This window comes from Triturus cristatus, chromosome 8 (assembly GCF_964204655.1).
Source record: "Triturus cristatus chromosome 8, aTriCri1.1, whole genome shotgun sequence".
NCBI classification, from domain to species: domain Eukaryota; kingdom Metazoa; phylum Chordata; class Amphibia; order Caudata; family Salamandridae; genus Triturus; species Triturus cristatus.
The window spans coordinates 1,023,300,584-1,023,877,299 of NC_140591.1; the positions used below are offsets into that span (position 1 = coordinate 1,023,300,584).

Below are 576,716 nucleotides of genomic sequence, written 5' to 3' on the forward strand. Positions count from 1 at the left end.
CTTCTTTCTGATCTGTAGTGATCTTTAGTGATGAAGGGCCAATGCAATAAGATTTCATCTAGAGGGGCTTGTACATTTTTCAAACGGTTTTTGCTGCCTTCAAGAGGAACTGTGGAAAGTTATGCAACTGTGTGAAGGTTGAGAGTTTTCAACTTTCAGAAATTTTTTGTGACATTTTTAACTTTGACAGAAATGTAGTTTGCCTATATCTCTACTTACGATTAACAAAATGGTTCAGAGGAAGATATTCTTTAAAAAAAAGGTTCTTTGTTTTCCAGACATCACTGGGAGTAGCATTGAGCTTCTGCACAAAAGGGAACCTCTCAGAAAGCTCTGCGCACACATCAGGCTTAGCAGACTGGAAATGACCTTTTAATGGGTGAATATCATCTCAAAACATACAGAAACAGTGAAGGGTAAGATAACCCAGGAAACTTCAGAATCTGAAGATTGGAAACTTCGCAAAATCTTGAGTGCACTTAAAAAAAAGCAATTTTTTTAAGTGAGATGATGAAAATTCAAATATATATATATATATATATATATATATATATATATATATATATATATATTACCTACTGGCGGTCACCAGTAGGTAGTTACAGTTAGGACCGAGTTTCCATAGGAAATCTCAAAATTCTATTTTGAATAACTTTGGCGCCGGTTGACGAATCTTCGCGAAATTTTCAAAATTAATGGGGCGCTCCGCTCCTACCCTGAATGTTTCGGGGTGATTCGTCAAGCGGGGGCCGAGAAAAAAGGGGGGTCCCAAAACGCGTTTTCCCCATGCATTTTTCCATAGGGACTTTAGTCGCAGCTACAGCCCGAACGGCTGAACAGAATTATGTGAAATTTGGCAGAGAGGTAGCCATAAGGTCCATGAAGTGCCTTTTGCAGGTTTGGTGTAAATCTGTTCAGTATTTCCTGAGAAATTAGCATTTAAATCAATATATATAACTGTACGCGCGTACCAGGCGCGCACTGAGCAAGTCCTGTGCATGCACCTTGCCGTGCGCAAGCGCACTTCTGATTGGTTGTTAGATGTCAGTAAACATTCGAATCGGTGGAAATCAGGAAGCGGCGGCCGCCATTTTGTCTCTCGCATAAAGAGGGGGTGAGAAACAAAGGGGGAGAACGTGAAAAGGGGGCAGAGTGGGGAGATATTGACCCACTAGGCATTGTAAGGGGGTCACAGTAGGACCTTGTAGGGCAAAAAAAAAATTTATATTTTGAAAAAAAATATCGCCGAGTGCGCGCACCCAGCGCGCACCCGAAAATTTTTTAAAAACAAAAAAATTAAAAAAAATTCGCAATTAAGTAAAAAGATATAAGGTGGCTCTAAAAAGAGCCCTTGTGTTTATTGTGTGTTTTTCGGTACCTACAAGTAAGTACCGATGCAGAGTCTAAAGTTCAAGAGGAAGACTCTGTTGCCTTCATCAGTGAAGTGTACACCATCTCCTCTATAAATGTCTTGCATGTTGTAACGCAAGTTGTTGTGGTATATAGAACCCATACCAAAGTCTCTGAGGAAAGCAGAAATAGATTTGTTGACGTGCTTCCTTGCTTTGTCAATCTGCGGACAAAATTGGTTGGACCAGTTCCACTTTTGCCTTTGGCATATGTTAGAATATACAAAGGCAGTTTGTGGAAAAAGCGACATCAATTGCACAAAGGTGTCCCTAATAAGCATTTCCAGACCTACCCCAGTTAAAGTGCCTAGGTCATTTCCACCACAGTGCACAATAATAAGGTTAGGCTGTGGGAGATGTAGAAAGGTTTTCACCAAAGGCATTAATTGGTGCCACTATAACCCTCTCTGACCAATCCATTTAATGTCTACATTTGGCAAAGCAAGGTCTCTCACCATACCTCTTTTTTCTGCAAATTTTTCACTCCAGAAGACATAGCTGTGACCTACAATCCACACTGTGAACATCTTCCAAGGAGATCTGGATGCACTCAGGAGGTGTCTTTCAGTAGAAAGGCAATATGAAATGAAAGACAGTTGTAAAATGGAGGCACACATACTTTTTTTTATAAAAAGAACTCATTGGCAGATTCAAACTATTTTACAGTTAAAACTAGGCTGTATGTTTAAATTTTTAAAAGCATGTTTTGTATTGGTTCAGAAAAATGTGTTACCACAGAACATTACTATGGATTTGCTGTTAGGTTTGAAAAGTCAAGCACTCTTGCTCTTTGGATATGAAACATTGTATGCTGAACTTCTGACCTCTCTCCTCACAGCAGTGTTCCATGAGCTGTTGCTATGGTAGCAGGCAGGAGACAAGAAGGGGGAAGGGTACATTTCGAAAGGGGTTCAAGTTTTCAACCAATAGAAATGTGTGATTTCATTTGAAAAAAAGGGGGAAGCACTGAGATTTGAAATTAATATGTATATGTGTGAAAAAAGAGAGGGAAACATTGCCATTTACTGGTTCTGCAGAGAGGAGAGAGGTGTAGAGCTCTGATATTCTGACTCTGATAGTCTGCTGTTTGAGTGGCACATTTCTTAAACAACTAACTAATTTTAAAGGTGAGTTATGAGTTTGTGAGGGAAAGTATGTGGTGATTTTTGAGAAAAATATTAGAATTGTGAAACCTCTAAAAAAGTTATGTTTTACATTTTGAGGTTTGGGAGATATTTAACTGTCTTGAACTTGAAAGATATTAAGGACTATGTTTTCACCATAAGTTAATGTGTACTGGTAACAATGAGGAATACTGTTTTGTGCCTACCATCAAACCATGAGTCTGTGTGCAGAGAAGAATTGTTGAGAGAGTGTTTTAATTTGTGTTGCTGTTGAAAAGTAAGACTTGCAGTTGAAAGAAAAGGACAGCTTGTTTTTAATTGTGATGGTTAGGATTTAGCAGAAATCACGTTGAAAGAAAAGAGAGGAAAATGGCAGCACATTTGAAATTAGCATTAGTTCTGTAAGAATTGGTGACCCAGGAAAGGGGCAGCCTGTGTTTTGTGCCTACCAACACAGTATGAGTCTGTGTGCATATAGGAATTGTTGTCTGAGATTTAATTTGTGAAGTTGTTGTTCTGTAAGGATTGCAGAGCCAGGAAAGGGGCAGCCTGTGTTTTGTGCCTACCAACACAGAATGAGTCTGTGTGAATATAGGAATTGTGGCCAGAGATGTATTTTGTGTTGCAGTTGTTTTGTAAAACATGCACTTGCAGGAAAGGGACAGCTTGTTTTCTTCAAATGTGGTGGTTAGCACTCAGCAGAAATCAGTTAATCGCAAATTGGAGGCAAAAGCTAAAAAATGTGAAACCAACAGGGTAGATTTCCCTTTCAAAATAGCAAAGGCACATGTAGATGCCATATGTTCAAAACTGAAAATAACCCTTAGCACACATGCACTGTTACATACATCCCTGCAGTCTTCATGCAGTTCTGGAAGTCTTTTTGCTCATCTGTCTTGCACCAGACAATACACAGTCTTCAGAAACACACTCTTGGCATACACGCAGCAGCTTCTCCAACACTCTCATGTGTAGTACTCAGCTCTGTGTGCTGTTTCAGATAGCACTATGTAATGCAAACACATTCAACGTCACCAAGGCCTCATTTAAATTGATCTAGTCTAATCACTCACCCTGTAACACATGGTCATGGTCTTAAGGAGCTGTTAGGACATGTGCTGTTTTCTGCTTCTGTAAATGATAAGGGCAATGTGTCAGGCTGTAACAGTAATTTGGTACTATTCAGGAACACTGTTTTGTTCCAAAAAACATAGCATGAGTCTGTGTGTATACAGGAATTGTGGGCAGAGATTTAATTTATGAAGTTGCTGTTCTGAAAGAAATGCAGTCCTAGGAAAGGGGCAGCCTGTGTTATGTGCCTAAAATGATGGCATGACTCTGTGTGCGCACAGGAATTGTGGGCAGAGATTTAATTTGCGAAGTTGTTGTTCAGTAAGAAATGCAGTCCCAGGAAAGGGGCAGCCTGTGTTATGTGCCTAAAATGATGGCATGAGTCTGTGTGCGCACAGGAATTGTGGGCAGAGATTTAATTTGTGAAGATGTTGTTCAGTAAGAATTGCAGTCCTAGGAAAGGGGCAGCCTGTTGTGTTTACACAAATTATCCCTTAGCACACATGCATTGTTACATACATCCCTGCAGTCTTCATGCAGTTTTGGAAGTCTCCTTGCTCATCTCTCTTGCAGCTGACAATACACAGTGTCTAGAAACACACTCTTGGCACACATGCAGCAGCTTCTCCAACACTCTCATGTGTAGTACACATCTCTGTGTGCTGTTTCAGATAGCACTGTGTAATGCAAACACATTCAACGTCACCAAGGCCTCATTAAAAATGATCTAGTCTAATCACTCACCCTGTAACACATGGTCATGGTCTTAAGGAGCTGTTAGGACATGTGCTGTTTTCTGCTTCTGTAAATGATAAGGGAAATGTGTCAGGCTGTAACAGTAATTTGGTACTATTCAGGAACACTGTTTTGTTCCAAAAAACATAGCATGAGTCTGTGTGTATACAGGAATTGTGGGCAGAGATTTAATTTATGAAGATGTTGTTCTGAAAGAAATGCAGTCCTAGGAAAGGGGCAGCCTGTGTTATGTGCCTAAAATGATGGCATGACTCTGTGTGCGCACAGGAATTGTGGGCAGAGATTTAATTTGTGAAGTTGTTGTTCAGTAAGAAATGCAGTCCCAGGAAAGGGGCAGCCTGTGTTATGTGTCTAAAATGATGGCATGAGTCTGTGTGCGCACAGGAATTGTGGGCAGAGATTTAATTTGTGAAGATGTTGTTCAGTAAGAATTGCAGTCCCAGGAAAGGGGCAGCCTGTTGTGTTTACACAAATTATCCCTCAGCACACATGCATTGTTACATACATCCCTGCAGTCTTCATGCAGTTTTGGAAGTCTCTTTGCTCATCTGTCTTGCACCAGACAATACACAGTGTCTAGAAACACACTCTTGGCACACACGCACCAGCTTCTCCAACACTCTCATGTGTAGTACTCAGCTCTGTGTGCTGTTTCAGATAGTACTGTGTAATGCAAACACATTCAACGTCACCAAGGACTCATTAAAAATGATCTAGTCTAATCACTCACCCTGTAACACATGGTCATGGTCTTAAGGAGCTGTTAGGACATGTGCTGTTTTCTGCTTCTGTAAATGATAAGGGAAATGTTTCAGGCTGTAACAGTAATTTGGTACTATTCAGGAACACTGTTTTGTTCCAAAAAACATAGCATGAGTCTGTGTGTATACAGGAATTGTGGGAAGAGATTTAATTTATGAAGTTGTTGTTCTGAAAGAAATGCAGTCCTAGGAAAATGGCAGCCTGTGTTATGTGCCTAAAATGATGGCATAACTCTGTGTGCGCACAGGAATTGTGGGCAGAGATTTAATTTGTGAAGTTGTTGTTCAGTAAGAAATGCAGTCCCAGGAAAGGGGCAGCCTGTGTTATGTGTCTAAAATGATGGCATGAGTCTGTGTGCGCACAGGAATTGTGGGCAGAGATTTAATTTGTGAAGATGTTGTTCAGTAAGAATTGCAGTCCCAGGAAAGGGGCAGCCTGTGTTATGTTCCTAAAATGATGGCATGAGTCTGTGTGCGCACAGGAATTGTGGGCAGAGATTTAATTTGTGAAGATGTTGTTCAGTAAGAATTGCAGTCCCAGGAAAGGGGCAGACTGTTGTGTTTACACAAATTATCCCTTAGCACACATGCACTGTTAAATACATCCCTGCAGTCTTCATGCAGTTTTGGAAGTCTCCTTGCTCATCTCTCTTGCAGCTGACAATACACAGTGTCTAGAAACACACTCTTGGCACACACGCAGCAGCTTCTCCAAAACTCTCATGTGTAGTACTCAGCTCTGTGTGCTGTTTCAGATAGCACTGTGTAATGCAAACGCATTCAACGTCACCAAGGCCTCATTAAACATGATCTAGTCTAATCACTCACCCTGTAACACATGGTCATGGTCTTAAGGAGCTGTTAGGACATGTGCTGTTTTCTGCTTCTGTAAATGATAAGGGAAATGTGTCAGGCTGTAACAGTAATTTGGTACTATTCAGGAACACTGTTTTGTTCCAAAAAACATAGCATGAGTCTGTGTGTATACAGGAATTGTGGGCAGAGATTTAATTTATGAAGTTGTTGTTCTGAAAGAAATGCAGTCCTAGGAAAGGGGCAGCCTGTGTTATGTGCCTAAAATGATGGCATGACTCTGTGTGCGCACAGGAATTGTGGGCAGAGATTTAATTTGCGAAGTTGTTGTTCAGTAAGAAATGCAGTCCCAGGAAAGGGGCAGCCTGTGTTATGTGCCTAAAATGATGGCATGAGTCTGTGTGCGCACAGGAATTGTGGGCAGAGATTTAATTTGTGAAGATGTTGTTCAGTAAGAATTGCAGTCCCAGGAAAGGGGCAGCCTGTTGTGTTTACACAAATTATCCCTTAGCACACATGCATTGTTACATACATCCCTGCAGTCTTCATGCAGTTTTGGAAGTCTCCTTGCTCATCTCTCTTGCAGCTGACAATACACAGTGTCTAGAAACACACTCTTGGCACACATGCAGCAGCTTCTCCAACACTCTCATGTGTAGTACACAGCTCTGTGTGCTGTTTCAGATAGCACTGTGTAATGCAAACACATTCAACGTCACCAAGGCCTCATTAAAAATGATCTAGTCTAATCACTCACCCTGTAACACATGGTCATGGTCTTAAGGAGCTGTTAGGACATGTGCTGTTTTCTGCTTCTGTAAATGATAAGGGAAATGTGTCAGGCTGTAACAGTAATTTGGTACTATTCAGGAACACTGTTTTGTTCCAAAAAACATAGCATGAGTCTGTGTGTATACAGGAATTGTGGGCAGAGATTTAATTTATGAAGTTGTTGTTCTGAAAGAAATGCAGTCCTAGGAAAGGGGCAGCCTGTGTTATGTGCCTAAAATGATGGCATGACTCTGTGTGCGCACAGGAATTGTGGGCAGAGATTTAATTTGTGAAGTTGTTGTTCAGTAAGAAATGCAGTCCCAGGAAAGGGGCAGCCTGTGTTATGTGTCTAAAATGATGGCATGAGTCTGTGTGCGCACAGGAATTGTGGGCAGAGATTTAATTTGTGAAGATGTTGTTCAGTAAGAATTGCAGTCCCAGGAAAGGGGCAGCCTGTTGTGTTTACACAAATTATCCCTCAGCACACATGCATTGTTACATACATCCCTGCAGTCTTCATGCAGTTTTGGAAGTCTCTTTGCTCATCTGTCTTGCACCAGACAATACACAGTGTCTAGAAACACACTCTTGGCACACACGCACCAGCTTCTCCAACACTCTCATGTGTAGTACTCAGCTCTGTGTGCTGTTTCAGATAGCACTGTGTAATGCAAACGCATTCAACGTCACCAAGGCCTCATTAAACATGATCTAGTCTAATCACTCACCCTGTAACACATGGTCATGGTCTTAAGGAGCTGTTAGGACATGTGCTGTTTTCTGCTTCTGTAAATTATAAGGGAAATGTTTCAGGCTGTAACAGTAATTTGGTACTGATCAGGAACACTGTTTTGTTCCAAAAAACATAGCATGAGTCTGTGTGTATACAGGAATTGTGGGCAGAGATTTAATTTATGAAGTTGTTGTTCTGAAAGAAATGCAGTCCTAGGAAAGGGGCAGCCTGTGTTATGTGCCTAAAATGATGGCATGACTCTGTGTGCGCACAGGAATTGTGGGCAGAGATTTAATTTGTGAAGTTGTTGTTCAGTAAGAAATGCAGTCCCAGGAAAGGGGCAGCCTGTGTTATGTGTCTAAAATGATGGCATGAGTCTGTGTGCGCACAGGAATTGTGGGCAGAGATTTAATTTGTGAAGATGTTGTTCAGTAAGAATTGCAGTCCCAGGAAAGGGGCAGCCTGTGTTATGTTCCTAAAATGATGGCATGAGTCTGTGTGCGCACAGGAATTGTGGGCAGAGATTTAATTTGTGAAGATGTTGTTCAGTAAGAATTGCAGTCCCAGGAAAGGGGCAGACTGTTGTGTTTACACAAATTATCCCTTAGCACACATGCACTGTTACATACATCCCTGCAGTCTTCATGCAGTTTTGGAAGTCTCCTTGCTCATCTCTCTTGCAGCTGACAATACACAGTGTCTAGAAACACACTCTTGGCACACACGCAGCAGCTTCTCCAAAACTCTCATGTGTAGTACTCAGCTCTGTGTGCTGTTTCAGATAGCACTGTGTAATGCAAACGCATTCAACGTCACCAAGGCCTCATTAAACATGATCTAGTCTAATCACTCACCCTGTAACACATGGTCATGGTCTTAAGGAGCTGTTAGGACATGTGCTGTTTTCTGCTTTTGTAAATGATAAGGGAAATGTGTCAGGCTGTAACAGTAATTTGGTACTATTCAGGAACACTGTTTTGTTCCAAAAAACATAGCATGAGTCTGTGTGTATACAGGAATTGTGGGCAGAGATTTAATTTATGAAGTTGTTGTTCTGAAAGAAATGCAGTCCTAGGAAAGGGGCAGCCTGTGTTATGTGCCTAAAATGATGGCATGACTCTGTGTGCGCACAGGAATTGTGGGCAGAGATTTAATTTGTGAAGTTGTTGTTCAGTAAGAAATGCAGTCCCAGGAAAGGGGCAGCCTGTGTTATGTGTCTAAAATGATGGCATGAGTCTGTGTGCGCACAGGAATTGTGGGCAGAGATTTAATTTGTGAAGATGTTGTTCAGTAAGTATTGCAGTCCCAGGAAAGGGGCAGCCTGTTGTGTTTACACAAATTATCCCTTAGCACACATGCATTGTTACATACATCCCTGCAGTCTTCATGCAGTTTTGGAAGTCTCCTTGCTCATCTCTCTTGCACCAGAGAATACACAGTCTCCAGAAACACACTCTTGGCACACACGCAGCAGCTTCTCCAACACTCCCATGCGTAGTACTCAGCTCTGTGTGCTGTTTCAGATAGCACTGAGTAATGCAAACACATTCAACGTCACCAAGGCCTCATTTAAATTGATCTAGTCTAATCACTCACCCTGTTACACATGGTCATGGTCTTAAGGAGCAGTTAGGACATGTGCTGTTTTCTGCTTCTGTAAATGATAAGGGAAATGTGTCAGGCTGTAACAGTAATTTGGTACTATTCAGGAACACTGTTTTGTTCCAAAAAACATAGCATGAGTCTGTGTGTATACAGGAATTGTGGGCAGAGACTTAATTTATGAAGTTGTTGTTCTGAAAGAAATGCAGTCCTAGGAAAGGGGCAGCCTGTGTTATGTGCCTAAAATGATGGCATGACTCTGTGTGCGCACAGGAATTGTGGGCAGAGATTTAATTTGCGAAGTTGTTGTTCAGTAAGAAATGCAGTCCCAGGAAAGGGGCAGCCTGTGTTATGTGCCTAAAATGATGGCATGAGTCTGTGTGCGCACAGGAATTGTGGGCAGAGATTTAATTTGTGAAGATGTTGTTCAGTAAGAATTGCAGTCCCAGGAAAGGGGCAGACTGTTGTGTTTACACAAATTATCCCTTAGCACACATGCACTGTTACATACATCCCTGCAGTCTTCATGCAGTTTTGGAAATTTCCTTGCTCATCTCTCTTGCAGCTGACAATACACAGTGTCTAGAAACACACTCTTGGCACACACGCATCAGCTTCTCCAACACTCTCATGTGTAGTACTCAGCTCTGTGTGCTGTTTCAGATAGCACTGTGTAATGCAAACACATTCAACGTCACCAAGGCCTCATTTAAATTGATCTAGTCTAATCACTCACCCTGTAACACATGGTCATGGTCTTAAGGAGCTGTTAGGACATGTGCTGTTTTCTGCTTCTGTAAATGATAAGGGAAATGTGTCAGGCTGTAACAGTAATTTGGTACTATTCAGGAACACTGTTTTGTTCCAAAAAACATAGCATGAGTCTGTGTGTATAAAGGAATTGTGGGCAGAGATTTCATTTATGAAGTTGTTGTTCTGAAAGAAATGCAGTCCTAGGAAAAGGGGCAGCCTGTGTTATGTGCCTAAAATGATGATATGACTCTGTGTGCGCACAGGAATTGTGGGCAGAGATTTAATTTGCGAAGTTGTTGTTCAGTAAGAATTGCAGTCCCAGGAAAGGGGCAGCCTGTGTTATGTGCCTAAAATGATGGCATGACTCTGTGTGCGCACAGGAATTGTGGGAAGAGATTTAATTTGTGAAGATGTTGTTCAGTAAGAATTGCAGTCCCAGGAAAGGGGCAGCCTGTTGTCTTTACACAAATTATCTGTTAGCACACATGCACTGTTACATACATCCCTGCAGTCTTCATGCAGTTCTGGAAGTCTCCTTGCTCATCTCTCTTGCAGCTGACAATACACAGTGTCTAGAAACACACTCTTGGCACACACGCAGCAGCTTCTCCAACACTCCCATGTGTAGTACTCAGGTCTTTGTGGTGTTTCAGATAGCACTGTGTAACGCAAACACATTCAACGTCACCAAGGCTCATTTCCTTTGCTCTAGTGTACTCACTCACCCAGGTTGCACATGCTCATGGTATGAAGTAGCTGTTAGGACATGTGCTCTTTTCTGCCTCTGTAATCTACAAGGAAAATATGTCAGGCTGTAACAGTAATTATCACTTGCTCTACCACAGTAGTAAATGTGCTTTGAAATTGCCAATCAAATTCTGTTTTCTGCTTAGAATCACACCATGAGGCTGTGTGCGCACAGGAATTGTGGCCAGAGATGTAATATGTGTTGCAGTTGTTCTGTAAAACATGCACTTGCAGGAAAGGGACAGCTTGTTTTCTTCAAATGTGGTGGTTAGCACTCAGCAGAAATCACTAAATCGCAAATGAGAGGCAAAAGCTAAAACATTTGAAACCAACAGGGTAGATTTTCCTTTCAAAATAGCAAAGGCACAGGAAGTTGCCATATGTTCAAAACTGAAAATAACCCTTTGCACACATGCACTGTTACATACATCCCAGCAGTCTTCATGCAGTTTTGAAGTCTCTTTGCTCATCTGTCTTGCACCAGACAATACACAGTCTCCAGAAACACACTCTTGGCACACACGCAGCACCTTCTCCAACACTCTCATGTGTAGTACTCAGCTCTGTGTGATGTTTCAGATAGCACTGTTTAATGCAAACACATTCAGCGTCACCAAGGCCTCATTTTTATTGATCTAGTCTAATCACTCACCCTGTAACACATGGTCATGGTCTCAAGGAGCTGTTAGGACATGTGCTGTTTTCTGCCTCTGTAAATGATAAGGAAAATGTGTCAGGCTGTAACAGTAATTTGGTACTATTCAGGAACAATACCACAAGCTAACTGGAGAAGCATGCTTCGAAGTTTCAAGAGTGTTGAAGAAGATGCAAGTTCTCATTATTGATGAGGTGAGCATGGTTTCAAATTTAATGCTTGCCTTTGTGCATTTAAGAATGCAACAAATTCTTAAGAGAGACTATGACGTGTTATTTGGAGGTAAACACGTCATAGTTTTTGGAGATCTTTTACAGCTCACTCCAGTTAAAGGACAACCAGTGTTTAATACTGTGACACATGAAGACACGAAGAAGTCATTAGGAAGCATTGGTAATGCGAATATTTGGTCGTTCTTTGAGTACAAAGAACTCACTACCAATATGTGACAAGCAAACGACGAAGATTATGCAAGTATTCTGAAATATATAAGAATTGGACTACTCACAGAAGTTGGCAAAAAAGCATTACAGAGTAGGATGCTACATCATTTATTTCCAAATGAAGAAATAGTTGCAGAGAAAATATACAAGAACATTGCTGAAAAAAATACTGTAATCTGCTTAATGCCAACACTACGTGAGTGCTCAATATTCAATGAGGAACTTTTGAAATTGGAAAAGGAAGAGATTAAGAAAATGGAAGCAGAGGACAAAATTCAGCATGAAAGAATTACTTTTACATTAACAGGCAAACTGAAAAATAAATTGGATTCACTAGAGAAGAACATTTCCAAAACAGCTGGATTAGAAAAAAATCTATATGTTTGCATGAATTGTCGAGTGATTTTAAGGAGAAATTTGGATGTAGAAAAAGGTTTAGTGAATGGAGCTATGGGAAGAGTTGTGGGTTTTATTAATTATCAGAAAAAAGAAGGAATTGAATGTTTAAAAATAAAATTTGATCAGATAGAAGAAGTTAAAGACATTTGTCGTTGTTCAGTTCGTTTCATGCTTGTGAAAGACTTATATGTACGTAGGAAGCAGTTTCCATTTTCTCTAGCATATGCTGTAACTATTCACAAGTCTCAAGGAATGACTGTAGATAGTGCTTTTGTAAACATTGGTTCTACTGTGTTCAAAGAAGGTATGGCATATGTTGCTTTGTCATGAGTGAAAACATTATCTGGTTTATTTATGATAGACTTTGATGACTCAAAAGTTAGTGCTGATACAAACTGTGTAAAGGAGTATAATAGATTAAGAAGAACCTATGCTCCTCATTTAGGTCAGTATCCTGTGATTGAAAAACATGTTGTTTCTCGGAAAAGGAGATTTGAAAATATCTGTAATGTGGATGAACAGAACAAAAAAGAAAAAAGGACAGTGATGTGATAGCAAGGAAAAAGAAAAAGGACAGTGTTGAAGAGGTTGTTGGTTGCCATTTTGAAAATAGCTCTGGTGTCAACTGCTATGCAAATGTAGTGCTGAATGTTGTATTTTATCTTAAAAAGTTGCTAGAACAGTTAATAGTAAATCATGGAAAAATATTGTGTTCTCTGCTGAGTCTCCTTTATGAGAAGCTGAGTAATGATAAAACTGAAATAGAAAGTGCTACTGATGTTAGAAATCTTTTAGATGTATGTTGTGGTTCTACACAGTTTAAAGAAAATGTCCAGCAAGATGCACAGGAATTCTTAATATATATTTTGAGTGTACTTGAAGATGAAGGAGTAGAAGTAGAAAACTTATTTGGTGTCTCTTACAAATGGGAACATTGCTGTGAAAACTGTATGAACACATGTAGTAGTAATGTTGATTCAGAAAGGTTCATATTTTTACCATTACCACAAAGTAAATCAGTGACTTTTAGTAAATTAGTTAAAGATGCCAATCATAACATGGAATGTTCTGAATGCAAATCTGACATGTTTTCCACATTATTTTTACAGAAATACGGTCAGTATGTAATTTTAATTATGCAACGTTGTAGAGCTGATGGTTCAAAATTGGAAACTTTAATAAAGAAGTTTACAGGACAACAATTATCAATTTCTGGAAAAACTTTTGTTACAGTTGCAATAATTTTTCATGTCGGACCTACTGTAACTTCTGGACATTACACAGTTTATCTTAAATGTGAAAAAGGCTGGACACTGTGTAATGATTCCCAAATGATTTTCAAGCAACGTTTGCCTTATGATTTACCCAATTCTTATTTAATTTTTCTGAAACCTAAATTTTGAAAACTAAAAACTGCATTTGAAGAAAGCATTTTTTGTAATTTTCAAGGATTATAATTGAAGATATCACTTAAAAAGGATTTTGAAATTACTATTTGGCCTAAAGGAAAAGTAATAAAAATAATTGTGGACTCCTTTGAGAGAAATTATTTTGGCATGTGTGCTTTTGCGACAAGGTTTAAAGACGGTTTGTCTAGAAATTTTTTATTCATCTAGAAAAGTACTTGTAATATATATGTAATATTTCTAACAAGGTATATTTTAGTGAGGAACGTTTTAGGGCTTTTTTTAAACAATCTTTCAGATTGTTTTTTTTTTGCCCGCTGTTAAATGATGAATACAATTGTTTTCACTATTTTAAGTGAAAAATAAAAAATTCTGAAAACAGCAAAAAAAGGGCAAAAAATTGCTTTGTAAAATATGTAAAAACATGTAATCCTTTTTGTAATGTATGATTGAATATTAATACTTTTTTTCTTTTTTTGCAGAACTGGAAAGAAAATTTTTTTAAAAAAATTCTGTTCCCTTGCAAAATACTTTAAAAAAAATTTTCCCAAAAAATTTCTTTTTTTAAAAAAATACGTGAAAAATATTAGTATTACTCAATCCTCCCTTTTCATGCTTCCATTTCTTCACCTCTTTTTGTACATTAAATAAAAAAAAAAAAAAAAAATTTAAAAAAAAACCTTGGGTGCGCGCAGGGTGCGTGCACCCCCCAAAAAAAAAAAAAAAAATCCCCCCAAAAAATTTTGGGGGTTTAGTTTTTGAGTGGCTCTTAAAAGAGCCCTTGAGTTAATGGAGGGAAACAGGAAGAGAAAAACGAAAAAAAAGAAAAAACATCTATGGCCTACTGCACTGATGCGCATCAAATTTTCTCTGAATGAGATCAAGACTGGTCTCACACACAGAAATAAGTTGACCGCAATCAGTGCAGCGTGTGGACAACCTCGCAAAACAAGGTGGTCCAAAACGAGGTGTGGAAGAAGGCAAAGGCACCACTGCAGAAGAAGTGCTCGCCTGAGCTGCCGAAGATGTGCTCGGCTGAGCTGCTGCAGATGTCGTCGGTTGAGCAGGTGGAGGGTTTGCTCCAGAAGCTCGACGAAAAGTCACTGGATGCATTTTGTCAACATGCCTCAACATAGTGTGAATGCTAAAAGAATACTTCTTGTTAGGATTCCCACGTGACAAGACTTTTTGACAAAGTACACATGTAACTTTAGGTGCATTTACCTTTTTTTGTCCCTCTGGAAAAGTGAAAAACTGCCATAAAAAGCTGTCTTTCTGCTTCCTGTTCCTCTGCCTCTCAAGAGTGTCCTGGTCACTGTCTGAAGATGGTTGCTGTTCAGCCATTGTCTCTCAACAACAGGATAGCTCCTTCTCCAAAGGAATCAGAACTAATAATGAGGGGAGTAGGTGTGGTTTGGGAAGAATCTGGAACTGAAAGTACTTCAAACCAATCAAAAGTGATGATTCTTGATCACATGACTTGCCATGAGGGGATTGGGTGTGGTATTGAAACAATCAGAAACTGAAAGTAATGATAACCAATAAGAAGTGTTGTTTTATTAAGCATATAACCCGAGTTGCGCGCACTGCGCAAGCTCCGAGTGCGCACCTCGTGATTACGCATGCGCGAACGCGTAGGAGCGCATGTGCATACGTCATATGCGCGTACGTAGAGCGCATACGTTGAACACGCGTATACGCGAACGTTGTTGCGCGTAATTTAAGCGTATGCGGAAGTAAACCGCATGGAGCGCGTAGGACGCACGCACGCATGCGTACGTACGTACGCATACGTACTGGGTGCGCGCTCCCAGCGCGCACTATGACGTATATGCGTACGTAAATAACGTACGACGGTATTCACAAAAAACTTACGAAATTGTACTAGGAGCGCGCTCAGAGGGCGCACTCCAAGAATTTATATTAAAAAAAAAAAAGTGGAGAAAAATTATTTGCAAAAATTAAAAAAACTGTTCAACTTTATCCTAATTTACATTTTTTTAAAAAAGCAAAAACAAATAAAAAGATACAGATAATATATAAATGAATACATAGGAATTTTATTTTTAATATACATTTATTTTTTTTGTAATTAAATAATTCAAAAATTAGCATTTAAAAAAACGTACAAATTCACAGAAAAAACCAAAGGTTTCACACATGTTATAGTTAGGAATTAGCATTTAAAAAACCTTGCAAATTCACTGAAAAAACCATAGGTTTCACACATGTTATAGTTAGCTGGACATTTCTCTCATACAAAACCAATGAAATTCCCCCGTTATAGTTAGTTCAGATAACTATAACTCGCGTGCCCGCAATGCACTGCTGATGACGTCACATATTACATCACTCATGACATGGTCAGTGACATCACTCATGACATCACTGATGACATCTCAAATGACATCACTGATGACATCACTGATGACATCAACCTTGTGATAGAGTGGCAGACCTCCTCTCACCCTAATATAACCTTTGATACACACATTCAAAAATAGAGACTAAAATTTTCAAAACAATGGACATACCAATACCAATTACAACAACCTCTTCAGTAATTCTAAGATCCACATACACATCCACTCATTCAACAACAGTCCTGTACAGTCACTCATACATGTACTCACTCATCATATGTACTCATACACCTATACATCCTGTTACATAACGCCACTCATCCATAGAGTTACTGATACACATAGTCACTCATGAAAATAAAGAATCAAACATACATTTACTTGCATATATAGTTATACACACACCACTACACTTACTTCTACGGGAACTTACACATACTTAGTCTTTTAAACAAACACTTATAGAAACACATACTTATTCATACAGGAACTCTTTCAATCTCTCACTCTCACATATACTCAGTTATATACACCAATAGTCACATATACTAGTTTAAAACATATGTAGTTACTCATAGAGACACTATTGAGACAGTCATTCACTCACTAACACACCCATACACACACTCATCCACCCATACAGTCCTGCAGACATGCTGTCTTCAACACATACAAACAGTGAGTCACTCATTCATGCACCTATGCACTACGTAATACCCCCCACCGAACCATGCAGACACTCAGACTGATACTCAAAAAAACAACTAATAACCTATATAGACACCCATGTAGCTACTCACCAACCCATGCAGCCACTTATACACAAAGTGAGAGACTGATACAGATATTTACATATTTAAACATTACTCACTAAGCCATGTATTCACTAAGATACACTTAATCAGTCAGTTATACAATCAATTTTTCAAAACAAATCATCCATTTAGACACTTATATACCCATTTATTCTTCCATCGACCTTGAGATATACATATATAAAATATATTTAATTTTCAGAAAAACAGACATTCACTGGATGATGTCATCAGTGATGTCATTTGAGATGTCATCAGTGATATCATGAGTGATGTCACTGACCATGTCATGAGTGATGTAATATGTGACGTCATCAGCAGTGCATTGCGGGGGCGCGAGTTATAGTTAGCTGAACTAACTATAACGGGGGAATTTCATTGGTTTTGTATGAGAGAAATGTCCAGCTAACTATAACATGTGTGAAACCTATGGTTTTTTCAGTGATATATATATATATGTATATATATATATATATATATATATATATATATATATTATCTACTGGCGGTCGCCAGTAGATAGTTATAGTTACAACCTAGTTTCCATAGGAAATCTCAAAATTCTATTTTGAATAACTTTGGCGCCGGTTGACGAATCCTCGCGAAATTTTCAAAACTAATGGGGCGCTCCGTTCAGCTCCTACCCTGAAAGTCTCGGGGTGATTCATCAAGCAGGGGCCGAGAAAAAAGGGGGGTCCCAAAACGCGTTTTCCCCATGCATTTTTCCATAGGACCTTTAGACACAGCTACAGCCCGAACAGAATTAATTGAAATTTGGCAGAGAGGTAGCCATAAGGTCAAGGAAGTGCCTTTTGCAGGTCTGGTGTAAATCTGTTCAGTATTTCCTGAGAAAATAGCATTTAAAAGCATATATATATGTGGGCGGAGCCTAACCACACATCTCATCCTGAGATCTGATTAGCTGTTAGCACTTCATCCAAGAAGTGTTGGCAGCCATCTTGGGACCAATATACATGATAGCACCTCATTAAAAAGCATTGCAGTTAATAGAAGGTTTTAAGACTTTAGTTACATTATAAATCATTTGTTAATGATACCATACTCATTTTAGGAATTGTGGTATGTTCTAAGGTGATTTCACCATGTGAAAAAGCCTTCTGCTGGGATATCATGATTGAGAGAAAAATATTTTCTCATGCTTTTACCACAGAGGTTTGGAAGGTGATCTATAAGCTAAACTGAGAGCTTATTTTCTGTAAAGTCACATTATCTTTCTCAGTCATGTGAGAATGAAGTCTGACATTCTCAGTAAAACATGTACATCCAACAAGGGCAGAGACAGTCAGTTGATTCCTTTGTGTTCTACTGCAGTTTCCCAGAGTGTTCCAAAGAACTACTAGAGCGCTAACAGTCCTACTTATGATAAATGTATGGCACACCTGAAGCCATCTTGCTTGGATTAAAGTGGTAACTCTTAAAACATTTAATTTAAAAAGGAACAAAATGAGGGGGTTCATTTTTCCATAAAAAGTATGATTAGTGCTGCAGAAAGAAAAATTAGGGCACATTTTGAGTGACTTCTCAAATCCTCTTCTATTTCATTAAAAAATTCTGACATGCAGACTGAAACATGCACTTTCAATACCAGCAGCAGATTTCCCTGGTGAGCAGTAGCTTTACTACAGTGATCTAATGAGCAAAAAGAGTGATAACATTCTGAATTTATGGCAAATGTGTGACACATCTGAATGCCTTCTTGATGGAATCAAAGTAAAAAACTGAAAGTATTTCCTACTGAGGAGACTGCAGTAAATGAGGAAATTAGGAAACTTCATAACAAATAAGTCTCCCAAGATGGCCACCAGAGACAAAAGAGCCCAAATGTAGCCCAAATATCACCCAGATGTAGCCCAAGTATAGCCCAATGACAGAATGTCCCAGAATGTTCTTAAAAACAACTAGAGCGCTTACTGTCTTCATTATGACAAAAGTATGGAACACCTGAAGCCATCTTGATTGGAATAAACTGGTAACACTTAAAACATTTAATTTAAAAAGGAACACAATGAGGGGGTTCATTTTGCCATTGAAATTATGATTAATGCTGAAGAAAGAAAATGAGGGCACATTTTGAGTGACTTCTCAAATCCTCTTCTATTTCATTAAAAAATTCTGACATGCAGACTGAAACATGCACTTTTAATACCAGGAGCAGACTTCCATGGTGAACAGTAGTTTTACTACAGTGATCTAATGAGCAACTAGAGTGCTAACATTCAGAATTTATGGCAAATGTGTGACATATCTGAATACCTTCATGATGGAATCAAAGTAAAAAACTGAAAGCATTTCCTACTGAGGAGAGTGCAGTACATTAGGAAATTAGGAAACTTCATAACAAATAAATCTCCCAAGATGGCCACCGGAGACAAAAGAGCCCAAATGTAGCCCAAAATCACCCAGATGTAGCCCAAATATAGCCCAATGACAAAAGTGTGCAAAACACTTATTATTTTGTGTTTTTGCAGTGTTATATAGTGCAGACTTGTCAGGTATTGGAGTGCTTTACATGAGCATTGGTTACATCACACAAGAACATATTCATGTTGGTTGTAGACATGGGGAGACTAAGTGATTTGACCAGAATCACAGAATGTCGAGCTGAAGCAGAAACTTCAACCTGGTTCCCCAGTTGCAAAGTCTGCAGTTCTGGAAGTAACACCACATCCTCTCCCCTAAGTGCAACATTTAATCAAGTGGTCAACTGGATAAAAAAACATAAAGATAACAAATAATTTAAAAGTGCTTTGTCGCTATTTGAAAACTCAGAAAATATGTCCTTATTTTAGGCTTTTAGAGCACTAACCATAATTTTGATGCCAATAAGACACTCTCATATATGTAATTTCTAAAGGAAATACTCTAGGTATTACAGTTTTGATTACATCAAGATGATGTCAGGCGTTCCACACTTTTGTAATAAATATAGAATGTTAGCAATCTAGTTGTTCATTAGGATACTGTTGCGAGGCAGAGGCCAGGGGCACGGACTCTGAAAATTGAAGGCAGGTAGGAGGGTGCAAAGGCAACAATTTAACCACACTGAGCAGGCAGGAAGGGGCGTGGAAGCACAACAGACTATGGAGGGCAGTGGAAAGGGGGGCAGGGGCAACAAACCAACAATATAGGACTTGCAAGAGAGGCTGTGGCAATGTAATAGACCATTGTGGGCAGAAGGAAGAGGCAATGGTAGTACAACCATACATGCCAACAGACCCGATTCAGCCAGGAAACGTCCAATGTTTTTAAGCTCAAATGGGCTTTATTTGATCTGTCTCCTGTCTACAATATCCTCTTTTTCAATGTAACTCAAAGGGGAAAATCAATACCCCAGTTTTTTTTCAAAATCTCCCTCTTACCAAGTTCAAAATGTTCGCAAGTATGGTACATTGGATCATGGAAGGAAATGGGATAGGGACATGGACTTGGATAACAGAGGACAGGAGGGACATGGAGAGGTGCACCTGCTGGAGCAGAGTTTTCTGTTGAAAATTTATCGAGTTTTAAGCTCCAGTTTCGTTTATATGTTATGATTAAAATTACTAATTTGTAATCACTAAATATTAGTTTTGTTAAGAGTCAAGATTAACCAACATTACTAATGAGAGAAACTACAAGTGGGATGCATACATGTTGCTTAATAATAATGTGCAATTTTATTAAATGAGTGTCGCAAAAGTGCTATTTGTTTCGAGTTTACGCTTTTAAAATAACGTGTGCTAATGCTTCTTTGTGTTGCAGACGGCTAGGTAATTACATACACATAAGGGTATTAGTGGGGATTAACCCTGTATAATCATTATGATGTGGTAACGTTGTTTTGTGCTTCTTTTAATTAAGATGGTCCGTTTTGGCCTAAGCAAAGATGGCTGCTATTTACAGCCTGCGCTTGAGTGATTGAATTTTGATGAGAGGCATTGCTGAACATGGTTGAAAGTCACCTGACCACAGCCTCTGCCTGAATTAAAAGTTTCCGTGAGGACAGCAGCTCTGGGCATGATTCCAATTGTCCTTGGAGAAGAATGAAGCCACAATGGACAAAGATAAACCTGCGGTGACTCTGCTATGGTACCAAGGAAGAGCATTCATAAATGTATCACTTGCAAACTCGAGTTTCCTTCTTCCGTGTTTTTATTTTTGTGATTTTTCCTGAGCGGAGGTTTTCTAAATGTTACCAAGTAACATCCTTTCCTGCTCGCTCTGCTCAGCGGCTCAACGGACATTCAGAATTTGTTTGTAACTTTTATTTCGCTAGTTCTGTTATAAATATTCTAGACTAGAGAGGGTCTGTGTTCATTGCATTCGGGATTTTTGAGGCCACTTCTTCCTGAACCTATGCTGAGGACGGCAGCTCGAGAGACTTTACTGAGAGACCTGTCCTGACCCATTTAGCTAGAATAGGTAACTATGAGAATAATGATTTTGCTATTGATTGACTTTCATTTGAACTACTTTAGATAAACAACCAGTGTTGGGTGGTTATTTCTTTGTTATTTGTCATTTATTGAATTTCTAATGTTTTTCCTATGTTTAAAATCATGACTCAGGACAATGTCTTTATGGTCGCATTGACCTTGTTTTAGATGCAGATTGGTTTAGGTTTCTCTCCTATATTCAGTGTGGATAGAGTAATAGTGTGAATTTTAGTATGATGGGCCCTAGCGTATGATGAATGTATGTGCGTGCGACTGTGGATTTACTCTGTCCGTGGAAGTAGGAAGAATTTATATGCTCCGATCTGCAGCAGTTTCCTGGTAGCAGTATGATGGTTAGATTATTGTCTTGATCTGATAGATTGCTTGTACATAGGCTTTTGATTCATTGATTTATTGGATTGATGTTGGTATATGTACTAATACTATATGTTGAAGTCGTCGTGTTGAGTTCTATGTAGTGTGTACAGCTTCTGGAACTTGGGAGCTGGTGACGGTTCCGTAGTAGGGCAGAGGGAAGTGAATGCTGCTCTCGGGAAAAACGGGATTGTTGGAATTACCTGTATGTATGCAGGAAAAACGTGTGACAATTGAAGTTGCGCGTCACATTGTCTGGGTTCGGAATCAGTGACATCGTCGTGTGTTACTATTAGAGATATATTTTTGGTATAAAAGGAGTGTGTATGGTAGCGAAGGTTATCTGTGAAACTCTGGTCTTAAGTCCCAGGGATCCGTAAGGTTCGCCGTTAAAGCTTACTGCTGGAGTAGTAACAGGTATTCTCTGAGCTTGTCTGAAGGACTGGGCAGAGGTAAGCGCTGCTTGGTTAACGTGTGTTATAATTCTGTAGTGGGACAGACTGTTCGCTGTTCTCGGGAAAGGCAGGATTCTGTGTGGTTGTGCTACATTTTTCCGGTGTGAAAGTGCGTGAATGTATGAGCATTTAGTTGATTGTAAGACTCTTTGGAGCAGTCCTAGAGGAAACAGTTAATGGATGCATGTTAGAAGGGCAGAGTAGAGGGATGTGCTACTGTGTCAACGAACGTAATTATTCCGTAGTGGAGCAGCGGTAAGCGCTGTTCTAGAGAGAAGCGGGATTCTTGTGAGGAAGAATTTTCTTTACTATTCTGTGGTTAGCGAAGCAGACAATGGAGATGTTTATATGTTGTAACTAATAGATTTTGTAGAATTTGAAACGAAGTCTACTGAAAAGGCTTTGTAAAGGAGGGGTAGACGAGTGACAGGAGACAGGAGCAGAAGCAACTGCAGCGACTACTGACGTCACACAGACATCGCTCTGATTGGGTAGTGGATCAGAACAGTGCTCGCGCTGGGATTGGTGCGTTAGTGTGAGCCGCGCAGGGATTGGAAGGAGTACAGGGTGACGTAGACGCTCCAGGATTGGTGCGTTGGTGTGAGTCACGCTGTTATTGGACAAAAGATCGTACAGTTGCGGAAGGGACTAGAGAATCTTGGTAAACGTTAAAATGTATTACCAACCTGAGGAAAAGAAGAAAAAATCCTTGTTCGGTAAAATTAAAAGGTGGTTCGACAAGGATAAAAACATAATAACTAGAGAAGGTGAATTGCTACCTCCAACGAGAACTCCTGCATCCTTCATGGTTGCGAAATATGGGTATCATACCTGTATTTGGTTAGACAACTGGGCTAAGTATACTAAAGAGGATGGTGTCTTAGGGTTTCCGGAACATGGTTCATTTAATCTGGCCGTGTTGAGAAATTTACGGGAAAAAATGATGTGTCTAGAGCCTAGACCAAGGCCGACACAGTTCGAGGCGTTGGTGGAATGGGAAGATGGGGTGCATGAGCGAGAAAAGCAGAGGAGTGGAGGCAACTATAGGTATATGTTCGGGAGGAAATATGATCGTGAAACTCATCATGATCGAATGAGGAGATGGCGAGATGCTAGTATGTCAGAGGGATTATATCCTATGAGGACAGTTGATGAGAAGGAAGAGAGGAAGGCTACAGAAAGGGTGCCTGATGCAGAAGTGAGAAGGTATGGGGCTAATGATTACGAGGATGAGGTCTTAGATGACATGATTTACAAAAGACCACCTCCATATAGACCAGAACCAGAAGAGAGTACGCCAGTTGCTACTCCAATAAGAGATACTTCGCGAATTGTTAAAACTGAGGTTGTGACACCTGATCTGAAAAGTGGTAGCTCTTTCACGGAAAGGGAGAGAGAGAGAGAGCGAGAGAGAGAGAATCGAATCAGTGACGAGAAAACAAGAGAATTAGCCAGAACCACATCTGAGCTGACTGAGAAAATTAGAGAGCTGACGAAAAATCTTGAAGCTGTTACAGTGCCTGTAACCATAGGTCCAGTTGTGCCTATTTTTGATAAGCAAAGAATGGGTGAAAATGGTTTGACAGTTCCCTATGTTGGAAATGGTTTGGTTGGTACTTGCTCTTTGGAGGAATCAGGAATGAGGACGGGAGGAAATAATTTGAGACAGTCGAGACATGACACATGTAGTGGAGGATCAGATGTGCAGCCTAATTCAGGATTGAATACTGGTTGTTTGGGAGGAACGATTTTGGAACCACAGAGGATGGCAGAACAAGTGGGTGCAGTGAAAAAGTCTACAGAAATAACAGCTGAGGATTTGAATGATTGGTTGAAAGTTCTTCAAAAGAAGGATAAAGATTCACAGGCAATTGATGTAGCCAGGTTACGCATAGAATTGGAGGAGCTTATTGCAGGAACAATTCCTACAGATATACTGAAAAATCATCATGATGGAGAGTTGTTATTCATGTGCAAGAGTATTACCTGGAGAGCTAAAAGTACACATGACAGGTTAAAAGCAATAGCGAGTGAACAAGGAGTTGACATGGATAAGGTGAAAGCTTTGCAGAAGCCTTACAGGGTGGATTTCACCGATAAGGATATTGAGAATCTAAATGGTGCTGGCAGAACAGGACAGATTAAGGAAATGATTGCCTTATTGCGAAAATGGGGTGATGTGGAAAAATGGAAGGATAGATCGTACAAGAAAAGGGAAGATTCAGTGGATAGGACTTATTCAGCATTTCCCATGAGAGAAAAAGAGAAAACAGTGGATGCTTATCCTATGAGAGAGATTCCTGGAGGAGGATATGTACATGTCCCATGGACTAGACAGGATATTTTGTCATTTACAAATGATTTTCCTCGACTAAGAGAAAAGCCCGTCGAGTGGTATAGGCAGGTAGACAGGTTTGTGAAATTGTCAAAAGTGCTGTGGATTGACCTGAATAGTCTGTTTGATATAATTGTTCCAGCAGACTTGTGGGCAGAGTGTAAAATAGTTGTAGATTGGCCTGCTGAGGAGTATCCAAGAGATCCGAAAACAGGAGCACCAGATCCAGAGGTAATGAAGAAGTACGAGCAGGTAATAGTGTTCCTGAAAAATAAAGTACCCCCGAAAGAGACAGACTGGGTTAAGATAGATCGTACACATCAGGAAGCGAAAGAATCAGTTCATGCTTTTTACGAAAGGCTGATACTGGCTTTTAAACAGTTCAGTGGAGATGAACACCTGGGTGACAAGGATTTGAGTCATTTTGTATACAGATTTGTATATGGCCTGAGACCTGAAATCAGTGAAAGAATACGTGAGCATACAGTTGATTGGCAGAGTAAAAAGATTGATGAAATCTTGAGACATGCGAAGTACTTTAGTGATGAGATTGAGGCAAAACAGAGAAAGCTGAAAGAGAAAGCAATGTGGGCACAGGTGAAAGTTGCTGAGAGACAAGAAGCACAGTTGGTGGAACAGGCAAATAATCCAGGAAATAGGCCCAGATATGCAGGAAAGGGAAAGGGAAATCTTGAAGAAGCAAAGAAAAAGTTCCCTTGTCACAACTGTGGACAATTGGGGCATTGGAGATCTGAGTGTACCAATCCACCATTGGTGAGTAATGAAAATAAACCCTTAAATCAACAGGTGCAGAACGAGGGGTGTAATCATCAGCAGCAACAGCAAAAGGTTGTCAGACAGCAGAGTCAAGAGCCAAAACCGCCCTTGCCGCAGAATAGAGGGTCCCAAAAGTATAACCAGGACTTGGGATTCTACAATGATGAGCAGGTAAACAAACCAAGACGTTCAAACCCGGTACAGCAGTACTGGTTAAAGAATGAGGGGAGTGAGTCTGAAGGGGACTATTGACGGTGCCGAAGAGAGGAGGAAGAGTGCATACTTGGTGCAACTCTAGAAATAGACCAGGCAGGACCATTTGTAGATGGGAAAATAAATGGGGAGAGTGTTACTTTTTTGGTAGACACAGGAGCGACGAGATCAACTGTCAGGTCAGCAGATATTAGAAATCTTCCTCTCTCGGATGAAGCAATCCAAGTGGTTGGTGTAGCCAATACACAGATTAAGACTCGTCTTACCGAACCAGTAAGGGTAAGAATAGGGAAATTTTCAGACATGCACAGATTTGTAGTCTCTGATACTAGTCCAGTGAACTTGTTAGGTAGGGACCTATTGTGCAAGATGAATTGTACAATTTTTTGTACTCCAGATGGAATAGCTTTTGAAACACCAGATGAGGATGTTTTGTACCGGATGACTCTAGATAATAGAGAGAGTGAGATTGTTGGTACATATGCAGTGTTTAATCCAGATGATTTGCCTCAGGAGTTGAGACACACAGTGAAAACAGCGGTTTGGGATTTTACTGGAGAAGATGTGGGATTGATGAATAATGTAGATCCAGTGAAGATTTCAGTGAAAGAGGGGATTGTTTATCCTAATATTCCTTAGTACAGGTTGACACCGGAGATAATTGAGGGAATAACTCCTATAATTGACAAGATGATTCAACAGGGTGTTTTAAGAGAGTTACTGAGTAGCCCGTGTAATTCACCGATAATGGGGCTGAAGAAACCTAATGGAAAGTTCAGGATTGTACAAGATTTGAGAAAAGTTAACAAAATTGTGGTGGCATGTTGTCCCATTGTGCCAAATCCGTCAGTGATTTTGTATCAGATTCCTCATGATGCTGAGTGGTACACAGTGATTGATTTGTGTCATGCTTTCTTTTCAATTCCATTGCATCATGATAGCCAGCCGATTTTTGCATTTCGGTTCGGACAGCGTATTTTAGCATGGTGTTGTATCCCACAGGGGTATACAGAGAGTCCTTCGATATTCAATCAGTTATTGAAGAAATCATTGGAGAGTTTGATCATGCCTGAAAGCTCAGTACTAGTGCAGTACATCGATGACTTACTTGTGGCATCGAAGACACGTGAAGCTTGTGAAGTAGATACCATAGCTTTACTGAATCATCTGGCAGATGGAGGATTAAAGGTATCTCCAGCCAAATTGCAATTTTGCAAGAAAGAGGTGCATTATCTTGGACACAATATTGAAAAGGGTCTGAGAAAAGTGACCGATGACAGGATCAAAATTATCAGAGGAATGAGAGCCCCAATGACCCAGAGAGAAGTGAGGATGTTTCTGGGGATGGTGGGTTATTGTCGTCAGTGGATAAGTAATTTCTCCCTGATAGCAAAGCCACTGATTAAATTGACCAAAAGTGAGGTGAGAGACCCATTGGAACTGGATGGAGAACAAATGGCAGCATTTGAGGAGTTGAAGAGCAGAATGTGTGAAGCCCCTGCTTTGGGAATGCCAGACTATGAGAAAGAGTTTGAGTTGTACTGCAGTGAGAGAAATGGATGTGCACTTTCAGTGTTGATTCAGAAACATGGACAATTGAGAATGCCGATTGCGTACTTCTCATGGACACTTGACCCCGTAGCTGTGGGTTTGCCAGGTTGTCTGAAAGCAGTAGCTGCTACATGCAGAAGTTTAGAACAGAGTGAGGGCATAATAATGGGATATCCTGTAAGGGTATTCGTACCTCATAATGTGGCTATTCTTTTGACAAGAAGCAGGACTCAGTATATGTCACATAGTCGGTTGACTAAATATGAGAAAATCATTCTGGGAGCATCAAATGTGACTCTTGAGAGATGTGTGAATGTGAATCCAGCAACGTTGTTACCAGATGCTGAAAATGTGAATGTGGGAGATGATGTTGATCATGATTGTTTGGATGTGCTTGATTACTGCACAAAACCTAGACCAGACATAAGAGATTTGCCATTGCCTGAGAGTGATCATGTGCTGTTTGTGGATGGATCATGTCTAAGGACTGATGATGGTGTGCTGAGTGCAGCATATGCAGTGTGCAAGGTTTCAGAAGTTATGGAAGCTTCACCTTTGAAAGGATTAAGATCTGCTCAAGTGGCTGAATTGGTGGCATTGACGAAAGCTTGCAAAATTGGAAAGAATCTGAGAGTGACTGTGATGACTGATAGTCAGTACGGATTTGGAGTCGTTCATGATTTTGGCCAACTTTGGCTACAGAGAGGTTTCTTGACGTCGAGTGGGACTCCAATAAAGAATGCTGAAGTGATTGTGAAGTTGCTTGAGGCGATACAGCTGCCTAAAGAACTAGCAGTTGTGAAGTGTGCTGCTCATGGACAAGGAGATGATTTTGTTACTCTTGGTAATCGTTTTGCCAATGACATAGCACAGTATTGTGCAAAGAACAATCATTCGATTAATAGGGCACGAGAAAAGGAGATGTCTTTTTGTTCTGTGATGTTTACTAATGTCCTAGAAACGTGGGATGAAGTGAAACAGTTGCAGGATGAGGCAGGAGATGAGGAAATGAGAGATTGGATCAAGGCAGGTTATGCCCCAAGAGAGACAGATCATGTTTGGATCTATAGAGATGGTAGACCAGTCATGCCCAATTCCATGCTGTCGACAATGGCAAGAATGTATCATGGCCAGGGACATCTGGGAAGGGATGCAATGATTAGGTTTTTCAAGCAAACCTGGTACAATGCAAAGTTCAGGTTAATTGCAGAGAGCATCTGTCAGAGATGTTTGATTTGTCAGCAGTTCAATACTGGAAAGAAGACAGTGGTGAGTCTAGGAACAATAGGCAGAGAAGGAGGTCCTTTTACCAGAATGCAAATAGATTTCATTGAAATGACCCAAGTGAACAGATTGAGGTATGTTCTAGTGGTAGTCTGTTTGTTCTCAAGATGGGTGGAGGCCTATCCGACTAGGAGGAATGATGGAATAACAGTTGCAAAGTTACTGTTAAGAGAGTTGATTCCTAGGTACGGGTTCCCAGTGACAATTGAGTCTGACAGAGGTGGACACTTCTACAATGAGCTTATGGGTTTAATTTGTGAAGCATTGAGCATACAGCAGAAGCTACATTGTGCATACAGACCAGAGGCTTCTGGCGTCGTTGAACAGATGAATGGCACAATAAAAAAACGAATTGGTAAGATGTGTTTAGCCACTGGAATGAAATGGCCTGATGTCTTGCCTCTAGTGCTGATGACTATTAGGTATACTCCAGATAGAACCACAGGGTTGAGTTCGCACGAAATATTAATGGGACGTGCGATGAGACATGCATTTGTGCCTGTCAACAAGTTGATGACAATAACTGATGACATGATTTTGGATTACTGTAAAGGCCTGGCTGACGCAGTTCATTCTGTGTTTCACCAGGTTGGAGAAGACGCTACAACACTTGAGAAGAAGCAAGCCCATGATCTGAGTCCAGGGGACTGGGTGAGGATTAAGGTACACAGAAGAAGAAATTGCTTGGTTCCAAGGTGGGGAAGGCCAAGACAAGTTATTCTGACTACGACAACTGCAGTAAAGTGTGCTGGTGTGAAAAACTGGGTGCATGCAAGTCATACTCTGAGAGTTCCAAATCCAAAAGATGCGACTGGTAAGGAGTATTTTGAAGAGTGGGATTCCAGTGATGATGCAGAAACTGAACCAGTGAGAAGAAAAAAGAATCCTGAGAGGGGTGAAGGAGAAAGAGAGTCAGGTGATTCTTTTTTCTTTCCAAGAGAGGCTTCAAGGGAAACATTGAGAGTCTCAGAGGAGAGATCGGATTCTGTAAGAGTGCCTGAAGTTCCAACGAGCAGTGGTGAAGAAAGAGGTGAAAGGAGCAATTCCACAGAGACTACACCTGAATCAGATGAGGAGGTTGAAAATCCACTTGAGATTACACCTGAAGAAGCAGGGTCAATAGAAGATAGAGAGGGACAGATTGCGGAAGACCCCCGAGGAGGTGTAGGGAACATTCCTGATAAGCTAGGTGAAGGGACAAGTAGACAGCAAGAAGATTGCGTGTCGGAGACCCGAGGAGGGACAGAAATAGGGAAATCTCAATCAGTGGTGGAAAAGACTGTGGAGCGAAAGAAAACTGCTGAAGAACAAGAGGCAAATGAGACAGAATCGGATGAGAGTGAAAATGAAAAATCAGAGGGTCGAGTTCTGAGAAAGAGAACTTGGATTGGAGAAAGAAATAATAAAGAAGTGAGACCACAGAGGGTTGTAAGAGGAGATCTTTGGCCTAACAGGATAAAGAGACTGAGGTACAGACTGACACGAGCAAATTCGTCGAAAGCTGAACAGGTGAACGAGGTGTCGAGTCAGAATCAAGCAAAAGGTGAAAAACAAAAGGTCACAAAAGAACCAGAGGAGATCAAGAGAATCAGAAAACCTAACCAGAAGTATAGGTCACCGGAATGGACGTACGTGGCACTGTCTGAAGGTGAAGAGGCAGAAAGTCAAGGAAATCCAGAGGGGACCGTACGAGAAGTGGTTGAGGAGAAAACTGTCGGAATCCTGAAAGTTATCTTGACTAACATTGGAGAAGAGTCGGATGCTCAGGATGTTGTTGAAGATCTGATACAATTCGATGTTGCTGAAGAAGAAGTGAAAAGTGATAAAAATCCAAATTGAGTGAACAAAAGGAGTCACTTGGAGAAGAGTGAAAAGAAGGAAATCTGAAATTAGCTGTTTGAAATAATCTAGAGTTCTAAATTTCAGTAGTGGAGTAGAAGAGGCTAAGTCAAAAACACTGCCAAAGTAGTAAAATGGCTAACACAGAGAATAATCAAAGTAGATGTGCCTTCTTGAAAAGATGGTGTAGAATGTGCTGCTGCTGTACTGGATTATTAATGCTATTAAGGGGTGTACTAGCTTTACTAGTTACTTTTAGAGTTACAATAGACACTTTTGGAATACATGCTGAGAATGTGACTAATATAGAGAAGAGTTCACAGAAAGTAGTTCCAACTAGAATTAGTAACATTTACATACATAAAGATAGGTCTATTAATGATTTTTCTAGCAATGTTTTTTCAAAGTTGTTGTACGAATACGTAAAGACAATGGAAGTTAGGGATTGCTACGTTTGTATGCAATTACCTGCATCCGTTCCAGAGGGTGTTACTTATCACCATTTACCAGCTACGTATGGGATTTCATGTAGTGTGCTAAGTAGTGTTTTTTATTTGTTAGGGAAAATAGATTATGAGATGTCTAACAAAGATAACATTTTTGGGCAATTGCCTATGAACAAAAAGCTGAATCCAGCTAAAGAAGCTAACATTTTTGGTGAGATTTTTATTGATAAAGAAAAATTAACATTAGATTACATTTTTAGAAACAATTTAACTTGCAGTTTGAAAGAAGAGGAGAAGGCTTTCCTAAACATGGTAGAGGAAAGGAGAATGAGCATGCATGAGAAGGCAGGGAAATATAAAGTGAGTGAGACAATTTGGGACATTGAAATGGGAAAGGAGTTGAGGAATGGGGCTAGTCCAACTTTAGCTTTTGATGCACCACAGAAGGGTAAACTATGCATTACCAGAAAGTAGTCTCAATATGATACATATTTTGTTGGGACTAGTGTCATGATACATACTTCATTGCAACAGGATGGGGTTTTAAAGGTGAAGAAGATCCAGTTTTCCCAGGAGTGTATTATGTTTGTGGGAACAAGGCTTATTACAGGTTGCCTGACCATTGGTATGGCACGTGTTATGTGGGCCTGGTTTTTCCAAAGATTTTCCATATAGATAGGATAGAAGATGTAGAACATATTAATTTACTAACACGTTTTAAGAGAGAAACTTGGTCAGAAATTGTAGGTGATATTTTTGGAGCTTTAATTCCAGCAGTGGGAATTTCTTTAAATGCATATGGGATTCGGAAACTGTCAACAGTGGTGGATCGCTTATCGACAAGTACCGCTGGAGGGTTTCTTTTGGTAAATACGGAGATGATTGCCGTACGTGCCATGTCTATGCAAAATCGACTTGCCATTGATATTCTATTGGCCAAGGAGGGTGGAGTCTGCGGAATGCTGAAAGTTCAACATTGTTGCACTTACATTCCTGACGAAAGCAAAGATCTAAAGGTCTAGATCAAAAATATTACTGATTTGCATGAAGAATTAGTACCACTGGAAGCTGAAAGTATCTGGACTAAAATAGCTAATAAGATAGTTGCTGTTAAGAGTTTTATTGCTAAAATAGGTAGTACCATTATTGGTAAAGTATTATTTCCATTGACATGCGTAATTGTTGCTTTATTGATACTAAGATTGGGGTGTTTGTGTTGTAAAAACAGGGGAGGGAAAAAGAGAATAATTAGAGGAAATACTGAAAAGAAACAAAAGAGGTCAAGGAGAGACCCACAAGAAATAGAATTAGAAGAATTGAGGGAGAGTGTTTACTTGGAGTCAAAGAGGGATGATGTGAGAGAGTCTGGTGTTTAATGTTGTGTCATAAAAGACATTTTCAATTTCTCCTAAAAATTGGGACTACATTTTTTTTTTGGGTTGGTTTTTGTGGTGATAATATATCACCAAAGGGGGGATTGCTGGAGCAGAGTTTTCTGTTGAAAATTTATCGAGTTTTAAGCTCCAGTTTCGTTTATATGTTATGATTAAAATTACTAATTTGTAATCACTAAATATTAGTTTTGTTAAGAGTCAAGATTAACCAACATTACTAATGAGAGAAACTACACGTGGGATGCATATATGTTGCTTAATAATAATGTGCAATTTTATTAAATGAGTGTCACAAAAGTGCTATTTGTTTCGAGTTTACGCTTTTAAAATAACGTGTGCTAATGCTTCTTTGTGTTGCAGACGGCTAGGTAATTACATACACATAAGGGTATTAGTGGGGACTAACACTGTATAATCATTATGATGTTGTAACGTTGTTTTGTGTTTCTTTTAATTAAGATGGTCCGTTTTGGCCTAAACAAAGATGGCTGCTATTTACAGCCTGCGCTTGAGTGATTGAATTTTGATGAGAGGCCTTGCTGAACATGGTTGAAAGTCACCTGACCACAGCCTCTGCCTGAATTAAAAGTTTCCGTGAGGACAGCAGCTCTGGGCATGATTCCAATTGTCCTTGGAGAAGAATGAAGCCACAATGGACAAAGATAAACCTGCGGTGGCTCTGCTATGGTACCAAGGAAGAGCATTCATAAATGTATCACTTGCAAACTCGAGTTTCCTTCTTCCGTGTTTTTATTTTTGTGATTTTTCCTGAGCGGAGGTTTTCTAAATGTTACCAAGTAACATCCTTTCCTGCTCGCTCTGCTCAGCGGCTCAACGGACATTCAGAATTTGTTTGTAACTTTTATTTCGCTAGTTCTGTTATAAATATACTAGACTAGAGAGGGTCTGTGTTCATTGCATTCGGGATTTTTGAGGCCACTTCTTCCTGAACCTATGCTGAGGACGGCAGCTCGAGAGACTTTACTGACCCATTTAGCTAGAATAGGTAACTATGAGAATAATGATTTTGCTATTGATTGACTTTCATTTGAACTAATTTAGATAAACAACCATGTGTTTAAAATTCAGTGTCGGGTGGTTATTTCTTTGTCATTTATTGAATTTCTAATGTTTTTCCTATGTTTAAAATCATGACTCAGGATAATGTCTTTATGGTCGCATTGACCTCGTTTTAGATGCAGATTGGTTTAGGTTTCTCTCCTATATTCAGTGTGGATAGAGTAATAGTGTGAATTTTAGTATGATGGGCCCTAGCGTATGATGAATGTGTGTGCGTGCGACTGTGGATTTACTCTGTCCGTGGAAGTAGGGAGAATTTATATGCTCCGATCTGCAGCACACCAAACTGACCCTGCAGGGTAGGCATCAGGGTTTGCAGCAGCACAATACACCACACAGGGCATGCAGGACGGGAGTGCAGCACAACAATCCATAGAAAGCAAGAGGGAGGGGACAGGACCATGCACATGGACAACAGAGAACAGAGGGGCAAGAGGCAATGGTAGCTAGCTGACCATAATGGACAGACAGGAGAGAAAGCTGCAGCATAACAGACCATAAAGGGCAGGAGGGACGGATCAGGGGCATTACAATGGAACAGAGAAGCCAGGATGGAGGGAGTAGGGGTCTGCACATGTAAACAGAGGGCTGGGGGCAAGGGGGCAGGGCAGGAGCAGCAAGATAGCCATGGAGGTCAGGCAGGATGGGCACTAGAAGCAAGACACACCATGAAGAGCAACAGTGAGACTGTGATGGCATACACACAGACCATGGAGGGAAGGTTGGAGGGGGTCAGGGGCAGCTAACTGACCACACAGGGAAGGTGGGAGGGGCCATGGCAGCACAGAAGACCATGCATGGCAAGTGGGAGGGTTAGTGGCTGCACAATGGCTATGATGGGCAAGAAGGAGGGTGCAGGGGCATGCACAAAGGACGATGGAGGATAGTAGGGAGGGTCAGGACCTGTGCACAGACAAGAAAGTTCAGGGGAAGGGGCCTCACAACAGACCACACGGGGCATGCAGGAGGAGCAGTTGCAGCACAACAGACCAGGGAGGGCAGAAGGGTGTGGCAGTACAATGGACCATGTAGGACAGGAGGAAGAGGATAGGGGCATGGCACGTGGACAGGCAGAGTGGAGGTGGCAGGGACAGGTTACAGTCATCTGACAATGCTAGGCAGGTGGGAGGGGAGTGGCAGCTCAACAGAACACTCAGAGTAGATAGGAGTGGCAGGTCCATGGGACATGGTGGGCAAAAAGGATGGAGCAGGGGCATGCACAAACACATCGGAGGGCAGGGGGAAGGAGAATAGGGGCAGCAAGCTAAGCACAGAGTTTAAGCAGGAGGTCAATGAGGGGGCATAGAATTGGGCAATGGAGGGCAGGAGGAGTGGACATGTACATCATACTAAATTGAGGGCAGTGGCAGCACATCAGACCATGCATGGCAGGAGGGAGGAGGCTAGTCCATGGATTCACACAACAGAGGATAGGGAGGAGGGGGATGGGGCAGCAAGCTAACTGTTTAGAGAAGGCGGGTATTAGGAACTTTATTGTTTTTAAAACATTGTGTCTGTGCGAACTACTTAAAATATGAACAAGTATGCAGCATAATCTCACTTTTATTCAGGAAGAAGAGGACGTTTGTGACTGTGACTCCGGGCTCACTTGGCAGAAACACCCCCTGACCCTCCACCCCCTATCGCAAAATGTAATGCCCGTGAAAAGGGTAGGTGAACACAGTGTTATATAGAACATAGTCCTGAGAGCACGATTGAAAATGAAAACTAGATATAGTGTATGGTATAAACTATGCACCAAAAAGTGTGATATAAGATGAACCGGGCGTGAAATATAATATGCAATACATTGTGCGCAATGACAGATTCATTGGAGAGTGCGAGATAGCACAGGCACTAGCGCGTGCTATGCGATATGCGCCTTGGAGTGTAATATGCACAGGGCAGTGTTGTGTAACCTAACTAGTCTCTAAAGTTGTAATATAAAATATGTGCTGGGGAGTGTAACGTTGCATATGCACTGTGACAAAGATATGGATCCCAGATTGTAATATGTATGGCATAGCACTGTGCGTTATAACATAGGCATCGAGGAAGGCACGTTAGATGGGGCAATATAACCCGTGCGAAGACAAGTGTGGCTTGACATATTCACGGGGTGGTGTTACAGTGCACATGGGCTAGAGAGTGTCATAGCATATGCACTAGCTAGTGGAATACAACACAGAGTTGTTTGGCACTCGGCAGGCAATGGTGGGTGTAACACAGCATTGGGCTCTGTCAGGAGCGCGCTGTGACTCTCAAGTGATGTTTGTCCCCTTTCCAGAGAGTAAAATAAAAAGTATTACACATCCGGCAGTGGATGTGTGTTTTATTAACCGTGAGGGGGGTTTCTTGCATAGTTTTGGTCGAATTTTTGTCGAATCCCCTTTGAATGGCTTGGTGTGCATGTGTATTAAATGTGCCCGTCAATAGCTACCCATGTTTGTATAAATAAACGACAAGGGTGTCTACCGGGATTAGGCACGGTAGGGCATCAGACATGTCAGAGCTTCACTAGTGGTGTAAATACATTCCACGTGGATTCATTGCATGCATAGTCGCCTTTTAATGAATATCACGCAAATCGTCAAGGTGATAGGTACGTACGGTTTGTCCAGCATGTCCTAGGTGTGTCTATAAATATATATTTTTTAAAAATAATAAAAAACAGTGGCCGGCCCTGGGGATTGGGGTCAAAAAAATATAATTAGGAGACAGGCCCTGGGGGATGGGGTCATCAGGGCCAATAAATTAGAATAAGAAGGAGAACCACACAGCCCCCCTTCTTAAAAAATTTAAATAAATAAAAGACTGGCATCGTGCCGGAGGCCATGCCCCCTCCGTGCAGCACTCTGCAAACACGCCCCCAACAGGCATCTCCAGTATGCGCCAGGGAGCTGCGCTGCAGACAGGTGTTCTGAGGCCAAGCCCCTTTTTACACCTCTCTGCAATGCAGCTCTGTGGCGCTTACTGGAGGTACCTAGTGGTCTAGTTTGACCCTAGGGAACCTTAGGATTCAAGGAGACTTAATCTCTCAACTTAGAACAGCCACAGGGCGCGTTTACACAGTGGTGAAGGGAGGGGACGGGGCCTGAGGTGATGTGTGCAAACATGCACTATGGCACATTTTAAATTGGGGATATAATTTCCCTTCAATACTGTGGGCCCCTGGGGGCTAACTAGCCCACCAAGTGCTTCCAGTAAGCGCCACTGAGCTGCATTGCAGAGAGGTGGTCCAGGCCGTGCCACTTTTTACACCTCTCTGCAACGCAGCACTGTGGCACTTACTGGAGGTACCTAGTGGGCTAGTTGGACCCTAGGGACCCTCAGGATTCAAATGAACTTAATCTCCCAACTAAAAAAAGACACAGGGCGTGTTTACATAGAGGAGGTCATGCTAATCACAGGGGGACCCCAACGCATAATGTTCCCTAGTGTATGTAGGTGTTTTCACTGTATTCTAAGTGTCTTTTAACATAGCACTGGCTCTAGGACTGGTTAGTCAGACTCAGTTACCACCAGTATCCGTCTGAAAAAGTTGAGGGTACAGGATGATTTTGCAACAAGGCTTCTTTCTGCTCTTCTTTTTGTTCTTTCTGCACGTTATCCTTCTTCCTGCACTTATCTTCGTATTTGAGGACTTCTGTTGCTTCTTTCTGCACTTCTTTTGTTTCTTTCTGTGCATTATTTCTTCTTCCTTCACATGTCCTATCTCTGTAGGCATAGTTAGAAATTAGCATTTAAAAAACCTTTGAAATTCACAGAAAAAACCATAGGTTTCAGGCATGTTATAGTTAGGAATTAGCATTTAAAAAACCTCAGAAATTCACTGAAAAAACCATAGGTTTCAGGGGTGTTATAGTTAGCTGGACTTTTCACTTGTTCAAAACCATTGAAATTCCCCCGTTATAGTTAGTTCAGCTAACTATAACTCGCGCGCCCGCAATGCACTGCTGATGACGTCACATATTACATCACTCATGACATGGTCAGTGACATCACTCATGACATCACTGATGACATGTCAAATTACATCACTGATGACATCACTGAAGACATCATCCTTGTGATAGAGTGGCAGACCTCCTCTCACCCTAATATAACCTTTGATACACACATTCAAAAATAGAGACTAAAATTTTCAAAACAATGGACATACCAATACCAGTGACAACAACCTCTTCAGTAATTCTAAGATCCACATACACATCCACTCATTCACCAACAGTCCTATACAGTCACTCATACATGTACTCACTCATCATATGTACTCATACACCTATACATCCTGTTACACAATGCCACTCATCCATAGAGTTACTCACACACATAGTCACTCATGCTAATAAAGAATCAAACATACATTTACTTGCATATACAGTTATACACACACCACCACACTAACTTCTACGGAAACTTCACATACTTAGTCTTTTAAACAATCACTTATAGAAACACATACTTATTCATACAGGAACTCTTTCAATCTCTCACTCTCACATATACTCACATATATACACCAATAGTCACATATACTAGTTTAAAACATATGTAGTTACCCATAAAGACACTATTGAGACAGTCATTCACTCACTAACACACCCATACACACAATCATCCACCCATACAGTCCTGCACACATGCTGTGTTCAACACATACAAACAGTGAGTCACTCATTCATGCACCTATGCACTATGTAATAGCCCCCACCGAACCATGCAGACACTCAGACTGATACTCAAAAAACCAACTAATAACCTATATAGACACCCATGTAGCTACTCACCAACCCATGCAGCCACTTATACACAAAGTGAGAGACTGATACAGATATTTACATATTTAAACATTACTCACTAAGCCATGTAGTCACTATGATACACTTAATCAGTCAGTTACACAATCAATTTTTCAAAAACAAATCATCCATTTAGACACTTATATACCCATTTATTCTTCCATCGACCTTGAGATATACATATATAAAACATATTTAATTTTCAGAAAAACACACATTCACTGGATGATGTCATCAGTGATGTCATCAGTGATGTCATTTGAAATGTCATCAGTGATGTCATGAGTGATGTCACTGACCATGCCATGAGTGATGTAATATGTGACGTCATCAGCAGTGCATTGCGGGCGCGCGAGTTATAGTTAGCTGAACTAACTATAACGGGGGAATTTCAATGGTTTTGTACAAGTGAAAAGTCCAGCTAACTATAACACCCCTGAAACCTATGGTTTTTTCAGTGAATTTCTGAGGTTTTTTTAAATGCTAATTCCTAACTATAACGTGCCTGAAACCTATGGTTTTTTCTGTGAATATATATATATATATTACCTACTGGCGGTCGCCAGTAGGTAGTTATAGTTAGGACCGTGTTTCCATAGGAAATCTCACAATTCTATTTTGAATAACTTTGGCGCCGGTTGACGAATCCTCGCAAAATTTTCAAAACTAATGGGGCGCTCCGCTCAGCTCCTACCCTGAAAGTCTCGGGGTGATTCGTCAAGCGGGGGCTGAGAAAAAGGGGGGGTCCCAAAACACGTTTTCCCCATGGATTTTTCCATAGGGTCTTTAGTCGCAGCTACAGCCTGAACGGCTGAACAGAATTATGTGAAATTTGGCAGAGAGGTAGCCATAAGGTCCATGAAGTGCCTTTTGCAGGTTTGGTGTAAATCTGTTCAGTATTTTCTGTGAAATTAGCATTTAAATCAATATATATATCTATACACGCGCAGCGTGCGCGCACTGAGCAAGCCCTGTGCGCGCACCCTGCCGTGTGCGAGCGCACATCTGATTGGATGTTAGATGTCAGTAAACATTCGAATCGGTGGAAATCAGGAAGCGGCGGCCGCCATTTTGTCTCTCGCAGTCTGAGGCAGTAAAAAACAAAGGGGGAGAACGTGTAAAGGGGACAGAGTGGGGAGATATTGACCCACTAGGCATTGGCAGGGGGTCACAGTAGGACCTTGTAGGGCAAAAAAAAAGAATTATATTTTTTTTAAAATATCGCCGAGTGCGCGCACCCAGCGCGCACCCGAAAAAAAACTTTTAACAAAAAAAAGAAAAAAAAATCACAGTAAAGTGTTTAGATATTAGGTGGCTCTAAAAAGAGCCCTTGTGTTCATTGAGTGCTTTTTTTGGTAGTACCTACAAGTAAGTACCGATGCAGAGTATTAAGTTCAAGAGGAAGACTCTGTTGCCTTCATCAGTGAAGTGTACACCATCTCCTCTATAAATGACTTCCACGTCCCAGTTTTACTTTATGCGGACGATGCCGTTCTTCTTTCTAGGACTCCTGTCGGCTTACAACGCCTAATGGACAGGTTTTCTCTGTTCATTAGGGAAAGGAAGCTGATGATTAATAAATCAAAAACATTCGTTATGGAATGTGGCAAGGGCCGTAAAAAACCGCATTCTTTTTTTATCGAAGGGCATAAGGTCCAAACGGTAGACACTTTTAACTACCTAGGTATCACCTTCTCCAAGACAGGTAGCTGGTCCAGCGAAATCACCCATGTTAGGGCTAGAATGGCGAAATGTGCCCACGGGGTGTTTACGTTCGCTTCTAAAATCGGGGATAGGCGGCTTGGAGATATGTTGAAAATCTACCTGATGAGGTGTCTTTCAATTGCTCTTTATGGAGCGGGTGTTTGGGGGCATGTCTTGACCGGGAGTCTACAAGTGGAGGAAAATCTCTTCCTAAAAAGACTACTATGTTTGCCCATCTCAGCTTCTACGGATTTGGTGCATAGGGAGTTCGGAATCCATTACCTTTCGGATTCTGTTGCCCTTAGACCTCTTCTGTTGTGGCGTGCTATTTGGGTAAAGGAAGAGACCTCCTTAAACAGAGCCATCATCAAGGATTGTTTTACCCTTGATAACCATCTAAAGATTCCATGGGTTAATTTTGTTACGAGTAGTTTTATGGAGATTTATGGTCTTAACTTATTTGAGGATAGTTATGCTGCCTCTAGTTTGACCAAAAGTGAGATGAAATCTGTTTTTATGCTCCAAAAGTCTGAGCGACGTGAGAGGGCCAGTAGCAATCTAACCACTTGTATGCTCTATGGCAGTTGTTGTGACTTGATAGGTTACCAACCGTATCTGAGCTTTGTAACCAGACCCTCCCGCCGGTTCGTTCTGACCAGACTGCGTTTTGGGATTGTCCACCATCTGGTGGCGTTCCCAAATATCAAAAAACATACGATTGGCCCTTGCCCCTGTGATAACACCACCGCACAAAGCACTATGCACTTTTTACTGTTTTGCCCACTCTACGGCAATTTCCGCATAGCTTTTTTAAAACCTGTTTTTAAGAAATATGGAGTTAAGACAGTTAAAGATACTATGAAATTGTTATTTAACCCCCCACCCGATGTTTGCTTTTTTACTGCTACATTTCTTCTCCAAGCCATTAAGGCAAGGCCTAGTATTATTTTTTAATTGTCATTCAACTGTATTTTTAATCACTTGTTTGATCAAGTAGCATAGAGGATGTTTTTATGGTTCATCATCTTTGTTTTTATTCAAATGATGTTTCACAATGTAATGTTTGTGCTTTTATGGACTTTTTGTTAAGCTCCGAATAAAGCTTTATGAAATGAAAATGTCTTGCATGTTGTAACGCAAGTTGTTGTGGTATATAGAACCCATACCATAGTCTCTGAGGAAAGCAGAAATAGATTTGTTGACGTGCTTCCTTGCTTTGTCAATCTGCGAACAATGTTGATTGGACCAGTTCCACTTTTGCCTTTGGCATATATTAGAATATACAAAGGCAGTTTGTGGAAAAAGTGACATCAATTGCACAAAGGTGTCCTTAACAAGCATTTTCAGACCTACCCCAGTTAAAGTGCCTAGGTCATTTCCACCACAGTGCACAATAATAAGTTTAGGCTGTGGGAGATGTAGAAAGGTTTTCACCAAAGGCATTAATTGGTGCCACTTTAACCCTCTCTGACCAATCCATTTAATGTCTACATTTGGCAAAGCAAGGTCTCTCATCATACCTCTTTTTACTGCATACTTTTCACTCCAGAAGACATAGCTGTGACCTACAATCCACACTGTGAACATCTTCCAAGGAGATCTGGATGCAGTCAGGATGTGTCTTTCAGCAGAATGGCAATATGAAAAGAAAGACAGTTGAAAAAAGGAGGCATACATATTTGTTTTTAACAAAAAGAACTGATTGGCTGATTCAAACTATTTTAAAGTTAAAACTAGGCTGTCTGTATACATTTTTAGAAGCATGTTTTGTATTGGTTATGAAAAATGTGTTGCAACTGAACATTACTTTGGATTTGCTGAGAGGTTTGACAGGTCAAGCACTCTTGCTCTTTGGATTTGAAACATTGTGTGCTGAACTTTTGACCTCTCTGCACACACCAGTGTTCCATGACCTGTTGCTATGGCAGCAGGCAGAAGTCATGTTGGGGGAAGGGTTCAGTTGGAAAAGGGTTGAAAATGACAACCAATAAAAAAGTGTGATTCCATTTGAAAAAATGTGGGAAGGAATGTGATTTGGAGTTAACATGTATATGTGTGAAAAAAGGGAGGGAAACTGTGCCATTAACTGGTTCTGCTGAGAGGAGAGAGGTGTTCAGCTCAGAGATTCTGGTCTGATAAACTGCTGTGTGACTGCCACATTTCTTTCACAACTAACTAATTTTAAAGGTGAGTTATGAGTTTGAGAGGGGGTATTGTGGTTAATTTAGATATAAAAAAAAGAATTGTGATTATTTGTTTAAAGTTGTGATTTACATTTTCTGTTTTGGGAGATATTTAACTGTCTTGAATATGTAAAATATTATGGAGTATGTTTTCACCATAAGTTAAGGTGTACTGGTAACAATGAGGAATAATATTTTGTGCCTACTATCAAACCATGAGTTTGTGTGCAGAGAGGAATTGTTGACAGAGATTTAATTTGTGTTGCTGTTGAAAAGTAAGACTTGCACCTGAAAGAAAAGGAAAGCTTCTTTTTAACTGTGATGGTTAGGATTTAGCAGAAATCACTTTGAAAGAAATGAGAGGCAAATGCCAACACATTTGAAATTAGCATGGTAGATTTTCGTTCTACATTAAAAGTTGTGAATTACATTTTATGTTGTGGAAGATATGTATCTGTCTTGAACATGTTAGATATTTTGGAGTATGTCTTCCCCAGAATCAAAGGTGTGCTGAAACTATGCACTGTTACATACATCCCAGCAGTCTTCATGCATTTCTCTTGCACCAGACAAAAAACAGTCTCTGTGTGCTGTTTCAGATAGCACTGTGTAACGCAAACACATTCAACGTCACCAAGGCTCATTTCCTTTGCTCTAGTGTAGTCACTCACCCAGATTGCACATGCTCATGGTATGAAGTAGCTGTTAGGACATGTGCTCTTTTCTGCCTCTGTGATCTACAAGGAAAATGTGTCAGGCTGTAACAGTAATTATCACTTGCTCTACCACAGTAGTAAATGTGCTTTGAAATTGCCAATCAAATTCTGTTTTCTGCTTAGAAGCACACCATGAGGCTGTGTGCGCACAGGAATTGTGGCCAGAGATGTAATTTGTGTTGCAGTTGTTCTGTAAAACATGCACTTGCAGGAAAGGGACAGCTTGTTTTCTTCAAATGTGGTGGTTAGCAGTCAGCAGAAATGACTAAATCGCAAATGAGAGGCAAAAGCTAAAACATTTGAAACCAACAGGGTAGATTTTCCTTTCAAAATAGCAAAGGCACAGGTAGTTGCCATATGTTCAAAACTGAAAATAACCCTAAGCACACATGCACTGTTACATACATCCCAGCAGTCTTCATGCAGTTTTGGAAGTCTCTTTGCTCATCTGTCTTGCACCAGACAATACACAGTCTCCAGAAACACACTCTTGGCACACACGCAGCAGCTTCTCCAACACACCCATGTGTAGTACTCAGCTCTGTGCGCTGTTTCAGATAGCACTGTGTAACGCAAACACATTCAACGTCACCAAGGCTCATTTCCTTTGCTCTAGTGTAGTCACTCACCCATATTGCACATGCTCATGGTATGAAGTAGCTGTTAGGACATGTGCTCTTTTCTGCCTCTGTGATCTACAAGGAAAATGTGTCAGGCTGTAACAGTAATTATCACTTGCTCTACCACAGTAGTAAATGTGCTTTGAAATTGCAAATCAAATTCTGTTTTCTGCTTAGAAGCACACCATGAGGCTGTGTGCGCACAGGAATTGTGGCCAGAGATGTAATTTGTGTTGCAGTTGTTCTGTAAAACATGCACTTGCAGGAAAGGGACAGCTTGTTTTCTTCAAATGTGGTGGTTAGCAGTCAGCAGAAATGACTAAATCGCAAATGAGAGGCAAAAGCTAAAACATTTGAAACCAACAGGGTAGATTTTCCTTTCAAAATAGCAAAGGCACAGGTAGTTGCCATATGTTCAAAACTGAAAATAACCCTTAGCACACATGCACTGTTACATACATCCCAGCAGTCTTCATGCAGTTTTGGAAGTCTCTTTGCTCATCTGTCTTGCACCAGACAATACACAGTCTCCAGAAACACACTCTTGGCACACACGCAGCAGCTTCTCCAACACACCCATGTGTAGTACTCAGCTCTGTGCGCTGTTTCAGATAGCACTGTGTAACGCAAACACATTCAACGTCACCAAGGCTCATTTCCTTTGCTCTAGTGTAGTCACTCACCCATATTGCACATGCTCATGGTATGAAGTAGCTGTTAGGACATGTGCTCTTTTCTGCCTCTGTGATCTACAAGGAAAATGTGTCAGGCTGTAACAGTAATTATCACTTGCTCTACCACAGTAGTAAATGTGCTTTGAAATTGCAAATCAAATTCTGTTTTCTGCTTAGAAGCACACCATGAGGCTGTGTGCGCACAGGAATTGTGGCCAGAGATGTAATTTGTGTTGCAGTTGTTCTGTAAAACATGCACTTGCAGGAAAGGGACAGCTTGTTTTCTTCAAATGTGGTGGTTAGCAGTCAGCAGAAATCACTAAATCGCAAATGAGAGGCAAAAGCTAAAACATTTGAAACCAACAGGGTAGATTTTCCTTTCAAAATAGCAAAGGCACAGGTAGTTGCCATATGTTCAAAACTGAAAATAACCCTTAGCACACATGCACTGTTACATACATCCCAGCAGTCTTCATGCAGTTTTGGAAGTCTCTTTGCTCATCTGTCTTGCACCAGACAATACACAGTCTCCAGAAACTCAGCTCTGTGTGATGTTTCAGATAGCAGTGTGTAACGCAAACACATAAAAACATCATCAAGGCCTCATTTTCTTTGCTCTAGTCTAATCACTCACCCTGTAACACATGGTCATGGTCTCAAGGAGCTGTTAGGACATGTGCTGTTTTCTGCCTCTCTAAATGATAAGGAAAATGTGTCAGGCTGTAACAGTAATTTGGTACTATCCAGGAACACTGTTTTGTGCCTAAAAATACAGCATGAGTCTGTGTGCATACAGGAATTGGGGAGACGTCCAAAAGCCCCAGTGTACACTTGGAACTGTAGTAGTATTTGTACTGTGCGTCAGGAATCTATTGATAAATTACGTAACTTTCTAAGAGAATATAGTAAAAACGGTGTAAAACAGAAGATGAAGGTGCTTCAAACACTAGATCCATGCAGAGTGAGAGAGAATACTGGTTTGCAAGGACATTCTCTGGCTTGTCTATCTAGAAAAGTGTGTAAAAGTGTTTTTCATCATTTTAGGATGCTGGCTGTTCATCATACTGAAATGAGAAAGTTTGTGAGAACATTGTATTTTGCTAAAAGTCCAGCAGTAAAGTTAAATGAGTTAAATAGTGCTCTGTTCCGTGGATCTGTATCAGATGTAGTGAAGGTTACCGATGAGATTCAGTTGTGTTACTTTGGTCCAGAACAAGAAAGTGCAGAAAAGGACACAGTTAATGAGGAAAATGAGGAACAGAATGTAGAACTCATTATTACTAAAAATTTTGAGGATGAAATGACAAAATTTACTATCATCTCTAATGAAAGACCAAATATTACTTGTATTTGTTGCCGCAGAAGCCATTATAAAATTCAAACAAGGAATGTTGATCTGTATAAAAAAAGTGAAAATGAAGATAATTATAAGTGGAAGGATTTTGCAACATATATATTTCTGGAAAATTGTTTTGAATTGGGTAAAGATCAGCGTATTTGTAAATACTGTTATAATAAGTTAGAAGAAAATAGAATGCCGACCAGAGCTGTACATAATAATTTAGAATTGGATGCTATTCCTGACGAACTTTCTGATTTAAATACATATGAGTCTATACTCATTCAATGTGTTCATCCGTTCCAGACCATAGTACGTATGGAGCCCAAAACTGGTAAATTACCTCCTTCAGATTTACTGAGAGGTTTAAAAGGAAGAGTGGTGTATTTGCCATTGGATTTGAAAAAAAATATGGAAACTATTGATGCAGATACTTTGGAAACTGAACCATTAGTTATTCTGGTTAATGGTGTACCTACAAAGAATAAGAAGATTTGGCAGGAGCTGGTAGATATACGGAAAGTACAAAGAGCAAATTTATATTTGAAAAGGAATAATAAATGGTATGAATCAATTTATATAGATGAAGAAGAAGAAGATTTACAAGAAGACACAGAAACACCAACTGGACAAATTGAAAAAGTGGACAAGTCAAAAGAAGAAGAAATGTATGAACATTTTAGCATACATCCTCTTCATTCAAAAGAAGTTATGGGAAACACTATTGATCTGTTTCAGATGAAGAAAGCAAAAGGAACTCCTGTGAGTGTATGGGAGAAGAGCTTGGAAGCTCAATGTTTTCCTCAGCTGTTTACTACAGGAAAAGGTGGACGATACGATGAACGCCCAGAACAGATTCCAGCTTCTGAGTATCGGACTACAAGACTATATGCTGAAGATTCAAGATTTCGTCAAAGTATTCCTTATTTGTGTCATCTTTTATTTGAAAGCGACTTGTCTGCATTATCTTATGCAGTAAATCACATTTTAAAAAGTGGAGTACATCTACATAATGTGTCTGCTAAGGATTTTATGGAGAAAGTGCAGCACCGAGATGATCATTTGGAAACACAATTGATCAATCTGATGGCTTGTCAGCGTGGGACAAATGAATATTGGTACCGACGCCATGGAGAATTAAAATGCATGTTACGGAATTTAGGAACTCCTACATGGTTCGTAACCTTAAGCTGTGCCGAGTACGCTTGGGATGATTTATTGGATTTTCTACGAGAGGCAAATTCAAACATTAAAAACATTGAATACAAGACAGCAGGACAACTGTGCTCATTGGATCCGGTTAATGTTTGCAGATATTTCAATCATAGATTTGAGGCTATGATGTCCTTCATCTGCAATAAAAAAAATCCACCTCTTGGAGAAGTAGTGGATTTCTTTTGGAGAAAAGTGTACCAAGCAAGAGGTGCTCCTCATATTCATATGCTGTTGTGGATCAAGGATGCCCCAAAATTTGGAACAGATGCTGATGAAGCAGTGTTATCTTTCATTGAAGAATATGCAACATGTGCTATACCTAAAATCACAGAAGAGAAAAAGTTAAAAGAGCAAGTTTTACGTTTCCAAAGTCATCGGTGTGGAAAATACTGTCGACGGAAGTACAAGACCAAAGATAAATTCTACACAAAGTGTCGATTTGGATTTCCTAGACCTGTTCTTTCAAAAGGAAGAGTCAACAGTTTTATGTCAGCTGTGCGACATACTATAACAAGAAAATCTCCCAAAAATACATACAACCTAAGAAGAAAAGAAGAGTCAAAATTTATAAATGACTACAACCCAGTCATTTAACCATGTGGAATGCTAACATGGATATTCAGTATGTGGCAGACAATTCTATTGCTGTTGCTCGGTATGTCACATCTTACATCACCAAATCTGAGAAAACAGAATTGAAGGAAATGTGGGAAGAGATTTCTCACGAGAAGACTGTCAGTAAGAAGCTGTACAGTTTCAGTTTAAAGATGTTATCGCATCGAGAAATTGGATCCTACGAATGCTCAGATAGGTTATCATCTGCAAGTCTTTACTCGAAATCCAGAAGAATAATTTGGGTCAGTTTAGGCCTTGCAGGAATGCGAAATCGGGTACTGAAATCTGTTGGAGAAATTGAATATTTGGCCGAGAATGACCCAGAAAGTACAGATAATTTGAAAACAAACATGTTGGACACATATTACCCAAAAAGAAGTCATCATCTTGAGAACATGTGTCTCTATGAAGTGCTGCAGAACTACATTTTTTCACGGAAAGCCACAGAAGACATCAACAATGGAAAATATAAAGTCATTGGTGAGGAAGGATGTTTGGTGAAGCAAACAAAAGGAAGTTTGATAAATCACAGGAAGCTGAGTTGCGGCACTACTGACAAAAAGGAATTTTACTACTTGGCTCTTTTACAGCTGTTTAAACCATGGCGTTCAGAGGACGAACTACTGGGAGAATTTCAAAGCTATGAAGATTCTTTTAATGCTAGCAAAGACAGCATAGAATGCAGTACTTTCACAACTTATATCCAAATGTTAAATGAACAGGAAGCAAAAATTGCAGCTGAAGTAGCTAGAGACAGTTCTCAAGACAGCCAAAGTTCTGGAACACTTAGCCAAGATCCCCTAGGACAACCAATCGTAGAAAATGAAGCTGCAGTAGCCATGACTGAAGTAGAAACGGCTATGAATCAAGCACAGGAAGATTCAATAGAATTACTAAATCTGGAACAACAACTGAATGAAGAACAAAAACAAATTCATGAAGAAGTCACCAAAAAAATTGATCATGGATTACTACATGAAAAAAAACAGTGCTCATGCACATCATTTGAACCAATCAGGATGTATGCGAGTGGACAAGCTGGAACTGGTAAACGTTTCTTAATAAAAGTCATCAGAAGCTACCTACAGCAAAAAACAGCTTCAAATTTGTCTTGTGTGGTAACTGCTCCAACTGGGTTAGCAGCCTATAACATAAAAGGAATTACCTTACATCGCTTGCTAATGTTACCAGTGGAGCATGAGAACAAAATAGAATACCACAAGCTAACTGGAGAAGCATGCTTCGAAGTTTCAAGAGTGTTGAAGAAGATACAAGTTCTCATTATTGATGAGGTGAGCATGGTATCAAACTTAATGCTTGCCTTTGTGCATTTAAGAATGCAACAAATTCTTAAGAGAGACTATGACGTGTTATTTGGAGGTAAACACGTCATAGTTTTTGGAGATCTTTTACAGCTCACTCCAGTTAAAGGACAACCCGTGTTTAATACTGTCACACATGAAGACACGAAGAAGTCATTAGGAAGCATTGGTAATGCGAATATTTGGTCGTTCTTTGAGTACAAAGAGCTCACTACCAATATGAGACAAGCAAACGATGAAGATTATGCAAGTATTTTGAAAGATATCAGAATTGGACTACTCACAGAAGTTGGCAAAAAAGCATTACAGAGTAGGATGCTACATAATTTATTTCCAAATGAAGAAATAGTTGCAGAAAAAATATACAAGAACATTGCTGAAAAAAATGCTGTAATCTGCTTAATGCCAACACTACGTGAGTGCTCAATATTCAATGAGGAACTTTTGAAATTGGAAAAGGAAGAGATTAAGAAAATGGAAGCAGAGGACAAAATTCAGCATGAAAGAATTACTATTACATTAACAGGCAAACTGAAAAATAAATTGGATTCACTAGAGAAGAACATTTCCAAAACAGCTGGATTAGAAAAAAATCTATATGTTTGCATGAATTGTCGAGTGATTTTAAGGAGAAATTTGGATGTAGAAAAAGGTTTAGTGAATGGAGCTATGGGAAGAGTTGTGGGTTTTATTAATTACCAGAAAAAAGATGGAATTGAATGTTTAAAAATAAAATTTGATCAGATAGAAGAAGTTAAAGACATTTGTCGTTGTTCAGTTCGTTTCATGCTTGTGAAAGACTTATATGTGCGTAGAAAGCAGTTTCCATTTTCTCTAGCATATGCTGTACCTATTCACAAGTCTCAAGGATTGACTGTAGATAGTGCTTTTGTAAACATTGGTTCTACTGTGTTCAAAGAAGGTATGGCATATGTTGCTCTGTCACGAGTAAAAACATTATCTGGTTTATTTATGATAGACTTTGATGACTCAAAAGTTAGTGCTGATACAAACTGTGTAAAGGAGTATAATAGATTAAGAAGAACCTATGCTCCTCATTTAGGTCAGTATCCTGTGATTGAAAAACATGTTGTTTCTCGGAAAAGGAGAATTGAAAATATCTGTAATGTGGATGAACAGAACAAAAAAAAAAGGACAGTGATGTGATAGCAAGGAAAAAGAAAAAGGACAGTGTTGAAGAGGTTGTTGGTTGCCATTTTGAAAATAGCTCTGGTGTCAACTGCTATGCAAATGTAGTGCTGAATGTTGTATTTTATCTTGAAAAGTTGCAAGAACAGATAATAGTAAATCATGGAAAAAGATTGTGTTCTCTGCTGAGTCTCCTTTATGAGAAGCTAAGTAATGATAAAACTAAAATAGAAAGTGCTTCTGATGTTAGAAATCTTTTAGATGTATGTTCTGGATCTACACAGTTTAAAGAAAATGTCCAGCAAGATGCACAGGAATTCTTAATATATATACTGAGCGTACTTGAAGATGAAGGAGTAGAAGTAGAAAACTTATTTGGCGTCTCTTACAAATGGGAACATTGCTGTGAAAATTGTATGAACACATGCAGTAGTAATGTTGATTCAGAAAGGTTCATATTTTTACTTTTACCACAAAGTAAATCAGTGACTTTTAGTAAATTAGTTAAAGATGCCAATCACAACATGGAATGTTCTGAATGTAAATCTGACATGTTTTCCACGTTATTTTTACAGAAATATGGTCAGTATGTAATTTTAATGTTGCAACGTTGTAGAGCTGATGGTTCAAAATTGGATACTTTAATAAAGAAGTTTATAGGACAACAATTATCAATTTCTGGAAAAACTTTTGTTACAGTTGCAATAATTTTTCATGAAGGACCTACTGTAACTTCTGGACATTACACAGTTTATCTTAAATGTGAAAAAGGCTGGACACTGTGTAATGATTCCCAATTGATTTTTAAGCAACGTATGCCTTATGATTTACCCAATTCTTACTTAATTTTTCTGAAACCTAAATTTTGAAAACTAAAAACTGCATCTGAAGAAAGCATTTTTTGTAATTTTAAAGGATTATAATTGAGGATATCACCTAAAAAGGATTTTGAAATTGCTATTTGTCCTAAAGGAAAAGTAATAAAAACAATTGTCGACTCCTTTGACAGAAATTATTTTGGCATGTGTGCTTTTGCGACAAGGTTTAAAGACGGTTTATCTAGAAAAATTTTATTCATCTAGAAAAGTATTTGTAATATATATGTAATATTTCTAACAAGGTATATTTTAGTGAGGATAGTTTTTGGGCTTTTTTTAAACAATCTTTCAGATTGGTTTTTTTTTGCCCGCTGTTAAATGATGAATACAATTGTTTTCACTATTTTAAGTGAAAATTAAAAAATTCTGAAAACAGCAAAAAAAGGGCAAAAAATTGATTTGTAAAATATGTAAAAACATGTAATGCTTTTTAAAATGTATGATTGAATATTAATACTTTTTTTCTTTTTTTGCAGAACTAGAAAGAAAAATTAAAAAATGAAATTCTGTTCCCTTGCAAATTACTAAAAATTTTTTTTTTCAAAATAAGTTATTTTTTTAAAAAAATAAGTGAAAAATATTTGTATTTCTCAATCCTCCCTTTTCATGCTTCCATTTCTTCACCTCTCTTTTTACATTAAATTTTAAAAAAAAAAATAATAATTTTTAAAAAACAGCCTAGGGTGCGCGCAGGGTGCGCGCACCCCCCAAAAAATAAATAAATAAATAAATCCCCCCAAAATTTTTGGGGGTTTAGTTTTTAAGTGGCTCTTAAAAGAGCCCTTGAGTTAATGTAGGGAAACAGGAAGAGAAAAACGAAAAAAAAGAAAAAACATCTATGGCCTACTGCACTCATGCGCATCAAATTTTCTCTGAATGAAATCAAGACTGGTCTCACCCACAGAAATAAGTTTACTGCAATCAGTGCAGCGTGTGGACAACCTCGCCAAATAAGGTGGTCCAACAAGAGGTGTGGAAGAAGGCGAAGGCACCATCGCAGAAGAAGTGCTCGCCTGAGCTGCCGAAGATGTGCTCGGCTGAGCTGCTGCAGATGTCGTCGGCTGAGCAGGTGGAGGGTTTGCTCCAGAAGTTCGACGAAAAGATACTGGATGCATTGCCTCAACATGCCTCGTCATTGTGTGTATGCTAAAAGAATACTTCTTGTTAGCATTCCCACGTGATAAGACTTTTTGACACAATGTACAAGTAACTTTCGGTGCATTCACCTTTTTTTGTCCCTCTGGGAAAGTAAAAAACTGCCATATAAAGCTGTCTTTCTGCTTCCTGTTCCTCTGTCTCTCAAGAGTGTCCAGCTCAGTGCCTGAAGATGGTTGCTGTTCAGCCATTGTCTCTCAACAACAGAATAGCTCCTTCTCCAAGGGAATCAGAACTAATAATGAGGGGAGTAGGTGTGGTTTGGGAAGAATCTGGAACTGAAAGTACTTCAAACCAATCAAAAGTGATGATTCTTGATCACATGACTTGCCATGAGGGGATTGGGTGTGGTGTTGAAACAATCAGAAACTGAAAGTAATGTTAACCAATTAGAAGTGTTGTTTTATTATGCATATAACCCGAGGTGCGCGCACTGAGCAAGCTCCGAGCGCGCACCTTGTGATTACGCATGCGCGAACGCGTAGGAGCGCATGTGCATACGTCATATGCGCGTACGTAACGCGCATACGTTGCACACGCGTATATGCGAACGTAAACGCGCGTAATTTAAGCGTATTCGGAAGTGAACCGCGTGGAGCGCGTACGACGCACGCACGCATGCGTACGTACGCATACGTACGTACGCATGCGTACTGGGTGCGCGTTCCCAGCGTGCACTAAAACGTATGTATGCGTACGTAAATAACGTACGACGGTATTCATAAAAAACTTACGAAAACGTACTAGGTGCGCGCTCTGAGCGCGCACCCCAAGAATTTATATTAAAAAAAAAAAGTGGAGAAAAATTAATTGCAAAAATTAAATAAACTGTTCAACTTTATCCTAATTGAAAGTTAAAAAAAAAGAGCAAAAACAAATAAAAGGATACAGATAATATATAAATTAATACATAGGATTTTTTTTTTTTAAATATATAATTTAATAATTCAAAAATTTGCATTTAAAAAACCATACAAATTCACTGAAAAAACCATAGGTTTCACACACGTTATAGTTAGGAATTAGCATTTAAAAAACCTTCAAATTCACTGAAAAAACCATAGGTTTCACACACGTTATAGTTAGCTGGACATTTCTCTCATAAAAAACCATTGAAATTCCCCCGTTATAGTTAGTACAGCTAACTATAACTTGCGCGACCGCAATCCACTGCTGATGATGTCACATATTACATCACTCATGACATGGTCAGTGACATCACTCATGACATCACTGATGACATCTCAAATGATCATTGACACAAGCACACATTCATCCATACAGTCACTGTCACAATCACACACTCTCACATCTAGCCACTTATATACTCTTACACACATATATAATGCCTTTTACATATTTAGTTACTCACAAATGTACCACTGAGATATACATTCAAACCATAACACAGCCATACATACACTCACTCAACCATACAGTCCTTCAGATATGCACTTTTAATAACATCCAGTCATAGAATCACACACTCACTCATTTATGCACACTCACACACACTTTACCCACACAAACACGTAGGAACTCATACAGATACTGAGACAAGCAATCAATAACCCATATAGACACTTATATAGCTATTCACAAAACCATGCCACCACTTATACACCAACACACAGACACATACAACACATTTATACAGTTTATGCACTAGTCTGAAGTAAGATGTAGTTAAAGGACTCACTTGTCGAGTCAGTTAAACAACACAGAAAATCATCCCTTTACACACTTGTACACCCACTCATTCTTTAACAGGCCTTTCTCTATATTTATAAAATTTTTTGCAAATTAAACGTTCACTGGATGACATCATCAGTGACGTCATCAGTGATGTCATTTGAGATGTCATCAGTGATGTCATGAGTGATGTCACTGACCATGTCATGAGTGATGTAATATGTGACGTCATCAGCAGTGGATTGCGGTTGCGCAAGTTATAGTTAGCTGTACTAACTATAACGGGGGAATTTCAATGGTTTTTTACGAGAGAAATGTCCATGCATGAAAAACTGCATGCTCGAATGCCCCGCCTTTAGTGGGTGTGTGCTTTGTAGCTGGTTGCAGTGTTGGAATAGTGCATGCTGGGTTACATGGTCCATTCACACGAGATAATTCATCCTTAGTAGGTTCTGTTATCAGTCATTTTTAGCACATTTATCTTCCTTAGTAGGACCTCCGAGTTCAATCCATTGTTCATTTTGAGCCCAAAAGCAGCACTGAAGAGTGAAGAAAGTTTCTTCCTCACAGCCTCCTTGAGGTGAAAGGACGGTGCAGCTCAGCGCGGCATGGGCGCCACGTGTAAATTTATGTTTCCCAAAAGCCCACAAGCATTTAGAGCGCACTCGCTGCTTTTGAAAACCTGGAGTTTTATTTCTGGCAAACAAAGGTAATTGAATCCGGTGAAGCGTTCTAGGGCCGACGCGTTTCGAGGATCAACCTCTTCTTCCTGGGCTCGCTTCACGACTGTTTTACAGAGTTCTCTTTGTTGGACCTTGAAATACTGCATGCTCGAATGCCCCGCCTTTAGTGGGTGTGTGCTTAGTAGCTGGTTGCAGTGTTGGAATAGTGCATGCTGGGTTACATGGTCCATTCACATGAGATAATTCATCCTTAGTAGGTTCTGTTATCAGTCATTTTTAGCACATTTATCTTCCTTAGTAGGACCTCCGAGTTCAATCCATTGTTCATTTTGAGCCCAAAAGCAGCACTGAAGAGTGAAGAAAGTTTCTTCCTCACAGCCTCCTTGAAGTGAAAGGACGGTGCAGCTCAGCGCGGCATGGGCGCCACGCGTAAATTTATGTTTCCCAAAAGCCCACAAGCATTTAGAGCGCCTCAAGGGCATTTGGTTTCTACATTTTTACACGGCGGTCCCTGCCGTGGGGAGAAGCACCATTTTCGACAATCAAATGAAAAGGCTGTGGAGTGGAACTGTTCCACATCATGAGGCACGACGTTCTTCTGCGCAAAACAAAGCCCGTTTCTCCTGCATTCCATCCTACTAAGGAAATAAAGGAGTTAAGAGACTTCAATACACTGTACCTACTATAGGAAAATAATGATACTCACCATTAGGGACCACAAGTTCCAGCATGCCATCAGGCTAGTGTTGCCACGCCTATGAAGTGCGATGATGTCAATTTGTCAATAAAAGAGAGTTAATGGTGAGCCTACGGTGTATTTCTGTCAGCCTGAGAAAAAGAGGCGCAATGCCTCGAAACGCGTCGGCTTTATCTAATTATTACAGGAAGCAGGGAGACGAGCTGCAGCGAGACTTTGAATGAAGAGAACGTCGTCGAGTGATCTCCCGCTGCTCAAGGGCATTTGGTTTCGAGATATATATATATATATATATATATATATTATCTACTGGCGGTCGCCAGTAGATAGTTATAGTTAGGACCAATTTTCCATATGAAATCTGCAACATTCTATTCCCAATAAGTCTGGCATCGATTGGTGAATCCTTGCAAAATTTTCCAAATTTTTGGCCAGCTCCGCTTCGCTCCTACCCTGAAAGTTTCGTGGTGATCCGGCAAGCGGGGGCCGAGAAAAAAGGGGGGTCCCAAAGCGCATTTTCCCCATGCAATTTCCCATAGGATATGTTGTCGCAGCTACAGCCCGAACCGCTGAACGGAATGACATCAAATTTGGCAAAGAGGTAGTCCTCAGTTCAGACTCATGCCTTTTGCATAAATGGTGTGAATCTGTTCAGTAGTTCCTGAGAAAATTAGAGTTAAAAGTACATAAATATCTATGGCCGGGGAGGATCCGCGGACCCTACCCGCACCGTAAGCGCACCCTCCCCGAACCGAGCGTGCACCCTCCCGATCGTGCGCTGAATGCTAATTGGCTGTCGAGTGTCTGTCTACATTCGAAACCAGGAACTGTTGGCGGCCATTTTCTGCCTCGGTAGAAGCGAGGCTGAAGAAGCAAGAGGAATAAGTGTGTAAAATATATAAAGGGGCAGAGTGGAAATACTCTGACCCTCTAGAGGTGCTTAGGGGGTCCCAGAAGGACCCCATGTGGCCCCCTTTTTAAAAAAAAAAAACGTCAAAATGTGCGTACGGTGCGCGCATCCTATCTCGTCGGGTGCACGGATTCTCTCACGTTGGATGCGCGGATCCAAGGAAAAAAAAATTTAAAGTGTTGGGAGATAAAGATAAAGCTTAAGTGTTTTGTTCTTGAGTGGCTCTAAAAAGAGCCGTTGTGTTCATTGAGAGTTTTTGGTACTTATAAGTAAGTACCTATACAGAGTCGTTGAGGAAGACTCTGTTTCCTTCATCAGTAAAGTGTACTCCATCTCTCCTATACATCTCTTGCATATGAAAGCGCAGATTGTTATTGTAAATGGACCCCATTCTATAGTCTCGGAGAAAAGCAGAAACAGATTTATTCACCTGTTTCCTAGCTTTCTAAATTTGTGGACAAAATTATCGGACCAGTTCCATTTCTGCCTTTGGCATATGTTAGAATACACAAAGGCAGTTTTGGGGAAAAGTGTAATCAGTTCTGCAAAGGTGTCCTTCATAAGCATTTCCAGACCTACCCCAGTCAAAGTGCCTAGGTCATTGCCACCACAGTGCACTATTATGAGGTCAGGGTGTTAAATTTGCATGAAGGATTTCACCAATGGCATCAATTGGTGCCACTTTAACCCTCTCTGTCCAATCCATTTAATGTCTACATTTGGCAAACCTAGGTCTTTGTGAATGCCTTTTTTTTCTGCATATCTTTGGCTCCAGAAAATATAGCTGTGTCCCACAATCCACACTCTAAGCATCTTGAAAGGAGGTCTGGATGCACTCAGATGGTCTCTGTAAATGAAATGGCAGTTTGGAAAGTAAGATTTTCTAAAATGGTGGCTAAGATGTAGTTGTGAAAAAAGACAAGAAATCATTGGTTGTTTGACAACATTCTACACTGAAAACTAGGGTGCATGTTTCTGTTTTTAAACGCATGATTCTTATTGGTTAACAACAACTGATTGAAAGGAACATTATATAGGATAAGCTGATATGTTGAAAAGTCAAGCACACTTGCTGTTTTGATTAGCAACATTGTGTGCTGAACTTGTGACCTGTGTGCTCAGTACAGTGTTCCATAACCTATTTCTATGGTAACGGGCAGAAGGCAGATTGGGGGAAGGGTTCACATTTATGTCATTTGGAAAGGGTTGAAATGTTTAGCCAATAGAAATGTGTGTTTGCTTTTGAATTTATGTGGGAAGGAATGTGATTTGATGTTTACATGTATATGTGTGGAAAATGAGAGGGAAACTTTGCCATTCTTTGGTTCTGCTGACAGGTGCACAGTACAGAGATTCTGTATAAGAAAATCTGGTGTGTGACTGATATCTGGTGTGTGACTGATATACTTCTTAATCTACAAAACAACTTGAAAGGTGAGTTATTTATTTGTGAGGGGATGTATGTAGACTATTTTGATTTTAATCAGACTAATGTATTTCTCCTGCTAAAGTGTAGGTAGTACTTTTTTTCTCTACAATCTTATTGACAGTGTGTGTGCATGTAGAAACCATTCTGTGATAAGCATTTGTGTTTTTCATGTGTTTGTAGACAGATAACTGTGCTGTTTTTATATTTTGGTACAATTAGAAACCAGTCATTGTTTATGAATTTGTGAAATGAGTTATGTTTCTACACTAAAATGTAGTACTCCTTCTAGATGAAGAAATGTGTTTTGGTATAGTGCAAGGGATAGTGTTGTTTGTCTAGAATCACACCATGAGTATGTGTGCATTTGGGAACCACTGTGAGAGAAGCATTTGGTAACATTGTGTATTTTCTGACAGATAACTCTTTTTAAACCTTTCATGTTGTCAAGTTTTAGTAGCATTAGAAGCAAGACTTTGCTTATGCATTGATAAAATAAGTCATGCTTTGACACTAATGTGCTGTACTTTAATATGTAGATTGTGTGTAGTCTCCTTACCCCTTGCACAGTAGTGAATGAGTTTTGGTAAGCTGCTAGGGATAGTGTTGCTTGTTTAGAATCACACTGTGAGTCTGTGTGCATTTGGGAACCACTGTGAGAGAAGTATGTGGTAATATCGTGTATTTGATGACAGATAACTTTTTTTAAACCTGTCATGTTGTCAAGTTTTAGTAGCATTAGAAGCCAGTCTTTGCTTATGCGTTGATTAAATGAGTCATGCTTAGACACTAATGTGCTGTACTTAATTATGTAGATTGTGTGCAGTACCCTTACCTCTTCTAGACTAGTGAATGAGTTTTGGTAAACTGCTAGGGATAGTGCTGCTTGTCTAAAATCACACTGTGAGTCTGTGTACATTTGGGTAAGGATTGTGAGAGAAGCATTTGGTAACATGGTGTATTTGGTGACAAGTAACTGTTTTAAAATCGGTCATGTTGTCAAGTTTTAGTAGCTTTAGAAGCTATTCTTTGCTTATGCATTGATAAAATGAGTCAGGGTTTGACACTAAAGTGCAGTACCATGTACTATTCTCTTCACTGTGCCAGAACTGAAAATGTAAAAGTTTTACCCAGGCACTGTCCTAGCAGTAGTCTGATGATTTAGTCAGTTTCCAAGAACTTATGTTGTGAACCATACATTACCACATAGACTGCTTCAAATGTCTTTGCAGTATGCATGCAGTCTTCTAACATACTATACACTTGTCTTTCACATCTTCAATTCTCTAGTCAGTATCCATACAGTCCAGCAAACACCCTGTCACTCCCTTTGCACTTCTCTAGTGACCCATTCAGTACCAAGTACTAATCCATTCCCTGCACCAAAAGCCTACCACTTATAAATTCACCCAGGCACTCTCCTTGCTGTACTCTAATCATTCAGTCAGTACCCAAGTACTCATGCAGGGAGCCAGGCCTTATGACATAGACTGCTTCAAACACCTATTCACTATGCATGCAGGCCTTGCACACCTTCAATTCCCCAGTCAGTATTCATACACTTCTAGCAAACACCCTGTTACTCACCCAGTGTGTCTCCTTATAGTACTGTAATCATTCAGTCAGGTAGCATGTAGTCTTTTAGTGAGGTAGGCTTTAGGGCATGAACTGCTTCAAAGTAGTATGCACTATGCATGTAGTGTTTTAATGATCGTCACACTTGTGGTTCAGGGCTATAGTTTCTTAGTCAGTTTTTATATAAAATGGGTTTGTACAGTAATGGAATAGTAGAAATTTGAAAGTTATTAATATACACGTATTTGTGATTCTTTTTTACAGATACAGAACAGGAGTGTTTCTCATCTGTTTGCACTCTTCTCGTGCAAGATTGTTTGGATGAAGGGTCCTTCGGTGTTTCATCATACTTGCTGTGCCGTACGAGTATTTCTTGTTAGGATCCCCTTGCAACAGAACTCTTTTGCAAATCTTGCACGTGACCAAGGTGGCATTGATCTTTGTTTGCCCCTCGGGAAAAGTAAAAAATATCCACACCACTGAAGGAAAATGTTGTGGGCGTGGTGCATCCTCCAAAAATTCATCCTTAGATTCGGTGAATACTTTAAAGCGACAACATTTACAGTTTTTGTAAGTTAAACTTATAACATTTTGTTAGCTGTAAGCATTTTATATATCTGTGATTTTTATCTTGTGGTATTTTGTTGAGAATAGCATGTTGGTTTTTTTTTAACAATCTTTTTGATTGGTTTTTTTTTGCCCGCTGTTAAGTGATGAGTACGATTGAAATCACTATTTTTAGTGAAATTCAATATATTCTGAGATCAGCAAAAAAAGCAAACAAATTACTTTGTGGAAATTATGCTGTGTTGTAAAAAATGTATTATTACATGTTATAATTTATTTTTCCTTTTCTTTCACAGATCCAAATTTTAAAATAAGCAATTTATATGAATTTAGATTGCAATGAAGATATGAAAAAAATGTATTCCATTTTTTATTCCTATTACTGTGAAGGTAAGTTTAACTAAGTCTCAATATGCAGAATGACGAGGTATGCAAGAAGCTACAAAGTTGAAACACGTTTCTAAAAACACTCTGTTTATACGTATGTAGTTTTGAAATCTGACTATAATCAGATATCATGTGACCTGCAAAAAAAGAGATTTGAGTGGTTCATAATATTTCCCATTGTACCTATTGAAGGACCACAATCATTTCAATAATTTTTCTTTGAGCATCTTTGCAGACAACACTCTGTGCTTACCTTCTATCATTCACAAGGAATTTTAAAACCGGAAATATGTCACTTTTTGTTGCATAGTTATTGCGCAAGACACTTGTTTATATTTGCAAAGAGAGGAAAAGGCCCTCTGTGTACTTTTTCTACTCCATGTCAATACAACCTCATCATACACGCCACTTTGCGTTGAAAGGGTGTTCTATAAGTGTTGTTGTGTATGATTGCACTGAAAACTCATAGAACAAGATATATCTCTAGATTTATCAGAAATCATAAATCTCGATATGTATGTGAATGCTGCACCATTCTAAAATTGGTGTAGGAAAGTACAATAAGTAAAATTATTTTTATTTCTCAACATTTTTATATCTTCAATGCATGCTAAAATGTTCAGCATACATTGAAGGAGAAAAATGCATTTTCTCATTGTTTTTGTGCAGGAAGGTGTGTCTTCCTGCAGAAAAATAAACAGCACATGACACAGATATCCTTGCACTATGGTGCAAGGGTGCCTGTGTCACCACATGGCTGCTGTTTAAGCAGCCGTGCAGAGAGAAGCATAGATTTGCAACATATTTATGTACATATGTTGCATCCCTATGCTTCGGAAGTACTACAGCACACTGTAGTTAAAGAGGTTACTGTGTGATGCTGCAGCACTTCCTCATAGTTTTGCACTTATACATTCACCATATGCTACTAATGCATTCATTTACTCAATTACGTACTACACATACATTCATCTAAACTTTCACACACTAACAAAGAAATTTAGCTCTTTTTTTAAACCAGGATATTTAGTTCTTACAAGAACTTTTTTTTTCTTCTTTCTTCTTTTATATTTTTGGGGGGTTTTTCTAACAGTTTTGTGATTTTTTGGGTTTTTCTGGAAAACAAAAAACAAAACAGGAGGAACCAAACAATGAACTTCAGGGAACAATTTTTTTTTAAACTAGCAAATGTGACTTTCTTGCCGGCGGCAGATCAGATCGATCGACTGCTCACCGTAGCACAAAGTCGCATTAAACTTAGTGCAGAGCACTTTTAAATATTGAAATTGAGGACGGATGTCCAAGTTTTGGGCTGATGGATGCACTCTTGAAGTGCTCGGCTGCGATGAGGTGGAAGGCGCGGGAGCAGGAGTGTTTCTAATCCGTCGGCACTCATTTCGTGCAAGATTGCTCGGATGAAGGGTCCTCAGGTGCTTCATCATACTTGCCGTGCCACACAAGTATTTCTTGTTAGGATCCCCTCGCGACAGCACTCGTTTGCAAATCTTGCACGTGACCAAGGTGGCATTGGTCTTATTCTGCCCCTCGGGAAAAGTAAAAAATGTCCACACCACTGAAGAAAAACGTTCTTTGCGTGGTAACTCCTCCAAGAATTCATCCTCAGATGTATGAGGAGATGCAGGTGATGCCTGCTGCCCTGAAGCCATTTTTTGTTGAAAAAAGTTAGAGCTAAGTGTAAACTTACTCTAAAAAATCTTCTTCTCTGCAAAAAGATGCTCCTCTAAAGAAGAATGATTGAATTGGGTGGGGTCTTTCAATAGTTAGAACAGGAAGTGTAATGAACCAATCAAATCTCTTTTTTTGCAGGTCACATGGGATCCGCGCACCCTGCGCTTACGCAGCACGCACCCAGCACGCATCCGCGAAATTGAATTAAAAAAAATTATAGGATTAGATGTAAAAATATATTAGTTTTAAGACTAGTTTAGAGTTTGTCTTCAATTAATATTCACATGAAATACATATACATTTTTTTAAATGTTAAATATTTCGCGGGATCCGCGCACCTACCGCATCATAGACGCAGATGACGCATCGCAGAAGCGCGTAAACGTCGCGTTACGTACATCGAACGTGTCGCGTATAGGGTGGGAGTCGCGTACCGGTCGCATAGTAATCGCGCACTAAACACGTACCCAACGCATACCATGCGCGGCTGCAAACGCGTAGGGATCCGAACGGTGCGCTTAGGGTGCGCGGATCCAAAAACATGGAAAAAATATATAAAATAAAGTTTTGAACATATAGTTAAAAAAATATTTGGAAAAATATAAAAAAAATATGTTTGAAAAACCAATTAAATTCAAATAATATTTTTTAATTTTTAAAAGAATTAATTGAAAAAATAAGTTTAAAAAATGGTGATAAAAAGTATTTTAAAAAAAACATAATTAATGAAATTGACACACTGAATTTGAAAAATATAGAAATGCAATAAAAATCATTAAACATGATATCTTCATAGAGAAGTTAAAGATAGGAATTAGCATTTAAAAAACCTTTGAAATTCACTGAAAAAACCATAGGTTTCATGCATGTTATAGTTAGGAATTGGCATTTAAAAAACCTTTGAAATTCACTGAAAAAACCAAAGGTTTAAGGGGCGTTATAGTTAGGAATTGGCATTTAAAAACCTTAGAAATTCACTGAAAAACCATAGGTTTCAGGGGTGTTATAGTTAGCTGGACATTTCCCTTGTACAAAACCCTAGAAATTCCCCTGTTATAGTTAGTTCAGCTAACTATAACTCGCGCCCCTGCAATGCACTGCTGATGATGCCACATATTACATCACTCATGACATGGTCAGTGACATCACTGATGACATCTCAAATGATATCACTGATGACATCACTGATGACATCATCCGTGTGGTAAATTACTGCATCTTCTCACACCCTAATTTAACCTTTGATACACCAACTCAAAATTTCAGGCGTCTATTCTCAAAACCATAGATACTCCAATACCAATAACTACATACCCACTCATTTACTCTTAGGTCTACATACACCTCCACTCACTCACCTCTACAGTCACTCATACTTACAGTCACTCCGTACAAGACTATCATATGCATTTATACACCTATATAGACACTCACCCATTGAGGTACTGACACACCTAGTCAGTCGTGCAAGTAATTAAACACAGTCCAATTTACTCACCTATACAAACTCAAGTTCACTTACTCATAAAAATAGTACCACATTCTTACGCTCTTATACAATCATTGATACAAGCACACACTCATCCATACAGCCACTCTCACAATCACACACTCTCACATATACCCACTTATATACTTGTACACGCATATATACTGCCTTTCACATATGTAGTTAGTCACACATGTACCAGTGAGATATACATTCAATCCCTAACACGCCCATACATACACTCACCCAACCATACAGTTCATCACAGACACACTCTTAAAACCATGCACCCATAGAATCACCCACTCACACATCTGTGCATAGAGTCACACACACCCTACCCACACAAACACTCAGGCATCCATACAGATACTCAGACAACCAATCAATAACCCATATAGACACTCATATAGCTATTCACAAAACCATGCAGCCACTTATACACCTAAACACAGACACATACAGACATTCACACAGTTTAGTCACTAGTCTGCAGTAAGATACATTGAATGACTCACTTATAGAGTCAGTTACGCACCTAGAAAATCATCCATTCACACACTTATACACCCACTCATTCTTCCACAGGCCTTTCACTATAAATATATAAAACATATTTAAACTTTACAGAAACACACAGTCACTGGATGACGTCATCAGTGATGTCATCAGTGATGTCATTTGAGATGTCATCAGTGATGTCACTGACCATGTCATGAGTGATGTAATATGTGATGTCATCAGCAGTGCATTGCGGAGGCGCGAGTTATAGTTAGCTGAACTAAGTATAACAGGGGAATTTCTAGGGTTTTGTACGAGGGAAATGTCCAGCTAACTAAGGTTTTTTAAATGCCAATTCCTAACTATAACGCCCCTGAAACCTTTGGTTTTTTCAGTGAATTTATATATATATCAAATCTACTGGCGGTCGCTAGTAGGTAGTTATAGTTAGGACCTATTATCCATAGGAAATCCGCAACATTCTATTTGGAATAACTTTAGCGCCGGTTGACGAATCTTCGTGAAATTTTCAAAACTGGTGGGGCGCTCCGGTCTGCTACTATCCTGAAAGTCTCGGGGTGATTCGTCAAGCAGGGGCTGAGAAAGAAGGGGGGTCCCCAAACATGTTTTCCCCATGTAATTTTCCATAGGAACCTTTAATCGCAGCTACAGCCCGAACTGCTGAACGGAATTGCCCCAAATTGGGCAAAAAGGTAGCCCTTGGTTCAGAGTCATGCCTTTTGGTTAAATGGTGTAAATCCGTTCAGTAGTTCCTGAGAAAATCAAAAGTAAAATCACATATATATCTGGGCGGAGCCTCACCACACATCTCATCGTGAGATCTGATTGGCTGTCAGCACTTCATCGAAGAAGTGTAGGCAGCCATCTTGGGACCAATATACATGATAGCACCTCATTAAAAAGCATTGCACTTAATAGAAGGTTTTAAGACTTTAGTTATATTATAAATCATGTGTTGATGGTACCATACTCATTTTAGGAATTGTTGTGTGTTCTAAGGTGATTTTACCATGTGAAAAAGCCTTCTGCTGGGATATCATGAATCATGTTTGAGAGAAAACGATTTTCTCATGCTTTTCCGACAGAGGTTTGGAAGGTGATCCATAAGCTAAACTGAGAGCATATTTTCAGTATATTCACATTATCTTTCTCAGTCATGTGAGAATGAAGTCTGACATTCTCAGTAAAACATTTACATCCAACAAGGGCAGAGACTGTCAGTTGATTCCTTTGTGTTCTACTGCAGCTTCCCAGAGTGTTCTAAAGAACAACTAGAGCGCTAACAGTCCTACTTATGACAAACGTATTGCACACCTCAAGCCATCTTGATTGGAATAAAGTGGTAACTCTTAAAACATTTAATTTAAAAAGGAACAAAATGAGGGGGTTCATTTTGCCATAGAAAGTATGAATAGTACTGCAGACAGAAAAATTAGGGCACATTTTCAGTGACTTCTCAAATCCTCTTCTATTTCATTAAAAATTTCTGACATGTAGACTGAAACATGCACTTTCAATACCAGCAGCAGACTTCCCTGGTGACCAACTAGAGTGCTAACATTCTGAATTTATGGCAAATGTGTGACACATCTGAATGCCTTCTTGATGGAATCAAAGTAAAAAACTGAAAGTATTTCCTACTGAGGAGACTGTAGTAAATGAGGAAATTAGGAAACTTCATAACAAATAAGTCTGCCAAGATGGCCACCAGAGACAAAAGAGCCCAAATGTAGCACAAATATCACCCAGTTGTAGCCCAAGTATAGCCCAATGACAGTCTTACTTATGACAAAAGTATGGCACACCAGAAGCCATCTTGATTGGAATATAGTGGTAACACTTAAAACATTTAATTTGCAAAGGAACAAAATGAGGGGGTTCCTTTTGCCATAGAAATTATGATTAGAGCTGCAGAAAGAACAATTAGGGCACATTTTGACTCCTCAAATCCTCTTCTATTTCATGAAAAATTTCTGACATGCAGACTGAAACATGCAGTTTGAATACCAGCAGCAGACTTCCCTGGTGAGCAATAGCTTTACTACAGTTATCTAATGAGCAACTAGAGTGCTAACATTCAGAATGCATGGCAAATGTGTGACACATCTCAATGCCTTCTTTTTTTTTATTTTTTTTTATTATTTTTATTTTATTGGTCACAAAACGCAGCAAATGTGTATACATATGATATCATCATCCCCAATGATACAAAAAAAATTTGCAATACATACAGATGGAAATAAATAAAGACTGAACACAAAAACAAATATCATTACAAATAATACACAAATTGAGTAAATGCTATTAATCCCACTGAAGGCTGGACCAAATCCTGTTAAATTTAGCCATTGATCGCAATACCCTAGCTTTAGCAAGTGCCAGTTCCATTTCATAAACCCCCCTCAACAGCAGCCAAAATTCCGTAATAGTAGGACACGATTCTTCTATCCAGACCCTGACGATATTCAAACGAGCACATACAATAAAAATTAAAACTAAAAAGTTTGAGACATTACCTGTATCAGGTAGTGTCCCTAGCAAGATTTATTTCTCTGATAATACAATAGTTTTACCTGTTAATCTACTGAGCTCCTGAGCAACCTTATGCCAGACACCAGCAAGCTTAGGGCAAACAATAAACATATGACGTAAATCCGCAGCAAATTCATTGCACTTAGGGCAATAAGACTTAGTAGAATTGTCTACGGCCCATTTAGAAATAACTTTTGGAGTATAATACAGCATAAACAGAAAGCAAAATTATTGTAATTTTAAGTTAATTGAAGTGACTGAGGAACTAATTCTAACCAACGATTCTGAAAGCTCATCAGGGGTCACCTCAATATCAAAAATATTATTCAACTTCGCTGCGACCTGTATAATGTCATCATCTGATATATCTATAAAACAACGATAAATTCTTCCTATAAGACCTCGACCCCCATTTTTAAAAATTACCCTAAGAACCTCTGTTGTAGGGGAGAGAACCAACAGACGTTCCCCCTGCATAAAGAAGTTCCTAATTTGTAGGTATTTAAAGAATGAGTTGTGAGTAACCCCATATTCCTCTGACAATGATTGAAAAGACTTAAAGCCGTGTTCATCGTATAGGTGCCCCAACAGTGTAATACCCTGTTGTTGCCAATTTCGCACAACTGAGTCAGAAAAAATACCAGGGAGCCTCGGATTATCCCAAAGATAGATAAACTCATGCCATTCCAGAATATTACATTTTTTACAAATGTCCTGCCAAATATGAAAAATATGCAGAATAATCTTAAATCGGACTCTCTTGTAGTAGTTTTGGTCTAGCATACGATGCAATAAAAATCCCGAGTTTAAGCCACATGCCAGCTGATACGCAAACAAGGGTTTAACCACAGCAGGTCCCTTAAGCAAACACTGAATCCGACTAATAAAGGCAGCCCAAAAATAAGTTCTGAAATCAGGCAGTCTAAAACCACCTTGCTCAAAAGATAGCTTAATATATCTAAGCGCTCTTCTCGCCCTCCGATAGCTCCAAATAAAACTTCCAATAACACTATCCAAACGTTTAAAAAAGGTCATCGGAATTCTTAAAGGAATGGCACGAAAAAAATAAAGAAATTTAGGTAAGATATTCATCTTAACTATATTACACCTCCCAATAATTGTCAACGGGAACTTGTGCCACCTACGAAGGTCAGTGGCTACCTTTATTAAAAGTGGTGTATTGTTTAAATCAAAGATATCATCGGTACGAGAGCTGATACAAACACCCAAATACATAACCGAATATGCACTTTTAACTCCAGCAGCAGACTTCCCTGGTGAGCAGTAGCTTTACTACAGTGATATAATGAGCAACTAGAGTGCTAACATTCTGAATGCATGGCAAATGTGTGACACATCTGAATGCCTTCTTGATGGAACCAAAGTAAAAAACTGAAAGTATTTCCTACTGAGGAGAATGCAGTAAATGAGGAAATTAGGAAACTTCATAACAAATAAGTCTCCCAAGATGGCCACCAGAGACAAAAGAGCCCAAATGTAGCACAAATATCACCCAGATGTAGCCCAAGTATAGCCCAATGACAGAATGTCCCAGAGTGTTCTTAAGAACAACTAGAGAGCTTACTGTCTTACTTATGACAAAAGTATGGCACACCTGAAGCCATCTTGACTAGAATAAACTGGTAACACTTAAAACATTTAATTTTAAAAGGAACACTATGAGGAGGTTCATTTTGCCATAGAAATTATGATTAGTGCTGAAGAAAGAAAAATTAGGGCACATTTTGAGTGACTTCTCAAATCCTCTTTTATTTCATAAAAAAATTCTGACATGCAGACTGAAACATGCACTTTTAATACCAGCAGCAGACTTCCGTGGTGAGCAGTAGCTTTACTACAGTGATCTAATGAGCAACTAGAGTGCTAACATTCAGAATTTATGGCAAATGTGTGACATATCTGAATACCTTCTTGATGGAATCAAAGTAAAAAATCTGAAAGCAATTCCTACTGAGGAGACTGCAGTAAATGAGAAATTAGGAAACTTCATAACAAATAAATCTCCCAAGATGGCCACCAGAGAAAAAAGAGCCCAAATGCAGCACAAATATCACCCAGATGTAGCCCACATGTAGCCCAATGACAGAAGTGTGCAAAACACTTTTTATTGTTTGTGTTTTTGCAGTTTTCTATAGTGCAGACTTGTCAGGTATTGGAGTGCTTTACATGAGCATTGGTTACATCACACAAGAACAAATTAATTTTGGTTGTAGACATGGGGCGATTAAGTGATTTGACCAGAATCACAGACTGTCAAGCTGAAGCAGAAACTCCAATCTGGTTCCCCAGTTGCAAAGTCTGCAGCTCTGGAAATAACACCACATCCTCGCCCCTATGTGCGACATTTATTCAAGTGGTCAACTGGTTAAAAAAAAATAAAGAATACAAATAATTTAAAAGTTCTTTGTCGCTATTTGAAAACTCAGAAAATATGTCCTCATTTTAGTTTTTAAGAGCACTAACCATAATTTTGATGCAAATAAGACCCTCTCATATATGTAATTTCTAAAGGAAATACTCTAGGTATTACAGTTTTGATTACATCAAGATGACGTCAGGCGTTCCACACTTTTGTAATAAATATAGAATGTTAGCAATCTAGTTGTTCATTGGGATACTGTTGAGAGGCAGAGGCCAGGTGCACGGACTCTGAAACTTGAAGGCAGATAGGAGGGTGCAGAGGCAACAATTTGACAACACTGGGCAGGCAGGAAGGGCAGTGGCAGCACAACAGACTATGGAGGGCAGTGGAAAGGGGGCAGGGCCAACAAACCAACAATACAGGACTGGCAAGAGAGGCTGTGGCAATATAATAGACCATTGTGGGCAGAAGGAGGAGGCAGTGGTAGTACAATCATACATGCCAACAGACCCGATTCAGCCAGGAAACATCCAATGTTTTTAAGCTCAAATGGGCTTTATTTGATCTGTCTCCTGTCTACAATCTCCTCTTTTTCAATGTAACTCAAAGGGGAAAATCAATACCCCAGTTTTTTTTCAAAATCTCCCTCTTACCAAGTTCAAAATGTTTGCAAGTATGGTACATTGAATCATGGTAGGCAGGAGGAATTGGGGTAGGGACATGGACTTGGATAACGGAGGACAGGAGGGACATGGAGAGGTGCACCAAACTGACCTTACAGGGCAGGCATCAGGGTTTGCAGCAGCACAATACACCACACAGCGCATGCGGGACGGGAGTGCAGCACAACAATCCGTAGAAAGCAATAGGGAGGGGACAGGACCATGCACATGGACAACAGAGAACAGATGGGAAAGAGGCAATGGTAGCTAGCTGACCATAATGGACAGACAGGAGAGAAAGCAGCAGCATAACAGACCATAAAGGGCAGGAGGGACGGATCAGGGGCATTACAATGGAACAGACAAGCCAGGAGGGAGGGAATAGGGGGTCTGCACATGGAAACAGAGGGCTGGGGGCAAGGTGGCAGGGCAGGAGCAGCAAGATGACCATGGAGGTCAGGCAGGATGGGCACTAGAAACAAGACACACCATGGAGAGCAACAATGAGACTATGGTGGCATACACACAGACCATGGAGGGAAGGTGGGAGGGGGTCAGGGGCAGCTAGCTGACCACACAGGGAAGGTGGGAGGGGCCATGGCAGCACAGAAGACCATGCATGGCAAGCGGGAGGGTTAGTGGCAGCACAATGGCTATGATGGGCAAGAAGGAGGGTGCAGGGGCATGCACAAAGGACCATGGAGGATAGAAGGGAGGGTCAGGACCTGGGCACAGACAAGAGAGTTCAGGGGAAGGGGCATCACAACAGACCGCGCGGGGCAAGCAGGAGGAGCAGTTGCAGCACAACAGATCAGGGAGGGCAGATGGGTATGGCAGTAAAATGGACCATGGAGGACAGGAGAAAGGGGATAGGGGCATGGCATATGGACAGGCAGGGTGGAGGTGGCAGGGACAGGTTACAGTCATCTGACAATGCTAGGCAGGTGGGAGGGGAGTGGCAGCTCAACAGAACACTCAGAGTAGATAGTAGTGGCAGGTCCATGGAACATGGTGGGCAAAAAGGATGGAGCAGGGGCATGCACAAAGACATCGGAGGGCAGGGGGAAGGAGAATAGGGGCAGCAAGCTAAGCACAGAGGCTTAGCAGGAGGTCAATGATGGGCCATAGAATTGGGCAACGGATGGCAGGAGGAGTTGACTGGTACATCATGCTCAATGGAGGGCAATGGCAGCACATCAGACCATGCATGGCAGGAGGGAGGAGGCTAGTCCATGGATTCTGACAACAGAGGATAGGGAGGAGGTGTTTTGGGCAGCAAGCTAAGTGTTCAGAGAAGGTGGGTATTAGGAACTTTATTGTTTTTAAAATGTGTGCGAACTACTTAAAATATGAAAAAGTATGCAGCATAATCTCACTTTTATTCAGGAGGAAGAGGACGTTTGTGACTGTGACTCCGGGCTCACTTGGCAGAAACACGCCCTGACGCTCCACCCCCCATCGCAAAATGTAATGCCCGTGAAAAGGGTAGGTGGACGCAGTGTTATATAGAACATAGTCCTGAGAGCACGATTGAAAATGAAAACTAGATATAGTATATGGTATAAACTATGCACCAAAAAGGGTGATATAAGATGAACCGGGGCGTGAAATATAATATGCAATACATTGTGCGCAATGAGAGATTCTTTGGAGAGCGCGAGATAGCACAGGCACTAGCGCGTGCTATGCGATATGCGCCTTGGAGTGTAATATGCACAGGGCAGTGTTGTGTAACCTAACTAGTCTCTAAAGTTGTAATATAAAATATGTGCTGGGGAGTTTAACGTTGCATATGCACTGTGACAAGGATATGGATCCCAGATTGTAATATGTATGGCATAGCGCTGTGCGTTATAACATAGGCATCGAGGAAGGCACGTTAGATGAGGCAATATAACCCGTGCGAAGGCAAGTGTGGCATGACATATTCACGGGGTGTTGTTACAGTGCACATGGTCTAGAGAATGTCATAGCATACGCACTAGCTGGTGGAATACAACACAGAGGTTTGTGGCACTCGGCGGGCACTGGTGGGTGTAACACAGCATTGGGCTCAGCCAGGAGCACGCTGTGACTCGCAAGTGAAGTTTGTCTCCTTTCCAGAGAGTAAAATAAAAAGTATTACACGTCCGGCGGTGGATGTGTGTTTTATTAACCGTGAGGGGGGTTTCTTGCATAGTTTGGTCGAATTTTTTCGAATCCCCTTTGAATGGCTTGGTGTGCGTGTGTATTCAATGTGCCCGTCAATAGCTACCCATGTTTGTATAAATAAACGACAAGGGTGTCTGCCTGGAGAGTACCCACCGACGGGGCGCCGGGATTAGGCACAGTAGGGCGTCAGACACGTCACAGCTTCACTAGCAGTGCAAATACATTCCACGTGGATTCATTGTATGCATAGTCGCCTTTTGATTGATATCACGCAAATCGTCATGGTGATAGGTACATACGGTTTGTCCAGCATGTCCTAAGTGTTTCTATAAATATATATATTTTTTAAATATTAAAAAACAAAGGCCGGCCCCGGGGGATGGGGTCCCCGGGGCCATAAGTGGGCTGAGGAGGGGGGCAACGCAGCCCCCCTCCTAAAGATTTTTTTTTTAAAAAGGCCATGACCCGGGGGTTGGGGTCCCCGGGGCCGATTAAGGCCTTGGGAGGGCCAAATGAATTTAGGGTGCAGGCCCTGGGGGATGGGGTCCCCAGGGGCCAATAAATTAGAAAAAGAAGGGGGGCCACACAGCCCTCCTTCTTAAAAAAATTAAATAAATAAAAGACCGGCTTCGCGCCGGAGGCCACGCCCCCTCCTTGCAGCACTCTGCAAACGCGCCCCCTGGCCAGTTGTAAGTTGGGGAATTAATTCCCCTTCAATACTGAGGGTCCCTGAGGGCCAACTAGCCCAACAGGTATCTCCAGTATGCGCCAGGGAGCTGTGTTGCAGACAGGTGTTCTGAGGCCACGCCCCTTTTTACACCTCTATGCAACGCAGCTCTGTTGCGCTTACTGGAGGTACCTAGTGGGCTAGTTTGACCCTAGGGACTCTTAGGATTCAAGGGGACTTAATCTCTCAACTTAGAATGGCCACAGGGCGCGTTTACACAGTGGTGAAGGGAGGGGACGGGGCCTGAGGTGACATGTGCAAACACGCCCTGTGGCGCGTTTTAGGTTGGGGAAATAATTCCCTTTCAATCCTGAGGGACCCTGGTGGCCAACTAGCCCACCAGGTGCTTCCAGTAAGCGCCACTGCTCTGCGTTGCAGAGAGGTGGTGCAGGCCGTGCCCCTTTTTACACCTCTCTGCAATGGTGCTTACTAGACATACCTAGTGGGCTATTTTGCCCCTAGGGACCCTCAGGATTCAAGGGGACTTAATCTCCCAACTTAAAAAACGGCCACAGGGCGTGTTTACACAGTGGGGAAGGGAGGGGACGAGGCCAGAGGTGACGTGTGCAAACACGCCCTATGGCGCGTTTTAACTTGGGGAAATAATTCCCCTTCAATCCTGAGGGCCCCTGGGGGCTAACTAGCCCACCAGGTGCTTTCAGTAAGCACCACTGAGCTGCGTTGCAGAGAGGTGGTCCAGGCCGTGCCACTTTTTACACCTCTCTGCAACGCAGCTCCGTGGCGCTTACTGGAGGTACCTAGTGGGCTAGTTGGACCCTAGGGACCATCAGGATTCAAATGAACTTAATCTCCTAACTAAAAACGGCCACAGGGCGTGTTTACACAGTGGTGAAGGGAGGGGACGGGGCCTGAGTTAACGTGTGCAAACAAGCACTGTGGCACGTTTTAAGTTGGGGAAAAAATTCCCCTTCAATCCTGAGGGACCCAGGGGGCCAACTAGCCCACCAGGTGCTTCCAGTAAGCGCCACTGTGCTGCATTGCAGAGAGGTGGTCTAGGCCGCGCCCCTTTTTACATCTCCCTGCAACGCAGCTCTGTGGCGCTTACTGGAGGTACCTAGTGGTCTAGTTGGATCCTAGGGACCCTCAGGATTCAAGGGACTTAAACTCCCAACTTACAACGGCCACAGGGCGTGTTTACACAGTGGGGAAGGGAGGGGACGGGGCCTGAGGTGACGTGTACAAACACACCCTGTGGCGCATTTTAAGAGGTAGTTTTAATCCCCTCCCCTATTATATACTAGGGGCTTACAGAGGAGGTCATGCTAATCACAGGGAGACCCCAACGCATAGTGTTCCCTAGTGTATGTGGGTGTTTTCACTGTATTCTGAGTGTCGTTTCACATAGCACTGGCTCTAGGACTGGTTAGTCAGACTCAGTTACCACCAGTATCTGTCTGAAAAAGTTGAGGGTACAGGATGATTTTGCCACAAGGCTTCTTTCTGCTCTTCTGTGTGTTCTTTCTGCACGTTTCCTTCTTCCTGCACTTTTCTTCGTCTTTGAGGACTTCTGTTGCTTCTTTCTGCATTTCTTTTTTTTCTTTCTGTGCATTTTTTCTTCTTTCGTCGCATGTCCTATCTCTGTAGGCATAGTTAGAAATTAGCATTTAAAAAACGTTTGAAATTCACTGAAAATACCATAGGTTTCAGGGGCGTTATAGTTAGCTGGACTTTTCACTCGTACAAAACCATTGAAATTCCTCCGTTATAGTAAGTTCAGCTAACTATAACTCACGCGTCCGCAATGCACTGCTGATGACGTCACATATTACATCACTCATGACATGGTCAGTGACATCACTCATGACATCACTGATGACATCTCAAATGACATCACTGATGACATCATCCTTGTGATAGAGTGGCAGACCTCCTCTCCCCCTAATATAACCTTTGATACACACATTCAAAAATAGACACTAAAATTTTCAAGAAATGGACATACCAATACCAGCTACAACAACCTATTCAGTAATTCTAAGATCCACATACACATCCACTCATTCACCAACAGTCCTATACAGTCACTCATACATGTACTCACTCATCATATGTACTCATACACCTATACATCCTGTTACACAAAACCACTCATCCATAGAGTTACTCACACACATGGTCACTCATGCTAATAAAGAATCAAACATCCATCTACTTGCATATACAGTTATACACACACCACCACACTTACTTCTACAATAACTTACACGTACTTAGTCTTTTAAACAATCACTTATAGAAACACATACTTATTCATACAGGAACTCTTTCAATCTCTCACTCTCACATATACTCACTTATATACACCAATAGTCACATATACTAGTTTAAAACATATGTAGTTACTCATAAAGACACTATTGAGACAGTAATTTATTCACTAACACACCCATGCACACACTCATCCACCCATACAGTCCTGCACACATGCTGTCTTCAATACATACAAACAGTTAGTCACTCATTCATGCACCTATGCACTACGTAATACCCCCCACCGAACCATACAGACACTCATACTGATACTCAAAAAACCAACTAATAACCTATATAGACACTCATGTAGCCACTCACCAACCCATGCAGCCACTTATACACAAAGTGAGAGACTGATACAGATATTTACATTTTTAAACATTACTCACTAAGCCATGTATTCACTAAGATGCACTTAATCAGTCAGTTATACAATCAATTTTTCAAAAACAAATCATCCATTTAGACACTTATATACCCATTTATTCTTCCATCGACCTTGAGATATACATATATAAAACATATGTAATTTTCAGAAAAACACACATTCACTGGATGATGTCATCAGTGATGTCATCAGTGATGTCATTTGAGATGTCATCAGTGATGTCATGAGTGATGTCACTGACCATGTCATGAGTGATGTAATATGTGATGTCATCAGCAGTGCACTGCGGGCGCGCAAGTTATAGTTAGCTGAACTAACTATAACGGGGGAATTTCAATGGTTTTGTACGAGTGAAAAGTCCAGCTTACTATAACGCCCCTGAAACCTATGGTTTTTTCAGTGAATTTCTAAGGTTTTTTAAATGCTAATTCCTATCTATAACGTGCCTGAAACCTATGTTTTTTTCAGTGAATATATATATATATATATTATCAAAGCATCCAAAAACCAAAATCCATGAATCACGGTTCCTCTTTAGCGGTACCATGTGGCTGAATACATTAATTTGGGGGCCCCACATCGGGACCAAAGATCCATATTCCTGCTATGTCACACCGCACAAGGAACCACTCCCTGCTGGAACAAGGGTAACATTAACACACGCTTAGTAACACATTGTTAAATATGCTTTATATTTACAAAACACTCAAACACACACAGCTTGCATCCATGTGCCTTCTTTTATTTTAATTTAACACTGTACCTCACTCTACCTTGAAAACGGATATAGAAGGTTTTTTCTGCAAGTTTGCCATTTGAAAAAGTTTTCTATGCCAAACTTTTGCAAAACTGTTCTTTACTGGTTTACGTTTGGAAGAGTTGCAGACCATTTCTGCCTATGTAAAAGTGACCATGCGAAACTCTTCGCAAACATCATGAGTTTGCAAAGCATTCCATAGTGCTGCGTGAAAGTTGTAAACATGCGCCACTAAGCACTCGGAGCTGACATCTGCTGTCGCCTGCAGGTCACGAGTTCTAATCGCGGTATGATCAGCTCAGCCTTCCAACCTTCAGAGGTCTCTAAAGTGAGTACCATAACTTGCATAATAATATCGCATCTTATTTACAGCCCTTACAAGGGGCATAGGCGCCATATAACAAGCAAGGGTAGTGGCAACGTCGACGGTCTCGTGGAGGAAGTCTGGTTAGTGGGTGGGGTGGGGGGAAATAGACACAAGGGCGAAAGAGCAAGATGAAGCAGCAACAGGTGGGTGGAGGATTGAGATAATGCCGGGCGCCTGGGTTAAAGTGAAAGCGGATGCCCATATGCTGCCTGCAGTAAGAGAAACTCATCAATGAATTTAGTGCTCACAGACTAAAGAAGACGTACTATGTAACAACCAAGTAAAACGGCCAGTCACCATGGGAGGTTACAAATGAAGACAAGGAGGTACTAAGGAGGGACTAACAAGCCTCTTTACGAATCAGAAGCCAGCATTTACGAAGGACAGTGACACAAGCCAATGAACAATATGGGTTGAGAGTGGGCAGGGCTTCTATTTAATGCGCCACTACAAGTCTCCCAGAGCAGTGCATGCGCACTGCCTCTAGGTTAGACCTACAAGTAAGTAAGTCATTTGTTTATTTGTACATGATTAACTAAAATCTTTACAAAACAATAAAACATTGCTAAAAATTGTTAAGATTTCGTTATACGCGGTTTCCTCAATTTTACAAGTTTACTTAGTCTCAGTTCATAATTGTCCATAAAATGTTTCGGGGTCATCAAACGTCTGGCTTTTTTTGGTTTCCAGTGTGCTCTTGAGTCTTTTTTCCACTAACTCAAAGAACTTTACGACCCGACTGTTTAATTTTGTTTTAGTGGGGTTAAAACACAATTTGACAGCCTGCCTGCATGTCCAAACGCCATGTGATTTGAAGGAGGGACGTAATAGATTGTACCTCAAATCTTTTAATTTAGGACAGATACACATGACGTGGATGATGTCTTTCTAGTCAGCTTTGCACAGGCGGCACTGCTGCGAGCAGTTTTTTCTCTCCCAGGGTAGTAAGTGCAGGGTTACCGGGATCACGCCGAGGCGTAATTTTAAAAACTTTTCTTTCGTTTTTAAGTTCATTCCTATCTTAAGATAAGCTTGTGGCTGCGTTCTTCCGTAATCGCCAAGCGTGATCCCACCGTGCGCTCTTTTTTGTTAACGCCTCCTTGACCTCAATAGAGGAGATAATTTGTGCTGATTTTTTCGCAATTTTTTTGAAAGTCAGGAGATCTGTTGGAGTACTCCAGACGTCTGATAGTCCCAGGACTTGAAGTGAATCAAATAGATAATCTCTGGCTGAGGATTTGCGATGTCGGAGCAGCTCTTCCCATAGTTTAGAGTTTAAAGAACCAGCCTCAGCACTGCGAATCTTGTGCCAGTTGGTAGCATAAGCACTCCGCATTTCTAGTGTTTGTTTCAAAAGACCAAATCCTAACCGGATTTGTGCGGGTGAGACATATCTTGGCAGGTTAAAGATAGCCCTATAGGAGTTAGCTATTACTGTATCCAGTAATGCGGCATCCTTCCCTTGAAGGGGTTCACTCCCATGTGTGAGAGTCGGCTGTGATTTTGTGCGCAAAACCTGGAGAAGAGGGGTGAGCGTTAGGTCGTGGAGTTTGGCTTTTAAGGATTTTATCGCCAGGTGAGTCACAGTTCCCTTTCCTCGTAAGGACTCCAGTTGGGGTTTGAACGAGTTGTTGTGGTCCAGGACTACTCCCAAGTATTTATAGGTGGTTGCCAAGTCCAGCCCTTGTCCGTTTACGTGCCATTTAATTATCCTTTTTTTCCTGTAGTTCACTGCCATGACCGTGGATTTATTAAAATTTATTTGCAAAGCATTCTTTTCTGAAAAGGAGTGAGCTACATTTAGAAGGTGTTGAAGGCCAATCGATGTCCGGCTTATCAGCACCAGTTTGTCTGCGTAGAGCAGATTGGACAGTGGAACTTTCCCTAATTTCTGTGCATGACAGAGGCATTTGTCAAGTTCCCCTGGTAAATCTGCAAGAAAAAGGTTAAATAAGAGCGGTGCTAACACACAACCCTGCTTTAACCCTTTCGTTGTCGGAATAGGGTTAGAGAAGTGTGTACCTGCTCCTAATTTAACCTTAATCCACATATTTGAGTGGAGTAATATCAACACGTCTAGCAGATGTTTGGGTATTCCCCAGTTGTCCAGTTTCTGCCAGAGCTTGTTACGATCCACATGGTCGAATGCGGCAGCGTAATCAATGAAGGAAAGGAAAAGAGGAGATTTGGTCTCTTTTACTGCATCCATCAGCAGGGTCAGTGCCATTATATTAGTTGTGGTCCCTTGACCCTTGCTGAAACCAGTCTGATTGATCGGGATTACTGAGTTTTCAGATGCCCATGATGTTAGCTCCTCCAGTATAGTTCCTGCAAAGTACTTGGCCTCCACGTCTAAAAGGGCAATAAGCCGATAGTTATTTGGATGTTTCCTATTGCCATGTTTGAAGATTGGGCTTATTACTGACCCATGCCAAGATTCCGGAAGAGTCAAGGTTTTCTTTATATTATTGAATGTTGGTGTTAGTGCTACTCTCCAGAATTCCGCGTCTTTTGTATAGCATTGGTGGGATGCCATTTTGGCCAGGGGCACCTGTTGGTCTGCCCCTGGCTATTTGCCTTTAAACGTCATCTGGTGTGGTAGCCAGATGTACAGACTCATTGGAGAAAGAAGAACTTGGGTCGAGCACTAATTTATCCATTCGAGGTGATGGCTTGGCTCCATTAGTGCTGGATTCTTGGGTCGTGGCCATTGTGTGGTAATTGCCCATTTTTTCCCTCCGAGATTCTTTGTTGGACTCCTTTGTCCTCACCTCTTCTAGGCTATCCTCTTTGTCAGTGTTTATGTTGTTGAAGTGCTTGAAGAGGTAATTTGTCCATGCTTCCTCCGTTATATTAGAGTTTAGGCCATGATGGTCTGGGTTCTTTATTCTCTTAATCATTTGCCAGAACCTTGAGCTATTTTGCCGTTTTACTTCACAGAGGAGTTTCGCCCATAGCTCGTCATTTATTTGTTTCTTTTTTTCCCATTTCTTCAGTTTTATCAATTTTTTCGCTTTCTGTAGGGTAATTTGCAAGTCATGATTTGTTGGATCCTTTCGCATCTGTCTCAGTGTTCGATTTATTATCTGTTTTTGAGTTTCCATATCTGGAGTGAGTTGTGATTTGGTTAATGCTCCCTTTCCATGACTTGTCCTGTTCGATGTTGTTTTTAATAATTTCAAGCTAGTGGCTAGGATGAAGTTTTGCCATACTTCTGACAAATTTGTTGTGGAGCTTGCCACTTGAGTACAAAGAGTTTTTGCTGCAAGGCTTGTGGAGCTGATGTTACAGGGATTGCACTGGAGCCGCCTTAAATGTCAATACCTGTGTATGGTTCAGTCTCAGGAAACAAATAGACTGTTATTGTGGCTTCCTGAGGCAAGTGGTCGCTGAGATCGCTCGTCCCTATCTTGAACGCTGTTACATTGCCAAACATATTTAGGGATGTAAATGTAAAGTCCAAGTGGGAAGATTGCTTATCTGAATGAAAAGTTGCAACCGGTGCATCGTCTTCTTTGTAGTGCCCATTCAAGGCCCTTAAATTAAAATGCTCTAATTGCCGTAGTAAGATTTTTGAGCAATATGTTGTTTTTTTGCGAAGCCCTGCCTTGGCACTCCCCATGCTGTGCTAAGATCTTGGTCAAGGCCATCACCTGGATTTCATGCTGATAAGTAACATGTTGAAGTCGCCTGCCAGGATGATTAAGTCAGAATCCTCTTTGTCCAGTATTTTTCCTAAGGCTTTTATCAGTTTGTTGGCAGCTTGTCGTTTCCCTTTGGGGTGGATGTAAGTGTTGATTACTATAACTTCTTGAAGTTGATTATTTAACCTGAGTGAGATCTTTGCCACCTGTATTATGCTTGGAGGTGCTATTTGAGATTCTATTGTCGTGATCTCACCTATCATTGCTATAGATGCAAAAATCATTAGACCCCCGGATCTACGACCAAAGATGGAGCTTTTGCTTGCTGGAATACAACAGGATGTGAACCCTTGCAGCTCAAATGCCTTTTCCTCCCAGGTTTCTTGAAAAAGTAACAGATCAAATGAGTTTAGGTATTGCAGAAACTCTGGGTCGTTGCTTTTGCTGGCTAAACCGTTGATGTTCTAAGTACATAAGCTAATTTGCCTGGTCTTAGCCAATGAATGATCAAGGTTTCTTCTCCTTTGTCAATCTGGACGATCAAGTTTGTTGATGGTACGTTGGATCGACCTCCAGTTTTGTGGAACACCCGACGATACATGACCTCGGTGCCTTAGTTCTTGTCCTGAGAAGAATGTTTTTGTGTCTTGGGATTGCACTCTTGGGGAAGTGCTTCTTGCTCCTTTTAATACTGAGTTGGTGTTTTTCGCGTAGGTGACCTAACGGGGGTAGAAAAGGTGTTGGATAGGGGGGTTGCTTTTCAAGTCCCAGTTTTATCCCCCATTGTTTGAACATTGCCTCTTCCTCCAGGATTTTTTTTGCTATCTCGGTGGAGTTCCAGGTTGCCTTAGTTGTTTCCGAGTGTTGTGGATCGTTGTTAGACAGAAACTCTATTTGGAGGAGGTCAGAGGAACTAATGTTTCCTAGGCTTGTAATCGAATGTAAAAGTCTTAGTATGTTCCCCCTGTTCAGTATATCGTCTCTTTCTCGGGACGTATATTCTGGAGTAAAGAGAATAATGGTCGGACTGTTCTGGTGATGCACTGTTTGTTCTGTTTGCGGTCCCTTACAACCGGGATGACCTGACTGGGAGGAACTACTTGAGCTGCCACTGACTGGGCAGGTTTGTTGCGCGCTTTGTTGCCTGTCTCTCCCAGGTTCTCTGATGATGTCAGTTGCTCCTCGTGTAGGTAGCTGAGATAACTCTGCATTGCTGGTCTTGACGTTGTCCCAGGTTTCTGTTGTTAGAATATGTTCGAACGTTGTTAAGTCCAACTTATGTGCAGGTTGAGTTGTTTTTACTTGGAAGAGCCTCCGTTTACTGTCACAGGAGCAAGGTTGCCGGGCGAGATCTCGAGATGGTGTTATCAGAGCTGCTGGCGAGACGTCAGTGGGCGCCGATGAAGGACTCTCTGGGTCCTCAGGCAAAGGTGACAGTGGCAGTTGTTTCACATCTATTACTTTTTGGCTACCGGCGGTTGCTGTTGAGGATGGATATTGTTGTAATTCTGTGCAAGATCTTGCACCAGTTAGAAGCCTGTTTTTTCCCTTCCTTTTTTCTTCCTGTAGATTTTGCAGGAGATCTGGTCATTGGCTAATACCGGGTCAGCTACGGTTACAGAGGCTGCTGGTGAGTGGCTCATGGGATTCGGCTTCCGCTTCCTCTAACGGTGATGGTAAGTCTTCCCTGCCCGCCAGTGTTGGGTCGATACTTACTGGCTGTTCTGCTACTGGTTGTGCCAGTACCGTTGCTGTAATTGCAGGTACTACAGTACTAGATTTCTGAGGTCTGCGAAACTGTTGATTTTAGTTCGGATATCAGGTCACCTAACATAGATGGTAAGGTTGATAATTTGTCTATGATCGATGCGCAGGGGCATGATAATGGTAACGTTTGGACAACATAGGCCGCTTCCTGACCCCTCTTTATAGGACCATTTAGATCTGATATCTTCGTATCAATTCCTAAGATAGAATCCGCCAATGTCTGTAGGACAGTAAGCTGCAAGTCCATTTTATGTGATTGAAATTGTAGGGCTGTGGCTGAGTCCTGCAGAGTGTTTAGAATAGTTGTCCATACATGTTCCGGGAATGGATTTCCAGTATTGAAGCAACAAGTTCTTCCCATTCCAGTGTGGCTATGAAAGTCATGTCATTGTTCGTAGAATGAGAATCATTATATGGTAGTAAAGCCCGACGCACTGGGGGCGTGTTTGTTAGCCTGCTGTGTGTTGCTACTTGCTCCCAGGTGTCTGCTTGAATTGTCTGAGGTGTCTTGGTTAAAACTGGAGAGCTGTTGGTTGGTTGGAAGAATACATTTTGCGTTTTTTCTTCCCAGCTGTCCTGTTCCTTAGTCGTTGTTGATTGTGTTGCCTGTGTTCCTTGGATTGTCTTCGTTGGAATTGGGGAACTATTATTCAGTTGGAAGAATGAGTCTGGTCCTTTTCCATCATGGTGAACCTGAGCCTTGGTTTTGGCTTGTAAGTCTGGGTTTTCTATGTCGAGTGTGCTAACTTGGCTCAAATATGTCTCGACCCGACTGGCTGAATTAGAGTGGATCGCTATCTCGGCGGACTTGACCATCTTTGGTGGGCTCCACGAGCTATCATTTGTGATCTTCTTTCCAGAGCGTGGTGAACTCACGTTGTCCCTGTTCAGGCTGTTGTCTCCTGTACCTGCTGAGTGGGTGGGTGTCGGCAATACAGTTGTTGCCTCAGCGGTGGAGTGGTTGTTAACCCCAACAAGCCATGATAGGTCAGCTGAATTGCTGTAAATAGAGCTGCAATCAGTTTTACTTAACCCTTTCGATGCTCATGACGGAATGGTTCCGTCATGAGCATCGGTGCACCTGTGCTCATGACGGAACCATTCCGTCATGAGGCCAGGGGCACTAAATCCCTCTGCTGCAGACAGCAGAGGGATTTCTATTTCATGCCTTTGACCTTGGGAGCTGGGGAAGAGCTTCCCCAGCTCCCGAGGCCCCCCTCCCTGGTTTCTGTGCAATGAAGATCAGCGCACAGGTCGCGCTGTCTTCATTGCACAGAAAACGAAACTGAAATGAGCCTTTAGGCTCATTTCAGTTTCACTTTGTATGTGCTCAGGGGGCTATCTCAGCCCCCCGGGCACGTAGAAAGACGGGAGAGGTATCATTGGAAAGGGGAGAATCTCCCCTTTCCAATGGTACCCATCCCCAGTGGATCCCTGCTTGGGGATCGCCCCAGGAGGGCGATCCCCAAGCAGGGATCCACCCACTAGACACCAGGGAGGGGGGAGCGGCCCCTTAGGCAAGGGCTATTGCTCCCCCCAAATATTTTTAGTGTCATTTAGTCCTTTTGCTCCCCCTGGGGGGCAGATGGGGGCAAAAAGCCCACTAGACACCAGGGATATTTACTTTGTGCACATCATTTTTTAGGGTGGGGGCTGCCCATGAAGGGCATGTCCATGCCCCCACCCCGCATAATGTACAGCCTTTCTGCAGAAAGCCCACTATACGCCAGGGATTAATTTTTTCTTATAATCTGTGGTGGGGGCTGCCCAATATGGGCATGCCCATGCCCCCACCCACCCTCTGCAAAAATGACAGCCTTTCTGCCCCCCCGGGGGGCAGATGGGGGCATTAGCCCCAAATCTGACTCCCCCGGGGGCAAAAAGCCCAGTAGACACCAGGGATTTTTTAGCCAAATTTTAATTAGGATGGGGGCACTGGCATGCCCGTTTTGGGCAGCCCCCACCCTAATTAAAATTTGCCCAAAAAACTCCCTGGTGTCTTGTGGACTTTCTGCCCCCCCCTGGCGGGCAGATGGGGGCATTAGCCCCCAATCTGCCCCGCCGGGGGGCAAAAAAACCCAATAGACGCCAGGGAGTTTTTTTGGGGCAAATTTGAATTAGGGTGGGGGCTCCCAAAACGGGCATGCTCATGCCCCCACCCCCCTCCCCCGCAAAAATAACAGCCTTCCTGCTCCCCTGTGGGGCAGATGGGGCAGTAGCCCCCAATCTGCCCCACCAGGGGGGCAAAAAGCCCACTAGACGCCAGGGAGTTTTTAGGCAAATTTAAATTAGGGTGGGGACATTGGCATGCCCGTTTTGGGCAGCCCCCAACCTAAGACAAATTTGCCCAAAAACCTTCCTGGCATCTAATGGACTTTCTGCTCCCCCTGGGGGCAGATGGGGGCTTTAGACGCCAATCTGCCCCACCGGGGGGGTAAAAAGCCCACTAGACCCAGGGATTTTTTGGAGGCAAATTAATATTAGGGTGGGGGGTCCCAAAAAGGGCATGTCCATGCCCCCACCCCCACAAAAATTTCAGCCTTCCTGCCCCCCTGGGGGGTAGATGGGACAGTAGCCCCCAGTTTGACACCCCAGGGGGCAAAATGTCCACTAGACGCCAGGGATTTTTTGGGGCAAATTTTAATTAGGGTTGGGGCATTGGCATACCCGTTTTGGGCAGCCACCACCCTAATTAAAATTTGCCCCAAAAACTCCCTGGCGTCTAGTGGACTTTCTGCCTCCTCTGGGGGGCAGATGAGGGCATCAGCCCCCAATCTGCCAGGTTGGAGGGGTAAAAAGCCCACTAGTCGCCAGGGATAATTTTGGCGCAAATTTTAATTAGGTTGGGGGTTGGCTAAAATTGACATGTAAATGTAAATGTAAATGTAAATGTGGGTGTACTTGTAAAGCGCACTGTGACTCCATGGAGTATCCTGGCGCTGAAGACCGCTGGGGAACCCATCCTGGTTTTCCCTGTGAGATGGTCCCTTTATGGGTATCTCCAAGGTGAAACCAGGCATCCCCGGCGTCTGTGGGGGGCCGTTGTAGAGATGAGGCAAGCTTAATGCCCAGAGTTGCCGAGTGCGTTCCTGGTTAGAGTAGGTACCGAGGCGAGAATTATCAAGTCCGTTTTGACCCTGGTCCACGACCCTGCCGCGTCGGGAATTGAACCCTGGTCCCTGGCCTATTCTCTGCTTACGGGTCTGCCGCCTCTAACCAGTGAGCCACACCTCTCCACGCCCATGCCCCCACCCCCTCCCTGCAAAAGTTACAGCCTTCCTGCCCCCTGTGGGGGACAGATGGGGCATTAGCCCCCAATCTGCCCCCCGGGGGGCAAAAAGCCTACTAGACACCTGTGATTTTTCGGGGAAAATTTTAATTAGGGTGAGGGCATTGGCATGCCTGTTTTGGGCAACCCCCACCCTAATTAAAATTTACCCAAAAAACTCTCTGGCGCAAAGTGGACTTTCTGCCTCCCCTGGGGGGCAGATGGGGGCATTAGCCCCCAATCTGCCCCACCGGGGGGGAGGTAAAAAGCCCACTAGACGCCAGGGAGTTTTTTGGGGAAAATTTTAATTAGGGTGGGGGTTGCCCAAAACGACCATGCCCATGGCCCCACCCCCTCCCTGCAAAAATTACAGCCTTCCTACCTCCCCGGGGGACAGATGGGGCAGTAGTCCCCAATCTGCCCCTCCGGGAGGCAAAAAGCCCACTAGACGCCAGGGATTTTTTAAAGCAAATTTTAATTAGGGTGGGGGCATTTGCATACCCGTTTTGGGCAGCCCCCACCTAATTAAAATTTGTCCCAAAAACTCCCTGGCGTCTAGTGGACTTTCTGCCTCCTCTGGGGGGCAGATGGGGGCATCAGCCCCCAATCTGCCCTGTTGGAGGGGTAAAAAGCCCACTAGACGCCGGGGATTATTTCGGGCCAAATTTTAATTAGGTTGGGGGTTGGCCAAAACTGACATGCCCAAGCCCCCACCCCCTCCCTGCAAAAGTTACAGCCTTCCTGCCCCCTGTGGGGGACAGATGGGGCATTAGCCCCCAATCTGCCCCCCCGGGGGGGCAAAAAGCCTACTAGACGCCATAGATTTTTCGGGGAAAATTTTAATTAGGGTAGGGGCATTGGCATGCCCGTTTTGGGCAACCCCCACCCTAATTAAAATGTACCAAAAAAACTCTCTGACGCCAAGTGGACTTTCTGCCTCCCCTGGGGGGCAGATGGGGGCATTAGACCCCAATCTGCCCCACCGGGGGGTAAAAAGCCCACTAGACGCCAGGGAGTTTTTTGGGAAACATTTTAATTAGGGTGGGGGTTGCCCAAAACGGCCATGCCCATGCCCCCACCCCCTCCCCGCAAAAATTACAGCCTTCCTGCCTCCCCGGGGGACAGATGGGGAAGTAGTCCCCAATCTGCCCCTCCGGGAGGCAAAAAGCCCACTAGACGCCAGGGATTTTTTTAAGCAAATTTTAATTAGGGTGGGGGTATTTGCATACCCATTTTGGGCAGCCCCCACCCTAATTAAAATTTGCCCCAAAAACTCCCTGGCATCTAGTGGACTTTCTGCCTCCTCTGGGGGGCAGATGGGGGCATCAGCCCCCAATCTGCCCTGTTGGAGGGGTAAAAAGCTCACTAGACACCAGGGATTATTTTGGGGCAAATTTTAATTAGTTTGGGGGTTGGCAAAAACTGACATGCCCATGCCCCCACCCCCTCCCTGCAAAAGTTACAGCCTTCCTGCCCCCCGTGGGGGACAGATGGGGCAGTATCCCCCAATCTGCCCCCCCTTGGGGCAAAAAGCCTACTAGACGCCAGAGATTTTTCGGGGAATATTTTAATTAGGGTGGGGGCATTGGCTTGCCCGTTTTGGGCAACCCACACCCTAATTAAAATTTACCCATAAAACTCTCTGGCACCTAGTGGACTTTCTGCCTCCCCTGGGGGGCAGATGGGGGCATTAGTCCCCAATCTGCCCCACCGGGGGGGCAAATAGCCCACTAGACGCCAGGGAGTTTTTGGGGGAAAATTTTAATTAGGGCGGGGGTTGCCCAAAACGGCCATTCCCATGCCCCCACCCCCTCCCCGCAAAACTTACAGCCTTCCTGCCCCCCTGGGGGACAGATGGGGCAGTAGTCCCCAATCTGCCCCTCCGGGGGGCAAAAAGCCCACTAGACGCCAGGGATTTTTTTAGGCAAATTTTAATTAGGGTGGGGGCATTGGCATGTCTGTTTTGAACAGCCCCCACCCTAATTAAAATTTTCCCCAAAAAATCCCTGGCATCTAGTGGACTTTCTGCCCCCCCGGTGGGGCAGATAGGGGCAGTAGCCCTCAATCTGCCCCCCTTGGGGGACAAAAAGCCCACTGGACGCCAACGATTACGCTGGCTTTTTTTATGTGTGGGGGCTGCCCAGAATGGGCATACCAATGCCCCCACCCCCCAAAAAATACTTGGGCCTCCCACACAAGTGAGGCACCATTTTTACCGGGAGAGCTGGGGGAATGCTGGGTGGTGGTAAATTTGTGTGAGCCCGGTGATGCCACAACTTTCCCACACCAAAATGTGTGAAAAAAGTGATTTTTTCAGCTAAAATTGAGGTTTGCATAGGATTCTGGGTAAGGAAACGTTGGGGGATCCATGCAAGCCATACCTCCCTGGAAGCCGCCGGGTGTCTAGTTTTCAGAAATGCATGGGTTTGGTAGGTTTCCCTAGATGGCCGCCGAGCACCGAGCCAAAAACCCAAGCGACCCCCTTGCAAAACCAGGTGGTTTTGCGATAGGCCATTTTGATGTCGCCTCACAACGTTTTGGGCCCTTGCCTGCCGCGGCTACTTGGGCCTCCCACACAAGTAAGGCACCATTTTTACCGGGAGACCTAGGGGACTGCTGGGTGGTGGTAAATTTGTGTGAGCCCGGTGATGCCACAACTTTCCCACACCAAAATGTGTGAAAAAAGTGATTTTTTCAGCTAAAATTGAGGATTGCAGGGGATTCTGGGTAAGGAAACGTTGAGGGATCCACGCAAGCCACACCTCCCTGGAAGCCGCCGGGTGTCTAGTTTTCAGAAATGCGTGGGTTTGGTAGGTTTCCCTAGATGGCTGCTGAACACCGGGCCAAAAACCCAAGTGACCCCCCTTGCAAAACCAGGTGGTTTTGCGATAGGCCATTTTGATGTCGCCTCACTATGTTTTGGGCCCTTGCCTGCCGCGGGTACTTGGGCCTCCCACACAAGTGAGGCACCATTTTTACCGGGAGAGCTGGGGGAACGCTGGGTGGTGGTAAATTTGTGTGAGCCCGGTGATGCCACAACTTTCCCACACCAAAATGTGTGGAAAAAGTGATTTTTTCAGCTAAAATTGAGGATTGCAGGGGATTCTGGGTAAGGAAACGTTGGGGAATCCACGCAAGCCATACCTCCCTGGAAGCCGCCGGGTATCTAGTTTTCAGAAATGTGTGGGTTTGGTAGGTTTCCCTATGTGCCGGCAGAACTAGGGTTCAAAAACTACAGCTAGTCACTTTGCCAAAAAAGGGTCATTTTTCACTGCAAAATTGAGGTGTGACCACGTTGCGTTTTGCGCCGTTTCCTGTCGCGGGCACTAGGCCGACCCGCACAAGTGAGGTACCATTTTTCTCGTAGGACTTTGGGGAACGCGGGGTGGGTGGAAATTTGTGGATCCACGCAGATTCCAGAACTTACCATCACAGAAATGTGGGGAAAATCTGTTTTTTTTGTCAATTTTTTACGTTTGCAAGGGATTCTGGGTAACAGACCATGGTGGGAGGCACTCAAGTCACCCCATCCTGGATTTCCCTGGGTGTCTAGTTTTCAAAAATGTATAGGTTTGCTAGGTTTCCCTAGGTGCCGGCAGGGCTAGGGTTCAAAAACTACAGCTAGTCACTTTGCCAAAAAAGGGTCATTTTTCACTGCAAAATTGAGGTGTTACCATGTTGCATTTTGCACCGTTTCCTGTCGCGGGCACTAGGCCGACCCGCACAAGTGAGGTACCATTTTTCTCGTAGGACTTTGGGGAACGCGGGGTGGGTGGAAATTTGTGGATCCATGCAGATTCCGGAACTTTCCATCACAGAAATGTGGGGAAAATGTGTTTTTTTTGTCAATTCTTTACGTTTGCAAGGGATTCTGGGTAACAGACCATGGTGGGAGGCACTCAAGTCACCATATCCTGGATTCCCCTGGGTGTCTAGTTTTCAAAAATGTATAGGATTGCTAGGTTTCCCTAGGTGCCGGCAGGGCTAGGGTTCAAAAACTACAGCTAGTTACTTTGCCAAAAAAGGGTCATTTTTCACTGCAAAATTGAGGTGTGACCACGTTGCGTTTTGCGCCGTTTCCTGTCGCGGGCAGTAGGCCGACCCGCACAAGTGAGGTACCATTTTTCTCGTAGGACTTTGGGGAACGCGGGGTGGGTGGAAATTTGTGGATCCACGCAGATTTCAGAACTTTCCATCACAGAAATGTGGGGAAAATGTGTTTTTTTTGTCAATTTTTTACGTTTGCAAGGGATTCTGGGTAACGGACCATGGTGGGAGGCACTCAAGTCACCCCATCCTGGATTCCCCTGGGTGTCTAGTTTTCAAAAATGCATAGGTTTGCTAGGTTTCCCTAGGTGCCGGCAGGGCTAGGGTTCAAAAACTACAGCTAGTCACTTTGCCAAAAAAGGGTCATTTTTCACTGCAAAATTGAGGTGTGACCACGTTGCGTTTTGCGCCGTTTCCTGTCGCGGGCACTAGGCCGACCCGCACAAGTGAGGTACCATTTTTCTCGTAGGACTTTGGGGAACGCGGGGTGGGTGGAAATTTGTGGATCCACGCAGATTCCAGAACTTTCCATCACAGAAATGTGGGGAAAATGTGTTGTTTTTTGTCAATTTTTTACGTTTGCAAGGGATTCTGGGTAACAGACCATGGTGGGAGGCACTCAAGTCACCCCATCCTGGATTCCCCTGGGTGTCTATTTTTCAAAAAGTATAGGTTTGCTAGGTTTCCCTAGGTGCCGGCAGAGCTAGGGTTCAAAAACTACAGCTAGACTCTTCGCAAAAAATGTGTAAATTTTCAGTGTGAAAATGTGGTGTGTTCACCTTAGGTTTTGAGCCACTTCCTGTCGTGGGCACTATGCCTACCCACACAAGTGAGGTACCATTTTTATCGGGAGACTTAGGGTAGTTCAGATTTGTAAAGCAACTGTTATTACCTATTGATTTTTGATGCATTTCTCCCTTCCAAATGAAAGACATTGTGTAAAAAAAAAGTCATTTTGAAAAATGACCAATAATTGTAATGCAAGTATGAGTATTCACAATTTCGAAAACGTGCAAATATGCACTATTTCTAAACTCTGTAATTTGTTCCCATTTCAGAAATACATAGGTGTCTTTCATACCAATTTTTCCATGTGCACATTTTCACACTATAATTGCTATATACCCGGAACTAAAAAAAAAAACATTACAAAATGCTGCTCAGTTTTTTACTCTGGGTTCGTTGGGCTCTTGGTGAACCTACAAGTCCTATATATGCCCACAACCAGGAAGGTCCAGTGGATGTAATGGTACATTGCTTTCTAAGAGATGTCATAATTAGAAGAAGTTACAGGTGAAAACGTTAACACAAAAGGCTGCTTTTTTTAGCTAATTTTTTATTTTTCCTATATTTAACTGTTAGTTTCTATAAAGAAACCTTGATGGATCTACACAAATGACCCCTTGCTGAATTCAGAATTTTGTCTACTTTTCAAAAATGTATAGCTTTCCAAGATCCATTATTGCTTTTCTACCCATTTCTACCATTATCTGAAAGGAGGTTGAAAGCACAAAACATTTCAAAAATAGGGTATGTCCCAGAAAAATGTCAAACCTGTGTAAAACAAGTTGGATTTCTGACAAAAATCTGTCATTCCCTAAAAGCTGGAGAAATGGTGATTTCAGCCCCACAAACCTTTTTTTGATATCATTTGCAGAGAAAAACCCAGACGCTTTCATTTGCAGCCACTTTTCCCCATTTTTCACAAAAAAAAAACAAAATGTTGCTGTATTTTGACTAATTTCTGGGAACCCTCTAGGAGAATCCACAAACCCTGGGTACCTTTAGAATTCGCATGATGTTGGAAGAAAAGGACGCAAATTTGGCGTGGATACCTAATGAGGTCAAAGAGTTACAGGGGCCTAAGCGCGCACTACCCCAAATAGCCCAAAAAAGGCTTAGCACAGGAGGGGAAAAGGCCTAGCAGCGAAGGGGCTAACAGAAGTGGTGTTTGCAGTCCTTTTATGTTCCCAGTCTTGGAATAAATAGCTGTTCCAGGGTCCTTCAGAAAGGAACATTTTGTGTATATCTTTGGTTGGTAAGTGCATATCTTTTTCTTCAATGGTTATAAGATGGTTTAAGTCTTTTGATGATGGTGTTGCTGTAGAAAGTGGTAATAGCTGTGGCAATAACTGTGATGTCTGTAGTGATGTCTGTGGACCCAATGACAATTGAAAAGCCAGTGGAGGGGGCAATAACTGTGTATTGACACCGAGGTTAACAAAGGACATAGTGTCGGCTATCTCGAAGCCAAGGGCTTTGCGTGCCAGTTGCCCTTCCATAGTTGGATTTGGGGGAGTGCTCTGGTACGGTGTGAAAGCATTTGCCATTGGTTTTGCAGATGTGTTATCCTTTTTATTCTCATTTGCGGTTACAATTGCAGTTACAATTGAGTTTGAAGTTGAAGTTGCCATGATGGGTCCTTCCTTGTGTGTACCGTGTGCATTGGGGATTTCTTCCTGAGAATCGTTTGAATGTGACGGCATTATGGGTTCAAGTTTCCTTTTCTGTAACTTGGAGTTGATTTTTGGGTTGAGTAAGGGCTGCTAACTCCGCAATATCTCATTGCTCCTTATATTGTTCTGTAAGAATGATTTATTAGGGATTTTTTGTTTGTTGTTTTGCTGAGTAATTTGCGATTAAATTGAGGTTGTTTGGTTTTTGTTGCTTGGGGTGCTTAAGATGCTTCCTCTCTGCTTCCTCTCTGTAGGACCCCCCCCTCCACCACCAGACTTGCCCGGTTAGCCCTTGCAACCCTACTGCTGGGGTTCACCTGGCCGCTGAAAGGTGATGAGGGGAGCTGTACGCTATGCAAACGGACGCGGGGGGCAGGAAACAACAGTCACTCAACTCACCGGCTGCTCTGCCTTGGTGGAGCCCGCGAGATCCGCGTAAAAGTTTGGGCCAAGTAATGGTACGAATTGCTGACTGTCGCCGCTGCCCTTTAGTCGCTCTTTGCCGCTCCTTGCTCCTAGCTGCAGTCAGAGGGCCGGTCAGGGCTGTTCTAGCTGTTCAGGCAGGCGGGCGGGCGGACCAGCGCACCAATTGGGTGATTGAGACCCTTCACATTTAGAGATATAGGGGCATATTATCAAGAAATCTTTTGCCACTTTAGCGGCACATATCGCCGAAAAAGCGACGAGTTTTTTATAGCACTATCAACAAGAACACGCTAACATGCTTTAGCGCTTGTTTTCTTGAGATAGCTGCCGTTTTTTTTTGCTTTGCATTTATGCAAAGTAGGCGTTCCTCACCAATACTACATGAAAACAGTCGCAAACACAACTTCGCACTATTAACAATGCGGCACCGGACCCGTGAAGCAATTAAAAAAGCAGCGCTAACTGCGGTTATCGCAGGAATTTAACACCTGTTTAAAAGTTGACTTAACCATCTTTTGTATTGGAGGTTGTTAGAAATGGTATTTCTGGTTGGCGAAGGCTTGCGCCAAAGCCAGGCAGAAACCACCACTGTAGTCAGGGCAAGGAAGTTAAATGCCAAAGATAGCCCCTGCTCACCCCCTTGGTAGCTTGGCACGAGCAGTCAGGCTTATCGCGGAGGCAATGTGTAAAGCGTTTGCGCATGCGCATAGCAACAACACCCCAGGTACACCACAAAGGGAACTCCACACAAGGTTATATATAAAAATAGCCTTTGTATTATCATAAATAGTTTAGAAACATAATCACATAATATACACTGTGCCAACTGGCACTAGGCAATATTCACTGGGGACTATTTACACACGACAGGGCCAATGGGGACACTGTCAAAACCATTACAAATCACCACTTGTAAATGTAGCACAAATAGCAAATGTAGCGCACAACCAGTAACTACTGGTAAAGTTAGGAACTTAGCATGAGATCCTGCAATGTAAAACAGAGGGTGCATAAACCACTTTGCTCATGAATCACCTTAGGCATAAAACTACTTTAGGCCCAAACCTCATTAGCATCACACATTGCGCAATAGGCATTTACATTAGGCATCACAAGCATAAATACATTATGCAATAACTGTAAGCATGCGCGCCATCACATAAAAACATTGGGCATCACATTAGGGCCTTGCGCCCTACCACCATAAACTGACCCCAGGCTGACTGGCCTCTCCCAGGGGCTCAAATGCCCAATGTCCGGATTGTCAGGGCTGGCTGCGAAGGCACCAATGCTACAGTGATCTCTGTGGTCAGCTCATTCTCTGCGAACTGGAACCGGAACCAGAGCTGTGCTCTGGACAAGATGAGATTCCGTTCTTGTACATACAGCTCCCAGCTCCTCAGCTCCTGGCACCTGGAACCTGTCGCATTTCCGACGGGTGAAAGCAAGCTAATGCAGTGAGGAACGGCACGGCGTCCTCCACCTCCTCGTGCTGCACAAACTATCACTCGCAATGTCTGCCAGCAGGTCGCAAATCCCGGACTGGAATCTATGGGCAAAGAGGACCAAATCCACTGAAGTTCAGACCTACAAAGAAATTGTGCAATTTTGCGGTTTTGGCATTTCACGCATAGTTGTGGATTTCTCGCATTTGCCACATAATCCATCATCTGCAGCATAGTTTGCAGATTTTAACAAAAAAACGTGTTTTTAGCACAAACAGTTCAAAAGTTACTAAAAATGCATGCTATCTCACAGTGGAAGGCTCTTTCTAAAGATTGAATGGTCACCTTTCTGTTGCTTATTGCTATATGTGGGTGTTAAAGTGGTACTTATGAGGGGCAATATATGCCAGGACAGTGTTAAAAAGTGTTATGGCAAAATAATGCAGTAATACTGTCATAAAATATGCGGTATTAAGCAGCATAATTCAATTTTGCTTGCTGCATAATTTAGTCAACCCTGCTGCGTAATTTGTCCTTCTGCTGCCACATAATTTCATTGGCCCTGTTTATAGTGCTATGAGGTCCCAGCCTGTGGCAGAAAGCACTGTGAATATGTAAGTCATTATTTTAAAATTGTATTTACATAGTCTACGCTAGGCTGCTGCAAAAAGATGCAGTGATTGAGACAGGTTCGTACAAAATATACTTTTTAGTAATAAATAATCAAAATATATCTAATGCAGACATTTTTGTGAGTGTCTACACTATTCCAGATCTCAGCTTATAACACCCCAACATTACATCTCAAAAAGAATAATTTTTTTCCACCATGAGGCTTTAAGCAGAGCCACTGGAATTATTCAGCAGGAGAGGACCATATTATGTGGCAGGGTTGACTGAATTATGCAGCAAGAAAAGGTCAAATAAGCGGCACAATGGGGCACATTTTGTGGTTAGCATTACTTCATTATTTTGTAATTTTAACTCATGGTTATGCTGTCAGGCGAAATATTTCACCTCATTAGTACCAGTTTAACACCCAAATACAGCAGGAAGCGACTACAAGATTACCAGTCAATCTTTGCAAAGGGCCTTCCACTGCTCTGGAACACTTTGCCACATTTTAAATACAGTTTGTTCTGTGTGAGCTAGAATCAAGTTTATTTTGTTGGAATCAGCGGATTATGGATTATGTAGCAAATATGATAAACTCACAGTTATGTGGAAAACGCTGCTGCTGCAGAAACTCATAATTCCAGTGGCCCTGGCTTTAAGTGACTCAATCAATTAATGGCTGGTAAGAAGGCTGGTTTCTTTTTTAACTTTCTGCACTACCTCCACACCCTTCGCATTCAGGCAGCGGCACCTCAAAGTCAGCATTAACCATTCAGTGGCAGTTTTTTTGTGTGAAAGCTGAGTCCATGGGGTGAAGGTAGAAGGCCAGCAGAATTGAATTCAGATGCACAGTCCTAATCCTCTTTACCTCTGGGGCCTCACAGTAATGGTCTAATAGACAGAGGAAAGGAGTGAGATTCATAGATATTGCCAAAGAGTAGGCCCAGAAAAGGTAGGACTGTATGGGGACTTGTTTTTATGTTTACAAATGGCCAGAGACAGCTTTTTCAGAGACATAACCCAAAGAAGGTGACAATATAAGTGTTTTTTTTTTTAATTAAAGGTTCATTCATCAGTGAAGCTGACACTGCTGCCAGGTGTGTTATCATTAAGGAAGCAGATATAGCAGGACTGGGGATCAGGGGTTTGAGGGGCCTACTGCATCACAATTATGACTGTCTACCTTTAAAAAAGGGGCATGGCAGCTTATTTTCCTTTCAAGCATTAAGACCAAGGTGATAATCCATCATGATGGGGAAGAGGTAAAAGATGCAGAGGAGTAGCCGGCTACTCAGGACTATAGTTATCATTAGCGCAGCAGGTGTAGTTGCATTGGGGTCCAAGAGTGTGAGAGGCTCACACCACCCCAATTATGGGGATATGTATGATTGGGGTGATGCATGTTTTTGTTTGATGCATTTGCTGTTTTATAAGTCTCATATTTAGTGCAGTTTATAAGCTATAGAAAAAGTACCCCTGAAAGCATCTTATAAGACCTGCCCCCTGCATGCAACCATGTCCCTCCCGCTCCCCTAATCCTTGCCATAAAGTTTTGGAGGGGGGCCCGACCTCAAAACACTTTGTTAAGGGGGGCTAAGAGCAAAACAGTTTGAAGACCTCTGCTCCAAGGTGATCGGCACAGGCGGCAGATCCCGGGTCATAAAGAATGATAAAAATCTTTGAGTAGTTCTAGTGTTTTCTGAAGTCTGATATGGGTGACGTTAGTTTTATTCATGAGGGAATCAATTCCCTTGTGGTTTGCCTATGTTTTAGATAGGAGACCAGAATTTTCCCTCCCTGTTTGCGTCGCACAGTTTTAAGCTTTTGTATTTGTTGACCTATGTGTCTGCTCTTTTACCTAGGATTCTGTACTATTCATATTTCTGGTTGGTGAGTTTTGAAAAGGTTTGGGGATCCATGTCAGACATGTGAGCAGCCTCCAGTGATTTAATGCATGTTCTAGGATTAGAAGATCCTTGTTATGTTCCTTATTAATTTTAGTTTGGATATTAATATGGGTGCCCCTTACAGTGGCTTTTAAGGCATCCCAGTGGTTGGTGGGGGAGGTATCAGTGATAATATTGTCTTCCAGGTAGCTTAGAATGTTTTTTTCGATCCTCTCTTTTGAGGCAGTGTCTCTAATTGATTCGTCATTGAATCTCCAGATCTCACTTGGGGTATTCACATTAGTGCCAGAAAAAGAGAGAGATATAGATAAGTGATCTGAGACTAACCTCGTTAGTATGTCTGTTTGATCGATTAGGTGTATATGGGGTGTGGATATCATTAAATAGTCAATTCTGGAATAGGAATTATGGGAGTTGGAAAAACATGTGTAATCTCTGGTGGTTCAGTGCTGGAGCTTCCAGGAGTCGTCTAAGCCAAACATTGCGCAGAGTTTGTATAGTGATCTGTGTGCCCTAGAGGGGTTGAAATGGACCTGGATTGTCTATCAAGGGCTCCATCCATGGGGGGGTTGAAGTCGCCTCCCAGGATAATAAGGTAATTGTTCAGTATTTTACTCAGGGGTAGGGATAATGAGTCCCAGAACTCAGGGTAGTCCATATTTGGGCCGTATACATTAAGGACCTGGAAGTGCCCTTATGTTTGTGAATTTAGATAGGACTCACCTTCCATTCTTATCAGCCAATTATGATTTGGTGGAATAACTAGCACTCTTGGAGATTAAACTGGCAACCACGCCTCTCTTGCTTTCACTGGGCAAGCTAAAGATGTCAGCTATCCAGCTCTTACCAAAGCTCTCAAGCCCTCCTTGGGTCATTTGTGTTTCTTGTGACAGTATTACATCCAGTTTCAACTTAAAAAGGTAGTTTTCAATTTTTGCCATTTGATCGGGTGATTGAGACCCTTCACATTTAGAGATATAGGGGCATATTATCAAGAAATCTTTTGCCACTTTAGCGGCACATATCGCCGAAAAAGCGACGAGTTTTTTATAGCACTATCAACAAGAACACGCTAACATGCTTTAGCGCTTGTTTTCTTGAGATAGCTGCCATTTTTTTTTTGCTTTGCATTTATGCAAAGTAGGCGTTCCTCACCAATACTACATGAAAACAGTCGCAAACACAACTTCGCACTATTAACAATGCGGCACCGGACCCGTGAAGCAATTAAAAAAGCAGCGCTAACTGCGGTTATCGCAGGAATTTAACACCTGTTTAAAAGTTGACTTAACCATCTTTTGTATTGGAGGTTGTTAGAAATGGTATTTCTGGTTGGCGAAGGCTTGCGCCAAAGCCAGGCAGAAACCACCACTGTAGTCAGGGCAAGGAAGTTAAATGCCAAAGATAGCCCCTGCTCACCCCCTTGGTAGCTTGGCACGAGCAGTCAGGCTTATCGCGGAGGCAATGTGTAAAGCGTTTGCGCATGCGCATAGCAACAACACCCCAGGTACACCACAAAGGGAACTCCACACAAGGTTATATATAAAAATAGCCTTGTATTATCATAAATAGTTTAGAAACATAATCACATAATATACACTGTGCCAACTGGCACTAGGCAATATTCACTGGGGACTATTTACACACGACAGGGCCAATGGGGCCACTGTCAAAACCATTACAAATCACCACTTGTAAATGTAGCACAAATAGCAAATGTAGCGCACAACCAGTAACTACTGGTAAAGTTAGGAACTTAGCATGAGATCCTGCAATGTAAAACAGAGGGTGCATAAACCACTTTGCTCATGAATCACCTTAGGCATAAAACTACTTTAGGCCCAAACCTCATTAGCATCACACATTGCGCAATAGGCATTTACATTAGGCATCACAAGCATAAATACATTATGCAATAACTGTAAGCATGCGCGCCATCACATAAAAACATTGGGCATCTGTTAGACCTGTCTGCTTCTGGGAAGACTCTAACCACCATGATTTATTTTTTGTTGTCCCCCTTAGCCTCCCAGGGTTTCTATTTTTATTTTTACATGTGTCCATCAGGAGTTTTCAATGCTGTCAGGGGGCTAGGTGCTCCTTGGCGATGACGCCATTTTTCCCTCATAACCTGTGAGGCCTAGTCAGGCCCCTTGAAAATCTAGGGACATCCAGAAACCTAAAATGGTGGCCACCAACTGCCATAACGGACACTACTGGAAAGCAGGCCATAGGCTAACATAGGGAATTTTCGAGAAGCAACCAGTGACTTCTGCAGGTCCCAGGCCACCCTATAAAAGGCCAGTGACCAGCAGCCATTTTGTGCATTTCTTGGAATGACCAGTGTGGAGAGAGGCGACTGGAGGAGGAGGATTGTGCACCAGTTGTGACAAGATCGACCTGCGGGGCCGGCTGTCGCTTTACTGGGAAGTGCCCCCACCTTGGCTGACCAAACCCCACTGTTTCAGCAATCATCTTCAAGTTATCAGAGACTCTGCGACGAGTCTGTTAAGGACTGACATCCCTGAAGTGTGGCTACCAGGGATCTGTTCGACCCATCCTGAAGGTCGTGGGTATTGAGTACAATTGAGACCCAGCCCAAGCTAACTGACCCTAGATTCAGGGGGTAACAGACAAAGATACGCGTGACTGCAGCGCCCCAGTTCAACACCCTCCCCTGTGGGTGAAAGCGGCAGAACCAGCTGACGTCCCTACCTGGAAGCGACGCTGCCGCCGAGAGCATTTCCTGACGTGAGGGCATCGGAAGAGGGAGAGCCCATCTGTCTTGCCTCGTCATTTGAAGAGCTCCGTTGAGGCGCCGGAAGAGGCGGGAAGCGAAGCAGAGCCCAGCTGATCGCCTGCGAGGTGGTGAGGAACGCCGTCGCATCGGACGAGGTGCGCAGAGCCGGAACCGGCAAGAAGGACCCAGCGCGTCGAAAGAGGCGGGCGCTAGGCGGAGTCAGGAGAGGCCGGTCGCGTCATCGGAGGTGCGTCAAGGCAAAGCTCCAGCCAGCGGTAACATCGAAGAGGCAGAAGCGCCGCATCGGTCACCTCTGTGAAGCGCCTCGGTCTGAGGTAGGCTTCTCTGACACGCCTCGACATCTGCGGGAAGACTTCCCTGGCACCGCGTGACCCGGGCAACACCAGCTGCATTGACCAGAGCCTAAAAGTAAGCCGGGTAGAGAGGGAGCGGGAGGCGGAAGCATCGGGTGTCTAAAGACATCAAAGCGGGGGATTTCAAAACAAGGCAATTGACTTGAAAGCCGCCAGAACTACATACGAGGAACTGAGTTACAGAACTGCCCAGACCACTTAAAATCTATCTCCTAACTAGATAAGAGGGGGAGAGCGGTGTGCAGGGAAAATTACAAGGCTCACTAGTAAAAACCCTTATAGCCTGTTATTAATTGAGGAAGTAGAACCTCCACCAGTAAGGTGCAGCCTGTGAATTGACCAGGGGGGAACCTTGTTGATTCTGCTTTGTCTTCTTTTAGCCACATGGCTGGGGGTTTATGCTGAGAAGATCCACCCCTGTGGTAGAGGTCTGTTGAGTTGAGAAGAAGGCTAAGAGCGGAGGGGTAATGTACCTGCTTAAGAGTGGTTAAATAACATATTGAAACTGTAGAGTGCAATCTCCTATCTGTAACCTCATAGTGGAGTAGTGTATTGTACCATAGACAGCCACTTATCACAAATGTAATGTACCTTTGAATCTCATATATTGACCGGGAAAAGTATTGAATGTGATTTGAAATCTATGAGAACTGTATAAATTAATTATACACGGCTTTTATTCTAAACAAGAACAAGAAAGTATATTATTTTTATAAAAGGTAACGGTATTTTTCCAAACAGAGGTGTTGTGTCTTTATTTTAGTGGTTCATCACTGTGTTACTGTGGGTAAGACTTGTAAGTACTTAGCCAACGCCTTGAGCTGTAGACCACTACTGTGCCAGGCTACCATATGTGGGCTTGGGTAATCTAGGTCCAACATAATTGGTGTTTCAGCGGTGGGATAGCGGATTTGTACTTACACTTACTTATTAGTAACGCAGTGCCAACCACGAGACCCCACCTGGAGTTTTCTCCCTGCGGCCCTCCTAATTTACATTTTTGGTTTTTCTAAATTGACTTCTGGCGGTGGGTGGAGGTTGACCTCAGGTCACTCTGTGGATTTCTCCTGTGTAGCATTTTATACTTCGAATAAAAACGGAGATAAATGTGGAAGAGCTAGACAATTATACTGTGCCTCAATTGAAGGAATGGTGTCAGCAGCAGGGGGTGTTTTTCAAGAAAGGCGCCAGGAAAGTTGAGCTGCTGACCAGTATTCGGGCATGGGTAGAGGCTCATTCCGGGGAGGAGGTAGATCCTGAAGAGAGTGACAAGGACACTGTCCTGGAGACCACAACACTGTACCAGGCGGGAGGGGAGAACCTTGTAACAGGTCCTAGAACACCTTCTAGAGTGGGCAGTAGTGTGTCAGAGAGGGGCCTGACCGACGCCGAGTTAGAAGACAGGAGGGAGGAGAGGAGGATGAGAATAGAACTAGCCAGGATGGACATGGTGAGGGAGGAAAAGAAGTTGGAGCATGAGCGGACCATCAAAGAGATGGATTTGCAAGCCCTGACTTTACGTACCCCCAAACCAGAGAATGGTGGCAGCGATAACCAAACCAACACCAGAGAACCTAGACCGTACCTACCAAAAGACATTATGGTTTGTTATGTACCCAGTGACGACATTGCTAAATGGCTAGCCGCCTACGAGGTTTCGCTGAGGGCCCATGGGATTCTGGAAGTCCACTGGGGAGGTGGGTTATACAAATACATGCCCCCCACTGGCAGGGATACTTTGTTGGCCCTTGACCAGAGTGAACAGACCTACTATCCGGCTATGAAATCAGCGCTGCTCAAGAAGTTTGGGTTGACCCCTGAGAAATATAGACAAAAGTTCCGGGGCAGCTACAAGCTGGGCACACAAAACTGGGTAGATTTCTTGGACTACTCCAGGAAGGCCCTGGAGGGTTGGGTAAGAGGCAGCGAAGTAGGGGACTATGAGGGACTATATGACCTCATACTCAAGGAACACCTACTCGAGAAGTGTCTTCCCGAACTAAGACAGCATTTGGTGGACAGCAAGCTGACCAGCCCCAGGAAGCTTGCTGAGGAGGCGGACATCTGGGTTAGTACCCGGGTGTCGACTAAGGGGACTGGAGGGAATTCCCAGAAGCAAGGACAGGGCGCCCCCCAGAAGAAAGAGGGAGGGGAAACTAAGAGGGAGTTCTCAAAAGGGCCACAAAATACTTCGCAAGGAAGGGGCAGAGGATTCATCCCCAAGAGTAACCCCCCTCGCAACCCTACCCCTGGCCAAAGCCAGCAGCCAAGGGTTGTTCATTGCTTTGAGTGTGGTGGTGTGGGACACTATAAAGGAGATGTGAGATGCCCAAAAAGACCACCCCCTCCCACTGGAGGAAAAGCCCCGGGAATCACTAGTGTAGTGCTCGGGGAGGAGATGCCTTTGGTTAATGGAGGGGAGCGGGCGGGTGTCACTTTAGTGTCCCTGGGAGATAAGGAGATGGTTCCCAAGACCCAGCTGCCCTCTAATACCATTAAGTATGAGCAGTGGGTCACCATCAATGGCCGTAGAGGGGAGGCTCTGAGAGACACAGGAGCCAGCATGACTATGGTAAGGAGTCAGCTGGTGTCTCCAGAGCAGGTCATCCCAGATGTACTCCATCCCGCCGTAATGGCTGACGGCAGATTGGGCCACTACCCTGTGGCTGAGATTCCCTTTGAGTGGGGAGGGGTTGCAGGTCCACTTCGAGTTGCCGTAAGCCCTGCCGTGCCTGTTGACTGCCTGTTGGGGAATGATATGGAGCACAATGCTTGGAGGAGGGTGGAGTACCAGACTCACTCTGCGATGCTGGGACCCCCCGACTGGACTTGTGTCAGCACAAGGTCAGCGACTGCCCGAAGGGGAAGTTTGCTTACGCTGGAGCCTGGAACAATGGCCCAGCCAGCTGCCAGAGAGGAGAAGGACGGGAGGCCGGAGGACCCTGCCTCGACATCTCCACCTCGTGAGACAGACGGGCCACCTGAGGAGGTGGATCTGGAGTCCACAGGGGAGAATGTTGCTTCCCTGGAAAACCTACCCATCCCTACTGAATGGCATGTGGAGGGAGGTCCTTCCAGGGAAGAGTTCTGCAAAGCTCAGAAAGAGTGTCCTACTCTCGAGGGGCTGCGGCAACAAGCCAAAGCACAGGCAGCAGGAAACATTGCAGGGAGCTACCAGATTTACTGGGAGGATGGACTCCTCTACAGTGAGCCCAAGGCACCTGGACATGGATCATCCAGGGCCTTGGTGGTCCCTCAATGCTTTAGAGCCTTTCTTTTGGAACTGGCTCATGAGATACCATTGGCAGGACACCTAGGACAGGACAAGACCTTTGCCCGGCTTGTCCCCCACTTCTACTGGCCTCGAATGAAAGTGGCGTCTGATACATATTGTCGGACGTGTGTGTCCTGCCAAGCTAGTGGGAAAACAGGAGTGAAGCTTAAAGCTCCCCTGGAACCACTACCTGTCGTTAGCACCCCCTTTGAGAGGGTGGGCATCGACATTGTAGGGCCATTGGATCCACCAACTTCAGCTGGTCACCGGTTCATACTGGTATTGGTGGATCATGCCACACGGTACCCAGAGGCAATACCTCTGAGGACCATCACTGCACCTGCAGTGGCAAGGGCCCTGATGGGGATCTTCACCCGAGTGGGTTTCCCCAAGGAGGTTGTGTCCGACAGGGGGACTAACTTCCTTTCAGCATACATGCGGGCTATGTGGAAGGAGTGCGGCGTTACCTATCGGTTCACCACTCCTTATCATCCACAAACCAATGGTCTTGTGGAAAGGTTTAACAAAACCTTGAAAGGTATGATACGGAGTCTACCTGAGAGCCTGCGGAGGAAATGGGACGTCCTCCTACCCTGTCTCTTGTTTTCCTACAGGGAGGTGCCACAGAAGGGAGTGGGCTTCAGCCCCTTCGAACTTTTGTACGGGCACCCTGTACGGGGACCTCTCAGCCTGGTGAAAGACGGATGGGAACAGACTCCCAGGAAGCTTCCCCAGGACGTGGTGAGTTACATGCTGGCCTTCCGGAGCCAAATGGCTAAGTTGTGGAAGCAAGCTTCAGACAACTTGGAGGCCAGCCAAGCAGTTATGAAAGAGTGGTATGACCACAACGCTCACCCAGTGGAACTGGAGCCTGGACAGAAAGTGTGGGTGATGGAACCTGGAGAGCTAAACGCCCTCCAGGACCGTTGGACAGGCCCCTTTGAGGTTTTGGAGAAAAAGGGGAAGTCCACCTATTTGGTGGATCTTAAGACCCCGAGGCAGCCCCACAGGGTGCTGCATGCCAATCGCCTCAAGCCACATCATGAGAGGCCCGAGGTTGTCTTAATGATGGTAACCGATGGAGCAGAGGAAGAAGAAAGTGAACCTCTCCCTGATCTTCTCTCGTCCCAAGAAAAGGATGGGTCGGTGGAGGGAGTTATTCTCTCGCCATCCCTAACTCCTGAACAGCGGAGTGATTGCCGCCAGATCCTGGAGCAATTTTCTTCTCTGTTCTCCCTTGTCCCGGGTAGGACCCACCTGTGTACCCATGACGTGGACACAGGAGACAGCCCACCTGTGAAGTCTAAAATCTACCGGCTGTCGGACAAGGTAAAGGCCAGCATCAAGAGTGAAGTCGCCAAGATGCTGGAGCTGGGAGTGATTGAACCTTCTGGAAGCCCTTGGTCTAGCCCGGTGGTTTTGGTACCAAAAGCTGCCCCACCAGGCACCACACCTGAATTGAGATTCTGTGTGGACTACCGAGGCTTGAACTCAGTGACCAAAACTGATGCACATCCTATCCCACGGGCGGATGAGCTGATTGACCGGCTGGGAGCTGCTCAATACTTAAGTACCTTTGACCTAACTTCAGGGTACTGGCAGATTTCCCTTACCGAGGAGGCGAAGGAAAGGTCAGCCTTCTCTACACCTGAGGGACACTACCAATTTCGGGTGATGCCCTTTGGGCTCAAGAATGCCCCTGCCACTTTTCAGCGGTTGGTGAACAGGGTCCTTTCTGGAATGGAAGCTTTTTCTGCTGCATACCTGGACGACGTTGCTGTCTTCAGTAGCAGCTGGGAGGACCATTTGCAGCATCTGCAAGCTGTTCTGCATGCCCTGCAACAGGCTGGATTGACAATCAAGGCCAGCAAGTGTCAGATCGGACAGGGGTCGGTGGTGTACTTAGGTCACTTGGTGGGCAGAGGGACGGTGCAGCCCCTCCAGGCAAAGATTGAGGCTATCATCGCCTGGGAGCCCCCCAAGACTCAAACAGAGGTCCGAGCCTTCCTGGGCCTCACTGGATACTACCGTCGCTTCGTGAAGGGGTATGGCACTATCGTGGCCCCCCTCACGGAGCTTACTTCCCAGAAGCAACCCCGACGGGTAGTCTGGACGGAGGCTTGCCAGCGAGCCTTCATGACCTTGAAACAAGCATTGTGTTCCGCTCCCATTCTCAAGGCCCCTGATTTTGCTAGAGAATTCATTGTCCAAACAGATGCGTCAGAACATGGCATTGGGGCAGTGTTATCGCAGCTAAATGATGAGGGCCTGGATCAACCCGTGGTCTTCCTGTCCAGGAGACTACTCCCCAGGGAAAGGAGGTGGAGTACAATTGAGCGAGAAGCCTTTGCGGTGGTTTGGGCTCTGAAGAAGCTGCGACCATACCTGTTTGGTTCGCACTTCCTAGTTCAGACTGACCATCGCCCCCTTCGTTGGCTGATGCAAATGAAGGGGGAGAATCCCAAGTTGCTAAGGTGGTCCATCTCCCTACAGGGAATGGACTTCAGGGTGGAACACCGACCTGGGGCGGACCATGCCAACGCAGACGGTCTATCCAGGTATTTCCGCCTTAGTGATGAGGACTCCCAAGGGGTTGGGTAGTTCTCCCCACTTTCAGCTGGGGGGGACGCGTGTTAGACCTGTCTGCTTCTGGGAAGACTCTAACCACCATGATTTATTTTTTGTTGTCCCCCTTAGCCTCCCAGGGTTTCTATTTTTATTTTTACATGTGTCCATCAGGAGTTTTCAATGCTGTCAGGGGGCTAGGTGCTCCTTGGCGATGACGCCATTTTTCCCTCATAACCTGTGAGGCCTAGTCAGGCCCCTTGAAAATCTAGGGACATCCAGAAACCTAAAATGGTGGCCACCAACTGCCATAACGGACACTACTGGAAAACAGGCCATAGGCTAACATAGGGAATTTTCGAGAAGCAACCAGTGACTTCTGCAGGTCCCAGGCCACCCTATAAAAGGCCAGTGACCAGCAGCCATTTTGTGCATTTCTTGGAATGACCAGTGTGGAGAGAGGCGACTGGAGGAGGAGGATTGTGCACCAGTTGTGACAAGATCGACCTGCGGGGCCGGCTGTCGCTTTACTGGGAAGTGCCCCCACCTTGGCTGACCAAACCCCACTGTTTCAGCAATCATCTTCAAGTTATCAGAGACTCTGCGACGAGTCTGTTAAGGACTGACATCCCTGAAGTGTGGCTACCAGGGATCTGTTCGACCCATCCTGAAGGTCGTGGGTATTGAGTACAATTGAGACCCAGCCCAAGCTAACTGACCCTAGATTCAGGGGGTAACAGACAAAGATACGCGTGACTGCAGCGCCCCAGTTCAACACCCTCCCCTGTGGGTGAAAGCGGCAGAACCAGCTGACGTCCCTACCTGGAAGCGACGCTGCCGCCGAGAGCATTTCCTGACGTGAGGGCATCGGAAGAGGGAGAGCCCATCTGTCTTGCCTCGTCATTTGAAGAGCTCCGTTGAGGCGCCGGAAGAGGCGGGAAGCGAAGCAGAGCCCAGCTGATCGCCTGCGAGGTGGTGAGGAACGCCGTCGCATCGGACGAGGTGCGCAGAGCCGGAACCGGCAAGAAGGACCCAGCACGTCGAAAGAGGCGGGCGCTAGGCGGAGTCAGGAGAGGCCGGTCGCGTCATCGGAGGTGCGTCAAGGCAAAGCTCCAGCCAGCGGTAACATCGAAGAGGCAGAAGCGCCGCATCGGTCACCTCTGTGAAGCGCCTCGGTCTGAGGTAGGCTTCTCTGACACGCCTCGACATCTGCGGGAAGACTTCCCTGGCACCGCGTGACCCGGGCAACACCAGCTGCATTGACCAGAGCCTAAAAGTAAGCCGGGTAGAGAGGGAGCGGGAGGCGGAAGCATCGGGTGTCTAAAGACATCAAAGCGGGGGATTTCAAAACAAGGCAATTGACTTGAAAGCCGCCAGAACTACATACGAGGAACTGAGTTACAGAACTGCCCAGACCACTTAAAATCTATCTCCTAACTAGATAAGAGGGGGAGAGCGGTGTGCAGGGAAAATTACAAGGCTCACTAGTAAAAACCCTTATAGCCTGTTATTAATTGAGGAAGTAGAACCTCCACCAGTAAGGTGCAGCCTGTGAATTGACCAGGGGGGAACCTTGTTGATTCTGCTTTGTCTTCTTTTAGCCACATGGCTGGGGGTTTATGCTGAGAAGATCCACCCCTGTGGTAGAGGTCTGTTGAGTTGAGAAGAAGGCTAAGAGCGGAGGGGTAATGTACCTGCTTAAGAGTGGTTAAATAACATATTGAAACTGTAGAGTGCAATCTCCTATCTGTAACCTCATAGTGGAGTAGTGTATTGTACCATAGACAGCCACTTATCACAAATGTAATGTACCTTTGAATCTCATATATTGACCGGGAAAAGTATTGAATGTGATTTGAAATCTATGAGAACTGTATAAATTAATTATACACGGCTTTTATTCTAAACAAGAACAAGAAAGTATATTATTTTTATAAAAGGTAACGGTATTTTTCCAAACAGAGGTGTTGTGTCTTTATTTTAGTGGTTCATCACTGTGTTACTGTGGGTAAGACTTGTAAGTACTTAGCCAACGCCTTGAGCTGTAGACCACTACTGTGCCAGGCTACCATATGTGGGCTTGGGTAATCTAGGTCCAACAGCATCACATTAGGGCCTTGCGCCCTACCACCATAAACTGACCCCAGGCTGACTGGCCTCTCCCAGGGGCTCAAATGCCCAATGTCCGGATTGTCAGGGCTGGCTGCGAAGGCAGTGAAAGCAAAGAGCACACTGTGCTGGGGGCGTGGGGTACTTCTCACTCCTTCTTCAATCACCAAAGAAATTGCCCCCTCGTTGCAGCTGCCTGCGCTCTGGCAGGGCAGCTGGGGACATTAGGCAAAAGCAAGCTCTGGCACTACAGTGCCTCTGGGCCCTGCTCTGGGGCTCTTCACACCAATTGCCCCCTAAGGAAAAGATGGCGCTGGCACTAACTGTGCCCCTGAAGCCCCACTGGTGCTTCCTCCAACACTGTGCCCCACACATTGCAGCTGCCCGTTACAACGGTGCAGCTGTGAAAACAAACATGCACTGACAATGTGCCTCAATCGGCACCAACCATACACTCGCGAAGCCCCCACTCACCGGGGCTCAGCTGCGCTCTCTCCGGTTTTCCGCAGTGCTCCCATGAGCCAGCACTCACCAGGACTTGGCTTCTCCTGGCGGCTTGCTTTGGCGGCTGGTTCTGGTGACCAATTCTTCCCTCGCTCGGGGAAAATGGAACGGGCCACAGAGAGAGGCCTGTGAGGCTCCAGCTCTCTTCCGGGCCGAGGTACGGGAACTTCCTCTCTTATGCCGGCCGGCCCACAAGCAGGCAGTCTTGCCTAACTTCACCTGGGTCTCCTCCTGCTGGCGGCGGGCGGCTGAAACGGAGCATACAACGCTCTGACTTCTCTGGGGCTGCAGGGCTCTCTCAGCTCATGAGAGCCCCGAGCAGACATGCCGGCTTCTTTCCTTGGCTGGCCTCTGGGTGGCTGCGTGGCTCCCTTACACGCCGGGAGCTCTGCTGGTGATCAACGCACCTCTCTGCTTCCCTCAGCTTCCGGCTCGGGGGAAGCAGCCCACGCCCCCAACCAGGCACGGCCATCTGACTTCCTCCGGGCCAGTTTCGGCAATGCAACGGCTTTTCCTCCTCGAAGTGTGGGGTGGGCTCCCACCTTCGTGTAAATTACATATATTGGCGGGGTGAGCACCCGCCACCACAGCATGCAAGCGGGGTGGGCACCCGCGATAAAAATAACGACAATCGCGGGTTGGGCACCCGCTCCTCCCACGACAAAGTGGGGGAGTCCCTACGTCGGGATTCCCTCAGAATAGATGGCAGCTGTGCGCTGCAAGGCCCCAGCACTCTCCTCTCCACTGGGGAAATTTAAATAACAGCGCTCCCAGGCGCTAGAGGCCACAAAGTCTTTGCCTAAAGCAAAAGGGACGAGTCCAGGGAGCTAGGAAGCACCAGCAAAGCGCAGCCAGGCAGGGCAGCATGCAGGGACCCTCAGGAAGCAGCAGCTGGGTCCCGCGGCGGTTCCTCCTGGCAGCGTGTACTCCCAAAAGAAGAACAAGCACAACAGAGAACAATTTCATGGGGTCACAGCCCCTTCTTTTATACACAGATCCCCTTTGTCACACAGCACAGGGCTGGGGGAAAACCAGATGCAACTGGTTTGGGGGAGCTTTGGAGCACGTTGTTGTGCTCAGCTCCTCTCTCCTTTGTCAGGTGGGGGCTAGGTGCTCAGACGCACCACAGGGGGTGGAGCCAGCATTGTGGAGGGAAGGCACAGTCCTAAACAGGTCCCAGGTGCAACTCCTCCCTCCCATCGAGATGCAGATCTCTCTATTCACCACTGGGCTGACTCACCCTGGCTCCTGGAATTCCCCACACCATCCAGTGCCTGTCAATCAAAAGCCAGACATGCACTCCACATCAGGCAGGCAGACACACTGCACACAGAAGTGCCAACTTCTAAAAGTGGCACTTCTCCACTAGTCACAATAAATCTGCGCACACCATTGTGCAGCATTTATTCTCACGAGTTCGCACATACAAAACTCGACCCTGCACTCATCTCACACCAGGAATTACCATGGACACACATATCCCCCACACATTCCTATGGGAGGGCAGGCCAATCTCACCACACGCACTCAGAGTGCGCACGCACTTTACACTGGGCCACAGTGCAAAAGTGTGCAGAGGCCAAAAACAACTAATATTAGGTCACATTAAAAGGCAAAAAGTTTAGGGGTGAACCTGCCAAAAGGGCCAAGTCCAACAGAGGTGGATTGTGTGGTTAAGATCACACTTGCCTATTAGCAAGCTTTTCATTAGGGCTTACCGATTATTGCTAGATTTCTCACGCTATTGGTGCTTATTGACGTCTATCGCTGGATTTGACATCGCCTTTGATCAAAGTGTTGCTGATTCGCCGCTAACATGGCGATGTCAACCAGCAATAGACGGCGGTAAAAGAAAACGCGCTAAGCGCGATAATTATCGCATTCTGTTGAGAATATGCCCAACAATTCTTAAGCTTTTATCCAGTGGGGAATTATTCCTAGCGGAGGTGGGCGAATATGGCTACATGAATGTGAAGTGAATCTCTGGCTTGAGTTGAGAGGAGCCACTGGAAAAAACTAGAATAGAAGTGTGAGAATGGTATGGAGACCCTGGACCCAGCGCCAATGGAAGTGGTCGAAACTGATTGAGGAAAATGATACTTTCTAAAAGCAACAAAGGAGTGTGACTATACACCTGCAGTTACAGTATACCTCCAGTGGAAAGAGGACAGAATAAAAATGGAAATAAAAAAAGAAAAGAAGAGAGAAAGGAAACCCAAACTCCCCACCCCTCTCACCACCTGTCCTACCTACCCCTACCACCCACCCAAAACCTTGTAAGAGAGGGAGACGACAGCGGGTGAGAACTGCCATCACTGGCAGTAACAGGCAGCAAGCGAGTAACAATAACATGTGAACTTGCGAACAGATAATGAGAACAAGCCTTGTAGGTTACATAGGAATGATATAAAGGAGGGCAAAAAGCCCCCAAACTTCCAGAATAACATCAAAATTAGGCTTGGTGCTCATCAAACAGAAGGCACCCAATTTTTAACATCAATGTAAAGTATAGGGAAACTAGCCTATTGGGCTGCAGGGTTATGCAGTATTGTTATGAAGAGTTGTATTGTGATGTGGTTGTTCTATAGTATTGTGATGTGATATGATATGGGGCTTTGTGATGATATGGTATATGCTAAGGTCTGAAGAGATGTGGGATGATGTCAGAATAGAAAACAGTGTCCAAGGTGCTTTTTGTGCCTCTCTGGCTCTGTGAATCAAGCATTAGTTTTTAGTGGACCTTTGTTGGAGGAGGCTTCTTAGCTTGTGTCAATTTAACATTACTTGCAACAATTTTGGAACAAGAATAAATCAATATAATCATACAGGAATACAAATTCTCTGCAGGCTGTGGCTGTGAGAGGTATATTAAATTAAAATCCATTTAGATGCCTAACAGGGATTTAGAAAAAGATATAGTGCATAGTGCTCTTTAGTGTATTGAGTCACAGTTTAGTGAAGGAAACAGGAGCAGGTGCAGGAGCAAGACCCGTGTCCATCAAGATAGATCTTTTGTCATCTAGGATTATCCATAGGTCTTTTGGGTTAGTGAAGATAATTTTTTTTCCATTATTGATGACTTTACATTTTGCAGGGACGATGAATGATGATTGAAGGTTTAATGACTTGAGACTGGATCTGAGAGCTAGGAAGCCCTTCCTTGTTTCCAATGTAGGTCTGGAGTAGACCTGGGATATGTAGATTTTTTGTCCTTGCCAGAAGATGTGACTGTTTTTGCGTACATAGTTGAGAATCATGTCTGCATGCTGCAATCTCAGAGGATGGCATAATGTCTGGCTAGCGATATTCCTGCTTGTAGGACTGAATGAGGGAACTAGGTGTGCCCTTTCGAGTTCAAAGTGTTTTTTAAATGTGAGACCTCTTATTTGGGGAATCTATTTTTCTAGAAACTCCAAGCATGAGGTTGAAGCATCCTCTGAACCTTCTGGTAGACCAGAGATGCATAGGTTCCTCCTGCAGTTATGATCTTCCAATTCGGCAACGTCCTTCTTCAATGACTCAGTAGAGATTTGTAGTTTTTGGATATCTCTTATTGAAGCATGAGATGTGTCCTCCAATGCACTGATTCAGCCCACTGCCTCCTATATTCTGTTGTTGACGGAGTCAAGTTCAGATTTGATGGAGCATAAACTCTGCTGCATGATATCCGTGTTAAGCTTGGTAGATTTCCCTAGGTCATCGACCATTTCCAGTTTTTTAAGTATCATGTCCATTGTGCTGGTCCCTTTGCTCTTATTCTTAATTTGTGAGTCAGGTAGTGTGGGTTTCGCTTTGGTACATTTGTTCCCTGATTTGGTCTCTTTTTCAGCCATGATTTTCCCTTGGGCAGACTGAGGATGGAAGTGAGCCAGTGTGTACCTTTTCTTTTCTTTTCTTTCCTTTTCTGTTTTTACAGAGATACTGTACAGAGATGGAATGCTGCAATCAGGTATTGGGGATACCTGATGCCGGAACTTGTCCGTAGGAGGACCAAAGGCGCAGCTGCCCAGAGTTACCAGAGACAGAGATAAAAGCAGTTAGTCCAGAAGCACCGAGGAATGCTGTGGGATGTTATGGATAGGGCCAGCTGTGGGGAATTTGTCAGCTAAGGAGAAATGAGAGGAGCTTAAGGCATTAGGGATCTCTTCCCGAATTGGACTTTTGAGTTAAATCACAGAAGGTCTTTTATAGTGAAGTCAAGCCACGTGGGTGACAGCCATCTTAGGGTCAGGCGGAGTGGATAGTAGTATATCAGGTCTCTAGAGTGGTATTCAGGTCAAAGTTGGAAGAACATATTCATGGATTCAGAGACTGTGCAGCAGAGATCTTGTGTGCCAAGACCAGGAATTAGCAGGAATCAGCAGGAGATTGGAAAGATAAAGGATGTCATGTGCCTTGTGGTGGCAGCCATGATACGGTCAGGCTAGAGGGTCAGGCAACATGGTGACTCAGGCAGCAAAACTGCCTTCTACTGTAAAACCCTGTCTGTCCTGGTGCCAGTGGGTCCCACAGCAGGGGACAGCATCTTAGGGGCCTATAAAACGGTGGACTCACCTGTCCGTGGTGGAGAACCAGGACCGCTCAGAGCAGCGCTGTGTCGGCCGCCAATTTGTAAGCCAGGTACAGCAATGCCCCCTCACAGCCTCCATGCACGAGAGAGCTGGTATTTGCCCATCACTCTGGGAGATCTCTCAGTCAAAAGATTCCCGCAGTTATACGCTTCTCAGATCCGTGGTGCAGGGTTTTCATCCTCAACATCAGAGTGGCAATGGAGCCACTTTTTGGCCAGCGATGGCGGGAGCAGCGCAGCTAAGCCGCAATTCACTACGCCGTCCAAGCCACTCACCCCCCAAAAGCAGCTTTTCATAAGTAATAGTTAACAGCTAGCTGTTTTTAACCTCATCAGCCATGCTAGATGCATAAAATATAGGCCAATTGCAATCTAAAAAACATATATAATTCTGCAAGCAATGTGAAATCAATTGGTCTCTTGCGCTATGAATGTGGCCGCAAAAATCGGTTGCAATTGCATACCAACTTTTTGCGACCATCAAATTACTTTATGTACCAACCTTTGTATTAATAAGTTGGTTTACAGATAAAGATTTGGAGTGCGTCGCAATCCGACAGACATAGGGGCAGATTTACAATAACTGGCACATCCCTGCTGGACTGTTCCCATGAGGCACAGGGTCAGACTGGTTTACATGTCTGAACTGGGGTGGCAGAGTGGGCTAAAGAACGGTGATGGATTAAACCCAGATCTGTTGACTGGGTGTGAGTGTTTGATTGGTTCTGATGCTCCGGCCATCACCACCCCCTTTTGTACCGCTTTGTTCGCCATAAGTTGGCAGGGTATGCTCAGACGTTGAGACCCTTGCTCACTTTGCCACTGGATTCAAGCAAGCCTGGCTGAAGACGGCTGAAATGCCAGAAACCGGTCCTAGGAAGCTTGTTTCCGGTCCAGGGAAGACATGGCTTGGCAGTTCGGGCTGGACTGTTCCCATGAGGCACAGGGTCAGACTGATTTGCATATGGCCATGTCTGAACTGGGGTGGCAGAGTGGGCTAAAGAACAGTGATGGATTAAACCCAGATATGTTGACTGGGTGTGAGTGTTTGATTGGTTCGGATGCTCCGTCCATCACCACCCCCTTTTGTACCGCTTTGTTCACCATAAGTTGGCAGGGTATGCTCAGACGTTGAGTCCCTTGCTCACTTTGCCACTGGATTCAAGCAAGCCTGGCTGAAGACGGCTGAAATGCCAGAAACCGGTCCTAGGAAGCTTGTTTCCGTTCCAGGGAAAGCATGGCTTGGCAGTTTGGGCTGGACTGTTCCAATGAGGCACAGGATCAGACTAATTTGCATATCGCCATGTCTGAACTGGGGTGGCAGAGTGGGCTAAAGAACGGTGATGGATTAAACCCAGATCTGTTGACTGGGTGTGAGTGTTTGATTGGTTCTGATGCTCCGTCCATCACCACCCCCCACCACCCCCTTTTGTACCGCATCCCTGCATATCAGCAGGGATGCACCAGTTATTTTGCCTCATGGTAGACACCTCTTGCGCCACCATGAATTCACCGCATTTACAATGCGGCACACCATGGGACAAGAAAAGACAGATGCGTGATGCATCTGCTGCCGTAAAGGTGACGCATTGCTGGAGTCATATCGCAAGCGCGACGCAGCTCCAGCAAGGCTTGGGGTGCCCCTATGCCTAACATGCTTCGTCAATCCTTATGCCTGCTTAGAGCAGGCGCAGGGTTTTGACGCATCATGGCCGTAAAAGTGACTGAGTGAAATCTTGTAGATTTCATGCAGCCACTTTTAGGAGGCATTGCTGCGCCGGAACGCCCCCCGCTGCGCCGGAACGCCAACATGTGGCGCAGGGCTTTACAACGTGATGCATCTCCCTAGATGAGTCACGTTGTAAATACCCTGCAGCAAGGCACTGGCTTTGCGCCGCCGCTGCATCACAAAAGTGATGCAACGGCGGTGCAAATGTGGCGTACGGGGCTTGTAAATCTGCACCATAATTTCTATTCAGGAGGTGGGTAGCAAATTGTCATTCTGATTGGTGATCATCACAGGAATGGTGGCAGCTCACAATATCTTGGATTACTTTTTTAATAAAGTATTTTTTATGCAACCTATATTCCTTAATGGCAACAGGAGTGCATTTTTAAAATAAATTACTTTTAGAAAAAACAATTTGTTTAAGAGTTGGTAGTAGTCCCCTGGACCACTGCCTACTCACAAACAAACTTTTTTTTCATTCAGAGAGTGGAAGGGGCCCCAAGGACACTTCTTCCCCTCTGTGAATAGGTTGCCACCTCCTTTGAGTAGTTGGTAACCTATTAATGATTTGTGACCAAAATTGTGGGTGCATACTGCTGATGCATATAATTTAGGATCACATTTTGGAACATACCTCCTAAGCACACTCTTACAGGTTGCAGTTCAGTGTGCATGTCTAAAACTAGTTTGCAATTCGGTAAAAAATTGACAAATCACAAAATGGTTTTAGTAAATACTAAAACGCTATTTTGTGGTCATAAAACCTGTGATTTAGCAATTCACAGGGTTTGCAACAGCCAGATAGCTCTGTACATCTGGCCCATGACTTATAGATAGTGTTGTCTGGTTAGTGAGCTGAAAAGAGGGTGTACCGAGGTCTACTACTTATAATAATGTGAAGGTGGTGGATACATTTTAAATTAAAGTTTTAACTATACCTTTAGAAGTTTTTTAAGTTTGTGTAGTTAAAACCTCGTTTGTATAAAAAAAATACGTTTTCCTAACTATAACCTTTGGTTTTTTCATTGAATTTAAATGGTTTAAAAATGTTTCTTTTAATAAATATGTGTTTCAGAGTCCAGTGTTGCAAGAGGAGAGTTGTTATGTAGAGTATTGTGCAGTGCAGCAGAGAAGAGTGCTGAAAGTCTATCGTCATTGACTGTAGTATTTCAGATTGCAATCGAGTGGAAGTAGAGTGTAGTAACATAGCATACATTGTTATATAGTATTGTGGCATGGTGTCTCATATAGTAGAGTAACAAAACATAGACTGGAGCAGCGAGTTGTACAGAGGAATGGCATGTTGAGCAGCAGAGTAGGGTGTTGTAGAATGTCATATAGTGGAGTAGAGTGTTTTAGCGTGAAATACTGCGAAGCAGAGTGTCAGAGAGTGTAGCATCATCAAGTGGAGTGTAGTAGAATACAGTGGAAGAGAGTGTCGTAGAGTGGAGTGCTGTGTCGTCTAGTGGAGAACCATGTCATGTAGAGAAGTTGAGTGGCATGTCATAGAGTGTCATATAGTGTAGTACAGTGGTGTAGAGTGGATAGGCATGGAGTGGGATAAAGTGGAGTACAGTGGAGTGCACTGTAGTGGGGTAGTGTAGAGTGGAGTGAAGTGTCATAGAGTGGAGTGGGATGTCGTAGACTAACGTGGTGTGAAGTGCACTAGGGTGAAGTTGCATAGCATACAGTTGAGTAAAGTGCTATACTCTGGAGTACTGTCTTGTACAGTAGAGTATAGTGGGGTGTTGTACAGTATTGAAAGTGATGTAGACTACAGTAGTGTAGAGTAGCATAAAGTCTAGTTGATTTTGTAGAGTAGAGTGGTACACAGTACATTCCAGTATTGTAGAGTGTGGTAGAGTGGATTAGCATATAGTGTTATAGAGTACAATGGCATTGAGTGGCATAGAATTGAGTGGTGTACAGTGAAGTAGTTGAGTAGAGTGGGGTACTCTGTTAGAGTAGAGTGAAGTATAGTTGGGTGCAGTGGCATACAGAGTTTCTTACAATGTCATATAGTGGACTAGAGTATCATAGAGTACAGTGGAGTGGATTAGAGTGTTGTACAGTGGCATACAGTATAATACAGTGTTGAACAGTGGAGCAAACAGGTATAAACAGGAGCAAAGCGTCAAAGTGTGGCATACAGTGTAATAGAGTGTTGTAAAGTGGAATTGCATAGAGTGCACTATTGTATGAAACAGTGGAGCTGCATAGAGTGGATTGTTGTATCGTTGCATAGAGTGAGGTAAAGTCTGGTACAGTGGAGTAGAGTCAAGTGGAGTGGTGTAATGTCGTGTGGAGTAAAGTACAATAGAGTATATTGATGTGTTTTGGAGTAGAGTGGCATAGAGTGGAGTGTACTGGCATAGTGTAAGTAGTAAACTGTTAAAAATTGGAGTGGGGTCTCGTACAGTAGAGTGGAGTCCTGTGTCGTATAGAAAAGTGTCTCATCGTGGAATACAGTGCTGTAAATTGAAGTGTATGGACATAGAGTAGAGTATAGGGCTGGACAGTGGAGTGTACGGTGGTAGATTGGAGTAGAAGGCTGCTGAGCTTTATAAAGTGTGGTAGACTTTTATAGAGCAGAGTTATATAGCGTGAAGAAGAGTGTCATACAATGGAGTGCCATATAGTGGAGTGGCATACACTGTAGTTGCGTTGACTGGATTGCTGTAAAGGTTAGGACCATGCAGTGGAATAGCCTGCAGTGGAATATTGTACAGTGCAGTGTAAAAGAGTGAAGTGACATAGAGTAGAATAGCGTAGAGTGGGTGGCATACATTGAAGTGGCATATCGTACAGTCGAGGAAACTTCTAAATTGGAGTGGCGTTTCATAAAGTAAGGTGGAGTGCTGAGTTGTCCAGTTTTGGAAATCATTGTAGAGTGGAGTAGTGTGTACACGCAAAGTGTTGAGTGCAAATTTGGACAGTGGAGTGCACAGGAAAAGAGTGGAGTAGAGTCTAGTAAAGTGGCATAGAGTGTAATAGAGTTTTATTCAGTGGTGTTAAATAGAGTGGAGGAGAGCACACTGGAGTAGCTTAGGGAGGGGTAGTGTACAGTGGATTGCCACAAAGTGGAATAGTGTAGAATGGAGTAACTAGACTGGAGTGTCCTACAGTGGCGTGACATAGAGTCTAATAGTGCACAGTGTAGTAGCGTACAGTGGAGTGGCATAAAAAGTAAGTGTATAGAGTAATAGCGTACAGTGGAGTGGCATACAGTGAAGTGGTTGGGACTGGAGTTGTGTATTGTGGTGTGGGGTGAGGTGAGGTAGAGTGTAATAGCATACAGTGGAGTGGCATACAGAGGGGTAGTGTAGGGTGAAATACCATACTGTAGAGGGGCAAAGACTGAAGTTGTGAATAGTGTAATAGCATAGAATGGAGAGGCGTACAGTGGATACTGTAGAGTGGAATACAGTGGAGTGACATTTAGCAGCGCAGAGTGGAATAGTGTAGAGCAGAACAGCGTAGAGTGAAGTGGCACACAGTGGAGTGGTATAGACTGGAGTAGTATATAGTAGAGTATTGTAGAGTGAAATAACATATAGTGGAGTGGTGAAGAGTGGAGTAGCTTATAGTGGAGTGGCATACAGTGTGATAGCGTAGAGTGGACTGGAGTACAGTAGAGTGGCATTGACAGGAATAGCAGAGTGAAGTAGCATACTGTGCAGTGGCGTACAGTGAAGTGGTGTAGAGTGGAGTGGCATACACTGGAAGGGGGTAGAGTGTAATAGCATACAGTGGGGTGGCGGACAGTGGAGTGGCATCCAATGGATTAGCGTAGAATGGAGTGGGGTAGAGTCGAGTGGCATAAACTGGAGTGGTGTAGAGTGGAGTAACATACAGTGGAGCAGCATATAGTGGAATAGCATAGAACTGAGTGGCATACAGTGGAATGATATAAAGTGGAATATCACATACTGGAGTAGCCTATAGCGGAGTGGCATAAAGGTGGAGTGGCGTACACTGAAGAGGCGTAGAGTGGAGTTGCATAGAGTGTAATAGCACAGAGTGGACTGGCATATGGTGGAGTTGTGTACAGTGTAATAGTGTAGAGTGGAGTGGTGTCGATTGTAACAGTGTATAGAGGAGTAGCGTACAGTGAAGTGATGTATAATGGAGCGGTGTAGACTGGAGTGCTGTAGGGTGGCGTGTGGTTGAGTGTAATAGCATACAGTGTAGTGGTGTACATTGGAGTGTGGTCCAATCAAATAGTGTAGAATTGAGTGGTGCAGAGTGGAGTGCCATATATTGGAGTAGTGTACAGTAGAGTAGTGTACAGTGGAGTGGCATACAGTGGAAAGGCATAAAGTAGAGTGGTGTAGAATGGAGTGGCATACAGTGTAATAGAGTAGAGAGGTGTGGCATAGATTTGAATAGTATAGAGTGGAATAGTGTATATTGGAGTACATTACAGTGGAATGGTGGATGGTGGAGTGACAGACTGGAGTGGTGTACAGTGGCATTGTGTACAGTGTAATACCGTAGAGTGGAGTGGCAGAGAGTGGAGTCTCGTAGAGTGGAGAGGCATAGAGTGGAGTGGCCTAGAGTGGAATTGCATATAGCGGAGTGGCTACAGTGGCATTACATGCAGATGTATGTGAAATTTAGTAACAATCTTTCAAATTGCACTGCCATACATTTTTCCAAATCAAAGCAGGTTAATGCATGGTGGCCTTGTGCCCCTTTGTAAAGCTGACTTAAGTATTGCATTGCCCACGTGGCACCATGAGTGACGCAAGGGTACTGCAATCTGATAACACAGCTAACCCTTAGTTGGAGATTGGGCCATGGTATACCGTGATACCTTTGCAGTATACCATGGTATGCTTCAATGACAAACCAGTATCTAATTGGGTAATGGCTGTTTTTAGAGAATGAAAAGGCAGTTATATTGTTTTTACTACACTTTGGCTGTGTTCAGTGTGAGGGCCAGCACATGAGAGACAAGCGCTGAACTCTTCCTAAGCTAATGAGCAGACGAGCCCTGCATTGTAACCTAATGTTCAAAGCACATATTAGAAGATCACACAGCAAAACAAATACTGCAATGACACTGACTTCTACTAAACACGGAAAGGCTTTTGCAAGTACTACAAATGTCATTTGAATGCCGCAGCTTCTGAGCACATGATGTCTAATGGGAGGTATACACATCTAAGCTATACAGCAGGACCAAAGCTAATCCTGGTGCTAACTCACTGACTAATTAAATTGGTGCCACACCAAGTAAGCTGTTTTACCAATGATAAGGGTCAGACAGAATTTTCATTCCACACAATCTGCATTTTATCGAATTTTAAGGGCGGATGCCCCTTATGTCCTGCTGGGCACCACGGTCATTGAAATCTGATTGCACACTGAGCACCTTATGGCTATCAATAGTACTGCAGATGAGGGCGGAAACACACGTTTGCACTTCATAGAACTGCTTGCACTTAGCTAGACATGACGGTTTTAATGTATTTATTTGAATTTGTCGACGGCTATTATATAGCTAGATGCAAGATAATATGCACTTTATTGAATTTTATGGGTGGCTGCACTCCATGCTATACAGGCCATCATCCACAATTGTACTCAGATTTGCATACTGAGCACCTCGTGAATATCCTTCATACTGTAAATGAGGGTGGAAATAGAAGTCCGAACCCGCCCAGTTTGCACTTTACAGAGCTTCTTGCACCTTAGCTAAACATGATGGTTTTTAATATATTTGTTTGAACTTGTTGGCAGCACTCAAAATAACCTGATGCAAGAAGTTACATCCTTTTAAATGTATGTGCAATTTTCGTATTTTATTTTCTTACTTTGCAACGATTTATAGCAACTGAGCAAATTTAATAAACTTGTTACTTGCCCACAGATGCATTCATGTCACATAAGAAAGCACTTGGAATTAGAAATCAACTAATACAGGTTTAAAAAACTAGAATCTATTATGACCCTGATGACACAGTAGTAAAAAAGCACTATTGGTTCTAAATCATCAAAACAAGGGTAACAACAGTTAATAATCTAGCGGCTAGAACTTTCAGTTATTGCATATTATAGGTACTCAGTAGCAGCAAGTGACAATACCTAGAGCACACAGCCAGATGTTTATCAAATATGGTAATAGTGAGTCTCACTCACTCACGCATTTGCTTTCTCACTCTTACTTGCCTTAGTCTCCACTGACAGCAACACATTATCTATCAAACTTCTCGGTACCATGGGCAAGTTCCCCTTGCACAGTAGTATACTGTGGTAAGAAATATATAAACTCTGGGGCAGATTCACAAGGAACTGACACATCTGCAGAGATGCGTCAGTTTCCTTGTGCCACCGCCAAATGAACTAGCTCCACCATGGATGCTCTGTATTTACATTGCAGTGCTCCATGGCACAAGAATGAACAGATGCTTCAGAAATTCTGACCCATCTTTTGGCCCAAAAGTGATGCATTGCTGGAGTTGCTCATGAAAGTGACGCACCTCCAGCAATGCGCCACAACAGATAGGTGAATCCCATTAAAAAAGCCTTGCATCATTCCTTATGCCTGGTCTGAGCAGGTGTAGGGATTTTGACGCATTGAAGGCATAGAGTGACGAAGTGAAATGTTGTAAATTTCACTGCGTCAGTTCTATATGGCTTTTTGCGTAGGAACGCCCACCTTGCATACATTATACCTGACGCAGGCATCATGTTACGCAGGCCTTTAGAACGTGACACATCTCCCTAGATGCATCATTCTGTAAATTGGCCGCATTGTTTGCACTGCCATTGTGTCAATAAAAGTGACGTATGGAGGCGCAAGGGGCTTGTAAATCTGCCCCTGGGTATTCTGCGGCTATACATGCCATATTCCTAGGTTCTTAATTAAGAACCTAGGAATATGGCACCCCTTAATTTACAATGTGCATTGGCTTGTGGTTATTGTTAATATACAAGGAGGGACCAATGTAACTTTTCATTTACCACCTATTATCAACAGGCCCTGCTTCCTAGAAAATTCTACCTCCACCTGCTGGAAGACTGCGTGATTACAGTTGTATCACCTGGCTAGTGTGATTAAATCCCCTGTCAACAGTTCAAGTGAGATTATTCGGCTAATAGTGGCGGTTTGTGTTCAATAAACTGCAACCACTTCCCAGAGTGTCTTGTGTTTTGTTTCATTGCTCGAGGACTAGGTATCACAATGTTGCGCTTTACGTATCTTCACCTGCCTTGTCTTCTGAAGTGAACCTTTGTTATGTATCTCGAAGATGGGTTCCTAGAATTGCTATTCATTACAAATATTTTAGGAAAAACCCCTAAAACTACTCTTTCTCTTAGAATCTTTCTTTCTTCACCTGGATTGTAAACCATCATCACCTGCGTCCCCCTACGCTCCCTAACGAAACCCAGAGTTCACCCAGGGATGCCCCTGCTACCAACAGCATGCATTCAATTGTTAAGGATCAGTAGATTAAATATCTATAATTTCCTTAACTATACTCATCCCCATTTTCCCAACCGGCAATTTACCAATGGCACATGCCTAAATTATTAACTAAATGAACTCAATTCATATCTTAATACATTTATAAAGAGAGAAACATTAATCTGCTATAATTTACCCTATGACAAATCCTCCACTTCTCCTGTCTACAAACTAACTCCCCTGTGGCATTCTCTCCTACTGTTGCAAACCTCACATTTCCGACACTAGCTCCAGAGGGATTACAGCTATTAACTAATTGAAATGTGCTTACCATACAAGTTCAACAACTTTTCTATTTCTTGAGCTGAAATTGCCAATCTTGCTGGAATTACCAATCAGTTTGTTCAGTTTTGCAAAGTGTTTAATAAAGGTGTTTAAGGAAGGCCTCTATACTCTCTATTCACAACAACAACAAAATAGGTATGAATTAGTCCACCTTCTACCTGCTTTGTTTTGTGCAGTGGAAAGATAAAGTCTAATTAATAATTGTAACTTCTCTTTTGTGTGGACTTGCAGTCAAGATTGTCATAGCTAATTAATAATTCTGAACATCACCAGTATTCTCTGTGGTGTTCGGGTTTAATTTCCAGGACTCCATCACTGTATCTTAACAGATTTTCTGTATCTTTTCTTCCATCCTTACACACATAGAGGAACTTAGAGATGGAATGCTTCCTCTGAAGCAAAAAGAAACGATGATGGACAGAATGCTGAATTAATCAAACATTCACACCCAGTCACAGATCCATTGTATTTATGCTCGCCATGCTATTCCAGTTTATATCTAGCCATATGCAAATCAGTCTTGACCCTGTTCCCCATGGGAACAGTCCAGCCCAAAATGTCAGACCAGGTCTTTCCCTGGACCAGTTCAGTTCAGTTCACACAAAAAAATATTTGGACTTATTAGTCCTTAAACATTTAAAAGCTTCACAGATACAGATTCTTAAAAACATATCTTAGATAAAATCTGTCATAAAATTCATACATTTAAAATTCATTGAACACACCATCCTTCCATTTAACGTACTGTATGCCATATAATTATTTTTAAAAGACGTATTTCAGTTCTATTCACATTTAAGGACTTTAAAATCTTTTTGGATGAACTTCCCCATAGCACAGGCTATATCTAAATTGATCATTTCAGTTAGATCTACTGCTTGTACCCTATTTTTAATAACATACTTTTTAAAAACTGGGGGTAAAAACACTTTCCATATATCTAAAACCTTTTGACAGTCCAATAAATTGTGTAATGTTGCACGTAGTTCCCACATTACAAACACATTTCCCTTCGATATCAATCATTGCTCTTTTTACCCCGTTGTTAGCATAACAAAGGTTAATATCAATTCTTAACCTTAGTAATTCTCTTCTTATCCAACGACAGGGAAGTCTATCAATATAAGGGAAATATTGCTCATTTTGCCACGAGTTAACCATAAAACGTACAGTTTTTTTTTCCCCATGAGATATTCTTGGTTCTGAACTCAGGATATTTCTTTCCCCTGGGCCCTGAGATCCCTCTTAGCAACCACGATTTGTAAAGTCTGACGGCACAGCTTGATCCTCATAGCTCTGCAAGCGTTAGTTATAGTTTCTCTTATCCCCTTTGCCCACTTTAGTTCGCTCTGCAGTATCTCGTTTCTGCACCACTGTGTGATTTTATGATCTTCACCACCACCCAGGGGCTGCCAAAATCTTAGTAGAGCTATACATGCCATTGTACCGCAAGATGTCATTCCTGTTTATAATCTTACTGCCTGGACCATTGAGGACATGGGCAACAATAATAGGTTTTTTCAAGCATTTCCCCTCTTCGGCATCCCAACCATTTTTACCACTCAGATACAGCAACTCTGCTCCATATTGGAATTGTGGTGGAATTGTGGTGGTATCACGGCTATGTAAGCTTTGAACACCTTTTTGTCAGACTTATCACCATAGACGCCATTAAATTGTTTTAGACCACTGACTGAAGCTAATTCCCTCCTTCTTAATGCATCTAGATGGGTATGCCAATTCAAATCTTTCTCAAACCACATCCCTAGGTACCTATATCCGTTTACCTTTTCCAGCTTCGTGGAGCCCAGAAACCAGTTAAACCTTATTTTCTCTTTCCGAAGCTTAGTACCTTTGTCTTGTCTATATTTTCTACAAGTTTTTTAAGACGGCAATGTTGATTGAACATATTCATCTTTCTTTGCAGACCGATCTCTGTTTGGTCAAGTGTTACAAGGTCGTCTGCTTATAATAGGCATGCAATATGTTTTCCATTTAACTTTGGGCTAACCCTCCTTGCAGTCCCCTAGACTGAAGGTAAGTCTGCTATGAATAAGGATAAAAGTAGGAGGGCCAGTACGCACCCCTGTCTTAACCCATTTATAAATTGGGATTTTCTGCAATAGGCTCCTCTCTATGTCCAAAATTAACTGCGCCCAATCACAAGTATGTAATGCTTGTATTATCATTAGCAGATCCTTTAGGATGTTATATCTGATCAACATCTCCCACAGCGTCTCACGGTCCACTAGGTCAAATGCTGTGTGGAAGTCTACGAAGCAGCAGAACAAACTGCTCCTCTACTCTATAGACTTTCGCGCAATGGACCAGAGCGCATAGCAGTGGTCGACTGTAGAGTGGCCCTCCTTAAACCCCTCCTGTTCCAGGGGCACAACCTAATTTGCTTCCACCCAATCCTTGAGTCTTCCCAAGATTATTTTGGCAAATACTTTTTCACCTTAGTCCAGTAGGTTAATTAATCTATAATTCTACGGGGCTTTTATATCACCTCGTTTGTGGGTGGGTCTTATAATTGCTCCTCACCAGGTCTCTGGTGTATAACCTGCATTAAGGATGCAAAGGAAAATTTTTGAGAAAAATGCTGGCCACCACTCTGGCCTGGTTTTTATTACCATTGCAGGTAGGTTGTCTGGGCCTGCAGCTCAAGTCAAGGTTTAGTTAGATATACTTTTTTTAACATTAAAAGGTGTGAAGTGTTCCTTAATCTCCTCCTTCACACCTGGCCACAATATAGTTCTTAATTTCTCTTTTACTGGCCAATTTCCATATATTTCTCCCAAATACCTTACCCAATCATCTTCTGATACAACGCAGTTCAAGGAGCCTAGTATTTTGCAGGAACTTTCTTTCAGCTTCCAGAAGCCTCTTATGTCTTTACATTCTATTACAGACAATAATTTTGCCCAGCGGCTCTCTTTGTATGTTCTTTATTTATTTTTAGTTATCATTTTATATTTCATCCTTAATTGAATTAATGATTCTACATTATAATTTCCCCTAAGTCTTCTTTACCCTTGGCTGATGCTTGCTTTTGCTTTACGGCATTGTTCATCAAACCAGGTCTTCTCTTTGCTTTGGATTCTATTTTTCTTACCATCACCTGATCTACTTGGTTCTATTGTGAGCCTTAGAGATTCCACCCATTGGCTTATTGTATTTTCATACCATCCATTTTCCTTAGTATTAGGGATGTTTCCTAATGTTTGGGTCTGCTGTACAGCAACTCATTTTTCAATGTGCTCCTCAGATATACGTATTGAGTGTCGCCTTGGGTAGTCGATATGGACCTGGAGAACTATATCTCTTTGGTTTTTTCTCGCTCCTTATATTTCCGTATTCAGTGGGTAATGATCACTTCCCTCCACTCTTACCACCTAAAAGTTATTGATTAATTCAAAGTTCCAAACATGTAGAAACCCATAGTCATAGGATTATTGGCCTATCTTAATAGAACGACTTTCTGGTCGATCTGTCTCCAATCTGCCATTTATGCAAACTAAGCTCATTGAGCCCAGAATTTGCTCTAGAGCATTATCTTGTGCTGACATATCCACCCTCGGAAAAATGGCACCATTTATCTTATATAAAGTCAACAGCTCCTTACACCATGGGTCAATCCTACGAGGATCTAATTTATGATTGAAATCACCCAGCACAATAAGTACATCCTTCTGGTAATTATCGGATGAAGACAACACATCTTCTTGAAATTTTTCCAGTTCTGACTTATATTCCTTCTCTTTCACCTTCTGTATATACAAATATACAATAACAATACCTTTGTATCGTGGGTCTGGGTCCATCAATAGCACTCTACAACCCATTGCCCATGTATATTTTACTTCCAACGGGACTACCTTCCTGGCACTTTTTGGTAGAGATCAACATCATTGGCCCTCCTGAGGGTCGACCAAATTGTTTCTTCCTTGCTACTTTAACGTATTGGACAAACCCTTTGATCAATGGGTTTCATTGCACAGCCGAGTCACCTGCAAACACACAATCTCATTACAGTCAATAGCTTCTTTAAAGCTTTCCAGATTCAATATTCTGCTATATCCATTTATGATCCAGGAAAATATAGCCAGGCTGTGCGACGACCCCAGCTCCTAGTCGATTTCACTTAACCAACCATCTTCCTCGTTTGCCTAGGATATCTATTTCCAGCGAGTATACCCTCCTTAGCTCTCTCTGTTTCCTTACATCTTATGGTAATTTTGAGATCTTCCTTAACATCCCTACCTGGATCGATCAACTTTACCTGTTTTTATCCCAACCCTGCATGATTAATAAGGAGTGGCTTCTTGTACTTGTTACAATCTAACATTTCTGACCCCTGTACTAGTCTGATACCTTCGTAATGTAGCTTGTGCTCTGCATTTACTAATGCTGACTTACCTAACCATGAGTATAGGAGAACCTTGGTCACTTTATTCCCTTTTCTATTTGCAGTAAATCCTACTTCTCTGAGATCCTCAGTGCCAATATTCCGTAGATTTGCACATTTAGATAGGGAGAATAGCAGTTGTGATCGATTTAGTGGATTTAATTTTCTCACTTTTTTACCACCTTTCCCCTGACAATTTGGTTCAAAGAATAACCACAGATTCTGTCTGGCTTTAGTCTCCAAATCTTGGGATACCTCGTTGAATCATCCTCCCTTCTTTCTAGATGTTCTATATCCTTCCCTTTCTCCATCTCTGTACATTTGTATTCCTTCTTGCACTCTCTTCTCCATCTTCATTTCCTTACCACCCTCTTTTTTTTCACTTTTTTGGACCAGAAACAAGCATCCTGGGACCGGTTTTGGGATAACACTCTTCATTAGCCAGGCTAGCTTGAATCTTGTGGTGTAGCGAGAAAAGGACCCATGTTTGGGCATACACTTCCTACTTAGGGCAACAAAAGCAAAAAGGAACGATGATTGACGGAATGATAAATTAATCAAATATTCCCCCCAGTCACAGACCTGGATTAAAAGCATTGCATTTTTGTACGCCACGCCATTTCAGTTTAGACCCATCCATATGCAACTCAGTCTTTACCCTGTTCCCCATGGGAACAGTCCAGACCGAACTGCCAGGCCAGGTCTTCCCTGGCCCAGAAACAAGCAGGGTACTACATTATTTAAGACATTTAATAAACTTAGTCACAGACAGTACTGCTAGCAACATAACCTTATTGCGTCTGGCATTACTTTCTACCCTTCCCATAGTATAGAGAAAAACATCTCATTTCTCCTTTCCTCAATTTGTGCTCATGCACAACTGCTGATACCTGCAGTGTTGTACTTTAACCTTCCATGTTCTGCATCCAACCCATACTTTGCCCCCTTCTTGATGGGGTGGTTATTCCCAGAAAACAAAGATACTTTTGTGCAGCTCCATACAATAGTGAGCTTTTGTTGGCTTTTCCCTCTGCCTGGTGGTGCAGCAATGTGTCTGTCCCTGTTGGAAACGGCCCTTTTTGCAGGGTTATCACCAAACTTTTTGCTTCTTCCTCCTTTATTTTTTCTGACCCGTGGTTGTTGGCAATAGGACTCTGGGCACTTTACCACTGCTGATCAGTGCTAAAGTGCATATGCTCTCTGTACAAATTGTTATATTGATTGGTTATCCATGATTGGTATATTTGTTTCACCTGTTAGCCCGTAGTAAAGTGCACAGCGTGTGCCAGGGCTGGTGATTCAAATGCTACTAGTGGGCTGCAGCACTGATTGTGCCACCCACAGGAGTAGCGCTAAAATGATGTCTTAGGCTTGCTTGCAGTGCCTATGTGCAGTCCAGGACTGCCATGTCGACCTGGCCAGTGCACCCACTGACCAGGCCTTATCCTTCCCTTTCTGTACATGTCAGGCATCCCTATGGTGGCCCTAGGTACCCCCCTGGGCTGGGTGCAGTGTATCTGAAAGGTAGGGCATGTACTGAGGTGTGTAACATGCCCTGGTAGTGAATTACAGCCATTTTTGTTTTTCACTGCTGTGAGGCTATCTTGCCCATAGGATAGAATGGGGAAGGCTGTTTACATGCCTATCTTCCCATAAGGGCAAGATAGAAAATCCAAGTTTGGTATCTCTGTGTTCAGAATTTAATTATACATCTTTTTAGCAAGATGGTTTTTAAATTCACTGTGTGAGAATAGCACTTTTTAGAAAGTAGCTATTCTCCTGTTTAACCTTCCTGTGTGCCTATGTGCTGGTTGGCTGACTGGTGTCATGTGATGGGCTAGGTGGCTCCAGGAGCCTGGATGAGTCAGCAGCAGGGTGAATAGGGAGATCTGCTTTAGATGGGTGGGAGGAGTAGTCCCTGGGTTTGTATAGGGCTGCCCCTGCCAGCACAAAGCTGGCTCCACCCCCTGCTGGCCAGGTTGAGGACTCTGCCTCTGCTGGCACAAAGAAGGCTCCACCTCCTGCTGAGCGTCTAACGACCCTGCCCCTCACTCTGAAAGGAACCAGGTGCTCCAGAGCAGAGCACACCCAGGAACCGGTTTGAGCAGGGGAATCCCCCCACTGGAACAAAGAGAGACAAAGACTTGGGGCGGTATAAGAAGAGGACCCCAGACACCTAAAACTCTAGATCACTTTGGAACTAAGAAGAAACCTCTGCCAAGGAGAAAGCTGAAAAGAACTGAAGAGGAGAAGACTGCCTGCTTGCTGTTTTGCTTTGCTGCCAAGGAGAGGGGAAGGACTTTGCTGTGTCCCCTTCTTTTGATTCTGATCTCCAAGGGCCTGAGAAGAGCTGGCTCCCTGTTAAGAAGTCCCAGGAACAAAAGGACTTCACCACCAGCTCCCCTGGAACTCTGCTGAAGGAGTTCTGACCTGCCTTGGAGTGCTTGCCCAGTCTTGGGGCCTCAGGAGGTCGTTTTGCTGTGTTTTGGGAGCTGGGAAGCAGAAGCGTGAAAAAGAGTAACTGGTACCCAACGCATCATCCGATTGCGTGTCGCAAGAACGAGAGTGCGAGGAGAATTTCATCGCGGCACCATCGCAACACGCAGGGTCCCTGCATCGCCGAGTGCGTCGAGCATCGTCCCGAAGCGTGAAGATTCCTGACATTGCGAGAGTCGTAGCAGAACCAGTTTGCGAGCCGCACCACTGCCGGTGCGTGAAAGTCTCCAGTCATCGTGTGCGTCGACGCAGAGTCCCGTTCCGTGGCGCATCGAGAGTTGCGGCGCCGGAAGTCAACACTGCGCCGCGCATTGTGCCACATCGAAGCGTGTCGCATCGAACCTGTGCGTGAAGCTTCCCCCTAAGAAACCTACGCAACGAAAGCCAAAGTCATCGCATCCTCCTCCTACAGATCGGAGCCGGCGCATCCACCTCTGCTGCGTGAAGCAGGGCTGCTGCAAAGCCTCCCCAGGGTCTCAGGAGTATCGCATCGCCTTTGCCATCTTCCTTGTTATAGCTTTTGGGAACCTTATCGCAACTACAGGTACTGTTGGGCACGAGAGTGTCGCATTTTGTGCATTGAGAATCGCATTGTGTACGACACTTACTTTTACATCCTGGAGTACTTTCTGCAAACTCTTGAACTATCTTTAAAGTAATCTTTTTAATTGTATGTTGGTTTTTCTGTAGTATTTGGTCTTGTGAAGTTTTTAGTAAAGATACATTATTTTTCTAAAACTGGTGTGGAGTAAATCTGTGGTGTTTTTACTGTGTTACTGTGAGTGTTGGTACAAATACTTTACACATTGCCTTTGATAGCCTAGACTGCTCAGGCCAAGCTACCTAGAGGGTGAGCAGGGGTTATCTTAACAGTGTATCCCCCTTTCCCTGACTAGAAGCAAGGGTCCCTACTTGGACAGTGGTACCTACCCTGCCAACTAGAGACCCCCAGATCTAACATTGGTGGTCAGCGGTGAGGATTGAACTTGTATTTGTACTTGACCCACAGTAATTGGTGTACATCACTAGGAGAGCAGACCAATAGACAACCACACACTGCATTTTTCTATTTTTGAGTAACTCTTCAAGAGCATCATGTCTCAGGTGGCAACAAGTGAGAGGGCAGAATTGGAGTTTTCCATTGCGGATTTGTATTCATACAAAGTTGAGGAGCTCAAGCAATTCTGCAAAGACCTTGGTTGCCCTGTGAAAAGCGGATCTAGAAAGGATGTGCTACAAAGAGTCTTGAAGGCCTGGTGGAAGGCCCAAGAGGAAGATGATGCAGATGAAGAGAATGGTTTTGTTTCCCAAGATCGGCCCGTGGGCAGACCAGTCTCAAGGGCTGGCAGCTCCCATTCCAGTAGGGGTCTCACTCCAGAGGTGTTGGAGGAGAATCAAAGGGTGAGAAACCATGAATTAGAAATAATGAAAATGAAAATGAAGCAATTGGAAGTAGAAAAGGCGTTGGAGGAAAGAAAATTGCTTTTGGCTCATGAGTTGAGGATGAGGGAGCTTGATTTGGAGCTCGAGAGGCTTGAGGCCATGAGTGTCTCAGCTGAAGAAGAAAAATGGGTAGCTCAAGAAGTGAGCTTTGCTGAGTTGGAGGTGGAGTCCAGCTCAGATGGTGGCAGCAAGATTGTAGTTTCTAGTGCTGAGAGAAAGGTACAAACACCCAGAGATGTGGCACCTGACTTTAAGGAGGGGGTTGACATACACCAGGGGGTTCAGGTTTATGATGTAGTTCCAGTGGAGTGCAGTGTCCCTGAAGTGGATTGGGGAACTGGCCCAGGGGACCATATTCCTAGTGGTGGGAGGGACACTCTACTGACCCTAGATGAGAGGTACAGGGAGAGGGGTTCCCCCATGGTAGAAACCTTGGTGTGTGAGTGTGAAGACCGCCCAGAAGAGTGTGAGTTGTGTGACAGAGACAGTCAGATACTGTCTTGCCAATCCCAGGAGAGTGGTGTGGGGTACTTGTGTGAGGCACTGGAGGGTGAGGCAAACAGTAGCTTGGTTAACAACTGTGGGGGGCTGTGTGATTCATTTGTTGGAGAGCATATTTTAAGTCCCTGTTTTCCAGAGCTATGCCAACACCCGGTGGAGTGTGAGTTCTCTGGTTCCAGAGAGCTTGCGTTGGCGGCAGACCTTTGGTTGGATGCCAAAAGGTCTGGAGAGGCATTGGGGAGTGATCCCAAAAGGAGTGGCCCAGGTATCTTCCAGACCTGTGAGGTGGAAGAGGTTCAGTGTAGCCCGGTTAGGTCCCAGTGTAGTGGGAGGGGTGTAGGGGCTCACGTCCTGTCTCAGTGGAGAAGGGGTGAGTGTGGGACTGTGGGTCCCAAGGTGCCCGAAACCCAGTCTCAGGGCCTGGTGGGTTCCTTAAGGGAACACCAGGTTGGGGGCCTAGACGGTGCTAGAAGGCCATTTGAGGAGGATCTCCTAGTGTCAGGAGAACCTGGAGCCTCTGTAAACAGAGCTCCAGTGGTTCGGGTGCCTAGCGGTACCGCTCCAGCTGGGAGGGTGCAGAAGTCCAGACTGAGGGGTGAGAGGGGGATGTGTTCCCCAGTGGGAGAACCAGTGGGTCAGGGACCAGCCAGAAGGGCTGAGTCCCCTAGGAGTGACCATGGTGACACCACTTCTGTCCTGGGGGATCTTTGCGCACTGTCAGGTGGACAGGGGCCGGGAGATCTGCGCCAGGCAGACTGTCACGAGACACATGAGTCATGTGTCACCCTCGGGGAGATACTGTGTGAGTCCCCAGAAGTCCTGGCATGCCAGGCAGGTGTGCAACCGCAGGGTTTAGTCCCTGGGTTGGGAGGCCAGGTTCAGGATCTGCCTGACCTGGAGGGAAGGACATCTGTAAGCTGTGTCCTGACCGGTTTGGCTTCCAGGGGTACCACTCCAGCGGGGAGGGTACAGCACTCTGGAAGGGGGTGCAGAGGGAGAGAGTCCTCGCCTCTGACCCCGGTGCAACCTGAGGGTTTAGACTCTCGGCTGGAAGACCAGTTGCTGGAGAGAGGTCCTGAACTGGTGGGTGAGTTGTGTTCTGAGGGTGACTCTCCGGGGAGGAGAGGGCAGGACCCCAGAAGGAGAGTGAGGGGGAGGAGAGCCTCGCCCGTGACCTCTGGTCAGCCTGAGGGTACAGACCCTGGGCTGGCGGACCAGTGTCGGGATGCCCTAACTGACTTGGCAGGAGGGAGAGTGGAGGAAAGGTGCCAGGCACCTGGGGCTACTGCCCCCCACTTTCTGACGCCACAGAGGTTAGAGAGGCCTGACAGGCATGAGGCCTGGCTCTCATCACTGACAGTTGTCAGTGGCCCCTGTGGCTGGTTGTCCTGGTGGACAGGGTTGCCCCTGGAAGGGGGGGCAGGAGTCACACCCTGGGGATGGACTGGGCCACACCGTTGTGTTGGCCATGTGGGTACTGTCTACCCGTATGGACACATCTGTGATGAAAGTCCTGGTGCGCCAGACAAGTGTTCAACCGCAGGGGTTGGTCCCTGGGTTGGGAAGTCAGGTGCAGGTGTTGCCTTACCTGGAGGGAGGGACATCTGTAAGCAGTGTCTCTACCAGTTTGTCTTTGAGGTGTACCGCTCCGAGTAGGAGTGTGCAGAACTCTGGAAGGGGGTGCAGAGGGAGGGAGTCCTCGCCTCTGACCCCGGTTCACCTGGAGGGTGTAGACCCTAGGTTGGAGGGCCAGGTCCGGGGTGTCCCCCGTGACCTGGGATCCCAGTTGCAGGATAGAACCCCTGAACTGGTGGGTGAATGGTGCAGGACACCTGCCACAGGTGCCCTGACTATTCTAGAAGGGGGTACCGCTCCAGGTGGGAGGGTACAGAGCCCCAAGGAAGAGGAGGATCGGGTATGGAAAAGCCTACCCCAGCCTCCTGTCCAGCCACCGGATACTGGCCCGGGGCTGGTGGTTCAGTGCCAGGTTGTCAGACCCGACCTGACAGGAAAAGAAGTGGACAAAGGGTGCCAAGCACCTGGGGCTACTGCCCCCCACCTTCTGACGCCACAGGGGTTTGAGAGCCCTGAGAGGCATAAGGCCTGGGTCTCATCCCTGACCACTGTCACTGGTCACTGCGGCTTGCTGTCTGTCTGTTGGGACACACCTGTGAGCAAGTTAAGGCTAGGTGCTGCACAGGTGGTGACCACAGGTGAGGAGAAGGGTTCCACATGGGTTGGCTTGGTGGACCCTGAGAGTATGGATGGAGGGATTCAACCGGGTTCAGGAAGGCGTAGAACAGGAATAGTGCCCTGCTGTTTGGGCCAGTTTCTGTGTTCTATCGCCCTAAGCAGGGAATCCCATCGAGGTATCGCTTGGTCTACCCTGGCTTTAGGCTGGAAGGGGGTTGTGTTGGAAACGGCCCTTTTTGCAGGGTTATCCCGAACCTTTTTGCTTCTTCCTCCTTTATTTTTTCTGACCCGTGGTTGTTGGCAATAGGACTCTGGGCACTTTACCACTGCTGATCAGTGCTAAAGTGCATATGCTCTCTGTATAAATTGTTATATTGATTGGTTATCCATGATTGGTATATTTGTTTCACCTGTTAGCCCCTAGTAAAGTGCACTGCGTGTGCCAGGGCTGGTGATTCAAATGCTACTAGTGGGCTGCAGCACTGATTGTGCCACCCACAGGAGTAGCGCTAAAATGATGTCTTAGGCCTGCTTGCAGTGCCTATGTGCAGTCCAGGACTGCCATGTCGACCTGGCCAGTGCACCCACTGACCAGGCCTTATCCTTCCCTTTCTGTACATGTCAGGCATCCCTATGGTGGCCCTAGGTACCCCCCTGGGCTGGGTGCAGTGTATCTGAAAGGTAGGGCATGTACTGAGGTGTGTAACATGCCCTGGTAGTGAATTACAGCCATTTTCGTTTTTCACTGCTGAGAGGCTATCTTGCCCATAGGATAGAATGGGGAAGGCTGTTTACATGCCTATCTTCCCATAAGGGCAAGATAGAAAATCCAAGTTTGGTATCTCTGTGTTCAGAATTTAATTATACATCTTTTTAGCAAGATGGTTTTTAAATTCACTGTGTGAGAATAGCACTTTTTAGAAAGTAGCTATTCTCCTGTTTAACCTTCCTGTGTGCCTATGTGCTGGTTGGCTGACTGGTGTCATGTGATGGGCTGGGTGGCTCCAGGAGCCTGGATGAGTCAGCAGCAGGGTGAATAGGGAGATCTGCTTTAGATGGGTGGGAGGAGTAGTCCCTGTGTTTGAATAGGGCTGCTCCTGCCAGCACAAAGCTGGCTCCACCCCCTGCTGGCAAGGCTGAGGACTCTGCCTCTGCTGGCACAAAGAAGGCTCCACCTCCTGCTGAGCGTCTAACGACCCTGCCCCTCACTCTGAAAGGAACCAGGTGCTCCAGCGCAGAGCACACCCAGGAACCGGTTTGAGCAGGGGAATCCCCCCACTGGAACAAAGAGAGACAAAGACTTGGAGGGGTATAAGAAGAGGACCCCAGACACCTAAAACTTTAGATCACTTTGGAACTAAGAAGAAACCTCTGCCAAGGAGAAAGCTGAAAAGAACTGAAGAGGAGAAGACTGTCTGCTTGCTGTTTTGCTTTGCTGCCAAGGAGAGGGGAAGGACTTTGCTGTGTCCCCTTCTTTTGATTCTGATCTCCAAGGGCCTGAGAAGAGCTGGCTCCCTGTTAAGAAGTCCCAGGAACAAAAGGACTTCACCACCAGCTCCCCTGGAACTCTGCTGAAGGAGTTCTGACCTGCCTTGGAGTGCTTGCCCAGTCTTGGGGCCTCAGGAGGTCGTTTTGCTGTGTTTTGGGAGCTGGGAAGCAGAAGCGTGAAAAAGAGTAACTGGTACCCAACGCATCATCCGATTGCGTGTCGCAAGAACGAGAGTGCGAGGAGAATTTCATCGCGGCACCATCGCAACACGCAGGGTCCCCGCATCGCCGAGTGCGTCGAGCATCGTCCCGAAGCGTGAAGATTCCTGACATTGTGAGGGTCGTCGCAGAACCAGTTTGCGAGCCGCACCACTGCCGGTGCGTGAAAGTCTCCAGTCATCGTGAGCGTCGACGCAGAGTCCCGTTCCGTGGCGCATCGAGAGTTGCGGTGCCGGAAGTCAACGCTGCGCCGCGCATCGTGCCACATCAAAGCGTGTCGCATCGAACCTGTGCGTGAAGCTTGCCCCTAAGAAACCTACGCAACGAAAGCCAAAGTCATCGCATCCTCCCCCTACAGATCGGAGCAGGCGCATCCACCTCTGCTGCGTGAAGCAGGGCTGCTGCAAAGCCTCCCCAGGATCTCAGGAGTATCGCATCGCCTTTGCCATCTTCCTTGTTATAGCTTTTGGGAACCTTATCGCAACTACAGGTACTGTTGGGCACGAGAGTGTCGCATTTTGTGCATTGAGAGTCGCATTGTGCAAGACACTGACTTTTACATCCTGGAGTACTTTCTGCAAACTCTTGAACTATCTTTAAAGTAATCTTTTTAATTGTATGTTGGTTTTTCTGTAGTATTTGGTCTTGTGAAGTTTTTAGTAAAGATACATTATTTTTCTAAAACTGGTGTGGAGTAAATCTGTGGTGTTTTTACTGTGTTACTGTGAGTGTTGGTACAAATACTTTACACATTGCCTTTGATAGCCTAGACTGCTCAGGCCAAGCTACCTAGAGGGTGAGCAGGGGTTATCTTAACAGTGTATCCCCCTTTCCCTGACTAGAAGCAAGGGTCCCTACTTGGACAGTGGTACCTACCCTGCCAACTAGAGACCCCCAGATCTAACAGTCCCGCTGAGGTTTCTAGATACACTATTAAATACAGTAACTAACCAATGTAGCCCATGGTCTAGGGGGCGTAACCCTTCCATGTATAGCAAACATATAAATCATTAGTTTATTGTGAACTTTCAGAAATAATGCCTGGTGACTAGATTGGCTGACTAGAAATAGCAAATGTACTTTTTGGCGAAGGCCTATGCTCATTATAGGGCAGGGCTTAGATACCATAAAGCCTGCCTTAGTTCTAACTGAAGACATTTTTATTTTCTCTCACCTTTTCTCTTCTGTGATTGCCTCTCTGGAACTTTTCACTATAGTGCACTCATTTTAAGTTCCTAGCTAACTAGCTAATTACACTTCCAACACTGTCAAAACAAAGCTGTATTTGTTGAACTAGCCTTCTTTTCAAGAAGATCTCTGATATATATGAGTCAATTGTGAGCTCAAACTATTTGGAGGCCTAGAATGGCCACTGGTGAAGGTCACTGTGCCCTCTTGCTAGACTTATGTTCTTTTTTCTGTGAAGACAACTTTGACATCAGCAGAGCTCTCACTTGTCTCTAATCTGGTTCCCTAGAGGATCCATGCCATGTTGTCATCCTTTAGACTCTAAATCCTGCACTGTAGATACTTTTGTATGCCATCATCTATAAGTCATTGCCCTTGGATTGTATAACAGGGCTATGTATTGGATGGGGTCAGTTTACATGGCTAATTGGAATGAGACGTGTGCTGTAACAGATGCCAAGAGATCAAATGGGTTGTAGGCTCCTCAACCTTTCTACAGAGTTTGCCACATTTGATTCTGCTGTCATAAATGTCTGTCTTGCTGCAACTGGTTTATGAGGCTCTGCTTTGAGGGGCTGGGTCCTTCACTATTGATTGTACCCAGATGGTATATTTGCCCCTATGGCTCAGCTGTGCCTCATGGAGCCTGTAAGCTCCACTATGGTCTGTGATTTTTGTCATTCAATATTGTGCAACCCCTGCAAGAATTTATTGAATTGTTAGAATTTAAGTAGGTGGATACATAGCTTTTGCTGACATTTGACTATCCATCCACTTACAGCATCAGTCAGCTGTTAAGCTGCCATTCACAACTGGATGGACATGAACGTTCCAAAAATAAATGCTGACTGAACTATGGTTTTGATCTCATGAGGTGATACGTTTGCTTTTTGAGAAGGTTTGATTCTCTTGCTAGTCCCCTTTTCCAGTGCAAAAAACCTGAGCATCTTTTTCCCAAACATCTGTTTATCGAGGTCCCAGTCCAAAAGTGCTCTCTGCAGCCGCTACTCTTTGTTGAAGATCATGTCTTTTATCACTCTGGAATAGCATTCTTTAGTCATTGGTACCACAGTCCTCTCGAACATTGACAAGGGCAATGCCCTCTGCTTTAGGCTTGAAGATGTTCTGATGGTCTGATCCACAAACTGCCCAAGTATGATCAAACATGATCAGGTTTCAGTAACTTGTATGTCTCGTCATGATTTTCATTCTATCAAAGGATACACTTAAAGAAAACACTGTGCACTGTTCATCATGCATTCTAGGGACAAGACATAATTTCTTGCCTATTCTACTAACCACACAAGTCCCAGTGAATAAGCTCAGATCGGACACACTTGGCCTACTCAAAGTCCCTATTTAAGTGAGTCACTGGGAGGGTATAGCTTTCATGCTCTTGTTCCTAACCTATTGAATCGTCTGCCACTTTGACTCTGTTGTATTACTAACCATCTGCATTTCTGTAGTGCACTTTTAGTCTGTTAGTACTTCCTACTCTCGAACTAAGCACTATCATGCTATAGGGTGGCAATAGTGTTTTATAAACAACAACAACAACAAATAAGTACTGAAAATGCATGAAATAAGAACTCCTGACTGCAGGTGATGACACAAGATTACGACAAATGGTTGCACACTTGACTGCATTCAACTCATCTTGCAGTGGCACCAGTTTAAGGCAGCAGTACAACCTTGGCAGATATACTGGTGCTATTAGCTTGATATTATGTATGGTAGTCATGCCTCAGTCTGAACCATGCCTCAAATGGCTAGTGCATTAGCCTAAATCATGTAGATGTGGCATGGTTATGGTATGGTATGGTGTGGTGTGGTATGGTGTATTATGTTATGGCATGGTGTTATGTGGTATGGTATAGTGTGGTATGGTATGGGGTGGGCATATCAGGGTTTAGCTGTTGTCCCAGGCACTCATAAGCAAACATGAGTCTGAGTTATACCTCTGTCCTGGTGTTGGCCTAGGTCCGGAAAAAGTTAGCCTTCTGTAGTCATGGAGAAAAAAACAAGATACTTCACAGGACTTTTTTGGTGGGTATTTACCATGGGTGTTGGGTCTGAAGCATTAAGAGAGTGTAGCTCTCCTGCAATGAGAAAAAGTCCCACAAGAGAGATGTGCTTGCTGCAGCTAAAGGAATTAGCAGATAATTTAATGATAGGAAACACCCAGTACAGTGCACAGCAGTGTAAACAAGTCAACTGAATAAGGCATACAGGACAAACTATAGGGAAAAAGCAAATATGGAAGGAAAAAAACAGAACTTACTGCATTTCCCATACTGCAAGAAGCCACTCTCCGCCTGCCTGTGGTGGTGAGAAAAAAATCCAGGTTTAATGGTGGTGGGAGCAGCCCCAGCCCCACTACTCTTCTGGAAAGCAGGAGAAGGGTGGCTGTCTGTTCATTAGTGACAACTGCAGCTAGTACATTCAGCAGTAAGCAGTCACATTGCTGCCCATTATGGTCTACGTGTGAGTGGCATGTAACTTCCCTTACGAGGGAATTTGTAAAGTGTTCTGTAAATCCAAAGGAATCTCCAGGTGCTGCAGGATTTCTGCTTTGGTTGACAGTGCTCCCATCATTTAAGAGAGAAAAGCCATTCCTCAAATGCTTTTTAGAATTTAAGGTGACCTCATATTCTTTGTGCATTTTTTTTCAACAGGGAGGCTAACATTGTTGCAATCAACTCACAGTGGCCCCTATAAAAACATGGTACCCTAACAAAAGTTCCATCACAATAAAATGCCAGAACCCTGAGCCATCTTCCTGCTGCTGCTCATTCAGATAAGTATACTTTTTTACTGCATCTTGTATCAGGGCTATATATCTATTTGACTGGCTGCAATGTAAGTATTTAGCTAAGAGTTTTAATTTCAGAAATACTTTTATTTTACTAAGCAGGAGGTTTGAGAGATCGTGAGTGTTAGACCTGTCATAATTAGGGTGGTCTTCCCCCAAACATTTTACTTTGGACCTCCACATTTTGCTGAATATTTTTGTTGGATTAGGACTCTGAGCTCTTTACCACTGCTGACCAGTGCTAAAGTGAATGTGCTTCTTTCTTAAACATGTAAAATTGGTGTATAAATCATTGGCATATTTAATTTACAGTAAGTCCCTTGTAAAGTGTTATACCATATACCCAGGGCCTGTAAGTTAAATGCTAGGAGTGGGACTGCAATGCTGATAGTGCCTTCCACACAAGTAAACCTTCAAACATATCTCAAACCTGCCATTGCAGGGCCTGTGATTGCTGTTTACTGCCACTTCGACTTGGCATTTAAAACTACTTGTCAAGCTTTAAACTCCCCTTTTAATGTGTATATGTCACACGTAAGGTAGGCCCTAGGTGGCCCTAAGGGCAGGGTGCTATGTAAGTAGATGGTAGGACATGTTCTTTTATAATTTGCATGTTCTGGTAGTGACAAACAGCTAAAAAAAATTCTCGCTAATGTGAGGCCTACTCCTCTCATAGTTTAGCATTGGGAATTACCTCATACACCTTTAAGTGGTTCTTGAACTGAGTATCTACTTCATGGTTTATATCTTTGGAATGGTAATGATAAATCCTCCTTACTCGTGAAGGTGGATTTAACTTTGCTGTTTTAGAAATACCACTTTTAGAAAGTGGACATACCTCTGCACTTACTGCTCTGTGTACCTTACAGCCTATCTCCAATACATGTAGGGGTGAGTGACAGCTACCCTTTGTGTATTCCCTCTAGACATTCACCAATGCAGGAATTATATGTGTGCCTGAGTACCCATCCACATATATCTACATTCTGATGGCCGTAGCTAGGCAGGATGGAAGTGAGGGACTAACACTCCACTGAATAGGTAGTGTTCTCTCCCCACACAAAGGGCTGACTTACCCCCATATTGAAAGGGACACCTGTGCACTACAACGGAGCTACTCTGAAGTGATCCCCACATCAAAGGCCCTTTTGGGTTAAAGTACTTGGTCTCTGACCCCCTAAAATCAGACACCTCTGGACTTGTAACTGAAGCTCTGCCAGAACTGCTTTGCTCCTTAAAGGACTCAACTTGACTGCTGATATGGAAGGCCTGCTTTTCAGCTTGTTGCCATGCTCCCTGCTGCTCTCTGATTTAGCTGAAGGAGAGCTGGACTCTGCCTTCCCTCCAAGTGTGCTCCAAGGGCTTGTTGGCTTGCCTCCTGCTGCTTGAGACTCAGGGGTATTAAAGTCTCTACTCCTGCTCCTGTGTCTGGCTCACTGGAAGTGATCCAGAAACTTGCATCACAGACTTCAACACATCTCCCGTCTGAGAGTAGCAGAACCAGTGCATCGACTCTGTTGCAGGAGTAAAATTGGCACATTGCATCAGAACCATTGCTTTGCCTCCTGAGATCAACGCTTCAGACAGCGTTTGCTGTGGCTGCAGCTTGGAGAGATCGAGTCATCCCCTCGACTGCATGGAAAAACCTGGTGCATTGCTCAAAACCTCACGCATCCAGCAACTGTCTATGGAACCAACGCATCACCATCAGCACATCGAGAAAATTGACACATCCGTGACTAGCAGGACCCTCTTCGACGCATCTCATGACATATTTTGCTGTTGTGAACATGAATGGTACTCTCTTTACCGGGGCCATTGCGGGTCCTGTAGCCGGCCAGGCTCCATCGCGGTCGGCCGGAACTTTGACTTTGCAATGGTCCAGCTCGACCTCAAGGAACACCTAAAGCACTATTTGCTTCTAAGTGCTATTTTTCACCTATTCTTTTGAAATGTAATATCTCAACTTCTATACATTGGATTTTTTTTTATTTTGCTCCTAGTAATAATCTATTTTTCTGAGCCTGTATGGAATCTTTTTGGGATGTATTAAGTATGATAGTGTGTGTTGCACAAATACTTTACACATTGTCTCTTTAGATAAGCCTGACTGCTCTATGCAAAGCTACCAGAGGGTGAGCACAGGCTATCTTTTAGTGTGTACTTAACTTAACCTGACGAGAGTGAGGATTTCTGCCTGGCCTGGATGCATACCTCAGCCAACCAGGAATTATATTTCTAACATTGGTGATCAGGGGTGAGGATAGGACTTGTGTCTGTGCAATACCATGTAATAACTCGTTGATCACTACAGCTCTATACTGAGACCAATTCGAGGTTTTTTGCCATTCTCACTAATTGGCCTTTTGAGTCTTTCTGTTAAATTGTGTCTCAATCTGGAGAAGTAGCTCCAACACCTGAAGTTGTGAAGTTTAATCTGGCCCAGTTAGAGTCTTATACTGTGGCTCATGTGAACATCTTTTGCAATGAGTTTCAGGTCTATATGAGAGGGTTCACCAGGAAGGTGGAGCTGCCGAAAGCCTTGAGGGCTTGGGTGGAGACCCAGGTTGCAGGTAATCGTGGCCTATATGAGGAGCAGGAAATTCCTGAGGCAGAGAATGACCTGATTTTGGAGCCTGAGGTGGCTCTGGAACTGCCTGTAGGGGGGCCAGAAACATAAAGGAAGTAGTGGTGGTTCCCAGAGCAGTGAGCAATGTCTCCAGGAACCTGTCCACAGAGCAGCTGGCAGACAGGAGGGAGGAAAGAAAGCTGAAGTTGGAGCTTGCTAAGCTAGCTAAGCTAGAGAAAAATGTACAATTCAAGAGATTGAACATAACGAATGAACATGTAAAACCATTTTCACTTATTGTCATCAATATTTGGGTCAAGATATTCCTTAGGATAGAAAGTTAAGCTTTAACCGCACCGTTTCTTGTGGAGAGTCCGATGAGATCTCTCTAACTGTAGTTGCTGCACACAGGATCTCTGCAAAAAGAACTATTAATGGACAGAATGCAGAACAATGTCATACATTCACCCCAGTACAGAGATCTGGGCCTAAATCCATCGTTTTTTTGCTCACCATGCCATTCCAGTTTGGACCAAGCCATATGCAAATCAGTCTTGACCCTGTGCCCAATGGGAACAGTCCAGCCTGAACTGCCAGGCCAGGCCCTCCCTGGACTGGAAACAAGCATCCTAGGACCGGTTTCGGGGTTTCACCCCTCTTCAGCCAGGATAGCTTGATTCCAGTGGCATGGAGAGCACGGGACTCACGTCTGAGCATACCCGTCCCACTCGGGGTGGCAAATGCAAAAAGAACTATTGATGGACAGAATGCAGAACATTGTCATACATTCACCCCAGTACAGAGATCTGGGCCTAAATCCATCGTTTTTTTGCTCACCATGCCATTCCAGTTTGGACCCAGCCATATGCAAATCTGTCTTGACCCTGTGCCCAATGGGAACAGTCCAGCCTGAACTGCCAGGCCAGGTCCTCCCTGGACTGGAAACAAGCATCCTAGGACCGGTTTCGGGGTTTCACCCCTCTTCAGCCAGGATAGCTTGATTCCAGTGGCATGGAGAGCAAGGGACTCATGTCTGAGCATACCCGTCCCACTCGGGGTGACAAATGCAAAAAGAACTATTGATGAACAGAATGCCGAACAATGTCATACATTCACTCCAGTACAGAGATCTGGGCCTAAATCCATCGTTTTTTTGCTCACCATGCCATTCCAGTTTGGACCCAGCCATATGCAAATCAGTCTTGACCCTGTCCCCAATGGGAACAGTCCAGCCTGAACTGCCAGGCCAGGTCCTCCCTGGACTGGAAACAAGCATTCTAGGACCGGTTTCGGGGTATCACCCCTCTTCAGCCAGGATAGCTTGACTCCAGTGGCATGGAGAGCACGGACTCACGTCTGAGCATACCCGTCCCACTCAGGGTGACTAATGCAAAAAGAACTATTGATGGACAGAATGCAGATCAATGTCATACATTCACCCCAGTACAGAGATCTGGGCCTAAATCCATCGTTTTTTTGCTCACCATGCCATTCCAGTTTGGACCCAGCCATATGCAAATCAGTCTTGACCCTGTGCCCAATGGGAACAGTCCAGCCTGAACTGCCAGGCCAGGTCCTCCCTGGACTGGAAACAAGCATCCTAGGACCGGTTTCGGGGTTTCACCCCTCTTCAGGCAGGATAGCTTGATTCCAGTGGCATGGAGAGCACGGGACTCACGTCTGAGCATACCCATCCCACTCGGGGTGACAAATGCAAAAAGAACTATTGATGGACAGAATGCAGAACAATGTCATACATTCACACCAGTACAGAGATCTGGGCCTAAATCCATCGTTTTTTTGCTCACCATGCCATTCCAGTTTGGACCCAGCCATATGCAAATCAGTCTTGACCCTGTGCCCAATGGGAACAGTCCAGCCCAAACTGCCAGGCCAGGTCCTCCCTGGACTGGAAACAAGCATCCTAGGACCGGTTTTGGGGTTTCACCCCTCTTTCACCCCTCTTAAGCCAGGATAGCTTGATTCCAGTGACATGGAGAGCACGGGACTCACGTCTGAGCATACCCGTCTCACTCGGGGTGACAAATGCAAAAGGAACTATTGATGGACAGAATGCAGAACAATGGCATACATTCACCCCAGTACAGAGATCTGGGTCTAAATTCATCCCCTTTGGTTGGATGGTGATGGATTAAACCCAGATCAGTTGACTGGGGGTGAGTGCGTGCAATGTTCAACACTCCGTCCATCATTCCCTTTGGTTTTGCTTTGTTCGCCATAAGTTGGCAGGGTATGCTCAGACGTGAGTCCCTTGCTCACTTTGCCACTGGATTCAAGCAAGCCTGGCTGAAGACGGCTGAAATGCCAGAAACCAGTCCTAGGAAGCTTGTTTCCGGTCCAGGGAAGACATGGCTTGGCAGTTCAGGCTGGACTGTTCCCATGAGGCACAGGGTCAGACTGATTTGCATATGGCCATGTCTGAACTGGGGTGGCAGAGTGGGCTAAAGAACGGTGATGAATTAAACCCAGATCAGTTGACTGGGGGTGAGTGCTTGCAATGTTCAACACTCCGTCCATCATTCCCTTTGGTTTTGCTTTTTTCACCATAAGTTGGCAGGGTATGCTCAGACGTGAGTCCCTTGCTCACTTTGCCACTGGATTCCAGCAAGCCTGGCTGAAGACAAATGAAATGCCAGAAACCGGTCCTAGGAAGCTTGTTTCCGGTCCAGGGAAGACATGGCTTGGCCGTTTGGGCTGGACTGTTCCCATGAGGCACAGGGTCAGACTGATTTGCATATGGCCATGTTTGAACTGGGGTGGCAGAGTGGGCTAAAGAACGGTGATGGATTAAACCCAGATCAGTTGACTGGGGGTGAGTGCTTGCAATGTTCAACACTCCGTCCATCATTCCGTTTGGTTTTGCTTTGTTCGCCATAAGTTGGCAGGGTATGCTCAGACGTGAGTCCCTTGCTCACTTTGCCACTGGATTCAAGCAAGCCTGGCTGAAGACGGCTGAAATGCCAGAAACCGGTCCTAGGAAGCTTGTTTCCGGTCCAGGGAAGACATGGCTTAGCAGTTCGGGCTGGACTGTTCCCATGAGGCACAGGGTCAGACTGATTTGCATATGGCCATGTCTGAACTGGGGTGGCAGAGTGGGCTAAAGAACGGTGATGGATTAAACCCAGATCAGTTGACTGGGGGTGAGTGCTTGCAATGTTTAACACTCCGTCCATCATTCCCTTTGGTTTTGCTTTGTTCGCACATAGGATCTCTAGCAGGCAGGAGCTTGAGAAATGTGAGGCTTCATCAGGTGTAAAAGGAGTTGCCAGTAGGTGAAGGCCGCATGCTAGGGCAGAGGGGGCTGACATGCTGAGCTGGAAGTGTGAGTGCGGGAAGGTGCAGCCCGCGTACTGGTCACAGGGGCATACACGCTGAGTTGGTGGTTGTTGTCCGGTGAAATTTTACCCATTTTAGCATGTTCAGTGATGCTATGATGTCGGTACTAACTAGCAGCAAAATTGAGGAAATATAACTCCGTCAGTGTCTACTGTAGACAGCAAAGACGACCTTTAATGTGGGCACGACTACCTCACTTATTACGTGACGTGCAGGCAGCCATTTTGGGAAATTGAGAAAGGAAAGATTTCCTTAATAGCTATGGAAGTTTGACAAACTGCGATGAAATCGGCCGTTTTTTCAGTGGATACTTGAAATCCTAACAGCTGAGGTGGTGTTTAGGCAAGTCAATTTGGTGTGATATTGGTGATATTTGAAGAGGTAGTCTATCATATTGGATTGTGGTGAATTAGGGTTTTGAGCCTGTGATAGGTAGTCAGGATAGTTATATTTAGATATTGTTATGGTAAGGTCAGGAATCTGACTATGTCAGAACCTAACACTTTAGGGGGTATGGAGATCTCTGTGGAGGAAAGCATTAATAATACGCTGAATACAATTTCAGCTGATTTAAATGACAAGATGGAGAGAAAAAATCATAATATGTTAAAGGCAAGTGGTTTGACACCTCAAGAGGAAAGGTATTAGTTAGCTGGTGAAGGGACAGTGGGAAAAAGTGTGGCAAAGTAAGTAGAAAGAGGAAACATCTTGAAGTGTACTTGACTTAGGTAAAAAGGATTGAATCTGCTGCAGCAGAATAAGTTTTTTGTGATCGCACAAAGCATGGCTGTACTGAGGGCATGCATGAAGACCAGAGGAAGGGACCTAAGAAGTTATTTAAGAAGCCTAGAAAGATCCGTAGTCATTCTACTGTTCTTTGCAATGAGACTTTTGGCAGCGCAGAAGTGGGTTTGAGATGCTCTTCTGAATGTGATTTATATGAAGAGAACAAAATAAATATTTTGTGGTTGAAGCCCTCAGAGGGCATGAGAAGCGGTGAAGCTGAGTCTCGAACAGATCCGGTAGGAAACTTTAGGTTATTTCCTCTGTTTTGGAAGCATTCACTTTCCTCCGAGTAGTCCCTGGCAGCACATGTGGCTGATTATGTTGAGACCTGGCTGAGGAAGCAGATTCCCAAAGATGTTCGGAAGCAACTGAGGTCAGAATGCCCACAGCCTAATTTGGCTAATATGATCACAATGATGCCAGACATTCATGCTAAAATGTTAGCATTTATAGCCAAAGGGGAAGGAGATCCCAGAAAGGAACTAGATAAGTGCCTGAGGATGTATTAGGACATGTTGCTGGATCTGACAAGGCCTTTGACTAAAATCTTTGATACGGTAGAGGATGCATATATTGCAAGACATTGAATGTTGAGAAATTGAGAGAGCGTATTCCAAGAGCAGTGTGTCTGCTCAGAAATGTGACTATAGTAATATCAGTGGAGCGTAGAAAAAGTATTTTGTTAAAGATTGACCCAAAGTTGGTGGAATTGGCCAATTACGAAGCAGTTCAGGCTGCAAATGGTTTGCTGTTTGCAGACAACTTTATAAAAATAATCCAAATATGTGGGGGCATTTAACTCTTTACAGAAGTCTCAATGAGAAACTAAGAAGTCTTTTTGTAGAGGTCAGGTGAACAAGTGGTTGGTACTCCGGCCTTGGTCAGGGCATCACAAGGGCTTCGTTTTCACAAGGCTTTAGGTCCAGCCAGTATTAGACCCCTTATCAATAGGGAGTTTATATCCCCAAAAGCATAGATCAAGAACTAGAGGCAGTCACTGAGACTGTTGTTGCTGGGGATCAGGTAGGAATAGACCCTATTCATTCTCATCAATATATTTTTTTTAGTCTAGTGATGATAAAATCAATCAATCAATCAATCATGGCATTTGTAGAGCGCACTACATACCCGTGAGGGTCTCAAGGAACAGGGGGGGAAGCTGCTACTGTTCGAAGAGCCAGGTCTTGAGAAGTCTTCTGAAGGTTAGAAGATCTTCGGTCTGCCGTAGGCAGATGGGGAGGGTGTTCCATGTCTTGGCAGCGAGGTGGGAGAATGATCTGCCGCCGGCGGTCACTCTTCGGATGCGGGGGATGCTGGCGAGGGCACGGTCTGCGGAGCGGAGCTGGTGGGTGGGGGTGTAGATGCTGAGTCGGCTGTTGAGGTACGTTGGTCCGGTGTTGTGGAGTGCCTTGTGTGCGTGGGTGAGGAGTTTGAAGGTTATCCTCTTGTTGACTGGGAGCCAGTGCAGGTCTCTCAGGTGGGGTGTGATGTGGCTGCGATGAGGGATGTCGAGGATCAGGCGTGCGGAGGCATTCTGGATGCGTTGAAGCCGTTTCAGGAGTTTGGTCGGGGCTCCTGCATAGAGTGCGTTTCTGTAGTCCAGTCTACTGCTGACGAGGGCCTGGGTGACCGTCCTTCTTGTTTCGGTGGGGATCCACTTGAGGATCCTGCGAAGCATGCGGAGGGTGTTAAAGCAGGAGGAGCAGGAGGAGTAGACAACGTTGACCTGCTTTGTCATGGAGAGGGTAGAGTCGAGGATGACCCCTAGGTTGCATGCGTGGTTGGTGGGTGTTGAGGGTGTTCCTAGTGCAGTCGGCCACCAGGAGTCGTCCCAGGCCGAGGGAGTGGATCTGAGGATGAGGACCTCCGTCTTGTCTGAGTTCAGCTTCAGTTGGCTGTTCCTCATCCAGTCGGCGACGGCCTTTATTCCTTCGTGGAGGTTGGTTTTGGCGGTGTGGGGGTCCTTGGTGAGGGAGAGGATCAGCTGTGTGTCGTCGGCATAGGAGATGATGTTGAGGTCATGCCGTCGTGCGATGTGGGCAAGCGGTGCCATGTAGACGTTGAACAACGTTGGGCTTCGGAGCGGAAGAGGGGGAGGCGGACGCTTTGTGTTCTGCCAGAGAGGAAGGAGGAGGTCCAGTCCAGGGCCTTCTCTTGGATTCCGGCGTCGTAGAGGCGTGTTCGTAGTGTGCAGTGGCAGACTGTGTCAAAGGCGGCTGACAGGTCCAGGAGGAAGAGGGCCGCGGTTTCTCCGTTGTCTAGCAGGGTCCTGATGTCATCGGTGGCGGCGATGAGGGCAGTTTCGGTGCTGTGGTTGCTGCGGAACCCGGACTGGGACGGGTCCAGGATGCTGATCTCCTCAAGGAAGCTGGTCAGTTCTTTGTTGATGGCCTTTTCAATGATCTTCGCCGGGAACGGGAGCAGGGAGATGGGTCGGAAGTTCTTGAGGTCCTTGGGGTCCGCCTTGGGTTTCTTGAGTAAGGCGTTGATCTCTGCGTGCTTCCAGCTCTCCGGGAAGGTCGCTGTCTCGAAGGAGATGTTGATGGTTTTCCGGAGATGGTGTGCGATGGTGCTGCTGGCTTTGATGAAGATGTGGTGTGGGCAGGGGTCTTCCGGGGATCCGGAGTGGACGGTGTTCATGATCTTGATGGTGTCGTTGTCATTGATGTTGGTCCAGGCGATCAGTCGGATGGTGCGGATGGTGGTCGTGGGAGCGGGGGTCTCAGTGGTTGCCGGGGTGGTGACGGCGTTGAAGCTGTCGTGGATGGCTGCGATCTTGTGATGGAAGAAGGTGGCCAGCGAGTCGCACATGTCTTGTGAAGGTGGGATGTCGTTGGTGTTGGAGCTGGGGTTGGAGATTTCCTTCAGGATGTTGAAGAGGACAATTGGAATAAATACATTATTATAAATAAATCAGAAAACTAACAAACACAATGTATTATCATTATAATAGACAGTGACAATAAGATGAAGCTGGTGGGAGACCTCAGGGTGAACAGATAGCACTATAAACATAGACCTCCACAGTAACCTAACGCTAGGCTATACCCTGGTGACACCAGTCAAAAAAGAATTATCCCTCTCTTTATGTTCATACATGTTAAATGCCCTGACCTGCTATTAAATAGTTAAAAAGATCACATAGAAAAAAAACAAGATTAAAATCAATTTGTAAAATCAGTTTGGACTATGGGGACAAGGCTGATAAAAAGCACCTCATACATATATAGCAACTATAATGATTACAACTTCCCAGCTCTTAAACTTTTCATATGTATTTACCAAGCCCCCCAATGAAAACGTGAGGCCGCAAATACTCTTGACTAGTATAAAAAATACTAGTGTTACTTTTCAAGATACACAGTATCTCCAGCTATTGTCTTACACCTTCCAGCTTGCATAATGCAATTAACCATGTTTTGCGTAACATAGAATATCTGGGACAAAAAAACAAGAAGTGCTCCTCCATTTTGTTTAACGTTGGACAAAAAGGGCAATTCTCTAGACCACACTCCATTGAGTGCCTTCTCATGATGAAGGATCTTAAGGGTAGGGAGCCAGTTCTAAATTGGATGTAAGTATGTTTCGCCCCAGCGCGATACATCTTGTTCAAATAGGTTTAAAAACATTTGTGAAGAAGGAATTTCCCTGTTAGGGAACCCTCCCTGTGCTCAACCCAGGTTCTAGTCAAATCCCATTCCCAGTAGGTTTTAATAAACAATATCTTGTCACCTTTGGTAACTTCATCAGGAGTGATCCACTCATTTCCCATATTAAGCAGTTCAAACTGTTTCTGACATGCTTCAGCCTAGGGTGCAGACACGTTTATCACAGTTATCCAAGTCCCTAAGTGCCTCTCTGTCAGTAGTTAGTTCCAGGGTGGACCATACTCTAACCCAATGTAGCAATGGTTTAAGAAGAGGTACCAAATGGATGGGGTTAAGAGCTAGATCAAATCTCAACTGAAACAATTGGGTACTTTGCGGCTAATTGAGAAGACCTTTGATAAATCTATTTTACTCAATGGATAATAGGGATGCATCAGTTTACCCCCAAATCTCTGCCCCATAAAGGGCAGCCAATACTGTGGTGGCTTGGTAGATTTTTAGAGCGGGCGACACGGCCCCTCCTGCGGTGGGCTTGTTTCCTTCTTACTAAGAGAGTGCACTGATTTAATGTGACCTTTCTCTTATCTATTTACATCTCCCATTTTAGAGAGTCTGACATCCTTATGCCCGCATAGTCAAAGACCCTATTTTTAGCCCATTAAAATTGGGAGGCAAACTTGCTCAGTTTTTCAACAACTGGATTCGGACAACAGTGGATCATTCGGTCCTAGAGACAGTGCAAGGTTATCAAATAGACTTTATAGAAGAGCCTGTTCAATGCCATTTCTCAGGAATTATAAAGTTTACTACAGATCTGTCAGATTTGGTAAGCAAGGAGGCTTAAAAATTAAAAGTAAAGGTTGCAATTGTGGAAGTAAGAAACCATTTAGAGGTATTAGTAAGCAATATATTTCTGGTGAAGGAAAAGGACAATGACCTGAGGAACCTGAAGGAATGTGTAGATGACCACCATTCCAAGATGGAGGGCATGCATTTGTTGAGAGATGTGTCACAGACAGGGAATTGGTTGGCACAACTCGATTTGAAAGATGTTGATTTGACGATTCCAATTTGGAAACCTCATCAGAGATTTCTTCAAGTTCAGATGATCTGGAAAAATGTGGCGTTTGTATGTCTACCGTTCGGTCTATCTTCGGCCCCCTGGCTTTTCACAAAGGTTCTTCGACCGGTGGATGGGCATTTACGGGAACGTGGTGTGCGTAATTTACTTGGAAGACATTTTGTTAATAGATTGAAGGTAGAGGAATACAAAAGGATGGTGCTTTCATTGTTGGAGGATTTATGTTTTGTTGTGAACAGACAGAAGCCGTGTCTAACCCAGAGTTAGGAAACACAGGGGCCTATTTTAAAAGTCCCTTGCTCTGCTGATGAGTCTCTTTTTATCACATAAAAAGTGATGCACTGTGGCACAATGGGCTTGTAAATAAGCCCACAGTTCTTAGGGTTCATGGTAAACCCTGTGGAAAGTCAATGGAAATTGCCAAAGAAAAGCTGAAGAGCATAAGAAAGAGATATGGAAGGTATTGAGTTTGCAGAAGATATAATTGAGAATGTTACCAAGACTAGTAGGTCTGTTGCCCTCAACTATTCAGGCTATTTACCCAGGTCCTTTGAATTATATAACACTTCGGAGGCTGAAAGCCAAGCTTTTGATAGATGGTTTGCAATATTCAGAACAGATTGTGCTCACAGAGGAAGCGAAAGGGGAGCTTGTTTGGTGGTTTAGGAATATGGAAACATGAAATTGAATCCCGAGACGATTATAGAATCAAATGCGAGTTTAGCAGGCTGGGGAGCACGTTGTGGTGTGATTTCAACAGGTAGAGTATTCCCAGAGGAGGACAGCAGATGTCATATAATTTGCTTCCTGTGAATGGACAATGTCTCAGCAATGAGAAATGTGAACAAGCTAGGGGGTCCAAGGTCAAAGGATCTGGTGGATCTGGCAAACATTTTCTAGGAATATTGCTTGAGACAAATATTTTAGTGAAAGTAAAGTATAACCTGGGATTGAGCAATGAGAAGGCGGATTCGTGTTCGAGGAACTGCACAGGGTCCAGCGAATGGACTCTGAACTGATCTGTTTTCCTGAAGTTGATGGTGTTTTGGAGTCCATGTTAGGTGGATATGTTTGCAGAAAGGTTGAATGCCCATTGGCATAAATGTTTCAGCTGGCTACCAGACCTGAAGTCAGCCGGGAAAGTTGTGTTCCAGCAGAACTGGAGGGGCCTGATGCATTTCCACCCTTTTCAATGATTACTCATGTAACTTTGATGGTGAACAAGTGGAAGGAGACAATGGTGTTGGTGAGACCTCAATGGAAGTCACAAGTTTGGTATCCAATACTCCTAGAAATGTTGGTGGAGTTGCCAATTATATTGCCAATGTTTCCAGAAATACTAGTGTGTCCAATAAGAGAGATGCACAATATGGTTACATCAGGGCAGTTAAGGTTGTTGACCTGGAAAATTAAATGCATGTCTGGGAGGTGCTAAGTCTTTTACAAGAAGCTGCAAATCTTACTAAAGAGTATTTCGCACTAGGCATTAGAAAGATGTATAGATTGGCATGGCAGAAATGGGTTTGCTGGTGTGTGGAGAAGGATTTTGTTCCCTTTTCAGTGGATGCTGTAGAAGTGGTTAATTACTTGCCAGAACTCTTTGAGACAGGTTTGTCACACTGGATGATTAATGTACATAGGTCAGCAATTGTTGTAGGACATGTCTTGCTCAATGGTATTACAGTTGGACAGGATGTGTTGGTGAAGACATTGATAAGGAGTATAGGTTTTCAAAACCACCAGTTTCTAGATAGAATTTTGTTTGGAATGTTTCTTAAAGTGCCTAACTATCTGGAGGGTTTAGGTACTAATGTTGTTTTGAGTTTGAAAGGTTTGTCTCCAAAGCTGAAAATGTTTTATGTCTACTTTTGTTTAGAAGGGTTTCAGATGTAAGGACTCTAGACATTTCTAGCAGGATATTTTCCCCTGAGGGATTTGTGTTTCATTAGAATAAAAGAATACATTTAGAATCAATATTCTACCCTTATTTTGACGAGCATGAGAAATTGTGTGTGGTACATTGTGTTAAGGAGTGTGAGGGGAGAATGTCACAGATAAGATCTGAGCATCAGTTGATTGTTTTTTTTAGAGATCTGCAAAGCTGCCTCTTCTCCTACTCCTGCTCGTTGGGTGAAGAAAGTGATGAAAAATGCTGGTGTGGATTTAAGTTTGTTTTGTGCAATTCTGTGTGAGAGTGCGTCAGCTGGGTAGCACATTGCAAGACATTTGTAGGTGTGCAGCTTGGTCAACTTGTTTATTTTCTGGAGGTTTTATTTTAAACCTGTTGATAGTGCAACTTCTTGCTTGTTGGAGAAGTTTTAAACTTGCAATAATGTTAGCATCCTGTCTTGCCATAAAATGTAGATTTTGCCCAGGTCAAGTTGACAGAAAATCTGGATTTTATTAGAGACACAGAGGCTAATATTATCTCTCCCATTTGCCCAACCTAGTGTTCATTGTTATTATTTTTCTTGTAGCTCGTGCACAACAATAAGAAGCAGGTGAAATGAAATTGTAAGAACATGTTTGGACTTCCTGGAGAAGTGTTACACTTGGATTTGGAATTTGGACTTGGGGCCGGATTTAGATCTTATTATTATTATTATTATCAACACTTGTAAAGCGCAACTATCACCCTATGGGTACCCTGGCGCTGTGATACGAATGTCTGGCTAAGCGTAGATGCAGATGGTATGCAGTTACCAGAGTAAGAGATTAACAGAATGGCAAAGGACATACTCAAGGGTAAAGCCATGTCTTTATCCTTTTTCTGAAGTGCAAGAGATCATCCACTTGTCTAATGTCAAGTGGAAGATTGTTCCAGAGGCGTGAGGCTGCCGTGCTAAAGGCCCTGCCTCCTGATTTAGTTTTTCTGACTCTGGGCACTTTCACCAGATAAGCTAAAGAGGAACGAAGAGTTTGGGGAGGAGCGTACCATGTAAATTTGTCCTGCAGTGATTTGGGTCCAACGTCATGCAAAGCTTGAAATATTATACATAGTGCCTTGAATTGTATCCCTTGCGATATTGGGAGCCAGTGCAAATCAGAGAGTGCCGGAAAGGCAGAAGAGCGACGTGGTCTCATTAGTGCCAATTTAGCCGCCATGGTCTGTATTCTCTGTAGTCTCTCGATCAAATATCTTGGAGATTCCAGCAGCAGGGCGTTACAATAATCCAACCTACTGAGGATGGTACTTCTAACTACGAGTATTCTAGCCTGTTTTGAGAACATCGGGAGGATCTCCTGAAAAGCTCTAATCAAAGAGAAACAGCTCACAGCTGTTTTATTCACATTGTTTTCAAGTGTTAGTCTATTATCGAACATGACTCCCAGGGTACCTACCATGTTGCTGGGAACCAATGGGGTAGTAGTGGGAGTGGTCCAGAAATCAAACGGAAGTGTAGGGGGAATTCTACCTATTGCACAATGCAGGACCTCTGTCTTGTCGGCATTGAATTGAAGAGAATTCTCTCTAAGCCAAAGTGCTGTGTCCCGCACACAGGCATGGCAATCTTCTAAAGATACAAATTGCTCTCCCTCTAGAGACAGAATAAGCTGAGTGTCATCTGCGTAGCTCACCAGATTAATATTGTGAGCCCTTATAATAGCAAGTAAGGGGCTCATATAGATGTTGAATAATATAGGACTAATCGCAGATCCTTGTGGAACACCGTGCAAAATGTTGGAAAACTTGGATTGAAAAGGGGGAGGGCTACTGCCTGTTGTCTGTTGGATAGATAAGATTGAAACCATTTCAGGGCAGTGCCCACGATCCCAGCCACTTCAAGCTCTTGGTAGGGCTACCGTCGTCCTGCCATGGCAGCGGTTCAAAACACTCCGACGAGCTGGTGGCAGTCCACCCATTGTATTTAGATGTTTCAGCAACAGGCGGTGTTCTGCTGCAGCGGTGGTATTTTCTGCTGGTTAATAGTACTCCTTCACTGTCAGGCCGCCAGCTGTACACCAAGCCAATTTAGATGTTCCATTTGTGCTGGCGGTGTCCTAGCGACTGAGTCCTGACAAAGTGAGCCCATGGTGGTGTGGAGACAAGTGAGTAATAATTATTATCATCTCACTACACATATATGTTGTGAATATGCCAAACTGTATTTGTAGGTAATATGTAATGCCCTTTTTTAACTCAAAGCAGTACACACCAGCAACATGCACACACTATTGAATGTACATCCACAGCACAACACCCACAACCACCACCACCAAATTAACATTTTTTTAAGTGTCAATACTGGTGTGCACATTTTACCACAATCAGTTGTAAGAAGTACACTCATGCATGACATAAAAAATTGCATGTGAGAGCATTGCAAAAATTCAAGAGTCTATGGCAAATGTTCACACATGATTCATAGAGAGACAGGTGACACAGAAGCCTACCTTAGATTCCAGTGACAAAAGGTTTGCTTAGCAAAGTGGTCAAGTGGCAGCAGCACAGGAAGGACCTGGACAATGGAGTTCAAGATAGAAGCAGAAGTGGGGAACCGAAAAAGGGTACATTTTCTCCTCTTTTTGTTCGATCCTGCCAACTCGAGTTTGGAGGTTTCCCTGCCACAGTTGCCTCGATGAAAGGCACATTGTGATTGGCTCAGAGGAATTCTTGGTGGGACTCCCTCCGACAGCCACTTCTGCCTATGATGCTGGAGGAAGATTCTGGTGGAGACAGCGGGACACCAACGATCTTCCCTCCACTGGCCTGCCAACATCTAAATACAGCAGGTGGACCGCCAAGTCGGTGGGTGGGCAAACCATCAGAAAAGCAATGGCGGGACTAGATCACCAACATCTAAATCAGGCCCTTGGTTATGAACTTTATTAAGTTTGTTTGAGAATGTTTTATTTACGCATGTTATTGATGTGTTGCAGTACGCTAAAAAGAAGGAAGATGGCTGGGAGTTCTGGCTTTTTATTGTGATGGAACTTTTGTTAGGGTTCCATGTTCTTTAAAGGGGTTGCTGTGAGTAGCAGCCACAAAGGAGATTGCAGTAATATTAGCCTCTGTGTCTTGAATAAAATTCTGATTTTCTGTCCAACTGAGCTTAGGAAAATCTACATTGTCTAGAAAAGCGTTCCAGGGATATGTTTCATGAACTCCAACTCCAAAACTGTGGAGAAAGATCACCAGAGGCATCAATCAGAAATAAGGCTGAAGTGGTGAGACTACTCAAAATAGTATATTTGAGAGGCTGTGCAAACAATGACAATGAAACTGATTGTGTTCTGCCAGACAGAAATGCGTCCATGTAGTATAGCGTTGAGAACTCCTATAAAAATAATTCACCTCAATTCATAGAGGCTACAAGCTGGTGATGAATAAATTGTATATTTGTGTACTGGTTGTAATGCCAGGCTGTTATTAACTATAAATTTTATGACAAATTACACCAGTACTGATTGTAAATAGAGAAAGTTTTTACATGGAATGTGGTTGCGGGTTCTGCAATAAATGAAGCTTGTTGTTTACCTGAATAGTTTCGAGGTGTCAAGTGACATAATTTTGTTTTAAGAATGATTCAGTATTAGTTCAAAATATAAATTGACTGTTGAACTGTGCTAAGGAGCAGCAGATTTGCGCTTATCTTTTTTCAAGAATACGACCAACTGAGAGAGATTGCCAGGAAATACGAATCCTAATTTGTCAAACACCCCAGAACTTGTCAAGCTCTCTGCAGCACCCTGGGGACATACCAAGCTGAAGTGGTGGATTTGGCTAGAGGATTACCACATTAGGACGATGGGCAGGACTGTTGTCCCACAGGTTCTTCAGGAGGTCAGCATCTCCCTGCCTGTGGCCCACGTGAGTCACTCCAGGGCTCACTGCATGTATGGATAATGGTGCCAGCCTGCTCTCAGGGTGTGAGCTTCTGAAGCAGTTTGCAAGCAAAGAAGGATCAGTGTCTTTTTCTGGCAAACAATGGAGTTACAGAGGCAACCCCACATGCTCCAAGCTCGGGATCACTGTGAAATGAGCTCCATGCCACTAATCACTACTGATCACATCCACCACATGATTCATTGAAGTTCTACTGCTACTTCTTTTGCATCTTGTCATCCCAAACTCTTAACTCTTTCCCTCCCGAGTTCCTTTATGATCCAACTGTCACCTCTTCAGTGTTTGCCTGTTTGACCTTTCTTCTCCCTCCCTGCCACTTGAAAGTCTTGCCAGCTATATTTTTTAACTCCATCTTCTGGATTGTTAATGTCTTGAATCATCATCATTGTCTCTACTTACAACAGCGCGTTCTTCCTTAGCTTACACCCAATGACAGGGGGGTAGAGGGATAGTAAAAAAAAAAGAAATTAAACTTACCTCCTTGCCGCCACTGTTGTGTCTCTTCGCGTCATCCCCCCTCGTCGTTGCTCTGCTCAGGAAAGAAAAATAAAGCATACAGGCTCCCCTGAGCCAGTCACAACACTGTAGTGCAGGGGTTTGACCGTTAGCCAGGTACTGGAACACTGGACATGTTCTCCACCCAGGCTGTAATGCAGCCTGCGTGGAGAACATGTAAAGTGTGCATGACGGTTTGGCCGGCCTGAGACAGTCAGCCTAACTGTCATGCTCACTGATAACCTTGCATACCAGTTCCCGTGGGTGCCTGCTAAACCCCTGGCCCTGCCCCCAAGACTGCGAGATCCAAAATAAAACTATAATTTATTATTGTTTTATTTTTTCTTTTCTATACGCTACTAGAAGGGGGGGTGACACTCCTCCTCCATAGCGGAGGAGCCGCTGCTGCTTACACTAACTCTTCCTTTCCACTGTTGCTGGACTTCTAATTTAGTTAACATCAACATCTCTCAGTGTACTCAGAGAGAGCTGCCCACGTATTCTTGTACTGTACTGTGTGGTGGTTCATGGGCTGATCAAGTTCGGCGACTTGCATCTGCCAGTCTTGACCTAACTCATCAGTGGTCTAACAATTTTGTATCTGCTAAAACATACCGTCTCCTACCCAATCCTGTTTCCACATCCCATGTCATTACACCACGTCCAAGAAGTTTCCAGTCACTTTTCACCTTCCCGACTACAATACCATGCAAGTGCAACCTATCTTAAAGCGAAAAACCTTACTGCCATCTCCTATGCTTCTGGAACGTCAAAATCCTATGCAAATAACCATATTTGCTACCGATTACCAGGCTCTCCCCTTGAACTCCATCACATTGAATAATAATGAGATTCAGATAAATGAAAAAATTCGAAAGGAGTAAATTAGCACAAAAAAGCGAAACAGACATGCAAGCAACTATGTTATTATCCTGAATGAATTCTCCCTTCAGTTGGTAATTCTGTTACTCAACATAATTGCAAAACCTGCAGAAGTAATTGTTTATATAAAAACAGCTGGTGCTTTTTCTCTCGAGAGTTCAGAGATTTGTCTTGCTTCAAAAGAGCAAATTATGTTTCCAGACAGAATCCAGATGTGTTGCTATGTTAAGAATAGAAATTGTTTCTAGACGGATTTCAGAAACAGCTTGAAATCAAGGTTACTCTGCAGAATCAAATAACCTTGTAGGGTAACAAAAGCAAGGACAAGAGCACATTTAATGTGGTAAAATGTATATGCAATCTGTAGTATGATGCTATTTTATCTCACCACAATAAATGTAACACTAATTACTAGCCATTGATACCTGAAAGCATGCCACTATTATGACTATTTGTACCTGTTCCCCAAATATCATCAAAAACAGGCCGACCAAGAGGCCAATGGTCCTTGGCTGCTCCCTGTCCTAGTTTCATTCTCACACTCAACTTAAAATGCAGGCAAATAACTGCAGTGAGTTGCTGCATTCTAAGCACCAAGATTGGCAGATTGCCACTTCGCAGAGCACTTTGCATATGTGCATACACATTGCACATGTGGAGAAAGTTTGAGTTAGTGGAGACCTCAGAAGAAGTTTGTTGAGGAGCGGGTGGGCTATGAGTTGCTTTTTACATTTTGGGGGGACTACTTTGAATCCCCCTCCTCTAAATCAAACCATCTTAAAAGATATAATCCTACAGGGGATCAAGCGTGATTATTATTCACATTGTGTTTGAGTTCTAATCCCTTTACCACCTCCTAGATTAAGCCTTGACTGCTCGCTATTATAGCTGTTGCCCATGCAGGTAAGATCGGTGGGGCCGGGTTGGGGGGGGGATTCAACAGATGACCTCGAGGGAAAATTAAATAAATAATTCATTTTCCCTTGTCGAACCCCCCCACCCGGCTCGACTGCCCCACTCGGCCCGACTGCCCCACCGCTCTTACCCGCACGGGTCGCGGCTGCGTTATTGCAACTTTTTGGAAACAAGTTTAGAAAACGAAATACTCCAGTATCCAAATGGAATGAAATAGCCAAACACTTTGAAACCCCAATGAGAAATGTAAGTATCTACCTCACAGACTGACCAGTCCCACTTACTGCCACAGGTCCAGGTCCACTGTATATGGTTTAGCCATGGAACTAGGATACCTGACATCTAATCTCATTTTCACCTATTAAATATGCTGGAATTAAGCACTTTATTCTGCAGATAGACAGGGGTCGTAGCAGAGTGACATTTACCTGGGAAGGGGTTTTCCTGGGAGGGCTGACCCTTGGCCTTTCCATTAGAATCACTGCAACAACAGCTGTGGTCTTGTATGCTAGTTGGAAATGTGGACCCAGGAGACATAGGGCCTGATTGTGAAGTTGGTGGACAGGGTTACTCCGTCACAAACGTGACAGATATGGCGTCCGCCAAATTACAATTCCACTGGTGATGGAGTAACCTTGTCCGCCAAACTCGTAATCAGACCCATAGTTGTTAATCCCAGCCTCATATTTGACCAAATTGTGTGCTCATGGGCAATCACTTTTTGAATGTATTATTCTGCTACCTTTTCCACAAGATTGAGAGCATTTATAATCAATGTTAAAGCTGCTAGTAGGAGTGGAGTCACAAAATGAACTGTATACTGCACAATGCAGCGGAGAAGTGCCCAGTCCCATAGTATATTCATCAAAATGCGATATGATAGTTTATGTATAGTCTTTGCAGCAGTAGGTTGCAGTCTTGGTTCTACTACTTTAACAAACTGTTTGATCCCGGGCAAAACTTACTCTCCCTTTTCCTTAGCTGACAATACATCAACACTTTGAAACAAGCTGAATGAAAGAAACGGACCCCAAGGGTATACTCCAAGGACAGGTCCCCAGCATGGTTTTCATTTACACATTTAGGGCTGTTTATAAGTAGGTGGATGGATCTGCATCTGAATAGCTTAACTGTTTCTGAAGTTGCATTGTGCAGCACCCCTCCTTTTAGGCAGCCCGTCTTGCTAGCCGTCAAAAGATACCTCTTTTACAGCTCATGAAGGGTTGAAAGAGTGTGAGTTATGTAATCTTTGGCAGGGTTGTAAGAGATGGGGAACCAAAATGCAGAACAATGGGCATCCCATAGTTCCTCTGTGTGAGCAGCAGATAAGAGCCTGGACATCAGGACCAACCTGTGAAATGAGGGACTGGATGTATGATGTAACAACGCATACCATTACAACGCGGTATGTTACATCGCGGTTTTAACAACGCAAGTCGTTACATCGACTTGCGTTGGAGGGCGCTGGACATAGGAATAGTGTGACTTACTATTCCAACTCCAGTCTACGTACAGTAGGGAAGGTGTTGGAAAGTAATTCACACTATTCCTTATCCTACAGCGCCCTCCAGTGCAAGTCGGTGTAACGACTTGCGTTGTTAAAACCACGATGTAACCATACCGCGTTGTAATGGTTGCGTGGTAAAGGATGTTTCCCTGAGGGACTGCTGTCCACCCCATTGACGGAACCAATCTTAGCATTCAGTGCAGGTGGATAATCAATGTTCTTCTTTTTTTTAATCTCCAATTTTTATATTCCTACCTATCTAAATGATAGTTTAACTAAGTGAGAGTTGCAGCAGAAAACTGGCACAATGAGTGTTTGTGAGTACTGCTGTAAGTGATTTAGTTACCATATGTGTTTCGGAAATGGAGCAAGAAACCGCATGAGGAGAAAAGTGTCTTTCAAAATCTTTGAGTTCAAGAAAAATAAGAATGTCTTCAAAGGGGAGTACATGCTATAAATCGTTCCTTTGGATTCTTGGCCCATTTCTGTCATAAGACTCTTACTGTAATATGTGCCACGAAATTATGCATTTATTGCAAATTGCTTATATCATGTGTTTTACTTGAAGCTCATGGGTTGAACAATGCAATAGCCAATGGGGTGGTTCAACCACCTGGGATAAATAGATGCTCAGTCATACTGAGAATGCACTTTTGCACATAGAGTTCCAGAATACACTTTTAAGTCTCACCTAAATGAGGGGATCTGCCTGAAAAGTAAAAGAATTTCAGAGATTTGGATTCAGATCTCTTCTAAGACAACATTTGTGCTGAAAGGAGAATAGTTCCCCTAGTTAGTTTAGAGGCAGAGTACAAGGAGATATCGGCATTGTAGAATGAAGAGGCTGGTTAGACATGATTTCTGGGAGCCTAGGATGGACATTCAGATTGAAAGGAAAGAAAGCAACTGTGATTGGTGTGGAGAAGTGGTGAAAGCATTTTTGATTATTAAATTATTTATGCACATATATCAACAGTAACATGCCAAATGCAAATGTATTTTCTGCACATTTTCCTTGTTTAAACTGAGTCTAGTTAATGTAGGCCTGTATTCTAAAAGGGGCTCGTGGTAGTTGATTACTTTGCTTGTAAAATGTTGACATTTATTTTTTTGTCAAAAAGTTGAAACAAAATTGAAAATGCGTAATGTCTATTTTTCTCATTTCCCATGCAGAAAAAAACGTTGTGTTCTTTAAGATTTTGGTGGATTTTCAAATATTTAATAGAGGCCTTTGAACTGCACCTGCAAGAGAGAGCTCTCTGTATGTCTTATCTGCTAGTTTGAAGGTCACAGTCATTCGAAGCCTGCTTGTGAGAAGGTTTTGTGAGTTTTCATGAGACTGGAACTGTATCTTTTCTGTCTCACATGATTCGTTGGCTCTGTGGAGAAATTATGTTACTGATGATGGTAGAATTATGTTACTTTAAGAATGTTTTTGCAGCTCACTGAATGGATTCCCATTTAACTTAATTTGGAGCAAAGTCCCCTTAAGCTTCCTTCCTTCTAGCTTCCTGTAGAGCAGATGCCTTTTAACCTTGCCTGAAGCAGTTTAAGTTGATTTATGCACAGAGTCCTTGCCCGCATTCTAGACAAAGCTTTACTTAATTTACAGACTTAGGGCCTGATTCACAAAGGGCCTCCGCACTCGATGCAGAGGCTTAGCAGTCATGGAGAAGTCTCTGCTCTCGGGCGAATTCTCCGTAATGAGAGTTCTCATTGCAGAGATTCTGTTCCGAGTGCAGAGACTCCTCACGCCTGTGGGGCCTCCACCATGATCCAGGAAGTCCTTTGTGACCCAGACCCTTACCCTTTCAGAGGCTTTCCACGCTGGCGCACCCAACTTCCTAACTTTCCCCTTTCTTGGCTGAGTAGGGGTTTCCCTCATGAGAAACTGAGTCTGCTTTGATTTATTTTGAGACAAATTTATAATAGCTGGCTTTGCATGTGTGATTGTAATTCCTTTAATATTGAAAAAAGCATTCATGGGTTGCTATTGACCTATTCTTATTCGATTATTTGAATCTGTAATGTAGCTAATTTTTTAGAACACCTTCATGGTTTGCAAATCTACTCTTCTTGAGGCCAAATTTGCTTCATTATTTAAATGTAGTGGTTTGTAATGAGTAGCCTCGGTCTGGAGCTAAAGTTCAATCCATGCAGCCTGCACTCTAATTTGCACCAGACATCATCAGTGGTAAAATAAAGGAGATGATCAAATAAAGGTGTGTGTTATGTGTTCCCCGGTTGTGCTTCGGAGTACTGAGGGAAAGGATAGGAGAAGATAGGGCTCTTGCAAATCTGTCAAGGATTGGACACAAAAGTCACCTTTCTCTCTATCTTTAAACAAGCTTCTAAAAGAAATGTGGATTCTTTCTTCTTTCCAATACATCATACTTCACAATAAAACCATGGGGAAGATGGCAGATGTCTTCTTAAAAGTGTGACAGTAGGAAGAAAAAGCACAAGGGAGATAAAAAAAAACTCTTTGGAAGCTGGTAAATGCTGAGTTTTGACAACATGCAAAAAGAACTATTGATGGACAGAATGCAGAACAATGTCATACAATCACCCCAATACAGAGATCTGGGCCTAAATCCATCGTTTTTTGCTCACCGTGCAATTCCAGTTTGGACCCAGCCATATGCAAATCAGTCTTGACCCTGTGCCCAATGGGAACAGTGCAGCTCGAACTGCCAGGCCAGGTCCTCCCTGGACTGGAAACAAGCATCCTAGGACCGGTTTCGGGGTTTCACCCCTCTTCAGCCAGGATAGCTTGATTCCAGTGGTATGGAGAGCACGGGACTCACGTCTGAGCATACCCGTCCCACTCGGGGTGACAAATGCAAAAAGAACTTTTGATGGACAGAATGCAGAACAATGTTATACATTCACCCCAGTACAGAGATCTGGGCCTAAATCCATCGTTTTTTTGCTCACCATGCCATTCCAGTTTGGACCCAGCCATATGCAAATCAGTCTTGACCCTGTGCCGAATGGGAACAGTCCAGCCCGAACTGCCAGGCCAGGTCCTCCCTGGACTGGAAACAAGCATCATAGGACCGGTTTCGGGGTTTCACCCCACTTCGGACAGGATAGCTTGATTCCAGTGGCATGGAGAGCACGGGACTCACGTCTGAGCATACGCGTCCCACTCGGGGTGACAAATGCAAAAAGAACTATTGATGGACAGAATGCAGAACAATGTCATACATTCACACCAGTACAGAGATCTGGGTCTAAATTCATCCCCTTTGGTTTTGCGTTGTTCGCCCTAAGTTGGCAGGGTATGCCCAGACGTGGATCCTCTGCTCACTTTGCCACTGGATTCAAGCTAGCCTGGCTGATTACGGCTGATTAACCAGAAACCGGTCCCAGGATGCTTGTTTCCGGTCCAGGGAAGACATGGCTTGGCAGTTCGGGCTGGACTGTTCCCATGAGGCACATGGTCAGACTGATTTGCATATGGCGAAGTCTGAACTGGGGTGGCGGAGTGAGCTAAAGAATGATGATGGATTAAACCCAGATCAGTTGACTGGGGGTGAGTGCTTGCATTGTTCAACACTCCGTCCATCATCCCCTTTGGTTTTGCTGAGTTTTTACAACATGGCACGTGGATTGAAGCTAAGAAGTACAAAAAACAAACACCAATCAGCACTGAGCGCAAGGCATAGATTGACAAACTTCTGAAGTGCAGAATACAGCAGGAAAAATGCTAGTAATAGCCACTTTAATGTAAGAAACAAAAGTAGTGACAGAAAGGAGGATGACTGAGATACAAAAATTACATGTGAATGTGCTGTGCAGTAGTCTTCTAATTGAACAACCACCTTGTATAGAGAGATAGAATGGGATGTGACATCTCATTATATTGTAACTCTGTTTTGCATTGGATTATTGTTGAACAGAAAATAGTAACAGGCTTAGTTAGGAATGATAAAAGGATTGGGACAGATAAGAGGAAATCCTCATCAACCTCATGTGGCCAGAGAGGCTAAAAGAACCCTGGAGAATAACGGTTGGCTGTCAACTGCCCAGTTAAGTGACCATTTTAAATTAAATATCACCACAGTGAAATTGCTCTCAAGTTTCCTGCACCCCCAGCACTCATGTTCAGCCCAAGACCTGACATGTGAAAAAAGACCATGGCTTAAAGTCTGATTTCATTTGCAGTGCAGCAAGAAGAAAAGACACAAGAATAGGCATTTCTCTCCCTAGACTAGGAGGAGAGCTACATATTTCAGCGCACAGCTCTTGGCACCTGATGCAACCGGGCCCATTATCTGGGACATGTACCATGAACATGCACCCTGAGGGTAATTATTGACCCAGGAGATGAGTGCTGTGGTGACCTGCTAAAATGTACAACCCAAGCCAAATGAAAGTCTGAAGTGAAACAGTCCCTCAAATTGTTTTCATGTCCAACGGGGGTGCACAGCTCACAAAGTCCAATAGTCAAATGTAGATTAAAAAATATAGTTTCTTTATTTCAAAATTGTGTTTAAAAGCATCAAACATAGACACTCCAGCCAACACGTTTCATTCCCATACAGGGAACTTTATCAGGGCAAGTGAGAAAAGTAAAAAACGGCTTTAATCTACCGTCTCCCACTGGAAAATGTTCGCGTACAGCAATTTCAATTCTCCCAAGGTAAATGTGCGTCTTTAAATGTGCCTAATTGGCCACTGAATGCTGGTGATAGTCTTGGTACACGTGTTCCTTCCTAGGTTGTAATTCAACCAGTAACTAGCAATTAAGTGGACTGAATCTCATAATACGCTGACAGGAAAGAAAAGATGAAGCTCAAGCTGGAGCTGGCCAAGCTAAGGATAGAAGAGAAGAAAATGGCCCATGAGCTTAGTATAAGGGAGCTGGACTTAAGAGAGAAGTAGATGGAGCCCAGCAATATTGGTGTCAGTGTACCAGCAGTGCCCAATGGAGAGATAACGTTTTGCATTCCGAAGGACTTGGTGCCCGGTTATGTGGTGAGATATAATATAGATAAATGGTTCTAAGAATATTAGATAGCTCTGAGAGTGCACAAGGTCCCAGAGTATTGTGGGGGTAGGTTTTGGAGGTACATGACCACGGTAGGGGGAAACACACTTCTGACACTTGAGGTAGAGGATAATATTAAGCATGCCCCCATGAAGGCCATTCGTCTTACCAAATTTGGGCTGACACCTGAGAAGTACCATCAGAGGTTGAGGTACAGGCACAAACTTCCAAACAACTCCTGGGTGGACTTCTCAGAATATTCTAAAATGGCACTAGAGGGCTAGGTGAGGGGCAGCAAAGTTGATGGTTTTGTTTGGCTGTACAACCTGATTCTTAGGGAGCACATCCTCAATTCCTGTTTTACAGAGCTGTGCCAACAACTGGTAGAGAGCAAGCTGACTGACCCCAGGAAGCTTGCTGAGGAAGCAGATATCTAGGTCAGCACCAGAGTGTCAAAGAAGATATCTTGGTAGACTCCCAAAAAGTGGTTGGGCCCTCAAAAAAAGAAGGAGGGGGATACAAAGAAAGAGTTCTCTCAAGGGCCCCAAAATAGTTTCCAATGGAAAGGCTTCCAATCCCAATCTGGTCACCACAAGAAAAGGTTTCTCCGACAAGAATCATAGTGAGCCTATCCCCAAGTGCTTTGAGTGTTATGAATATGGGCATCTTAAGGATTATACCAAGTGTCCCAAGCAGGCACAACCACCTAGTGTTAGGAAGACCATGTGGTTGGCTAGCATAATCCTAGGAGATGAGTGTAGGAAGGTGGAATCTGACTATATGGTTGCCCCCACTTTTTTCCTGGTGTTTGAATGGTTTTTGACTAGTCTGGCTGGGGTCCTGCTATCCAGGACACCAGCCTATCTGCTTACTCCCTTAAACTTGGTGTGCATATTAGATGCACTAGTGATTGGATACTGTGGTACCTTGTGAGCCCCTAGTATATGGTACCTTAGGTACCTAGGGCATTGGTACTTCACAGGCCTACCAGGGGCTGCAGCATGTATTATGCCACCCCTGGCAAGCACTCACAATCTGACACCACAGGCCTGCTACTGCAGCCTGTGTGAGGTAGTGTTAGCACTCCTCACTGAGGTATAGGTTCCTATATCTCACCATACACACACATATAAACCTATCAGTCACCCCTATGGTAGGCCCTATCAATCCCAAGGGCAGGGTGCTTGGTTTACTATGTGAGAGGGTGCTTCTGCCTGAGCAGGACCCCTCGGCCGCTGGCAGAGTCTATTCTCTGCTGCTGTTTGTGGATGCGGTTAAACCATATACTCTTAAGTGCATTATAACCTCGCGCTAAATGCTAACTTTGGAATGACTGCATCAAAACATGTCGTGTTTGGTGTCAAACAACTTGGAATCCTACCCCCACACCAGTAACTGCTGTGGGAGTAGGATCCCACCCTTCTAGAGGGGACGACATGTACACACTGTACTAACCGGTAGAAATCTTCTAAGGCCCTGGCATCACAAAATGGATGCCACCAGCACAGACACCGGGCTGCCCTCCTGCTGCTGACCGAAACTTGCAGTGGAGGGAGCCCAACAAAGGGTTTCCTGTCACAGGGAGGTGTCACCACCTCCCAGACAGGATTTAGTGTATTGGAGCTGGGTGGGTGCACTCTTAGAGTGCTTTGAAGTCCTGCACTGGGGGAGCAGTAGGCTCCTCTGTGCATATGCCAGCTCAAACCGGTTCAGGGGCTGCTTGCCCCTGTCCTGGCGCGAAACTGGACAAAGGGAAGTGGGTGTAACCACCCACTACCCTGGCCCTCCTAGAGGAGTGGACATAGAGCTAGTCCCTCCCATCTTTTCACTATAAGATACCAAAGCTTGCCAATGCAACTTAGATTACACCTGGACGACGCTCAACGAAGAAGAATCCTGGCCCTTCAACTTTCTACTATCTTTAGAAGACCGAAGGATCTCCCTTGGAGTCAAAGAGTGACTCCCCTGCTTGGCAGGCATCAAAACTACTGAACTACGGTTGCAAACTTTACCGCTCCCGCCGGAGCCCGAAGTCCCTGTGTCCCCTGAAGCAGATTTTCTGACCTCTCATCAGCCATTTTGAGTCCCCAGTGAAGCTGTGGCATCTGGACCCCACGAGTGACGAGGAACAGCAATACCAGGGAACCGTGCACTGATTTCGAGTGCAAGCCCTAAACGACGAGCTACAAACCTGTGCTTTGGACCACTTGTTGTCCAAGTCCCTAGCAGGTCTGGAACTGAAGATCAGCAGCCTACCCCGTCCCGAGTGACCGTGGGCTGTTGATGAAATTTCCCTGCAAAGGCGTCTTTGTGGTTGCTTGCCCGTTAGCTAGCCACTCTCCATAAGACTTTCTTATCCACTTCAAGGGCTCGTCTGGTTGCTCTGGGCCTGCCCTCACTTACCCTTGCTGGGTAAGTCCATCAGACCTTGCTGGTCTGATCCATCGACAATCTTCCATCCACACGAGACTTGCAGTTACCAAGGTTTGTTGACTCCAATCCGAGTGCCGACACCGCCAACAGCTGCAAACGTTGTGGGACCTCTGGAATCCAGCTGCTGGTCTTCATCGATCCCTTCTGGACCACGTGAGTGAAGAGACAAAACGACATCAGCGACCTGAAGAGACGCGACAGCTGTGGTCATCTATCCTGCTGGCCACCAGTCACTGGCATGTGACTTTGAACTCTGTCCCCTCAATTTCTAGGTCTCCTGCAACTCCAATCCATCGTCAGATTCAAGCGGACACTTCTCTCGACGACACAAGCAGCAAGACTTCCCCGATCTCCATTGAAAACAGCATCGCGACCCGACACCAAAGGACACCTGTGCACCCAGCTTCCCTGGGTGAGGTAACTCTGGCATTACGGTGCCCAAGTGTACATTGGCTATCGAAGTACTTACCCTGTAAGTTGTTTGCTTGTTGTCCACTCCGAAGGGCCCTAGAACTGTAAATTACACACCGCGACATTTGCCATTGAAACGCATTGAAACCCGCGTGTGTGTTTAGACACTGCACACGTCTCCTGTGGGCTGAGTACTTACCTGCTATCACTGCAGAAGTGAAGCCCCAGCGATTCCCAAGGCCCTAGGCCTCTTCATATTGCAAGTCGAGTTTGTATAACCACTATTTTAGTATATGGTCTGGTACGCCCCTAGGGCTACAGCCATATTTGTGCTTAATTTATTGAGAACTGTTGATCTTTTGAATGTTTACCTGGCTCTAATCTCATAAAGAGATTAGTAGAGTACATTTAGAAATAAATACATATATATTTGATATATATACCTGTGTGGTGTCTTTTCATTTGGTAATTCAAGAGATTATAAGGTAAAACAAGCTGCTTTACATTCCTCAGAGACTTAGCCTGAAGGCTGCTCTCCACAGCTACCACTAGGATAGCTTTCTTTAAAAGGTTGTCTTTAAACCTATCTACCAAGAGTCGAATTGGACTGGTACAAGGTGGCCACTATAACTAGTGACCAGCATATGCCAGGCCAACTTCTCACAATGAGATGGTGCAAGTTAGTGGGGGGAGGTCAGTTAGGTTATCCTAATGTCCCTGAGTGACAAGGAGATGGTGCCCAACGCCCACATGCCTGCCAGTACTTCCAAGTATAGGCAGTGGGTCGCCATCAATAGGCAGAGGGTGGAGGCTCTGAGGGACACAGGAGCCTATATGACAACTGTAAGTTGTTATCTGTTGGCCTCAAAGCAAGTGATTCTCACTATATTCCACCAGGTTGTAGTAGCAGAGAACCGGGAAATACATTACTCTGTGGCTTCGATTTCCCTTTTAATGGGGGAGAGGGGGTCTCAGGTCCTCTGAAAATTGCTGTGAGCCCGTCCATGCCTGTGTATTTTTTGTTAGGGAATGATCTGGAGCACATCGCCTTGAAGGACGTGGAGCTCAGGTCACACCTGGAAATGTTGGAGTAGTCTGAGTGGGTTTGTGTGACCACCAGGGTTATGGCTACCCAGGAGGGTAGTCAAGGGGGTCTGGAGCCTGGAAAAATGGCCCAGACAGCAGTCACGAGAAGGAATGGCTAGTGACATGGTAAATTTGTGGCTGAATGCCCAATGATACAGGTGTTTGGGGCACAGGAGGAGGCTGCCATGGAGCCTACTGGGGAGCACATTGCCTCCCTTGGTGACCTGCCTGAGCTTGCTAGATGGCAAGGAGAAGGAGGACCCACCAAGGAGGAGTTCTGTAAGATACAGATGGAGAGCCCAACTCTAGAGGACATGAGGAGGCAAGCTGAAGCCCAGGCAGCTGATGATACCTCTGGAGAGTAGTATAGTGAGCTTAGGCACCTGTGCATTTAGCAACTTGTGTTGCGAGTCCCCCAATGCTACATTACCGTTCTACTGGGGCTGTCTCTTGAGATACCCCTGGCAGGAAATCTGGGGCAGGCAGGATCTTTGCCAGGCGTGTCTCCCACTTTAATTGGCCCTGGATAACGGTCTCCTCAGATGCGTTATGTAAGGCCTGCCTAACAGGCCAGGTCAGTAGAAAGACAGGAAAAAAGCTAAAAGCTTCCCTGAATCCTTACATGTCATTGGTACCCCCTTTGAAATGGAGGGCATTAACATTGTAGGACCGTTGACCCCAAGACAGCCTTATGCAACAGGTTTATGCTGGTCTTGGTGGACCACACCACTAGATACCCAGAGGCCATACCTCTGAGGACTGTAACTGCACCAGCAGTGGCTAGGGCTCTGAATAGGATTTTCACCAGAGCGGGTTTCCCCAAGGAAGTGGTGTCTGACAGGGGCACCAAATTCATGTTTGTGTACATGGCGTCAGTGTGGAAGGAGTGTAGAATAACTTACAAGTTCTCCACACCCTATCACCCACAAATGAATGGGCATGCAGAATGATTTTGTAAGACCCTAAGAGGCATGATTATGGGACTGTCTAAGCCCATGAGGTGAAAGTGGGACGTTCTACAAACATTACTGCTGTCTGCCTACAAGGAAGTGCCACAGAAGCGGTCAGACCCTTTGGACTTCTTTATGGTCACCCTCTCAAGGGACCTCTCAGTCTGGTTAAGGAGGGGTGAGAGCAAGCCCCCAAGAATCCTCTAAATTTGGTTAGCTACATGTTAGCCTTCCGGAACTAATTGGGCAAGTTCTGTAAGAAAGCTTCTGAGAACTTGCAGGTTAGCCAGGATGTTATGAAGCATGGATACGACCAGATGGCTACCCCTGTAGAAGATCAACCTGGGCAGAAAGTGTAGGTATTGAAAAATGGCCCTCTTTGCAGGGTCACCCCCAAACGTTTTGCCTTCTTCCTTCAATTTTGTGACCTTATTTTTGTTGGCCTTAGAATTCTGAATACTTTACCACTGCTAATCAGTGCTAAAGTTCATGTGCTGTCTCCTCTAAAACTGGTAAATTGGCTCATACCCAATTGCCATATTTAATCTACTTATCAGTCCCTAGTAAAGTGCACTACATGTACCCAGGGTCTGTAAATTAAATGCTACTAGTGGGTCTGCAGCACTGCTTGTGCCACCCACTTAAGTAGCCCTCTAACAATGGCTCAGGCCTGCCATTGCAGGGCCTGTATGAGCAAGATACAATGTCTTGTCGACCTAGCAAATGAACCATTTGTCAGGCCGAACCCATCCCTTTTTAGGTCAAGCATTCAACACCTCTTGTATATACTTTAGTATATACTTATCTGTGTATGTACTTTGTGGGCTCTTGAGATCAGTCCTAGGACTTGTCTGCTTCCGTTTAGGGACTTTATTTTCCTGTTCAACTGCCTCTATTTAACTGTCTTGATAGAAAACGGCCAGAAGAGATCAGTAAAATACCAGAATTGCTTTCTGCTTGTTCAACTGCCTCTATTTAACTGTCTTGATAGAAAACGACTAGTAGAGGTCAGTAAATCACCATAATCGCTTTCTACTGAGGGGCTTTCTTTTTCTTCTTTTTCTGGCAACTGCCTCTATTTAACCTTCTTGATAGAAAATGACCAGCAGAGGTCAGTAAAATACCAGAATCACATCAGCATTCTCTAGATTCCAGTGCATAGAAGTTGTCTTCCACCAGACAATAATATTTATTAAAATCTTGTATTTTTAGTGATATGACCACAGAAAGCACTGATTTTATATGAAAAACAGAGTTTTGGACTATACCTTTTCCTGCTGAAAGGCGATAGTTCTCGCGATGTGTTCCCATACATAGTGTGTGATACAGTTTGGTGCTTACTTTACCTCCATTCTACAGAACAGTAGATGTTTCAGTACCCAGGCTATTGTGCTGCATAGCTAAATGCATATAAGGCCCCAAAGGTGAGACCGATTGCATTGCAAATGCTTGTTATACATATGTTATCACTAATGTATATCCTGGACAACCCAGAGGGCAGGGTGCAATGTATCTAAAAGGCTGGACATGTACTTTTACGCTTTACATGTCCTGGTAGTGAAAAACACTAAAAAGTGTTTTTCTACTTCAAGGCCTAGCTCTTCCATTAGGATAACATTGTGATTCCCAAATGTGAAGAGCTAGACTTTTTGAGTTTTGTGTCTCTGTAATTGAAATTTAAAATTCAATTCAATGGTGAAGTCAGATTTTAAAAAGCGATTCTTTTAGAAAGTTTGCGTTTTCTTCCTTTAGCAAACACATCACCTTGTGTTTGCCATTTTCTTACTTCAGCCATTTGGTGCCTTCTGCCTCTCTCTGATACACGTCTTTGAAGGGTGACAGATGGGATTTGTGTGTTCCCCCTTGATAGCCACACACAATGGGAGCTTAGGTTTGACTTGATGGGCCATCCTGGGAGATTGGGAGCTAGGAGTTGAACCCATCCTCACTTACACCGAATAAGCTGTGTCCTGCCCCTACCCAAAGGGCTGCATACCTCCCTGTAGTGAGTTTGGAGCCAGGGCAGGGAGAGAGGAGTTCTGTGTACTTCAAAGGCCTGTCTTTTAGGTTGCCCTCACTTCAATGGCACAACAGGGTATAAGTATTGGACCTCTGATACCATCACTTCAGTACACTTCTGAACATGTGAAGACTATGCCAGGAAGACGGACTGCTGTGCTGCTGTGCTGCTGAAGGACTGCCACTCTGCTGGACTGCTGCTTTGCTGGACCCAGAGTGATTCCAAAGGCTAGCTGGCTTGCCTCCTGATCTGAAGTCTCAGAGGCATGAAAGACTTCCAACTAACTGCTTCTGCACGAGGACTCTGCCATCTGTGAGTCTACCCTGCAAAGTGGTTCCACCCCAGTCCTGGACCCCTGGATGTGAGGCCTAAGGTGTTTGCTTCAGCAAAACCCATGCATCGTCTGCTGAACTGATGTATCAGAGCCATTGCATGAATCAGAACCTGTTGCAGGACCGAAGCCGGCAAATCACTTTTACTGCATGGATCAGCTCCAACGCATCGCCTTTGGAACCACCACTGCAGAAGGTCTCCACATCTCCGTCAACGGCAATCTCAACGCCACTGCCAAATCTCCGCATCACATCTCTTCGCTCATTGGAGCGGACGCATCTCCACTGCTGTGTAGATCAGAACTGGCACATTGCCCTCAGGGCATGGATCAACACCGATGCATTACTTTGGCTGTACCCTGTATCTTCAATGTCGATGCAGCCAGGCTCGAGGTACCTTTGTCCAGCGGGCCTCACTGAGTCCTTGTATCCAGCCAGTGCTCCATCGTGGTCACCTTAAACATTTGACTTTGTCCCAGTCCAGCACAAACAGATACCCCACGCAAGCTCTAATTGCTTCTAAGCGCTATTTTACAGTTTATTCTTTAATGATACATATCTCAAATTCTATTTGTTGGATTTTTGTGATTCTGGTCCTATTCTATTTGTTAAATTAAGCTCTATTTGTTAACCTGTGTGGATTCTTTTGGGTGATAAGTTCACTGTTCTACTGTTTGAAGTGTTGCAGAAATACTTTACAAATTGCCTCTAAAGTTTAGCCTGAATGTTCTGTGCCAATCTACCAGAGGATAAGCTTCTTACCACAGCTAGGATTGTGGTTGCTGCTTGACAAGGGCTCATACCCGAATCAACCTACAACCCAATTTCTAACATTGGTGAACACTGGTGAGGATAGGTCTTGGGTTTGTGCAGTGCCATACAGTGACTTGGTGTACAATACCAATCCACATCAAAGGTCATTTCAAATTTTAAATTCTCCTGCATGCGCGTATATTTTTTATTTCTCCTCAAATCATGGCTCTGGCTGCTGGTTCTACAACTGGAACCATTGAATTTGAGTTCCCTGTCAGAGTAGAAAGCAGTGTCTCTTCCCGCAGCCTATCCCCAGATGAACTGGGGAGAGGAGTGATGAGTGAGAGTTTGAGTTGCAGATGGCTAAATTAAAAATAGAGGCAGGAGAGAAAAAGGCTGAAAGGGCCTTGGAGGCAAAGAAAGCTGAGGCAGAGAGAGCATTAACAGAGAAAACATTTTTATTTACTAGCTCACAAACTGAGCCTGAAGGAGGTGGATCTCAAGGTTTAGGCGGGCAGATTTCAGCAGTGAGGGTGGAAGCATACATGAAGTACCTGAAGTAGAAAAAAGAGTTCACATAGCCAAGGATTTGGTGCCCAGTTATGTGGTGGGAGATGATATTGATGAAATGGTTTTCTGCTTATGAAGTTGCACTGAAGGTTCACAGGGATCCTGAGGAACACTGGGAGGGGTTGTCTGTGGAAACACATGCCTACACTGGAGAAAGATAACTTCTCACGTTAGAGGTTGTGGACTAAACCAAGTATACCCCTAGGAAGGCCATTTGGGCTGATCCCTGAGAAGTATGGCAAAGATTCAGAAACAGCCAGAAGCTCCATAACCAATCCTGGGTAGATTTTGTGGACTACTACATTAAGGCTGGGTGTGAGGCAATGAGTTTAGTGATTGTAATGGGTTATACACTCTGATAATGAGAGAGCACATGCTCAGTATCTGTTTTCCTGAGTTGTACCAGCACCTAGTTGACTATAAGCTGACTGACCCCAGGAAGCTTCCTGAAAAGGCAGACCTCTGCACTAGCACCAAAGTGTCCAAGAAGTTACCCTGGAGTGACCTGTAGAAGGGTGGTTCAGGTTACCCCCAGCAGAGTGATGGGGAGGCTAACAAAGGATGACCCAGCAAGTACCATAGTAAGGGGGTTTAAAGGGTTCCCATGCCCCATCTGAGAAACAAGGGGGTGGTTCAAGTGGTCAGGGGCCCAAGATGCACCATTTCTCACCCGCTGCTGTGAGTGCTCCCAGTTAGGGCACAAGCAGGGGTGGTGAATATGGGTTATGGGGTAAGTAGTCCCCAGGGACAGGTCATAGACCATGTCATGATCTCCCTTTGTTGGGCGATAGACTCAGAGGGTGAGCTGATGATCCCGGAGGCTAGGAGTCTTCACTTCCACCAGGTGAAAGTGAATGGGGTCCCAGTCACTTCTCTGAGGTATACCGGGTGTAGCAAGACCATGGTAGGGGAATGGCTAGTTACCCCAGAGCATTACACCAGCAAGGTGTGTAGTGTAGGCCCATGGGCAGGACTTTTCTGCCCTGGTATCCCTGGAGAGCGGTGGGAGGGTCATAGTTACTGCCCAGTTGCCCATAGTCTGCATTCTGTGGGATTAATTGCCACTGGTGTCAGGAGGAGGGGTGGCTGCCAAGTTGCCCTCACAGTCTAGATTTCTGGGGGTACTACTCCCAAGTGAAGGGTATGGGTGTCTAGATGGAGGGATGAGGGGATGGAAGATTCATCCCTGACCCTATCCAGCCTCATTGTACTGACCCTAGCCCTCCAGTAGCCCATGGTCCAGCGTCTGTGGTGATGGTGCCAAAAACTGTCCCACCGGGTACTGCCCAAGAACTCTGGTTCTGTCTCAACTAAATGGGATCATCTCAGTTACTAAAACTGATGCTTACCCCATCCCCAGAGCAGATGAGCTCATAGACATAGTGGCTGCCAAGGTCATGAATACTTTTGATTTAACTTCAGGGTACTGACAGATTGACCTAAAGGAGGGGGGTAGAGATGCCAGCCTTTTCTACTCCAGAGGGCCAATTTCAGGTTAAAGTGATGCCCTTTGAGTTGCAAAATGTTGCTGCAACATTTCAGAGGCTGGCGTACTAGGTCTTGCCTGGTATGGAGTTCTTAAGTGTTACTTGGATAGCATAGCTGTCTTCAGTGGCAGCTGGAACTTCCACCTTTTTTTACTAGCTGGAGGTGCTTCAGGCCCTGCAACACGAGGGCCTGACTATCAAGGCCAGTAAGTGCCAGATAGGGCAGGGGACTATGGTGTATTTGGGTCACCTTGTGGGCAGGGTTAAGGTGCAGCCCCTCCATGCCAAGATAGAGACTATTTTGGCTTGGGAGCCCCCAAAAATTCAAACTGAGGTGAGGGCCTTCCTGGGCCTCACAGGATACTATATGAGATTTGTCAAGGGGTATGGCACCATTGCTGCTCTCTTGACTGAGCTGACTTCCAAGAAACAGCCAAAGAAGGTGATCAGGACAGAGTCTTGCCAGAAGGCCTTTGACAATAGGCCATGTGCAAACCCCATGTGCTCAAGCCCTCTGACCGTTCTATGGAATTCATAGTCCAAACAGATTCCTCACAGCATGGCATAGGGACCATCTTATCGCAGTTCAGTGCTGAGGGCCAAGACCAACCTGTAGCTTTTAGCGCTAGGAGGTTACTTTCCAGGGAAATGAGGAGGAGTGCTATTGGAAGAGAAGCCTATGCTGTAGTCCAGGCACTGACAAAACTGAGACCGCACTTGATGGTGACTCACCTCCAGGTTCAGACAGACCACCGGGCCCTCAGGTGGTCAATGCAAATATGGAATGAGAATCTAAAATTGTTGAGGTGGTCCATTTTGCTGCAGCTAATGGACTTTACAGTTGAACACTGTCCTGGGTCAGACCACTCCAGTGCTGATGGTATCTCCAGTTTCTTCCGCCTCAGAGATGAGATCTCTCAGGAGACTGTGTAGTTCTCCCAACCTTCAGCTGGTGGGCACACGTGTTAGACCTGTCAGCCTTAGGGTGGCTTTCCCCAAACATTTTGCCTACCTACCTCAAATCTTTTCTGAAATTAGTTGTTGTTGGAAGTAGGACTCTGTGTACTTTAACACTGCTAATCAGTGCTTAAAACCTTCTGCCCACTCCGATAAAAATGGTTTGATTGGCATATACCCAATTGGCATATTTAATTAAATTATAAGTCTCTTGTTTATTTGTATCCCATATACCCATGGTCTCTACATTAAATGCTACCAGTGGACCTGCAACCCTAATTTTGCCACCCACTTAAGTAGCACCCTTAAACATGTCCCAGGCCTGCCATTGCAGTCTGAATACAGTTCTAAAATGCCATGTCGACTTGGAATTAAAACCCACTTACAAAGCCTCAAACTTCCCTTTTATTACATGTAAGACAACCTTAAGGCAGGTTCTAGGTATCCCATGGGGCAGGGTGCTGTGTAATTAAAAGGTTGGATATGTACTTTTTAGTTTTACATGTCCTAGTAGTGAAAAACTCCTATATTTGTTTTTCACTACTGTGAATCCTACCCCTCCCATAGGTTAACATTGGGGATGGCTTATTACAGTTAATAAACTGTAATTCCTAATTGGCAGCAGGTGGATATGTCACGTTTGGTACCTATAAAATTGTAACCCTCTTTAATAGCAATGCTGGGTTTTTCATTACAGTTTAAGACCCTTTTAGAAAGCTGGGATTTTCCTGCCCTTATCCTTTGTGCCTGGATTCAGTTTTGGGTCACATGCCTTGGTGCAGCTGACAGTTAGACTTTGTGTATTCCTCCCAGACACTGACACACAAGAAGGATTGGGTGTGCCTCAATGGGCCATCTGCTTGCAGGACTGGGGGGTGGAGCTGAGCAAAGCCCCACTTACAACAGAATAGCCTGTGACCTACCTTCACATAAAGGGCCTAATGACCCTGTAATATCACTGCAGCCAGCTTGGAGCAAGGGCAGAGGAGTCAGAAAATCCCATGCACCTAAAAGAACCTTTCCAGAAGCTTCTCTCACCTTCCAGAAGAAGGGTACAGGGTATACAAATAGGACCTTCAGACCCGCTCTTCAGTTCACTACTGGACCTGTGGAAGGACTCTCAGAGAACTGCTGGCTGCTGTGATCTGCTGTGCACTCTGTCACAATGCTGCTGTACCTGGAATAACTGCTTTACTACCTGGAGCCTGCCTTAAACTCTCAGAGGTCATTCCTGCATTATCACCTGCACCCAGGACTACTAGAAGTGACTCCAAGGGCTAATTTGCTGGACTCCTGGTCACAGCCGCAGGGACATAAAAGGCTCTCACCATCTTGAACTCGCACCTTGACCCAGCCGGAGTTGTTAACCCCTAAGAGGTGTTCCACCAGTCCTGGACCATTGGTTGAGATGCTAAAATTCCCCAGATATTCAAAAATAAAAACGGAGTACTTAGACAAATTTTGGCCCAAAAGTTCTCTGAAAACCTGGAGGAGAACCGGATCAATCTGCTCGCTTATCCGCCTGAGGTCTATCACCTGTTGGATTCACTTTGCTGCTTCTCTTGCTATATTTTTCAAAGCAGCACATCATTTTCAGTGGACCTTCGCCAAAGATGTATCCAACGGCATGGAACTGTCTTCGGCTAGAGCCTTCTGCCTAGTCCAACTGGAAATTTTTGACTTCCATTTTGGCAACTAATTCCGAACGTAGAAATCTTCACAGCAGCTTCGACCCAAGTCCATCCAACAATGAAGCTCCCTCTTTGGACACCACTTACAGTCTTGCCTTGCTAAACTTTACCTTCTCAGACACTCTTCTAAGTCCGAAGTTGAGCACTGACCAGGCGCAATCCAATTCTATTCGAACTGTGCTCCACAGTGGTCCGCCATATTTTTTTACTTTGACCCAGTCTCGCGCAACTAGATGTTTGCAGTTGGTGAGTTGAGCTTTTAGGTACTAGTTTTCATTAAAAACTTTAAAAATTCATGACTCTGGTTCTAATGATTGTAGTTATGTCATTTTTATGTCAAATAATCTGTTTCAAATTACTGAATTTCTCGATATTGGTTTGAGATTTTTTCTTGTTTTGTGCTTTGACTTGATGCAGTTTGTGTGCTGTATTAATACTTTAAACATTACCTTTAAATTAAGCCCAACTACTTTTTTGTGCCACGCTACCCAGAGTTAAATACAAGTTAATTTAGTGTCTGTTTGTGGTTCACTCAGCAAGGGATTATGGCTGTTGCTTGACCAGGGCTCACACGGCAGTCAATCAACAACCCAATTTCTTACATTTATGGTAAGCTCATGCGATACAATACACATCCATATGGCATTGCACATGTCAAAAAAGGTCACAAATGACAACTCTACACATTGAATGACGTCTCTACACATTGTGCATTCACGTGCCCTTGGCCTGCAAATACTGAAACCAGGGCTAGAAGAAGGGCTCAAAGAAAGTGCATTAGTGAGTGCATTTCATACTTTTCGTTGAAAGCCACTTAAAGAAGAGGGACTTGATGCCTCTATTTTGACAATGAATAAACTTAAAGAATATGCACTACTGATGTTCACTGGACTTATCTTTGGGGGTTACAATTGTAAATCATGATGTATACTTCCACAAAAGGAAACTACTCACACTGTGTTTTCAGTGAAGAAAGAGATGACTATATGGATGTCATGAAGTACATGGAAATGACTTCTGAGAATTATTGATTTCTGCAATATGTTGTCAGGATTCTCACTTTCTGGAGGAGGGCTCTCCTGCCACTTTAGTAAGTAAGCACTCATAAGTTTACTCTCTCCTGATCACACTATTGCATTATTAACCAACATTTTTGTGGGAGCAAATGACTCAAAGCTTTACATAGTTTACTACATACATACAAATAAAAAAGGCTCAGGCTTAAGGTGCAAAAGTGTGCCAAGCTGAGCAAACACCAATACAAACCGTAGTGTATCTAGGCCTATATATGGATATGTGCCAAGCTTAGATGGTTTTACAGTTGTGTATACTGAAGAAGGCTTCAGATTAATAAAAATATTTAAGCTGACACCGCATTAACTTGAAATAAAAGAAATCAGAGGACCTATTAGATTGTGATGCAGAAAGTCAATAGGAGTTTTCTGACTCATGCTTGCTAAAAAGGAGTGTGGTTTTATGATTGTGAATTGTTTTTGTATTTTATATCTATATATTTTGCAAATGTAGCTTCCTTGTTTCATTGTTGTATAATCAACTTTTCATGATCACATTGTCCATTTAAATCAATTCACGTTATTTAAATCACATCAATAATGATGTTGCTTTTTCATTCTCTCCAGTGCACTGTTTAAAATTGATAGTCGATTATATGACCTTATGAAATTTTATTCATTAGATAGAAAACAAAACACTCTTAGTATTTATTTTAGTGTGGTTCTTGCAATTGTGCCTAGGGCAAGGTGTTTTGATAGTTTATGCACCTATCCATTCTGGATGTGCAAACAAATTTGCTGGTAAACTTAAGTGGACAGCTCACTTCGTACGCGAGTATTCAAGCCCTGCACTTTAGGCGCTTAGGTGTGTGCACTGTGATCTGTGAGCATACAAGTCCTTCAGTCAATTTTTGACTTGTGTGAGTTGCACATTTTTAGGTCTCGCCCACAGTCAGCTATAGCTGCCTGGTGAGAGCTATTGTCATCCCACACGACACAACACCGCTAATTTACAACAGAATGGAGAAGCGTAGCGCTGAGCAAACATTGCTAACTCCACACTTCTCCATTCTGAAAATGCAGGGATGTGCCATATTCCCAAGAATACGTCGCAGACCTACGTTTCCCCTGTCGCTGGTGCTGAGTTCTGCTGCCTAGCTCCAATGCAGGCAACCTTGCACCATAGTGCAAGGGTGTCTGCGTTGGTCTCCCTTCCTGCACATATACAATCATTCATGGCGATGGGAAACATCTATGCATGCTGCTTAATGCAGCACACATAGAAGTTGTAAAACATCTTTTTTTTTGTGTTTATGTGCAGGAAGGGTCACCCTCCTGCACATAAACAATCATAGGCAATTTGCTGTTTCTATGTGTGCTGCACAAGTCAGCACACATTGAAACAGTAAAAATGTGGAGGAATAAACCATTTCTCCTTGTTTCGCCTGTTTAAGTCTACATTTAGCTGGTCTTAATTTGGGTGCTGCCTCCTATTTACGCCATCCTTGAAAATAGGGGGCAGCGTTAAAATCAATGGGTGTTGTGGTGAAATGCACACCGCAACACTCGTTGCCCTCCCCTTTCACGTTAAGTGCAGCATGAAAGGGTGCATTATTTAGAAGGCACCGTTAAGCCACGTTAAGTGGCTTAACGCTGCCTCGTAAATAAGGCAAAGCCTCTATCGCCAAAACAACATCACTAAAAGTGACATTGTGGTGGCAATAGGGGCTTGTAAATATGCACCTACATATACACAGATGCATGTGTAGAATTGGGTTTTGGACATCCTCTTTCACTCAACGGTTATTGTTGTTCAGCTGGATTGCGACATTTGCTAACAGGGTTGTCCATCAGTGTTGGTATTAGGCCAGCATTTTGCAAATGTACCCATCCTTAAAAAGTTGATCTACTACCATGCACTGCTTTTCCTCTTGTACCATGCCCCCTGCACTCTCTCTATTTACTTTTCCCACCCTGTCCTCTGTTTTTTTTAATTTGTATGCATTTTTTTGTGAATGTCCAAAAAGCTGCACACTGCGACAAGACTGCTCAATAATATTTTTACGTTTGGCTTTCTTCATTTTTTTATATTTACTTTATCATTCTAAAATGTCTTTCAACCATAATGGGACGATTAAGTAAAATGGCCAATATGGCCGCAAGTGAGTAACAACAAACACATGTGCACACAGCACAGTGCTTGCACACACACAGCACCCATCTTGGAATGGTTGAAAACATTCCAAGATGTTGTGTATTGTGACTCGCCCTAGCCAATTTGGCTGGTTGTCATATCTCCTGGACCAGCTGAAAGACTCTGTATAAAGACCTACTTCTTCAGTCTGCAGAACTATTCAAATAGCTGTGTTTTTCTGGTCTTTCTAAAAGAAACGACAATACCACGAAAGTCACCTTGTATATATTACGCACCCTCACTACAGCACTGAGCACCACATGCCACTTTGTCACAAATTACAGCTTACTTTTTGTCTTGACAGCCATGCAAATTAATGTGGGTATTTATAAATGAAGTAATTTATAAAACTTTTTGAATACCCCTTTTTTGGTCTCTATGTGTGTTGTTTATGATAATTTGTCTTCCATGTGAATCAACCAATGACTGGTGTAATGTTTTAAGAAATAATCCACACCCGACAGAACCAATTGTTAGTTTTGTATATGAGTGCCCAGGATCTGAGGGATACTGGGTTACCCCATTGTTACTATAATCTGCGTTTCTAAAGTGGCGGAGTGCGGCTTTAAGACAGGAAGGCTAAAGCCGCTCTCTGTCGCTTCATTGTAATTATGCCCCCCAGTCTCAACTGCCTTAAAGAAGAAACGTGATGTTAGTGAGATATAATAGCATTTTTTTTAAAGAAAATATGAATAGACCACCAACAAATCACGATGCTTAGACGTCACTGTTAACTTAATTGTATTTCTTAATATTCCTATACGTATTAATGTAATAAATATTAGGAATGTACAAACTGCAGCCCCAACGTGTGTGTTTGTTTTAGTATATCAACATCTCCCACCTTGTTTGGCAACCATCTGTTATAACATCAAACTCACATTTCACCTTAAGTTCTTTGTTGTTTTTTTTTTTTAAACCTGGAGTTAATTAAAAGTTGACAACATAATGAGCTTTAAAAAGCAAACATCCCACAGCCTGGAAAGAATCTTTGTGCAAATACATGTTCACGAGTATCACTTGTTCCAGATGCTAAAGGTCAGAGATAAGGCAAAGGCAATCACAGAATGTTGGTGGTGGGCACAGCAACATTTCCATGTCTTGTGTAGTTTTCTGTTTCCAGATGCATCGAAACCTTATTCCCCAGCCTTCTCTTCGGAAGACATCTCATACACTAGTGAGAAATAGTCTGGGAAATATTATTTATTGTAAAATGTACAATACAACGATCTTAACATTATAAACACAATAACGTATCAAAGTCTTTTAAAGACCAATAATTTATCAAAATGAGACTGGCCATTGCAATTCCTTTCTGTCTCATAGTCGGGCTTTTAAAAAAAAATATACATATATTATCGAAAAGTTGAGCAGACTGAAGTGATTTGGAGCTCTCTATAAAGCTTGCAGAGGATCTGATATGTGTTCTTTATGGTCGAGTTGTTTATATGAAACGCTGTACACTGGGCCACATTTCGAACTCATGGAATATTAGAAATATTTTGCTGGACTATTTCACGGGGACAAGGAAAAAAATACACATTTATTATCCCAGGCAAATTATTTGTTAATACTTCTCTGGTAATCTGATGCTTGGAATTGCAGCAATATTAAGTGAATCAGTGAAGCTAGTGAGGGCCGGTGCTACCAAAACTGGACTCCAAGCAGAACCTTTAAGGCGCCATCGCCAGGGGGCAGCAGAGCGCGCTAGACTGCAGAATGCAGCGACAAATATGGCCGCTTTCCTGAGCACTGCTACTCGCACTAGTGCGGCCACGTCACTCATCACGAGGCTTAGAACGCAAAAATCAAAATCAGACTACAATCTTTTCTTGAGGCTAGCTCGGACTTTTAAGGCCGGTTTGTATACTGATCTACAAAACATATCACCACCTACAAGGATATGGGGCATATTATCAAGTACAGCGTTAAAATTATCGCCACTTTAGCGGCAGAAAACTGCCGCTACAGCGGCGATAATGGGCTTGATAATATGCCGCAGAGAATTCCAATAGAAGCCCATGTTGACACCAGAACATGGGCTTCTATGGGAATTCTCAAGGGCATATTATCAAGCCCATTATCGCCGCTTTAGCGGCAGTTTTCAGCAGCTAAAGCGGCGATAATTTTAATGCTGTTTCTTGATAATATGCCCCATGGTTCTTTGTGTTAAGCAGGACAATTTAACACTGGAAATGCTGTTGTACTATTGCTAGAATATGAGTTTAACCCATTTGTCAAGTGCGGCGTGTTATTCAGCTTCACAGTCCCCACTCTCTCTGCTCCTTTCAAATGTTTAGCACTTTCTGACTATTGAAGAAAGTACTGTTAACTGTTCTGGCCAAAACTGTTGATCCTATAGGGATTACATTTAGATATTTGTTCAAATCATCAAGATTTTCCAGTACTTACTTCTAGACAGTGCTTAATTTGAGACAGTGGTGCAGATGGCACTCTGTTTTTGACACCAGAACTTATTTCTCATTAACAGTTTTTGACCCAGAACTAGAGAGAGGAGGAAGAGAATGACGGAAAGAGAGAGAGAGAGAGAGAGAGAGAGAAGTAAAAAAAAGAGGCAGTGGATGAAAAGGAATCCGCAAGACTGAGATAAGTGAGTATAGTGGTGAAAGAAATAGGCATGATGTGGAATTAAGCCTTGGTATTCAGCTACTTCAACATTCGGCCGTGCCGCTGATGGGCTTCTGAGCAAAACTTTGGGACTCAGCACTTATTCTTTTATGTGTTAAGCACAGCCGCAAGAAATGGACCAGCAGCAAAACATATGCTTCTCAATTGAAAGCAATTTCTAAGATACTATTCACACTCTATCCTTCAAAATATTAAAAGTGATCTTGTATTATGTTTTCTGAATCCTGCATAATTGACTTATCTAGCCTGCTACCATTCCATTCTCTCTCCTTCTAAATCAGGCAGCAGAGGAATCTCTGAGTACATGGGCATCACACAGTCACTTATTTATGAGGGGAACAAAACCAGATATTCCACTGGGATTTGGGTGGTAGGTAGGGGATGAAAGGACAGAAGAACTAGGCCCTAGTGGACAGACGGAGCCACGTTCTGAGTCTACTTCATGCACTTCTGTTCAGTTTTCTTGAAATGCAATGACAGGTGGGTATAGCTACTTGGCAAAGTGGAATTCTAGCCATACCCATAAAATGTACAACAAGCTTAGCCTCTTTCATTCCAAAATGGTGGGTAAGCTGTTTAAGTTGAACTGATACTGTGATGCCCTGCGTTCACTGCAGATCATAATCAATGCCTTGGCCAATGATTTAACCCAGTTTCTTTACAAGCAAAATATTGCTGTCTACAAAATCTTGCTGTTATCCCCAAAGACAAAAGTAACATACGCATTAGGTTGCATTCAAACAGAAATACATTTTCCTCCACCGTCATCACTTTAAGGCAAAAATGTGATGTGCTTCTGCTATTCGCTGCCGTCTCTCTGATGCTGCGTTCATGCGCGACCCTTCCTACCTCAGGCACCAGTTTATGAGCATTTTTACATCCTTCCATGAACAGAGCCTTAAATGGATTGGTTCATGGTCCATTCTGTCCGTAGAGCTCTTGAGGTATTTTCTTATGTAAGCCATTGCTAAAGAGCACCTATAAACATAGTAAACATCCAATATTCTTTGGCACAGCTTTGTACCTGTAAAATGCAAAACATCTCATGATGTGTATGGTTAAATTGAAGTACACGTTCTAGAACTTTCACGCGATGTATTCCATTTGCAAGTGGTACCCCATTACTGTATCCATTGGGAAGATCAGTGGTCCTCTTTGTCTTCAAGGGACATTTTTTCTGACTGTATGTGTCAAGTCATTAAAACACATGTACATATGTTGTCTTTGAATCACTGCCCAATAAATTTTTAGCAGTGCATTTGTAGAAGCCCACATCCTTATGTGAAGAGTGCTGGATGACCAGTGTTCCTTGTGGGTGAAGAAATTTGTTTCCATACAAGCGAGACTGTGCTGCTGTTGTCAAGTAGGATTTATCTGGAAGTTCCCAAGTTATTTCTGCTTTAGGGATTCCAATAGTCATGCAATTGAGCTGGACTACTTGTCCAGGTCGAGTGTAAATGACGGGTGCGGGCCCACTGGTGATACGGGGTGGGTAAGCTATAACTATGACGGGAACATTCATAACAGAGGAACCATATTCAGTGGTTACCTTGCACAAGTAAGTTCCTCTGTCATACACTGAAGCATCACGAACAATGAGGGAACCATTTTCAAGAATAGAAAAGCGGCCTCCAGCATGAGGGCCTTTTAATTGAACTCCATTGGGCAAAATCCAACTGATCTCCGGTCGCGGGTGTCCTTGTGTGATGCAATGAAGCTGCAATGTTTCCCCATTAATAATACTTACTAAGTTTTTGTACTGGTTGTTTATTTCTGGTTTAGGGCCAACCTTTAGAGAGACAAGTATCTCTGAATATCCTACCATATTTCTTGCAGTACAGCGGTAGACCCCAGCATCTGCGGCAGATAGGCTACTGATGTGCAAAGTACCATTTTTCCGATGGTAAAATCGGTTCAAGTGATGGCCACTTTGAAGTTCTGTTCCATTTGGCAGCACCCACACTATTCCCGGTTCAGGCACTCCCTCTGCAGAACAATCAAGACTGACAGCGTGTCCTGCTGCCATGGCAAGCTTTTCAGGAGGGTGGATTTTGAAAGATGGCTTCTGCAACAGATCAGTTACTGTGAGCTGCACGATTAACCTTGCTTCTCCACCTTCATTGCGCCCTATGCAGACTAACTGCACCGAGTCAGTGTTTCTCAAAAATTTGATGTCAAGTGTTCCGTTGCGGTGTACAGTGATTCTATTTCCATAATATGGAGCAGGCAATATCACACCTTCAGGAAAAGCCCAAAGCATGCGAGGAGCTGGGATGCCCTCAGCTTTGCAGTCAATCAATTTTCGAGTATCCTTCATGCCGGTTTCTTGAATGATTGTTACTGCATTCATGAAACCATTTATTTTAGGGGGCTGCACATTGACATGAATATTCACAATCTTCTTGTCCTCACCAGCTTCATTTCGTGCCACACAGGTATAATTTCCATTGTCAGACCTCTGGGCCTTCTGAATAAATAGAGTGCCATCTCTTTGCACTTGATATTTGTTAGAGAAGGCTGATATTGGTCTGTTTGAAGGGGAAAGCCAAGTGATCTTTGGAACTGGTTCCCCTTTGGCCTCACAGGGTATTGAGAGCACATCACCGTAGGGAACATTGATAACAGTGTATGTTTTATTCCTAATCAAAGCTGGTTCCGCTACCACCTTGATGCTCACCCGCATCTCGTCTTGACCAATTTGATTGACAGCGTAACACGTGTAATCACCTTCTTCTTTCATTCCCACTTCATTAAAAAATAGTGTTCCATTGTTGAAGACAACATATCTTCTTGTTCGTGCTCCATTGTCATCTGACTGCATTAGGTTGTTTATCATACTTCCATCAGGAAGGCTCCATGAAATCTCTGGATTAGGAAGGCCTGTGGCAACACAATCAACCTTCAAATCTCCACCATAGGTAATCTTATGGTTAACTTCATTTTTGTGTTCTATCTTCGCTGGCTTCATCATAACATTCACCTTGAGTACCACGTAATCATCTCCAATCTTATTCCGGGCGACACACAGATAGTCTCCAGCGTCTTTGTCGGTGACTGACTGAACTATCAACGTGCCATTTGTGTAGACTCTGGTACGCGATTCAAAACTATTCAGAGAGAGAAAGAAAAAACACAAATCAACAACTTTGCTATTGACATGGAAAATAGCATTGCATAAAAGCTCACTGAAACTCTGAACAGGATATAATGGTTTCCTAAATTTTCACCGTATGATGCTCAATTCTTTTGAAGATGTCCCTGCTACACACTAAATCCATGATTGGCTGTTTTCCTTACTTTTTTTTGGAGAACATTTTACTAGTTATTTTGTGCCAAACAGATGATAAAGGAGCTTTTGGATAGAAACAATATTGGTGACACACAAATTTGTGGATTGGCTAAATAAAGAGTTCAGCTTTCTTGGAAATTAAAAATGCTATCAGATTTGAAATTTTATCGGGAGTATGTACTATTGCTTGGCAATCAGTTTCGTATTGGACAACTAAAGTGCAAAAGACTTCATGTAGACCCTGGCTATAGTGCAGCTAAAATGGGTGGAAATATTGTTTGGGCCTTTTTCAGTAATCCTAATTTTAAATTGAGTTAAAATTGCGTTCTCTTTCAAATTGTGCTCAGACTAACCACAGCCCTTTAAATTGTGAAAGCTACTACTGTAAATCCAGTAAGAAATGCACAAAGCATACACAAAATGACACAAATAGTGCATGCTTTGGAGTTTTGCTCTGTTTTCTTGAAAATGTATGAATCAAGTGCAATATTATGACATTATGAATCAAAACAATCAAATTGGGGAATATCTGTGCATCTTTGGAATTACAGTCCCATGTTATTCCCAATTTTGATGGTTCTAACAAAGATATATACCATCTGCTCTGAGCAGATAGCAAACGTATGCAGGATCTCTGTGTGTGGGGCGGGTGAGTGAGGTGTGCAGAGTTTAAGAGGGCATGGGGAAACATGACCTTGTAGGTGGAAGCATTCTATGCTCCTCAGTGTCTTGGCTGATGATTGCATGGGATCCAACAAAAGGGGCCAAACTAAAATACAGCCCTTTTCCTACGAGATTTTACCAGCCAGACAGATAATACAGGGTCTGGTGTTCCTGAACCCAGAACATCTAACCGCTTATAATTGTGTTTAGCAGAATTCCATGGGGAAATTCCACTCAACATTGGTCGTTATAAGGGGCCCTATGTTAACAAAGCACATCATATTGGGGATGTTTTATTTGGTCAGATCTAATATATAGCATCAATGTGTCATGGTGAGATTAAATCCCCTTTTCACTTTGAATTTTATCAGAAACAGCATTAACCAGCTACAGTAGTATGAAGGAAACAGTGCAGGAGGTGTGTGTACATCCCAAGCGAAGACCCCGCCAGTGACAACTCTCTCAAGTCAGCAACTCTGAGAAAACCTTCCATAACAGAACCCTCTTTCTCTTGCAATTCCCTTGATGCAATCCAGACACTGGGCAAGTGGAATCAGCTCTTACTATACTAAGACTTACTTTGAACATGTTAAAATGTACAATTTAGGAGTTTTCAGTCATGTTCAGAGGAACCCACATCTACAGCCATTGGAATATTATGAATGACATCTGCCACAAAGGGCAGCATTTGCAAATTATTCCTGAGAGTTGCATGGGCAGATGAAGAGAAGATTTTCAGTCACTGCATTGGGATATGAACATGACTGCTTATTTCTGCCACGTTCTCCTAAAGAATTAGCTGAAGCTTTGAAGAATAGTCCTCACAATCTAAGTTAAATGCTTTGTTCACAAAGAATTCACAAAATGTTCCTTTTAATTAAGACTTTCTGAGAGGGAGGTACTGCTGACTGCTTCGGGTGTATAAGATCAGGTCTGGTGTCCGCTCTAGGAGGAGCACACCAACAGCATGGAGGTCACCAATGTCACTTATGCCGTCCAGACTGTTTTCTATTTTGTGCCACCATCTTGAACAGAACACCTTCTGACCCACCTACTTTCCTAGCTATCACAGATACACAAGCTCCAAGATACAATTAGACCTATCATTTTGCAGAGAAGTGCCATCCAAGTGCCAGTGGAAGCAAGGTGCAGTAGAAGGATTAAGCACTTAACTCTCCTTTCCCTTCAACTGACACCTAACAGACAGAGCCAGCACTACCACCAAATTATATAGGACAAGCTAGTGTCAGTCCAAGGTGGAACCGCACATCCACATAATGGCAGCCATCAATCAACCGACTGCCTAGCTTTGTGCTCTATTGTGGACCATTAACTTGGCAAGAGTGTTCTCTGAGCCTCCCCGCTGCCACAATTCTACTCACTGCCTCCAGCAGGTCTACTTAGGCCCTTTGTGTTGCGGAGCAGCATCAACTGATGCAATGCAATGTAAGTAGTAAATGAACCACCCTTTGGCTGCTCGTACCAGAAACCTTGGTTAAACACTATGTACAAACCAAAACAAGAAATAAACTGCAAGCTTCATCTATTTTATACATACCCTGAAACTGTTTTTTTTAAATTACGTTTTTACTTGAGAAATATATTTCGAGTGATTGGTGGTCCCTTTGCTGTACTGATGTAGTATCTTGCTTTACTTTCTGTGGTACATTGTAGCACAGAAAAAAGGGAAGATAAGAGAAATTTCCCAGAGGGGTGCTCTTCCTCTTAGTTACATACATATACGAAAAAACTGGAGCACTACTCCATAGTGTGTGCTTAACCTCCTACAGCGCAAAAAAGCACAAGGTGTTTTTTGTATAACCCTCACCCACCAGGGTTGCCCCTTGGTGGCATGCTTCATCATAGGCTTCATCCTATTCTGCTGCACAACGGGGCATGCTGCTGCCTGTGAGATACACAGGATCACTAAATGATATACACCAAATGATGGTAAATAGGAGTTGGAGTGTTTTTATTATGAATTAAAAATATATGTCGGGTAGGCAAGATATGCTTTCTTCAGTCCTCCAGACGGTATGATTAAAAAGGGAAGAAAAGTACCGATAGGTATTTTTAATTCACAGTAAAACCCCTTTAACTCCTATTTACCATCATTTGATGTGCACCATTTAGTGCTCCTGTGTATCTCACAGGTAGCAGCACACCCCTTCTGTAGCGGAACAAGAAGAGTTCTATGATGAAGCATGCCACCAAGAGGTAATCCTGGTGGGTGAGGGTTATACAAAGAAATCCCTGCGCTTTTTCTCCCTGTGGGAGGTTTAGCACACACTACTGAGTAGAGCTCTAGCTTTTCGGGTGTACATTGTAAAACTCCATAAATAGATATGCCAAGTTTCCCAGGTCCATGTCTGATGTGCTGCTCCAGTTTAGCTTTTTTGCTTTGAATTCTGGAACTTGTAGTCCTGTTTTATAATGGAATAATCAAGTCCCAGAATTCAAAGAAAAAACTTGGACTGGATCTCACCTCACATATGGATCTGGGAAACATGACAGGACTGCCCGAGCTATATTTTGAGTGATTCGTGCATCCATATACCCCCTGAACTTATTCTTCACCTGCATTGTACCTATGTTTGAGTTAAGTTTATTCTACCCCTTCCTATGAACAATATTTTGAAATATTGGCACCCCATTGAGCCCTGCTAACATATGATACATCTGTGTTTTACCTACTTTGAGAAGAATAGTACTTTGAGTGTTTTTCCAACTGTCCTTTTACCACAGTTATACTGCACCTATGCAGAATCCACACAGTATCCAACTGTGACAGATATGTTTGCTAAAACTTACTGTACAATGTCCATTCAGTGGCCCGTACACCATCTACACCTAGGAGGAATCTACATTGTATCTATTTGTACATGCAATTTGAGCGATCAGCACCTCCCCCCCACATCTACACACTTCAAATATGCTTATATCTTCTATGGCACTCATCATACTACTACTTCCCCTACCCAGAATAAGAAGAGTTCACTATACCTGTCACTAATCCCAACCTTTTACAATTCACAAAAAAAATGTATCCCTCCACCAACCTCTCTACATACACCGCACCACTGCCACTAGAGCAAGTCATCCCTTTTCAATCTCATCTAAACTCTATAAAACAATCAGACTGACCATCATTTTTGATAAAAGGAGCCCTTCACAACTCAAAATATTGCTTTCAATCTTGAACTCAAAATCCCCAGTCTCGTTCACTTTACCTCATGACAATCAATGAGGCATTGATTGAGCAAAAGGACGCTTGCACAGCAGATGCTCTTTAAATGGTCTGTAAGACATTCTGTCACATCGCATACATGTCCTGCTAGTCATTGAGTTTCATTGGCAACCAAACACATTTCTTATGAGGGTTCTACCCCTACGCTAGCAATTTGACCCTCTCAGACATATCTCTATCTTTATGCAAAACTCTTTCAAGTGAATACTGTGATCTCACTGTAAGGGTCGTACATTTGGTGGCAGGGAATCACAGAACTTGAGCGATGAGAAATGCTTGTGTTTTGCCCAAAGATGCTAAGATCTAATGCAAGCCCTCAGAGTAAGTGGATACATAAAATCTCTTGCTTGGAGACCCCTCTGTTCTCTCCTAACCTTGGCACCATTTTCCTGCTTTATGATGCCTCATTATTTGTGGGTAGGATATCATCTAGCAGGAATACCAGCTAAATGTGTAGCGAAACAACTCTCTCGCCATATCAAGGACAATGATCTTCTGGACAACTTCCAGTCCGGCTTCATTCAAAACTGCAGCACTGAAACAGCCCTGCTGCTAGTGATTGATGACGCACTGCGGATACTCGATTCAGGGGAGTCTTGTCTTCTAATTCTTCTTGACCTTTCTGCAGCCTTTGACACTGTCAATCACAATACTCTGCTTAACACTCTGCAACAGAGAATGGGCATGGAGGGCACTGTGCTCAAATGGTTTGCCTCCTTCCTCTCTGATAGATCCCAAATGATCAAAATAGCGAACAGTCTTTCATCTCCTTTAGCGGTCGGTCAAGGTGTCCCTCAAGGCTCTATACTTGCACCCACACTGTTCAATCTCTATTTAGAACCGTTGGGAAATCTCCTGAGTAAATCCGGGATCCACTATCATCTATATGCGGACGACACTCAAATCTACCTCAAGGTGGCCTCCACTCACGATCTCTCCCTCCTAAGCTCTACTCTCGACTCCATTCAAAACTGGATGTTAACTCATCAACTGGTCCTGAATCCCTCCAAAACTGAATTCCTCCTCCTCTCCTCCTCACTCTCTCCCCAGTGCAATCATGGATGGATCAGATTAATCTACTGAACAATAAACCCATCATTGTCGAGAGCGCAAAATACCTTGGTGTCATACTCGACAAAAAACTCAATCTACTCTCCCACATCGATTCCATTGCAAAGTCTGCTTGATACCAACTGCGCCTTCTTTGGGGGATTCGTCGCTTCTTCCCGGAGCACGACCTTAAAACCTTGGTCCAATCGCTGGTTCTCTCCAGATTGGACTACTGCAATTCTCTTCTTACTGGCCTCCCCAAATCCCACCTGTCCCCCCTGAAGTCTGTTCTCCATTCAGCAGCTCGCTTCATATATGGGGCCAAAAGAAGCGACCACATCACACCCATTTTATCCACCCTCCGTTGGCTTCCCATAGAGGCAAGATCTATCTACAAGACTGCCTGTATCACCCACAAAGCCTTGCACTCATCCTCCCCTTGCTACCTGGCGGATAAACTGAAACTCTCTGGTGGCTCCAGACCATCACGGAATGCAGAAAATGTATTGCTTGAACCTCCCACTTTCAAGAAGGAAAGATCGATGGCCCAATCCTTTTCAGGCAACGCGGTGAGAATTTGGAACTCACTTCCGCCTCAGCTCCGGACCACCACCTCTTCCCAGGCCTTCAAAACGGACCTCAAATCTCTCCTCCTTCAAAGACACTTTCAAATTTAATTCACGCCCTATATTTTCTGAAGGAAGTCCTTCCATTATAGGAAATTCTGTTCTCCATGCCTATAGAAGTGCCTTCTCAGTGTGTTTTGTGTTTTGAGTGTCTGCCATATATTGCAGTATTATACTTTTACTTGTATTTTGATCGCTTTTGTAACTTGCACACATGTCACTTTCTCCTTTTGTAACGTATCGTATGCTACCTCTTGTATTTTGTTTGCTTTTGATACATGCACTTCGGCCACCACTGCCTCATGTAGCGTAACTTTTGTTTTAGTGTTCTGAGTGTCGGCCATTTATTGCAATTTTTTTTCTTTTTACCTCTACGTGTACTTTGTATGCTCTTGTAACCTGCACACGGCACTTTTTCCGTTTGTAACGTATCGTTTGCTACCTCTTGTATTTTGTTTGCCCTTGATACTTGCACAATTGTCACTATTGCCTCATGTAACGTACCATTTGATTTTGTAACATGCTCACTTGTATTTTTGCTCCGTATGTATCATTACTACTGCTATTGTGAAGCGCTCTGACACCTTCGGGTAAAGTCCGCGCTATACAAAAACACATTAAATAAATAAATAAATAAAATAAATAAGGTAGTTTTCACCTCAGGCAAAGTCAGAAAATATTTACTGCCTTTGCAATGGGCAAGGTTTCTCAGCTTCATCCAATTTTACGGGCAAAGTTTGAGCTTTACTTGCTATGTTTTTAAAGACTATCTATTCCATATGCTGCATATGCTTTTCTAACAACGGCTACCTGACAACTCCCTTACCAACAACAGTACTAGGAATACCCACACCAATAGCAGCACCCTTGAACTCATCCTCATTTCCTTCTTTATTAATCACACCCAACCACTTTCAACGCACCCTGTTTGTCCATGTTCTCAGCCACATGACACTAGGAATATCTACAGGTTATCTGCAGATACAACATGTCCTGGAACATCTCCTCAACATCATTTTGTGCATGGTCTTTCGAAATACCAGCAACCTTTGAAACCTATTTTCCTGCTGTACCTTCATCCTAACAGAACCCTATCTTCAATTTAGGATTATATATTGGATACAATAAATCAAGACACCCATGCTTACCAAACTGCACAAATGGATTATGATGAAGATGTCAGAGTACCTCATTACCTAAGAGAAGTTAATTATAGCCACTATTGTGGTATTAGACGCTGCTAATTTGCTGATTCCAAAGACCACAAGTGGAGTTGAAACCACCAATGCCTAGCCAATATATGTCCTCTATTTCTCCACCAGTGTCCCACACCCCACTTTCTACTAAAGACTTCAATTTATACTCAGCAAAATTACAGTGTACTGACCTTCTGAACATTCCCCAAATGTATTTAAACAAGCCTTTACCTATTGAGGGAATCCACCAGCCTTTTAGAAGGCAGTCTCCATAGTATGCGTGGTCCAGGATCGCCATCAGCACTGCAGTCCAGACGCAGGGTACTTCCATAAGTGATATCAGTTTTCTGAGGCGAGCTCCTGGTTATCTTCGCATTCGATGAAACTTTCTTTATAGTCAGGTGAACAGTCCTCCTTACAGCTCCCACTATATTAGCTGCTATGCATTCATAATTTCCACTGTCTCTAGGAGAGATGCTGCGAATGTACAGTGTCCCATTTGGGAAAACAAAGAGGTTGCCATTTACAAATTGTGAAGGCCTGACTTGCGTGCCATCAAAGAGGATCCATCGAATAGTAGGAGCCGGTGCGGCCTTGGCACTGCAATGGATGTAAACACTGTGCCCTGCAGCCAGTGAGATGTTCTCCTCTTTTTCATGCTGAATGATTGGCGGCAATGCTGCAACATGGAGCCTCACTGTTAGGCTGTCGGTTCCAGCTGCATTACTCGCAATACATTTGTATATTCCCCTGTCGGTAAAGCTGCTCTCCCCAATAGATAAGGATCCATTTTCATAGAGCTTAATGCGCCCCTCTGTGGTAGACGTGGCCCTAACGACTTTACGGTCTGGAAAGACCCAAGAAATATGAGGTGCCGGAGTTCCGCTTGCTGGGCACTCAAGTGTCATAGTATCTCCAAGATAAACTGTGGCATCTCTGTAACGGGGAACTAATAATTTCGGCTGTTGCGCAACAACCGTCAATGTGATCACCATTTTGTCAACACCATATTGGTTCTGGGCTGTGCACAGGTACTGTCCACGGTCCTGGAGCTGCACGTTCCGAATCACAAATGTGCCATTTTTCATTACTTCAAATCTCTGTATTTTTGTGTTTGCTGTCATTGTTGCTCCTACATGGGTGATAAAAAAATATGTTTTACAGACTATAGGAGAAATAACATGCTTCGTTTTATTCTGTATTAATATATTCTTTGATACCGTGTGTGACATCTTGCAATTGATTGGGACAGTCACTCAAAAGCAATGATCCAAACTCTGCCTGATTCACGAAAAAATATGTCATTTATGCCACTGGTAACAGGATTAGCACTAAACGTAGGTCTATGTGCACGGTATCCACAAGGTAAACACAATTTATCCCGTTTCCTTAAGCCTGTATGCATGCATTTGATGGACTAGAAACCTCTGAAGTAATGGGTTATTAAATTAGGCACACTTTCAATTTAATTTATGAATTTTTATTTTATTTTAGTTCCATTTTAAAATATGGCTTCCTCATCTGTTCCTTGTTACAGCCTCTCAGTCAAATCTGGTGATTAGTGATCCTGTAAGCAGAACTTACAACTGAAAATTGCATGTGCTATATAGTGAGAGAAATGCATTTACAAATGTTTTTAATTACCCACTAGTCTAATTCTAGAGCCATATCAAGAAGTTTACAGCCTCACTCTGTGACTACACTCAGGTGCAAAAAGTGCTATGTACCCAATAAACTCTGAAATCTCACTGGCTGATGCGCAAGTGCTCACATGCAAAACTCCACTTTGGGTGCACATGCTACAGGCAGTGTATGTAGAGGCTCTCTGGGTGGCAGTTCACGTGCAGCTCTGTGATTCTGCGTCAGTGGTCCCAGAAACAAAGAGGCAAATGAACCTCTACTCCAAGTTTCTGTGCATGCGCCGCCTGCAGAGGTGTTCTCGCTGTTTTTTATGAGTAAACACATGCTAAAGAGCCAGGGTGTACAGCACCAATCTGTGCCTGGGTGTAAGGACCCAATGAGGCTTTATGCCTTAATGATATAGACCCTGCTCACCACATTTGTTTCCAGTTTCCCTGACCACATTTCTGTGGCATCCTAATAATGGCCAAGGTTAAAACGTATTGGCATAATTAGCATATTTGTTTGTGACTGACACATTCAAGTTTCCCAGCCTTATTTCTGCATTTAAAATATTATAGCTAAAGTGCAACCTAACCCCTTGCAAATTACACCTTTTTTCAAGCTGTAGGTCTGACTTACAACTAGAAAAACCTTTTGTAAACCAAAACCCCACATTTATCCAACCCACTTTAGTCGATTTACATATCATGTTTTTTGCTCTTTTTATCAAACGCCCAGAAAAAAGATTTTATTGCCAATTTTTAAAAATCTAAAATGTCAACAATGTAGACCTGCTCCTTAATTTTTAAAGCATCTTCACAGCTCTTTGATATGTTGTACGGTTTCCTCTTTTATCTGGCAACTATTCAAATTAAGGAAATGTGTAATATTGTGACAGTTTTCTATGCTGAATAGCTTTATAACTGTACCTTTATGGATTTTATTCTTATTGTATATACTTTGTATTTCCTTTTTTAAACTTTTATTCTTCAGAATTATGATGAATAAAGATATACTTGATTTGACGGTCATAGTCATTCTAGTAACCTAAAACTGGATGTCGTCATCGGGTTTGATAAAGTTTCCTTTCGAATGGAATGTTAAATTGATAAATTAGTAAGTAACTGGTCACTGTGGACCCAGTTCTCAAACTATATGCACATCTAAATGCAACTTAGGTGCAAACATTGATCCATTGGGACAAGTGCCAATCCTGATCCACAGACTTAATATTTCCAGAATGATAGACCTACTAAAGAGATTTTAGAAATTTGTGTTTGCCTTCGTATGGACATATTTAGGCAAATGAAGGATGAGTGAACTTGTGGGAAGTCTCTAGAAGGGCTGTCTGCAGTAGTAGGCGTCCCCTCCAAACTAGGTTTTCGGATTCCAACATTTTCCATGCAGGATGTTTCTCACCAAGGAATAACACACACTTGCCAATGAAAAGATTAAGAGAACTTTGGGGCAGAAATATGGCATCAATACTCTTAAAACTTTTAGCGGAAGGGATCCTCGATGGTAAGAGAATAAAAATATATATTTGTGAAGACACATTTGCATTACATTTGTATTTGTTCAATTTTCCACATGTTGGAAATTCTGAATGTGGAAATGTTAGGCAGAAGAGTACTGAAAACCGTAACAGTCATACTTTTTTAGGAGTAACCCTTGAATTCTTTTACCATTCCATAAAGACAGAAATTTGCTCTAAATATTGGAGTAATCACAAAATAGCAACTGTCCAATTATTACTACACATTATACATACAGCCAATCATTTTATATGATTTTTAAAGAAGAAGAATGTAAGGTTATCTTTGGGAATCCAATATGGGATTTCTGTATTAATCAGACAAAGAATATAACTACTTTAATCTCTCCAGAGTGTAATCTTAACTATTATTAAAAATAGTTGAAGCTATTGGCTAGAACAAGTAAATAGATTTGTCACTATTATTTTGTGAACTGAAAAGCTGCCAGCCGAATTCGAATTTATCTTTATCCCACCTCCACATTGCACATTATAATTCATTTTTCATTGTTATCTATAAGTTCACATACTGCCAACAGATTTTACCACCTACAAATTCAAACACTGCTGAAGGGAAACAACATTATTGATCGTTTTAATGCAAAATCCCTTTTGTTTATTTCTTATGAGGACAGCCGATATGGGACTTCCATCAGGATTACATTTCTAATGTCATAGTTAGTGGCGGCTCCTCGTGGGAGTGCTGCGGGGCAACGGGGCAGGGGAGGGGCAGTGTGAGGGATAGTAAACTCCGGCTTAAGACCGAACGGAGTTCAGTTAATAAATAAATAAATAAAACAAATATCATAGCGCGCGCTGCAATGCAGCGAAGCAATGCAGCGCGCGCAATAAAATTCCTTTTATTTATTTGTTTGTTAACTGAACTCCGTTCGGCCTTATGCTGGAGTTTATTACCCCCCAACCTGCCCCTCCCCCACCCGGCCTCACTGCCCCGCAGCACTCCCACGTGGAGTCGCCACTGGTCATAGTGTAATGTGTAATCATTAAAAAAAATGAGCACCTACATTGAAATGCTGTAATACTATTTGCTGCCTTTTAGTGTTTAGGTAGATCTAAACATCTGCTACAGTGGAGCGATTTATGGTCTAGGCAAAAAACAAAAAAAGACCCAGAAAATATCCTAAAGGAAGGCTGGTCCAGAATTAACTTAGCCACATAAAAGTATATTTACAACTTTTAGCAGAGTTTTGGGGAGCATCCTGCAGAAAAATTGTATCTGCTGATGTTTTCATAGGCATATTAATAATAAAGTGAAAAGGAAAACAAGTTTAAGAACCACAATCATCATACACGTGTTACCTTCAGCACCATTACTGACAACGAGATTCCACAGGAAGGTACATTCTCACTAGTGGATGAAACACTAGATAATGGGGCATGAAAGAAGTAAAAGTAGGCCAGAGCTTATAAACCAGTTTAGGTAGTTGCCCCATAATGTATTCAGGGTAAGAAAGACACTGACATATTAAGGCGCTTCCCATCTATTTGCAGCTGTGAAAAACAGCGAATGTGGCGTGAAGGCACAGGTTACGTCTGTCGCTGGAAGTAGACTACAAGACCCATGGGGCAAACATGTGGAAGTGAGTGAGCCTGTGCAAGAGTAGTGTAGTAGCAAAAAATAAATATTGTTCTTACCTGTGGAGACTTTGGTCCATGTAAGAAAAGGCTTTGGTTCACCCACTGTGTCACATGGGAATAGGGCATCCATTTCAGCAGGGATGGCTAGGGTTTGATATCCTTTTGTTGTTATTCTGGGCATTTCTTTGAGTGTTTTAAAACTAGGTGAAGGTTGTACAGCACTCGAGCTATTCAGACTGGACCCTTTTGCATGCGGTTCTAAGGGCAAATATTGATTGTTATAGTGCTTATTTCTATGGATGAAAAGAGTTGGTGCTTGGTGAGTCGTCATTCTTTGAAGGATTGTTGAAGTTGTGGTCATCAAATGTGTTGTAGGTAATGATCTGTGCGTAGTTGTAGGCTTGATCTCTTGCCGTGCTGAAGCTGACGTGGCCTGTAGTACAGAATGTGTTGTGGTATGGCTAGTCGAGACTGATGCTATATTCCTTTCTGCCAACACTGTTGGTGGCTTTGGGAGGAAAGGTATCAGTGGTTTTGATGTAGTAGTTAGCCTGTTAAAGGTTCTTGTTCTATTAAACATTTGTGGGATTCTGGGGTTCATATAATATGGCACACCTTGATGTGGGCTTCTCATAGCAGTACCCTTAGCATCTGTTGCATAGTTATTTCCAAACAGTCGATGGTTTATAGTTGTTCTACTATTTCCCTGGTTGCTAAATCGACCTGGAAATATAGGATTAGGCCTATGTAACTGAAAGGGTGTTGTAGCAGGTTGGTATGTATGCATCCTTCTCTCTTGGATTTTGTCTGCAGCAAATGCTGTAATTCCTGGCTTATTTGTGAAATGGAGAGGTGAGTTAGTCATAAAATATCGTGAGGGCCCTCGGGTCGGTAAATATGGTGGCTTGATTGTGCCTCTGTTTTGACTGTAGTGTGGAGGAACTGCAACAGGCCATTGGTTGAAATTAGATGCATGTCCAGGCTGTCTGCGAAAGTGTGGACTCACTAATAAACTATTGTTTAACCTTCCACTGTATATTTCTTTGGATTGCTTTTGGTTTAGATTGGTCTGAATCCTGTTTTGGTATGAGAATGAAGTACCATGCTCATTTAGCTGAGGCACTAGTTTGTTTTCGTTGTTGCCAATTCCATCATTTGTTTCCATTTTTGGAGATTCAACTTGATTGAATCCAATCGGTTCTCTTACATTTTTGGTGGATGGAGCTGGAACAGAGGACAATAAAGTAACCAATGAAGTTGGTGGAGAATAAGTTCCAGGTTGTGCAAGAGGAACAAGTGCAATTTGTGTAACTGGAGACTTTGACTCTGTTTTCACTGATTTTCTTTCAGTTACTTCATTCAACTTCACTGTTACATGCCTTGTCTCTTCTCTTTTAGGTACTTTTGGAAACCCTGGCACTGGATAAGGAGTAACTGATAATGGTTTATGTCTTATTTGTTTAGTGATTGATAATTCTCGTGTGTTGTGTGAAGCAGAAGTGGTGACTGTCTTTGTTGTGTGTATTTTAGCAGCAGTACTTGGTTTTCCATTACCATGGATTAGAGTAGGTGTCTGCGTTGTATATATAGCTGAAGGCACCGTGGAAGCCAAAGCTGTGCTTGCCAGATTAATGGGTAATAGGGTAGTTGGTAACCCGGGTGTAAGTACTGTTGATGTTGTATGGTACAACTGTCCTTCTGAGCTTATGTAAAGGGAATCTTCTTCAAATGGAATGATGGACTCCGGAGTCAATGACTGATCAAGAATTGCTGGTGTCACCACCTTTACTGAGGTGTCTGGGTAGATGGTGCTGTCTCTGTGTGGCAGATCATCTACGGCATCATGCTTTTGCCCAATGATAGTGTTTCCATGATAACCATTATTGTAAGTTGCCAGCGTACTTTTCTGCTCCGCAGGTTGTGCCAAATGTACTTCTATTCTTCCTGGTTTTTTTCCTTTTGTCCTATGCCTACTGTTTGTCATTTGAGTAGTCAGAGGTATAGTAACAGGTGATTGGGTAGCTTTAATTGCAGTAGTAGTAGTAGTAGTAGCAGTAGTAGTGGTAGTATGCATTATTTTTGGTGGTTCAGGTATCTGAACTGTAGGCCGTGTTACTGAAGAAGCAACTTTTCGTTTATCTTCTGACAATTGCAAACCTTTGGCTGCTGTGGTTGGTAACATGGTTGTTGTTACATATGCATCTTTTCCAAACTCCAACTCAATTCTATGCTTATTGCCATTCAAAAGGTCTTGTCTAAAGGAGGTTTGGGTAGAAGGATCTATTTCAGATATTCCTAGGTATGGCTTTTGAATGGAAGGTGCCTCTGGCAAGGTTATGCGGGTGGGAAGAACATTTTTTGGTCTTGGGCGAATCCTATTTGGCCGTAATCGTCTTCTCCCATTGGGTCTTCTTCTGGAATTCTGTATATAATTATTAGCTATTATTTTGGAGGCTGTAGTCCTTGGATATTGTGTCATGATTGTTATTGCTGTAGCCCTTCTTGTACTTGGTACAGCAGGTGAAATTGAGCCTGTTTCCTCCAATGGGTTAATACTATTTGGAATGATAACATCAGAGCTAGCTGTTGGCATAGGCACCATAATATGTTCTCTGCTTTTGGAATGTCGATTGGAAGGTAATGGTGATGTTGTCTGGCTGTTGTACCTAGCTCCATCAGGCCCAATTTCTCCAGCAGTGTCTCCATTACCAAAACGGGCAGAATTTTCATATGATTCTACTCCATTGTCCTTATTTGCTGCTTTATCTGAAGGTGACTGGGTCAGAGGAATCACAACATCTATGGCAGCAATGGCACCTGTTGGCTGTACTGCTATGACTGGAGCAGTGGCAATGGTGATCGGATCCGTAAAGTCCTCACTAATAATGTATCTGGGGAGCAAAGTTGTATATTCAACACTTCTGTCCACATCACTGAGCTGTACACTGGCAATCGATTCAGTTTCATCAGTACTAGTTTCAGTGTGGTCAAGTGCTGGAGATTTCAGTGGAAATTGACTCTCATCAGTGTCAAAAATATCTGTAAATGGATTTTCCACTTTGATGTGCAAATCACTTGAAACAGAAGGATTAATCACAAAAATCAATCCATCCAGAGACTCTTCTTTCATACTATTTATGCTTTCTTCAGTTCCAAAAGACGAATCTGTTACAATGTCTTCTTGACCTGGGGCAGCTGAATTGAAATCAGATGAACCAGTGGATATGGTTTCAGTTTCAGATGTGGATAGCTCCTCTGGTGATTCAAATACTTCATATTCACTGGGCTGTTCCATATTCTCGAATGATGGGTTTTTTATTGATGGTTCTGCGAATGATGCAGGTTTATGCTTGGTCACTGAGCTTGTGGCAGAAGTAGTGGTGTAGAAAAGCTGATCTTCTACTATGTTTGAAGCATCACCAGATGATTCTTCTATTTCTGTTACTGGCCCTAATGTTGGAGAAAGAGGGGGCTTTGCTAATGGAGAGGGTGTTGTCACTTTACGCCTTAGTAGTGGTGCTGTTGTCATTCTTGTGTTAGAAATAGGAGGGTTCAATGTGGAAATGGCAATATTTTTGCCACGCACCTTTGCCAAAATGTCAGCCCAATGACGTGGATCAATTTTTTTGTTGCCCATATTAACCCTCCTCCTGGATTCAAAAACTCTCCGACCCTCTGCAACATTGCTGTCCTCTTCTCCTTCAAGCGCTTTAAATGCTTTCATCTTCTGCCTATCTTTTTTGTTTTGCTTGCCTCGCTCTTTCGAAGGCCGATTATTTTTTTGCTTAAATGACACCTCTCTATCCTTTATATTAAGAGATTTTTTAGGCACATCCTCAATTTCTCCATCCCCTGATTCATCCTCATTGTCTACCACAATCGGGTTTTTGTTTGTGGATATTTTTACAACTGGGCGCAGTTTTTTTTTTCGTTTGTCAGGTGATTTGTTAGATACTTTCTTATTTACTTTTACATTCAAAGTGTACTGATCAGCCCCATGTTGATTGACAGCTACACATCTATAAAAACCACTATCACTGATTTGACTGTCTTGAACTAACAGGGTACCATTTTCCAGCACATACCCTCGTGAGGTATTGAAGGAGGCATCAAGAATTCTGTTGTTTGGAAGGATCCAGTTCAGCTGTGCTTCAGGTACAGCAATGGCAGTACAGGGCAGCATGATCTGCTCTCCAACATTTCTTTCAACTACAATAACATTGTCCGATGGTTGAATGTCTGAAGACTCAACTACAATTCTGAAGGGCATTATATCCATATCATTGTTGAGTTGGGCAATACAGTGATACAAACCAGAATCAGAGTGATCCACAGTGTTAATAACTAACTGCCCACTATTTGAGATGGAGATCCTGCTAGAAGGATTGTTATATGGCGCTTTCAGCTTGGTTCCATCTGGAAGAACCCATTGTATTGAGGGGTTGTCAGAGGCCTTAATATGGCAGCTCAGGTGACATACCGTGCCTTGAATTACACTCTGAGACCCTTGAATGTTCTCATTTTGGTCTATCATAACCCATCCATTTCTTTGGTAGTTGACATTATTCACTTGGATTGACTGAGAAAACTGAGTGAAAAATGATAATGTGACTTTAGTCGCTGTGCTCTTGCGCCTGTTTAATTGAAGACTAATCAATGGCTGCATGATCCATGCAGGCTCAGTAAGTAAATGAGCCTTAACACCAGTGTAATAATAGGCATCATGGTTCATATCTTGTTTGTATCTGTAGCTAATTTTGGGGTCTTTGTTGAGCATGAGTCCTCTTTGTAATTTGACCGGCACTTCACTGTAATAGGCTATAAGTTTCCATAACTTTTCATAGTTTTCACGATTCATTGGGCATTCAAAATCCAATGAAAATGTTGCATTGACATCAATTTCTTCAGGTATTGTCTGACTCAGAAGAATTTTTTTGAAATCTGGTGACTTTCTTACAGTACATGCCATGTTCACCATATTTCCATGCTCATCAGTCATGTTCAGAGAAATATTGCCTAGCAAATCCTGAAATTCATCCATGTAGCTGAGTTCACTCTCATATTCCTCTGCATTGTTGTTGCTATTGTTTTGCTTCAGAGGAGAATATATAATTGGCCGGTTGCAAGAAATATCATCCAGTGTTTGAAGCTCCTTTTTACGCAAGTGTTTAGGGGTGGAGCACATTGCACATAGCTGGCCACCTTCATAGGCTCTGTCTTTCTTGCACTTTAACACACCTTAAAAAACAAGATCAACAAAAAATAAGTTGGTAACACTTGTATTTGTTAACTTGAAATAACATTTAAGTGCAGATTGGTTCTAAATCTTTTTTCGCCTATGGCAATTACAAAATAAACAGTTTTGTTAAATGTTGTTATATTTGTATCCAATAATTTATTCAGTAAGACCTACGTATGAGTGAATCTTTCAACTCCAACAGCTATGTCAAACAAAATTATGAATGTTTGTCCTTTGTAAAGTGACTAAATTTGTCTGAGTTCACTTGAGTCAAAGTGTATATAAAAATGTATGTGCTAAAAATATGTTCTAAGAGGGAGTGCTTGAGAGCTGTAATACAAACATCAATTACATAATTAATGACTTTATTTGAAGAACCACATTGCATGTCAGTCACCTATACTTTCTAGACCACTTTATTCCATGAGTGTTTTTTAGGTCGACCCCACAAGCGAGGCATTTTGTGGCTTCCAAAGAATATACAGGGGCTTTTGAGGCCATCCCATTGCTTACCATTGGTTGTCTTTGCTTGGTCACTCTTATTTGCCTGCGTCTTGTTCGTGCCCCAGGATGTCAATATTATGTTTGTCTCACCCTTTGAGAATTGCCTCTATACCATTGCTTTGAGGGGCTCCCATCTTTGCTCCCATTGCTCGCTTTTCAAGTACTACTATTTTCTTTTGTGTTGAGCACTCCATAAGAATACATGTGTTCTTGAGCCATCTACCTCATGTATTTCTCTTCCCCCTGTGTTGCTCTGACACCCTGCCCCTTCCCTGTTGCATTTGCCCATGTGATTCTCCCCATTGCGTTCCCCCCACCCTTGACTCAGTGTTGCTTCTCCATTCCTCCCTCTCTTCCCTAAGTTTCTCAACCTATCCCTCTCTCTCTCTGTTGCTTTCATGTCTGAACCCTCTGCCTCCCCCATGTTGCTTTTGCGTTCAACCCACCCCAGTTTCCCCTATGATACTTCTGCCTTAACCAGTGTTGCTTCATACACCCCACAGCTTCCATTTGTGCCCTCTGCTGCTTCTGTTTTTCCATCCTCCATCCTCCTCCCTCCCTACGACCCCTGCCTTACATTAATAACTTTTTTTTAAAAATACAAAAAAAGGTTTTTTGATGTTTTATTTTTTATTTAATTACTGATCCAAGTTGGATCAGTAACTAAAAAAGAAGTATCCGCGTCATTTTGTAGGTGCTCACATGCAGTGTGCACACATCTATAAAATAACACAGGCAACAGTGTCAAAGCCTTTTTTTTAATCTTTATCCACGCTGCACAGCATGGCTGGTAACCACTGGCTTAGCCAAAATGTCTCAATAATGAGACCTATTTTCTTTGCCAATCCTTGGCTTTTGATAGAGTGTATTACTGCATCAAAACATCAGTATTGACCTATTATAAGAAATTAGATTCATTTTAAGACTGCATTAAATACATTTCGGCCTTTAAGTGGAATACATTGTTAAGTGGGTAGAAATGGGAAAAGGGACATTTAATAACCCGATATTTAAACATATTGTAGAAAGACATTTTCTGCATAAGAGTATTTGTGTTCTTTAAATCGATGGATTCATATTTTAGGGTTATCATAGACCTATAGGGAATATGCAAAGGCTGCCAATGTTAACAATACATTTTCAACATTAGCTGTTCAGATGCCGGATGCACTATTTCACACACTGAAGTTCAAGACATCCTAAATAGAGCAAACAAAATAAAACTTTTTAATTCACTTCCAGGTCTTCGAGAAATAAACTCTCACAATTTTTATAAGGTTGGATTTATTCCCAGTCCTCAGTCATGAAATAGAGACACAATGATAAAATGGTGGTCTGTTTCATCTGTAGCAGAGTGGGCATTGTTACACAAGGCTACCTTGGATCCCTGGGGTAACCTTGTAGCAGAAGGGACCACAGAACCTTGTTCCTCTGTATTTGAAACATCTCTCAATAGAAACCCTTTAAATCAGTCAAGGGAACTCCAAAGCTAGCCCAAGCAACCCCCTCTGTAGCGTATTGTTTCCAGATAATTTCAGTGAAATTGTAAGAGTCCCTGTGTGTGCTATTGAGGTGGTAGGTCAACCCCATGTGCTACTGCTTTATAAAGCAGGCACAAACCTGTATACTGTTAGATCTCATCAGTTAGTGCCCCCTGCATTTGCACCTGGCCATTCAAAATCCAGAGCAACCCTAATTCAGTATTCTCAACCTGAGTCACAGAGCGCATAGGAGTTAAGCGCTGCTCGGAGCGTGAGAGGGCAGAGCCACATATTTAGCTGGAACATCCCAGGGCTAAGGCCATAAATGAGGGTACTGGATTGGGCAGCATTTATTCAAACAAACATCATTTGCTGTTTCCAGGAAACTCAGTCAATTTGTAATGTGGATGTTGATGAGTATGCAACTTTCTGCATAAACGCTACAAAAACAGGGAAAGATAGGCCAAACTGGGTTTCAACAAACACCCATACAAACAGACTTGAAAAATATTAAGTTAATGCAAACATTTTACGCATAATAATCGCTAGTGATATACGCATAACTGACATCATTAAAATCTATTGTCCCCTTAGAGCCACCAAGGAGTTGCATATTACATAAGCTAGGAAAAAGATTCCTGAGAATGATGTTCTCAGAGATCATAGAACAAAAGTGTTAAGAAATTAAAACCATTACATAAATGTGCCAATGCTTGAGTGAGACACACTCATTTGCCCTTTAATCTTGATAGAACTTTTAAACCATTTCATTTGGTTTATTAGATCTATGGAGCAAGTTGGTGGGCAAGTATTCGTAAATGTTAGCAACATAGGCATAAACATGAAAAGTGAACTGATTTTTTCAAGTCTAGTAAAAAAACAAGCAATCCAAAAACTGTACCCTACACCATCTGATAATTGAAGAGATGATCTCGACAAGAGGTAACCGGGCAGAGTCAGGAAACGTCCATTCAAAGATAGCAAAAACACAACAAATTTCCACATATATTGGCAGAATGATGTACACACAATCATGGCTCTTAGGATACATTACTTAGGAGCACTGCTCACGAGACAACGCCATAGATGTACAACTGGATAATGACAGTAATGATTTCAAAACACATTGGGGATGGTCACACAACAACCTAATGTGATATTGCCAGCAACCCAGCACCAGCATTTTTCCACAGCAACATGTTAAAATCGACAGGCAATTGAATGCAGCAACCCGTTTTGCATTTGAGATGACAAGAGAAATGTGCATAGTTATTCAAGTCTCCACTGCGGGTAAAATTGAGTTATGCCATAAAAAAGCACAGCATAGAAAGTTCTTTACAAATCAGACGGATCCAGGATTATTAGCAGACACGATCTGAGCAAACTAGGAAAGCACCACATGATTACTTTAATAAAATTACAAGATTTAGTTCTGAACAGCACAAATAAAGCAAGTCAATTAAACTGAAATCTAGGAAAAATTAGAACACTATGAACCCGTATTAGAACATCCATTTCTTCAGGTTATCTTGCTGTAATTATGTTTAGAGAAAGATTTATATTATAGAGCATGTAAGGAAATGTGGCACGATTGGTTTAAGCTCTAAGACAAGAAGATTAGGAAATGGTAATAGAAGAGACATTGGTATAAATATGTTCATCTTATATAATGTGTACAAAACTTCCATATTTAAAGCCTGGCAGACGGGATACTCCATCACAAACCTGGTGGATATCCAGTCCGCCGTAGTCCAAATGCCATAGGTTGTAATGGACTTACAATACAGTGGACGGGATATCCACCATGTTTCTCATGGAGTATCCCGTCTAACAAAATCAAAATGCGGTCATAAATTCAACAAATGCCTACATCTAAACTGAATGGAACCTCTCTTTCTCAGTGCTCCAATTACTTAGCCCACAACACTGTTTTCCTATCTGCTGGATGACCTAGGGTCTAGATATGACTTCCAGTTGTGCTTAAAAGTCCAGTTGCTCTCAATGATATGAGGCCTTTCACTCTGAAATCCTTAGTTCCCGTATATTGTGGGAGCTTTCTCTTTCAGATAGAATAGAAACATACAGCTGACCACAGAAATATATGGTTTCCTCCTCTTTCTACCAAGCACAACTATTGCATCAACAAAAAACTTAAATTGCTAAAACTTTGAAAAACAACATATGAAACAATGTTCTTATTTTAGATGTTTTCAATTCAAAAAGTGGCAAAAACAAAAAAAGCTATGAAACACTTGAATTAATCTCAGTCACTAACAATTACTCCCTCGTTTTTGCCCACTGTGCCACAACAGCAGGAATCAACATTGTACAAACCCAATAAGAACAGTCCAGTTGAGGTGAAAGACTAGGTCTCTTCTGAACAGGAACACACGCAATCCTAGATGGGTTTCAACCTTGTTGGACTTCATCAGTGAGATGCTGCTTGATTCCTATAGTACATCACGAATGAAACCCACATCTGAACATCCCCATCACATCTAGAAAATCTGACTGAATAAAGCACAATTATTTTTGGTGCTGCCTAAAGATTGGATGGGACTGATATTAATTTAAGCATGCCATCCGTCACTTGCTGCTCTGTTTTTCTTGCAAAAATACATCATACACACATCCTTAAATGTTTCCTTTAAATTGCACTAAGTGGCATTGAGAAAGGGAAAATAGAAATATGTGTTTAGGAAAAAAGAGAGAAGATAAATAAATGGTAGAGAAGTGTCAAAGAATAAACCCTCTAAAAAGAGGCAAAGAACCCCCATAAGAAATCAAATTTATGTGAAATTTTTTAAATCAATATTTTTACTTCCCAAATTTTGAATGACAAATTTATCTGCATGTACTGGTTTCCTTTTCAAGGTTCCACTAAATAGAGCAATGTTAATGACAAAAGTCACAGAAGACAAAGTTGTCTGCCTGAGCAATTCAGAATTTTACATCAGTGGTACTCATGGTATTGAGAAGGTTAAAGGACAGGCTAGGCTGTGCTATGGTTCAGAGGTATTACTTCTTATGTTGGCAGAGCCTGTACAGAACTAAAGTAAACTGAAACGTTATGCCTGCTCTGGGTATACACTGGAAAAAGGGAAACAAATGTTAGGCCTAGAATAACTAATGTTTGACACAAAGCAGCATAGTAACCAAAAATGCTGCAAGGCCTTGTGTCAAAGGTAGAGTGAGACGAATCCATCATATCTACTAATATGTGGCACATTTTTTCTCTCCGTTTGTACCGGTATGCACACACCATTGCATCATACTTGAAGGGTGTGTATGTTTTCTAAAACATAGGTTTGGTTTTAGAAGACTGCAGCAAATAGATTCTGTCCATTTAGTTCACCAGGATTTTTTGCTATTGGCTAACCAGTTTTTGGACTTTTACTCTGAGCCAGCCTTACTACCTGAGTCTCACTCACAGTAAATTCAGGGCAATTGAAATAAGAGTGAAGACTGTCAGTGTCCACCATTTAATATAAGGTCACTGGTGCACAGCTAGGGTAGGAGGCACTGGGGTGATTACACATGAGCACATGTGCAAACAAATGTGCTCATGTATGGGTTACAGTACAAGTCTACTGTTGTGTGCAGCTTGACATCTAGACACAGGTAGCCTGTCACACAAGGGACTCTGCAAAAATTGGCACTGACCTTGGGTGGGCCTTATGTTATGAGTGGGCATTCATAGTGTTGATCTGTACTGCTTACTGGAAAATCTGTGGTGCTTTCTTTATACAAATAGGTGAAATCTGTCCTAAAGTACAGTTTTGTTCATTTGAGGCCTACAGAATCCAGCAAGGTACTAAATTGGGGTATAAAATGCACACCAAGTTTGAATTTGCAGTCCCCAATAATCCAAATCTAATGAGACTTCAGGATTTTTCATATTTCTCCGACTCAGATCATAATCAGATTCCAGGTTTTCCCTTCTCACCACCCCCAACTCGGCCAATCATCAAAGACCTTCCCACACATAAGAGCAATTTACAGTGGTTGAGGAAATCTGAATCTGATAATTAGCTTGTCACACCATCTAAGTCCAGGCTCACTGGAACAAAGGAGGGTGCCCAGACATCTAGAGCCAGCACAAAACGGCCTCACCTTTAAAGGTTTACTGAGAAGGGATGAAGCAGTGGTGTTAGCTAGGGGTGAGCTGTGGCCCTCAGAGGACCTCTTACCAACTTGAATTATCACAGCATACTGTGCAAAAGGGTTGGGACGGGGGTAGGATGATGTGGCATCGTAGGATTGTCCAGGGGTCTGTACCCTAAAACTTTCCACCCTCACTAAAAAAAACAGCACAAAGGACAGACAGATGATAAAGACCTAGACCTGGGAGTGACAACAGCGAAAAGATGCCCAACTGGATGGCGAAACCACCTGATGCCCTGCAAGAATGGACTAGATACTTTAACTCCAGCTGATCCACAGAACTAGGATGGGTATCACCAGGGGCAGTGGTGCTGGCTTCCTTTTATACCAAGAGGACCTGTTGGGGGGAAAAAACCTGGATATCACTGCCACCTGGGGACCTTTCAATAAACCAGGAGGCTCTGGAGCCAGGGAATTGTGGCAAGGAGGGTGTTCTTCTGACTAGTTTTGAAGAGGCTGTGTAAGGTGCCCCCTCCAGTGGGAGAGGAAAACCAGAAGCCAGAGAACAAGGCTAGAGCATGGGTCCTGAAAATCCAGCTCCCCACCAAATGCACCCCTTTCAAGGCTGGGAGGCCTGATGAAAATTCACTTGGTGGCTAGGCCTGGCCACCAGGAGCAAAATGAGCCCATGATTAATGAAGAAATCAGCCATACAGGCCCAAGGATATGAAGGTTTGAAGTCTGCCCCTCTTTAAAAGAGAAAAAAGCATGAAAATTGTATGATGGTGCTCCACTGAAATTTCTTTGAAATTCCCATGAGAAAGGCCAAACTCCCAGGACATGATGCAGTGCTCCCTACAGTTTCAACTAATTACTTTGCCCATTGGGGGTGTGTGCTCTTGGACCCCTTTCCTGACTTACTCTCAGCCAAGGAGACCCCATGCCGGGGGTCTAGTGTATTAGTCATTGTCCCTGGGGTCCTCATCCCCCAAGGACCAATGGTGGAATGAGGAAGACTCCTGGGTCCAACTGGAGCCCCTGGGAGCATGACTGATGTCCTACCCTCCTTCCTGTGCCCATGCCTGGAGGGTGGCTTGCCAGTCAGTAGTTCCCGCCCCATGGAACATGGGTGGGCTAGGGAATATGTTACTCCCCGTGATGGCAGTGAGTGTGTAAGAGGTCAGAGCAGCTGGCCAGTCAGGTGGGAGTTGTCTCCTTGCACTGCCCACCTTGCATCTGAGTAGCGGGCACCCAACCTGCCAAGAATGAAATGCAGCATGAGGTTGCCTTTTAAAAATAAAACAAAACAAAAGACAATGTAATGTGTAGTGAGTTTGCCAGTTTCTGCTCACAAAAATTCATAAACTCTGGGCTCTAGTGCCTGCAAACCCCGCATAAGGGGACCAATGTGCATACCTGCTGGCTTGCGGTGTTCCAATGAAGGGGAGGGGCACCAGCAACATTTACCCAATACTCTTTTGGGGGCTGCATGAGGTGCATCAGAACCCAGGAATGTTCTTAAGAAATTAACTCTAAGTTTCCTAGGGCCTTGTAAGGATGACCACAGTCGTTGTTCATATTGCTTTTAAGTACTCTCAGAGCTGGAGCTTTTGTTCTTGGGCTCTAAAGTGTGCGGACCCCTTGTGGTTGGCCCTATTGCTGCATTTTCTGCCCTAAAGATTGTGAAGAAAAACTCAAACAGGTGTTGTTTTAAATTCAAATACTTTAGTGCCAGAACGGATATTGTAAAATGAACCTTTGTCATTATAATGAATGCTTATGACTAGAAGCACTAGTTCTATTTATTTAAATGGTGATGCAAAGTAGGATCATGACATGTGGCTTATTCTATTAAAGTGGTAAAACCCTGGCAAATGAAAACAATGGCTGTAATGCACTCAAATGTATAAGTTTAACGTATTCGCTGAAAGTTACAATAGTCTGATACAAACTTACCGTGCAGTGCTGTAGCGGGCCGTGCCCAGGCCCATGAATAAATCTGAGGAAAAGCAATATCACTAAAGTGTACTTAAAACAACATGCACAGCTAGCGTGTTGTTTCTAGTACACTTTGGTGATATTGCTTTTTTCTCAATACCCTGACAAAGCCAATAGGCTCGCCTTATCTATACTGACTCCCCTTGTAATGTGTTACATTGAGAAAGGATAACATGGTTATTTCTAATACTGTGGTAACCCCCTGACAAAGCCAATAAACCTGCCTTTGTCTTATGACGCCTCATTATATTGTGATGTGCCATCTGGTATAAGAGGGGGATATTGTAGTTATGGACACACCAGAGTGCAATGTAATATGAGAGTGTCATCAAATGTATTTCCATCTTCCAGATGTATATATTTGCAAATGAATGCATAGTATTTAGTAGAGTGTTGGATTAGAAGTATTTTTCTTTTTAAAAGAAAAGGCCCTGACTGGACAAATATTTATTCAGTGTTCTTGTTGCGTGCCAGAGAACTCGTTTTCTAGCCCACACCACCTATCCTGAGTAGGCCTTGGACTGCTTTGCAACCCTGCATGAGCCAAATTCTATAACAGGGAACTTAGTTCTATTAAAGATACAATTGTGGACCTATTAGTTGTCAAGGACTCACACCCTTTGCAACTAATAGCCCAAATTCCTACAGGAACTCTTCCACTACAAAAAAGTCCCTGAAGACTTTTTCCACTTTGTATGTGTGTTGGTCAATGCAGCAAACATGCAAAGTTTGGAAAAATAAGGAGAAATAAAAACATTTCTCTTCATTTCACCTGGCTCTTTAAGGGGTGGGGTTTTGGTGCAAATTGTTTTCTACAAATGTTACAAAGTGTTTGACCAGGCCGAACAGACTTCAGAAATCACATGCAGTGACATAGTTACCTCTGAAACGTAGTCTTGCTCAAGCCACAACACTGAAAAAACAGCTTTCGTGGGTAGGCTTCTACTTTGTATTGTCTGTAGTTGTAAAAGTCACAGTGACTCAAGATTGGTGGCTTAATGCTGCTGAAATATGTGTGAGGAAAATAGCCAGGAATCCAGGTATATCATGTGGTAAGGGGCCCAGTAATCCCTGGACACATGTGCTATTCTCCATTCCAGACATAAACTTACAATGGGTGACAACTAGGGTGGTGAAACCATCTGGAATCATTAACACCAGACCGGGTATTAACGTCCTTTTACCAGTCATCTGTAATAGGGTCACTAAAGCATTTCACATTCATGAAGAATCATTTTCAAGGGATTAAAATGTACAAATAAGTAAGACATATGGCACATGAGAGAAAGAATATCAGAGGTTGCCTTAACAGGACTAATGAGATATGTGTTCCACATCTTGTATGCAATAAGAAATAAAAGTGACATCTGAGAATATAATTTGGAGCTTCACAAATTTCACCACAAAAACTAAGAATAAAAAAACTTGTAACGTGACTGTAGAAGCAACAACAAATACGGAGAATAATACAAGCAACTAATTTTCTGAGTGGACAAAGTAAGGGGCATATTAACAAGCCAGGCGATAAAATTATCACCGCTTTAGCGGCAGAAAACTGCCGCTAAAACGGCGATAATGGGCTTGATTATATGCTCTATGGAATTCCAATTGAAGCCCATGTTAGATGTGAAGGACATCTTCACATCTGCAGTTTTCTGCCGCTAAAGCGGCGATTATTTTATCGCCTGCCTTTTTAATATGCCCCCTAAGTTGGACACAAAGTCCAAGCAAAGAAACACTTTGGGAGCATCATTCACAATAACAAACCTCGAGACAAACGAATATTAAAAACACATTGACTAAATCTTGGAACATCCAATAATGCTTTTTTCGCAAAACCTCACATCTTCTATATTACTTTGAAGAGCATAGCACAGCTTTATTAATATATGCCAAACTATTTCACATTTGTTTTTAAGTCATCCTCTTTACTTTTGGCACCGGCCTTCAGTAAAGTAGGGGGCATCTAGCAGAAGTTAATATGAAGTTTATGCAACATAAAAGCATGTTGTTATTTTTTCAGCAATGTTTATTTTGGTTTGATCCCAAATTTCTTCTCGCGTCATTTACCCCTCAGGATATGTCTTCGGCAAAGCTTACAAACAGTTCCCACTGACTAGGAGGAAAGAGGATAATAAGAACCTGCATGCTCAAAATGAGAGCAGTGGCCATAAAACACCTTTATGAAGACCACACTGGTAATCGCTGTGCTGCAAAAGGGGTGGACTCCCTGGTCAGCAAAAGCTCCACAGCAAATATAGTGCCAGTTCTCAAAACTGTAACAACAATTTAGAACCACCCGTGAGGCACCAGTCTTTGAATCCGAGGGGATGATGGGAAAGGGCTGTGAAAAAAATAACTCATGGCAAGTGGTTTTAGTACGAAATATCGAGTAGGAAATATTGTGGCAACCTAATATTGTACCCCAAAAATTGAGGACTAAAATATTTGAAAGGTAAGTGCACATAGGACTTTCTAAATGTACTATTCTTACCCCACATCTACTTCCTTGAAGTTATATAAATATATATAGCTTCATGGTACAGGTAGGTGAAAGTAAGTGTAGAAATACACACCTTTTTTAGTCCTTAATATTTTAGCTATAAAGTTACAAAAATATTTCCTACTCTAAATACAAGATCTACACCGTGGTTGCTGGGAGACTCATTTTCTGGGTTATTTTAAACTTCACTGTTGCTGGATCAGGGAGCAGTTTAAAGAAAACTTTGGTTTACCATCATGTGGGCTAATCATTGCTATCGTTCAATACAGGTCGATCAGAAGAAATACTTCACATAAATATAATCACGGGCCATATGTATGAAAAACGCGTTTTGTGATTCTCAAATTGCAATTTTTAGGTAATCGCAATTAGAGAATCGCAAAATGCAATGTATGTAGGATTTGCTAAATATTTTGCGAATCCTACATATTTCTTATTTGCGAATCGCAAATTGAGATTCACAATTAAGGAATACCTTCTCATTCATTCCTATGGGCTAGAAGGCCCATAGGAATGAATGGGAAGACATTCTCAATTTACGATTCCTAATTAGAGAATCGCAAATTGAGAACGCAATTTCAAAGTTGCAAGGGTGTCAATAGGACCCTGAAATAAGCATGTGTGCACATGTGGCGCACAAACATGCTCTAAGGGCATGTATGTAAGCCACAAGCATGTATGTGCGCCACATGGCACTTTGAAAAATGCAAAAAAGTGCATTTTTCAAAGAAACCGCAAATTACCAGCAACCTGAAGTTGGTGGTAATTTGCGATTCCTTAAGCCAAAATCTCACAACTTGGGTGCTTCCCACATTGCATTTAAGCAATTGCAATTTGGGATTCCTTAAATGCATTTGATTTCTTATTTTGCGAGTGGGTTTTTGTGTGCTACATTGCACACTGCCTAAACTGCGATCGCAAACGCTGAAATTCTGCGAATTTCAGTGTTTGCGATCACAATTTGGCTTCATACATATAACCCCACATTTTCTATTCTAATTTCAGCCCATAATGAGAGTTTGGTATGATTTAAAGGGTTTCATTATAAATCTTTTAGCACATTATCTTTATTAGATCACAAGTAAATCCATACATTTTAGTCATAAGAATCCTATAAGAAATCAATAAATAATCAATAGCTAATGAATAAATTGCAATAAAACCATTAGGCATGTTCCATAAAGGAAAGACTCCCTATTCTATGAATTGGGAGAGAATGGTGTCAGGTAGAACCCATAAAGAGTTCAAGTTCAAGAGGGAGAGTGAGTGTTTAAGCATAAAGCTTCAGCATTTGAAGCAGATCAGTAAATCAAAAATCAAAGCCGAACTTCCATGAAAAGAGGTTCAAGAAACTCAGTAGAGTATCAAAGCAGCATGGAATGGAGGTAAAATGGAAAATTAAAAGGGCAAGTGGTAACCTACTCTAGGAACACACACTATTAAAAGCAGTCGAAAATGTTGTTGCAGTATTCATGTTGCATCTTCTCCTCCTCTCTCCAATCAGCTTTCAGTGAGCTAATAGGAAAACGTTTGCACCTCTTCTTCTCACAGGAATACAATAGTCCACAGACAGTAATATCTAAATTTGCTACTATGTTCTATCTTTTTTAAATTCATGTGGGTTACTTGCTCATTCAAGTATAACTACATCTCTAACCTAATATGACAAGTTCTTTTTCATGCTAACAATGGTCCATGTAAAATCTGTTACATCTATTTAATGAAAAGAAAAACATTTCTGCACAACAACATCCTTTGTAATAAAATAGATATGTTAAAAGAGGTCAAGGTCAGTGTAAATTCAGCATTTTACTTGAGGTTTTCTTCATGACTTCACTAAATGACTATTTTAAATCATGTATTAACAGTGGTCTTTGTGTAAGTAGAAACATTCTGCAGAGCTAAGATAAAAACATTCATGCACTTGCTCATTAAGAAAACCTGTTCATGGAAAGGGAAAGAATTTTACATTTTATGTGGGGTTAAGCAATTCTAGTCAGTCGACTTTATGAGCAATGTTGCTTCAGCCATTTGAGGTCTAGTACGTGTAGATATGGTTGCTTAGTGCATTTTTTACATTTGAAAGCATTTAATTTTCATTAAAGGATACACATTAATTCAGCACATCTATCATAAACAGTAATATTTTCTTTATATTATTTAAAACGCACCTTCAATTACCCGCTTTGATGATTATCTTATCTTAACCATCACACTTTCACAATTTAATTGTTAGAGTTAAATCCCCTTCTCAGTTGAGTCTGTTCTCTTTCTTTTTAAACCTGGAGATTCCCTTAATCTCTTGTACTTTTGATTGATTTGTTCTACAGGTGGTATGATTGCTCCAAAAATGTCTCCTAATAATTATGTTCCACCTTTATTTATTTGCAGAGTTTCATATGGCACTGGCTAGACCCGGAGGTATCAGAGCGCTGTACATGAGGATCAGCGAGTTACAAGTTACAAAATTACATCAGTTACAGGAGCTTAGTAACAAAAATTATAGCATAACAAGGACAACATAATAAACAGTGTGACATGGTAACATGAGTAACTAGAGCATAGCATAACAAAGACACACGTCCATTGGGGCAAAGAAGGTAGAGGGGGAAAAGTAGAAAGGGGAAATGAATGTAGAATCGGGTCATCCAGTAACTCCACCGGGCATCGGCCATGCTGAAATTGGGTCCACTGTCGGCAGATCTTTGGAGATTCGTCAGGAAGGTGGGGGAGGAAGGAGACCCAATGGAGAGACGAGAAAAATTGTGCTCAATGTCTGGCTGGATAGGTGACGGCCGAGGGGGTAAACCAGCACCAGTCTCTATAGCTATCTGGTAGCTCCACCGGGCATCGGCCATGTTGCTCGGGCTCCACGGTCGGCACACTATTAACGATTCATTAGAAGATTTCAAAACTCAATCGCTGGAGTTAGAGAGTCAAAGGACCGCAATCCAAGTAACCCCAGGTGAGTAAAAAGGTCTGAGGAGGGGGTAGATTCCAGGGGATAAGAGCCAAAAGGCAATTCCTAGCCATCTTTGGATCCAATCAAATATGTCATCACGCAGCTCATTCTTCAGCTCTCTCAGCGAGATCAGCAGGTCTTTCCTTGTGAGTGCCATGCTTCCAATGGACTGGGCCGTCCCCTCTTTCTCTGCCCCAGTAATCGCTAGGGTGAAGGAGCTGGAGACTTTTGCGGACTGTGCCTTTTTTGGTGGCATAAGGATCAAGGCGCGACTTCCGCCTGGGGCCCCAGCTCCTATGGCAGAAATGGCTGTGGGCATTGTGGGGCCCAACCGTGGGGACACCGCAGACCTGATTTGGAGGATTGCACCAGGGATTTCACTGCTCGGTGCGTGAGACAGGCAAAGCTCCCACTGCCCAGACTGTGCCTGCTTTAGTGTTTCCCCAGGTCTAGAGGCCCAGCACATGGATAAAGAATTTCAAATGAACAGCATGGGGCCCCTGGCCAGAGGCCTAGTCTCCAGGCTACAGTCACTGACCGGCGCCATATGCTAATTATAAACCTCTCACTTCTTTAGGACTTGTGCCATAGTCTGTTCGGACCCAATTTGGCACTGAGCATCGTTTCCCTGCCCTAGCAGGTGAAAGTGTCTGAGCAGAGCAATCTGGCACATCACTGCAGCCGCTGTCTGTCTAAATGAAGATGTTATAGGGTGGTTGGGAAAAGGAGGATGTAGTTATCCTTTACATGTCACAGGGCCCACTGGTCCCTCCCAGCTGATGCTTCCCCGCATCACGAGTACGGATCGCATTTCTGACACATATAGTACCTGCTAAGCTTCTCGCCGTCGCTCGTAACTCTCGGGTTCGTCTTGGTCTGGGGCTGCTGATAGACCCCTGCTACCTACACCAACAAAAGGTACCATTGTTGGTTAGCAAAACGTCCGTCTCTCCAGAACCAAGCTTTGCCGTAACAGAATTCCGCCGGCGAAACCGCTCGTTCTAGCCCTGCGTCACAAGTCCGTCACTTCCTGATGCTCCTTCCAGCAATCCTTTCCTTTCACCACTGAATAGAACTCCTGCAGACGAGAGCCACCCGGCCTGTCCCGCGGTCTGAGCGCGTCGGGTCTTGTGGACGAATAATGGTTCATTTACAATGTGCCTCCACCATGGCGATCTCCACTTATTGTGACGTGCTGTCCCCTTCGCACAAACACTAGTAGGGGAGAGCGTGGGTTGGCTATCCTGTAACAACAACAACTGTTCCTGGGGGGTGCGGTGTGTTTGATTCTGCCCTGTAGAATCAACTGCTCTGCACTATGTGTATATCTGTGTGATGATGTCATTGTTAAAGCATTCATACTATATACATGAGACATCTTAGGAAACAACTCAGATAAATAACAAATATCATCTCAATCAGCAGGTAATTGGAAGTAAGGATCTTGTCCACAAACAAAATAAACTCCAGGAATGACTTTCTTCTCCTTGTAAAATTCGTATTTACCCCTGAAAATTTTGTGTTTGCAACTACTAATTCTCATGTGTCTGGTTCTAGATAGTTTTTATCTTTTGTATACACATATTTTTCATTTTTTTCTACTGTCTAATTTTAATTTTCAGTAAACCATTTCCTTCTCAAATTCATCTTCCTTTTTCCAAGCGTTTTTCAAAACATCTTCCTCCTAATTATTAATATCCAAAATGTTTAAGTTCCTTCCCTCTAGTGTCATAATGAATACTTTCTATAAGGGTCTCATTCAGCAGGTTCAATTGTTTCTGTAAACCTTAACATTATCTATAGGCATGAAATGTCTAAACTAATAGCAAGCTGTGTCCAATGTTTTTGCTTGTGTGTGTAAATGTATACTCTTCTGTAAAGGAACTCTTGGAAGCACTAAAGCATAATTTGAATAAAAATATTCAAAATATTCTCGCATATCAACTGAGCTAACCAATATGCTACATGTGATTGCCGAAAGTAACTGTGAAGTGAAGGTAAGCGGGTGCAGACATGATAGTCCTTTGCGTCCGGAGTGAATGTGTTTTCTTGAACTAATCTAGAATAAACGTTAGTTGAATAATCTTCTTTCTTGTAATTTCCAAATGATGCTTTACATTTCTCCTCATCTGCTGTGGGTGTAGATGTCGTAGGTGGCAATGTACACCTAAACTCCTTATTGGGTGGGAAATAAAACCCTGCTAATACTGCTATGATTCCTAATACTGCTACTAAAAATATAATACCCATAACATCGTGCATCTATTTATAAAACAATACGTTTGTCTGTAGTCAGATCATTTAAGTACAAATATGGCAGCAGTAACTCAACAGTTCCATTCAGACTTTATCAAGCAGTTTTCTTGGGGTTTTCTTTTAAGCAGTTTCTTTTCAGCAGTCTCTTTTAAATAGTCTCTTAATATACGGCAATCTTCATATAGTCAAGCATATCCCTACTCTGTGTGCTTCTTAAATGATATCCCTACTCTTCTACAGCAACCTCAGGCCTAAGGAAACCTTCTTAATACAAAAATGTAATATTTCATTACAGTATTTTGCACTTTCTCAATCAATATTGTCTCTCAAACTTGTATTTCTTTTCAGAAATCTTTTCGAACACCTATATCCAATTTTTGTTTTAGAGTGATGCTATGGGGACTCATACAGTTCGGATCTCAAATTAATCAAATCTTCTAGTGATGCATTTAGCACGTGATTAATGTAGAATGTCCATTCAGGTGAAAAATACCTTTGACAAGGCAATTGTTTTCTCTTTGATATTTTTCTTGTTGGTTGATCTTCTTCTGCGTCACTTACACCACTTGACTCTGTCTCTTTAGTGATAGTCGATGATATGCGATCAACTGACACATTTGTTCTCAGTCTCCTTTGACCATAGTTTTGTGGCTATTCAGCATTGCAGGTGACTCTTCTTGTTTCAGTGCTCGTTTCTTCACTCAGTTCCCCTTTGTTTTGGTGCTGTCTCAACAGTTTTCTCAGGTTGCGATGTGGTCTCTTCTTCTTCTTTAGAGACTTCGATGCCAATTTGCGAAACCACAGGAACTTGGATTGTTGTGACTGTTTGTAGATTTTCACCCCTTTCTTCTTCTCTTTGTTGTGATTCATGTGATACTGCTCCTCGCAGACGTTCAGCTTGTGGTGATTCAGTCACTAGGATTCTCCATTCAAGCTCAGAGAACCCTATTTCTTCATATAGATTCCTTACTCTTTGAGTGTGCGAGGCATGCACCCTCTTTGGTGTTTGTGATTAGAATCACCCAGAAAGGGCCTTTCCATCCCTTTTCCAGACAAGAATTTTGAACATGCTTCTTGACCAATACCCAGTCACCTGGTCTGAGGTCATGGCATTGTTCTCGATGCAAAATTAAGAGTAGCAGCTTCAAATTGGTGAGAAATAACCGCACCACATCAGCCAATCCTTTGCAGTAATTGAGTATCATGTCATCTGTGATGTTCAAAAGTGCATTTTCAGGTACAGCAGGCAGTCTCACCTTCATAGTGCACGGAGTGATTCACTGACGGAGGCAGGCTCACCTTGACAAATTTGTGACTGCAGGGGGCCGCCCTCGCTCCGATGCCCTTTTGAGCACATACTGCAGTGAAACTTGATCATTTTCAAAGTGTGAATACAAGACCCATACATGAGTATAGGGTTAGTCCTAGACCCTCTTATGTAGAAAGGATGGCAGGACGACAGGGATCTATCTGTCCTGAAGAAAGCCGGGGAAGACACAAATGGCCAGCTTAAACATGTTGACTTATCTGCAGAGAGGAGGGGCGAACTATGCATAATGGACTGTGTTCACCACCATCCTCTAGGTTGTTAGACCCTCTTAACCCTGGCCAGGGAGTCCAGGAATAAAATAGGTATTGGGACATCACTGAACTACTTTTAACATCATTTTCTGCACTTACTATTCACTTGATCCCTACTATTCTTTGTGGGTTTTTTTTCTCCCCCACCCTATTGCTCCACCCCATGCGTTGGCCTACGCAGGGGTGTGTTCAGCAGCCCAGTGATAAAGCATGCCACATTTGTATGGCTGAGGGCAGTTTTTCAAACATGTTGACTTTGCCTTACATAACTCTTTTAAGCAATTCCTTTTTTTCACTCCTACTTCTAGTTGTGTGTTGAGTTATTTGTAGAGGAGGTCGAAGTAGGAGTTTTCCCTTCTCCCCCTCTTCATTGTGTGGAACATGGAAATGTCATGTCATAGGAAACAACAAGCTGTCGGGCAGCACTGCTCTTCCATCACCTGACATCCAAATGTAATTTGCTTTTTTCTCACCACCTGCTCCGATCCAACACTGCTGTTCTGCTTCTGAAACCTTCTCCTGCACTCTTTTTAGCTCTTCTCATGTATCAGCTGCTGCTATATAGGCAGCATCCAGACTGCCCACACAGCCACACACCAGAACTGGCTGATGTCATTTCCCAGATGTCCTTACACTATTCCAATTTTACAGTTTTGGGAGATTTTATTCTCCATGTTGATGATCCTAGCTGACTTCGGGCTGCCCATTTAATGTCAACACTTAATAGTTTTAACCTCACCCAGTTGGTCAGGGCACCTACCTTTAGATCTGGCCATGTGTTAGACTTAATTTTCTCAAATATGCAAGTTTTGAGAGTGGGGGATCCGCTTCACATGGTATGGACGGACCACTTTCTTCCCCTTTTAGGTTAAGTTTTAAAGCTAAATACTCTTCAAGCATTAAACTAACAGAAGTAAGGAGGAATTGGAGTAGGGTCACTACAAAGACCCTAGGGCCAGTCCTTGATGTAACACCGCCACAACTGTCAGTCAATCCTGATAGTGACGCCTCCTGTTTCAATGCTTGGATGGTGTCTGGATTAAATATGGTTGCTCCTCTGAGGTAATTCCCTAGTTCTAGAGCCACTCCTTTGACTCCTTGGTTCTCAGTTAAAGTCAGAACAGAAAAGAGTAGCTGTAAAAGGGTAGAATGCTCCTGGAGAAAGTCCTACAAGCCTGCAGCCAAAAGTGCCTTTAAAGAGGCCCTGAAGAAATTCCACAAACTGTTAAGATGTAAGAGGAGGGAACATATGGCAAGATGTATAGAGAGTTCTGAAAATTCTTCTTAGGAAATCTTTAAGATTGTAAAATCCTTTACCAAACCAACAGCGTTGGATAGTAATATCCAACCCGCCCATGATCTGTGCAAAAGCCTGTCCGAGTTCTTTGAAAAAAAATTCAAAAGTTGTATTCTGTGTTCACGCCCTCATTACTGACAACGTTCTTTCAGAATTCTGTCGTATAACAGCAGAGGAGTCATTGGCTGAACTCCTGAAATGTAAACTGGGTTCCACGAGAGACCCCTTCAGTTGTTTAGATCACTGGCCCCGTGGCTCAGTCCCGTAGTAAACCAAATCTGGAACACCTCATTTAAAAATTTAATTTTTCCAGCCACATTGAAACTGGCATATATTTTACTATTGTTGAAAAAACCTAATGCTGACCCCAAAGTGCTAAGCAATTTTCGACCGATTTCCCTGCTATCTACACCTGCCAAAGTCTTTGAGAAATTGGCTCAGTGACAACTAGCCGATTTTGTAGAAGCCAATGTTCTCCAACATGACTCCCAGTCGGGCTTCTGGTCAGCTATAGCACGGAGACAGTATTGGTAGAAGTAGCCAAATCAGTGAGAGTAACAGTTGATGGCGGTTCCCCGCCATGTTAGTGTTGTTGGACCTATCAGCTGCATTTGATACGATGTCACATTCAATTCTGTTGGAAAGATTGAAACATCTTGGTGTGCAGAAGGTGGCACATGACTGGATCCGATCTTATCTTAAATACCGTGCTCAACAGGTTTTCCTTTGCCCTTTCTCCTCATTCAAACAACTAAAATGTGGTGTACCTCAGGGTTCTGCCTTGGGTCCACTGCTCTTTATTATCTACCTTGCCCCTTTGGCTGCTCTTATTTCCACTTGGGGAGTCAAGGTAGTTACCTACGCGGATGACACTCAGTTGGTGTTCTCTTTTAAAGAACAATCCACTACAGCCTTCCATAAATTTAAGGAATGCTTAAAAGACATTGCTATCTGGAAGAACGGAAATTGTCTGGAACTTAATGCAGATGTGACCGACGCCTTGTTTTTCAGTCGAGCATCTCTTCCCCCATCGTGCCTTTGGTGGCCTAGAGAGCTGGGCCTCCTGCCAGTGCCTACAGACACAGTTAGAAATGTTGGAGTTAATCCAGCAAATGTCTACTGCCTGTTTTGGGAAAATGAGATCCATCAGGTAATGTTTACGTTTCCTGACGGAGGAGAGACAAAGGATTGCAGTCCATGCATTGGCAACCTCTCAGCTGGATTATGCCAATTGCCTCTACCTGGATTTGCCTGGCTACCTAACCCACAGGCTGCAGATGGCCCAGAATGCGGTGGCAAGTCTAATCCGCCGGGTCCCTTGTCCCCAGCACAATTCCCTGCACTTGAAACAGCTCCACTGGCTACCAGTGGCCAGGAGGATTGAGTTTAAGGCACTCACCATCGCTTTTTGAGCCATTCTTGCAAGTGCCCAGGCTATCTCAAACTGAAGCTTAGCATATATATCGCAGGAACAGATCTGGAGATCAAATCAGCAGTGTTTTCTCTATGAGCTACGTTTTGCAAAGATGTGACAAGGGGGCAGGTCCTTCACGGTAAGAACTGCCAAATTATGGAACACCTTGCCTAGCCACCTGCACTTATTAGAAACTGAACATGAGTTTAGAAAGGCCTTAACAACCTGTCTCTTTAGTCAGGGAAAGTAGTATAATGAGCTTCTCGGTCTCTCTATTCTGTTTTCTAGTGCCCGGGCACCTCTGGCAAGGTAGCTGTGCACTTTATAAATGACCATTGATTGATTAATAGATTGACAACAACATCAAAAATACAGTGTCCTCTTCTGATTCATTTGTGTATGCTCCTTTAAATGTGCAGGACACAAGTGCACAATACTTCATCAGCATATCTATTTCCAACTGCAATATAACTATTGCCACTTCAGTGAGCTGCACATTTAACCACTGTGACCTATGTTGGTAACTTCAGTTCCTCAAGCAAGTTTCTTACATGCCCCCATTATGGATGGGAGTTCCAAAAGAAGTCATGTAACTTATTTGTGATTTTAACTGTCCAAAATCATGGACAACACCAAAGCCATACTGAAAATCTGTAAATATAGTCACTCTCAATTGGACTGCAAACTCTGGTAAGAGCAATTATTTCTGCAACTTGTGGTGAGGTAGCAGCTTGAAGACATGAAGCTTCCACAACATCTTGATTGTACAGACAGCACACGCTGCTCTCAGTGTGCCTTCATTGTTTCTCAGACATGAGCCATCAGCAAGAGATATATAATTAGGCTCATTTAGAAATTCATCTTTAATGTCTGGCCTTGACTTGGTGTATAAGTCCATGACATCCAGACAATCATGTTCAACTTCATCATTGCTGACATTTTCATTTATAGTAACAAACTAGATGGATTCAAAATTTGGCAGTGCTTTAATACCACATTCTCGGCTGCCAGGACCTGCTGCTCGTATTTAGTGAGCCTACTATTAGTCATGTACTGGGTTTTCGTTCTGGGGAGCATTTTTTCGACAGAGTCAAAGGCCATAACTGTATATTCTCATTTCACTCGATATTGACACCAATGGCTGCAACTGTTTAAAGACAGCTGGGCAGCCATACAGCCACAGGGTCAAGGGTAGTAGAAAAATAAGCCACAGGTCTTCATGCATCTCCGTGAATCTGGGTTAGCACTAAGAGAGAAAGAGAGAGTCCAGCCCTCCCTCTCACTGTAAAACAATGTGAACATCTTACTGTAATCTGTCATTCCTATTGCAGGAAAATGACAGAGACTTTCCCTGAGTTCAAGGAAAGCTTTCAAGCAGACCGTCCCATGGAAACGGATGAGGCACATCCTTGTGTGCCTGCCTCAGTAAAGGCTTATTTTTATTTTTATTTTTTTTAAATCAAGAGAGGGGGAGAAGGAAAGGGCTGTGATCCATTCAGCTTCCTTGTATAGTATTCAGTACCAGTTAGGAATGGATAACTTGACCTGTGTAACCAGGGTCTGCAACATTCGTCGTAATATTCAATAAAAAACCCTCATTCACGTACTCAAATTGCGAGGCGGTATATCTTGGTTCTACGCCTTATTTTAAAAACGTGAAAGCATCATCATAGGGTTTAGTTTTAGTTGTATGCTTCCTCCATCCGGAGGAGAACCACTGGTTATTACAGTAGTGATCAATGAAAAAATAATTAGTGGTGGATGTGTTATGGTGAGGTGAGGCTCGGTGTGATGTTAAAAAATCATGTTGACCTAGATAAAAAATTATTTAATGGTCTAGGTTCACGATTGTCTTAAAAAACAATTTTGTGCATGTGTAGACTTATTATCAGTCTTACTATAGAGTCCTTCTTCAGCGTTCCAACATTGACACCAGAATTCTTATCAACCATAACTTCTCTACCCTGTAAAACACCAAATCATCATTTAGTTCATTGTACACCATCATGTAAACCAACACCATGCATTCCACCAGCATTGCCTGCAAACAACTTATTCTGAAAAACGTTCTGAGCAAACCTCACCTGTGTAGTGTAGTTCCAATAAAACCTACACAGGATCTGCGAGTTTAGACAACATACACTGTGGACTTGGTGTCCAGACTGATTCCAGACAGCCCCACAGGGTATGTTGGCCCGTGTACCAGCTAGCTCACAGTGCCACTAGAAACTCCTCTCATCAAGGAGAGAATAGTTCTTGCCAACTATCAAACATGACAACCCTGATCCCTCAGAACTGTAGAAACAGTGCAATACTTTTCACTCAGTCACTCGTGCTCACTTTGTCCCCGAGAGACACACAGAATAAACAATATGGACGTTTTTCATTAAGCATTTATTGAACACTCGTCATTCTAGTGTAAAATAGGTGTGCTGAAACAACTCTTAGACAGAAACAGATATAAATTATTAGATGCACTAAAAAGGTAAAAAGATGGTAGACTTCTACCATCCTGATATAACCATGAATACAGGCAAGTATATACAATACATGATAATAAAATATGTACTCCTAAGTTGCTACCCTAACTAGATGTACCTAAATGTACCTAACGTGTGTAGGTGTAAGCCAAGAATCTCTCTAGGATAAAGTCAACCACTTTACCTGAAGTGAGAGACTGTGGGACCCCTTCTTGGTCTCGAGCTGGACACCTCACAAGGGATGTTAGACCACTGCAAGCTGGAGTGTCTGCATGCAGGGACCTCAGCGCCTCGCGTCAATGTGTCGGCATGGAAGTCATGATCTCCTCTTCCTATCTCAGCAAGATGTGATGTTTATATACCCAAAAGTATCCCCGGGGGTTCTACATTGCTGTGCCACTGTTGGACTTAGGATGAAGTCGGGAATGAACCTTGTACATGGTTATTATGCAGGAGATGGTAGTCCTGCTGAGTTTCCAAGAATCCAAGGATCCTCATGCATAATTTATGAGGCTATTGTTTAGGGAAAACCCCATGTTCTCTAAGCAGTACTGTAACTAGTTAAATGGTCACTCCTAATAGCCCGTTATGTATGTAATGTAGGGATGAAAATAGGCTAACATGAATTTTTTCTTTAAGCTTTTTCATCTCTTGGTTATCCCTACAATATTTCGCATACCTCAAGATCTAATCCAATGATTTTGTTTGCCAGAAATTCACAATCTGTTGTATGTGCATACTTGCGTCTGGTCTTAACCCAATAACAAATGGAGACACAAAAAATCACGTCACTCAGTTTGGGCATTTCGCTTACACTGTGTTGTTGAAACACCCGAAGCAACCACTCATAGTAACCATGCCCTTATTCTTTTGGCTTGTGTGAAGATCTTTTAATCTTTACCCATTCAATATCTTTTGGAAAAACCTTGCCTTTTAGAAATGTGATCATCACTTCGTATTTTACCATGGCTACGGGGGACGGTGCATTTGTGCAGGCACTTTTCGTTGGCTCTTCACACAGCCATTGTTATTGTTATTGTTATTTTGATTTATTATACTCACGAATCACTCCTGGAGGATTATCTCTGCGCAAGAACAAGACTGCAGATAAAAGAGGACTACCTTTAAAATAGGTGAGTCTTGAGTAGTTTGCTGAAGTGAAGGTGGTCCTCACTGATACATAATTGCAGTGGCAGGTTATTTCAATGATAGGGAGCAAGGAAGGAAAACAACCTGCCTCCTGACCAAACTTTCTGAATTTGGGGGACCTTAAGCAGGGTCTTGTCACATGATCTTAAGTCTGGAGGGGGTATAGCGAGGGTGCTTTGATGATAAATAGATAGACCCTATTCCATGTAGAGCTTTGTTAGGTAAACAGCAGATCTTAAAAATAATTCTGGTTCTCACAGGTAGCCAAAGTAAGGTCTGTAGAAGAGGGGCAGATGCCGTTCCATAAGGAAGGTTACAGATAAGTTGTGCAGCGATGTTCTGTACTACCTGAAGCTTAGATAGTAACTTCTCATTGGCTGAGGCCAAAAGTGCATTGTCGTAGTCTAGATGGCTGATAACCAGTGCCTGGAGTAAGGTTTTCCTTGAGGAAAGTGGTAGTAGAGTAAAAACTCCTCTCATCAGACTCATCATGGAAAAGCATGGACTCTCAGATTTGTTACAACTAGTTTGGGTGAGGGGACCATACCCAGTTCTGGGGGCCACCAATCCAGTGACCAAAGTTGTTGAGCCCCCTCAAACAACAATATCTCATTTCTTGCGGCATTTAGCTGAAGTATATTTTTGGACATCCAGGTAGTGATGGCTTTCATCCCAGCAGAAAAATATTTTTTCGTTTTAGTCAGATTTTTCTCTAAAGAAAAGAGTAGCTAGTTATCATCCACATATGATATGATCTCAAAGCCAAAAGCTCCAACAATTCTGGTGATAGGAGCCACATAAATGTTGAAGAGTGTGGGACTGAGACAAGAGCCTTGTGGTACTCCTCTATCCAGAGTCATGTTTCAAGACTTGTAAGAACCCACAGTGACCATTTGGGTACTATTTGAAAGGAAGTCAGCCAGCCATTGTAAAGCTATTCCATGGATACCAATCTCTTGTAGCCTACCAAGAAGCCTAAGATAGGATACCATGTCAAATGATGCTGACAAATCCAGAAGCATTAGCATTTGAGGTAGATCGGCATTGAGAGAGCATTTGAAGCAGTTGGTGTCCGCTAACAAAGCTGTCTCTGTGCTGTGTGATTGTCTAAAACCTGGCTGAGAGGGATCTAATTAACTATTTATCTCCATTGCCGATAAGTTGCTTATGTGCTTCTGCAGCATTTTCCCCTGTAGAGGGAGGAGCGAGATAGGTCAGTAGCTGGCAAGATCCGTTGGTGCCAGATTGGTCTTTTTTTTAACCCCTTCCCTGCTCATGACGGAACCGTTCCGTCATGAGCCACGGTTGGCGTGTGCTCATGACGGAACGGTTCCGTCATGACAATCCTGTTGGCGGCCGCTCCGCCTGCGCGGCGCTGTTTCCCCGCCTGTGCGAGGGGACAACGCAAATGGGCGGAGTCATGAAGGAACCGTTCCGTCATGAGCACAGCTCAACTGTGGCTCATGACGGAGCGGCTCCGTCATGAGCACAGGCCCACCGTGCTGCCCCCCTGCCCCCCCCCCCAGCGCTGCAGCGGAATGTCCGCAGCAGCGAAGGGGTTAATGGGTCTAATCTGTGCTGTCTTCCACTCTAACGGGATTGTTACCATATTGATAAATAAATTAAACAGGGATCAGATTGAACAGGCCAGCTCATATGAGAGGTCTGTCATGGTTCTAGGGGAGGCAGACATCTAAGGGAGAGCCAGATTTTGCTGAGATCAAAAGTTTCTGAATTGTCTCTAGTGAAGTTTCTTCAAATCTACCTAAACTGGCAACACAGTTAGGGAGTGGTGTACAGAATACCTGCTTTCTCACAGGCGGATGATCAGGAGAGTTGGAGAAATTTTGATAAATCACTTTAATTTTATCTTTAAAGTAATTAGCTAAAGCATCGCAGAGTGGTTGCAACACATTTAATTTTGGAAAACATGCATCCGGATTTCTGAGGGATTTGAGTATTTTAAAAAGGGCTTTGGAAGAATTTTTTAGCCTCAGCCATTTGATAACCTATACATAGTTTGCGTGCATTCTTGATATTGCGATGGTACTTGGTTAAGCCAAGCTTGTATGTATTTTTGTTTATTGGGTGATTAGTCTGGTCCCACCTTCTTTCTAGTCTTTAACACAAGCCTCTCTCTGTCTTTAGTCCTATCGAAATCCAAGGTGTGTGGGATCCAAGTAGTCTATTTTCATAATGTTTGAGAGGGGCAGTTTTATCAAAAACAGAGTTCAACACACAGTTGGAGTCAGAAAGGGCTCCGTCCATGTCTGAACTGTCAGAGTGTATAGCGGAGATTAGCTTCTTGGCCCATGAAACAGGTGTAATTTTCCACCACTGTCTAGATACATTTTTGGGACAAGTATATGATATTCCCTTCACCTTGTGAGTGGGAATTTGAAGCAAATAGGTGAGTACTCAGTCCAAAGTAAAGGTTTCGGTTGGTCGCAGGTCGTTTGTATGGTAGTAGTAAAAATGAGGTCAAGGGTACGACCCACAACATAAGTTGGACACTTGACTTGTTGATGTAGGCCTACTGTTGCTAGATTGGAATGTAATTGGTTAGTCTCTAGGTTAAGGGAATCTTCCTCATAGTAATTAAAATCTCCCAACAGGAGTTACTGTTGCACTGCAAGCACATGGGGTGCAATAAATTCAAGTAGGCGTTGACTAAAGACCTTTTTTGGTTTGGGCGGGCAATAGTCTAACACGCCTTTCCAGCTGAATTTTGAGGAGTCAAGCTTGAACATACATATTTCTGCCCAATCTCCTGTGACAGTGTTGATTATTGAAAACTTGATATTTTCTTTAAAAAAAGTAGCAATGCCACCCCCAATCTTGCCTTCCCTGTCTAGTATGAGTGTTTTATAATTATCGGGTAGTGCAAGTGTGATAGATGGTGGAGCGTAGCCAGGTTTGGGTGAGGAAACCAACCTCGAAAGATGAGGAAGAGAGTAGATCCCAAAGTTCTACCGCGTTTTTGAGCAGGGATCTGGCATTGACTAAAAAGCAGTTTAAGCTGTTCAGAGGAGGAGTAACCTCTAGGAGGGGAGATCTTTGAGTAACAGTTGGGGTGACAGCCTTGAAATTATTGTTCTTGGTTTTAGGTCCTGTTTTTTTTGTGCTTTTTCTGAAAAGGTCATGGTGGGACACTGTAATCTACACTTTGGACGGGTGAAGGGACCTTTCTGAATTGGAAAAATTATATTGCAGCATGTGGCCTTTGCTCTATCTAGATTGTCCATTTCTTTCAGCTGTTCTGAGGAATAAATGTACCTATGCTCTGGTGGAGGAGAAGCAGTAGTCTTGGTGATGGCCAGGCGCGGACTGTTGCATCAGGCCTTGCCTTTGGCATGCCAGCGGCATACCCGCGGGGTGCGACTGCTGCACGTCGGCTCTGGCATTGGCTGGATATAGCTGACCGGAAATGACACAAATGAAACAGCTAGACTGCTAACCAGCAACTGACCACAAATAAAAAATAAAACTTCCTCCACACAAACGGCACGGGATGTGGTGGACCAGAAGGTAAGGTGCCTCAGGTAAGAGTCCCTGGGTGGCCCGGTTAAAAATAGCAGAGCAGAGTATTTGAAATCAATATTTACCAATATGGCATTGCCGGCAAGCCGGTAGTTACGTTAATCTGTGGTGTACAGCATCTTTACACTGGGGCCCACAAATCATTTGGTACAACAGTATCAACAAATGTATTCAAATCAATCCACAGCGCTTCTGAAATTTTTACCAATCTGTCAAATTGTGTGTACCACATACAGGCTTATTTCAATTTTTGCATTATTTTTGTAAATGCTGCAAGATTGCCTCTGCTCCAAGGTACATGAACATACACTCCAACTGATATTTTGCTCAATGGATGAGCCAAAGCTTCTCCCTCATCTTGGGAACCTGACAATGGTTTTTTATTTTACCCATCTGCTTCAAGTTGGTTATTTTTGTTCTCATGCTTTCTTGCCAATTTGCTCTCTAATTTTTTTTAATCACTCCATTTTCGAAAGTATTTTACCAATTCTGTTATGTGTAATCGCAATCCTGGAGAAAGCATGGTCTGAATAGCTTTATCATCCAATCATACCCAGAAACTTTTCTGCAATGGAAACCTTTTGAAAGATTGATTCCATATTTACCGGCAAATTATGTTAATTTAACACGCATAATTGCTGCCTGTCTTAAAGTTCCTTTACTCAAGTAAATCAGTTCTTTTTCCTCATACTAGTTCAAATATTCACAATCTAAAAATCCCCAAATAGTTTTCTCCAATTCACCCTTTAATTTTGAAATATTTAATGGTCACTCCCCTTCAGGTTCTGTGGTCAATTGCCAATCTGCACTCTCTGTCCTTATATTTTCAGCAGCTTCTTCAAACTTTAGTGGAAAAGTTCCATCCCCCATTGAATGTGTCTTTCGTTGTGCTATTGGTGTTTCTCCCTTCTCACAATGACTGAATTGCTTGTGGTGGTGTGCAGGCAGCAAGTTGTGAATTTTGTGATGTCAGGATAAAACTTGTTGGAGTGACTCGTCCTAGAACACCTTGAGCTCCCAAAGTCGGGGCAATATTTATTGGGGCAGTTGAAACTGGCCAAGCCATAGTACGTACTGTCACAATTTGTGGTGCTTGTAAATGAACAGTCACAATCAAAGCAGTAACACATGGTGTTACCACAGTTGGTGCTATACCAAGAGGTGCAGGAGCAATCTGCAATGTCGGAAATGGTCTCTCAATCTGGATTACACTCAGTTCAACACAGGCAGTTACCACTGTAGCACTAGTAGTCATATCGCTATCAGCATTCATTGTAGGGGCCACATAAAGTGGTGGACGTGCGGTTGACAATGCATCCAATTCTTTGTCCCCTGAACCACTATCTGTATCTGGCTTCTTTTTATCTTTTTCGTCTTCACTGCCTTGCTTTTTGTTCTTTTTCTGCTTCTCAGGTTTCTCAATAGTAACAGCTGGGTATAGTCTAGTTCCCTCGACTATGGCATTCCTCCATCTCCATTGTTCCTCATCCCAATGAGCATCTGCATAATGAGGCACTGCTCTTTTAGTTTTGTTCTGGTATTTCTCTTTCTCTTTATTATGTGCTATGTTCTAAAATATGTAATGCTTCATACTGTGTGGGTGTAGGTGGTGGCTTCATATCATATAGCTTTTCTCTCAATACTTCAATAATTCTCTGTTCAAATGTACCATATTTTGGAAAAGCAAATAACCCTAATTTTCAGTGATCTTGAACCATTGACAAAGCCACATACATGTATGCAAACCCAATTTCATTGTCATATAATGTGTGGTCGTACACTTAGGAGGGCCTCTTGACCTTTCTGTACAGAAATTGTCACACCACCTCTTACAAGACTCTTAAATCCTTTAAAACATTTCATGTTTTTTCGCAAGGTTGAACAACAATTGTTCCGTGATTCAATTAAAAAATTAATGTTTTGATTCTACTCCATAAATGTAAGCTCTCGTTCTCCAATTCTGTTATAGCTTTAATACTAGAATACTCATTAACCAATCTCAATGCAGTATTTACACAACAATTGACCTATTACAGCATGGCACTCTGTCATCATCAACCAATAACAGTGCAGCAGTACACCAAACAACCAATCTCAGCGCAGCACACTATGAAGTATGATCTCACTCCTTGCAGCGGTTCACCCTCCTTTACAATTGTCTCTCATACACAAAATTCTACAACTTTAAATGAACGTAAATAAACAATCTTTGTCTCCTCCACTAAAGAAAATCAAAAATAGTTCAACAATCGGAATATTAAGGTTTTTATGCCTTCTGACTTTTTCACACAGAAAGATTTTTCACCAACGCAAATGAAATCTTGACCAGCAGGAAATCACCTTAATCAATGTATTTGAACTTTTATGCAATTAGGTTGTGCCAGCACCAATCAACATTAGTACATTCACAGCAGTTCATTATAATTCCCATTTTAAATGTGTAGTCAACGATACCTCATGACCTACACCACAAATCTCTAGCAGACAATAAAACCATAAAGTGTATTCTATACTTATCTCAATATCCCAGGATCTTAGACTACTTCGGAGTCCGATAACCTCTTCAACTTCTTCACAATAAACAAATCAACATCATCAATTCATTCAACTCGTGTACTCCAATATCTCATGAATAGTGGTCTTTGTGTAAGAGAAAAATTCTGCAGCATTTATGCAATTATTATTCATTTAAAGAACATGTTCATGGAAAAGTCAATAAATTTCCATTGCATGTGTGTTTCAGCAAAATTCCAGTCAGTCGACTTTTCAAGTAATGTTACTTCAGCCATTTGAGACCTAGCACGAGTAAATATGGTTGCTTAGTGCACTTTTTACATTAAAAAGTGTTTCATATTAGTTAAAGCCTACACATTAATTCTGCACATCTATTATAAACTGTATTATTTTCTAAATATTATTTAACCCCTTGCACGCTCATGACGGAACCACTCCGTCATGAGCCACGGGCGCCGTGTGCTCATGACGGAGTGGTTCCGTCATGCTGCGGCCGTTGGCGGCCGCTCCGCCCACGCGGCGCTGGTTCCCCACCTGTGCGGGCGATCAGCGCAAGTGGGTGGAGTCATGACGGAACCACGCCGTCATGAGCACAGCTCGCCCGTGACTCATGACGGCGTGGTTCCGTCATGAGCATGGCGGCGCCGCGCTCACCCCAAACCCCCCCAGCGCGGCGGCGGAATTCGCGCCGCAGCGAAGGGGTTAAGACGCACCTTCACGGTCCTGTCTCTAAGGTTTATGGCCCAAAAATAGAAAAGTTTCAAAGGATCTAGAATCAGTGGTATGCTCTCAGAGACATAGGTTCCATTTTGAAACATTTAAATCTAGCTACAGATCTCTTTTCCTAATACAGTCAGTGCCACTCTTTTTTACACATTTGTTCCACTGGGAATCTTATGCTGAAAAGTAATTTTGAGGGTAAAATATATTGTAAAGGCTCTCACCAAATGTACTTTAAATTTCACCAAAAAACACTAGGCCCGATTCACAAAGGCAATCTGAGACAAAAGTCTAACTTTACGACTTTTGGTATTCACAAAGGTCATTTATGAGTCATATCTTTACGTACGCAGTCAGGCTGGAATCGCTGGTTTTTGCTGTACTTTCTGCACCCGGGCCGTACTCTCCGGTTAGAGCTGTACTTTCTCTGGCTCGGGCTGTGCGCTCCGGCTCGGGCCGGATGAAGTGTAATCAATGGGCCGGAATTCAATTTTTGAAAAAAGGAACATTAGAAATGTTAGAGGAGGTCATGAAAATCAGTTTGTGCAGGTAAAAGGTTGTGACCAGACACTACATCATATCCCAGAAAAGTTTGCTCCTTTGCATCATGGTACATGCAGTCCACAATTTCCTCCCCCCACAGTGTTGACTGTAGTGTCAACACTACAGTCAACTCTAAGGGGAGCGTTGTGTTGTGTTGCGTTGCGGTACGGCCCGACTGCGAACGTAAAGATACAACTCGTAAATGTCCTCTGTGAATACCAAAAGTCATAAAGTTAGACTTTTGTCTCGGATTGCCTTTGTGAATAGGGCCCTCTCTCTTTAGCATTGGTAGCATACAACCATGATGTTAAAGTCTGAGTATCAGCCTAATTTAAAAAAATGCAAAAGGTCCCAAAACTGTCTTTTATCCTGTGTATGGAGAGCACTCCGACTGGCAAAATTATATTTTCCTGGAACCACTTCTCTCAATGTTTATGCATCTTTCATGAGTTTGTACCAAACCTGCTCCTGTTGTTTATTATTACTTTTAAAATACCTCTATCAGGGAAAAATGTTCACAAATTCCTCTTTAAAGGAAGACTTCACCCACATTGTATTAAACCATTGCAATACAAAGCAGAACTTTACACGAAATTGCAATTTAATTGTTCAAGATACCATTCTGGTGGAAGAACCGGAAAATACCGGACCAAGCCATAATTTTGTTAAATTTGTACTCAGACTATCAAACGATATAATTGTGTAACAAAAAATTGTTATTGCCCCAAAGATGTGGAGCCATGTTCTTACCTCCAGATTGCTGATCCCATTTAGGAAGCCATTTCATATTGCAGTCACAGGCCCAGGGATTTCCATGCAAGAAAAGGCTCTCAAGCTGTGGCATGGATTCGACCATCTTCTCTGGAAGTGTAGTAATCTTGTTTTCAGACAAATACAGGTGCTTGATTGTGGATAGCCGGAAGTAATCCAGGAATCCAAAGGTTGTAAATGTGTAGGGATGCAGCTGCTGCAGCAAATTCCCCTCTAGATGCAGCAATTTCAGGGAGGTTAACCCATTGAAGGCATTGGGGTGGATGAATTCAACTTTGTTGTGATCAATGTGCAGCCTCATTAATCCTGAAAGGCCCTGGAAGGTTTGGCCTGTGATGACGTTTAACTTGTTGTAGCTCATTTTGAAAACCTAGAATAAAAAAGGAAAGCGTGTTGTTGCTCTTTGGTTCAAGTCTTATAGTGATACAACAGCCTAAATAGATAATAGGCGGGCATCACCAACTTCAATACACAAAGTTGATTATTGGAAATGTTATAAGGTTTGCTAGAAGACAATCTGTAGTGGCCTCCTCGCAGCATGAATCAGCTTAAAAATCATCAATAAATAAGTAGGTGCTACATAAATAAATATTATTTTCGTATTCATTGGCGAATGTTCTGTAGTTTACATATGTAGGAAGCATTAAGCAGCATTATTCCGAATAACAACAAGCAGTCATGCCATTGCCAACTATAAAATCTAGGAGGCAAATGAAAACCAGCATTCACAAACCTAATATATGTTGCATTGGCAAGCATGCATTATCTTATTTGTTTTTTTTTTGCAGAAAACATACCCAAAAAATTTAGCAAAATATTAAGAAATAAAAAATAAAGGAGCAGGCCATTTGCCAATGCACATGGAAAACTCGCACAGAAGTGCACTCTTTTTCAATTGTGCACATGTGATCATGGAAAATGCCGCTTTTCGCAGTGCAACACAGCCAAAGGATAAAGTGGGCTGACCCTTTATTTCATGTCCAATGCTGCAGTGGGGATAAGCAATATTTGAATGACAATTGAATAGATCAATAGATAAACAGGGATGATTGAAACCCTCAGTTTGTGGATATATATACATATATATATATTACCTACTGGCGGTCGCCAGTAGGTAGTTATAGTTAGGACCCTGTTTCCATAGGAAATCCGCAACATTCTATTTGGAATAACTTTGGCGCCGGTCGACGAATGCTCGCGAAATTTTCAAAACTAATGGGGCGCTACACTCCGCTCCTACCCTGAAAGTTTCATGGTGATTCGTCAAGCGGGGGCCGAGAAAAAAGGGGGGTCCCGAAACACGTTTTCCTCATTCAATTTCCCATAGGCTCTGTTGTCGCAGCTACAGCCTGAACCGCTGAACGGAATGACACCAAATTTGGCAAAGAGGTAGTCCTCAGTTCAGACTTGTGCCTTTTGCATAAATGGTGTGAATCCGTTAAGTAGTTCCTGAGAAAATTAGAGTTAAATGTACATATATATCTATGGCCGGGGAGGATCCGCGGACCCTACCCACACCGTAAGCGCACCCTCCCCGAACCGAGCACACACCCTCCCGATCGCACGCTGAATGCTAATTGGCTATCAAGTGTCTGTCTACATTCGAAACCAGGAACTGTTGGTGGCCATTTTCTGCCTTGGTAGAAGCGAGGCTGAAGAAGGAAGGGGAATAAGTGTGTAAAACATATAAAGGGGGCAGAGTGGAAATACTCTGACCCTCTAGAGGTGCTTAGGGGGTCCCGGAAGGACCACCTGGGCCTCCTTTTTTTTTTTTTAAACGGCAAAATGAGCACAGGGTGCGCGCATCCTATCGCGTTCGGTGCACGGATTCTCTCGCGTTGGGTGCATGGATCCAAGGAAATTTTTTTTTTAAAAAGACAAGAAATCATTGGTTGTATTACAACTTTCTACACTGAAAGGTAGGGTGTATAATTCTGTTTGTTAAAGGCATGATTCTTATTGGTTAACAAAAACAGTTTGTAAGGAACATTATATATCATAAGCTGATATGTTGAAAAGTCAAGCACACTTGCTGTCTTGTTTAGCAACATTGTGTGCTGAACTTGTGACCTGTGTGCTCAGTGCAGTGTTCCATGACCTGCCTCTATGGTAACAGGCAGAAGGCAGATTGGGGGAAGGGTTGAAATGTATTTCATTTGGAAAGGGTTGAAATGTTTAACCAATAGAAATGTGTGTTTGCTTCTGAATTTATGTGTGAAGGATTGTGATTTGATGTTTACATGTATATGTGTGGAAAATGAAAGGGAAACTTTTCCATTCTTTGTTTTTGCTGAGAGGTGCACAGTGCAGAGATTCTGTAAAAGAAAATCTGGTGTGTGACTGATATACTTCTTAATCTACAAAAAGGTGAGTTATTTAATTGTGAGGGGATGTATGTAGACTATTTTGATTTTAATCAGACTAATGTATTTCTCCTGCTAAAGTGTAGGGAGTACTTTTTTCTCTACAATCTTATTGACAGTGTGTGTGCATGTAGAAGCCATTCTGTGATAAGCATTTGTGCTTTTCATGGGTTTGCAGACAGATAACTGTGCTGTTTTTATATTTTGGGAGAATTAGAAACCAGTCATTGTTTATGAATTTGTGAAATGAGTTACGTTTCTATACTAAAATGTAGTACTCCTTCTAGATGGAGAAATGTGTTTTGGTATAGTGCAAGGGATAGTGTTGTTTGTCTAGAATCACACTGTGAGTCTGTGTGCATTTGGGAACCACTGTGAGAGAAGCATTTGGTAACATCGTGTATTTGCTGACAGATAACTGTTTTAAAACCTGTCATGTTGTCAAGTTTTAGTGGCATTAGAAGCCAGTCTTTGGTTATGCATTGATAAAAGGAGTCAGGGTTTGACACAAAAATGCAGTCCTGAAATATGTACATTGTGTGCAGTTCCCTTACCACTTCCACTGTAGTGAATGAGTTTTGGTAAACTCCTAGGGATAGTGGTGCTTGTCTAGAATCACACTGTGAGTGTGTGTGCATTTGGGAACCACTGTGAGAGAAGGATTGGGTAACATCGTGTATTTTCTCACAGATAACTCTTTTAAAACCGGTCGTGTTGTCAAGTTTTAGTAGCATTAGAAGCTAGTCTTTGCTTATACATTGATAAAATGAGTCAGGGTTTGACACTAAGGTGCAGTACGATGTACTATTCTCATCACTGTGCTAGAACTGAAAATTTAAAAGTTTTACCCAGGCACTGTCCTAGCAGTAGTCTGATGATTTAGTCAGTTTCTAAGTACTTATGTTGTGAACCATACATTACCACATAGACTGCTTCAAATCTCTATGCAGTATGCATGCAGTCTTCTAACATACTATACACTTGTCTTTCACCCCTTTAATTCCCTAGTCAGTATCCATACACTTCCAGGAAACACCCTGTCACTCCCTTTGCACTCCTCTATTGACCCATTCAGTACCAAGTACTAATCCATTCACTGTGCCAAAAGCCAACCACTTATAAATTCACCCAGGCGCCCTCCTTGCTGTACTCTAATCATTCAGTCAGTACCCAAGTACTCATTCAGTGAGCCAGGCCTTATCACATAGACTGCTTCAAACGCCTATTCACTATGCATGCAGTCTTCTAACCACCTACACAGTTGTTTTTCACACTTTCAATTCCCTAGTCAGTATCTATACACTTCCAGGAAACACCCTGTCACTCCCTTTGCAGTCCTCTAGTGACCCATTCAGCACCATGTACTAATCCATTCACTGTGCCAAAACCCAAACACTTATAAATTCACCAAGACACTCTCTTTGCAGTACTCTAATCATTCAGTCAGTGCCTAAGTATTCATGCACTGAGCCAGGCCTTAGCACATGGACTGCTTCAAATCCCTATCCACTATGCATGCCATCTTCTAACCACCTAGACACTTGTCTTTCACACCTTCAATTCCCTAGTCAGTATCCATACAGTCCAGCAAACATCCTGTCACTTCCTTTGCACTCCTCTAGTGACCCATTCAGTAGCAAGTACTAATCCATTCCCTGTGCCAAAAGCCTACCACTTATAAATTCACCCAGGCACTCTCATTGCTGTACTCTAATCATTCAGTCAGTACCCAAGTACTCATGCAGTGAGCCAGGCCTTATCACATAGACTGCTTTAAACGCCTATTCACTACGCATGCAGTCCTCTAACCACCTACACAGTTGTTTTTCACACCTTCAATCCCCTAGTCAGTATCCATACACTTCCAGGAAACACCCTGTCACTCCCTTTGCAGTCCTCAAGTGACCCATTCAGTACCAAGTACTAATCCATTCACTGTGTCAAAACCCAAACACTTATAAATTCACCAAGACACTCTCTTTGCAGTACTCTAATCATTCAGTCAGTGCCTAATTATTCATACATTGAGCCAGGCCTTAGCACATGGACTGCTTCAAACGCCTATCCACTATGCATGCAGTCTTCTAACCACCTAGACACTTGTCTTTTACACCTTCAATTCCCTACTCAGTATCCATACAGTCCAGCAAACATCCTGTCACTCCCTTTGCACTCCTCTAGTAACCCATTCAGTACCAAGTACTAATCCATTCCCTGCGCCTAAAGCCTACCACTTATAAATTCACCCAGGCACTCTCCTTGCTGTACTCTAATCATTCAGTCAGTACCCAAGTATTCATGCAGTGAGCCAGGCCTTATGACATAGACTGCTTCACACGCCTATTCACTATGCATGCAGGCCTCTAACCACCTACACAGTTGTCTTTCACACCTTCAATTCCCCAGTCAGTATTCATACACTTCTAGCAAACACCCTGTTACTCACCCAGTGTGTCTCCTTATAGTACTGTAATCATTCAGTCAGTTAGCATGTAGTCTTTTAGTGAGGTAGGCTTTAGGGCATGAACTGCTTCAAAGTAGTATGCACTATGCATGTAGTGTTTTAACGATCGTCACACTTGTGGTTCAGGGCTATAGTTTCTTAGTCAGTTTTTATATAAAATGTGTTTGTACAGTAATGGAATAGTATAAATTTGAAAGTTATTAATATACATTTATTTGTGATTCTTTTTTACAGATACAGAACAGGAGTGTTTCTCATCTGTTTGCACTCTTCTCGTGCAAGATTGTTTGGATGAAGGGTCCTTCGGTGTTTCATCATACTTGCCGTGCCGTACGAGTATTTCTTGTTAGGATCCCCTTGCAACAGAACTCTTTTGCAAATCTTGCACGTGACCAAGGTGGCATTGATCTTTGTTTGCCCCTCGGGAAAAGTAAAAAATCACCACACCACTGAAGGAAAACATTGTGGGCGTGGTGTGTCCTCCAAAAATTCATCCTTGGATTTGGTGAATATTTTAAAGCGACAACATTTACAGTTTTTGTAAGTTAAACTTATAAAATTTTGTTAGCTGTAAGCATTTTATATATCTGTGATTTGTATCTTGTGGTATTTTGTTGAGAATAGCATGCTGGTTTTTTTTTAACAATCTTTTTGATTGTTTTTTATTTGCCTGCTGTTAAGTGATGAGTACGATTGAAATCACTATTTTTAGTGAAATTTAATATATTCTGAGAACAGCAAAAAAGGCAAACAAATTACTTTGTGGAAATTATGCTGTGTTGTAAAAAATGTATTATTACATGTTATATATTTTTTTCTTTTTCTTTCACAGATCCAAATTTTAAAATAAGCAATTTATATGAATTTAGATTGCAAAGAAAATCTGAAAAAAACGTATACCATTTTTTATTCCTATTACTGTGACGGTAAGTTTAACTAAGTCTCAATATGCAGAATGAGGAGGTCTGCAAGAAGCTACAAAGTTGAAACACGTTTCTAAAAAGACTGTTTATACCTTGTAGTTTTGAAATCTGATAATCAGATATCATGTGACCTGCAAAAAAAGATATTTGAGGGGTTCATAATATTTCCCATTGTAGCTATTGAAGGACCGCAATCATGTCAATCATTCTTCTTTGAACATCTTTGCAGACAAAACTCTGTGGTTACCTTCTATCATTCACACGGAATTTTAAAACCGGAAATATGTCACTTTTTGTAACATAGTTATTGTGCAAGACACTCTTTCATATTTACAAAGAGAGGAAAAGGCACTCTGTGTACTTTTTATACTCCATGTAAATACAACCTCATTATGCACACCACTTTGCGTTGAAAGAGTGTTCTATAAGTGTTGTTGTGCATGATTGCACTGAATACTCATAGAACAAGACACATGTCTAGATTTATTAGAGATCATAAATCTCGATATGTGTGTGAATGCTGCACCATTCTAAAATTGTTGTAGGAAAGCACAACAAGGAGAATTGTTTTCATTTCTCCACATTTTTATATCTTCAATGCATGCTGAAATGTTCAGCATACATTGAAGGAGAAAAATGCATTTTCTCATTGTTTTTGTGCAGGAAGGTGTGTCTTCCTGCACAAAGACAAACAGCACATGACACAGATATCCTTGCACTATGGTGCAAGGGTGCCTGTGTCACCACATGGCTGCAGTTTAAGCAGCCGTGCAGAGAGAAGCATAGATTTGCAACATATTTATGTACATATGTTGCATCCCTGTGCTTCAGGAGAACTACAGCACACTGTAGTTAAAGAGGTTACTGTGTGATGCTGCAGCACTTCCTCATAGTTCTGCACTTATACATTCACCATACGCTACTAATGCATTAATTCACTCAATTACGTACTACACATACATTCATCTAAACTTTCACACAATAACAAAGAAATTTAGCTCTTTTTTTAAACCAGGAAAGTTAGTTCTTACAAGAACTTTTTTTTTTCTTCTTTCTTCTTTTATATTTTTTTGTGGGTTTTCTGAACAATTTTTAATTTTGTTTGGTTTTTCTGCAGAAAAAACAAAAAACAAAACAGGAGGAATCAAACAATGAACTTCAGGGAACAATAATAAAAAAAAAAATAGCAAATGTGACTTTCTTGCCGGCTGCAGATCAAATCGATCGACTGCTCACTGTAGCACAAAGTCGCATTACACTTAGTGCAGAGCACTTTTAAATATTGAAATTGAGGACGGATGTCCAAATTTTGGGCGGATGGATGCACTCTTGAAGTGCACGGCTGTGATGAGGTGGAAGGCGCAGGAGCAGGAGTGTTTCTCATCCGTTTGCACTCTTGTCGTGCAAGATTGTTTGGATGAAGGGTCCTCAGGTGCTTCATCATACTAGCCGTGCCGCACGAGTATTTCTTGTTAGGATCCCCTCGCGACAGCACTCTTTTGCAAATCTTGCACGTGACCAAGGTGGCATTGGTCTTATTCTGCCCCTCGGGAAAAGTAAAAAATGTCCACACCACTGAAGAAAAACGTTCTTTGGGTGGTGCCTCCAACAAAAATTCATCCTCAGATGAGTGAGGACATGCAGGTGATGCCTGCTACCCTGAAGCCATTTTTAGTAGAAAAAAGTTAGAGCTAAGTGTAAACTTAGTCTAAAAAATCTTCTTCTCTGCAAAGAGATGCTCCTCCAAAGAAGGTGAAAGAAGAATGATTGAATTGGGTGGGGTCTTTCAATAGTTAGAACAGGAAGTGTAATGAACCAATCAAATCTCTTTTTTTGCAGGTCACATGGGATCCGCGCACCGTGCGCTTACGCATCACGCACCCAGCGCGCATCCGCGAAATTGAATAAAAAAAAAATACAGGATTAGATGTAAAAATATATTACTTTTAAGACTAGTTTAGAGTTTGTCTTCAATTAATATTCACATGAAATAGATATATATGTTTTTTTAAATGTTAAATATTTTGCCGGATCCACGCACCTACCACGTCATAGACGCAGATGATGCAGCGCGGAAGTGCGTAAACGGCGCGTTACGTACATCGAACGTGTCGCGTATAGGCTGAGAGTCGCGTACCGGTCGTATTGCGATCGCGCACTAAACACGTACCCAACGCATACTATGCGCAGATGCTATCGCGTAGGGATCGAGAACGGTGCGCATAGGGTGCGCATAGGGTGCGCGGATCCAAAAACATGGAAAAAATATATATAAAATAAAGTTTTGAACATATAGTTGAAAAAATATTTTGAAAAATATAAAAAAATATGTTTGAAAAACACATTAAATTCAAATAATAATTTTTCATTTTTAAAAGAATTAATTGAAAAAACAAGTTTAAAAAATGGTGATAAAAAAGTATTTAAAAAAAACATAATTAATGAAATTGACACACTGAATTTGAAAAATATAGAAATCCAATCAAAATCATTAAACATGATATCTTCAGAGATAAGTTAAAGATAGGAATTAGCATTTAAAAAACCTTTGAAATTCACTGAAAAAACTATAGGTTTCATGCACGTTATAGTTAGGAATTGGCATTTAAAAAACCTTTGAAATTCACTGAAAAAACCATAGGTTTCAGGAGCGTTATAGTTAGCTGGACATTTCCCTCATACAAAACCCTAGAAATTCCCCTGCTATAGTTAGTTCAGCTAACTATAACTCGCGCCCCCGCAATGCACTGCTGATGACGTCACATATTACATCACTCATGACATGGTCAGTGACGTCACTGATGACATCACTGATGACATCTTAAATGACATCACTGATGACATCATCCATGTGATAAATTAGTGCATCTTCTCACACCCTAATATAACTTTTGATACACCGACTCAAAATTTCAGACGGCCATTTTGAAAACCATAGATACTCCAATACCAATAACTACATACCCACTCATTAACTCTTAGGTCTACATACACCTCCACTCACTCACCTGTACAGTCACTCATACTAACAGTCACTCCGTACAAGACTATCATATGCATTTATACACCTATATAGACAGTCACACACTGCCAATCATCCATTGAGGTACTGACACACCTAGTCAGTCGTGCAAGTAATTAAACACAGTCCAATTTACTCACCTATACAGTTAAACACACTCAAGTTAACTTAATCATAAAAATAGTACCACATTCTTACGCTCTTATACAATCATTGATACAAGCACACACTCATCCATACAGCCATTCTCAAAATCACACACTCTCACATATGCCCATTTATATACTCTTACACACATATATACTGCCTTTCACAAATGTAGTTAGCCACACATGTACCACTGAGATATACATTCAATCTCTAACACACCCATACATACACTCACCCAACCATACAGTCCATCACAGATGCACTCTTAAAACCATGCACCCATAGAATCACCCACTCACACATCTATGCATAGAGTCACACACACCCTACCCACACAAACACTCAGGCACCCATACAGATACTCAGACAACCAATCAATAACCCATATAGACACTCATATAGCTATTCACAAAACCATGCAGCCACTTATACACCTACACCCAGACACATACAGACATTCACACAGTTTAGTCACTAGTCTGCAGTAAGATACATTTAATGACTCACTTATAGAGTCAGTTACGCACCTAGAAAATCATCCATTCACACATGTGTACACCCACTCATTCTTCAACAGACCTTTCCCTCTATATATTAAACATATTAAAACTGTACAGAAACACATACTCACTGGATGATGTCATCAGTGATGTCATTTGAGATGTCATCCGTGATGTCATCAGTGATGTCACTGACCATGTCATGAGTGATGTAATATGTGACATCATCAACAGTGCATTGCGGGGGCGGGAGTTATAGTTAGCTGAACTAACTATAACAGGGGAATTTCTAGGGTTTTGTATGAGGGAAATGTCCAGCTAACTATAACGCCCCTGAAACCTATGGATTTTTTAGTGAATACATATATATATATATATATATATATATATATATATATATATATGTATTCACTGAAAAAACCAAAGGTTTCACACACGTTATAGTTAGGAATTAGCATTTAAAAAACCTTGCAAATTCACTGAAAAAACCATAGATTTCACACATGTTATAGTTAGCTGGACATTTCTCTCATACAAAACCAATGAAATTCCCCCGTTATAGTTAGTTCAGCTAACTATAACTCGCGCCCCCGCAATGCACTGCTGATGACGTCACATATTACATCACTCATGACATGGTCAGTGACATCACTCATGATATCACTGATGACATCTGAAATGACATCACTGATGACATCACTGATGACATCATCCAGTGAATGTTTGTCTTTCTGAAAATTAAATGTTTTATATATGTATATCTCAAGGTCGATGGAAGAATAAATGGGTATATAAGTGTCTAAATGGATGATTTGTTTTTGAAAAATTGATTGTGTAACTGACTGATTAAGTGTATCTTAGTGAATACATGGCTTAGTGAGTAATCTTTAAATATGTAAATATCTGTATCAGTCTCTCACTTTGTGTATAAGTGGCTGCATGGGTTGGTGAGTAGCTACATGGGTGTCTATATAGGTTATTAGTTGTTTTTTTTTAGTATCAGTGTGAGTGTGTGTATAGTTCAGTGGGGGGTATTACGTAGTGCATAGGTGCATGAATGAGTGACTCACTCTTTGTATGTGTTGAAGACAGCATGTCTGCAGGACTGTATGGGTGGATGAGTGTGTGTATGGGTGTGTTAGTGAGTGAATGACTGTCTCAATAGTGTCTCTATGAGTAACTACATATGTGTTAAACTAGTATATGTGACTATTGGTGTATATAAGTGAGTATATGTGAGAGTGAGAGATTGAAAGAGTTCCTGTATGAATAAGTATGTGTTTCTATAAGTGATTATTTAAAAGACTAAGTATGTGTAAGTTCCCGTAGAAGTAAGTGTGGTGGTGTGTGTATAACTGTATATGCAAGTAAATGTATGTTTGATTCTTTATTTTCATGAGTGACTATGTGTGCCAGTAACTCTATGGATGAGAGGCATTGTGTAACAGGATGTATAGGTGTGTGAGTACATATGATGAGTGAGTACATGTATGAGTGACTGTATAGGACTGTTGGTGAATGAGTGGATGTGTATGTGGATCTTAGAATTACTGAATAGGTTGTTGTAACTGATATTGGTATGTCCATTGTTTTGAAAATTTTAGTCTCTATTTTTGAATGTGTGTATCAAAGGTTATATTAGGGTGAGAGGAGGTCTGCCACTCTATCACAAGGATGATGTCATCAGTGATGTCATTTCAGATGTCATCAGTGATGTCATGAGTGATGTCACTGACCATGTCATGAGTGATGTAATATGTGACGTCATCAGCAGTGCATTGCGGGGGCGCGAGTTATAGTTAGCTGAACTAACTATAACGGGGGAATTTCATTGGTTTTGTATGAGAGAAATGTCCAGCTAACTATAACATGTGTGAAACCTATGGTTTTTTCAGTGAATTTGCAAGGTTTTTTAAATGCTAATTCCTAACTATAACGTGTGTGAAACGTTTGGTTTTTTCAGTGAATTTGTACGGTTTTTTAAATGCTAATTTTTGAATTATTTAATTAAAAAAAAAAAATTTATAATAAAAATAAAATTCCTATGTATTCATTTATATATTATCTGTATCCTTTTATTTTTTTTTGCTTTTTTTAAAAAATTTCAATTAGGATAAAGTTGAACAGTTTTTTAAATTTTTGCAATTAATTTTTCTCCACTTTTTTTTTTTTATATAAATTCTTGGGGTGCGCGCTCTGAGCGCGCTCCTAGTACAATTTCGTACGTTTTTTATGAATACCGTCGTACGTTATTTACGTACGCATATTTACGTCATAGTGCGCGCTGGGAGCGCGCACCCAGTACGTATGCGTACATACGTACGCATGCGTGCGTGCGTCCTACGCGCTCCACGCGGTTTACTTCCGCATACGCTTAAATTACGCGCAATAACATTCGCGTATACGCGTGTTCAACGTATGCGCGCTACGTACGCGCATATGACGTATGCACATGCGCTCCTACGCGTTCGCGCATGCGTAATCACCAGGCGCGTGCTCGGAGCTTGCGCAGTGTGCGCACCTCGGGTGATATGCTTAATAAAACAACACTTCTTATTGGTTATCATTACTTTCAGTTTCTGATTGTTTCAACACCACACCCAATCCCCTCATGGCAAGTCATGTGATCAACAATCATCACTTTTGATTGGTTTGAAGTACTTTCAGTTCCAGATTCTTCCCAAACCACACCTACTCCCCTCATTATTAGTTCTGATTCCTTTGGAGAAGGAGCTATTCTGTTGTTGAGAGACAATGGCTGAACAGCAACCATCTTCAGACAGTGACCAGGACACTCTTGAGAGGCAGAGGAGCAGGAAGCAGAAAGACAGCTTTATGTGGCAGTTTTTCACTTTTCCAGAGGGACAAAAAAAGGTAAATGCACCTAAAGTTACATGTGTACTTTGTCAAAAAGTCTTGTCACGTGGGAATCCTAACAAGAAGTATTCTTTTAGCATTCACACTATGTTGAGGCATGTTGACAAAATGCATCCAGTGACTTTTCGTCGAGCTCCTGGAGCAAACCCTCCACCTGCTCAACCGACGACATCTGCAGCAGCTCAGCCGAGCACATCTTCGGCAGCTCAGCCGAGCACTTCTTCTGCAGTGGTGCCTTTGCCTTCTTCCACACCTCGTTTTGGACCACCTTGTTTTGCGAGGTTGTCCACACGCTGCACTGATTGCAGTAAACTTATTTCTGTGTGTGAGACCAGTCTTGATCTCATTCAGAGAAAATTTGATGCGCATGAGTGCAGTAGGCCATAGATGTTTTTTCTTTTTTTTCGTTTTTCTCTTCCTGTTTCCCTCCATTAACTCAAGGGCTCTTTTAAGAGCAACTTAAAAACTAAACCCAAAAAATTTTTGGGGGGGATTTATTTTTTTATTTATTTTTTTTGGGTGCGGGCACCCTGCGCGCACCCAAGGTTTTTTTTTTTTTTTTTTTAAATTTAATGTACAAAAAGAGGTGAAGAAATGGAAGCATGAAAAGGGAGGATTGAGAAATACAAATATTTTTCACTTATTTTTTTAAAAAAATAAATTTTTTTGCAAAATTTTTTTTTAACTATTTTGCAAGGGAACAGAATTTTTTATTTATTTTTTTCTTTCCAGTTCTGCAAAAAAAGAAAAAAAGTATTAATATTCAATCATAAATTACAAAAAGCATTACATGTTTTTACATATTTTACAAAGCAATTTTTTGCCCTTTTTTTTGCTGTTTTCAGAATTTTTTTTTTTTCACTTAAAATAGTGAAAACAATTGTATTAATCATTTAACAGCGGGCAAAAAAAAAACAATCTGAAAGATAGTTTAAAAAAAGCCCTAAAACTTTCCTCACTAAAATATACCTTGTTAGAAATATTACATATATATTACAAGTACTTTTCTAGATGAATAAAAATTTTCTAGACAAACCGTCTTTAAACCTTGTCGCAAAAGCACACATGCCAAAATAATTTCTGTCAAAGGAGTCCACAATTGTTTTTATTACTTTTCCTTTAGGCCAAATAGTAATCTCAAAATCCTTTTTAAGTGATATCTTCAATTATAATCCTTTAAAATTACAAAAAATGCTTTGTTCAGATGCAGTTTTTAGTTTTCAAAATTTAGGTTTCAGAAAAATTAAATAAGAATTGGGTAAATCATAAGGCAAACGTTGCTTGAAAATCAATTGGGAATCATTACACAGTGTCCAGCCTTTTTCACATTTAAGATAAACTGTGTAATGTCCAGAAGTTACAGTAGGTCCTTCATGAAAAATTATTGCAACTGTAACAAAAGTTTTTCCAGAAATTGATAATTGTTGTCCTGTAAACTTCTTTATTAAAGTATCCAATTTTGAACCATCAGCTCTACAACGTTGCATCATTAAAATTACATACTGACCATATTTCTGTAAAAATATCGTGGAAAACATGTCAGATTTACATTCAGAACATTCCATGTTGTGATTGGCATCTTTAACTAATTTACTAAAAGTCACTGATTTACTTTGTGGTAATGGTAAAAATATGAACCTTTCTGAATCAACATTACTACTACATGTGTTCATACAGTTTTCACAGCAATGTTCCCATTTGTAAGAGACACCAAATAAGTTTTCTACTTCTACTCCTTCATCTTCAAGTACACTCAAAATATATATTAAGAATTCCTGTGCATCTTGCTGGACATTTTCTTTAAACTGTGTAGAACTACAACATAAACCTAAAAGATTTCTAACATCAGTAGCACTTTCTATTTCAGTTTTATCATTACTCAGCTTCTCATAAAGGAGACTCAGCAGAGAACACAATCTTTTTCCATGATTTACTATTATCTGTTCTAGCAACTTTTCAAGATAAAATACAACATTCAGCACTACATTTGCATAGCAGTTGACACCAGAGCTATTTTCAAAATGGCAACCAACAACCTCTTCAACACTGTCCTTTTTCTTTTTCCTTACAATCACATCACTGTCCTTTTTTTTTTGTTCTGTTCATCCACATTACAGATATTTTCAAATCTCCTTTTTCGAGAAACAACATGTTTTTCAATCACAGGATACTGACCTAAATGAGGAGCATAGGTTCTTCTTAATCTATTATACTCCTTTACACAGTTTGTATCAGCACTAACTTTTGAGTCATCAAAGTCTATCATAAATAAACCAGATAATGTTTTCACACGTGACAAAGCAACATATGCCATACCTTCTTTGAACACAGTAGAACCAATGTTTACAAAAGCACTATCTACAGTCAATCCTTGAGACTTGTGAATAGTTACAGCATATGCTAGAGAAAACGGAAACTGCTTCCTACGTACATATAAGTCTTTCACAAGCATGAAACGAACTGAACAACGACAAATGTCTTTAACTTCTTCTATCTGATCAAATTTTATTTTTAAACATTCAATTCCTTCTTTTTTCTGATAATTAATAAAACCCACAACTCTTCCCATAGCTCCATTCACTAAACCTTTTTCTACATCCAAATTTCTCCTTAAAATCACTCGACAATTCATGCAAACATATAGATTTTTTTCTAATCCAGCTGTTTTGGAAATGTTCTTCTCTAGTGAATCCAATTTATTTTTCAGTTTGCCTGTCAATGTAAAAGTAATTCTTTCATGCTGAATTTTGTCCTCTGCTTCCATTTTCTTAATCTCTTCCTTTTCCAATTTAAAAAGTTCCTCATTGAATATTGAGCACTCACGTAGTGTTGGCATTAAGCAGATTACAGTATTTTTTTCTGCAATGTTCTGGTATATTTTCTCTGCAACTATTTCTTCATTTGGAAATAAATTATGTAGCAACCGACTCTGTAATGCTTTTTTGCCAACTTCTGTGAGTAGTCCAATTCTGATATCTTTCAGAATACTTGCATAATCTTCGTCGTTTGCTTGTCTCATATTGGTAGTGAGTTCTTTGTACTCAAAGAACGACCAAATATTCGCATTACCAATGCTTCCTAATGACTTCTTCGTGTCTTCATGTGTCACAGTATTAAACACTGGTTGTCCTTTAACTGGAGTGAGCTGTAAAAGATCTCCAAAAACTATGACATGTTTACCTCCAAATAACACGTCATAGTCTCTCTTAAGAATTTGTTGCATTCTTAAATGCACAAAGGCAAGCATTAAATTTGAAACCATGCTCACCTCATCAATAATGAGAACTTGCATTTTCTTCAACACTCTTGAAACTTCAAAGCATGCTTCTCCAGTTAGCTTGTGGTATTCTATTTTGTTCTCATGCTCCACTGGTAACATTAGCAAGCGATGTAAGGTAATTCCTTTTATGTTATAGGCTGCTAACCCAGTTGGAGCAGTTACCACACAAGACAAATTTGAAGCTGTTTTTTGCTGTAGGTAGCTTCTGATGACTTTTATTAAGAAACTTTTACCAGTTCCAGCTTGTCCACTCACATACATCCTGATTGGTTCAAATGATGTGCATGAGCACTCTTTCTTTTCATGTAGTAATCCATGATCAATTTGTTTTGTGACTTCTTCATAAATTTGTTTTTGTTCTTCATTCAGTTGTTGTTCCAGATTTAGTAAGTCGATTGAATCTTCCTGTGCTTGATTCATAGCCGTTTCTACTTCAGTCATGGCTACTGCAGCTTCATTTTCTATGATTGGTTGTCCTAGGGGATCTTGACTAAGTGTTCCTGAACTTTGGCTGTCTTGAGAACTGTCTCTAGCTACTTCAGCTGCAATTTTTGCTTCCTGTTCATTTTCTTCATTTAACATTTGGACATAAGTTGTGAAAGTACTGCATTCTATGCTATCTTTGCTAGCATTAAAAGAATCTTCATAGCTTTGAAATTCTCCCAGTAGTTCGTCCTCTGAACGCCATGGTTTAAACAGCTGTAAAAGAGCCAAGTAGTAAAATTCCTTTTTGTCAGTAGTGTCGCAACTCAGCTTCCTGTGATTTATCAAACTTCCTTTTGTTTGCTTCACCAAACATCCTTCCTCACCAATGACTTTATATTTTCCATTGTTGATGTCTTCTGTGGCTTTCCGTGAAAAAATGTAGTTCTGCAGCACTTCATAGAGACACATGTTCTCAAGATGATGACTTCGTTTTGGGTAATATGTGTCCAACATGTTTGTTTTCAAAATATCTGTACTTTCTGGGTCATTCTCGGCCAAATATTCAATTTCTCCAACAGATTTCAGTACCCGATTTCTCATTCCTGCAAGGCCTAAGCTTACCCAAATTATTCTTCTGGATTTCGAGTAAAGACTTGCAGATGATAACCTATCTGAGCATTCGTAGGATCCAATTTCTCGATGCGATAACATCTTTAAACTGAAACTGTACAGCTTCTTACTGACAATCTTCTCGTGAGAAATCTCTTCCCACATTTCCTTCAATTCTGTTTTTTCAGATTTAGTGATGTAAGATGTGACATACCGAGCAACAGCAATAGAATTGTCTGCCACATACTGAATATCCATGTTAGCATTCCACATGGATAAAATGACTGGGTTGAAGTCATTTATAAATTTTGACTCTTCTTTTCTTTTTAGGTTGTATGTATTTTTGGGAGATTTTCTGGTTATAGTATGTCGCACAGCTGACATAAAACTGTTGACTCTTCCTTTTGAAAGAACAGGTCTAGGAAATCCAAATCGACACTTTGTGTGGAATTTATCTTTGGTCTTGTACTTCCGTCGACAGTATTTTCCACACCGATGACTTTGGAAACGTAAAACTTGTTCTTTTAACTTTTTCTCTTCTGTGCTTTTAGGTATAACACATGTTGCATATTCTTCAATGAAAGATAACACTGCTTCATCAGCATCTGTTCCAAACTTTGGGGCATCCTTGATCCACAACAGCATATGAATATGAGGAGCACCTCTTGCCTGGTACCCTTTTCTCCAAAAGAAATCCACTACTTCTCCAAGAGGTGGATTTTTTTTATTGCAGATGAAGGACATCATAGCCTCAAATCTATGATTGAAATATCTGCAAACATTAACTGGATCCAATGAGCACAGTTCTCCTGCTGTCTTGTATTCAATGTTTTTAATGTTTGAATTTGCCTCTCGTAGAAAATCCAGTAAATCATCCCAAGCGTACTCGGCACAGCTTAGGGTTAGGAACCATGTAGGAGTTCCTAAATTCCGTAACATGCATTTCAATTCTCCATGGCGTCGGTACCAATATTCATTTGTCCCACGCTGACAAGCCATCAGATTGATCAGTTGTGTTTCCAAATGATCATCTCGGTGCTGCACTTTCTCCATAAAATCCTTAGCAGACACATTATGTAGATGTACTCCACTTTTTAAAATGTGATTTCCTGCATAAGATAATGCAGACAAGTCGCTTTCAAATAAAAGATGAAACAAATAAGGAATACTTTGACGAAATCTTGAATCTTCAGCATATAGTCTTGTAGTCCGATACTCAGAAGCTGGAATCTGTTCTGGGCGTTCATCGTATCGTCCACCTTTTCCTGTAGGAAAACAGCTGAGGAAAACATCGAGCTTCCAAGCTCTTCTCCCATACACTCACGGGAGTTCCTTTTGCTTTCTTCATCTGAAACAGATCAATAGTGTCTCCCATAACTTCTTTTGAATGAAGAGGATGTATGCTAAAATGTTCATAAATGTCTTCTTCCTTTGACTTGTCAACTTTTTCAATTTGTCCAGTTGGTGTTTCTGTGTCTTCTTGTAAATCTTCTTCTTCTTCATCTATATAAATTGATTCATACCATTTATTAATCCTTTTCAAATATAAATTTGCTCTTTGTACTTTCCGTACATCTACCAGCTCCTGCCAAATCTTCTTATTCTTTGTAGGTACACCATTAACCAGAATAACTAATGGTTCAGTTTCCAAAGTATCTGCATCAATAGTTTCCATATTTTTTTTCAAATCCAAGGGCAAATACACCACTCTTCCTTTTAAACCTCTCAGTAAATCAGAAGGAGGTAATTTACCAGTTTTGGGCTCCATACGTACTATGGTCTGGAACGGATGAACACATTGAATGAGTATAGACTCATATGTATTTAATTCAGAAAGTTCGGCAGGAATAGCATCCAATTCTAAATTATTATGTACAGCTCTGGTCGGCATTCTATTTTCTTCTAACTTGTTATAACAGTATTTACAAATACGCTGATCTTCACCCAATTCAAAACAATTTTCAAGAAATATATATGTTGCAAAATCCTTCCACTTATAATTATCTTCATTTTCACTTTTTTTATACAGATCAACATTCCTTGTTTGAATTTTATAATGTGTTCTGCGGCAACAAATACAAGTAATATTTGGTCTTTCATTAGAGATGATAGTAAATTTTGTCATTTCATCCTCAAATTTTTTAGTAATAATGAGTTCTACATTCTGTTCCTCATTTTCCTCATTAACTGTGTCCTTTTCTGCACTTTCTTGTTCTGGACCAAAGTAACAAAACTGAATCTCATCAGTAACCTTCACTACATCTGATACAGATCCACGGAACAGAGCATTATTCAACTCATTTAACTTTACTGCTGGACTTTTAGCAAAATACAATGTTCTCACAAACTTTCTCATTTCAGTATGATGAACAGCCAGCATCCTAAAATGATGAAAAACACTTTTACACACTTTTATAGATAGACAAGCCAGAGAATGTCCCTGCAAACCAGTATTCTCTCTCACTCTGCATGGATCTAGTGTTTGAAGCACCTTCATCTTCTGTTTTACACTCTTTTTACTATATTCTCTTAGAAAGTCACGTAATTTATCAATAGATTCCTGACGCACAGTACAAATACTACTACAGTTCCAAGTGTACACTGGGGCTTTTGGACGTCTCCCCATAGCCTCAGCAGCCATTACTTCTTCCTCATTTCTTGGGACCATTTTCTCTTTTTCCATCACACAACCATCCTTAACTTCATATGCTCTACCATTGGTGTCAACTGCATGCAACAAACTATTACTTTGAAGATAACTCTCTTCATTAAAAAATGGTTCAGTACTTGAACTGTGTTTCCATTCTCCCAAGAACACTTTACAAAAGTTACTTTTTTTCACTTCTCTTTTCCTTTTGCTTTGTGACCTCATTGCATTCACTAATTTATCTAATCTACGCATCCTATTCAAAATTAGAATAAAAAGTTTTCTTTTTATTTCCAAAGCCTTACTTACAATATTTTCTATAAAAAAAAATTTCTTAATAAATTTTGATTTTTTCTTATATTTTTTCACATCCTTTAGCAAATTTAACATCACTCTTCTCTGAAACATTTTTCGACGAATGTTTTTAAAATCTAATTTTTGTGTTAAATCAGTTTGACATACTTCTGATTGTACATTAGCTTTTGTTTTTTGCTGTTGACTCTGTTGTTGCTTTGTACATAAAACACTGTTTGTTTTACATTTATTTTTGCCATTTTTTTGTTTTTTGAAAATCTTTTTTAAGAAATCTCTACTCTGCTTACCAGTAGACTTTTTCTTTTTGCCATCACCAGCTTCTCCTCCTATTTTTTTTTCCCAGTTTTGTCCAGATATACTTGTTGTTGCTTTTCTTTCCTCTTTCTTGTCCTTAAAGGCATTTTTTTATTTTTTCACTGTTGCTCAGCAATACCTGCAAGAAACTTAAAAAAAAATCCTTTTTGTAATTATAATTCATTAAAATATTTTTTTTTGCTTTTCATTAATTTCAAATGTTTTTCCATTTGCCTCTCATTTGTGATTTACTAATTTGTGCACAGTGCTAACCACCACAGTTGAAAAAAAACAAGCTGCCCCTTTCCTGCAAGTGCATGTTTTACAGAACAACTGCAACACAAATTAGATCTGTGGCCACAATTCCTGTGCGCAAACAGCCTCATGGTGTGCTTCTAAGCAGAAAACATAATTACCATTACAATTACATCATACCATGAGCATGTGCAATCTGGGTGAGTGACTACACTAGAGCAAACGAAATGTGCCTTGATGACGTTGAATGTGTTTGCGTTACACAGTGTTATCTGAAACACCACACAGACCTGAGTACTACACATGGGAGTGTGAGAGAAGCTGCTGCGTGTGTGCCAAGAGTTTGTTTCTTGAGACTGCGTATTGTCTGGTGCAAGACAGATGAGCAAAGAGACTTCCAAAACTGCATGAAGACTGCTGGGATGTATGTAACAGTGCATGTGTGCTAAGGGTTATTTTCAGTTTTGAATATATGGCAACTACCTGTGCCTTTGCTATTTTGAATTGAAAATCTACCCTATTGGTTTCAAATGTTTTAGATTTTGCCTCTCATTTGCGATTTAGTGATTTCTGCTGACTGCTAACCACCACATTTGAAGAAAACAAGCTGTCCCTTTCCTGCAAGTGCATGTTTTACAGAACAACTGCAACACAAATTACATCTCTGGCCACAATTCCTATATGCACACAGACTCATGCTGTGTTGGTAGGCACAAAGCACAGGCTGCCCCTTTCCTGGGTCTGCAATCCTTACAGAACAACAACTTCACAAATTAAATCTCAGACAACAATTCCTATATGCACACAGACTCATGCTGTGTTGTTAGGCACAAAACACAGGCTGCCCCTTTCCTGGGTCTGCAATTCTTACAGAACTAATGCTAATTTCAAATGTGCTACCATTTTCCTCTCTTTTCTTTCAAAGTGATTTCTGCTAAATCCTAACCATCACAATTAAAAACAAGCTGTCCTTTCCTTTCAACTGCAAGTCTTACTTTTCAACAGCAACGCAAATTAAATCTCTGTCAACAATTCTTCTCTGCACACAGACTCATAGTTTGATGGTAGGCACAAAACCGTATTCCTCATTCTTACCAGTACACATTACCTTATTGTGAAAACATACTCCATAATATCTTACAAGTTCAAAACAGTTAAATATCTCCCAAACCTCAAAATGTAAAACATAACTTTTGAAGAAGATTCACAATTCTAATATTTTTCTCAAAAATCACCACATACTTCCCCTCTCAAACTCATAACTCACCTTTAAAATTAGTTACTTGTGAAAGAAATGTGCCACTCAAACAGCAGACTATCAGAGTCAGAATATCAGAGCTCTACACCTCTCTCCTCTCTGAAGAACCAGTTAATGGCACAGTTTCCCCTCTCTTTTTTCACACATATACATGTTAATTTCAAATCTCAGTGCTTCCCACTTTTTTTCAAATGAAATCACACATTTCTATTGGTTGAAAACTTCAACCCCTTTCCAAATGTACCCTTCCCCCAACTTGACTTCTGCCTGCTACCATAGCAACAGGTCATGGAACACTGCTGTGAAGAGAGAGGTCAGAAGTTCAGCAGACAATGTTTCATATCCAAAGAGCAAGAGTGCTTGACTTTTCAAACCTAACAGCCAATCCATAGTAATGTTCTTTGGTAACACATTTTTCTGTACCAATACAAAACATGCTTTTTAAAATTTAATCATACAGCCTAGTTTTTAGTGTAGAATGGTTTCAAACAGCCAATGAGTTCTTTTTCTATAAAAAAACTATGTGTACCCCCATTTTTCAACTGTCTTTCATTTCATATTGCCTTTCTACTGAAAGACACCTCCTGAGTGCATCCAGATCTCCTTGGAAGATGTTCACAGTGTGGATTGTAGGTCACAGCTATGTCTTCTGGAGTGAAAAATTTGCAGAAAAAAGAGGTATGGTGAGAGACCTTGCTTTGCCAAATGTAGACATTAAATGGATTGGTCAGAGAGGGTTAAAGTGGCACCAATTAATGCCTTTGGTGAAAACCTTTCTACATCTCCCACAGCCTAACCTTATTATTGTGCACTGTGGTGGTAATGACCTAGGCTCTTTAACTGGGGTAGGTCTGGAAATGCTTATTAAGGACACCTTTGTGCAATTGATGTCGCTTTTTCCACAAACTGCCTTTGTATATTCTAATATATGCCAAAGGCAAAAGTGGAACTGGTCCAACCAATTTTGTCCGCAGATTGACAAAGCAAGGAAGCACGTCAACAAATCTATTTCTGCTTTCCTCAGAGACTATGGTATGGGTTCTATATACCACAACAACTTGCGTTACAACATGCAAGACATTTATAGAGGAGATGGTGTACACTTCACTGATGAAGGCAACAGAGTCTTCCTCTTGAACTTTAGACTCTGCATCGGTACTTACTTGTAGGTACCAAAAAACACACAATAAACACAAGGGTTCTTTTTAGAGCCACCTTATATCTTTTTACTTAATTGCAATTTTTTTTAAATTTTTTTGTTTTTAAAATTTTTTCGGGTGCGCGCTGGTTGCGCGCACTCGGCGATATTTTTTTTCAAAATATAAATCTTTTTTTTTGCCCTACAAGGTCCTACTGTGACCCCCTTACAATGCCTAGTGGGTCAATATCTCCCCACTCTGCCCCCTTTTCAAGTTCTCCCCCTTTGTTTATCACCCCCTCTTTATGCGAGAGACAAAATGGCGGCAGCCGCTTCCTGATTTCCACCGATTCAAATGTTTACTGACATCTAACAACCAATCAGAAGTGCGCTCGCGCACGGCAAGGTGCGCGCACAGGACTTGCTCAGTGCGCGCACGCTGCGCGCTTACAGATATATATATTGATTTAAATGCTAATTTCTCAGGAAATACTGAACAGATTTACACCAAACCCGCAAAAGGCACTTCATGGACCTTATGGCTACCTCTCTGCCAAATTTCACATAATTCTGTTCAGCCGTTCGGGCTGTAGCTGCGACTAAAGTCCCTATGGAAAAATGCATGGGGAAAACGCGTTTTGGGACCCCCCTTTTTTCTCGGCCCCCGCTTGACGAATCACCCCGAAACTTTCAGGGTAGGAGCTGAGCGGACCGCCCCATTAGTTTTGAAAATTTCACGAGGATTCGTCAACCGGCGCCAAAGTTATTCAAAATAGAATTTTGAGATTTCCTATGGAAGCACGGTCCTAACTATAACTACCTACTGGCGACCGCCAGTAGGTAATATATATATATTTATATATATATATATATATATATATATATATATATATGTTAGAATTTTTGAGGGGAAAACGTGAGGCTGGCCAAACTACTAAAGCTGTCTTAAGCCAGCTTTACAACATTCGGAAGCAATCAAATTCATATTAGATATTAAACGGACAGAATTTGAAAGGAACTTTTATTGCCTATAGGTCTAGATTGATTCTGTCTCATTCTTGTTAGGGCATTATATGCCCTTCCCAAAATGCCATTAAACCTCCTGCAAGTGGTTCTTCTCACAATCCACATTTCCATTGTCTTGCCATCCCATACCCGAATAATAACTTTGTGTTCAGTGAAAAGAGAGTACTGAATAATTAATGTTATATATGTTTTTTACTAATAATTACCTATATATCTCTGATCAAATTCCCTGCTACTAGCTGCACACTGCTGGACACTGGGTCTAGACTTGTGTCTGGTTAATTAATGCATAAAAAACATAAACATTAGGTAAAAGCTTGTATTACGGACTTCATAACATTGGGTGTTTTTTGGCATTGATTCCAAATCTATTTTCCATTAAATCCAATATCATATTATAATCAATACCAAGGCATTTCGGTGAATGTATGTACATGCATTTTACAAATAAAATACTGCTTACATGACATTGTTGGTAGCCCAATGTGGGCTGCTACACAGATCTGCTCATCACAATTTACACGCATGGCCACCAAATCTGGCTGACAATCCAGACAAAAAGACAAAACATCAAAGCTCCTGCAAGTTGCTGCATTTGTGTCAGGGTGGGATCAACTGACTTATTAGGTTGAGGGTGGTTCATTTGTGATTGTCTTTCTTAGCAAGGGGGTAGAATATACAAAGCATGCTGCATTCTAGTATTACCAGATTTACATTGTGCAAGGAATTTAACTACCTGTTTCAACAAAGCAAACAAAATGAAGAGGAGAATGTAAAACTTTAAGATTTGCATCACCGTGTTATTCCAGACAAACTGGCACATGCATCAAACTATTTTGTGATCGCAAACGTTGCGAATCGCAGAAAAAGGCAGTTTGCGATTGCAAACTAGCCCTTCGCAATGCACCAACTCAAAAATTGCAAAATTACAAGGAATTCACAAAAATAAGATATTACAAAATTGTGAGACCCCAAATAGCGAATCCTTTTTGTGATTCACAAATAAGGAATCTCAAAGCTGAGCACAAAAAATCGCAAACAGCGATTTCCATCAAACTCGCTATTTAGTGCTCGCAATTTTCTGAATTTTACAGGCAGGTGGTAAACAGGTGAAAACAATCTCATCAGGTGCAGCACATAAGCAAAGTATTTAAACAGGCCCAGGAGGACTCAGAATGTTTCACTATGGCAGCGCTCTAAGTAATGGCGAGGAGGATGAGGCTATGATCCACAGCACAGAGAAGGAGATTACAGGAGCACATTTTTAGAGTGCGCATCACATTGTTGGGGCAGATCGAAGAGGAGATCTATGACAAGTCCAGGCTACATGCTGCCATGATCCTTGATCTGATTGTAGAATTGGATTCCCTACTGCAGCGCCAGACTCACAGGACACATGCCATCACCACTCATGTGTAGGTGTTATGTTCCCTGCACCTACTAGTGTCAGGCAGCTTCCAGGGTGTACTAGCTGTAGCTGGAGGGGTGTCACAAAGTTCCCTGTCACGTTTATTCAATGCATTTCTGCAGGCCATGTTGAAAAGGATACACCACTACATTAGCTTGCCCGCAACCCCACAAGATTAGCTTAAAACTAAACTGGACTTCTATCGGGTAGCCCGGTTTTCCCATGTAATAGGTTGCATAGATGGAACTTATGTTGCCATTTGTCCACCATCAGTAAATGAGTACATCTTTAGGAACCGCAAATCATATCATTCACTGAATATCCAAGTAGTTTGCAATGCAAAAAATATCATCACTGACATTGTGGCCCAATACCCTGGCAGCACACATGTCTTGTACATCTTTAGACCCAGTGGCATACACACACGGCTCCTTGGGTGTGAATTTAGAGAAGGACATCTGCTTGGTAAACATATGTTACATTCACTCTGACACTATGGCCTAATGGAAATGCATATCAGTTACTAACCGTTTGCCTACTACCCTGTAGGTGACAGCGCATACGCTATGCACAACTACATTCTGACATCATACCTCAACCCAACTACCCCATGTGAGCAGCGTTATAATGCAGTGCACACGGCAACCAGAAATGTCATAGAGCGCAACTTCGGACAGCTGAAGAGTATGTTTCGCTGCCTCCACAAGACTGGCGGGGCGTTGCAGTACCGATCAGACACCTGCTGCAGAATAGTGGCCAAATGTGCCATGTTGCACAACATCGCTACTAGGAGAGGCATACCCCTGGAACTGTCAGACAGCGAGCCTGAGGAGGACAACCAGCCAGGGCCACAACTACGAGCAGCAGCTGGGGCAAGCTTAGCAGAAGGGAGAAGGAGACGTGCAGAAATTACACAACATTATTTTTGAGGTGGGATATGATGAGACACGACACAGCAAGTTTGAACTGTACTGCATGTTTTTCATTCAACAATGTGGTTGTGTTAAAGCACACATACCAGGTGCAAAATAGTACATTGAATGTAAACAACGTGAACATCAAGACCTCATCATCAGACTTGTATGTCAGTCACTACTATAGCATTGTCAATGGTTACATCACCATCTGTGAGATAGTTTGCCAAGGCCACACTATTCTTTTCGACCACACACTCCCAAACACCTTTCGCTGGCCTCATTCTCATCCCTCATGGAGGCTTCGGAAGGTGTTATGCTTCTAGTGGTGTGCCTCCTGCATGTAGTGTCTGGCACCAACAGACTACTGAGGCTGGACGCCTCCTCACTCCCCCCTCTCCCCGTTACACTGCTGCCCCCAGCAGTAGCAGTCTGAAATTGCTCTACGGCATTTGTAACCTGGACCCAGGGCCAGCTCTAAGGTGGTGCAATCGGTGCCACTGCACCGGGCACTGACTTGGGGTGGGGGCGCCATGTTTATTGTTTTAAAAGCACCAGGAGCCACGTTCCTTATCCCAGCAATTTTCAAGCATCAATAAAAATGTCACAATAACTCCAATGAATAATGTCCTTCCTGGACAGAGACTGATGCTTTGTCTGATAGAGGAAGTGTTGACTCATAATAGCGCAGAAGGTTAATTTGCCTGCTGCAAAGAACGTGTCCCATTCAGATCACAAAGTGCATACACTATAAATAGGTCAATGGGTTATCGCTTTTGTCAGAGAGATCCTTTTGCAGTTTTCAAGTTAAAATCCAAATATAGATCTGTGAGCTCTGTCAAAGAGCTGCATGCAAAATTCAAGGAATATATTAGAGCTACATGTGTTTTTTACCCAGTCTTTCCTTATCCTTTATTTTGCAAAAAAGTTCATTTGGGTAGAAATCCATTATTATTATTAAAGAAAACACCAAACAATGGTGTTACTTTTTAAATTCTGAATTTGTGATTTTTCCAGACCAAGGACTCTTAAATTATACTGCCTAACAGTATGGATGGCATGGGACTCCTACACCTTTAGGCCTCTGTCTTATGTAACATTTCCTATACACTGATTTACACACTTATGATTGTCTCCGTGCAAAGTATGTGTGATGTTAGTGTTCTGACACCTTAAACTGGTATGAGTGCTATAGTATGAAATTTATCTAAGAGACAGTGGTTATTGAGACTTGGGGGGCATTGCCAAATGGTGGTAGTAAGGAAATCCATGGCGAACGGGTCATGCGGGGGGGGCGCCAACAAACATTTTCACACAGGGCGCCACCAGTACTAAAGCCGGCCTTGCCTGGACCAGTGCCTTGGCCACATCCCCAAAACAGTGGCTCATTTCTACCTGCATGGCCACAGACCGACGGGACAGCAGTGCTGTGTTGTTGCTCAGGCGGTTGTTGGATTTTGTGTAGCCATCTAGGTGCACTAATAATTGGCAATGCCTTTTTCTTTGTGACACCTGGTCCTCCTGCATCACCCTGCATGGCTTCTGCAGGGCCTCATTGGACTGCCTATTGTCTTCCACCACTGCTATAGTCAGCTCTTTAACACAGTCTCTCATTTCTGCCATGTTGTTCGCCATTTTGGTAAGTTGTGCCTGTATTGATCTCATGTGTTTTGCCTGCAGGTGCTACACCCTCAGCATCTGGCTCTCCAGCCCACCCCAGACATTTGGACTTTCGTCCTCCTGTGATGACATCAGTGCCCCTGACCTCTGGTTTGTGCTGCGCCGGACGTGTGACTGGGGTCTTGTTGTGGCTGTATCTCCAGGCTGGGTTGTTTTGGGATTTGGTTCACTCTCCTCCTCAAGTTCCATGAGCTGAAGTGGTGGGACTTGGGACCTGCATCTAGTGAGTGCAGGGTCTGTGCTTTGTGGGGCCACAGGTGTTTCCACATATGCCTCAGCCGGAGTCTCCTGTGTGTCTCCGCCTTCACTTTCCTCCGACTCCTCTGCTGCTGCATCTGTGATGTTAAACAGTGCAATTTTTAGTAATTCTCAAAAGAATGTTGTTTCACATTCAGCATCTTTTTAGTCTCATTAAATTACTATGTGACACACAGTGTTCACGTGTTTTACTCCCTTGTTGTATTTGCCTACCAACTTGCCTTCCCTGCCTGTTACTCCCATAATGCATTTGGGTGTTGCAAGTAAAAGGTGGACTGGAGTTTGATTCTGAACACTACAGCTGAACTGACGTGATGTTTCTAAATTATTAATCAGCTTTAAATGGACTATTGCATGCATCTTACCTTGTGAAGTACTGGCCGCTGCTGAGGTGTCCAACTGTGTCACTCGCATAACAGCTTCAGGCTGGAGTGTGGACTCGACTAGGTCCTCCAGGGGTTTATTCCCAGGCAGTGTTGCAGGTCTCCCGGCAGTCTTCTTTGCCTCCTTGAGCCTGTCTGCAATCCTCTCGTTGGCACGGCTGCGCAGGTCATACCACCTTTTTTTCAGTTCGTCAATTTTGCGGTGGATGGCCACCACTGCGTTTACTTTTGATTGTATCCTGAGCCAGATTTTTCTCTTCTCTGACTCCGGGACCTGGAGCCATAGTTTGCCAAAAACCCTATTGTGATTCCTCACAACCTCCTGAATGAGGATTTCTACTTCATTCTCCCTAAATTTTCGTTTTCGTTTTCTTGGTAGCTGCTTTCTTCCCTGGTGCTCCTGATTCCATGTTTTAGGCACAGGCAGAATTTGCAAGCCCAAAATTGCTTTCTTCTGCTGTGCTCCTGCACTCAGCCTCCTTCACTGACTCTCTGAGTGTACTGGAATCAGCATGGGATGCATCACTTCCTGATTGTGATGTCATCACCCTGAACCAAAAGCAAATCGCACTTTGCGATTTCGCTATTAACGATTTTGCAATTTGCGATATCGCTAATAGCGATGTCGCAGATAGCGATTTCATTATTAGTGATTCGGTAATATGCAATCGCTATTTGAGATTGCGAATTTTACCGATTCGCTAATTATTCCCAAAATACTTCCTGCATTGGATTTAGTGATTTCTAAATAGCGATTTGTTAAAAATCGCTATTAAGGAATCGCAACTTCAGACTTTGATGCATGTGCACCTATACCTTTTGTCACAATTAGTTTGCATGCACAGTTACTCATGTCTCCTGCACAACCTACAAAATATGTGGGTTTGTTCGTTACATATCCTCACTTATTGATGCTGACACAGATAGTGACTATATGACTTTCAGCTCAGCTTCTCCTAGCCCCGTGACACCAACTACTCCCCTTACCCTCCAACTCAGGATTGGCCTAATCAGTATACTATTGAATACCAATTCACACAGGCAGCCCATACATACAGGGTTTACTTTGACAACGGGTCTGTTTCTCAGCTACCTGCATTGAACACTCTTTATGAGGTATTTTTGTCAGTGAGACTATAAGTTCCATAGAGGGTATCAATCTGTGTAAGCAGAGTTGGACCACTTTGAAATCTAGGACTCCCTTCGATTTCTTGTATTAACGTCCTGAGGAGGCCTTAGCTCAATGGGCCAAAACTCGTCAACCTGTTTCTTTATGAGGACTTCGCATTTCAAAGCATGTTGAAACATCTAGAATGAGTAACTATAAAAAAACTTTGGGGCAACTGCATCAAGCTTTTTACCAGTTGCAAATGGGCTGATTCGCAGAATCTGGCCCGTTTGGGAGCGGTAAAAAGCCATTTGCAATGCATCAACTCAAAATGCATTCGCAAAATAGGTAATCGCAATTTTTGCGATTACCTATTTTGCAAATGCATTTAGGGAATCGCAATTTGCGATTCCCTTAATGCAATGCAAGAAGCATTTTCAAAATGCGACTTTACATTAAGGAATCACAGATTAACATCAACTTTAAGTTGATGTTAATTTGCAAATCCTTGGAAAAATGCACAAAAATGCATTTTTCTAAGTGCTATGTGGCACATACTCATGCCCTTAGGACATGTGTGTGCGCAACATGTGCACACTTAACCTTTTTAGGGATACATCAGGGGGGCCTTAGGCCCCCTAGCACCCTTGCAATTGCATTAGCAATATGCGATCACCTAATTGGTAATCGCAAATTGCGAATGCTTTCCCAAATTGGAAAGCATTCCCTAATGGTGAATCGTAATGCGATTTTCTATTAGGGATTGTGTAAGAATCGCTATTATTTTTGCGAAACCTACATGCATAAGGAATTGTGAATCCTAAATAGCGATTCCTTATAAATTGCTATTAAGGAATCACAATTCCTTATCTGGATGCATGTTCCCATTTGGTCTTCAAGAGGGATCAGCGGCCAATAGACTTTATTTCAATTATGAACTACCTCACAGTGTGTTAATGGGCACTTGAAGGTCGTGCGTACACCCCAATAAATGTTTACAAAGAATGTGTAATACAAACATGCACTTTAAAAAATGTCTGTGTTTTTCTATATATGTCTTAACCAAATGAGGTATCTTGCTCTTTAAAATAAACTATGCATCAATTATCTCAGTACAGAATGTGTTCTGGCAAGACTAAACTGAAAATTGTCTTCACATGCATATCATTTACCAAGGACTGTCAAAAGAATCATTTTATAGATAGTTGCGCAAATAATTATGTTGCTGAAATGATCATGACATATGAATTATTGTGAAATATTAGCAACAGATGGCTTAATTTATCCCTTAGGGAACCTTTTCATATGACACATTTCAGCATGGTTGTGGCATATTTGATTCTTTAATGACTGCAGCAAATTACTGGTTCCTCATTTTAAGCTTAATTCATGAAGATGTATAAGAGATGGAAAACACTACGCAGCTGATTGGCTTTATGCTGAAGTTAAAACAATGCTAAAAGTAAATATTAATGTATACTGAAGAGTATGGTAGAACTGCTAAAACCCGATTCTTCTCTGTAGCCTAGCTAGAGGCACCAACAAAACAGAAATGTGCAAATAAGAGAGATCGCTTTAACGGATGTCCTACAGATATGGCAGTAGAAAAGCCCCCTGGTGAAGGAAGAGATATTTCATTGCTTGTATTCAACATCTTAATAATTGTTATTAAACCCTTGGAGTGTTGAGATCTCCATAGAAGAATTAAGTAGCTAAGGCCCGGGATTGTAATGGCTTGTGGAGACCTTGTGCACCAACATTCCAGTATTTGTTTTCCTGTTTCTTCCTTTTTAATGTATACATTTCTACCCCCCTGTAGGTGGAATGTTACATAGCATTATAACCTTTCTGTCTCAGGCTATAATGATTGATAAAGTCCATAACTTTAATTAAAGGCCTTTTCCTTTGACTTCAGGCTATAACTATCCATTTCATCAGTTTTCGATGAATTCCTAGGTAGAAGGTAGTGATCTATTCTAAATACTACCACACTGCCCACTGGATTCCATTTAGAGTTGGGTGTCAAAAGTGCATCAACCTTAAATGAGCAGATTCTCCATCTGCCCAATACTCAATCATGCTACCTCTTTTAGAGATGGGCAAACCACTGGCTTTCTGATGACAGGGAGTCAACTGGCTCATCTCTTGAAAGTATCCTCTCTCTCGCCCAATGCCCAACAACATTTTTACCTGAGAAACCACCTTTCAAGGGCCTCCTCTCAGACATAAACCTCATCAGATTCTTTCACGTCTGAGACCACCACGTGAACTATGGTGGTTCAGGGCATGAAATGTATCAACTCCTCTAAAGCAAAGGAGTTTTCATTTCATTTCAAGCCAACAAAATTAAGAACAAAATGTCAGGATTTCTGACATTTTTTCAGCAAGGGCTTCCTCCTAGCTGTTGGAACCATTTTGCAAAATGTTATCACTGAATATGCAAGAAACTTCAGAATGAATGAGCTGATCACTACTGGGCCACCGGAGATGGTGCCTTTACTGTCCAAACGCCGTAGCAACTGGCTTGCGACCCCTAAATAAGGTCCTAAAACATTTTTGCTGTATATTAGTAACTCAAGCATTTGAGATAAACTGTTGGTGCATAGAAGATAAAGAGAAAAATTAACAAAAACTACCAAAGTGTGGTGAGTGGGGGAAATTAATATAACCCATTATGCCACATCACACATCTACATCATGAAACATTTTTGCTAGGCTTTATTACATGTCTTCGGAGGGAAAGAGCATAGTGCTTGGTGCCAATACCCATTACGCTTTTATGTCGAGAAGATTACTTGGCATATTGAAGCAGACAGATTGTAGATGAGATACAAAACATAGCACAACAAACCACAACAAAGTACTATTCATAAACAAAAAACAACAAATCAAGAACACAACACTATGGACCAGCACAACACAATAACACAGCATTAGCAGAACACAAAAGCAAAATACAAAAGTCAGAAACAAATGCAGGACATCGACCAAACAACAAAATAGGTCAGTGACACAAGCATTAGCAACACAACATACCACAACAACACTAAAACATAATAGCACGCTAACATTTTATTGCAGCAGAGAAACACAATACACCACAATCAACAAGAAAACATCAAAACAATATCATGTTGTAGTGTTAGTGAGTTGTTGTGGTGGAATATGTTTTGCTTTCTTTATTCACTGTGGTTTGTTATTCTTTTATGCTTTTGTTCTAGCTTGTTTGTCAAAATATCGAGAACCAGAATATTGTGGTAAATTTTTATCATGGGCTAAACATTAACCAGATAAATAGTATAATTTTAGGATCTGCTGTGTCTTTGCTGTTATTATGTATATTTATTTAAATAACTGAGAGTCTACACATCTCAAATATTACTTCATTACATTTAGGTTGTGCTTCTTCTGTGAGTGACAAAAGTATTAATTTGTATACGTTTTCAGCAAGGAATGCATACTGCAATTGCCTCAGCGATAACAATCTTGGTGTACATTTGTCTTTATCCTGCAAGGAGAGCACAGCCTCCTTTTATTTACTCTATGTCTGATGTGAATTTGTGCTTGAGGGGAGTACCTTACCTGCTCATAGGTGTTTTTTCTGCTTAATTTGACATGTAAAGTTCCTTTCACTACACAAAAACTAAAATGAGATGGTTTGTTTTATGTTGTGTCCACTCTATATAAACAAAATCCTACATATATTCACAATTTGTTCACAATTATCTTAGCAAAATACAGATAACAGAAGTTACAACTATAAAAATATATGTATTTTTGTTCTTTACATGTTAAAATTATAAATCTCTTCTATTTACATGTTTAAAAAAATATTGTGCATTCTTTACACAAGTTTTTAAACAGTTCAATTCCACTTACACATCCTTTGACGTTTTCGTAAAGATAGATATAATTATGTCAATCGTATCTCACACTTTTTATATTGCACAATCAACTTTGTGATTTCATTCCTATTTGTGTTTATTCAATTAATTTCTTTTGCACTCAGAATTAAAGTGAATCTGTGTTTCACCAGTGAATTGTTTTCTGTTGCCTTCATCACGATTTATAACAAATTAAAATTATCAATCTCTTAAGGAGAGGTGTGGCACAGTGGCCAGAGTGGTCGACGTTGGAGCGCAGGGCGGATGGTTCACTGCAGGCAGCTCACTCAGGATCATGTAACTCTGGGCAATAGATCACTTAATCGCCCCGGCAGCCCCACAGTGCCTGAATACCTTTGGGGCGTTAAGTTTGCGCTTTACAAACCTGGAATTAATTAATTCTTAATTAATTAATTTTTGGGACAGGCAACCGTATACATTATTTAGCAAAATAAGGGCAAGGTCAGACAATGAGAGAAGGCTTCATCGGAAGTACAACACACAGTGGAACAAACTACTCCATGTAATTTGGGGTGATCCTGTAACTGGGTACTGTTTAACTGTTTAACGTTATTCATCATTCAAGATGGATATCCTCTCAATCTCTATGTATAATCCAAAATAGCTTTTTTTTAATGTTTTGCTTTATCATTATAACATCATCTTACCAATCCCTAAATGGATCTTCAACTTATTCAGGTTTCTTCATACAGTAGCTAAGGACACTAATTTCACCAGTCTGCTATGTTGTCATCCTCACAATCATTCAATCATGCTGGTATCTATTTAAGATTATATATCTGTGGTCCAACACCATCCTTCAAAATATGAAAGGATTCTCTGTGAGGCACCACTCCAGCATTATGCCAAAAATCATTCAGGGTCTGTTGGACTTGGCCCTTTTTGCAGGGTCATCCCTAAACTTTTTGCCTTCCTCCTGCATATGCTCTCCCCATTGTAAATGTATATGTTGGTTGGATTCCATGATTGGCCTATTTGGTTTACTATCAGACCCCAGTAAAGTGCACCAGGAGTGCCAGGGCGTGTGAATACAAATGCCGCTGGTGGGCTTGCAGCACTGGTTGTGCCACCCACAGAAGCGGCCTGGTAAAATGTGTCTAGGTCTGCCATTGCAGAACCTGCGTGCAGTCTGGTGCTGACTCTGCTGACTGGCAAGTGCACACACTTGCCAGTCCCTAAACCTTCCCTTAACTTCATGTCAGTCACCCCTATGGTAGGCCCAAGGGCAGGGTGCGTTGTAAGCATAAGGTAGGACAAGCCCTGATGTGTGTTGCATGTCCTAATAGTGAATTACAGCCATTTTCGTTTTTCAGTATTGTAAGGCTACCCTGTTCTCATAGGCCAGAATGGGCTGTTGAGATTATTACATCCTATGATCCTAACATGCCCAGGGAACATGGTAGAAGATCGAGTTTAGTATGCCTGAACTCAGAATAATAAGGTACATCTTTTCGTAAGGTTTATTTTAATATTCTGCGTTTGCAAATGCCCCTTTTAGAAAGATGGCCTTTGCTTGCCTAACCATTTCAGCCCGCCTCTGCGTGATGTGTATCTGCTGTCTGGCTTGTGTGAGTGACAGGGCTGGGGAAACCCAGATGGGCAGGGCTAGGTAGCCTGGTGGTGAATAGAAAGATTGACAGGTAGATGGGTGGGAGGAGTACACCTGGACTCTGAATAGGACTGTGCTCTGCCACCACAATGCCGGCTCCGCCCCCTGTGGAGCGTCTAATGACTCTGCCCTGCACTCTGAAAGAAGAAGCCTGCATTGCGTCAACAAAGTGCTCCAGAACTGGACTGAACTAGGCAAGGGCCCCCCTGGCCTGGGAGAACAAAAGAAATGCAGTATAAATGTAGGAGCCCTGCTCCTAAGAAATCAGATCCGCTTTGAACTAAGAAGAATCTCTGCCTGAGGAGGAGGTGCCGGGAAAGCTGTAAGGAGGAAGACTGTCCCTATCCTGGGGGACTGGCCTGCAGTGGTGACCTTGCCGCCAAAGGAGAGAAGAGGAACCTTTTGCTAGAGACTTTGCTTTATTTTTATTTTCAAGAAACTTGTGCTTTTCAAAACGATCTCCAAGGGCTTGGAAGCGAGCTTGCCCCCTGAACTGAGCCCCAGGACCACTGGGCTCAACCTGACCTTCACTCGCCCACCGCTGAACTGTGGTGTTCCTTCCCTCGCCGAGCCGTGACTCTTGTGCCCCCCAGCCCCTCCTTGAGCCGTGACCGGACTGCTTAGCCGCCCCTGCCTTGGGAAGAGCCTCGCTCGATCTGAGCTGCTCCCCCGACGCCGTGCTGGGCTGCCCCCGTCACCTCACTCACCAGAGGCTCGCTGCGCACCTTCACCCCTCCCGCCGGAATCGGCATTGTGAGCATCTTCAAGCCTCGGACGGCCTGGACGTAGACAGTGTGCCCGGCTGCCCCGCTTTGTTCACTTGCCACCTGTAACACCCCACTCTTGCTGTGAGCCTGAAGGACCAGACCCCCCTCGTGAAGTGTGGGAGCCCCAGGTGCCGCCTCGCCCTTCTAAAAGAGCCCCTGAAGTCCCGCACCCGCCTTCAGGAAAAGAGACAAGGTACTGTACTTACGAACTCGACGCAAGCTCGCATCGGATCCAGGGTCCGCAACGTTCTGTTTTCCCTGTCGTCTGACGTGTGCCTCGCGGTTGCCGCCTCAGCACGAAGTGCGCTGAGGCCCACTGTTCACCTTGTTGCCCGCATAAGAACTTTCCGTATAAAGAGAACTTTCCGTATTCATAGAGATTGTGGCCCCGCCGTTTCACCGTTACTGGGCCTTGTACTAAATCTGCTGAAAAGATATAAAAGCCTTATTTTTGTATACAACCTGCTTGGTGTCCGTTTGTGGTGCATGCAAAGTATTTACTGTGTGTATAATTTCAAGTGCTTAACCATGTACGCCCTGAAGTTTAGCCTTGACTGCTTGCGCCACGCACCTAGAGGGTGAGCAAGGGTTATTCTAAGGAGTCATCCTTCACCCTGACTAGAAGTAAAGGGTACCTGCTTGTCGCTGGTACTTGCCTGCGCTTACCAGAGTCCCCTCATTTCTAACAGGGTCAGACGGGTGCACAGTGCATTAGGTCTTTTACATCCATCACAACTTTAACCATCCACCACCTTTTAAAGACTTTTTTGTACATCTTGTGCTACTCACCTTGAATAGGGTAGAGGATCCATGTTGAGTTGCAGACTTCTACCAGATGTGATGCATACAATTACCCATTGATGTAATATTACAAGTGCGACAAATGATTAAGGCACATTTCAGAGATGAATTAAACTGGCATCTTTGGGCCCAAAAAGTGGTTCCTAAAGTAATGGGTGTCACCAATAGTGTCAGGACTAGTCTGTGCAGGTTACAGTTTCCCAAAAATCTAAGACCATTCTCTGTTCCTGCGTGGACACAACAACCAAATGAGGATTGCAAGTGATGAGTCGAAGCCACTCATACTCATCCTGTGACATGACCATAGCTTTTTATATAAGAGGCAGAATCATGTCACTTACCAGCCACTCTCACACAGGACAGTGGCCATGCTACTGTACAATGTGATAGCTTCACCTGAAACTCCCATATGTGCTTGACAAACCATATTCCCTTTCCACTCTTTCCTTCAAACATCTTCCTCTCCCCGAAGTGTGGTGGTTAATCCAGGACCAGAACCAGTTCCTTTATGTGGGGGGATTCTTGTTGCTCACGCTCCTGGGCCTAGATGGCTGCACCTGGACTACTCTAAGAAATACATTTAGGAAAGTTTGATCCCGCCTTGCTTGATGCAGCAATAGACATAAACAAAAGACTCAATTCGTTCAACAGTAAACTCATGCCAACATGTCCATGCTCTAGATATTGCAATGTACCCTTTTCAACCCATCATCGCAACAGCGATCTGGTAGTACCCGAATTGAATTATGGTTTTTTTCTCTGAAAAGTATAATAGAAGGCCTAACTCTTACTTTAAAACCTTGTAAAAAAGATACTTTGTTTGCAGGACATCTGTTTGCTTATAGGTTCCTATATTTCCCTTTGCTGCGTCTTGGGTGCCTTTTTACACCACTGCAGAAAAGCATTGCTGTCTGTGATGTTTGACAAGACTCCCCTCACCCTATTGTGGTGCCCCTGCCATCATCTAACCACCCTACAATTCTTCATATACAAATCCCTCTCCTTTTTTATAACTTGAAACTTGATACCATTTCCTTTTCCTCTCTTGTACAACATACGTCTGAACTCCAATAAGCAAACCTATAGTGTACTTGTGTAATGTAACATGCTTTAAATACACTTTTGCTTTGCCATTATAGAAAAAAAAAAGAATCATCCACCACTTCTCCTCCCCAAACTACCGTTTTCAAACACCATTTAATTTCAAGACTCTTGAGTATCTACTGTGCAGTAATCATAACTATACCTCCCTAAACACAATTTCCTCGTTGCCCTCCAAATGGTTGCAAACATATTACCCAAAGACTGTCCTTACTCTTGTTTCAAACTTCACCTCATAATAACCCATCCTCTATCTACAAATTATTATTCACTTTTCTGATTTGTTTGAGTTGAACACCCCTTCCAGGTAGCATTTGCTGTTCTCAATTTCACTCTATCAACTCTGGACTGGTCTGGTTCTATTTCTACATCTTTATTCAGGCATCCTCTGTCTTCTGAAGGTCCTCATGCTACTTGCTCTCTCCTCTTCTCTTTATACGCTACCTCATTCAGTGGCATAATCTCCAAGAGCATTTACAAAAGCTACCCCAGCTTCTTTTCCACTGAGCCAACACTAATTCTAATAGTCTTGCTATTAGAAATAATCACCTATTGTAACTGCCTTTTCCAATTCCAATTTGATAGAATTTATTTGGCATTTCAGTCATAAAAGCAGTTTAAAACATAAATAAAAGTACAGGTATATACAAATAAAATTCAAACAAATAAAAATACAACCAAGTATGAAAGCTATAGCATTGCAGCATCCAGGAATGAGATTTCTTGAAATGTACATGAATTAGAGGAAGAGTAGCTTCCAATCCCTGGGTAATTTCATAACGTGTTAAGTGCAAAAAGCACAAATACAATATTTTTTGTGAGCAAGTCAATGGGATCGGAAATTTAGTAGTGGGATTGGGCATCCAATGAACACAAGCTACACTTGAGATGAAGTAGCGGTATGATTCATTTGGAGCGTGCTTGCGCCTCTGGCTCTAATGGCCCAAATCCACCCCAAACACTTGGAAATAGCACATGCATGGGCCAGTTGCAGGCCTGATCTGAGAATTCTAAGTGCAAGACCACAGCTATGAGTACCCAGCTGTCTACATAATGGTTTAATACATTTGTTTTGGGGGGCAGTATAGCTCAGGCAAACAAAGAGGCGTGGCAAATGAATCCTGCTGAATCCTTGCAAGTCGGACAGACAGAGTCACCATTTGGGGCTCGCTTGTGGGTGAATGTTTCAAGGACAAAGTGCCAGTCCTGAATTGTAAATATCATTTCCTATCTAGTGGGGCAGGTAGAGCATCCCAATAAGGCTTTAAGAATCTACTGCATTTGAAATCTAGACATCTGCTCGTTAACTGAGTTTTAGTGACTCTGCCCTAATATTTCCTCACCCCTTGGTTGAGTTATCAATTTGGGCATAGAAACACTTTTTATATTTCCCCATAAGATGTCCACCTTCCAAGACTGATACCAACCAGTGAGCTGACCAGATGCTCCACGACCTCAACAAACTCTGAATTTAAGGTGATCCCCAGGACAGTTCACCCACAAACTTTAACCAGATCCACTGCAATTCACAATCTGTGATCTGCCCATCTAAACTTTCTTCCTACCCCCAAACTATATTATGCCTCAACTAGATTTCAGACATTCATCCTTTAGGGAATTTTAATTAGGAGCGTTTTCCTTACCAATCCAATTAATCTTGCCTCTCTTTTTTCACATGAGAAGCCTTAAACACTTACCAGTTATTCTTTGAATGTCTAAACATCTGAATGTCTCTCATCTTCCACTTTCCTCAGGCAACTAGTTCCGGTCTACATCCCTCCAGATCCTCAGTCTCACCTGAGGGTGTACAATCTAAGTGTATATAAATCTGTAATTTACTTTTGGTATTTGTAGTCACTGTTGATGTCACCACTCATCACCGCATAATTTCCCATATTATGTAGGTAGTTTTTCCAACTGACAATGATGCTTTGCACAATATGGTGGGTGTTCGCCTTTAATATTATTTCAAAAATTGTGATGGTCTTTATTATTGCAGCAACAACTTTGTGATGTCTAGAATATCATGGAGCATGATGTTGCAGGTCAGAATATATCTATCTTTATTTTGCCAATAATTTCAAAGCTTTTAATATTGTTTTATTGAATATTGTTTTTAAAAATATTGTATAGGGGTTTTTAATATTCTATTTTCCCTACCGTTGCTCTGCTTAAAGTGAGAATAATAAGCACGGTCCCTTCAAAGTCCAATTCTTTCCCTACTTATTTTACCCTTCCTAAGCCTTATAATTTCCTAACTGATATTTGGGTTGGAGTGGAAATAGTAAATGTGATCCCTCCAAAATGCACCACTTTCCCAACTTTTACTCATGTTGCAGTGGCAACTGTAAATCTGACTACTTTTGCTCAGGTTGGATTGTGAATAGGAAATCTGACCAATCCAAAGCCCAAGACTTTCCTTACTGTTACTCAAGTTGGATTGAAACTAGTAAAGCTGATTTTCTTTCTTGTCAGTGTTGTTTATTTTTTGTTTAAATACAGTTAAAATGGCATTTTGTATATGTATTTTTTAAAGTTTATTAATCTGGATTGTCAATTATTACACTTTGTGTAAGTTGCATACATTATTGTTAGTGATTGTTGGATTTTATTTATAGTGGTATTTGTAAATAGTTTTTCATTACTATCTTTAGTTTATTGTTTGTATTTGTTTTTACTATTTTGGATACAATTCCTGTACCTTAATTTTAAAGCATATTTTTTTTCATTTTATATATTTATTTTACATATTAAATTCTCTGCGCTGTGTTGTTTGACTAATTTTTCCTTAGTATGTTTTATTCTTAATTTCAATAAATTCATATTCATACTGTGTAACCTTTTTACACTTTATTCATATATATATAAGCAAGGGTTGTCCTCAAACAAAGACAGACTCGCAAAGGGCTCACTTCTTTATTTCTAAACTGCAGCACAAATCGGAACTTCTATTGCAATAAAATCCATGCATCCTGACGCGGTTTAGACACCACAGTGCTTGATCACAGGTCAAGTGCAGAGTGAGGCAGAAACATAATTACAGACACCAGAATACTCAATATTATAGTCCTGCCCCAGTGGGCTTCCATGTAAATGATGCAAGATCATTCTGGTTAAAGTAGTTCTGACAATCCACTTTACCACCAATGAGTCCACCAACACTTTGCAGCAAATACAAATTATATCAAAACCCAAGTGGGCCAACACATTGCTCATTCCTGGTTCAGCTTGGAAAGAAACAAAAGCCAATTACTCCACTTGTGACTACAGATCAATTTCACAAGGACCCGCTTTCTTACGCGGCGATGCGTCTTCACAGCTGGACTAGTCGTAATATTTCCAAAGCAAGGTTGTCCTCGAACAAAGACGCACTTGAAAAGGGCTCACTTCTTTATTTGGAAACTGCAGCACAAACCAGAAGTTCCATTGCATTAAAATCCATACTTAATTGTTTGCATTGTTTTGAAATTCATCTTTAATTGTTTTTAGAAATATTTTTAAATGTAATATTTATAAAGGCAATTCATTTTATATATAATCTATATTCACTGAAAAAACCATAGGTTTCACACAAGTTATAGTTAGCTGTACATTTCACTCGTAAAAAACCAATGAAATTCCACGTTATAGTTAGTGCAGGCAACTATAACTCACGCGACCGCAATCCTCTGCTGATGCTAATACTGTATTTAGACACTTATTTGCCCATGTCTTGTTCCATTAAATTTTAGCTATACATATGTTACAAATATTTTTTTTTCATAAAGACACATATGTCATTAGCAGAGGATTGCGGTCGAGTGAGTTATAGTTGCCTGCACTAACTATAACGTGGAATTTCATTGGTTTTTTACGAGTGAAATGTACAGCTAACTATAACTTGTGTGAAACCTATGGTTTTTTCAGTGAATTTGCAAGGTTTTTTAAATGCTAATTCCTAACTATAACGTGTGTGAAACCTATGGTTTTTTCAGTGAATTTGTACGTTTTTTTAAATGCTAAGTTACTTTACGCCGTTCGTGCCGTGCGCGCCCACTTCACGCAGTTCGTTCCGTGCGCGCACAGTGAGCACGCGGTGCGCTTCGCGCACCGCGCGCCCACTTAACGCAGTTAGTGCCGTGCACGCACAGTGGGCACGCGGTGCGCTACGCGCACCACGTGCCCACGTTAGGCTGGATGGGCCATGTACGCACGATGCCCTTCGCGCACCGTCCGCACACGGAGGACATATTATGCGCTTCGTTCTGAAATGTTTGCTATTCAATGTTCACTGTTTAGTGATTTGCCATGCATAAAAGGTGCCCTGCGGGCACCTTATGCACACGGGGGGGGAAAATATGGATTTTGTTTTTTTTTATTTAATTTTTTACCGTACGCGTACGGTAAGCGTATTCGGCGTTTTTTGAAAAAAATAAAAAATTTACTTTTGGGCCTTGGGTGGCCTTCTGGCCCACCATAACCAAGGCTAGGTGGTTAGGAGCTGTCTAGCCTGCCCCCTTTTTATGATATCCAACTTTGTTTTTCCTCCACCCCTCCGAGTGCGAGAGAGAAAATGGCGGCCGACACTTCCTGGTTTCGACCGATTCGAATGTTTACTAAGATCTAACAGCCAATCAGAATCGCGCTCGCGCACGGCACCGTACGGTAAGCTTACGGTGCGCGCTCGGAGCGCGCTTACAGATATATATATATTGATTTAAATGCTATTTTCTCAGGAACTACTGAACAGATTTACACCAGACCTACAAAAGGCACTTCCTTGACCTAAGGACTAACTCTCTGCCAAATTACAAGTAATTCTGTTCAGCCGTTCGGGCTGTAGCTGTGTCTAAAGGTCCTATGGAAAAATGCATGGGGAAAACGCGTTTTGGGACCCCCCTTTTTTCTCAGCCCCCGCTTGACGAATCCCCCCAAGACTTTCAGGGTAGGAGCGGAGCGTAGCGCCCCATTAGTTTTGAAAATTTCGCGAGGATTCGTCGACCGGCGCCAAAGTTATTCCAAATAGAATGTTGCGGATTTCCTATGGAAACAGGGTCCTAACTATAACTACCTACTGGCGACCGCCAGTAGGTAATAATGCTTACCTATGTAGGCCAAGATTTTTTCCATAATACTTTACCTGCAATATTTGTGTTTCATGATAGTTTTGACTTCAATATTATCTCAGTAGAAGCATATGGAGTACAGAGGCCACTTTATGTATATATTCTGAAAAAAAGACTATTTGTGGAGTAAAATGTGTCTATCCTTTATATTTCAATAGCTCAGTAAATGGTTCAGGCATTTTTATCACAGGAGTCTTGTTCTAGTGGTTTTCGGATGTTCATGCACTACATTTAAGCCCCGGGGAGAAAAATAGCTTAAGGGACGACCTTCTCTTGATAAGAATTTATTCTGACTTTTCGTTTATTTCTTTTTCTCAATTTGTTTATAGATAATAGCTAATACAGTTTATTCATGCAACTGTTTTGGACTTTTTCCTTTACATACTTTGTCTTCTTACCACACTGATGCCTACTTAAGAGTAAGTCATATGCATGTTCTAGGATTCTAAAGGGTGGGGAAAGTATCTTTTGTTATTCTGAGATTTAAATCTAGACAGTAGGTTGCATTGAAAACTTACAATGGTACATATAAACACCTTTGGCTTCTGTACCCTTTCAGCTTCCAAAGATAGTTTTTTACATTTTCGAACAGCAGTTCTGAATTGTACACAGGTATACACCCTCTAAGTAGTCTTTGCAGTAAAATAGGAAAGTTCAAACCAAGGGCTAATGCCATATTTTTTTGCAAAAAATATAGGCTTGACATGTATCTGAACTGTAAGTACCAGTCCACAGAGAGTTGTATAAAGAGAGGGAATACCCTCCAGCTCCAAGAGGAGGACTGAAGAAGGTTCTGAAGTTCCAGGGAGACCCAGGGAATGGCTCTTGATACGAGAACAGGAGAGAGGAGAAAGAGGAGGAAACACAGGGCCAGCTTTATGAAGCCCAAAGCTTCCATGTCTCCAATAACTCAGAGAAAACCTTCTGAGCAACTTCTTGTAAGAGGCTCTTCAAAGAACAGGTGAAGGGGAAAACATTGCTGAATAGTAAAAGAAGTTTACCCTTTGCAAAATATAAGTAGATCAGACTCTATACCTGCAAAGACTGAGATTAATGCTGCATTCCAAAGAAGTAGAGTAATTGTATGGACCCAGCAGTGCATGGTCTGAGTTTCTTGCATAGCTGTAGGTTCACTCTGATTCTGCAGGTCAAAGTAGCAAGAGCATTTTGTTTGTGTCATTTGAAAATCTTAAAAATAATATTTGAGTTCTTTATTGCTGGATTCTGACTTTACAATGTTCCCAGATGTCTATGCTTGGTAATTAAGACATGACTGACTCACTGTCGGAAATGAAACCAGCCGGGTGGCTGATGTTTGTTCCTTCAGTCTGCATGCCCTGTGCCTGAAAAACACCTGCAGTCACTTGTGAGCATATATACTATATTTCATGCAATGCAGCACAACTACCTAAGATGCTGCCTTACTCTGGGCGAGAAGGATAGAGCAGGACAGTGCCATATCTGCTAAGATATTGCACTGCTACTCTCTTCCCAAGCATTGGTGCACAACTTAACAGTCTTGTCCACTGACACAATTTTGCAGTCCCAATGTGAGTGTGTCATGTTTAGCATATGTCTTTCACTGGGTACTGTTGCAGTGAAAACACTATGCTTAGACTATGTTGCAGTGAAAATACTATGCTTAGACTAGCTTAAAATCTTTTCCCAATTTGTATGTATGCTGTACGCGAGTCTCACTCATGGTAATCACATGGTAAATGGACTGTGCATGTTTACTACCAGTGTCTGCCTTTTAGAGTAAGGCCACTTCGACACAGCTATGGTAAGGTGTAATTGGCTGGTTATACATGAGCATATGTTCACACGCTTAGGCACACATGTGTGTTCTGCGCATGTGAGACTACCATCATGTACAGCCTGGTATTTGCACACAGGTAGACTGGCACAAGAGGGGACTTTGCAAGGTTAGATTTTGATCTAGGGTAGGCCTTGTATTATTAGTGGGCACTCATAGTTAAGGCGAGTAGGGTTTACTGGTTTATCGACAGTGTCACTATATTATAAATACAGGGGAGACTCTGCCTTAAAGTGCAGTTTTCCTCCCTTGGGCCACCAAAAAGTGCAGTTAGATATCAAACTTGCATGAAACATGTGTTCCACATTTAAATATGTAAGTCCCAAGAACCTACATGTACACCATAGTGGTCATCCAGATCTGTCCTATTTCTCTGGCTTATCTAAGGCTCGAATTCCAGATTTTTTGTTTTGCTGCTGGGACAACTTAATTAACCTCATCCCCAGCTGAGGGAACAAAGGCCTCACCACACAAAAGGAGCAATTACCACTGCTTCTATCTGCTCCTGGGGAGGAAGGGGGTGGGTGAAAATGTGTATCTGTTAATTAGCTGTCACACTGTACCCGGGTTGGGACAGCCCAGGCCCACTGAACAAAGGAGGAAGACCAGAATTCTGGAGACAAAACAGGAGGGAACTCCTCTTTGAAGTTTTGATGAGAAAGTCCAAGGCAGAGAATTCAGCTAAGGGTGGAGCTAAGTACCCAAGAGGAGACGTGCACAGAAACCTCTTTACAGTGTCCTTTTAAGTTTTCCCAGCATGATCAGCATGAGGGTTGGGGCAGGCATGGTGGGGTGATGTGGTATCCTAGTATTGGCCAAGGTTTTCTGGAATCTAAAATTTTCCATCACCATTTAAAATCTCTTTCACAAGAGAGAACAAAGCCCTGGACCTGGACTGCGACAGCGGCAACACCATGGAAAGTGAAAAGTACAAGCCCCCATGATGCCGAAATGGACTGAGGACTGTCCTTAGCATACCTTAGCATAGGCCTAGTGGGTCTTTCCAAGGGGCAGTACAGCTGGCCCACTAACACGCCCTGAGGACCAGTTGTGGGAAGACATGGACGCCACTGCCCCAGATGTCCTGCAAGACATCCAAGAGGCCAAGGGTTCAGTAGAGGGTAGAGCAAAGGAGAAGGCTTGTGCAGGGAGCCAGCGGAAACAGCTCCCAGCAGAGGCTGCCTATATAGAGACCAGGAGGCCAACTGAAAATGCTCCTTGACCCATAATACAGATAGGTGCACTTTCCATATTTGCAGCTTGGTGTGCTGGATGCAAACATGGAAAGTGCGCACTATCAGGACAGTGCATTCGAGAGATTTGTGGAGCAGATGTTTTAGAGCTGCTCCGTGTTTCTCTGTGCAGGCACCAACCTGCATGCAGTTCTGAAAGGGATTAGAGATCCCCTTGCAGGCAGATTCAGTTATTAACAGCACCCACCTGCAAGGGTCTATCTGGGGGTCTATGGGACCCCCTTTTATCCCATTAGAGGGCTGCATTGGTGCCACTTCTTGTGACGCACTTCCATGTTAAATGTTTTATTGACCATATATTATTGACAGGTGATTTGAAATAAGTATTGCAATATTCTATTGATGATAATAATTGCATTTAAGCATGGCTATTGATTTCAGTAATGTAATGGTGCTCTTTAGCATGCGATTGTTGACCTTTTTAAGGTGGTGACTTTTGACAAAGCATATAGGCCTGCTTCATTCAAAGTGATACCACACTACATTGTGATGTTCTATCTGGTATATTTGAGGGGTATACTGTGATTTTGGGAGTCATGACCCTTAAGGGGCTAAATGTGATTTCAGAATGTCACCGAAGTTATTTCTATCTGTCTGATGTATATATTTGTAAATTAATATGTAGTCTTCACTCATGTGTGTGTAATATACGTTTCTGCTTTACAAAGAAAAAACAACTGACTAGACAAGCATTAATTGAGTGTTAATTTTATGTGGAAGCGAATCGTAATTACTAGCCCACACCACCTCCTTTGAGTGATGTTAAGACAAAATATTGAAGTTAAAATATCGTCATCCCAAAATATTGTCTCTAAAATATCATGATATGGAAATATTGTGTGCAAGATATCATTGTCAAAAATATCGATTTTAACTCTATACATTTTTAGTAGTTATGACATGTATTTTAATTATTTTTTGTGATTTGTTAGTACCATGGTGGTTTGTGGGTTTATTGGGGCATAGGGTCAGAAGGCATTTATTTATAATAAATTAGAAATTAATTTGTAATTAATATTATTTATGGAATTGGTAATGATGTATGTTAAGTGTGCCTTCTTACTTTTAATTTACATTTTAGGTGCTGGTTGTGGGGTTTATAGGGGTATTGGGAGGGAAGTAATTTAAATGTAATTAATTAATAATTAGCTGCTAATTAATATTATTTATTTAATTGATAATTAATTATGTTAATTGTGTTAATATTTTTTTTAGGTGTGGGTTGTGGGGCTTATGGGGTACAGGGAAGGAAGTAACTTGATTCTAAATATTAATAACTAGTTCTTAATTAATATCAATTATTTAATTGCTAATTAATTATGTTAATTGTGTAATACATATTTTTTTCATTTAAATTTTAGGAGTGGGTTGTGGGATTTAAAGTGGTGCAGGATGGGTAGTAAATTAAATTTAAGTAATTATTATTTCATTTTTAAATAATAACAATTATTCAATTAACCATTAATTGAGCAATTTGGTGTGGGGTTTGTAGGGGTATAGTGTGATAAGTAAATCAATTTTATTTGAGTTAGAATTCATTTTTAAATTGATATTAAATTGATAATTAATTATGTTAAGTTTGAAATAATTTTTTTGTTAAGTTAAATTTTAGGAGTGTGTTGTTAGTTTTTTGGGGGTATATTGTGGAAATTAAATTAATTATAATTAAGCCAAGAATAATTTTAATTACTATAATTAGTTTTTTGATAAACAAGTTAATAGTGTAAATAATTTGTTTTTTAAAGTGAGGTGTTTAAATGCTGGTTGGGAGTTTTGTAGAGGTATATGGTGGGAAATAACTAAAATTAAATATTACTAATTAATTAGTAGGTATTTATTTGTCATATGTATTTATTTTATTTAACCCCTTCGCTGCCAGGCCTTTTCCCCTCCTGTGCCACGCCCTTTTTTGGCTATTTGGGGTAGTGCGCGCTAAGGCCCCTGTAACTTTTTGACCACATAAGGTATCCACGCCAAATTTGCGTCCTTTTCTTCCAACATCATGGGGATTCTGAAGGTACTCAGGGTTTGTGGATTCCCTTGGAGGGGTCACAGAAATTAGCCAAAATAGAGAATAATTTAGGTTTTCTTGGGGAAAATGGGAAAAACGGGCTGCAAATGAAAGCTTCTGGGGTTTTCCCTGCAAGTGTTATCAAAAAAGGGTTTGTGGGGCTGAAATCACCATTTTCCCAGCTTTTAGGGGATGCCAGACTTTAGTCAGAAACCCAACATTTTTTACACAGTGTTGGCATTTTTCTGGGACATAGCCTATTTTTGCTATTTTTTGTGCTTTCGACCTCCTTCCAGTTAATGATAGAAATGGGTACAAAAGCAATAATGGATCCTGGAAAGCTATACATTTTAGAGAAGTAGACAAAATTCTGAATTCAGCAAGGGGTCATTTGTGTAGATCCATCAAGGTTTCTTTATAGAAAATTTGTTGAAAAAAAGCGCCTTTTGTGTCAAAGTTTTCACCTGTAACTTCTTGTAATTATGACAGCTCTTTGAAAGCAATGTACCGTTATATCCGCTGGACATTACTGGTTGTGGGGATATATAGGACTTGTAGGTTCACCAAGAACCCGACGAACCCAGAGCCAAAAACTGAGCAGCAACTTGCAATGGTTTTTTATTATGTACCGGGTATATAGTAATTATTCTGTAAAAATGTGTACATGGAAAAATCGGTATGAAAGACACCTAGGTATTTCTGAAATGGGAACAAAATATAGAGTTTAGAAACAGTAGATATTTGCACATTTCCGAATTTGGGAATACTCATACTAGCATGAGAATTATCAGTCATTTTTTAGAATGACTTCTTTTTTACACAATGTCTTTCATTTGGAAGGCAGAAATGCATCGAAAGTCAATAGGTAATAACAGTTCCTTTACAAATCTGAATTACCCTAAGTCTCCCGATAAAAATGGTCCCTCACTTGTAGGGGTAGGCATAGTGCCCACGACAGGAAATGGCTCAAAACCCAACGTGAACACACCACATTTTCACAATGCAAAATTACCCTTTTTTAGCAAAGTGCCTAGCTGTAGTTTTTTAACCCTAGCTCTGCCGGCACCTAGGGAAACCTAGCAAACCTATACATTTTTTAAAACTAAACACCCAGGGGAATCCAGGATGGGGTGACTTGACTGCCTTCCACCAGGTTCTGTTACCCAGAATCCCTTTCAAACCTAAAAAATTGCCAAAAAAACCACTTTTTCCCCACATTTCTCTGGTGGAAAGTTCTGGAATCTGCATGGATCCACAAATTTCCACCCACCCCGTGTTCCCCAAAGACTTCCGAGAAAAATGGTACCTCACTTGTGTGGGTCAGCCTAGTGCCCGTGACAGGAAACGGCGCAAAACGCAAAGTGGACACACCTCAATTTCGCTGTGAAAAATTACCCTTTTTTGGCAAAGTGCCTAGCTGTAGTTTTTGAACCATAGCTCTGCCGGCACCTAGGGAAACCTAGCAAACCTATACATTTTTGAAAACTAGGCACCCAGGCGAATCCAGGATGGGGTGACTTGACTGCCTCTCAGCAGGTTCTGTTACCCAGAATCCCTTGCAAACCTAAAAAATTGCCAAAAAAACACATTTTCCCCACATTTCTCTGGTGGAAAGTTCTGGAATCTGCGTGGATCCACAAATTTCCACCCACCCCGCGATCCCCAAAGTCTTCCGAGAAAAATGGTACCTCACTTGTGTGGGTCAGCCTAGTGCCCATGACAGGAAACGGCGCAAAACGTAATGTGGACACACCTCGATTTTGTTGCGACAAATGACCCTTTTTAGGCAAAGTACCTAGCTGTAGTTTTTGAACCATAGCTCTGCCGGCACCTAGGGAAACCTAGCAAACCTATACATTTTTTAAAACTAGACACCCAGGGGAATCCAGGATGGGGTGACTTGACTGCCTCCCACCAGGTTCTGTTACCCAGAATCCCTTGCAAACCTAAAAAATTGCCAAAAAAAGACTTTTTCCCCACATTTCTCTGGTGGAAAGTTCTGGAATCTGCGTAGATCCACAAATTTCCACCCACCCCGCATTCCCCAAAGTCTTCCGAGAAAAATGGTACCTCACTTGTGTGGGTCGGCCTAGTGCCCGCGACAGGAAATGGCACAAAACGTAACGTGGACACACCTCAATTTCACAGCGAAAAATGACCCTTTTTTGGCAAAGCGCCTAGCTGTAGTTTTTGAACCCTAGCTCTGCCGGCTCCTGAGGAAACCTACCAAACCCACACATTTCTGAAAACTAGACACCTGGGGGATTTCATGGAGGTATGGTTTGCGTGGATCCCCCAACGTTTCCTTACCAAGAATGCCCTGCAAACCTCAAATTTAGCTGAAAAAAATCACCTTTTTCACACATTTTTGTGTGGGAAAGTTGTGGCATCACCGGGCTGACACAAATTTCCTACCACCCAGCGTTCCCCCAGGTCTCCCGATAAAAACGGTGCCTCACTCGTGTGGGAGGCACAAGTACCCGCGACAGGCAAGGGCCCAAAACGTATTGAGGCGACATGAAAATTGCCTACATCAAAACGACCTGGTTTTGCAAGGGGGGGTCACCTGGGTTTTTGGCCCGGTGCTCGGCGGCCACCTAGGGGAACCTACCAAACCCACACATTTCTGAAAACTAGACACCCGGGGAATTCCAGGGAGGTATGGCTTGCATGGATCCCCCAACGTTTCCTTACCCAGAATGCCCTGCAAACCTCAAATTTAGCCCAAAAATTCACCTTTTTCACACATTTTTGTGTGGGATAGTTGTGGCATCAGCGGGCTGACACAAATTTCCTACCACCCAGCGTTCCCCCGGGTCTCCCAATAAAAACGGTGCCTCACTCGTGTGGGAGGCCCAAGTACCCGCGACAGGCAAGGGCCCAAAACGTATTGAGGCGACATGAAAATTGCCTACATCAAAACGACCTGGTTTGCAAGGGGGGTCACCTGGGTTTTTGGCCCGGTGCTCGGTGGCCACCTAGGGGAACCTGGGGGATTCCAGGGAGGTATGGCTTGCATGAATCCCCCAACGTTTCCTTACCCAGAATGCCCTGCAAACCTCAAATTTAGGCAAAAAATTCACCTTTTTCACACATTTTTGTGTGGGAAAGTTGTGGCTGGTTCCCCTAGGTGGTCGCCGAGCACCGGGCCAAAAACCCAGGTGACCCCCCGTGCAAAACCAGGTCGCTTTGAGGTAGGCAATTTTTATGTCGCCTCACTACGTTGTGGGCCCTTGCCTGTCGCGGGTACTTGGGCCTCCCACACAAGTGAGGCACCGTTTTTATCGGGAGACCCGGGGGAACGCTGGGTGGTAGGAAATTTGTGTCAGCCCACTGATGCCACAACTTTCCCACACAAAAATGTGTGAAAAAGGTGATTTTTTCAGCTAAATTTGAGGTTTGCAGGGCATTCTGGGTAAGGAAACGTTGGGGGATCCACGCAAACCATACCTCCCTGGAATCCCCCGGGTGTCTAGTTTTCAGAAATGTGTGGGTTTGGTAGGTTCCCCTAGGTGGCCGCCGAGCACCGGGCCAAAAACCCAGGTGACCCCCCTTGCAAAACCAGGTCGTTTTGAGGTAGGCAATTTTCATGTCGCCTCAATACGTTTTGGGCCCTTGCCTGACGCGGGTACATGGGCCTCCCACACAAGTGAGGCACCGTTTTTATCGGGAGACACGGGGGAACGCTGGGTGGTAGGAAATTTGTGTCAGCCCAGTGATGCCACAACTTTCCCACACAAAAATGTGGTAAAAAGGTGATTTTTACAGCTAAATTTGAGGTTTGCAGGGCATTCTGGCTAAGGAAACGTTGGGGGATGCACGCAAGCCATACCTCCCCTGGAATCCCCCGGGTGTCTAGTTTTCAGAAATGTGTGGGTTTGGTAGGTTCCCCTAGGTGGCCGCCGAGCACCGGGCCAAAAACCCAGGTGACCCCCCTTGCAAAACCAGGTCGTTTTGAGGTAGGCAATTTTCATGTCGCCTCAATACGTTTTGGGCCCTTGCCTGTCACGGGTAATTGGGTCTCCCACACGAGTGAGGCACCGTTTTTATCGGGAGACCCGGGGGAACGCTGGGTGGTAGGAAATTTGTGTCAGCCCAGTGATGCCACAACTTTGAGGTTTGCAGGGCATTCTGGGTAAGGAAACGTTGGGGGATCCACGCAAGTCATACCTCCCTGGAATCCACCGGGTGTCTAGTTTGCAGAAATATGTGGGTTTGGTAGGTTTCCCTAGGTGGCCGCCAAGCCCGGGGCCAAAAACTCAAAGGACCCCCTTTGCAAAACCAGGTTGTTTTGTGATAGGTAATTTTGATGTCTCCTCAATAGGTTTTCGGCCCTTGCCTGACGCGGGCACTAGGCCTACCCACGCAAGTGAGGTACCATTTTTCTCTGAAGACTTTGGGGAACGCAGGGTGGGTGGAATTTTGTGGACCCACGCAGATTCCAGAACTTTCCACCACAGAAATGAGAGGAAAATTTGTTATTTTGGACACATTTTTAGGTTTGCAATGGATTCTGGGTAACAGAACCTGGTGAGAGCCAGTGAAGTCACCCCATCCAGGATTCCCCTCGGTGTCTAGTTTTAAGAATGTACAGGTTTGCTAGGTTTGCCTACGTGCCAACTGCGCTAGGGCCCAAAATCCACAGGTATGCACATTGCTAAAAAAAATCCGGAGCCAAGTGGCCTTTCTGCAGCCCTGGGGGGGAATCGGGGAAGGGGGTTTCATCCTGATATGCCCCTAAAGGGGCAGAAAGACTGTGGCTATTTTTTGTGGGGGTGGGGGCACTGGTATGGCCATTTTGGGCAGCCCCCACGCATAAAAAAAGCCTGCGTACTCGCTGGCGCCTAGTGGACTTTCTGCCCCCCCAGGGGGCAGATCAGGGGCCACTGCCACCATCTGCCCTCCCGGGGGGGGGCAGAAAGACTGGAATTTCTCTGGGAGTGGGGTGGGGTATTGTCATGCCCATTTTGGGGAGCCCCTACCCCATCACTAATAAAACAAAAAAATCCATGGTTTCTAGTGGGCATTCTGCGCCCCCAGGGGGGGCCAGATTGGGGGCTACAGCTCCCATCTTCCTCCTGGGGGGCAGAAAGACTGTCATTTTGTGGGAGGGAGGGTGGGGGCATTGGCGTGCCCATTTCGGGCAGCCCACACCCTAAAAACAATTGTGCATAAAAAATCCTTGGTGTTTAGTGGGCTTTCTGCCCCCCCCGGAGGGGCAGATTAGGGGCCAATGCCCCATCTGCCCCCCAGGGGGGGCAGAAAGGCTGTAATGGTGGCGGGTGGGTGGAGGCATTGGCGTGCCCGTTTCGGGCAACCCCCACCCTAAAAAAAAACTGAAAACATATCCCTGGTGTATAGTGGGCTTTCTGCCCCCCCCCCCGAAGGGGCAGATTAGGGGCCAATGCCCCATCTGCCTCCCGGGGGGCAGAAAGACAGTGATTATTGGGGTGTGGGGTGGGGGCATGGGCCTGCCCGTTTTGGGCAGCCCCCACCCCTATTTTTATTTTTGGGAAAATTCCCTGGTGTCTAGTGGGCTTTTTGCCCCCCCGGGGGGGCAGATTGGGGGCTACTGCCCCCAAGTGCCCTCCAGGGGGGGCAAAAAGACTATATAATGCCCAAATTATTTGGGGGGAGCAAAGGCCTTTGCCCAAGGGGCCGCTCCCCCCTCCCTGGTGTCTAGTGGGTGGATCCCTGCTTGGGGATCGCCCTCCTGTGGCGATCCCCAAGCAGGGATCCACTGGGGACAGGCACCATTGGAAAGGGGAGATTCTCCCCTTTCCAACGATACCTCTCCCGTCTTTCTACGTGCTCAGGGGGTTGAGATAGCCCCCTGAGCACGTACAAAGTGAAACCTGAAATGAGCCTCTTGGCTCATTTCAGTTTCACTTTCACTGTAATGACGTTGGCGCGACGTGCGCGCTGATCGTCATTACAGTGAAAGGGGGGGGGTCCTCGGGAGCTGGGGAAGCTCTTCCCCAGCTCCCGAGGCTATTTGCAGTAAAAGGGAATGCCTCTGGTGCCCGCACCAGAGGGAGTCCCCAGGGAATGCCTCATGATGAGCTGGACTCGTCATGGGCACAGCGCGACTGTGCTCCATGACGAGTCCAGCTCGTCATGGGCACACAAGGGGTTAAATATTAACAGAAAATATATTTGTGTTTTTTTAAAACTTATTTATATTATATTTTTATTCGTTCACCATTGGGCTCATTACGATGTCGGTCATTGTAGCGGACTGCAACCACCCGATTTATCAATAGCAGCTGGTGGGATGGGCGGAAAAGGCTTGCAGCCAGCTGTTATTGAAAAATGGATGTCTGTAAACATCCCTGCACTGTGTGAGAGGCACCATGTGGTGCCTGCCACATGGTGCAGGGGTGTTTAGAGGTGCACCATAGGTGCCGGCAGACCCCTTGCAGAGAGCCAGTGGGCCCTGCTAGGGGCCCCCAAAGTCACTCTCTGACAGCGTTTCCATGTCGGAAAGGCCGACATGGAAAGGCTGTGGGAAAGTGCCGTCATAATCCTGATGGCAGAGATGAGGCTGGCTCTGCCGTCATTGTGGGATTATGTTGCCTTCTGATGCTCAAGGAGCCCGTCGGAAGCACAGCGGATGGTCTCTCCACGCAATGCCTCAGCACACCACATCGTAATATGGCAGGTGGACTGGAGGGTGGACTGCAGGGGCAGATGTCAGGCAGACCACAACTGACGGTCGGTCGGTTGCGGTCCGCCCGACATTGCAATGAGCCCCTATGTTTTTGCAATTACTTTATTGTGTTGAAGAGAATTTGTTTGTTTCTAAAGTTGCACTGGCTGGAGTGAAAATAGCAAATTTGACCCCTCCACAGTTTAACACTTTCCCAACTGTTTGCACTGCATGGAGTGGGAATCGTGACTGTTACCACTTTGCAATCCAACTCTTTCCCTACTTTTGCACTGACTGGTGTGGGAATAGCAGATTTTACCCCTCAGCATTTTCACCACTTTCCCTACAGTTGCACTGACTGGAGTGGGAATAGTAAATTTTACCCTCCGCAATCCAACACTTTCTCTACTGTTGTCCTCATTAGAGTGGAAATAAAAAAAATTACCCCTCCACAAATAAAGACATTACCTAGGGTTCGATTCTGATCTGGGTCGGAAAGCTCTCCAACCGATCCGGATCTGGAGTGGTTTCCGACCGAGCCAGACCCCTGCAGTCTGACTGAGCGAGTACGATGCTGCCGCATGCTGCCCGACTCGGTTCGGTCGGGCTCCCATAGAAGTCAATGGGAGCCGGTCGTACGACGCGTACATGGGCTCCAATTGACTGAATGGGTACGTCTCGCACAAGGACCCCCCTACAGTGGGTACGTGTTGGTGCCATCCACACCATACATGCCTGTGCTGGGGAGACCCTTGGGTCTCCCCCTGTGTCTGAGTCATTAGGCTGCGTGTGATGGGGGTCCAACGCGGACCCCCAAAGGCAGCTTCCTGGATGTTTTGCGAGCCAGAAGTTTGGCTCGATCAGACTGTCCGACGCATACCTCGTACTCGCTCGGTCGTAAAACGTCTCCATTGCGCGGTGCGAATCGTGTCTGTATGAGTCAGTTGGAGCGGCTCGGATCCGGAAACGGTTTGGTTGGAACACACGCGTCCACTCGCATCGTACTTGCTCGCTCATACAGGTGTCCGAGTCAGTCATGAAACACACATCCGACTCATACCTATTTCCCGCCAGATCGCGTTCAGAGCCCTTCCGAGCGAGATCGGAATCGACTCCCTAGTGTTTCACTGACTGGAGTGGGAGTAATACATTTTAGCCCTCTGCAATCTAACACTTTCCTTACTGTTAAACTGACTGGAATGGGGATGGTAAATGTTATTCCTTTGCAATGTTGCATGAAATGGGAGTGGTAATGTTTACACATCTTTAGTAGAAGAATTTTCTTACTTTTGTATAAATTGCAGAGGGAATAGTATACGTATTAACTGTAAAATCCTATAATGTAGTTCATTTAGTCACAATTTATATTATTATGTTTTTGCTTTTTTTAAATTATAATATTTACAAGTATCAATGTTTTAATGTGTACAATATGTTTTTTTACATTTTAAGAAATGTAGTGTTTACTTTTTTATTTAATTTAAAATGGTTCGTTTTTAAAATATTTAATACTAAGATATTAATGAAAATAATATTTTGGGGGGATATTTTTGTATTTACCATTCTAAGTATAAGATGACGATATTTTTGACATCAATATTTTTGTCACAATATTTTGGTTTGGGGATATTTTCATAGGCGACATTTTGTCCGTGAACCTCTCTGATTAGCCTTTGGATACTGTGCTTCACTACCCTGAGAAAGTCAAGTACCACAATGGGGTGCTTGGTTCCCAGTAAGCGGACATTTTCAACCTAATAGTTGCACAGACCCCACATCTTGCACAACTAATAACCAAATATCTTATATTAGGGCCATATTTCGATGTCGGGCGGACTTGAGTCTGCCAAACACTGTTTCACGTGGAACCAACCGATCATAGATCGGCGGTTCCGCACACCATATTATGATGCGACCGCACATGGTGCGGTTGCAAACTTCCATTTCTCTATGGGAGCTTGTGCTGTGGGCTGTTTCTGCCCACAGCACAAGCTCCCATAGACAAAAGGGGATTTGTGTAAATCTTTGCCCTGTGTGGCAGGCACCTCATGGTGCACAGATTTACAGGAGAGCCCCCCGGCCCACAACCGGAGGCGGCGGAGGAAAGGCGGCCCTGCTAGGGGCCGACAGCGTCACTTTCCGAGAGGCTTTCTATGTCGGAAAGCCCAACATGGAAAGCCTGTCGGAAACCAACATCATAATCCCTATGGGGAAACACCATCCGTAAAGGATTATGTGGCAGTTTCCAACTGGAGCCCGTCAAAAGCAAGTCAGATTAACCGGCCAGTTTAAACTCCGACTGCCTTCTTTGTAAAAAGGTGGTCTGACTTTATATCATAGATGTTGGTCGAAAAGCCTCCGACCTGTGGTTTGAGGCTTTCCAACCAACATCGCATCAGCCCCTATGTAAAGCGAAGTAGGGTAAACAACTGATTTGCTTTACTTTAGGGCTGCATTCCAGTATAATACAAGCTTTGCATGGAAAAATTAATCCCAAATATACACTTTGTACCAATTTTGCACTGGCTCCATGAGTTGATAAATGCTATCCTTGTGGTCAAAATAAATCTTAAAAACTAGTAATTTGGTGTCTAGTGTCAGGCAATCATTTGAATGCTCACACAGACAATCCTTGGTATAATTCACTTAGTATATAACCTAACATGATTACATGACATGGCGTAACCAGTGCTGCTCTTCGGCACCGTCACTAAATTCTCAACACAGGTACATGTGAAACTCCATAACACTGTGATGCTGCTTGTCTAATTTTGAAGTCAGCATAACACAGAACTGTTTAATAATTCAAAATACATAAAGAATTATTAACATCGGCCATGTAGCCATCCTTATTATGTTGGGTGGCCTGGAATAGTCTGAATTTTCACACTTAAAAGTTGTATCGGTACTAGCATTGGCAGCATTGAAAGGGTTAATGAGTGGTTCAAGCAGCAATGGTCTCCTAGGGAGGGCCCTGGCACATATTTATTTTGCAAATTAGGCACAGGGTACAGCAGTACATAATGGAGCATATTGCACTCACATAAATATGCAACAAAGAAAGAATAAAAGTACAGATAATCATGTCACTATTGTTAATAAGATGCACAAACATGTGAAAAATTGTATGTGTGTCATTGCTGTCATTGGAGGCTTTCAAGGGTAAAGGACGGTGACAACACAGCGGATGAGCATATATTGAAATCATCTTTATTACAACCACATCAAACGCTATACTTGCATATTTACGTATGCATACTTACTGACTCAATTCCATAAACACTGTAAACAGACTCATCTTATGTTGGCAACAGCCTTACTGATTTGAGTTTTAGTTAAAACAAGTAATCAGTCTCATTAATACAGTGGTCGAAAATCATCCCTATGTCTGTATAAATTAATAAATAAATATACACTCTATATAAATACATAAATATAAAGGTAGATATACACTCTTTGTAAAAATCATCTATGTAGACTCTATCATCTATGTAAAAATCATCTATGTACACACAATTTGTAAAAAAAAGTGTACTGTCTAAAGTCATTATATATATGGGTGAGTGGGTGTGTGAGTGTCTGTATGGGTGAATGAATGGTTGTGTCAGTGGCTGCATAGGTGAGTTAGTGCATGTGTGAGTGACTTTATGAGTGAGTGACTGCATCTGTCAGTAGTTCTGTAGATGAGCCAGTGGGTATGTCAGTGGTGTGTGGGTTTGTGAGTGTGTCTGTGAGTGACTCTATGAGTGAGTGAAGGGGTGTGTGAGTACCGGTATGGGTGAATGAGTGAATGTGTGACTGGCTTTATGGGTGTGTGAGTAGGAGTGTCAGAGTCTGCATGGCTGTAAGACTAGGTGTGTGAGTGGCTGTAATGATGTGCAAGTGGGTGTATCAGTGGATGTATAGGTGACTAGATGGGTGTATAAGTTACTGTATGGGTGAGGTAGTTGGTATGTGAGTATCTATATGGGTGAGCGACTGGCTGTGTTAGTGGTTGTATGAGCGAGAGAGTAGCTGTCTGTCTCTCTGTATAGTTGAGTAAAAGGATGTGTAAGTGGCTGTATAGGTGAGTGAGTGAGTGAGTGAGTACATGAGTAGCTATATGGGTGAGTCAATGTGTATATGCATACCTATATGAGTGAGTGATTGGCTGTGTCAGTGAATGTATCAGCAAGTGACTGGGTGTGTGAGTAGCTGCATCAATATGGAAGTGGATGTGTCAGTGGCTATATAGGTGAGTGACTGGGTATGTAAGTAGCTGTATGAGTGAGTGAGAGGGTGTGTGAGTGGATGAATAGGTAAATGAGTGGGTGTGTGAGTGGATGTATGAGTGAATGAAAGGTTGTATGAGAGCCTGCATGGGTGAATGAGTAGGTGCATGTGTGTTATATGGGTGAGTGAGTAGGTATGTGAGGAGAAGTATAGGTGAGTCTCCATAACTACTCTGTCTCAGATACATTTAATTCATTTTATAGCACTACTCATAACAGTGTAGGGTGACAGAGCACATTACATCAAACACACATTGAACAGTGACAATCAATCTTAGGTATGTAAATCAGAGTACAGGAAATGTTATGCAAGACAGAGGACTTTAACGTGTAGGAGTCACATGTCATCCATACTCGTAGGCAGTATAGCTTAAGAGTGCTTGGTCGGGAGAAGCAGCAACTCAGAATTTAAAATTGCAACACCATGGTTGGGGGTTTTCTTTAATAATAAGATTTGATTTCTACCCAAATTAATCCTTTTTGCAAAATTAGGGTAATAAAAAAATGGGAAACAATCATAGCGCTCTAATCTATACCTTGCAGTTTGCATGCAGCTCTTTAATGACAGTTAATAGCTCACTGTTCAATATTAGGATTTGAAATAATAACCTGAAAGTACCAAATTGATCCCTCAGACAAAAGCAATAATACACTGAGCTAATTATATGCACTTTGTGATCTGCATGGTGCGCATTCTCTGCAGCAGGCATATTAACCCTCTGTGCTATCTTACTCTGATCTCTCTCAAGGAATAACTTTTATCACCAGAGTTATTTTGACATTTTCATTGTTGCCTGAAAATTTCTGGAGGCAAGGAACATGGCAGCAGTAGGTGGTTTTAAAACCATAATATTCTTGCAAACACGATGCCCCCACCCGAAGTCAGCACCTGGTGCGGTGTCTCTGCGTGGTCCTGTGATGTCATGATGATGTCATGTATGATGTCATCCATGATGCCATCAGTGATGTCACTGAACATGTCATGAGTGATGTAATATGTAAGGTCAGGAGCCGTGCATTGCAGGGGTGTAAGTTGTAGCTAGCTCAGGGAACAATAACTGCTGAATTTCTATGGTTTTGTACAAGTGAAATCTGAGCCTAACAATGGCGTCCCTGTATCCTTTGGTTTTTTCAATACATTTCAAAGGGGTTTTATTGTTCTGTTTCCTTACTATAATGTCCCTGTAACTTTAGTTTTTTAGAGAATTTTGAAGGTTATTTTATTTTATTTCCTAACTATAAACTGTAACCTTTGAGAGTGTGTGTGTGTGAGTGGCTGTTAAGGTGAATAGGTGTATGAGTGGCTGTATGGGTCTGTGGTTGAGCGTGAGTGATTTTGTGGGCATTAGTGGCTGTATGTATCTGAGGGGGAGTGGGAGTGGCTGTATGGGTCTGTGAGTGGGTATGTGAGTATCTGAGTGGGTCTGTGAGTTGTTGCATGAGTGTCTGAGTGGGTGCATAAGTATCTGAGTGGGTGTCTGAGTGGGTGCATGAGTGAGTGTCTGAGTGGGTCTGTGAGTGGATGAGAGAGTGTCTGAGTGGGTTTGCAAGTTCCTCCATAAGTGTGTGCATCAGTTTTTGAGTGAGTGCATGAGTATCTGAATGAATCTTTTAGTGGGTGAATGAGTCTCTGAGTGGGTCTGGGAGTGGGAGTGCAAGTGCCTGAGTGGGTCTGTGAGTGGGTGTGTGAGTCTTTGATTGGGTCTGTGAGTTGGTGCATGAGTCTCTGAGTAGGTCTGTGAGACAGTGAGTGGTACAGTAAGTGGGTTGCATGAGTGACTGAGTGGGTCAGGGAGTAGGTGTACATGCATGAGTGGGTCGGTGAATGGGTGTATGAGTGCCTGGGTGGGTTTGTAAGTGGCTGTGAGAGTGTCTGAGTTGGTGTGTCAGTGGGTACATAAGCATCTCAGTGAGTCTATGAGTGCATGTGAGAGTGTCTGCTTAGGTCTGTGATTGGGTCTGTGACTGGGTCTGTGAGTGGGTCTGTAAGTGGTTGTTACATTGTCTGAGTGGGTCTGTCAGTGGATGTGTGAGTACCTCAGTGTCTGTGTGGATTGTCAGCAGCTGTGTCAGTGACAGGGCCCCAACGGAAGCACACCTGCATCTTTATACAACAAGATTCCACAGTTTTACACAAAATATCAACTCAAGTAGAGTATTATTTTTTGGTTAATTAGTAACTACACTACATCTGTGTAATGGACCACAAGGAACTGTCTCCATTGACCTTGAGTGCATTTCGGCAATGTAATTGTTCCTTCTGCGTCTTTATCTACAAATCTGCAAGAACACTTATCCTCCTTTAGTGTAACATGGTTCCCCTGGCCAAGTCAACTTGACCCAGGGTACCAGGCCCAACCATGTGTCTCTGGGTGCCCTGGTCCTAGCCAGGGCACCCAATGTGCATGATAGGGAATGTAGGGGGAGCCTCAAGGCCCCTGCAGTGCTAGCCAGTTCACCACCTCCTTAGGGAGCCGGCATTGCAGCTGCAAGCAAGGAGATGCTGGAAATGCAGCTCCCTGCATTCAGGAGCAATAGTTTTATTTCTTTCCCTGCCCACATGTCTGCAGGCAGGGAAAGAGATGAAAACCCCACTTGCAGCGGGTGGGAGAATTTTGACAGCTCCCTCCCACTAGAGCCAAAAGTATTTGCTTTTGCTTGGCAGGAGCTGTCAGCACCCCGGGACATAGTAGAAGCTGGATTGGGGGTGTTGGCGGTCCACATAGCTATAATTGGCTCCAGTAGGGGCACCACACAGCCTCCCTATTTCTCTGAGCATGGGCTGGCCCAGGGGAGGTGGTGGTGATCGGGCCATATATGGCCCGGGAGAGGGCCACACAGCTCCTCTCCCGGCATTAATTAGGACCCAGGGAGGTGGCGGTCATCGGGGTCCGGGGATCCATGCAGCCACCCATCAATTCAATTTATTGCCATGTGGCTTCTTAGAAGCCCTGGAGGGGGCTCCGCATGGCTTCCCTCCATAATTTAAAAAAACCTCCAGGAATGTCGTGGTCCCTTGGGCTTCGTAGAAGCCCAGGATGGGGGTGTCCGCTTGGCCCCCCTCCATTATTTAAAACAAAGCCCCGGGGAGGTGGTGATCCCCAGTGTTCAATGAGCCTAAAGAGGGGGCCCCATGCTTCCCTCCATTTGAAAAAAAAATGCCCCTAGGACCTGGCCAACCCTGGGGCTCTCTTCAAAACAAGCACGGAAGCCTGCATTTGTTTTTTTTAAATATGTTTGCCGCTTGATTCACAGCTCTGTCACATTTCTGCTGTATAAATGTTTTAAAAAAATATTTTTTGCCTGACATGTCCCTCTGGCCTTCCTACCCTGCTCCCTTTTAATTTTTAAAAAGTTTTTGGTGGGACTCGGCTGAAGCTACCTTTCTGATAAATTTGGGGTAACTCAGGCCAGGGGTTCGGGCTGTAGTTGTGTATCAAATCGCTATGAGAATGTGCATGGAAAAAACACTTTTTTGACCCCCTTTTTCCTTAGCCCAAGCTATACATATCGCCCAAAACATTTCCATGCACAACAAGAATCTGCGCTGCACATTTTGTGGGAAGATTTCGAGAAGTTTTATCAACCGAAACCAAAGATATAGGCAAGTGAAAAAAAGCTTTTCCTATTAGGTCCTAACTATAACTACGATAGATAGATAGATAGATAGATAGATAGATAGATAGATAGATAGATAGATAGATAGATAGATAGATAGATAGATAGATAGATAGATAGATAGATAGATAGATAGATAGATAGATAGATAGATAGATAGATAGATAGATAGATAGATAGATAGATAGATAGATAGATAGATAGATAGATAGATAGATAGATAGATAGATACTTGAACTTCAACTAGCTAAATAAACATATTTCATTTGTCCTTTTAGAGCACAATTTCATCCCTCTGGGTTCTATTTTTAGTTGCCAATTGTTAGTGGATATATAAGCAGATTTAGAGCAGTAGATTAAAGGAAAGTGTTTCTGGGTGTTGTTACTGATGGACTCTAGCAATAATAATCAAAGTGGAAAAATATACACCATTTTATTAAGACCCAAAATAAATTCATTCTATCGCAATTTCAGTGCGCATCACTGCCTAACCCTTAGGGTACATTACCTGCAAAGATGATAGATCCCTGAACACCCCATTAGGTATAGCGTGGATTTCATTCCCATGAATCATTAGCAACTCCAATTTTGAAAGTCCAGCAAAAGAGTTTTCAGATAAAGAGTTGATACTGTTGAACCTGGGAAGGAAAAACAGCAACAAATTAATATGATACAATTTAAATAGATCAAGAGCATAGGAAAAGTAAGGTAAAAGGGTATACGTCCTATCCCCAAAATATTTTTGGGAAACTAAATCATAATTTTTGTATGTTCTAGCTCTCAACTCACTTTGCACACGTGCAAAATACCCTGTGGGTATGTATTTTACAAAACATACTTCAAGATTTGCCCCAAGCACGAAATGTACATCATGGGAGAGGCCGGGAAGGGCAGAGAATATTCATTCCTCACAAATGGATAGATTGATTCTCAAAGGTGTTCACCTGGTAGATATTTCTGTTCTCTACTGCAGTCTTCCACTGCACGGTGTTGTGAACGAGGTACAAGATGGTGAGGGATTGTAAATGCACCGCTTGTGCACTCCAGGTTTTGGTACTCCAACATTCATAGAAGCCTTGGGTAGTGGAGTACCGTACTACAGGTATTTTAATGCTCAGCGCTTTTTAAGACTGCTACAGGTTTCTACATGTAAATGCACTCCAGTGCTCATGCTGTGAAGAGCCTGGAGCGTGTGACAGCTTGCCCCGATCCACTCACCAAATGTCAACGGAAAGCGATGCATATTAGAGCATCGATGCACAAATATCAATATTTTCCACAATGCAGCAAGCCACCTTACTGCGCTGCATGAAAGAGAGAGAGCAGGAATGTGCCATATTTAGCATTATAGTATGCATTCCTGGTCTCTGCCTGCACAAACTGTGCCCAGCACCAACACAGGCACCCTTGCACCAGGGTGCAGGCATTGTAGACAGAAATGTTTTTGTGCAGTAAGTGGCACCTTTCTGCTGAGAAACAATCCTTAGAGGTGTTTTCCTTTTTCTAAGTGTGCTGAAGAATGCAACACACTGAGAAAGAGGAAGCAATGAGGAGAACTAAAGGTATTCCTACTCATTGCACCTCTGGTGGGGAGGTGTACTATTCTGAAACACTCTCAGGTCTACCAGTGCTGCTAAATCTGGGAAAGAGTCAGAATGCATGGGTGAATGCATGGAAACCTCCACCCTCCACACATGGAATACCTCCCTGCTGCATAGTAACACAAGGCAGTGATTTGCTGCCTTTGTGTGGCTTTCTAAATCTCATTTAGGTTTTTTGTCGCCTTTTTGTCCCCTATTTTGGGGCAAGGGCAACTCAAAACCTTGTTAAATATGGGCCTGAGCACCTCAGGGGCGCATCGTGCATGTGCACTTGCTATCTGCACCCCAAGGCACTTTAGTATTAAAAAAGGGGCTGATGACACTTCTGTAATACAGGTCACACCTGACCTGCATGTGCGTTGACACAATCTCATAGGAATATTCCATCATTTGCATGGGGGCATGTCCCTATTCAAATGAGCACATATTTTGCATCTTCACCCATGCTAGATTACATACACAGGACCAAAAGCAAAGGAGCTGTCAGGGGATGCAATTTCTGTGTACTACACACAAGTGGGACATAGTCAGTCTGCCATCCAATGGTGCCAGTTGTAAGTGGTAGGAGTCCTATTGCCCCCCATAGATTCTCCTGTAGGCAGGTGCAGTCACTGACTGCATCCGCCTCTTGGGGGATCTCTGACCCCCTTTGAAAAGCAGGATACATTGTTGTCTTTAAAGCATAAGAGATTGGCTGCTTCAAATTGTTAGTCTGCCTTTCACTAATGCACTTCCCCGAGGACAGGTCCAAGTTCGTGGTTAAAATGGGGCACCATCCCGGCCTGCGCCCAGAACACCTAGTTAAAGATGCATCATGATACTAACCAGGACTATATGCGCTATACATGACACTGTCTTTGCTGCTTTAATATGCAAGATCGAACAGTCAGAAAATAAGAGCAAGAGTTATGCAACTGCAGTCTACACCTCACATTGATCACTAATCATTTGCCAATTAAAACTTTCTGACACAAGAAATGCATTTACACATTGGCACAGGCTATTTTGCCCCTCAGAGATCTGTAGGCATCTTTTGGAAACTGGTACTTTATTTTCAAAAAGACTTCTGACACTAGGGCACAGATTTACTATGATTTTTTATTTGGGTTGTGTCACTTTTGTGGCGCAGCCCGGACGCAAAATAGTTTTTGGCAAACCTAAGCCACACAAAGTAAATAATGTAGTAACACAATGCAGTACATTGCTCTCCCTTGCAATACTTAGAGTGGGGCATATGTTACGTGAGTGGAGCCAGGGCATTTCCATGCACCCACCCATGTACTTTGATGCAAACCCAGATTTACAAATACTTGTATACCAGGATTTACACCAAAATGGTTTGCCAACCTGACTGAGGTTAATTTAGAAGAAATACTGTTATTTCTTCTTGTTATTTCCTCTTTCCATGTGTGCTGCCTTCTGGAGCACACATAGAAAGAGGAATAAGCCACTAAGGATTGTTTTTGTGCAGGAAGCTGTCCCTTGCTGCAAAAAACACAATCCTGCCCATAAGTCAAGCACCCTTGCACTATGATGCAAGGGTGCCTATGGTGGCCCTAGGCAGCACACATTGCACCAGCACAATGATAGAGTAGAAATGGTCCATATCTTCGTAAATATGGACCATTTCTGCTCTCTCACTTTCACACAACACAGTGCATCATGCTCTCTTACTGTGCTTTGTTGTGTGAAATAATAGTAAATGTGCTCCATAGTTTGAGCATTGATAATTGCTTCCCAAAGAGTAATCACAGCCCATAATAAATTCACAGGAGGGGTTAGGACTAATTCACTTTGTGCTAAATTGATCACATTTTTCTCTCCCTAAGGCCCTCATTCCAAGGTTTATTTTGGGTGGGTAGCTGAAGGTTCGATCACTAGAGCTCATTTTTTGGGGACCAGCACTTACTTTCCCTCTTCTGACCTTGACCCAGATTAAGAGAGACACACACAAAAAGGGAAAAGAAAGATGAAGAGAAAGACAATAAAACAGTGACAAAGTGAGAAAGTAGGTATGAAAAAGAACCTGCAAAGGTAAAATATGGGGATACAGGGTGAAAGGTGGTGGAAAAAAGGGCCTTTAGTCTTGCTATTTGGCATTCCAGAGCTTCACCAGCACTGGCTGCAGGCAGCTGAGAAAAACATTTGATTCTGGCATTTATTATTTTGAAAATTAAGCATGGCCTCTTTCTTATTGCATCACCAAATCCAGGACCGGATTTACCAAGAACTTGCATTGTTCTTGCATCACATAAGTCAACACAAGGCAAGTGCTTAAGTGACATTTACAAAGCCACAAACATCAATATTTGCATGACCTTGCATCGCTTTTCACCAGTACTAAAATCAGTAAAATTGGGTTTGTGGCAAAATGGTGCACCTACTGGACACTGGCATAACGAGAAGAAATATCTTTATTTCTCATAGTTACTTCCTCTTTGGATGTGTGATGCATTCTGCAGCACACATACAAAGAGAAATAAGCCTCAAAGGATTTTTTTTGTACCTTCCTGCACAAAAGCAGTCCTGTCAACACCACAAGCTTCTTTGCACAATGATGCAAGGATGCCTGTGTTGGCGCTAGGCAGCCACTAGTGCGACCATGTAGGGAGCACACTGAGCTTCGCCAGATCTCTGTAAATATTGCACAATTCAGTTTTGTCACATTCACAAAATGCCTTAAAAAAACAAGCATTCTGTTTTGGAAACCTTCAGGGGGAGCAGGCAGTGGCAGCCTGGGCCACTGCCTACTACTCCTTAAGCTGCCAACACAATACCCAAAGGAACCCTTTCCGCTTTGCAAATAAGTTAGCACCTCAACACGGGGGTAGGTTCATCAATGGTTTACAATCGGAACTGTGGTTGAAACTAATTGTTATATTGTTTCTGTTAGAAATGAGATTCTTGGTTGGCTGACGTATGTACCTAGGCCAGGCAAGAACCACCACTCTTGTCAGGGTAAGCTAAATATGCAATAAGATAATGTGTGGTCACCCTCTGGTAGTATGGCACAGTGCAGTTAAGCTGATCTACAAAGGCAATGTGTAAAGTATTTATGCAACACACATACACACAGTAACACTATGATTATTATTATTTATCTGAGTAAAATAAGACCAAAGCAACAGCAATCCAATAAGCAGAAGTCCAAATATGATTTTTTAAAAAATAAACCAAAAATAGTGCTTAGAAGTCAAAAGGTTATTTCAGGTCGCGAGGGACCAGTGTATATTCAAAGTTCAAGCCACCCATGATGGAGGGCAGGCCGGCTATAGGATGCATTCAGGACAATACTTTGGATGGAGCAAAGCATCAATACTAAGGCCTCAATGTGTTGATCTTTACCACGCATTCAGGTCACTGTTTAGTCATTGAGCTTCTCTGAAGTAAAAGCAATGTGTCATCGTCGAGCCGCGCCGGCTGAGGAACCACTGCTGTTGGGCAGCCACTGTGTTGGCATCGAAGAGTAATGCGGTGGAATTTCTCAAACAGTCGATGCAAGGTGTTTTTTTGGTGAAAACATTTGCAGAAACCTCTTCTGTGGCCCAGAGCTTGGAGGGGGCCCCTTAGGCAAGGGTAGGACTCACAGAAGGCAGAGTCCAGCAGCACCAGCAGGATTGTAGTTTAGAATTTAGTGTCCCTGAGACTTCAGAAGAACAGGAGACGAGCCAGCAAGTCCATGGAGATACCTTGGAGGGAGGGCTGAGTCCATCCAGCAGAGTCAGGGAGCAAACAGGCAGCAGGGCAACAAGCAGGAAAGCAGACCTTCTGGAAAAGCAGTCCAGTCAAGTCCTTTAAGCAGCACAGCAGTCCTTCTGACAGAAGCTCAGATCAAGATCCAGAAGTGTTGGATGTTAGGGAGTCAGAGACGCAAAACGTAAACAAAAAGTGTAGGGGGTGACTTCAAAGGAATTCTGTGAAGTGCACAAGGATCTCTTACAACCCAGTCCTGTCTGCCAGTCTACCCATGGGATGTAAATCAGTGCTTTGTGTCTGGACAGGATACTATCAATTGAAGTGTGTCAGCCCCTCCAATTCCTTCCAGCCCATAAAAACCCATCAGAATGAAGATGATTTCAGATGAGTGTGAGCCTCACCTTCTTGTGTTTGTGGCTGTCTAGAGGGAATGGAGAAAGTGGGGCTGTCACCCAACCCAGACGTTAATTGGAGACAGGTGGTCAGGCATAATGAGCATTAAGTACAGAGAAATGTCCACTTTCTAAAACAGTAATATTAAATCCAACTTCAACATAAGAGGGATTTTTCATTACCATTCCAAACATAACAAACATGAAAAAGCAACTCCTATCTTTGATCAGGAATTACAGCTTAAAAGCGTATTAATCATTTCCACTGCTGGCCTATACACGGGTAGACCTCACAGTAGTGAAAAATGACAAAGGGTGTTTGTCATTACAAGGACATGCAAAACATGAAGGTGAATGTCCTACCTTTTCACTTACATCGTACCCTGCCCCTAGGGTTACTTAGAGCCTACCTTGGGTGTGACATATGTAATAAAAGGGGAGTTTAAGGCTTGGCAAGTAGTTTCAAATGCCAAGTCGAAGTGGCAGTAAACTGCACATACAGGCATCGCAGTGGCAGGCCTGTGACAGGTTTGAAAGGCTACTTCTGTGGGTGGCACAATCAGCACTGCAGCCCACTAGTAGCATTTGAAGTACGGACCCTGGGTATATGATTTACCACTTTACAAAGGACATACCAGCACAACAAATATGCCAATCAGCTATGTACACCATTGTCATCATGTTTAGGGGATAGACACATCAACTTCATAACTGGTTAGAAATGGTAAAGTTCTCAGAATCCTAAGACCAACAAAAAGAATCAGCAAAAATATGAGGCAAAAGGCAAACAATCTGGGAAAAGACCACCATAAGGATGACAAGTCTAACATTTTCTGAACTAAAAATATAAGGGGGTGTTTATTTCTTGCCCCCTCCTATTTGGGATTTGGAAAGTATTGAAATAGTCATTTGAATCAGAAAGAATATTCTGACTCATAAAAAATATTCTGTACATAAAGAAAAAGGGCGTGAAAATGTATGATTTTGTGAATTGTAGGGTTTGTGACTGAAAAATGACTTTGTACATCAGGCATTTACTTATTTATGTACTTATCTTCAACAGCAGGAGCATTTTGAAAAAATGTACAAAGGAATAATAAACAGGATACATAGATAATAATCGGTTTCAGTGGCTAACATAGAAACCATTGCTGGTACGAATGATGCTGATTGTCACAGTATTAGACACTAGTAGATATTACAATATTTATGTTATATCTTCATACTGGCATATTTAAACAATTTACAACACGAACAATCCAGGAAACTTGTAACATGTTGGTGCTTAAGCTTCCATGTTTTTTTGTGTTTCCTAGTTTTGAACTACGTGGCCGAAAGGCTGCCAAAGAGGCAGTTATTTTATTGTAATACACACTGAATTGAAGTGTAGATGTTTACATTTTACATTTACAGTTTCCATAGGTTAGGCAAAAAAATACTAGTTGATTCCTGTGTTCATAGTGGTTCCTCATATTCTACTCTAGTTCGGTGGCATGAGGTCATACATACACAGAAACTTACATTAATCAGTGTGCTGCTTCTTGTGTGTCCAATGTCATATCCTGTGTGTGAAAAAAGGCGCACTATCCACCTGCCCTATGAGGTGCAACTGGTAGATCTATACAAGTGAACAAGTGTATTGGTACATCGCTATACTACACAAAAGTAAACGAAGAGCACCTATTGTGCCTTTTTTAATTCAAGTTGTGAAATAGCATCATAAGTGAAGAATAAAGTGAACTGAACCATGGGTATGATTTGAAACAATTTGGCAATTGAAATTAAAGCAATAACAGTAGTGATGATAACTTGGAAACAAAACAGTAACAGAAGAATAGTTTGTGAATCTTCATAAATTTCTGAGATTCCTCTTTATTTTCTTAACGTGTTCAAAAAGAAGAACGTCTGGTGTCCCAATGCATTTCGGTGTGACACACACCTTCTTCAGGGGCATACTGTAACAATATATACATATAGGTATATAAGTCAATTCAAAATTAAAACAATGCAAGTGTCAAAACAAACTTATATATATGTCCGACTGTAACATTGTGTGGTATTTTATAAACCTTGGTATCCAGTTCTAACCAGCCATTTTCAGCATGCAACTGACGTGAGAACCGTTTTTTAACAAGAAGCGAGAAAAGGATGTAATAAATGAAAGGAGTGAAAAAAAGAAGAAGAAGATTTTTAGAAATAAAGTTTATTGAAGATTGACAACCAAAAAAGTAAAGATAAAAGAAAGAGTAAAGAATACCAAAATGACACCAGTGGGTGTTGAATCGTGATACCTATTCCGAAACGACACTGTGTCACACCGAAATGCATTGGGACACCAGACGTTCTTCTTTTTGAACACGTTAAGAAAATAAAGAGGAATCTCAGAAATTTATGAAGATTCACAAACTATTCTTCTGTTACTGTTTTGTTTCCAAGTTATCATCACTACTGTTATTGCTTTAATTTCAATTGCCAAATTGTTTCAAATCATACCCATGGTTCAGTTCACTTTATTCTTCACTTATGATGCTATTTCACAACTTGAATTAAAAAAGGCACAATAGGTGCTCTTCGTTTACTTTTGTGTAGTATAGCGATGTACCAATACACTTGTTCACTTGTATAGATCTACCAGTTGCACCTCATAGGGCAGGTGGATAGTGCGCCTTTTTTCAAACTTTTGTTTGAACATCTTTTGTTATTCTCCAGGGCCTGTGTAGGGGTTGCACTGGCTACAAAAAGGCAGCACCTTTGATTAACTTATGACTACTGTCAGTACTTTTTGATTAATCTGTATTTAAAATATAGGTGTGCAGTTTGTCTAAATCTGTTATCATTGTCATATCCTGTGTGTGACCTGTCTGGTATGTGTAATCACCACTTTTGTGCATGGACTCACACACATGTTCACACCACTGCTCTACTGCTGCGCGCCAGTCCAGCACCACAAACAGTAAGCTGCTGGGTTCTCTCATTTTACAAGTAACTTACATCTGCTTTACCTCCATCTCACTCTGCCAGTTCTAAATGAGTGGGACTGATATATTAGTTTTCCCAATTAATGAGACCTAGAAAAGAGCAGAAGCTGCTCAGATATTGAATACTAAAAAAGGTAAACTGTGCCCTACTCATTTAGTATTCAATATCCCAGCAGCCACTGCTCTTCTTTGTCATCTCCCCTGTGCAGTGGCGGCTCCTTCATAGGGGTGTGGGTGCGTCACCCCACTGCTTTCTCGCAGTGTGAGAATCAGAAAAATTAAAATGGTAAAATTACCATTTTATGTTTCTGGTTCTCACACTGCGAGAAAGCAGAAGTGCCTGGAATGCCTGGTTGTTCGGTCCTGCTTGAGGGCAGGGGGGAGTGGCTTTCCCCCTGTTGCGGGTACTGACTGTTTGGTCGGCCCCAGGGCTGACCAACTCAGTCATGCGCACTTTCCCTTTTCCTCTATGTAGGCTGCTGCATGCAGCCTACATAGAGAACATGGCCAGGCTGGGGCGCTCTCCGCTACACCTCACCAATCACAATGCTGCCATTTCAGCGTTGTGATTGGTTTGGGGAGGGGAGAGAGGCTGCCTGCTTCTTGTTCCTGCGGAGGCAGAAAAGCAGGAGCCGGAGCTGGAGCTAAGAAGAAAACACAGGACCTGGGAAAGGTAAGTTAAGTTTTATTTAATTTTGTTTAAATGTAATTGCCCCTCCCCGCGCGACCTCCTTTCCTTGGGACAACTCACCCTTTCATCCGAGCCCCCCCTATAACATCCCGATGGCCGCGGATAATGATGCCAGTCCTCTAAATCAGGTATTAGACATTTTCAGAACATTTGTTTTCCACAGAGCAGGCATTAAAAGTGCATCCGCATTGGCTGTGGCTGCACTGGTGTATACTATTCACGTACTCACTATACCAGGTTCATTTTCTCTCTAATCCAGTCCCATCATGTTATGAAAAGCAAAAGCAAGCAACGAGATTTTGTCCTCAAAAGAGACCAGTGCTTCACAATTTGATCTCTCACTTGACGTGCACACCCTCAAAGGCCATATTTAGGTTCATTCGCGCTGCTCACTTTTTCCCCACTGACTGCGTGCCTCCATTCCATTTTTGCACCCATATCTTTCCTACACGATCACATTAATTACCTCCCAACCTGTCAACTTTGATATCTCATTAAAATCTTATAACTGATCAAGCAGTGACCTTAAAGGCACTACATCCTCTGTCCTGTGACAAAATGGCCAATCATAACAATCAAGCATTATGCATAGCCTTTTTACATGGTAAGTACACGCAGACACACTTGAGGTGTACACATGAATTGATTGTCTTGAATATTCCTGCAGAGTTAAAGATTAGTGATAGCATTACTCCGCCCTATCTGAAGAACGGAGAATCGTCTTTAAACTAGACAGAATCCACCCATTTGACACAGTATATTATATGTATATAAATATGTTCAATAGATCGGCTTTATAAGGTTGCTCTGAGCAACATTCAATAACATTGCCATTGACAGCATGTATGTTTTCTTTTAGCACTCGGTCTCTCCGTTTTGATCCACTATAAATAAATAGTACTGCTGGACTATGCTGTATCCTTCACGCACCATCATGTACCCCCAGAATGTAGCAGGGCTGAGAAGGACAGGCTTGGTGCAGTGACCTTGGAGCTGTGGCCTCCAACACCAGGATCTTTATGAAGCGCCCAGCTGGCTCCTTTGGGAATGTCCCCAGCAGCCCAGGCCCTCTGGTGACTGCACTGCATGTCTCAGTGTAGTGCCTGTGCAAACGGTCGCATTCACTTAGTGGCTGATGAAGTGCTGTACACTATAATGACTTGCTACGCCTTAGCGTTAGTATACTGTAAGTGTAAAATAAGTGATGAAAGCTATGCTGATGTTTTACCTGGAGACATGTGAGTGTCATGTGACCCGCAGATGTCATATTCAGTGCCAGGTGCTGGAGCACTAGTCATGAAGGGCTGACTGAACTCACCTCTGTAATGGAAGAGAATCCCGACTGGACCTTTTACAACCCCTGTGGCCAGAACCACAAAAGTGTTTTGCATTTGTTAAGACAGCGCATCTCAATTTACAAATACAAACTGTTAATTCACACTGCAAAATTGCATTGTAATTCAATCCTCCTTGTGCAGGATGTTGAGCCAAAGCCAAGACTCAAACCCGACTCCCCAGCTCCAAGGTCATCAGTTCTGGTTGTTATGCCACATTCTCTGTCCTGCAAGAAATAGTCAATCATAACAAAATTGCTGCCTAAGTTGGCTAAAAAAACAGCCATAGCAGTACAAGCCCTTCAGGTATTTCGTTTTGTTTTAAAAGTTCTTTAGCTGTGAGCTTCTGGTTGAGACGGCAGTACTGGATGAAATGTCTCTCTCACGGTTGTGTCTTTATTTCTGGATCTAGGTTTTATGACTTTCCCCCTTTCTCTCTCCTTTCCGTTCTCATGGTGTAGTGTCTGACCCCCCTCCTTCCTCTACTGCTGATTAAAGCTTCGTTCAAAAAGGACCAGCCTAATGCTGGGGAAGGCCTTGTTACTACAGAACACCTTATCTTTCTGTGCTCAGCAGTAATCTGGCTTGCATGGCTCACTTGCTCCTTGAAATGTGCCTCACAACAACTGCAAGCAAAGTGCCACACTGCATCAGTAAACTGAGAGTTTCTGTGCCTCTGTCGGATCAGTTTGGCATATGGCCTTTCAGATACATACGGAACAGTTGGACTGTCAGTTGGTTCCCGAAAGCCAGAAGGGAGGGACTCTGTTCTTAGCACTGATTGAAGGATTATAAGTAGAATAATATCAACATTTTTGCATTTTTTTTGTTATGAGCATGAACTCGCCTCAAGGGTATTGTAGCACTTTACATTAGCCCCACTCAAATAACAGAAAGTCAGAAAATATCTGATGGGCATTGCCAGAGACCCTTTTCTGGTGGCAGAGTGTAGCCTCCCCTGCAGGTGCCCTATTGTCGCTAGCAGGGGGCTCTGTGGCACTGTCTCTGCATTGCGGAGACAAGTGAGGATACGGCATCCTGAATTATAAACCAGTGGCCTTGATTGTGTGTGGTGGTTGGGCGGGCCGGTTCCAAGGGCCGGTTGGGCCTAGGGCGGCCCATGAAGCAAGTTGCCTGCCCCGGTGGGTGCCACACTGCGAGGGTGTCCTGGTATGTGCGAGACTTGATCCATGTTCTGCTGCGAGGCTTGAGAGTAATTTTAGGCACAGGCCTCGCAGGGGAGACACCTGGTACCCACTCGCAGATTACACCATGGCCACCACACATGTGAGCGGCAGTCCTCGCTGCCCCCCTGCAGTTTGCACCACACACAGCCCTGGTGGTTCTGGCACTAGTGAGGGTCTGTTCAAAACAGCTGGCTGCATATGTCCGTGTGCTGTGGAGGCATATTGCTGCCAGTACACAGGGGGGATGCGCCATGTGAGGCTCAGGCATGAAGTCATAGTTAACCTGTGTCCTTTCCATTGGTGTGATTGCTACAGGGCACAGGGGTCGTGTGGGGCCCAGGCCCTGCAGTACTTGTTGGCCTGACTGGGAGACATGAACTGTTTGTATGGATGTGGTGCCGCATTGTTGCCTCACATAAGTTGCCCTTCGTAACCGTCTCATTTTGAGCATGTGGGCCACTTTGGCCAGATGGTTGTTCTTGCAGACACTGGTGCTTACACAGCGATTGTGCACTGCTGCAACGGAGCGCGGCGCAGCGGTGTCCGGGGTCAATTGGACCCAATCCACACTGTATAAATGATTTCACAACCAGCACTGGTTCAGGCAGATTCAGCCTCTCTCTGACTGTCACACCCCTTCCTTCCTGCATCCCTCTATTTGCCCCACAACCTCATCCATCGACCCATAGCCTACACATCCATTCATTCACCCATCAGCATATTTGCCCATTCAGCCATCCATCCTCCTCAAATGCATTTATTCACTCCCCCACCCATCCATCCACATCACCAAATATCCATCCATACATACCTGCATGCATGCAACCACCAATCCACTCAACCACAACTGAGAAATTACTGATTTCTGAACAATGAATGAAATGAAAGTAAGGGACAATATATTTTAACATCTATATGGTCGGATTTTGCAGTATTAATGTCCCGCAAGGAAATTGGTTGTATGAGTCTACCGGTAGCCTGCTACATTTTTCTATGATAATGGATCCCCCTCATCATTTTTTGGGACCTTTTTTGGAATGCTCACAGGATTTGACCAATCATTGAAGAGTCCCGGATATAAATAGAGCGTCCCGAGGTCTAGTCCCGTTTCTACCTCGGTGACTTGTGGCGAAAGGGAGAGAGGACTTATACTACTAGGTGAGTTCAATGGAGTCGCACCGGTAAAATAGCTCCGTGATTCTATAACGAATCGTAGTACTGACCCTGTTTAGGCACGCTTGATTTCCAAGCAGCATTATCTAATGAACTATATGCGCTTGTGTTTAGATTATACGGCTGTATATCTAAAATATACCAAAACACGCCTTAAAAGCGGTTGGAAAAAATCGAGACGACGGATACTCGGAACACACAAACGTGACCGGGTGAGTGTGACGAAATCAGGCTGCTTTAAAGAGCCCCTTAATTATAAAATGAAATGTATTATCATTATTCTTAGGCTCGCCCTAGTGCTATAGCAGGACCGACTAACTTCAGACGTTTCTATTTAGAGTACGTGGTGGAACATTAAAGGAATAAGCACGGCCTCTTCAAAATACGGTCCTTTCCAGACACTTGAGAAGAGCTAGAAGACAAGCACTGGAATACCGCTTTTCTAGTAAGTGCAATTAGCACTATAAGAGTTAGGAGTAACGTAAGGAGTTCGTATCATGATTGAAATTTTAATGCATTGTTCTGCTTCATTTGGTGTTATTTTAGTATATCCATGGCCGCCAACATGGTGACGGCCTGAGAGATACGCTGGTGCTCGTTTCATCAACAGAAATACCATTATCAGACACGATAACGGGATAAAATATCTATCGAATAGAGGGAAACGTGCACTTCCTCTCTCTGAAGTCGGGGACGTGAAAATAGACAAGGTAACATTAGTAGTTTTTTACTGCAACTGCGAATGGAGCAAGGAGAACCAAATTAGTTTAACCTACATTGCTGACTAAGTTACTTTGTTTCCAAAAGATGGTGGGTTGGTCGTCTTGTTCTATAGAGATATTGGGACACTCCCTGACCCATTAGTAAGCATAAGATGTTAGTCTTACCGACTTTACCGATTAAGTTACTTTGTTAGTAAATGACGATGGGTTGGTCGTCCTATTATACAGAGATATTGGTTCATTACTTGACCCATTAATGAGCATAAGCGATCGACATTGTAATTTTTTGTTTCCAATTTTACACTGTAAGCTCCACGAACCCACAGCATTAACATAGGATTGACATAAATAGAGTAACTAGTCTCTATATCCCCTTTTGAGACACACATAGGAAACCAGGTGAAATAAAATGAGAAACAGCATAGTGATGTGAAGTATCAAATGTATTAGTTATTACAATGGAAAATGTCTTTTGAGTCCTGTGATTGTAATTAGAGATGGCTTTTGTTTATTTATAATTTATGTTGTGTAAATAAATTGTATATAAATGTATATATGTATAGGGTCAATATAGGGCCTTTTTAATGAAATGTGCACTTGAATTAATAGGTATGTACAAATTGTTATAGATTATTCTTTTTCTTTATGATGTTCTAGGAGTTTTAAATATCATGGCCGCCTGAGGAAGGCTGAACGCCGAAACGCGCGTAGACTGAATTAAGCCATGTTTAATATTCATTTTTTTTTATATAAATTGTATTGTAATTGTTTGATCGAATATGCAACAATATAGTGTTCTGCAAACCATATGTTGATAAAGGAAGGTTTAGAAAAAATATGTTAGGACATTATAAGAGTCTTTTTGTATAGATAATGTTTTGAAAGGAAAGGAAAGAAAAAAAGCAAAAAAACGATATAATTTTCCAATACAAAAACTCACAATAATAAATATTAAAGAAAGAATTCTCAATTAGTTCATTCTTTAGTAGTCATGTTTGATCAAGGATGTTGAATGATTTGTACATTACCACATGTTTTTAATAATTGTTTCCTATATATCCTTTCACGAACATTAAGGTATTCCATGTCAGGGATATAGTTTTGGTTTATGTTTCACCTGTTTTACTTAATCTTGCATTCCTTAAGAGTGCCCACTATTTCCAGGATGCTGTATTTCTGTATTTTGTTGTATAGCATATTTCTTGTACAGTGCATACTTTGAACTGAGCCGCGTTCAGGCATTTTTAACAGGCGCCATTGAGAGCTTTATAGCAAAGGCTGAAGGCTGTGTCAATTTCTCACAGTGCCTGTCAGTGGGTCAAAAAGGTGTTCAGAAAACTTGGCCATCCAACCCCTGGCCTCTCTGCTGAACAATCAAAGCAAAGGTCACTTATTTAAGTTGTGATTGTGATTCTGTGCAACTGTGTGTGAAGGAGGTACACAGTTGCCAAAATATTGGGTAGGCAATTGTAAAGGAAAATACAGTGCTTACAGGTGAGTCAGTGCGTTGTGGTTTTTGGGGGTTGTAAAATGAAGTTCTCTGATTATACTGAACAAGCAGCTACCTACGTCATTATCATATGAAATCTCTACTATTGATGTCATAACACTTTCATAAGTGCTTTATCAACCTTCCTGCTTTCTCAAATATGCTTGAAAATGCTCTATTTATCCAGTCTTTTTTCAAAATTTTCTCTGGGGGAGAACCCCCCCCGAACCATCCGTAGGTTGTTCGGGCACGCTCGCAACACTCGCTCACCTCAGTGCAGTACCACAATAACTTTCCGCCCACCACTTTATGTAGTGCTAGATCATAAAACGTTTTTAGCCACACTCTTACATGTCCTTGGTGCTAAATAGTGAAGTGGTTGGTGCACACACCTTTTTAGCACCGTGTCATGCAAGTAGATTTGTGGTAGTGGTAAAATGTGAGTAGAATGTTTGTACATATTGAATCAGGCAGACTGCAGTTGAGGTACAATGACAACACCACATTAAAATGAGACGGGGTGTAGATTTTGCACTGATGTGTTGTTTTTGTCTTTTCTGATTTTGTTGTTGTGTTTTTTGTGTTGTTATTGTGTTATTTTGTGTTTGTATGCATTGTGTTTTGTTAGAGTCTGTCCTGTAATGTTAAATCACTTTTTTGTTGTGTTGTTGCTTTGCTATGGTTCCAACACAAGCAACATACTCCATTGAAATGCCAGTGAAAACCAACCATTTTTTAATTCCAAAGGTGATAACATACTCTTCAACTGTTTAAGAAACCAATCTATCCAAACAAATGATAATGATCACGTCTTAACACTTGCAGTGCTCGCTTTATGTGATTTGTCCCCCTCTGTGCCTATGCCATGTTATCAGCTATGTAGTAACTCGTGTTCAGGGCAATAGTTCCTGTTTACGTACGCAGCTCATTGTTGTTCTTTGTCATTGATGCAGAGATACCACCAGCTTCCCAATTCATATTTGTCTTAATGCCTCAATATTCAGCAAATTTTGCATTGACTTAATGTCCTTATCAATATCTAGCAATGATTGTAATGTAAATTGCCACAGCAACTACTGTAATACAATGCGAGCTGCCATCATTTCACAAGAATATTTTGACCTCATTGTGTCAGTCACATCTGTGCCCTAAAGGAGTGTAAGTTTTTACCACTGATGGGGTTGAAGACATTGAAGCAGGATAATTCACACTTTCAGCTCGGTGCTTAATTTGTGCTGGTGTTTGCAAGTGGGGCAACTTCTTGGGGACTGCCATTAATTTTCTTCATCAGTTTGACTCAGAGCAAGAGATTCAAATTCACACAAGTGTGAAAGAAGGAGTAAGAGAAACACAGAAAAAAGCGAAAGAAACTGACAAACTAAGAAAGAAGTACCTCTCAAGTGTGAGATAAAAAAAGGCAGGGTGGGTCTGAATATAGATTAAAGAGGCATGAGGCTGAATCAAGTCTATGGAGCCTTGGTATTTGGCATACTGACATACAGTAGCATCAGCTGCGAGCTTCTGAGCAAATGTGTGTGTGCTAGCACTAATTATTTTACTATTTAAGCACTGATTCATCCCTTAGTAGGTTAGATAGTAAACTGGGTCATGTGATCTGTTATAAAGCTGCAGCAATGCCATACCACAGTTGTTTACCTGCTATGTCAGCAGTGCAGTTAACATTGGTGGGGAGATGCAGGTAAGACCCAGACAACCAGCTTTCTCAGGTTCTGTAAACCAACATCAATCCTCCCTTAGATAGATGAGCAACAAAAAGATAGTCTTATTTTCGAGAGTATTTCTGTTCTCCTGAGTGTGTAATCTATGCAAATTCCCTATGCCAGCGGTGCAGCTAATGATGTGGTATGCAATGCTGCAATAGGTTAGAACCAGAACATACCCCAACTGAAAAATGGTGACAATTTTAGACTGTGTGATAGGTTACATGTAGGGTAAGCCTTATGATAAACCGATGGTTGCCGCTCTAAGACTTTCTGGAATATAACTTGAATCTGTATTGCAGCTTTGCAGCAGAGAGACACTCACTTCTAGACACATTCTATGGCTTTTAGCAAGCCTAGAAAAAATATGGAGGCAGTTCCAGCCCTGTGGCTGCCTCCACCAGCATATGCACACAAAAGCTGCATTCTAAATGCTACCTATAATCCACCCTCTCTGCTGCAATCAATATGTATTTGTCAACCAGAAACAGGCTGCTGCTTCTATGAGAAAAGAGGAGTGTCACAGTGCACTCAGCCCTGTGTGAGTTTCATACTGGGGGCAGAATACATGTGATGGGGCCAAAACCTGCTCATCTCAGTTGATGTCACTAGATGCACATTTAAGTAAAACTGATAACTAAGCATCTGACATGGATCTCAACAAATTTTCTGACTTCTTCCCCATCCTCAAGAAACAAGTACTTCACTTCTCCATGCACCCCCTGGGCCAGCCGTCGCCCCCTGACTCCCTTCTCAGCGCCTGTCCACTCAACTCCAACTCCACGAGTAAGAGCCCCCCATCTAGACCTGCTGCTACTCCCCCTTCCACTCCCTCTCTCACTCCCACAGATTGGATTGGCACAAACCCTCCCAATGTGTTCTCCAATCAGTCCAAATCGAAAGATAGTATCTCCCCTATTGCATTCAGAGAGCTCCCCTCCACTCCCCCAACCCCTAGCATCCGCCAATATGTCTCTGCCTCTGCCCCCGCCTCCTTTCTTCGCTCCTCGCCCCCTCACCTAGCAACTAACAATCACCTCACCCCCAGCTCACCTAACTTTTCCGTCAACAGTCCCGGAACCTCCTCCTCTCAGAGCTTGCCTATCCCTCCCCCCCTCCTCCCAGTAACCTAATCATTGGGGGGGTCGAGCTCCCCTGCCTGCCCAATCGCTCATGCCTCCAGACCCTGTCCTGTCCCCCTGGTCCCTTGCCCGCAAGCACAACCTACAACTCTGGACTTTGAAACCCTGAACACCAGATCATCCATCACAGTTCAGATTATCCAGAAATCCCTATTTGATCTAAAGAACATCCTTCTCCTCACTGAACACTCTATCGCCACCTTTAAGCCCCCCTTAACTCAGCCCTTCACCTGCTCAACATTCTCACACTCCAGCCCATACCGCTGGCCAGCAGACACCTTTGCACTCGCAAACTTCCAAACTACCTCTCGGAGGAGGAAACTCTAGCTTTCCTTACATCCTACATGACCTCCCCCGACGCCCCCGTCCTCCTAACAAGGAAGTCGATTGCCTGTTTCCCACTATCGCAATCAACACCAATAGATCATCTTCCATTCGTAATAGAGGGGAAAACAGCAACAACTTAACACAAGTACTTTTAACCTTCTTACAACACTCGTACCTATGCTCCACTCTCTGGCCTCCTTATTAACTGTCGTTCAGCTGTGAAACACGCTTCGGACATCGCCGCCCTCATCCTAAGCCATAAAACGGATGTGGCTATCCTAGCCGAGTCGTGGCTCAATGATTCCTCATCTTCTTACCTTGATTTATTGGCCTCACCTAGCTATAACATCATTAGACTTGATAGACAAATAAAAAAAGGTGGAGGCATTGCATGCATCTTCCACTCAGACCTCCTTGTCACAGAACTCCATGCAGAACCCACGGACTCCTGTGAATATCTTGGTCTCTCCATTAGTAACAACAGTACTCAGTTATGCAAATTGCACATCCTATACCACCCCCCGGGCAAGAACGACACTTTCACGGATCTCCTCATGGAAATCGTCACTGCTAAGGTCTCCCCCCACTCCAATGACATTTTCCTTGGTGACTTTAATCTGCTTTGGAATGACCCCAATGATTCCCAAGTCAACGCTGTCAAGGTCTTCCTCGCTGACCAATCACTCACCCAAGCATGCACCCTACCTACCCAGACACTAAAGGCGCCACTTTGGATTGGATAATCGCTAAGTCATCAGCAGTCAGGCTGAATTCAATTGAGCCACACAATACCTGACTACCACCTGAAATGTCTTGAGCAACTGGTGAAACCAAAACGATGGCTCAAAGACACTAAGAGCTTTGACCTCGAGAAGCAGACAGCTCGCTGCTAGAGCGACCTTCACCCCCCCCCCTAAACTTTCTAAGGTCAATGACCACACAGAGCATTACAGTTCGACTATGACTAAACTTTTGGATGATCTGGCCCAGTTAAAGCTCAAAAAGTCCCAAATCAAAGGCAAAAAACCCTGGTTCAGCGGACCCCTCAATAGCGAAAGGAGAGCTCTCTGACTTAAAGAAAGAAACTGGAGACAGCACCCCTCAGCCTCCCATCTTAAACCGTTCCGCCAGGACAGAAATACTTACAACAAGAATATCCTCTTGTCCAAAAAGAGTTCTTCAAATCAGAACTGGAAAATGCCAAGAACAGACCCCGCAAACTCTTCGAAATAGTCAAACTTCAATCAAACAAACTAGCGAAGTCATCAAAACAAACAACTAAATCACTAATAACTTGTGATGGGTTCACCTACTTCTTAACAACCAAAATCAACTTGCTAGGTAACAAACTCAATGCCAGCTCAAACTGCCCTTCTCCTCCTACTAAAGCCCTTCTCCCATCTCGTCCACTCCAAACAACACCCAAAAACAAGGCTCACTGGTCCAACTTTGAACTTTATGATGACCAGTCCATCTCTAAAATTCTAGCCTCCTTGAAACCGAACACTCACTTCAATGGCCCTCTCCCCGCCAACTGTTTGGCAGCGATCTCCCCACTCATCGTTCCCATCTGGACTACAATTATCATCGCTTAACTTCTTCAAGGTTCCATACCTGACACCCTGAAAACTGGGCAAGTCATCCCCATCCTAAAAAAAACACTCTGAACCCAGAAATTCCAAACTGCTTCAAACCTATTTCGTATATTCCTCTTCTTGCAAAAGTGCTGTAGAAATGTGCAGCTACAACTAAGCCAACACATTGCTGATTTCAATTTACTTGATGATTTCCAATCTGGGTTTGGGCCTGAGCATAGCACTGAAACCACTATTCTTCACATTGTAGGCAATGCTCTCCTAGCCCTGAACAAAGGCAAAACCTGTCTCTTGATCCTTCTGAATCTCTCCTCAGCTTTCGACACGGTCAACCCTGAAAACTTCTTGAACGCCTCGAACACAGGATCGGCTAGGAGGTACCGTCATCATATGGTTTGGTTCCTTCCTCCAGAACCGCACACAGAGATTCTTAGTCAACAACAACCTATCTGCTTCTTCCTTGATCTCTATTGGTGTCCCTCAGGGCTCTACTCTGTCCCCTACCCTCTTTAATCTCTACCTTGAACCACTAGCTGAAATTCTTTCCACGGCCAACATCTCCTACCAACATTTACGCCGATGACACTCAGATATAGATCTAAATCTCCTCTCTTGAGGAGACTACCTATCTGAATGATGCCCTGGATCTGACTGTTCATTGGCTCGCCAACAAGCAGCTAAAATTGAATGCCCATAAAACGGAGTTCCTTCTCATCTCCCCCCAAACAAATCCAATGACATCCCTGAATGGATTAACTTGATCACAGTATTCAACTGCACACCAACCATAAAGAATTCTGCCAAATCGCTCGGGATAAACTTGCACTGCAACCTGAATATGAGTGAACACATCAATTCGATGGCCAAAACTGCCAGGTTCCATCTGAGCTACTTAAGAAAACTAAAACCCTTCCTTGATACTGCCGACCTAAAAACCGCAATTCAGGCGTTAGTTATCTCCAGAATTGAATACGGCTGCTCTACCCTATCTGGCCTACTAAAGACTTTGAAGGCCCCGCTAAAAGCTTGCCTCAATGCAGCAGCTAGACTCTTATCTGGCTTAAAAAAATTTGACCACATCTGAAGGCCTTGAACTGGCTTCCTCTTAAAGACAGAATCCAGCTCAAGCTGGCCTGCATCACTCACAAAGCCTTGTACACGAACACCCTGAAGTATCTTGCCCAGAAAATTGTGATATCTGGGAGAACCATTAACTCCCGCTCCGCCAGAGACTGTGTTCTCCAGCCAGCCCGCTTCTGCAATGTAAAAACATATAACCGAGCATTCTCTGGGGCCGCACCAAGAATCTGGAACTCACTACCTCCTTCCATCAGAAGAATTCCTACTTTTGTCGAGCTTCAAAAAGGAAGCTAAAACCTTCATAATGAGAAAATTCCTCCAATAACTCTCTGTTATTGCGCATTCTGCCTTTTCATGGCCTATGTTTCTGTGCATAATCTAGTGTATTGCTTGGCCCTCTCCATGTATCAATTATTCCCCTTGCTTTATTGCTGACATGTTGCTCACTGATTTTGGTACTGTACTGTTTATTGTATATAGCTCTGACTTTTGCCCTACTGTAGTCAATTACCTAACTCCATCCTTGTATTCTGCCTAAGCATTTACTGTATGCAACATGTTTATCCCTGTAAAGCGCTCTGATGCCCTAACAGGTCATGTTTGCGCTGTATAAAACCGCCAATAAAATAAATATAAATAAAATAACTAATGATCGCTGTCCACAATAGTGTACTCTGGAAATAACATGTGATGTAATTTTAGGCCAATCGTACTTAAATCACAGTAAAATATTTGAGTTGGATGGATTATTTTAATACTTGTGACTGTCAGTAATTAAAAACTGTCATTCAAACAGGTCCCTCCCAGGTCCTATATTAATGTCCACATCATTGAATAAGAACAAAATACAGCAGCTGGATGAAAGAGAACCCAAATCAGAGTGACAGGCATGAAAGCAGTTAGCTATCTTACCCATTACAATGAGGTATACTTAAAGTTTTTGAAACTGGCAGGATTCTAAGCTACAGAGTGTGGACTATTTTAGTACACAGCTCACACACTGATCATTTTGTAAGGAAAGGTAAGAACATTGAATCCAAGTCAATCCTATCAGTCTTTTTTTTTACATTTCACAATTTGTGTTGCATGATATATGTATCTCTATTCCCTGCAATTATTTATTTTTCCCAGGATGTTGTGGTTGTATAGATTTGTATTAACAACAGCCTTTTATAATATTTACTGCCCAATGAGTTGCTTTTACTGTCTAGGTTAGTTCACCTATGAGGAGTGGATGTGGCCTAGGACCAGAGCTGACGACTTTGGAACAGGTAACATTGGAACTGGGGAACCAGGTTCGAGTCTTGGTGTCGGCTCAACATCTGGTCATTCTGAGCATATCACTAAGGGCCCAATTGCAATTTTGGTGGTGCGGTGCTGGGTGTACCCTGCCACCGCACCACCAAAGCCGTGGTCAGGCTGCCCACCAAATTAGGATTTTCCTTCTGTCTGGTGGGCTTTTCTTTTGCATTCCCATGGCGGTGCTACCAAAAACAGGCACCGCAATGGGAATGGCAAGAACAGTTTCTGAAAAGCATGAACTGCAAATTCCATGCTGCACAGGAACTGGTGTGCATGCACTCAGCCTTGTGTGAATCCACAGGGCACAGAAGCAACTTTGTTGTTTCCTCGCCGCCATGGTTTTCAAGGAGGAGGAACCACCATGAAAACCCTGGCAGAGAGGAAACTCCTAATATGCTTGGCGGGACCGCGGCTGTCCCGCAAAGCATATGAATGCTTCTAAACCACTGCTACACCACCATTGAATAGTGGTTCCCTGGTGGCTGCATCGGGGCTGTGGCCGTCCCTCCACCCATCTCGTAATAGGGCACTGGGGAGACCACCACGCCCCCATGAGTCTGGTAGTCTGCAGACTGCCAGACTCATAATCGGGGCCTTAGGTCCGACCCGACGCTGCACCGCCAAACATGTGGTTGGGCCGGCCACCATATGAGGATTTTTGTCCTGTCTGGCGGGCTTTTTTTGATATTCCCACAGCGATGCCTCAAAAAACTACATTGGGAAATTTATAAACAGTTCCTTTACGGCATTGGTACTCACAAACTTTCTCTTGGGGGCCAAATTTACAGTGTGGTTTGTGGCTGAGGGCCACACTGGTGGGGGCGGGGTCAGAGGGGGAGGGGCGGGGCTAAAGCAAAACAATTGTGACCATGAGGTTGAACACAGGTCCCTGCAGCAGACGCCTTCGTCCACTGAGCCACCAGACACGGCATACACACATCTCTCTCTCTCTCCCTCTCCCCCTCCCTCCCCTCTCCCTTCCCGTCCCTCCCCCTCTCCCTCCCTCTCTCCACCTCCCTCTCCCTCCCTCTCTCCCCTTCCCTCTCCCTCCCTCCCCCTCCCTCTCTCTCCCCCTGTCCCTCTCTCCCTGTCTCTCTCCCCGTCTCTCTCCCCTGTCTCTCTCCTTGTCTCTCTCCCTGTCTCCCTCCCTTCATCGTCCTCCTCGCTCTGTCTCCCTCCTCTCTCTGTCTTCCTCCTCCCTCTCTGTCTCCCTCCTCGCTCTCTGTCTCCCTCTGTCTCCCCCTCTGTTGCCCTCCCTCTGTTGCCCTCCCTCTGTCGCCCTCCCTCTGTTGCACTCCCTCTGTCGCCCTCCCTCTGTCGCCCTCCCTATGTCGCCCTCCCTCTGTCGCCCTCCCTCTGTCTCCTCCTCCCTCTGCCTCCCTCTCTGTCTCCCTCTGTCTCCCTCCCTCTGTCTCCCTCCCTCTGTCTCCCTCCCTGTCTCTCTCCCTCCCTCTCCTTCCGTCTCCCTCCCTGTCTCCGTCTCCCTCCCTGTCTCCGTCTCCCTCCCTCTGTCTCCCTCCCTGTCTCTCTCCCTCCCTCTGTCTCCCTCCCTCTCCCTCTGTCTCCCTCCCTCTGTCTCTCTCCCTCTGTCTCCCTCCCTCTCCCTCTGTCTCTCTCCTTCTCCCTCCCTCTGTCTCCCTCCATCTCCCTCTCTCTGTCTCTCTCCCTCTGTCTCCCTCTCCCTCCGTCTCCCTCCCTCCGTCTCTCTCCCTCCATCTCCCTCCCTCTTCCTCCATCTCCCTCCGTCTCTCTCTGTCTCCCTCCGTCACTCTCCCTCCCTCTCTGTCCCTCCCTCCCTCCGTCTCCCTCCCTCCCTCCGTCTCCCTCTCCCTCCGTCTCCCTCCCGTCTCTCTCCTTCTGTCTCCCTCTCCCTCCGTCTCCCATCCACCATCTCCCTCTGTCTCCCTCCCTCCCTCTATCTCCCTCCGTCTCCCTCCCTCCCTCCGTCTCCCTCCCTTCCTCCATCTCCCTCCCTCCCTCCCTCTCCCTCCCTCCCTCCCTCTGTCTCCCTCCTTCTCCCTCCCTCTGTCTCCCTCCATCTCCCTCTCTCTGTCTCTCTCCCTCTGTCTCCCTCTCCCTCCGTCTCCCTCCCTCCGTCTCTCTCCCTCCATCTCCCTCCCTCTTCCTCCATCTCCCTCCGTCTCTCTCTGTCTCCCTCCATCACTCTCCCTCCCTCTCTGTCCCTCCCTCCCTCCGTCTCCCTCCCTCCCTCCGTCTCCCTCTCCCTCCCTCCGTCTCCCTCCCTCCGTCTCCCTCCCTCCGTCTCCCTCCATCTCTCTCCCTCCCTCCCTCCATCTCCCTCCCTCCGTCTCCCTCCCTCCGTCTCCCTCCCTCCGTATCTCTAGCTGTCTCCCTCCCTCTATCTCTCCCTGTCTCTCTCCCTGTCTCTCTACCTCCCTCTCTCTCCCTCTGTCTCTCTCCCTCTGTCTCCCTCCCTGTCTCCCTCTCCCTCCCTGTCTCCCTCCCTCCCCCCTCTGTCACCCTCCATCTCCCTCCCTGTCTCCCTCTCCCTCTGTCTCTCTCCCTCTGTCTCCCTCCCTCTCCCTCGGTCTCCCTCTGTCTCTCTCTGTCTCTCTCCCTCCCTCTGTCTCCCTCCCTCCCTCCGTCTCCCTCTCCCTCCCTCCGTCTCCCTCTCCCTCCCTCCGTCTCCCCCATCTCTCTCCCTCCCTCCCTCCATCTCCCTCCCTCCGTCTCCCTCCCTCCGTATCTCTCTCTGTCTCCCTACCTCTATCTCTCCCTGTCTCTCTCCCTGTCTCTCTACCTCCCTCTCTCTCCCTCTGTCTCTCTCCCTCTGTCTCCCTCCCTGTCTCCCTCTCCCTCCCTGTCTCCCTCCCTCCCCCCTCTGTCAACCTCTGTCTCCCTCCCTGTCTCCCTCTCCCTCTGTCTCTCTCCCTCTGTCTCCCTTCCTCTCCCTCAGTCTCCCTCTGTCTCCCTCCGTCTCTCTCCCTCCCTCTGTCTCCCTCCCTCTGTCTCCCTCCCTCTCCCTCTGTCTCCCTCCCTCTCCTTCCGTCTCCCTCTGTCTCCCTCTGTCTCTCTCCCTCCCTCTGTCTCCCTCTGTCTCTCTCCCTCCCTCTGTCTCCCTCCGTCTCCCTCCCTCCGTCTCTCTCTCTGTCTCCCTCCCTCTATCTCTCCCTGTCTCTTTCCCTCCCTCCGTCTCTCTCCCTCCGTCTCCTCCCCTCTCCCTCCGTCTCCCTCCCTCTCCCTCCGTCTCCCTCTGTCTCCCTCCGTCTCTCTCCCTCCCTCTGTCTCCCTCCCTCTCCCTCTGTCTCTCTCCCTCCATTTCCCTCCCTCTCCCTCCGTCACCCTCTGTCTCCCTCCGTCTCTCTCCCTCCCTCTGTCTCCCTCCGTCTCCCTCCAGCCCTCTGTCTCCCTCCCTCCGTCTCTCTCTCTGTCTCCCTCCCTCTATCTCTCCCTGTCTCTCTCCCTCCCTCCGTCTCCCTGCCTCCGTCTCCAGCCCTCTGTCTCCCTCTCTGCCTCCCTCTCGCCTCCCTCTCTGTCTCTCCCTTCCTCTCCCTCCCTCCCTCTGTCTCCCCCAGACTGCACCTCTCTGTCTCCCTCTCTCTGTCACCCTCTGTCAACCTCTGTCTCCCTCCCTCTGCCTCCCTCTCCCTCCCTCCATTACCCTCTGTCATCTCACCCCCTTTGTGTGTCAGCCCTCAGCCCCGGCTCAGACAGCTTCCCAGCGCACACACACAGCTGCACTGAGACAGCTTCCCAGTGCGCACACACAGCCGCACCCGAGTACTTCACAGGTCTTTAAAAGACCATTTACATGTTAATAAAGCTTTGTTGTATTTCACCTTAGGCCCCTGCATCTCCACTTTGACAATCACTGGAATCCCCCGGCCCCCACAGAGCAGAGTCTGGGCTGCTGCACCCGGCAGTGTTTGCTATTTTTTTTTTTTTTAAACACAGGTAGGATGTCTGCAAGGTCCACGGGCCGCCAAGGAAGGCTTGCCGGGCCGCTGGCGGCCCGCGGGCCGTACTATGAGTAACCCTGCTTTACGGCATGGACTGAAAAGTCCATGCCATGCAGGAACTGTTGTGCATGCACACGGGGTGCACATATCGTGCCCCTCCTGTGTGCATCCATAGGGTGCAGAGGCACCAGGGGGCCCCGCATGCCCCCATTTGTTTCCTCTCTGTCAGGGTTTTCATGGAGGAGGCCACCATGAAAACCCTGGTGGAGAGAAAATTCCAAATACGCTTTGCGGGATCGCAGCGGTCCGACTAAGCATATGGATGCATTACCACCGCCGCAACCCAGCCAGGGAATGGCAGTTCCCTGGCAGCTACAGCGGGGCTGTGCTGGTCTCGTAATAGGCAGTGGGAGACTGTCACTGCTGCGCCCCGCTAGTCTGGCGGTCCATGGACCTCCAGACTTGTAATCGGGGCCTTAATCTCCCTTGCCTCAAAAATAATTGTGACCTGGTGTAATGTAATTGGTGCTCATGTAAAGTGCTTCTATATCTTTGTATCGAGATTATATTGTATAAAACTGCAGGAAAGAAAAGTGAGCTCTGTATTTGAGGCTGATAACAGGGCGAGTCTGTCAGAGTCCTGTCACTGGATTATAAAGGTGCTCAGACTACATACTTATTCAATCGTTGACATCACTCCAGAGCACCCAGAGTCGTGGTTTGATATGTGCCAATATTATTTATGGTTCTATGTTGAAGTGTGTGAAGGAGGAATACAGCTGTAGCAATACTGACACAGCAAAAGGATAGAAAATGCATTGTTTACAAATGGGTAGGAAGTGTGTCTGTGAGAGAGGATGGTGAAGTAATGGAGACAAAAGGAAGCATAGATAGAACTAGAGAGTGAAAACCTGGCCACGAACTTGAAGTGTAAGACAAACAGGTGGATGGACTTCAGAAAGAGAAACGTAGGAGTAAAGGGAGTAAGTAACTAACGCAAAGGTAGACAAGGCGGAGGAAAGTGATATGAAGGGGAACTGGAGTGATTCGGACACTCTGAAAAACCACTCCCTCTTCATCTGACCATTGTAATGTTTAGTTTGCAATCGCATATGTTTGGTCTTTTTCACACTCAAGTTTTGAGAAATGAAACAAGTCAAATATAATTATTCCCACACACATCATTGTTTTTTGATTTTCTGATATTGAAGAAAAATTGCTTAATCCAATGGGATGGTCTTGTTTCAGGGACACTCAAATAGTGGTCAAACGGCAAAGTGGCTCAAGCACAGCATTCTAGTTTACATGTTTTCGGCCACTCACCTATTTACATAGGCCACAACGCTTATACAGCATTAATAGCTATATTAATGCACATGCATACATGCACTTGTCACCCCACTTAAAGAACAGGGTACACTTTCTGGAAAGTAACTAATGACAGAGAACCTACTTGTAAACCAGAAAGATAATTTTACAATAACTCTTAAAGATTAACAAAAAATCAGAAAACAGTTTGATTACTTTAGTCCAAAATAGTCCTCAATTCCTTCTCTGCGTTGGGCTACCTCATATACTAGTGTGTAGTGTTGGCACTAGTGAAATAACAAATACATAATATTGACTGGCCATAAGTTATGTAGATTCCACCCCTAAATACCCACATTCCAGTGATTAATATTCAACGTATACTGAAATGCATAAAATAGAGAATAGGTATGTTCTTTGTTCTGAAACAGAAGTGCGTGTTTGGTTTTTGGAAATTTATCTCTCAATGTGTAAAATAATGCGCCTCTGTCTGCACAGCCCTCGTGTTTACTTTTCCACTAACAGTTATCTGGAAGCTTCTTTGAAAGCCGGGTATTGGCAGAGCTAGAAACAGAAGCGCTCTTTTTATCCATTGTTCGGCGCCGGGAAGGCATCTGTAACGCGAGATTTCCTCGGTAGCCCGCCAGTGACCTCCGGCCGTTTTGAAAGCCTTCCTCAGAGTTGTGAGATAATTCAGTCTGCATGTGAGACTGGCCTCGAGCCCCACCGGCTCAAAAACGACCCACAGTGCCAAGCAGTGCGTAATGTACAGTTTCTCTTCATTCCTATCCTTTAGGGATTTGGCTCAGACCACCGAAAGCCTCCAAAATCCCAGGTTAAAGTCATATTCATGATGGTGGTGAGGGCCAGTGACATATAACGGAATCTGCCGTACTTCAGAAATCTGGCTACCTCATAATTCTTTTCTTTCAACTTGAGAGGAAAATCCATCCATCATTCCGACTCCCTATTCACAGCGAGGAAGTGGATGCATTCGAGGCGGCTCCTTGACAGACTTGGCAATAAAAAGCTTGCCAATACTCAAAACAGATTTCAGACATATACACCTCTTGGAAAAGAAAGAAACAAAAATGGAAAACCGAATAAAGAGCAGCTTACCGCCAGGGGCTGTTTGTAATTGAATAGTGCACTAATCCTGGAATTAATTGGCTCATTTTACAAAACGTTTTAGATGTTCATGCCGGATTTGTGTGTGACATGCATAGGCCTCGAAGGCCCCATCAAGAGCGGTCTGGTAAAAAGGTGAGGTATTACCAGGTGCTATTACCGAATCTTTAAATGGATATTATAAGTTGACCAACTAGAAAGGTTAATAGAACAGAGAAATAGATGTTCACACACTGATTTTCACGCAGATTTACCAGACTCTGGACCGTTTTCAAGGACGTGTTCCGCCAGTTTTGCCTTAGTAGATTTGACTCTGGTGTCTTGTGTGATATTACTACATGTGATGTTATGTTATGTTATTGGAACTTATAGAGTGCAGTATAACCTGAGGTATCAAAGGGCTAGCAGAAAGCCCACAATCCAAGCAGAAACAAAGAAGTCCCAATAACTAAGGGAGATGGAGAGAGAAAAGTATGTTTTCAGTAGTTTTTTTAATGCGACAAGTGAGTCAGCTTCTGAGATATGGGCAGGGTATTCCACAGTTTGGCAGCTTCCACCGAGATGGACCAACCTCCCCATCTGGCCTTGCGGAATATGGGAACCAACACCTGCTTGTGAAAGGAGGATCTGGGAAGGATACTTGGGAAGTACCCGTGAAACAGGGAGTTGGCTAGAACCTTTCTGATGCAAAACTATAAGAATATGCAGAGACCCTTAAAAATAATCCTTTTTATAACTGGAAGCTAGTGGATTGAGTGAATAACTGATCGAATGATGCCTCAAGATGTAAAGGATAAGTCAGGCAGCTGTATTCGGGACAAGTTGAAGTTTGTTAACACAGGAAGCATTTATATTGAGGTTCAGAGAATTCCAATAATCCATTCACCAGGTGATAAGTGTGATAATGACTGATTGGCGCTGATCCACTGGCATATAAGGAAAAATCTTTCTCAATGTCCTGATAATGAGAAAACATGTGCTGGTAGTATGGCTGACCTGGGTATCAAAGCTCAAGGTATTGGTGAATAAAACACCCATTTTTTGGGCTGATTTGACAGGTATGGAAAGAGGTCTGCAATTCTTTGGCCACCAGATGTTAGACCAAACAGACTCCTGGGTGCCAAAGACCAATACCTTTGTTTTGTCAGCCTTCAGTTTAAGGCTGTTGTCTATTATTCACCTACTAATGTTAGACATGCAGTAAATGTACTTCTCGGCTACAAAAGTCAGGTTGCTGAAAATAGACACAATGATCTGGGTGTCATCAGCGTACGAAGTACTTGGAACCTGAAAGAATGCACCAATTCAGCCAATGGAGCAACATACACATACACATTACACATACACATTAAAAAAGAGCTGTACTCAGGGATGAGCCTTGAGGGACTCCACAAAGAAAACTAAAATATTCCACCTTGAAACTTCCACAGCTAACCAATTGTACTCTGGTAAGAAAAGAGCAGAGGAGTTGAAGAGCTGACCCACCGACACCGATTTGCAGCAGCCGTTGAATCATCCATACTGGCAAGATGATATTGAATGCTGCTGACAAACCAAGTATCACCAGAACCACAACCTGCTGTTTTCCTCTTATAGATTTGCCAGGTCAAATAAGCTGACATTTTCAGGGGACAAGGAATGGAAAAAAGGCAGAGAATGCAGAATTGGGTGAGGTGAATACAGAATCTGCATGTCATGCCTCAGTTACAAGTTGAAAACTCGGAAGGTAAATCATTCACTCCTTTGTAATGGTATTTAAGGTTAAAGGTAAATACTAATAGACAGCACACAATGTTTACTCTTTTCATTTATGCCCTTCTGGTAACAGTATTTATTTTTGCATTCATGTGACGTTTATCTGATATATATTGATCAGATCTCAAAAACCTCATCGAAATATAGTGGTCATTTAATTTGAATACCATTTTCTGTAAATGTATATGGCAGAGGTCTTCAATCTCTTTTGTTCTGAGCACCCCCCCCCCCCCCAAGGATTTTTTTTTTAAATTGCTCCCCAAAACGTTATGGTAAAGATTGGGTCAGCAGAGGAGCAGGGCTGGGTGCATGTTTCGGGCTTATGGGATCATTTCAGGGATCCTCTTTCAGTAGTTCATAATCAAGGATACATCTGAGATTTATAATTGAGCAAATTCATCAATGCCGAAACAGAAATTGACCAAAACAAATCTGCTCCCCATAATTTATGGGTTTTAATCCTCTTGCACTGCTGGGCCACAATGCATCTTCACCTGTTGCACTAGTGATAGCACCTGCCCTGAGTAGAAGGATATCTCCTTTGCCTTTTGATTCCCTTTCCCACCAATGCCTGTTCATCACCCCAATCTTCAAAGAGACTCTATCCCTTTTTTGGGGAGTTTTAAACAGTGCAAACTCAGCCCAAGGGCATTGGAGTGCTTTATATGAGTATTGGTTACATTACACAAGGTCAGACTGTTTTTTGTTTTTAGGCACAGGGAGATTAAGTGATTTACCCAGAACCAAATGATGTTGAGCCAACAATGGGAAATGAACCTGGTTCCCCAGTTACAAAGCCAGCAGCTTTCACCTTTAGGGCACATCACCTATCTTTCAGAAAAAAAGAGCTCCCATGTGTTGCCATCATTGTAGCAGCAAAGGCATCCACGGCCCTGATGACAGCAAGAAATATGATCCCACATAACCTATATTTAAAGAAAGGCAGTCATAATTGCGATAAAGTGGGACCCTCACATCCCTGGACCCAGTTCTGCTGCACCTGATTCACTAATGTTAGCCACTGCCTTGCTAACTAGGCTGTCTCCTCCCTTTGTTGAAAACCCGGGCTTCCATTTTGCCCATCCCCCTCCCTGCCATCTCTCTGATGCTCAAGCTAATTTGTCTCCCCTCCTCCGATTCCCCCTTCGTCCGGACCATTGTCCCGAGATCCAAAGCAACACTGGCACAGCAAGTGTGTACTTGGCCCTATTGAAAGCAAGGAAGGACATTAACACAGTTATAATTGGGGTTTAGTTGGCCCCTTATACTCCTGAGCCCAGGTGCCTCAGCACATGCAGCACCAATGATACCTACAGCTAAGCGAAGCAGGCTGTTTGCCCTGCCCACTCCACCTGGCCATCACTCCTAGTCCTGAAGCACCAAGCAGACTCTCTGCCCCGTTGTATAACAAAGGAAAAAAGCCCCACATCTCAACCCCTATGTTGCAAGCCTAACCTGGGTTATAATATTGGCAAATTGTCCTGCACTCTGCTTTCTCGTAGTAAGACATACATCACTGGGGTGTAGAAACCACTCACACCCATTGACCCAGTGCCACAGCACCTGCTGCACTAATGGTCATGATAGCACTTAAAAAAAAAATCCAAGGGCATCTGTCAGGGAAGCTGTTTCTGTCGATTTGTAAAACAAAAAAATCAGCCCTCACATCTCTGAGATTATCTATGGATCTGGCCTCTTTCCTCTTTCTTCTGGGCCATTACTCTGAGGCCCAAGCCCAAGAGGTCTTGGCGATCAGGGCTGTGCTTCTGAATGCAACCCTGCTGGCCTCTTCCCTGCCACAGCCTGGACTCACCCTTTTACAAAAACAGCTTTACCATGAAGGTTAAGGGTGACCTTGAGATTCCTCTGCCTGAAATCAAAAGGGGTTGACTCCTTTGCTGTGAACCGAAGGACAGAAATCTATAGATGACTCAAGCCTTCTCACCAGAGTGTCTGCTACCTGAAAGAAATGTCAATATGGGTTAATTGATTATTCACCAAATATAAAGCTGCTAAGGAGTCAGTATGGGCCTAAACTGATGAAGTCACTTGGAACTCCACAGAGGCAAAGGTTTACTCTTCCTGACAGGTAATGTGTGGGTGTCACCAACTGAGTTATTGAGTGCATCCTTTTAATGGACACTTCTCAAAATGTTTCTAGGTATATTCTGATTACTTATTGCTAAAATATATAGATATAAATATTGACTTACATATTCACACTGCTTTCTGTCACAGGCTGGGACTTCATAGCACTAAACATGCACATGCCACTATTCCTCACTGCACCAACTAGGATTTAGGGCCAGATGTACAAACTTAAGGAATGCCAATTTCCTAATTGCAATTCTTTCTGAACCGCAATTTGAAAATCGGTATTTCTAATGTATGAAACTCATTGAGTTTCATTTAGGAATTCCTTGTGGGTCGCAAATCGATCTTCCTCAAGACTATTAATGAGGCAGGTCGCAGTTTGCGAACCATTAGAAATCACAGCCATCACAGGGAAGATGGTCTGCTGAGGTTAGCAGGCCACCATGTCTGTGACTGCTTTTTAATAAAGATTTGTTTTAATGCAGCCTGTTTTCATTAAAGGATAATGAGATGTGTGGTTTTTCTTTTTTAATGAAACCTTAAAGTTTCAATTTTTAAGAGTATGAAGTGGTCCATGGGAGCACTGCCTGCTCTTAAAAAATCTTAATATTTACATTCTCAAAGTGGAAGGGGCCCCTTGGGGACCCCTTCCCCTTTGCAGCTGGGTTACCACCAGTTTTAAACCAGTGGTAAAGTATTACTGTTTTGCAACTGGTATCGGTTGCAAAACAGTAATACATACCAAACTGATTCGGTATTTGGAAGGGATGCCCTAAACACGCCCCTTCCAAATACTGACTCACTAATGAAAAGTGAGATTTGGTAAAAAGTTACAGAATCTCATTTTGCTTTTTTTTCACTTAAAAAGTATTATTTCTGCGAATTAGCCATTTGCAACCTGAAAAATGCTTTGTACAGCTGGCCTTCAGTTTTGTGATTTTCTGGCAGGACCACTGGAATTATGCAATTCAGTGGAGTGTTCCACATAATAAAGGATTTGCCACATTTGTCCCTCAATCAGTCATCTGCTGCATAATCTCCAGATTTTAACAAACATAATTGTTTCAGCTCAAACAGATCAAAGATTACTAAAAATGCAGCAACATGTGGCCACATAGTGAAGTGCCCTTCACAAAGGATGACTGGTCATTTTAAGTCGCTTATTGGTGTATTTGTGTGTTGAACTGATATTAATGCGGAGAAATTATTGCCCAGACAGTATTTACTTCTGTAAAAATGACAAAATAATGAAATACATCATAAAATGTGTTGCATTAAGAAGCATAATTTTCCATTTTATGCAGCATAATTCAGTGAACACTGCTGCTTAATGTGGTCCTCCCCTGCTGCATAATTCGAGTGGCCCTGCATTCTTTTCTGGTCACACACAGACATATGCAATGATTGTATTAGCCAACTGAAGTTTCATGATAAAATTGATTAGTTTAACTTGTATTGATTTTTCATTTAACATGTACACAATGGTTTATGTGCCTGAAAGTTAAAAAAATAACAAAACAGTTCAAAATATATTGTTCTTTTTAGCCACATATTTGGCCATCCAACCTTATCACTGACCCCCAACCTCATTGCATCCAGGATCACAGTTCACATTCTCTTTTTATGCATTTCAAGTGCTGAATGTAAATCAAGACAGCTGGGAATCGTGCTAAATAAACACATTTGCACTTCTAGGCCACCTATTTAAAGACCCATTGCACCCTCCTGGGTATACAGCCATGTACCCCCAGCGGGGTGCACCCCACTGTTTACAGACCTCTGGTATATGGTGAGAATGTTAGGTCAAGTCAACATAAACTATCCAAAAATGTATTTTCATGTTTATTAGACCACCAGCAGCTGCAACTGACTTGTAATGATACCCAAGTGCTATAAAATGAGTGTTATATCAGATAAATGAATTAGAATATTTTAGAAATAAAGTGTAAATCAACCTCTCCTGTCAACTCTTAGGTGATTTATGTTGTCACTGATGGTGTGATCTGTGACAGATGTATCTATTTCTTAGAGTGTGGCAGTCTTACTTTTGCAGCATTCACAGAATCTTGACTAATAGGTACCAAAAAAGTGCTACACCAAGTGGTTCTTTTAAATAAATTTGAAAAACAATATCCCCAAACATCCTATCTAAAGTTCCCCTGAGAAAGACAAATTTTGATCTGGGGAAATTCCTGGGAACAATGATATGTAAATAAAAGGAAACTGCACTGATTTCAAAGCATTAAAGAGCATTTTCATGATAAAAAACAGTAAAAAGATCCAAGCAATACGGAGGTAAAATGAAATACACAAAATATAATATTGATGAAGAGTTTTATCCCAGCACCTGCATGAAGAACTTTTTTTGTCATTCGGGTAATGTTATATAGATAACAGTGTTTTTGCTTCAACATGGTAGTAAACATCCTACCTTAAGGCGACAAAGGTGAAAATCCCATTATTCAGATATCTCAATTTGCAAGACCCACAAAATTGGACCTTGATGGTAGGATACTCCTCGGGTGACCATGCATGGATAGATCTTGGATATCTAGCATAAGCAAGGAATTTGCAACTTCAAGATACAGACCTGAGTATAATCCTCAAAATCTCTTCTAACTCAAACTACCAGCTGCAAGCTGAGACTCCATATCATTATAGACCACTGTCGAGGGTAATGCTGATCATTAGAAGCCACTCCCAAGTTATATGCTCAAGTGAGATGTGAGGGCCTGTTACAGGGAGAATTCCAAAATGGCTGCTAAAGTCCAAAGCAGAACTGCTATAAAGCTATTTGATCAGCTCACCCATTATGGTAAAATGTTCTAAATTAAACAGGGAGAAACAGTAACACAAACATTGCACTGTTGGAGCATATGTCTCTGCCAGCCATTATTAGCCATCTGTCACTCCACTGCACTCAGTAGAATGCCCAGCATTCAAATGTTCTAATGAAAAGTTATTGGTTACACATGAGATCAATAATAGCTGCCAATTACCCTCCCAGTATTTGTGGCCACAAGTTGCAGATGAAGGTGCATAACAAAGGAGAGTAATTAACAGATATTATTGCCTTCAGGCAAGGGCAGTATGGCTATCAGCACCTCCTCTCCACCACCACCACAAATATGGACCAAAGCGGGAGCAATTGCTGCTGCTCACTTGAATGAGTGGATTATAAAATGTCTCCAATCTCATGTGGCCATCCCTCAACCTGTGGTGAACCAGCTGCTTTACACATACCTGCCTGGGCTCATCCCCTTGCTTTTGGTGAAATGGAAGCCAAATCTGCCAAATAGAAAAATCTAAACAGTCATTTTCTGCATTCCTTTTTCTGATTTGGTTCCCTCTCAGTGAGAGAAAGGGGAGGAGCCCAGACATCCATGCAAGTGCTTCAGAAGAGACTGAAGGAGTGTTGCAGGAGAATGGAGCCTTTTTTCACCCACTGATTCAGGTGAGAGACAGTTCCTGCTCCCACAGTGCCCCCAATTTAGACCATTCTTCACAGCACATTGATTGATTGATTGATTGATTGATTGATTGATTGATTGATTGATTGATTGATTGATTGATTGATTGATTGATTGATATAAGCCAAGATGTCAATGTTTAAACTTGGACTCAGCAAATAACGTTGAAGTTAGTACAGGGTGTTGTATGCTTGCTAAAAAAAAATGCAGAAGGCAAGGAATGGAGCTAAACTAAACAGATCAAATGCAATAGATAACTGCAGTTAAAGAATGGAGTGAAAGATGAGGTGTGTGACTCTGGTACAGCTGTAACATGGAAGGCTAGTTCTATCTGATGGAATATAAATATGTCCTCTGGAGATATGTAGTTATACCAGAAGCGTATATTGGACACTAGGAGATGTGGACTAGAACCCCCAATGAAAGTGGGTGGGCTCATATTCAGGCCTTGAAGATATAGTACTGGGAGGAGCTATGAAGATCAGCTTTCCAACATTCACCTCGGAGCCCAAGAACATAATCTGCAGCATCCCTCAAGGTTCATCGCTAAGCCCATCTCTGTACATCACCTACATAACCCCTGGCCAGCATCTTCAGAAAACACGGACTGAACATTATCTCCTACGCAGACGACAACCGGCTCATCCTCTCTCTATCTGAGGACCCTTCCATCACAAGGGCCAACTTCCACTGGTGCATGACCAGCGTCACTAACTGGATGCAAAACAACTACCTTAAGCTCAACATGGACAAGACTGCAGTACTGATATTCGGAACAATACATCCCAGTGGAATGACTCCTGGTGGCCTGTTGAACTGATACCTTCTCCCACCCCCACGTACAACGCCCAGAGCATTGGCATCATCTTGGACAGCAAACTCACCATGAAGAACCAGATCTAAACAGGCTCCTTTGCCTGCTTCCTCAACATGCTCCAAAAGGTCTTCAAATTACTCCCAGTGTCCCAGTGTCCACCAGACACACCAACACTCAAACTCCTGTCACCAACCGCTTGTACTATGAGAATGCACTTTAAAGAGGAATCACCACACACCTTCTGCAGAGACTGCAGATAATTCAGAGCTCAGTGGCCAGACTCATTCTCGACCTCCCAAAATGGTCCCTCATCTCCTCTCACCTGAAGATGTTCCAAAGGCTCCCCATCCAAAAGAGATGCAAAGTAAAGGTCCTGAGTCATGCCTACAAAGCTCTGCACAACCAAGGACTAGCATACATCAACCACCGCCTGAGCTTCCACCAACCCTCCATACTCCTGCAATTTGCCTCCCTCTCCAATATTTTTCTATCTTTGCTGGTTCAACCAATACCACATTCATTGGAATATTGAAAGTGGAACAACCAATTAGAATTCACAAAAGGCAGTATTTAGATAGCTGCACAGGCCCTTAACTTCAACTTTCACAAGAGACGAAGTAATTTTTTTAGAAAGGCACAAAAAGCGGATGAACATTCAGGTGTTTATGTCATTAGTGATGAGGGAGTCAGTCTAAAAATGCAAGCTGTTGCCCATTAACCTCCTATGGTGCCCTCACCGGTGGCTCGAGCTCATTAGCATCAATGGTACATCTGTCTATAATTCTCACTTAAAGTAAGTGCTGGACCACACAGATGAACCCACAAAATGGGTTCACATTTTGCTCAAGGGGGTTAAGGAGTGTGTAAGTTAGTAGAGTTAGTTAGTGGTTAGTGAACAAGACCTTTAGGGGAATATATGTACCTAAGCAAAATGTATATCATTATATATTTTTAGTCTAATGTCTCTGCTATATTGGTAGATAAAGGCCTTCTAGCTGAGTTGTGAGCTTGGGTCCTAGACAAGGACGTATAACTAGGGAGAGGGCCTTCAACTACCTCTATAGCCTGAGGCCCAAGGGCTATGGCTGCAATGCTATTAGACCATCTCATCCACTTATGGTAAAAGATTCGTAATTAAACAGAGAGAAACAGAAAGACAAACATCTGAATGTTGGAGCAGAAGGTCTATACCTGGCATTTTTAGTTCTCAGGCCCCTTGTTGTCTTTAATTGAGCTGCCAATATTCACATTTTCTAATGCACGTATATATTCACGATTGGAAGCCAGATTCCACCAAACGTTAACAAATATTTATACTAGGAAAACGAATGACATTTATTTGAATGGGTTTTTTCTAGTTTTATTTTTGTTTCTTTCAACTTCAAATTTCTGAAAGTAATACTGATTCATATATGAATTATTTTTGTTCTAGTAGAACCATTGTCTATATATGTGCATTGATACTATTATTTAAATGTAGAACTAGAATATGTTTGGCGGCAAAAGTGTGCAGTATTGTTTCATTCGGAATACACCAGTTCATGGCATTCAGTTACATTGGAGCTCTGCATAATGTCCTCGGCACCTCCATAAAACATCAGCTGCAGCTCCATGTGCTTGAAAGTTGTTAACTCCCTGGGAGGATTATGATTATTTTTTTGCTTTTTCCTTGCCGAAAAACCATCCATATGTGACTTCTCAGAGTAGCAGCGCAGCAGTTTCCAGGACATTTCTCAGACTTTCCTGCTTGTAAAACTTGCACATTCAAAATCTCAAGCTTGTCTTAAATACACTTATATCTGACTGTTTCAAAAACATTTTATTTCAAGTCAGCATTCTCATTCAGTGACCTCTTTTCGAGTTAACTCTCTTCACTGATTTGTTTTAGTTTCCAATCTTTATACATATTTTTTTGTTTTGAAAGATTTTGGCTGACTTTTATTAAGCACAGACTCTTACTGAAACACTGGATTTGAGGGGTTTTATGTAGAACAGGAGGCCTTCACAACATCTGGCGTGATTGAGCAATGGAGATGGTGGATTTTATTTGAAGCACTTACCCTCAAACATCCTGTTTGGGTTTTCTTAAGGCTGCATGGTGAGAGCAAGAAGTTTAAGTGAACAGCAGACAAGGAAATTGTGTTCTTCTTTTTTGGTAAAGTTTAGGGGCTCTTTACAAAAAGTGTCCAAGGTGGTTCTATTCTTTTAAGGCCATTTAATTTGCACTGAAGTGCGATTTAACACCATGTTAGACTTTTGTGAGAGGTGTGCTTTTCGTTACATTTTATTTTATTAGCAGTCAGTGTTTTTTTGCATCAGCTCAAATCAGAATTCATATTTTACCAACAACAGAAAGAATGTTGTTGTTTGAAACGTGCATCATCTTTTATTTTTCTTTCCAGATCTCTAATATCAAAATTATCTTTGATGGCTTTAATTCGTATTATATTAATGAGGTAAACACCCCTTACTACGCATTCATCACCCCGCATGTTGTTACAACGTGGTTGTTACAATGACCCTGTTGTAACAACGCATACCATTACCCCGCAAGTCGTTACAACGACTTGCGGAGGGGGAGAAGGTTTTAAATTTAAAACCCAACACCTTCCCTACTGTCCGCACAGACTGGAGTTGGAATAGTAAATTATACTATTCCAACATCCAGCGCCCCCTTCCGCGAGTCGTTGTTAAGTCTTACGGAGTAATAGTATGCGTATCACATGCGGGGTGTGGGAAAGCGGAAAAAAGAGGCAGATTCTATTAATAATATTAGTGAGTATCAAGGATTGCATTAAAATATGGCAGGGCAATTTAAAAAAAAAAAAACATTGACAAAGCCAAAACGTTTGGTATGGGCTGCCAGTCTTTCGCCTTTCACAATGCTTGTGTTTTGCCATAGCAGTTCTGGCACAGAAGGGAACTACCTTGAGTGAGGATGTCCTCCTTGTGAAAGAGCTGCTCAGTGCTTAATTTGAGCTGGTGGTTTCTTGTGCTCGGCACCAGCGCTTAATTGTCTACACCGGGACTTATGGCTGTCAGCCACATGGTGGCGCTGTATGGCTAATTTACAGTTGAGAACAACAACAGCTGTTTATTTGTTCAACACACAGTAAAGCAATTCTAATGGTATTGGGAGGATGGAATAGCCTGAATTGACACACTTGTAGGAGTGTGATAATTAGTAGTTGTGTTGGGACTGTCACTGGCAGCACTCTCAGGGACAAAAGGTGTTGCAAGCTGCTGTTGCCTCTTGACGAGGGACTGGCACATATTGTTTTACAAATTAAGCACTGGAACCTAATATTGTCATTCAAAGTGAAGCTATCCAATGGCTGCTGTCTTACTAGCTCATGCTGTAGTGGATGGAAGAAAAATGTGACTGATAAAACAGTAAGCCAATAAGTCCCTCCAACTAAGGACATTATATGTAATTGTATTAAAATCAAAAACTCTTGGCTAACATCAGACCTAAAAGGTTCTTGGGAATCTTGGATCTATTTTACACACATTGGTAAACGTGTAAATGAATAATGAGATGTGTGAGGCTTTAGATGTTAAAATTAATTTAAGGAATAAATTGGTGCACCAATTGCTTGAGCATTCCTTAGACATGAGTGCATGCATGCCCAGGTTCTGAGGGATACTGGGTTACCTCTTTTTGCTTTGCAGAGTGGATCTAATAAAGTCAGATCTATGTGATAAAATATTTTCTGTGCAAACTGCTTCGGGGCAAGCTTTAAACTATTAGAGCCAACAGAGCTCACTGAGACTTTTTATGCAATTCGCTATAGACTCCTCCTGGATTGATATGGGGATAAAGCGAGGTAGGGAAGAAGCTTCAGCTGTGTCACTTATCCAGTTGTGGGATAATCCTGTGCGCAATCCTGTTTTTCCAAATACAGCCACTATATTCATCCACTGTGGTGCCCTTTGAGCCCATAGACATTGAGGCCACCAGTGTGCAGATGGCATTTATCTTTATCAAAGGATGTTACTTGTGAAATACATCAGTTGTGTGTGACAAAACTCAGGGCTAGTGAACTGCATGTCTGAAAAATTAACTTGTGCTTCTTGGTTGTGTCATGTGTTTCAAAAGAAACATGGGCAAGCCATTTAACCTGCCACTTTCTAGATAGTGGTCTATCGGGTCACCTCTAAGATTCCCAATCCAAGATGAAGTAGAGTCTTTTCCTGTGATGTCAGATCCTGCTTGAATCATAAATATGGAAGCATTTACATGTGTTCGGTGTCTTACAATGCATTTGTTCCCATATTTTTTATGCAATCCTCACCCCTTTGCTATTATTTTTGTTCCCAACTTTTTGTCTTGCAATTGGAGCTTCGAATGGATATACGTCTGTATTTCTTTGCTTTGCTCTTTTTTTGTTTCCCAGATGTCAGAGGGAATTTGATGCCATGCTATTAAGTTCTCTATTAAATCTTCATCTTCAATCAAGAGCTATAAGAGTGCTAATGAGCTTTTCTTCCTTTGCTTTGTTTCCCTCTTAGGGGCCGATTACGATGTCGCCTGGAAACTCTTACGACCGAATCGGTTTCTGATTAGTTTCCAATCGAATCCAGGTTCTGCGAGTCCAATCGACCAATTACAATGTTTCCCAACATCATTCTGTCGGACTTGCATTGACTTCAATGGGAGCCTGTGTTCGGAACGAGAACACAGGCTCCCATTGAAAAAAAGGGTGGGTGGGGAAAACCTTGAACCCTATGGCAGGCACCCCATGGTGCCTTCCACACTGTGCATGGTTGGAAAGAGGGTTTCCCATGCGGGTTCCCTCACGGCCCCAACGGGAGGCCTCAGGGTGAAGGGGAGCCTTCTATGGGCCCCAAAGTCCAATTCTGACAACTGTTTCATGCCGGGCAAGCTGATTCGGAACGGCTGTCAGAATCGGCCATAGTAATCGCTCGGTCGGAAACCGTGTCCATAGAGCTATATGATTTGGCTCCGAACGACTCAGGCTGTCCGAATGCCATTCAGAACCAATTCGGACAGCCTTAACTGTTTCCCTGCATCGTAATCGGAAATGTCTCCGATTCAGTCGGAAATATAGGTTCCGAATCAGATTCAGAGAATCCTAATCCTATTCAGAGCCTTTCCGAGCGACATCTTAACTGACCACTTAGCTGGGACCTTCCTAAAGGGTCACTGAACACCTTTTATATGTAACATTAAGTGCAACTTGGCACCATGCCCACTGGGAAAGCTGGCCTTTTCCTTTGGCAATCAAGAACGGAACTCAAAAAATCTCATCATCCAGTCTTTGACAAGAACACACACACTGTGTCTAATTTACAAGCTACAAGTCATGAAGCATCCACATTTGAGCAAAAATCTCATATGATGCCACATCACCAAAACCATATTAGAACACACATGAAACGCCATCCATGAAATGCTATGCCCTTAGTAAACAACACATCCCAGAAATGGCTAGGCATGAAAAACACATGATAACCAATGGCTGGATGGACCTGACCCCAAGCTCACTCTTTCTCTCAACACAGCTTCTTTATAAAAAAAAAATGTCACAGCAGCAGAGCTGTGCTGTAATGCATGAAAGGCATACTTGCATCATAGTGCGTGTGCTTTAGCACTGGAAGGGCACCTTTCCAATACAAATAGCAACGCCTAGACACTCTTTACAACTTTTTCAGCCTTGTATGGGGCAGTACAGAAATGAACCATTTCTGCTTTTTAATGCTAGCCTTCAAGAGGCTATATTTTCTGGCACAGAGCCATGCCTACAAATGTTAGTAGATTGTGCTTTGCACCAACAACCACGGGTGGATATATGGGAACGCCCATGTACCACCCACTATATGCCTCTTGATGCAAGCAATGCAAATCAGTTACAAGCACTGTTTTGCATTACTTTAGTGCTACTTTCCAGTGCAAATTTGGATTTGCGCTGGTAAGTAAATACCAACTGTACATCTGAATCACCTTTATGATGCACACCCAGCACAAAATGTTAGCAAATCAGCCTGAAATCTTCAAGACTGCTGATGTTGTCTCTAGCTAGACAAATAGATATGTAATATGTGCCTTAGGCAGTCGGTAAATGCGTGAAGGAAGTGAAAGGAACCATCAGAAGAACGCATGTACCTAAAAATACATTCATACAATTGTGTCACCAAAACAGGGAGACCAGATTGCAGGACACCAATTATCTATGAACATATTACTTCTTTAAATGCATTTTATCAGGAATAATGATCTTAATTTTATTTGAGGCCTTTGATATTGGGAGTTCCAAAGTCATAAAACATTAAAAAAAATACTGCTTCATATTTTAATCCGTCCAAAGTTAATGTAGTGACCCCCCCCCCCCCCCCCCGCCAAGGGGTACATTGTTTGGAATTTCTTTATCGCCATATCACTGGAACATCTGATGTGCACTTTGATTTTTTTTTTAAATCGCATGCCTTCACACATCAGTGGGTCATGAGAATTTACAGAACTCTGTCAATTTTGAAGTGATACAAAGAACCCAATCACAGCAGCACACAGGCACATTGTGCTCCATAGAGTCAAAGCATTTACTGTGAAATGCCAATGCTACTTCAAATATTTGTAGTTTCTCTAAATAGAATGATGCTAGCGGGTGAGGAAGAGGATGAATTTATATCACCGCTTTACTTTATGCCAATATTCAAAACGACTAATTTTTTAAACAGAATTCCTTTACCATAGGTTATTGACCGCTTGCCTTGTTACCCTGATATTGTGGAAAATAGCAAAAGTGCCTTAGGGTGCTATTATTGGTGGTGCAGTATTTTGTGTTAATGTTGTTGTTGTGATGGTTAAAGAGCTGCTGCCACATTAAGGCCACTGTAGCAGCTGCCTTATGGTGCCAACACAAATGGCTACACATGAGAGTCTTCACAAAAAGAGGCCAGAAAATAACGTGTTGATTGTTAAAAATGGAGCAACAAAATAGCAAAGTATAATTTTGCGCGGGGCTCTGAAAATCCTTGCAATGGAGATGATGGGTTGGGTGGGTAGTGCTGCAATGTGGAGGAATCTGGGGGCAGATTTATGTTCCCTGGCGCATCCCTGCAAACCATCAGGAATGCGCCAGGGAAGATGCGTCACGCCAGTTTGCCCTTGCGCCACCGCAGATGCGCCGCATTTACAATGCGGTGCATCGTGGCGCAAGGACAAGCAGATATGTGACGCATCTGCCAGCGTAAGGTTGGCGCAGTGCTGAAGTTGTGTCGCAAGCGCGCCGCAACTCCAGCACTGTTCCAACCTACCCTATCCCTAACATGGTGCGTCAAGCCTTACGCCTGCTTCAAACAGGCGCAGGGTTTTGACGCATCAGCGTTGGGAAAGTGACTCAGTGAAATCTTATAGATTTCACTGAGTCACTTTTCAGGAGCGTTCCTGCGACGGAACGCACCCCCCGTGTCGAAACGCCCACATGAAACCTGACGCAGGTTTCACGTGGCGCAGGGCTTTACACCGTGACGCATCTCCATAGATGCGTCACGATGTAAATTGGGCGCAACGTGGCGCAGGGCTTATGCCGCCGCTGCGTCACAAAAGTGACGCAACGGCGGCGTAAAAGGGGTGCAAGTCCCACATAAATCTGCCCCCTGGGGTTTTGTCTTGAAGTGCAATGTAGGACATGGCGGTGTAGTAGGTACATAGGTAATGATAGGTAATGTTTGGTCCGTGTCTAATGATATACTTGTAACCCACGCTGATGTTAAATCTTGTATCTGCCGGCAGAAATTAAAACTCTCTTAACTACTGAGACATTACGTGTTAACAACCAAGCCAGGAGCAATTAATCGTAGTTTTCTTTACCAATGCATGTCCTAATATAAAACACTGTTTCCCGTGAAGGTTAAATAAACAGTCACAACCATATTCTTTTTACAGAGCTCACAGCTCTTACAGGAACACATTAATTTAAAATATCATCATACTATTTTTGAACATCCACGAATGAGGAATATCTGAAAATAATTTGTCCTAATCAGGTCACCCACAAGTAAGCACTTGGCAGTCAATCTGCAAACCCCAAACCCACTAAAGTGATTTTCCAATCAAATCTTTACACTGAGGCTTACTTTTAAAAAGCCACAATATTTTTGTATGTCATTTAATACATCAGTAAGCCTCTTCATTATAGGAGTATGCTCCATAAATTAAACTGACAGTTCAAGATTCCTCTTTAGTTCTCAAGAGTATGTTTGTACATTTCCTGGCCACATTTTCCATGGCAATATTCTAATGCAAAAGCACTTATAATTTTTAGATCTCTGGTTGAGGTTTTCAAAAAAGAGCAGGCGTCTGCAAGAGAGGGCTTATTACATTTTCAGTTTTCACGACTATACCTGTATCGATGAGCCTAACGTCCAGTGGTGAAACAAACACCAACAAACCTTTCTCTATAACTCACCCTCAATTTCTAATATGCTTCTTTGATAAATATGACAATTTCTTCCTAGGGCCTAATTACAAATAGGCCCTGTCGGATGCGATAATTAACGCATCAGATAAAAATCCGGCACTGAGTTGTTTGGAATGCAGTAATTACAAGACAATCCCGAGTTTTGGGAAGAGCGCGGATATGTTGGTGTTTACTACAACACAATCTGCATGCCCCAGTAAATACTAGGACTTTTGCCCTTGGAAAAATACAGCAGGCTTGAACTGCCGCAATTTAAAGAAAGGCTTTATATTTATCACATCTGGTGAATACATCTACCACTTGTATTTGTGACCCCAGCCGAAACAGATGTTTCTACAGGGATCTTAATTTAACTCGTCCCTTATAATCAGGCCCTTTATGCGTCAGTGAAAATGAAGGCTCTCAGAAATATGACTCCATGATCTCCCAACCCCACTTACAGTCCAAAACATCTTAAAAACAACCATTTTGCAAAGGTAATAGGTCTCTCCTATGAAAAACCTATTGACTTTGTCAATATTTTTTAGTAGTGTGGTATGGTATGGCATGGTTTAGTATGGTACGGTATGGTATGGTATGCTATGCTGTGGGTTGGTATGGCATGGCATAGTATGGCCTGTCAGTGCATCACATTATATGGTATGGTATGGCTTTTAATTAAATAGCATGGTATGGCCTTTCATTGTATAGTACGGTATGGTAATGTATGACTTGTCGTTGTCCAGCGCGGTATGGTATGGCCTGTCACTTTTATAGTACGGTGTGGTAGGGCCTGTCATTGTATTGTATGGTATGGTACGGCCTGTCGGTGCATATCATCGTATAGTATGGTATGGCTTTTCATTGAATAGCATTGTATGCCCTGTCATGGTATAGTATGGTATGACATTGTATGGTGTGTCATTGTATAGTACTGTATGGCATGCATGGCCTGCCACTTTATAGTACGGTATGGTAGGGCTTGCCATTGTATAGTATGGTATGGCCTGGCATGACATTTTACAGTATTATATGATATGGTATGTCATTGCATGGTATGGTACAGTTGGGTATGGTTTGTCATGGTATGGTACAGGATGGTAAGGTATGTTATGGCATGGTATGAGGAGCGAACCAGGTGGATCTTTCCATTAAAAGGGGCGAAATTTGCAAACAAGTTCATGCAGTGATCATGTTGTGGATTGGCCCCACGTATGCCCATGGACACAGTGTACAACTCACAACACTCACTGTCGTGTCAGTTGCAATCATAGTTTGTCTTTTTTTGCATCAGCAAACACTGTCTTATTGTCATTCAACCCCAATCCTAACACCCTTGCCTCTCTCATGCACACACTGCCCAATTCCAACACCCACCCTGTTGGTTGCTGAAAACAAACTTGCCTAAGAAGTTTGCCCACAATATTCCAAGAAACATCACCAGTGAAGTCACTAGCCCAATTTTTGCAAAAAGGCCAATCCTGAGGTGAGGGTAAGAGGACACATCAGCACAGGCAAGGTTCACTTTGATAGATGATGGCAACATACATGAAAGACCAAACCAAGAACACACAGGCTTTTGTGTGTACCTAGTAGTAGGTAGCTGCCATGTGAGAGCCTTCATTCTTTCGCCCCTATGCCTTACGGACGCTGCTAACACAACTGCCCCCACACCCCTCCTTTCAAAATACATATCGTGCACTGTAACATGTAGTTTACATGCAGCCGGAGAGACGCTGTTCATGTAACATACAAAATCAGGCATTCTGTGCACACATGCCAGCCCTGCAGGTCAACAGCAGAGCCCTTGTTGAAGTAGCTCCGCCTACTCAAAGAGGACACCCCTGCCCTCCATAAGCCAAAGAACTGTGAAGTATTTGTATATTTGGTGCAGCGTTTCCATCTCAAAATACACATGAAACGAAATCGGATGATAAAGTGGTGGCATGCAGAAGTCAATACTCTAACCACCCCCACCTAATATGATACTTTAAGCAGATAGGTTGTGAAAAAACACAGTAAACTTTCATGGCAAAGTCATCAACTCGTTCAGTTGATTGGCTGTTGATGTGGGACTTCGAGTCTCCCGTGCCCATCAGTGGGTATATAAAAGTCCCAGATTCACAACAGGAAGGAACATCAGCGCAGCGCTTACCTCAACTCTAGGGAAAGTTGTGCGTTTATTATCAGCGGAACCGGAAGGTTCAGCAGACCTAACAAACGTAACCTGCGCAGCCACAGGTGGAAAGTAACATGATGTAACGAGCAGTGCTCTGAGTACAAGGAGGGCTCGAGCCCGTTGGTGACTTTTACTGGCTGCGTCGGTGTGAATGAACGCGTGGCACAACCATGGGGCACTGAGTTCACTGCACTGAAGCTCACCATGGGTTTAAAGCAGGAACACTGATCTCTAAACCACAGAAGGATGACTTTTGAAGAGAAGTTGTTTTCAAAACATTCGGTGAGAAGTCTGAAACACGTTTGGGGTCTCCGAGAAGAGGAGAGTGTGAAGCATTGAAGAGGCAGAGGGGCAGAGGGTGAAGAAATAAGCGACAAGAACAAATTGACGAGGAAGAAGAAAAAAGTACCCCAATTTGAGTGTGATCAGCGGAAGGACACTAATAAAGCAGTCAATCAGTCCCTAATCCATTCTCCATCAAAGGGACAAGTACACTTGAAAGTGGACGTTCTGACCATTGAGAAGCAAGGAAATTAGATTGACAAATTAAGCAAACCAATGGCATGTAATGTGCGAGCTCTACCCCATTTCAATTAAAAAAACAAAATACAATAGATTCGCGACAGCTCATTCGCTGACCTAACCAGCTGCATCATCTTGAAAGCTATGTACCCTGCTGATCTGGCTAACAAGCTTACCATCTCAGGAGACTCTCAGCACACCCACAACTAGAATATTGGCAGATTGTAGATGAAGTACAAAAAGAAACAAACAGGGTAACTATCCCTTCAATCTATGCATCAAGGATCTATGTTGCGTATCCGTGGACTCTGGCCCAGTTCTACCCACAGGTGCCTGATTGAAGTTTGTTTCACCATCGCTTGAGCAGGGGAGACAAGGTTATTATAGCCCCACACAACCTACTGAGTAGACCTGCTGGTGTAGTGTCCATGCATTCTTGGTTCCTAACAGTGGCTTTAATGGGTTCAGGTACTCAGTGCAGTGACGTAACATAGCCCCCCGCAGCCCCTGCGGAGCGAGGGGCCTACCCCCTTAGCACAGTATCCTGGCCTGAGAGCTCCTGATTGAGTTGGGGGGGTCCTCTATCTACCTTGCAGGGGGGGGGGGGCTCATGTTTCATTACACCACTGACTCAGTGGTAATTCATACCCAATTTCATTCTTAAAGATATCACACTCAAGCACTGCACTAAGAAAAAACACTATATACATTTAGAATTGTTTTGTTTTAACAGTCTCATGCTGTTGCTTAGTACATGAGTAATAACTGCATACAGCCGTGGTCCATGCAGGTAACATGGGTGGGGTGGTGGGGATTTCGAGGTACGATGCTGAAGAAAGATTAAATAAATATTGTATTTTCCCTCGGCATTGTCCCTCGAAATCCCCCCTTACCCAGCCCCACCGCCCGACCGCTCTTACCTGCACAGACCGCTGCTGACTGCATAGATTATAATTAAAACAGCACTTTTGCATGTTGTTAGAAGCAAGAATAAAATGAACAGTTCTAACACAGTTTTACCACCCTAAAACTACTTCTATTCACTAGATTGTGAGGTCATGGAGTAGCTGACTTGCCACTAGAATCTCTTGGGGCCTATCACAATGTACACCTGTAACTGCAGTCAGGAGAGAGTGTTCCCTCGAAAGGAAAACACACGTTCGGTTCGGCTCATCTCTTCTCCTCTCTGTATTGATACTTGGCGTAAGAGTGGATGCTACGGAGTCTGACAGGACTTCTTGTGATAACCTGGTGCAAAGGCTTTCAAATTTAGTGGCCAATTCACTTGCTTTGCATAGGATGACCACTGACAATTAGCTTCAATTTAGGAAAAATGCTGAAAATACACCTTTTTATAGAATACCACATCTCAAGGTAGCAACAGCCCAGGCCTGCTAGATACTCCTCCATATCTTTGGCTTTGATCATTGACAGTGCTCGGCTTCCTCTAGGCAAGGTTTGAGCTATATTCTTACTACATACATAAATACAACCACATTCAATGGAAGGATCTATTGATCCTACATTTTTCTAAATCATAACGTTATTCTACACTGCAGGTTTTTCCTTCAACCTCTGCTGCAATACATATTTCCCAGTTTTTAAAATGTAATGGAATATTTAGGGCCTTATTACAATGGCGGTGAAACTGCCACTGACAACCCGTTTTGGGAGGTCCCACCTCCATCCATAGAAGTGGTTCGACGGTCCTGATTATGATCTGGCAGCCGGAGGAATCGGTCGTAGGGACAGACCGCTGCATTTTCGACTGGTTCAAGGAGCCTTTTGGGGCAGCGGTCGAACCGTAATCCCTACAGTAGAGGCGTTGCCAGCTAAGGCACTGCCATAGGGATTCTGATGTCTGTTTCCCTCTGCCTTCACATGGCGTTCTGACCGCCATGTACAGGCAGACAGAAAGGGACTTTGGAGCCCCTAGCAGTGCCCCTGTACCCCCATTGGCCTCTGCTATGGGGCTTGGGGGACACATTGGTGTCCCCCCAAACATCCATGGACCATGTGCCAGGCACCACATGGTGCCTGGCACACAGTGCATTGATGTTTAAAACATGCCTTTTTTCTATTGTGGCTTGTGTTGCAGCCTTTTTCCAGGCTTCTGCACAAGCTGCAATAGAAAACAGCATGTTTCGGACCACCTGTATTGCAGTCAGAATGTAATTTGGCGGGTGGACTCGCCGACTACATGTCAGGCAGTATCCACCCTGCAATGATGGCAGTCGGACTGGCCAATGGGGAACAGGGGCCCTGCTGTCTGCCTGTTCATGTCAGTCAGACCACCATGTACCAGCAAAGAGAAAAGGGTATTGTAATCCCTACGATGGTGCCTGAGCAGGCACCGCCCCTATTGAAGGGATTACGGTCCGACCGCTGCCCGGACGGGCTCTTTGAGCCTGTAGGAAAAGCAGCAGTCTGTCCCTACGACCAATGCCTCCGTCCACTGGAGCATAATCCGGCAGTCGGACTGCTTCTATGGATGGTGTTGGGACCACCACCGAGGAGGTGTAAGTGGCAGTCTCACTGGCATGATAATAAGGTCCTTAGTATGGAACATTGTTTAAATAATGCTACCAAAAGAGAATTTGCAGCATGTAGGTAACCTTGACCATAAAACAAGAGCTGCAATTAGATTCAAGCTATCATTTATGTGATAGTAATCATATTCTCCTGGAGCTGACCTACAGTGCATTCCATTGACATGCACATTTCAATGGATGTCTGTGTATGGAATCACACCCATATCACATCACCTTTTGATGACCTTGCTCTCCAGTTGCCACTTCATAAAACCAGCCGTTCAGTGCCCCAGATAAAAGGAAGAGATCACTTGCGGCTTGCCAGGTAGAACGTCTGTGCTTGGAGAGAATCCCTATCACCATTTCAACTTTAGAAAGGAGGCCTGACAGACTGAGGAGAGCCATTCTTTGCAAGAGGTTTAACCAAGTGTTTAACCATGGTGAGACAAATTCCTTTGAGGGCATCTGAGTGAACATGGAGAGCTGAATTTGGGGTTGGAAGGCATAAAAGAGCTGAGACAAAGATTCACCATTTTGATATTTTATTACATGAACTCTAAGATAGTGTTGATGGAACATGACAGATAGTATACCATTATGCTGAAAAACTGAGTTTAATATGCACAACAATTGCCAGACAATGCCACCAATGATTGGTTTATTTACCCTTTAAAATACATTGGTATGGCCAACTACAAGGAGCTAATCTGCCTGGAAAAGTAGAGGAAATATGGAATCCCAGACTGCTGCATTGAGGAACTACTGCCAGTCAGCTAGGAACCAGTTTATTTATTTATTGTAAGGTTTTATATAGCACTGGCTAGACCCAGAGGTATCAGAGCGCTTTACAGGAGCCGGAGCAGGCAGAATATACAGGAAACAACAGTTCTGGACAAAATTAACTAAAGTTACAAGCCAAATCTCACCATAAAGTCGGGAGAAGGCAGAAAAGTGAGAGTTAACAGGATTATATGCATTTCAAAGATAAGATGGGGGTAAACGATTCAGGTCACACAATAAATACAATCCAGGAGAAAAAAATTGTAGTGGTAGGGGACAGAGGGTAGGTGAGGAGAGGTCCATAACAAATAGACAAAGCACAGGGGAGAGTGTCAACAAGCAGCAACCAATGCAGAAGTTAAAGAGGAAAGGGTAACAAGAGAGAAGAGTTGTCTCATGTTCACTTTGAACTTCTCTTACCAGTATTTTGCTATAGGGCTCTTGGTGCCAGGATCCTGCTCAACCACAAGGCTAAAGTGAGTTCAAGGTCCTGTCAATGCAGCATGCTTGCCCCTATGGAACCTCCTTTGTCAGCACTGAAGGTGCAGAAGATAAACTGTTGCTTGTTTGGAACAACTTTAGTGGCCCTACTGGTGCACTGTATTTCTTCTAGACCTGGTGGTTAAGCTGTGGAAACCTCTTCTTTGACTGTAGGAAGATGACTAAGCAGCCAGGTCTGAAGATGGTCAAGGTAGTACAGCTACCAAACCTTGCAGAATATCTTAGAATGTGTGAAATTCTCCAAACTCATCTAGAAAAAGACACAACTTGGCAAGTTCTTCTATGCTTTTCTCCTGCTCCGAGCATTTTAGAATGAAACAAAAGACTACAATAGGATTCTCCACTTATTATATTTAAAAATTGGAGAGCCTTCACTGAACATAGTATACAGGATTATCAGCACACGTCGAGCGTGTTTCAAATGTTAATTAAGTAGCGCAGTGTGAGCACAAATAATATATAAATCGGTGACTCCTTTTCTTGTTTCTTTTAATCTCAGGGTCTTCAGACAGCCGACACGTGTTTCGGCGCATACATGGGAATTCGTCTCATGACTTTATCAGGGCTATATCTTCTGAGATGTGATCTTATATTTGTGGTGATGAGTCCGACCCACAAAGGGGTTCTGTATCTTATGAAGTCTTACACGAAGCCGTGTGTCTATCAGGGGATTCCAATAAGTCCCCAAAGTCTCCAGCTTGATTCTCTATACAGAATATCACAACGTCATTCTCTACTGTGCTCCGAATGCGGGACCTTTATACCTTTCATAGTATGCCCCACTTGTTGTTTCTTTCCTCTAGAAATGTTTGAAGTCTAAAGTTAGATACTGTCTGTGGGACCATCAACTAATTTCAATTAAACTGCATTCATAGTATTGTATTGAAAACATTTTCCAGTGTTTTCCTATAGTTATTTTTTATATTCAATATTACTTTCTATCTCTACTTCAAATATTCTTATTTTTCTGATGTTTTTTAATACTTTTTCATGCTATTAACTAACTTGGTTTGGTTATATAAATGTCTTTATTTTTTGCCCATCAGTGAGCCAAAGAAACCAGTTCTGAGTGCCAGATTATTTGGGGGTTCAGTTACAGATCATATCAATACAGTGTCATATATGCCTCTTTCCCCTAATTCTCCAGTTCCCTAAACCTATGACATTCAATTTCAGTTCTTGCTATGACTGAGAAGGCATGTAAACTAGCGAGAGGGAAAGTTTGTTTACTGTGCACTAACCATCTCTGTCTGCCGACGACCATCTGTTTGATAAATCAGAAGACTGTTAACCTCCCTCTTTCAATGCACATGAAGCTAAATTCAGAATCACTTATTTTTCTCAAATTCCAAAAGCACTGTAGTACCAAGACTGCATGTGCTGGCACCAACTGTCAAGATATTCTAACACTTCATCAGACATAATAAGAATGGTCACTAAAAAATAACATTTTTTGCTCCTTCTAATGCAATTCAATAGCTTACGAATAGAGGGTCATGCACCTATCTTCACAAGCACCATTAGATGCTCACCCTTCAACACAAATCATTCCATAGATTTATAGTAGTCTTCTTAAATCTAAATAGGCATTTTTATTCCGATGCAAGTCAATGCTCTCAGCAATCCGACAATTTACTGAGGCGCCAGCTCCTGGACTTTAAACACTCAATGAATTCCATTTTGACCAGAATTTAAGTAATTCTTCAGAAGTTCAGCCCCAAGTGTGTGGCAGGCTATGCTTGTTGTTTACAGGAACAGCACCCGATATTGGCATTATCTTGTGTGCAAACTGGATACAATTTTCCAGAATGACCAAAAAGTCTTTAGGAAACATTGTACATACATATATCTCATTCAATTTGGTCTTCACATACATAGTTTTTCCCTGCATTAGCATTTCAGATCATTTTTGTATCAGTTTTGTGCCATCCTTCCAATGATGATCAACCAGTCTTCAATGTAAAATGTGTTCCAATTTTTGATGAGATTTCTTTCTAGACCATTTCTACAAACCTAACGGAAAACTTCATCATAGATATGAGACAAATGCCTCACTACCTCATAAACTCAAACATGTCAACGTACCACTATGATAAACCTTCCTCTTTATTTAAGATAAATGACAACCTTGAATTTATCAGCACTGTCTCTGAATGTCCATCTATCCTTCAATCAAAATATGAGGTGCTAACATGAGGTTTCTCAGTTTGTTGAGCATGTTTGCCACATTTATACGTTTACCCTCCATAGTGCAATCAGGTGTGCTTTCGACATCCTTATAGACACAGGGGTAATGGTCCTTTTGAACACTTGAAGCAGGATATATTTGTGCTGCATACAGTGGACTATTTCCTGTATGACCAGTATTCTCACTGTTGAAATACCTCACTTTCACAATCTCACACAGCTATGTTCTGTTATGTAATTTTTGGTTTCTACGTAACATACTTGTGTACGTATAAAACATTATCCTATTGATTGATTGATTGATTGACTGACATCTGCTGTAACGTATATGCCATTGGCACAGTGGTGTTCCATTCTGGCCATGAGAATGTGCCATGGTAACTATGGAACATTAAGAGCAGAGGGAAGAGTGCTGTTAAGGCGGGTGCTGAAGCTGTGCTGTATGTTGCTGGAAGAAATAAAGAGTTGAAGAAAACCCGGTTTCCTGGATTAATCTTAACATTGGCGACAAGTTACCTGTGAGGGGCAGGTTATCCACCAACACCCCTTAAGAATCATGACAGAACTATGCATACTGTTTCTTTATTGGAAAGTGACAGATTTATTGGAACTAAATGAATGTAAAGTGTTTCCAAACACTAAAAGAATTAGAGCAATGGGCCTTAAGTAATAATAGAAGTTTTATCAAAATATAGATGTTTCATATTTTTAGTTTATTTTTACTGTTATGTTCTGCTTCCATTTGTGCACTGCTTTCTTGAAGATCCCTTAGAGACTGCTACAGCACATGTGAGACTTTCTTGTATACAGCTTATTATGATGTCCACCTGCTGGTCAGCGAAAGCAGAACTATAATCATGCTTAACTGGGTGGGGCCTATCTAGCAAATTGCTAGAGTCATGTGGTGCATCAAATGGCTACATCATCATGCGGCATTTTCAACAACTAGACCAGGTTGAAAATGTTTACCATGTCGAACGTTCATTTATTTGTTTTTGCAGATTTCAATATGCTCTTGTGAGATCGCAATCATAAAAAACAGCCAAAAAAGAGCACCGAAGTATCCTGATGCTCCTAAATTTTGTGGAACTATAGCGATGTCTGTACTCGTTGTTTGGAGGAATGATATTGTGGCGGGACGGGGCACATTGCTATAGTTCCACAAAATGTAGGAGCATCAGGATACCACAATGATCTTTTTGGGCTGCTTTTTATAATGCGATCTCACAAGAACATATTGGACTCTGAGCCTCCGTTTCCGGTTTGGAATTATCACCGGGACCAAAGGATTCAAATATCAGATTAAATAGCTCTGAAGAAGTCGCGGATTAATCCATGTGAGCGACGAAACACGTCTTGGCTAGGATTGAAAGACTGCATTTTGTGTTCATGATTTCAGCGTGTACATGGGTCTAATGTTCTAATTTGTTTGTGGTCATTTGGCCATGTATTAGGGAATTGGGTGGTCTTTCCCTGCCCCAGTGCATTGCACCTGATTTCATTTGACCTAAAATTATATGCAGACTTCCTTGGAGTGCCACTCACCTATAACCTCACACACAGTACACTAAGATGCCTACCCTAGGGCATTTTGATGTCTCCAGGAAAACTGTTCTCATGACTGATTCTAGCTTAAAATGGTCAGGGCTGTTTTTGTCTCAGGTGACAGATGGAGAGGAGAAAGGAGTAGCCTTTGCTTCACACTCTCGTAGAAGGGATGGGGAAATGTAGTATGTTATTGAACAAGAGACTTTGGCATGTATGTAGGCGATACATCATTTTCGGTTTTTCTTGTGGGGTGTACCTTTCATACTTAGGGCAGATCAAAAGACTTTGGTCTGGCTTTTAGGTTGTAGAAATATTGAGAACAGTACACCACACATCAAAAGATGGATGGAAGGTTTGATTGAATTCAACTATTATGTTGAGCACTCACCAGGTGCAAGGAATGCGCCTGCTGACTATTTATCCACACTGTCTGTAGAAAAGTCTGGTCTGACTGAAGCTGATCACCTTGTCATGTGGGTCAGGGATTCAGCAATTTATAAGGCAGAATGGGAGTCTGTAGTAGCCAATAATGGTGTAAAGAGGTTCATAATGGTCTCTGTAGTGGCAGGCTGGCCTAATCTTCAAGGGTTGTATTAAGCTGCCATGGGTTTCTGGACTGTCAGGAGTTGAGCATTGGGAATGGGGAATTTTATTGTTCCACTGGTAGGTTTGTGGAATAAACTCATTAACCTTCCCCATGGGGGTCACTTGTGTAGGAATTTGACAAAGGCCAGGGTATGAGAGTGTTATTGGTGGCCTGGTGAAGACGTAAAAGGGGAAAAAGTTGTGAAAGATTGTTTCCAGTGTGCGGGTAATGACAAATCTAGATCAGTTAGGACTGTTCCATTGTCTCCAGTTGAAATCCCAGGCAAACCTTGGAGTAAATTGTGTTTTGATATTGTCAAACTTTTTAGTTATTGTCACCTGGTGAGAGATTTGTGTTGGTTTTAGAGGATTATTCTAAATGGGTCTCTGCCTGTTGTGTAAGTTCTGTGACCACCAGGTGCAGTCTGGAACTTTTGTGAGATGTCTTTGTATGTGAATGTACCAACGACCATCATGGTAGACAATGGTGTACAGTTTATCCCTCATGAGATGAAGAAATTTGCAGATGATCTTGCTGTCACACACCTCCGCGCAGTTATACTCTCAGCAAGCGACTGGTCTTGTTGAAAGCATGAATCATTTGGTGAAAGCCTGTGCCCAGACTGTAGTAGAGAATGGTGTATTCCTACAGATAGTTCTCCAGGAGAAACTGTGGGCACATCGCAATACCCCCAATTCTATAACCAAAATATCGCCCTTTCAGTGTTTGAAAGGGAGATTGGCTGGCACCTAGTTTAATCTGGCATGGCTGGATTATAGGAAAGCTGCCCAGGGTGTGAATGTAGATGCTGTCAGAGATTATCAGAAGAAGTGTACAAAACAGTTTAATTAGAGGCATGAAGTGTGAGAATGGAAATGGAATGTGGGTGATCTAGTCTTTGTGAAGATGCCCATTTAGTCACCGAAAGGGAAGTCCAAGCATATAGGCCTGAAACTCAGCATTCAAGTGAAGATGAATATGGCCCTATTGAGTGATGGTGGTGTGCGGAGTATGTCACGTTTACCTAAGTGCAGAGAAGAAGATGGAGCGGGTGATGATCTCTCTGAACCCCAATGGTCTTGTCCTCCAGTGCAAGAGTCTGTGAATGATAGCAATCTGGAGATGGATTCCGGTCCCAACCAAGGGAGGTTTGTGGTAGCTTCCAGTACAGGAGGAAATCACAATATCTTGCTGATTATGAGTTGAAATGAAATGGTTGTTACTTCTTTAGGTTTGGGATAAGAGAGTCTATATTACAATGAGTATTTTTTACATTCTGGTCTTACTTCAATACGTTATATTTATGCTTCTTTTATTGTTACAACACATTCAATTTTTTTCTTTTTGATTGTTGTATTTTAGTGTTGTGGCCTATGATGTACATTAGTTCCATTCTGACCATAAGAATGTACCATGGAAACCATGGAACATTAGGAGCAAAGGGAAAGGTTTTGTTAAGATGGGTGCTGAAGCTGTGCTGTATGTTGATGTTTGATTGTTGTATTTTAGTGTTGTGGCCTATGATGTACATTAGTTCCATTCTGACCATAAGAATGTACCATGGAAACCATGGAACATTAGGAGCAAAGGGAAAGGTTTTGTTAAGATGGGTGCTGAAGCTGTGCTGTATGTTGATGGAAAACATAAAGATTTGAAGACAATACTGTCACCTGGAGTAATCTTAACAAAATCCTCCTCTAATGTCTTCAGAGACATTGCGCTAGAATATATTGTATCTATCACCCTCACTACAACAAACATTTGGTTTCTGACAGCAGAGAATCAGCTTGCTGCTCTGTTGAAAATGTTGCAGTGGAAGCACTTTTTGGAGGATTACCTAACAACTGGGCCTAAACAGGTAATTATTTTACTCTCTGATTCTTTACTTCATCCAAGGAGGCATTGGTCATCAGATGGACCTTTCTTCGTCTTAGTGAGGGGTGAGAAATCAGGATTTCCTGCTGTGGGTCACCCAGTGAGGACCAATAATTGGTAGCCAACTCACACATTAGAGTGCAGGTTCAAATATATTATTTTCAGACCCATGCTGTAAAAATTGAGTATTGCAATTGGAAGACCCTGCCGCCTAAAGAAGTTCAGTCTGACATGAATCATACAAACCAATAGCTCAGCTGTGGCTACACCGAAGAAGAGCAAAAGGGCTTGATGTTCTGAAAATAATCTAAGACTCTCCCTACCATGCATTTAGAATTCAAATAATTGTAGATACAATCTCTATTGTATAAATATCCAAATCAATGCGCATAAGTTACATTTTAATATGCTCTTTCATGGGTCTAACAGCTCAAAATATAAAATCACAGCAAATCTAGCAAAGGTAAATATATTTCAAAATAAAACAATCTATAAGAGGATGGTTCCAGAGTTAGGGATTCCTACCACCAACAAGGGCAGAAAATTGGCCACAAAGGATCTAATGGCCTGTATTAGTCCCAGGAGTGTAGCTGTTGGCTAGAGCCAACCAGTTGCGGTGGCATTGATGCCAGGCCCTGCCTCTTCACAGACACTTCTGTGAATTGCAGACAGGTCAAGACAATGATCATTCACTGTTTTTCTCATCAAAAATCACAAAACAGAGACCAGGGAATGAGCCTTCTCTGACTCCCCTTCCAATGTCTTTAACTCACAAAAAAGAGAGAAGAACGAATAAAACCTGAGCCAGGGATGTTAACCCAATTTGAATTACAAGGTTCCTTTCCCCTTCCTTATATTGAAATAATTAATAAGCCAGAAACAGGAGAAGAAGGGAAATTGAAAAATGTCTTAATACTGCCCTCACCCACTATACAGTGGCATGCTTCATCATAGAGCCGCTGCAAACGTCCAGGCGCAGACCAATTCACTGAACAGAGCGCTGTTTTTTTAGTGGCGAGGGAGAAAAAGAACAGAAAGAAAAGGAAATTAGTGACAGGGAAGAATATTCCCTAAAGAAGGGATCTTTAGTGCAGAAAGATAATAGAGAAAAACTGTCTAAGGAGATACATTTGTAATACCTTTATTCTTGGTTCCCCTTGACAGGATTAAAAATAATGCGATCTGGGGATATGCAGGGGCGGGTAACTGCCCCTAAATCCCCACTGCAAGTACCAGCATGTTTCGGCCTTCCATTCTAGCCCCCATGGGTCATCAAGGCCTTCTTCAGGGTCCAGATACCTTAGATTTTATGGTCTTGACCCACAATTTGGTCTTTGCAATGAAAAACATGTTTTGTAGTTAAAATTTGTATATGATGTGCCTTCTACTTTTCCAGTAGGGTATTTGTTTTCCCATTTTGCGAGTAATTCTCTGAACCCAGGACCATCGTGGGAACGCTGTCTTGTTGTCACACTTTCATCAAAGACCGGAGCTTGTCCTCTTTTCCCCCACTTGGGTCCACCAACTGTTTTTCTCATAGCTATCACAGGCCCAGACAAACATAATACCCAAATAAGGGAAAGCCAACCCCTGGAGTCTTCAATACTTGTGAGAAGGGTTCTCCTGAGGGGCTGCAGTATCCTTGATGGATCACAATCAGCTGGGGGGGTCAAAGGTCACAAGGGACAACTTTTAGTATAGCACAAAGTGGGGGAACTGCTGATTGGAGTACAATGCAATGTAGTACACAGTGATTCAGAAAGAGGTTTGAGGCCCTCAGCAATGCAGTTGAGCCATTTTGCAGCAGGACACCCCATTGCAGATGTCGGGCAAATGTGTCCCCATTGGCAAATGTACCAACTCTTTCAGGCCATGGAGGAGGCCTAAGATAAATCTCAAGGTCAATTTTCCGGCAGCGAGGTACACACACCACAGGTAGGGAGCAGGGGCATACCTCAGTCTTTTGTAAGAAAACATTCCTCAGGGCACAGCAGTGTCAACGTCACTTATGGTTTCTTGACAACCCATCCATCTTGTAGCCAATGCTGGAATCTCCTCTAAGCAGTTTATTTTTTCAGGATCACCCCCGGTGCCCCATTTTCAGCAGCAAGTGAGGCTCCTAGTTCAGAGTAGATGCTCAGTTCATCCTGCACAATGTTGTAGACGTACCAGGTGATATCTCCATATCTAGTTGGATAGCTGGCAGTTAGCAGGCCAGCCCTGGATCTCAGACATTTCTCCAACTCCCTTTCGGTGTCACCTAGCACTGGTCAGTGAGAAGTACTGAAATACTTACTTGGGGTTTCCATTCCCTTCTTGTATCATATTTCCAGCCAGCATTTGACAATTCCACAGGCACAATCTGTCTTCTCTTGTCAGCAGGAAGGAGTGGTGGTGCATGAACTCTCCTCTACTGAGAGACCAGAAACAGAGGCACAGAGGATAGGGCAGCCCTGAAGCCAAAGTGGTGGCAATGCTCTTGATAATCATGTGAAATATTCTGAAAGAGCACGGTCTAACAGAGACCCTGATTTGGTAGTCTTGCTCACTGAGATTATGCTTGATCTGGGAGACCTGCAAGAACTCCATTAATGGGCATATTCCTTGCTCCAGATTGCCAAAATGCATATGTCCCAAAAAAGCAAATTGAAATCTAATAGCGTTTGTGTTAAACTCAAGATATCATCTGTCACTCTTATCACAGAAGAAAGAAGATAATGCCTCAGAGAATTCCTGAGATGTAACAAAGGAATTATTCCATGCTTTAGGCTCTACTAACTTCTTTACTAAATTGAAGAGGTCCGAAGATTTATTTTTATTAACAGAAATCCTGTAGGCATAAAACTCAGCTTTAAGTGCTTTGAGCTAATTCTTATGTTTTTTAATTTCTTGCCTATAATTAGTGTAGTGGACTAGTGTATATTCCTTGCACCACAGGAGTTCCAGTGATTAGCACGTCTGTTTAATGGCTTTTAGATCTTCAGAAAATCAAGTATGAGAAGGAGTTTTTATAATCTTATTACCTCCTCTCACGGGGAAATCTTTAAATGGGGGGATCTTCAGGAAAGTTAATTCACAGAGGCTAAATAGAAGCAGCATACAGTTTAAACTGATCAATGAGAACAAGAGATCTACTAAAGCACAATTGCGATTTTGTTTGCATGTTGTCCTAGAGCAGTAAGGAATAGGTGAGCAATATTATCCTGGCACACACATGCACTGTAAAAAAAAAGATTATGTTGGTGCTAGAGTAGACAAACAATCAGTGCGTGAAAATGAAGTTTGTCAAAGTTTTATAATAATAAGACCACACATATTAAGTAAAACTCTAAGGTAACTATTTGAATATATTTAGTAAGCAGGCTCCCTTTTTTAGATTTAAGGAGCACATGAATTTGAAATTCAGATAATGTTTTTCGTTAACTTTTTGTAAATAGGTCACCATTGAATTAAATTAGTGCCTTGAAGTCTAAGAATAGACCCTGAGCTAAGTACTTCATTTAGAAAATTGCAAACAGTATATAGAAACTTGTTTAGTTGATAATGCTGTTTATGCTCAGATTGCACAACAGATGATGCAATGGTATATGTTTTTTATTTTCCAGAGGCGCAAAACTGGTACCAAAGTCTCTTTGGGTCCTGTTTATGAGAATGTCGTTCAGTTCAATGCAGCAATTCACCCTGCTGCGATGCGTGACAGAAAGAGGGCAGGAATGTGCTGAACTTAAGGAAATATGGTGCATTCCTGCCATTTCCCCTGTGCTGGCGCCCTTTTCGTCAGCCTATCGCCAATGCAGGCACCCTTGCACCTTCCTGCCCAAAAGCAATCCTGAGAGGCATATTCAGCACATATAGAAAGAGGATGGAACGAGGAGGAATAAACATAGTTCATGTAGTTACACCCCACCTAATAAGGCGTATCTTTTTGGCATATTCCAAGGTCTGACAGTTCTATTAAATCTGGGAATGCATAAAAAATGATGAGAGTTGCATAGGAACACCCACGCAACGCCCATGGAATGCCTTCCTAGGCCAGAGTAAGGCAATGCAGCAATTTGCGCTGTGTTGTTGTTAGAAATTGAGTTTCTGGTTGGCAGAGTATGCACTCTGTCCAAGCATGAACCACAATCCTAGTCATGGTAAGTCATATACACAGCAAACATTAACCTGTGCTTACCCTCTGGTAGATTGGCACAGAGCAGTTAGGTTTAACTTAAGGGGCAATGCGTAAGTATTTGTGCACAAAACACAGTAACACAGGGAAAACACCACAAAAAGACTCCACACACCAAAATAGAGAATCATTTTATAAATATAACAAGACCAAATCAACCAAAATCCATTCAGTAAAATTCGAGATATGCATTTTTAAAGATTAAATTCCAAAATAACGCTTAGAAGCAAGTAGCACTCAAAGAGTAAATTGGCTGAGCAGGACCGTGACAAAGTCAAGAATCAGGCCGCTCATGATGGAGTGCAGGCCCACTACAGGACCCAAGCAGGACCCACTGAGCGATATTCCTTATTCATTGTCACACCACCAAAAAATGCGGGGTGTGATGAGTCAATGCACCCAATCTGTTGAGGTTGTACTGGATTTCTCCACGCGGTAGTGGCGGTGCGTCGATTCTGTAGATGAAGTGCTGATTCTGGAGTGCGGCGGTTCCAACGGTGATGCGCCGGGTTAATCCACGTTGTAGGGGCAATGTGCGATCTTCTCCACGTAGTGGTGGCATTGAGTTGGTTCCGGAGGTGATGCTGCAGTTCTGAGTGCGATGCCCCGGGTTCAGTTCCCGCAGTAGCGGTGATGCGTCAATCCTGATCTCGCAGCAGGTGATGCATCAGTTCTGATCCACAGAGCGAGTTGATGCGCCGGTTCTTGTCAGACGCAGCACATTAAACTCACTTCCAAGTGTCCTGGACTGGATTGGTTCCACTTGACAGAGCACAACTTAAGGCAAGTAAAGTCTGGGTGCCAGGTTGAAGATGAAAAGTGAAGTCTTTGATATCCCTGAGACTTCAACAAAAGGAGGCAAGCCCACAAGCCTTTGTGGAGCACTGAGGTTCTGGGATGTAGAGATGCAGGTCCAGTCCTTCTCACTTCCAGGCAAGAAGCAGCAGCATCAGGCCAACACAGCAAAGCAATTCAATATAGTAGCAGTTCCTCCTGGCAGCACAGCAGTCCTTCTTCTTGGTAGAATGTATCTGAGTTGGTGGAGTCAGAGGCCCAGGACTTATACCCCATTTGGCCCTTGAAGTAGGGAGAGTTCAAAGAGATACTTTGAGGTGAACAAGACCCTGCTCACTCCAGAAGGGTATGCAATTATTTGTGTGGAGACTGGACATAGTCCTTTCAGGTGCAAAGTGTCAGCTACTCCCTCCCCTCCTGCTCAGGATGACCTATCAACATGGTATGACTAAGCAGTCACATCTACACTTCCGCTGCGTGTGGCTGTCTGGAGGGGATGCAGGAAGCCAGGTGTCACTCACCCCATACGTGTGTATTCAAGACAAAAGCAAATGGACCAAATGCTTTAAGTACGAAAATGACAACTTTCTAAAAGTGGCATTTTCAAAACTGCAAATGAAAAACAAACTTCACCATAAGTTGTGCCTTTAAATTGTGATTACAGAGATACTAAATTTGGTTTTCCTATATTTTCGCAAAAGGAAACTGCACTTATAAAATGTCATAAGGCAGCTACAGTGTTATCCCATGGGAGAGACAAGCTTTACAGTAATTACAAATTAAGTGTATTTCACTACCATGACATGAAAAACTTAAAAGAACATTTCCTACTTTTCAAGTACACTGCACCCTGCCCATTGACTGTTCAGGGCCGACCTTAGGGGTGAATATTTGTAAGAAAAAGGAAGGTTTGGGACTGGCAAGTAGGTTAACCTGCCAAATCGAAATAGCAGTTTAAAACTGTACACACAGGCTCTGCAGTGGCAGGCCTGAGACATGTTTGAAGGGCTACTTAAGTGGGTGGCACAATCAGTGCTGCACGCCCACTAGTCACATTGGATTTACAGGCCCTGGGCAGATGTAGTTCACTTTTCTAAGGACTTATAAGTAAATCAAATCTGCCAAATGTGGAAAAATATATTTAAAGTAAGGAGCACATGCACTTTAGTACTGGTTAGCAGTGGTAAAGGGCTCAGATTCCTAACTCAGCAAAAACTTGAGGTCAGAAGGCAAAAAGTCAGGAGGAACCACACAAGGGTGCCAGGTCTAACAGTTGCCTTACTTCAGATTTATGGAAGCCTCAGGGCCACGCAAAGTGGCCTTGCATGGCTCCATAAATCACATGTAAGGCTTGCGGCGCTCTTGCACCACACAACACAATCAGATCAAAAATAGGCCCTCCAGTGTTTGGAGATATACTCAAATCTAATTATTTTCTATAATCATAAACTAACTGCAAGATATGTTGATAGAATGTTGCAAATGCAACAACATTTTAGACTGTTCAGTTAACTACTAGTGTACCAATGACTGAAAAAATGATGAGGGAAGAAGCAACTTAATCAAGTTTAAGTTTAAATACATGTATGTAGTAAACTAAAGATATACAATCTATTATTTTCTGTTTCACTGTTTAATTTTGTGTGAGCAGCAAATTCATATATGACTGAGTCAAAAGAAGCCCTTTCAACAATAAACCTTCAATGCGGTCTTGAAAAAAATATATGGTCATGGAAAGATTATTTTTAACTTAAAAGCACAATACTTGAGGGTTGCTTAATATTAAAAACTGGCTTAAACCCAACAAGAATCAGTCACAGCAAAGGAAATCAAAGGCAATTTGTTGCTTACAGCTTTAAACCGGAGAAGAAGTTTAGCAAAAAAATATATACTAATTTGAAGCAGGACGTTGTGAGTATCAGTCTGTATTATATTATAACATTTTGAAAATAAAATAAGAGCAGTTGCAAGGGCAACAGCGTGTAAGGAATTCCATCTGCAACTCCACACTGAGTTTATGTTTCTGACTTCTGTTTGTTTTTTACCTCTGTTGTGGTGTGGCACCTGCTAACCATGCTCCAGGCCAATGAGGTCTTGTTAAGTGATGCCTTTAATCTACCTAAAATGCAGCTTCTATTAGAATGAGACATGGTTTAAGATATTAGGCTAACAATTAGGGCCAAATGACTCCTTCTTAGTTTATTGTAACAGTAATAGCCCACCATAGCTGCGTCACAGACATGCACATTAACGTTTAAAGACATTGTGAGATTTGGAGTGCATGAAATTAAATCTCACAATAACTGGGTTATCTTATAATGAGAATAAAGTGGGAATAGGCCGCGTAAGACATTCCTAAGGATTTTGTAAGGGGTTCCTACACTGACTTTGATGCAAGTAAACTTTATAAGCCCATGCAAAGGCCACTTTTTGTTAGAATCTATTTGAAATATAAAGATTAGCGAGGAATCACTGACCTATTTTGAAAGATTCCTGAATTTGTATGGTGACAATGAACATTGTGAGCAGATTTGCTATAGTTTCACACAACGCAGGAAGACAGCTTGCTGCACTGCATTGTGGGAAAGGGAGAGATGCATTTCTATTCTTTGCCTGACCAGGTGCACTGTGTGCTGACTAGCGCCAATGCAAGCACCATTGTGCCATGCTGCATGGGTGCCTGCGTTACCAGGAGGATTGTTTTTGTGAAGTAAGAAGTAAAGACAACAGTCTTTAACTCCTTAACCGCGGCGCAAATTCCGCCGCGGTGCGGGAGTTCTAATGAGTGGGTGGGGCCGCGATGGCCAACAGATGTGCGCAGCACTAGCGAGGTAGTGCTTGCGACGGCTGTTGGCCGACGCGCGCACGGAACGGGTTAAAGGCATATTTCTTGTTCCATGTGTACTGAAGAATGCAGCACACATGGAAAGAGGAATTAACAAGTAGAAATAAAGATATTTCTGATTGTTATGCCTGGATCTGTGAGACACATCATTCTGATGCAATCCCAGGTTTATTGACCGTAATAAAATCTAATATTGTGTCAAAAACCACGGGTGGATGTGTGGGAATGCCCATACTCCACCCGTGGAATGCCTCCTTGCCTCAAGGTAATGCAAGGAACTGCTATGCTCTGCCTTGTGTTACTTTGGATTTTTAAAAGTGCAGAGCCACACAAGGTGGCCTTGCAGGGCTTAGTCAATTCCACTCATGGACTTGGGTTGCCATGTGACTACTTGCAGCAATGCAAGGCCTTAGTAAATCTGCCCCTGGGGGACTGTCCATACATCTGGATTGTATCCTAGTACCAAAACAGGATCGGTCAAAGGGATAGCTGGTACTAGTCTTCAGCTGACCTGCATAACTAAAAGATTCACAACCCTACCCTGAAAATTCAGCCCATCCATGTGGCACTGCCCACCTGTGTCTGAAGAGTGTGCAATATCCCAGAACAGAAGGCAGTAAAACATTAAGTGCAGTACAACACTTGTACCTCACTCAGGGACTTAATTACAAGATTTTGCCATTCCTTCCTGTTGTGCTGCCTTACAGCAAATGAAAAGGGAAGGAATGCACATATATGGCACATTCCAGCGCTGGTGCACAATGGGTTGCCAAGTGCCAATGAAGGCACCTTTGTGCCATTGTGCAAAGGTGCCTGCGTTGCAAGGATTATTGTTTTTATGCAGGAAGGGAAACCTTCCTGCACAAAAAACAATCACAAGAGCCTTTTTCGTCTATCTATGTGTGCTGCAGAATGCATCACACATAGAAAAAGGAAAAAGGAGGAGAAATGAAGGTATTTCTCCTCGTTGTGCATCCCTTACACCTCTCCTTGGTGGGTGTAGGTTTTGCGAATCTTTGTAAATCAGGGGCAGTGTCAAAAAGCCATGGGTGTTGCTGGGAACCCCCCACGGCAACACCCATTGCATGCCCTTTAATGCAGAAAGCTGGGTTAAAGGGAATGATATTTACAAGGCTGCAATAAGCCACGCAAAGTGGCTTAGTGGTGCTTGGTAAATATGCAGCCAACCGTTGCGCCAACTTAGCATTACACAAAGTGATGCTCCGGTGGTGCAGCCTCATTTTAAATGAGGCCCTCAGTTTGGATCTACAGTGTGCTGGCATATACCAATGTCCCAATTGCTGTCTAGTCTTGTTTGGCTACACTGATCTTGAACTGAAAAACAGAATTTGGCCAAGCTAGGTTATTAAAAACCTATATAATATGTTATTTTTGCCAATTTACCATCAAGATAAAAATTGATGCAGCAATAAGCCAAGTATCAAAGTACTGCTACAAAAAGGCAAGAGATAAGAGGAGACTGGACACGTATTTATTACGTTCCAGCCATCACCTGTCCCGAAGGTCTGAAAACATTTCTCCAGACTCTCGTGCTATCACAAGGGATAAGTAGCTTAGAGTTAGTGAAATCCTTTGTTCTACATATGCTGGAGTGCAGAAGAGAAGGATAAGGTTCGATGTGGTTATAAGCATCAGCTCAAGCCAAAAAGTTTTCCACCATTTTGAAAAATATCAGACCACAATTATGAGAACTGGGTTGCCTGAATGCAAATAATGCAGAATGTGGGTGCCATTCCACTACTGAAAAAGTGGCAAGCGTGCCCATTTTTCTTCATAACATGCCTAAAATGGAAAGCAAAAAGCTAAATCCATGTACTGGTAAAGAACATGCCTCACTATGCTAGCCTAGGAACATAGGAGACTGTCCCTACTTCCATAATGAATCTTTTTCGGTAAACCTGTTCTATAGGCGCTTGATTCTAGCCTCCTAGTGACTCGTAGGGCTAGAGCTGCCAAGCCTCTCCAAGAAACCTGACCGTGCCTTTGGAACATTCTTCCGATAGCTGGAGGACCAAAACAAGCCTGGAACAGAGGAACCTGCTGTCTTCCTGGAAGAATTTCAGTTGACCATCAGGTACAGTAGCTTAATATGGAACTCTGTAATAATGTGTTCCTGTTTCCACAGCTAGGCAAGACTGTTAAAGAACAATTTGTTTCAGTTCTGAAGATTTCAGTGCTTTCTTCAAGTTACTACCACCACAAGAAATGTGCATTTTACTTTCAGCTTTGGAATTGGGAGCAACCATCATGCCTAATCTGACTAAAAATGCCCTCTGAGGATGTCATTTTATGATGTTCTTGCTCTGAAGCTTTTTATGCTAAAATCAAGGCCAAAGATTTGCTTTGTTGTGACTTAATCCAACTCATTGGAGGCAAAGCAGAGTATCTAGGGTCTGTTGACTCGTTTATTTGGAAGATTGTGAGATTAAATCGCCAGTGAATCAACAGGGGTAAAGACAGCAAATCACCCTGCATCAAGTCCTGGCTTCTGGACCCACTTAGTCCTTCTCCGAATCATTTGGTAACATGTTTGAGACATGTTGGTGTCATGGTTCGCCTGTTCCGCCCCTGCTGTCCCTCCTAGTTTGCCTGTGTGCGTCTGTGTTCCGAGACGGAAGGAATGTCCTCACTTCCGGTTTTCGGCCACTAGCAGTCTAGTCTATTCATTGGACCACCGCAACGTCACCTGCGCTTCCGGGGGAATGCGCCTATCAGAAGCGACTATTCCCCCAGACCGGCACTTTGGATTCTCATTTTGCTGCCGATGCCTTCTGGACTTCTGGTACCACTGCCCCTGTCCAAGTACACGCTTCTTATAAGCTGCCCGCACCACTGAAGCACTTACCTGGCTATAGTGGTGCGAGACAGCTCACGCCGCGCTGGAGCGCATCCCTGTTGGTTGCCTGTTCTCCCGCATCGCCGCGCTGGAGCGCATGACATTGCTTCGGGTTGCTCACGCCGCGCTGGAGCGCACATCTGTGGGTTGTCTGTTTCTCCGTATACGCTGCGCTGGAGCGCAGGACATTATTTTCGGCTGCCCTCGCCGTGCTGGAGCGCACATTTGTTATTGTCTTTTCCCCACATACGCCGCGCTGGAGCGCTTGTCAGCCTGGTTGCCAGGCACTGTTGCAAGCCAAGTCGGAGCGCTGGGGTACACAGAACCACCCTCAGAGGTAGAGTTGTTTGCTGGTACTGTAAAAGTTGCTCTCTATCCGCTTTTTAACGTGGGTGTGCTATTCTAGATTGGGGTGCCTTGACTATCCTCACGTCCTGCCTGGTGCCAGCCTCCTTGGTTTCCGGCAGTGCTGGTGTGCATCGTTGTTCCCCCTGCATTGTACTTTGCCTCAAGGCGGACGCCTTTTTCCTTTTTGTTACAGCGAAGGAGCGCTTCCTTTTGGTTCTCTCACATACTTTATACAGCGCAGGTGCGCTCATTCTGGCATGACATGCCCTCATTTCATTGGTAGCGGACCTTCCCTCTAGAGGTAATCCTCGTCTCCCACATGAGTGTATGTTGTTGAACGGGCATTAGTGTATTATATTGTGGTAACCAGTGTGCCCTTGTCTTCCTGTACAGCTGGTGTCTATCCACACAGAGGCACTTCCCACCTTCCGTCCTGGGGTCATCTGGTCCCTGTTTAGCTGCCATCCCTTCTCCCATCTTCATCCTAGTTTGTTACCATTCCAGAGTGGGGTAAGGTGGGCGTAGGGGTAGTGGCTCCTGTTGTCTCTGCCAGATCTCTCCACAGGAAACAGGTACCTTGTGGGGGACCCGACAGTTGGAACTTGCCAAAATACCACCTGATCAGCGAGTCTGACCAGCAGCGAATATTTCATCTTCAGAAAAAATATTAGGGATATTGGTTTCAGTTTTTTGGTTAAAAAAAAAGCTCTCAGTATGTGAGCTTCTCTGTTTTGCTGAATCTTCTCCCTCATTGTAAGTGGGTTCAGTTTCAGTCAAAAAAGGCCAACAACCTGATAGTTCTAGATTTTGCATGCCGTAAACAGTGCCCTTTGTCAGTGCTATCAAATCATGCTGCTTACCTGCACAATATTCATTTTATATAGCACAAAACAGTTTAAGAATTCATGATAATCTGTAGTAGAGAAAATACCATGCAGTATTTATGCTGTAGTTGAATACAATTGAGGTGTATGCTGCTTGAATAACGTAAACAAATGCAGGACTCGTAATTGCTTATCAGTAGTTATAGGAAAGTGGATTATTATTTGGTGTCCACCTTATAGGATAAGGCCACCACCTGCTCGATGTCACACACATCAAATAAAAAAAGGCGGTGCTCAATTCCTAATAATGTGACCCAAAGTACTCAGGCTTAAATCAAAGGGAACGTGTTAAGTATTTAAGAAATAGCTGAACAGTAGCAAAAGTCACACAAACCACAATAAACTTCCACACATGTTATGAGTAGGCATAATCAACCATAAGGGCGTTGGTATTCCACACTTTCCACACAACGCCTATGGACAGTCCTTAAATTCACTAATTTTTAAACATGACTTTTTACTTTTAGAGAGATGTAACACAAAGAATAACATGCACATTCCCTCTTTAATTGGCAAAGGAGCCGATCCTATCATATTTAAATTTCTGTCGCTAGTGATCTTACCCTCAAACCTAGGGTAATACCAGCTGCAGTGAGTCATCATATCATCATCATCATCATTAAGTCTTTATTTCGAATAAAATTCATAAAAGACAATGCCATTTAAAACCAAATTTAGACATCAATAATACAACCAAATAGAACTATTACAGATACAATAAAATTCATCAAGGGCGTTTTAGCAAAAAATATACACATGAGGTAAGGACAAGGAATCTTGGTCCACAGATAACAAATTTAAAATTAATTAATAGTAGGATTCACTAAAAAAAAAAACCTTAAAAAGAAGGAATGACTCCCACCAAAATTAACATAGCAGACATATATTTCTATAAGGCACCGTGCTCCAGATCTCCTTTTTAAAATTGCTTTTGTTTGTGATTTTTGTGTACTGTTTGTGTGCTACTGTGGGGAATTTTGGGGGGGCTGAAAACCTACAGAAGGAATTAGCCTGTGATTGTTGGGAAACATACCGCCAAAATTACGATCTTGTCAGGGGACACTTTTTCTGTGCACTGCAGCGGCCATCTGGAGTGAGACGCGCGTTTAGCGCGGTCAGCACTCCAGTTGATTCACGCTGTTCCCCCGGGCCCAGGCTAATCCTTTTAGGCGGGTCAGTCGGGCGCCGCGCTGCTTCAGTAAGGCACCGTGCTCCAGATCTCCTTTTTAAAATTGCTTTTGCCTGTGATTTTTGTGTACTGTTTGTGTGCTACTGTGGGGAATTTTGGGGGGGCTGAAAACCTACAGAAGGAATTAGCCTGTGATTGTTGGGAAACATACCGCCAAAATTACGATCTTGTCAGGGGACACTTTTTCTGTGCACTGCAGCGGCCATCTGGAGTGAGACGCGCGTTTAGCGCGGTCAGCACTCCAGTTGATTCACGCTGTTCCCCCGGGCCCAGGCTAATCCTTTTAGGCGGGTCAGTCGGGCGCCGCGCTGCTTCAGTAAGGCACCGTGCTCCAGATCTCCTTTTTAAAATTGCTTTTGCCTGTGATTTTTGTGTACTGTTTGTGTGCTACTGTGGGGAATTTTGGGGGGGCTGAAAACCTACAGAAGGAATTAGCCTGTGATTGTTGGGAAACATACCGCCAAAATTACGATCTTGTCAGGGGACACTTTTTCTGTGCACTGCAGCGGCCATCTTGAGTGAGACGCGCGTTTAGCGCGGTCAGCACTCCAGTTGATTCACGCTGTTCCCCCGGGCCCAGGCTAATCCTTTTAGGCGGGTCAGTCGGGCGCCGCGCTGCTTCAGTAAGGCACCGTGCTCCAGATCTCCTTTTTAAAATTGCTTTTGCCTGTGATTTTTGTGTACTGTTTGTGTGCTACTGTGGGGAATTTTGGGGGGGCTGAAAACCTACAGAAGGAATTAGCCTGTGATTGTTGGGAAACATACCGCCAAAATTACGATCTTGTCAGGGGACACTTTTTCTGTGCACTGCAGCGGCCATCTTGAGTGAGACGCGCGTTTAGCGCGGTCAGCACTCCAGTTGATTCACGCTGTTCCCTCGGGCCCAGCCACGCCCGACAAATAGGATGCCGGACAGGAAGCGCAGCGGACGAGCGCAGCGGGCGCGCCGACAACGCGCCGAAGGCGCGCTTAAGGCAAGCCCGTCTGTGCCCGTCAGCGCACTGTCAGGGCATAGGGCATGTCACTCTGCCCGTCCTACCTCCGAGTCTGTCGGCCCTGTTAAATGGTCGGCTGAGTGGCTTAAGTCTTTACAGCCTGCTCTGTGCCCTAGTGACCAGGTCTGCTCCGCACTCCTATCCTCCGATTTTGTGTGTGGTAGCTGTGAGTTCCGCTTTTCGCCAGAACTTATTCCACACGGCTCAGAGGACTTTTCTACCAATATTGTTGCCTGCCTTCTCAACGCAAGATCCGTGAAAAAGCACTATTTGGATGTCTTTGACCTTATCATTGATAACAAATTAGACATCCTGTTTGTGACCGAGACCTGGCTTGATGCCTCTTCTAATCCCTTAGTACATATGGCCACTCCCCCGGGATTTAAAGTTCACCGGGTGGATCGCTGTGCAGGCAGAGGGGGGGGTTTGGCCATCTGGTATAGAGATAACTGGTCTTTTCGGAGCGAAATTTCTACTCTCTGGGACAATTGTGAGGCCTTGCATTTTAATCTCCAGCTTTCGGCCCATTTCACTCTTGGTGGCTCTTTGATTTATCGTCCCCCTGGCTCTGCGGCAACTTTTTTGGCATCCCACGGCGAAGCTCTGGCTGAGCGCGCTCTGAGGTTCTCAAAGTTTGTTCTCCTGGGGGATGTCAACATCCACCTTGACTGTAGCGAAGAGGCAGATTCGGCCGCCTTTCTAGATGCGTTACATCTTGCAAACCTTTCCCAATGGGTCCAGTCTCCTACGCATCAGGGCGGCCACACGCTTGACATGATAGGCACCAACTTCCCCATCGTAGTCATGAAGCCACTTCCTGTGGCTTGGTCGGATCATTTCCCTATCTTCTTTTCCTGGTCGCTACTTGACTCTTGGAAACCGTCCAACAGCAAACGCCCGCCCCTCTCTAAGAAGGTAGTTTCTACACAACTTAGCCTCGCACTTGATGCTTCTCGGCCCACCTTTGGCTCCGACCTGGAAGCTAATGTCACTCTATTCGAGGAGTGGATCTCAGGTGCGGTGACGTCGGTTTCGACAGCTGGGCAGGCTAAGCTGCGAAGAGAAGCCCCCTCCAAGCCATGGTTTACTCCCTTGTTGAGGAGTCTTAAGCACACTTGCAAAGTGGCAGAGAGGGCGTGGCGCTCCGGCGGATACCAACATTGTGATAAAGTGCTTCTCCGAGCCAAACAAAAACTCTACTACAAAGCCATTAGGGAGTCCAAGGGCCTGCACTATGCTGCCCGTATCGAACGGGCTAATAACAACGCCAAAGAGATCTTTGCTATAGTGCAGAGTTTCCTTGCCCCTAGCGTTCAGGTCGCCGTCGCCCCGGTCTCGGATTCCTGGTGCAACACTTTGGCATCTTTCTTCAGGGACAAAATCATTAGCATCCAGGAGACTTTTCGGCCTTTAATGAAGTTGGCTAGTTCTGAACAGGTCTCCACCCTGCCTAGAGCATTACCGACCAGCAGCCTCTCAGAGTTTTGTCCGATAGATCTGCCCAGCTCCCTTAAAATCCTAAAAGCCCTCAAGTCGGGCTCACCGACTGATCCGTGCGCTGCCAGATTACTCTCGGACGTGGCAGATACCGTCAACACTGAGGTCAACTTCCTGGCCAATCAATCACTAAGGGAAGCTCTCGTGCCCTCAGCATGGAAACATGCCTTAATTTTGCCACTTCTAAAAAAACCATCCCTTGATCCACTGCTTCCAGAAAACTATCGCCCCATCTCGCTTTTGCCCAGTCTGGCAAAAGTTTGTGAGAAGGCGGTCACGTACCAATTGACGAATTTCGTCGAGGTGGCTGGGGTTCTCCATCCGGCGCAGTCTGGCTTCCGGGCCGCCTACAGTACCGAATCCACTCTGTTGGAGGTCTCGGAGTCCATTCGAGAATGTTTGGACGCCGGCGGGAAAGCAGCCTTAATACTGCTTGATCTCTCGGAGGCGTTCGATACGGTGCCTCATGCCATGCTCCTTGACCGCCTCTCCGATATCGGAGTATCTGGTAAAGCTCTGCTCTGGATCAGTTCTTTTCTGGATGGCAGGATGCAGCAGGTATGGCTTCCTCCGTGTGCCGCGGTCCCTTTGAGTGTTACCACAGGAGTACCGCAAGGGTCGTCACTTAGCCCTCTGCTTTTTAACATCTATATGACTCCGCTGATTTATCTGGCGGAGTCGCTGGGGGCTAAAGTGATGGCCTACGCGGATGATACCCAACTGCTGTTCACTTGGAATAAGGGGGACGACTCGATGACTAGACCTCATCAGTGTTTGTCCTCTGTCTTTCAGTGGCTCGCCAAGGCTCAGCTGAAATGTAACGAGGCAAAGTCAGAAGTTCTGCTGTTTGGCTCTTTTTCCTCAGAGTTTAGATCAAGACTCTGGCCTTCAGGCTTCCCTTGTCCCCCTGTAAACAAGGGAGCCGTAAAAAATCTCGGCGTTTGGTTCGACGAAAATCTGAACTTTGCCTCGCATATAAAAAAACTGGCTGGCACCTGCTTTGGGCTCTTGAGGAGCCTTAAGAAGTTTCTACCACTGCTTCCAGCTAGGGATAGAGAGACGGTGGTGCGTGCTCTGCTTCTCTCCCGCCTCGACTACGCAAACGCCCTCTTGGTAGGTTGCCCTGGCTACCTTCTAATGAAACTACAGGTAGTCCAAAACTCGGCAGCCAGACTCCTGGGTGGTTTGTCCCCGTGGCAAAGTGCGCGGGCTCAACTTCGGGCACTCCATTGGCTCCCTGTTGAATCTCGGCTTAAATTCAAAATGCTGTCCATTGTTCAACAGGCCCTTTATGGTCGAGGCCCTAAATATCTGCAGGCCAGATTCTCCTTTTACATTCCTAGGAGACAGCTGAGATCATCCTCATTGCTGCTCATGGAGACCACTAAATTTAAGCGTGTTCGTATGGGGGGCAATTCGTTCGCCCGTAGAGCCTGCATTGCTTGGAATTCCCTTCCTTTACCATTAAGGGCTATCTGCGATCCACACTTGTTCCGAAAATCCCTGAAGACTTTGCTGTTTTAAATGGATTTCGGTAGCTTGGCAGCCTTTCTTCTGTTGTTAGCGCCGGGACACTTCCGAGTAGCTGTGCGCTTAATAAATTCAAATAACATAACATAACATAACATAAATACGCATCCATATTGGATGCCCTACTATTGGGTAAACAGAAGCCATTTCGTTATATGCCCCCATTGATATGCACGAGTAAGGGCTAACAATGCCTCCTCTCCTTGGCACGTATAGTCCAAGTCCAGCTTAAAAATGTAGCGACAGCAATTACAATGGCTTCATTCGTAGCGGTTTTTAAAATCCTAAAGGCTTCGCTACTTAGCCTGGTCCCAAGAATTAAACAGATGGGTTTTAACCATCTGTGTCTAGGTATTTTATAGGCTGGGCAAGCAATTAAAATATGTGCCAATGATTCCTTCAAAGTGGGGCAAAATGGACATTTGCTGTTATTCGAAGCGTTTCACTTCCTAGCAAACAAATTGGTGGGAAGAGATCCCACCCTAAATTGGTGGTATAGTTTCCTATCTTTTTTGGAGGTAATAAAATCCCAGTACTTTTCGTACTCTACCTCATGCTTAAGTTCTAAGAAATCTCTAGATAACGATGATCGTGTAAAGGCAGAGAAACGCTTAATCTTAATCATGTTCCAATATACTGCCTTAAAATCACTTTCGGATGGAAAGGTGTTTTCCATGGGATTTACCCACAGTCTACTCATCCCCATCTCTGACAGAATAGTTTTAACACGTCTCAGCCATGGAATTTAATGCTTGCTGTCAGCCTCCCTGACTTCCAAAAGTGCATGAGCATACTGGGACAGCTCCGGGGTAACCCAGAGTCTTCTCCAGTAGGCTACTGGTCTAAATTGTGCTGTATCTTCTATGAAATTACACCCAAGATCTAAAAATAAGGGCAATAAAGGAGTTGACTGGGGAAGACCAGTTAATGCCCTCATAAATTTATTCTGGGCTATAGTAAGGGGGGCAAGATTGTCACAGCCCCATAATTCAGCACCGTATAAAACCGAAGCACTAATTTTTGTATTGTAAATTTTTAAGACTGGAGCAACAGGTTTAGTATACGAAAATTGCTGCTCCTTCAACAGGGCACCTGACAACTGAGCATGCCTAAGGGTCAATAGCTTGATCTGGGGCTTCCAGCTGAGTTTACTATCAATAGTTACCCCTAAATAGGTAAAATTCTGGGTCTGTTCCAGAATACCTTCTTTCATTTCCACTCTACCATTTATCACCCTATGCCTGTGTAAGACCATAAATTTCATTTTTTCCACATTCACAAGGAGATCATGGTCCTGGCAAAACTCCTCAAATCTCCCCAGAGCAGATTGTAAACCCTTCCGAGTCTTGGAGAGTATTAGGGTGTCATCTGCAAACATAAGCAGAGGGATCTTCAAGCCTGCTAGAGTGGGAGCGTCAGTAGGGAAATTCTGGAAATACTGGACTACCCTATTGATGTATAATGAGAAAAGGGTTGGTGCTAAAACGCACCCCTGGCGTACCCCTTTGGCTATTGGAAACCGTTCCGTAACACTTCCTAGCATATCCCAATGTACCTGTGCAAAATTTGCATCGTGAAGAGTAACTAAAAAAGCCAAAATTTCTGATGGCATACCTATTGCCAGAAAAGTCCTCCACATTTTGGCTTGGGGAACAAGATCGAAAGTCGACTTGAGATCTACAATTGCGGCATAGATTGTACCTCCACCTAAAATTACCACACGCCAATAAACCAAAATAAACCTAAAAACCTGGTCGATAGTACTGGCACATGAGAGGAAACCCACCTGGAGTGGTGACAAAATATCAAATTCCTCAATCGAGGCCTGAATACTGCGCAGTACCATTCTAGCTGAAACTTTCTGTATGCAATCGATGAGGCTTATTGGCCTATAATTACCTGGAACGATCTCCTTTCTTAAAAATCGGGAGGATTTCTGCTCCTGACCACGTATTGGGCATAGTTGCTCCACTAGCAATAGCATTAACAAGGAGCTGTATATAAGATGCCCAATTATCTATATCGTGAAGGAACAGATCCACCGGGATACAGTCCAGCCCGGGAGCCCTTCCTCTTGGAACTGATCTTAATGCTGTTACCACCTCTTTTTTCGTAAAATACAGGATGGATGCAGGAAGTGGTAGTTCGAATATATCCTGGGAGGGGTGTGCAGTTGCAAACTGGGACTTAAAATAAGAAACCCATTGTTCGGGAGGAACATGATTCTCTGGCACCCGACTCAAATCTCCCCTACCCCATTTCACAAGGTGCCAAAATGGAACCATGCTTCTCCCTGTACAGGATTTGAGCAACTCTACCCAATATTGCTCATCTCAATCTCTTTTTGCTCTATATTGGGCCTGCTTATACCCCTCCCTTGACTTCCTTATATCTTCCCGGTTCTTAGAACGTATGGCCTTTGCTAAAAGTCTATATGCTTCTCTACATGATACACCATACCAGTTGGCGACCTTAGCACAATAATGACTCTTGGCTTGTTTAACCTTAGCGGTAAAAAAGCATTTTAACTTACTAAATAACTCACTATGGACCTGTTCAATCTTTGAATTCACCTCCTCTTGCGTAGAACAATTTTGGACAATAACTAATGCATTTGTCACTAACTCCCTCATCAATTGTAAGTGCTCTTCATTGTTAATAACTTTAGACCATTTAACTCTCCTTAAATCGTTAGTTAGGTGGGTTTCCACATGAGCGGTGCCCAGCACCTGTTTAACAATAATAGGAATATCTTTGAGCTGCAAGGAGAGTACTAAAGGATTGTGGTCGCTCTCGACCCGCTTTCTAACTACCATATCTATTAAGGAGGGCCACAACACTTTATTTAGGAAGATAAAGTCAATGCGACTACTACGCAACCCGTTGTTAAAAGTTTGTGAGCCCTGTCTATCTGAAATGGATCTTCCGTTTACAGCCCTTACTCCCTGTTCCAGACAGAACACCTATAGCTGGAGAGCAGCCCCTGTCCACTTTTTAATGGGAGGGAGGTCCAATTGTGGTATGTTCCACTGGGCATCCTCCTCAGAGCTAAGGCTAATATCATTATCATCGAGGGGTTCGAAAGCACAATTAAAATCACCAGCTATAATTAAGTTGCTTACACCCTTGTAATCATTTAAAAACAAGTCTAAAAGGGCTACAGTAGGTGAAGCTTTCCCCCCTGACAGGCCCCTAGCATAAACATTAACTAGCAACACATCAGGAACTTCTAACAGCCGTATTCTAATCATTAAAATGTCCTTGCTGTCGATGTACAGTTCATCCATCCCATAACAATCAGACTGCCTTACCCATGTAGTCAAACCCCCCATAGTTCTTCCCCTCTGTCCGCCTTGCGCGGGTTTAGAAATGTTTATGTAACCCTGATGATAGACAGGGTCCAGTGCCCAGGTTTCCTGAAAGGTCATTATATCATGGCCTTCGATAAAGGTATCCCAGTCCACCGAGGTTATCTTGGAACATAGCCCTGCTACATTCCAAGAAACTAGTTTCAAATGTGGGCCGGAATTGTGCTTATTTCCTTTACCCGGCACTGACCCTAAAAAATCTACACGGACACTACCTGGGAACCCCTCACCTATCTTTTTTTCCGTTTGCGGTGAACCACATTCCCCTACTTCACACGCCATATGGTTGTCCAATGAACTATCTGTTCTATTATCATTTAATGGGGTTGGTAAAAATGCCCCGTTAATGGGGAAAATTGGTAGACGGGCCGCCATATGCACTTCGTGACTTATGGCAGTAGAGTTACGTCCAAGTCAATCAATATCCTCTAATGTAGAGAGCATTTCAAACCTATTACCTGTAGGAACTGCATGATTATCAATACCTTGTACACAATAAACATCCCTCAGTGGGCCCCTACCTCTAACAGAGTTACCAAAATTAGCCTCAAAGGTTCTTTTCCCCAATCCATGAGGTATCCACTGTTGCCCTGCACCCCTTGCGCATCTCTCCTCAATGGTAAGATGAGGCCCAGGTTTGTAAAAAAACCCTAGTGGTAAAACTGAAGTTTTGTCTGTACAACTCCCATAATGCCAACCCAGGTTGTCCAATAAAAAGCTACTTACATATTCATTATTAAAATTAACAACAACACAGTCACCTTTCCCTTCCTTCCTAAAAGGGCCAATCCACGATGAACGTCTAGCCATGATCATGTGGTTACAAATACCCTCCTCCCAGATCCCAACTCCCTTCAATTTGGTATTGAGCCAATGCAAGGTTTTGAGTAATAACTGTTCGGTGTTTTCTAATTGACCTTCCCGCAAGACTGGAACGTTCATTAAGACTACCACTAATGGAGCAGCAGCCGGGGGAAGGTGCAAAGACCTTGTATCATTCTGGGCTACGTTGTCTACCAAACCACTACGACCATGTGATCCTAATAGGGTACTAGCCCTTTTTCTAGGGGCACTACTTTTGTTAGAGTTACCCATTAGCACGTAATTAGTTACACTCGCCACTGGCACCACAATTCCATTGCCTGGGGTACTCATAATAGATTGAGCAAATTCACTGGTAATATTCCCATTGTCGATGGAAGTCCCAGGCAATGGAACTGATCTTGTGTGTGGGATGGTGGCTTCGTCATTAAACTCCTAGGGCTGTTTGGTTTCCTTGAGGGTAGACTGGAAAGGTTAGGAGGTGCTAAGACTGGAGCAGGAACGCTTTTACACAAGTTTCTTGAACTAGGCAAAACAGGAGGCTCGGTTTGAACAAGTGAGCTCACATGGACGAAATAGTCCGTTTTAACCTGAGATACAAGGATCTTTAGGCGTTCCTCAATCCGACCCAGTCTGTAAGTAATGGGAGTTAGTAATGTTGACAATAAATGTTCAAGTCTTCTCCACATTTCCTCATTATTTTTATTACAGGGACCACTCAAAGAGTCAAAATTCAGGTCTGCACTAGTCGGGGCTGCATTTTCTATAGCGTTATGTTCATCCAATAAGGTACCACCTCCATTTTGGTTTGTCCTTGGGGCTTTTGCAGTTTTTGGTCTCGGTGGACCTCCGCCTCTCTTCTTCTTTACCGCCGGGTCAGGGATGGCTTGATTGGTTCTATTTTTACTAATAGCCATAGACCTAGCGGAGGTTCGATGGGGCTTCATGCAGGCGATTTAACTAGTTTCTCCACTGTCCCTACTGATGGAGATATCAGGCCACACACCTCCTCGGAGTTGGTAATCATAGTAGCATTAATAATACAGTGATCAGGTGTACGGGCCATGGCCAAGGCTCCCAGTGAAGATCTTTTAGAAGATAGCAGCTCAAGAGATAGGCGACGTTCAGTAATTGCTATCTCTTTTTCCAGGACAGAGGCCGCTCACAGTATGAATTGGTCCAAAGTCCCTGCCATACGATCACCTTGAAATGCCCCTATCCTCTTTCCTTCACGTTTGTTCATCCTAATCGTTTGTGTTATGACCTCACTGTAGATTTAATACCAGGAGTCAGTAAAAAAAACAAAAATGAAGTTTACAGCACTAACCTTTTGCTGTCAGGGATTTTTTGATGGGGGGCCCGGCCTCCTCCAGTCACTGACGGGCTCAGACGGGCCCGCCATTGGCCCGGGCTTCGCCCGGCATGCGCCCGCACGCGTCCCGCGAAGCGGGTGCCGCAAGCTGTTAAATGCAGGCAGTCAGAGGAAAATGCAGCTCAGGTGTGCTGCCCAACAGGACTCCTGGGACCTGTAGTCCCATCAATAGATCAGCGTGTGTCTCCAGATGCGGCGAAGGGTCTCCCGCGAAGCGGGTGCCGCAAGCTGTCAAATGCAGGCAGGCAGAGGGAAATGCAGCTCAGGTGTGATGCCCAACAAGACTCCTGGGACCTGTAGTCCCGTCGATAGACCAGCGTGTGTCTCCAGATTCCGCGGAGCGGGTGCCGCAAGCTGTTAAATGCAGGCAGGCAGAGGGAAATGCAGCTCAGGTGTGCTGCCCAACAGGACTCCTGGGACCTGTAGTCCCGTCGATAGATCAGCGTGTGTCTCCAGATGCAGCAAAGTGGCTCCCGCGAAGCGGGTGCCGCAAGCTGTTAAATGCTGGCAGGCAGAAGGAAATGCAGCTCAGGTGTGCTGCCCAACAGGACTCCTGGGACCTGTAGTCCCGTCGATAGATAAGCGTGCGTCTCCAGATGCGGCGAAGCGGCCCCCCCTTTGGTTCTATCTGTCTTTTTATGCTGATGAACTTGCAATAAACACCCGGGTTATTATTGCTGCCTATAGTTGCTGGCCATTCGGTTCTAGTGCTACTATGTGCTGACGACGTGCTCCTGATGTCGATGTCCCTTGTCGGTTTGCAGATACTGATGGATACGTTTGTTGATTTCATGTAGACTAGAATATTAAACCTCAATAAAGCCAAGACATTTATGCTGCCATGTGTGAAAAACGCTCAAAAGTGCAGGACTTTTTCCATTAGGACTTTACCATTTGTGAGGGGAAACTCATTTAACTATTTGGGTATTCTTTTTTATCAACAAAGCCTTGTCTGCTGCTGTCTATAGAGGGGGCATTTGGGGCTTTTTGTGTGGTGGTCCTCTTCAGATTGAGTAGAATGCCTTTTTAGGAATTTGTTATGTACCTTGCCTCTGTTCCATCTTATATTCTTCATAAAAAGGCTGGTTTAACCCACCTGGAAGACTTACTTTTGCTGAAGCCGATAACGGCCTTTACAAAAGCAATTATTTGAATTGCCTTCAAACTGATCAGGTTTTTAAACTCCTCTGAATTTCCCATATTAATGACATTTCTAAATAATAATTTGGCGTTAGCTTTCCACAAAGCATGTTCAAGGCCCATTTTTTAGGTGACAGGTCTGAAAATAGGATCCTCACTAAATCTAAGGAATCCACTGTTGTTATGTATATGTCACTTACTTCTCAGTAGGGCCTCCAACTGCATTTGTCCTTGGTATCTAACACCCAGCACCATTTTGTTCTTATTAGGATGCAACAGGGTATAGCACATTTTCTTGTTGCCTTCCCCACTATGAAGCAGTGGCCCAGAGATATGATCCCATGCCCATGTGACGGTATCTCAAAACAGAGCACACTGCACTATATTCTATTTTGTAGATTTTAAAATGGCCTAAGGAAACTTACTTGAAACTGATTGTCATTGCTTATGACGTTAGGGACTACAATGTTGCATTAAGATCATCATGTGCATTGGTGGATCCCTTCTATTTTTCAGTATTGCCTCATATATTTGGAAAGTGATTAAAATTTGGAAATGTATTATTTTTTAACCTTTGTACAAAAGATGAAGCGAAGGATTTTACTGCATGGTTTTATATTGTATGGGTGTATTTTGTATCTATCAGTCTTTTAATTGTTTGTTATTGTATTTTATCCTTGTTTTTTATGGCTAACATTCATTTTGCATTGGGTAAAATAAGAACAAAATGGTAAAAATCCAATAAGGGGAATTAGTTAAATATTTTTTTAAAGATATTTTTCATGACTTGAGGGAAATAATGTCAAAAAGCACGAAGCACCAATAATAGTCTAAGGAAGTGATAAACTAGACCTGGGCAAAATTTGAGGCTGATCACAAGAGAGACCTGGTCAGATACACAAAGTGGATTGATCCAAGGGAAACTCTGGAAGTCAAAAAAGTCCTAATCAAAGAAAAAGGACTTTGTTATGTTTAGAAGAAATGTTGACTCACCACAGCGCAAATCTGGAGTTGGAACTGACAGTCAGATATCTGCCACAGTATTTTTCAGCTGATGCTCCGCAGCTTTTGAGGTGTTGGCTTAAAAAAGCTTTGAAGTCCCAAAACAAAAAGGGACCTTTCAGGGGATGAATCTGAAACTCTATCCAACAAAACAGCTTGCTGGTTGGGTACTTTTCGTGGTAGGTCTCTTTGACTCTGCAGCAAATGTTTTCAAAAGTTTCCAAACATTTTCCTGGTGCCCAAGCAACCAGAGGAGTACACTTCTAAGCCCGTCTGGACCTCAGGGCTGTCACCTACAGACTCTCAGGGTGCCATGCAGAAGCTACCGGCAAAGTCTAGCACATCTTCCAATTGCACACTGGTTAGCTGGAAATTGTAGGGAAAAGGCCTCTTCTAGGTTGCATACCCCTGTAAAATAGGGTATGTCCCCTGGGCACTGGATTGCGATTCCTGGAATTTTTGTATGGTTTCAATAAAGTTACACCAATGTTGTTAGTTTGTTTGTTGTTTAATTGTTCATCAAGAAACTCATCTTCATTTCAATGATGCATTCATTTTACATCGATCACTTTGTTGTATATCCCGATGCATTTCGGCTCTATGCCTTCGTCTGGGGAATATCTGAAAGCGAATGATATATGCGCTAAGCTCAATATGCAGTTATGTGATTGTGTTGTTGTTTTAATCGTTTTAAAAACCATGCGGTGTGAAATAAAAAGAATGGGTTATGCCCTTAAACTTTCGGTTATTTTATGTCGCCAGTGTGTGTTAGTTATTTACGAGATCATTGTTACACGTGCTTCGCGATGGTGCAGGGTGTTTTAAGTTGGGGGCGTGTTTGTGAACTATTATTGTAAACATTCGTGCTCATTAATCTGGTGTTATAAGGCAATTCATATGAGAAAATGGTGATGTTATGCTAATCGCACTTATACGTTACACCAAGGGATGAAAGAAAAGAGCTGAAAAGTTAAAGTTGTTCGCTTGGTCGCGTTACGCTTCCTCGCTTACTTAAGATGTGAAAGATGTGAATGGTTAAGATTCTCGAGCCCGCTCGGTGTGGAAGCGTGCTGGTGTTGTTCCTGGCAGGTAACCGTGAGGATAAATGCCGGCTTTGAATATCCGTGTTTGTGAAGGGTAAAAATAGATATAGGACTTTCTGGGTGAAACTAACAGTGAAAAAAGACTATGGTGTATGGTGAATTACGGGTTATGCTAGCGGTTCAATGAGCTTGCATATGAATGTTATGAGACATCAACATAAAAACGTCCAGCAATTAAATCATAATTAAATTGACATCAAGATAAATCAAATATCAAAATTAAATGCATAGTCTTTTAGATTACGATTGTGGTTATGAGTTAGTTCAATCAGAGATAACAAGTGAATTCCATGCGATCATTCATCCCATGGGGTTTCATGGAATTCAGTGTGCGTATCCAATAGTTTTCTCGCTGTAGTAATGATTTGTGATTGTCTTTACCTTCAATTTTTGTGATTATTTCTAAGACACAAAATTTCAATTGGCTGATGTTATGTCCGGCCTCTATGAAGTGGCTTGCCACTGTAGATTTTAGGTTTTTAGTTCTGATGTTACTTTTGTGTTCATTGATGCGTGTTTTTATCTTTCTCTCCGTTTGTCCCACGTAGATTTTTCCACATGGGCATTTCAACAGGTATATTGTATTGATTGTGTTGCACGTGGCTGTTACTTTCAATTTGATGATGTGTCCATTCATGGGATGTTTTATGTAGGGACCGAGAATGATGTTGTTGCAGTTGTTACAGTTCCAACAAGCTAAAGTTCCTTTGTATTTGGTGTTTTCGTCATAGTGAGTTGGATGTTTGATAATCTCTCCCAAGTTTTTGGCTCTGGTATATGCGAAAATGGGTTCTTGTTCAAAGATGTTGTTAAAGTCTGGTTCCAGTTTCAATATCGACCAGTGTCTTTTGATGGTATCTTTAAAGACTTTACTCATGGTGGAGTATTTGGAGACTATCGTGGTCCGGTTGTGTGCAGGTTTTTCTTTGGGTAATAGTGCTGTGTCTCTGCCGATGGGGTTGCTTCTGTTTTCCGCTTGAGTCAATACGTGTTTAGGGTATCCCCTGTCTTTAAAACTTTTTAACATCTTGTTTACACGTGTGGTCCTTGTGTTGGGATCAGATACAATCCTTTTTATTCTGAGTATTTGTGTGTAGGGCATTTGATTTTTTAAGGAATTGAGATGAAAGCTGTCATACAAAAGCATGTTGTTTTTGTCTGTTGTTTTTCTGTAAAGGTCTGTTTGAAATCGTTCTGTTGTTTGTATTATTTTCACATCCAAAAACTTGATCGATTGTTGTTGTATTTCAAAAGTAAATTGAATTCTTTGGTCTACTTGATTAAGTTTATCGAGTAGTTTGGTGAGATTCATTGTGGTTCCGTTCCATAGGATGAATATATCATCTATGAATCGCACGAAAAGTTTCAAATGGGTTTGCCATTCTGGTTTTCTCAAGATGTGTTGTTCTTCAAAATTCCCCATGAAGATATTCAATTCAATTCAAAAGACCTTTCTTCGGATTTCATAAAATCCATAAAAGTACAACAAAAGAAAACAACACATTTATACAATAATACAATCCATAAAAACACCACAATCACAACAATTCATTTTCAAATATACAGCTGACATAAATAATTTTCAGGGATTTTCCATCGTTTTGCGTGCGTGTACTATTAATCTCAGAAAAGTGCTGGTGCGAAGAATTAGTTCATCTGTATCCAGGGAAAATAATAATGAACAGGATTCCCCCAAGGAAAGGGGTCTTAATTTTCTAAAATAGGGAGTTAAAAACCAGTTAATATATTTTAAATAAAATTTACAGAAGAATAGGAAGTGAATGTCATTCTGTTTGCTAATTCCATCACATGGGCAGGGATTGTATTCTACTGTGTGATGATACCCCAACGGGAAAGCCAACAGGAATTTTACAGAACCTGCCCTTAAACGAAAGAGCAGCGATCGTTCCCAATTGGACATGGGGAGAGTTAGATAAGATGGTAGTGGGTGCCTACACAAATCATACCCCATGTATGTGGCAACAGAAGATTTAGGTAACTCCCTCCCCATTCTTTCTGAATTAAAAAGTGCATAAAGTGCTTGTTTAACTACGACCTTATCATTCTTCTCAATTCCAGTGGGTTCTAAGAAAAGATTGCCTTTATCCACTGCACATAATGTTTTGGAAACCTCGGCTAACCAGGGTATTGACATATGGTGATCACACTTTAGGCAATCCATTATAATGTTTTTTGTTAAGGTCGCAAAGTTATTTGTCCAAATCCTAATCCAAAATAGGGCTGGTCTGGCTCTAATAAAATCACATACATAGGGGGGATTTAGTTCTTTGTGACAGATGAATTCAGAGGCTGAAAAAGGAGCACCCAATATTTTTCTACAGAAACGATTTTCCTCACGTTGAATCCCTGAGTTTCTCCCTGAGCCCCAGACCTCAGCCCCATACGTTGCCACAGGAATGCACTGTAATTTAAAAAAATTTAAAATGGCCCTAGTGGCACCTATTTTCTTCGGGCGTTGGAGGCTCAATATAGAATTGGTGGCTTTCGAGAACTTGCCCATGGCGTGGGTAGAATGCCCACTCCATGAGCCGTTCGCAGCGAAAACCAATCCTAAGTACGGAAAAGAGGTTACGGATTCTAGTTTATCCGAACCTACATTTATAACATTGAGCTTCCTTTTCCCGGGTCCACAAGACATAATAAAAGATTTTTTAAAATTTACACGCAGATCAAGTGCCTCCATATGCTGAACGAATGCTCTAATGAGCAAACGAAGAGCAATAGGGGTGCGGCCCATAATGACCGCATCATCTGCGTATAATAAAACTGGTAATGGATTCCCCTGGATAATTGGGACGTCTCTCGTCACTTGTTTCAAGGCTTTGGCAAGACCGTTAATATAAATAATAAATAGCAGAGGTGCTAAAACGCACCCCTGCCTCACCCCCCTACCTATTTTTATGGGTCCGGACACATCGCCACCAGACCCGATCCTAACTTGCGCTTTGAGGTCCGTGTGAAGATAGGCCAGAAAATTAACAAGAGTTGCGTCCAGACCATAGTTAGAAAGCATAAGCCATAATTTGGATCTATTAACTAGGTCGAATGCAGATGAAAGATCCATAAATGCGAGATAGATTGGGCTAGATCGAGCAACGTTATACTTATCAATAATCAATTTCAAGTTTAGACACTGCTCCACCGTGCCCACACCACTCCTGAATCCCAACTGGCACGGATCCAATAGATCAGTATCTTCAGTCCACTCTATCATCCTGTTATAAATAACTCGTCCAAGGATTTTTAAAGTATTGTCCAAGAGCGAGATTGGACGGTAGTTGGCTGGATCTGACCTATCTCCCTTCTTAAAAATGGGAACTATGGTACTGGTCGCCCAGGTGTCAGGCATAGGCACCATAGGTAGACTATTAAAAACATTAAAAAGAATTGGTGCCCATAGATCCGTGTTATACTTGATAATATCTATAGGAAGCCCATCGGGACCAGGGGCCTTGTTACCAAGGCTTTCTTTAATGGCTGTGACTATCTCAGGGAGGTCAATCTTGAGGTTGCATGACACCTTCAAAGAAGGAATGGTTACTTCCTTAGAAGGGGTAGCATATATTTTAGCAAAATGAGCCTCCCAACTACTACTAGTAATATTGCAGCTAATTGGGGATAATTGTTTCCCCATATCTCGCGTCTTCCTAACGGCTGACCAGAAGGGGCCGCTACTCTTCAAATTTGCACTCGCAACCAATGTTTCCCACTGTTCTGTCAGCAGGGCAGCCTTCCTTTCAGTTGTTTTTAACTTATAGTTTTTCCTGGCCAGCTGTACCTCTAGTATACACCTTGGATTAGAAGACAATGCTTCACGTAGTTCCCTATTTGCCATAGAACAAGTTGAATCAAACCATCTTGGTTCTTTCACTATCTTTGGCAGTGGGACTGACAACAATTTTTTAATTACTAAACACAGTTTGCCAAAGTCAGTGATTATTCTATCATTATTTCCATTTAAAAATAGACAAGAATTAATTAAATCAGAATGATCATTCTGCACATTTTCTAAAATAGCTCCGCTATCAATCCCCCTCCATTTTAGCCGCAGACCATCACCTGATGGTGTAATGTCTCTTGCACCATTAGATTTCGCATATACAGGGCGGGAGCCTAAATGCAAAGTAACTGTGAGGGGGTTATGATCGCCAAAAGATGTCTTTATCACCTTGGATTCCAATACGCGGTCCAATAAATCAGGGGACATAAAAATAAAGTCAATGGTTGAACAACAATCACGCCCCCTAAACGTGGGGACATAGTCCATGTCAGGTATTAAAGATACTTCCATGGCATTTCCAAGGGTGTGTTCACTCAATATTTTTGCTAATTCAAACCCCCTTTTTTCAGCTTGGTCCGTGATGTTGTTAGTGTCCTCGATCCAAGACTTCTTTGTTAGTTTGGCATTAAAATCTCCGCCGATTAGAATCCCTATCCCCCCCTCTGATTCCAAGTTTATTTCCAATTTTCTTAGAGTCTTAGAGAGGGCTATGTAGTTTGTATTGGGTGTAGAATAAAAATCGTTATTATAAAAATTAATTATAAAAATCCTGGGTTTTAGTTTCAACTCGAGGACCTGAATATTCGGATTTCCTTCTGATAGGTCTTTAATGGTACCTCCCACCAATGTGCTGACACCTATAAATAATCCTCCCACTGCACGGCCAAAAATGGGCTTGTTTGAGGTTACACTAAAACAATGGTAACCCTCAATAAATAAATTGCTGACAGCCCATGTCTCCTGGAACATAACAATATCTTTGTTATCCAATAGCTTGATCCATTGAGGGTCAAGCAATCTTGGTTCCAACCCGGCAACGTTCCAACTAAGGATGGACAATTTGGAGCGTTTTAAGGCACAAGAGGCATTATAGCCACTAGGCTGCTTAGGTTGAATTGATGGAGTAGTTATGTTCTCATGTGTAACTGGGGACATAGTCGAAACAATGCGTGGTGCCATTGTCTCAATTTCATTACATTGTACATTAGAAGGGTTTTCCCTGATGGTAATTGGTACATCCTCACTCCCCCTATTTCTTTTCCCCAGTCAATCTTGACATTCCAAGTTGGAGAGAGCATGTTCAAAACGGTTATGCGTTGGTATATTATATATATACCTTGGCTCGTTCTGAGGCATGTTAAAATTTTGTTTGGGCCTTGCGTAAGGTCTCTCCCTTGGGTTGGGATAAGAGGGAGTGGGGAGAGGTAGATACGGCAATTGATGTGGTGGGGGTATAATCCGTTGGCCTAATGAACGACCATTCCTAAAATTAGTATTAAACTCTTGGTAAGGATGTTCATAGCCGTTAATAATGTTGTGGTTCATGCCCGGTTGGTCTACTAAAAAGTTAATCCCAGGGTTAGAGTAAAGGTCAATTAAATGTCTATAAAAATACCCAAGAGGAAGCAGAGTAGTATTAAATTCCCAGGGTGAGGGCAATGGGGCTTTTGAGAGTGTAGATTGCACCCATTGTGGGGATCTAAAGTTTATAATGATGCAATCTCCTTCGAACTTTTTTCTCATTGGACCCACCCACCCTACCCTCTGGGTATGAATAATTTCCCCTGCTCCTTCCATTGGGAAGTTGCAATTTGCAGAAAGCCAATGGAGAGTTCTATTTCTTAAGCTTGTATGGTTTTCCTCTTGGGTTTCCCTCAATTTTGGGACGTTGGCTAAAACCAAGACATACGGACCGCAATCTGGGGGCAAACTGATGCGGGCCGGAATCTGTCTCTTACTGATCACTTCAATTATATCGGGCTTATCTGTTGAGTGGTGTTGGTTAACATCCTGCACTTGTCTCGTTAGTGGCCTATTGCTTATATCAGTAGATTTCTCCCTTCCTCCAGAACTAACTGTCGTAGTGGTTTTGGTATCTAATACCTGTCTGGATAAGGGTTCTAGGTTTAATTGATCTTTACTTCTACTCAGTTTGGATGTGGAGGGAGAGGCATTAGTCTCCACTATACTTTTCTTATTGGCCATAGTGTGTTGTGGTTTATGTGTGTTAATGTTAGTTGCACCATGGTGTGTTGTAGTTATAGAATTACACCCTGTGCCTAATTTCAACACATGATCATCTAATGCCTTCAACCTCTTATCGATATTAAGGACTTGTTGATTGATGGGTCCTAAAAGAGTAGTTATTAAGGTCTCCAATCTCCCCCAAAATTCTTCATTCCCCGGCAGTGCATTAGTTAATGAAGTTTGTTCATTATTTTTGCCAAAGTGCACTTCACTTTGAGTATGGTTTTGTATTACAGGAGTGAGAGGCCTCCTCAATTGAGGGCGTCCACCATTCTCTCTGCGTTTATCTACTGGTGGCTCTATTTGTTTCCCTTTTCGCTTTGCTTTTTGTTTTCTTGCTTTCTGTCCCCTTGTTCGTGCTGGCGTACTATCACTTTTTTCCCTATCTATAATCGATACATCCGTATCTAAGCATAGTTCTATCCCTTCCAAGTGAGCCTGCTCATTAGTTAAGGATGGGGTAGTATCAGTGGTCTTATTAGCGCTTGATCGTAACATAGACGGTGTTAGTGATAGTCTATTATCCATTGTACGATGATTAGGGGATACGCTGTCCAGGATTATACAATTCACATTTAAGTCAGTACCTGGTAGCCCCGCGTAAGATGTTATATCCGATGTGGCCACCAGGGAATCCAATGTATTGTCCTGCAGCAAGGGTAATTGCGTGCTTAGTGGGAGCGAGAGGCGTCTTTCAGTGTTTTGGATGGCAGAAGCCACAACGCCGATCGTCCTCTGCAGCATTTTATCGATAGCAGTCAAACTAGGCAATGGGGTGGGAACAGTAGCAGTTGAGGGAGATGTTAACTGCTTACGAGTAGATTTGAGCACAGGTGGAGCTTTTTTCCCCATTTTCCAATATGTGTTTTGAGTATACTACGCAACAATAAATGGTTGGATCCCAGTCACAACATGTACTATACTCACACACTTGGCGATGATTTACAATTGGGCACCGACTTTAAATGGGCCAAGAGGGGTTGCCCGGCCCGACCTCCAGCGACCCCGGACGGCCACAGACGGTCCCGCCCTTGTCCCGGGCTTCTCCCGGCGCCGCCCGCGCGCGTCCGCGATGCGGAGGGAGTTGCCTTCCTTTATACGCCTCCAGGCGCGGGAACCGGGTGGTGGGCGGTGATGCAGGGCCTGCTGGGGGATGTAGTCCAGCCCTCGTCGCGGCTGCGCAGCGGCAGCGGCACAGCGGCGGGGGCAGCCCAGACGTAGCACTCTGCACTCCCCAGCGACACAGCAAAAAGGCAGGATGACGGCAGGCGCGATGAAATGCTCCCCAATAGAGGTTCGTGACTGTCAAATGTTTTTCCCGCTCCTCGAAGGGAGCTGCCTTCCTTTATACGCCTCCAGGCGCGGGAACCGGGTGGTGGGCGGTGATGCAGGGCCTGCTGGGGGATGTAGTCCAGCCCTCGTCGCGGCTGCGCAGCGGCACAGCGGCGGGGGCAGCCCAGACGTAGCACTCTGCACTCCCCAGCGACACAGCAAAAAGGCAGGATGACGGCAGGCGCGATGAAATGCTCCCCAATAGAGGTTCGTGACTGTCAAATGATATTCGCATATGTCGGGGCGGCACAATTTCCCATTGAAGTGCCGGTCTTTTGTAAGAACCAGTTTGTTTTCAATTTGAAATAGCTATGTTGTAAGGTAAATAACATTAGTTCCATAAGAAAAACTTGTTGGTCAATGTTGTATTCACTCTGTAGAAGGGCCTGTTCTACCGCTTCTATCCCCAGTTGGTGTGGTATAGATGTATAAAGAGATTTAACTTCTACTGTACACATAACGATAGTCTCATCTTTGGTTTTGGTTATTTTGTGGAATTTGTTCAAAAAATCTGTAGTGTCTTTGATGTAAGTTTGTAGTTTGATGACACTCGGTTGTAAATATCTGTCCAAGTATTTTCCCACTGGTTCGTGAAGGTTGTCCCTTGTAGACACTATGGGTCGGAAAGGAGGCTTTGTAAGGCTTTTGTGTATCTTTGGTACAATGAACTTGGTGGGGCTTTTTGGGTTTGTTTGAATCAAGTATTTCTTTACTTTTTCATTGATAGTTCCCATGTCTATGGCTTTTTGAAATATGTTGGTTAAGACTTCAGAGATTTGTTCGGTGGGGTTGAAATCTAACTTCATATAAGTATACTCGTCTGATAGATGTATTTCAACTTGTTCTTCGTAGTAGTTGGTGTTTAAGATCACCAGTGCTCCTCCTTTGTCTGCTTTTTGGCAGATGATGTCTTTGTTGTTAGCAATGGATTTCAGTATTCCCCATTCTTTTTGTGTGAGGTTCTTGTATTTGTGTCGTTTTTGGAAATTCAATTTTTGTAGGTCTTGATTTACTAATGATTCAAATGTATCTAGGCTCTTGTGGCTGATGGGTGCCATGTAGGAACTTTTTGTTTTTAATCCTTTCAGTGGATCTTCAATGATCGTTGTGGTTGGTTCTATTATGTTCTCGAAGTAATGTCTTAAGCGTAATTTTCTCATCAATTTAAAGAAGCTGATGTCTATTTCCAAGCTGTTGGTGTGTGTTGTAGGTACAAAAGAAGTGCCTTTTTGTAATACCTTTGATTCTAATCTTGATAAATGGTAATCTGAGATGTTAATAACTAGGTTATTCTGTGTCCCCCCTTCTTGTTCTTGTCCTTCTTGGATGTTGTCATGCGTGTCTGAGGTTGTTCCTTTGTTTTTTCTGGTTCTTTGGCTCCTCCTGGGTCTTCCCCGTTGGTGGGGCCTGCCTCTAAAAAAGAGACCGTTGATGGTGTTGCGTTGGATGTAGTGACTGGTGTGGTTTGTTCTTGAGTTCTTCTTGATTGGTTTGAAATGTCGCTTTCAGATGAAGATGTATCTGTGTTCAAATTGTATGGTTTGTTCTGTCTCCTTTTTGCGTATATATCTGCTCAGGTATAAACTTCTCCTAGTTTATAATCTATTGTGTCTCTTCTATATTTCCGTATTTTCCTTTCGTTGATTTCCTGGGTGTGTTTTGCAAGTTGACTGTTGATATCTTCTAAGATTTTATTCCAATCTTCTGATGGTATGGTAGTTTGTAGTTCAGATTTCACTATTTCTATTTCTTTAGTGAGTTCCTCCAATATATTAGACAGTTCTTCTATAATTAAGAGGATTAGGTCTAGTGAGCATTTATTTAATATCGCGAACCAGCGGTCCTTGAACTGTTGGATGTTTTTGCATAATGATGGTTTTAGTGGGATTCTCAGTCCCCTTGGGATTCTTTGAGCTTTATGGTATTTGATCATGGTACTTGCGTGTAATCTCTGATTGATTTCTTTTTTTGATAAATACAGTAATTGACGTATATTTTGTTCTTTGGTCCGTGTTGATGTGAATTCCGTTGTTTCTTCGTGTATAAGTGCATATATCTTATTTGCTGCATCATCGGAAAATGTGAACGTGTCCGCTCTGAGGTCCGTTAAGTTGGATATTTGGTCGTAAGCCATGTTTAATCAGGGGCGTACTGCGTACTGGGTTCAGATAAAATGTCTGTAAACAATGAGAATAGTACGCGTACTGCTGAGTAGTTGTTAGAAAAGTTACGCGTTTTTGAAGGTTATTCCGTGCTCCTGGGTGTCACTTCTCTGGACTGGGAGTGCGTTTATAAATCATTTAGGTTGCATACCCCTGTAAAATAGGGTATGTCCCCTGGGCACTGGATTGCGATTCCTGGAATTTTTGTATGGTTTCAATAAAGTTACACCAATGTTGTTAGTTTGTTTGTTGTTTAATTGTTCATCAAGAAATTCATCTTCATTTCAATGATGCATTCATTTTACATCGATCACTTTGTTGTATATCCCGATGTATTTCAGCTCTATGCCTTCGTCTGGGGAATATCTGAAAGCGAATGATATATGCGCTAAGCTCAATATGCAGTTATGTGATTGTGTTGTTGTTTTAATCGTTTTACAAACCATGCGGTGTGAAATAAAAAGAATGGGTTATGCCCTTAAACTTTCGGTTATTTTATGTCGCCAGTGTGTGTTAGTTATTTACGAGATCATTGTTACACGTGCTTCGCGATGGTGCAGGGTGTTTTAAGTTGGGGGCGTGTTTGTGCACTATTATTGTAAACATTTGTGCTCATTAATCTGGTGTTATAAGGCAATATGAGAAAATGGTGATGTTATGCTAATCGCACTTATACGTTACACCAAGAGATGAAAGAAAAGAGCTGAAAAGTTAAAGTTGTTCGCTTGGTTGCGTTACGCTTCCTCGCTTACTTACAATGTGAAAGATGTGAATGGTTAAGATTCTCGAGCCCGCTCGGTGTGGAAGCGTGTTGGTGTTGTTCCTGGCAGGTAACCATGAGGATAAACGCCGGCTTTGAATATCCATGTTTGTGAAGGGTAAACATAGATATAGTACTATCTGGGTGAAACTAACAGTGAAAAACGACTATGGTGTATGGTGAATTACGGGTTATGCTAGCGGTTCAATGAGCTTTCATATGAATGTTATGAGACATCAACATAAAAACGTCCAGCAATTAAATCATAATTAAATTGACATCAAGATAAATCAAATATCAAAATTAAATGCATAGTCTTTTAGATTACGATTGTGGTTATGAGTTAGTTCAATCAGAGATAACAAGTAAATTCCATGCGATCATTCATCCCATGGGGTTTCATGGAATTCAGTGTGCGTATCCAATAGTTTTCTTCTAGGTTGCGGCATCCCTGTAGCCACATAGGAGGTCAGTCTACTGACCCTTAGAGTCTGTCACTTGTTTATCCTGGGTACAAGGAGCAGCAGGTACAGTCCTTCAGAGCTTCTCACAGATCACAGACAGCAGATCCAGTCCTCTTCTGTTCTTCTGCAGATCCATAAAGTGTTCTAAGGAAAGGGTGAAGGTGAAGATCCAGCTTTGTAGGATTCACCAGCCTGTCGGTGGGGGACACCCTAAGACATTCCTAGTCCCTCTCTGACCAATGGAGTTAATGTTCTCATGCCTTGACCTATCTACTTTTTCAGTAGTTCCTCTATGCCTTACTGCAAACAATCACACAGTGCACAACATCTCTGTTCTTGGAGTAGTTTTCACACCTCCTCACACCTAATTCAGGCCAAGCTTCAGCCTGGCAGTTGCGGCAGAGCTAATGAAAATTAACCTCCAGCACCTTCCGGCGGGGTAAAGTAAACTTTCTAAAAGTTACATTTCCCCATATATATAACAGAAGTAGGACTTTACCATTAGATTGGTACAAGTTAAATGTAAAAATAATGTTTTGAAGGGAGCCTGTAGCTGGTGCAAGTCAAAAGACATAGATTAATGTGTATAATCTATACCTTGATGTTTTCATATGTACTAGCTACATCCTCACCAAAGACAACTTTGTTTTGCGTCTAGTCACTGGGAGGTATGTAATTTCTAACTTCACACGTATTATGCACCCTACTTTGTCGGCAGCAAGGCGTACTTAGGAGTTATTTATTTATTATTTAAAATCAGATTTTGCCTACCTGTCAAAAGAGTGAGTTTGATAGGTCTATGCAGCTGGGTTCAGGCTGCTGCTGTCAGGCTACACACGGTAGGGCTTAAAACATGTTTTTACTACCACAGTAGTGGATGGCATAATATATGCTGCAGTCCACTTGTGGCATTTACCTTTCAATGTCATGTGTGTATTCTGTACCTTATACTATAACCTTATAGGAAATGTAAATGTGCCATGCAGGTTTTAAGCCAATTTCAACACATTTTATGGTCACTTTCCAACAGTAGTGTATCACTTTTCGGGTCAAACGACAGCCTGTAGGGCAATGTGACCAGATTTCCCCAATATATTATACAACACCTTCAGGAATGTGTCACCCACCCAAAAGACCAAGGTGGATTCAGTAAAAACATTTCTAGTTTAGATAACTGCTACAAAGGATATTGATTGCAATAAGAAAGCTATTGTGTTTTCATTAGTAAGAATGTGTTTTGTAAAATGTGGCTTTCTCTCAGTTGTTGGACTGGTGGATGCATCACTGTGTCATTTCACTGTCTTGTCCTGGCACCCATGATGCGACCAGCACTTGCTGCACCATGGATCACCAGGTCTGCACTGATAAAGATAAGACCACAAACATTTCGAAGAGGAGTTCAGCTATCTCAGGGTCACCATCCCTGCTGGGACGAGACTGCACATGACCTCTTGCACAACAACTTCAGGGAATTTATCTTGGATCATGGATGGTCTTTTCTGGCTCCATCTAAAACAAACTCCTGAGCTTATCCACTATGCAGCTGCCATGGATGAAGTGCTCAAGCTTGATCGTTTAAAAAAAATTGGCTGGTTTAATAATATTCAAAAATGGCTTGTAGCTCTAGGCTTGGGGAATCTATGGGAAGTAACAGACACCAGTTATCTTCCTAGCAGAGATTGGGTTAAGCCGTATTACTGAAATTGAGTGGCAGAGAGAGTCATCATACATACAGAAGCAGGCCGACACACACTAGCATTTCTGGAGTTCAAGCTATTTGGTGTGTATGAGCAATATATGGAGCTTATTACTATTTCACAGGAAAGAAAGCTTTATATTCAATTTAGGTTTGACTGCCTCCCTTTGAGATCACTCACGGCAACATGGAACAGTGGCTCTTTGGTTACATCATCCCACTGTCCAACAAGATGACTAAACACATTTTTTTTGTATGTCCATCCTACAAAACTGTAAGACGTAAATGGCTAGCCCCTGCCTGTAGACTATTGTGAACCCAATGTCATCAGGAGGCATTGCGCATTCTTCGGACGGATACAAGGCCGTTGGTGGTATGCGCAGTGGTTAAATCTTTGTGGAAAATGGGGTTCATCAGGAGGCTGGTATTATAGAATGTCCAAAGTAGACTTTTAGCTAGTGGCGTAACTTTAGCCCCATTAGCAATTAGCCTAACTTGATATTTTTTGTCTAAATTAAACACAGAAATTAAGCACAAATTATTGAGACCCTGCACATGGCTCCCAGGTACTGTTTTTTCTCAAGGGACAGGCCTACAGAGTGATCCTGGTTCATAAAGATATGTACATCTTTTTGTATGTTTTACTGTATTTTTGCACACAATTCGCTACCACTTTGTCCACTTTAAAAGGTCCCTTCTTTCCTGATGATTACATTTAAAGGTTGCATGGCTCTAGTGAAAAGGGGTATCTTATATAAAATGCTGTTTTAGATTGAGATTTTATCTGATGGATTTATCTCAACGATATTAAAGCCTAGTACTCTCTTTTAAAAAAAATCTTTTTAAATCAATTTTTATCTGTATAGTTTTATTCTATAGTGCATAGGCTTAGACTTTTGAGTGTATTTGGACTTTATTGTGGGAGAATCCTTTTATCAGCCCATTTTGCCTGAGGAAAATATGGACTTTATTAATTAAGATGTTATCCATCAATGTCATTATTTTAGGCTTTATAGTGTAGTACATCAAGTTATTTTTTATATCAATGTTTATGTACTGTACTGTATGCCTACGTACTTTGATGGTCGCAAATACCGAATAAAGTTTGATGACTGAGTGACATATTTTAAGGTCATCTTCCAACAGTAGTATATCACTTTTCAGATCAGAATGACAGCCAGTAGGGCAATGTGACCAGATTTCCCCAAAATATTATACAACATCTTCAGGAATGTGTCATCCACCCAACAGACCGAGGTGGATTCCGTAAAAACTTTTCTCGTTTAGATAACTGCTACAAACGATATTGATTGCCATAAGAAATCTATTATGTTTTCATTAGTAAGAGTGTGTTCTGTATAATGTGGCTTTCTCTCAGTTGTTGGACTGGTGGATGCATCACTGTGTCATTTCACTGTCTTGTCCTGGCACCCATGATGGGACCAGCACTTGCTGAACCATGGATCACAAGGCCTGCACTGATGAAGATAAGACCACAAACATTTCTAAGAGGAGTTCAGCTATCTCACGCTCACCATCCCTGCTGGGAGGAGAGTGCACCTGACCTCTTGCACAATAGCTTCAGGGAATCTATCTTGGGTGTACAAGTTGCCATTCAGCACACAAAGAGCGTTTGGCTCGGATATCTACTAGGACCCTCTGTTGGGCCAGAGGCCCATCTTGAATTGACCCCCTGACAAAGGTTCTCTATGAAAAGCATAAAAGGCAACATGTCAGTTCTTCAGTGAACATTTGCTCGGAGCTCAGGGTTTTGCACTTATCAGTTCCTGGAGTGATTGTGTGTCTCAGTACTGGTGTTACTGTATTCCTAATCTATAATATATGTTATTTGTGATTACCTGGTTCTAGTTTTGTGCCTCTTCTTTCCAGAGGAGCAAATAACAACATTAAGCTGTCAGCGGTCTTGACCTCTTGACCCTTGTGACTTGCACAGCCTCCTTCACCTTCCAGTGGAGGGTAGAGTCTGAACTAGGCTGCCAAGAAGGAACAGAGAAGGTGTTTCAGAATATTAATATCAGCAGTTCTAAGAATTCTTGTAAAAAGGGATTCCATAACCAATGGCTAAATGATCTATGATGTATTCATATCTTTCTCAAATTACTAACTGCACTTCATAGAGTATCTAGGTGCAAAATTCTGATGGGTACTGACTAAAGATTGAGCAAAAGCATAGTCAATTAAATGATCATAGCCAAGGCTGTACCTTGGTTCTCCTGCTCTTTTCCTTGTGTTTATATGACTTCCCAGCTTCTCTACAGAAATCAAGGACATTTCCTCTGATATTTGGCCATCATAAAATACAAATGCTGCTGACTTCATAATATTCAATCAGACACCTATAGGTCTGCAGAGAGACCACCAGATATTAACTGAATATTTAAAAACAGATTTTCTGAAAATCAATGTGACTAAAACTAAGGTGGTGACATTCCCCCCAAAAATGTAAGTGTATAATTAGCTACCCCAGTTAAAGTGAGGTGAGAACTCTGTCTACCTGGGGGTAGCTATTACTCAGAATTAGTCCTATTCAACATATTTAGGCCAATTGCAGAGATAAGCTATTCCACCCGAACTTGTCTCCAAAGATTTTATATTGTAATGGGGTAAAACGATCTTTCTCATTTATTTAATGTGTGTGAGGCAACACCTGCTACATTATTATGGGGAGTAGAATGTATACCTTCAAGTAAATATGAATATTAAAAGAAAATGAAAGGGAAGATTCTTAACCTAATTTGCTCAGTATAGCAATCACTCTTGGTTCAAGTGATTTGATCTGTAGCAGGGCTGATTAGTATGAATACCAAGACCTCCTGAGAAGTATTAATATTGGCATCTCGGTTGTACCATGCACCTAAATACTCCTTGAGAAAGTTAATATAGAGAGAAATCAGGATCAATAAAATAAATATATATGCTACAAAAGAATATGATACAAGTATTCACAAACCTTGGCAGGTGTATCTCAACCTGCCCACTTCCCATCAAACCAAGTTTGCAATCAAGAATGTCATGACGAAACTCAACTTTATGCAACATATGTAACTCTGACTGTCTTCAAAACTATATAACACTGCAAAGTTGCAAAGATTAAACAAAGTCAATAATATCTTCTTAATCCAAATGAGCACAAATTATTTAGATTCTTTTTCAATTTGCTAGAGGGTTTCTGGCCATTAAAATCATGTACAGGAGGATGAGAAGTCTTGAGTCACCAGGAATCCATTTGTCCATTGTGTACGGTAAGAGTTCACAACTTAGAGCATGTGCTCATTGTATATCCTGCCATGAAGCTGGGCCACATTAGGTACCTCAGAAAAAGGCTTATAAGGAGAGAAGCACCAAATTCTGTTCAGGCTCTGAATTTTGAATGATTTCTGTCATAAATAATAGTTTGTTATCATGTCTATAAATATTTTCAAAGCTTGATGGAGGTGAGTATCTAAGGAAACTTTTTTAAACATGTTTTTATACTCTTTACTACTGTGTTACTGGGCTGCTGCTTGATTCTGGTTTGTTTTAATTTTCTGAAGGACAAAATCACATCTAAATATGACTATGGTGACGGTGTTATGATGTGATTTGTTTTTAGGTCTCACCTGAGAAAGCACATGCACTGTCGCTTGCAAGACATTTTGTGTACTTCCAAGGCCTAGAGCCCACCCATTGCTCACCATTCATAGGCTTCGTTGTCGGTCTTTTTTGTTGATGCCTGTTTGGTCAGTGCATGCTGGTTTCACTTTGGTTTCACTTTCAGTTCCTGTAATGCCCCGTCCCTGGAGAATAGACCAAGTAGTGCTTCCTTTTTTTGGGAGTGTCCTTTCATTGTTTTGTCTTTCTGTTTGAGCTTTTCTTTCTTCTGCTTGAAGTACTTCGTAAAAGTGTATGTTCTAAGGTTGCCTTGATTCTGGTTTTGTTCTGTGCTGTTGCTTTTACTGGCAGTGCTCTTTTCCAGTGCTTGTGTGTCTTTCCTTTTATATTTCATCCACTTCCCTTCTCCCCGTTAGTGCAGCTTAACAAGATCAGTAGGCCACAGGGTGTTCATGTATTTTTTAATAATTATTTCAAAATACAATAATGCCTTTGCAACATCACCATTAATCAGTTGTTTGCTTTGTAACAAAATGTTTTGTTGGTACGTGTTTTATGATTTATATGATGTCTTAGGAATTATTAGAATGTTTTATGAAAAAAACAGGATGTGTTTTAAATTGGTTAATCTCTTCACAATTATGTGTTGGATAGAACATTCTGACCTGAAAATTATATTCTGCAGCTCTTTTTTGCTTGTTTAGCTGCTCCTATTTTGCTTCCTCCCATAGCTTAATGTGTTTATTATGAAAAAGATTTGGAATGTGGAAAATTCCTACATTTTACCAGCATATCACACTTTTAGGGAAATGTAGAGCAGCAGAATAGTAGGATTTTTGCAATGTGTTTTTAGATTGTCTTCTGCCTACTTTTGCTCTCTGTTGCTTTCCCCCACATGTTTCCTATGTTCTTTCCCTTTAACTTTTAATCCTGCACCCTTCTGCCTTTTGGAGCAACATGACAACACTAAAAGCCCACAGGTTGTTAACATTAACTTTAACAACCATTTCAAAGTACATTCATTGCTTTGCGCTATTGCTATTAAGTAATCACTCATTTAGTTTGGACCAAAGTGCTTTTTTGCTGTGTTTCATGATTTATACGATGTCTTGGGCATAATTAAAAATTGTAATGTAAAAAGGGCATATTTTAAATTGGTTTATGTTTGCACAATTACAGGTTGGATAGAATATTCTAACATCAAAATAACATTATATTGTAAAGTGCTTTTTTGCTTCTTTAGCCTATCCTATTATGCTTCCTCTTGTAGCTTAAAGTGTACATTGTAAAAATGTTACTATACCATACCATACTCTTCAATGGAATACCATACCATACCATAAAATGAAAGGCCTCACCATACCGCATTATACAATGACAGGCAATACCATACCATACCATACCATATTATACCATACTATAGATTGACATGCCACACCATACCACACTATACAATGACAGGCCATACCATGACAGGCAGCCGCTTTGTTGCACAACATGGCTAAAACAATATTGACAAACCAGTAGATCTTGATTAGGCTATGCATGTTAAGCTTGATGCAGTCTAGAGTTTTCCTTTTCTTTTGCCTACTGTTTTTGTTAATCATTTATATTGTATATCGAGGTTCAGAGGTTCAGACATTGACCATATAATAAAGTAAGTGTGATGTTATGATTTTATAGATATCACACTGTTTGATTCAATAAGAGGTGATGTACTAGGCATGGGAAACATAGCCAAATGTTCATGTTTAATTGTTGTAGGGTATATCATTGCTGGAAATCAATTGTGAGTGTCAAGAGGGAAAGAACCCTCAAGAGAAGACGCACATTGACCTACTATGTATGTTAATTATTTTATAAAGAGGCTTACACTGCAAAGCTGTGTCTTGAACTGAACAGGTCATTTGAGCTAAATCTCAATTCCCTCTCAAGTATCCTTTTCCTGATTTTAATGATCTACTTTGCCAGTTTGACAACTTCAATTTCTTGAAATTTATAACTATCATTTTTATGAACATGCTGCTACAAAATAGAGATGCTAACTTGATAGCGTTGTTCGCTTTGTATGTCACTTTATCCATGATATGAAAATGTTATAAGTGCATTAATTGCTTCGAAAGACTAGCCATCGGTATGCCTGTACAGTATGTTGCACTTTTCTGTGAAATGCATTTGCACTAACGCTTGAAACGGTTGGAATATTTCACTTTGGAAGGTTTATCATATTGATCTGTGTGGTATTTCTCATGACATGGCATTGAGGGGTGTTAGCATCATAGCTTGGAATCTTGACGATGTCATGGACTGTTGTACATGGTAATGTTCTGAAAGTGTTCAGTTACTGTATTGACTGCTGGCTGATGGATGGGATCTTCTCTGCTGGAATAAACAACCCATCTACTATTTAATTGTCTGCCTACTTTATTGTGCAAGATACTTCACTGGCGTAGTCTGTATTGACTGCTGGCTGATGGATGGGATCTTCTCTGCTGGAATAAACAACCTTACCTGAGCTGTCAGCTTCTGATGCCAGCGGTTTGAATGACTATGAGATTTGCATTAAGAAACTGGACAAGCACTATTTGCCCAAAGTCAGCACGATTCTTGAGAGGTACCAGTTTGCAAAGAGGATGCAATCTACTGATGAGACTATTGAGGATTATATTACTCAATTAAGAAAGCTTGCCTCATCGTGTAAATTTGAGAATTTAACTGATGAGCGCATCAGGGACCAGTTCATGTTTGGTTGCAGCATAGAAAAAATTAGAGAAGAGTTGTGGTTAAGGGACGAACCGACTCTTGATGAGGTGTTAACTGTTGCCAAACGTATTGAACATTCCTTAAAATGTGTTGCGGTCATTAAGAAGGATGTAGAAAAAGGGGCTAATATTGAGATGGTTAAGGTCAAAGCAGAAAAAAGAAACACTAATGATAAAATACATCCTGATAAAATGGGGTCAGAAAGAAAGTGTTACAGATGTGGTAAAGCTGGACATCTAGCTAACGATAAGAAATGTCCGGCTCTCAGTCAAACATGTTCCAAATGCAAGTTAAAGGGGCATTTTTCTGCTTTTTGTAAAACAAAACCCAAAACTAGGGTCAAAGAAGTAGAAATATACCAAAGGGATTGGGGAGAATCTAATTCCGAAGATTTAGTTTGTGGTCAGATTGTGGTGCAGGTTGAAAGCAAATCTAGTAAAAAGTCATGCCCGTATGATGAAATTGTTGTAGAGGGTGAACGCACCAAGGTATTGTTTGATTCGGGTGCGAAGATTACCATAGTATCTAATGAATTTTATGACTCCAAGCTTAAGGGAAAGATTACACTTATGAAACCAGATATTATTCCGCTAGCATATGGGGGAGAACCCATAAAGATACATGGATACTTCAATGGTTTGATTGAATATAAGAATCGGCTGATTGCTGGAAAAATTTATGTTTCAAAGCGGGGAGACAGCATCATTAGTTGGTTACATCAAGGGGATCTGGGGGTATTTCTTGATCCCAATGCTGATCCTCCCATACAGTTGAGGGATAGAATTCAATCAGTAGGTGGTAATGTCAATGACATGTACGCGGATAATCTGAAAACTGAATTTCCGAATGTATTCAGAGAAAGTTTAGGTTGCTTGAAGGGGTATCAGCATAAAATTCAGCTAAAGGATAATGCAGTTCCTGTGTATTGCAAGGTGAGAAGTGTCCCACTATCTGTAAGGGAAGACATGAAAAAGGAAATTCAAAAACTAAGGAGTTGTGGGATTATTGAAGAGGTTTAAGGATCTGAATGGTTGGCACCAGTCGTTGCAGCACGCAAACCTAATGGGAATTTGCGTCTGTGCATCGACTTAAGACAACTTAACAAGTGTGTTGTTGTGGACAGGTATCCATTACCCAATATTACCGAACTATTGACCTTACTTGATGGGGCAAAGGTATTCAGTACATTAGACCTTACTTCAGCGTATCATCAAATAGAATTAGATGAGTCGTCCCGAGATTGTACATCTTTCATCACTCCATTTGGCACCTTTAGGTTTAGAAGAATGCCTTTTGGTTTAGTTTCCGCCTCCTCGGTTTTCCAACGTGTGATGGAAAGGATATTGAAGGATCTACCTGGAGTATGTGTCTACCAGGATGATATCTTAGTTTTTGCAAAAGATGATTTGGAGCATGACTCTAGATTAAGATCTGTGCTGAAGAGTTTGAGCAAGCATAACCTCACTATCAAGGTGGAGAAGTGCAAATTTAAGTCCAATACCATTAACTACCTAGGTCACAGCATTTCTGGGAAGGGGGTAAAACCCAAAACTGAGTTGGTTGAAACAATCTCGAAAATGAGTTCTCCTACCAACAAGCCTGATCTAATGAGATTTTTAGGTATGATCGAATATTATGCTAAGTTTGTAAAGGGGTTTGCAGTGGCAACTGTAAACATGAGGAAATTACTGCGGAAAGGCGAGGAATTCTTGTGGTCAGGCCGGTGTGAAGATGAATTTGTGGCCATAAAAGAAAAGCTTGGGGTGGCTCCTTCGTTGAAGAGTTTTGACCCTTCTAGTAAAACCATTTTGGTAACTGATGCGAGTGAGAAGGGGCTGGGAGCTGTTTTAAAGCAGTGTGGCGTTAATGGTATGCAAACCATAATGTTCTTGTCTAGAAGTCTAAGAGATCCTGAAACACGATATTCTGTTGTGGAGAGGGAGGCGTTAGCTGTGTTTTGGGCCGTGAAGAAACTGAAGAAGTTCTTGTGGGGACTAGATTTTGAGGTCCATACTGATCATAAACCTTTGATTGAGATTTTCAGCAAGAAAGGATTAGATCTTGTTTCGGGTAGAATTACTAAGTGGGTAATTGGTTTACAAGAGTATAATTTTAGTATCAAGTTCATTCCTGGGATTGATAATGGAGTTGCTGATGTTCTGTCACGCTTAGTACCAGGTAGTAGCTTGCAGGATGATAATCCAGTGGATGATGATGACGACGAGATAGTCTGTGTTGTGGAACACAACATAATTTCAGAAGCAAGATGGTTGGAAGAATTACAGAATGATGTGACACTGTGTGAGGTGATATCCTTATTGAAGAAAGGGTGGAGCTCGAATAAAGATGTATCAGATGTTACAAAATGTTTTTGGGGTGTACGGAATGAATTGTCAGTGGATAATGATTTGTTGTTTCGGGGGACAAGATTAATTCCTCCTACTAGTCTCAGGAAAGAATTAGTTGACTCTGTGCATGGGGCCCATTCAGGGTTGACTAAGTGTAAGGAAAGACTTCGTATGTCATATTGGTGGCCTGGCATGGACAGAATGGTTGAGCGGGTCATTAGAGATTGCGTTTCTTGTGCCATCAGTGACAAGTCTAAGTGTACTCATGATCAACCTATGGTTTTGAGAAAACGCCCGAATGGTCCGTGGCAGGAAATTGCTTTGGATATTGTTGGTCCAATACAAGGGAAAGGAACTCAAACATATTTGTTGGTTGTCATCGATATGTATTCAAGGTGGCCTGAGGTATTCTTTTTATCTACCGTTAATACTGGTAGTGTGATTGAGTGTTTGAAATGTTTATTTGCTAGGGAAGGCTTACCTAGGTCAGTTTTATCTGATAATGGTGTCCAACTAGTTTCAAGGGAGATGGAACAATTTTTATCTTCTAGAGGGATTGTTCACAAAACCGCTTCTCTCTATCACCCAGAGGCCAATGGGATGGTGGAAAGATTTAATAAAGTTGTCAAAGAGACCATTGCATTGGCAAGGTGTGGTGGTATGGATTGGAAAAAAGAAGTAATTGGGAAAATTGAAGAGTATAGATTATCTCCACATACAACTACGGGGAAGACTCCTTTTTTATTGTTTAGGGGTAGGCTTCCCAATACGTGTGTTGAGCCTTACTGGGTTAATAAGTATGAATTATTAAGAGGTAAGGAGAAGGAGTGTGATGGTGAAGAAATGTTGAGAGTAGAAGAAGAAAAAGGAAAACTAAGAAAAGCATATTTTGATCAAAAACATGCTGTAAAGAAGACTGTGGTACGAGTAGGTGATTGGGTCATGATCAAACGTCCTGGTTTGTTAGGAAGCTCCTTGTCTAAATTCATGAAACCTATTAAGGTCATCAAAATATTTGATAATGCGATTCAAACTAAAGATCATCGTATTTGGAATCTAAACAGAGTAGTTGTGTGTAGTGGGGTGTTGAAACATGGTGGGAAGTGTGATTCAAATAAGGATAATTCCATCTCTAGTCATACTGGTGATGAAGTGAGTGGGGATTTGAATTGTCCTAGGAAATCCTCCAGGGTGTCTAGGAAACCTAGTCACCTTGCTGATTTTATTTAAGGTTTATTGCTTAGTTCTTTATTGTTTTATTTAATGTGATTATTTTGTCTTCTTTTGGGGAAGGGAGATGTGTGGTATTTCTCATGACATGGCATTGAGGGGGACAAGAAGATTCCAGTTACGACGACACCAAGAAGAATCCAGGTACGATGACACCAAGAAGATTCTAGGTAGATCGTTAGAATAACTCTGTATGTTTTTAAAAGTTGTGTGATGGCTAGCATCATAGCTTGGAATCTTGACGATGTCATGGACTGTTGTACATGGTAATGTTCTGAAAGTGTTCAGTTACTGTATTGACTGCTGGCTGATGGATGGGATCTTCTCTGCTGGAATAAACAACCCATCTACTATTTAATTGTCTGCCTACTTTATTGTGCAAGATACTTCACTCTGCTTTCTTTTTCACACAATGCACTGAAAATATCTTCTATGTGATGTTATTGTGGAGATTTTAATTAAACAAACAAAAAAAATTGATTCACGTAGTTCAGATGAAGTCTCCTTTTCGCTTGTACAAACTATTACACTTTTAATGGGAACCAACCATTCTCAGGTTTTATGAAATGTGTATTAAACGTTATTATTGGCTATTAGATTTTGATGCTTCAAAAAAGGGGAGGAACCAAGAGCTTTTTAATGAGGTCCTGCACCGTGCTCCAAGGAATAGAGAACAAAACCAAGGGTGCAGTTCCTCTGGGAGAAGGGGGGTTAAGAAAAAAGGGGGAGAGCGATTAGTCTCTATAGAATGCCCTCACACACCTAGCAAGGTGTCATGCTTCATCATAGGGCTGTGCTCCTCGTCGGGCCGGCGCTGCAATGCCCGACGGGCTCCCGCGAAGGGGCTCTTTTTCGGAGATCTTTTTAGAGACAGCCGTATTGGTGCGTGGGGGTAGGTGCAACAAGTGTAGTGAGTGATGGTGTAGTGAGTTAAAATAGGTATGGTATTGCCAGACAATGAACCATTTTATTCTGATGGTATACCAGCCTAGGTAAAAACAAGTGACCCCAAGGGATTATAATGATCCCTAGGGAAATCAGAAGGTCGACATGTTTCTTGCTCTATGCCCTTACGAGTCGGTGGCAATTCATCAGGACCAAGTGAGAGAGTGCTCCAAAAAATATATAATAAACTCTACTACATAATTGGTGATTCAAAAATTATAAGTACATCACCAGGCAAATCCATTGGGTCCCTAAGAGGAGTGGACCCGCTGTTGCGGTACCCCCTGGGGGACAGAAATTGCTGTACGGGTTCGCCTGGAGGCCATAAAGCGCTCGCCAGAGTTGGGGCGCAGGCACGACCGAGATCCTATTGAGGCTCAGGCTTCCGTGGAGCCTCAATAGGATCTCGGTCGTGCCACTCCTCTTAGGGACCCAATGGATTTGCCTGGTGATGTACTTATAATTTTTGAATCACCAATTATGTAGTAGAGTTTATTATATATTTTTTGGAGCACTCTCTCACTTGGTCCTGATGAATTGCCACCGACTCGTAAGGGCATAGAGCAAGAAACATGTCGACCTTCTGATTTCCCTAGGGATCATTATAATCCCTTGGGGTCACGTGTTTTTACCTAGGCTGGTATACCATCAGAATAAAATGGTTCATTGTCTGGCAATACCATACCTATTTTAACTCACTACACCATCACTCACTACACTTGTTGCACCTACCCCCACGCACCAATACGGCTGTCTCTAAAAAGATCTCCGAAAAAGAGCCCCTTCCCGGGAGCCCGTCGGGCATTGCAGCGCCGGCCCGACGAGGAGCACAGCCCTGTGATGAAGCATGACACCTTGCTAGGTGTGTGAGGGCATTCTATAGAGACTAATCGCTCTCCCCCTTTTTTCTTAACCCCCCTTCTCCCAGAGGAACTGCACCCTTGGTTTTGTTCTCTATTAGATTTTTGAAACATCTCATTGAAACATGAAGAGATCCAATTCGAAATATCACTCATTAAATTGCTTTATGGAGTCTTCCTAGATGACTTAGAAGGTTCTGTACTAACTCCGTATAGAGGGATTTGCATGTATGATTTTCAATCCAAATTTGCTATGTTTTGCTTTTCTTAGAGGAGTTCTGAATTCAGCAAGAACTAGGATGTAGTCACACCAAACAATAGGGAACATTGAGGAAATAGAAAGATAATTTTTTACTATGCAATGAAGAGTAAATCAAGGGCGTGACCAGTGAAATGTGTTTTATCATGAATGCGTTCATCATCTCTGTTGTCTTTCTTATTCTTTATAAACATACAGGGATTTCCATGTGTATACAAATAAATGTATATGAATAATACTCCAGAATCCACTGTCCAGCAATGTAAATAGGAACTTAATACAATATCCATATAATAAAACGAAACATGGTTTATATATAATTTCCAGTATTCTACTTTCTCATTTCAGATACTAAAGATAGAAAGAGAGTGCATCTACTGAGAAAAGTGTGTTACTACTCGCTTGTAATAAGTTATTGCAATTAGTGAGTACCCATATCACAATCACCCCTCCTTCAACTGGCAGACAGCGAGTTACCACCATCCCTCAGACAGTGTGAGACATGAGGGTATGTGCCTTTTGTTTGTGACCAGAAACGGGGTAAAGTAGTCCTACATTCCTTTCATAGCACAGGGACTGCTATTGAATGTATTTGCAGCATTTAATGTTGTAAACTCAGAGGTAAGGGGTGAACCCTCTGCCTCCTCGCCGAAAGCAGTGGTATAATCCTGCCTGTGCATCAACAGACCAGTACACAGAGTTGACCTGGGGCTGAAAGCATTGGGACCACATTTCAGACTCCTCTGCTTCGCACTATAATGAACGATTGCGACTTAAAGCTTTGTCTAACAAAATGGCCATGGTGAAATCCTTCCTATAAAGATACCCCAACCCCCATTATAAATCCTGTGTACTTTCCAGTTTGTCCAGAAATGATGCTTGCAAGTGAACCTGGAACTGGATGGAAGTTGGGAAATACCACGATCCCAGTAGTTCTACTCTCTGAAGTTTCCCCAGATTAAATAAGCTGGTGAAATCATTGGGTGAGTGTTGAGCAAACAAGGGGAAATATTACGGGATTTGAGGAGCAGTGTACCTCATTCCTGTGGTAACTGGTAAGTTCCAATTTTTCCAAGGAGTCCCCAGGGATACTGTGGTATTTCAACATTCTGGAACTACTACCATGGTTTCTGTACTACCAGGTGTGGGGATAACATATTCCCGCACCCCTCATAATGGGTGCCTTCGTCAGTGTGGTTGAAGCGTGATAGAATTTTTTTATTGGAAACATATAAGTACTAGATGTTCAGGCTTGAAGTTGGATGAGACTTTTAGCCTAGAACATTCACAATGCTTCAACATGAAACTTGCTGTTATGGTTTCAGTGTCTAAGATCAACATTTACATTGAAAACCCCTATATGAGCACGCGTTAACATAAGAAATAAAACATCACCAACCATACTTAAAAAAGAACTCTTGTAAGTCCCCCTGAAACATAATATGATAAAGGTGCTTGTCCTGCAGTCAGTTATCTCTACATAGAGATACTACTGATCAGTGACCTCAATTATCCTCAAAATGTATCAGTGGGGCCCTTTTGCCAATCTATAAATAACATTGAATTTGAAGACTAAAAATATAAAAGTGAAACCTTAAACTGCTATTTCTGAAAATACAGAGCGAAACAGCAAAATGATATTCAGTTAGAACAAAATGAAATCACTGTGAAAATAATATAATTCCAGACAGAATGTATAACAGTCTATGTTCATCAGTTCCAAAATTGGACTAGATTGTTCATGAAATTATCAGCTGAACAATTGTGAACGTGCGTGGAATATAATGAGAATACAAAAATCGAAAGCTTTATGGAGGAGGTCAACGTTTGAATAATAACAGTAACACATTAAATGGAATATATCTAAGATTTGTTTCAGGTTGACTGACCAGTCATAAGTATTAACAGTGTAGGCACGGGCAAAACCGCAATTATCAACTCAAACAGATGTTAAATATCCCTGCAATTAATATCAATGTCAATTTTGCTGTAAATCCTCGTTGCTGAAATGTTTATTAAAAAAAAGGTGTGTGCAGTAAATCTTCCCCAAAGTACGCATGGCATGTTTTATGCCACAACATGCCAGAGGCACAAAGAGAATAAAAAGAATGTTTAGTCACAATGAAAACACCACATATTTCAACAAGACTTTGTCAAATGAGAGCATGATGTACAGCTGATAAGTTCCCATCGTCAGAAATGAGAATATGTAATTATTGTATATTATCTATATGACTAGGGGCATGATTTAGAGTTTAGCGGACAGGTTGCTCTGTCACAAACGTGACGGATATCCCGTCCACTATATTGCAAGTGCCTTAGGATATAATGTACTTGTAATGCAGTGAATGAGATATCCATCACGTCTGTGATGTATTAATCCCACCGCAGAACTCTAAATTAGGCCTAAAGTCTTGAGCAACATACTTCCAAGGAGTTATTACTGATATATTGTGTAACCCTGCCCCCAACTAAGACAGTGTGAATGAAAGAAAAGTAAACACTGTAAGTCTTCCAATAGAGAAAGCAAAGTTCTAGTGTAGCTCTGAAGTGGCCAAGGTGATATGTGGTATAACACGCAGGAGCTGGACTTACTGCGTGTTTTTATACTGGAATATCTCCTGCATGCTGAACCGTTAAGCCACCTGCAATGCTTGCCGAGCTGTATTAGGTATCTTCTGTTGGATTTTCTGGCCACAGTCTCACACTAAAGTAGCATGTGCGTGAAGGCCTAGGACTGTCTTTGACCTACAACAGATCCTAAACCTATGATGGGTCAAGAGGGGAGAACCAAGCGAGCCCCCATTAGTGAAAGAAAACTACTGTCCCTGTCTCGGGTTCACATGTGTAACACAGGGTGGGTAGCATGCCATGTTTTGTAGTGATTATAGTATGATCAGGCCTTTTTCACATGAGTGAAACGCAACTGGCCTACTCATAGTAATTTTCACTACTAACAGTGAACCCAGGATCCTAGTGTTGAGATCCCAAGCACCTGGATGAATGTGTGTGTATGTGAAGTATTGAATACACTGCATGAGTATCTAAGTGAACTAGAGTGATCCAGGCCTTTGGGTTCCATTTTGAAACCCCCTTGCCTGTTCATGTGCACAAGATGGAGTCGAGGTTGCTTTCCCAGACAGAGGAAGGGTATTACTGAAATTCCCTCAGGCTGGAAGGGGAGGCCCCAAACACTGATAAGGGGAAAGAGAACATATGCTTCTCCTTAGAAATTCTCTTTCTGATGCAGAGGATTACTGACTGGTCTTCCTGAAACTGCCATTTGGGGGATGGCAGTGTTGGCAAAGGTGGGGTTGCAATTCCTGTTGTTACAGTGTGAAGGGCTTCCAGAAGGGGAGCAGCTCTTTGTCAACTCCTGATCACGGACAGGTGTGGCTGTTGATGGTCAGGTGCAAACTTCTCAAATCTCTTTGTAGCTCTGTTGTGAGTGCTCCAGTCTGGAGATAGCCTTTCTGTGACGAGCATCACTCAAGACAAAACTCTCAGCCAAGAAGGCACCCGATAAATTAACATGAAGAGGAGAACCGTCCGAAACTGGTCCTGAAAGGGCATTCAGAGAATCCACATCCCCTGTATGCCATCTCTGTATTACAGGGTCTATCACTGTGCAGATTTAAACATTTTTGGGGGAATTTGACTTGGAGGCTTTGTCTGCTTGCAGCAGGAGAAATGTTTGGGTGGAATACCAGTCGCCTAGGTGGTTCTTGCTGAAGTTATAATTTTGATGAGCCCAGCAACTACAGCTACTGGGCCAATGCAGATTAACAGGTCACTTGCATTGAGGTTACTGGGGCATAGGCATTTAAGTTACTTGGCTTTTTTTCTGATTTTTGCAGTGATAGTCAAGTCCTATTCTATTTATGGGGACAAAAGGCAAACTTCAATTAGGAGTTTTAGGCCATCTAACTATCCCTCCCTTTTTTAATGTAATAGTTGGTTTTAGCCCTTTTTGACACTTAGCCAAAGTTGCACATCTTTTGTAGACTTAGAAACTCCAGTTATTGTGTATTTATGAGTAAATAAATGTTTCAGCATACAAGTGCGTGGGTGCAGATCAGATGGGAGCCCCTGGCTTCCCCTCCATATACAATCCTTCTTGATAGCTTTTATGACGGAGGATTATTGGAAGATTCCTATTTTTCTCAGGACCATGAAAAACACTAGTTATTATGTAGTTATTATTTTTATTATTATTATTAGTAACATTTCTAAAGCGCGCAGCTACTTCCAACGGAAGTGTCCCGGCACTAGCATCCATCCATTGAGGGGGGTAAAAAAAAAGGCTAAGGAGCGAAGCTGTTACTAAGGTAGCCCAAACAACCAAGTTTTCAGGGCCTTCCTAAAAGGCAGTTCCGCTTCCAGCTGCCGGAGATCATTAGGCAATGTATTCCATAACATCGCTGTTTTGACGGAAAAGGCACGCCCACCCGTCCTTGCCTTCTTAAAGCGCGGGGTGACCAAAAGGTTGCGATTGTTTGATCTAAGTGTTCTGACGTGATGGTATTTCTGGAGCCTCCGCTTCAGATACAGAGGACCTACCCCTCTTAATGCTTTATGAGCCAATACCAGAGCTTTGAAGTTAACTCTTTTCCTTACAGGGAGCCAATGCAGGCTACGCAAATGGGGAGTGATATGATATCGTAAGGGCACGTTTCTAATGAGCCTAGCTGCTGAATTTTGAATCCGCTGAAGTCTCTTCATCAGATAGTCAGGGAGGCCAATGTATAGGCTATTAGCGTAGTCAAGTTGGGAAGTGATAAGAGCATAGACCACTGACTTCCTACAATTCATAGGTAGGAAGTGAAGAAATCTACGCAATGTAGTTACTGATGAAATAAGATCTGGCTGAGATACTCATCTATGGTTCATAAGTTCTTTGGTCCCTATCCTGGCTATGCCACGTGACCTAAGGTTGTGTGATCCTAGGCAAATCAGCTGTCTTTACCTGAGATGTGTATTCGTGTATTGAAAATATGTCCTGTATTGTCCCATTTATCAACAACCACTTTCCCATTTCTGAGGACTATGATCTCTTCTGCTTCTGTGTTACTAAGTACACTTATTCTGATAGAAAGGCTTTACTTACAGTTAAAGAATGTAAACTGTAAAGCACGGAAAGAAAAGTCTCCAAAACATGTAATAAACTTTTGTAAGTAAATCTCCCTTTCAACCCACCATGAAAGTGTCTTACATCTCAGACCACTCCCCATGAATGACAAGCATTCACCATAACCTCTTGACTGCTCAGCTCCAACTGTACAGAGAGTAGACAGTATGAAAACATCCTAAAACGTCCAGCAACAAAACCGCTATTTAAACATTCCCTGAGTTCACATTACACCTAGACCTATCATGCTGTATTTGACCAATCTGAGACATTAAGGCCATTTTTCAATTAGCAGAGAAGGCATGTTTGGCAAATATCCAGTAGCATAAAACGTTTTCGGTGAAAATCATTTCTATGTACTGGGTCATCTCTGTGAATCCCCCATTGAGCTTTAAATGTTGTATGTTGCTTCCTGTATGCTTCAAACTTCTTTCAGGTTAAATAAGTGAAATGATGCAGCTACCAATAGAGAAGGCTGTGGTAATTGGATTTACTGTCAGTTCACCTTTGGCTGTAATTTTGTGAGTTGGTATGTTGTTGGCATAATGCCAAAACCCTTGTACCTATGTGCCCACGACTGGCTAGTGATGTGGCACCATTCCCTACTGGTTTGCTGTGCTAAATATCTGACTATTGAAAGACAAACACCTTGGTTTACAGTGTATCAGGCTTTTTTACATATAACTGTTGTTTGAGCTTGTAGGAATCCTGTGGCATTTTATAATTGAATAATAATTTGTGCATCACAGTGAAATGAGAATTCCCTTTGTTAGCCAAGTCACTTGGTTAACAAAGGGAATTTCCACTTTCCATGTCTGGTTGCGCCCTGTCACTATGGTACGTGGGGCCTCTCTCTCTTTATTGGGTCACAGTGAAATGAGCAATCATCTTGGAAACATAATTGCTGTATTTCCCAAAAGAAAGGGGATAGTCAGACGTTTGTAATCTCATATGAAGCCTATCAATGTTGTGGTCAGCAAACATCTACCGTCAGCTTTAAAATATGTTTTCCTGTCTTGCAATCCAGTCACCCTGTTGAGGTAACTAGAGTATTGTTCCTGTCCTGTCAGACCACTTTTGCATAGTGGATTCAGTTGTCCCAAAAAGGGAGGTATAGAAACTTTAGGTGATACAGAATCATGCTGTGAGGCTAAATCCCACTATGATCCTCAGCACCATATGCAAAGAACATCTGGGTGAGGAGCTCAGATTCAGAAAACCCAGAGAAGCGTGTCTCTCAGTAAAGATCTGGACAGAAACTGAGAACCAGCACTCCTTGGCTGATCTAAAAAACCTAAATTTAAGAGATAAACATCAAACTGCTCTTTGGAAAAATGTCTAGTACTTTTGAAACTGGACATGGAAGCGTTAATCTGTCCACCTCCAAAGGACCATCAAAATGTCCTAATTTAAGGAAGTGGTTTCCACCACACTCGAGCTCTACAATATTCCCCCTCAGTAGAGAGACTGCACCACTTTTTTCCTTGTCTGTGACTACCACACATAGTGAGACATACTTCCTGCAGAGATACTGAGTCTAGAAGGAAGGCACTCCATCGTGCAATGGAGCGTGCTGCATGAAAAAGTACTGTGTCGAATTGCACGAATGTTATGATAGTGAAACATCTCCAAATATACAAAGGGTATAGTGCGTGATGACATCAGTAGTAGAACTTAAAAAAAAGCAGCCTGTTAAGTCTGTAGCTCAATCTCGCAGACCCATTTAATTTAGAGCCCAGAGGCAGCCAACAACATATAGTTATTTGACAAAAAAAACTAAATAAATAGATATATCTTCCCGATTCACGAAGATTTTGCTCTAACTTACTATTGTGGCATAAGGGCTTTGCTCCTGAAATTCACTAGTAAGCCAAAAGTGGTACACAAACTTCTTTATCTCCTTTAAATCCTACAATACAAATCTTGTATGGTATGAAATTAAAGCACAAAAAAATGTAGCAAGGTTCCTTTTTACTACATTTTAGAGGTTCGAAATACTCTAGAAAGTGACTATGCATTGTACTCATGAATAAATAATTGAAAACATCAAGGACATGGTTTTGGTGTTAGACAATGATCTTTTTAAGTAGCTTCCCTTGAGAGCCTACAAGAGCTGTAATGAACTGACTTTCTATGTACATCCACGCATTCCACAATCAGGGTGAACGAACTCCGGAAATAAATCAGTGTTGTTCTGTAAACCGGAACTATTTCCCCAGTCATTGGTCATTCACGAGGTCGAATCAATCCTGGCCCGTAAATCAGGCAGGCGCTTTGACCTGTTGCCTCTCTTTCCTGTGCCCCACTGGCCTTGTGTTGGCTGTGCGTGAGTTATGCATGGCTTTCAGACCCTGGAGCTTTTGTTAGTCTAACGGTTGTTGCCACGCTTGCAACCAAAGGGGTGAGGAGAATGGAGGGGGCATTTATCTGAGAGCTAAAAGTAGACTTCACAAAGGGAAAAAATGGAGCCGCCGTTTGCTTTAGAAAACTAACACTGACGTAACCCTTGGCGCAAAACTAAATGTGCAATAAGTCATGCTTTTAAACGTTGTAGTGGTCAGCTAGAAACTTTTCCTCATTAATCAAACTTGATATTTCATACATGCATTTAAATTTCCTTTTGCATTTTCAATATATTTTCAAGTGGAACATGTCTTTGGCAAATGTCAAATACACGTATGCTCACCTAGCACGCTTTTTGTTACAGCCAGTTCATGTTTAAGTCATAGAACACGTGTCGATCCGTTAATGCTATATGATATTTGATTATTGTATGTTTTTTTCTTTAGTTGCTTCTGTACTTGAGTCTCCACTCATCCTCTGTCAGTGTGAGTGTTTTATTGTACGTTGTTTTTGGTTTTTTTTTTAACAGGAGTTGGCTTGAGCCAAATGGTGTGACTATTTTAGAGGCACCCTCAAAGGTGTTCGCTGTTAACAGCAAATGTACAATCACTTGTACCCAGCAATTGCGCTGTCCATCTTCTAGGGCCAAAGTTATAACTGAAGTGAAACAGACATGGCCTGATGCCCGCTTCAAGGACTAGCATGGGGTTGATGACCCATGATGTTCTCAAATTAATCTGATTGGGGCCTTTAGCAAATCTCTGAGCTCCCTTCTCAATATTGACCGGCATGCTCATCCTTAGGACCTCCGACTTGGGCTGTGTGCGCCACTCTCAAAGTCTAGGCTGCTCCTGGACCCAAGCACCAACCTTTGAAGTAGTTTAGTGCATCTAAGATGCTCAACTTCTACCTGAATACTGGTGCCTGCAGTCGACAATACTGTGGGATTGAAAAGCGTGGTGATCCCAAATACATGCACCCAGAGCTGGACTCGCAGTAGTGGGCACTGGGTATTTTCCCAGTGGGCCGGAGGGTTGGAGGTCGGTTTTCTGGCCGTGGAGAGTGGTTTTGTCACTGGGGGCCGGTTTTGCAGCAGTGCTGCAATATCGGGCCCTAGTAACCAGCCGCGGCCCGTGGAGGGAGTTCCGTGGGGCGGTAAGGCGGGGCGGGGGAGGGGGTTCTAAAAACCAGAATATGGATAATTGCAGGTAAGTAAACAATTAAATAAATAAAACGAATTTCGTAGCGCGCGCTGCATTGCAAAATGCAGCGCGCGCTACGAAATTCGTTTTATTTATTTAATTGTTTACTTACCTGCAATTATCCATATTCCGGTTTTTAGAACCCCCCACCCTGCCCCTCCCCCGCCCCGCCTTACCGCCCCACGGAACTCCCTCCACGGGCCGCGGCTGCTAGTAACAAAAGTGGAAGCAGTGCTTTTTACAAAGGCTGGTCGAGCAGCAATCTGCCAAGGCTGGTTGCTGCTCCCAGTCCGGCCCTGCATGCACATAGACAGCACAGGGTTTGACTGGGACACATAATACGACACGATGTAGCAGCCCGAGCACACAGGGACATAGTTATATTTAAAGCCAAGGAAGAGTGAACACAAATACATCTCATTTTGTACAAGTCCTTCTTATTTTATATGTACAAACAAATATATCATTTTTTACTTGATTAATACAAAGAAAATGTACATATTTTGTTTTTTACCTCTACTTATGTGTTGAAATGTATACTGTTAATTATGCCAAAACACAGCAAACTAGCTTGAGATGCTGGTATGATTTAAAACATGCCATGAGACAGCGAACGTACCTGGTACATTTTAGTTCTTCATCCAAACAGTTACCAATGTGTCACTGTATCTGATATTAATAATATTTGCCATTGAAAATCGAGGATGACATAATCAGGTCCTTCTATACTGAAAAGACACTTGGATTTGTTGAGTCACATATCCTAGCCTCTGGGACAATGTGAAACTAATATCCACACTCCTTCACAGTAATTAATTGAGAAAGCGTGTACATCTGGAAATGTTTTCTCCACTGTAATATTGAGAATGTTATCCTTCATACATCAAACACTCCCTATGCCAGACTCTGGCAGTTATAGCCACAGAATGTACTACTCACATCCAGATAACAGAATGTGCTTGTTTTAAGTCAATTGAAAGGTTCAGCTCGTGCAAGAAGTGAATAAAGAACAGATTATAAAACTAATACGGCTACTTGGAAGTGTCCTTGTGCAGTGAGGTCAATAGTGCTGTAAACAGGATCTATACAGTCCCTGTTCAGTATTTATAACCACATTGATTAATTGTAGGTAGGTTTGTGAGCAACCAGAGGACATTGTGCATGATTTTTAAGCACACATGCCTAGATCTGTGCCCCACAAACTGTGCTGCAAAGGCCTGTGAAGGGACAAGATGTAATGGAAACTGACTCTGCCACGCCATCATTGCCCTTCAGGTGGCTTAAGTCCCTTCAGAAATGTATAATCTACTTTCCCACCGATAGAGAAAATATGAGGGAATAATTCTGTCAAAACGTTTATTTTGAGAGTGCATTCAAGGTCAAAGTGTGCAATTTCCATAAGGGGCTGGTAATGAATATAACCCTTTTGGTTACTACCACAGAATTGCATCAGAGCCATTGTGGATCTTGGATTGAACATGCTAGCGTGTTGTATGCTGGCTTTACTACCTATTTGACGGTAAGGCTCCAGTGGGTCTTAAAGAAACCTGGAGACAATAGATAATCCCCCTTTTTTTCTGGATCAGCTACTAGTAACCAAGTGAGCTGATGCAAAGACAATAACTCTCACCAAATAGAGCTTTCAGTAGGCAAGGCTCCTCCAACTTTCCTGCTTTGAGTCCAGGCATCAGTTTGTGGTCAACCACAAAAATGCTGAATTCCACATTTTAATGGGATCACATCAGGTGTTTGGACTTTAATGGTTCAAAGCTCCAACCTTTAAAAGAAAGAAGCTAGCAGTCGATATATACCGACAAATAATGGCGAAAATAGGATCATATAAACATCCAGGAAAATGACATTTGTTTGCGGGATACACAACTGCGGCGTTTCCATGCTACGGAAACAGTTTTGGTTTCTTAGTTCCACCACCCGCTACGCTTTGATGCTTTCCTTATAGTCCCCAGGGATCAAATAGATTACATAATTATGGCTGTACATAACTTTGCACTTTTATGATGGTGCTGTGTGTTTGCTGGTCTACAAGAGATGTAGTGGACTGTCTCCAGACACTCCTTTCCTGATGAAAAACCTTTTTAGATTATTTTTCAGAGGAGCAATTTATGAAAACTGCTTAGCTTAAAAATAATGTTCACATGATTTCAGTGATATATTATAGAAAGGAGTGATGGACAGTGTGAAAACTAGTCCTGGATAATGTAAAATGTCAGTACTAGCACTTACTTTAAACCCCAAGCTCAACTCCATTCTAAGCCGAAAAGCACAGAAAGAGGAAGACACGGTAGTATTATGGAGAAAATGCCAGGGAAGTTGCCCAAAACCCTCACTTGAATTCTGTTGATGTACATGACTCCTTACAAAGTTGTAACCAGGGGAAAACTTGGTAAAGCTCCTAAGTATAATGCCTGGTGATGTGAGTTCTGAGTGAGATCTGAGTGTGCTGTGGACAATTTCTGTGTCATTGTTTGTTTTCTGGAAAGCCCGAAGGTACTCAAAGTTGATTTAACATGCATTAATTGTTTAGGTATAAGTGCTCTACTCTTAAATCTAGTATTTGCAAAGCACGAACAGTTACCCGAAGGTATCCCGGCGCTGGGGGCCGTCGGGAAGACTAAGCAAGCTATTGCCCAGATTCACATGGTGCTGGGCTGACCTGCCACCAGTGCCGGGAATCGAACCGTGGGCCCCAGATTCCAGCGTCAGTCGCCCTGGCCGCGGTGCTACACCTCTTCCACTGTTGACTGCTGGATTCTCCTGTGGGACCCTCTTGCTTAGAATTGGAGCCCTTGAAATGTGGGGGAATCCTGCAACTTTGGACACCTATTTTCCTGGGGATGAATTCCTGTTAATTGACATGTTTGGAAGACATGGGGCTTATGATTGGAACCATAACAGCAACTTTCACCAGGAGAACTGGGTTACTGGAGAAGTTGGAGGGTCCTTGGAACTCATTATCATAATTTCCCCACTGATCATACTACCATAGTCAATTTGGGAATGTTTCAATCCACTGTCAACCAATTTGACATGTGGGGTCACCACCGCTAACCAATTTGTTACATATGTTCATCGTTTACATTCATCCATTGTTGCTCTTTATCCAAGAAAGAGGCTTGGCATATTAACAATATGCAGACAACACCCAGATCATGATTTTCCTAGGCTGAGGCTCTAATCAGTTTGACACATTGACCAGTTGTTTTAATGACTAACAATAAATTAATGAAGACCAACTGCAAAAGCTTAATCGTGACATGAATAATTAATATTACAACATTGGAATGTTGATATCTCCGTTGAAGACAATATAGTGGCTCTGGGCTTCTAATGGCTGGTATAAGCCCGGGACATTCCAATGTTTGCCCTACTATTTTTCCATTTTTAATTTAGAACATTCTACTCTTAGTGGGTTGAATGTTGTAATAGTGCTATAGCCCTTCTGCCCTAGGCTATAGCTGTTGTTAAAAGCCCTCACCCTCATTACAGGTCCTCACCTGTTTCTCGGGACTATAACTCGGGTTCAGGGCCTTTAACAACCAGTATAGCCCTTGGCAGCGGGCTACAATAGTCATACAGTTTAGTACACCTAAGTTAAATTTAAGCTCATAAAAAGGTGAACAAATCCCTGTGTGGGTGCCCTAACGCTAGTCTTAACTTGGCTGCAAACAGGGATTGCATTGCACGTGAGCCAGAATTCATTAATCTGCACTGCCCAGTTCATGCATCAACCTAGAACTGCATGCTTGATAGTACCAGTGAGTGTGTGCAAGGTCAGAGAAATATACCACACATAGGAACCTCAGTACACCTGTGGCTAAGCCTTGGAGTGCAGTCAGGGTTAGGAAAGCACTATAAAAGTTATATGAAAAAATGCCCATATAAAACTTGTGGCTGTGTCTTCTTGAAATTTTGCCCTAAATAATGCCCTTTATTAACCTCTTCCAATGATTAAGAAAGATTGCTATTGTTTGTCAATCTTTATGGACTCAGCAATCTTTGAATTTTTTTCATCTAGAAATTGTGGTTATGACAAACGATTTTGGGGGACATTGTCTACATGCTAATTAACCAGAGGTGCTCTGCTCACAGTGGGCTCCTTCTTTGACGACGAAGAGGTATTGGTTTGTAAATTCTAATATTTTGGATATATCAGCTGCCCTTGGCTCTCATCTGTACTTTTCATGGTGATAAAATATCGTCTGTTCTGTTTATTTTCATGTAATTAATACAAATAAGAAACAGCAACCATATTTATGCATTATCTAATACAAGTATACCTTCACAGTAATGTGATTCCATTAGTATTGGCATTAATAGAACAGTAAGGGGCTAGAAGGAAAACTGTACAAAACAAACACTGGTAAAGCCAATAGATCTGGTTTAAATATTACAATGCATGGAAACAAAGTCATTCACAAATACTATTTATGTGCATTCCTGCACAAATGCCTTACATCATGTTACAGTCAGTCCTACTGGCTTTGCCATTACTTGGCAGTAAAATAGCAAATAAGCACTGCTTTCTGTATAGAACGTAATAAGACATAAATAAATGGATGTGGAAAACAGTGTGATGATTGAGTGTACTTACAGAGGTAAAATAGCCCAATCATGCATTCCAATGGAAGCACTTCCTGGAAGGCAGAACAATACACTAATTGCCAATAGATTGAGGCAACAGAACAATACTCCTTTGGTTGAGTCAAAACCCACTCTACGAATATTTTAATGAATTAGTAACAATACTTCATCCAGACAGCTGTGCTATCAAAGCCATACCTAAAACTGGCCCATTGTGTATAGACTTTGGAATTAAAAGTACTGTTTTCAAACACAGCCCATAGGATGGGGTTGCAGCCCCACAGTGCCCGCTGTTACCAAAAAAAGATGTATAATATACTGCAAATGAAACTGATTATGCAAAGAGAGACTCTCTGAGGACCAATCACATATTTGCTTCTAGAGACAATTGGCTCAACTCAAATAGTTTCATTGAAATAAGATATGGGTCTCAATGTAAGGTCCACAATTACAGACAAGCATAGTCCTTTTGTACATCTCTGTCTGTTATACAGGTGTCTTGCTTCAGTATTGTAAAGTAGAAACATTCTATTATCCAAAAACTACAAACAGCCAGAAAACAGTGCACTAATGTGTTTAGAGTAGAAAAGAAAATAGTTGTGATTGTAAAAAGGGATATATATACACTTCTCAGTTATAATGCAATACGAACCCCAGATTCATCCTTTCCACATGTTTGGGAATTCTTGCTGGCACAGCTGCTAAAGATCGAAATGTGCAGTGAACTTCAGTCTGCACATAGCAGGCACATGGGTGAGGGCACGAGACAGCAGTCTGGGGAAATCCCAGGGACAGAATCAGCACCACGGACAGAGCCAACATCTTCGCCCCTTCTTGCATGGTGTCAAAGATGTTCTTCTTCAGCCCCTGTTACAACAAATAAACGTTTTAGGATTTACACATCTGTGAGGAAGAAAATGTATTTTCATCATTCAACAATACACCTCCTGTGAATGTGTTTACTTAAATTGGACTTTTCCGCTTCAATAATCTCCAGAAATTCTGCAGGAGGGGCCTGCGGTCGTCGTGAACATGTTTGGACCAGATGTTGCATGCTTGAAACCAGTAACACATAATTGACAGATATCACAGCATGCTATGTCTTCTCAGATAGCAATTTATAGGGTGCTTAGTAAGCTGCTTGCTCAGTTCAAAGCACCCTGTTGTTAATAAGAGGAGGAAGAAGGAAAGGAAAAAACAATGAGCGTGAGCAAAGAACAAGGGCTTGCAAAGAGGAGGGGAATGCAAAAACACCCAATAGGAACTAAGCAGACAGGATATCCGTCACACTGAAGGCTTTCTGGAAGAGATGGGCTTTAATGCAATTATTGAACTTTTATAATCATACATTTCTGTCAGTGCAGATCAGAGCCCATTGAATTAAATGGCCCCTTCTTCGGGAAGTGATGAACCACCATATCTCTGTCCCTTCAATGGATGCCATGTTATCGTTATCGTGGGTGTGTCATTATATTGTGTGTTATAACTTGATGCTTTAGATTTGGTGGAGGAAGGCTCAGATGTTCAATAAGCCCTGTGAATAGACAGGTTCTAGAATTTGATACCAGATGTCACTGAAAACCAGAAAAAAATATTTGGTGTCGGTGGATGTGATATCTTGGCATTAAATGGAAAATGAGGCAGGTTGCTTTCTTCTGACGTTTCTGGGCTTGAGCAGAAACATTTGACTGGCACAGCTGAATGCCCATGCTGGAAATTTTAGGCAGTGCCAGGCGCAAACTCGTTTTATCACTATACTATGAAAGCAGATTTCTGGAGTTGGTCAAATGCAATAAGAATAATTCATCATAAATGTTGTGCAGCATTTTGTTATGCAATGATATGTTCTGTTGCTTTTGTGCTTTAGTGTTGTCATGCTGTATTATTGTAACGGGAGGCTGCTGTGTGCACCGTGTTCACTGAGTGCCCGGTATGTTATTGTGTTATGTTATTGAATACGTTAGCGAATCAGCAAATATTGCTACATTTCCAGATAATAGCAGCGTAAGCCTTTAAAGTTGCAGTTAAAGCAAGCATTTACCACTGATAAAGGTGGTAAAATATCGCTTTTGTATTTCTTTAACCTTTTAAAAAAAAAAACAATCAATCCAAAAGGTTGTCAGAAACTATAGGCAAGATCACAAAACACATTTTTGACTGGCACTATCTCATGTCATTGTAACTCAGTCTCTGGTGTAGATACCTTTTACTACAGTTTTATGAAAGTAGAATTCTGGAGCTGGTAGTATGTGATAAAAATGTTTGAACATGTTTGTTGTGTGTCATGTTTTGTGTTGGAGATTTGTTGTGTTGTTTTTGTGCTTTTCTGCTGTATTAACCCCTTCCCTGCTCATGACGGAACCACTCCGTCATGAGCCACGGTTGCGCTGTGCTCATGACGGAGTGGTTCCGTCATGCTGCGGCCATTGGCCGCCGCTCCGCCCACGCGGCGCTAATTCCCCGCCTGTGCGGGCGATTAGCGCAGTGGGCGGAGACGTGACGGAGCCACTCCGTCATGAGCACAGCTCAACCATGGCTCGTGACGGAGCGGTTCCGTCACAAGCACAGCGCCACCGCGCTGCCCCCAGACCCCCCCCAGCGCCGCGGCGGAATTCCTGCCGCGGCGAAGGGGTTAATGCAGTGTGAATCATTGTATTGTGGTTCCTGTGTTGTGCTCACAACCCACCTGCTTATTGTGTGTGTCATATTGTGTTTGAATTGTGTTTTTTTGTTGCTTTGTGTGTGCAATTGTGTTAATATCTGTTATTTACTTTAGAGATGTTAACAAAAGATGCCAAGGTTCTAGCCTAATGCACCGCATGCCTGTAAAGCAACCCTTTACCACTGCCTATGGTGCTAAAATAACACTGCACCAGCCCCTCAACCATTTAAGACACCCATGTGCTCAAACCTGTGGCAGAGAACAGTCTTCGATTTAGCACTATCACTGCTCACATTATGTGATATGGCCCGGTGCCTTAAATTAGCAGTAGCTCTTGCAGGTCTCTCCTTATATAACACCGCATGCAGCCTTAATTTGAATGTAACTCAAGAAACTTTTCAGCTGGGCTGCCTGCATACATCAAGGTATCATAATCAATTTCAAACGAGACATTTAGGGGCATGTACATGCCCCTGGCGCCACCATAATGTCACCTTTTACAACTTTGTGGTGGTGATAGTGGCTTTGCCCTATGTACAAGGCATTGTTAAGTCACTTTACGTGGCTTAACGCTGCCTTGTAAATATGGCCCCCTTTCACGCTATGCTTAGCGTGAAAGGGGTGGGTAGTGGCTGTTGCGGTGGGCGTTCCACTGCAACAATTCATTGATTTTGACGCTGCCCCCTAATTACAAGGGCAGCGTAAATAGGAGGCAGGGCCAAAATTAAGACCAGGTAAAACCTGGTTTTAACTTGGCAAAACGGGGAGAAATGCATTATTTCTACTCGTTTTTGCTTTTTTCCATGTGTGCTGCCTTGTGCAGCACACACGGAAAAAGCTAAATGCCTTGGACTGTTTATGTACAAGAAGGTCCCCCTTCCTGTACATGAACAATCTTTAAAAACAAATCCTTTTTGTGACTTCTATGTGTGCTGCATTAAGCAGCACACATAGAAGTGACAAAAGGGCATTTAAAGATTGTTTATGTACAGGAAGGTGGACCTTTCTGAACATAAACAATCTTTCCCCTACACGCAGACACCCTTGCACTATGGTGTAAAGGTGCCTGCGTTGGTGCTACACTGCTAAGTGTAGCACCTGTGCAGGGGGAAACGCAAGGCTGCACCATATCCTTGAAAATATTGTGCAGCCATGCGTTTCAGAAGTGGCGGAGTGAGGCATTAAGCCATGACGGCTAACGCCTCACTCCGCCACTTCCTTGAACATATCCCCCTTTTAGACTGATTTAGAGTTTGCTGTCAACTGAACATCCTCCAATTTCTGGAAATGGCACTGAATACAGAGTAGAAACTACCAGCTGAATTTTCTCCAAAATGCCATACAAAAAGTGGAGGAAATTGAACTAAAGGATTTTTATATGTATTTAGTGTGTCCCTCGGAAATGTGATATTTTCTGGGTACAACCAATGGTAAACCCACTCCTGGCTACAATCAGGGTGCTCTGGAGGGACATTTAGAGAATTAGATGAGACTGTTGGCAAGCTTTAGTGGAAATGTTACTTTCTAAATCAAATGCCCCAAATGCAGCATGGCGAGTGTAACTGACTCATGGGCCGGCTAACAGTTTGGTAGACAGAGTGCCAAACACCATCCCTGCCACTGTGGTGGCAGGAAACTCAGCATGTTAAGAGTTATCTGCCATGTGCTGGGCATTTTATGTCTATAGTGAACCTGTCAATGTGGTTAGAGCACGTTCTGCGAATTTTCAATGCTTCTATATTATGGCTGCCTGCTCATTACTACTTTCCTATTTTTTTAAGTAAACAACCCCTTAAAACAGGGTTTGTTTTGGAAATAGAAAAAAAAACCTCCCTGACACACAGGGTGTTTTTCCCTGTGTGTTAGGACCTTGTATATGTTTTTCTGACTGGCACTGCCATAAAATCAAATCACTGTCATAAGAGCTACTGTTAAGAGGTGTCCAGCAGCAACGCTCGCAAAGACGGTGTCATCATCAACCAGGTGGCTTCTTCATCTTTACAATTAACTGGGTGGGGAGGGGGCACAAGTGTGGCATGAGACCCTGAAACTGACTGTCCAATGGCTAGCCCATATCCAACTCAAACTTAACGCAAAGAAAACTGCATTTCTCCTAATCTCCCCCTCAAAAGCCAACTTGGACATTCAGATATGGATCAAGGCCATCACAGCCCTGAACTGCCCGCCAACCATTGTGGACTCTGCCAAATCCCTGGGCATAATCCTCGACTGTAACCTGAACATGCGAGACCACATTAACTCGATGGCTAAAGCAGCCAGATTCCACCTGAGCTACCTATGGAAGCTGAAGCCTTTCATCGATGCTCCTGACTTAAAAATGGCAGTTCAAGCACTAGTCATCTCTAGACTGGAATATGACTGTTCCACTCTCACAGGATTACCCAAGATCTCCTTAGCACCTCTAAAAGCTTGCCTCAACGCGGCCGCCAGACTACTCACAGGCACCTGGAAATTCGACCACATTTCCCCACACTTGAAAGCGCTGAACTGGCTCCCTCTTGAGGCCAGAATCCAGTTGAAACTGGCATGCATTACACACAAGGCTCTATTCACAAACTCCCCCGCTTATCTGGCACAGAAACTTGTGGTATCAGGAGGAAGCAGGAACTCCCGGTCTGCTAGAAACCTCTTACTCCAACCTGCCTTCTTTCAGAAAAAACAAACCTACAATAGGGCGTTCACCGGAGCAGCACCAAGAATTTGGAACTCCTTTCCACCCGCCATCAGAAGAATCCCTTCTCTAGTACGTTTCAAAAAGGAGGCCAAATCCTTCCTCATGGATAAATTCCTCATTTAAGGCCTGCCCTCAACCACCACATTGTGCCAGTTGATTGTAAGACTATCGCTTCTTCCACAGATCACCACTTCTCCCCGATGAAAATATGTGGGACCTTTGTTTTTACTGACTCTAACTATGATTGTAACAATACACCTGTATCCCCTTTTTCCCTATGTTCTCAGCACCCCGGCCCTCACCTTCCTTTGTTGATTCTGTATATTTCTGCACTTTAAACGTGTTGTTTGTTCACCACTGTATACCGTGTAATGCGCTCTGATACCCTCACGGGTCAAGTTCGCACTCTATAAAACACAAAAATAAAATAATAAATAAATAGAGCAAGATATCCAGTGATGTGTGGAGGTGCTCTACATCTACCACACTCATAAGGACCCCCTTAATTGACTAAACTGTACAGGCAATAAGCTGTCCTACAACTTTACTCAAAATAAGTGCATTTCATTACAGTTACCTCCAGGAAAGTATTGAAGACATTGCTCTCCAAAGTTTGGATTTATTTACCAAGAAAGTCATATCTACATTTATTGGAAATTATACATTTGAGACTTGTGGTGCATCATGCATAAAAAGACAGTTTCACTTATGATGTATTTGTAGGCCACCAAACACTATTAATGTATGTGTAATCGTACACCACTTAAAGATAATTTGCATACCCTAAGGTCTCTTCTTTGAATTGGGATCATTGACATAAAAGCAGAAGCTGAAATATTGTGTGGACATAATATCTTGTCAAAAATATCGAGAACCAAAAGATCGAGAATGTAAGAGCAAATAGGTAAGTATAGATTTACTATTCTTAACTCCAAATCTACAGACCTTGAAGATATATATGCCATCAAGGTATATATATGTGGAGTTATCTATAGTAAAACTGTGCTTACACATAGAAACTTACCTTCACTATATTTGTGTCCTCGATATTCTTGACACACTATTTTGGTCCACAATATTTCTGTTTCCGATATTCCGTGTAAATACGTTGAATTGTTTAAGCATATACTCTTATTCTTCATAGGAACATCGTTTTGCAGTATTAAAAAAATCTTTTGTCCAGAGAACAGAACCAATGCTCAGACAGAATAGGCATATTGCCAATGAACATTATATTATCAATCACTAAGTGTACACATTTAACAGCTGATTTATAGTTTGGACATAATAGTCTGGCCATAATGGGTTGGACATAATGGAACAACATATGCTTTGCAGTGCTTCCGCACATGAACAAACTTGTGCAGCGTGCAAATTACCATCTTCACCAATTAAAGATAATTAAATTCCTTCTCTCCATTTCTGATGTCCACAGCGCAAGCCCTGATCATTTTGAAAATGTATGCAGAAATTGCTATTGTCATTTTGGCCCTTCCAGGGAGTAACCTGTCCTTCTTCAGGGATATCCTCTGATCCACTGCCAAATTATCTTAAGTCTGTAGGATCTACACTGCCTTGGAAGCATGAAGAACATGCTAAAACCCATCAATGAAGGGACAACTAACCCATGGCAAATCTATATGCAGAAAGCAGTGGAAACATTGGGTCTGGCAACACAGAATTGGGGTCAAGAGGACATAAACTACCCGGCTATCAAAAATGCACTCGACAAACAAATCTACCAACTGTCACGTAAAACACACTTAGCACATTACGAAATGGGAGGTGGTCATTCTGGGCAGATCTCAACATATATGGAGCATAAAACATAGCCCTACCTAAGCCAAGCATTGGGGAGGAAGGCTCTAAAAAATATTCAGTGGGCCAGACTAGTGTCCCTTCCAATGAAAGAATTAAATCCCTGGTTGAAATCCCTTGATCTTATAACCAACTGTAGATTTAGCCATTTTAAAACAGAATCCCTGCTACACTTGATGTGCTGCTGCCCCGGCCTGTTACAGTGTCGTCAGAAGCTGCTAAAGCCAATGTGGCTATGCATAGGAGTCCAGACAGTTAAAGAAGCAGCTTTGGTTCTATTCTCTTGCTCTGTACCGACACACTTGGCCAGATTTGGGAGATATATTGACGAGCTGCGCACCAGACTTATTGAAGAAGAAGGTCCTGACAACACCGGACGTGTCTTGAATAGCAGCAAGCCATTAAATAGAAAACAGATTTGTTGTTAATATGTCTAAAGCATAGTTTCAAACGATACATGGAACTCTGTCACAACTATGTTTATATACCAGTTTTTTAATACAAACAGTATTTTCCTCGCAACGGCAACCGGTTAGAATTTTATGTGAACTTTTTTAGATGTAAGATATACTGTGATGGATTTTAAGGAATCGTGTTTTTCATTCTTATTGATGTAAGATATATTGCAAATGGTTTTAAGTAATTGTGCAATAAAACATTTCATTCATTCACATTCGTTCACTGCCTACCCATGAAAGTTCAGATAAAGTTTAAAATCAGTCTTACATGCAAAGCCCTCCACTTTGGCAGATCGAGCCAATCTCCTGAACATTTTGAGTTGCTCGTGACTTTCCAGGAGCAAGAATTCCCTTCTATTGGAAACCCCAAAATTCCAAACCCATCAAGCTTTAAAACAAATCTTTTGTGTCTCTGCTACTACCACATGTAACTATCCCTCCACATCTAAGATTATCTTGAACACCATTTCAGGTGTAAAGACTTACCTTTACTGGATGACTGAGTGGAGGAGTGACTGTGAATGATCCTGGCATGTTGTCCCTTAGGCCTTATAGTGTCCTTCCCGATTGGCCATTTGACCTTAGTGATCTCAGGCTACCCAGGCCATTTGGTGTCCCCATTATGGCATTAATATTCCTTGTTGACACATAGTTTGAGATATATGGGATATATGGCAATATATTGCCCACCTCTGGCATAAGTCTTTTCACTCTTAGAATACTGTTGGCATTTTTCGCTTGATTCAGATCACCACTGGCATTATTCTGATCCTGGCGTAACAGCAGCGATTCTTGCCATATTGTGGAAATACTAGGCATGATGGTGTCAAGGCCAGGACAAATATTACACATCATTTGGATACTAAGGTCTTTTTTATCATTATGGAGCCTATTCAGTGTGTAATGGTAGCCATGGAAAATTGTGGTCATTCCTTGCATATTGTTGCTTTCCTTGGCATGTGGATACCGACATAAAGGATAATGCTGGCCATCCATCCCTTATTGTGGGCATCCCTGTCATTAATTAGCCTCAATCTGGCATAATGTTAACACTGATTAAAGGGTAATTACTCATGGAATCTTTTTGACATCCTTGAAATTCTGAGGTGAACCCTTTCACTAGTGGTGTCATGCATAATGGTGTCACAGGCATGATGGTGGCCATCCTTAAATGTATGAACTACAAAGGATCAAAGATTTTCTTTCGTAAACACCTATTGAATTGTGCTCTGTTTGGTTCCCAAAGGATTTGTACCACTCTATCACTGGGATAGGTGCCCAAGCAGTTTACAGAGAACATGTTTAAAGGGACAGGAGACAATTACAAATCTTAGAGCACAGATAACATTAAACCTCTTATGGGTGCCTGATCTGTGTATTGGATAATATGTGTATAGGAGTGAAAGAACACAGACAGTGCAATGCACACATGGTTGGATGGGTTCCTCTGAGTGTAATTAGAGCACACATAACCTCTTTGCTTAAGCTTTCTAAGAATTTCCAGGAAAGCTTTCAAAACGAATAGGTGAAAAGCATGGATCTCATATCATTATGACTGAAATAATTACTGTGTTCTTTAAGCAGCGAGTATCACGTGAACTCTTAGGACATATCTCTACCACTTAATCATAATATACATTTCAAATGACCAAAGTGAATTTTGTACCTAGGAATGGGAACTTGCCTACTTAAGACACGTGATTACACCTTAGATGGTATTAGTAATTTTGGTATAATTCAGACATAATCAATATACAGTTAAATTGTTATGTGAGTTAAAGCAAGCTAACTAAAACCTAAACGTTATATATGCTATATAAGTGATTTCAGGTAGGTTTGTGCTAGCTCGAGCTCCGAAATTATTTTGATTTCATGTGTAGTCTTTTGGTGCATTTGGATACCTGTTCATTTTGCATGACATTTAGAACACACTTATTTTAATGTCAGTGCCTCCTTTACTCTCTCGTCGTCTTGCAATTTACTTATGAAGTGGTTCAAGGTCATAGAACCATTTGCAGCATTTTTATATCTCATTTGCTCAATAATTGTATTAAAATTGCATTATGGTATGGAGGGAGCACAGGTAACAGCTCAATAATGTGACTTTATATATGGTTTGTGCTGTGCTGTATGTAGGAAGTGTGTGGAAAGCAGATGGTTGTTGTTTGAAGTGGAATGATGATGGAATATGTGCACCGAGGGAAGGTGAATGGGGAGAAAAATGCGCCCTGGTCGGTGAAGTAGATCTGAGGAAAGTCAAAAGATGAGAAGGACGTTTCTAAACACCAGTGCTTGGAGAAAAATGACATACACACCTTTTTATTGTCACAAAATATCCAAGTGTGTGGAGCATTATGTCATGTTAGAGCCTGAATTAAAAGGAGCGGTAATGGGACAACCTGCTATAAAAGGCAGTAGCCCCAAGTGCCCTCCTCTTTGCCGCATCGTATTTATTGTAATGTCACACTAAGTGTTTCTTCACTGTTTACCCTGCCCTGAACAACGTTTTCTATATTCTTGCCTGCTTGTGTTTGGTCCCTTCTTAGCCTTTATCAAATGACGAAACTGCCCTGATGATGCCCCCCACCCCCCAGTCACTTTGGTTGAAATGTCGAAACAACAAATCGATTTTCGAGGCCAATTTTTGGATCAAATGATGAACCACATTTTGCAGCAAAAACTCCTTTATGTGAACAGTGCCCAATAAATATGTTACCCGCCCCTTGCGGCAGTGGCTCCTTATCAGGGACTTCTTATGGACACAGCATCCTGTGAGGCCCCTGTGCATTTGTGTGCATGAAAACACAGTTTTCCAGCGTGCAGGGCAGCCCTCTCTGCCTCATCTCCAGGATCCTGATGACAGGGGAAGGAGAAGGAGGGGGCGAGGGGGCTGTGGCATGATCCAGCTACAGACTGTTGTTTCAAAATAAAACATTGTGTAGCTGTATGTCTGGATTGCACATTTCTGGTGGGCGTAGTTAAACAAACAGAAAGCGGAAGAATAGACGAAAGACGGAGGGACACACATACGACCCCGATACACGAATATTAAGGGAGATGACAAACCATATGCGCACTCCAGCTTGAAAAAGAAGAATAAATAAACACAAAAGAGGGATTAATATCCATCTGGAATAAATTAAACTCCAGAAACGAAAGGTGAGCGCGAATCGAACAAACCATTCGAATACCCGATGCATACCTTTAATAAAAAGGGAGATTAATTGCCAATCATTACTCTAATTTAATCTTACAGTGACCAAGATCGTCTCTGGCAAACTAATTGAATATGAATTGAAACTTACCCCGTCTTTTGCGTTCCTTGAAAAAAATTGAGCAATTTCTGCAAATTTCGAACGTCCATCCAGACATCTACAAGTACTCCACCTTTGGAGACTTCTTTGCCGCAGTACGTTTGTACCGGTGAACTCTACATCATAACTGAACACTTATAATTACAAGGAGAAAATAGCTTGAGTCCTGAGGAAGGTGGTTCTAAGTGAAGTTCTCACCACCGAAACGCGTCGACGCCAGTTGTCTTTTGAGTGTTAAATTTGGTACAGTTAGGGAAAGACAGGGATCAGTATTTTTATGTCTGACACTGCCTCTAGAAATCCAAATTGACAGATGTATGACACATTGTTTGTCAATTTTTGTTCTCCTTTTCATAACATGGAATATGTTTTGAAACAACTGTGATATAGTGTTTGGTGCTTTTATCATTTTTAACTGTATATGATCCTTTTGTATATGATCTATTATGTTTTATGTTTTATACAACACAACAGTGATGAATTTATATTGATTATTAAAATACAGATTTTTTTATCTATTTCGTTTCATTAGAAGTGCTTCCTACCTATCCAACAGTGAGTGTGTGAGTAAAGTATGCAATGTGAATATGTGTGATGACTAAGACGATAGTGATGGTTGACCAATAGCCAACAGGCACATATATTTTTATACTTGGGCATAGTTAAACTACAGGCCTGTCACACAGGCACAATCCATTGTATTTATCAGACATACTGCACAGGCCTCAGGCAACACAGCATATCTGCTAGAATGTGTCTGTCAGGATGTTACATCAGTGCACCCCTAAAGCCAATGAAAAGCCACACAGAGCAGCAGGGGAAGGACCCCCAGCTTCTTTTAGGGCTGTGCTTCAAGTCCTTTCAGCTGGGAGAGACATTAGGTAGGTCTTCCCCTCTTAAATCCTGCCTTTGCTGCTCCATCTGGCCCCTACTGTGAATCATGGCTGGCTTGCTCCACTCCCCCGCACCAGATTCCTGCTCTGCTGCTGCCATGGAGCCTCCAAATTACCAGCTAAGTAAGAAAGGTTAGCAAAAAATGTGTTGCTATATGCATGTGTGTTTGTATATGTGAGTGTGTTTTGGGTGATTCAAGGTGAATGGGAATGAGTGAAACTGTGTTGTGAGTGTGTCAATGAGAGAGAAAGTGAGTGAGAATTCGAGCTTGAGTGTGTGCATGAAATAGTGAGTCTGAGGGAGTGAGCAAAGGAGTATGAGTGTGTTAGAATGTCTCATTAATTGGAGGTCTTTAGAGGGAGTGGAAGTGAATCAGGGATATAGCAATCAATAGTGCAGCAGATGCAGTGGCACCCAGGCCCAGAGTCAGTGAGTGCGTGTAAATGTGTTAGTAAATGAAAATGCGAACCAGCGAGTATGAGTTTGTTTGAGTCTGAGTAAGTGAGTGGGACTGAGTATGAGTGAGAATGATCAAGTGAGAGAATGTGCTTTGGGGTGAGTAAAGAGAGGAGGCTAGATGTGAACGGAAGTGAGTATGAGTGAGGCAATTTAAAAAAATGGGGTGAACTTGTGGCTGGTATTCTGCCCCACTACTTTCCAGCCTTTACTGGGCACTTGTATAAATCACTGCCATACGCTTACTCCTGTTAGCTCTGCTTTGAATGTATGTGTGTGTGTGTGTGTGTGTAATCACTCTCTGAGTACTCCGTCAGTTATTTTACATCGTCCATTCCATAACATGCATAATATGGCCACTGCTTATTCTGTCATTAATAAAATGTGTTGAATGGGTCACTTGATCGAAAACTAACCCAATAATAAAACCTACTATTTGCACACTCAATGACATTTGCATTTATTTTGTGTTTGAATGTTGTGGAATCTGAAAGAACCATTGATTCTGCAATCCATTGACTACTCAATGTCCATCTGGAAAACAGGGTTGCCCAAATCTTGTTGGAGGACCGACTCTCAGAATGTCAGTTACATTTTAATGTACATACTGGAAATGTTGATGGGACCTACTTGATGGAGAAAAGCCCCACTGTTAATGCAAGGAACTCAAAATTGACTAGACTGTTGACTAGTGTGCTGGAGCTGCTTCCCCGCATCACTGGGACACGAGGCCCACTCAACAAGAATTAAAAAAGACCCACCATAAATGGGATCCAGTCTATGATCAGAGGAGAGTAGGGAGAAAAACATGTTTTATATATTTCCTTCTGTCATGCTGTAAGGCAGAAATATCATTTAACCTTTGTTAACAATTGCCTTCAAAGACCAAAATCCAATATTGCTGTGCTCATGTTGGCAGACTTCTTGAACCACTGGGGGTCACAGTACAACTTAGGTTTGTGACAAGAAAAGGAATGAGTAAAGTACAAAAGACATTATTTTTCACTGGAAGTCAACTAGTGGTACCAGGCATCTCAAAGCCCCATTCACAAAGTTGATGTTTAATAGGTCGGAAATATGCGTAAAATTTTTCAATGATTTGAATACATTTATGAATATTAGGTCATTTTCAAATTTTCAGATCAGCACTCTTGGTAATCATCGACAGCTGGGGATGTGTAGCAGTATGGCAACTTTGCAAAATTTACTCTTACTGATTTTCACTAAGTAGAAAACGTGCATGGGTAAATGATGCATACATGTGCATGTGCACTTATACCATTTTTTTCTTTAAAGGAAAACCCTTTCGACTACATCACCATGAATTATGGGGATTTCCGATCCCTTTCACGCCATCACAGAAGCAAATTTGCGTACGTATTCAGGTGTGTGAACCACCTGACACATGTTGGCGAATGCTCAAAACTTAACATTTCATGGATTTTCATTGCATTGTGGAGGGTCACCATCCTGAACAAGCATTTGCATAGCCAATAGGTCTCACCTTTGGGACCTTATAAGTGTTTAGCCATGCAACAGTTGCATAACTAAATACTTATAAGGTCCCAAAAGCGAGACATATTGGCTATGCCAAGCGGCCCTGCGGCCGCCAAAGTTAAAGTGATCGCGATCACAATCAAACATCAAAGCGGCCGTGCGGCCGCGAAAGTGAAAGTAATTGCGGTGAAGCGCGGCGTGCGCCCGCACACATGCACTGTAGCTCTAGGCTGGCCTGGTAGCACTTTTTGGAGCCCTCTCAAAAGTCTCGCCAGACCAGCGTATGCGCTGGGTCAGGCGAGACCTAAAAACCACCTTCCCCACCCCTAAATTAAGCATTGCAACAGTGGGCAATGAGTTACGTGAACACATTTTCCACTGTCAGAAGTGCATTTTGCACGCCTAAGTAACATCAAGATGCACAAAAAACGCAGGGCCTCATTTAAAAATGTTTTTACGTAGGGCAGCGCAGCAAGGCACGTTGCTGTGCTGACCTACATCAAAGTTAAAGGGCAGGAATGCAGAGTATTTAAGCAAAATGGCGCATTCCGGTACTGTCTGCCTGCACTGGTGCCGTTTTGCCAGCCTGGGGCCAATGTAGGCGCCCTGGTGCCATGATGCAAGGGTGCTTCCATTGCAGGCAGGATTGTTTTTGTGCAGGAACGGGCACTTTCCTGCACAAAAAACAATCCTACTAGGTGTTTTTCTCTTTCTATGTGTGCTGCTGAATGCAGCACACATAGAAAGAGGAAACAACAAGGAGAAATTAACATATTTCTCCTCATTACGCCTCACCTCGGGTTGCGTATATATTTGATGCTTTCCCAGGTACACATCTCTTTTGTAAATCTGGGGCCGCGTCAAATTCCATAGGTGTTGCGTAAGAAAACCCACAGCAACGCTCATCGAATGGCTCCCGGGCACAGAGTAAAGCGACTCCATGATTTTCGCTGTGTCGCCTTACTCATGATTTATGATGCCACACGGGGTGGCTTTGCGTGGCTTCATAAGTCTTTATGAGAGGCCTGCATCATGCAGGTACCACTTTACATGGTTCAAAAGTGACGCAGGGCTCTCATAAATAAACCCCGCAGTGTATTTGCCTTGAGCGAGATGGAACACACACAGGCCCAGATTTAATAAGATGTCACAAATGCAGAAATATATCAAAACCTGCTGCTCTTGGTTGTGTAAAAGAAATCTGCATTCTAATATCCACAAAATGTGGCCTACTACCGGTGCCATACCCTGCGCTTGCGCAGAAACAATCTGCCTTGAGTAAAGCGTGGTTTCCGACCACAGTGCATATGCAAGCGTGCACTGTCTAGCGTAAGATCTGTACTGGAAGCCTATCCTTAAGGGAAAACATCCTATGTTTAGACAAACTCAAAACATTCCTACACACTGGATATGCAGGGCACATTAAATCATTGGTTTCCTCGGTAATCCAACACATTTGCCCTTCTCTGCCGCTTCATCCACAGATATAAGTTTTTGATGCCAAGTTGGATCTCGTGATCTTACTAGATCGAGCTTTGTGTCAAACGCCATAGGTGTTTGTACTGATTTTCTCCCAGAAATGCTCCCTTGACACAAAGCAGTTTGATTCTAAATCACAGAATGGACTCAAAGCCTTAGTGTATCTGGGCAACAGTATTTTTCGCAGAGAGGACAATGAATTTATATCTCAGTAGACAAATGTGAAGAAATAAAACAGTAGTTTCAGAAATCTGAAAACAACAAAGGGCTACCATAGCGTTAAAAAGAAGTAAAAGGAAATCTGGAGACCATATGGGGCATTAAAAGTGACAATAAAATTATTTAGAGATGAAAGCAAAAAAGATGCTGTAGGCGTCCATTATGTAATGCATGTTCCCAGATGGACATCACAACGTTCAATCTGTTTCACTGACAAAACCCAGATCTTATGAGGTCCTGAGCTATTTTAGCATAAAGAACAAGACCACGCACCTCAGTACCAAACTTTGTGTGAGCTCTACCTCAATACTGAAATTTCAATATCAACCTGACTTATATTGTCTCCTCAAAATCTAGTGTCAACATATTGTTGAGATGAATAGACGTGAATCTAAAATTGAAATTTCTGCAATTACCTATATATGCTTAAGTGGAGGATATGTAGTTAGTCAATATCGTGGAATTGATACATGTGAAACGTTTTTTATTATGGACCTCGATATATATAAATATATATCCCAAATTTTTTTTAAAGAGCTTTATATAGAGCAAACTAGACCTGAGACATCGGGTATCAGAGCGCTTTACATGAGCACCAGTTTCGTTACAGGCGGACACGTTCATTTTGTTAGGCACTGGGCGGTTAAGTGATTTGCCCAGAATCACAGGATGTTGAGCGTCGTTGCCGAGACTCGAACCCAGTTCCCCAGGTTTGAGGTCAACTGCTCTAGTCTTAAGGCTACATCCTCTCCCCTGGATAGATATTGTGTGAATCCTTGTATTTACAAAGGATTGTTTGGATAAACGTGTCACAAAAAGAGATATTAAAAATGTATTTTCACTTGCGTTGCTGCCAAAAGTTTTAGTCCATGAAAAGCAGTGTTAGCCATCTCATGAACCAGCACTATCACACCAGACCCAGATACAACATCATGGTCAGTCATCTCATCAAGCACATCCATAAGACAAAGTCATCCCTGTTAGAAATTGGGTTCCTGGTTGACTGGGGTATAAGCCCTGGTCAAGTGGTAAACACAATCCTAGTGAGGGTAAGGCAAAAGTACTCCCTAAATTAACCTGTGCTCACCTTCTGGTAGCTTGGCAAAGAGCAGTCCAGCTTAATTTTAGAGGCAATATTTAAGTATTTGTGCAACACCTCAAATGGTAAAACAATGAAAACACCACACAAAAAGAAACCACACCAGTTTACAAAAATAAAGCTTAGTTAAAATTAGACCAAAATGCCAAAAATCCAATAAGAAGAACTGGAGTTATGAATTTTTAAGGAATTTGGGTCCATATGTATCAAAATGTCCTTTTGTGATTCTCAAATCTCGTTTTTTTGCGAATCACTATTTGAGAATTGGAAAAACGCTATGTATGTAGGATTTGCAATAAATTTTGCGAATCCTACTTATTCCTTAATTGCGTATCGCAAATTGTGAATTAAGGAATACCTCTCCATTCATTCCTATGGGCCTAGAGGCCCATAGAAATGAATGGGAAGACATTCTCAATTTGCGATTAGCAATTAGAGAATCGCAAATTGAGAATGCAATTTCAAGGGTGCCAGGGTGTCAAAAGGACACCCTGTTGCACCCCTGAAATGTGCATGTGTGCAAATGTTGCACACATACATGCCCTAAGGCCATGTATGTGCGCCACATGGCACTTTAAAAAATGCAAAATAGTGCATTTATAAGTGAACTCGCAATTGACCACCAACTTGAAGTTGGTGGTAATTTGCAATTCCTAAAGGCCAAATCTCACTTTCTTTTGTGCTTCTTACATTGCACTTAAGGAATCGCAATTTGCGATTCCTTAAATGCAATCGCAAAAAGGGAATCGCAAAATTTGTGATTCCTTATTTTGTGAAAGGTGTTTCAGTGTGATACATTGCACACTGCGAATTTCGGCGTTTCCGATCACAAATTGGCTTCATACAGATGGCCCAAACTGTACAATAATGCTAAGAAGCATAAAACGTCAACCTGGGATATCTGGTCACGATGGACTGGGTGGAATCCAAAAGTTCAGGCCGACTGCGATGGAGTGCTGGGTGGATACAGTCCCAGGCTAATCCCGCTGACGTTTTACCTTCTCAAATTTAGTGCCAAGAGTTCTGTTCGGGGGAGAGAAGTTCGCCGGAAGCAAAGAGAGCGTCACTAGCAATGGCCGGCTGGGTGCGAAGAGCAAACTGGGCATCATGAACGGACAGGCTGGAGCATCGCAGTGGTGATCCACACCAGAGGACAATGCTTGCTGTGCAAAGAGGGGAAGGTGCTGCTGCTCACGCTTATTCTCTATGCAAGCGGCATGGTTCTGGAGAGTACAGGCTCTTTCATGTTGGAGAAGAGCCCTATGGCTTGACTTAAAAATCTTAAAAAACACTTCCAAGGGCCCAGTACCTGAGAGGTGCCTATTGGAGGTTAAGAGCACATTGAAGATAGGTCCATCAGTTGTGGGGAACCTGTAATGTCTCTGAGGCTCAAATCAGAAGACCAGTAGACTAGCCATTTGCGTTCCTCTAGGGCAGGGGTACTCATAGTACGGCCCGCGGGCCGCCAGCGGCCCGGCAAGCCTTCCCTGGCGGCCCGCGGAGCTTGCAGAGATCGTACCGGTGTTTTTTGTCATTTTTTAAATAAGTGTCACCAAACACCGCCGTTGCAGCAGCCTGGAATCCGAGAGGGAGCCGGCAATTCCAGCGATAGTTAGAGTGGAGCTGCGGGGGCGCTGAGAGGTGAAATACAACAAAGGCTTGTTAGCAAGTGAATGGTCTTTAAAGACCTGTGAAGTACTGGGGGCGGGTGTGTGGGTGCCTGGGCTACCACAAAGGTGTGTGGGGGGGAGGTATGCACTGCCAGCAACCTGCCAGGCCAGTGAGTGTCGTTGCAAATGTCCGATCCTGCAGCTTATTTTTCACAAGTAGCAAGTGTTTGTGATGCAGCTTCAGGTATAGGCACTAGGTGTAGTTTTTTGGGGGGGGCGGGAGAGGGAGAGTTTTATATAGCACGCAGGCACAGCATGGGGATTACTGTATGGTACTGTATGGTAGAGTTTCAAGCAGGCAGGACTCAAAGTAGAGTCCTGTATTGTAATCAGGAGCATCCACGGATACACGCGTGCACTTCAGCGACTCAGCAGCTTTCACTTTCTGTACTTTCTTACACTGAGGACCAGCCCTTTACGTGATACAATAGTAACAGGTAACACTGGAGACTTGAAATAAAATACATATAAACTACACAGATCATAAAGTATATACATTAAAAAAGGATTAACTGTCATGAATCTTGCATCATAAAAGTTAATATATTTATAAGGTATTTCATTTTAGTTAAACATTAGTTCAATTCCGTGAACAAAATATGTTATCAAAATTAAATCACAACCATGCTAAGAAGGTCATACCATATATAGAAATATTACCATGACCTGCATCAATCAGTGCATTCTACAAATTGGCTCCATAAGCCCCCCAAAAAGGTCAAAGCAATCTTTCCAGAGTGGCCCCTGTACTGATTCTTCTCCCACTCTAATGCTGTCGCCCCATCTACTTCCTCTTTCTAAAGCTCACTTTCTAAGTTGTCATCACTTTACAAACCACAATCTGATAAACTACCGCTTTTCGAATCTTTAATTTACAATAAGAATTTGTAATTGGTGGAACAACTTTTCGTGTTCGCCTCACGTTCGACAGATAGAGACACAGATAGAGGCAGGGACAGACGGATAGAGGCAGGGACAGACGGATAGAGGCAGGGACAGAGAGAGAGAGAGAGAGAGAGAGAGAGAGATATGCATGCATGCATGCATGCCGGGTCTGGACGAAGGCATCCGCTGCAGGGGCCTGTGTTCAAGCTCATGGTCACAGTTTTTTTTCTAGCCCCGCCCCCTCCCCCACTGACCCCGCCCCCACCGGTGCGGCCCTCGGCCACAAACCACACTCTAAATTTGGCCCCCGAGAGAAAGTATGTGAGTACCCCTGCTCTAGGGTCTTGGCTTCTAGATGGATTCCACGTCCAGTTCTTTCTCTCCAGGCAAGCGGGCAGCTTGCAACAGGTCAGAACAACAGGGCTGCAGCTCTTTCAGACTGGCAGTCTGGAAGAGTGGCTGTCATTTCAGTAGCACAACAGTCCTTCTTCCTGGGAGAGTATCCATGGTTCCAGAGTTGTACTGAAGTGATAGTGTCTGAGGTCTAGTACTTACACCTAATTGTGCCTTTTTTATGGGGGAGACTTCAAACACATACCTTTGAAGTTCACAGAGGACCTCCGTTCCTGCCCTGGCTGCAGACTCAACACAGGGGGTACACAGCCCTTTGTGTGGAGACAGAGCACAGCCTATTCAGATATTTAGAAGTAGGTGAGGCTGGTTTCAGTTTCTCCCTCCCATCCTGCCAGCATGGCCCATCAAGTCACACCTAAGCTCCCACTGTGTGTGGCTTTCTCGGGAGAATACACAACACCAAACTGTCATCCCCCCGAGACAAGTAGGACACGATATAATGCAAACTTTACAACACATGCCTTAACAATGCGGTTTTTACATCGCAACATCCATTACAACGCATGATTTTACAAAGCATGCCACCACAATGCATTTTTAGAAACTACACATACAACACATTCCATTATAATGCATACCATCACAACGCATACCATTATAATGCATAATACTTTTAGGGCAACAGTAGTGTAAGTGTTGGATAGTGTAGGGGTAAAAAATACTATTCCCACTCCAGCGAGTGCAACAGTAGGGTAAGTGTTGGATAGTGTAGGGGTAAAAATTACTATTCCCACTCCAGTGAGTGCAACAGTAGGGTAAGTGTTGGATAGTGTAGGGGTAAAAATTATTATTCGCATTACTTACCTAATAATGCGTTGTAGTGGCATGCATGTAGTGGCATGCATTCAAATGGCATGCGTTGTAGTGACATGCGTTGTTATGGCTGTGTTGTAATGGCATGCGATGTAAAGGATGTTGCATTGTAATGACTGCGTTGTAAAGGTAGTGCATTGTAAGGACTGCATTGTAATGGGTGTTTTCCCCCAGACGTGATCATAGACATGCAGCAGGCACTAAATAGCTAAAGTAAGAAAATGCTAACTTTCTAAAAGTGCCATTTCCAGAACTACAACTCAACATCCATCTTCACCATCAGTTGGATTTTAAATTGTGATTCTAATTACACTTAGACAATGGAATAAACTAATCTCAATGCTATCCTAGGGGAGAGATAGTAGTGTTGTTTGATCATGTGCATTAGTTGGAAGTTATTTGGGCTTTCCCAGGTGTGGTCAATAAAGTTTGTTATGCAGTGAGTTCAGTTAACTGTTTCAGGCCAAATAATAAAGACATGTGGCGTAGTCATTTGAGTTCTCCAGAGCTGGAATAGATGCTACAATTGACAACGAGTAGGGGATAGGTGCCCCGGAGTAATGAGACTGCTCTCCCTGAGAGTTTGCCACGGTCCAGCAAACTACTCATGCATACCGCCTGCACCCCAAGAAGCAAGCTACAGTTGGCATATGTGGAGTCTAAGCACCGCTCTAGCTCACACAAAGCGCTCGTAGAAAGTGAAAGCCCTACAAAGGAGTACTGTCAGGAAGCTTCACAGAAGGCTACTTGTAAGGGCGAAAGAAGAGATACTGTGCCACAGATTAACACAGAGCCATTGTCCATACAAAGCAGAAGCACTAAAGATAGCGACAACCAGGTGCGAAGAAGCGCCAAAGGCAGTGACAGCCAGGTGCAAGAAATAGCTAGAGGCAGAGACGACTATGTGCAAAGAAATGCTGAAGGCAGCAACGACCAGGTACGAAGAAGCACTAAAGTCAGAGGCAACCAGGTGTGAGAAAGTGCGAAAGGCAGTGACAACCATGTTCGAAAAGTACAAATGAGGGAGGGAAGAACCACACAACCTCAAATAGGGTGTTGCGACCAAGCCCGGTTGAGCCGCCAATGTTTACAACGTGGCAAGTAGCATTCAATGAACCAAAAGGCATTCAGAATTGTAAAAAGTTTTCAATGGCTGCCGAAAGAAGCGCCAAATATGGCGCAGTCCCATTCCTGAAACCACCACCGCCATTTGATACTTCCAAAAAACAGAATATTGGCACCAGATGGACTGCATGGATCAAAACGTTTGATGTCTTCATAGATGCGCTAGAAGAAGTCGATGACAAAAAGATCATCACATACTTAAAAAACCTTGTTGATGATAGTGTGGAAGAAGTGATAAAGAAAATGCTACAAGTTCAATCCAATGCCGAATGTCAGCTATGAAAACACATCTTCAACTAGGCAAGACAGCAAGCTGGTGGAATGATGGATGAATCTTGATACTCACATCAAGCATTTTAAGTTCAGTGAATTCAATGATGAAGAAGTCATGCATCTTAGAGGAATTGGTGGTTGCCTCTCCAGTTCATTCAGACGACACATGAGGAGAGAGACATACAGCCTAGAAAAGGTAGTCATGGCTGCGAGAGCTGAGGAACTGTTGATATGGAAGCTGGATCGATAAAGAATGAATCAGAGTTGATTGTGAGAAGTAAGCAGAAACACAAAGTGAAGGCCCAGAAGATGATGTTTTGGAAGAAAATGAAATTGTGTTCCCCTTGTCGATTCTTGTTTCAACAAGAAGGTAAATGTCCTGCCACTGGACAAGTACACAAAGGCTGTGGGAAAGAAAACCATTTCCTAATGGTCTGCAAAGCGAAAGACAAACTAAGTGTGTCATGACAAGAAGAGAAAATGGGCACAAGAAAGTTCCTAAAGCATTCTAACCACACCAACAAGGCTAAATAGTAACATCAATTGAGGCAAGTAGAGACTGAAAAAATTCAATCATCATAAAATTCATGTTCCAAAGGCTCTACAATGTCATCATTGAGTGACAGAAGATGGGTGTACAATGGTCATGTCGACTGTAGAAAAACATGGACATGTAGGATGGGCTGTTTGCAAAGAACACAAGTCAAAGAGAGATCGCCACATGAAGTGACCCTACTCATTTGGCTGATCTCACAAGATCACGCTAAAGGTGAGTGGCTGCCCTACAACTTTCATTATAGACAGCGGTGCATTAACCAATATTACACCGGAAGAAAAATATAACAAATTGTCTCCAGAACCATGTCTAACACCACCGAAAACAAAGGTGTACACATGGGCTGCTTCTACGTTGATCCAAAGTTGCATTCTGAGATTGTTGTAGATGCAAGCCAAGTGGGGTTGGGCGTGAACCTTGCTCAACACAATGGCAATTGGTAAACTCACTTTAGGAATTGTTTGTAAGTGCATCCATCTTTGGTCCCACGCCTCCACCAGACACCTATCTAAGGCACTTGGGGAGCATAGAGTACCAAGTCACATCCACTCTTTCCTACTGACTCCCTGCTCACCCTCCTCTTTCCACCCCACCCCTCACTGTTGCTCCTGCTCTTATGTACCAGGAATTTGGAGGACGTAGTAAATGAGTTTGTTAATGCACATGGGAAAAACAATAACTAGCAGAAATACATTTGGAATAAACACTCATCCGTATGGTATCCCTCATACCAGCAAGAGTAACTTGTAATTGCATGCTACAGGCAGTGTGTTACAACATTTCATGAGTGTTTATGTGTGCTGAGTTTCCATCCCACCAGTACCAAGCAACTAAAGGAAGCCTTATTTGCTTCACCAATGGTGGGTATAAAATAGAAAAATTGATTGCTTGCTGTCTTTCATTCATGTAAGAGATAAAGAATTGAAAGTTGATGATTAAATGCACTTTACAGATGTAAAACAGTCCCTCGTGCATTCTGATGGAAGGCAGAAAGGTACACCAAGCAACAAATGGCGTGAGGTGAAAGAGTAATATTCCTCTGGGTGAAGCCAGTGCCTAAACTATGGATAATTGGTGACAACAGGTCTTGCAGACTGATGCACTGTCAAGTCAGACCTAAGCACGGTTTGATAAAGCCAATATGTCTGGCTTGCATTTTAGTCATAAAAAAAGTCTTCTGCCCTGAAAAACGAAAGCAAACATGATTGCTTTCTGCTAAGAAATCAATCGAGTTCTAGTGGATTTGAAATGATACACTAAACAAACAGAAGACAGCACAAGAAAAATCCAAAACCAAGGTGCCACAGGTTCCCTTTGAGTAGGTGGGTCTCAGGTTCCTTGAGGGTAGATGTGAGCCCATCCATGCCTGTTGATTGTTTGCTAGGGAACGACCTGGAACAAAACACCAGGAAAGAGGTGAAGTTCGGGTCACACTTTGAGATGTTGAGATTGCCTGAGTGGGCGTGCCTGACCACATGGTCCATGGCAGCCAAGGATGATCAGGGGGATCTGGAGCCTGAAAGAGGGGCCCAGAGCCTGCTAGGAAGGGTGGACAAGGGGCACGAGAATTCCACTCCAGAAATTCCCACGGTCTGGTAGGAGGCTGATTCTGAGGGAGATGCCCCGGAACCTAAAGGGGAAGAAGTGGCCAAACTGGGGAACCTGCCTGCCTGTGTTTTTTTGCTTTCTCTCCCTAAGTGTGCCGTTTATGCCCAGATGTGGATCCCGGGCTCACTGTGCCCCTGGATTCAAGCTAGTCTGGCTGATGAGGTGTGATGCCCCGAAACCGGTCCCAGGATGCTTATTTCCATTCTAGAGAGGACCTGGCTTGCCAGTTCGGGCTGGACTGTTCCCATGAAGCACAGGGGCAAGACTCATTTGCATATCGCTGGGTCTAAACTGGGGCGGCATGGTTAGCAAAAGAACGATGGATTTAACCCAGATCTCTTGACTGGGGGTTAATGTTTTTTTTGCTCTGCATTCCATCCATCATCTGTGTGTCTTTTGATTTCTCACCCTAAGTGCACTGGGTATGCCCAGACGTGGGTCCCGGGCTCACTGTGACACTGGATTCAAGCTTGCCTGGCTGAAAAGGCTGATGTCCCGAAACCGGTCCCAGGATGCTTGTTTCCATTCCATGAAGGATGTGGCTTGGCAATTCGGGCTGGACTGTTCCCATGAAGCACAGGGTCAAGACTGATTTGCATATGGCCGGGTCTAAACTGGGGTGGCATAGTGAGCAAAAGAACAATGCATTTAACCCAGATCTCTTGGCTAGGGGTTAATGTTTGATTTGCTCTGCATTCTGCCCATCATCTGTGTATCTTTTGAGTTGACCCATTGGCAGCAGGAAGGGGGTCCCACCAAGGAGGAAAGGAGGAATTCTGAACAGAGCAGAGAGAGTGCCCCACTCTTTTGGGTCTTTGGCGGCAGGCCAGGGACAGGCAGCTAGCAAAAAATCTGGATCTCACCTGATCTATTTGGAGGACAGTCTACTATATAGCAAGCCTAAGGTTGCTGAGCCTGGGGCAGCCCGTCTAGTGGAGGTACCCCAGTGCTTCATAACCTTCCTACTGGGTTTGGCTCATGATGTGCCTTTTTGGCAGGTCGTTTGGGGCAGGGCAAGACCTTTGACAGGCTTGTCACCCACTTTTACTGGCCCCACATGAGAAAAAACTCAGAAGCATTATTTAGATCTTGTCAGACTTGCCAGGGAAGTGGCAATAGTGGGATGAGATCTAAGGCTCCCCTACAACTATTCACTGTCATGAGCACCCCTTTCGAGTGGGTGGGCATCAACATTTTGGGTCCCCTGGGCCCCAAGACAGCCATGGGCAACAGGTTTGTCCTGGTCGGGTGGATTATGCCACCCAGTTCCCATATGCTATGCCTTGAGATGATGATGGCACCCATCGTGACCCAGACACTGATGCGGTTCTTTATCCATGTGGGTTTCCCCGAGAAGGTGGTATCTGATTGGGGTACCAACTTCATGTCCCTGTACATGAAGGCCATTTGGAAGGCATGTGGAGTGAACTACAAATTCACCACCCCATACCACCCACAAAGGAATTAGGTGGTTAAAAGATTCAACTGTACCCTGAAGGGCATGATTGTGGGTCTGTCAGAACCCATGAGGAATAAGTGGGACATCCTCTTACCATGCCTTCTATTTGCCTACAGGGAGGTACTGCAGAAGGGGGTTGGCTTCAGCCCCTTTGTACTTTTGTATGGGCACCTTATGAGCGGACCTCTCAGTTTGGTAAAGGAGGGCTAGGAGCAAGCTCCTAGGTAACCACCCCATGATGTATTTAGTTACATTCTGGCCTTCCGGAAACAGATAACCCACTTCAGGAAAGCCCAAGAGAACCTGGAAGCTAGCTAGGGGGACATGAAACAGTGGTTTGACCAGTATACCACTCTGGTTGATTTTCAACCTGGTCAAAAAGTGTGGGTGATGGCGCCAGTGGAGCCCCGTGTTCTACAGGACAAGTGGTGTGGCCCATTTGAGGTGAAGGAGAGCAAAAGTGACGTTGCTTACCTGGTGGACTTGCTGACTCCTAGGAACCCATTGAGGGTCCTACATGTGAACCCCTCAAACAGCACTTTGAGAGGTCTGTGTTGACGATGCTCTTGCCTACTGATGATGGGGTGGAAGAGGAGAGTGAACCTCTCCCTGACCTCCTGTCTGCCCAGGAACAGAATGGGTCAGTGGAGGGTGTGATCCTGTTCCCTACACTGACCCTAGAGCAACAGAGTTACTATCACCAGTTGATGGGACAGTTTTCAACTCTACTTTCATTCATCCCAGGAGTCACCCATTGGTGCATTCAAGACATTTATAGTGGGGATAGTCCACCTGTGAAACACAAGATTTACAGGCTGACTGACAAGTGAAGGCTAGCATTAAGGGAGTGGTTTCAAAGATTTTAGCACTATTGCTGATTGAGTCCTCCAGCAGTCCTTGGTCCAGGCCAGTGGTCTTGGCTCTAAAGGTTGCCCTGCCCAGTGTCACTACTGAACTGTGGTTCTGCATGGACTACCGTGGGTTCAATGCCATCACCAGGTCTGATACACCCCCCATCCCCTGAGCTGATGAGCTCATTGATTGGCTGGACCTGCCAATTTTCACAGTACGTTTAACCTAAAATCTGGGTACTGTCAGATTATCTTGACAGAGGGGGCACAAGAGAGGTCAATGTTCTCAATGCCAGAAGGGCTCTACCAGATCTGAGTGATACCTTTTGAGTTGAAGAACGCCCCTGTCACATTTCAGAGGTTGGTCAATCAGGTCCTGGGTGGATTGGAGAACTTTAGTGCCATCTACATTGATGACATTGCAATTTTGAGCTCCAGTTGGGAGGACCATTTGTACCATCTTCAGGAGGTATTGAAGGCCCTGCAGAGCGTAGGCCTCACTATCAAGGCCAGTAAGTGCCAGACCATTCTGGCTTGGGCACCTTCAAGACCCAGACAAAGTTGAGAGCCATCTTAGGCCTCACCAGATAGTACCAGAGATTCATTAAGGGATATGGCACTATTGTTGCTCCTTTGACAGAGCTGACTTCTAGGAATCAACAACATCAGGCGATCTGGACCAAAGCATGCCAGGCCGAATTTGACACCCAGAAGGAGGCCTTGTGCAAGGTGCCCATGGTCAAGGCTCCTGACTACTCCGAGGACTTTGTGGTGCAGACTGAGGCCTCGGAGCATGGTGTGGGAGCCATGCTTTCACAGCTGAATGAAGAGGGCCTAGATCAAACCATGGCATTCATTTATAGGAGGCTACTTCCTAGGGAACAGAAGTGGAGCGTGATTGAAAGAGAAGATTTTGCTGTGGTCTGGGCTCTAAAAAAGCTAAGACCCTACTTGTTTTGGATCCATTTCTGGGTTCAGACAGACCACAGGCCCCTCAAATGGTTAATGCAGATGAGGGATGAAAACCCAAAACTTTTGAGGTGGCCCATCTCCCTACAGAGAATGGGCTTTATGGTGGAACCCCGCCCTGGAACAGAACACACTAATGCTAATGGTCATTCCAGGTTCTTCCGACTTCCTAGGAGGTTGGGTAGTTCTCCCCACTTTTAGCCGGGGGAAAATGTGTTAGACCTGCCATCTTTTGTCATGATTTCCCCCGTCTTTTTGCATATGACTTCCTGGTTTTGACTGCGTGCTGCACTTTATTTTTGCTGGTTTTATGTCTGCTGAGCAGTGCTAAAGTGTAAGTGTTCCCAGTGTAAAATGTTATGATAATTGGTTTCCCCATGATTGTCATATTTGATTTACTAGTAAGTCCCTAGTACAGTACGCCGTGTGTGCCCAGGGCCTGTAAATCAAATGCTACTAGTGGGCCTGCAGCACTGATTGTGCCACCCACAAGAGTAGCCTTGCAATCATGTATCATGCCTGCCACTGCAGTCAGTGTCTGTGTGTGTAGTTGTAAACTGCCATTCAGAATTGGAAAGTGCACCCAGTTGGCAGGCTCAAACCTTGCCTTTTTGGTACATGTAATGAACCCCTACGGTAGGCCCAACATAGGCCCATGGGCAGGGTGAAGTGTATTTAAAAGGTATGACAGCTATTGCTCTGTTTTACATGTCCTGGTAGTGAAATACTGCTAATTTCGTTTTTCACTGCAGAAAGGCCTATGTCTCCTATAGATTAACATTGGAGCTGCCTTGAAATATCTTACAAGTGTATCTTCCAATTGGGAGTCGATAGACGTTTAGAGTTTGGGGTCGCTAGACAATTTAGAAATACATCTTTTAGTAAAGTTGGTTTTAAATTGCAGGCCCTAAAATGCCACTTTTAGAAAATTAAAAAAGGAAAGGGGAACCTTTAGCCTCTAGAACCAGGGTAACACAGTCGTGCAAACAGTTCTACCGGGAGGAAAAATTCTAAGCAAAATTATTTTCAAAAAGACATGGATATTTTATTGACATGTAGTCTAAGTCAATTGCTAATTTATAGGGAAAATATGCCATACAACCATATTGCAGGTATTTTCACATTGTATTGTGAATTATACAGGTGAAAGACTCATCATCTCATAGTGTATAAACAAATCTAGGAGGTGCTCCAAGTGACAGCACAGTGAATAACTGATTATCAGTGTGAAATGACAACACAACGTGACACAGAAGAATCAATATTTGCAGAATGTACAAAATATATTCTAATCGCCCAAGCCCCTTGAACTATTTGGTTGAGCGATTGAAACCCAAAGTTATAAAGCACTGAAGTTTATAGCCAACAATAAATGTGAGGGGTGTGCGTTAATCAAGTCGATGTTTCGACCCCTTAATTGGATAAATCCTCTTGGGTCTTCATTAAGACAAATAAAAAGGTAGACACCTTTAAGGAAAGGCAACAAGGAGTCCGTCCTAGCTCAGGATCAAATGTAACTGACCAAGTGGTAAATGTCTGAGACCAATTGTTACCAGACCCCCGAAATAATCACATGAAAGTAATCCCACTCACATTTTTTGTGAAAAATGAGAAAAAGAACATGTTCATTAGCTGAAGGGAAAAAATCCCATGCAAGAGAAAGAAAGAGGAAGAGTATAGAGAGAAAAAAAAAAGAATTAAACAGTGCGCACCCCCGGACTAGTGTGCATGTTGTGAAATTGAAAAGGGTTTCCCAAAAAGTTAAACATGCGCATTCAAAGAGAAATTACAGAGCCTAAAATGCATAATGCTGAAGTGTTCTTAGCATGGGTAAAGGAACCTGCATACACAAATGTGTATTTGTCTGATCTCAAAGGAAATACAGACATATCAGAATTTGGGCATGTGGCACATGCAGGAAGACACAGGCGTGTCTCAAATCTCGATAGGTAGTTAGAGTACAATAACCTGTTCCAAACCATAATAAGTCTACAGCGTACTGTAAGCAAAGGAAACAAAACAGAGAAGCATGAGATATAGGGAAGAATTCAGGAAGAGGGTAAACAACCCATCAATGCACAAAAACAATCCAGCTCACAATGCATTGGCACTAAGCTGCCACAAGTGCGCCAGTGCCAGGAGACAGAGAAAATGCACCAAATATTAGTAGAAATGGCGCATTCCTGCTATATGATGATTTCCACTGTCTCCCTTTCATCCAACGCAGTGCAGCAAGTTGTCCTGCTACATTGTGTTGCATTATATTTTAGCAAATATACTCCTTGGTGATTCAAAGAACCTGGTCACGATCTCTCTCCACCCACAGGAACTTATGGAAGTGGGTGAACAGCAACAAAGAGTCAATAATCCTCTGCAAAAACCACCATTTTCCCACCAGGTTTTCCTTTATGAGATTTTTGAAGAGTCTGTGAATCAACATGCAGGCTAGACAAATCAGTCTAAAGACATTAACCTGTTACTCTTCGTAGGCAATGACAGCTTCCTTTTAGCGTTACAGCTTCTGACAAAATATTACTTGATGCAATTTTGCCTCATTTTTATCCTTTGTTTAAGATCTGCCATGCAAAGATTTAAGTCACTTAATCAGGATGATTGAAAAGTATAGTCTGGGTTGAGAAACAGTCGGAACACTGCGGCCACACGTGTTCCGACTATGCAAGCGCTACCACGCATATGCAGGATTATGGCAGTCAGCAGTCAAGCTGCTGGTTGCTGCTCGGCGGAACTCAGAAGCAGGAAGACTTCGGACGAGGAAGTGGAGAACGCAGTGGGGTAAGTGGGGCTGGGTTTTGGGGGTAGTTTTTATGGGTTAGACAGGTAGTTTTAAGGGTCTGGGGGTCGGTCTAGTTTTCAGGACAGGGGGATAGGGGTCGTTTTCAGGGCTGGGGGGTTGCGTTGTTTTTAGGGCACGGGCAGTAGTTTTTTTAATTAGGGGTTAGGGTGTTAGGCCTAAGGGCAGTGGGGGGTTGGGGTAGTTTTAGGGATATCGCCAGGGTGGGGTTCGGGGTAGTGTATGTAAAGGGGCAGGAATTGAGGCCTCAGGACAGAGGGATGGGAATGGGTAGTCGGGGTAGTTTTTAGGGCTTAAGGGCAGTCAGGGACATTTTTAGGGCTAAGGGGGTCAGGGTAGTTTTTTTTAATTAAGGGTTAGTGTTTTAGGCCTAAGTGCAGTGGAAAAGGTTGGAGTCGTTTTAGTGACAGTGTGGGGGTGGGAGGGAGGTCGGGGGAAGGTTTTGGGCCTCAGGATGGGGGGGCAGGTAGAGGGTATGTAGCTTACGGGGAGGGGGGTCGCAGTAGTAGCGAACTTAGCCATGCATACCCCTTTACCATTCATGCTTTTACCACAAAATTGGGTGTCAAAGGTATGCATGGTAAAGCAATGGGTGGTTAAGACGCATTTGTGGTTCGAGCTCCGTAGTAGAGGCACGCATGGTTTAGCCATGCGTGCCTCTGTCATACAACCGTCTGGCTTACTCTCTTGCCTGGGAACAACAGGTAAACTTAGAAAAGATCAAAAATATTAAAGGGCTAAATATTTGTGCTCAGCCCCAATATCTCACGAGAGCAGAGTGTAAAGAAGATTATTGTACAGAAAAGCAGTCTGCACAAACCATGGAATCAATACAAGGCCAAATAGGGAGGGTGTAGTGAAAGAATGTTGAGAATGCTGAGAGTAGAAATTACCTGGTCAACAGTCACAGCTCTGTCCAGCAGAGATCAATATCTCATTCTAAAAACTGTAGAAACAATCCCTCATTTCATCAAGCAAACCCACAGACGAGGGCCAGGCGTTCATCAACAGTGGTGTGCACATTTTCTTTATTACACTAGTAAAGTCTCATGGAGTTCTAACGAGTGGGTTGTAGTGGAGAGACTTTCTTTTCCTTCCCCTCTTTGCTCACGTAGTTTTTTCTCTTACAAGCGTTAATTGGTACCAGAAACTCTTGAACATGTTGAATGCAAATGCTTATCCTGCTTAGATTTTCTCGTGAATAACTCATGTCAAAATGCAATGGAGAACAAAATACTTAATACCAGCCCTATCGTGTCTGTGTTACAACAAACTCCGGTCAACTCGTAATGCGACGCATTTACCATACTGCATTCTGGGAGCAAGGCACAACCTTTCTTATTAATATGGAAATGCCGATAGACCGCTGCTGGGAGATGGGTGTGTGATTGGGAGGAGAAGGGAAGTGGTCACACGCACGCTCGTGCCTTTCTGGGGTGAGCATTAATTGGTCTGCCTGGACTGCAGTAGGCAGCGGGCAGGGCTGTGTAATGCTGCTTGCTATGTCCACAACCCACTGCTGCTTCTCTAAGCAGACTGGTGTCTCTGGGCCCGAAATGATCAGGTCTGGAGATTTCGGAACGAATAATTCTGGGCTTGAAACATTCATAAATGCAAACTGCTCTACCACACCCAGAGTAACCACACAAAGCCATAGTAGTTTCAAGCAGAAGGCAGGTCAGATTTGTAGAATCCAAAAAAGGCAGTACGGCCAGACCTTATGATTGGACCTTAGGTTATACAGCAACTGTGCAGAGCAGCATGGGTGTAAGAGTAAGCATGGGCACATCTGAAGACAAGCATGTTGCCAGCCTTACCCAGCAGACTTTGGCCTTAGTTTTATTCGGGACTATATTGTTTAGGTTTGCGGTGGTTCCAATTAAGTAGGCCTTGATTTCTCTGGCAGACAGTTTACAATATGTAAAGAACTACACGATCAACACATAACAATCTTTGGCAAAGCCACCAGTCTTGCCATTAGCTGCCAGCCTAGTGGCTCTATCAATGCTTGTTTTCCAAACACTTTGCAGCAGATTTGCTAATATTTCATCCAGCACAATGCAGCTGCGCTGCGTGAAACGGAGAGAGCAGGAATAAACCACATCTACTAAGATATGGCACATTTCTTCTGTCTCCAAGTGCTGGCACACTTGTGGCTGCCTTGCACCAATGCAGGACCCCTTGTGCCATGGTGCAAAGGTGCCTGAGTTACGAGAAGGATTGTTTTTGCGCAGAAAAGGACACCTTCCTGCACAAAAACAAACCTGTAAGGCGTAATGAGCAACGAGGAAATAACGTGGAGAAAAACATATATTTCTCCTCACACACCTCTATTGGAAAGGTGTACCATTTTGAAGTGATCCTAGGTTTACTAATGTTATTAAATGTGGGATTGCATCAAAATGCAGGGTGGATGCATGGGAACGCCCATGCTCCATCCATGGAACGCCTTCCCAGCGAAGAGTAACGCAAGGCAGTGGTATGGGCTACCTTGCTTTCCTGTGGATTTACTAAGCCATGCAGAGCCATGCAAGGTAGCTTTGCTTGGCCTAGTAAACCGAACTAAAGGTCTTGTTGCTGTTGTCTTGCGTCATCTTGCATGATGCAAGGGCAAAGCAAGCTCTTTGTAAACCTGGGCCACTATTGTTGCGGAAGCTGAGGGGCCCTTGTGAACCAAATAAACACATCAGCCAAAAGCAAAAATATTTTTCTGTCTCCAAAAGCACACATTGCTATATTAGTTCCTGGCAGTGTTGTAACTACTATGTGTGTGGATGTTCTCCCTGGGAAAGCAGAATGCCATCACTCACAGTGACGACAGCAATGGCGGAAGTGGACTGACCCATTGTTCCACACTGTATATTGTAATGGGCAGAACAAAAATGTGAATTACGGAAAAACAAACGAATGGATGAAGCGGTCTGACTAAAATTTCCTGTAAATAATTGTATTATATATATAGTTTTAGCCAAACCAAAAAGTCTTGGCTTACGCCAGACCAACACATGTGCATGCAGGCATATAAAAATTGCAATCTTCAGAACATTACAGCGCCTTAGTTCGGCTCATTTAATCATTTATGCGGAGCCAACGATTCTTTTCAGGCTGTGCTCGGTTATTAATAATAAATTCTCCCAGAAGTCATGCAAATCAATGCTGTCCTTGTTTTCTTTATTGAAATCAGGTTTTTGAACTGGAAGCAGGTCACGGCCACTTCGCGTGACCCCTGTTTTTATTGGCAGGCTGCACAGAGGGAACCACACGGTGCCAAGATTTGATAGATAAAGAAAACACTCACAGAAGCGATCTACCGCATATGAAAAGCCCTTTCTCAGGGGAGCTAATCTTTCAATCATCCGAGTTAGCTCTGACTGCTGGTGGGACTGTTGGGGTTTTCCTGGATTTCCTGAAATGGTGGAACTCTGCTGCGTGTGCACGTGACCACCACCTTCCTGCCGTTCTCCTACAGCTTGGCAGTTGGTAATTGCTGCCAGTAGGTTATTAAGGCGGGAAAATGAATGGAAAGCAGAGGAAATGCGAGAACAGCTGTAGAATGGGAGCCATAAATGCCACTGACTGGAAGTGGAATAAATAACCCAAGGCCCAAATACTGTAGAGACCTGGTGGAAATGTTAGTTGCCAAGTTGGACATGGTCTCCTCCTGGATGATCATTCATTAACCTCTTATATGCCCATGACGAGATAGTCTCGTCATGGAGCACGGTTGCGCTGTGCCCATGACGAGACTATCTCGTCATGGACCCCGCCCGCTAATGTAACGCCCGGCACAGGAGGGGGAAAGGGCGGGGCACTGAAGGGGTTAAAAACCAAGGGGCAACATGCGATGACCTCACAGATATTGGTCTAACAGCCCACCCTTAGTCCACCAATGGCTTCATATTTGTTGCTCACTGGCTACGGCAAGTAAGCGGGATGTTAGAACTTTGTTTACATTTTCTTCAAGTTGCTACTTTCATAACCATCGAGACCAGGAGTCTCAAGGGCAGTGTGAGTGGGCAACAAAGAGCAAATCAGGTGTAGCAGCTTCCTTCCCATGACGGCTGTCGGTTTCTCATGGATCCACTTCTTGAAAGTGGATTTTTGGAATATGTATCCAGCAAAAAGAGAACACAAAAAATGTTGTTCTAACTGAAAAAAACAATTTCACTCCATAGACACCAATATCCTATGAATATATGACGTTACAACACAAACAATTACAACGCGTACTTTTACATCACGGTTTTTACAACGCAACTACCATTACATTGCATGATTTTACAACATACCATTACAATGCATAATCCTTTTAATGCAAAAGTAGGGTACGTTTTGGATAGCGTAGGGATAAAAATTACTATTCCCACTCCAGTGAGTGCAGCAGCAGGGAAAGTTTTGGATGGCGTAGCGGTAAAATTTACTATTCCCACTCCAGTGAGTGCAACTGTAGGGAAAGTGTTGGATAGCGTAGGGGTAAAAATTACTATTCCCAACTACCCCAAAACCCATACCCACCCTAAAACCTAAAATTCTCCATTACTAACCTTATAATGCGTCTTGATGGCATGCGTTGTCATGGCATGCATTGTAATGACATATGTTGCAATGACATGTGTTGTAATGTCATGCGATTCAAAAGCACTTGTGTTGTAAAAGTTGTGTTGTAAAGGCATTGCGATGTAATGCCTGCGTTGCAATGGACGTTATCCCATATTGGATTTCAGAATTCTCTTAAAATCAACTGGAACACACCTCATATGAGATCTGTAGCTATCCAAAAACACATATGAAAGCAACCAAGGCAAGTCGTAATTTGTTGAGCTTTTTCCCACCCAGTCACCCTCCCGCTTTCCACCACTCAACACCCCTTTCAAGACCTACTTAATGGAGGCTGCAGCATGACCCCATGAAGCAGGTCCCCAACCAGCTTCCATGTAGCTGGTTGCTGACTCTGCATGTGTTTCTCCTTTGCCTAGGGTGATTTTGCCACCAGATTTTGCAGCCACTGCTCTGCAGTAAATCCCAGTTACAGCTGCTTAGCTCTTTTGGCACTTAATTGCCGCAGGCAGCCGCCTGCTTTTCCCCACCACCCAGCACCCATCCACCTCCCAGACCTATGCAAAGCTGGCATGCCAAAGTAAATCCGGTCAGTACCCGTCCACACTTGAACCAGGTCCAGCGCCAAGAGCCCTGGCCATCTGATCGCCCACAGGTACTCCGCTGCCAAACTCTGGGTCCTGGATGCTGCAACAACTGCTACTTAGCTCCCCCTCACTCGACAGCAGGGCCGTTCACCTGACACCAATGTATCTTTACCTACAACTCAGGGTCTCCTGCCTTCAGCAAAACCTGTGGCAGTCCCACATCCCTGACTGCAACCCCCACGGAACCACTACAATGCCTCCTGGTCAATGACTGATCTCTTTGCAAATACGCCACCGAAGTCTGGGACACCATTTCAACCTTTGTCCCTGACACGTTTTCAGCACAGAAACCTAGCTCAACCTCGCCCCCAACATCGCCACATCAATGCCTAATGGCTACAAAATGACACACCAAGATCACACAAACAAACGCAGAGGAGGAGTTGCCATCATCCACAAGAATCAATACCCTGCACCACCACCGAGGACGACACTCCTCCGATCATGGAACACCTCAATTTCCAACTCCAAGTCAATCAAAGAATGACCATCAAAGGCACCCTCACCTACAGACCCCCAGGACCATGCACCAGTTTCTGCCATGCCATTGCTGACTTCATCCCCCCACTAGCCATCAAGGCACTACATCTTTCTCTGAGACCTCAATTTCCACCTGGCTGATCCCACAGACACAAACTCTGCCAACCTCTTGGAATGCATGGGCAACATGGCCTGTCCCAGCTGGTCACTGACCCCACACACAGGGCAGGACACACACTACACCCGATCTCCACAGCCAGTGACAGAGTCATATACAGCCATGCCAGAGAACTCACCTGGACCGGCCAATTCATCGTCCACTTCACCATCCCAGGACCACCATGTATCACCACAAGCCCCCTAATGCCCCCTTCCACAGCTGGGACAAAGAGAGTCGGACCCTCAACACCACTCAAACCAACCCTGTGACCAACCTTGAACAGGAAGTCCAGAACTTCACCACCTGGATCACAACACCTTCAATGAGTCATCCCCATCAAACAAGCCAAGACCCACAGAACCATCAAACAAGCCTGGTACACACCAGAACTCAAGAAAATGAAACACAGCTGCAAACAACTGGAAAGAAGACCCCACAGACCCCACACCAGCACAGACCCCACAGACCGAGCAGCTTTCAAGTCAGTCCTCAGCAAATACCACCAGTAGCTCAAAGACACGAAAAAAGATGCCCTGGCAAACCGCATTAAATCAATTGCCAACCATACCAAGGAAATCTTCAGAGAGTTCTCCTGTCCTATAGCCACCAAAAACACGATCCCTCCTTCACAGGAACTCTGAGATGCCCTAGTAGACCATTTCCACAGCAATATTTCCTCCATCCACAAGAACTTCGAGCCCCAAACCACTGAACTCCACATCCTCCCCACTCCAACAGAAGCCTTTCCCAATCAGCCACTCACCGCTTGGGAACAGTCCGTACACAGAACACCACAGATATCATGATCTCCATCCACTCAGGAGCACCCACGGATCCCTGCCCCCACCATCTCTTCAACTTCAGAGGCAAGGATATCAGCCACCAAATTACCACCATCCTCAATGCATCCATCACCACAGCCTCCTTTCCCAATGCATGGAAACACGTAAGAGTAAGACCTCTCCCAAGGAACCCAGTGCCAACCCCAGCAAACTCCAGAACTACAGCCCCATCTCACCCACCCTTTCCCTGCCAAAGTCCTTGAAGAGGCCATCAACCAGCAGCGCACCGAATACCTGGAATGAAACAACCTGCTCGAAGCCTCCAATCTGGTTTGTGTGCCAACCACAGCAGCAAGACCACCCTAATCACCGTCACTGATGACATACGCACCGTCCTCGGCAGAGGATAATTGGCGGCCCTCATTGTCCTCGACCTCTCGACAGTGCTCAACAACATATCCTATCACACACTCTTCAAGAGACTGTACCACATTGGGATCCAGGAAGATACCCTCAGATGGATCGCATCGTTCCTCACTGGTCGAAACCTGCCTGCCTTTGCCTCAGAACCCAAGAGCACCATCTGTGACATCCTGCAAGGTTCATCCCTCAGCCCCACCCTCTTTGACACCTAGATGACACCTCTAGCCAACATAATCAGAACCCATGACCTCAACATCATATCCTACGCTGACGACACCCAGCTCATCCTTTCGCTCTCAGCAAACCCTGCCACGACAAACACTAACTTCCACAACTTTGTGAAAAATGTCACTGATGAGATGAAGACCAACTGACAAAAGCTCAACACTCACAAGACCTAAGTGCTGATCTTTGGCAACAATACCTCCCCTTGGAACGACACCTGGTGGCTGGCCAAACTCAGACCAACTCCCAAACCAACAGACTACACCTGCAACCTCTGCATCATCTTGGACAGCAAGCTCATCATGAAGCAACAGATCAACGCAGTCTCCTCCGCCTGCTTCCACGCCCTCTGCATGTTCTGAAGGATCTTCAAATGGCTCCCATTGGCACACGGAAAACCATCACTCAAGCCCTAGTCACCAGCCGGCTGGTTTAAGGCACAGGAGGAATCACCACTGAACTCATGAAAAGACTACAGATGATACAGAACTCAGCGGCCAGACTCATCCTCAATCTGATCAGCATATAGAAAGGTAGCCGGGTTATTGACAACTGCACTACCTAAGCCTGTCACATGGTATTTTTGGTTTTCGTATTGCCCACCTCAAATGGTCAGCTGCCACATGACCACAAATAGAAACATGAAAGAAGATAGATGAGAAGCAATACAAACGAGCAGCAATGTGCAATTAACAAGGTATACAGATAGATAATCAATCGTCGTATGCCGATGTCGTTGTATGTCTTTATTTCACACACGCTTGGTGTATATCTTTAAAGACAGCCAACGTGATTCGCCCTAACAAGGGCTTCTTCAGGGCTGCAATAGCATACAACATAACAATAATTTAGACATCTGTAGTGGAAAATCATAATATCTCTTATAAGAGAGAGAGTAAAAGAAAAGTTAAGAACAGGGCTGGACAGTCATAACCCAAGATAGAGGACTGTACTCAATAATCTTATGAGAAGAAGGAATAGCCATGTTGTGAAACAGTGTTGATACAGGGATAAGAAGGGTAGTGATAGGAGGAAAAAACAGAAGTATCAAAGCCTGCTGATTGCCAAAAGCAAAGTATTGTCCCGTATTCAAGTCAATCACCCAAGTGTCTGTGTGTGATCAAAAAAGGTTCTAAAAAAACGTCTTCTGATTGGCCAGCTTACCAATTAAGTAGTGGTGGAGTACGTGTGACAAAGAAATTCATTCCGGTAACGTGTAGTCGGTATGGGATGTCCTATGTGGGGGCGTAGTATCAAAGAGAAAGGCTTATTTGAGAGAAAAGGGGGATTGAGTATTCTGGAAGTCCACTAGTGTAAGAAAGAGCACAATGAGCACGATTCACCAAGTATGTGGACAAAACATACCTTAGGCCATGTATGGTGCCTGTATATCCTTATTGGAAAAATGCTAGGCTGGGTAGATAAGTCAATGGTCAAGAGGCCTCCAATATTATTCAGAGGAGTATCTGTGGGTAGGGTAAATCTAGAGTAAGCTAGAATGGTATAGATAAATTAAAAGTTCCGAAAGTGATGCTATAATAAACGTGAGTTACGCTTGCGCTTATGTTCAGCGATCCATGGTGAATTGAAATGCTAACAGGGCACGAGATGAGTCGCAAGCTATTGAGATCAAGGCGATATATTGCATTTGAGAATGGTGTATTATAATCCTGCTTGAGCAACGCTAGCACTTGCGCATGTCAGGTAAACCACTGTTAATGGACTGCCAACGGGTTTTGAGGAAACGAGTCACATAATAAAGTTCCATGCGGTGACGGCAGTCCGTAAGAGAAAATCACATACTGGGATTATCCAGGCGAAATAGTGGATTTGAAAATACTGTGATATACTCCTAGGGGAGTTACGCTTGCGCTTGCACTGATGTGAGGAAAACCATAGCTAATGTAAACGCCAAGGGGATTTAAACACCGAGTCACATACAAAGTAATCCTAGCGGCAATGAAAGCAACATGGTAAATGTCAACTACTTCTCCAAATGTAATTAAACCAACTACTGGTTCCAGTGCCCAAACCCTCCTACTTGTACTAATGAGGGACCTACTAAGCAATCTATTGCAATCTACGCCCCTCAAGTATCTCTGAGATATGGTCAGCGAGGTTAAAGCTGAGAGTTACCAAATCCCCAACTCGCCCTGTAACTTACTTGTGTAACTCGAAAAGTAGCGAGTCCTAATCGTGTCAGGCTTTCATGGTTAAAGCAGAGAAAAGTGTAGCTATCTATACCTTCACCGGTATGTCCCGCCACAAAAATGTGGTTACGTATGCTGAGCTTCCGGTTTCAGAAACACTAGACCGCTGACTTTCTTGCGAGTGCCAGTGCGCGTGTGACTTCCGGATTGAGTGAAAGTGAATGGCTACTAAGTATGTAAACCTCTCCAGATGTCAATCTAGTAACATAATAGTTACATAGAACAGAATTTAATATGTAGTTATTTTTTAGTGAGTAGTGGTGTCAGTTTAGAACAGGATAAATAGACTACGGGAAAAATAAAAGTAAGAATCGTCTGATAGTTAAGAAGGAGACTCGGATGGTATTGGTCCATATGAGAAATACCTGATCTAATTTCATGGGCAGAGGCAAAAGAGTTGAAAGTTGTGCAAGTGTCATGTAGCTGTTTGGTTCAAGCCGGTTGAAATGAAGAGTTGAGTAAGAGAAAGGCATAGGTTAAAGCCGCTGTCACATAAACGGCAATGTGACTTGAAAGGTATGACATTTAAAGCATTGAGATGTTAACAATATGGGGGGGGGGCAGGGAGATACATGAGAGGAAAAACATATCATGTGTGCCGTAAGGCATGTAAGATCGTCTTAGGGACACAGTTTGAAGTGAAACAATGGTAAGTCACGATAAGAGAGTGAATATAACGGTACAATTTGCAGTTTCTCTAAATACTTTAGATAGCATGTTTCAGGATATATGGGATGCGCGAGTGAAGGTTACAAAACAAGTGTGGTTTTACATCCAAAAGTTTTACACTGCACCACCGTAAGAATACAAACACAGTATGGGAATACGGAAGGAAAGTGCAGCTGTAGCGTTTGTTTTGCAAAGGAGTTACAGTGTCCTAGGTGCATAGGTATATCATATTCCTTTTTTGAAGGGCTATAAGGTTGCAGTGCCAAGTCCAAAGGTTTTGGTACAAGGTTGGTTAGTTGTAATTAGAATATAAGGTCATGGTACAGCACTGATGCATGCAGGCCAGTCCAAATTCATTAGGGGAATCTCACAGATAGAGAGAGTGTTATGCATACAAAGACCATTACAGAAAAAGTGCATTTCCTTGTCAACATTGAGGCCAAGTGTTGTGGTACGTAGAGTACATATCCATCTCGCTTCCAGCTGCCTAAGTGTCAGTTTTCTGTCTCCACCTCTTGTGTTGCTCTGGGCAACATCTATGCCATGGAAGCAGAACTTGGATTTGTCTACCCCATTCCCACACTTGTGAGAAACCAATGCGTATACTGAGTCTCCATTGAGAACTGCCCTGCGGTGTTCTTGTATGTGTGTTTTAAGCTGTCTTGTGGTACTCCCTACATAAATCTTGTCACATCCACAGATAAGTACATAGATTACAAAGCTGGTGAGACAGTTGATAAACTGACGTTTCTTATGCTGCGTCCCTGTGTTGTAGTTGAAGCTCGTAATTCTGTTGCAGCCTACTTTACATATGTTGCAGGTGCAACAAGTGTAAAATCCCAAGGGTTTGTGAAGCCAACCTAGTTGTTGTGGTGTCCTGCACAGGGTATAGCTTGAACATAGACCATCTCTGATTGTCCTGCTTCTCTTAAATATCACAGATGGTCTCTCTGAAATGATAACTGTGGACCCCAGGTACACCCTTCAGTAGCGCCCAGTGCTTACCAAGTACTTTGAAGGACTTGTAATTTAACGCAGAATGAGTTGTGATGAATGAAAGTCTTTGTTTGCTTAAGTCAGGGTCCTTTTTCTTGCTCACTAGTGTGTCTTTCCTCCTGATCAACCTGGCCCTGTTTCCTGCCACACTGAGGACACGTTGGTCGTAGCCTATTCTTTTGAGTCTACCTGTTGCTAGCTTGGCTTGTGTGTCAAAATTGCCTTCCTCTCTGCAGTTTCTGCAGATTCCCAGCAGCTCTCCTTAGGGGATAGCCTTTTTTGTTGATGGTGGGTGTGAGCCAGTGTAGTGCAGTATGCTGTTCACTGCAGTTTCCTTCCTGTGCAATGTACTTTCAATAGTGTTGTTTTGAATGTATAGTTCAAGATCCAGAAAGTGTATTTTGGACTGTGACATCTCTAGAGTGAAGGTGACATTGAGGGTATTGTTGTTAAGGAAGTTGAAATATTCCCTAAGTTGTGGACCAGTGCCTGTCCATATGATGATGAAATTGTCAGTGTAACGGCCCCAGAACTGGATATGCATAGTCCAGTCCGAAGCCGCTTTTGGCCATGCATGTGTGTGTTCCACCCACCCCATGAAGAGGTTGGCTTACGAAGGGGCAAATTTGGATCCCATTGCTGTACCTTGTTGTTGCTTGTGCCTTGTCTTATCAAGGAGGAAGAAGTTGTTATCAAAGATGAGATCAATTATCTCAAGCAGCATCAGATTGTGATCAAAAAGTGTAGCCTGTCTCTTGGAAAGGAAGAATTCTACTGCCATCTTTCCTAAATCTCTCCTGATGCAGGTGTAGAGTGATTCTACGTCTAGTGTTGCAAACCACATCCTCTCATCCCATTCCAGGTCCTCAAATTTGTTCAGTATATCTATACTGTCCCTGACATAAGAAGGCAGGTTGACCACTAGTGGCTGTAAAACGTGTCTATAAATTTGGAGAGTGCTTCTTTCATGGAGCCAATGCCTGAGATAATCGGACGCCCAGGTGGGAAAGGTTGTTTCCTATGAATCTTCGGTAGAAGATAAATACAAGGAAATCTTGGATCTTTGATTGAGAGAAAGTTGTGTTCTGTGTCTGACAGGAGGCCCACTTCCTTTCAGTGTGACAGCTGAGTATTGATTTTGGTGGAGGCTAGTGTGCAGGGGTTAGGTCTTTCATAGTGTGATGGATTGCTCAGTTGTCTGAGTACCTCACCCTCGTAATCGCTCCTATTCATCACCACAACATTTCCCCCCTTGTCTGCTTCCCTGGTCATTATAGAGTAGTTCTTGCGCAGATTATGAATGGCTCTTTCCCACTTTGGTTGTCTCTAAAGATGTACGCCAAGCGTGTTTGAAATAAAGACATACAACGACATCGGCATACGACTATTGATTGATTATCTATCTGTATACCTTGTAACTTACAAATTACTGCCAGTGTGTATTGCCTCTCATCTATCTTCTTTCATTCTCAACCTGCCCAAATGGACCCGCATCACTCTATATCTTAGGAACCTCCACTGGCTCCCTGTTCAGAAAAGATGCCAATTCAAGATATTGACACATGCCTACAAAACCCTCCATTACCTGGGACAAGCATACATCAACCACTGCAAGAACTTCTACCAACCATCCAGAGACCTTCGCTCCACCACTCTCACCCTTGCACACACCCGGCGTATCTGCTGAAGCCAGAGTGGAGGCTGTTCCTTCCCCTACCTCGCTGCCAATTCCTGGATCGGCCGTCCCCTCCATCTCTGGACATCTCCCTCGCTGGAGAAAATCAGAAATACTGATTGATTGATTGATTAATATATGCCCTGTTAACTTTCCAATAAAGGCCCTATGCAGACCCTAAGATTAATCATCAAACCTCCGCATTTTGACCCACAATTTCAACACACCCATATTGGTGGAAGGTTCTTTGTGAAAGCTGCCGTGCTGTGAAATAGTCTTCCTCTTTCCCTTCATTCTTTAGAACATTGGATTCACTTTTGAGCATTGAAAACTCATTTATTTGTTTATTTGGACTTTCTTCTAATACCTGACCTTGAACCGTGCTAGGATACCTCCAGGTAGAAATGCGCTAATAAAGGACGCAATCAATTAATTAGCCAATCACAGCAATGGAAATAAAGGTGCCATCTATCAATGGTAAAAACAGGAATCAGATGACAATCAACTACGCAAGAAAAGAAAAGAATATGCACTGAATGAGAGCCTGCAACCTCTAGTATAATGGATCAGTGTGAGACTCAGCAACCCTGGGAAAAGTTCCTCTCCAACATGGGGCTTCTTTTGGCACCCAATGTAAAAGTATATCAGGGACCCGCACTAATATGGGGGTCAATTGGGAGTGGCCAGTGGCACAAGCTGCTACACCTGGTTTGCCCTTCTGTACCATTGAGCCAGCTCCAGCTGCCCCCTGGAGCAGAGCTCATGAAGGCTGTTGCAGGACCAGAAAATAATAAAAGGGGTTATAAGAGCCCTCATTACTTTCTGTAGCTTCCATGCATCCTGCTTGTTGGACGTGCCCCATTCTGTGGGGTCATCCCCAATCTTTTTGCTTTTACCCTCTTGTTTTGTTAACCTGTTTTTGTTTACTTTCAGGACGCTGAGCACTTTACCACTGCTAACCAGGGCTAGAGTGTTTGTGCTCTCTCCCTGAAACATGGTAACATTGCCATACATTCAATTGGCATAGTTGATTTACTTCGTAAGTCCCTAGTCGAGAGGTACTACATGTAAATGAAATGTTACTAGTGGGCCTGCACCAATGATTGTGCCACCTGCTTAAGTGGCCTTTTAAACATGTCTCAGGCCTTCCATTGCAGCCTGTATGTGCAGTTTTAAACTGCCATTTCAACCGTGTAAACTAGAGCTTTTACTGGGCCTAAACGTTCCTTTTTAATACATATAAGTCACCCCTAGGGTAGGCTCTAAACAGCCCATATAGAAGGGTGCAGTGATTGTAAAGAGTTGGGCAAGTACTTTTAAGGTTTACATGCCCTGATCGTAAAAAACCCTTACATTTGTTTTTCATTACCCATAGGAGAACATTGGGTTGAGTTATTACATTTAATAAGTGATAACTTTCAATTGGGAGCAAGTAGGAATGTCAAATGTGCTGTCTAAAGAATTGTAATTTAAAACGCTCTTTACTGTTAAAGTCAGATTTTAAGTCAAAATTCTAAAAATGCCTCTTTTAGAAAGTTGGCATTTACTTGTCCTTACCATCTGGTGCCTGCAGCCTGTATTCTACGTCACATGACTAGGTGTAGCTGGGAGTTAGTCCTTGTGTATTGCTCCCAGAGAGTGAGACATAGGGAAGATAGGTGTTGGCATGATTGGCCACTATGACTTAAGGAGGGGCGAAGCTGTCACTTGCTATATTTGCATATCCCAAAAGCCCTGCTTGAACACACTAACAAAGGGTTTGCCACTAGTTTTTGTGTCCCCAGACAAGCTAGCCGCAAGGCAGGTAGGAAGAGGATGCCTGACTCCTCAGATGGGTGGAAACATCCAGGACCTTCTACTTTGAAGTTGTCACCAGGTATAAATATTGGACCCACATCTTCAGTGCACATCTGGAAGACTCAGAAAAAGGACTGCTGTGCTGCTTTGCTGCAAGGACAGCCACTCTGCTGCCCTCCTGTGCTGCCCTGTTGCCCTCCTGTCTGACTGGGAAGGACTGGACTTGCATCTTGGACCCAGGACCACCAGAGTCAGAGGTCTAGTTGGCTGGAATCCTGATCAGAGCCTTAGGGACTGACCAGGCTCCAAAAACCTTGAACCCAGCACCTTGACTCTGCCAGTTGTGAGCCCTTTTCTCCAAAGTGGTGCCACCCCAGTACTGGACCCTTGGAAGGGGACCTGAAATGTACTGTGCCAGCCCATCTGTGGTCACAGCAGAATCAATGCTGTATGATTCATTTCCTGGCAAGACTTCACATCAGAACCACTGTGTGATGCATACCTGATGCAGGACTTTGGATAGCAGTCCGCGGCTTCTCTGAACCGCCACTGCGCAACACATCTCCACGCACAGGTCTCACGTTGCTACTTCAGTTCTTCTGAACCACTTCTTCATGACTCATCTCCACGGATGCGCCTTGCATCGCTGCCGCAGCTTTCTCTGAACCTCTGCTGCATGACTCATCTCCACACAAGTACCTCACATTACCTCTGCTGTACGAACCATCCTCAACATGCTCCATTGCGGTTGGCCTGAACTTGTGACTTTTTCCCTGTACAACAAGACCATATAACCAAAGTTGGCGCTTTGTGCTTCTAAGCCCTATTTTCACTAACATCTTCGAAATAGCATATTTCCTGGTCTACTGATTAAATTTTTGCCGTTTTGCTGTCAAATAGTTTATTAAGTCTCAGTCTGTGTTTGTAAATTGTTGTGGGATTATCACAAGGTGTGTTTTTGCTTTATTACTGTTTGAAGTGCTCCACAAAAGTTGTGCCAAAAACTGCCCCCCCCCCCCACAGCGCAATTTTTGGCACAACTTTTGTGGTTCAATAGAAAGAAATGTCCCCCAAACTATGTATTAATATATGGGAACCACTTAAAACTCTATACATATTGACATTCGTGTTTTCCTTTTCCTGCACCGTCTTATCGTTGTATATAGTATTTTCACTTGTCACGAGCGCCGTTCACCTTTTTTCACTAGCACTTTTGCGCACAAGTCTGTACGGGTTACACGTACATTTAAATGTAACTGAGTGCCGCAATATTTTCCTTTTCTAATTTTGTTATACCTACCTAAATACAGATTGATCCCAGCATTCACCTGCTATAATCATTACGGTCAGCATGTTTCTTTCCTTTTTGCAACTTTTATGTGCATGCTTTTTTAAAAGTAAAATTGTCTTATACTAATAGCGGTTGAGATATTGTTGTTTGCTATACATATTATCCACCTAGGTCTCAACTGGGTCTATGGGTACCCTCCTGTTGTTTGTTTTCACATATTGTGTGACTGTGCAGCAGCAGCACAATTCGTGATAAATCTGGTCCAAAGTGTGCGGATTCCGGGCAATCTGAGAAATCCGCAAGTACAGGTCGTCCTTGCATGCATCCGCATCTCAGAAAGCAGCGTTCACATTTAGGCTCTCGCCTGAACATTCCAGTGGAGGGATCACTGAGGGAGGGATTGCGGGTGGGACAGTTTTGTAGCAGTATCATGGTACTTTGGGTGGATTAAATTGGCTCTACTTCTGGAGGAATCAATGAACGTGACTCAGCAGTAATACTAGAGCCCAAAAAGTTGAGCAGGGCTGGGGAAGAGTCACACACATGAAAGACCTTCTCCTCTTAGACATCTCCATATATGGAACAGAAAAGATCCCATTGCATGCGTGTATTTCGAGAAAATGGGTGAGCTTTAACATGGTCACTCACACATCTGTCACAGGCTCCTAGAGCATCATATAGAGTAGTGCAAAAAGAACAATTGATGGACAGAAAGCAGAACAATGTCTTACATTCACCCCAGTACAGAGATCTGGGCCTAAATCCATCGTTCTTTTGCTCCCCATGCCATTCAGTTAAATATAGAGTACGTCCAGGGTCGGCTTTAGGGCAGTGCAACTGGTGCGGCTGCACTGGGATCAGACCCGTAGATGGGGCCAGGGCACAAGTCCTAAAAAAAGAAGTGGGGGGACGCTGTCACCGGAAGTGACGTCACGACAGGAATCTCGTGGGTATTCATATGCCTTTAGATGAAAGGTGGTCTGCACCCTATCTCGCGGAGGCTGCGTTTAATCCCCCCGCAGTTAATGCAGGTAGACAGACGTTCTGAATGAGCTCTGATCTCGCTCCAGATAGGCCAAAGTGTGAAGTCCAGCTTTTGGGCAGGGGGGACGGCGTCCACCCGGTAAAAACCTGGTAAAATAAGTGGGGGGACTCCGTCCACCCGCGTGGTACCCCGACTCGAGCCCTGGATGGGGCGCTGACCTCAGGGGGGTAGCTGTGTTTAGCAATAACTTATGATTGGAGAGATGAGGGGCACTTTTGCCCGATGGCAGTGAGAGAATCCGAGGAGGCGGCCATGGGGTGTATGGCGCCAAAAATGTTTGTCGCACCGGGCACCACCAGCGCTAAAGCCGGCCCTGAGTAAGTCACATATCAGATCAGCGCAAAGGCCGGTGGGGCACAGGTAGTTGAGTCAAATGGGAGGCATGAGTCCCCGAGAGATGATGCAGAGTTGGATTTTTGTGAGCATTTAACATGTTAATAAGATAGTTCCCACCCAAAAAAGCATACTTGGCTCAGTCTAATGAATCCTGACACAACTAATATGTGAGGCGAGCAGCCCAAACTCCTAAGTAATTGTGCCCAATGAAACAACCAGTTACGCGCACGCGCATAACGATACACACTCACTCCAAGGTGTGGTGGGCTACCCCTTGGACAACTCTGTCTTGATCTTTAGCGCCCATTCATCCGTATGTCATACGGTCAAGATACCGTTCAAACTGTGGAAACCCGCCACTGATGACGGACGATCACGGGGGTGATGGGACAGAGAGGCCGAAAAGCCGAGGGCCTGGTCAAACCGAGCAGGAGGTAAAACATAACCGTTTTCAAACGCTTGAGGCGCACACTAACATTATCTGGCGAGCAACTCAGCCAAACAGTGAAAAAAATGTGCAAGAGCTAAGTGAATTTTATTCACACCAAATGGCAGCCCCCGCTACAAACAAAGAATGCGATCACTGTGAACAGCCTTAGGTGTGGGGACAGCAAGATGCAACAAGAGTCTCGACAATCTGGCAGTGATTTCCCGAAAGCCTCCGCAAATGATTAAAAAAACAACACACATGAAAAGTTGATGGTTTAACCAGCTGCAGAGCCCTAAGTAGCAGCCCGGCTGCCCTTCAAGCGTTCTCCTTTTTGAGACACAAACTGCCCCCTGGCGGCTGGAAATGGTGCCTGTCCATCCAATGTTCCGACAGGGAAACGGTGATCAAAGGAGATGAGGCCCGCCGGTGTAGCTATCAATAGTGCAGTGGGTGCAGTTGCACCGGGACCTAGTGAGGCCCAATTAAAGTTGCACTCTACAATCTGATCGGGGTCAGAGGACCCATTATCCTTGCACTCGGGTCGAGAAGGCCACTCGTCAGACACCCATCCCTCTCCTCGCCAACGAGCCACATTTGAATTCTCAGGGGCGCCTGGGCTGTCTCCATCGCACCGCCCCCCCCTTCCGATCCCGCACCATGGCAGGGGTACATCAAAGTCCCTGCCGGGGGTCTAAAAATAGCCCCCTGCAGTCCCTGTGGTGCAGGTGGGCCCCCAGGGGAAGGCAACGATTCAAAGAAACCTTAACACGTCATGCAGCCCCCCCCCCTTCAGCCCAAGGTCAAGGAATATCTTCAAGATATGGGAGACTCGTCGACCCCCATAACATTCTGCAGGGGGAGCCATCATGATGCGTAATGCCACTGCCCCCTCCCCCACCACCGCCTGCTACCTTTTGCATTTACAGTTGTTAAACCGTTTTAGTCCCCATCCCTGGTGTGCCATTTTCCTCTCTGGAACCACGACAAGTGGGCCCGAGGGGAACCCTGTCTGCCTCCTTTCTCTTCCTCAACCATTTAAGGTGGTCAAAGCAGCACATATGACAGATACCGTTTTCACTCTGGTGCACAACTGCAACCTTTCCTCTGGCTCATGGTGATGGAGTTCAGAACCCACCCCTTATCTGCCATTTCACCTCTTTCACCAGGACGGCGAGGCCAGAAGCCACCTCTTGTCTTCCTCCTTTCCCTTCTTAAACTATGGCAAAGTAGACTCAACCTGCCCCTGACTGGCACCATCCCATCTCTCCCCACAGCGTGGAAGTCAGATCAGGACCCCGCTGAGAGCCTTTCCCTCTTCTAGGAAAAACAGGTCTGAGCTTGGGGAGTTACAAGGGCCCTCCAGCTCAGGTGGCGAAGGGACTCACACCCCCTCTCCCTTTCAGCCCAAAGTCTATAAATATTTGTGATATATTGGAGACTCGGGGCACTTTGTCCCATTCTATGGAGGGGAGGGGTTTGAGGGGGGAGGGGGGCAGATAATTTGGCACTACGCCACTGGCTAAAACTCAGCCCTCGACTGCTACCTTCTCCCACTACGAAAAGGAGGGCAAACCCAAATTCTCTTCCACATTTCCCCCCACCAGGAAACGAAGATCCGACCTTTTCCCCTCGCTCACCAAGCCACATTCTCGTTTTCCCTGAAAAAAATCTATTTAGCATGTGTTCAGAATTAAAACAAGAAGCCAAGAAGCTAATACAGACGGCTCTGTAATACACACCCACCCCCTCTCCTTAAATTACTGGAAGTTCTATTAGTGGCTAAACACAAGCATTCAAAGTCCAGGAACTAACTACTTAGGGTCCACGTAAACCGTAATCCCAGCCCATTTAGGCGCTGAATGTATTTTACGAGTACAGGGAGGAGCCTTCTTTGTCTTAGTTTTTATATGCGCGTTTTGCAGAAAAATACGACAATGCTCTTGACAACTGGAGCTTTTAATGTCATGCATTTGCCTTTTTTTTAAAACAGAACACTATCACTTTCTTAGCAGGTTGACGCTCAGAGATTAGACTGTGACACCTTGGTATAAAAAAGGTCTCAATCCATCCGTCCTTCCCTCCATCCCTGCACATCACCACGTAAATACATTAAATCATTTCGAACATCTGTTAAAATCAATCTATCACTCATCCATCCATACAGCCATCCATTAATTTAAATCTGCGGAGCCATCGATCCATGCCTAGAAGATGCATTCATTAATTCGTCATCCATCCATTCATTCATTTTTATGTCGTAACTTCACGAATACGACAGCACAGTACCTGCATGATGTAATCCGTGTTAGTTTCACATAAATTTGCCGCAGGCCATTGTCAGGTCCTTTACTTCGGAGTATTAAATGCAGCCGTGTAAACGATTATTTTAAAAAAAAAATCAGTTTCTTCTGTGTTTGTTGGAGTCGTCAATGGTTGTAAATGCAATGCAACCTTTCAACTGTTATTACAGGTTCCTTATAATCCTTATGGGGCAGGCTCCAAGCCCAGGCATGTGTCAAACAGACGGATATAATCTGTAGACAAATCGGACATCTGACCCTCGTGCAGACACTTCCAAGCGCACAATCCAAGTTTCTCCACAAATCAAAAAGGTCCCCTGCCCGAGAGGGCTACTTGGTCCGATCCACCTGTAGCCTCGCGCCCCGAGACTAGTCTGCCTCTTGCGCGGGACTGCAGCACTGGACAGCACAGTGGTCAGCTGAGTGTGCCTGGCCAGAGTTCAGGGAGTAGCACTGGACGCCACAGGGGTCATCTGAGTGTGCTAGGTCAGAGTTCAAGGGTAGCAATGGGCAGCACAGGGGCCAGTTGAGTGTGTCAGGTGGGTTCAGAACGTGCCCTTTCCTTGCGCCGCTGTTGGCGGTGGACTGAGAGTGCTGAAACGGAGGCTGGGTGCCCTGCTCGCGCTCCCCTCCCGCCTCTCTGATGTGCCGGGGAGTGGGAGGGGAGGAGGGGACAGCTGCTCTCGGCTTCTCCTGTTTCGTGGTGGGCGGCTCTGTGGGAAGGTTCTGAGAGAAAAGGTGCCTTGGGAGGCTGCCGGGGACCCGGGGCTGCCCAGCCTGCTGCCGAGGGCTGCGCGCTCATGTGGCCTCCGCCCTCACACACAGGAGCACCGGGTAAAGACATTTCCCCGAGGATCAAAGGCATTTCTGATCAAACACGCCGGGGAGGGCGCTTCCCAGGGAAAATCAGCGAGGCTCCCGCTGTCCCAGAGCGAGATAATGCACAGGTGTAAGTCGTTTTTAAAAAAAAGAAAACGTACTCTGGCGATTCCCTTTCCTAAGCTTACTTTTTTTTGTAAACAGAGCTTCACATTTTGCCTCTTACAGTTATACTTCACTTGCCAGTACTTAAAAGATACACGTGCTGCCTCCGAGGCGTTCGACGACAGTACAGCAGATATTTTTGCTTCACTCTAAATACGAAGCATGTCCAAATGCTTTTCTAGGAAAAGCCCTTTTACTGGCATTACTCACATGTATTCTCCTTTTTATAGACGTTTTACCGACATTTTATGGAAGACGCCGACAGACAGAAAACAGACAGCTGAAAATAATGCGGTTGGGTACAAAAACAAACATGAACATAATAGTCTGTGGGCCACCGACACCCCAAATTCAACCACAGTGCCTATACAAATTCATCCATCTTCTAAGATGAGGCTGTTGGTACATAATTTCAGACCTGGCAGAAAAAAAAGAGTTTGAGCGTACGCGCCTGATGGTTCAAGGTTACACGTCCAATACTTTCCGGAAACAGTAGTCCATTTAATGTTTACACTAAGGAATGCCAATTATTCGACCTGAGAACCAGCACAGGTCGCACCTCTACTAGAGAGAGTGCAGGTATTCAAAGCACAGTAACACCACGAGCTTTCATAATCTTTCACTGGATATGTTTGCTGTACTAAAAAATTGGAGCAGGTGGGATTGAACACTGTAAAAGGAACGGACTAAACCGTTGTGTCCCGCAGCTGTACGTAGTTGTATAATTATTTTTGAAATACTATTTACAAACCTTTTAAGGAATTCCTGAATGTCTGTTCACAGCAAACATGACAGCGACAAAGTGGCTTTGGCATTTTACAGAACGCAGTACAATGTCTTCATTCACCTCAAACATGCCCTCCACGCCATCAAACTGTCATCAGAGACACACTAGACAGACCTCACGCAGACTGTCTGCTGGAGTTAGGAATACTAGGAGACTCAACCCCCAGTTTTACAAAACAATTTGCTGTCCAAATAACAAGTAGCCAAAACGGCAACAAGGCATTACGCGAGCATCAGTGAGCTGCAATGACTGGCGCTTCTGTTACTCAAAGCAGGGGGACTCGCTTTATTATCCTTCAAAAGGCGACAGGCCGAGAACCCGTGGAATTTGATCCCGCGATGTGCAGTTAGCAAACAGATTTCCGAAGCAGGTGCATTGACCCTCTGAGCAATTTTACCATATGTTAAAAAGTGAAAGGCAAATTAAGACGCCATGTAGTTGCTATCCAGTGCTATCCAGTGCCACCATCACATGGTCATGTAGTTGTTATCCAGTGCCACCATCACACGGTATATGTTTACCCTTTAAAGCACACATGCTGTGCATGTGGCTACCGGTACCCTCTTCGTATGTTGTTTAATTTTCCTTTGAGCTAAGTAAGTGTGCGTACCCAGTATAGCGCATGGAGTTCATGGATTGGGTCTTTCAGAATGAAACCTTCCTCTCACCATGGTTTGTATTGGGGTGTGAATCCGAACACGCCACTCAGCGTAAAAGTAAAAAAAAAAAGAAAGACTAGATTCAGCCGACCAATAAATAGGATAAGGAAACCCCTGATACGTAAAAAGGTCTTCATAACTCATTTCCTTCTGAAACTGGTCCACTTGTGAACATACATAAAATTATGGTGGATTATCAGCAATATCAACCTGTAAAGAGGACGAGGGACGCTGTGCAACCTGATCATCTTCTAAAAGCCTATTCTGAGATAAATATCTTCTTAGTCGTCTAATTGTTTGATTTTCATAGCCATTGATCACAGCGTGACGTATCCTCTTTTCAAACACCGACAAGTGAATACTACTGCTCTGTCTACAAAGTAAACCTCATGAAGTATCTTCTAGGTTGTAAGGCCTGGCTATTGACCGATGGATGAAGGTATGTATATCAGTGTGTTTAACCTATCTCTATATGGGACTTGTCATTCTCATACTCCCCCAAAAAATAACACCGGTAGTAAATTTAATATGATATTATGCCACTTGAATTTGACTACACCACCACTGGGGACAGAACTCGCTGAGAGAGATGCAATGCACATCACACACATGCCAACATGATTTATCCTAGAGGGTGTTACAAAGTTGGAGCAGCATGCCTGGACAGCAGCTTCGGCTAAACCGCTACCGATAGGGTTAATGATAGGTGGCTGACACTATAACTAGCTGATATTGGCACAGTGCCAAGCAGAAAGGCGACCTGGTAACTTTGCATATTGAATGGATATAGCTCTCTTGCCAATAGCTTTCTGATGCTCAGTAGCCATCATGCAACTGGCCTTCTGTTTAGATTTCCAGCCATGAGTCGCATGGACGCTCATGATCAGCTGACAGCAGTGCATTCATGCTGTGAAAGCCATGTCTTTACTCTCATCACTTTAGAGTGGCAAGAGCGGCGTTTGCACATCCAGGGATGTCTGTAGCAAAAGAAGCCTAGTGTCTGTTAGACCCGGCCCTCGTGACATAGCCATACCTGACCCCTGCACCTCACACCGCCCCCGAACCCACGGCCTAGCCGATCCTTCCCACCAGAACACACACACCCGACCCAGACTTTCCCGTCCGTGGCCTTCCTCCTTTCGGCCACACCGGGCCCGCGTGCCCACTTCATGCACCAAGATGGCCGCCCGGCCCCAGCGCGACCCTGGCCTAGCGGCGCCACTCCGGCTGGAGGACATCGCGCTCCCCTTGGGATGAAAGAGGGAGGAGCAGTTTCTATCACACCTCTGAGCTTCCCTGGGAAGGTGGGTTTCGATCGGCCCGCTGGCCTCCCCGAGGGCTGGCTCCACGCCTGCTGGGTGTCTGGGACTCCTCCCAACCCGGCCCTGAAAGGATCAAAAGACAATGGCAGGAAACCCCGACAAGCAACCCCCAGGTGACAAGACCCCTGCCTGCACAGACTCTGGACATCAAAGAGGGGTCGCCCTATAACAAGGGGTGCTCTGGGACTGTCCGGTAGATTCGCCTTTGGAAACACCTGAGCCCTGCTGAGTGACTCGCGGCTCCCTGAAGATCGTAAAGACCTCCGAACTCGTGCTTGAGCCCTGCTGAGTGACTCACGGCTCCCTGAAGATCGTAAGACCTCCGAACTCGTGCTTGAGCCCTGCTGAGTGACTCGCGGCTCCCTGAAGATCGTAAGACCTCCGAACTTGGACTTGAGCCCTGCTGAGTGACTCGCGGCTCCCACAGACTCTCTTGGTCCCGCCGGACCCCACGACGACAAGCGTATCCCCCAGCTCGAGGATTGTGAGCTGTGCGCCGGGTACGCTCCTGCATTTGATCCATATCCCCAAAAGACTGTCCCGCTACCTCCTACCCCCCTCAAAGACTCTGCGAGCCCGCGCTCCACTTGTATATGTTTGCCTTGCTGATCATAAAGATCCTACAACTCCGATCTGATAAAGATTTATTCTTAAGAACTCCCGGTGTGGTGTCTCTTTGTCGTGTGGTGCCAAGTGTACAATCCTAGATACGAGATTCCTCCCCTGAGGAGTCTCCCGCCAGTGCCCGGCTACGATACCTCGAGGGTTGGTCTCAGAATAGTCAGGGCCCCCTCCGGGCTCCTCTGAGGTCGCCTTCTAACAGTGTCTAATTGTGACTTCTATTATGCCTTCAGAAAAGCAGGTATACGTCCATTCTGTCAAGAGTCACCTAGGTGATGTGGTGTCATGTTAGCCATATAAGAAGAATAAAACCCCCAAGCTTCACAAAAGTAACAACTTTGCAACATCAATCCATGTGACTGTCTGAAGAAGGGATGCTGAAAATAGCAATGGCATACAGTTCAGAAGCCGAAGTGGGATCCTAGAGTGCAGAGTTGATGGATGTAATTTTATAATGGCTGACAAGACCATATATATGTTAAGAGCATATCTAATAAGGCTTTTCTTGAGTGAAGCAACTGTGAATAGCTTGACCACCCTCAGTATCGAAGACCCCCTAAAGACTATGAAGATAACCCTCTCCGGGGCCCCTACGGACCCCTGGCCCCAAAATATCTACCACAGATCTACCACAAACATCATAGCCAACGAGCTTCAGCAAATCATCAACCGCTCCTTCGAGACCGCCTCCTTCCCTGATGACTGAAAACACGCCGAGATCAACCCTCTCCTGAAAAAAACCCTTGGCAGACCCCACCGACCTCAAGAACTTCAGACCGATCTCCTTACTCTTATCCAGCAAAAGTCATGGAAAAAGCCGTCAACAGACAACTCGCCTCCTTCATAGAAGAAAACAACATCCTTGACTCCTCCCAATGAGGTTTCAGGAAGAATCACAGCACCGAAACTGCCCTTCTCGAAGCAACAGACGACATCAGCTCCCTCCTCGACAGAGAAGAGACTGTGGCCCTCATCATCTTGGGCCTCTCCGCTGCCTTCGACACAGTCTCACACCGCACCCTAACCTGCAGACTCCACAACGCAGGAATCCGGAACAGGGCCCTTGACTGGATCCGCTCATTCCTCTCCGGCAGAATGCAGCTGGTCACACTCCCTCCTTTCCTCTCGAAACCCACACTGACAACCTGTGGAGTCCCCCAAGGATCCTCCATCAGCCCCACCTTGTTCAATGTCCACAAGGCACCGCTCACATCCATAGTCAGATCACATGGACTCAACATCGTATCGTACGCAGACGACACCCAACTCATACTCTCCCTATCCAACGAACCCAACATCTCCAAACACAACTTTCAAGAAGGAATAGAAGCAGTCGCCAGGTGGATGAAGAACAGCTGCCTTCAACTCAACACAGACAAAACCGAAATCCTCATCATAGGCCCATACCCCAACGCCTGGAACGACACCTGGTGGTCCTCCGCTGTCGGGATCCCTCCCTCCCCCACGGACCACGTACGCAACCTCGGAATCATTCTGGACTCCTAATTCAAAATGGAATGCCAGATGAACGCTGTCACCTTTTCTTGCTACCACACCATCTGCCTACTCCGAAAGACCTTCAACTGGATCCCCCTCAAACACAGGAAAACCGTCACCCACACCCTCCTCAGCAGTACACTGGACTACGGCAATGCACTCTACGCAAGGATCAACAAGAACCTCACCTGCAAACTACGAAATGGCCAGAAGGCTGCCGCCAGATTAGTCCTCGGGTGCACAGTCTTAATATCGAAAAAAAATATCGAATGGACATAATATTGAGTCTAAAATATAAAATGGACATAATATCGAATGGACATAATATAGTTGTTAAAAATATCGAATTGCAGGTAAGTAATATCGAAGTACATAATATAGGCATTAAAAAATATCGAATTTACATTAATATCGATTTTTTTAAGTGTTTTGCATGTTAGTATATGTGTTAAAAGTGTATATTAGTTTTTGTAATGTATGTTTAATTATTTTTAAAGTAATTAATTTTATGTTATTTAATTTTTGTGTAATTTAATTCCGTAGCGGGTTGTGGGTTTATAGGGGATTAGGGTGGGAAGTAATTTAATTATAGTACATTAAATAATAATTTTTCGGAATTATTAATTATTTTAAATTTAATTGTGCGTTTTACTTCTGTAGCGGGTTGTGGATTTATAGGGGAATAGGGTGGGAAGTAATTTAATTGTTATTAAGTAATTATTAATTGGTGTTGATAATTAATGTATTGTAATTAATTATTAATTGGTAATTCAATTTTAATAATTGGTAATTATTTTTTATTAATTTGTATTAATTGGTTAATTGATAATTATATTAATTGTATTAATTTATTATTCGGAGCGGGTTGTGGGTTTATAGGGTAATATGCTGGGAAGTAATTTAATTATAATGAAGTCATTATTGAAAATATTTTTGTGTATTGATAATTAATTTACTGTTAATTATTAATTGGTAATTTTGAATTATTTATTAATTTTTGTTATTGAAAATTAATTGTTTGTTAATTAATTATTAATTAGTATTCATTGGTATTTAATTTGTATGACATTTTTATTTGATAATTATGTTAATTGTATTAATTTATTATTTGTAGCTGGTTGTGGGTTTATAGGGGAATATGGTGGGAAGTAATTTAATTGTAAATAATTAATTATTGAAATTATTTGTGTATATTGATAATTAATATCTTATTAATTAATTATTAATTGGTATTATTTGTATTTAATAATTTTTGGTATTGAAAATTAATTGGTTGTTAATGATTAATTCATAGGTAGTTAATTAAAAAAAATATTTATTGGTATTTATAATTAATTAATTATTTAATATTTTGTGATTGGTAATTAATTTTAATACTTTTTTATTGGTATTAATAATTAATTTATTTTTAATAACATATTAAATTATTATTTTCCCTACTATTGCACTCACTGGAGTGGGAATATTACATTTTACCCCAACGCTATCCAACGCTTTCCCTACTATTGCACTCACAGGAGTGGGAATAGTAATTTTTACCCCTACACTATCCAACACTTTCGCTACTGTTGCACTCTTTGGAGTGGGAATAGTAATTTTTACCCCTATGCTATCCAATGCTTTCCCTACTATTGCACTCACTGGAGTGGGAATAGTAAATTTTACCCTCCCGCTATCCAACGCTTTCCCTACTGTTGCACTCTTTGGAGTGGGAATAGTAATTTTTACGCCTACGCTATCCAATGCTTTCCCTACTGTTGCACTCTTTGGAGTGGGAATAGTAATTTTTACCCCTACGTCATCTGACGTTTTCCCTACTGTTGCACTCACTGGAGTGGGAATAGTAAATTTTGCTCTCACGCTATCCAACGCTTTCCCTACTGTTGCACTCTCTGGAGTGGGAATAGTAATTTTTACCCCTACGCTATCCAACGCTTTCCTTACTATTGCACTCACTGGAGTGGGGATAGTAATTTTTACTTCTATGCTATCCAACACTTTCCCTACTGTTGCACTCTTTGGAGTGGGAATAGTAATTTTTACCCCTATGCTATCCAACGCTTTCCCTACTATTGCACTCACTGGAGTGGGAATAGTACATTTTACCCTCTCGCTATCCAACGCTTTCCCTACTGTTGCACTCACTGGAGTGGGAATAGTAAATTTTACCCTTCCGCTATCCAACGCTTTCCCTTCTGTTGCACTCTCTGGAGTGGGAATAGTAATTTTTACCCCTACGCTATCCAATGCTTTCCCTACTGTTGCACTCTTTGGAGTGGGAATAGTAATTTTTACCCCTTCGTCATCTGACGTTTTCCCTACTGTTGCACTCACTGGAGTGGGAATAGTACATTTTACCTTCATGCTATCCAACGCTTTCCCTACTGTTGCACTCTCTGGAGTGGGAATAGTAATTTTTACCCCTACGCTATCCAACGGTTTCCTTACTATTGCACTCACTGGAGTGGGAATAGTAATTTTTACTCTTACGCTATCCAACGCTTTCCCTACTGTTGCACTCTTTGGAGTGGGAATAGTAATTTTTACCCCTATGCTATCCAACGCTTTCCCTACTATTGCACTTACTGGAGTGGGAATAGTACATTTTACCCTCCCCGCTATCCAATGCTTTCCCTACTGTTGCATTCTCTGGAGTGGGAATAGTAATTTTTACCCCTATGCTATCCAACCCTTTCCCTACTATTGCACTTACTGGAGTGGGAATAGTAAATTTTACCCTCCCGCTATCCAACGCTTTCCCTACTGTTGCACTCTTTGGAGTGGGAATAGTAATTTTTACCCTCTCGCTATCCAACGCTTTCCCTACTGTTGCACTCTGTGGAGTAGGAATAGTAATTTTTACCCATACGCTATCCAACGCTTTCCCTACTGTTGCACTCTGTGGAGTGGGAACAGTAATTTTTACCTGTACGCTATCCAATGCTTTCCCTACTGTTGCACTCTCTGGAGTGGGAATAGCAATGTTTACCCTCCCGCTATCCAACGCTTTCCCTACTGTTGTACTTACTAGAGTGGTAATAGTCAATTTTACCCGCCCGCTATCCTACGCTAAAGATATTGAATATTTTTAATTAAGATTACGTCAATATATATGTATTAAAAATATATTTTTTTTACTTCCATTAATTATGTATTAATTTTAAAGTTATTTAAGTATTTTTATTATATTTATTATTTCATTAATTTTACATTACTTTTAAGACATTTTAAAAATTCGATATTTTGACCAACTATATTTTTTACAACAATATTTTGGAATCGATATTTTTGTACTTACCTGTTTGTAGATAGGGATTCGATATTTTGGCATTCTATATTTTTTCCTTGATATTTTTTAGGTCGATATTCTTCTCCTCGATATTCTGTCAGTGATCCTAGTCCTCAACCTACTCCACATCATCTAACACCTACGGACACTTCACTGGCTCCCCATTGGAAGAGATTCACCTTCAAGCTTCTCACCCATGCCCACACAACCCTCCACAACACCGGACCCACCCACATGAACTACTGCCTCTCGTTCAATGCAATCCAAAGATCCCTCCACTCAGCCCAGCTCTCATTTTACCCCAACGCTATCCAACGCTTTCCCTACTATTGCACTCACAGGAGTGGGAATAGTAATTTTTACCCCTACACTATCCAACACTTTCGCTACTGTTGCACTCTTTGGAGTGGGAATAGTAATTTTTACCCCTATGCTATCCAATGCTTTCCCTACTATTGCACTCACTGGAGTGGGAATAGTAAATTTTACCCTCCCGCTATCCAACGCTTTCCCTTCTGTTGCACTCTCTGGAGTGGGAATAGTAATTTTTACCCCTACGCTATCCAATGCTTTCCCTACTGTTGCACTCTTTGGAGTGGGAATAGTAATTTTTACCCCTTCGTCATCTGACGTTTTCCCTACTGTTGCACTCACTGGAGTGGGAATAGTACATTTTACCTTCATGCTATCCAACGCTTTCCCTACTGTTGCACTCTCTGGAGTGGGAATAGTAATTTTTACCCCTACGCTATCCAACGGTTTCCTTACTATTGCACTCACTGGAGTGGGAATAGTAATTTTTACTCTTACGCTATCCAACGCTTTCCCTACTGTTGCACTCTTTGGAGTGGGAATAGTAATTTTTACCCCTATGCTATCCAACGCTTTCCCTACTATTGCACTTACTGGAGTGGGAATAGTACATTTTACCCTCCCCGCTATCCAATGCTTTTCCTACTGTTGCATTCTCTGGAGTGGGAATAGTAATTTTTACCCCTATGCTATCCAACCCTTTCCCTACTATTGCACTTACTGGAGTGGGAATAGTAAATTTTACCCTCCCGCTATCCAACGCTTTCCCTACTGTTGCACTCTTTGGAGTGGGAATAGTAATTTTTACCCTCTCGCTATCCAACGCTTTCCCTACTGTTGCACTCTGTGGAGTAGGAATAGTAATTTTTACCCATACGCTATCCAACGCTTTCCCTACTGTTGCACTCTGTGGAGTGGGAACAGTAATTTTTACCTGTACGCTATCCAATGCTTTCCCTACTGTTGCACTCTCTGGAGTGGGAATAGCAATGTTTACCCTCCCGCTATCCAACGCTTTCCCTACTGTTGTACCTACTAGAGTGGTAATAGTCAATTTTACCCGCCCGCTATCCTACGCTAAAGATATTGAATATTTTTAATTAAGATTACGTCAATATATATGTATTAAAAATATATTTTTTTTACTTCCATTAATTATTTATTAATTTTAAAGTTATTTAAGTATTTTTATTATATTTATTATTTCATTAATTTTACATTACTTTTAAGACATTTTAAAAATTCGATATTTTGACCAACTATATTTTTTACAACAATATTTTGGAATCGATATTTTTGTACTTACCTGTTTGTAGATAGGGATTCGATATTTTGGCATTCTATATTTTTTCCTTGATATTTTTTAGGTCGATATTCTTCTCCTCGATATTCTGTCAGTGATCCTAGTCCTCAACCTACTCCACATCATCTAACACCTACGGACACTTCACCCGCTCCCCATTGGAAGAGATTCACCTTCAAGCTTCTCACCCATGCCCACACAACCCTCCACAACACCGGACCCACCCACATGAACTACTGCCTCTCGTTCAATGCAATCCAAAGATCCCTCCACTCAGCCCAGCTCTCTCTTGCGACAGTATCCCGCATCAAGAAGACCAGAACAGGAGAACGCTCCTTCTCCCTCCTCACGGCCAAGGCATGGAACACCCTCCCTCTCCACCTCCAGCAGACACCAACCCTCTCCAAGTTTTTGAAGGACCTCAAGACCTGGCTCTTTGACAAATCACTATGAACAACCAGGAGCTGCATCCCCCCTCCCCTACCTCAGCGCTTTGAGACCCTTTTCGGGTGAGTAGCTGCGCTTTACAAACCCCTGATTGATTGATTGAATGCATGCCACATTGGCCCACTGGAAGAATGGCATATGGTTATAGGAGAGGGCAACATATTGCAGATATTATCAGTTCCGTACCTCCATGTTTACTGCAAGTAGACGCTCATTTGATTTATGGCAAGTTCTCCTCCCACTTAAAATACAAACAGGATCTCAGGATAAGCAAACAAGAGCGATCCATGCAATGCCCATGCAAAGTGATGGTGGCTCTAAGGCATGAGGTTAGTCATATCTTTGGAACAAGATGGACCAACCCGCTTAGTACCAACCAGGAAACCAGTAGTACTCAGCAAAGAAAAAAACGAACCCATAAATAAAGAGAGAGATGTTGTCTTGCCGACTGTTGCAGTTGTTCCTCTGTGCCAGACCCTACATTGAGTGACTGATTCTTAAGCACGTTTTTGCTGAGTCCTTACTGGCTGAACTTTCCCTCTAGAATTCAGATTGCTGTACCGGATTTTTGTAACATCCCCTCAACATTTACTTTTCATTTTTTGCTAATACATGTCTTGCTGCTCTATATGAATTTTAATAGTCCTGATGATGACCCATTACAAAGCTAGGGTCGAAATGGAGTGAACATAAAGGGCGAATGGAACCTCTATGATTATATCAATTGATATACAAATAATTGAATGGACATAAAGGAATATCAATATTTTACTCCCGGGGTTCCTTTGTTCATTTTATTTTTTTTGCACACTGCATTATTTGTTTGTCTTTAATCACTGTGTGAACACTCAAAAACACTGAGCATTTTTTGTATACCAGTAAAAATATGGGATAATTGTTTATGGGTTTCTCTGCTCCATTAATTGTGTTTTAAAAAAAAAAAATCAAAAGACATATTCATTTTGTTGAATTCTGTAAAAGAGCAAATTTCTTATTACATGGAACCGTTGTTTATTTAATCTCCTCTGGATATTTACCACATACATTCCGTCCATCTTCCAACAATTACAATAGTGTTCCAAACTCCATCCCTAAATGTACAATGGCCCCCTCTCCATTTGCACCCCTCTATTGTCTGTGACTCCTCCCTTTTTGCATTCCATGAAAATAGGAAGTTGAATGGGACATGTGTTGGCAAGTAGGCATGGTTGCTGCAAACAGTGCTATGTCCTCCAAGTCATAGCACAACATATGGAATGGGCCAGATGTACGACTGTTATTGGAGGTCACACACTGAGAATTGGGCTGTTTGTGACTGCTAAAATGGCTATTGGCATGTACTAACCCTATTTTGCGAGTCGATGACCTATTCCTGACTCTCAAAATAGGGTTTGCGAGTTGCTATTAGCAAGGGGTGTGCCAAGGGTATCCCTTCCTAATAGCGAGTCACAGGGGAATGTATGAATGTTTTGCAACTGGAATGTGGTTGTAAAACATTCATACCTTACTAACTTCGTGAAGAAGGTGGTAACCCATTCGCAAACGGGAAGGGGTCCCTTTGGGACACCTTCTACTTTGTGAATGTGGGCCTCAACAGTTTTTAAAGAGCAGGCAGTGGTCCCAAGGGCCACTGCCTGCTCTTAAAAAATTTAAAGGAAACTTTTCATTTTTCTTTTTTCCCGTTTTCATTTAAGGAAAGCGGGCTGCTTTAAAAAAAAAGGTTTATTTAAAAAGCAATCACAGACATGGTGCCCAGCTGACCCCAGCCAGCCACCATCCCTCTGTAGGCCATTCACAATGGATCACAAATTGTGAGTTGCGACCTGCCTCATGAATATTGACGAGGCAGGTCATTCACAACCCCTTTGGGAATCGCTTAATGTGTCTGAGACTCATTAGTACATTTAATTTTTTTTGTTTCTAATTGCAAGTTGCAAAAGATCGCAATTAGCGACTTGCAAAATAAAATGGTCATACATCTGGCCCGATATGCAAAAAATTACACTGGTCAGTTGGCAACACAAGTTGATGATCATCCCAGAAATGTGACCTTTCTCACATCCTCTTGGGCTTCAATGCTGCTCTAGGCTAGTGTAGGAGATGTAAAATATGAACCCATTTTAGAAAATATAAAAAACAAAAACATAGCGCAACAAAAAACATGAGTAGAAAACACACAACTGTACTTGGTGAAAGAACAGTTTAGGTCCAAATCTTCCCCTGACCAGAGTAAGGTGAAAAGTTCACTTGTGGACACAATGGAATAGGTAACTTAAAAGAGTTTCTGTGAAAGGCCATCTCTGTATAGCAAGCATACAAATATTTATCTTTTTAGCACACAGGATCACCAGCACTTACTTTGTACTTCCAAAGCGGTTGTATCCTGATTGGACAATGGGCGCAGAAAATCAAATTAGGTTAGAACACACAGAGGTTTTAGGTGTACGATGATGAAAGCACACACTCAACTGAAATTACTTTGCAACGAATGCACATGCAGTCATGAGTAGAAGAATGCTTCATTTGTTGAGCATTGTTGGAAGTGCAATAAAGATTGTGTAGACAATAAGGTCAGAGTTTGGGGTTGTGGGGTCACAGGTCTTTGAGCGTTTTTCCGTCTTCAATCTGTAACCTGCAAGTCAATTATTATTGGCTGTTTTGTAATAAAGCATTGTGTAACTTTTGTATAAAAAGAGCTGCCTGTGGAGCAGCAATTTGAGAGAGACCGATAGCCTACCTGTATGCAGGGAAGGTTTGTCTCCCAGTCGCAACTGTAAATAGATGTCTTTTCATTGCAAAGAGAAGGCTGCATCTTTCTTTATTTTAAAGGTTTTAGTCACCATGCATCAGCTAGTCAGTTAGATAGGAGATCCCTTTTTGTCCCCAACCTGGCTTCTGAGACTGAAGACCACCCACCCCGCTACATAGATGACTGTGCACCTGTTAGAAGGAGCGATCTCAGGGGGGTGCAGAACACGTTCCTGACCACCCCGTGACCCACCTCTCCCAGAACAAGGCCGAGCACTGGCGGGGAGGCCCTTTCAGGGAAGGGTCTCGTACCTAGGATCGCACACGCTGAGCTTGTACCACTTGACAAAGGGACAGCACACAGTAGGTTTTAGTAGAACGGATTTCTTTATCTATAGGTTCTCTGGATCCTTATGATCTGTGATTTAGCCTTTGGTCAACAAAACAAGCGTTCGTAATGTCTTGGTAGGGGTTTTGGGTAGCGGGACAGTCTCTAGGTTCAGGGTCAATGCAGAGTATCCTTCGCACAGCTCTCAATCCTCGAGCCGGGGGATACGGTCCGGTCTTGGGTCCTGCCGGACCAGTGTACTCTTGAGCCGCGACCACGTCAGTAGGGCTCAGCCAGGAAGGAACCGCAGGTCTAATGATCTTCGGGGAGCCGCGATTTATTTGGCAGGGCTCGGCCGTTTTTAGGGTTAGGGGAGCCGCGAGTCTCTCAGCAGGGCTCAGGTGTTCTCAGTGTTCCCGGGAGCCGTGACGACGTCAGCGGGGCTCAGATGGTTCCGGCAGAAGTTGGTCTCTGCCAAGCGGGAGCCGCGACGAAGTCAGCAGGGCTCGTCAGGTTTCCAAGGTTCGGGTAGCGTTCTTCCTTTTAGATTCGTCGAGCCGCGACCAGGTCAGCAGGGCTCCCTTAGTCCAGGATCTTCTCTGCTCGTCAGTGCCCGAGCACCCCTTGTTATCCGCCTTCTTCTCTTTGACGTCCAGAGTCCTCGCAGAGAGGGGTCTTGGCGTCTGGGGGCGGCGTGTTGGGATTTCCTGCTGCTCGGCTCTTTGATCCTTTCAAGTTGGATCTGGAGGGATTTCAGACACCCAGCATGCGTGGAGCCAGCTCCCCCGGGGCCCGGAGGGCGATCGAAACCCTCTTCAGAGAGGAGGGCAGAGGTGTGAGAGAGACTACTCCTCCCTATCTTGCTTGGGGGGGGGGGCTCTCTCTCCCTTGGCCAGGCATGGCGCGTCTAGGGTCTAGGTTTCGCTGGGGGCCCGGGCCGGCCATCAGGGGTATTGGGACATGGTGGCCGGAGGTCTTCGGGTGCTACGGGGTGGGGAGGCATCCAGAACCGGGAGGGTCGGTGGTGGTTGCGGGGAAGTCTCATCTCCCTGTGGGTTTATGGATGGGGTGGGTCAGACAGGGCGGTGACAACCAGGGATCAAGGGTGGTGCACGGGTTGGGCTGGGATGCTAATGGTCAGGGAGGCCCACGCCACGAGGCCGGGTCCCACAGCACCTTTTTGATAAAGTAATCAGACATTGTGTTCACTTAAGTTCTGCCTCTGTACGGTGGGTTGAGGAGGATCAAGGGACTGCTGACTTTTTACGGTGAGGATAGAACGGATCACTTTCCATAATTGTGTATTGACCTGTTTTTCTGGCAATGCTATGCATAAGTGATAAGGGTACCGTGTGTGAGAGTATGTATTGTGTACATGTGGTGCACAATAGCTAAGGCACCTACATAACTGGTTAACCTGATTGTCCCAATATAACATTGGATGTGGTCAGTTTGGGTAATCTGAAATTGGAAGGAGCCAAGGATCAAATTACTTCCCTGGACCTAATGTCCAGAAGTCATTCTATGGTCTCAACAAACACATGGTCGGAAAGGTATCACCTCTCAGGCACAGGGAAGTGGCCAGGAGATGCCAGTGGCATTTTCAGAGTAGAACAGGAAATGTTGATTAAGGCACTTCATAATCGGTTAACCTGATATTCCCAATATATCATTGGAGGTGGTCAGTCTGCGTAGTTTGAACTTGGAAGGCACCAATATGTGTTCCAGTGATTGACACAGAGGGGCAGCTGAAAATCCAGAATTGCTAAACCTTACCTCCAGATACAATCTGAACACGTGGACGCATGGTTCTAAAGGAATCCCCTCTCAAGCACGGAGGGAAGTGGCCAGGGGTTGCCGATTGTATTTACTAAGTAGAATAGAAAATATTGATTATTATTTATAAGAAGTAGCAGTGTTCATATTTTTATCCTGACAATGGGTGCATGTGTGTATGAATGAAATGTGGCCACGGTATGATGTTGTTGTGTAATGTCGCAAAAGGTGCACAATTGGCAAGAACAAAAATTGGTATTTTCATATGCTCGGGAGCTGAAGAAATTTTGAGAAGTTGGCGTCACGTTCGTCTTTGTTTATCAGTATAATAAGTACTGAAAGGGAAACCATATATGATTTGATAGCAGTTTTATTTTGCTGCCAAGTGACGCCACCACAACAGACACCATTTGGCGGTTTGGAATTATCACCGCCTTATAAAAACATTATTCAAGCAGGAAAGAGCCTTGAAAAAGTCGCGGGGCTACATTCCCTTGTTGCGACGAAACACGTGTTGGCTGACTGGAACTACTGAGAAGAATAGAAACTAATAAACAACGACCAAGAAGAGAGAAAAAAGACTAACTCATTCTTTTATTAATGTGTTTGAAATTGTTTTGTGTAAACACGTAATATTTCTAAAACATTTATAACTAGTACGTGTGCTAGGGATTGCTATCTGTATTTTCATATGCATTTGCATAATTGAAAAACTAAGGTCAATATTTTTATATGCATTCACATAATTGGTAAGGATAAAAAGTGGCATATTTTATATACATTCACATAATTCATAAGAACAAAAATTGGTATTTTCATATGCATTTGTGTAATTGAGAAGGTAAAAATTGACATTTATATATGCATTCACATAATTGATAAGGTAAAAGTTTATATTGTATATGCATCGCATAATTATTAGGGCAAGATTTGAAATTGAATAATGCATTGCATAAGTGGTGAGACAGAAAGCAATTGATGAATTCTCATGTTCCCTTAATACATGTGTAAGTTGTTAAAACACAGTAATATTTGTAGTTAGATAAAAAGTTTAATTGTAGAAAGCATAAGGAATACGAATGATAATAGAAACTCCCTTAACACATATGCAAAAGACTTTTGCACATGGTCAAAGAAAATAACTACGAGATCACATGGAGGGGTTTAAAGCCAAGCAAAAGCATATGTATCCCTGGCAAAAAGAGGGAACATTCAATGATAAGGCACTTGAGCACATTACTACGCACCTTAGAAGTAAACATGCAGGTACCAAACTGCACAAGAGAGAAGCTATTTTAGCTTTAGGGCAAGTTTTTTGTGATAAATCTAAAAACTCCTCAAAAGATGGTGCCTCTAATACCCCGTCCGTTTTCCCACCCCATATGATCTTATGAGCACTGCTCCAAGGTACCTAGTATCTACCCACTGGTGATGCTACAAGAGGCTGCAGTGTGAATTGAGAGCCCTGAAATTGAGACCCATCCACACTTTCCAAAAGCCACACCTAATGTCCCACCACAAATGCCAAATCCTAGACATGCAAGTGCACCTACGCAGCAAACTATGGTAGATGACTCCCAGTTTTCAGGGCAACTGAAAGGGCAGTTTTTACTGCGACTAGATTCAGCCTCCCCCAGAAGGATACACTCGAAAAGCAAGGTCTAAGAGATTGTGATGGCCAGTCACAGACTTCATCAGCAACATCCCATTTGTTGCAAAGAAGGAACACCACAGGAAAGGTAGTTAGAGAGCGGGCATTTACTCCGCAGCAAAGAGATGAAGATGATGCAAGATGGAGTGCCTATGTGGATAGGGCTGTAAGTATGGCAATATAGCCAGCATCTCAGGGAAGAGAAGAGGAGCATAGAAGGACCAATGACAGTTTACCACATTGGCCGGTACACCTACATCACCACCAGGAACACCGACCCAGCACAATCCGCCTGCAGGAACACACCCGAACTGAAGACCCTGCAATGCATCCTCCTCAACGTTCGATCACTCCAGAAACACGCCACCAAAATCTGGGACTTCCTCAACAGCTCCACCCCGGACCTAGCATTCTTCACCGAAACCTGGACCAACACCACCTCGGGACCGGACATCGCTATCGCCATTCCCCAAGGATACAAGATCTCCAGGAAGGACTGCCCCACCCACCCAGGAGGAGGAATCGCCATCATCCACAAATCCACCCTCCGCCTAAGCACATTCCCCGACAAGCCCACTGACCTGATGGAACACCTTCACTTCAAGATACTGGCCAGCCCTACCACCACACTCTGGGGAACCATCATCTACCGACCCCCTGGATACCGCGGACCATTCGCCAACTCCATCACGGACATCATCTTCCGACATGACATTGCATCCACCAACTACACCCTGTTGGGAGACCTCAACTTCCACCTCGACAACCAACTGGACCCCAACACCACATCCCTCATGGAAAACCTCCACAACATTGGACTCTGCCAGATCGTGACCGAACCCAGGCACTCAGCAGGACACACCCTCGACCCCCTCTTCACAACAGGAAACTCCATCACTTTCAGCCACACCACCGAACTCCCATGGACAGAGCACCGATGCGTCCACTTCACCTTCAGAACACCCACCATCCACAGACACCAGCACCTGCTATCACAAAGAAACTGGACCAAAATCACCACCAACCAGCTCACTTCCTCACTCAGCAACTCGACCCCAACCATTGCAGAAGACTACGACCCCAACACCGCAGCCCGAACTCTACACAGATGGATCTCCAACGCCGCCAACACCAAAGCCCGCCACAAGAAAAACAACAACACTCACACCAAGAAAGCCAGATGGTGTACCACCGAACTTCGAGAGTCCAGACTCACGTGCCGACGCCTCGAAAAGGTCTGGAGGAACTCCAAATCCACAGAGGCCCACAACGACATCAGAGCCGCCACCAACGCCCACCACCAACTCATCAGAAAAACGAGAAAAAAGCAATTGCAGACAGTATCTCCACACATGCGCACAACAGCAAAGAACTCTTCAGCATCATCAAGGAGTTTGCCCAACCCACCAGCGAGTCTACTGACATCCCTTCCTCACAAGACCTCTGCAACAAACTTAGCACCTTCTTCCACCTCAAAATCAAGAACATTTACGAAAACTTCAACAAAGACAACCAACACACTGAACCCCCACCAGCCACCCGACACCCTGAATCCAACGATTGACAACTGGACAGCCCTCACCACCAAAGACAGACTAAAGACAATGAAGTCAATCCACTCCAGGGCCCCCACAGACCCCTGCCCCCACCACATCTTCAACAGAGCCGTCAACACCATCGCACCCCTGCTCCGCCACACCATCAACCGCTCCCTGACGAACGCCTCATTCCACGATGACTGGAAACACGCTGAGATCAACCCCCTCCTGAGGAAGCCCTCAGCGGACCCCGCCAACCTCAAGAACTACAGACCCATCTCCCTGCTGCCGTTCACAGTGAAAGTAATTGAGAAAGCCATCAATAGCCAACTCGCCACCTTCATCGAAGAGCACAACATCCTTGACTCCTCCCAATCTGGCTTCAGAAAAAACCACAGCATAGAAACCGTCCTCCTCACAGCAACAGACGACATCCGCTCACTGGACAGTAGCCCTTATCCTCCTCGACCTCTCAGCGGCATTCGACACAGTCTCTCACCGCACCCTAATATGCAGACTCCACGACGCAGGGATCTGGGACAAGGCCCTCAACTGGATCCACTCCTTCCTCTCTGCAAGAACACAGTGGGTCAGATTCCCCCCTTTCTTCTCTGACCCTACACCAACCACCTGCGGAGTCCCCCAGGGGTCCTCCCTCAGCCTCACTCTCTTCAACATCTACATGACTCCGCTCGCCCCATTGTCAGAACCTAAAGACTCAACATTGTGTCATACGCAGACGACACCCAACTCATCCTCTCCTTATCCAATGAACCCAACACCACCAGACACAACTTTCAAGAAGGCATGGAAGCCGTCGCCAAATGGATGAAAAGCAGCTGCCTACAACTCAACACCTTGACAAAACAGAAGTACTCATCAAGGGCCCAAACTCCGACACCTGGAACGACACCTATTGGCCCCTCGCCCTCGGAAGCCCACCCTCCCCCACAGACCACGCACACAACCTTAGAATCATCCTGGACTACGAGCTCAAAATGGACTGCCAGATCAACTCGGTCGCATCCTCTGACTTCTACACCCTCCACCTCCTACCTGAGACCTTCAAATGGATCCCCCGCGAGCACAGAAAGACCGTCACTCACGCCCTCGTCACCAGCAGACTCGACAACGGCAATGCACGCTACGCAGGAATAAACAAAAACCTCACCAACAAGCTACAAAAACATCCAGAACGCCTCCACAAGACTGGTCCTCAACCTGCCAAGACACTGCCACATCTCCTAGCAGCTGCGCACACTCCACTGGCTCCCCATCGAGGCTTGAATCACCTTCAAGATTCTCACCCATGCACACAAGGCCCTCCACGACACCGGACCAGCATACCTGAACAGCTGACACAAATTCAACACACCCCAAAGGACCCTACGAACAGCCCAGCTCTCCGACGCCGTGGTCTCCCGCACAAGAAAGACCAGATCAGGAGGCCGCTCCTTCTCCTTCCTAGCGGCCAGAGCCTGGAACGCCCTTCCGCTCTACCTCAGACAGACAACATCGCATCTCCATCTTCACGAGAAACCTCAAAACCTGGCTCTTTGACAGACCCCCTCCTTGATGGACTGGAACCTGCACCACCCCCACCCCAGCTCCTTGAGACCCTTAAGGGTGAGTAGTCGCGCTTAACAAACACCTGATTGATTGATTGAATGAGAAAGGGAGTGTAGTAGTGATATCATAAAGTGTCCATGAATGGTTATCATGCACTGAGAGTTGGAAATATACCAGTGAATTAAGGAGAGAGTGATTTTACATTGATTTGTCACGACAGACACAGGGAGGTTTTGGGAGAAAAATTAATAGGATAGAGGCTAGACATAAGCATGTAGATGGCATGGGTGAAATGCTTCAAACCCCAAATGCCAGGTACCCTGCCTATGATATTGAGTTTTAAGAAAGTCCCCTTATTGATGTGGGCCACAAAAGGAGTGGAAGGACATTGCCCAAATATATTGATCCTAGCGAAAGAGAACAGGATGTACTTTCTAGAGGTTGGAAAACTCTAGCGACAGAGCTTGAGCGATTGCAGTTTCAGGGCTCACATGGCCAGCCAGACCCTAGGATGGGATCATGTGAGGATACGGGAGGATAGACACTACAGGATAGACCAATGCAGCAAATGAGTGTTTAATCAATTTTATACAGCGCAGATCTTACTCCTAGTGAGGTAGTCATTAAAGGAGAGAAAAGCTGGTACCATGTTGTGCCATGTGAAGATAATTTTGTAGATTTGACAGAATGGTTGGCTCCACAAATGAATCCATGGCCGCAAGTAGGGTCTTTTGGTCCACACGATATGGTGAATGCTGAGGATGGCATTGTTTATGGAGAGGGAGATCCCAACCGTAATTACTCCTACATGTGGAAATGTTTACATGTATGGCAGAAATATGCTAGACAGTATAGTCTCCAGTGTTCAACCACTCTCTTACACCAAATTCCCCAAATACGTAAGGGGCCAGGGGTACCACATTATGTTCCTTGGCTACAGATGGACACTGAGGCTAAGTGTGATGGGTCTCGATTTAATTTGGTTAGAACAGTGGTTTGGGATTAGCTGAGGAAGATGTTTCCTCATATGACAGTCATTAGATCTCTCATGGCTCAGTCAATGCAGTTAAATGAGGATCCAGCTCAGTTCCTTAACAGGATGAATGAGAAATGGACCCAGGAACTAGGTCAGGGTTGGAAAGTAACAGGAGACAATGGCAAATTATTTTATGATGTAGTTAAAAAAGGGTCGCCCTCTGACATACAGGACAGCCTAGATAACATAGTGGAGCGAGAAGCCAATCCCTGGACAGAAATACAAGCGCACATAATACATTTTTGCAAAAAAAAGCAAGAGAAAGAAAGGAACAAACAGCAGATGGCAGAGATAGGGGCAGCTAAGTTTGTTATGAGAAACTGATTTCTACAACAAGTAAACATTATGATACAAGCCAAGCCTTGATATTTCTGAGTAGAACTATTTGTTGCTCTAGAATAAACTTGTGTAGAATTCAAAAGAATTGTTACTTGCAAATTGCAGTTAAACCTTGTTTTAATATTGACTGGTGTTGTTTTGACCAGTACTTGTTTCTTCAGTTAAGGACAGTAACTTGAACGTGCATCTGAACACCTGAAGACTGCACAGTCTTCTCAGCACATCTCAGGAGGTGTTCCTGGTGATATCTTCCGGCGAGTTCCCCTTCCGTCTTCGTCAGCGAGACTTTCCGGAATCCTGCAAAAGACGAGAGGATCAAAAACGGATGCTAGGCAACCCTATAAACACTAAGTAAAGTTATTTTGGCTTAGCGAAAAGACAAGGTAAGAGCTCTTACATTTTTGTGTAGGAAAATCCTAGCGCTAAAGAATTCTTTGAATAAATATCAAATTAAAACATTCAATAATTAAACTTTGGAGCGCATGAACGCAAGTTGATATAAAAAGGAGCTAAGTTTACTTGTCTGCCTGAAAGACTTCTTGAGAACTAATTGCATCGTTTTTATAGCACTAAAGGTCACGGACTCAGACCTTTGTTGGCAACAGAGATTATTGGACAATATTGGAAACAAAGTTGTACATTGGTGCATAGCCAATATTTATGTTCTTTTCATTTCTTCCTTTTTCTGCTTTATTTTAATGATTCCTTTTGAACAACTCTCTGGGTTAATTCAGGTGTGTGGTGATATTTGAAGGAAGCAAATAACATGAGAAATTTAACCCTTGATTATAAAGTGTGAAAGTAACACATTGGTTTATTTATTTATTTTAGCATGTAATAGTAAGACAATAGCATACAATCACAAGATAATTATTGTAATACAGACATCAAGATTGTGATTAAGTCAGAACTCTTTTGGTAGGTTACTGGGAGGGAATAGTTATTCAGAAACTGGAACTTCAGAAAAGTCATATTGTACTAAATGAGGTCTTTACCTAATAGGTGAATGCATCTGAAGACAATCATAGAATAACCCAGGAAGAATCCAATCCTCACCAGCAGAGAGAAACTTGGTGGTATCCAGATGGCGAGACAGCCTCTTGAGAATCCTGTGTTTCTTTTCTTGTCTCTCATTCCTATTTTCCCCTTCCCCCAGGAATCAATAGGAGTGGCAAGCGTTCTCTTCCTTGTCATTCCAGTTGGTTTCAGAGGGAGTCGGAAACAAGCAGCATTGAGGAGGAAACAAACCGGAGTGCAGGTGGGTGATTTCGTAACTAAATTAGTGCAGCAAAAGTTTGTGCAGAAAGGAGTAGTAGAAGGAGTTATAGTGGCAGCTGCCACTCGGATGACTGCAATGTCTGTGGCATCTGTCCCAGGTATCACCCAACTCAACACCCACAGCAGCAAGATAATGTAATGATGTGGGCAAGTAGTAGAGGAGGATGAGGAGGAATAGGGAGAGGTAGCATGGATCCTCCATAGAGGGATCAGATATGTCGCTACTGTCAATGGTTTGGGCATTTTGTTAGAGACTGCAAAACTAAAAGATGGGATGAGCAAACTGAAAAAGTGGGAATTTATAATCAGCCAGGGACTACAACAGTACAGCCACCTCCAACTTCACAAATAATATATGTGCCACAGACACCATCCCAAAATACACAGCCACCAGTATTGCCTCAGGCGCAGAGGATGCCGCCTTACCAAGGCTACCGAGCACCCCCAATGCGGACTCCACTTCAAAGTAGACAAGGAGGTTTAGTTGTGAGAGAATCCGTTCCAGATTAATTCTATGGGAGGATATATGCAATGAAGGTGCCCACAAAGTATTTCTATGTGTCCAGTCTTGTCAGTGAGACACCGGCCAAATGAGGAACCCACTGACGCAGTAGCTACAAATGACAAAAGGTTTTCATTCCTCATATACAGGAGCAACCAGATCCTGCATTAGAGAGGGTCTTTTCGATTTTGAACAGATCAATTGACACATGAGGATTCTCTGGGGAAGTAATAAGGGTTACTTTTACCAGACAAGTGGAGATGGCAGAAGGAGGGAGGCACATTGATGGTTGTTTACTGTTTATCCAGCTGCCCCAGCTAATCTGTTAGGAACAGATCTGATGGTCAAATTGTATATGATAATTCATTTTGAATCTGATGGCACCATGATTTGTTCCACCCCTGCAGTTTCACTATCCAGGATCACGGCAGTAGCACCTGCTGATATGAAAGCATCCACTACACTGGTGCATTCAGTTATAGCAGAGACACCAGAGGTACTAGGGAGGGAGGTTCAGTTATCCAAGGAATTTCTCTTTTGGCAACAAGGCAGGACTCTAGGATGCCTGATGCTGAATTAATATTGCAGCTAGAAGCTTTAGAAGTAACATCAACCTAGGGCGCTCTGATAGCCGGTGACCATAAGCATGTTTTATGGGCATGTGTTATCTTCATTGAACCCGGAAAACTATTTAGAGAGGTATTGCATGACCGACTGTTTAATGACAATTCCAAGAAAACAGTTGTAGTTTTCCAAGATGTCATACCATTGAGGACAGTGTTAGAAGTAAGGACACCCACACCAGGTAGCGCTTATGATTCTGTTAGGGAAGCAGATATGCCCCAAGTATCAGACACCTTGTGGATCAAGGGTACCCATGATGCCAGTCTTATCTGTACTGCCACACTATTTGGAATTACACTAATACAAGGTGCTCTTTTACCCAGAGTGAGGCAATATTCTCTGCCTAAAGAAGCAGCTGAGGGCATCACCCCTACTATAGAAGCATTGTTAGAGCAAGGAGTAATTTACCCTTGAGTGTCTCATGTAACAACCCAATTTACACGGTCAAGAAATCCAAGGCTAATACTTGGCACATGGTTCAAGACCTACGCTTCCTGAACAACATAGTGGTACCTGAATTTCCAATTGCTCCTGACCCCTCAAGCATTTTGTCGAATATTCCTCAGGATGCCAAGAATATTTCTGCTATTAAATTGAAGAATGCCTTCTTTAGCATCCCTCTCCTTCAAACAGCCATTATCTGACAGTGTTCTCATATCGTGGGACTCAATATTTATACTCTTGCTTACCAAAGGGCATTGCGAGTCCTCTAGCATTTTCAACAGAATGATAAAGAATGAGTGGCACATTTCCAGTGTGATAGCACATTGTTGCAGTATATCAATGACATATTGATTTGTAGTCCTGCTGAGCAGCAGTGCAGAAAATGCACTTTGGGCCTAATTTAGATTTAGATGAGATGGGTTTCTCTATCGTTGTGATGTATATTTCATAGATCAAAATATAATTCCCATGATATCTTATGGGATTTATATTTTGGCAGATGGGATATCCGTCACCACTGTGGCGGAGTGACCTGTCTGCCGAAATCTAAATCAGGCTTTATATCTGTTTTAGTAACTCTTGCCCAGAGAGGAAACAAAGTGGAGAGAGAGAAAATTCAGTACTGTCAGGAAGAGGTCCATTAGTAGGGCAATTGTTGTCAGCTTCTGGTCGACAATTGACTTCTGAACTAGCAGCATCCATCCTCCAAATGACTGAGCCAGAATCTGTCAAAGGAATGCAGAGGTTTCTTTTTCTCTGTAACTATGTAAGACAATGGGGTTTTGATTATAGCACAATAATAGAACACTTGTTAGCTTCTATCAGGTAAAGAAAAGACAGCAATGACAAAATAACATGGACACCAGAGATGAGGGAGAGTTTCCAGAATTGAAGACAGAAACAACAAATGCTACAGTTTTAGGAACTCCGGACTATACCAAGGAGATTTATTTATTCTCATATTGCAATGGTCAGGTGATGACAGCTGTTCTTACACAGAAATACATGTTAGGACATAAACCCATTGCACATTTTATAGGAATGCTGAATTCAGTAATGAAAGGACATTATCCCTGTGAGCAAGCTCTCACAACTAAAGCATTTGCAGAACTGAAGGGCACCCCCATTGTCATGGGGTCACCTTTAATGCTCTATGCAGAGCATGCAGTGTTTGCCATTATTCAGAAGGCTAAGACCACTATGACTACACAGCGAGTGTCAGGATATGAAGTAATACTATCACTGCCATCCTTGAATGTTGTGAAGTGTCATTTAGTGAGTCCTGCAACATTCTTTGCCTACCCAATTGTAGACTCTGAGGATGATGCACATGACTGTGCAACCTACATTCTCAATGAATCCAGTCAAGCAGCACAGCATCCTATACCAGGAAGCATTGTCTATTTTGTTGACGGTTCTTCCACTATTGGCAAGGAGAAAGGAATTAGACACACAGGTAGAGCAAACAGCATGATTTTTCTGATACATTGCAACTAGAAGAGCGGTTGACATTGCCAGAGCACTATTCCGCCCAAGCAGCAGAATCAACAGCACTAAGCGTGGCTCTTAAACTAGGAGCTGGAGCAGTCGTTACAATATATTCAGCTTCAGCTTGTGTGACAACCACTGTGCATTTCAGCATTTGGAGATGGGCCAGTGGAGGTTTTCTAAGTCAGCCAGTAGTCTAGTTAAGCATAGGAACCTCTTAGAGGCTTTAATAGAGGCAATCACGTTACCTCCAGTGGTGGCTGTTGTGAAATGTGCAGCACATACAAGTGGACAGGATTTTGTATCTGGGGGTAATGCGCTAGCAGATTGTGCACCTAAAGAGGCAGCTTGGCGCACACTCCTGCCTGTGTCATCAGGTCCACAAGTCCCTGTTCTGGTGGCTCAGAAAGCCTAACCACCTAAGTCTGAATCCAATACTGAGAATTGCAGGAGGCGGCTCCTTGTATGAAAAACAGTTATGGGAATACTGAGGATGCACCCAGTCAGGGGATGAACTAGTGTATAAACAACTATCTACAGGAAAACCAGTGATGTCACAGGCTTTGCTTATGATAGCTCTTGATCAGTTACATTTACCAGCCCATACTTTAAAGATTACTTGTCTATGCAAATACAATAAGACTGGGTTGTCCCCAATTTACATGACATACTTACCATGTATCTTCGTAACTGTCTTGCCTGTCAGCAACTTTCCCCAAATCCCATACTAAAAGTGATAAATTCCACCATTCCACGACCACAAGCCCCTTTAAGGCTCTTCATATAGACTTTGTGGATGTGATTGATAGGTGCAGTAACTACACATTATAGTTCACAGCCACATTCATAGTTCATGAAGCAATTTCACGATGGGGAATTCCAGAGGGGATAAGAACAGATAAAGCCACCCATTTTATCAACACAGTATTCACACATATCACAACACAGTTAGAGATAAAACATAAATTATCCTCTCCTTCTTATCCTGTTGAATGCCTGGAGTACCTCTTGTAGAGTAAAATCACTAAGTTATGTGCTACATTGCAATAAGAAATTGCTCTACTGCCTACCAATAACACTCTTCTCCCTTAGGAAAACATCTAGATGTGACCATCATTTGACACCCCATCAAATAGTGACAGGAAGATGCATGAATACTCAAATTCCTGCCACTATAATTAATGTACAGGAAGAGAGCTCTGCAGAGATCTTAAATGATGAGATGCACATGTACTTCTAAGAACTAATGAAACGTGCAAGATTCATCTCTAAACAGATAACTAAGGAGAAGTGTGCCACCACCGAGGTCAACCTCCCAGTTGTGCACATAGGCGGTCAAGTAATTTTAAAGGACTTTGTCTGAAAATGGTGGGAAAAACGATTCCAAGGCCCATGCACAGTGACCATTGCAGCCCTCAAGGAGGATGGCAGAAAAACCTTAGATTTACCGCACACATGTTTGTCTAAACCCAGCATCTCACCAAACACCATGAACAATGTAAATGGAACAAGAGGGGGGAAAAAGATTTTCATTGCAAAAGCAACCACTCCAACCCTGCTTTTGGAGTACTTTTTAAATAAACTGCACAAAAGATATGTATTGTTGCTTTTATGCTTCTTTTTTTGTTTCATGATTCAATCATCCCTGAACTTTTATAGCAATGTGCACTTTAGTTCTATTGTTTCTCATGTGCGAAGAGGGGTCTCCCTAATAACAATGTGACCCATAATGCCCATACTCAGCTGTCAGTTAATATGTGGTATTAGCATATGTTAGGCATGAGTTCAGAGAAAACAAATAAATCTGTTTTGTGTGTTTCATAATTCCTCATGCCAACGGTTCAGAAAAGATACTTTCAAAAAAGGATATACCCCCAAGTACAGCTCTATGTTTGCTACATCTCTGCCTGTGTAGGATTAGAGCCCAAATGCAGTTAACACATGTGAAGGTAGAACATTTTTTAGTTAACACCACAAAATATGACTCGTTAGCAGAAGTATTATACATTCTCACAGATAGACAAGACATCAGGGATGAAATATCATGAATGAAGAAAAAATGTCATCCTACTACTGAAAATTGGGTCCAGATGGTTTTAAATTTGGGATTTTTCGGAGTAACATGCCCACCTACTGAGTGTGAGAGATATGTAGTAAACCCTTTACCCCAGAGTCTGCCTGCAAGCCACGATTTAGAGCCTCATTATGATGTTGGTTGGAAAGCATTCTGCCCGACTTGGTCTCGGAATGGTTTCCAACCGAATCAGATTCAGGGAGTCCGTCCGACCGATTGACTTCAATGGGAGCCTGTGTTCCGACCGATTACACAGGCTCCCATTAAAGAAAGGGGAGGGGTGCATAAAATCTTGCACCCTGTGGCGGGCATCCCATGGTGCCTGCCACACTGTGCATGGTTGGAAAGAGGAGACCCATGGTTACCACCAGGGGCCCCAACCTGAGGCCTCTGGGTGAAGGGGTGTCTGCTACGGGCCGCCAAAGTTGGTTTCCGACAACCGATCCATGTTGGACAACTGATTCGGAAAGGCTTTCCGAATCTGACATTGTAATGCGTCGGTTGGAAATGCAGTCCATAGAGCCGTACGAGTCGGCTCTGACCATCTCGGTTTCTCTGACTGCCGTTCAGACGCGAGTCAGAACTGAGTTGAAAAGTCTGAACGGTTTCCAACCCTCGTAATCAGTCGGCTTGAAATATTTCCAAGTCGATCGGTAACAAGACTTCCAACACAGACTCGGACTAACCGAATGCCGTTCGGAGCCTTTCCGTCCGACATTGTAAGGAGGCCCTTAAAGTCACCAGATCAGTCTTTGTCCATGATTAACGGCACCCTAATATTGAATTTTCCTGTAAGGCTATATCTGTATGGAATGGCACTGACATTAGTCGGGATGAAATAAAGAAGTGTGCACATATCTGGGATGAGAACATTGTATGTTACACTTTGGTGGGTAATACTACAAGTCCTCAGAATGTCATGACACTATCTTCTGCTACTTTATGTTTCAGAGGAATTGGCACTGTTAATTTAGGCTGGAATATCGGATCTTAGACCACAATTCACAACGCCGACTACAGGGGGCACCTCCAGCCTCATGTACTACAGTGTACAGAACTGCTGAATGCCCAGTTACCACCAAACTGGGGTGGAATCTGCTCAGCGCTGATTATTCCGGGATAAATTTGTCAACTTTGCATGAACATGCCATGAGCCATCCAACTATCTTACTACACCATAATAGAAGGACGAGAACTTAAGAATGCTATGGTAGCAACACTTGGAGTGAGATTTCCCAAGAGTACCACTTTTCAGTGATGGGCAACTATTCTTTGGGAGCATCTTGCCATTTGTACTGGCCAAAGCAATACCTCGTTGGCTCCAGAATACTTGGTGAGATCTTTTGAAAGTCATAAACACCACACATGACAGACTTAACACCATAAAGGAAGAGCTGTGTGCCATAAGAATGATGGCAATGTAACACCGGTATGTACTTGAACTTATGAGGGCCATGCGAGAGGGTTCATGTGAGAAAATTTGAACTGTGTGCTGTACATTTATACCAGTGACTAATGAGGTTAATGGAACTTTATCAAAGGCCATACAGACACTGCATAGTTTGCAAAAGAAAATGGCAGATGAAGAAGACACCCTGGACAATTGATTTAGTGGATCACTTTCAGTACCGCCATCTTGTAAGTCAGGACTGTTGACAGCCTTGTTGTTGACTATTGCGGTCTTGTTACTAATATATTGTGTTGTATAGTGAATCTACATGTAGTCCTTAAGTGCTGAACTCCAGATGAATGTGGAACTTGTTGATGCATGGCGTCTCACAAGCACCCTTTATTTGGCTGCAAAATCACATTTGGGCTTGTTAATGAAACAGATAGCTGTTTTGCTAATGTTTAACTTCAAAGAAATCAATTGTTAAGAAAAATATTCTGAAAACCAAAGCAGCCACCCAAGGATTTTATAGCAGCCTTGACCACAATCTCACAAAGTATAACATTTCTGAAGACTCACAAGTTAAAGAACTGTACCATAAAAGCTCTTTCTTTTTCAAACCAGACTCAGGCTTTACAAACTCCCTTTTCGATCCATGAATCTGATTGTGGACCTCATGGAGGTACTCTCTGTTTGAGATTCATCTGGTACACCCTTTATATGGTATCTTTGAGGGACAAAGCAAACCTCTACAAAAGATTGTGGATTTTCTCTGACTGGTGCATTGTTACAAAACTCCCTGTGAGTTTTGAAACAACTTTTTGATCCATACAGAAACATAAAGGCATACTGGTTACAAATAATTTTGGATTTCAAAGCACCAAACACAGAACACAATCACAGTATGCACAGTTTTAACCAATAAGATTCTAAGCCCAATTCAGCATTATCTAAGCTATTTTTAGTTTTATTTTCAACTATAATTTGGTGTATTCAAATATATATTTTTTAATTTAATATTGTTTATTTTGTGAAAAAAACATTTAAAATATTTAAAATAACTTTATTTAAATGTTTTACATGTTCTTATATATGTTTTTTTATTGTTATTAATTATTTTATTGAAATGCATATAAAAAGAAACATTTGTCAATACATACATCCATATAATTCATTAAACATGTTGAGTAATACAAAATCGTTAAATAACAACAATCGGCCTGAAAACAGTAAATCCTAAAATCAGTAAGAAAGAGACCATAAATGCATTTAAGCCAACATTCAAATACTGCATAAAAAAGTGCAAGAAGATGAATCTAATAAATCTTATGAATCTGACTTTTAAAAAAAAGCAACGCATAATATTTTAGAGCAGCATGAACTGCCAATATTAACACAAACTAAACAATTGATTGAACCATAGGTACCTTAAAAGTATGCAGAGAAATCGACAAGTATGCCCAGAATAATATTTCATCCTATATCAACCAATACAACTACGTAGCAATAAAATCGAAATTGTCGTATAGTACATTAAGGTGCTAATATTACTATAAATAGGATTCGAGCAGGCTGAAAATACCTGCTGAAATATAGGCTCAATTTTAAGTTTTTAATCAAAATAGGCTGCCCAAACCTTCTCAAACTTCTTGAGCCCCCCAATTCGCAGTGCATAGACTGGTTCACTTTTTTTTACCTGCTTCATTTTCCGGACCCATTCACCTTTGGTTGATGTAAGATCCGATCGCCATCTCTGAAGCAAAAGTGATCTAGCGACTGCCATTGCAATATATAATATTTTGATCACCTTGTCAGAAGATGTAGAGCAGGGTCACAGCCAAACACTTTAGGCCGAATATTCAGATCTATTGCAATTAAGCATTCGGCTTCCAAAAAGCTGAAAATGTCATTCTAGAACCCCTGGATCAAGGGGCATTGTGATATGATATGTGTCCATTTGGCTGAAGGATGGTTAAGACAACGAAAACACTGCCCAGATTGCTTGGGATAAGCCTTAGATAAAAAAGTGGGGTTCTATAAAGTAGAAATTTGCTAAAGAATAACATCCTATGCCAGTTAGCGCCCCTTAATGTAATAAAGTTAAGATTATTTGCTACTGACCTCATACTCGCTGTGATTTCCAGCTCCTCATGTTTTCCCCATTTAGTTATTGCTTTCTCCGCAAGATCCATACCCTTGATAGAGGCTAAACGCTGTTTCCATTCCCCAGGTTTCTTAAATGTAGTTTAATCTAGTAATTCATATACTAAACATTTCCGTTCAATGATCTGAACCAAATCCAGTTTACTAAAAATTTGCTAAAAACGTTATATGACCCAAGGAGAAGGAAATCATTTGGAATTAAATCAGACATTTCAGCTGTATTCAGCCATCTATCATTCCTTAAGAATTCAGAGATTTTCCCAAAGCCAGCCTTGGCCCATTTTTGTGTAATTGCAGACGAATCTCTAATCCCAGATAGTGAAATGAGGTCGGATAACGGAGTTGAGGAGTTGATTATGGGGATTGAATATCTTGTATAATAAGCCTGATGTTTATAGAAAAACCACTGCATACACTTATAACGTACTAGTTTAGGAGATTTTATGCTTTTTAGTGGGCAGTGAATCTGATTCTCTTTACAAATTAAGTTCACGAAGTAATTGATAAATAGATCCATTTGTAGCTCCACCTTAAACCTTGACATATATTGTGCAAAATGTGCAAAATAATAATCCCTAAGATTAGGGAGAGCTAATCCACCATTTTGCAGCTCCTCATATAAAGTGCTAAGTGCAATTCGGGAGACCTTCTTGCCCCAGAGAAAAGATGTAAACATATACTCTAATTTAGCAAAGAAGGAAGCCGTTAAAACACAGGGAATTGCAGAAAATAGGAAATTAAATAACAGAAGAACAGACATTTTAATCAATGCAACCCTGCCCATAATGGTTAATGGAAGAGAATTCAATCGAAGGAATAAATCCTGAACTTTTCGCAGAAGTGGGGCAAAATTGTAATCATATAATTCAGAAATTCGAGCTGAAAAATAAACACCCAGATAATTTTTCAGTTTTGTATTTAGACAAGGGAGAAGATTGAGATGTAAATCCTCAGGCTCACACCCACACTGTATTATTTCATTTTTTTTTATTGATTTTATATCCGCCAAGCGACTCAAATTGCTCAAAAATTTCAAAAGCTTTTGCTTGCACCTCCTTCTCAGGCTTTATTATGAGTATGATATCGTCGGCATATAATTTCAATTTTCCCATAGTTGGTAGAGGAGGATGAATATCCACACTATTCTGAATGGCTATCTCCACAGGCTAAAAAAAAAGGCGAATTACACCGGAGACTGTGGGCAGCCTTGTCTAGTCCTCCGTTTAACACTGACTTGGCCTACCTCCGAGGCATTGACGATAATGTTGGCTTCTGCATTCAAGTACAATTTCTGAATCAGTCCCGTAATTTTGGGAGGTATACCAACATTTAACAGAATAATAAATAAGGTCTCCCAAACAACCAGGTCAAATGCCTTCTCGGCGTCTAATAAGAGGACCAGAGCTGGTATCTTCCGAGTCTCCAAATAATCAAGTGCTTCAGCCACATAGTGCGTATCGGTTCAAGCTGCCTCCTTGCGATAAAACCATTTTGATCAGGATGGATCAGGTGCGAGGCAGTTACATTAAATCAGTTGGCTAACAGTTTAGTGATCATTTAATAATCAGAATTTAAAAGCATGATGGGGCGATAAGAATTCCGGTCTTCACAATCCTTTCCTTTTAAAAAAAAACTAACTATATTACCTTTTCTAATTGAAAATGGTGTAAACCACCTTCTAAAATTGAGTTAGCAATCAGGAAAACATATTCCAAAATGGCACTCAAAAAGGTTTAAAAAAATTCAGCCGGGAGACTGTCCGGGCCGCAAGGTTTGCCATTAGGGAGATTTTTAATAACAACACCCAGTTCTTCTTTCGAGAGAGAACGCGCCATACTAATTTTTTCAGCATCTGAAAGTACAGGCATTTCATATCTCTGAAGAAAAATCTCCCAAAGATGCCCTGTCAATAGGCTGTTGTTGGCCATATATATTCATATAATGTGGTGACATTATATCCCCTATGACTCCGGGGTCGTCAGAACGAATACCGCTTATAGGGCATCTCAGTGCGCTTATCTGATTGCTTATTGCCTGCTCCCTGGCCTGCCATGCGAGAAACCTACAGGTATAGTTGCTCTCTTCATAGACCTTTTGCCTATGGAGCTGATAAAAGGATTCACTTTTAACATAATATTTTTCGCTAAGATCCTGTTTAGCCTGATCAAATTGCCATTGGTTAAAAGCCGAGGGGCTACTCAGAAAGATATCAAAAGACCTTTGCACTTTCTGCTCTAAAATGTGCTTTTCCTCCTTCACTTTCCTTGAACTGTCTGCATCTTTTCGATGGCTAGTCCCCGTACATATGCGTTGAGTGAGTCCCAAACCAAGTGCTGTGGTGCTGAGCCATGATTTCGCTCAAGAAACTCCTTTATCTCTGTTTTGACAAAAAGCACCCAGCTTTCTTCTTTAATAGATATTGCCTATTTAACATCCATCTTTTAGGAATCATGATATGTTTACCTAACTCTAACTCCAGAATGACCATCGCATGATCCGAAAATCCATTCGGAAGGATTCTCTGCTGGCTAACAACCAGTCTCCTGGAGATGAGGAAAAAATCAATGCGTGAAGAAGTGTGAAATCTACCTGAAAAACAGGTATAGGCGATCTTAGTTGGAAATACTGCCCTCCATGGATCAGATATGTCCAGGGTCTTGCCATAATTTTGTAAAACATTTAAAGTTTTCGGTTTTAGCTGTTTTGGGGATATAGCTGAGGGATGCATTTTAGGATTCATTAAAAAATTAAAATCTCCCCCTATGATCAATTCGCCAGGTATTTGAATTAAAGATTGAGAAAACTCTTCGTATGGCATAGGATTATCCTCTACTGGGGCATATATGCTGGCAAAAGTTAGAAGTCTGTTCCCGAGATTACAGGTAGGCCAGCACCACCTTCCGCTCTGATCGCTTGCAAAATTAACTTCCTCAGCCTGAAGTTTTTTGCCCAGGAAGATCGCCGTGCCACGATGAGACGCCGAAGAGGAGGGAAAGCCTCTATAAGCTGCCCAGGACCTGAACATTGGGAAATCTACTAGTTTTCCCGCCGATATATGAGTCTCTTGCATTAAAATGGCAGCTGGATTTTCTTTCTTAATCCACGCCTCAATAGCCCGCATTTTCTTTTTATTGTCAAGACCATTAACATTGAAGGAGAACACTTTCAAAATTTCCTTTTTATCCATTAGCAGACGGCAAGATATAATCCGGACAGCCCAGCAATATAGACCAAAGTGTTCTGTAAAACTGCGGCATCAATCAATAACCCCATTCAAGGCCTAGCCAAATATGAGTTTATTGATAATAAATGGATGAGTCTGAATTTTAAAAATGGATTTCTTTTTTCCCTCATGCTCCCCCACCACACCCGTGACCCCACCCTCCCCCCAAAGCCACAGTGAGCAGACCACCGTCCCTGCTCATACCTGATAGGCTATCCCACCCCCCTTAACTGACACTATGACTTGGTTCCAAGTGCTACCGGTCTACCTACCCCCCTCCTTCAATAAAAGTTAAAGCAGGAAAAAGAGAAGAAAAAAAAGCAGTAGCAGCCTAAAAAAAGGCTGCCTAAGAAGATATGCCTGGAAAGGAGGAGACGTCAGGAAAAGAAGCCAACAAGAAGTAAACAACTAATTGAAAACATTTGTAAACTCATTACATTTACATTTTGAAATCTGTAGGTCATTAGGACTTATCCAAAGAAATTTGTTGCAGTAATTCCTGAGCTTCCGGGACATTATAAAATACATGGAATCTCCCTTTGACCAGCACTTTTAATTTGCTCTGTTGGGCAATCATTGCCTGTGCCCCCTGTTCCTTAAACAGATGTAACATTTTAATGAACTCTTTCCGCTTTTGGCTGTGGAAGCCGACATATCTGGGAAGATTCGACAAAGTGGGACCTCTGACGAGGTAAACTGTCGCTGCTTTATGACCTTGCTTACAATTTGTTCCTTGACCCTGAAGGCCCCGAAATTCACCAGGATTGTCCGCGGAAATTTAGCATTGGGAGGAAGATGTGCTGGCACCTGATGGACTCGCATAAGAGTCAAATCACCATTAAACTCCGGGAGGACATTTTAAAAAATAAATAAGTTGACCCATTGTAGTGCCTGCTGACCCTCGAGGCCCTCCGGTATACCAAGAATGCGAAGATTGGAGCGTCTAGAATGATTCTCCAATTCCTCCATTTTTAACTCCAATGCTGTTTTTTGGCTCTGGAAGCCGGAAACTTTATTATTCATATTTGAAACTTGGTCCTCCAATTGCGAAATCCTAGTCTCTGCCTCAAGAAAACATGCCGGGACCTGAGGCATGTTTTCTTCAATTTTAGTTAGGCGAGCGTGGATTGCAGCAATTTCCGCAGATTGAGAGGCTTTCACATCTCGAATCTCATCCAGAATCAAGTTAAATAGGCTCTTAGCATCCCATTGCATAGAGAAGGGTCTGTTATCCTGGGAGGAGTTGCCCTGGGTCAATTCTGGCCCAACTATAGAATGCGAAGCCAGTGGGTCAGAGGATACATATTCAACTAGTACGGCCAAGCCAGCGTCTACGGTGGCCGATATTTCAGAAGGGCTACCCCCAGAAGAAGGCAGAAGCAGAGGAGCGGATTGAGGAGGAGAGTGGCTGCCATCCCTGGGAAATCCATCTTTACTAAGGTCCGTAGGGTTGTCGACTAGCGAAAACACGCTCCCTGTCCCCTCCACCACCGCAGATGATATTCCGGGTTTGGCTTTGCAAAATAAAGGATACTGTTTAAGGTCCTTGGTTTCCCCAGCAGAATCCACCAGCGTCGTTGTCTTTAGCTTGGCCAGATCTGATGGATTGGAGGTACTTGCCCTAGAAGAGGCAATAGAGAGGGGGCTGATGCTGGAATCCAAGTCCTCAGAGGCACATCCAAGGTGGTCTTGTTTGCCAGGCACCAGACCTGCTATCTCAACGTTTTCAGTGTGCGAGCCCAGATCTTTTCTAAGAGCTGTGGCACAGTTTGCCTGAACAGCAGCTTGACCAATGCGTTTTTTCACCTTTTGACCTAGGCTTGGAGAGTCGGAGTGGGCTGCTGCAGTGCCTTTAGTAAGATTTCGCATAATGAAGTTGTCGAGCAGATCCCGTAACAAGGTAGCAAAAATTAGCACATGGGACACCTCCAGCGACCCTCAACCAAGTAGTAAGAGAAGCACGTGCACTTACCCCATTTGGAGAGAAACCTGATGGTCCCAATGGCCTAGGGGAAGAAAAAGCCGCAAAACTTCAATTCTCCTCTCTCAGCCTGATAGCCTGAAAGCCGTAGTCCTGACTCCAGTTGGGGAAATACTAAAGCACAAGGAGTGGGAGAGAAAAGGTGAGTCTAATTCCCCCACAGGCAGTCACTCCCTGCGGCTCCAAGAAACACGAACAAGAAACATGAAGGCTCCGAGAAACATGAAGGCTGCCCATTAAGCTGCGCTAAACCAATATGGTGCCAATATGATGCTAGCAAGGTGAAGGTCAACAACAACAGTGAAGGCACATTGCACTGGTCTTTCAGAAGCGGGACCCTACGGCGAGAAAAAAACGCACCGGCTGTCGCTCTGCTCCCAGTCCCAGCTCCCGCTCGTGTGTTCGTGCGTGTTCCTTCGCGGTTGCTCAGCTGTTCTCGGCCTCTGCTAGCATCCCATGTCTGATGTCAGCTGCCGAGATCCTTCTGAGATCCGGCATCGGGAGAAGAAGGACGGGGGTGTGGCTACGGCGTGCTCAGCCGGTAACATGTTCTTATATTGAAAATATATTATACTTCTTTTATAAATTGTACTTATTATTTAGTTAAAAAAATTACAAATTATTTTTTAAATAAGCAATTTAAATTTTAACATACGTTTTAACAAATAATCTTTGTATAATTAATTCTGTCCTAGATGTTGGCAGAATATTTTTATTTATGGTTTTTTTGTAACATTGTAAAATATATCTTAAATTATGTGGAAATTTATATTATTTAAAATGTTTTTTTAAAATAATTTTTGAACATGTAAAAAGTTAAATAATCAAATGAATTATCTATTTGTATACATTGTTGTTGATTACTTATACATTTCTATATTATATTATTTAGCAATTTATAGTTTAAAAAAATATTTTTACATGTAATTATTTATAATTGATTAAAAAAGGTAAATTATATGTTTCTTTGAGCAATATTGTTTTTAAGTGTGTTGTAGAAAAAGTGAAATACTTATTGACTTGTTTTCTGTAATGTATATGTTTAATGTTATAATATATATTCAAAATTAGAAATGAAAATGTAATTTTTATTATTGATAAGGTTTCATAATTTATTTTTCTGTAAGTTGGTACTATTTTGTTTATATAATTTGTTACTTGTGTTTTTATTGTACTATTTTTTCTATGTGTTAAGGTAAATGCTCATATATTTATTGTATTTATTAAATAAAAATACATTTTGAATTATATAATTTCAAATCAAATCAAATTAATCTGTATTCGGTTTCATGTAATAAAACCGTAAAAGCACACATTGAATATAAATAAAACAATCCTTGATGAGTCATGCCAATTAAGATACAGACCCAAGCTAAATGTGAAGGGCAATGTACAAATAACACCAAAATCTCATTAGCCAGGCCTAATAAATAAAAAACACTTAGGTTAACAACGAATGGTCTGATCCAAATAAAAACAATTGATAGACGGAGGGGTGAGCAAAGTATTCCAAAGGGCATTGTGCCATAAATAGTATGTTAAAACAAACTAGTTAATCACAACTGGACCTAATCCTGACTGCAGATTTAAAAAAGCTAGGCACATAGAAAACTGTGCTACCCATAAGCATTTGTAAAAAGATAAAAGTGGGGTGCACTTGCCTAAAATTGCCCTTTTTTCAGGATCTGGACTAGAAAAGACTTTCTGGGTAGGTCGTAAAAACTACAGATCAGCAAAAAATGAGGCTGTCCTGTGGGGACTTTCCGTCATAACCACAGGGTAACAGTCTCTGGCCTTTGTACTGCCCCCTTAGGTGAGCGAGAATAAGATGGAAGAGATCAAAGCGGAACCTGGTGAGTAAATAAACAGTCATACAAATTCACAAACCCTAATAGGTACGGTTCCACTGTATGTGTGGTTCTTAGCATGATGAAACAACATACACTGGGCTTCAATAGCTCCTTTTCTTCCCTGGATATTAACTGCTGTTTAAAAAAGGCCACCTTAATGTCAACCACGTCCTTCTTGTTGCTCAATTCGGGTTTAGCAAAAAGATCGCCTCTCCGAAGGCTCGCAAGGCACTCCTTGACATATTTGAGGCATGGTACTTGGGAGAGATGATCGAGGGTCATACGGTCCCTTAAGATTGTTTTGTGTAATAATGTCCCCTTGCCAGTCCAGATTTTTAACCATAATGGTACCGGGCTGTAGGCTATCAGGTCGTTGAGGTAAGTCAAGCCAAGCTCCTCATGTACGATGAAGGTGAAAGTACTGTGGGGAATGGCTAGAAGCCGTCTCAAAATAAATTAGTTTCAACAACTTGGAGATCATCAGGATAGAGTAACCCCAGATTTCACTGCCGTACAATGCTTTTGAAACGCACTTGGTCCTATAAAGCTGTAATATGGCCCCTACAGGTCTTTTTCCTAGTCTGGAGGCAAAACTTCAAAAAGCTGCAGTCGTCCAGGTAAGATCATTCTTCTTACATTTTTTAGGGGTCCCCAGTTCATCTTGACATCCAGCAGAACCCCCAACTATGAGAAAACAGTCATCCTAGGGACCGGGGTGGACCCAACCGTGAAGAGGTCAGGACTACTGGAGCAGACACCTACTTGCATGACATAGGACTTTTAGTTGGTGACCAGCAAGTCCAGATCTTCCATGAATTGGACAAAAGAGTTTAACAAAGTTTGCAGGCCCCTCTCGGTCTTAACCATCAAGATGGTGTTGTCTGCGTACCGCAGAACAGGAAGGCCACGCCGTCCCACCTGGGGGTAATCCACCTTGGTCTCCAATAGCACCTTCTCTAAATTGTTTATGTAAACATTAAATAAGAAAGGGGCCAAAATACAGCCCTGATAGACCCCTGTCTGAATAGGAAACGGGCATGTTACCTTAAGATCACCAGAGTATCTAACCACCGCCTTCATTTCTTGGTGGAGAACTTGTAAAAAGAGAGCTATGTCCCTCTCCACCCCCAGGGATAGCAAGATCTGCCACAGCTTATGTCTATTCATGTGATCAAACGCGGAGGACAGGTACATAAAGGCCAGGTAGATGGTACTGGGACGGGCAACTGTGTACCTGTTCAGAATCATAAATAGATTCAAGTATTGATCTACAGTTAAACGACTGGCGCGGAAGCCATAATGGACTTCTGACAAAATGTTATTCTCATGGGGTCAGTTAGATAATCTGTCCAATAAAATACGTCCAACCACTTTGACCACTGAGTCCAACAGGGAGTTGGGCCTGTAGCAATGTGTGCAATCTCTGTTCCCTTTTTAAAAAACTGGGACAATGGTGGAAATGGCCCATGAGGCCGGGGGGCCAGATCTAAAGGCTGCATTGATAACTGAAGTGAGAACAGGGGCCCACAACTCTAGTTTGGAAATGTAAACATCAGGGGGGATACCGTCTGGTCTCGGGGCCTTGTTGTGGGTCAACCCAGCTATACCCAACCTGACTTCTCCCTCGGAGACTGTCAGGGCTGATTTCTCCACTCCTGCTCCACAGGGGGCACTCTGAGGCGGAGGGCACCAAAACATTTCCTCAATAATGTGAGCGTCGGTAATGTGAGTGTCAAGGGCATTTGCTGTGTCCTCTTCTAGGAAAGGACTGTTGACAATGCTCCAAAACTTGGTGCTACTCTTGATTCTACTGTCCTCCAAGAGCTTACTCCAAGCATCCTCCTTTAACTCCTCCTTTTGCCTGACCAGGGATTCTTTGTACAGCTTTCTGCAAGTTCTTACTAGGGAGCTGTCTCTTGGGGTGGTACGTAGTGCTTCCTTGAGCTTCCTAGCCGCATTCAAACAGGCAGAATCAAACCATCTTAGGGCCCTCTGTAGATGCCTTTTAGGAGCAGGAACCTTCAGTAAGTCAGCTATACAGCAGGAAATGGCTACAAAGGCATTGTCAGTGATCTCTTATGACTCCGACTACGCCGACAGACATATCTGTAGCTCATTTTGACAATTGGCTGAAATGGCCTCTTGAAAAAAGTCAGGAATAATCTGAGCCCATTTGCGCCTTCTGCCCCCATCTGTGGCTTGCAATAAACCCCCCTTTTTCTCACCGCCTTTTGCGAATGAAATTATAGTACATCAGGTATTCTACATTGGCATTCACTGATGCACCATAACCATAACACTCATTAGAGCATTGTATTGTACATTCCCAGTAGATCCATTTTCGCTTTAGCTTTCCTTTTCATAGGTGTAAGTTAATCAGGGTTGCCTTTTTGTAGAATAATGTAGTATGCTCTAGCTGCAGCACCCGCCGCAATGAAAAAATGGTACACTTTACATATCCCTGTACTAGGTGGCAGTCACCATGCAGTGCCTTCCACATTGTGCAGGGATATGTAGGGCCCCCCTGTGCCCACAGCTTAGGACCATGGGGGAAGGGTGGCCCGCTACCGACCCCCAAAGTCCCTTTCCACCTGCCTGTCCTTGGCGGGTTAACCACCATGAACTGGTGGAAAGGGAAATCATGACCCCTACGGCGGTGCCTGGTAGGCACACCACCATTGTAGGGACTGCGAGCCCCAACGCCATACCGGCGGGCTCAAGGAGCCCACCTGATGCGTGGCGGTTGGTCTTTCTGACTGCCACACATCCACCCACCATTGAAATATGGCAAGCGGATGTGATGGGTCCAATGGCGGTGGGACCGCCACCGACAGACTGTCAGTAGCGGTCCCACCACCATCCTAATCAGGCCCTTTATATGACCCATTTGAAATGTATTAATGTGGTTAATCACAGATAATACTATTACCTAGATTATGATACTCAATTTACCATCCCAAGAAGGAGGACAGGCTGAATCTGTCTTGCAAAGATATGAACTTGCAATCTTCAGATCATCACATTTGTTAGCAGTGATCCTTCAACTTACCAGGCCATACTATTGTTTTATAGTTAACACATAACAGCAAAATCTGGATTTCAACTGGCTTTGTTACATATATATGTATAGGAAGTTAAACTGGACGTGAATGTGTAGAAGATAGAATTGAATGTAAAAACCTTTAATCAGTCAGAAGGAAAACAGAAGGTAAACAGACTGTCTTCATTCACCAAATGAGGCAAAATAGCTTATAAATTGTTCTTTACTTTGATCCATCCACCCCACCTTTCTAAAGATGAAACCTGCAAATAAAAGTGATATTACTAATTCAGCAGGATGGCTCAGTGAAATAAATGTTCAGGAGTTTATGAATGCGAATCCGTGAATCCTGGCAATGCAGACCCAACTTTCCACCCTTCCCAGGTTGGTAAATTGAGAACCATATATTAAGACAATAATACCTGCTATTTACAGCACTTAGGAATGACAGAATGTGTTGTACACATGTTGTTGTTTTTACATCAGAAATTCACTCTTCCCACTGGTAGTTATAGAGAAAGCCGGAGTGCTTTAACTCTGAAGACCACTAAAGTTTCACAGAAGTAAGATGCCCTGACTTGAAACTCGATCTTATATATCTAAAATACTCTTTAACTAAGGATTACAAAGGGAAATTCGTGGACCACATTACAAACTCTCTGGATTTAACCCTGTTATGTCAGCGCTCCTGGAGTTACCAATACCAGAAGTACTGATAGCTCGGGGGGGGGGTGGAGTTAATGGAGATTTAATGGCGAACTTGTCTGACTCTCCCTCAAATTCCCCAATCTAACTCACATTTTCAGCTGGAGATTTCAGCATTTTTTTTTTAACAGACCCTGGTTGATACTTACAGGGTCCACTAATTTAAGGAGGACGATGACATTCACGGTAGGGTAGATAACTCTGTTACCAGTCTTATCTTGACGTCCAGGGACCTTGTAATGAGGCCTCACCTATCACTCTCTCTCAGATATGCCTTGAAGGGGATCGTCGAGACATACAATGGCCGTATCAAATTAGACCTGGCACCCTACCCATCATACTCATCAAAAATATTTAGTGCAATAAATATTTTTGTGTTTCTCTTCTTCGAATTAAAATATGAACAAAACATGACCGCATCAAATTAGACCTAGCACCCTACCCATGAACTCACCAAAAATATTTAGTGCAAGCAAAATTTTCGTGTTTCTCTTCTCTGAATTAAAATATGAGCAAAATATAGGAAAGTCATTAAACATCAACTTTGAAATCTTACGACAACCCCGAAGCTATCGCTCTTGGCATGAAGTAAATTCAATAAATGTGCAATTCACTTTTCAATACATTGCATTTGTCTATAAAGACAGATTCTAGCACTCAGGCGACCTCAAATTAGGTATGGAACACTATTAGTGCTTATTTGTCAAAAAAATGAGTACCCTACCCATGGCGCTGCTCAGAAGTCCGCTCCCTGTGCAATTTAATGTAGGTGCACAAACTACTAAAATTGTGGAGTCCTAAATCCACCTCATGATTTTTTTCTCACCCAAAAGGTGCTCCCTGGCGCTTAACTCATTCTTGCAGGTTATTGCTTTCTCCTTTTGAGACATTTTTTTCCACCTTTCTCTTCCGCCATTGTTCCACTTTCTGTGTTTTTACCTCTCTTGCTCTGCTTCAGAAAAATATGTGCAGTTCCCCCAAAATAAGTGCTGTTGGCCCCTACGGGCAGCACTGGCTCAAATTAAGCACTGGAATGCTAAATACTCTATCCTGCATCCCAGAAGGCAGAATAGAGGGTGGAAAGGAGTAGCAGTCTGTACATAAATGATTTCCGAATGTGGAGGACAAAAGTATATAGACCAGGGTTTTTCAATTTTCCTAAATAGATTACTCTTTTCCATTGAATAGTGGAAATTGAATATCAATTTAACATGGGTATAAATTTCCACTGCCAGTCAAAGAAGAGGCAGCCTGATTCAGTGCCTCTGATTAACAACATATGGTAAAAGTTATCAAGATGCTGGCTATATTTAAAGCCAGTAAATGAAGGTCTTCTGCTCTAGACAGAAAATCATCAAGTCTTATCTGCCTGATGCGCTGGGATTGACACGTGGTAATATATGTTAAAAGGATGGTTTAGAATAAAATAGTGCCCCAAGTCAAAGGCACGTTAAAGTATAAAAACAAAAGGCTTAAGCATTCCATCCATCTCTTATCCCACACATTTAGGTGCTGCCCTAAGAGGGGAGGCTATGGCCAGACATGCGTCTTGTGCACGCTGTGTCACAGGAACAAAGTTATACCTGGCTGATGAGCCCTAACTTGGCTAGACTGAGACCGATCCTGGGTTGCTAATGTTCCGGTTCAGATAGGATCTGTTCTGGCAGTTTGGGCTGGACTGTTCCCATTGGAGTAGGGTCAAGACTGATTTGCATATGGCTGGGTCTAAGCTGAGGTAGCATTGTGTGCAAAAGAACGATGGACTGGGATGTGGCTAGAGTAATTACCAGTGACAGAGATTAATTATATCAGTCAATCCACCACTTTTTGTGTACTTTTGCAAAGTCAAAGGGAGTCAACATACATTTGACATGATCAGCCAAATAAATCAAATAGAGACCTCATATTTTTTTGGGGCCTAATAGATATTCTGGGGAGATTCAGTGATCACTCAGGGATCACTGAAGTTATTGATTGCATCTTGTCCTGTTGAAAGAACATGCCCATAATGTGAAAGGTAGCAGTATAGTTGTTGCGGTCCTCATCGGAGATGACTATTTAAACCACATGAGTGCTCTGACGTGCTGTTAGTCCTTGATGTGCAACTCGCACATCTAACTTTTCACTATTTTAATATCTTGTGTTGGTTTGTTTCGTATATTATTTGCGCTGCATTTTAACTAAAGGAGAGTGAGACTCCTTGCATTTCACTTCTCCCTTCTTCCTAATACCATTTTGGGGACGACATAGGGCTAGTCATTGCTCTTCTCATCGGAGACAACTATTTAAACCAAGAGTGCGCAGACGTGCTGCTGTCGTGCCAAAGAAATGGAATCCCATAATTCCCCAGAAAGCAACCCCCTTCAGAAGGTGTCAGCTCTGTAGGGAGGACAAATTCAAGGATTATATGATTAATGCTGGATCACTGTCATAAGCCATCTACCTGGATCCCAGATGATTTCAATGGGGTGGCAATGCTAGTTCCTGAACCTCCTGAGACTTGCCCTTGGTTCACAGTAGAAGGCACTGCTCTGGTGGCAAATCCCAGGAAGAAGGGGGTTGGGATGGAGAGAGCTTGTAGAGTCAAAGGTGCTGTGTCTAGTCTCCCCAACGGCAACACTGCCGCAGGCATTCACACGGGTGCGATGAATGGTACCAGCCGATATGGTACCTATAAACAAACAATTATGAAGGCTATATCCTAGTATTAACCCTGTCTCTTAAGGTATCACCTCACAAAAGCTATTCAAATCTCAATCAACCTTTAGTTTTGTTGCTTTTTTGGTTTTAATTTAGATTGTCCGTAGAGGCTCCTCAAAATTTCCGAAACTGTGGTGAGTATTATTTCAGCAACAAACCCACTGGCAAATTTGGACGGAGTTAGCTTCACCCAAGTCCTCTCCGGCCCTGGCAACGGTATGTACAAGTTGAACAAAAACACTGGTTACCTCTGTTTACAACACAAGGTTGCGACTGAGCTCAGCACATAGTAAGATAAAGTCTGTTAATGTGTCTTTCCTTTTGTTGTTTTTTTCATCCAGATGCATGACTAATGCAGGACTCTGCTGTGACGTAGAAGCTGGAGGATCAAGGAGCTGGCAAGGTGGTGTCTTGGAAGCCGGGAAACAGGTAAGTGGCAGGCAAAGAGTCTAATCGAAGGGAAGGAGAGTGGACGGTCTTCAAATAAGACTGCTTGAGAACGCTCATAAATATCACACTCTAATTGTAACAAGGAACAAGTGCAGATAATTAACTTAATGAGGGTGCCTTCCAGAAGGTGTTTTAGAATGTTCACAAAGGTCACATTCTCTTTGCTTATAGCAAGGAACAGATGCTGGGTATTAATTTGATGAGGGTTGTCTTCCAGAAGGTTCACGTTGAGGTCATCTATGCTGGTTGCTTGATGCTTATTCTGGTGGATTTTGTGGATGCTTCCGTGATGCCTGAAACCTGACCTTGCATATGCATGGTAAAACATTTGTAAAAGCTATTAAGCCTTTTCAAACAAACCGGGGAACGCCAGCTGCAGCTAGCTATTACCAGCAGCATGTACTATGGTCACAAATCACGGTACAAGATGTTTGTTCATTCATAAGTGTTGAGAGGAATAATATGAGTCATGGCAGTATATTGTGATAGTCAAGAAAGGTGAGCTGTGGGAGGAATCCTGACAATCACTGATCAAAAGTAAAATTGACTTAGCCAAATTCACTGTGGCACATGACCGAGCATGAGTGTTTGTAACTGAGACTTGGGCAAATTATTATCTGGCCCGACATGGTGAATGCCATCCCCTGGGTATTCTGTCCTAAGACATAATAGGGTAGGCAGACTAGGGAGAGGTCTTTCTATTCTACACAATATAAAGTAGCACTGTCTCATGGAGCCTATTCAGAGCTAGTCTCTGTGTGAGACCTTGTTCTTCTCCATAAAACTATTGCCAACCAATTTGTTTGTTGGTCTTATAGACCCCCAGGGCCCTAGGCCAATTTTGAGTCAGACCTAGCACATAATATGGAGCCGCACCAGGGATAGATAATATTACTCTCCTGGGTGATTTTAACTTTCATCTGGAGGATGACATGTGCAAAGACTCCAGGGCACTTAGTGAAACGATGGCATGCTTTAGGCTTGCACTGTTAGTCAATGCTCCTACTCGCATAGCGGGACATCAGCTAGATGTTATATTCTGTAATGACTCTTGGCTGAAAGTGCACAAGATGATACCTCTTAGCTGGTCTTATCATCAGGCAGTGGCCTTCTCACTCGCTCTGCAGCATACTTAGGATAATAATATCTGTGATAATAATCGGACATACAAAATAAAATGGAAGAGCGTATCCGAAGAAACTTTCCAAAAGGTCCTTAGAAGCAGTTACCTTATTGACCCTGAGGACTTGCATCTGGCTGCAGTAGAGTTCTCAGCCTGGCTGAGCTCAGCTGTAGATAAGGTTGCCCTCATTAAGGAAACCAAAAATCAGAGAAAGCTGCCAAAATCGCTCCTGGCAGAAGAATTATGATGAGCAGGAAGAAACAACATATAAGGCAGCTATTAGGAAATATAAAATAGCTAACATGGAACAGAATCACATGTCTGTACTAAGCAAACAGATTCTGCTAACTCTTCGAGAGAACTTTTTAAAGTAATATATCTGCTTTTGGCTCCTCCAGTCTCTTCTAACATAGAGGACTTCCAAGGTTTCTGCAACAAATTGGCAGAATTCTTTCAAACAAAAATCCCTAATATATACAAAGAATTTGAATCCGTCAGTATGGAGGCTCATAATTCCTCACAGTCAGATGCTCAGTCTGAGTTGAGTCCCTCAGAAACAAATGGGACTAAGGAGAAGCATTTAGCGGTGTCATCTTGCTTCCAACATCTGATACACGAACACATGGAACTCTACCTTCTAAGCATAAAATCAGATCTCCCTTTGAACCATGCCCCCTGAAATACTAAAGTCTGCAGTGAGCACTATAACCCCTCCACTGACATGTATTGTGTCCAAAGTCATCAGCTCAAGAGGCTATCCAATGCAGGGGAAGCAGTGGCATTGAATCTTCTTGATCTGTCCACAGCCTTTGATACTATCTCCTTGACCCTGCTTACAGAATGCCGACAGAAACTGGGATTAAAAGGTGTAGCACTGAAACTGCTCACTTCCTTTCTTAAGAACAGATCTCAGACGATGATAGTGAATAACTTTAAGCCAGACTCATTTACCTTGCCATGTGGGGTACCTCTGTGTTCCTCCCATAGCCCAACCCTATTTAATCTATATGTCTCCCGACGGGCCAAACTGATATGGTCTTTTGAACTACAAGCCTTGTCGTACGCTGTCGACACACAAATAATTGTGTTGATAACTAAAGATACCGGGGTTATTGCGGACAACTTTAACAACTACATGAAGGCAGTGTCCACTAGGCCTGGGCGAAGCACTACGCTACGCTCGCGTAGTTTGCGAAGTTCGCGCTACTTCGCACTACGCGAACTGCACGTAGCACAGTGCGAACACGCGTAGCGTAGTGTTGCGTAGTGCTGCGGTCATTTTTTGCTTGCTCGCGGTCCTCAACGTCATGTTGGCGACCGCGAGCAAGCAAAATGACATCCTGGCGAGACTTTTTCCTTGTTCGCGATCGCGAGCATGGAAAATAAATCTCCCGGCGAGATTCCCAACGCGAGGAGGTCAGGTTTCTCATTGCGAGGGGTCGCGTATGCTCGCGATCGCTCGCGATGAGAAACTACCAGTTCGCGTTGAGAAAGCTGCCGCTCGAGTAAAAATCTACTCGAGCAGCAGAAAACTACAGCTCGCACTGTGCAAGATGCCATTTTCAATGATTGCACAGTGCCGGTTGCTTGTCCGCACTGTGCAATCATTGAAAACAACATCTTGCACAGTGCGAACATGTTACTACGCAGTTCGCGAAGTGCTACGCGTAGCTCGCGTAGTGCGAACTTCACTTTGCGTAGCTTCGCGAAGTGCTACTTCGCGAACTACGCCCACCCTTAGTGTCCACATGGATGGGAAAGAGTGTATGTAACTTAATAGACAAGATGGAGGTTTTAGTTTTTGGTAGCCAACTGTCCATATGGAACAATAATTGGTGGTTGGAAATGCTGGCCACACTACCCACCCCCAATGACTCAGCGAAAAAGCTGGGGGTGATTCCGGAGAATAACCTGTCGCTTGACCTTCAGGTAAACCATACAGTTGCAAACTTGATTCTGGATTAGAAGGATGCTACAGAAAGTTTTTCCTTTCAGTCTGAGTTGAGTCCCTCAGAGACAAATGGGACTAAGGAGAAGCATTTAGCGGTGTTATCTTGCTTCCAACATCTGACACACGAACACATGGAACTCTACCTTCTAAGCATAAAATCACATCTCCCTTTGAACCATGCCCCCTGAAATACTAAAGTCTGCAGTCAGCACTATAACCCCTCCACTGACATGTATTGTGTCCAAAGTCATCAGCTCAAGAGGCTATCCAATGCAGGGAAAGCAGTGGCATTGAATCTTCTTGATCTGTCCGCAGCCTTTGATACTATCTCCTTGACCCTGCTTACAGAATGCCGACAGGAACTGGGATTAAAAGGTGTAGCACTGAAACTGCTCACTTCCTTTCTTTAGAACAGATCTCAGACAATGATAGTGAATAACTTTAAGTCAGACTCATTTACCTTGCCATGTGGGGTACCTCTGTGTTCCTCCCTGAGCCCAACCCTATTTAATCTATATGTCTCCCGACGGGCCAAACTGATATGGTCTTTTGAACTACAAGCCTTGACGTACGCTGTCGACACACAAATAATTGTGTCGATAACTAAAGATACCGGGGTTATTGCGGACAACTTTAACGACTACATGAAGGCAGTGACCACATGGATGGGAAAGAGTGTATGTAACTTAATAGACAAGACGGAGGTTTTGGTTTTTGGTAGCCAACTGTCCATATGGAACAATAATTGGTGGTTGGAAATGCTGGCCACACTACCCACCCCCAATGACTCAGCGAAAAAGCTGGGGGTGATTCTGGAGAATAACCTGTCGCTTGACCTTCAGGTAAACCATACAGTTGCAAACTTGATTCTGGATTAGAAGGATGCTACAGAAAGTTTTTCCTTTCATGCCTCTACCAGTGTGAAAACAAGTAGCTCTGGCCCTAATCTCGTCCAGACGTGATTATTGTAATGTGCTCTCTCTCTACAATAATAAGTCGACACAAATGTAGCTGCAAATGGTAGAAAATACATCAGCGAGAATGAATCTAGACATCCCCAAATATCAGTTAGTCACTGTAGTATTAATCAAGGTCCATTGGAAACCTGTGAAAAAGCGTATTATGTTTATATCACTGTGCATTGTGCACAAAGCCCTATATAATTGAGGGCCTTGAGGAGTCAGAACTATGTCCCAATGGTATGCCCCTATTAAACACCTCTTGGCACATCAAATTCTGGTTGAGGTCCACATGTTCCAGAAACCAAGCTGGAGAAGCAGAGCCTTCTCGGTGGCGGCAGCCAAGCTCTGGAACTCTCTCCCTCGTCATTTGACTTGCTTTAAAACTCATACTCCTTTTAGAAAGACCTTAAAATCCTGGCTCTTTACCCTATATGGGAGGTCCGGAAGTAATCATAAGCCTGCTATCCTTGCCGACTTTTGTCATCAGAACTAACTACTCTTTAGTGCCTTGACGCCTGTGGCCATTTGTGCGCTCCTATAAATCTACCTCATTCATTCATTCACAATAATAAAAGCAAGTGAGAGGGTATCGTTTCAAGTTACTCTTTTGAGAAAAGACGTGGAGTGATCAGCAGAAACGTAGGCTAGTGGCTTTGGGAGAAGTATAGATTCAGAATACAGCAGTAAAATTAAAATATTGCCAGTCAATGGTTGCTGCTATATGATACCGAACGATGGGGCATATTAACAAGGGCTTGCGATAATATTATCGCCGCTTTAGCATCCGTTTTCGGATGAAAAGCGGCGATAATATTATCGCTCTATCTACAAGGACACGCTAGCGCATGTTTCCTTGCATTAGAGCCCAGTTTCATGCCGCCTCGCCTCGCATCCCTCATCAGATGCAAGGTGGGCGTGCCTCATGAAACTTCATTCTGGAATATCGCTAACGGGGATTCGCGACATTTACAATGATGCCCCGTCCGGCATAGCGATATTCATTTCAGAGCTAACTCGCCCTTAACGCTGCTTCCAGACGTCTGCAAAAAACCTGTGTTGTGTATATTTTAACATTGCTGGTGGATTATGCTGATACGACCACATGATCGTATCAGTAAGATTATCGCCGTTTCCATTAGTTCAACGCGTGTTTTCAGGCGATGTTGTTGCCATTTCCCCCCTATCGCTGGAAATTAATCACCCGGGTGAAATGCGTTGTAAATAACACGCTAACCGGGTGATACATTTCAGCGATAGACGGCGATAAATTCATAAGCGCTAAGTGCGCTTTGCGGTATTTATCGCCGTCTAATGTTGATATGCCCCGATATCACTTAAAGAGGTGTCTGTAATTACGACACCACCCTGAGGATGAAAAGAAATTCTCCACAAACAACAAGAAGCTTTTTCATGAAAAAAAATAATGAAAAAAAGGTTCAATATTTGAAGGCAATATTGCCTTGTCTTTTCGACAACATATAATGAAGTGCATGCTGCTTTTTGGTGTTTTATACGTTTTCAATGTAAAAAAACATTTTACTAGATGTCCTTTTGTAACATGATGTCGGCTTAGTAGCATTAATGCTGATATTATAATACCCCTTTCGGGAAGCCACAAAGTCTTCTACCTACATGACACAAAAAGGCCAACCGGTGACAGTGCCTGTAAAATCGACTATTTGTCAGTGATCTGCTTTGCTTTTAGTGGGAGGCCACAGACCCGTGCGAGTGCTGCCTGCAAGCTTGGTTGGCTTGGACTGAAATCCCTAGTGGGTCCTTCAAAAGCGAGGAGTGCTAGTTTTTGTCAAATTTCCGTCTGTCTTTTCTGCATTATGAGGTGATGATGAACAGCATTCTGAGTCTGGTGTTAGTGAGATGACAGGGTGAACGTGACAGAATGTATGTGCCTGCACATACATGGGCAGGGCTGTTTCAATTAATGTGCTGGCATTGAGTGCTTGGTTCAAAAACATAACTGAAAGAGCAGCAGTGTATTTCTAAGTGTGGGGTAAGGCACATTAGCATGATGACTTGATGGTTAATTTTCAGAGAGTTCATAGTAGACATTGGTTCGAGTTTTTTTTTCTCTAGTGATTATGTGGTGATGGGTTAGTCTGCTTTTTAATTCATGACTAGGAAGTGACGTTGCTATGTATGTTGCTCATAGAATACATCTCTGTGTGGATGCTGACATAATTGAATTAGGACCTAAATATGCTGTAAAATATCTTGTCCTGACCATGATCCTGATCAAATAACCTGATCCAGCTTAATTAGGAATCACATGACAATAAACAAGGCAGGAAGTTGATGCTGAGTTGCTTTATAAAGCAACTAAACCTCAAAATAATTCACAAAATCCTTACATCATACAGTAAAGGATACTATATTTCTTGTAATACATGCTCACATCATCCCCCTTTTGCCAGTTCTCTTTTAAATGTGTGCTCTCTGCTGCCCGATATTATTATGGTTGCAGCTACATACAACACACTGGAAATCTGTACTGTTGAGATAGACATGCCAACATGCAGCTTATGGTTTAAAGCAAAGTGTACCTCAAGCTGGTTAATATAAGTGGAGCAGCTCAATATAGGCTCCACCCTTACACGCCACAGAAATGCATTTTTATGTTCATGTATATTTATATTTGCTGTGTGCCTTAATTATGTTAATGTGTGTGAAACATTTAAACGTATTGACGAAATGGATTCACTGTAGTGACTACAGATTTATACATGTGTGCAGTAATGTTCAGTTGAATCATGTTTACTTGTGTTCTTCATTCACTTTTTTATATTACACTATAAGTTATATTTGCATACGTAATCATGTTCTCTTTTGCTCACATTTTGGCATTTGTGCTTCAAGTTTATACCTGTGCATGTATAATCATGTATTCAAGTTCATATTAATGGCTAACTTAAATTAGTCTGACTACAGGCCTCAGTTGAAATGCATTTTGCTTTGCCAGCATTTCCTTTCTTTCCTTGCAGGTGAATTATCATGGTTCTCATCAGTGGGCGAGGTTTCTTGTGAGACTGAATACTTTGATTTCTTTAGTAAAGCAGACAAAAGTTATTTGTTGAACTCACTTAGCATTTTTTATGTTAGCTTAGAGCTGAGAAAGAGTGTGCTCGTAAAAGATGTAAAGGAGGGTGAACCACTGCGACGAGTGGGAAGTACATCATAGTGTGCTGCAATGAGATTGGATGGTTAGTGTTAGTGCTGGGTTGTTATTGGCTGATTACTTCACAGAGTGCTGCGCTGCCATTGGTTGCTGACGCCTAATGAGATTTGTGTGTAAGAAAAATATTTCCTGGTTTTGAAACAAAATTTATTTTTGTGATTGTTGATATTATGGCTGAAAAATAAAATGTTCAAGCTTATATGAGATCTGATTAGGGGAGATGTGAAAGTTCCTGTTAGAGAAGGAGATGGGCACCAACAGAAGGCACAGCAGGTCATTATACGGCTATAAATGTGGGGCTCCCCACATGCATTTGGCTGGGTCAGTGGATTAGGATCACTGAAAAAGAAGGTGCTTTGATGTTTCCATGCTATGCACATTTAATTTGAAAATTATAGAAAATCTGAATATGGTGTTGTACAACATGAAGCAACCTCCTAGATCCACACAGTATAAGGCACTTAATGCCTGGGTATGTGTAGCTCATGTCAAAGAAAAGGAGTAGTATCTTGATAGAGTTAGAAAAAAGTATGTCGCAGTGCTGAAGATAGATGGGATGCGGAACAACAAAAATGGAGTGCTGACATATTTCAGGGAATGAGGTTTTGACTTGCATTGATGAGTGAGGAACCTCAGAAAGAGAAAAAGAAAAAGGAGGGTAAAGTAGAGAGCACAGAGGGATCAGGTGGAGATAGTGATAGTGATTCCAATGATGACTTCCTGGATATGTTATTCCCTTATAATGTGACCCAACCTGAAGGAATGAGTGGTGCTGTTACCAGTGGAGACTCAGAGAGAGTCACTGTCCAAGTGAATTCAAATCAAAGAGTCCAGGGATTCGTGCCCCTGTTAACTGTACTGTTTCGTTTTTTTTTTAAATACATCTTTAATATTTTTTTGAGACAATCCAGAACCACCACCACCCCCCAATACCGTGGACAGGTCATTTTGTTGTTTTTACAATCAATTTAATACAGAACAGTACTGAGTTCATCTAATTACAAGGAAGATAATATTGTACCAAAATAAATAAAGTTGCAGCAAATAACGCCACGGCTACAGCTATCTTTATCAAAAAGCCATATAGAAGAGAGCCCCTATCCCATTGAGATTCAACCGAAAAAGGAGCCCATACCTGAAGCCCCCTTTTCCTTGCACCCTTGCCTTTCTGTACATATATTGCCATCTCTGTATGATACTTGGCCACGAGGCGGGCTAACCGTTGCTGAACCAATGGTGAAAAGTGATCCAACCAAGCCATCGCCAGACACAGTCTTAAGACCGTCATTGCAATAAACAGGAATGATGTGCCTGGAGAGGGACTACCTCGTTATCCTCCAGAGTAATATAAATTGTGGATTTAGTTATTTTTTACGAATCCTAATCTACCCTCCGAAAACCCCGTTATTTCCCCTATCAGTCACCCCAGGGATGGACAGCTTGCAAACATATGAACCAAATCAGGACTATATAAATGAGTCACCGACCAAGTGAATTCAAATCAGAGAGTCCAGGGATTCATGCCCCTGTTAACTCCACTGTTTCATTTTTTTTTTTAAATACATCTTTATTATTTTTTTAAAACAATCCAGCCCCACGACCCCCCAAAACCGGTGGACAGATCATTTTTTTTTTTTACAATCAATTTAAATATAAAACAATATTGAGTTATCTAATTACACCAAAGATAATATTGTACCAAAATGAATAAAGTTGCAGCAAATAACTCCACGGCTACAACTATCTTTAACAAAAAGCCATGTAGAAGAGAGCCCCTATCCAGTAGAGATCCAACCTGAAAAAGGAGCCCATTCCCGATGCCCCCTTTTCCTTGCACCCTTGCCTTTCTGTACATATATTGCCATCTCAATATGATACATGGCCACAAGGCTGGCTAACCATTGCTGAACTGATGGTGAAAAGTGATCCAACCAAGCCATCGGCAGACACAGTCTTAAAACCGTCATTGCAATAAACAGGAATTTGGGGTTTATCCTGATTTAAAAAATAACCCGATAATTTCCCAAATTGGTGAGCCTCTTCCTTGATTTTGTTTAATGCGGTTCCCGGGGCTGGGATAACAATTGCAAAGTCATCTGTGTAGGCCATAAGTTTTGTATCCAAATTGAGGACTCTGACGGGCAGTTTTAATTTATTATTTTTTATATTCTTTATCAGTGGGTCGATATACAGGGCAAATAGCATGGGCATCCCTGTCTTGTCCCTCTTTGTTTTGTGACTAAGTCTGACTGCGCTCATCAATGAGATCTTAGCTTTAGGCTGTTTATACAACACTTTTAAAGCCAGTCCAAAGTGGTTCCCAAGCCCAATTTTATCAATCAAGGCCCAAAGATATGGCCAGGAGACCCTATTGAATGCTTTATCTGCATCCTGAAGTATTAGAGCCATAGGATCTCCCCTTACTGAAGATGCAAGAAAGAGTCCAATAATCCACCTTATATGATCTGTAGTTCCCCGACCTGGCATAAACCGATGCTGCCATGGATATACAATTTTACTGATTATCCCGGGCAACCTTGTTACCAGAATCTTGGAATAGATTCTAGAATCGCTTTTCACTAAAGTGATTGGCCGGTAAGAGCCTAGCTCTGAAGGGGGCTTCCATTTCTTAGGACATATTATAATATTTGCTAGGGCCCAGGACCCAGGTAGTGCTTCTCCTTCTTGTACTTTCGAAAAAAGCTCCAGTAGATAGTTTTTTAAGACTGGGGAATAGGATCCTGCCTTCCCTGAGGTACAGCAGAAATTGCAGAGGTGATTTCTTTTGGCATTATTGGTTGATCCCGCTGACTCGGGCTTTATATATTATTCGGTCCCACGTCAAAGTTATGCGAGGTTGTATTTTTTTCTTATCTCTCAAGGTCTTTTACAGGCAAGTGGCATTAAAAAATATCCCAAAGTCATGTCAGATCATAACCGTTTGGTTTTGAAGGTTCCCCTCAAAAATAAAATTGATGAACGTCGGTGCTGGTCCATTGAACTGGCCCTTCTTTTGGATGAGGAATACCCTAGGCATATGCAGGAGTGGATTCCTGTATTTATGACGGGAAAATTGGGCAGTGCATCAGCTGGGATGATTTTGGATGCCTTCAAGGTTGGGGTCCGAGGGGAGACTTCCCAGTACAGCTGGGCCCGTCAAAACAAAAAAGAAAAAGCTTTATTTAGAGAAACTGCATAAAGGACTTGCATTGGCAGAGACAAATTTGACAGATGCGGTGGCCAGCGGTACCGAGATTCAGGTGGCACAAATAAGGGTGGCTGTGGCAAAAGCAGCAATTGTGAGTATTTCTACGAAGAAAGAAGCTGATAAATGTCTGGTACTGAAACATTAATTCTCTGAATATAGTGACAGGGTGGGCTACCTCTTGGCACTGTGGATTAGACAGAAAACAATACAGTTTTATATAAAAGAAATTAGGGACCCTCTACTTGGAATGGTGACAGATAATTCTGGAATTAGGGCCGACTTTCAGAGATTTTATTAGCAACTTTATTCGGAAGATTTGGGTAATACGTTTGAGGAAATTAATGGGTATCTGAATTCGGGCACTCTGGGCAAAATAGATAAGGAAGATCAGGAATACCCGGATCATCCAATAACTCTACTGTTTCAAATGCGTCAGATGCAATAAGTGGTCTGGTCACTATTGATTAAACCTGAGTCATTCGGAATCACAGCACATGCCTTGACAGTTCTAATTGAGTAAATACATCAACTACAGTTATGGTTGCTCCTGGATGGGGAGGCACAGGAAAAACTGCTTTGGTCCCAAATCTGGTAATTTCATCATATGTCACCCCTGTATCATCAGCAATGAATCAGGCAGGCATTAGCCCTGTAAAGGAACCAGCTCAGAAGTCATACAATTTTGATCTGTCCATTTGGAATTCACCTCACTGTATTTCAAGCAGGAGTCCCTGGGAAGGGAGAGTGTCCAATACTTCTGGAGTCCATATTGGTGTTAATTCATGACAGTTCAATGATTTGATTAGTCTTTTCAATGGGTCTGCAAGAGAAGGTGAGGTTTCAGGATTGAACATAGAACTCCATTCTCCAGGAAGGGAGAAAGCAGTGGATGTGGTCAAATTAAAATTAGAATTGGATGAGATGATCTAAGGAAATCTTGATCTTTCCTGCTTAGAAATCTATCAAGAAAATGAACTTAAGTACATGTACAAAGATGCTTCTAAGCGTACAGGACAAACTCTTTGATAATCTGTCTGAATTGGCTTGAGTGTATGATGTAGGTTTAAGTAGGACCAATTCCTTATAGAATAAGTTACCGCATATGTTTTGATGAAAACAAAATCACTAGTATGAGAATATCAGGAATGAAAATGCTAATTTGAGAACTAATTGGTAGCATTTGAAAATTGAGTGAATTAGACACGTGGGAAGGCAGATTGGTGAAGAAGAAAGACCCAAAGAAATCGAAGGGAGAGCCACATCCATCTTTGATAGAGGAAGAAGGTGCTCCAAATTTCCCATTGAGAGAGGTGCCTGGCGGAGGTTACATTCATGCACCATGGAGTAAAAGTGATATTGTGTCACTCACAAGTGATTTCCCCAAATGGAAAGATAAGCCAGTGGAGTGGTATACCCAGGTTGATCATTTTGTAAAGATTTCAAAGGTATTGTGGATAGATTCTGATACCTTTTTTGACATCCTGGTTTGTCTGCAGAACTAAAAATGGCTATATAGTGGCCAGAGAAGGAGCCAGAGAGAAATCCAAAATGTCATGCCCCGTCGCCATTGCTGAAGGAAAAGTATCAATTGGTGATTACCTTTTTGAAAGGGAAAATTCTGGTGAAGGACATTGATTGTGTTATGATTGACTGACTGGCTCAGGAATCTAAAGAGACTGCAAATTGTTTTTATGAGCGGTTTTTACAAGTGCTTAAACGCCACAGTGTAATGGAAACTCTCAAACTCAAAGATACATGGAGATTCGTGTCTTAGTTTGTGATCAGATTGAGACCTGAGGTTACCGTGATGATTCAGCAGTATTTAATTTGTTGACAGAAGAAGACAATCTATGAGATCTTGAGGTATGAAAATATTGCAGTGATGATTTAAAATGAAACAGAAGCAGTTGAAGGAGAAGTTGATATTGACACAAATGAAAGCAGCATAGGTAGGAAGCCAGAGTCAACCATATATAGGGAATGTTGGTGCTATGCAAGGTTTTTATGAGCAGGGAGTTCCTGTAATGCAAGATGAAAATGGTTGTCCACAACAGGGTAGAGGTTGCAGTGTACCGATCGATCCAAGTACTGAAATTGAAGTAGCTACATTAAAAATAAAATGAATTTGTGCCAATTATTGTAACAAGTTAGGGCACTAGAAGCGGGAATGCCGTCTTAATCCCAGTAGAGTAATGAACAAGAATCAGGTTCAAAATCCAGGGTTTGTAAAGACACAGGTTGATAACCCCGTAGAGCAGCAAAATGTGCTGAGATAAAGGACACAAGGTCCAGTGATAAAAGTTTCTCAAGCCCCTATTCCTCAGCAAAATGTAAATGGTCCTAGATATAATAATAATAATAATAATAATACAGCTCCGTATTTTAATCCGAATTCCTTACAGAACCAAAACCCGTTACAGCAATTTCCTATGTTTGACACACTAGAGGGTTATGGTTCAAATCTATCACAATGACGGTGCCTGAGGAGGGAGGAAAATTGTGTGCTTGGAGCAATCTTAGAGGTAGGCCAGAGTGTTCCATTCGTGGAAGGTGAGGTGAATGGCCAACCCGTATCATTTTTGATCGACACTGGTGCTACCCGTTCCACTGTTAGGACAGCAGAAGTTCCAAACCAACCATATTGGGAAAAAAGAATCCAAATTGTAGTATTTGCAAATAAACAAATGCCAAATCGCATAACATGAGAAATGGCAATTAAAATAGTGTCCTTTGAGGAGTGCCATCAGTTGTAGTGTGTGATTTTAGTCCTGTAAATCTTTTGAGTATTGATTTGCTGTGCAAGCTAAACCGCACTAGCTAATGCATGCTGAAAGGTGTGGAGTTTCTGACTTATGATGAGGATGTTGGTTTTATATTGCCAACTATAGGGCCAAACATTGTAGTGCTTCCTTTGATGACAAATGATGATTTATGATGGTCCCTTAAAAGAGTTGAGCTTGTCTGTATAAAATTTAAAACCAATGCTGAGTAATGAAAACTCCCCAGAACAATTTGACTTCCAAAACAATTGCTGGGATTACCCCAGTGATTGAGTCAATGATACAACAATGAATTTTGAAAGAAATAATGGGGAGTCCATGTGAATCACCCATCATGGGCCTGTAGAAGCCATGCAGTAAGTACTGCATCATGCACGACCTGAAAAAGATTAATAATATTAGTCTTCCCTGTTTTCCTGTAGTAATGAATCCAACTGTGAATTTATTTCTGATTCCGTCTGAGTGGTTTACTGTAATTGATTTATGCCAGGCCTTTAACTCCATGGCCTTGCATGAGGACAGCCAGTACTGCTTTGCATTTCGGTTCCAGAACCGTATTTTGTTGTGGTTCCACATCCACAGGGGTATACAGAGAAACCTTCCATTTTTAATCAGATCCTTTAAAAGAACCTTGAATCCCTAATAATGTCATGTAACTCTGCCCTGGTGCAATATATAGATGACTTACTAGTTGCATCAGATACACAGGACGCATTTAAACAAGACACCATTGCACTGTTGATCCACTTGGCTGAGAATGGACATAAAGTGTTCCCACGTAAGTTGCAGCATTGTCAAAGAGAAGTACTGTATCTCAGGCTTCACATTGAAGAGGAAGTGAGGAAGGTGTCACAAGAGAGAATCATGGAGATTCTGAAAATAAATCCATCAACCACCCTGAGAGAAGTTAGGATGCTTTTGGGAATGGTAGGCTATGGTAGACAGTATTGGCCAAGACTTTACAAAAGTAAGCCCGGGCGGAGTTCACGTAGCCATGATCCGCAGAATCCACGAAGCGGTAAAAAATCTTTGTAACACTACGCCGAGTTTCACAAGAATGTCGAGTTGCTTGCTAGACGTTTCTGACGTTCGGCATTGCGTGTTCAGGGGGAAATCTTGCGCAAACTTCATCACACGGTCACCAATTGGCGCAGCCATCTTGTTTTTCCACTCTCTGTTATGGTTCTGGGGCATGTTTTTGAATCCTCTCAATATCTTTTCAATCCTTTGTTTCTAAAACTTTTTCCTGATCTTTTTTATTTATTATCTTTCCCTCTCTCCTCCTAAGAGTATATTCTGCATTTTTTTCTACTTTTACTGCATTTTTGTACAGTTTTTCTATTACTTGCTTTTTTTTACTTCCATACCTCTTCACCTGACTTTATTTTTTACTTCTAAATTTTCTTTTCCGCCCCGCCCCCAGAACCATGGCTAAGAGTAGTTCTAAGACTAAGAGTGTGACCAGGAGCCGTTTTGCTTGCGGAAGGTGGCACCCGGAAGGGGTGCAGCTCCGGGCCTTTTTCTTGGAGGTGGAGGTGGCCGCCCTAGTTTTTTTATGTGCAGCACCACATCCTCTTAACCTGGCATCTGGCGGCAGGCCTGATTCAGGCTATGGGATTCAGGAGCGTCACCACCAGTGGGCGAGGGTGTGCCAGGCCGTGTTTCGCTGCTCTGGGGTCCGGTGTGCCCACAACCAACTGATTCACAAGTGGTTCGACATTCTGGACGGGAGCAGGACCTGCTGGACCTGCTAGGTGTTGAGGTGGTGGGTATTGGTGAGTAGGTAATTGTTTTTTTTTTTTTTTTTTTTTTTTAAAGTTCATCAATCTTTTTAATATTAACCATATTTTTTTCAACATTTTCTCGAACATTTAACGGCATGTGCAGGTTAAAAGTTCTCAATTGTTTTAAGTTCGAACAGTGCCTTCCAAATGCAAGAAGCAGGTATGGCAAAGTTGACAACTTTTTTTTTTTTTTATAGTTTCAAAAACCTTTATTGGCAAAAAGTAAACATACAGGTCAGTGCAGCAAAAAGTCACGTAGCCATGTGTTACCCCCCCTGGTCTGCAGGAGGGGGGGGGAAAGAGGGAGGTGCAGTTTACGCGTACACGGCCATTTAGCCGACATCCCGGAGGACCGGCGGCATTTCAGGAGTATCTACACACAAGGGATCCCATTACCATTACTGCTAATATCAGTGGCTGCACCGGCCCTCAGACCCCGCTGCAGGCCATCGTGTATATGGGGCAGTCCCACCAGCCACCTCCTTCACCAACTGACCTGAACCAGTCCCTGAGTTTCTGTAAAGCAAGTCCCAACGCCCCCCCTCCCAGCCCACCCACCCCACGCACGTTGTCTCATCACTCTCGCATCTGCGTACTGTCCTATCCGCCGTCCCTGCGTCCAGCAGTGAGCAGGCAAAGCAGTGCTCCACTCTCAGTTCGCCGTCCACCCTGCGGCCGCCTTCCGTCGCCCCCACGGTTCCACTCAAAGCATGCCACACTCCTCCGGGTAATGCCCCGCCACTCACTCAGCCCACCGGCGCGCCTCCTGAGGGTCACGCCAACCTGCCATCCAGTCATGCGTCTACCAGAGTGCGCTCCAGTATCACACCCGCCTCCGCCTCGTTGTGTGCATCAGATCCGTTGTCTTGTGTCACTCCCCGGCCCGCCCCCTCGGCTTCCCCAGCAGTCAGATATGTTCTGTACAGTCCCCAAAAGTTCTTGGGACGGCTCTTCGGGGGCAACAAATCACTATATGTCTCCGCCTGCATGCAGCAATACAACATATCTCTGACCCAGCGTTTTTTAGTGGGGAGCGGCCCCCTCATCCAGCACGACGCCACGACGTGCCGAGCCGTTAAAAGCGCTATGTCCGTCAGGCGTCTAAGCGCCAGCGGGAGAGGCCTGGAGAAACCCAGTAACGCCAGCGCCGGGTTAGGCTGTATGTCCTTTTCTAGTATCAGACTCAGTTCCAGGAACACTGCTGTCCAGAACCGGGCTATACCCGGACAGTGCCAGGCCATGTGTATGAAGTCTGCTACCGGGAAATGGCAGCGTTCGCACTCTGCCGATGGGCGAAGCCCGTACCTGTGCAGTCTCTCTGGGGTGTAATAGACCCGCTGCAGGAACTTAAAGTGTATCAGTCGGTGCCTACCGTTTAACGACACCCTCTTAGTGCTAGAGCAGCAGTAGGTCCACATCTCGTCCGTTATTTCCATTTGTAGGTCGGTCTGCCACCCCCGTCGCGCCGCCGAGCACTCGGGCGCCCGGTGCTGATCCCCAAGTTTTTTGAGAGTCGAAACGAGTTTGGCTGGGGCCACCGTTTTGATGACATACGTAAGTTCCGGGACCTCTGGCGGTTCCTCCAAGCCCGGCCCCAACAGGGCCGACAGCGCACTACGAATCCTATGGAATTGGAAGTGCTGGAGCTGGGTTGCCCCAGGTCGGGCCGGGCTGATCTGCTCCCACGTCTTAACCACCCCGTCCTGAAACAGGTCCGCCAGTTTGGCGATGCCCAAGGCGCCTAGCGCCTGTCTCACCCCAGCTTCCCTCAGTGGGGGGAGCCAGATCGCCCATTCCACTCGCATCAGTGGGGAATACAGTATATCGCAATCCTGCGCCCTCCGGATCGCATGCCATGCATGGTTCGTGGCCTTTATGGAGTCCAATGTTCCCACCCTGCGGTCCACTGGCTGGAAGACAGTTGCCGGGAGGGGAAGCGGTTCCGCAAATAACCGCTCCATCAGCACGTGCGGTATATCCGTGGTGGCATGGACCCACGTATGTAGGTGGGCCGCCTGCGCTATCCGATAATACCTTTCCAGGTCCGGGGCCCCAAGCCCCCCCATCTCGTAGGGGAGCGTCAACACCTTCCACTGCACCCTGGGCTGCTTACCGCCCCAGGCCAGCCGAACCAGGGTCTGAGTCAACTGCGCAAAGAAAGCCTTCGAGAGCACGATAGGGAGGTTAGTGAAGAGGAACAAAAATCTCGGCAGGACCACCATTTTCATGATGGCCACTCTGCCCATCAGCGACAGGGGGAGTTTAATCCACACCTCTACGTCGTCGACAAGGTTGGAGTAGGCTACCCCGTAGTTTTCCCGAAGCAAAACCTCCGGGTCCTTGTGCAGCTGAATCCCCAAGTATCGGACGGAGTCAGTTGTCCACTGTAGGGGGTATTCCATTGGGAACGGCACTGTGACCGGGGTCAGCGGGAACGCCAGCGACTTGGTCCAGTTCACCTGGAGGCCCGAGAGAGCTCCAAACCGGACTACCTTTCTCAGGACGGAGGAGAGATTCTCCTCCGGGTTGCGGACGTATAGCAACGTATCGTCCGCGTAGGTGGAAATGCAGATCCGATAGGAGGGGAAGTTAATACCTTCAAATCGATGATACTCCTGCATTGCGCATGCCAGTGGCTCCGCCACCAGAGCGTATAAGAGGGGAGAAAGGGGGCACCCCTGCCGAGTACCCCTGGAGACCGCGAAGGCGTCCGTGACTCGGTCTCCTATGCGCAGCCTGGCAGTAGGTCTAAAGTATAGTGCACCCACCATCTGCAGGAACGGTTCTCCAAGCCCTAGTTTCCTCAAGACTCTCACCATGAAGGGCCACTCGACAGAGTAAAATGCCTTCTCCATGTCGAGGAAAATCGCCAGGCCTTACCCCCCGGGCGCACATGCTGCATGGCCCCAAGGACTGTGCGAATGTTATAGGTAAGGTTCCTGGACGGGATGAACCCCGCCTGCTCCGGGGCCACCAGCTCCGGCACCAGTAGCGCCAGACGCTTAGCGAGGACCTTTGCATACAGCTTGGCATCCACATTTATCAGGGAAAGCGGCCTGTACGAGCCGCACAGATTCGAGGGCCGCCCAGGTTTCAGAATGGTGACGAGCAGCGCCTCTCGCATCGAGTCCGGCATGCTACCCTCCTGACAAATATCATCGAAAAGGGCCATGATGTGTGGGAGAAGTTTATCCTGAAAGGCCTTGTAGAACGCCACCGTTAGCCCATCCGCGCCCGGGGCAGTGCCCGCCCTCATGCCCCCCAGTGCCTCCAGGATTTTGTCTTTTTGCACCAGCAGCGCCAGGAATTCCCTCTGCGAGTTTGACAGGAAGGGCATTTTTATATAACTGAGGTAGTCGTCTATCTCCTCCTCCATTTGGGAGGCCTTTGCTGTATACAGCCCCGCATAATAGTCCCGGAATTCTTCCACTATCTCTGTCTCGTCAGTAATCACCGTCCCAGATGCAGTCACCAATTCGTTGATGACTAAGGGCCGCCTGGTGTTACGGAATATCCCCGCCAATAGGGAGCCCGGGCGTTCGCTCTCCCCATAGGTGCGAGCTGTGGCATATTTGCCCATGTGCTGCACTTCCCTGTCCGCCTCGCTGTTGAAGTCTGAGACTAGAGTCTGAATCTGGGCCACCACTTCGGGGTCCGTGGACCCTCCATGTCGCTCCTCCAGCTGAGCTAGTTGCGTCTCCAACGTTCTCATACGCTGCCGTATGGATTTGAGAACACTGGAGTGCTTGGCCATGGCCACGCCGCGAATGTAGGCCTTAAACGAGTCCCATACCGTTTGGAAGCTCTGCACAGACCCCAGGTTAGTCGCGAAGAAAGCGTCAATCTCGTCCGCCAATTCCCCCCGATATGCCTCGTCCAACAGAGAGTAGGGCGGCATCCGCCACGTGAACAGCGGTAATCGTTTGACCGGGGCAGCAAATACCATGAGGAGGGGGGAGTGGTCCGACAGAGTACGAGGTAGAACCTAACAACGCTTGACAGCCGCCAGAAGCGTCCGGGACGCCAGCCAGTAGTCAATTCTGATATGCACATCGTGATATGCCGAATAATGCATGTAGCCCGCCTTTTCGGGGCTTCTATGTCGCCAGACATCCACCATGTCCAGTTTGGTCAATTCCGCCTGCATGTACACGGCGGCCGCCGCCGGTCGGCGGGCCCGCCCCGAGGAGCGGTCCAAAGTCGGGTCGAATACGAAATTAAAGTCGCCCCCCCACACCATGCGAGCCTGCGCGTAATGCCTGCACTGTGCAGCGAGCACGGCGTAGAACTCCAGGGTATCGTAGTTGGGACCATAAACATTGACCACAATGAGGTCATGACCTTTGCCGGCACACCGAGCGATCAAGTAGCGTCCGTCTGGGTCAGCGGCCAGCTTCTGTAACGTCATTTTGGATCGTGGGTTCACCCATGTGACCACCCCTCCAAAGTGTGAGGTAAAGCCTGCCGCCAGGCTACAACCAGACAGACCCCTGTGGGAGAACAATTTACTAGTGAGTGGGAGGTGAGACTCTTGTATGAGCGCCAAGTCGATGTGGTGCCTATTGAAGTAATTCAGTACTTTTCGCAATTTGCGAAAGTCGTTCAATCCTCGCACATTCCATGTAAGCGCTCTGAGGGTCACCTCGCAGCCGTCTCCTTTCACCTCTCTATGTTCAGGCATTCCTGCATTCATACGTCATAACTTCCGTAGGGGGAGAGCCAGCGGGGGACCCCCCCCCCAGACACCGCCTGACAGCACACCTCGGGCGCGCAAGAGCATAGCAGAAGACTCTTTTCTCAACATACCATGCGTTTCCCAGTCCCCAACCCCGAAACAACTCCCCAACCGCCCAGCCCCCCTCCCACAGCCGACCACCCCCAACCTGGCCAGACAGGACCCCGTCCCCACCCCCCCTCCCCCGTTCACTACAAACATGAGATATCTTCCCCAAGTCGGCCCTCAAGAGGGCCACCCGTGCTTAACAGCGCTGGGGCAGCGGCCACCGGGGATCGAACGTCCAGACCTTTCGGAACACCACTGTGTAGGCGCACCCCCCGCACCGTTACCCTCACTTGTCAGCACAGCTCGAGCTGGTGATGTCCCCCATTCAATAGTTCTAGTGGGCTCCTGTGCAGTCCTCTCAGGGGCATAGCGCCCTCTCTAGCGGGACAAACTCGGCCGTCCCAGGGAGCCTATGCATGGGCATCTAGTTCAGCTTCTGGCCGGTTCAAAAACAGGCTATCTCAGCATCAGGATGGGACCACCCCTAAGGAGAACCCCGCAACTATGAGACCCCAGAGGACAGTGCTGACGGTAGTCCGCAATTGCAAGTGAACCCCCCCTCCCCAGGTCCAGTGTCACAATCGGAAGGCGCCCTCCCCAAATTTAGAAAGATCTCACCCAGCAGCAACGTCGTCAAGGGCAGGCGCCATCTCCTCCGTCCGCACACAGGTCCAGTGGGCAGGCCATTCTCAGGGTCCCAGATGCCCCCGGGGGAGGGCCACAGACCCGCGCAGGGCAGCTGCCCACGGGAGAGAGCCGGCGCATGATGTCTAGTCCTGCTCCTCCGGGCCGGGGGCCCCAGAGCAAGTGTCCACGTGTTCCCTCGGGCCACTCCGTTGCCCCCTGGACCATTCCTTCAAGGATCGTTGCAGCTCTCTCGGGTCTGTGAAAAAGTGCGACTGGCCCTGCCTGTTGATCCGCAGCCTCGCTGGATACAGCATCGCATAGTCCAGCCCTAGTTCGCGCAATTGCTTCTTGTAGGGGGCGAACTGTCTCCGTTCCTCCTGCACCCTCGCCGTGAAGTCCGGGTAGATGGAGATATCCATTCCCTCGAATTGCAGCTTCCCTTTTTCTCTCGCAAGCCGCAGGGCAGTGTCTCTGTCCCTGTAGTTCAGCAGCTTTGCTATGATGGGTCTCGCAGGGGCGCCCGGCCTGGGGCGAGGTCCCAGCGAGCGATGGGCCCTCTCCACGACGAACATGGGCGAGAACACGTCCTCTCCCAGCAAAGTGCGAAGCTGTTTTTCCACGAAGGGCTCCATCCGCCCCGTATGCGTCGACTCAGCCACTCCCGTGATGCGGACGTTAGACCTCCGCGAGCGGGCCTCCAAGTCCTCCGACTTGTCTTGTATGACCTGGAGCAGTTTGCAAAATTGTTTGCGTTCCGAGTCCCATTCCGTCTGCGCCTCCTCCACCTGTGCGATTCTGTTCTCGGACTCGTCCAGACGCGCGGAGTTCTTGTCCACCCTCTCCGACATGCGATCCATGCGATAGGAGAGCGCATCAATCTTGGTGCCTATCGCCTCCAGGCTGCCCTGCAACCCCTTTTCCATTGTCGCCAACATTTCTTTAATGTCTGCACAGATAGTGGTCTCCTGGGCCGCTCCACTGGGCGGCTGCGCCTGAGCTGCGATATCAGGCGCTTTTGCCTTGCGAGGGTCGAAGGACAGTTTGGGCTGGGTCTTGTCACCCTTGCCCATGTTGTTTCCAGGGGTCCGCGCTCCCTAGGGTCCCAGCACCTCACAGCCGATCCTGGTATCCGTCCGGAAGCCCCCGCGTCAGGCGACTCCCACGAGGCTGGGAGGAGACACCGCCGCTCTCTGCCGAGGCGCAGGCCAGGGGGCCCTCCAACGCGGCTGGGCCGCCAGAAGACCAGGGCTCCCGATTCCAGGTCGCATAGCCCAGCACACCGCTCCGGCCCTATGTCGGAAGGGCACCTCCCGGCCGTCTCCCCCAAGGGGCAGCTATGCTCGCTCCCGCAAGGCTCCCTTTGCACTTCCAGGCCGCACGTCGCCTTCTGGTTCCGAGCCGGCATCGCGAAGGGGGGCAATCGGTCTCAGTCCGCAATCCACTCCTCGCTGGTCAGGCAGGCGTCTGGAGCGCGCTCCGAGCTTCACCAACGCCCCGCCGGGCTCCTCAGGGCTCACCAGTGGGCCGCAGCCAAAACGCCAGGGCCGGCCAGCCAACTGGCCGCAGTGTTGCACCGCTCCGCCCCGCGGCAGCAGGGACCTGGATCCTCCCTATGCCGGAGCAGCGTGCGTGGGAGCACCAGCCCGGTTTTCCTCCCAGAGGGGGCCAGGGAGGGGGGGCCAAGTCACCAGCGCAGCCGGGGGGGTCAGCGGCAGGTCCAGAAGCGCGAGGGCCCCGTGTGCTCCGAGAGGCCACTGTCCGGTAGGCCGAGGTGCGACTCAGGAGGGGGGGAGGCAGAACCAGCAATTCTCAGCCCCCGCCCTCCACAGGTGCTCGTACCTCCTAAGTCCCGTCCGGTGCCGTCCGCACCCCAGCTTCTCCGGCTCCACAGCAGTCGGTGCTCCCGGGCGTTCGGGTCCTCCCCTCGCTGGTGACCGCACGTCGAGCGACGCACACCGGGGCAGGTCCCAAGACAGGCCGGGGATGACGGCCCAGTCCGCCCGACCAAGCTCCGCTTTCCGTTCCGACGCCCCACAGTGCCGTAGAAGGACGCCGGAGCTCCCAGGCGAGGTAGTCTGGTGCGGGAGGGAATCTCCGCGTAGAGACGCTCGAGCTATGCACTGCAGAGGATAAATTGAAGGATCGTTTGAGGGTTGTCAGGAGCTACGCGCTCACGCGTCCGCCATGATCCTCTGCAAGCTCCGCCCCCCGAGTAGGTAATTGTTATTACTACTGTGTGTTCTGTTCTGTGTTATTATGAATAGATTTGTTTTCCCAAACAGTAAGAATGCTGCTGCTGCTTACATGCAAGTAAGTTACGTTTAAAAATATCATATTATGTGATTGTTAATTTATTCTTCTAGACAGGTGCTCTGCACTACTAATCTTACTTGTTAGCAACTTTGCGCTCGCTTGGGCTGATTATGTTAGAGAGGTTAGAGAACTTAAGTTAGGTAGTGCAGACTAGAGACTCATTTCCTTTGTCCTGTTGTAAAGATAGTGGTAGGTAGGTAGTTATAGTTAGTTACTTAGTATTAGTTGGTCATTTTTTAGCGGTCCACGTGACGTGTCCTCTATCACGTTCTGCTGACTCCTTAGTAGATCCTTTTGTAGTTTGTTAGTGACTGAGTAATATAGCAACTAAGGTAACCAACAATTTGGTGTAAGCAATATGCATGCATCCATATATGCATTTTTTTGAGGACTAAAATAAATGCAGACTTAGTGAATTGGCCCGTCATAGGGGGGTTGATTCGTTGATGATTACGAATGAGATCGGCACTTGAAAGAAGCAACTATACATTTTGACAATTCATTCCAAAGTCTTTGGAAAGGGCGGGTTGGTGGTATTTAGGTTTAGGATTCAGAATGGAACAGTGGAATAATTAAGAGATAGGATGGTCCGTGACCGCGATACTAGTCTACTACTACTAGGCGATCTGATTAGCTAGGCAAATTTTATTGCAATAGCCGTTTCCTGTCCAAAAATATTTTTGGAGCGTTTTTAAAAATATTTAATATTTGTTTCACACAAATCAGGATTTGTCTCTGTATAATGGCTCACATGATCAGCATCCAGGGGCGAGAAGACGATGTAGTCTGCTGAAGTTGGAGCTGGGGGTGCCTCCCAGGATCGCTCCTCGACTTATGGCTCTGCTGCTGGCCCCAGTAAGCGCTCCGTCCTCCTGTTAACGTCTCCCTAGCTTTTATTGCACCTTATTTTTTTAAAACTATTATTTCCGTTTCCTAATTCTATTTATAACCAAATCTTCTTTGATCTATCTGTTTCTAAATTCTTGTTATCCCTGCATTACCTATCAATTTAGTTATTTATATTTCTAGTGTCTAGTTTTTTTACATCAATCTAACTGCCTGTGGCTCTGTACTACTATTAATCTGTCTGTAGCTTGCTTTATAATTTATTCTGGTTTTCAGTCAGCTTTCCCTCTCCCCTTATATGTTGTGGACTGCCTAGTGGTGGTACTACTGTAAGACTCAGAAAACCCATTGGTCCTTAACTACTACCAGCACAACTACTCTGCTGTGCAGATTGCATGGCCAATTAAGGTACTCTACACATGTTTGTTGAGATTAGAAGGCTTTCTTTTACTTTCTTTCCCATGCTCGATCAGTAAATAAAATGATGGTCATGTTGGACACCCCAAGTGGTCTATTTTTACTTTTTCTCGTCTAGGCCTAGTACTATCATTATTAGCAGCAGCTGATTGTGAACAACTGATTACCATGCACCATGGGTTGAAGGATGTATAAGGAGGAGGAGGGCACAATTAACATTTCCAACCAAGAGAGAGGGCTCAAGACAAGAGACCTCATGTCCAATTGTCTGCCCAGTTGGTCACTCTTTTTCTTTTAAAAAAGTTTTGAAACTCAGATTCACCAGTAGCTCTAGCCACAGAGTGCAGTCTTTTGGGTTGTCCTCTTCTTGAGTGGCTTTAAAATATTGGCACCAACACAATGCCCAATCAGATATTTTATTATTTTTGTTAGGACAAACTGTCTACTCTACTCTACTACCCAATTTGTACTAGTGATGTGTGTGGTGTATGTATGTATGTATTGTATTTTCAATCTTGCTAGTGAAAATAAATTAATGGGGGGAGGCGAATATGGCATCTAAAAAATGTGTAATGTTTTTTCTAGGCTTACCGACCACCAGTGCTGGGGCAGAGGGGAAGGTAACGCCAGCCAGGAGGGAGCATATGCAGCAGCTGCAAGGGGTGAGCCAGCAGAAGTGGTGGGCGGTGGTAAGTTATATTCCTTACTTATTTAGAATACACACTCGCTGCAAGGGTGTACACTGTGCTGTTGAAAGAGACTAAGTTGTTGTGAACAACATTTGAGGAAGACACCCTTTACTTAGCATTAGCAATAGCATTAGCAGCGGGAGTTGAGTAACTAATGGCCTCTTCTATCTGACATCAACTCAGTTGGGAAAGTTTTATGAAAAAGACTAAGAGTCAGAGGACCTTGATGGATGGGTTGAATGAAAAGGGAAAGAAGGATGGAAAGAGGAAGGACGGGTGACATGTGATATATGACTGGCAGAGAAGTATGCGTAGGTGAAGGAAGGGGGGCCCGGGAGGCATGCATATGCATAGGTGACTGATAGGATGCATGGGTGGTTGAAGGATGGGTTAAAGGGGAAAAAAAGGATGCCTGCCTGGGTGGGTGAAAATGTATGGGTGATAGGAATCCTCCAGGGAGTTTGATGGGTCAAACTCAAAGGCAAACAAGGACGCGTGGGTGATGGTTTAAAAAAAACTTACACATGTATGTTGTTGGTGAAAGGTTTGTTGAGAGATTAAGAAAATTGATAGCCATGTTTACTTTGAATGTTTGGATGCCTGGATGGTATTCAATCATAGCATAGGTGGAGACTGGATGAAGAGAATGTAAAAGAAAAATAAACCATGCCAGAGTAGCAAAGCCAAGGGTGAAGATAAGAATAAGATTAGAATTAAAAAAAATGCTAGAAGAGCAATGCAATGATAAATGGAAAAATCAATGGGAAGAAACAAGGACTGTTATTTTTCAAGGTTTTTGATTCAAGGTTGTATTTCAGAATACTCCCTTGACTCATAGTAGTTTGCAAGCACAACATATATATTGTGCATGTATGTACCCATACCCATCCATTATCAATCGCCTCCCTTGGACTCCGAGGCCCACTCCCTACCTATGTCATTTCAACCTTGTCAGCCATGGGTGACCTATCGGCTGCTTGGTCAGTTACACAATCATTCAAAAGTACCTCACGTCATCCCATATATAATCATTCATATCAGATTTCATCTGCCATGTTGTAGTAGTCTGAGTGAAAGTGAAATTGAGCAGATGCCATTGATTTAACAGAGTATGGCCATAATAGAAAATTAATAAGATAATTGTGTAGTCATACACTACAGCTGCCCCACCTGCAGACAGAAGTAAATAACGTGAGTCTGCGACACGAGTATGTCTGTCTAGGGCGCAAGCTGACTGAGCTGGCATGCCTACATGGTTAATTTAGCTAAACAAAAGAGAGAAGAATAAGTCTTGTCTACTCCATAGTGCTTGGAAATGTCTGAAACTCTCACAAATGTTAGAGGCCGAGGAAGTGGGAGGGTACCACACATGTTATGTACTGTGCTTGCTAGTACTACTGTGACACTATAATTTTATGTGTATAATTAAGTTTGTGTTACTAAGAATATTGATTACAATTGGACATTGATTTTTAAAAGGCGATAATCAATAACACTGTAATTAAATCAGATTTTGTGGTAAAGACCCTAGTGGTGCGAGTCCATTTATATTGTAGGGTCCCTGCATACAATATTTGAGGGTTCCAAGATTACACAGGAAAACAAGATGGTCCGTACGCAACAGGCCATGTTCTGCTGCAATTGGGTGATGCTGACAGATGTACAAATCCGGTGAAGCAGTAAAGGGTTTAATCTGTCCTTTGATAGTTAACCGTTAATGGCATACTGGCTCTCGCTGTGTGTAAATTTTCTTGCTGTTCCTGTGATGAACTTGGTGAACCGGATGTTGAGCTGTGGATTGTCCGGGTTCATTGATGCAAGGATGGCTTGCCGGCACGTACGAATTCCAAGTTTGTTCCATTCGCTCTTTAACAAGAACTTTCGATCGTCGTGGACTGCAGGACATAGACATGACACATGCTCGATTGTTTCTGGGCTGGTCCCGCACCCCCTGCATGTTACGTTGGAATTTGTGCGGCGCCATCCTGGCAAATGGTACAGGAATGGCCATTCACCCATTCTGAGGGCCAAAAATCTTTTTTTCCACAGCGCTGAGTAGGTACATGACAGGTAGTGTGCCATAATCCCTGGCTTGAATCCTGATATGATTGACCAGGCGTGCTTACGATGCACCAGTTGGGCTCTATCCGAATGAAAAGACCAAAGGCGGACGTTTCTTTTGATGTAAATTTTAAGAGCCTGCTGAGATGGATTAGAGGACCAAATTTCTTCTATATCGAAGAGTTTTAAAGAATCTTGCAGGTAGCGCCGGAATGAACTGCCAGGATAGCCGGCTGAGATTTCCACCCACAAAAGAGCCTCCAGGGTTCCTTCTCTGGAGGTACGCAATTTATTGCACAACCTGATGTATGCTCCACGCCCTACTGCTTGATGGTCTTGAAGACCAAACTCGAGACGTATTTGGGCAGGAGATGAAGATTTTGGTAGACCCAGCGCCTGTTTAAATATTCTTGTTGTTATTTTATTTACGTGGCTGTTGTCTTTCCCTTGCATGATCTCCTGGCCATAGGTGAGGAAATTGATAATTTTTGCCTTCATGACAGTTATAAGTGGGGTCAGACTGGGACCAGATAGTTCCCTTGCTAGAGTCTTAAAAGCCACCTTGATTGTCAGGGCTTTGGCTTCTACCTCTTCTCTGTGTTTGGAGAATATTCCCCTTCTGTCCAAGTGAACCCCCAGATACTTGTAAGAAGGGGCTCTGTCGACGTTATTACCGTTATATCGCCAACCTCCACCTTGATATTTCCTTTGCCCAAAGGTGATTGCCTTTGTCTTTGTTAAGTTCAATTCGAGATCATTTTCGTTGGTATATAGAGACAACCGATCGAGTAGTCTCTGCAAGCCAACCCTGGTGTGACTTAGCAGGACCAGATCGTCTGCGTATAGTAGATTACTAACTCTTGTCCCGGCAAGTTTTGGGGGGTGAGAATTAACTTCGTCAAGTGATTCTGACAAGTCAGAGATGAAAAGATTGAAAAGAAGGGGCGCCAACACACACCCTTGTTTCACTCCGCGGGAGGTTTGTATTTTCCTTGAGATATAGGTTCCATCCCCAAGTTTTATACGAACCCATGTGTTGGTGTGTAACATGATTATGGCTTGTAATAACACTGGTGGAATCCCCCATGTCCGCAGTTTAAGCCATAATCGGCTTCGGGGTACGCGGTCGAATGCAGCCTTAAAGTCAACAAAACAGCCATGCATTAACGTTCCTGAGGCCACCACTTTGTCCAGCAGGACAGAAATTGCAATAGCTACTCCTTCCCAATTGAAACAACCAAACAGGAAGGAGTTATCAACCATGGCCCATCAATGGAAGCTGGAGGCTATCTGTGTAGAATATCGGCAGCTGGTGGTTCTGGCGGAGGAGTAGGCTGCGGCAGCTGCAGCCTCCTCCAATGCCCCAGGCCCCAGCCAGGCCCCCCAGGGTCTCCAGTGGTATGGCAAGGTGATCTGGCTGCCGCCCGCAGCACTTCTTCAAACACTGCTGCCCACCCCTGTTTATGCAACTGCAAGATAGTTCAGCCCTGTATGCTCCTCCGGATGGCGCACCTAGAGGAGCGGATGAACACCCTGGAGATTAAAATCCGGCGAGCCTGCTGCTAGAACTCCATCACCTTGGCCCTTTTTGAATCTTTTTTTTGGTGGGTGGGCATTTTGGGTTGAGAAGAGTTGTTTTTTTAATGGACATTTTAATTTATAGACATTGGACTCATGGACATTGGTTGGGTTTAGGGAGAGGGGTGGGTCAAGTGTTGTGTTTTTTCCATTCTAGTTAGTTTATTTGTTAGGGGAATACATTATTTATAGTTTATATATGATGTAAATGTTTTGTGGGGGGGTTACTCTTTTATTTCACACTGTTTCCTTTGCTGCAGCAGGTCCACAGCCAGTTTTTGATTGAAATAATCTGCCGATAGTGTACCATACCAACAGATAGATGCGGTACCCTCACTTGTGACCTTTCCTACTACTACTGTCAGTCTCTCTTTCTAGTCTATACAGTCTGCAACGAAAACTCCTATGGACTCAAAAGGGTGTGGGTGTGTGAATTAATTAATTAATTCCCATGGTATTATGCCTCCCGCAAACTTCTTCTCTTTCCTGTGATTGATGTTTATTTACACTTAGGTGAAGCAATTGGCTGCATGGTGATGGTTTGGTTTCCCAAGGTGCCACGGTGGTGGTAGTAGTAGTAGACACTGACAGTAGCATTTGCAAAAAAAAAAAAAATGAGACAGTCAGTCACCTGAGGGAGACTCGGGAATGTGTAGTAGAAGTTCAGTACAAAAGAAGACTGCCAAACTAGAAACCATGATGATGATAAGCAATGTTATAGTAAAATAACCAAGAATGCCTGGAGGGCTAGATTAGTACAAGTTACAAACTGAAGTTGACTCGAGCTATGATGAAGCGGAAAAGCGGTGTCGTAACCTTTAGTGCTGGAACTAGGATGATCGATGACTCGATGCTGGCAACCAATTATATTATTATGATGGAATATGCTCCTCTGGAAAAAAATGAGAATATCAAATACTGTGCATGGGTGGGCAATCTAATATTGCCAGTGTGGGCTGAAGTATATATACCTAGAGCAGAAGAAGATCCTCACCCTGACTTGAGTTAGTTTTGCTTTCACCACATCCGCCCCAGTAAGTGTGTGATCAATTATTGGTGTAAATTTAATTTAGTCACACCTCAATATAAATCACACAGCCCAGGGGAAGAGGGTTAGGGTTTTTTGAATGGTTGGGAAGGGGGATTTGAGGGAAAGTTTTGACAAAAACAAACACTACACATAGACAACACATTCAGCTTGGCAGCTGATCATCATAAATCTGTTGAGGGAGAAAAAGGAAATACATGCGTGATGAGGAGTAGTACTAGACTAGTACACGGCAGCATGTTAATTATGCTATTGCCTGTCTGTCCCTGGAGAAACCCAAGTTTCATACATACATACATTATACCGGGCATCCTTTGAAAGATAGCAAATAAAAGTAAAATATCTCTAGGAGTAAAATATAAGCAAAAAAACAACACACACAGCTGTAATGATTGAAGAGTAAAAAAAATAAATTTAACAAATGAAGAAGATGCTGTTACAGTATTATATTTTTGCCAAATTTGGAGATGCATCTCTCCGCATTCCTCTTGGCCCTTACTTGGAATGTCCATTTGTCAATATTGGGTGCCTGATGGATGCGGTTTGGTAAGGTAAGTGCAAGTTGCTTTTCCCAGTATGGCAAAGGGTAAAGGGCCTGTAGATGGAAAAACAAAAAGGATACTGAAAAATCAAGGAGAAAGGTTAAACTGCATAATTAACCTCTTCAATGCCTATGACGAGCTGGTCTCGTCATGGGCCGCGGTTGCGCTGTGCCCATGACGAGACCAGCTTGTCATAAACCCCGCCCGCTAATACAACGGCCGGCACAGGGCGGGGAAAGGGGCGGGCACTGAAGGGGTTAAGGAGGAGTGCAACAAAAAGACTTTCAGAGGCGGAATGGCCAAATCATGTCTGTTTATGGCAGTTAGTTACCTCCAACAACAGTAACAGGCCCCCCTACCCAACCTCCACTTAGCTCCGAATTTGAGCTAGACAGCAGTAGCACTGAGAACGGACACACACACAGCAACATAGCATTTTCCAAATTAAGTAAAAAAATCAATGCACCACTGTCATTCACATCACCACCACTACACAGACATGTAGGTCTGGTCTGGTGTTGTTGTTAACCTTTAGGCCACTTCACACCCTGAGTTATTCATGCCATCAATCATCTCTGATCCTCTTGACTCTGACTACGAGTATGGTATGGTGTACAACTATGTACCAAGAGTGTCCTGACTCCTGCGTGAGTCCTCCACACTCCAGAATGGCCTGCAGTAGTACAATTTTGTTATTGAACAACAAGCAGGGAAAGATTGACTTGAGTCACTTTTTTGTGTGTAGATTCTAAATAGTAGGCAGCTTGCACAACAAACAACAATCATTCAGCATGCAATGCATGCCATCACATTTACCTGTTCTCCCAGGGCAGTCCCTCCTGGCTCGGAAAGGATATATATCGTCAGGGCCCTGGTTTGGAGGCAGATACACATTTGTTGTATTATCTGTCCAGTGTCTGGCATGAGGGAAATCGCTTTAGGGAGAGTCAGGAGTGGAATAGTAGTTACTTCTTCACTGACTGTAGTTGCAACTCCAATTCGGCAATAATTGAGTAAGACGGTCGGGGTGAATTTGTAAACCAGAAAGACACTAACACACGCAAATCATGTAAAGTATTTGATGTTCCTCAGCAATATGTTTCTTTTTGTGCTTCAAAAAGGTAGAAAGAAAGTAACTTGAGTCGCCTCGAAAGCCTAGTTGTCAGGGAAGTAGAGCTTGTCTCAAACTTTGGTGGTTCACCCAGAAGTAGATCTCCTAACACACTACTTCCATGACCTGAGTCGCCGTCATCATCTTCCTGCTGTGCTACTGCGGGTATAAAGTGCTGATTCATTTTGATCATGGTTAACCTCTCCACGTTTTGGGGCAAGAGACTGGTCCTTCTCACTGTCAGAACGGCACAGCAGCACTGAAAACACGCTCAGAAGACACACTTGCGACAGGGCAAGCCAGATAGTTTAGCGCCAGCCTGCTGAGCACTTGCCATTGGCGCCTTTTCAAATACCAATACAGCAATGGGTTTTGATCAAAGTAGACCTCTGTTGGGTCACCTAGATAGACCAGGACTATCCGCTCAATGCTCATGTGTGCTCCACTTTGCTTGGCCTCTTTTGCCTTTGCCTCAGCACTGGACTTAAGCCCTGCCTGTAGAAACCATTCCTGTGCTGATTTTGTGGCTGATGCACTTGTTCTTGTTGATATTATTCTTGGTGTTGTTGGTGGTTTTTGCTGCTGTGAGCCAACTGCACTGCCCTCAGTCTCTGAAGTTCAACTTGAAGGCTGACCTCAAGTACTTGTTGTGCCCGGGAGTAGCGGGATTCCAATTCCTGGCCGTTCTTTTTCCAGCAGACTGGCTTGCACAGCTATCCAGGTTTTGTAGCTGGCAACATCCACGTCTGATAAAGGAATGAAAGTGTGCAGTAATGGTTTGTATCATAGATCAAGAATTGTGGCCCAAATGTAATGGTTGGATGACACAATGCTTCTTTGCACCCTTGTATGTTCAGATGAGCGAAGGGTTAAGCTCTCCACCAATTCATATAATTCTTTTTTTCTCCACACTTGCATACTTTGCAGACTCCCCCTTCAGCTGTTTCTGTTGCATGTGCAACAATGGGATAGTTTGGCCCATAGTACAGTCCTCCTTGCTGAATTCACGTGTGAAGACCTAGAAAATAGGTTGCATCTTTGTCAGTCATTTAACTAGGCCCCATTGGTCCACCTCAATGATCATGCCTTTCACAGTAGTACCCCTCTTTGCATGACATATTCATTGATTGGTCTGTGCTGCTCAAACAGACGTTTAAGCATGTAATAAGTTGAGTTCAAACGTGTTGGCACCTCCTGGATGAGTGCTTTGACTGGCATTCTATTATCACGTTGAATGATCCTCAGCTACTTCCAGGTTTTAAAAGAATGGCACATTCATCTGCAGGTGGTCAATAAGTTACTGACTCTGTCTTCTTTTTTCAGAAAGTCTTGAACAATGATGTTAATACAGTGCGCCAAACACAGGACCCTGAAATCGCCACCATTGGCCATGGCCTTAACTATATTGTTGCCATTGTCCGTGGCAAGAAAACCAATGTTAAGCCTTCTTGGTCGCAGCCATTCAAAGACCATGCTGTCAGAGTCTTCAAAAATGTTTGCAGCAGTATGAGATTTCTCCATGGCGAACATGGCTACAGTTGCATGTTTCCGAGGGGCATTAAAAATCTTAGCAGTGTCAACATCTGCAGATATCTTTTCTCTAACCCCCACAAAAAAGATCTAGTGTGCAGTGATGCACATGTAATCAGTGGCTAGTGAATAGTGTGAACAGCACTCTTCTGCATAGCTTGTCCAAGCAATTCCAGCACATCGTGATGTAGTGCTGGAACAGCAACTCTGGCAAAATAGGACCGGCTGGGAACTTTCCATTTCGGGCAGATGGTTGCCATTAATTCAATAAAATCCGCCCCTTCCACAGAAGAAAAAGGGAGGAGGTCCAGCGCTAACATTTTAGCCAGCTTCACGTTGTACAAACATGCTGTTGGGTGGTTGCGTTCGTACTGCCCCTCCAATCTAAACATGGTGAGAATGGAAGCCTGGAGTTTTTTCTTTTCTGATGCCACTGATGCAGGTGACTTCTTGACGCCAGATATTAGGCTCAATGCACCTTTTTTATGTTGCAGTACTCTCTTGCCTTGGACCCATTGGTGTCTCAGCCTGACTCGTGTGCCATTGCGATGTTGCTTATGATGATGTGGGCGGTAATACTGCACTGCTGGGGACAGGTCTGCTTTGTGTAACAGAGAAAATGTCTCCCTCTTGTTCACCTTCCACCATGATTGGTTCTTCTTCTTCATACCCTCCACCAACAACATGTTCAGTTTTTTGGCCACTAAGGTGCGCCTCCCACTGTATCCCTCCAGTACCTATTTCTACTGAGGTGGTTGTGGTGGATGTAGGTCACTGCCTGCGAAATATGGAAGCTGGTGGTGGTGTTGGTGGTATCATCTGTGTTGGTGGTATCCGTGCCACATCTCACACAACAATTTGAGATGGGATAATGTCGGTCTCCACTGGGGCGGGTCTAATGTGCATGATGACTGGCTCTTCAACATCCTCCTCTTCTCCATTTACCTCCATAACTCTAAGGCTTTCTGGAACCTTTCTTTTCCCTAGCCTTGTCTCGTGGCGTGTCTCACTCTCTGAATGAGGTGGCTTCCAACTGGCGACTAGATCCTCAGAAGGGGGCTTGCAGAAGAAGTAGATGGACCAATCCTCCTTTTCCTTGCTGGGGATCTGGAAGACAATGGATCTTCTGAAAGAGTGGCTTGCTCTTCTTCCTCTGCGGGAAGCTCAATCTCCTGAACTGTCCCTACTTTGGGAGGAACAACTACTATTGGGGATGGTTGCGGCTGTTGTTGCCCACTTATCTGAGTTTCTGCATTGATTGGGTACTACTTTACGATAACAATAAGTCAATTTCAATATCACTGCTCGTCGGCGTTGGAATCGCGATTAGACTCGCTGCCTGTGTGACAGACATGGGCTTGGGTCTAGGTTGGTGGGGTGGGTCCACTGATGCGGGGTACTGCTCCCAGCTTGCTCCCTGGACATCGCTGCTGCAGGTGCAATTTTTGGTTTCCCAAAAAGGTCTTGGGCGACATACCGGTCTTCGTAAGTGGCAGTGCATTCTTCTCACTGGCAACTTTCTTGGTACTGAACCTGGTGCCTTTCTTTGTGGCCATCTTGAAGATGTCAGCAGCACGCAGTGGCACAAGTTGAAGAGATGTCTGTGGTCACACATCACGTGACATCGTGCGCAGCAGGACTTCTTTCTGGCAGTGCAATGGGTGATGTTGTCTCCTCCTCTTTTGTGCACCTAAAAGCAAAGAAGCAAGAAGAACATCAGTGAAATGTGGCATTCCTTGTGGTTCAATTACTACTAGTACAAACAAACAAATATAATATATAACTTAGTGTGTGGTCACACTTGTTAGTGTTATTAATATTATTACATTTATGTATTACCTCAGTTATTAAAAACATAACAATATAGTGTAGCCATTTGTGAGACTTTGACAACAACAAGGGCTTCCGTGGTTGGTGTACTGTATAGTACACTCAGGATGGATAGGAAAGAAGAAGAACAACAACAATAATACAAATGTAACAGTTTGAAATTGTGCATCACATGAAGTGGGATGCAGCATTCAGGGAGCTGCAGCTGACAATGGATGGAAGCAATAAGCCAAGAGGAACAAAGGAAATGCAGGTCTAAGGCAAAAGCACACTAACTGCCACCACAAAATGGCCACCAGCCACATGGTCCCTCATAAGACACACAACAACAACAAGCAGGAGGCCTGGAAAACAACGAACTCAAGCAGGCCTATATGGACACAGACTTTACAAAACGGCTCCCGGCCACATGGGGAGGCTAAGCCAAGGCAAATACCGTCCCACTATTACAGAACACACACATACACTGGTCAGACAAAGGAGGCATACTAAACAACACAGCTTTAATGCAACAATGCCAAAAACAATAATCCACAGGACTAAAAAAGGCTTGGAAGTTACAACCACACACATCCTACAAAGGCATTTATTTAACACAAATGAAAAAAAGTGAAATATCAAAAAACACATTTTCCATTTCAATCCAATGCCATCCGTGCCTGAAATTATGTTTACATTCAACAGACACCACAGAAACCGCTGTATCATGCACCCATGAGCAGCTAAGGGCCTACTGGCTGAAAGGCCTATTGGCAGACTGCTGGGCTAGTGAATTAAATAAATATTGCAAATTGATTTCAAAAGTTGGAGAAAATGTAGTGAACTGTGCAACATGTTTCCTTTATAAAAGAAGAAAAATTACTTACAAAGGAACAACTAGGCTCCTACTGAAACTACAGGCCACCCACCACAATAAATTTAAATAAAACAATGAAAAGTACAAAAAATGTAGGTGCAATGCCCCGATCGAACGAACAACAAAAAAAATTCTACTTACTTGTGAAATCTCAAATTCAAAGATCCTCAAATCCAATGATATATGATGCAGCAGACACAAAGAGTTATCCTTACAGCTCCAAATCCAAAGGAAAAGTGAACAGGAGATGGACAAAGCACTGGGAGGAGCTTGCTGGACAGGAACAGGAAGTTGGATGCTCTTGCTCTTAAAAAAAAGTAAAAAAGAAAAAGGACTCCGTGCACAAAAAAGTACAGCCAAATGTCAATCTGAGGAGTATTTTAAATCCAAATCTTCATTTCGAGAAGGTTTTCATGCTGCACGGGAGAGAACCTTCTCCAGATTGCAGATTCTGCGTGTTCACGATTGCTTTCTTCATAAAACTTCCACCGAAAGTCCAATGGCACACCCGATTTACGTGTTCACGATCACAAACTCTTGCGGGACCGTGCGGCTGGCAATAGATGACAGCATAGAACGGTGTGAAAGTTTTGTCATGGGACATTCCCTTACTTTATTTGTACCAATTCTTTAGAGATGTTGTTGATGCAAACGCACACATGACTAACTGTCATTTGACTAAATCTGAACAGATTATATTTGTAGCTGAGAATATATCTTTGAAGATATGTGCTACTTTAAATCCTGCTACAAAGTTACCTGAAAATGGAAGTGATGATAGACAAGTAGAGCATGACTCTGTCTATGTCACAGAACTGTGCACCAAGCCAAGACCAGATAAACAAGATAAGCCCCTGATAGAGACCAATTTCGTACTGGTTTGTCCATAGGTTCTGTCTGAGAGATGAAGGAGGAATCCTGAGAGCTGCATACACAGTTTAAACAGTCACAGGGATTGTGGAAGCTACTTGGCTTTGAGAGGTTTTTTCTTCACAAGTGGCTAATTGATTGTTCTTACTAGAGCTTGCTGTTTTTCGGAACAGCTGAGAGTGATGATTTTTATTGATAGTCAGAATGGCTCTGGTGTTGTTCATGATTTTGGACAGTTAAGGTCACAGAGGGGATTCATTACATCATCTGGATCTCCTATATGTAAAGGAGAACACTTCATGAGGTTGTTGGAGGCATTGAAATTGCCTATCAAGATTACCGTTGTTAAGTATTCACCCCATAGTAGTGGAGATGACTTTGTGACAGTTGGCAACAGATATGCTGATGGGATTGCATGATATTGTGCTCATTAGCCCTGAATATTTAATGGTGAATATGTGAATGAGTCTGAGGATAAGACCAGGTACGACCTTTTGTTTACAACAGCTGATAATTGGGAACAATTGAAAAGGTTGCAGGAGGAATTGCCAGGGACAGAACAGCAGAGTTGGGTCAGAGCAGGTTGTGTTAAAAGAGAGCATGACATTTGGGTTTTGGCAGATGGAAGATCTATATTGCCAGCTAGATTCCTGTCCCAAATGGCTGGACATTTCCATGGTCCCGCACATGTTAGGAGGGATGCAATGGTCACAGTGTTCAGACAGAATTAGTGTAACCCTCGATGCAGGACCATGGTTGAAGGATTGTGTCACAGATGTGTTGTGTGCCAGCCGATGAATGTACGGAAAAGAACTACAGAGACATTAAGCCATATAGGAAGATCAGGAGGACCGTTCAACAGGATGCAGCTGGACTGATCGAGATGCCTGTGTGCAGTGGGCTGAAATATGTCCTGGTGATTGTGTGTATCTTCTCACATTGGGTTGAAGCATTCCCGACCAGGAGAAAGAATAGCATCACAGTAGCTCAGTTGTTATCGAGGGAACTAATCCCCAGATTCAGTTTCCTGACCTTGCTGGAGTCAGACCGAGGGACTCATTTCAATAATGTGGTCCTGAAAATTTTGTGTGTATCATCACAAATGGAGCAAAAACTACATTGTAGTTATCAGCCTGAGGCTTCAGGCATAGCTGAGCAAGTAAATGGAACATTGAAATCTAGGTTGGCCAATGTATGTGCTTCAACATCTCTGAAGTAGCCTGATGCTTTGCCCTTGTGTTAATGAGCCTACGCAGCATTCCTGGTCGGAGGACAGGACTGTCCCCACATTAAATCATGGGTTGTGCAATGAGATTACCAGGAGTGCCTGCAAATGTGCTTATTACAGATGACATGATTCTTGACTACTACATGGTACTAGCTGATGTAGTGAATTTTGTATCTTATAAGGTTGGATATGCTACCGCCCCATCGCATCAGAAGCAATGCCATGATCACAGTCCCAGTGACTGTGTCTTGGTGAAGAAGGACGGTTAGAAAATATGTCTGGAACCTCGATGAGGTGGACCATTCGAGAGCATTCGAGTAACAAACACTGCTGTAAAGTGTGGAGATCTCCCCAATTCGATCAATACTGCCCACACTCATAGAGAGGTGGGTCCTGTTTATGATGTAACAGTTCCTCTGCAGATAGCAACTGAAAGGCCGAGTGAAGAGGCTAAACAATTTACAGAAAATCAGCAAGGACATGAAACAGCACATCCTCTGCCCGAGGGGGGCTTGATGAGACAACATTTGAGGTTGAGACAGGAGAGTCTTGGCCTGTGATGCTGGTTGAGCCAGATTCAGACCATGACAAAGGGCCTAGTGCTGTGGCAAGCTGAGTGGGAGCTAGAGACTGTTGATCGAGGAGGAAAGAAGAGAGAGAGAGAAAGAGACTTTTTCTGCCATATATTGTTTACCTCACACTATCCCAGAGGATACCGTGGATTCTGGTATGAGTGACATCAAAGATGAACTATCTGCACTCAGAAGAGCAAAAGAAAACTGTGTGCATAGAATGAAATTCAGAAATCACACTGAATAAATGGGAAGGAGTGATTGTGATCATTATTCATGGGAGGTCAGAATACTGTAATTCCTGAAGTTTATTATGTCTGTGGGGAAGATGCTTATTTTACACTGCCACGAGGTTGGTATGGTACATATTACTTGGCAATAGTCTTCCTGAAAATTTATCATGTAGAACATCTCAGTAATTCTAATGGGGATCACAAGTTAGAACTAAAAGAAGTACAGTGGTTTTGAAATAGTTGGCGATATAGTTGGTGCATTGATTCCTTCTGTAGGAGTAGTTTTGAAAGACCTTAAGATTAGACATCTGTTCAGTATAGTTGATAAGTTAGCTACTAGTACTGCAAGTTTATTGCTAGCTGTGGACACTGAAATTAAAGCTTTAACGTCTATTGGAATGCAGAATCGTCTTGTACTAGACATCTTTTTTGCAAAGGAGGGCAGAATCTGAAAGATGTTGAAGGTTCGGCAATACGGCACCTATATACCTGAGAAGAGTGAAGAGGTACAGAAATATCTTAAGAATATTACAGACTTAAAGGGAGATTTAAAAGAGTTGGAAGCTACAGGTGCTTGGGAAGCAACTGGAAATGTATTTGCTACAGTAGACAAATAGTTTGAAAGACTTGAAAGTGGAATATTGGATTCCATTTTGAAACCCCTTGTAATAATTGTCCTTTGTGCAATCTGTCTATGTGTAATCTTTAAGGGGTACAAGAGTATAAATAAAAGCAAACAGAAAAGGGGGAATGGGAAGAAAGAGAAAGGATGTAAAAATAGAGGAGAGTCAGTGTAAATTTTATGATGAAATGAAGTACCTAGAAAACTCCGTATTTTGACTGATTTCATGTAATAAAGATTCATGTGTTGATTGTGATGGCTAACATTGTCATCAAAGGGGGAAATTGGAGCAGCGCAATTTAGGCACCACCATTACACATCACAGAAATACAATTATATACTCATGTTTAACATTATATTCACTGTGTGCCTTAACTTTATAACTTTATTAACGTATATGAAGCATTTGAACGCATTATTAAAATGTATTCACTGTAGAAACTAGAGATTTATATGCATGTGCACTAATGTTCAGTTGAATCATGCTTACATGTATAGTTATATTTGCATATGTAATCATGTACTTTTTTACTCACGTTTTGCATTTGTTCTTTAAGTTTATACGTGTGCATGTATAATCATGTATTCAAGCTCATATCAACTGCTAACTTAAATTAGCCTGAATACAGGCCTCAGTTGAAATGCATTTTGCTTTGCCAGCATATTCTTTCTTTCCTTCCAGGTGAATTATGATGGTTGTCATTAGTTAGAGAAAGGCTTATTGTTCGTATTAGACTGCTGATAGAGAGGCTAGGAGGGAAGAACTTGGTAGTGAATGTGGAGAAACAATGGTCAAAAGAGGCCTTCCGTTCATCATGCACCATGATGGCAAGATATGCAAGGTTGAGAACAACATTCCCACTTTGCTGCATTGGGAAATTGAACAATGTTGGAGATGCACTCAAATGATGATTTGATTGGTTCCTGCTGGTGTGACAGGAGATAAGGACATTTATGAATCTCCTGTTACTTTTAACTCCTTCACTGCCAGGCCTTTCCGCCCTCCTGTGCTACGCTTTTATTTTGATTATTTGGGGTAGTTCCTGCTGAGGCCCCAATAACATTTTTGTCCACAAATGGTATCCATGCCAAATTTGCGTCCTTTTTTCCCCATCATCCTGAGGATCGTATAGGCACCCAGGGTTTGTGGATTTCCTAGGAGGGAACCAAGAAATTAGTCAAAATACATCACACTTTTGGGCTTTTGGGGAAAAATGGGAAAAAGTGCTGCAGAAGAATGCATCTATTTTTCCCCTGTATATAGTAGGAACAAACGGTGTGAAGTACTGAGATCATCATCTTCCCAGATTTCAGAAGCAAGAAGAATTCTGGCAGAAAACCCACATTTTCCACACAGTTTTGGCATTTTACTGGGACTTATCCTATTTTTCCTATTTTTTGTTCTTCAACCTCCTTCCAGTTAGTGGTAGAAGTGGCTGTGAAACCAGTAATGGATCCTGAAAAGCTATACATTTCTGAAAAGAAGACAAAAGTCTGAATTCAGCAAGATGTCATTTGTGAAGATCCCTCAAGCTTTCCCTATAGAAAGTAACAGTTGAAATGATTGAAATTGAGTTTAAACAAAACTACCATTTGTTCCTTAATTCTCACCTGTAACCTATTCTAACTATGGTAGATTTTTGAAAACAATATCCCGTTATATCCAAAGGACCCATACAGTTGTGCAGAATATAGGGCTTCTAGGTTAACCAAAAATCTGAGGTACCCAGAGCAATAACTGAGCTACACCTTGCAATGGCATTTCATTGTGTACCAGGAACACAGAAGTGCATACAAAGTCTCCCGATAAAAATGGTACCTCACTTTTGTGGATAGGCCTAATGCGCGCGGCAGGAAACTGTCCAAAACGCAACATGGACACATCACATTTTTCCACTGAATATTGACCACGTTTTTGCAATGTGCCTAGCTGGGGATTTTGAGCCCGGGCTGAGTCTGCACCTAGGGAAACCTAGCAAACCTGTACATTTTTTAAAAGTAGACACCCAGGGAAATACAGGATATAGTGACTTGTGTGGCTTTACCCAGGTTCTGTTACCCAGAATCTCTTTCAAACCTCAAACTTTGTAAATAAAAACACATTTTCCTCATATTTATGAGATGCAAATTTCTAAAATCTGTGGGGAGTCATAAACATCCACCCACTCAGCATTTCCTCACATCTCTCGATAAAAAAGGTACCTACGTTATGTGGGTAGACCTACTGCCCGTGACAGGACACAGCCCAAAACACAACGTAGACACATCACATTTTGTCAGGCAAAACTGACCCTTTTCTAACAATGTGTCCAGCTGTGGATTTTGGGCCCTTCCACAGCTGGTACCTAGGGAAACCTAGCAAAGCTGGACATTTTCTAAAACTAGGCACACAGGGAAATCCAGGATGGGATGACTTGTGTGGCTTTCACCAGGTTCTGTTACCAAGAATCCCTTGCAAGCCTTAACATTTGCCTCATATTCCTGTGATGGAAAGATCTGGAATCTGTAGGGAGCCACAAACATCCACCCATACAGCATTTACCCATGTCTCCCAAAAAAAATGGTACCTCACTTGTGTGGGTAGGCCTTATGCCCGCACAAGAAATGGCCCAAAACGCAATGTGGACACATCTAATTTTTCCAATGAAAACTGACCCTTTCTTTGTATAGTGCCTCACTGTGGATCTTGGGCCTTAGCTTAGTCGGCACTTAGGGAAAGCTAGTAAACCTGTATTTTTTTTAAACTAGACACCCAGGGAAATCCAGGATGGAGTGACTTGTGTAGCTTTCACCAAGTTCTGTTACCCAGAATCTCTTGCAAACCTCAAACTTTGTAAAACAAAATCCAAATTGTTCTCACATTTCTGTGATGGAATGTTCTGGAATCTATGGGGAGCCACACACTTCCAGCCACCCAGCACCCCCCTAAGTATCCTGAAAAAATTGAACCTCACTTGTATGGGTGGGCCAAGTACCCAAGACAGGGACGAGACCAAAACCTGTTGTGGAGACATCAAAATTATCTATCACAAAATGACCTGGTTTCGAAAGGGAGGCACCTGCGTTTTTGTTGCTGGGCTCGGCGGTCATCTAGGGAAACCTACCAACCCCAGACATTTCTAAAAACTAGACACCTGGGGGAGTCCAGTGAGGCATGACTTGCATGGATTCACTAACATTTTCCTACTTAGAATCCCCTGCAAACCTTAAATGTAGCTTTAAAAAAAAATCACATTTTCCTTACATTTCTGTCTGGGATCACCGTGTCAGCACAAATTTCCGACCACCTACAGTTATCCTTGATTTTCCAATAAAAATGATACTTCACTTTGTGGGTGTCCACTGCAGAGTCAACCTAAAAACATATATAATCCTTTCTTTTTCCCCTGTGTTTGTTTTCTCAAACCCCTCCCCCCAGAGACGGACTTACCTGATCAGCATCCTCTCTCTGAATGAGCTGGAAGCAAATGGCTTCAAGCACTTCCCCGTATGACTTAGAGGGCACCTGTGTGCACTGAGCGTGCCAACGTCATCAGATCGCAGAGCGTGGCAGGGGTGGCACGTCTGCTGCCTTCCCCAGTGGCGGGACATAGGAGGCTGCTTCATTGGGGGAGCACCTGCGCTTCTTCCATCTGTAGGTATCTGGACATAATGGTTATATCATTGACACAGATGCACACCGGCAGAGGACGTAAACATTATGTACAAGACCCAGAAGGGGTTAAATGATGTTCTCACTGATAGAAGAGGCTGAGATTCCCTTTAGACTTCAAGGGTTACAGACTTCTATGCTTGTCCTATTTTTGCAAGTGTGACGCTTCATGCTAAACACTTATTTCATTTCCAAGACTTCTACTGAGGTCTGATCATGCTGACACTTACTATGTTCCCTAAATAGAGACCCTTAATAGATGACTCTTGTGACATGTTTAGAAGAGAGAAGAGAAGTTCCTTTATGGTACAACTGTTTTCCTTCATCTGCTTCTATAGTGTTGTGCTTAGCATAATTCAACATCTTATTCTATTGCACCTCAACCTATTGAGAAATGTCAGTTTGCCTATTGAATTTCTACATTTTTTTAACTTACTTGTTATTTACATATATGTAGCGGAGGCAGAATTGTGCCATACTTATTCTGAACTCCACCAGTGCAATAACTACATATATTGCAAAAGTGTCACCTTATAAGTTGATAACTACATTTTCATGACAAAGTAACTCAGAAGGAGGAGTGATTTAGTTATTTCATTGTTTGAGCAGCAGTTGCAGTTTTGGTCAGTGAACTGCCTTTTACAGTGTCCCCTAGTGCTTGCAGAAGTCATTCTCATATCACAGCTCAACTGTATATGTTACTACAGTGGAATTCATTATGTATTTGTCCTATTTTAGGTGAAATTGTGTTAACGAAATCAGAGCCATTTTTATACAGCAATTTCTGTCTTGGGTGTGGTTGCGATGCTATGAAGAAGGTTAAGGGGGAAGATGATGTAGGATGTTGAAACCAGCAGTTGCAAGATCTTTTCAGAAAGTGATGCTTTTCAGCCTCTTAATCAGAGTGAGCTGTTTACTAACTGTGAAATCATTTATTTCTGATTCTTCAAGTAAGTCTTAACTATCTGGAGTTGGTAGTTGGCATTTATTTACTAGTTTCTGCTGTTCCATATACTCTGAAGTTTTCTTCATTGTAAATTGAGCTCTGCAGATTTAGTGCCTCTATCTGGTCTAAAGGGTAGGAAGTGAGTCCCCAAGCAGACTGATGTAGGCTGCTTGAGATGCACCAGTTGTAATAACGTCCATGTCAGTGGGGAAAGAGGAGCTAACTTCGAAAGCAGCAATAAGCTCCTTTGAATTGCAATTCAAGCCTGTCTATGTGACCCTGGGCGCACAGAGCGAGCAGAGAGGGAGCCCTGACTCAGGGAGATAATGTCTGTATTGAGGAACTCAAAGACCGGCACCCTGTCATCTCCATAAAAGATGCAAAAGTTGAAAGGATTTCTCCTCTAGGGAGTTTATATTTGTAAACTGTAAAAAAGAGGACCAGGTCTGAAACTGAGCCACCTTACCTTCCTTCCAGACTAAAAGAAAAAATGATGTACTTGCCTAAATGGTTGTAGCCTGGAATATTGAGGGAATATGGTGATAACTTAATATTGCAGTCAAAATATTGAGCACCAAAGTATCAAAAGGAAAGAGCATACAGGGAATGTCAAGGAACATATATGTGGAGTTAGGTACAGAAAGTCTAGTCATATGTACCTGTCAATACTTTTGCCCTCAATATTTTGCCGTTAGGATTAAGGTATAATAATCTAGATCCACAGTGGCATAACAATGGCAATGTGAGTGTCTAATATCTTCAATATATATATATTACCTACTTGCGGTCACCTGTAGGTAGTTATAGTTAGGACCTATTTTCCATAGGAAATCCGCAACATTCTTTTGCCAATAAGTCTGGCGCCGGTTGACGAATCTTCGCGAAATTTTCCAAACTTTTGGCCAGCTCCGGTCCGCTCCTATCCTGAAAGTTTTGTGGTGATTCATCAAGCGGGGGCTGAGAAAAAAGGGGGGTCCCAAAACACGTTTTCCCCATGCAATTTCCCATAGGACCTGTTGACGCAGCTACAGGTCGAACTGCTGAACGGAATTACACCAAATTGGGCAAAGAGGTAGTCCTTAGTTCAGACTCGTGCCTTTTGCATAAATGGTGTAGATCCGTTCAGTAGTTCCTGAGAAAAATAGTGTAAAAAAGATAGATATATCTATGGCCTCGGTGGATCCGCGCACCCTATGCGCACCCTAAGCACACCTTCTGCGAACCGAGCGCGCACCCTCCCGATCACGCGCTGAATGCTAAATGGCTGTCAAGTGTCTGTCTACATTCGAAACCAGGAACTGTTGGCAGCCATTTTGTGCCTCGGTAGAAGCGAGGCTGATTAAGTAAGGGAAATAAGTGTGTGAAAGATGTAAAGGGGGCAGGGTAGTAATACTCTGACCCTCTAGTGTTGCTTAGGGGGTCCCAGAAGGAACCCCTGGGCCCCATTTTTTTTTTAAACGGCGAAATGCACGCAGCGTGCGCGGATCCGGCCTAAAAAAAACCCCGAAGCGCGGGCTTCCGTGCTTCATTAATAATTAGCCCCCAGGTGGGCCAAATCCCGGGGACAAAATCTTTAAAAATTAATGGGGGAGGGGGGCTGCGTGGCCCCCCTCCTGAAGCCCTTGAGTGCCCTGGGGACCGCCACCCCCCCGGGCCGGCTCCTACAGTGTCCTGGGGTGCCCACCCCAGGACACTGTTGTTTGCTATGAGAGGGCGGGAAACCTGCTCTCTCTTTCAAAATCCAAACGATATTGCTTTTCCACACGGGGAGCTGCATGTCAGCAGCTCCCCATGTGGAAAAGCAATGCCGGCTCCCGAAGGACGCGGGAAGCCAGCTGGGACCATGGGGGCATTGGGGCTCCCCCCACGGTCTCCAACGTTGTTTAATAAACCCTGGGGGATGGGGTCCCCGGGGATAATAAAATGTAGTGATAAGGACTATTTTTTTTTTTACTGTAAAATTAGGAGTCGTGCATCCTAACGCGTTGGGTGCCCGGTTTCTCTTGCGTTGGGTGCGTGGTTCCTAACACGTTGGGTGCGCGGATCCAAGGAAAAAAACCTGACATTTTTGAGAGATAAACATCAAGCTTAAGTGTTTTGTTCTTGAGTGGCTCTAAAAAGAGCAGTTGTGTTCATTGAGAGTTTTTGGTACTTATAAGTAAGTACCTATACAGAGTCTAAAGTTGTTGAGGAAGACTCTGTTTCCTTTATCAATAAAGTGTACTCCATCTCTCCTATACATCTCTTGCATATGAAAGTGCAGATTGTTATTGTAAATGGACCCCATTCTATAGTCTCGGAGAAAAGCAGAAACAGATTTATTCACATGTTTCCTAGCTTTCTCAATTTGTGGACAAAAATGATTGGACCAGTTCCATTTCTGCCTTTGGCATATGTTAGAATACACAATATCAGTTTTGGGGAAAAGTGTAATCAATTCTGCAAAGGTGTCCTTCATAAGCATTTCCAGACCTACCCCAGTCAAAGTGCCTAGGTCATTGCCACCACAGTGCACTATTATGAGGTCAGAGTGTTGGATATGCATAAAGGATTTTACCAATGGCATCAATTGGTGACACTTTAACCCTCTCCGTCCAATCCATTTAATGTCTACATTTGGCAAACCTAGGTCTTTGTGAATGCCTTTGTTTTCTGCATACCTTTGGCTCCAGAAAATATAGCTGTGTCCCACAATCCACACTCTAAGCATCTTGAAGGGAGGTCTGGATGGTTTCTGTAAATGAAATGGCAGTTTGAAAAGTAAGATTTTTCTAAAATGGTGGCTAAGATGCAGTTTTGAAAAAGACAAGAAATCATTGGTTGTTTGACAACCTTCTACACTGAAAGGTAGGGTGCATGTTTCTGTTTTTTAAACGCATGATTCTTATTGGTTAACAAAAACTGATTGAAAGGAACATTATACATGATAAGCTGATATGTTGAAAAGTGAAGCACACTTGCTGTTTTGATTAGCAACATTGTGTGCTGAACTTGTGACCTGTGTGCTCAGTTAAGTGTTCCATGACCTGTTTCTATGGTAACAGGCAGAAGGCAGATTGGGGGTAGGGTTCAAATTGATGTCATTTGGAAAGGGTTGAAATATTTAACCAATAGAAATGTGTGTTAGCTTTTGAATTTATGTGGGAAGGAATGTGATTTGATGTTTACATGTATATGTGTGGAAAATGAGAGGGAAACTTTGCCATTCTTTGGTTTTGCCGACAGGTGCGCAGTGCAGAGATTCTGTATAAGAAAATCTGGTGTGTGGCTGATATACTTCTTAATTTACAAAACAACTTGAAAGGTGAGTTATTTAATTGTGAGGGGATGTATGTGGTCTATTTTGATTTTAATCAAACTAATGTGTTTCTCCTGCTAAAGTGCAGGGAGTACTTTTTTTGTCTATAATGTTATTGACAGTGTGTGTGCATGTAGAAATCATTCTGTGATAAGCATTTGTGTTTTTCATGTGTTTGCAGACAGATAACTGTGCTGTGTTTATATTTTGGTACAATTAGAAACCAGTCATTGTTTATGAATTTGCAAAATGAGTCATGTTTCTACACTAAAATTTAGTATTCGTAGATTAAGAAATGTGTTTTGGTATAGTGCAAGGGATAGTGTTGTTTGTCAAGAATCACACAGTGAGTCTGTGTGCATTTAGGAATCATTTTGAGAGAAACATTTTGGTACTAGTCTGTAGTAGTAGATTTTCTGTAATATGTGAGTCACCTTAGATCTTGTAGACTAGTAAATGTATTTTGTACAAGGGATAGTTGGCTGTCTACAATCACACTGTGAGTCTGTGTATATTTGGGTAAGCATTGTGAGAGAAGCATTTGGTAAAATTATGTATTTGCTTGCAGATAATTGTTTTCAAACCTGTCATGTTGTCAAGTTTTAGTAGCATTAAAAGACAGTCTTTGCTTATGCATTGATAAAATGAGTCAGGCTTTGACACTAAGGTGCAGTAATTAAATATGTAGATTGTGTGCAGTCCCCTTCCCCTTCCACAGTAGTGAATGAGTTTTGGTAAACTCCTAGGGATAGTGTTGCTTGTCTAGAATCACACTGTGAGTCTGTGTGCATTTGGGAACCACTGTGAGATAAGCATTTGGAAACATCATGTATTTGCTGACAGATAACTGTTTTAAAACCTGTCATGTTGACAAGCTTTAGTAGCATTAAAAGACAGTCTTTGCTCATGCATTGATAAAATGACTCAGGCTTTGACACTAAAGTGCAGTACTTAAATATGTAGATTGTGTGCAGTACCCTTACCCCTTCCAGACTAGTGAATGAGTTTTGGTAAACTCCTAGGATAGTGTTGCTTGTCTAAAATCATACTGTGAGTCTGTGTGCAGTTGGGTAAGTATTGTGAGAGAAGTATTTGGTAACATCGTGTATTTGCTGACAGCTAACTGTTTTAAAACCGGTCATGTTGTCAAGTTTTAGTAGCATTAGAAGCCAGTCTTTGCGTATGCATTGATAAAATGAGTCAGGCTTTGACACTAAATTACAGTACTAAAATATGTAAATTGTGTTCAGTATCCTTACCCTTTCCAGAGTAGTGAATGAGTTTTGGTAAACTCCTAGGATAGTGTTGCTTGTCTAAAATCACACTGTGAGTCTGTGTGCATTTGGGTAAGGATTGTGAGAGAAGTATTCGGTAACATCGTGTATTTGCTGACAGATAACTGTTTTAAAACCTGTCATGTTGTCAAGTTTTAGCAGCATTAAAAGCCAGTCTTTGCTTATGCATTGATCAAATGAGTTAGGCTTTGACACTAAAGTGCAGTACTTAAATATGTAGATTGTTTTGCAGTCCCCTTACCCCTTCCACAGTAGTGAATGAGTTTTGGTAAACTCCTAGTGATAGTGTTGCTGGTCTAGAATCACACTGTGAGTCTGTGTGCATTTGGGAACCACTGTGAGAGAAGCATTTGGTAACATCATGTATTTGCTGACAGATAACTGTTTTAAAACCTGTCATGTTGTCAAGTTTTAGTTGCATTAGAAGCCAGTCATTGCTTATGTATTGATAAAATGAGTGAGGCTTTGACACTAAAGTGCAGTACTGAAATATGTAGATTGTGTTCAGTACCCTTACCCCTTCCAGACTAGTGAAGGAGTTTTGGTAAACTCCAATGATAGTGCTGCTTGTCTAAAATCACACTGTGAGTCTGTGTGCATTTGGGTAAGGATTGTGAGAGAAGCATTTGGTAACATTGTGTATTTGATGACAGATAACTGTTTTAAAACTTGTCATGTTGTCAAGTCTTAGTAGGTTTAAAATCCAGTCTTTGCTTATGCATTAATAAAATGTGCCAGGCTTTGATACTAAAGTGCAGTACTTAAATATGTAGATTGTGTGCAGTCCCCTTACCCCTTCCACAGTAGTGAATGAGTTTTGGTAAACTCCTAGTGATAGTGTTGCTTGTCTAGAATCACACTGTGAGTCTGTGTGCATTTGGGAACCACTGTGAGAGAAGCATTTGGTAACATCGTGTATTTGCTGACAAATAACTGTTTTAAAACTGGTCATGTTGTCAAGTTTTAGTAGCATTAGAAGCCAGTCTTTTCTTATTCATTGATAAAATGAGTCAGGGTTTGACACTAAAGTGCAGTACTGAAATATATAGATTGTGTGCAGTCCTCTTCCCTCTTCCACAGTAGTGAATTAGTTTTGAGGAACTCCTAATGATAATGTTGTTTGTCTAGAATCACACTGTGTGTCTGTGTGCATTTGGGTAACCACTGTGAGAGAAACATTTGGTAACATCATGTATTTGCTGACAGATATCTGTTTTAAAACCTGTCATGTTGTCAAGTTTTACTAGCATTACAAGCCAGTCTTTGCTTATGCATTGATAAAATGAGTCAGTCTTTGACACTAAAGTGCAGTACTGAGATATGTAGATTGTGTGCAGTACCCTTACCCCTTCCAGACTAGTGAATGAGTTTTGGTAAACGCCTAGGATAGTGTTGCTTGTCTAGAATCACACTGTGAGTCTGTGTGCATTTGGGAACCACTGTGAGAGAAGCATTTGAGTACTTGACATCTTTGCATACACATAACTGCTTAAAAACCTTTCCTGTTCTCAAGTTTTGGTAGAATTAGAAGGCAGTCATTGCTTATGTATTCATCCAGGAACTGTCCTTGCAATACAATAAACATTCAGTTAATATCCAAGTACTAATGGAGTGAGGCAGGACTTAGTACATGGACTGCAACAAACCCCTATCCACTATGCCTGCAGGCCTCTAACCACATACACACTTGTCTTTCACACCTTCAATATCCCAGTCAGTATTTATACAGTTTCCGCAAACACCCTGTTACTCCCCTTACACTTCTCCAGTGACCCATTCAATACCATGTACTAATCCATTTACTGCGCCAAAAGCCAAACACTTATAAATTCGCTGAGGCACTCTCCTTGTACTTCTCTAATGATTCAGTCAGTACCCAGGAACTTATGGAGTGAACCCGGTTTTAGCACATGGACTACTTCAAATGACTATCCATTATGCATGCAGGCCTCTAACCACCTATAGAATTGTCTTTCACACCTTCATTTGCCCAGTCAGTATCTATATACTCCAATAAACACCCTATCACTCTCCTTGCACACCTCCAGTGACTCATTCAGCAGCATGTACTAATCTATTCACTGCGCCAAAACTTAAAAGATTTATCCAGGCACTCTCCTTGCAGTACTCTAATGATTCAGTCAGTACTCAGGTACTCATGTAGTGAACCATGCATTACCACATGGACTGCTTCGAATGTCTATGCAGTATGCATGCAGTCTTCTAACATACTATACACTTGTCTTTAACAGCTTCAGTTCCCGAGTCAGTATCCATGTACTTCCAGCAAACATCCTGTCACTCCCCTTGCACTGTTCCAGTGACTTATTCAGCGCCATGTAGTAATGCATTCACTGTGCCAAAACTGAAACACTTATAAATTCACCTCGGTACACTTCATGCAATAGTCTAATCATTCAGTCAGTACCTAAGTACTAATGGAGTGAGGCAGGCCTTAGCACATGGATTGATTCAAACGTTTTTCCACTATGCATAGAGGTCTCTAACTACCAACACAATTGCCTTTCAGACTTTCAATTTGTCTGTCAGTATCTATAAACTCCAATAAACACTCTGTCACTTTAATTGCACACCTCCACTGACTCATTTGGCAGTAAGTACTAATCTATTCACTGCACTAGAATCCAAAAACTTAAAAAGATTCACCCAGTCACTCTGTAGTACTCTAATGATTCAGTCAATACTCCGGTAGTTTTGCAGTGATCCAAGTGTTACTCTATGGACTGTTTCAAACGTCTATCCACTATGCATGTAGGTCTCTAGCCACCTACACACTTGTCTTTCACACCTTCAATATCTCAGACAGTATTCATACAGTTCCCGCAAACACTCTGTCACTCCCCTTTTACTTCTCCAGTGACTTATTCAGCACCATGTACTAATGTACTTACTGCACCAAAATACAAATACTTATAAATTCCTCCTGGCACTCTCCTTGCAATACTCAAAACATTCACTCAGTATCCAAGTACTATTGGACTGAGACATGCCTTAACATATGGATGGATTCAAACACGTGTCCACTATGCATGTAGGCCTCTAATCACCTACACACTTGTCTTTCACACCATCAATATCCATGTCAGTATTCATACACTTCTAGCAAACACCCTGTCACTTACCCAGTGCGTCTCCTTATACTACTGTAATCATTCAGTCAGTTAGCATGTAGTGTTTTAGTGAGGCAGGCTTTAGGGCATGAACTGCTTCAAAGTAGTATGCACTATGCATATAGTGTTTTAACCATCGTCACACTTGTGCTTCAGGGTTATAGTTTCTTAGTCAGTTTTTATATAAAATGAGTTTCTACAGTAGTAGAATAGTATAAATTTGAAAGTTATTAATATACATTTATTTGTAATTCTTTCTTACAGATACTGTTTTTCAACGTTAAAATAGAGAAATCATGCTAGAAAAAATAAGGAAAAAGAAAAGAACAGAGACAGGAGAATTACTTGAAGAAACATCAACCACAAGTATTGAACAAACAAGATAATGTGGCTAAAAAGAAAAAATCTTCTGGTAAGATCACAAAGCAATTTATTAAAAATGTTTGTAGGACCAAATAGAATGTACAGAATCCTGAAACTACTGAGAATGCTTCAACTAGAAAAAAAATTCAAAATAAGAGGAAACGCAAAAAAGAAAATGGTCAGTCAAAGGAGACAAAGTATGATAAAAGAAGGCAAAATCAGTATAAGGATTTATACAAAAAAATATTTTACAAGAGAGTTGTACATAATTTGCTGAAAGATGTAAAGAAATATAAAAAGAGAGCTCTATTTTATAAAAAGAAGAAGCATATTGAAAACATTGTTGAAAAGGCTTTTGAAGTAAAAAGGAAACTATTCATTTTAGTATTAAACAGAATTCGATCACTAGATAAACCAATCCATTTAATGAAGCCCAAAAGTATGAGGAAAAGAGTAATTAATAGAAAACAAATTTGTGATTTTTTTTGGGAGAATGGAAACACAGTTCCAGTTCAGAGCCTTTCTTTAATGAAGAGAGTTATTTACAGAGCAAAAAAATATTGGATGCAGTTGACACCAGTGGTAGAGGTTTTGAGGTTAGAGATGGTTGTCCAATTGAGAAAGAGAAAATGGTTGAAAGAAATGCAGAAGAAGTGATAGCTGATGAAGTTCTAGGGAGACGTCCTAAACACCCTGTGTACACTTGGGATTGCAGTAGTATTTGTAGTGTACGACAGGAATCTATTGATAAATTATGTAGTTTTTTACGAGCATATAAAAAAAGTGTTAAACAAAAGATTAAGGTGTTGCAAGGACTAGACCCTTGCAGAGTGAGAAAAAATACTGGTTTGCAAGGTCATTCTCTGGCTTGTCTTTCTAGGAAAGTTTGTCAAAGTGTTTTTCACATTTCAGGATGCTGGCAGTACATCATACTCAAATGCGGAAGTTAGTGAGAAAATTGTATTATGCAAAAAGTCCAGCACTAAAGTTAAATGAGTTGAACAGTGCTCTTTTGCGTGGGTCAGTATCAGATGTGAAGAAGGTTTGTGATGATATTGAGTTTTGTTACTTTGGTCCTCAGCAAGAGAGTGCAGAAACTGACACATTAGTAGAACAAAATGTTGAAGACAATGTGGAACCCGTAATTACAAAACATTTTGAGGATGAAATCACAAAGGTTAAGGTAATTTCAGGTGAATGACCAAATGTTCCTTGTGTTTGTAGTCGGCGAAGGCACTATAAAAATCAGACTAGGGGTGTCAATCTGTATTTAAAAAGTGAAATAGAAGATAATGATAAGTTAATGGAATTTGCAACTTATTTGTTGGTAGGGGATTGTTTTGATTTGGGATCTGAGCAGCGTATTTGCAAATATTGTTATAACAAATTAGATGAGAATAAAATGCCTGCTAGAGCTGTTCATAATAATCTAGAGTTGATTGCTATTCCTCCAGAGCTGATAGATTTAAATACATATGAGTCTATTCTCATTCAATGTGTTCACCCGTTTCAGGCTATTGTTCGTATGGAGCCTAAAACAGGTAAATTACCACCATCAGAGTTGCAAAGAGGATTGAAAGGAAGAGTTGTGTATTTACCATTAGATTTAAGGAAAAATATTGAAACTATTGGTGTAGACCTCGAAGAAAATGAGCCACTAGTCATTCTAGTTAATGGTGTTCCTACTAAGAATAAGAAAATCTGGCAAGAGTTAGTGGATGTTAGAAAAGTGAAAAAGGCATCATTGTATCTGTTAAAAAATAATGAGTACTGTGGAAATGTGTTTGTAGGAGAAGAAGAAATACATTTAGCAGAAGATATTGAAAAATTAAGTGGACAAATTGAAAAGTGGACATGTCCAGATGTGAAGAAATCTATGAACATTACAGTGTACATCCACTTCATTCCAAAGAGGTGATGGGGAATACGATTGAGTTGTTTCAAATGAAAAAAGCAACAGGAAGTCCCATGAGTGTATGGGAAGAGAGCTTGGAAGCTCGTTGTTTCCCGCAGTTGTTTCCAACAGGAAAAGGTGGACGATATGATGAACGTCCTGTGCAGATTCCTGCATCTGAATATCGGACAACAAGATTATATGCAGAAGATCCAAGATTTCGACAATGTATCCGTTATATGGTTCATCTTCTGTTTCAAAGTGACTTGTCTGGACTTTCATATGCAGTAAATCACATTTTAAAAACTGGAATGCATCTGCAAATTGTAACTGCAAAGGATTTTATGGATAAAGTGCATCAGAGAGATGATCATTTAGAATCTCAGTTGATTAATCTGATGGCATGTCAGCGTGGGACTAATGAATATTGGTACCGTCGTCATGGGGAACTGAAATGTATGCTACGGAACTTGGGAACTCCTACATGGTTTGTTACACTAAGCTGTGCTGACTATGCTTGGGATGATTTACTTGGCAAATTCCAATATAAAAAATATTGAATTGAAGACACCTGGAGAATTGTGCTCCTTGGATCCTGTTAATGTATGCAGATATTTCCATCATAGATTTGAAGCTATGATGTCTTTCATCTGCAATAAAAAGAATCCTCCTCTTGGAGAAGTTGTGGATTTCTTTTGGAGAAAGGAGTATCAAGCAAGAGGTGCTCCTCATATACATATGTTGTTATGGATCAAGGACGCCCTCAAATTTGGAACAGATTCAGATGAAACTGTTTTGTCTTTCATTGAAGATTATGCCACATGTGCTGTACCCAATAGCAGAGAACAGAAAAACTTAAAACAACAAGTCTTACGAAAATACTGTCGACGAAAGTACAAGTCAAAGGATAAGTTCTATACCAAATGTCGTTTTGGATTTCCACGTCCTGTATTATCCAAAGCAAGAGTGAACAGTTTTATGTCAGCTATGCGACATACCATCACAAGAAAGTCTCCAAAAAATACCTACAACTTAAGAAGAAGCGAAGAATCGAAATACATAAATGACTACAATCCAGGTATTTTATTCATGTGGAACGCTAATATGGATATTCAGTATTTTGCGGACAATTCCATTGCTGTTGCTCGATATGTAACGTCCTACATTACTAAATCAGAAAAGACTGAATTGAAAGAAATGTGGCAAGAGATTACACAGTTTCAGTTCGAAGATGTTATCGCATTGTGAAATTGGAGCATATGAATGTTCAGATCGGTTATCATCTGCAAGTTTATATTCCAAAAGTAGAAGAATCATTTGGGTGAGTCTAGGTCTTGCAGGAATGCGAAATCAGGTACTGAAATCTGTTCAAGAAATTGAATATTTAGCAGAAAAAGAACCAGAAAGTACAGATATTTTGAAAACGGATATGTTGGACACATATTACCCAAACAGAAGTCATCATCTTGAGAACATGTGTCTCTATGAAGTGCTGTAAAACAACACTTTTAAACGGAATACTACAGAGAACATCAATGATGGAAAATATGCAGTGATTGGTTCTGAAGGATGTCTGGTGAAACAAAGGAAAGGAAATTTAATTAATCACAGGAAACTGAGTTGCGACACTGCTGACAAAAGGAAATTTGACTATTTAGCCCTTTTGCAAATGTTCAAACCGTGGTGTTCAGAATTGGAATTACTTGGAGATTTTCAGAGCTATGAAGATTCATTTAATGATTGTAAAGATAGCATACAATGCAGTGCTTTTGCAAATTATGTGAAAATGTTGAATGATGAAATTGATCAAGAAGCTATAATTGCAGCTGAGATTGCTAGAGACAGTTTTCAAGACAGTCAAAATTCTGCTACACTGAGTCAAGATCCATTTGGACAACCAATTGTTGAAAATGAAGCAGCGACTACCATGAATGAGGTGGAAACAGCAATGTATCAAGCTCAAGAAGATGTAATACAGTTAGGAAACTTGGAAAAACAACTAAATGTTGAACAGAAACAAATATATCAACAAGTGAAAGAGCACATTGACCATGGATTACTTCATGAAAAGAAAGGGTGCTCATGTACATCATTTCAACCTATCCGAATGTATGTGAGTGGTCAAGCTGGAACAGGAAAAAGTTTCTTAATTAAAGTAATTACAAGTTATCTGCAGAAAACAACTGATTCGCATTTGTCTTGTGTTGTCACTGCTCCAACTGGGTTGGCAGCACATACCATTAAAGGAATTACTTTACATCGTTTGCTAATGCTACCAGTAGAGCATGAGAACAAATTGGAATACCACAATCTATCTGGAGAAGCTTGTTGTGAAGTTTCAAGAGTCCTGAAGAAAATTAAACTTCTTATTATTGATGAGGTGAGCATGGTCTCAAACTTGATGCTTGCCTTTGTGCATTTAAGAATGCAGCAAATTCTTAAAACAGAGTATGATGTGTTATTTGGAGGAAAACAAGTCATAGTTTTGGAGATCTACTGCAACTGACTCCGGTAAAAGGACAACCGGTATTTAAAACACTTGCACATGAAGATACCAGAAAGTCTCTTGGTAGTGTTGGTAATGTGAACATTTGGACTTATTTTGAATACAAAGAACTGACAACAAATATGCGACAGGCACATGATGCTGAATATGGAAGTATTCTTCAAGATATAAGAATTGGAATTCTTACAGAACATGGAAAACAAGCTTTGGGAGTCGATTAATTTGCAATTTGTTTCCAAATGAAAATGTAGTTCCTGCAAAAGTGTACATGAAAATTGCAGAAAATAAATCAGTGATCTGCTTAATGCCAACACTGCGCGAGTGTTCCATATTCAACGAAGAACTATTGAAACTGGAAAATGAAGAAATTATAAAAATGGAAGCCATCGATAAAATAGAGCATGAAGGAATCACTATTATTTTGACAGGAAAGTTGAAAACAAAACTGGATTCTTTGGAAAAAAAATATCTATAACAGCTGGTTTAGAAAAGACACTATATGCATGTGTAAACTGTCGGGTAATTTTAAGGCGTAATTTGGATGTAGAAAAAGGTTTAGTTAATGGCACAATGGGTAAAGTGGTGGATTTTGTGAATTATCAGAAAAAAGAAGGAATTTAATTTTTAAAAATTAAATTTGATCAGATTGAACAAGTTAAAGAAATTGGTCGTTGTTCAGTTCGTTTTTTGCTTGTTAAAGATTTATATGTCCGTAGGAAATAATTTCCATTTTCTCTGGCATATGCAGTGACTATTCATAAATCTCAAGGATTAAGTGTAGACAGTGCATTGGTGAACATTGGATCTACCGTATTTAAAGAGGGTATGGCAGATGTTGCTTTGTCGCGAGTCAGAACATTATCTGGTTTGTTTTTGATTGATTTTGATGAGACAAAGGTTACTGCACATGCAAACTGTGTAAAAGAGTATAATAGGTTAAGAAGGGTGTATGCTCCCAATTTAGGTCAATACCCTGTATTTGAAAAGCCTGTGGTTGGTCGAAAAAGAAGATTAGAGAATATCTGTTCTGAAGGTGTCAAGAAGGGAAAAGAACAAGATAATGTTGTGATTGCAAGTAAAAAGAAATTGGACACTGTTGAAGAGATTGCTGGTTATCAGTTTGAAAATAGCTCAGGTGTCAATAGCTATGCTAATGTAGTGGTCAATGTTGTTTTTTATCTTGAAGGTTTGCAAGAACAAATTATGCAGAATCGGGAAAAAATATTTTGTTCTCTGTTGCATTCTGTTTATGAAAAATTGCCAACAGATACAAGTAAAATACAATCTGTTTCAGATGTTCGTAATCTTTTGGATGTGTGTTCTGGTTCTACACAATTTACACAAAATATCCAACAAGATGCTCAGGAATTTTTAATGTATATGCTCACCATTTTTGAAAATGAAGGTGTAGAAATAGAAAATATTTTTGGCCTTTCTTACAAATGGGAACATCATTGTGAAAATTGCATGTATACATGTACCACTAATGTAGACACTGAAAGATTTCTGTATTTAACATTACCAGACTGTAAATCAGTGTCCTTCAATAAATTAGTTAAAGGTGCAAATCAAAACATGGAGTGTAGCCAATGTAAATCAGAAATGTTATCCCCATTATTTTTAACAAAATATGGACAATAAATAATTTTAATGATGCATCGTTGTACAGCCTATGTCATCAGTGATGTCACTGACCATGTCAAGAATGATGCAATATGTGACATCATCAGCAGTGCATTGCAGGCGCGTGAGTTATAGTTAGCAGAACTAACTATAACGGAGGCATTTCTATGGTTTTGTAAGAGTGAAATGGCCAGCTAACTATAACACCAGCGAAACCTATGTTTTTTTCTGTGAATTTCTAAGGTTTTTTTAATGATAATTTCTAACTATAACGTCTCTGAAACCTATGTTTTTTTTCAGTGAATTTCAAAGGTTTTCTAAATGCAAATTTTTAAGTGTGATAGTAGTTATACCTATTTTTTTGTACTGATTTTCTACAGTTTTTTAACTGTTTATTTATAAATATTTTATTAATTAAAAAACATTATACATTTTGCAAAAACAAAAATTAAAACTGAAATATTGATTAATTTTCTTGTTTTCATTTTTTATTTAAATATATTTATATAATTTTCTTTTTTTTTAAATTCCAATTTTTTTCGGACTCGCGCACTCAAAGTGTACACATCACGGTGGGTGCGCGCATCCTACCAGCCATTTTAGAAAAGTCATGAAGGATCCGCGTATGGTGTGCAACGGCTGCATGTTTTTCAGTTACATCATATACATTTAATATCATGTGATGTGCGCGATTGGTATGCGACCAGTCCGCGACTCCTGCTCCCACGCATTCGCGACACATGCGCATCACGGTACGAGATGTTTGCGCGGTTGCTGGGGCGCGCTGGGTGCGCGACTCATAAAAATAATATATTTGTACTTATAATAAACTTATATTATTTTAAAATATATTTTCGTGAAGTCGGGTGCGTGCATCGTGAGTGCAGAAAACCAGGTCAGTAGAGCTGCTGTAGAGCCAGAGAACCAGGTCAGCATAGCTGCTCTAGAGCCTAAGAACTAGGTCAGCAGAGCTGCTCTAGAGCCAGAGAACCAGGTCAGCAGAGCTGCTGTAGAGCCAGAGAAACCAGGTCAGTAGAGCTGCTTTAGAGGGAGAGAACCAGGTCAGCAGATCTGTTCTAGAGGGAGAGAACCAGGTCAGCAGAGCTGCTCTAGAGCCAGAGAACCAGATCAGCAGAGCTACTCTGTAGCCTAAGAACTAGGTCAGCAGAGCTGCTCTAGAGCCAGAGAACCAGGTCAGCAGGCCTGCTGTAGAGCCAGAGAAACCAGGTCAGCAGAGCTGCTTTAGAGAGAGAGAACCAGGTCAGCAGAGCTGCTTTAAAGCCAGAGAACCAGATCAGCAGAGCTGCTCTAGCTGACACTGACTAACTGACACTGACTGACTGACACTGACTGACTGACAGTGACTGATTGACACTGACTGACACTGATTGACTGACACTGACACTGACTGACACTGATTGACTGACACTGACTGACTGAAACTGACTGACTGACACTGATTGACTGACACTGACTGACTGACTGACTGACTGACTGACTGACTGACACTGACTAACACTGATTGACTGACACAGACTGACACTGATTGACTGACTGACACTGACTGACACTGATTGACTGACTGACACTGACTGACACTGATTGACTGACACTGACTGACACTGATTGCCTGACACTAACTGACACTGATTGACACAGACTGACTGACTGACACTGACTCACTGACACTGACTGATACTGACTGACACTGATTGACACTGACTGACTACTCTCTACTACTCTACTACTCACTCTCTACTACTCACTCCCTACTACTCTACTACTATCTACTACTCTCTACTACTCCCTCTCTACTACTCAATCTCTACTACTCTCTACTACTCACTATCTACTACTACTCTCTCTACTACTCACTCTCTACTACTCTCTACTATTCACTCTCTACTACTCTCTACTACTCACTCGCTACTACTTACTACTACTCACTCTCTACTACTCAATCTCTACTACTCTCTCTCTACTACTCTCTCTACTACTCTCTCTCTACTACTCTCTCTCTACTACTCTCTACTACTACTCTACTATTCACTCTCTACTACTCACTCTCTAATACTCTCTACTACTCTCTACTATTCACTCTCTACTACTCTCTACTACTCACTCGCTACTACTTACTACTACTCACTCTCTACTACTCAATCTCTACTACTCTCTCTCTACTACTCTCTCTACTACTCTCTCTCTACTACTCTCTCTCTACTACTCTCTACTACTACTCTACTATTCACTCTCTACTACTCACTCTCTAATACTCTCTACTACTCACTCTACTACTGTCTACTACTCTCTACCACTCACTCTCTACTACTCTACTACTCACTCTCTACTACTCTCTACTACTCTCTCTCTACTACTCATTCTCTACTACTCACTCTACTACTCTCTACTACTCTCTACCACTCACTCTCTACTACTCACTATCTACTACTCTCTACTACTCTCTCTCTACTACTCACTCTCTGCTACTCACTCTCTACTACTCACTCTCTACTACTCACTCTCTACTACTCTCTACTGCTCACTCTCCACTGCTCACTCTCTACTACTCACTCTCAACTACTCCCTACTACTCACTCTACTTCTCACTCTCTACTACTCTCTCTACTTCTCACTCTACTACTCTCTCTACAACCCACTCTCTACAACTCTCTACTACTCACTCTCTACTACTCCACTACTCTCTACTACTCACTCTCTACTACTCACTCTCTACTACTCACTCTACTACTCTCTACTACTCACTCTCTACTACTCTCTACTACTCACTCTCTACTACTCACTCTCTACTACTCACTCTCTACTTCTCTCTACTGCTCACTCTCCACTACTCACTCTCTACTACTCGCTCTCAACTACCCTCTACTACTCACTCTACTTCTCACTCTCTACTACTCTCTCTACTTCTCACTCTACTACTCTCTCTACTACTCGCTCTATACTACTCTCTCTCTACTACACACTCTCTACTACTTGCTCTCTACTACTCGCTCTCTACTACTCTCTAGTACTCTCTCTACAAACCACTCTCTACAACTCTCTACTACTCACTCTCTACTACTCCACTACTCTCTACTACTCATCTCTACTACTCACTCTCTACTACTCTCTACTACTCACTCTCTACTACTCACTCTCTACTACTCTCTACTACTCACTCTACTACTCTCTACTACTCTCTACCACTCACTCTCTACTACTCTACTACTCACTCTCTACTACTCTCTACTACTCTGTCTCTCTACTACTCACTCTACTTCTCACCCTCTACCACTCTCTCTCTACAACTCACTCTCTACTACTCACTCTCTACTACTCTACTACTCATTCTCCACAACTCACTCTCTACTACGCTCTACTAGTCACTCTACTACTCACTCTCTACTACTCTCTCTACTCCTCACTCTCTACTACTCTCTAGTACTCACTCTACTACTCACTCTCTACTACTCTCTACTACTCACTCTACTACTCACTCTCTACTACTCCACTACTCTCTACTACTCACTCTCTACTACTACTCTCTCTGCTACTCACTCTCTACTACTCTCTCTACTTCTCTCTACTACTCACTCTCTACTACTCTAATACTCACTCTACTAATCACTCTCTACTACTCTCTAATACTCTCTCTCTGCTACTCACTCTCTACTACTCTCTGCTACTAACTCTCTACTACTCACTCTCTACTACTCTCTACTACTCACTCTCTACTACTCACTCTACTACTCACTCTCTACTACTCTCTACTACTCACTCCCTACTACTCTACTACTCTCTACTACTTACTCTCTACTTCTCACTCTCTACTACTCACTTTCTACTACTCTCTACTACTCACTCTCTACTACTCACTTGCTACTACTCTCTACTACTCACTCTCTACTACTCTCTACTGCTCACTCTCTACTACTACTCTCTCTACTACTCACTCTCTACTACTCTATACTATTCACTCTCTACCACTCTCTACTACTCACTCTACTACTTTCTACTACTCTCTACCACTCACTCTCTACTACTCTACTACTCACTCTCTACTACTCACTCTCTACTACTCACTCTACTACTCTCTACTACTCACTCTCTACTACTCTCTACTACTCACTCTCTACTACTCACTCTCTACTACTCACTCTCTACTTCTCTCTACTGCTCACTCTCCACTACTCACTCTCTACTACTCGCTCTCAACTACCCTCTACTACTCACTCTACTTCTCACTCTCTACTACTCTCTCTACTTCTCACTCTACTACTCTCTCTACTACTCGCTCTATACTACTCTCTCTCTACTACACACTCTCTACTACTTGCTCTCTACTACTCGCTCTCTACTACTCTCTAGTACTCTCTCTACAAACCACTCTCTACAACTCTCTACTACTCACTCTCTACTACTCCACTACTCTCTACTACTCATCTCTACTACTCACTCTCTACTACTCTCTACTACTCACTCTCTACTACTCACTCTCTACTACTCTCTACTACTCACTCTACTACTCTCTACTACTCTCTACCACTCACTCTCTACTACTCTACTACTCACTCTCTACTACTCTCTACTACTCTGTCTCTCTACTACTCACTCTACTTCTCACCCTCTACCACTCTCTCTCTACAACTCACTCTCTACTACTCACTCCCTACTACTCTACTACTCATTCTCCACTACTCACTCTCTACTACGCTCTACTAGTCACTCTACTACTCACTCTCTACTACTCTCTCTACTCCTCACTCTCTACTACTCTCTAGTACTCACTCTACTACTCACTTTCTACTACTCTCTACTACTCACTCTACTACTCACTCTCTACTACTCCACTACTCTCTACTACTCACTCTCTACTACTACTCTCTCTGCTACTCACTCTCTACTACTCTCTCTACTTCTCTCTACTACTCACTCTCTACTACTCTAATACTCACTCTACTACTCACTCTCTACTACTCTCTAATACTCTCTCTCTGCTACTCACTCTCTACTACTCTCTGCTACTAACTCTCTACTACTCACTCTGTACTACTCTCTACTACTAACTCTCTACTACTCACTCTACTACTCACTCTCTACTACTCTCTACTACTCACTCCCTACTACTCTACTACTCTCTACTACTTACTCTCTACTTCTCACTCTCTACTACTCACTTTCTACTACTCTCTACTACTCACTCTCTACTACTCACTTGCTACTACTCTCTACTACTCACTCTCTACTACTCTCTACTGCTCACTCTCTACTACTACTCTCTCTACTACTCACTCTCTACTACTCTATACTATTCACTCTCTACTACTCTCTACTACTCACTCTACTACTTTCTACTACTCTCTACCACTCACTCTCTACTACTCTACTACTCACTCTCTACTACTCTCTCTCTACTACTCACTCTCTACTACTCACTCGCTACTACTCACTCTCTACTACTCTCTCTCTACTACTCTCTCCTACTACGCTCTACTACTACTCTCTACTATTCACTCTCTACTACTCACTCTCTACTACTCTCCACTACTCACTCTACTTCTCTCTACTACTCTCTACCACTCACTCTCTACTACTCTACTACTCACTCTCTACTACTCTCTACTACTCTCTCTCTACTAATCACTCTCTACCACTCTACTACTCACTCTCTACTACTCTC

General features: G+C 42.9%; 1 protein-coding gene across 1 annotated transcript; it reads right to left on the reverse strand.

Moving 5' to 3' along the window:
• Positions 1 to 182,331: 182,331 nt before the first annotated feature.
• On the reverse strand, positions 182,332 to 468,101 carry MXRA5 (matrix remodeling associated 5). Its single transcript, XM_085622582.1, has 7 exons — positions 467,446 to 468,101; positions 418,063 to 418,277; positions 296,189 to 296,318; positions 233,456 to 233,846; positions 196,478 to 201,658; positions 191,896 to 192,796; positions 182,332 to 184,700 (listed from the first exon to the last, which is right to left on the reverse strand). The coding sequence occupies exons 1-7, from the start codon at positions 467,449 to 467,451 to the stop codon at positions 182,792 to 182,794; spliced, it is 8,733 nt and encodes a 2,910-aa protein (XP_085478708.1). The 5' UTR covers positions 467,452 to 468,101; the 3' UTR covers positions 182,332 to 182,791.
• Positions 468,102 to 576,716: the final 108,615 nt, after the last annotated feature.

Bases quoted from the DNA above. Each gene is read 5' to 3' on its own strand.
- MXRA5 (XM_085622582.1), bottom strand. The intron at 296,319-418,062 runs GTTCGTATTGCA...TTTCCTTCCCAG, and splicing joins GTGGAAAGGATGAATCTGGG to GTTCAACAGTATCAACTCTT. The intron at 201,659-233,455 runs GTAAGAACATGG...TTGTTTTTTAAG, and splicing joins ATGGGATCAGCAATCTGGAG to GTGTGTTAAAGTGCAAGAAA.